General features: G+C 43.3%; 3 protein-coding genes, 2 long non-coding RNA genes and 1 pseudogene across 10 annotated transcripts; 4 read left to right on the top strand and 2 right to left on the bottom strand.

Moving 5' to 3' along the window:
- Window positions 1-11,323: 11,323 nt before the first annotated feature.
- Window positions 11,324-81,831, bottom strand: LOC141141564 (uncharacterized). The gene is made up of 3 exons (XR_012244134.1): window positions 81,612-81,831; window positions 12,174-12,308; window positions 11,324-12,093 (listed from the first exon to the last, which is right to left on the bottom strand). It is a non-coding gene; the product is annotated as an uncharacterized lncRNA (long non-coding RNA).
- Window positions 81,832-103,376: 21,545 nt separating this feature from the next.
- On the top strand, window positions 103,377-104,246 carry LOC141141563 (uncharacterized). The gene is made up of 2 exons (XR_012244133.1): window positions 103,377-103,677; window positions 103,945-104,246. It is a non-coding gene; the product is annotated as an uncharacterized lncRNA (long non-coding RNA).
- A 35,301-nt stretch (window positions 104,247-139,547) lies between these two features.
- FAM89A (family with sequence similarity 89 member A) lies at window positions 139,548-178,705 on the top strand. Of its 2 annotated transcripts, XM_073627765.1 has the most exons (4): window positions 139,548-139,839; window positions 140,625-140,781; window positions 153,697-153,989; window positions 173,825-178,705. In XM_073627765.1, the coding sequence occupies exons 3-4, from the start codon at window positions 153,741-153,743 to the stop codon at window positions 174,086-174,088; spliced, it is 513 nt and encodes a 170-aa protein (XP_073483866.1). In that variant the 5' UTR covers window positions 139,548-139,839; window positions 140,625-140,781; window positions 153,697-153,740; the 3' UTR covers window positions 174,089-178,705. The 2 variants fall into 2 exon arrangements, with proteins under 2 accessions (XP_073483866.1, XP_073483864.1); XM_073627763.1 differs by lacking the exon at window positions 140,625-140,781 and having other exon boundaries at window positions 139,551-139,839.
- Window positions 178,706-197,881: 19,176 nt separating this feature from the next.
- Window positions 197,882-307,756, bottom strand: ARV1 (ARV1 homolog, fatty acid homeostasis modulator). Of its 4 annotated transcripts, none has more exons than XR_012243950.1 (7): window positions 307,514-307,752; window positions 295,842-295,964; window positions 288,153-288,272; window positions 279,005-279,158; window positions 278,065-278,289; window positions 198,104-198,271; window positions 197,882-197,990 (listed from the first exon to the last, which is right to left on the bottom strand). XR_012243950.1 is itself a non-coding variant. In XM_073627762.1 (7 exons), exons 3-7 carry the CDS (start codon window positions 295,953-295,955, stop codon window positions 267,124-267,126), a joined length of 708 nt encoding a protein of 235 aa, XP_073483863.1. In that variant the 5' UTR covers window positions 295,956-295,964; window positions 299,197-299,384; window positions 307,514-307,756; the 3' UTR covers window positions 267,041-267,123. The 4 variants fall into 4 exon arrangements, 3 of the variants coding, with proteins under 3 accessions (XP_073483863.1, XP_073483862.1, XP_073483861.1); XM_073627762.1 differs by lacking the exons at window positions 197,882-197,990; window positions 198,104-198,271 and adding exons at window positions 267,041-267,218; window positions 299,197-299,384 and having other exon boundaries at window positions 307,514-307,756; XM_073627761.1 differs by lacking the exons at window positions 197,882-197,990; window positions 198,104-198,271 and adding exons at window positions 267,041-267,218; window positions 299,197-299,361 and having other exon boundaries at window positions 307,514-307,756.
- On the top strand, window positions 307,679-502,070 carry TTC13 (tetratricopeptide repeat domain 13). Of its 2 annotated transcripts, none has more exons than XM_073627758.1 (23): window positions 307,679-307,952; window positions 374,585-374,679; window positions 384,307-384,382; window positions 396,303-396,373; window positions 408,535-408,600; window positions 411,286-411,378; window positions 419,181-419,297; window positions 420,224-420,334; window positions 431,611-431,693; window positions 440,899-441,040; window positions 442,158-442,332; window positions 446,093-446,249; window positions 446,787-446,917; window positions 450,526-450,658; window positions 451,321-451,413; window positions 451,902-451,985; window positions 460,550-460,634; window positions 461,316-461,425; window positions 478,653-478,788; window positions 481,928-482,007; window positions 488,206-488,284; window positions 489,881-489,960; window positions 500,642-502,070. In XM_073627758.1, exons 1-23 carry the CDS (start codon window positions 307,751-307,753, stop codon window positions 500,754-500,756), a joined length of 2,514 nt encoding a protein of 837 aa, XP_073483859.1. In that variant the 5' UTR covers window positions 307,679-307,750; the 3' UTR covers window positions 500,757-502,070. The 2 variants fall into 2 exon arrangements, with proteins under 2 accessions (XP_073483859.1, XP_073483860.1); XM_073627759.1 differs by having other exon boundaries at window positions 307,681-307,952; window positions 461,319-461,425.
- Window positions 369,685-369,803, top strand: LOC141141663 (5S ribosomal RNA; annotated as a pseudogene).
- Window positions 502,071-514,687: the final 12,617 nt, after the last annotated feature.

Below are 514,687 nucleotides of genomic sequence, written 5' to 3'. Positions count from 1 at the left end.
ATTGTAGGTCCAGTATAGATATATATAGATATAGATATAGATATAGATATATATCTATATCTATATATATATATATAGATATAGATATATATCTATATCTATATATATCTATATATACAAGCAGCATACAGTATCTCACAAAAGTGAATACACACCTCACATTTTTGTAAATATTTTATTATATCTTTTCATGTGACAACACTGAAGAAATTACACTTTGCTACAATGTAAAGCTTGTATCACAGTGTAAATTTGCTGTCCCCTCAAAATAACTCAACATACAGCCATTAATGTCTAAACCGCTGGCAACAAAAGTAATTACACCCCTAAGTAAAAATGTCAAAAATTGGGCCCAATTAGCCATTTTCCCTCCCCAGTGTCATGTGACTCGTTAGTGTTACAAGGTGTCAGGTGTGAATGGGGATCAGGTGTGGTAAATTTGGTGTTATCGCTCTCACTTGTTCATACTGGTCACTGGAAGTTCAACATGGCACCTCATGGCAAAGAACTTTCTGAGATCTGAAAAAAAGAATTGTTGCTCTACATAAAAATGGCCTAGGCTATAAGAAGATTGCCAAGACCCTGAACTTGCTGCAGCGCGGTGGCCAAACCATACAGCGGTGTAACAGGACAGGTTGCACTCAGAACAGGCCTAGCCATGGTCGACCAAAGAAGTTGAGTGCACGTGCTCAGCGTCATATCCAGAGGTTGTCTTTGGGAAATAGACATATGAGTGCTTACAGCATTGCTGCAGAGGTTAAAGGGGTGGGGGGTTAGCCTGTCAGTGCTCCGACCATACACTGCATCAAATTGGTCTGCATGATGCACAAGAAAGCCTGTAGTTTGCTGAAGACAAGCAGACTAAATACAGGGATTACTGGAACCATGTCCTAATGGTTCTAATGAGGCCAAGATAAACTTATTTAGTTCAGATGGTGTCAAGCGTGTATGGCAGCAACCAGGTGAGGAGTACAAAGATAAGTGTGTCTTGTTCAAGCATGGTGGTGGGAGTGTCATGGTCTGGGGCTGCATGAGTGCTGCCAGCACTGTGGAGCTACAGGTCATTGAGGGAACCATGAATGCAAACATGTACTGTGACATACTGAAGCAGAGCCTGATCCCCTCCTTTCGGAGACTGGGCGGCAGGGCAGTATTCCAACATGATAACGACCCCAAACACACCTCCAAGACAACCACTGCCTTGCTAAAGAAGCTAAAGGGTAAAGGTGATGGACTGGCCAAGCATCTCTCCAGACCTAAACCCTATTAAGCATCTGTGGGGCATCCTCAAATGGAAGGTGGAGGAGTGCAAGGTCTCTAACATCCACCAGCTTTGTGATGTCGTCATGGAAGAGTGGAAGAGGACTCCTATGGCAACCTGTGAAGCTCTGGAGAACTCCATGCCCAAGAGGGTTAAGGCAGTGCTGGAAAATAATGGTGGCCAGACAAAATATTGACACTTTGGGCCCAATTTGGACATTTTTATTTAGGGGTGTACTCAGTTTTGTTGCTAGCGGTTTAGACATTAATGGCTGTGTGTTGAGTTATTTTGAGGGGACAGCAAATTTACACTGTTATACACGCTGTACACTAACTACTTTTCATTGTGGCAAAGTGTAATTTCTTTAGTGTTACATAGTTACATAGTAGGTGAGGTCGAAAAAAGACACAAGGCCATCAAGTCCAACCTATGTGTGTGATTATATGTCAGTATTACCTTGTATATCCCTGTATGTTGTGGTCCTTCAGGTGCTTATCTAATAGTTTCTTGAAACTATCGATGCCCCCCCACCCGCTGAGACCACCACCTGTGGAAGGGAATTCCTCATCCTTGCAGCTCTTACAGTAAAGAACCCTCTACGTAGTTTAAGGTTAAACCTCTTTTCTTCTAATTTTAATGAGTGGCCATGTGTCTTGTTAAACTCCCTTCCGAGAAAAAGTTTTATCCCTATTGTGGGGTCACCAGTATGGTATTTGTAAATTGAAATCATATCCCCTCTCAAGCGTCTCTTCTCCAGAGAGAAGAAGTTCAGTGCTCGCAACCTTTCCTCATAACTAATATCCTCCAGACCCTTTATTAGCTTTGTTGCCCTTCTTTGTACTCGCTCCATTTCCAGTACATCCTTCCTGAGGACTAGTGCCCAGAACTGGACAGCATACTCCAGGTGCGGCCGGTCCAGAGTCTTGTAGAGCCGGAGAATTATGGTTTTATCTCTGGAATGAATCCCCTTTTTAATGCATGCCAATATTCTGTTTGCTTTGTTAGCAGCAGCTTGGCATTGCATGCAATTGCTGAGCCTATCATCTACTAGGACCTCCAGGTCCTTTTCCATCCTGGATTCCCCCAGAGCTTCTACCCCCAGTGTATAGATTGCATTCATATTTTTGCCACCCAAATGCATTATTTTACATTTTTCTACATTGAATCTCATTTGCCATGTAGTTGCCCACCCCATTAATTTGTTCAGATCTTTTTGCAAGGTTTCCTGTGGAGAAGTTATTGCCCTGCTCAGCTTGGTATCGTCCACAAACACAGAGATTGAACTGCTTACTCCATCCTCCAGGTCGTTTATGAACAAATTAAACAGGATTGGTCCCAGCACAAAACCATGGGGGACCCCACTACACACCCCTGACCATTCCGAGTACTCCCCATTTACCCATTTCCCCACCACCCTCTGAACTCGCCCTTGTAGCCAGTTTTCAATCCATGTACTCACCCTATGGTCCATGCCAACAGACCTTATTTTGTACATTAAACATTTTTTGCAAAATTTTTTGCAAAATCCAGATACACCACGTCTACGGACCTTCCTTTATCTAGATGGCAACTCACCTCCTCAAAGAAGATTAATAGAATGGTTTGGCAAGAATGAGTCTTCATGAATCCATGCTGATTACTGCTAATGATACCGTTCTCATTACTAAAATCTTGTATATAGTCCCTTATCATCCCCTCCAAGAGTTTACATACTATTGATGTTAGGCTAATTGATCTGTAATTCCCAGGGATGTATTTTGGGCCCTTTTTAAATCTTGGTGCCACATTGGCTTTTCTCTAATCAGCTGGTACCATTCCAGTCAATAGACTGTCAGTAAAAATTAGGAACAATAGTCTGGCAATTACTTGACTGAGTTCCCTAAGAACTCTTGGGTGCAAGCCATCTGGTCCCGGTGATTTATAAATGTTAAGTTTCCCAATTCTAATTTTAATTCTGTCCTCTATTAATCACGGAGGTGCTTCCTGTGATGTGTCATGAGGATAAACACTGTCGTTTTGGTTACTGAAGCCCCCCGATTCCCTCGTGAAGACTGAGAAGAATAAATTCAATACCTTTGCCATCTCCCCATCCTTTGTATCCAGATGTCCTTCCTCATTCTTAATGGGGCCAATATGGTCTGTCCTCCCTTGTTTACTGTTTACATACTTAAAGAATTTTTTGGAATTTTTTTTGCTCTCCTCCGCTATGTGTCTTTCATGTTCTATCTTACCTGTCCTTATTGCACACTTAAATTTCTTGTTGCATTCTTTATAAACACTGAATGCTGGTGATGATCCCTCAACCATGTATTTTTTAAGGCCTTCTCCTTTGATTTTATATGCATTTTTACATTGGAGTTAAAGAGGAGGGCCCATTAAAAAAAAAAAAAAAATTAAAAGTCAGCAGCTACAAATACTGCAGCTGCTGACTTTTAATTGGACACTTACCTGTCCCAGGGTCCAGCCATGTGGGGGATCAAAGCCCCGCTCGCCTCCCACACCGTGATTGGCCGCTCAGTCACCTGGGACCTGTAATGGGTCCCAGGTGATTGACAAGAGGGAGGGAGCAGAGCCGAGTCCTTCCTGTGCCGAGGGGGAAGTGATGTCACCAGCCCAGGCACTGAAAGAGGCAGACTACGAGGGACCCCCTAGCAACAGGCATTTAGAGGTGAGTTAAAAAAAAATTCCAAATTTTTTTTTTTTTTTTTTTTGTTTTTAGGAATTTTCATGTATTTTTTATTTTTTGGGTGGAACACCATTTTAAGCCATCCATGACTTTTGTTTGCTCTTTTAAATTTATTACCCAATGGGATGGCTAATGCCCTTATTTAATATACTCTTAAAGCAAACCCATCTCTTCTCCATGTTCTTTGTTCCCAAGATTTTATCCCAATGTCTGCCTTCTAGCAAGGTTCGTAGTTTAGGGTTATTACATGAAATGATATAATAAAATATTTACAAAAATGTGAGGGGTGTACTCTCTCTTGTAAGATACTGTAGCTGCTTGCTAAGGTAAAAAAGGAAAAGCTGGAAAAGACCCCATATACTATTCTTCTGGAGCCAATAAGGCAGTTTTTTATAAGGAAGCTCAACTGCAGGTATTTAGCAGTGGCAAATGAAATCATGTATGCTATACCATATACCCAGGGCTTTTTTTCTCAAAGAATAGGTGCACAAACTCCCCCATTCTGAGTCACTTGGACCGCCCCATGCACAATCTCTTTTGTTCCACCCCCTATCCACCTCCCAGTGCTGCCCCTTTAGGGAATACAGAACCAAGTTGTGATGATAAGCAGCAATAGACCCTCTCCAGGAACAATAGATTTCCCCAGCAACAATATATTCCCTAAAGCAACAATGGACCCCTGCAGCAACAACAGATTTCCCAGCAGCAAACCCAACTTCAATAGACTCTCCTGCAGCCAGCAACATAACACCCCTCCCTCAATAGTAGATCCCCTCTAGCAACAATTTACCCCAAGCAGCATAAGCCTAACCAGTACTAATAGATCCCCCACCAGCAACAATAGACCTTCCAGAGCAACAATAAACTGCCACACAATAACTGATGCACTCCAGCAACAATAGATCCCACAGCAGCCAGCAACAATAGACCCTCCCTCAATAAGCCACCCCCCAGAAACAATTGATCCCCCACCAGCAACAATAATAGACCACCCCAGCAACAATAGACCGCCATGAAAAAATAGATCTCCTCCAGGAACAATAGATCTTCTCCAGGAACAACAGATCTCCTCCAGGAACAATAGATCCCACAGCATCCAGCATCAATGGACCCTTTAGCACACCCCAGCATACCTTGCCATTACATACATTCAGTGTTGGAGACGCCGGAACTGCGTTCCTGTTGAAGAAAAGCCCTGCCCTGACCCCTGCCCTGCCCTGAAAAGCCCTGACCAGTTATAGCGCTGTTCAAGGTGCTCTGGTAGATATGGTGTCTCACAGCAATATAAGGGTGCAGGCTATCTTATGCTTAACCCAGAAAGCAGTGAATTATGAGGGGATGAGAGACGCCACACACCACTAGCTCAACAGGTAAAAAGAGGTAAAAACTGCCTCAGGTTTGAGCTCCTCCTGAGACCTGTCTCTGATGCATTTCGTTCCACCCATAGAAATAGAAATAGACAATTCTATTTACAGTATCTCACAAAAGTGAGTACACCCCTCACATTTTTGTAAATATTTTATTCTAACTTTTCATGTGACAACACTGAAGAAATTACACTTTGCTACAATGTAAAGTAGTGAGTGTACAGCATTCTATAACAGTGTAAATTTGCTGTTCCCTCAAAATAACTCAACACACAGCCATTAATGTCTAAACCGCTGGCAACAAAAGAGAGTACACCCCTAAGAGAAAATGTCCAAATTGGGCCAAATTAGCCATTGATGAGGTGTGTTAAATTTGGTGTTATTGCTCTCACTCACTCATACTGGTCACTGGAAGTTCAACATGGCACCTCATGGCAATGAACTCTCTGAAGATCTGAAGAAAAGAATTGTCGCTCTACATAAAGATTGCCTAGGCTATAAGAAGATTGCCAAGATCCTAAAACTGAGCTCCAGCACGGTGGCCAAGACCATACAGCGGTTTAACAGGACAGGTTCCACTCAGAAAAGGCCTTGTCACGGTCGACCAAAGAGGTTGAGTGCACATGCTCAGCGTTATATCTAGAGGTTGTCTTTGGGAAATAGACGTATGAGTGCTGCCAGCATCGCTGCAGAGGTTGAAGGGGTGGGGGGTCAGCCTGTCAGGGCTCATACCATACGCCGCACACTGCATCAAATTGGTCTGCATGGCTGTCATCCCAGAAGGAAGCCTCTTCTAAAGATGAAGCACAAGAAAACCTGCAAACAGTTTGCTGAAGACAAGCAGACTAAGGACATGGATTACTGGAACCATGTCCTGTGGTCTGATGAGACCAAGATAAACTTATTTGGTTCAGATTGTGTCAGGCGTATTGGGTGGCAACCAGATGAGGAGTGTGTCTTGCCTACGGTCAAGCATGGTGGTGGGAGTGTCATGGTCTGGGGCTGCATGAGTGCTGCCGGCACTGGGGAGCTACAGGTCATTGAGGGAACCTCCCTTCGTAGGCTGGGCTGCAGGCCAATATTCCAACATGATAACGGCCCCAAACACACCTCCAAGACGACCACTGCCTTGCTAAAGAAGCTGAGGGTAAATGTGATGGACTGGCCAAGCTTGTCTCCAGACCTAAACCCTATTAAGCATCTGTGGGGCATCCTCAAACAGAAGGTGGAGTAGCGCAAGGTCTCTAACATCCACCAGCTCCATGATGTCGTCATGGAGGAGTGCAAGAGGACACCAGTGGCAACCTGTGAAGCTCTGGTGAACTCTATGCCCAAGAGGGTTAAGGCAGTGCTGGAAAATAATGGTGGCCACACATAATATTGACATTTTGGACCAAATTTGGACATTTTCACTTGAGGGTGTACTCACTTTTGTTGCCAGCGGTTTAGACATTAATGGCTGTGTGTTGAGTTATTTTGAGGGGACAGCAAATTTACACTGTTATACAAGCTGTACACTCACTACCTTACATTGTAGCAAAGTGTCACTTCTTCAGTGTTGTCACCTGAAAAGGTATAATATATTATATGTATAATAAATATTTACAAAAATGTGAGGGGTGTACTCACTTTTGTGAGATACCGTATACATCATCAGCCAATTGTAAAGTATAAGATTAATTGTGCAAGCAACACATGGAAACGATGCTGAAAAAAATGTCTTGCTCCACTCCATCTCTATGATTAGGCCCCGATCAGCATCAGAGACATGGCTCAGGAGGGAGCTCAAGGCTGAGGCTGTTCACACTGTTCACACCTCTTTTCACCTGTTGAGCTAGTGGTCTGCACGCCCTCTCATCCCCTCATGTATGTATGCTTGCTATTGTATACTTCCTAAAATCAAATCTTGAGAAAGAGGGACAACCTGGAAAGGAAACAAACAACTTGTGGTGCACACAAAAAGTTGGTGTAAAAAAATTGCACTGGATATTGGTCTTGATCCAATATAGTCTAAGCCTACTCACAGTATACACTGCACAAATATGCCTCAGTCATTGTACAAACCGCATAGGGCGTGACCCTACGGCAACCTGAATTACGTCACAACGCTGTGCGTTCCAAGCGTTCCAAGCCCGAAGCCGCCGAAATAGGAAGGAGGAAGTACTCGATGCTGTGAGCAGTTAGATCTATTTCTCCAGCCTGTATTTCGCTCCCGGGACTTTGGGGGAAGCTACTATTGGCATTGTGTATCTCCAACCAGCTGAGAGTTTCAGAGTTACCACTGGAACGGCACTGTGCCAAGAGATTTGTTGTTTTTATTTTATTTGTTTTATAAATAAATTATCAAAACTATATTGGACTATGTGGAGTCTCTTTCCTACATGTGGATACTGCTGGTGGTTTTAACCACTTACCTTTGAGGACCCCAGGAGCGACCGGATTGAGGAAGCTTTTTAAAGGCCTATTAACCCCCGAGTTCTGGTAAGTTGGAACCCCTTGTGGGGGTGTGTGCTGCACAAGGTGACACAACGTTTGGTGAATGGTGCACTCATCCAATCTGCTACACAAACTCTATATATCCAGCTGAAGACTCCATGTTGATTTCCATTATATCTGACTTTGCTCAAGTTCTTCATTGTGTACTGACAGCAGAGACATTTTTTCACTTATCAGTCATTATTTCTGATTAAGGATAGCGCCGCTTTGATGTGATACTGGTTTCTATTCATAGTTATTATTTACACATCTCTTTGTATATATTTGATTTTTTTTTAGAAAGTGGCTGCTGAGAGACATCTCAATCTCTGATAATTAACATTCATTAGAGTGCAATCTCTGTTTTTTGTTTTATACCTAATACCAAACAGCGCTGAGATAGGAGAATTGTGGTAGGGGAAGTTTTCTCTTGTCGTTTTTTTTAATAAGAATACAGTATTTGTCAGGAGTATATACTGTAATGCACAGCGGTAAGCACTTTTTTTTGTACAACACAATGTAAAGAGGAAAAATACCCAGTGTCAGCAGTTGTCAAGAAGAAAAAAAGGTCAACATCTGTGGTCAGTGGGAGGAAAAAATGGCTGATGGTCAACATGGAAATAAAAGACCCAGTGGTTGAAAATAGAGAACAGTAGTGTTTAGTGGAGGGGGGGGTATTGGTGCTCATTGGGGAGAAAGATATAGACCCAGTACTCTGTGGGGGGAAAGGAGTGGCATTGGTACTCTGTGAAGACAGAGGGGAAACCTAATGCTCTATTGTGGGGGGTAAGAGTTGCTAGTGCTCTGTGGAGCAAAAGGGGTGGCGATAGTGGTCTGTGGAGTGGGAAAAACTGGTGTACTAAGGAGGGACAGGGGAGTAATGGTACTCTGTGGAGAAGAGGGGGCACTGATGCTCTGTGAAGAGAGAGAGGGGGGGCACTGGCACTCAGTGGGAGCAAAGGGGGGCGCCAATGTTCTGTGGATAGTAAAGGGCACTGATACTTGGTGAGGATAGGAAGGAGGACATTGGTGTCAGTGGGGTCATTGGTGTTTAGTTTGGGTCATTGGTGTTCATTGTAATACCTACCTGATCACGCTCTGTGGCCCACACTGCAACTATAGTGCTCATGTTGGGCAGCCGGACACTCTGCCCAGCAGAGCAGCAACAAAGTTGAAGCCAGATGCAAGAATCAGCACTTCAGTACCTGACCAGCAGCTGTAAACAGTCCAGATCTGTGGGACGCCAGGATTTTTTTCCCTATGGAATCCGGGACTGCTAGGAGACACACTTACTTGTTCGTGGAAAAGACATAAAGGCTAAAATTTCAAGTCTTTAGCTATTTCTGCAATTCTCTTATTTAAAAATAACAACCTACTAGACCGTCAGAGTTCCTCTTAATTCACAGATGTTATAGGTATTGTACACATTTTAAATATGAGACAAGCAGTGTGGTCTTTGTTGTTTGACTTGCTAAATGTTTAAAAATTTCTAAGGTTTCAAATTATTCACTACATATACAATGCAGTAGAGGGAAGGGGGGGGCATGTTTAAACTTGGTTATGCCTACCAGCTGTTTGAATGAGTCACACATATTGTTAACTCACTCATGAACATACACAGTCTTATGCCGCGTACACACGATCAGACATTCCGATAACAAAATCCATGGATTTTTTGGATGGATGTTGGCTCAAACTTGTCAGCGTACAACACATGCTGTACAACACGTGCGACGGCACTATAAAAGGGAAGTTCAATACCAAGGGCGCCACCCTTTGGGCTCCTTCTGCTATTCTCGTGTTAGCAGAAGTTTGGTGAAAGACGATTCACGCTTTTCAGCCTCGTGCTTTTCCGATCATTACTGCTCTTCAGTTTGTGCTTGTGGGTTCGTATCTGGTTTTCAGTGCTTGCCCCTCCAAAGCGCACGTGAGGTCCATATAAAATATATGGGGTACTTTGCGGGTAGGGGGGCCATTGATATGCCAGAAAATGTTTAATAAACATTTTTTTTTTTAATTTATATTTAAACTGAAATAATATTTCCTTTGATTTACTGCTTGTGTTTCTTTTAACTGTCTCCTAGGTTCTCCAATGGGCTTTTATTTTTTTACATTCTTTTCAATAGTGCAAACATAATTTATTTGATACATGAGGTGACAATCTCTTCTTCAGCGAACTATTATTATGTTGTGGGTCTGCTACACACACACACCTTGTTTTTTTTGTTAATGTATGTAATGCATTACAGTTAAAAATATACATCATTTTCAGCACCATGAATGAATTTCGCAGAGTCACAGAAATGGCATAATTGTGGCAAATTATAAAGCACTGTGGGAGTTATTTAACCATTTCAATACCAGGCACCTTCCTGCCCAGGCCAATTTTCAGCTTTCAGCGCTGTCGCAATTTGAATGACAATTGTGCAGTCATGCTACACTGTACTCAAACAATTTTTTTATCATTTTGTTCCCACAAATAGAGCTTTCTTTTGGTGGTATTTGATCACCTCTGCGGTTTTTATTTTTTGCGCAACAAATAAAAAGAGACCGAAAATTTTGAAAGAAAACAAGTTTTTCTTTGTTTCTGTTAAACATTTTTGTAAATAAGTACGTTTTCTTCTTCAATGATGAGCACTGATACGGCAGCACTGACAGGCACTGATACGGCAGCACTGATGGGCACTGATGAGGTGGCACCAATGAGGTGGCACTAATGAGGTGGCACTGACGGGCACTGATGATGGGAACTGATAGGCGGCACTGATGGGCACTGAGAGGTGGCACTGATGGGCACTCGTAGGTGGCATTGATGGGTACTTATGGGTGGCACTGATGGGTACTTATGGGTGGCACTGATGGGTGGCACGGAGGGGCACTTATGGGCGCTGATAGGTGGGCACTGATGGGCACGGATGGGCACTGATGACACTGATGCCCCTAAGGGTGGCATTGCTTGGCATCACTGCAATATAATGGTGCCAATCAGTGCCCATTTGTGGGCACTGATTGGCACAGATTGGGCACTGACTGGGCACATGTTGCCCCCTTCCCTGGTGGTCCTAGTGGCGATCCCTGGTGGTCCAGTGTGGTCATCTAAGGGAGGGCTGCGCTGATAAACAATCAGCACAGACCCCCCCCTGTCAGGAGAGCCACCGATCGGCTCTCCTCTACTCACGTCTGTCAAACGCGAGTGAGGAAAAGCCGATCAACGGCTCTTCCTATTGACATCGTGATCAGCCGTGATTGGACACACCGCTCCACCGATCGCCGCGATGTGCGCCCCCGTGGCGGCATGTTATCCTGCTGGACATCATATGACGCCCAGTCAGGATAACTGAACCACCGCCCGGCCGTCATCTGCTATGGGCCTGGCGGGAAGTGGTTAATAAAGGAAAATCCACTTTTTCCACTTGAAAGTGCGCTTGTAGTGCAAAGTGAATTTGCCTTTAGGAAGTAACCCCCATTGTCACTGTAAACAACAACTTACTCCAAAAACTGCTATTGAGCATTGAAAGAAGAAGCCACACATAGTTGAGTCTTAAAATTTTTACTCTGTGCACATTCACATGTGTGTTAGAAAAGGGTTTTTGAACAAACCAACATATTTTATGGTATAGACAGTACATTTTTGGTATAGACATTTTTGGTATAGACAGTACAAATAGCCTTTTTTGTGTTAAATAGGCATGTTTAAAACCATAAAACAATACCCAACTCAGAAACTTACAAAGTTCAACTTTGAAAAAAAGAAGGCAAGATCAGACATTAGTATGTCCAAACTGTGTTGATCTTGCCTTCATCAGATGGGGTGATGTCACCCCTGTGAAAGCCAAATTTTGAAGATGCACACAAATTGACAGTCAAAATGGGGATTTCCCTCCTGATCCCATGCTTAATGTCAACATGTGCTAGTTCCCATCATGGGGGATCAATGGACGTGTTTCAGGGGTGCAACTCTTCCTCTCAGCTACTTTAGTTGCGAGGAAGGGGTTGCACCCACCAAACGCGTACATTGATATCCCGTGATGGCAGATAGCACATGTTGACACACTGTGTGCATCTTCAAAATTTGGCTTTCAAGATACTTAAAAAATTAGTGAAAAATAGCAAAAGAATGAAGATTTTAGGTGTTTTTTATATTCGGCCTAAAACATCAATGATGTTTTTGAGTCTTTTTTCAATATCATTGATGTCTTCCTTGATCTTTTGTAAATCAGGATTGCACACCATGATCTCCCCAATGAGGACGTGTACACTTGCACGTGTGAAATGCGAATCTTCTTCCACAACATCCACATCACCTAAAATTAAAATACACACCATGTATTATAAATATGCAGGCATCCATCTATTACCTGAAGCTGTGGTCTCAGACACTCACCTGTTGTGGTCACTATTTCGCCCACTTCATAAACCTCTCCTTCCTCCACATCTTCTGGTTGTGGTGTGGGGATTTGCTTTTCTTTCGGAGGTGGGGGGTCCCTGGTGTCCTCAGATTTCCTGAGTCTTTTCTCCCCTATGTAAATAAAAAAAGGTATACTTAGCACACAAATATTTGAGGCCAGAAATAGTAATATGAAACATTGCTTGGAAGTGTCGTACAATTGTCTTTTTTGGCAGAGTTCCAAGCTGAAGACGTATTTTTCTTCCCTTTCTAAAGCTAGAATACTTACCTTTTTTTTGTATAATTTTCACACATGGAGACACCCCTAGTATCCACTGGAGCACCTGTGTGGGACACCCTAAAAAGTTTGTTTTGGTGTCCCACACTAGTGCTCCTGCATCCAGATGTGTAAACAGCTGCTGAGTGTCCTCTCCTTACACTGAATCAAGTTTGCATTTCATTCTAGTACAAACCCATCAAGACAACAATGTATTAAACTTCTTTTACTACAAATAGACCTGAACAAATGTAGTTAACCTGTATCTGCCAAAAACATTGTATTAGTGGGCGAACGAACGATGTTTACTACGAACGATTACCGTGCCCACGAACCTGAAAGTTGCCTTTTTAAACTGTACAACAGCAAAGAAAAGCACATGGAGCAGCATGCAAGTAATAATAATAATAGGAACACACGACAACTACTTATTTTTTTGAAGAACTCTCTTGATCTTTCTGTACTGATCCTGCTCCCTCAATTTCAGGTCTGACCAGCGTTTCCTCAATTGATCCTTGGATCGTCAAACCGCAAAATTCCTGTGCAGACTTTTCATAACTTTAGTCATGATCTTAGCCTTTCTCACATTTGGGTTTGGGTAAGGTCCATGCTTCCCATCATAGTCGGCCCTCTTCAAGATGTCCACCATCTCCACCATCTCTATAAAGGACATATTTGAGGCCTTAAATTGAATATTTGGCCTTATTGGTACACCATACGTTTATAAATAGTGCATGGAATCGCCACAATACCCAATCAGAAGTGGACAAAACAGTCACACCACAGCAGGGCGGATGTAAAATGGACTGAAAACACAACAGATGGAAAGGGTTTAAACCAAGCGCCATATGTTGGCCGCGCCTCAGATGACATCCGTGTGATGAAACGCGTAAGGCGGGGCATACACGGTACGCAATATGTCACTTCCGTTCTCTCCGATCTTCCGGTTTCTTGTCAGGTCGGCTGTGGAACGCACGCCATTACCACGCCAATGATACGGAAGTCAGGTATGTTTGTGAGTAGGCAGGTACATTTCAAAAATACAATGTCATATTAACAAGGGACACCAACACCAACCTCCTTGAGGTTAAAAAATACAAGATAATAATGGTGTTGTGGTAACTTGACACAAAACGAAAGCAAAAATTATGGAGATCACTATAAAAAAACAAAATAAAAATAGATCTGGATCAAAAAAAAATATATAAACATAAATTCAAAGCATTATTATGGAGATCTGACGAAAAAAAAAAATATTCATGAGATCAAGAAAAATACTAAAGAAATCAGTATGTCAGAACTCTGTGTGAATATCAGCAGCAAAACAACTTCATTATTCTAGCATTATAAAGAAGAGAATGCGCTGCATTAAAAGATTTTAAAATTTGCAGCGTGACGAATGTGCTATCTCCATTACAAACGCTAGTTTTACCAGAACGAGCGCTTCCGTCTCGTACTTGATTGAGAGCATGCATGGAACTTTGTGCGTCGGAATTATGTACACACGATCGGAATTTACGAGAATGGATTTTGTTGACGTAAAATTTGAGATCCAGATCTCAAATTTTGTGTGACGGAAAGTCCGATGGAAAATGTCCAATGGAGCCTACACACGGTCGGAATTTCCGACAACAAGCTCCCACTGAACATTTTCCGTCGGAAAATCCGACCGTGTGTACAGGGCATAACAATGCAACCTGAACATTTGGCAAATTTAAAAGTAGTAGGTACACAGCACTGTACCCACTGGCCAGCAGGAACACAGCAAAGAGGCTGATTACTTACTTATAAATGCTCTTCTTCCTCTTGCCTCCCTCTGCTGGAACTATAGTGGTCATGACAGGCAGGAGGTCACCCCACCAAGCAGAGCAGCAATGAAGCTGAAGCCAGGTGCTGGAATGAGCATTCCAGCACCCATCTGACAACAGGACACATTTTCTAGAAATTTCAGGACAGTCCCATGAAATCTGGAAATTTGGGAGGTATGGTTATCGCCAAAATATGCACTTCTGTGCATGTGCACTGATATCAGTGAATGCACTCTATAGTATGCTCCACACCACATAGATTATGGCATTTTTGCTTTTAGTAGTTTGTGCAGTCACCTTTAGTAATATGAGTTCTCACTATATGTGGTCTTGTTTTTGCATGAAATGTGCTTGCGAAATAACTAATAGAAGCAACAAAACTGGATATGCCAGTTATAAGCTATCTTAGTTTCTATTTCAGTTTCCGTGGAACAAAAAGTAGTAACCCCTGGTGAAGCATACACTCCTAAACAGACCACACTGGTTAGTGAATTTAATATTTGGGGCCAGATAATAACTGCTGTGAAAATATTTTTTTTTCTTTTCACCTCTCCACAGATGTATTTAAAATGTTTGTAAATGATCACCTTGTAAAACAACCCGTTCAATTTAAAATAGGAATTAAAAGGCAAAACATTTGTGTATAGATATATAAAAAAAAACATTATGAATACCTTTTTTCCCATTTTTTATAAGTGATCACATATCCTCTGTTCTCAGCTGCATAAGAGCCGGGGGAGGAGAAACAGCAGAACACCGAGCTTCCCAGTGAATGGCTGTGCAGCGGGGGGGCATTTCAGGACAAGTCTGATCATTGGAGGAGAGCACACTGAGTTCCCAGTACAGCTAGAGAGCTGACCACAATGTGCTCTCCTGCTTAGTGTGGTCACTTTTTAATAAGAAAGCAGAGAGACTTGGCAGGAACACCAAGCATTTCACAAAGAGGAAGCAACCTAAAGAGATCTGGGTACTTTCTCATACAAGTACATGGTATAGCAGGCACATATCAGGAATATGAAGTGTTGAGTAACAAATGCTTGAAGCAATGGTGTATGCACATATGTTTTAGTAAACAAGGTCCAATGTACCACAGAAGTCAACTAAAATTAGATTGTCATCAGTCTTGCTGTATGAAAAAGGAAAATAATCTCAGCAGATCAACAGCAAAACCCATGATTGATTCAAATAGTCAGCTTAATGTCTCTTTATCTATAAACTACAAATAAGACACTATCATGTATACCATTTTATAGGGACATTGAAAAACAAGCACAGCCAATTGGTGGTGCATCTCAGGGAAAAACAAGTCTTCCAATTCTACTGGTAGACACTGAGCAACAGATACATGTAGAAAGGCCAAGTGAGATACAATTTAGTTTAAGGCTGATAAATACATAGGAAAGTTCCTGGTCTTTTTCAGGGGTAAAAATACATTTTGTGGTCATAACCATCAGACTCTCTAAAACAGGGGTCTTCAAACTGCGGCCCAAAGGCCAGATGTGGCTCTTTGCTTGCATTTTCCTGGCCCTTGGGGCACTATTCCTCCCACTGATATAAGGCGCTGTTCCTCCCAAGGACACCAATGATGAGGCACCATTTCTTGCACTGACACTAACAATAGAGTATAATTCCCCCCTGCTGAGCCCAACAATGGGGCAATATTCCTCCCACTGACGCCAAAAATGGGGCACTATTCCTGCCACTGACACCAACAATGGTGCACTATTCCTCCCACTGACACCAACAATGGGGCACTATTCCTCCCACTGACACCAGTGATGGGGCACTATTCCTCCCACTGACACCAAAACTGGGGCACTATTCCTTCCACAGACACCAACAATAGGGCACTATTTCTCCCACTGTTAGCAATAATTGGCATCAACAACAAAGACGGGGCACTATTCCTTTTGTTGCTGACAACAGCCACTATGTAATTTTCTTACTCCCAATAACAACCAAGCCTGAGGCATTGTTTAATCCTACTAATGGCGATGCATTTTTTACTCCTAGTGGCCACAATTCAGCCCCCTAAAGTCTGAAGGACAGTAATCTGGTCCTTTGTTTGGAAAGTTCAGAGACCCCTGCGCTAAAAAAAACAAACTCTTAACTCAGGGACATTAAAGATTAAACTAACTTGGCAAATGAGAGGCCGGGAGTGTCCAAGGATTGAACTAACTGGCAACAACCAGGAAGGAGAAACTAAAGGAATATACAAAATCAATAAATATTTGAATGGGCTGCTGTGGCAGCACATCTGAAAGGCTAAATGATGTTTAGAACCTGGTACAGTGCACTTGTGTGATGCTACTCACAATAACTATTTTAATTCTTATCCCCTTTAATGGCATGTCAAATGTGCTGGTGCTCCTAGTGACAACATCTTCTCAACAAGGAGTTCAATGTCACTACTGCATTTCTACAATCTCCAGGATAAAGGCATGGGGTTACTGTAACAAAACGCCCCACACTCCGCTTGAGTGCTTTCGTCATATACCGCCTCCTCACAGTTTGAATATAGATATCAGATATTCCAACTGCCAACAACCAGAAAACAAGACAACACTCGTTTGGTTGCTGAACATGGACTGAACTGATTTATTTGAGATGACACACAAATATATACAGCAGGCTGACAATACAAACTGTAACCAGAAACCTAATTAACATGAGCTAGTTATCTAATCATTTACCCAGACTAGGTGACTCAGAGATATGACCTTTCAGGGTAGACTTGCCGTCTCCTCACTCCCAGCTTATAATACACATAAGTAGAAACACATCCCCCCTCCAATAGTTTGCTAGGAGACAAAGGTGTGTTAATGAGCACAATAAACTATTGGGTGAAAGACCCGGGCTTTCCAGATCTCATTAATCAGCATTCCTTTCACATACATCTGTCCCACGAGTTCCAAGCTGGTAGAGACCATCATGGTCTCCTTAATAATGTCCTTTTGCATTACATAACAGAATATCAACCTAAATGCTTGTAGCTCCCTCAAATGCCAGGGCCCATAGTCAGTAGGCTAGGTCTAGCATTCAGTCCCCTCGAAAAGCCTCTGTCCCGGGGGAGTATGTCACAGTTACTTAAACCGAAGGCACATGGCATGATCCAAGATCCTTGTCTACCAGATGTTAACAATGATCACACAGTTGATTTTAGGATGGATTCAGGAGGATCCTCTTTTTCTTTCTTCAATCTCCCACATAAAGATCTTGCAAAAGAACAGGAGTGATGTATACTGTATATATAGATAGATATAGATATACAGATAGGATCTGTTTCTGCTTCAGATCTTTTTTTTAGATTTTTCATGATTTCAGCTATCATGCATATCATACAGCCATATAGACTATATAGTCCCTGTATAGATGAAATGCATTAGAGTGTGCAGGATCAAATGTAAACTATTTGTGTATTGGACTTGTGATAAAAACAGACAGGGAACTTTTAATGGAGAGCAGCTTCTCCTTTTGTTTTTCTTTTAATAGTGAATTTCCCTGTATAGATAAATCGGGTGATTTCACTAGGGATGCTATTCAGTCAATTCAAAAGTCCTTGCAACTAAAAAAAAAAAAAATTACTGCCTATGCTAAGCTTCCCATGCTCCTGGGAGTTAGCATTCACCCCTTTGTCAGGTACATTGTGTTGCATAATGGAAGCAGCCAAATGATCAGATGCACAGCGATGAACAAATGGTATTTACTGTCAGAAAGCAGGGTATCAGAGAATGCAGATAGGTTAATGTAAAAGGTATAAAACAAAAAATAAATAACAGATGGACCAAATCCACAGATAGTAACAGATAAGCCAGAAATGGTTCTCATGGTTGCCACTAGGTGGCAGTATAGAATAACAGGTTTTGTAATACTATCATCTAACTGAACAAAGTTTGTACCTAGTCAATTAACTTGCAGTTCTTTGAACAAGGTGGCCAAAGTCTCCCTCTCTTATCAGAGGACTGGCTTGGCTACATAAGATGATGTAGGTAGCCGAGGACAGGAACCCCGCAACTGGCTGCATACAGTTATGGCTGATGAAGTCTAGGCTGTACTGGGGAGTCTCTCTAGTCTAGACAGTGTCCACCAATGTAACTGGGACTCCAGGAATTCAGCTACTTTCTAAATTGTGTTGGATTACCATGGGTTAAGTGCAAGGAGGTGCATGCTATATAGTTTTTTAATTTAAAATTATACTGAAGACTCGGAGTATAGTTACCACTGTACCTCCAGCGCTCCAATGTTGACCTTCTGGTCTCAGCTCCAGCAGCTGCAGAGTTGCATGCAACCTCTACCCATCCCTATCCTGCTCTCATCTATTCACAGAGCGCCTTGTATTATGTGATTCCTTTCACAAAACACAAAGCATTCTGTGAATAGACAGTGGAGGGGTGGGCAGAGCTGCTGCTGTACAAGTCTCTCCGATCAGAATGTTAGGAGTATGGCAATAACTGTAATCCTGGGGCTCAGGAAAACTGTTAGTTGTAAATAAAAGAGATAAGGCATGCACCACGTTGGATTTAACCCATAGTAAGCACTTTTAAAGAATGTGGTTGAATTCCCGGAGTTCAGCTTTAAAGGGTAGCTCCACTTTTGTGGTGAAAAAAATAGCAAATAAAATTAAAAAAGAATATAGCATATACAATTGCGACACAAGTCATATTGTAATTGAATGTTATTAAAATGACCTTTCCTATTCAGTCTGCAGCACTGTAATTTTCTAAAAATGCAATGCAATATGGCTACCTGGAGGTGTTCTGTACACAGAATGAGTGCAGAACTGCCCCCCAGAAACATCATCTCCTGCTTGAGCGATTGGTTCACTGATTTTCCCAGAAGTCAGTACTAAGATACAAGTCAGATTTCAGACATCCCTGCAACAAAAATGTAATATTTGGTGAGATACTCCCAATAGGAAATCACGTCATTTAGGGCCTTGCAGGTGCAGTAGCTGATTGATAATTATGAAACCACTCCCATTAGACTCACTTTCCACATGGACAGACAAACAAACAGTTCTTTCTTCAGGATCACAAAAGGTAGGAATCTGCAACAAAGTTTGTTAAAATCCTTGCAATGTACATTGATCACCTAGAGAGGAATGTTTTTTTCTCAACAAAAGTGGAGGTACTCTTTAATGCCATGTACTGTTATGCCCTTTAGTGACCCACGCACCGACTCTGATGTAGGGTGGCCTTGTACCCAGCCACAGTTGCCAGTGGAGCGCCATCCCAGGAGTGGAACCCTGAAGACCTTATGTTAAAAAATCCCCATGCCTTTGAGCAACCCCACTACCAGGCTCCAGAAGGTTACAAATGTACATGTGCTGCTCTGCTTTGTAATAATATTTGCACAATTGATATTACAGCAGAGACAAATACAAGTCTCTGATGTTACCAAGCACCAAATAAAAACCCTGCGTGTATCAATAGCATTTGAGCAATATAGTTTCTTCGAGTCCCTTGAAGTCCTTTAGTTTTTCAATCCGCAATTCCTGCCATCATTCTGTTTTGTCTCCTGTTCTGACCTTTATTTGTGTTACAATTTTGACTCAATGCGTCTTGCCCTATATGGAGCTTATTTACTAAATTGTTAGCTCTTGGGGAGCCTGAGATTGTTACACACAGTCCAACTATCCTTGTGGTAGTTCATTATGAAAACCAGTAGAACCTTTTTTGCTCAAATGCTATCACTGTACCCAGTGCCGGGACAAGGACATCTAGAACCTAGGGCGAACATACCAAACTGTGCCCCCCTCCCCAAGATGTATGACCATTGTGTCAGCAAAAATCCCCTCTTCCTCAAAAAAAAAAAAAACTCAGCGCTAACTTGCATGCTTTCCCCCTAAGCATAAATTCCCCCTCCTCCCAGTACAAATCCATCCCCTGCTTAAATTCCCTCTCCCAGCAGAGATCTTCCTCCTCCATCCCCCAAATCCCCCCAGCTCAAATGCACCTTCCCTCCCCAAAAAAATCACCCTTCCTAACATAAATCCTCTACCCCTAAAATTTCCTCTCCTAGTACACAGCTTCTCCCACCCCCACCCCACTACAAATCTCACCCTCCCAGCACAACCCCCCCCCAATCCCTGAGCCCAGCACAGATCTTCTTCCTACCATTCCTCCTCCTGACACAAATCTCCCTAAATCACCACTCTTAGCACACACCACCATATTTCCCCTCCTAGAACAACACTTACCCCCTGCGGCCCCAACACAAATCCCCTCTCCCCTAATCTCCTTGCAGCGCCCCCCCACCTCACATGATACCACGGTGCCCCAGGGCAGCCACACCTTCTGCCCACCCCTTGTCCCGGCCCTGACTGTGCCCAGCAGGATTTACAGTATATCTGGTGCCTAGTGATATAAGCTTGCTTGTCTCTCTTCTGCCCCTTAGGTTGCACATTTCAGAATACTCCACACTTTCTTCTAGTAAGACAAAGTTTAATACAGTGGCAAAGTTTGATCTTAATTTTAGTTTTATTTACTCAGGCATTGGAAGAGGAATAAGGCTGGGCAATCAAGCACTTTATAGGCTTTAGGGTGGGGGTAGGTAAAGTGGCAATTTTGCTCTGGATGGAGTCACAATGTCCTTTCCTATTTTCATGTTCATTGAAAGTCAAGAAGCTGAAGAAAGACAATGTTGAGTGGAGAATGTACAGATGTTATTTCTACAGTTATGATACAGTAGATCCTAAAGGACTAAACTGACAAAAATCTGGTAGTGATCATTATTTTGTTTGTAGATTTTCAGTTCACAAGTGTAGCGGTACCCCAGTGAGGGCTGCTAATAAACTCTGTACCCCACTGATTACCTTGACTCTGCAAATCCTCTCTTACCTCGTTCCGTCATCTCACCAACTGTAGTAGTAAATAGAAACTCACACAGTATTGAAGAAACAGTTCAAATACTTTTACTATATTAATAAAACACAGAATACATATATCTCAACTTTGTCAGTGAAAAAACTCTCCTAAACACACAGCTATTTTATCTGTACTTATCCAAAGAAAACAATATAATGGTGCAAAGTTACCTTGGCTATAAATGAGCACAATATTAACCCAATCACAGAAACCTATGTGAACAGGTTAACAGGAGAGTAGATAACTGACACTAACTGGGGGTTATTTATTAAAGGCAAATCCAAATCCTCAGATTTACAGTGACTGCATTTCCAAGTGCACTTGTAGTGCAAAGTGGATTTACCTTTCGTAAATAACCCCCTATATCTCATGTGTCAGATTTCTCCCTTCTGCTTCCTCAAATCACAGGCCAATAAATCCTGCACGATATGACTAAACAATATGCAAAAATATTACATTCAAATAAGATGGCTCCCTCTAGCAGTCCAATGCGTTTAAAGCTGGGGTCCACCTATCTATCGTTTTTTTTTTTTTGAGTTCATTCACAAACTTTTCTTCTCAGCATTACATACTCACATATTGTGTGTAATATGTCCGCCTGTGTCAGATTTTGTCGGAAAGAATAACTTATATTATTCACTGCAGGCGGTTTCCATCTTCATTGTGGGCATTTGAAGCCCACAAGCATTTATTTCCTGGATGTGGTGAATGCTGTGCTCCCAGCATTCACCGCTCATTCCCGCACATGCTCAGTGGCATTCTGGGAAGCCTGAGACTAGCTCCCAGGAGTCTGGGAGAGGCTAGAAACACGCATACTCCCACGGGAGGAGAACCAGGAAGTGCAAAGAAGAATAGAAAAATAAAAGGTAATTACAGCGATTTAAATTTTTTTAAACGGCATGTCAGCATCTAGGCAAGGAAGAGAATACATACAGATATTGTTCAAAATTTGGGTGGAACCCCGCTTTAAGGCAGATGAGGGGAAAAAAGGATGATAAAAAGGTAAAATTTCTTGAAATCCAGATATTTTCATCTAGCCTCTTTATGCTGTAAGTAAAGTTTTCCTGAATGACAAAGTGTAGCAAATTTAGCAGAATTTTGGTTTATCCTCGTTGTGTTATGACATCCTTCTTTTGTAATCCTAAAAGGTGTTATCCAATATGACTACTGGAATCAATAATGTGAACTGGGCATAGGTGTTTGCTGACATTCTCTAATTTCCACACCCGTGCAAGGATCTTCAACCTCAGCAAGGCAATTTGCTTCAGGTACAGGCAAAGGTTCATCAGAAAAATTTATCAAATCTCGTTTCCTTCTCAGAAGTTAGACTAGTACTCACAATTTTCATCCTATCAGTTGTCCCTCCAGTCAGCACTTTAACAGACACTGCTCTTTTTTCATTCATAATCCCTGCATCAGGTTAGTTTTCGGCAAGCCACATCCAAAAAGACACAGCCACCACCTCTCTTCTTCTTCATCTCTCCCTCTCCCTGATGATACAGTTGGGCTAGGAACTCGCGGCATAATCTTCCTTATCTTCGCTGCCTTCTGATAATACAGGAAGAATAGACATTGGTTGCTGTGAACGAGTCCCGGGTGGAGTTGGCTTTGGAGGAGATGAAAGAGGTACTTGAGGCACCCTAACCACATCAGACAATGGAAGCAGATGGTTTCGATGCCACATCATCAGAGGCCCATCTTCCCTTTGGTAGACTAGTAACCCAGGAAGCTGTTTACAGATAACATAAGTTTGCGGTCGCCATCGGTCAGCCAGTTTGTTTCCCTGGTACCCCCAAGTTCTTCAACAACACACGATCTCCTGGTTGCAAATCATGTATTTTCACTTTTAAGTCAAAGTTCTTTTTGTTTCTTGACTCATATGCTTGCCGCAGGTTCTTCCATAGCCTTTCAACATAACCACTGTGAGAGGTCAGTGAAGTATTGTCAATGGAGGTGCCGAAAAAAGTCAACAGAAAGACAAGCTTTTCTCCCAAACATGAGGCAATATGGAGAATAACCAGCGGCATCACTCACAGTACTGTTGTAATAATGTACCATAGCTGCAATATGATTTCCCCAGTGCTGTTTCTTTTCCGTGGGAAGAGTCCCCAACATATTCAACAAAGTTTGATCAAACCTCTCAGGCTGAGGGTCCCCTTGTGGGTGGTAAGGAGTGGTCCGAGATTGCCCAGCAGGGTGCACAGCTGATGCACTAACCGACTCTCAAAGTTTCTTCCTTGATCGATGTGGATGCGGACCAGCAACCCATAATGCACAAAAACGTTTCAACAAGGACTTTGGCCACAGTACTCGCTTTCTGGTCTTTGGTAAAATAGGCCTATGAATAGCAAGTGAAATGGTCAGTCACCACCAGGATGTTATTTCTTCCACCTGTATTGGGTTCCAGGCACAGGAAGTCAATGCAAACCAACTCTAAAAGGCTCTTGGCTCTGCAAATGTCCCATGGGAACAGCCCTAACTGGTAATGTCTTACGTCGAATACATGCTAAACAGGAGTGACAATAGCTCTCTATCTCTCCTCTCATATTGGACCAGTAGAACCTGAAAGGTTATGCTAAGCATCCATCTTGTATTCTGTCAGCCATCTTAATATTCACAAGTTTCCATTTTACAGTATGTACAGTTTGAGTACCTCTTTAGCTTTTTAGAGGTCTGAGAGGTTAGGGGACCACCCTAGACCCAGGATTAACCCTTTCAGCACTGGGGGCTCGTCCGGGATGGAAGACAACCCTTAACAGACTCGGTAAGTAAATCTTATTCTTTTTGAGTGAAATTGACTTGCCGGGGCCCGTGTGACTTCCACCCCATAGAGATTGCTGTTGGGCTATAGAACCTCTCATAAGTAGAGATAAAAGTTGACCGGTCACATAAATAGTGTTTTGGGAACACTTGAAAAGGTTTTGGTAACCTTAGGATAATTTTACAGAGTACTCTAGAGTTTTAGTTCTGTTTGGGACAGAACAAGAGACTGATGATCGATGTATTGTGTAAACTGTGTATGATTGTATAGCTGCTTTAAAAGTATCACGCTGGATGAAGTGAGCTGAGTGTATTTGTGGACTGCTGTTTTGTTTCAAGAACCAAAGGGCACACTTGGTGAGTAGTGTCCCCAGAGGTTATAGACACAATTTGGGTAAAGGTCCATATTTTAGGAAAGTGTTGAGAATTAATGTACATTGTAAAGTTAATTTCATAGAAGGTTTAAGTTTGTCTGAAACAAGACAGCAGGTCCGTGAACAAGGTTGTGAACAAGGCTTGTTCCAAATTTCTCTCCTTTATTCTGTTAAGGAAAATAGGCACCGCTAGGTGGCAGTCAAGCACTGTGAATTGTTCTGTTTTCCTAGGATAATGGGAAAAACGCAGGGTAAAATACCGTTACCGAAAGTAGGTGAATGTTGTAAGGATTTTGTATCCAGAATATGAGGGACGGATTAATACCTCGTTAACCTTTGGGTGGATCATAACGCAGGATGGACAGAAGGTCTAGGCAGCTGTAGTCCCTTTCCCTGGGATGGGGCAAATAGCCCCTTTCATATGGACATGATAAAAGGTCTTTGTCTAAATGACAGAGACACATGGCCATAGTATGGTCCAGACCCCCAATAAGACAAGGACTATGTGTGAAAGGGAGGAGAAAATTGGTTGACATACGCTCCCTATTGGTATGACAGGACAAATAAGAAAATTAAACGTCCCAAAATACAGGATAAAGATCCAGCTTCGGAGAAGAAACATGAGTTAGAGAAATCTCTAAACCATGGAAGCTTTGCCGTCACCCTGCCCCCGCCCTATAATATTACTACAACTCCCACTGCCCTGAAAGGTTTATACCCAAGTTTGAGTCCTGAGGACAGAGATTTGCTAGCAGGTTACCATGTTACACAAACCAACAACCCTAACCCTAATCCTCCAAATCCTGTTCCCCAAAGACCACAGGCACCACCTCCACAACAACCAGAGCAACAGGCAGACAGAACAGCCGTAGTTTCATCCACAGTAAGAGATACAAAGGAAGAGTCGGACGTTGAGGTAGGTAAGGATAATGAAGCAACGGGAGGATCCCTTATTACTAGTATTACTGACAGATTTGGTATAACTAACATAATAAGCCCATCAGGAAAACAAAACGAGACTAGAGCTTAAAGGATACAGTGGAAAGAGAAAGAAGCGGCCTCTGCAACTAAGCAGCTGCCCTTCATGACCGTAGGTGACAGTCTATTAAAGAAAGTTATAGAGATTGAAGACATAAATCACATAGTTAAAAACTGTCCTAAACCCACTGTCTCTGCACCCGCCACTCTCGCCTACCTAAAAAGAGCTTGTAAAGGCAGAAACTACACACAGGAGGATATGAGGTTAATTATTGAGGGTGTTGTAGGGACAGGTACAGGTTGGGACTGGACCAAGGTTGGAACTATATCTACTGTAGAACCGGCAGGTACAGCTGCAACCGATTACAAGCTTAACACAGAACAAGGGAGAGATGATATGTGGACTGAAGTAACAACTCACATGTTGTTAGAGATTTTTAAACCAAAATCTTCATTGCCCACCGCCATAGCATGCAAACAAAAGACAGGAGAATCAGTTCTTGAATTTTGGAAAAGATTCAATGATGTGTGGACACAGGAAGCTGGTTTGGGTATTCTGCCAGCTATGGATCCATTATTGATCCAGACTTTCCTGAGTAATCTCAAACCCCATTTAGTGGTCCCAGTCAAACAAATGATTACTGAATGGTCAACCCTTCCTAGAACTGACTTTGGCAAAGCACTTTCACAGAAAAATTCAGCAGGTTGTTTTGATATACCAAAACCATCACCTGTCTCCACACAACATTTCCAAGGAAATATGAAGGGAAACTTTAGAGGAAGAGGTAGAGGCAGATTTAGAGACAGAAATGGAAGAGGGATGAGTCGCCCTAGAAACAATGGATGTTCCAACTGTGGTGCCGAGGATCACTGGGTGAGTCAGCGTCCTCACCCCACCTCTCCACAGACTCCCAAGTCCAGCTCTGCCCGTAACTAGACACGACAACCACAGGCATCCACCCAACAAGGTCCAACATTTCCAATCAAATGGGGAAATCAACAACAATGATGGGGCCCGGAGGGTAGTGCCCCAGCTTTTCCTTTTGTCTCAAATGATTTCACTGACAGTCCAATGGTTGTTATTTCAGTAAATGGGAGACTTCTTCCCTATCTCGTTGATAGTGGTGCTACTAGGAGTACTATTTGTGAAGATCATTTCAAAGGCAAATGGGAACCAGCAGAACCCTCTTTGGGAATTAATGGGATACTGACAAAAACATATAGGACCCGACCCCTACCAATAGTAGATGATGAAGGTTACACCATATGCACACACTCTTTTAGGATAATACCAAGGTGCCCTGTAAATTTGATGGGAAGAGACTTGTTTGGGTCACTAGGAATCACAATTAGAACCAACTCAGAAGGAGGTCTAGACATTTCCTCAGATAAAATCACTATAGTAGCATGTAAACCAGGTTTATTGATGCTGTCACAACAAAGTAGTGAAGAAGATTTTGAGGATATAGACCCCCAGGTCTGGTCTACATCTGGATGTAGGACTTATTTAATGCACACCATACAAGGCCATTCTCAAAGAAGGTGCATTTCCTATCTATCACAAACAATATCCACTCTCTAAGAAAAGATGGATGGCATAGTGCCAATAGTGAAAAAGTTTCTGCAGGATGGGATCCTGGAAGAAATTATTTCTCCCTACAACACACCTGTTAACCCTGTAAAGAAGCCGGATGGCTTCTTCAGGTTAGTACAGGCCATAAATGACCTCATAGTCCCAATAGCACCCATTGTACCTGATGTCCCATCACTCCTGTCCTCCATTCCAGCAACAGGTATATATTTTACTGTGATTGATTTAAAGAATGCTTTTTTCTCCGTCCCTGCAGACAAGGAGACACAGCCACTCTTTGCTTTTACTGTGTCGATTGACCAACACACTCGCCAGTTTACCTGGTGTAGAATGCCCCAGGGTTACATAGACTCACCTGTGGTCTATTCTATAGTACTCCAAGCCACCCTCAGGCCTTGGACTGCCCCTCATGGTTCTGTACTGTTGCAATATGTTGATGATCTTTTGATTTGTAGTTCTTCAGAGAGGACTGCCGAGCTGACAGCCTATCCGTATTGAAATGGTTACATATATGTGGTCACAAAGTGTCTAAGAAAAAGTTACAATGGTGTAAACAGGAGGTTGAGTACCTAGGGTTTGTGCTGTCTCCGGGAGTTAGGAAAGTCAGTCACAAAAGAGCTGCGGCTCTAGTGGGTCTGCCCCGCCCACTTACAAAGAAAGACATGCTCACCTTTCTTGGTATGATTGGTTACTGCCGCCAATGGATACCTGACTGTTCTTTCTATCACAATATACTGAGACAAGCAACCCTCTCTGAAATGTCTGATATTGTAAAATGGTCTGATGAAATGTTAAATGCTTTTGCCATGTTGAAATGTGCAATGGTTACCAGCCCGAGCCTTGGCCTCCCTGAATATGGCAAAATGTTTCACTTGTTTGCCAGGGAGAATTGTAGAACCATGGCGAAAGTACTGGCCCAGGAACATGGTGGGAGACTGTGCCCTGTAGCTTTTTTCTCAAAGGTGGTTCCAGTACAAGTGCAAGGCATGCCTGCGTGTCTCAGAGCACTGGCTTCTTGTGCAATGGTTGTGGAGATGGCAACACCTTTTACCTTGGGTCATAATACGACCTTACATACTAAACACAATGTCACCACACTCCTCAAAACTTTACATACTCAGCATATGTCACTACAAAGATTGAGTGGGTATGAAGTCATCCTCCTGTCCAATCCAAACCTGAAAATAAAAAGTTCAAACATAAACTCTGGCCCAGCTCCAATCTTGAATGCCTTATTAGGTCTTAAAGGAGAACAGGATGACTTACCATCATCTCATGACTGTACACAATCAATACATCAGGACACTTCACATAGAGCAAATATGCTTTCAGTACCAATCCCTACTGCACAGACAGTTTTTGTTGATGGCTCTTGCATCAGACCAAGTGATAATGTCTATCACACGGGATATGCTGTGGTCCAACTGCCGGATACTGTCCTCAAGGCCAATCCAATACCCTATCAGTCTGCACAGTCTGCTGAATTGATAGCACTAACCCGTGCATGCCAGCTGTTTGCAGGAAAAGAGGTAAACATTTACACCGATTCCAGATATGCTCATTGTGTGGTCTGGGACCATAGTGTAATTTGGCTTTGCAGAGGATATGTGGCAGCAGATGGAAAGAGCATCTCACACTCTGACCTAGTCACAGCATTACTAGATGCAATTCAGTTGCCTTCAAAACTAGCTATCATGCACTGTAAGGCACATACAGGCCAAATGACTGATATAGCCAAAGGGAATGCACTAGCTGACAGAATCACCTAAGAAGCTGCATCTACACAAAAGGCAGACATTCAAATGCCCATGCTAACACCTCAGCCATGTTCCCTGAAAAAGACACATTGGCTCACGGAACTGCAGGCTTTTGCCACCCCTGATGATGTTGCGCAATGGAACTGTGATGAAATGGTGCAGAAGGATCCTAAAACAGGATTAATCTGCAAAGAGGGGAGACCATGTATTCCTGTTGCTAGCGCCCCCCTGTTCATTGCACTGTACCATAGACTGGGTCACAGAGGGTAGCAAGCCGCATGTGAACCCCTAGATGCAGATTTTTTTAATTGCAGGACTACCTAATCTAGTCAAAGCTTTTGTACGGAGATGTGTCACTTGCATTAGGAACAATCCAACAAACTCAAAGAAATCATGAAACATGAAAATCTTGAGTACCCAACAACGCCGTTTACCCATTTACAGATAGACTTTACACATATGCCAAAAGAAAGAAGGAAACAACAATACCTCTTGATCATAGTGGACATCATGTCACGCTGGCCAGAAATCTTTGTCACCAACAATGAAAACACACAGACTGTGGTGAAGATCCTCACACAGGTAATTATTCCTAGGTGGGGATGTCCAACACAAATAAATTCAGATAATGGCCCAGCCTTCACAGTTAAAATCTGCCAAGATCTTGTAAAAGTACTAAAAATAGACTGGAAATTTCACCTCCCCTACCATCCACAGAGTTCAGGGATTGTAGAAAGAATGAATAGAACAATTAAAGACAGGATAAGGAAAGCTATGGGTGGGAATTTTGGCAAATGGAGAAAAGTTATCCCAGCTGTATTAGCTGAAATCAGAATGACCCCTCACAGTGTGACAGGTTATTCTCCCTTCGAGGTACTCATGGGTAGGCCATTCCCCACACCGTGGGCTAATCATCCTTTGATGGTGGAGGAAGGTGATTTGGAACAGATACAGGAGGAATATGTAAAAAAACTGGTTGAAACTCTTGATATTGTTGAAAGAAGAGTAGCTCACACCTCTCCTTCTTCTTCACAGGTACCAACCCACCTGTTCCAGGTCAGTGATCAACTTGTGGTCCAGAGGCTTCAGAAAGGTTGAAAGCCACAAGAGGTTCCATTCGGACCATTGACCAAAGCGGTAGCCGTCACCAGGACTGCCATCCTTACCAAGAAATGTCCTACCTGGATCCATGCCAGCAGGGTAAAGAAGGTTGATCTAAGCCCAGGAATTGAAGAAAGGCTGAAAAGAGGTGAATCAGGTGTTTTAAGTCCTCAAAAGACAAGCATAGAAATAAAGGACATTGATGTCACTCATTTCACCACAGACTTCTGGGAAGGCCTTGTGCCTTCTGGTGATGTTTCTACTTCTGATCTTTGTCCCAGTGTAGATAATAACTAACTGTATCTATCATCCTGATGATGTAGGAGCCTTGAAACTCATATGTGGTAAAAGCGAAGTACACGCCAACCATACTGACTTTCACCCCAGAAATCACAGTAAAAGAGATGTTTCTAATGAATTGATCAAAGAAACTGGTTTTTCTGGAAAAATGTTACTGTTAAAATTTAAATATGCTTATTCTAGAAAGTCAGGATATGCAAAATGCTGGATTTGTAGTAAGTTACACCCAGAAACTGCTAAGATCCCACTTTTAGCTGTCTCTCTAAACCTCAAGTCATTATTGAAAAATACTCTATTAAGAATGTCTCAGAAGGATACCGCAATCAGAGTATTATGAGTATTACACTTTAGGAAGGACACATGAACCCGAGTGGTGTGTTCAGTTAGGCAATACATCCAAAGGAGTAGGTATGTGCTCCAAGTCAGTATTTAACATTTCAAAATGTATTCCCATCCGCACCATTAATTTTACGAATACAGGCCAGTTGTGTAGTTACAAAAATATTTCCCTTAACAACACCATTAGTAAACTTACTTAATACAGGAATACAACCTCTGGGATACTTGTGGGTAAACTTGTTGGTGCTGCGCTTGAGGCTGGAATTGAGCCCCAACGTAGTTCTCTAAGAAGTTTTTCATTGGGAAACAATACATACATATGCTGTGGTAAAATTTGTTACCCATGGATCCCCGCCGGAGTGAAAGGATGGTGTTATTTAGCACAGTTGGTACCAGTCATGTCAGCCCTAGGCTAGACTTAGGAGCATCACATACAAGTTACTTCAAGTCCAGTACATAGGTTAACTTATAAATACAAGAGAGAAAACCCACCTATGTTTTCTGCCTCGGATAAGACATGGGCATGGTTTCCATCCTGGACAGGATGGGGAATAAACATGATGTACAAATAAAATAACTACACTAGTCTAATAAATGATGTTATGGAAAACACTCCCAAGATATAGAACTACTCAATGTCGAGCTCTAAGCAATTAGAAGACAACTAGAGTTACACAAATTAGCTATTGAAAGCATGAGTGCAGCTCTAACAGGTTTATGTGAAATGACCCAGGATTATGAATGTTGTACATGGATTCACAATACCAGCCTGGAAATCCCAGACTACTATGACGTTATTAATCAACACCGAACATAGGTAAATTAATTAATGAAACAAGCAAGGGACGTAGGTAATTATGGATGGAACCCCTTTTCTAGTTTAGGTTTAGGTGGAATGTTTTCATGGTTAAAGGACTTTGTGATTATGATTATCATAGTAGTATTGTTAGGATTGATAGGCTACCTGATTTTCAAGCTTATTTTGCTTTGTATTAGCAAATGTACTACACCAGACCAACCTTCTCACGCATATACACAATATCTGCAGCTTTATGTAATTGAATACAACAAACGCAGAAAAACCGTAGATTTGAGGAGGCTGCGGATCTGTAGAAATTCATATTTATGACTTTAAGAGGGGACTTTAAAAGGTTATGCTAAGCATCCATCTTGTATTCTGTCAGCCATCTTAATATTCACAAGTTTCCATTTTACAATATGTACAGTTTGAGTATCTCTTTAGCAGTCTGTATCAGCATGAATTCTTGTAAATGAACTGTTTCACACACTCCTTATCTAAATTCCTTAAATTCTGTTGTATTCAGCAACCGGAGAACAAAGAACAAAGGCTACTTGTTTTAAAAAGTTGTAACTGCATATGAAATTAATATCTACTGCGCATGTTTCTTCTGAATATTCTGTGTGATTTGCAACTTGCTATAAAAGATGCCAAGACGCGGACCAATACAGTAAGTTCCCAGAATGTAATATCGAGTTTGTGTCATTTGTTTTTGGGACTTGGCTCCAGATATATCTCAAATTGCATAATACATAGATCCGAGGTCTGAGAGGTTAGGGGACCACCCTAGACACAGGATTAACCCTTTCAGAATCTCTGATTAGGCAGAAAGTCCTTTCTGTCCCTAAATGCCCATGATCATCATGCAAAGAGGTCAGAATGGTTGAACAATGCTTTTCAGGAAGGAATAACTGCCATTTCTCTTCTCTGTCTTCTGAAGGACCTAGCTTATACAACACTCCATCCCTTAACTGCAATCTGTTCCATTCCCTATGTAGAACCTTCGATCCATTCACAGGGCTTTTCAACAGTAATCCAGGGTCCTGCTTGTATAGGGCTTGAATAACGAGATGGCATTGCAGATCCTGATCCTGATCCCTCCTTAAATCTCTTTTGGACAGCTGAGGTAGGCCCTCACCTTGGACTTGCATCAGCCCACAGTAGTGCCTGGGTATCCCAGAGGGGTGAACTCCAATAGACTAAGCGGCAACACCTCCCTTCATCTTCTGAGCCAAGCCTTGGCACAAGGCCCGCACACCTTCTTCAGTCTCATAGGCCCAATCCTCTGATACTTCTTCCTTCCTATGAGGTCTGCGAGACAAAGCATCTGCATCTCGATTTCCTTCCCCAGGTCGGTACTTTAAACTGAACATGAACCCAGCCAAGGCTGCCAGCCATCTGTGCCCTGTCGCATCCAATTTGGCTGATGTCAGGAGGTAGGTTAAGGGATTATTATCCGTCTTTGCTACAAACTCAGCTCCATACAAGTAATCCTTCAGTTTGTCTACCACTGTCCACTTTAAAGTCAGGAACTCCAGCTTGTGAACAGGGTAGTTCCTTTCAGATGGAGTAAGGCTACGGCTCACATAAGCCACGGGTCTGAGACCACCGTCCTGTTCTTGATAAAGAACTCCTCCCATGCCCTCTCTACTGGTGTCCACATGAAGTTCATAAGGCTTGCCAGGATATGCATAAGCGAAGATCAGGGCCTCAGTGAGACTCTTCTTTAACTGCCAAAATGCCCTTTCACACTGCGGAGTCCATTGATCCTGGACTGACTTTCCTTTCCTGTGACCACCAGACTTCTTCGCCTTAACTCCATCCTCTCCTTCTCCCGTGGCCACTTGTAACAGTTCTTTGAGGGGCTGGGCAATCTTGGCGAAATTTGCCACAAACCGCCGATAAGAGCAGAACCCCAAGAAAGATCTTAATACAGTCACAGTCCTGGGCCTAAGCCATGTAGTAACAGCTTCCAACTTCTGCAGGTCTGTGGCAACCCCTCTGGCGGAGACAACATGACCCAAATACGTGACAGAGGTTCTGTAGAACTGACACTTCTCCAAGGACAGCATCAAACCTTCGTCATGAAGTCGTGAAAAAACCTTCTCTAACCAGGCTTCATGTTCTTCTAATGTTTTTCCAAACACAATGATGTCGTACAGATACACTAATACCAATACCTGCCAAAGGCAGGCAAAGCATATAAAAAAGAGTGATAGGAGAGTCCAATGTTCTTTCCAATTCCGTGAGATAAAACTGCTGTCACCAACACCTCCACACGTGCAGAGAAGCAAGGGGGTGTGCAGATTCCGTCTACAGATAAAAGTCCTACCAGAAAACACTGGAAAACAGTGCACTAGAATATTGTTTGGACAGGCTATCTCGGGATACTTCCTCTCTAATTCACCTTGATACCAGAAGACGAATCTCACACTCAAACGATCATTCAGAAAACAAGAGGAGGAAACACCATAGCATAATCTCATTGATAAAATGTATTTTAAATTAAACAAAACACAACTCCCCCTTTAGGACTTGCACTTACAAACTTGAAAAAATAAGCAGGCATAGATAACATTAAGTCAGCAAAGACACCCGAGGATCGTTTACGGCGTCTCCTACCCCACTGAGCTGAAATCACCAGCGGTCGTCACAGCCGTCTCTCCGATCGACGTGCCGACGTCACTACTGTTTGTCGTACGGCCCCACACTGATGCGTTTCATCATCCACGACATCATCTGAGGGTGTGGCCACACAACACGATGTACCATTATATACTCTAGCTGACCAGGAACATTTAACCCTTAACACTGTACATTTTCATCCACTCATTAGCGAATCACTACACGAGCAAGGATAATCAATCCCTGAACACAGCCGCAAAGGGGCAACCAATTCCATCGGCACACATTCCTGCAGCCGAGGCACGGGAAGCTCCACAAATGCACCGATGCACACGGACCAATCATCAGCATACCCCTTCCAAAAGCATCGCTATAACAATATTAACTTATAATATTATCTTAAGGAATTGCTATACTAAAGTTTACAATGCATTCACAATATATAGATCATGAAATTCTGCACCATTATTATTTCATGATAAAAGCATATAACAAACCCATATATAAAAAGGCCATTATATTAAAAAACAGAAAAGAAAAAAACAGTAAAAAAGAGATGGTAGCAATAAAGCATAAAGTTACTAATACAAGCTGACATGCAACTTGACTTGACATAAACTCCACCCCCCTTAATACCTCAAATTAATATTCAGCGACTTACACTTATTTAAAAGATATGGGATAATCTCCCCTGAAAGAGCCCATTCTACAAGATTACAGAGGGAGCAGATTCCCATATATTCCCAACTAAAAGTTGAATATAATTGGGCTAAAATTATTGAAACTAAACAGACCATCAGTCACTTCATTAAACACTATAGCAAATGAGATTAAAATTACTTTAAAAAAATGTGGAATCTAAGAAACTTGCAATATTCTAATAATCACTGATATAGCAGTTCACATCCAATTCTACGTGCAAGCCAATGGGCGTTAATGTATTCATTAAATATGTCCAGTGTGTTTCACTCGCAAGTTTGTAAGTGCAAGTCCTAAAGGGGGGAGTTGTGTTTTGTTTAATTTAAAATAAATTTTATCAACGGGATTATGCTATGGTGTCTCCTCCACTTGTTTTCTGAATGATCGTTTGAGGGTGAGATTCGTCTTCTGGTATCAACGTGACTTGGAGAGGAAGTATCCCGAGATAGCCTGTCCAAACAATATTCCGGTGTTTATGTGCTGTTTTCCAGTGTTTTCTGGTAAGAGTTTTATCTGTAGGGGAATCTGCACAACCCCTGCTTCTCTGCACGTGTGGAGGTGTTGGTGAAAGCAGTTTTATCTCACGGAATTGGAAAGAACATTGGACTCTCCTATCACTCTTTGTGCAATTAACACAGCAGCTCTCTGTAATCGTTTATGGACTATACTAATGTTTATATGTATGCACTTTAAGATAGCACATTGGGAATATCATAGTGTGTTGTGTATAGCGCTACCTTTTCTGTGTTGTGTTTTTTAAATACTTCTACTAGGTTCATGTCTCCTACCGTTCTTTCCATCAATCGCTGGAAGTCCTTGGGGCATTCGGCTGAACTCATAAAATCCCAAAGGGCAGATGATTGCAGTTTTCTCTCGATCATCTGGGTGCATGGGGATCTGATAGTACCCACTCTTCAAGTCGAGTACACTGAACCATTTGGCTCCAGTAAGGCACTGGAAAGCATCCTCGATGCAGGGAGTTATGTACTGATCAGGGATGGTACGCCGATTTAAAGTCCAGTAGTCAATACACATGCGTAGTAATCAGTTCTTCTTCTGCACCACCACAATAGGGGATGCATATGGGCTTCTGAACTCCTGGATGACCTTTTCAATTCAGCCAACTGCTCTCAAAGGTCTTTCAGGCCACTGAGAGGTATTCGCCTAGCTCGTTCTCGAAAAGCACTCTTGGCACATCCTACACCAAAATCATCCTTCAAAAAAATCTTCTCCCATCTCATTAATTGGGACTTCATTCTTTGCTGCCATACAGGGGGTAAAACTTCGGCACAACGCTGGCGCTCCTTCCACATCTGCTGACAAACCTCTTGACCAGTGGTCTCTTCAAGAAACACAGGGGTAGCTGCACTCACTTGCCCCAACAACATGCATGACCTAATTGGATGGTCTGTAACATTCAGAGGGCTAATTGGCACTTTTTTCCCAGTTCGGGACAGGTCCCTGGTGGGGACCAATTCAGGAACCATCACTAATCCAACAGCTCTAGCTTGTTCATCAGTTTCCAACACAACAAATGGGCCCGGTTAGTCCCAGGTCAGCTTGACTGTGGCTTTCACACGAGCAACTTGTCAGGGAAATAGGCTAGCAAACCAGCACAGGCAAGGCCGCGCTAACGCGCATCAACGCACACGGGTGTGCAATGTTTCTACTAGGCGGACGCCTGGCACCAAATTCGGACGAATGCGCGTGCGTAGCAACGTCGCGATGTTACGAACGCACGAACGGAACGGTGTGCGTACGAGGTGATACTACGCCTTGTCTATTTAAACGTCCCACTGATGGTGCCACATTGCTGGATTATCGTCAGCTCTTCCTGTGTTCCTGTGATTGTGTTTCCTGTTATCCTGACTTCCTGTTGTCCTGACTTCCTGTGCACCGACCCGGCTTGTTATCGACTCCTCTGGACCTCCTGGCTTATTCAACCGGCTTGCTTCTGAATCTCCCTGCCTGCTTCCTGCATCTGACCCCGGCTTGGCTAAACGGACTCCGCATTCCTCTGTCTCCTGTACCTGGACTTGTTGCTTTGATTCTCGGACTGCTTACTGTGTTTGACCCCCTGGCCTGGCTTCTGATTTTCCTATTGGACTTCCATTGGTCCCATCCTTGGATCCTAAGCACGTTGCCTCTACGGACTTTCTCTATCAAGCCACCAACACCGGCTCCTACTTCCAGGCAACCCGTGTTTCTGTGAGCACCACATCCCTGTACCATATTCAGGGTTGTGCTGCACTCGGCCGCAAGGGGAGCCCTCTCAGCAACTCGGTCTCCTACCAAGGTCCTGACAGTATAATCCAGCCATGTCAGAGACCGACGGAGGTGACTCCCCGATGAAGGCCATTCTCCAGCAAATCACGGCCTTTACCCCAGTCATTCAGAAGCTTCAGGAGAAATACTTCCGGTTGGAGGAACGTCTGCAGCACCTACCTGAGTCATCCTCCTCCTCGGTTCAAGGTCCACCTCCAGCGGCAGCTGCTGGGATCATGGTCCCTCCAGAACCACGTGTCCCAATGCCAGAATGTTTCCGTGGCGATCGAAGAAAATTTAGGTCTTTTAAAAACTCCTGCTACTTATACTTTGACTTGCAACCACAGACTTTTTTCAGTGAAACAGTCAAGGTGGGGTTCACTATCTCCCTATTACGTGGTGAACCACAGACCTGGGCCCATGGCCTGTTGGAACGAAGCAGTCCCTCCATCAACACTATGGATCAGTTCTTTGAAGTCATGGCTCGGTTATATGATGATCCCCTACGGGTAGCCTCTGCCGAAGCAAATCTACATTCCCTCCGTCAGGGTCAGCGCCCTGCGGAGGACTATACAGTGGAGTTCCGCACATGGTCCATGGATTCTGGTTGGAATGAGGCAGCATTAAAATACCAATATCGAATGGGGTTATCAGAGGCCCTCAAGGATGAGTTAGCCAGGTTGCAGGGTCCGGCCACACTTGAAGATCTCATCCAGTTAACTATTCAGCTTGACAGACGTTTACGGGAACGTCAGGGTGAACGTGACCAGGCCTCTTGCTCCACTCGGAACCTGCCCCAAGTTCAGTCTGCATCAGCTCCCTTACAAGTCGGCATGTTCCATCCAGCATTAACTCCTGGGGTGAGACTTTATCGCCGGCAGGCGAGACTTTGCTTCTACTGCGGGGAATCAGGACATTTCATAGATTACTGCCCTATAAGACCAAGAAAACCGACCCTCCGTACTCACCTTCAAGTATCCAGGTCTTCCTCTGCCCATATCTCACTTCCTGTTACATTGCTAGTGGCAGGTAAGGAGATCCACCTCCAAGCAATACTGGATTCCGGGGCGTGTAGTTGCTTCTTGGACTTGGCCTTGGCTAAAGATCTAGCTATTCCGTTAAACTATAAGGAACAGAGACTAACAGTTCATCTGGCTGACGGCTCCTTGCCAAGCTCGGGTCATGTCACCCAGGAAACCATACCTATTCTTACCACTACCAATTCTGGTCATCAGGAGTTTCTCAGATTTGATGTCTTAAGTTCCCCTATGTTCCCAGTCATCCTGGGAATCCCATGGCTACAAGCACACAATCCTCAGATTGATTGGTCCAAGAAGGAAGTACTCCTTACATCTCCCTATTGCCAACAACATTGTTTGACCCCCGAATTCCAGGACTTTTCCAGTTGCCTGACTGTACAATCCACACCGAGTCCGGATCCTAATGTACCAGCAGCTTACCTGGAATTTCTTGATGTCTTCGATAAAAAGAAAGCAGACACCTTACCGCCACACCGTCCTTACGACTGCCCCATTGAATTACTACCAGGAGCTACTATTCCTTTTGGTCGTATATTCCCCCTCTCCGAGACTGAGCTTGAGACCTTGAGACAATATATTGATGAGAATCTTGAAAAAGGTTTTATCCGTCCTTCTTCTTCCCCTGCAGGTGCCGGAATCTTCTTTGTTGAGAAGAAGGACAAGACACTGAGACCATGTGTGGACTACAGGGAGTTAAACAAAATTACCCTTAAGAACCGCTACCCACTCCCGCTCATCCCTGAGCTTTTTCAAAGGTTCCGCACAGCACACATCTTTACCAAACTCGACCTCCGTGGTGCCTATAATCTCGTCCGCATCCGAGAGGGGGACGAGTGGAAAACGGCTTTCAGAACAAGATTTGGACATTTTGAGTACCTAGTCATGCCGTTTGGGTTGTGCAATGCCCCGGCGACCTTTCAGCATTTCATAAATGACATCTTCCGGGAACATTTAGATCATTTTGTTGTTGTCTACCTTGACGACATTCTTATTTTTTCTGCCACTCTGGAACTCCATAGAATACACGTGAAGAATGTACTGAGCATCCTCAGAACCCATGGGTTATTCGTCAAATCTGAAAAGTGCGATTTCGAAAAAACTTCAATTCAATTCCTGGGTCTTATCATCACCACAGGTGGAATCGCCATGGATCCTCAAAAAGTAAAGTCCATCCTTGATTGGCCGGCCCCTTCTGACAAGAAGGGTGTACAGAGATTCATTGGCTTCGCCAACTTCTACAGAAGGTTTATAAAGAATTTCTCCACCATTGTAGCACCTATTACTCAGACAACCCGCCAGCATACCAAGTTTAAGTGGTCAGCAGCGGCACAGTCCGCCTTCGATCAGCTTAAGACCTTCTTCACTTCTGCCCCAATTCTGCAACACCCTGACCCTGCTCTACCCTACGTCCTGGAAGTCGATGCCTCAGAAGTCGCCACAGGGGCGATTCTATCTCAGCGTCAGGGTCCCAAAGCACTGCTGCATCCCGTGGCCTTTTCCTCACGGAAAATGAGCCCTCCTGAGAGGAATTACGATGTGGGGGATCGGGAACTTTTGGCAATCAAGACAGCTCTCGAGGAATGGAGGTATCTCCTGGAAGGTGCCACTCATCCCATCCTGATTTTTACGGACCACAAGAACTTAGAATATCTCCGTACGGCCAAACGCCTAAGACCCCGACAGGCTTGATGGGCACTATTTTTCTCTCGGTTTAATTTTCACTTAACCTATCGCCCAGGGTCGAAGAATGGAAAGGCGGACGCCTTATCCCGGATGTTTCCGGACACGCCTGAAGAAATTGCCCCCAGTACAATTTTGTCTCCCCAAAACTTCCTACTGATCCAACCCGACCTAAGATCCTCTATTGAGCAGGCCTCTAGTCAGTGTACTGAAGCGGAAGTCTCCTCCCTGAGAAGCCAAGAGGGACTCCTATGGCACCAAGATAAGATTTTCGTTCCCCAGCAAGCCAGATTACAAGTGTTGAAGACCTTTCATGACCATCAGCTAGCTGGTCATTTTGGGGTTCGAAAAACAACTGAGCTAGTTCAGCGGTCCCTATGGTGGCCCACTTTGAAACTTGATTGTAAAACCTACGTCAGCTCCTGCATCATCTGCCAACGGAACAAAGGATCCAACGCCAGGTCTTGGGGCTTGTTAAGACCCTTGCCAGTCCCAGAACAACCATGGAGGAAGATTTCCATGGACTTTATCGTGGAGTTACCCCCCTCAGAAGAATTTACTACCATCTTGGTGGTAGTAGACCGCCTGTCCAAAATGGCGCATTTTTTACCTATGAAAGGTACCCCCTCTGCCTTAGATACAGCAAAAATCTTTATTAAGGAAATTGTTCGACTACACGGATTACCAAATAACATCGTATCAGATAGAGGGGTACAATTTACTTCTAGGTTTTGGAGAAACCTCTGCAAATTACTTTCTATTGAAATGTGTTTGTCCACAGCTTACCACCCACAGAGTAACGGTCAGACCGAAAGGACCAACCAAACGCTGGAACAGTATCTGCGGTGCTTCTGTTCCTTTTCTCAAGACGACTGGATTCAACTATTACCTTGTGCAGAATTTGCTTATAATAACTCAATACACACTTCTACCAACCAATCACCCTTCTGGGCGAATTACGGCTTCCACCCCTCATTCCTACCCAACGTCATTCCAGAATCTTCAGTACCGGCGGTTCAGGACAGAGTGGATTTCATCCATACTAATTATCAGACACTCCAGGATACCATGAAGAAGGCCCAAGAAGAATATAAGAAGCAGTACGATAGGAAGAGAAGAGCGAGCCCTACCTTTAAGATAGGGGACAAGGTCTGGCTCTCATCTATAAATCTCAAGCTACCATGCCCATCTCGGAAATTGGGACCCAAGTTCCTGGGTCCTTTCGAGATCAAACGCGAAATCAACCCTGTAGCCTTTGAACTCACTTTACCCGAATCTTTCAAGATCCATCCTGTTTTTCATGTGTCACTTCTTAAACATGTTGTTTCTAGTCCTTTTCCAGGGAGAGAAGAAGTGCCCCCACCTCCGGTCCAGGTTGGAGATGAAGCAGAATTTGAAGTTGAATCTATCCTTGACTGTCGTCGGAGAGGTAGGACAATTCAATTTCTAGTCAAGTGGAAGGGGTATTCTGCAGAAGAGAACTCTTGGGAGCCCGCAAGTTATGTACACGCTCCTAGGCTAATTCAGAGATTTCGCAGTAGGTACCCCGAAAAATGGGCACGTTTAGGCATCCGGAGGCTGCCCCTTGGGGGGGGCACTGTCAGGGAAATAGGCTAGCAAACCAGCACAGGCAAGGCCACGCTAACGCGCATCAACGCACACGGGTGTGCAATGTTTCTACTAGGCGGACGCCTGGCACCAAATTCGGACGAATGCGCGTGCGTAGCAACGTCGCGATGTTACGAACGCACGAACGGAACGGTGTGCGTACGACGTGATACTACGCCTTGTCTATTTAAACGTCCCACTGATGGTGCCACATTGCTGGATTATCGTCAGCTCTTCCTGTGTTCCTGTGATTGTGTTTCCTGTTATCCTGACTTCCTGTTGTCCTGACTTCCTGTGCACCGACCCGGCTTGTTATCGACTCCTCTGGACCTCCTGGCTTATTCAACCGGCTTGCTTCTGAATCTCCCTGCCTGCTTCCTGCATCTGACCCCGGCTTGGCTAAACGGACTCCGCATTCCTCTGTCTCCTGTACCTGGACTTGTTGCTTTGATTCTCGGACTGCTTACTGTGTTTGACCCCCTGGCCTGGCTTCTGATTTTCCTATTGGACTTCCATTGGTCCCATCCTTGGATCCTAAGCACGTTGCCTCTACGGACTTTCTCTATCAAGCCACCAACACCAGCTCCTACTTCCAGGCAACCCGTGCTTCTGTGAGCACCACATCCCTGTACCATATTCAGGGTTGTGCTGCACTCGGCCGCAAGGGGAGCCCTCTCAGCAACTCGGTCTCCTACCAAGGTCCTGACACAACTTCTCTTGGTTGCAACACTCTGTCCCTCACTTCTAACTTCCACAGGTGTCCCACCCCTTCAACAGGGACACTCTTCTCCCTTGCCACACGACAGGCTTTCAGTAACTGAGGGTAGATCTTATTAGGGATGGAACCATCTTCTCCTAATACCAAGGACAACAGTCTCCTTACCAGGTTGGTATTTGTCCCAATCAGTATTGAATTCCGTTTGGCCCCTGGTGGCCTGGGGTACATGACTGCCAAAGTGTCAAATGCCTCCACCTTCCCAACAGCTGCTGGTCTGAAGGATATCTGAATAGGGATGTACCCATCATACGGGCACTTGGCAATTCCAATTCCCCAAATCTCCAGTTCCTCAAGTTTGCATAAAGGAAAGTGGCTCAGGTACTTGTCATAGAAGTCTTTATACAAGAGCGTGACTTGGGCCCCAGTGTCAACCAAGGACCTTGGGTAAATACTTTCTATTTGTACAGACAGAATTGGGGATGGCCCCACTAATTTCTCGGGGAAACTCTCTGGGTTGTTTCTAGTAGATTTGGGTTTGCAATCTTTCTTTGGTGTATTCTGAGAGGACCTAACAGTGGTCCTAGGTGGTCATAGAGCATTGACCCTCTGTGCCCGGGTCCCTGACCCCGGTGATGGGTTACTTGGCTGTAAGGGTAATGAAGGTGCCAATGCCAGGCCCTTCTTCTGAGGCCTCTTCCTGGCCCTCCTCCTTCTTTTAGTTCTGGAGCTCTGTTTCTTGTCGGGGTTCCCAGCTGGCTCCTTCACTGAGACCTCTGAAAGTTTCCCGCCTTCTGATCTAGGAACAGTTTTTGTAATATTTTCACAAGCCCCGCCAAACAACTCAGCACTGCCTTCCTTCTGCGGACACTGCACCTTGAAGTGCCCTGGCTCCCCACACTTAAAACACTTCCAGATAGCCTGTGCTTTGGATTGAGCCTCCATAAAATGCATCAAAGCTTGTTGCACCTGCTCTTTAACTTGGGCTCCATTATCTGGCGATTTAACTGAGGTAACTTTGGGTGTAGATTGTGCCACAGGAGTCTTAGAACTGAGCTGTGACCTTCTCTGGCTTCTGAGAGGTCTTCGCCACTACCTGAGCCTCTTAATTTTTCTCATCCAACAGGGCTTCTTCTTCCCTTACCAGCTTCATCAACTCTGGGTAAGTAGGGGCCTCTCGAGTTCCTTTCAATAGTAGACGAAGCACATTTGGATGGTTGGGCCTAGCCCCTTGTAGAATTCTTTCCAATCTGGCTCTGTCCGCTTCCTGAGGGTCAATCCCCTTTTTCAGAATAATTTGGTGAAGGATTCGATCCACCCGAACAACATAGTGCGATAACTTCTCCCCTCGCCACTGGTGAGTATGTTCAAATTTGTACATTAAGTCTGGTAGTTTTTCCACTCTTCCATAGACAGCACACAAAGCCTCGATGTAGTCCATAGCCTCACAGTCCGGTTTTCCCCTTTTTAGACTTCTAATGACATCAGCTGCTGGACTCCGAAGACTTTCACTGATCCATTCACTGCTTCAGACACATTTCAATCCTCTATTGCCTGCATGTCTTGATCCATCCAACTGTCAAACTCTTTCTCCCCCTCTGGGATGGGAATACGGCCAGAGAAAAACTGCAACCTCTGATACTCCTGATAAGCAGAGATGGCATGACTCTTTATCAGACTCTCAACCAACCGACTCATATCAGTGTAGAATGAAGCAGGGGGCATTCCAGCCATCAGACTAGCTGCGATTAAACCATCTGCAACCAGACTTCCTCATTGCGACTGGGAGGGGTCTTCATCCAGATCACCTGTTAACTGTAATGGGATCACTTGACCATCAATACCTTCCGCCAGACTTACAACACTCCTCTGAAACTCAGCTGGAATACTCTCCTTCCACTCCAAGAGGACATATGTGCAATAATCATAATATTTGTATTTTAAGTCTAAAAGGTAAGACCCAGTTCAAATACGTTTACTATATTAATAAAACAAAAAATATGTGTATCTCAACTTTGTCAGTTAGTGAAAAAAACACTCCTAAACACACAGCTATATTATCTGTACTTATCCAAAGAAAAAATATAATGGTGCAAAGTTACCTTGGTAAATGAGCACAATATTAACCTAATCACAGAAACCTATGTGAACAGGTTAACAGGAGAGTAGATAACTGACATTATATCTCATGTGTCAGATTTCTCCCTTCTTCTTCCTCAACTCACAGGCCAATAAATCCTGCACGATATGAATAAACAATATGTAAAAATATTACATTCAAATAAGATGGCTCCCTCTAGCAGTCCAATGTGATTAAAGCAAATGAGGGGAAAAAAGGATGATAAAAAGGTAAAAGGGTATTCCTTGAAATCCAGATATTTTCAGCTAGCCTCTTTATGTTGTAAGTAAAGGTTTCCTGAATGACAAAGTGTAGCAAATTTAGCAGAACTTTGGTTTATCCTTGTTGTGTTATGACTTCCTCCTTTTGTAATCCTAAAAGGTGTTATCCAATATGACTACTGGAATCAATGTGAACTGGGCATAGGTGCCTGCTTTCAATGTTCATTATAACATAGGATTTAACTTCTGTGGGACAACAAGTACCACCGGCTGAACTGTGTGAATGATGTCTAAAAGCAGTGTCCTTACTATAACATGGGCTATGCCCGCTCACCACTCCAAAACTTAGATGAAGTTGGCAGAGATGCAGATGATGAGAAGACTCCAGCCAATACTCTCTCTCTCTGTATCTTGACTCTGGATAATGGTGTCCGCCATGCCACGCTGCAGCCCACTGGAATCTGAATTGCAGGTGTCTCTGGATGACCTGGAACACCCTCCGGTCCGCTGCATTGAAGAAGCGATGCTGTCCACAGAGATCCCTCTGGGTGTAGCTGTCTGACTCCCCACTGTGTAGGCCGCAAAACATCAGCAATTCCCTGTCACACAGACCTCATGTTGGCAGAGTCAAAACGGCATCCAGAGAGACTGATATAGGCCATGCCAGCCCATTTTATATCCCAGAAGTCTGTTCTGTTTACTCAGTATTCTGTTCTTTGTAGTTCTGGTCAGTCCTGCTGGCATAGTCACTTGAGCATTCTGAACTACACATCCCATCGTGCTTTGCTCTAAATCCTCACACAGAAAAAGGAAATTAATACATATAGTCCAGAGGGAGCCAACCCCACATTAATCACACAGAAATTGTCTCTAGATTATAAATATAATAGCCGACCCGGGCTACACATGTTAAAATATGGGGAACCTTTTTTTTTTTTCTCAAGTTTTATTTTTAGAAAAGTGGAAATTTAGAACTCATAGCGCAGACAACTAAGTAATGATAATGAATAGAACTAATACCCTTACATACATATGCATAGATAATCTATAGCAGGTATAAAACATGAATGAAATCAGAGAATGTGTTTTACCATCCATATTCCAACTGTTAAACAAGAAGAAAAAAGAATGAGGGAAAAGAAAATAAAGAGCATCTTCTGAGGAAATCATCCCAACATTACTCTGATAGACAGTATCCCTCACTGCAGGAGAAATGCAGACTAAAGCATCAGAAAATGTATAAACTAAGAAAATGAAACAGGCTGAATAACTGCATCACTGGTACCTCCCAACAATTACAACTGCATGAAATCCATGCTACATCTGAAAAAGGGTAAAGGGAGAGGAGTGTAGTTATCATTACCAGAGGTTATATTAGTTGTCAGATTCCAAAACCTTAGAGCTGGATTGCTAATTCATATACAACAAACCACGAAGGGTGCAATTACACATCTTTATTTCACAAGGAATGGTCTACTTTCTCTATCCAGCCAGACCAATTTTTTTACGTTTTGGATGGATTCCCGTGACCCAAGAAGGTATGTTTTTTATATGCAGGTATTTAGTGCATTTCCTTTAACCAGTCTCCATGCACAGGAGGGAACAGTGAAATTCACCTCTAAGCAATCAGTTTTCTGGTAATGAATAGAGCTCTAATAATAGTTTAAATGACATAGTGATTAGTACAGGTGGATGCAAAATAACCCCAAATACAGTGCCTTGAAAAAGTATTCATACCCCTTGAAATTCTCCACATTTTGTCATGTTACAACAAAAAAACATAAATGTATTTTATTGGTATTTTATGTGATAGGCCAACACAAAGTGGCACATAATTGTGAAGTGGGAGGAAAATGATAAATGTTTTTTCAATTTTTTTCCAAATAAATATCTGAAAAGTGTGCTGTGCATTTGTATTCCGCCCCCTTTAGTCTGATATCCCTAACTAAAATCTAGTGGAACCAATTGCCTTCAGAAGCCACCTAATTAGTAAAGTCCACCTGTGTGCAATTTAATCTCAGTATAAATACAACTGTTCTGTGAAGCCCTCAGACGTTTGTTAGAGAACCTTAGTGAACAAATAGCATCATGAAGGCCAAGGGACACACCAGACAGGTCAGGGATAAAGTTGTGGGGAAGTTTAAAGCAGGGTTAGGTTATAAAAAAAATATCCCAAGCTTTGAATATCTCACTGAGCACTTTTCAAATCCATCATCTGAAAATGAAAAGAGTATAGCACAACTGCAAACCTACCAAGACTTGGCCATCCACCTAAACTGACAGGCCGGGCAAGGAGAGCATTAATCAGAGAAGCAGCCAAAAGGCCTATGATAACTCAGGAGTAGCTGCAGAGATCCATAGGTCAGATGGGAGAATCTGCCCACAGGACAACTATTAGTCGTGCACTCCACAAATCTGGCCTCTATGGAAGTGTGACAAGAAGAAAGCCATTGTTGAAAGAAAGCCATAAGAAGTCCTGGTTGCAGTTTGCGAGAAGCAATGTGGGGGACACAGCAAACATGCGGAAGAAGGTGTTCTGCTCAGATAAGACCAAAATTTAACTTTTTGTCCTAAAAGCAAAATGCTATGTGTGGCAGAAAACTAACACTGCACATCACCCTGAGCACACCATCCCCACTGTGAAACATGGTGGTGACAGCATCATGTGGGGATGCTTTTCTTCAGCAGGGACAGGGAAGCTAATCAGAGTTGATGGATTGATGGATGGAGGAAAATACAGGGCATCTTAGAGTCTGCAAAAGACCTGAAACTGGGGCAGAGGTTTACCTTCCAGCAGGACAACGACTCCAAACATACAGCCAGACCTACAATGGAATGGTTTAGATCAAAGCATATTCATGTATTAGAATGGCCTAGTTAAAGTCCAGACCTAACTTCAATTGAGAATCTGTGGCAAGAAAATTGCTGTTCACAGATGCTCTCCATCCAATCTGACAGAGCTTGAGCTATTTTGCAAAGAAGAATGGGCAAAAATGTCACTCTCTAGCAGTGCTGGGGCAAGGCCATTTGGTGCCCAGGGCGAAGTTGGCAAACTGCCCCCCCCCCCCCCCCCCAAAACAAGAATATACTTAAAACAATACAAGTTCAATTAGGTTTAATGCGGCAGTCCTTAAGTGGTTAATGTATTGCCATTGGTCACAGATGCATTAACATTAACACTGGTGCCACCAATGCAGCACAAAGGGATTAATTAACTGCCACTGGTCACTAATGCATCAGTCACCAATGTGGCAACACATTAACCCCCCTCCATGCTATATATTACAGAAATTAAATACCATGACAATGACCCTAAGCACACAGCTAAAATAACGAAGGAGTGGCTTCACAACAACTCAGTGACTGTTCTTGAATGGCCCAGCCAGAGCCCTGACTTAAACCCAATTGAGCATCTCTGGAGAGACCTAAAAATGGCTGTCCACCAACGTTTACCATCCAACCTGACAGAACTGGAGAGGATGTGCAAGGAGGAATGGCAGAGGATCCCCAAATCCAGGTGTGAAAAACTTGTTGCATCTTTCCCAAAAAGACTTATGGCTCTATTAGATCAAAAGGGTGCTTCGACTAAATACTGAGCAAAGGGTCTGAATACTTAGGACCATGTGATATTTCAGTTTTTCTTTTTTAATAAATCTGCAAAAATGTCAACAATTCTGAGTTTTTCTGTAAATATGGGGTGCTGTGTGTACATTAATGAGGAAAAAAAACTAACTTAAATGATTTTAGCAAATGGCTGCAATATAACAAAGAGTGAAAAATTTAAGGGGGTCTGAATACTTTCCCCACTGTAAATACAAGTAGACAAAGTCAACAAGTATCATATGTGAACGGTGGTAAAACAATTCAATATATCTAGACATATACTTCAAGGACCCAGAGGTGCTTAAGAAACTTTTCAAAGGGAACACTAATATGTTGCCTCAAACACAGATATCTCATCTAAAGAGGTGTCCCTAAATGACTCAGATCAGGATAAAAATGGCACTGAAGCTCATGAAGACATATTTTTGGTACCTCCAGCAAGGAGAAAATACATAAAAAAAAAAATAAAAAAAAAAAAAGATAGCAAAGAAAGTTGTCAGAAGAATAAAGAGAAGAGAAAGTTCTCCCTATTATAGTATCCCAAACTCATATTTCTAACCTGAAATGAGCTTATCCCTTGACTTGGGCCGACACATTGTTGAAATACCTTGGGGTGCCACTCACGGATAGCTTAGATCAATTATATTCTAATGCTTCGTACACACGATCGGACTTTCAGACAACAAAACCGTAGATTTTCATCGAAGGGTGTTGGCTTCAATTTGTCTTGCATACACATGGTCACACAAATGTTGACCAACAATTACGAACGTAGTGACGTACAAGATGTACGAAGGCTGATAAAAAGGAACTTCAATAGCCAGTGCGCCACCGTTTGGGCTCCTTCTGCTAATCTCGTGTTTAGCTTGTGTTAGTAGGAGTTTGGTGAGAGACGATTCGTGCTTTTCAGCCTTGTGATTTTCAGTTTGTTTCTGCGTTTCAGGTTGTGCTTCTCGGTTCGTATCTGTTCTTCAGCGCGTGCTTGTCAATTTCATTTCTGTCTTTCAGTGCGTTCTATTTATAGTTCGTTTCTGATTTTCAGTGCGTGCTTGTCTGGACGTTTCTGATTTTCAGCTTGTTCTTGTCAGGTCCTTTCTAATTTTCAGTGCGTTCTGTCGGTTTGTTCTGCGCAGCCGTTAGTTTATTAGCCATGTTGCAGTTAGGTACTTGTCATAGAGTTTGTGCTGTTGTTGGGCTTGGTGTTAGAGTTACTGATTTGACCCAAGTCCAGTCCATGAATGGGGGAGGAAGAGTTCTTGGACCAATAATTTGTTGCTTAATCATGACCAATTCTGTCATATGCCTTTGTTGCGAGAGCTCCAGGAGAATAATCCTGATGATTTCAGGAATTATCTCCGGATGACGGACCCCCTCTTTCACCGTCTCTTGGCTTTGCTGACCCCTTATATTACAAAGCAGGACACCTGCATGCGGCAAAACATCACTCCTGAGCAAAGGCTCGTCGCCACCTTGCGGTACTTGGCGACGGGGAAAAGTCTCCAGGACATGAAGTTCGCGACTGGGATCTCCCCCCAGGCTCTGGGAATCATTATTCCAGAGACCTATTCTGCCATCATTCAGGTCCTGCAGAAGGACTATATTAAGGTAAGTTTTATCTGTTAACATCACATTCTATGTATTTAATGTTTGCTAATGTATTTCATCATTCCATAATTACCATGATTGTAATATGCTGTGAATGTCCTCTTTGTCCTCATGCATGCTGTAAGCTTTTACTGCTCCTTTTTTGTCCTTCATGCATATTTGCCTTCATTAACCTCCCCAGCATGGTATCCTGGGCCCATACACACCTAGCCTAGTCACTTAACAATGTATTTTGTCAGCTCCATTGTAGTGCTTACCCTAAACACCCCCTAAAATGTGTCCAAATGTTATTGTTGTCCTTAAATTCAGGCAGAGTGCAAGAGACTTTTTTGGGGGGGTAAAACTCATTTGGAACCCTCCCTCCCCCCCAACCGCTAAGTCATTTGATACCAATACTCTATCTGCTGACTTTGCCAAACCCATACACACTATACCTACCTCTTTTGTGTTCATATTTATGGATGAATTCACTAAAGCATGTACTGCAAGTGCCTGCCTGAATACTTGCAAATGGTACTGTTTAAAGTTTTGTTCTCCTATTATCTTGATAGGTAATTGCAGAATGTAAAAATGTGCTTCAATTTGGACAGTGTGTATTCATATTTTTGGATAATGGCACTTCTTACTTGTCCAGAGGGCTGCCAATAGTGTAAGTAAGGAGGGGCTGGCCAAAGTATCACACATTATTTATGCATTCAGTTCTCAATGAAGTGGAGAGGGTTATCTGTCCAAAACATCTCCCCCCCACCATAACATTTTTACAATGGGCCATCAGAGGGGGTGAGGAATCTGATAAGTGGACCTTATACTTTTGTCTTTAAATACTCATTTCAATAAATGTTATACTCATGTTGGCCAAGAATGTTTGTGTCTAATCTCCTTTCAATGTTATGTGCAAAAGTACATTTTTTTTCTTGTTTGACTCCACAGTTTCCTTCCAACCCACAGGAATGGCAGACTGTGGCCTCCCAATTCCACCAGCAGTGGGACTTTCCCAATTGCGGTGGTGCAATCGATGGGAAGCACGTCCGGATCATGCCACCACTCAACTCGGGGTCATACTACTTCAATTATAAGGGGCTCAGTAGTATCATGATGTTGGCGGTGGTGACGGCGAATTATGAATTCCTATACCTGAATGTAGGGAAGAACGGCCGTATGACTAATGGAGGAGTGATCGCCCGGATGGAATTTTACCGGCATCTCCAAAATGGCACCTTGGGGTTGCCACCTCCAGAGGATAACATTGCGGGCCTCAAGTTCATTTTTGCGGTGGATGAGGCCTTTGCGCTGGGGGAACATCTGATGAGGCCATTCCCCATGAGGACCCTGACCATGGAGCAGAGGGTTTTTAATTACAGGCTTTTTCTTACGGCCATCAACATGGCCGAATACAAACTCAATCACATTGTCTTGAGCTGCTGCATTCTTCACAATTTCCTACGGAAGAATGCAGCCAACTATCTGGCCTCAGTTGCGACTGAGGCCGACTTTTCACCTGACCAAACAATGACAGTGCTTGAAAGTGGCTGTCCTGGCTTGCCCCTCCAAAGCGCCCATGAAGTACGGCAAAAGTATGTTGAGTACTTTGTGGGAAGGGGGGCAATTGATTTACAAGAAAATCTGGAATCTTTCTTAATAAATTTTTTTGGGAAAACTAAACTCATATTTCATTTGACTTTCTGTTTGTGTTTCTTATCTGTCTCCTAGGTTCTCAAATGGCCTTTTATTTTTGGCCATTTTCTTCAATAGTGCAAACGTAACATATTTGATACATGCGGTGACAATCTCTTCTTCAGCTTACTATTATTATGTTGTGCTGTGGGTCTGCTACACACACAATATTATTGTTGGTAATGTATGTAATGCATTAATGATAAAAATAATCATCCTTTTCAACTCCATGAATTAATTGCTTGGAGTCCCTAAAATGGTCTGATTTTGGCAAATTTTACAGCACAGTGGGGGGTTATTTACTAAAGGCAAATCCACTTTGCACTGCAAAATTGATGTTGCCTTCATCAGATGGGGTAATCTCACCCCTGTAAAAGCCAAATTTTGAAGATGCACACAAATTGGGACTCCAAATTTGGATTTTCCTCATGATCCCATGCCTAAAATGTGTGTATTTCCCTACATCTATTTTGCTAAAGGCACAAAACACAGTGTGTCAACATGTGCTATCTGCCATTATGAGATATCAATGTACACGTTTTGTGGGTGCAACCCCTTCCTCCAAACTAAAGTAGGTGAGAGGAAGGGGTTGCACCCCCGAAACACGTCCATTGATCCCCCATGATGGGAGCTAGCACATGTTGACACACTGGGCCTTATTTCAGAAAGGACAATCCACTTTGCCCTACACGTGTACTTTCAAGTGCCCTTGCATTGCACTTTTAGTGCAAAGTGGTTTTGCACTACAATAAGCCACAGTGTGTCATCATGTGCTAGCTCCCATCATGGGGGATCAATGGATGTGTTTCTGGGGTGCAACCCCTTCCTCACACCTACTTTAGTTTGGAGGAAGGGGTTGCACCCACAAAACGTGTACATTGATATCCCATGATGGCAGATAGCACATGTTTTGTTTTTTTTTTTAATATTCTTTATTTAATCGAAAGGAGGCAGGTAATCCAATATCATGTCACTTTCCATATGTACACATTTGCTTTTAACTGCCATACATTTTGTACCAACTTAATAATCCATAAATATATAAGCATGTATATATACGTCTTCATTTGTCAAAAACTGTCTCTTGTCATTTTTAACATTTTTCACAGTTTTTTTGTGAAATGGTAGGGGTACTTTTGTACCCCCTTACCATTTCACACAGGGGGGAGGGCCGGGATCTGGGGGTCCCCTTGTTAAAGGGGGCTTCCAGATTCCGATAAGCCCCCCCGCCCGCAGACCCCCCACAACCACCGGGCAAGGGTTGTGGGGATGAGACCCTTGTCCCCATCAACATGTGGACAAGGTGTTTTGAGGGGCTACCCCAAAGCACCCTCCCAATGTTGAGGGCATGTGGCCTGGTACAGTTCAGGAGGGGGGGCGTTCTCTCGTCCCCCCCCTCTTTTCCTGAGGCCTGCCAGGTTGCGTGCTCAGATAAGAGTCTGGTATGGATGTTTGGGGGGACCCCACGCCTTTTTTTTTTTTTGACACGGGGTTCCCCTTAAAATCCATACCAGACCTGAAGGGTCTGGTATAGATTTTGAGGGGGACCCCACGCAATTTTTTTAAAAAATTTTGGCGGGGGTTCCCCTTAATATCCATACCAGACCTGAAGGGCCTGGTATGGAATTTACGGGGACCCCCCACGTCATTTTTTTTTTTTTTATTTTGGTTCGGGGTTCCCCTGTGGGGAATTCCCATGCCGTTTTTATCAATGAACTTTTACGTGTATTGTCGGACCGGCAATTCATTATAGTAGAGTAGTTTTAAATGACTTTTTTTCCTTTGAAATGTAATTTTGCTGTCAGACTGTTCTAAACACAGGAAACATGCGCTCCTTTACAGGCATACTATAGACACCCCCCAGGTACGAAATTTAAAGGGATATTACACTTTTATTGTTTCACTTTAAGTATTATTAAAATCACTGCTCCTAAAAAAACGGCCGTTTTTTAATACTTTTTTTTGCATTGATCCTTGTCCCCTGGGGCAGGACCCAGGTCCCCAAACACTTTTTATGACAATACCATGCATATAAGCCTTTAAAATTAGCACTTTTGATTTCTCCCATAGACTTTTAAAGGGTGTTCCGCGGCTTTCGAATTTGCCGTGAACACCCCAAATTGTTCGCTGTTCGGCGAACTGGCGAACAGCTGATGTTCGAGTCGAACATGAGTTCGAGTCGAACTCAAAGCTCATCCCTACTGCTGAGTGTCCTCTCCTTACACTGAATCAAGTTGTCATTTCATTATAGTTTCAAACACATCTAGGCAACAATGTAATAAAGTTATTTTAATCCAAATAGGCATGAACAAATGTGGTTAACCTGCATCTGCCAAAAACATTGTATTAGTGGTCGAACGAACGATGTTTACTACGAACAATTCCTGTGCCCACGAACCTCAAACTTGGCATTTTAAACTGTACAACAGTAAAGAAAAGCACATGGACCAGCACGAAAGTAATAATAATAATAGGAACACCCGACAAATACGTACTTTTTTTGCAGCACTTTCATGATCTTTCTATACTGATCGTGCTCCCTCAATTTCAGGTCTGACCAGCGCTTCCTCAATTGCTCTTCGGATCGTCATACACCAAAAGTTCTGTGCAGTGTTTATATATTTTTTCACATTCCCCAGTGGTAGTTCCTAAAAAGAGCTTTAAAAGCTTGAACTCTCAATTCATTAAATTTATATGGGCCAAAGGCAGATGTCAAGTAAAACTTACAACATTACAGCACCCAAAAACAGAGGCAGGATTGGCTCTGCCAGATATGTATCTGTACTATCTAGCGGGACAATTAAGACATTTGCGTAACTGGCTTATACAAGAACAAAGTCTGGGGGTGGAGAAGCACCTGTTAAAGATAATTCAGGCCGGGAATTTATTGATAGGAGGTACACAACTACCAAGGGTTAAGATCCCAATGCTCTCATTGATTTGATCGGTATGGCTAGAGGCAAAAAAATTAACAAGATTCAAAGATATCCCATCCGAACTACCCATGTGGAATAATCCGTTATTTGAAGAATTAGGTACACTACAAGATAATCAATTCTGGATGCAAAAAGGTATAGTGGAGCTGGAACAAGTTTATCAAATTGGGAGCATATGCTCATTTGATTTTTTAAAAACACAGATAAGAATTTCTATAGATTTTTACAGCATGCGCTAGGTGCTCAATTCGGTAGTAAAAGTATTAATATATAAAATTCCCCCTAATTGGAATATTAAGAACCCAGGGACCAAGGGGATTAGTATCTAAATTATATACATATGTAATGCAGGTTAAGACACGGGATGCCCCGCTCCAGATTAAGAGGAAGTTGCAAAAGATTTGTACATCTATGACAGATGAGACTTGGAAGGAGGCATGTAAATCACACTTGGTAGTGTCGCCTGCAAGTAATAATAGATTTATACAGTTATATATAATACATCAAGCTTATCTGACACCACTAAATTAAGTTTAATGGGACGAACAGAGAATGCGGAATGTGCAAGGTGTTTACCAGAGGCCGACTTTAAGCATTTAATGTGGTCCTGCCCGGACATTAGTAGATATTGGAGACAGGTCTTGGATATATTGTCAAAAGTGCTGGGAGAATGTATCCCATTTACTACAGAGGTCTGCTTGCTGGGACTGATGGAGAGCCAGAGGGTGACTGGAAATGCCAAGACCTGTCTACAAGAAATGTTATTTATGGCACGCAAGCAAATCGTCCTTAGGTGGATGCAACAAATATCCCCCTCAAGGTATCAATGGCTTAAAGCGATAAATCAAATACTCCCATGAGAAATGAATGTACGAGCATAGAGGAACAGCTCAGAAATATCATAGAATCTGGGATGGATGATTAAAGTCATTATTAACTCTTATGCCCTGTACACACGGTCGGATTTTCTGACAGAAAAAGTGCGATTGGATTGTGTTGTTGGAAATTTCGATCGTGTGTGGGCTCCACCGGACTTTTTCCGTCGGAATTTCCGACACACAAAGTTTGAGAGCCGGCTATAAAATTTTCCGACAACAAAATCCGATCGGTTAAATTCCAATCGTGTGCACAAAAATCCGACGCACAAAGTGCCATGCATGCTCAGAATAAATTAAAAGACGAAAGCTATTGGCTACTGCCCCGTTTATAGTCCCAACGTACGTGTTTTACGTCACGGCGTTCAGAACAATCGGATTTTCCGATAACTTTGTGCGACCGTGTGTATGCAAGACAAGTTTGAGCCAACATCCGTCTGAAAAAATCCATGGATTTTGTTGTCGGAATGTCCGATCAATGTCCGATCATGTGTACAGGGCATTAGTGGTAATGAATAATGTTTAAGAGGGGCATAGACAGAAGGTTTCCTTGATTTATGTAACCTAGGAAAAGTGGAGGAAGTGGAGGCTGCAGCCAGGGTAAGTGGGTATCTTAACTCTTGTTCTTTGAGGGGGGAGTGGAGGGAGGGGGAAGGGGGAGAAGAAAGTTTTTGCTTCTTTTCTTTCCTTTTGTTGCCTCTAGTCTCCATCCTCTTTAAAAAAAAAATTGTTGTTAGTTTTTGGTGTTGTTTTTCAGGGTGAAATTAAACGTATAGTGATTTATTGTTGTTTTTTTGGTGTAGATTTATTAACCACTTAAGGACCGCCTCACGCCGATGTACGTCGGCAAGGTGGCACGGGCAGGCAGAATCACGTACATGTACGTGATCTGCCTCCCGCGGGCGGGGGGTCCGATCGGAACCCCCCCGTTGCCCGAGGCGGTCCGCTTTTGTCCAGCGGCGATCAGAGGTGAGGGGGAGACCATCCATTCGTGGCCCCCCCCTCGCTATTGCCGCCGGCCAATCAGATCATTCCTCTGCTGCTGTATGCTAAACAGCAGCAAAGGAAATGATGTCATCTCTCCTCTGCTCGGTATTTTCCGTTCCGGCGCCGAGGAGAGAAGACTGCACTGTGAGTGAAAACACTACACACACACACAGTAGAACATGCCAGGCACACAAAAGACCCCCCGATCCCCCCCCGATCACCCCCCAATCACCCCCCCCCTGTCACACTGACACCAAGCAGTTTTTTTTTTTCTAATTACTGCATGGTGTCAGTTTGTGACAGTTAGTGTGGTAGGACAGTTACTCTTAGCCCCCTTTAGGTCTAGGGTACCCCCCTAACCCCCCCTAATAAAGTTTTAACCCCTTGATCACTCCCCGTCGCCAGTGTCGCTAAGTGATCATTTTTCTGATCGCTGTATTAGTGTCACTGGTGACGCTAGTTAGGGAGGTAAATATTTAGGTTCGCTGTCAGCGTTTTATAGCGTCAGGGACTCCCATATACTACCTAATAAATGTTTTAACCCCTTGATCGCCCCCTAGTTAACCCTTTCACCACTGATCACTGTATAACCGTTACGGGTGATGCTGGTTAGTTCGTTTATTTTTTATAGTGTCAGGGCACCCGCCGTTTATTACCGAATAAAGGTTTAGTCCCCTGATCGCCCGGCGGTGATATGCGTCGCCCCAGGCAGCGTCAGATTAGCGCCAGTACCGCTAACACCCACGCACACACCGTACACCTCCCTTAGTGGTATAGTATCTGAACGGATCAATATCTGATCCGATCAGATCTATACTATTGTCCCCAGCAGTTTAGGGTTCCCAAAAACGCAATGTTAGCGGAATCAGCCCAGATACCTGCTAGCACCTGCGTTTTGCCCCTCCGCCCGGCCCAGCCCAGCCCACCCAAGTGCAGTATCGATCGATCACTGTCACTTACAAAACACTAAACGCATAACTGCAGCGTTCGCAGAGTCAGGCCTGATCCCTGCGATCGCTAACAGTTTTTTTGGTAGCGTTTTGGTGAACTGGCAAGCACCAGCGGCCTAGCACACCCCGGTAGTAATCAAAAAAGCCCTGCAGTAACACTTGGTGACGTGGCGAGTCCCATAAGTGCAGTTCAAGCTGGTGAGGTGGCAAGCACAAGTAGTGTCCCGCTGCCACCAAGAAGAAGACAAACAGGCCTGTCGTGCCCATAATGCCCTTCCTGCTGCATTCACCAATCCTAATAATTGGCAACCCACCACTTCTGCAGCGCCCGTACTTCCCCCATTCACATCCCCAACCAAATGCAGTCGGCTGCATGAGAGGCATTTTCTTTATGTCCTTCCGAGTACCCCTACCCAGCGAACCCCCCCAAAAAAGATGTTGTGTCTGCAGCAAGCGCGGATATAGGCATGACACCCGCTATTATTGTCCCTCCTGTCCTGACAATCCTGGTCTTTGCATTGGTGAATGTTTTGAACGCTACCATTCACTAGTTGAGTATTAGCGTAGGGTACAGCATTGCACAGACTAGGCACACTTTCACAGGGTCTCCCAAGATGCCATCGCATTTTGAGAGACCCGAACCTGGAACCGGTTACAGTTATAAAAGTTAGTTACAAAAAAAAGTGTAAAAAAAAAAAAAAATATATAGAATAAAAAAAAAATAGTTGTCGTTTTATTGTTGTCTCTCTCTCTATTCTCTCTCTATTGTTCTGCTCTTTTTTTACTGTATTCTATTCTGCAATGTTTTATTGTTATTATGTTTTATCATGTTTGCTTTTCAAGTATGCAATTTTTTATACTTTACCGTTTACTGTGCTTTATTGTTAACCATTCTTTTGTCTTCGGGTACGCCTTCACGACTTTGAGTGGTTATACCAGAATGATGCCTGCAGGTTTAGGTATCATCTTGGTATCACTCTTTTCAGCCAGCGGTCGGCTTTCATGTAAAAGCAATCCTAGCGGCTAATTAGCCTCTAGACTGCTTTTACAAGCAGTGGGAGGGATTCCTCCCCCCACCGTCTTCCGTGTTTTTCTCTGGCTCTCCTGTCTCAACAGGGAACCTGAGAATGCAGCCGGTGATTCAGCCAGCTGACCATAGAGCTGATCAGAGACCAGAGTGGCTCCAAACATCTCTATGGCTTAAGAAACCGGAAGCTAGGAGCATTTTATCACACCGATCTTGGTGTGGTCAGATGCTTTGAGGGCAGAGGAGAGATCTAGGGTCTAATAGACCCCAATTTTTTCAAAAAAGAGTACCTGTCACTACCTATTGCTATCATAGGGGATATTTACATTCCCTGAGATAACAATAAAAATGATAAAAAAAAAAAAAAAATGAAAGGAAAAGTTTAAAAATAAGATGAAAAAGCAAAAAAATAATAAAGAAAAAAAAAAAAGCACCCCTGTCCCCCCCTGCTCTCGCGCAAAGGCGAACGCAAGCGTCGGTCTGGCGTCAAATGTAAACAGCAATTGCACCATGCATGTGAGGTGTCACCGCGAACGTCAGATCGAGGGCAGTAATTTTAGCAGTAGGCCTCCTCTGTAAATCTAAAGTGGTAACCTGTAAAGGCTTTTAAAAATGTATTTAGTTTGTCGCCACTGCACGTTTGTGCGCAATTTTAAAGCATGTCATGTTTGGTATCCATGTACTCGGCCTAAGATCATCTTTTTTATTTCATCAAACATTTGGGCAATATAGTGTGTTTTAGTGCATTAAAATTTTCCCCAAAAAATGCGTTTGAAAAATCGCTGCGCAAATACTGTGTGAAAAAAAAAATGAAACACCCACCATTTTAATCTGTAGGGCATTTGCTCTAAAAAAATATATAATGTTTGGGGGTTCAAAGTAATTTTATTGCAAAAAAAAATAATTTTTTCATGTAAACAAAAAGTGTCAGAAAGGGCTTTGTCTTCAAGTGGTTAGAAGAGTGGGTGATGTGTGACATAAGCTTCTAAATGTTGTGCATAAAATGCCAGGACAGTTCAAACCCCCCCAAATGACCCCATTTTGGAAAGTAGACACCCCAAGCTATTTGCTGAGAGTCAAGTCGTGTCCATGGAATATTTTATATTGTGACACAAGTTGCGGTAAAGAGACAAATTTTTTTTTTTTTTTGCACAAAGTTGTCTCTAAATGATATATTGCTCAAACATGCCATGGGAATATGTGAAATTACACCCCAAAATACATTCTGTTGCTTCTCCTGAGTACGGGGATACCACATGTGTGAGACTTTTTGGGAGCCTAGCCGCGTACGGGACCCCGAAAACCAAGCACCAACTTCAGGCTTTCTAAGGGCGTAAATTTTCGATTTCACTCTTCACTGCCTATCACAGTTTCCGAGGCCATGGAATGCCCAGGTGGCACAAACCCCCCCCCAAATGACCCCATTTTGGAAAGTAGACACTCCAAGCTATTTGCTGAGAGGTATAGTGAGTATTTTGCAGACCTCACTTTTTGTCACAAAGTTTTGAAATTTGAAAAAAGAAAAAAAAATGTTTTCTTGTCTTTCTTCATTTTCAAAAACAAATGAGAGCTGCAAAATACTCACCATGCCTCTCAGCAAATAGCTTGGGGTGTCTACTTTCCAAAATGGGGTCATTTGGGGGGGTTTTGTGCCACCTGGGCATTCCATTGCCTCCGAAACTGTGATAGGCAGTGAAGAGTGAAATAAAAAATTTACACCCTTAGAAATCCTGAAGGCGGTGATTGGTTTTCGGGGCCCCGTACGCAGCTAGGCTCCCAAAAAGTCCCACACATGTGGTATCCCCATACTCAGGAGAAGCAGCTAAATGTATTTTGGGGTGCAATTCCACATATGCCCATGGCCTGTGTGAGCAATATATCATTTAGTGACAACTTTGTGCAAAAAAAAAAAAAATTTGACACTTTCCCGCAACTTGTGTCAAAATATAAAATATTCCATGGACTCAATATGCCTCTCAGCAAATAGCTTGGGGTGTCTACTTTCCAAAATGGGGTCATTTGGGGGGGTTGTGCCATCTGGGCATTTTATGGCCTTCAAAACTGTGATAGGTAGTGAGGAGTGAAATCAAAAATTTACGCCCTTAGAAATCCTGAAGGCGGTGATTTGTTTTCGGGGCACCGTACGCGGCTAGGCTCCCAAAAAGTCCCACACATGTGGTATCCCTGTACTCAGGAGAAGCAGCTGATTGTATTTTGGGGTGCAATTCCACATATGCCCATGGCCTGTGTGAGCAATATATCATTTAGTGACAACTTTTTGTAATTTTTTTTTTTTTTGTCATTATTCAATCACTTGGGACAAAAAAAATTAATATTCAATGGGCTCAACATGCCTCTCAGCAACTTCCTTGGGGTGTCTACTTTCCAAAATGGGGTCATTTGGGGAGGTTTTGTACTGCCCTGCTATTTTAGCACCTCAAGAAATGACATAGGCAGTCATAAACTAAAAGCTGTGTAAATTCCAGAAAATGTACCCTAGCTTGTAGACGCTATAACTTTTGCGCAAACCAATAAATATACGCTTATTGACATTTTTTTTACCAAAGACATGTGGCCGAATACATTTTGGCCTAAATGTACGACTAAAATTGAGTTTATTGGATTTTTTTTATAACAAAAAGTAAAAAATATCATTTTTTTTCAAAATTTTTGGTCTTTTTCCGTTTATAGCGCAAAAAATAAAAACCAGAGGTGATTAAATACCATCAAAAGAAAGCTCTATTTGTAGGAAGAAAAGGACACAAATTTCGTTTGGGTACAGCATTGCATGACCATGCAATTAGCAGTTAAAGCGACGCAGTGCCAAATTGGAAAAAGTCCTCTGGTCTTTAGGTAGCCAAATGGTCCGGGGCTGAAGTGGTTAATATGAAAGAAACAAAGCAACTGATAATGATGAAATGTGATATTGTTAATGTTTGTAAATGCAGATATATGAAATAAAAAGTATTAAAAAATAAAAAAGTCCTGTGCAGACTTCTCACAACTTTAGCCATGATCGTGGCCTTTCTCACATTTGGGTTTCTGTATGGTCCATGCTTCCCATCATAGTCTGTCCTCTTCAAGGTGTCCACCATCTCTTGAAAGGACATATTTGAGGCCTTATATCTCCTTCTGGATCGGGAACTGCCTTGCTCCGGGCTTTTGTCGTCGTTGCTGATAGCATCACACATCTACTGTGTCTCTGCCATGTGCTCTCCCACTGCCCCGAAAGAGAAGAGGTGAGGAATACACTAGAATGAAGGACAGGGGTGGAGTTTCACGCATGGGCAGTGTATATAAAGCATAACACGCGGGCGACGTACGTACGATCTGTGAGTGGAGGACGGAGGATCGCTAGCGCCGGTCGTTCAAACAAAGGTACAACTGTAACTTGGGGCATCAGTGGTTAGTGGCCTATACTGCTTATAGATTGAGGCCTATATTGGGACAAGATTAGGAGAGTTTAGCCTGACATTGGGGTTTGTCTTGTGTTGTGTCTTGCAGATAAAATGGTTGACAAATTCACAGCCCCTGACTTCCTGCCCAACTTCATAGACAAGTACAGAGAGCTGCCATGTCTCTGGCAAGTCCAATGCAGGGACTATTCGAACAAGCAAAAGAGGAAGGCAGCGCTGGATAAACTGTTGGAATTGGTGAAGCCTGTGTATCTCACAGCAGACATCACCTATTTGAAGGCCAAAATTGGTAGCAGAACAGCAGAAGATGACGTATATGTCCCCAGGCTGTGGTACTACCACAGCCTTCGTTTTTTGTCCGACCAGACGGAACCCAGGCCATCGCTATCAACACTTCCTTCCACATCAGCTGAGGCTGAGCCTTCCACCCAGGAAGAAGATGTGGAGGAGCCCAGCTTGACCCAGGTGTAGCATTGTTGAAGATATTTCTTGTCAAAAATTAAATTATGTTAACTAGATGTTATTGATCACTAATTTCTGATTTAACAAAGTGGTTTACATATCAATAGACAGTAGTAGCCAAAAATGATTGGGACAAGAATGAAAAATGCTGGGGTCAGAATTATAGTCTTTTCCATTTGTTAACATTCAATTTGTAACAGTCATGAGCTCAAAATTGTGTGTGATTGATGACCAAAAACCTAAAACTATGTACCAATTTAATACACAGGAAAGTCTCAGCAAGGAGGAGGACATGGCAAGCAGCCTGATGGAATCCCAGGTTACTCCCCTCCACCCTCTAACCAAAACAGGCTACTGCGGCAATTACCACGACCCCTGGTGTACACGAGGCAAATTAGAAAAGATGGAGGAGGCCCAACGCACTATATGTGAGGAGATTATTCTGAAAGCCCTAAACAAGGGGACGAGGGGCAAACTCACACCTCAAACACACCTCTGTGAGTTGGACCATGCTCATCCACCACCTCCACCAACACCACAGCCACCCCACCCACCACAGCAGCATGGAAGGAAGCGTGGAAGGAAGTGTTGAGAGTGATGGCCTGGGTTTGGTGTGATCTGGCAAAAAATGCAGGCTGTTGTAAGACCACAGCCTCGGGACATATATGTCATCTACTGCGGCTCCTGGTCTCTCAGAGTCCTGGACCGTATTTTGCTCCCTATTAAATGGACTCCTCAGATTACCAATTTTTGACAGTCAAATAATTAATGTCTGCCCTGGGGTACAAAGGCTTCACCAATTACAACAGTTTCACCAGCGTTGCCTTCCTCTTTATTTTGTTATGACCTCGTGCTCCCTATTAAATTCAAAGTTTTTGTTTTGGCAAATACTTGGCTATGTGTTTTACTTCAAAAAGGACAGTTTCTTTGTGAGTAGGCAGGTACATTTCAAAAATACAATGTCAAATTAACAAGGGACACCAACATAGTTGTATCTTTGAGGTTAAAAAATACAAGATAATAATGGTGTTGTGGTAACTTGACACACAAAACGAAAAAACAGATTATTATGGAGATCACTAGAAAAAAAAAAATATGGAGATCACTAGAAAAAAAAAAGATTATTCTGGAGATCACGAGAAATAATAAAAACTACGTTTGTCAGAACTCTGTGAATATCAGCAGCAAAGCAACTTCATTATTATAGCATTATAAAGAAGAAGAGAATGCGCTGCATTGAGAGATTTCATAATTTGCTGCGTCATATATCTCCATTACGAATGCTAGTTTTACAAGACGCGCTTTCGGCTCGTACTTGCATGCGTGAACTTTTGTGCGACGGACTTGTGTACACACGATTGGAAAGTCCGACAACAAAGTTTTGTTGGCGGAAAATTTGAGAACCTGCTAGCCAACATTTGTTGGCGGAAAGTCCGCCAACAAATGTCCGATGGAGCATACACACAGTCGGACTTTCAAACAACAAGCTCACATCCAACATTTTCCTGTCGGAAAATCCGATCGCGTGTACGCGGCATAATAATTACAAACCCCTGCTCCACACTTCACACACAGACCTCAAAAATTGAACTAGCACCACCTTCATATTGATAGGGCACAAAAACATCATAAAGATAAATATCCTGCCTAGGATGATACCTATAGCATTACCCAAATGCTTTTTTGTCTAACTTAGGAGTCTTTTCACTGCCTTTGTATGGAATAATAAATAACCACAAATTGCCATGGCTGTCCTTAGGAAGTCAAAGAAATCTGGTGTCCTGAGTATGCCAGATGTTTAACAAACTATAGAGCCATTGCCATCCAAAGAATTTTCAATTGGTATTTTCACACCTCCACTAAGTTGGGGATTTCTATAGCAACATTTATGGGAGGTAGGGACTCTCATGCTCCTTGGCTCCCCCGATAATGCCGTGGAATTGCAGCAGACACTTCCCCCGTAACAGTCCATACTTCCACATTTTGTGGTACAAAATAAATTACAACCACTTCCTCTTTGGTACTTGGATTCGGGATGAGGATGTGAGCTGTGGCAAGCTCCTTTTACATACTAAATTGCTACAGTTGGAGACTTTGTAGAACAGGTATGGGAGATTCCCCATGAATGAGTGGTGATACAGGCAGTTCTCACACTTTTGCCTGACTCAGGTTCTCTATGAGTCTGAAAAACTCTGTGCTGCTCGTGCCCTAGTCACAAACATGATTTCTGTTTTATAAAAACTGTTGATGACCAACAACGTTCAACGACAACTAGTGTAAATCAGGGAGCGGGAATGTGATTTGCATCATGGCTTCTCAGACTCTCACTTGAGTGGCTTTTATCGCTTGATTTACTCAAGTGCAATTAGGTCCAAGACACAAGAATATAATTTCAAGATATTAATGAGGTGGTATTGTGTACCCACTAAATTGGCACTAATATACCCCTCAGCTTTGGCCCTTTACTGAAGGAATTGTGGCCAATGGGGCACATTCCTCTATAGATGATGGAAATGCCACAAGATCTATGTTTTTTTGGCTGACATTAGGGACCCAATTAAAATCATATTTGACATAGATGTGCCGTCTCCCCACTCTCTATTTATTCCTTACAAGTTCCCACTATACCAATTAGCCTATATAAACCTTGGGTGCTACCCCACCCCCTCAATGGAGCGAGAAGATTGGTGCCAATTTATTGGAAAGGCTCCGGGTCCTAGTAGGGAGAACTGGGTCAAAAAAGTAACTGATATTATGGACTCAGAAGAAAGTGGGTAGAAAGGGGGGGATATCCAAATGGGAGATAGCCAAGGCCGGCAGCAACATATGGCCAGAATTAGGCGTGATGTTTAATGAAACAGCCAAAGTTTGGACGATGTAGAAAAATCAATCCAGGTGTACCATAATGCTAGAAACTTTGGGTACCGTTCGTAAAGGAATTATTGTTGTTTTCCAATGTCACAGAATGCAACATCAATGTGTAGCATAGCAGGTCATGGGCGTGACAACAGCATCTGTCTTGAGGGGCAGAATGCAGCCTAGCTAGTCCATGTTCAAATGGGGAGGTGTTAAGGAGGGATGGCATGTCCCTATCCATTCTCTACTCGAGTGGAACCTCTCCCTGTCACTAATTACTGTCCCTCGCAGACAGTAGACCTGCCCATACACTACCCACACACAAAAAGGGCACCGAGCCTGGGAGCCAGGGCATTAAATAGGCTCTGCCTGACCCAGGATAGCTGCCACAGTCACATGGGGTGGTAGCATCCAATCGAATAGTCTCCCCAGTGACCTAGGAAACCATAGAGGAACCATGTTCCTCTTGACTTTCCCTTCAACTGTAAGGCCACTGCAGACCAGCACCACCTACATTGGAGAAAGTAGTATGCACCTATCTATAGGTAATTCTTTGCTAAAGGTGAACTAATCCTTTAAAATGGTTGTAAACCCTTGTTTACAACTTTATGTTACAGGCAAGCCTATATTAAGGCTTACCTGTAGCTAACAAGGATATCTCCTAAACCTGCACAGTTTAGGAGATATCGCTGTATTTGCATGTGCTGACGTCATGCGGCACATGCGCACTTAAGACAACTGAAGCAATGGCGCTATATGCCATTGCTTCAGTTGTACTGTGCCGTTCCCGCACGCATGCGCGGAGTGATGTCATCGCAGCTCTGGCTAATCACAGCGCCAGAGCCGCGATACCCGGAAGTCACTCCGGGACAACATGTCGGCGGTCAAGGGGGGGACATGGACCGATGCGGGGGTTTCGGTCTGAGGTAAGTAATACATAATTAGCTTGTATGCTATGCATCAGGGTTTTATGTTTTCTTGTTTTTTCGCTGAGGGTTTACTTCCTCTTTAAGCATCACAAAGAACCAGAATGTTCAAGTATCTGTGTTGTACATTGGTGCATGTGTACACGTGAATGTTTTAGTTTGTGTTTATCTCCTATATTGTAAGCTCTAACAAGCAGGGCTTTCTGATTCCCCCTGTATTGAATTGTATCGTAACTGTACTGTCTGCATGTTGTAAAGCGCTGCGCAAACTATTGGCACTATATAAATCTTGTATAATAATAATCTGTGCATCTGCTGTAAAATGACTATTATATTGCACAATTAAACTGCAATTGTAGACTTGCAGTGAAATGCTGGGCATGCTTCACATCTGAATTTTGCTTTTCAATTTAGTTGAGGCAGACCACTTAGTGTCTAAGGGAAATCAAATAAATATGTAATGTGACTATAGATGGCATCATCCTGTCCTCCTGAGGCAGCTGGAGTGGTGCCAGTGAAACCAGTCGAGTTATGGACATGGTTCCTTTCACATAAAGGATGGATAAATACAGTTGTGCAATACTGCTACATATGATTTTTGTTTGAGTTTTTGAATACTGGCACTGGAAACGTGAATTGTTTGAACTGTCATTTTGGCTCCTGTATTTTACCATATTGAGCAGGGCCCTCCTAACCCTCCTGTATTGAATTGGAATAAAACTACTGTACTGTCTCCTCCTATGTTGTAAAGCGTTGTACAAATTGCTGGCACTATATAAATCTTGTATATTAATAATACTGAGAAGCAATGTGCTGCACAGCCCATTGAAACAAACAAGAAAAAATTGGGAATATGTATGAGATATGCTTATTAATAAATGATGGAGCTCCCATAAATGAATTATATATGCTGTATAGAACTGCTTGTGATGCTTTGAGCAGCCTTTCTCCCACTAACAAATAAGGGTATGTGTATTACAGAGATATTGTACAATCGTTGTTATGTGAGTTGGGATCAAGCTTTTTATGGATTATTATACACGTAATAAAGTGTCTCATGGCATACCACATATTTTATTGTAAGATATTCATGTGATTTATTGGATTGGATTGATGCAACATCCTATGATCTCTTCATATTCCTGTGTCACCTGGCAGACTCCCTTTTCCAGAGGGAGTGGCTGCTACACAGAAGCTGAATGCAAATAACAGTTTTTTTAATTGCATGTTGCTATATGAGGTGTATTATATCAATATTCCCAGCGGAATACTTGAATTGATGTTCTGCCTTACAGAAGCTGGATGCAATGTTTGCTGGATCGATGTTTGCCAACAACTCAATGAGGCAGGCGCAAGGTCCTTTTTTTAACTTTTATTGAAGGGAAGTTAGAGTAAAACTAACATAAAGGAAATAACATACAAGTAGTATACACAATATACAAAATATACAGTCCTAACACACTAGTCTAACTAGGGAAAGGGGTTATAAACACACCGGCGATGTTTCAGTTAGGCTGACATTAGAATTGTAGCTGAATAGGTGTGAAGTCCTTTGGCGAAGATACATGGATGAAGATGGAAGATGGCTACTGGGGGCTGTCTCTCAGACCTCATGGACAAGCCCACAGGAATTATAGGAAGCTATGGTGGCTTTTAAGCAACAATTTGCCTATCTTCAGTAAATTATTCACAGATACTAAGTATGTAAAAGCCACTAGATGGCAATATTACAATTTACTTTACATACCATTAGCATATTCAACAATTAAAGCACATAAGAAACACTTGCTGAAGGCATGACACTTCCTGTCTCGTATCCCATGGATACCAATTATGATGGTCCCTCTGGGGAGAGTAATAAAATTAGTTCGGACGCAGGTCTTAGGAAAAGTTTAGGCTTGTCTTGCCTAATGACCTTAACCTCAACTTTCCTGACTTTCCCATCTTTGCTTGGAAACACTTGGGTTATCAGGCCCAAGGGCCATTCGTTTCTCCTTGACTGAGAGTCTTTCACAAGAACAACGGTGCCAGGTTCCAAGTTAGGTTTGTTGTCTTGCCATTTGTTTCTTATCTGTAGATTGGATAGGTACTGCTTCTAGCACTTGTTCCAGAAGATGTCCACCAAGGCTTGCACTCATCTCCACTGGCATCTGTGTAGGTCTTTAGTGTCAAAGTCGATAGGAGGAGCTGTGGTTACACCAAATTTCTGGGTAAGCAAAGAGGAAGGGGTGAGCAAGAAAGGATCTTCTGGGTCATTGGGTATTGACGTCAGGGGTCTGGTGTTAATTATAGCTGGTACTTCAGCCATGAAGGTTGCCAGTGTTTCGTGTGTGAGCCATGAAGTTCCTAACTGTAGAAATATTAAGTTTAGGATTCTTCGAGCTATGCCAACCATGCGCTCCCAAGTACCTCCCATATGGGAAGCGTGTGGTGGGTTAAATGTCCATATACAACCCTGTGCTGAAAGGTATCACTCTACACATTCTCTGTCAAGGTTTGAAAAGGATGTACAAGTGAATGTGAGAGATGACATCACTAATGACGCGTAAACACGGTCGGATTTTCTGTCGGGAAATGTTCGATGGGAGCTTGTTGTCAGAAATTCCAACCGTGCGTAGGCTCCATCGGACATTTTCCGGAATTTCTGACAAACAAAATTTGAGATCTGGATCTCAAATTTTCCAACAACAAAACCCGTTGTCGGAAATTCCGAGCGTGTGTACACAATTCCGACGCACAAAATTCCACGCATGCTCGGAATCAAGCAGAAGAGCCGCACTGGCTATTGGACTTAATTTTTCTTGGCTCGTCGTACATGTTGTACGTCACCACGTTCTTGACTTTCGGAATTTGTGTGACCGTGTGTATGCAAGACAAGTTTGAACCAACATCCGTCGGAAAAAAAACATGGATTTTGTTGTCGGAATGTGCTGTGTATGCTGCATTTACATGCCGCGTTTAGCTGCATTTAGCGGCGTTTGCGTTTAGAAGCGTTTCTAAAAAAAATGAAAAAAATAAATCTTTTTTTTTTTTTTCTTTCTAAATGGGCAAAAACGAAAAACGCCTTTAAACGAAACACGGCTAAACGCGGGTAACCACGTTTAGCCGCATTTGGCGTCTGAAACGTCAGAAAATTCGGTGTCTGAACTCATTTTTTTGCCTTCAAAAAAAGGCCTATAAAAGCAACTGCCTAAAAATGACAGTAAATGAACTTGTGTACATGTACATATAAGATAACATTGAATGAGTTCAGGGGCAGTTGAAAAAAGTGTCCAACTGCCTCTGAACATCCGTTTAGCAGCAGCAATGTACATGAGGCCTAAACGTCCATTTAGTAGTAGCATTGTACATGAGGCCTAAGGGAGCTAGGGAGGAGGTGGAATCCTTATGGGTAGAGCTCCAAAGGGATGAAGCTAAGGGGAAAATAATACTGGGAGTATGCTATAGGCCCCCTAACCTGAGGGAGGAAGGGGAGACAGATCTCCTATCACAATTTGGATTAGCAGCAAGGATGGGAAGTGTTATCATCATGGGGGAATTTAACTATCCAGACATAGACTGGGTGAAGGGAACCGTGCATTCATCTAAGGCTCGCCAGTTCCTAAATGTCTTGCAGGACAATTTTATGGGCCAGATGGTAGACGCACCAACTAGGAATAAAACGTTACTGGATCTACTGATTACCAACAATACAAACCTGATCATGGATGTGATAAATACGGGGCAATTTAGGTAACAGCGATCACAGGTCAATTGGCTTCAGTATAAATCACACAAATAGGAAACATAAGGGGAATACAAAGACACTGAATTTCAAAAGAGCCAACTTCCCTAAACTACGAGCTTAGCTAGAAGGCATAAATTGGGATAAAATCTTAGGAACAAATAACACAGAGGAGAGATGGGTTTGCTTTAAGAGCTTATTAAATAAGGGCATTAGCCAATGCATCCCATTGGGTAATAAAGTTAAAAGAGCGAACAAAAGTCCTGGATGGCTTAACCCCAATGTAAAAATGCATATAAAAGCAAAAGAGAAGGCCTTCAAAAAATACAAGGTTGAGGGATCATCATCAGCACTCAGACTTTATAAAAAATGCAACAAGAAATGTAAAGGTGCAAAAAGGACGGCTAAGATAGAACATGAAAGACACATAGCGGAGGAGAGCAAAAAAAAATCCCAAGAAATTCTTTAAGTATGTAAACAGTAAAAAAGGGAGGAGAGACCATATTGGCCCCATAAAGAATGAGGAAGGACATCTGGTTACAAAGGATGGGGAAATGGCGAAGGTATTGAATTTATTCTTCTCCTCAGTCTTCACGAGGGAATCGGGGGCTTCAGTAACCAAAACTGCAGGGTTTATCCTCATGACAAATCACAGGAAGCACCTCCATGGTTAACAGAGGACAGAATTAAAATGAGACTTGGGAAACTTAACATTAATAAACCACCAGGACCAGATGGCTTGCAGGCTTGCACCTGAGGGTAATTAGGGAACTCAGTCAAGTAATTGCCAGACCATCGTTCCTAATTTTTACGGTCTACTGACTGGAATGGTACCAGCCGATTGGAGAAAAGCCAATGTAGCACCAATATTTCAAAAGAGCCCAAAATACATCCCTGGGAATTACGGACCAGTTAGCCTAACATCAATAGTATGTAAACTCTTGGAGGGGATGATAAGGGACTATATACAAGATTTTAGTAATGAAAACGGTATCATTAGCAGTAATCAGCATGGATTCATGAAGAATCGGTCTTGCCAAACCAATCTGTTAACCTTCTATGAGGAGGTGAGTTGCCCTCTAGATAAAGAAAGGCCCGTAGACGTGGTGTATCTGGATTTTGCAAAAGCATTTGACATAGTTCCCCATAATTGTTTACTGTACAAAATAAGGTCCGTTGGCATGGACCATAGGGTGAGTACATGGATTGAAAACTGGCTACAAGGGCGAGTTCAGAGGGTGGTAATAAGTGGGGAGGACTCAGAATGGTCAGTGGTGGGTAGTGGGGTCCCCCAGGGTCCTGTGCTGGGACCAATTTAATTTGTTCATAAACGACCTGGAGGATGGGATAAACAGTTCAAACTCTGTATTTGCAGACGATACTAAGCTAAGCAGGGCAATAACTTTTCCGCAGGATGTGGAAACCTTGCAAAAAGATCTGAACAAATTAATGGGGTGGGCAACTACATGGCAAATGAGGTTCAATGTAGAAAAATGTAAAATAATGCATTTGGGTTGCAAAAATATGAATGCAATCTATACACTGGGGAGAGAACCTCTGGGGGAATCTAGGATGGAAAAGGAGCTGGGGGTCCTAGTAGATGATAGGCTCAGCAATGGCATGCAATTCCAAGCTGCTGCTAACAAAGCAAACAGAATATTGGCATGCATTAAAAGGGGATCAACTCCAGAGATAAAACTATAATTCTCCCACTCTACAAGACTCTGGTTCGTCCGCACCTAGAGTATGCTGTCCAGTTCTGGGCACCAGTCCTCAGGAAGGATGTACTGGAAATGGAGCGAGTACAAAGAAGGGCAACAAAGCTAATAAAGGGTCTGGAGGATATTAGTTATGAAGAAAGGTTGCGAGCACTGAACGTATTCTCTCTGGAGAAGAGAAACTTGAGAGGGGATATGATTTCAATTTACAAATACCATACTGGTGACCCCACAATAGGGATAAAACTTTTTCACAGAAGGGAGTTTAACAAGACTCGTGGCCACTCATTAAAATTAGAAGAAAAGAGTTTTAACCTTAAACTACGTAGAGGGTTCTACTGTAAGAGTGGCAAGTATGTGGAATTCCCTTCCAGAGGTGGTGGTCTCAGCGGGGGGCATTGATAGTTTCAGGAAACTATTAGATAAGCACCTGAACGACCGCAACATACAGGGATATACAATGTAATACTGACATATAATCACACACATGGGTTGGACTTGATGGACTTGTGTTTTTTTTTCAACCTCACCTACTATGTAACTATGTAAATGATATTCAGTTCTTTGCAAGCTCCGATAAAGTTGGTACCTCTATCAGAGCAGATATGTTTGACAGGGCCTCTAATAGAAATGAACCACCGGAGGGCATTTATAAAGCTGGATGTGTCTAAGGGCTCAATAACTTCTATGTGCACAGCTCTGATGCACATGCAAGTGAACATGACAGCCCAACGTTTGCTGTTAGCACTGCCTCCTCTAGTTTGCTGTATGATGACAGCCCAGGGCCCAAACACATCGAGACCGACATTTGTAAAGGGAGGTTCTGTGCTGAGTCGGTCTGCAGGGAGGTTAGCCATTTTCTGAGTTTGAAACATGCCATGAAGCTTACGACACTATCCAGAGTCTAGCTGCACGTAAGGCTCCTTCCATGAACAAACGCCCTTGGTGCTTAGTCTGTACGTAGTAATGTTCCACAAGTAAGGAAGCAATATGGTGACTTGGGATTACTACTGGATTGCTTTCACCACTTTCAAATCTTGCATTGGAAATGCGCCCTCCAACTTTCAACAGCCCTTTACTGTCTACAAAGGGATCGAGTTTCCTTCAGGGGCGGATCCAGAGTCTAGTCTCGGGAGGGGCACTGCCAGAAAATAAGGTGTACCTGTACACCATTTTGTGCAATAGCCAGCAAAGGCATGCGTGCTGATTGGCCAGAGGGGGAGCCAATCAGCGAGTCCGGCAGAAGTGATATCTGCCAGCCACCTGCAATCGCTCCCCACAGGAATGGAACAGTGGTCTGCTGTTGTAAACAAGGCAGATCGCCATTCTGTCAGAGATGAACAGAGTGATCTTGTGTTCCTGCTAACCAGGAACACAGGTCACTCTGTTCATCTAGTGAGTCCATCCCCACACAGTTAGCAAGCACCCCCTAGGGACACAGTTAACCTTTTGATCACCCCTGATGTTAACCCTTCCCAGCCAGTGTCATTAGTACAGTGACAGTGCATATTTTTAGCATTGATCACTGTATTAGTGTCACTGGTCCCCTAAAAGTGTCAGATAGATGCCCGATCTGTCCGCTACAATGTTGTAGTCCCGTAAAAAAAAAATCACTGATTGCTGCCATTACTAGAAAAAAATTAATAAAAATGCCGTAAATCTATCCCCTATTTTATAGATGCGATAACTTTTGTGCAAATATACATTTATTGGGATTTTTTTACCAAACATATGTAGCAGAATACATATTGGCCTAAATTGAGGAAGACTTTTTTTTAATAGCAAAAATGTAAAAAATATTGTTTTCTTTTCAAAATTGTCGGTTTGCTTATATCATAAAATATAAAATATCACCAAAAGAAAGTGCTATTAGTGGAAAAGAAAAGGCATCAATTTTACTTGGGAACAGTGTTGCATGACTGCGCAATTGTCAGTCAGTTACAGTAACACAACGCAGTATCGCAAAAAATGGCCTGTTCATGGGGGGGGGGGGGGGTAAAACTTTCCGGAGCTGAAGGGGTTTAAATTGAACAAGACTAAAAGGGCAGAATTTGCTTTCCATAAATAATGGAAGTATTTTGCACATTCATTAATTCTTTGACTCACTTTTAAAAATTATTTTGGTGCTCTGGTGGGGGGGAGGGGCTCACATGCAGGAGCAATGGAGATTAGCAGGATCCGTTAGCAGGTGCAGCCGGCAGCATCAGATGACAGTGACACACAGTCACTGCTTCTTCCTGTGTTCACGCCATGCTGTGGAGAAGATGGAGGGAGGAGGTGGGTGGAGCCAACACTTTCATGCAGGGGCGGAGAACGAAGAAGGCTCCACTATGAATGCTGGATCTCTCCTCCTCCACAGCAGCGGCTCCAGCCTCTGATGTGACTGACGTCACTGGTTGCTACACGCCAGGCGGCCCAGGCGTTAGCAACCAGTGCAGGGAACACTAGCCAGCGGCGCAGCTCCACACAGCTCCTCCCTCTATCTTCTCCACGTTCAGCGCGAGGTAATCACACAACACACAGTCTCTCTCTCAGCGCCGCTGATCGGCTAATTATACTGATGTGAGAGAGGGAGACTCAGTCGGGACTGCAGTCGGTGATATTTTCGGGGGGGGCAATTGACCCGTTGCCCCCCTCCTGGATCTGCCCCTGGTTTCCTTAGAGGACAGTTTTTTGGAACAATCTTGAGATTTTGAAGGCATTCCAGTGTTGGTGCATAAGTCTTCTGTTAGACACAATGGAAGATAACATTTTTTGCCTGTGTGAGCTCACCCACTGTATATGCCTTGCGACAATAGTGCCAACCTTTGCAATGTCTTGATCCTGTAGGTGTGGCTTTAAAAGATCTGGCTATACGAATTAAGCAAGCTATAGCTCTGTGTAAAGACTTCGAAGTGGAGAATCTATGAAAGCACTTGGATCCCAACAATTTGTTAGAAACTGTTGTGTGTAATGCAGAAACCTGATGGCAGATTTCTGCATCAGATTAAGGCTCCATCAGCACATATGTGCCTTTTTCAGGAGCTCTAGGCACTGGTTTGTACAGGAAGAGTGGTCCTGTGAGCCATGTAATATCTCTAAGGCGGGATGCTGGCACAGCCCTTGTAGCATGATCTGCTGGGTTATGATCCGTTGAGACATAATGCCACTGAGTAGGCTGTGTCAACTTCCTGATCCTCAGGACTCTGTTGTGTACATAGACATAAAATCTCCTGTTCTCGTTGTAAATGTAGCCTAGCACTACCTTGCTGTCCATATAAAACTCTGTGTCCTCAAGTTCTACACTATTTCAGATGTAATCAGTTCTGCTAGCTCCACTGCTAGAACAGCAGCACAAAGTTCTAATCTTGATGTGGTGGTCTCAGGACATGGTGCTAGCTTGGCCTTACCCATTACAAATCCAATATAGACTTGACCTTTGATGTCCACTGACTTAAAGTAGACTACCGCAGCTATTGCCTTTACTGAAGAATCACAGAATACACATAGCTTTTGTACTGAACTTCTGCAGGGGAAATGTGAGCATATGGCCTATGTATGTGTAAGTTGAATAATGCCTTTAACAGCTTGCCGACCGTCTCACGCAGATATACGTCGGCAGAAGCGCATGTACAGGCACATTAACGTACCTGTACATTGCCCTTCAAGAAGTGGCTTGCAGGCGTGTGCGCCGCGCCAGTGACCGTGCCGCCGCGAGCTGCGTAAGTGTGATCGCGGGTCCCGCGGCTCGATGTTGCGGGGATACCCGCAATCGTCTCATGGAGAGGAAGAAGGGGGAAATGCTGATGTAAACAAGCATTTTCCCGTTCTGCCTAGTGACAGGACACTGATCACCATTCCACAGGGAGCGGTTATCAGTGTAGTGTCACACATAGCCCATCCCCCCCACAGTTAGATTTACTCCCTAGGACACATTTAACCCCTACAGCGCCCCCTAGTGGTTAACCCCTTCACTGCCAGTCACATTTACACAGTAATCAATGCATTTTTAATTGCAGTGATTGCTGTATAAATGTGAATGGTCCCAAAATAGCGCCAAAAGTGTCCGATCTGTCCGCCATAATGTCGCAATCATGATAAAAATTGCTGTTCGCCACCATTACAAGTAAAAAAAAAAAGTTACTAAATAAAAATACCAAAAAACAATCCCCTATTTTGTAGACGCTATAGCTTTTGCGCAAACCAATTAATAAAAGCTTATTGCGATTTTTTTTACCAAAAATATGTAGAAGAATACGTATTGGCCTAAACTGAGGGCAAAAAATTTTTTTTATATATTTTTTGGGGATATCTATTATAGAAAAAAGTAAAAAATAATGCGTTTTTTTCAAAATTGTTGTTTTTTTTGTTTATAGCACAAAAAATAAAAACCGCAGAGGTGATGAAATACCACCAAAAGAAAGCTCTATTTGTGGGGAAAAAAGGACGTCAATTTTGTTTGGGATCCACGTCGCACGACCGCGCAATTGTCAGTTAAAGCGACGCAGTGCTGAATCGCAAAAAGTGCTCTGGTCTTTTGCCAGCCAAATGGTCCAGGGCTGAAGTGATTAAAGAGTCTCTCCATGTTACCCATAATGTCTCTTTCTCAGGGGGAAATGGAGAATCCCAATCACATGTGTCTGCAGTAAGCCCTCTGAGCAGCATCTTACCTTGGATGGTCACTGGTGCTGCAAACCCAAGTGGGTCATACAGACTGTTTATTGTAGACAAGACACCTCGCTGTGTAAAAGGCTTTGGCTCCTGGTTGACCTGGAAGGTGAGGGTGTCAGACTATAGATCCCAATTGAGTCCTAGGCTGCGCTGCATGGGTAGTGAGTCTGTTGCCAAGTCTAGGTCTTTCAATTCACTGGCGTGATCTTGAGAGGGGAAGGCCTCCATAACAGCCTTGCTGTTTGAAGCTATCTTATGCAACCTAAGGTTTGAACAGGCAAGTGTGGTCTGGGTCCTCTTAAGTAGACTGATTGCAGCCTCAGGCGATGGTAGTGACTTCAGGCCATCATCTACATAAAAGTCTCTCTCAATGAACTGTCTAAAATCTTGCCCATAGTCTTTTTCACCTTCTTGGGCAGATAGCTTAAGTCCATAGACAGCAACAGCAGGGGATGGGCTATTGCCAAAAACATGCACTTTCATGCGCTATTCTACAATGTCTTTAGTGGGGTTGTTATCCCTAAACTAGAAAAATCTCAGAAAGTTCCTGTGTTCTTCCTTGACTTGAAAACTGTGAAACATTTGTTGTATGTCAACAACTATGGCAATGGCTTCTTTGCAGAATTGATGAGAACGCCAACAAGTGTGTTGTTGAGATCTGGTCCATTTACGAGGACGTCGTTGAGAGAGATTCCTTCATACTGGGAGCTGAAGTCAAATACTACTCGGATTTTCCCTGGCTTCTTGGAGTAGGTACTAGCTCTCTTCTTTCTGTTTCAGTCGTGGGGCCACCTCTGCATGGCTGTCTTCAAACATCTTACTCATTTCTGGTTTCCTTTGAAAATTGCACCTGAGAGAAGAAAAGCGTTTTAAAGGCTGTAGTCTGTTGTTAGGGAGACACGGTCTCTGTGTTTTGAAAGGCAGGGGTGCTACCCAGCTGTTTGAATAATTTCTGTAAAATCCCTGTTCCATTATCTTCAAGAAGATATGATCTTCAACAGATAGGGCAATTTTGTGGTCTTTTGTCTTTTGGAAAACTGAGCATCCCAACTTGATCTTTGTCTTCTTGCAGGGAAAATTGCTAGTGTAAAGGTTGGAATGTATGACACTCACAGGTTTCTCTTTTATGGTGAATCTGTTGGGGCAAGGTTGGAAAAGGGATGGACACCCATTCTCTAATGTCCTTGTAAAAGGAGAGTTCACACTGGTTGGTTTTTGAGCATGTCCTAGGCAAACATCGCCTATAATGACCCATCCTGGGTCCAGCTTCTGAGCGTAAGGAGAATTGTGGGGACCATTGATTTGTTTTCTCACCTTGTGAACTCTGATGATATCTCTCCCAAGCAGGAGCGCTATCTGAGCCTGGGGATCAAGCGTAGGGATTGTCAGAAACCATGAATCAGAGCGAGACAGAAGTACAGTTAAATTACACTTGTTTAATAATAAAAGTAAATAGAACAAATATAGTCAAACATAGTCAAAGTTCGGTAACCGGAACGGATAGTCAGACAAGCCAGAAAGTCAGGAAGCCCAGAATCAGCGTAGTGGAACAGCAAGCAGGATCTGGAGCCAGAAGGAATGTCAGCCAAGCAAGTGTTTAACAGGAGTGCAGGAGATTCTGTGATGTTGACCAAGGCAAAGGCAGAGATCATCTGTGCTGGATGGCTTAAGTAAGCAGGACTGACGAGCAGGATATCAACAAGTGAGTCACTGTGTAGAGATAAGAGCTGGCAATTAGACAGCTGAGCAGCCAGCTCAAAGAAGGAAGGGCTGACAGGGATAAGATGTGCTATGCTCTTTAGATGTCTGTGATGGAACGCCACTTCAGGTGTAGGGATCTCCCCTCTTTCAGTTGGCAACTGAGTGCACTCGATTAACGTTGGCAAAGGCAGGGATGTTTGGCCGTCAATGGATTTGATTTGGTAACCAATGGCCCTTCTCCCGGTTTCTTCACTCACACCCGTACAAGTCTTGAATGAGTATGAAGAGCTGGCTCCCTCAATTTTAAAGGTGTCGAAGAAGGCTGAGCTAGCAACTGAACTGTTGCTTTTATCATGCAAGATCGCGTACAGCGATCCATGTAAAAAGTTTACCTCCAAGTTTGCCTCCATGTAAAAGTTTACTTTAAATGTAATTGTAATGCCTTCTATTACCTCCAGTATATCAGCCTTCACCTTCTCTGGGTCCAGATGCTGATCTTCCCTGCACAGTCTTTAAAGTATTTTTTTTTTTAAACAACAAACATGTTATACTTACCTGCTCTGTGTAATGGTTTTGCACAGAGCAGCCCAGATTCTTCTCTTCTGGGGTTCCTCACCGATGCTTCTGGCTCCTCCCTGCCTTCAGAGTGCCCCAATAGCAAGCTACAAATTATAGTATAGTGTGCCCCTATAACAAGGTAAAAAACTTCTGCCTTTACACCCACTCACTTCCTGCCCAGGACTACAGGTTCCATGAGGCATTGCTCCTCACACATTCACATTCACAAGTTCTCAGGCACTTACTGACATGTATGGACAGTGTACTGAGCTGTATGTGTGCTGCGCTGTATTTCCTGATGTGTAAACAAATATTGCATTCTGTATGCAGGTCAACTAATCGGCTGGCCGATTAATCGATTATGAAAATAGTTGACAACTATTTTCATAATCGATTAGTTGTCGATTAATCGATTAGTTGTTTCAGCCCTAGGCGACTCTGCTCTTGGAGCTGAATGCAGGCAGTCATCTGGCTTGGCATGTTGCAGCACATAGGCTGAAGTACACTGCAAATTGTCATGATGATCAGGTTTAATCTTAAGTATGTTGCTGAGTCTCTCACTGGTGGGGTTGGTAAGTTCCTCTAATGCCGCATACACACGGTCGGACTTTCTAGAAAGCTAGGTCCGACGTACTTGCCGCCAGACTTCCGGCGGACTACCGCCGGACTTTCTGAACGGCCGGACTTGCCTACACACGGCCGGACTTTCCGGAATCCGGTCTTTCCGACGGACTTCCGCCGGACTTTCAGAATGAACGGACTTTCCCACATACGGACAAGTCCGTTCATTTTGAACGTGACTTGGGTACGACGGGACTAGAAAAGGAATTCAATCTCGCCGCTTTTTTTGGCGAGATTGAAACCTTGCGAGCCCCGTCGCAGGCCCTTAGGTCTGGTATGGAACTTTAAGGGGAACCCCCTACGCCGACCACGCCCCCTAAAACGTCACAGTCCCAGCATGCCCAGGGACTGTGACATCATATGGGGGCGGGGTCTCCGCCTATATAAGTCACAACGCAGCCCTCAGAGACCAGTCCAGCCGGAGAGAGCGTCGTGTCAACATCTGGGGGAAGAGAAGAGAAGAGAACACAAGAAGCCAAGAAGCCAAGAAGCCCAGAAGTCCGGACCTCCGCTGGCAATAGAGCTACCTGAAGACAGCGGAGGGGCCGGCCTAAGACCTGGGACACCGGGAGAAGAGGCCGGAGAGCGGAGAAGAACCAACCGGACGCCGGGAGAAGATGAACCAGAGGGACCCCCGAAGACGGAAGAAGACCCCCCCCCGGAGCTGTTTAATAAATTATTTTAAAAACCTGTGTTGTGTTTTATTATTGACACTTTTTACCTAGGTGAATGGGTAGGGGTACCATGTACCCCATACTCATTCACATAGGGTGGGGGGGCCGGGATCTGGGGGCCCTCTTATTATAGGGGGCTCCCGGATTCCGATAAGCCCCCCGCCCGCAGACCCCGACAACCAACGGCCAGGGTTGTCGGGAAGAGGCCCTTGTCCTCATCAACATGGGGACAAGGTGCTTTGTGGTGGGGGGGGGCACCGCAAGGCGCCCCCTCCCCCAAAGCACCCCCCCATGTTGAGGGCATGCGGCCTGGTACGGTTCAGGAGGGGGGGGCGCTCGTTCGTCCCCACCCCCTTTCCTGACCGGCCGGGCTGCGTGCTCGGATCGGGGTCTGGTATGGATATTGGGGGGACCCCCACGCCGGTTTTTCGGCGTAGGGGGTTCTCCTTAAAGTTCCAGACCTAAGCGCCTGGGATGCCCCCCGCGCTCGCCGCAATGGGAAAATTAGTTTTTCCTATTGCAGCGAGCGCGAGATGCAGTAACCTGCTCCTCCGTCGTATCTGGTCCTTCGGACTAGCATACAGACGAACGGGCTTTCCGTCAGGAACTGAGTCCGGCGGAGGTACGACGTAAAGATTTGAAGCAGGCTTCAAATCTAAAGTACGTCGGATTTCCGCCCGAAACGGTCCGTCGGAAGTCCGATGGAGACCACACACGGTCGGATTGTCCGCCGGACTTGGTCCGGCGGCGTCCGTCGGACTTTTGCAGGTGAAAAGTCCGACCGTGTGTACGCGGCATAAGATCTCTGCCTCAGATACTGCTGCCGCTGCTTCCTTCTCTGCAGCCAATTTCTCTAACACAGCTTCTATGCGTAGCTTCTCTAATTTCATTTGCATCTCTTTTTCAGCAAAGGCAGCCTTTACTTTTGCAGCTTCTGCTTTTGTGTGGGCGATAGCGACCAAGTCGCTGCTCATTTACCTCTTTGAGCTCCTGGAGCTAACCGAGACTTGAGACCTTGTCTCTAATGGCTCTGACTTTTTCTCTTGCAATGTGGAAACCTGTCAAAGGCTGCTGTTTCACTGGGCTTCTGTGTGCAAGCCTGTTTGGAGCCACCATTTTACTGGCTATGTGCAAGCCTGTTTGGATCCGCCATTTTACTGTTCTGCCCTCACTATACGTGGTATAATTAGACAGCTAACTCTCCTCCCTTAACAACTCACTGAGGCAGACGCAAGGTCCTTTTTTCAACTTTTATTGCAGGGAAGTTAGAGTAAAACTTAAATAAAGGAAATAACATATAATCAGTATACACAATATGCAAAACATACAGTCTTAACAAGTGTATATAAGTGGACTGCGCCAACTATTAAATAAATGTTTTTGTGTCCTAATTTTGTTTGACGCAATCAATGTGTGCGAAACGCGTAGAGGCTGCTGGGAGTTTTTGATGCCATTTCCTGCCTAGTGAGAGCGAGGTTTGGAACGCATGGAATTACACAGGGGAACGCACACCAACATCTCGGTCCCCACACACACGGCTGGAACAGCTTGGTGCCGGCTCACGGGCACAATAATATGTGAGTGCAATAGTCTTTTTTTATAGTTTTAAATAAACAAGTTTTAATATACTACACCATGATGCCTGTTTTTTTTCCATGAGAGCTGGAGACCTTATCTGCTAACACACAGTCTGAAGAGGTTGCTAAGTGATCCATGGTTTGGAGTGGTTATCCAATTAATAAACCAAAGGCGCATATTCACCTTTTTTTGGTGAGTGGCCAATTTATAAGCAGTGGTGGATGCACATATGGGTGGAATTTAGCTGCACAACTAAAAAACTGAACAATAGGAGGCGGTTGATCACTCACAGTGGTTATTCAGATTGTGGCTATTTAAACTGAAATCCATTAATCACTTGGAAACGTTTATTGCACTGAGTGTATTGGACTTTTCACTTGGGACATACATTGATATTTTCATGGTTTCATATATTGTTTATTAGTAGTGTCATATTTTTTAAATGTTTTTTTAAAATGTTTGTTTACAACATGTCCTCACTTTAATATTGGGTATAAGGTTTTTTATCTCACGTCTTTGGGTACGTGATTTTTTTTTCTTCTTATATGTGTTTCATAGTTTTTGGATTTAGGAAAACGTACACAGATATTTATTTATATTTATGGTATATATTTTAGTGCCTGAGCACACATTAAATCACTGAATTCAAGGTTTTTTTTGGAATGAATAATATAAGGCACTGTGGCACTAGTATATAGCATTACTGTTCATGGTTTAAAAAAAAAAGTGGCGAGACACAAAATTAGGCCACAAAAACATTTATTTAATAGTTGGCGCAGTCCACTTACATACACTTGTTTTACAGCCAACTCTTAAGAAGAGTGGCCTTTTTTGACTGCAGCAGACATACACAATTAGCAAAGTCCATATATATTTGTTTGGTTTTTAACTCTTTGCACCGGTACCCCTTATATATACATTTATACAGTCCTAACACACTAGTCTAACTAGGGAAAGGGGTTATAAACATACCGGCGATGTTTCCATTAGGCTGACATTTGAATTGCAGCTGAATAGGTGTGGAGTCCTCTGGAGAAGATACATGGATGAAGATGGGTACTGGGGGGCTGTTTCTCAGACCTCATAGACAAGCCCACAGGAATTATGGGAAGTTACGGTGGCTTTTAAGCAACAATCTGCCTATCTTCAGTAAATTATTCACAGATACTAAGTATGTAAAAGAGCCACTAGATGGGGATATTACAATTTACTTTACCTACCATTAGCATATTCAACAAACAACAAAAGCACATAAGAAACACTTGCTGAAGGCATGACAGGCACTGCATTATAACAATTGCAAGTGATTTGGGATGCAGCAGTCTAGGGATTACAGACATATACCAAGCTGTCTCTTATTGAACACATTCATATGATCTGGTACACTGCATTGATGCAACCATTTATGATCTATTATTCATATTCCTGTGTTACTTGGTAGACCCTCATTTGCAGAGGGAATGGCTGCCATTTAGAAGCTGTATGATAATATTCTCTTTCCACCTGTAGTTGGATATAAAAGGTGCATTACAAAAATATTCACAGTGTCCTATGGTAGCAAATAAGTTTAAGGCTCCATTCACAGCTAGAGTTTCTGTAACGTGTGACAAAATGCACAGAAGATGTATATTCTGCTGCGCGTTTCGGGAATGCACTGCAAATTTGCGTGCCGCTTGCGGTGCCATTAATTGTGAATGGCACCTCAAGCACAGGTAGAAGGCACATGAAAAAAAGTGCAGGAAATGCACTACAAATGGGCCCAAACGTCCACTCCAAAAAAGGTTCTGGAGCTTCTTTGGGGCGTTTGTCACACATAGGGCAGCCCATTCAAGTAAATGGGCTGCCCTATGTGCAACAAGCGTTAACACTCAAAAAACATGCAAAAGAAAGCAAGCAGGAAAGCAAGTTCCCGCTACACTCAGATGTGCATCCAGCCTAACATCTGGATATCATTTTTTTAGATAGATAGATGAAGAGCTATGCTTGAGGTATCAATCTATTTAAGCTATGCTTAGTAGTGCTTTTCACTTCAGTGAAACATGGATAAATGAATTTAAAGCTCTAAGGCCAACCATAGACGTTTGAATCTCAGCCGGTTCAGCAGGAATCATATCAAGCCACATGCCCTTAACATGGGCGGGGTACTTTGCCAGGGGGGCCCTCCTGACATAGTACTACTTGCTACTCATTCACAAAAAACGTACAAAGTACATAAATACACAGACACCATGGAAACAATAGTACTTCTTTAAAGTGATATTAAAAGCAGTTATACTTACCTGCTCTGATCCTCCTCTTCTTGGGTCCCCCGGTGGGGCTCCAGGCCCCTCCCTCCTACCGAGTTCCCCCTTAGCAAGTAGCTTGCTATCGGGGGCACACGTACGTGTTCGTTCTCGAGCCGGCTCTCTGTGTAGATCACACATGGAGCGTCGCTCTGCCTCATTGGCTTACTTGCTGTGATTGACAGTAGCAGCGATTGGCTCCCACTGCTGTCTTAGTCAATGAGGAGGGAGAGAACCGGGAGAACCAAGGCTCCTGTGCACAGTGCTTGAGGAAGATAGGGCTCAGGTAAGTATTGTGGGGAGGCTGCACACAGAAGGTTTTTTACCTTCATACACAGAATGCATGAAGGTAAAAAAACCTTGAGCCTTTACAACCACTTTAACCCCCCCAAAAAAAGTCCAGTGATATAAATCCATTGTTAATCACATCATCCAGCAATGTAGAACCATCATCAATCATGTTATGAATAATGCCCCACTGACCTCCTGACACAAACACGATCACAAATGACAGCTCCCCAACTGCCTGCTGAATGTCAAATCGGCTGACATCATCGACTACATCTAGTCATGATCATATGTGTTTTTTTAAATAATTTGAGAAGCCTAAAGCTTATTTTATTGGAAGTAGTAATACCACTGCTAAATGAACAAGTACGACTAACCTGAGGTTCAGGCAGGCAGGTGAACTGGTCAAAAGCCGGTTGTGTGGATTACTTGTTGGGTGCTTACTCCCAGCAATACAATAGTGAAAAACAACTGTTTTTGTGACCTAGCAACAAGCCAGGGCACAGGGATTGCTTACTAGGGTTCTTCACTAGATGTCCAGGGGGTGCCCAAATGGCCTACAGGTATGACAATAAAATTAATGAGCATTTGCTGGACAGTTTTTTAATATCTGCTGGGGCCTTTGACTGACTGGCTATTTACTGAAAAAGGGGTACCTAGTTGTCTAACTCCACAGCATCCAGAAATTTTAATTTAACCCCTTCCCGCCGACCGTACGCAGATGTGCGTACTCGGCTTTCCACGGGTTATACCGGGATGATGCCCACAGCTGCAGGCATCATCCCGGTACGGTTGCTTACAGTGGGCGATCAGCTATCCGAGTATAACAACCGATGCGGCTAAAAGCCGCTCGGCTGTTATACCGGAGGAGCGGGAGGGGACATCCCCCCCTCCCGCCGCTCTTATGAGGCCTCCCGTGCGATCGGGAGGCCCGGTGTCCAATCGGCTGCCTTCGGCGGCTGGGGGCGGGCTGGAACGAAGCTGTGGGCGGCTTCGTTCCAGTCTTCTCATTGTAAACGCGGAAGCGACGTCATGAGGTCACTTCCCGTTTACTCGGCTGCCAATGGCGCCGGTTTTAAAAAAAATATACAGTGTTCAGAATCACCAGGTTTAGGTGATCTGAATACTTTGAAGTGCAAAGGAGGGATCGGGGGTCTTTTAGACCTCCGATCACTCCATAAAGAGTACTTGTCACCACCTATTACTGTCACAAGGGATGTTTACATTCCTTGTGACAGCAATAAAAATTTTAAAAAAATTATTTTTTTTTTAAACACAATTTATAAGTATAAAAATAAATAAAATAAATTTAAAAAATTTTTTTTTTAAGCACCCCCATCCCCGCGAACTCGCGCAGCGAAGAAAACGCATACGGAAGTCGCGCCCGCATATGTAAACGGTGTTCAAATCACACATGTGAGGTATCGCCGCGATCGTCAGAGTGAGAGCAATAATTCTAGCCCTAGACCTCCTCTGTAACTCAAACCTGGTAACCGTAAAAAAAAATTTAAAGCGTCGCCTATGGAAATTCATAGGTACCGTAGTTTGTCGCCATTCCACGAGTGCGTGCAATTATAAAGGGTGACATGTTTGGTATCTATTTACTCGGCGTAACATCATCTTTCACATTATACAAAAAATTGGGGTAACTTTACTGTTTGGATTTTTTTAAATTCATGAAAGTGTCCCTTTTCCAAAAATTTGCGTTTAAAACACCGCTGCACAAATACCGCGTGATATAAAATATTGCAACAATCTCCATTTTATTCTCTAGATTCTCTGCTAAAAAATATATATATATATATATATATATATATATATATATATATATATATATATATAATGTTTGGGAACTCTAAGTAATTTTCTAGCAAAAAATACGGACTTTAACTTGTAAACACCAAATTTCAAAAATAGGCTTAGTCATGAAAGGGTTAAGGTGCACTGGACCTTTATTCTACGCATGCAGGTCTTTGTAAGTTATGCTTATACTTTAGAGGAACCTAAATTAGTTACATTTTCTGAGATCTGCTATCCGATGGTATTTTTCTGAGGTCTGAAGGTACATAAAAGCATAGGTCCCAACTGTCTTTTCTTTGAAGATACTGTCCCTATTTAAAACGAAGGCCGGTCATACACTGCAGGTTGAACAAAAAACAGATTCTTCCATCCACGCTATACAGTGCAGATGGACAAATCCCCTGCTGGACTACTGGATTATGACAGCCATTGTGGGCAGCTTTCCTCACTAAGTGCTCCTCTTTTGGTCTGATGTATAGACCTCTTTAAAAAAAATTGCAGAATTTAACTAAAAAAGTGTAATGCCCAGTACACACGATAGGATTTTCCAATGGAAAATGTGTGATAGGACCTTGTTGTCGGAAATTTCGACCGTGTGTAGGCTCCATCACACATTTTCCATAGGAATTTCCGACACACAAAGTTTGAGAGCTTGCAATAAAATTTTCCGACAAACAAAATAGTCGGAAGTTCCGATCGTGTGTACACAAATCTGATGCACAAAGTGCCATGCATGCTCGGAATAAATTAAGAGATAAAAGCTATTGGCTACTGCCTGTTTATAGTCCCGACGTACGTGTTTTACGTCATCGTCAGAACGATCAGATTTTCCAACAACTTTGTGTGACCGCGTGTATGCAAGACAAGTTTGATCCAACATCCGTCGGAAAAAATCCATGGATTTTGTTGTTGGAATGTCCGATCAATGTCCGACCGTGTGTACAGGGCATTATAATACACTAAACCTTTTATCCAACCTCTAAATTGTTGCATTTGTTAGCCAGTATAAAGGAAAATGAGCTGTAAAAAAATACACTAGTGAGTTTAACCCTTCTTTTTTGTATGCATCTCTTTATGGTCCATGAAATGGATGGGGGTGGGGGAGGGGAAAAGAAAAAGGTGTGCCTACATACCTTTTTGATCTAAAAGGTGTCCCTCTTTCTCCTTCCAAAAATTAGGAGGTATGTCAAAGACAATCTTTTTGCTAGAAGCATCAACATTACTGGACTAAAATTGCCTACTGCCCATGGTAACCTGTAATTCAGGTGACTGTACTCATAATCCATAGAAGGCATTTGTTTCCCCCTCCAACTGTCCATAGCCATCATTTACACATTCCACCACTATTGATTCAGGGAACACGACCCAGTTAAATAGTGTGCTCCATCACAAGGACAAATAGCTGCCAGCTTCCACAATTCGGCCTTCTGGAATACATATACAATAAAAAAAAAAATGTATAAATATTCCAACTGAGGTAATAGAAATGTTTTGTTTTGGTTTTGTTTTTCTTTTTGTATGGTTGATGCTCATGAATTTTAATGAAAGAAAACACAGTCACAGCACTTCTGCAGAAAGGTTGACTGGAAGTGGCTCTTAGTATTCATTAGCACAGATCAGTTGCCTTTTACAAGTTTGATATTCTAGTCACACCCATGTTCTCTTGCATACACAAAGATGGGAGAGTGAGACAAAACTAAAACCACGTTAAGGTAAACAGCAGGGAGGGTGAGGAAGGCACATTGTCTATTATGAATGCTTGCTATTTGCCTGAGGGTGACAATGTTCAACAAGATATGTTTCACTATTCTTTTCACAAGATCTACTTTAGTTACAATAGATAATATACTGAAGAAGGCTATACATTAATCATTTTTTTGTTTAACTAGTGGGTTAAATGACCACATTCCCCCATCTACACAGTCGATGTGGATAGGAGAATGAGTCCTGCTGAGCTATTGTATTCTGATGGCGGGAAGCCTTCCCCACTATCCGAACACATTGATCAGTGTTGCAGGCTATAGCCAGCGGCACTGATCGTTCGGGAAAAACCCTGCTGAACCAGCCAAATTCAAGTCCATGTATAGCCTCCTTAAAGAGGAAGTAAACGAAGCCCACAATGTCCCTGAGGTCCCCGTTGGTGGCCGGGTCCATCTTCAACCCTCTTCCTTCCATGGCTGTGAACTCCGACTCTGTGACTGGCCGGAGTCGCGTGACGTCACTCCCGCGCGTGGGAGCCAACGGTCACGGCACAGGCCCTATAGAGACGGTACTATCGTGCCCTTTCATTAGTGCGCATGCGCCGATGATGTTGGCACAAGTGTATATGGTAAATATCTCCTAAACCGTGCAGGTTTAGGAGATTTTCCAGTACCTACAGGTAAGCCTTATTATAGGCTTACCTGTAGGTAAAATTGGTGTGTAAGGGTTTACAACCAAATTAAGCAATATGAGTATTTTAGGTATGTTGATATATCTTACCTGCGCAATTGTACGCAAAAAAATAGAGATGGGTTGCTGCTGCTATTAATTTATCCCATAAGTTGTGCACTTTTTTGTGGAGAGTAGCGCAGCTTTGTTTTTCCTGTATTGCACAATACATAGTTACATAAGGTAAGGTTGAAAAAAAACTCCAGTCCATCCAGTTCAACCTGTGGTGTGTGAGTGTGCATGTGTTTATGTCAATAGTAAATCGCATATACCTGTATGTTGTGATCGTTAAGATGCCCATCTTCTAGTTTTTTTGAAACTATCCATGCTCCCTGCTGGTACCACTGCTTATGGAAGAGAATTCCACATGCTTACCGCTTTGACAGTAAAGAACCCTCTACACAGTTTAAGGTTAAACCGCTTCTCTTCCAATTTCAATGAATGGCCGTGTGTCTTTTTAAACTCCCTTTTACTGAAAGTTTTTTTCCCTATGCTAGGGTCACCAGTAAGGTATTTGTATATCCTAGCACTAGCCTATATGCATAGCCTTAGCTCTCCTGCACATTACTGGATCGAGATTGGGCTTAGTCAACTATTAGGGAGGGTGGGCTGAGGGGTGAGCTGCACACCAAAGGTTCTTTTATTTTCATGCATAGAATGCATTAAGGTAAAAAGCCTTCAGCCACCTTTACATCCACTTTAAAGCATCTCATTTGGAACATTTTAGGTACTGATGTAAAATATATGGGGATCCTGAAATTTCTCTTACTGCCCATTCCATGAAACTTGAAAATGCCTCAAAATACCGACAGGAAAAGGAACACCCCATCGGTAAGCATTAATCAAAATAGTACCTTTGGTCAAAATAAAAACCCAAAGAGTTGAAACAGTTTGGGTGACTAGGCAATAGTCTAAAAGATTTCACATCAGTTTTAGCCAATAGCGCATTTGGACCTAATTTTCTTACCAATTTTATTGCATCTTCAAATGATGCATATTCAACCGAACAAATTTCATCAGGAATCTGATCATTAAGGGACTTACCTTCAGGAAAAGATAAATAATGAATGACCCTGAATTTATTAGGTTCTTTTTTAGGTAATATTCCTAAAGGTGATATTCTGAAGTCCGAAAACGGTGGATTTTTAAAAGGACCTGCAATTCTATGTACTTTAATTTAGTTGACAATATTTGTCAAAGAATCTACAGAATTCATGTATTTTACAATTTTACAACCCTTTCCGTTAAATGACGGTAACTTAAAACCTTCTGTAAAACCTTTATAGAGCATGAGTGCCGTCTGCTGATCTGGATGCGTGTGCAAACCATGGCAGCATGTTTTGAATGATCACCAGTGACTGAGCTTTTAAGAAAGGACTCTTTGCTCTGTGTTTGAGTCAAAGCCATTTTCCTAAAACATTTCAACACTGAGTGTGGACCAGAACAAAATGCACACTTGTGTCTATATCAGCAATTAGTAGCCCACTTACAGTGTACGTCATTAAACGCGAAACAAATACCTTTTTTGTAAGATGTAGAAGGACTGTTAACTGGTAAGGACAGTGGATGCACCATTGGAGGTCTCTGTGGTAACAAAAGATTGAACCACAAGCTAATATCTTTACTTCCCCATGAAAAATTTTTGTGTACTGCTAATTTTTGTCTAAATTGCTCATCATAGATGAACCAACCAAATCCTTCAAAATTTTTTTAGGCTTCTAGAATGATGTCAATGTGGTGAAATAAACCCACACTACGTTCCGGATATTTTTGCAAATTGTACTCGCGTAAATGCAGAAAGCCTAAAGCCAGTTATTACAATTCCTGACCACAGGCCTTCTCCTATCATCACTTTCAGATTTTTCTTTATCATTCAGAATAAATTTTTTGCTGGAAGGAAGTATTGATAATAAATTAATAAATTCTTCATTCCATATTTTGTCTTTTACTGAAGTTGTTAAATGAAAACCTAGCGGTGAGGACTGACATGGCATACTTTCTTTTATGGAAACGTAAAAAACACCGCACTCAAAAGAATATAGAAAACTATTAAGCTGCAGTTCAAATGTGCGCTGTCCACATAATTATATAGAGAAAAGAAAAGGGAACTGTGCTATACCCTAAAACCATATGTGTAAATATATGTGACAAACACTATAAAATCTGTACCTGGGTGAAATTGTGAGCAATACACACTGGTATTTAAGTTAACAATACCACAAAATTATAGTGAAACCAAATAAACAACACAAAGTCCATAAATCAATTGAACAGACAGTCCACTAAACAGTGGGAGGAAGTCCCTGATCACCGTTCATAGAGATCAATGTGTAAAGGGAAAGAGTAGGAAAACACCCATTGTAGTGATCCTCCACCACCTAAAGTGCATGCTTACCGAATAGCAAGCTAAATGAGCTTGATCAAATAACCGGAGGTCAGATGGACATGGATCTGCAGCGTCACTCTGTGTGTTGAACCAAACAGCAGGTGGACTGGCTGGAAAGGAGACCTGGAAACCCCACTAGCCCAAATGCGTCCCTCTGGCGGCGTGCTGCTTGCCAGTTGCCACAAGAGGGCTTAGCTCATAATGAGATCTTAACAGGTGATATTCGGTGATTGGCATTCTCCCTTATCCGCCCGCGGCCACGCCGCCAGAGGGACGCCTTTCACTGGTGGCCACTAAATAGGAGGTAATGAGGAGGGGGAGGGGTGCTCCAGCCCAAAAACCTGGTCAGGGCCTATTACAACATACAAGTACATATTTGGGGGGCACACCATACAATGCATTTAAATTCAAGATGGTGCTGCTGTAAGACCTACAAACAGTACAAAATATTTTACAGCGCACACATACAAGAATGACATTTCCTGCAGGGCTAGTTAAAAACACCTGAACATATTCAAAAAATACGGGGGTTTGGTCACACTATATGGTCATATAGTGCTAAGCCCACTTACTGCGACAAAGTACCCCGAATTAGTGGGTCCTACACTAGTAATAGAATGGAAGATCCTCTGTCTCAACCATGGGAGCTGAACTCCTCTATGTGGGAGAACTGAAAGGGATACATCCTAATCACTGGTGGCCACTAAATAGGAGGTAATGAGGAGGGGGAGGGGTGCTCCAGCCCAAAAACCTGGTCAGGGCCTATTACATGTTGTATGTTGTAATTTTTAAAAATTTTTAAAAAGTTTTGCCTATAGTTCTACTTTAAGGCAGGTCGCTAAGGCAAACTCTCAGATTCAGAAATCAGTTTCAGAAACGTTGTTTAAAAAAAAATGTATTAAACAATACACAAGAAGTACTGATGCTACTGTTATAAATGGGATAATTGCATGTAAAAAGTTTTGAGGATGTGTCTATGAAAAAAAGTTGTGTGCCAGTATTCTTTTTTTTAACCATAAACCAAGCAATCAGGAAATGCTATCTTATGATTTGACACACCTGCTTTGGATTTAAAGCTAGTGGGGCAGTGCTATGAGAGGCTCTTTTGGCTAAAGCTTAAGTGCCGGTTCACATAGGGGCGACTTGTCAGGCGACCTAGTCGCCTGACAAGTCGCCTCCCGTTCTGTGCTACGGAACTGTTCTAATAGGAGCGACGCAAGTCGCTCCGACTTAGAAAAAGGTTCCTGTACTACTTTGGGGGCGACTTGGGGCGACTTACATAGACTTCTGTACAGAAGTCGTTTTGCAAGTCGCCTCGGAAGTCGTTTGCAGGTCGCCTCGCTGAGGCGACCTGCAAGTCGTGCCGCCCCTGTGTGAACCGGCACTCAGGGATCCCTGCTTGTATGTCATGCTTTTCTGCAGCTGTTGATCCACACATGCCTCAGCCAAATTTTAAAGTAGATCTTATTCCTATCTGGATGATAGTTTGTTAAAACACCGTGTGTCATAAACTTGCTGCAATGTCGGCTGCAGATCAGTCAGCTATACCTTCATAGCAGAATCTCCAGGTATTTTATTGAAAGCTGCATATTTCAAAAATATTAAAAAAAACTTCTGAAATTACAATAACATGTTAATATGAGATTTAATTGAATTTTACATATTGCAGCTTACCAATCCATGAATGTGGTGACTGTATTAGTTTTACAGGTTTTTTTCCTTTATTTTCTCCTGGTGATCCAACAGTAACACACTTTCTGCCCTAGGGTGTCTGGATGGAGTAGCCTACTTTGGCCAGCAGCATAATCAACCTGGGGGAAAGGGTAGTGTTAGGTTCACTGTAAGTCTTAGGTCGTTGGTTCGAATCCCAATTATCACACTACCTGTCTGGAGTTTGTATGTTCTCCCTGTGCCTGTGTGGGTTTCCTCTGGGTACTCCGGTTTCCTCCCACACTCCAAAGACATGCTGGAAGGTTAATTGGCTCCTGTCTAAATTTGCCCTAGTATGTGTATGTATGAATGTGAGTTAGGGACCTTAGATTGTAAGCTCCTTTAGGGCGGGGACTGATGTTTATGTATATTATTAGTTGATGCAGGGAAAATCTGATTGCCGCTCGGGAGTATCTAGTGCTTTGTAGTCACAAAATTTCTGCTAGCAGCAAAAATTGGATTCACCAATTAGTTTTTTATTCTTGAGTACTGTTTTTTAACAATAAAATTGGCAAACGCTGGTCTGTTTATTTGCTACAGGTACTTATATCTTATATATCGTTGTCAATTTATGCAGGGCTTTAGCAAATTCGATCATGCTTTGGTGGGGTTTTTCGCCTTCCTCTGGATCAACTGTGAGTGAAGGATTGTGTATATGGGATTGTATGATTTATTTTTATTTTTTATTTATAGGTTTAACTAGATGGACTTGTGTCTTTTTTCAACCTAACCATGTAACTATTTTTTATATAAAGCACTGCATAAATTGACGGCGATATATAACATATAAGTATCTGTAACAAATAAATAGATCAACGTTTGCTAATTTTATTGCTAATAAACAGTACTCATTGGTGAGTCCAATTTTTGCTGCTAGCAGAAATTTTGTGACTACAAAGTACTAGATACTCCATGATTTATTGTGATGACCTTTGCGTTAACTTGTGAACAAATGTTTTCAGAGGCATACCAAAGGAAATGGAATTCCTTTTCTGACAGCCATTCCTAAAATTCCATTACTTTGGATATCCCATATCAGATCACAGATGCTATCAGTCCCAAAGCCTTCCCCCCATTGCTCCCTGATCTCCAAGCTGAAGAATGCTAACATAGGTTTGTGTTTGAAAGCTCCTGCAGATATGGCGTTTGATGGTGCTGGACAAATGGCTGATAAGGCTTTATTCTTTATTGAGTAGCACTGAAAGAGACAGGAAATTTCATCATAATCAGAAAACTCCAAAAAGAAAAAACAAACATTCAATAAGCATTAACGGGGGACTCCAGTTTCAAATGTAATACACAGATGACCAAACACAATGTGTTAATTAACTCCTGTTAATTTCCTTCTTTGCAAGAGAGCAAGTCCATTGAGCGATCCCCTAAATTCTTCTCTCAGGCTTTGTCTCCAGTTTGGTTTCTGTTTCTGAGACCTTCTGCTGACTGTCTTGTTAGTGCATACCTGGCGCTCCCCAAATTACTGACCTTAGCGCATTGGGGGCCATTGCTCCCCTCCCATCCAGCAACAACAAGGAGATCAGAGCAGCCACATGACTAGAACTTTACAGTCTAAATAGCGTGCATCAACCAGAACATGGAGGTGAGTAGAAAAATCGTAGGATTGCTGGTTGGAGTTCTGCTTTAACCTAATACCAGCATCTAGTGGCGGAACTACTAAACACAGAATACAACTATAGGGTTTTCTACTAATCTCCCTTTAGTACAGTATGTGTTATTTAAACACCTAACACAGTGACGGACAACTTTCTTGTAATAGGGGTTGTGGAGCAGTTGTGTGACATTTTACCTCTTCACCGCCTGACAAACGCCTCTAAAAAGCATTCTGGCAACATGTGTAAAAATAAAAGTGCACCAGGGGCAGATCCAGAGTCTAGTCTCAGGAGGGGCGCTGCCAGAAAATACATTTTTTTGGGGGGCAATTTATCGAGGAAATGGCGCTTCAATCATCATGGCACCATGGTTGTTATGGTGTCATAATGATTAAAGCGCATTATTTCTATTATTACATTGTTATATAAAATGAAATAGTTCAACTCACCATAATGCAGAATCAGTGGGAGCCCTGAGTGTGTTACTTGCCACGTCGCCTGCCACCAGATGCGGATTGTCACTTGCCACATCTCCTGCCACCAGATGCGGATTGTCACTTGCCACGTCACCTGCCACACATTGCGGATTGTCACTTGCCACGTCGCCTGACACCAGATGCAGATTGTCACTTGCTACATCGCCTGCCACCAGATGCAGATTGTCACCTGCCACGTCGCCTGCCACCAGATGCAGATTGCCACTTGCCACGTCACCTGCCACACGTTACGAATTGTCACTTGCCACGTCGCCTGCCACCAGATGCAGAATGCCATGTCACCTGCCACACGTCGCGAATTGTCACTTGCCACGTCGCCTGTCACCAGATATGGATTGTCATGTGCCACTTCGCCTGCCACCAGATGCGGATTGTCACTTGCCACGTCGCCTGTCACCAGATGCAGATTGTCACTTGCCTGCTACAATTGTCACTTGCTGTGTCACTTTCCTGCTGTGTCCCAGAGAGTCAGGCAGCAGATTACCAGTCACGCAGCAGAGAGATGATGTAATCTCTCCGCTCCTCCCTGATTGGCCAGCAGCCCGCCTGCTCTTTCACCCACCTGCTCACTGACTGAGCCGCCCCTCTCTCAGACTCTCACCCGCCCACTCAAAGACCGAACCGCCCGCTCTCTCAGACGCTAACCCACCCACTCACAGACTGAGCCACCCAGTCCCCCTGCTCTCTCACCCGCAGGGCCAGCCACCCATGCTCTCACCCACATTCTCGGAGGGGTAATTGCCCCGTTGCCCCCCCCCCCTGGATCCGCCCTTGTCATGCACAGAATTCATGTTTTATTCTTATTTTAGGGCACTTTCACACTGCTTCTCAGCAAAAGCACATAAAAAATACATATGCGTCATTTTTGCTGCGTTTTTGTGCGTTGCGTTAAATTTACCGCAAGGCATGGTGCATTTTTCAAAGCGTTTTTGATGCGTTTGCATTGGTTTTAACTCCCCCCCCCCCCCTCCTTTTACATCACAAAAACCTTCCCAGAGGCGCATTGCATTTTTGATGCGGTTTCCATTCATTTCAATGGTAAGGTGCGTTTGGGTGCATTTTATTTACCTGACCGAACATGCACCAAAAATGCAGCAAGCAGGATTTTTGGAAACACAACTGACTGGTGTGAAGAGCTACATTTGATTTAAAGGGATGCATTTTTTTTCCGCTTTTTCTAACTGAAGAACTGAACAAATGCAGATCAGTGTGAAAGCAGCCTTATGCCAAAAGCTTATCATATTGAGCACAATAAAATAACATTCCACAGAAAAGTATTTGTTAAAAATCTTACTCTAGTAATTGCAATTTACAGCTTTAATGGCTGATGACTCCCCTGAACTTCTGGTCTTCACAAGAAAAAGTAAACAGTGGACAGTGACGTCTGTTAGCTTGGGGAATAGAGAGGGAAGGTGGAAGGGGGAACAGGGGAGTGTCTAGCCATCCTAGGTTACCGGCTTTATATTTCTATTGATGCACACAGTGTAGGAGGACACACCTCTGGTAGTCACTGCATGTAAAGGTACACTGCAAGAGAGAGAAGCCACCCTGATACCTGATAAGAAACTTGGGACAGCAGTCATGACACCAGCCTAAACTGGCACATAGGCAAGGATTAGGCTGGGTTCACACCTTAAACGGATGTGGCTCACAGAAGGGGTCCGTTGCGTCCCTGTTCTCTGTTTCAGGGACAAATCAGGCCCAAATTTTTGCCTGAATTCGGACCTGAAACAAAGCCAAAGATGCGCAGGACCCCTGTGCGATCTGCTCCGCAGCCACCCTGTAGATGTGTGAACCGGCTCCATTAAGAGCTGGTCACAGTCTCCTGCCATGCGAATTGGATGCGGAGAAACCCGCATCCAATTCGTATAAGTGTGAACCCAGCCTTAACGATAAAGATGCTGCATACTCAGTTGAGCCGGCCATAGACGGTTCAAATTTCAAACCATGTATGGGCAGGCTGATTGTACCCAAGTTGATCAATTGGTCTGCTTGGGTACAACCAGTCTGTCGGATTTCTCATGCGATTACTGCCAGCGGCTATAGCCCTGCCGGGAGAACACAATAGCTCCACGGGAAGGATACCTGTGGTTGCAGGAAAGAAAATCTTAGCCTGCTTTAGTGAATAAATTTGCGGCTGAAAGTATATAAAACTGAGGGTTTAATATCACTTTTAAAGGTTAGTCTGTAGTATTTTCTGTCTTGGACTGGAACCGTCTTTCTGCAAATCAGATTTGGCAGCAATCACTGACTTGAAATCTAATATTTGTAATAATTGACTTGGTAAACTGTTCTGTCACCCATGTAATTTATGTGCACAGTAAGATTCTCGTTATGGTCCTTGCAATAAACCTATTATTGTTTGACTTCCTTTTTCCATTCTGATTATGATAAAGTAATAACTCAGTCACGCCTTACTGGTTACAGATTTTTCCACAAAAGGACTATGATAAAACACAACTGTCAATACATTGCATACTATTAGTAAGATGTACATGATAACAATTAACCTGAAGTATGTATTAACCATTGGCATTTAATGGCTACATTAACATTACATACAGAAGTTTAAAGGGATACAATATTCTAAATATGTAAATATGTAAGATCTGTAATATGTTGCCTGGATGACAGTCAAAACTCAGAGCCTTGGCTGGGTTCCAGGAATGACTATGCTGAATGAATGCAGGCACAACACTACCCCATCTTACTGTATATTGAAATCACTTCCCCTGAGTCCTTCTTACAGATATATACAGTATGTAATTGTAGCGGGCACCTACTTTTAGGTAGGTGACCCTTCCTGCTAGCTTTCTATGTCAGGTAAATTTAGACAGGCTTGTGCTATTACAGCAGGCCTGTTGTTGTCAATTTCCATTTTTTGAGTGGCAGGTAGTTTATGTGTTAGTCTCGGCCAATCATTTGTTTGCTTGGTAATCCTGGGACTCTTATATAAATGTGGGGTCACATGGTGTCCGGAGAGAGTTTTTGGAGTTCGAGTTCGGAGTCCTGCTCTGAGGAGCGAGAGAGCCAGCCTGGTTCCCAGAGGGGAGGAAGAGGTTTTTCCCCTCCGGGGAGCCAACGGGGCTTCACCTTAGCGAGAAGGGTGGAGAACCGGTCCTCATGGAGGAACAGACGACATCTTACAGCATGTAGTCGCTGATGTCGTCGGCTGCCCCTGCAGGGAGGGGAGCGGGCCACAAAGGAGAAGAGGAACTAAGAATCATTGCGGGAGAAGTAGAGACAAGCTGAATAAAACTGGGTGATTGATCGCTTAGGAGCGACACACGGGCTATTGATCAAGTGAGTGAAAAGCCCTGGGAGGGGTACTGTCCAGAGGCTGAGGGATGTTGGTACGCAAGTCAGCAAGACAGGTGGTTGTGGCCTGTGACTTGGGGTTCAGCATTGCCCCGGGATTCCAATCAGTCAAGCGTGAGAGGTCATTCAGAGTGACTCTTTTTAGCTCAACTTGGAAGTACCATGCGAATGGGAAGTAGTGGTAAAAAGGTAGCGGTGGAGCTGCAAGCACATATATAGAGATACAGACTGTTCTTAAAAGTTCTGCAGATAAAGATGTTATTCGGAGTGACTCTATATTGTTTATTCCCTATCAAAAAAATCTACTTCCATCTTCCCTGACAAATTAATCATCCAGTTTTGAATTGCTGTCACCCGCAATGTTATGAGTCTTTGCCGGTGAAACAAAGGAAAGATCAGAAATCAACCCAAGAGCATCTCAAAGAAAGTCCTTCCCCCATCCCAGTTTATGTTGATGAATAAAGCATTAAGAAAAAGCATTAAGGACTGTGACTTTTAAATCTATGGGCTGCGAGGGTTAGGTAGTAAACGTGAATTACGGATATACCAATTATTCAGCCGCTCCTTCGAGGGTAAGTGCTACATAATTATTAAATATTTAGGGCTTTTGTGGCCCCACAGTTTTCACTGTGCTGAGTTTAGTAGGGTTTAATACTACTTTAAGTCGTCATCGATTCTGAACCAGATAAGACATTGGGATTAACAAAGACCCAAAGGCTGGCCTTAAACTGATGGATTTTTTTGCAGGCTGAATAAAAAAAAAAAATCTAAAAGATTCCTTTATTCACACCATACAGTGCGGATGGATGAATCTCCAGCTGTTGCTATTGTATTCTGACATCCACCGGTGGTAGCTGTCAGAGTATCCATACAGCGTATGCATCTGATTGGAAGCACCAATTTTTCACCTGATTTTTCGATCCAAGAATGTCAGATGGGAGGAGGGCAACGAGCCACCCATGAAGCAAAATTTAGCCAGCTAATCAGAAACTGTCCAAAATTCACACAATTGATACACAGATTTAGCCAATCATTATTTGGTGGAGCCAGGACTACAGTAAATATTTCTCCTTATTCTGACGCATCTAGACAAAGTAAGCAGTTAAAGTGTAATAGAGTAAAGGAGGGTTATAACCCCTGTCAGTTATTTTGCCATCTGCGTCCCATAGGGGATATTTCACTTCCTGTCCAATAGCCAAAACAGGAAGTGAGAGAAAATCTCTTCAAAAGGAGAGAATCCTGGGTGTCACCAGAAATGGTGTCTGCATTGGAAGATTTCCTCTCTATCACTAATCTGGTGTCAATTCAAAATGTGAGAATTTCTTCTATTTTTACTTTGGATGAAATAGGACAAATAGAGAAGGTGAATTTCCCTAAGTCTTGCTTCACACTAGCCCACACTGTACGTTCTGGTTGCGGGTGCGGGAACCGCATCAATTCCCGCACCTACAACCACCTGCAGCCAAATCACACTGCTCTTGCAAGACACGAAAGGCTGCCATTCATTCTGAACGGCATCCCCACGCATCTCAGCCCGCAGCGCGATCTCGGGTGCGGGAACCGCCGAGAAATTGCATGGTCAAAAAGGCCATGCGGTTTCCCTGCAACTGCATTCTTAAAAAGGTGCACGCACCTTTTTTATGCATTTCACGTGGCACAGCAACTCATTCAAATGAATGGACTGCCATGCCCGAGTAAACATCGGACACCTGGCCCGAACTAGTGTGAACTGAGCCTGTTCTAATCCCTCTTTGCTCTATCCAAAACTAAAAAAACAAAAAAGGTTTACCTTTAATAACTCGCCCAATTCCTGGAGTTCAGCTTTAAAGATCTTCCTTACTAAAAAACGATATGCTCACAAAATACACACAATGTGGTGCTATGCAATATGAAAAATATGCTACAAGGTAAAGGAAATGCACATACAATGCAGTCATCTGATAATTAGAAAAGGGCAAAAAAAAGTAAATCCAGATCAATCCTACAACAGAAATCAGACACGTAATTGAAGTACCGCAGATTCATTTTTGGGATAACTTTCTGGTCTACTTCAGAATGATGTTTTGGTAGTCAGACCACATAATGCCTATAGGCATCATTATTTTATGGATCCTGGATTCCTGGTCCTAATGTAAAAAAAAAAGAAAGAAAAAAAAAATCAATGATAAATCTAGCTTAGTTAGAGAATAATTAGGATAGTTTATCCGTTTACCCAGACCAGGAAATAATGTTGCAAAAATCTTTGTATTTCAGTATGCTGTGCCGCCTCTCTGGCCCACATCAAGTGTTTGTTTAGCAGGATGTAGTAAACATGTAGCAGCATGCTGTCCCCTGTAGGGATGATTTAGCCCTCTGGTCACTCATGAAAAAAGGAACACCCTTTTCTCACACAGAGAACAAGCTGATTACACCAGGAGGCCAGCCCTAGCAAACATTTCTTTTATCTAAAGTCCCAATAAAAACTGAGCTTTATCATCTGACTTGACTGCGTCATTGCGGTCAAAAATCAACATCAATTTGACCCCAGTACACTAAAATAAAATCAAACGATCGTTCATAAAATGAAAAGTTTCAACTTCATTTTTATTAGTATATGGCCAGCTTTAGAATTCACAGTTCAGGATTCAAGAGCAGCCACATGACCTTCTGACAACTCATTTGTTTCTGCTAACTCATTACAATATTGTAGACATGTATAAATATTGCCATGCGTTGTAGTTTCGATGCAATTAAAAAAAGATGTCTGCACTTATTTGTGCAATTGTTATCTGTAGGGCAGTCTATTGAAATAAATGGGCTGCCCTAAACGTGGCACACCTAAATCTGAGCGCACTGATACGCCTGCATAGGTCTGAACAGAGCCTTAAGCCCTGGTTCACACCGATGTGGTTTTGAAATCACTTCAGCACAAATTCAAAGCCGCACATAAGTGCGATTCGCACTGCCTATCTCATTGCGGCTTGCGCCTTCACTTAACCACTTCAGCCCCGGAAGATGTGGCTGCTCAATGACCAGGCCATTTTTTGTGATACGGCACTGCTCGCTTTAACTGACAATTGCGCGGTCGTGCATTGTACACAAACAAAATTGATGTCCTATTTTTCCCACAAATAGAGATTTCTTTTGGTGGTATTTGATCATTTCTGTGGTTTTTATTTTATGCGCTATAAACAAAAAAAGAGCGTCAATTTTTGAAAAAAAACACAATACTTTGTACTTTTTGCTATAATAAATATCCCCATTTTTTTTTTTTTTTTTAAAAAGCACATTTTTTTCTCAGTTTAGGCCGATATGTATTCTTCTACACATTTTTGGTAATAAAAATCCCAATAAGCATATATTGATTGGTTTGCGCAAAACTTATAACATCTACAAAATAGGTGAAAGATTTATGGCATTTTTATTATTATTTTTTTTCACTAGTAATGGCGGCGATCAGTGATTTTTATTGGGACTGCGACATTATGGCGGACAGATCGGCCACTTTTGGCACATTTTTGGGACCATTGGCATTTATACAGCGATCAGTGCTATAAAAATGCACTGATTACTGTGTAAATGACACTGGCAGGGAAGGGGTTAACAGTAGGGGGCGATCAAGAGGTTAATTGTGCGTCCTAGGGAGTGATTCTAACTGTGGGGGGATTGGACTGCCTGAATGAGGCATTGTTCATACTTGGTATAAACAACAGATCGCTCTCCTCACCCCTCACAACACAGAGATCTGTCTGTTTATATTGACAGATCTCCGTTCTGTCTCTGTGTGCAGCGACCGCCGGGCACATGCATCGGCTTCAGAGTCGCGTCCCCTAGTGGTCAAAAGGTGAACCAGAGTAAGGTAACATCGTTTCGCCCAGGGGAGCCAACCTGCCGCAGTACAACTGCGGCAGCTGGACGGAAAGGGGTTAATGGAAGTCTATGCAAGTCGTAACGAAATCAGACAAAAAGGTGTGCAGGCACCTTTTTCATAATCTCTTTGACATGAGTGTGCCACTTGTCATGCGTCATATGATGGCCAGGCGGCGCGGCTCTCATTCTGGGCGGGCATCATATGACATCCGCCTATTTAAACAGGGAAGGCGCGTGATCGTGTGCGCGCATCCCTGTTCCTTTGGTGGTGGAATGTCACAGAGACACTGCTCGCCACCGAGGGGGGTGAACAGCCATTGGGCATGGCTGTTTACCACGTGATCGGCCGTGATGAAGTCATGGCCGATCACAGATGGTACCGCCCCACTTTGCACGGCGCATGAGCGCACTGCGTGTGCACGTCAGTGGCAGCGTGTTCCCGGGAGCACTGCTCGTCACCGACGCTGGTAAAAAGCCATTGGCTGGCAGCTGTTTACCATGTGATCGGTTGTGATCCTTTCACAGCCGATCACTAAATGTAAATACAGAGCGGTAACAAGATGTTACCGGGTTCTCCTCCTCACACACCGATCGTTTGTGAGAAGGAGATTGCGGTAACATCTCGTTACTGCTTACAGTGTACTCCAATCACACTGATTCCCCCCAAATAAAGAGGACCTGTCACCACCCATCAAAGTACCTGTCACAGTTCATCTGAGTACCTGTCACAGTTCATCTGAGTACCTGTCACAGTCCATATGAGTACCTGAGTACCTGTCACAGTCCATATGAGTACCCGAGTACCTGAGTACCTGTCACAGTCCATATGAGTACCTGAGTACCTGTCACAGTTCATATGAGTACCTGAGTACCTGTCACCGCACTTCAGAGTCCCCGAATACCATTCACCAGCCCATCAGAGTACCCGAGTACCTATCTGTAGCCCATTAGAGTACCTGAGTACCTGTCACCAGGCCATCAGAGTACCCGAGTAGCTGTCACCAGGCCATCAGAGTACCCGAGTACCTTTTACCAGCCCATTAAGAGTACCCGAGTATCTGTCTGCAGCTCATCAAGTTACCCGAGTACCTGTCTCCAGCCCATCAGAGTACCCAGCCCATCAGAGTACCCGAGTACCTATTTGCAGCCCATGCCTCATAGAATATACGTTGGGGTGTTTGCTTTCCAAAATGGGGTCATTTTGGGGGTAATTCCACTGTCCTGGTGCTTAAGGACCTTCAAAAGTTTGATAGCTAGGAATTAAATGAGATGTGTAATGTATGCTCCTTGAACGCCTGAAGGTACTACTTCAATGTTGGTCCTCTGTATGTGGCCAGGCTGCGTAAAAGTCTCACACATGTGGTATCGCCATACTCGGGAAGAGGAGCAGAAGGTATTTTGGTGTGTAATTTGTTGTATGCATATGCTGTGTGTGAGAAATAACCTAATAATATGACAATTTTGTAAAAAATAAAAATCTTCATTTTGCAAAGAATTGTGAGAAAAAATTACAACTAAAAAAAACACCATGCTACTTACTTAATACCTGAATGTCTACTTTCTAAAAAGAGATCATTTGGGGGGTATTTGTACTTTCCTGACTTGTTAATGTCTCAAGAAATGAGATACACCTGATGTACTGAAGGCCTGATCAGATGTGATCAATTTTCAGTGATTGGCACCATAGTTTGTAGACTCTATAACTTTCAAAGACCAAATAATATACACTAATTTGGGTTATTTTTACCAAAAATATGTAGCAGTATACATTTTGGCCAAAATTTATGAAGAAAAATTACTAATTAGCAAAATTTTATGACAGAAACAAAGAAAAGGGCATTTTTTTCACAAAATTTATGGTCTTTTTATTTATAGCACAAAAAATTAAAAACCCACTAGTGATTAAATACCACCCAAAAAAATCTCGATTTGTGTGAAAAAAAGGACACAAATATCATACGGGTACAGTGTTGCATGACTGAGTAATTGTCATTTAAAGTGTATAGAGCGCTGAAAGCTGAAAGTTGGACTGGGCAGGAAGGGGGTGTAAGTGCACTGTATTGGGGTGGTTAAAGAATAACTCAAATTTTGTTGAGGAAAAAAACATTCCCCTCTGGGTGATCTTTGTACATTGCAAGGATTTTAACATACTTTGTTGCAGATTCCTCCCTAATGTTACTCTGGAAAAATAGCTGTTTGTTGTCCATGGGCAAAGTTAATGTGAATGGGATTGATTTTATAATTATCACTCACTTCCAGGGTTCTAATGAGGAAAGTTGCAGGGTCTGTATCCCTTATAGACGTCATTTCCCTTTGGAAGTATCTCAACAAAAATTACCTATTTGTTGCAGAGGATGCCCAAAAACTGATTTTTATCTTAGTGCAGACTTCTGGGTAAATCAGTAAGCCAATCACACAAGTAGAAAATGACACTATCTGTGTACAGAAGACCTATAGGTTGCTATATTGCATTGAATTTTACAGAAAATTACAGTATTGCAGATTAAAGAGGAAAGGTCATTTAATTTTTAATAACATTTAATTATAATCTGACTTGTGTCGCAGTTGTATATGCTATATTATTCATTTTTAGATTACAGCTAGAGGAACAATGATTTCAATTAAAATAACAGCCACTGCAACAATTCAAAGTATCTTTAAATAGCAAAATGCTTTCAGCCTTGCTCTGGAGATCATCATCATGCAGCGCTGCCCGGGTGCCACACAGCCATGGTAGGAAAAAAGTTTTGGACAGGCCCTGCACCTACTCATGGCAGCCCTGGCCACCCAGAGGCATACAGGCTTTTTGTGCAAAGGAAGCACAGTACCAGGCAGGGACGCCCATTGAAGATCCTCAGAGCAAGGCTCAAGGTAAATATTTGACTACATAGGTTACATTGAGAGGAGGGGGGAAGCTTTTAAGTACTTTGTTAAACATGAAGTGAAGTTTCCCTTTAATCGTGCATGCGTTTTTTGTGAAAATTCTTTGTATCTATGGTAGTAAATCTGTCACAGACATTTACAAAACTATCTCTATTTGCAGTAGCTAATTGAAAAACTGCCTGATTTTAATAGATGAGTGTCTAATCTTGTTGCTAATTTGTTTATGTGCATACGCTGCGCTTTTCTTTTGTTTAGACAGCAACGGAATCAATCGTGCAATGAAGGCAAAAAAAAGGAAGAAAGAAGAGGAAGAGAAACAGAAACAAATTATGGTTAATTTATAGGCCAACAGATCCAATATGTCATGTAGCTCTCCTGACATTCTGCATTGCTAGTGTGAGGCAGTCCAACCTCAGCACCTAACCTACACTGTACCTCCATGAGTGCCACCAGAAGCAGCTGCTTGAGGGGCAGTAAGAGGCAATTGATTATTTTGTTACAAAACATCACATTGTATACTTTTTTTCTCTTGTTTTTTTTTTTTCAACTTTAATAAACGATCACAAAAGGACGATTCATTCAGTTCTCAGTTTGCTGTGATGCAGTGCAACGAATGGAAGAGTGGCGAGTTTGTGCACAGTATGTGTGGTGTGAACAGGACACATAGAAAGCAATTGTTATCTTTGTGCTCTTGCGTTGAGTATGTGTTCATCTATGCAGATCAATGCAACCCAATGGAGGTGGCGTGAAGTCCAATATATTATTATGGTTTGTAGCACTACACTCGTAGGAGTCGCTGAAGTTAGGGATCCCCCACTCCTGTGAAGCCAGGCACACCGAATCTTTACAGGAACACAAAGTCAGAAAACAGTCTGTAGCTTTGTTTTTGTTGTTTTTATAGGGTTAACAACTTGGATGGGGATAGGAGGTTATGGGATGCCCACTTGACTTTAACAAGACCTTCAGGGACAAAATACAGACTTTCAATTTTTCTCCTGCACACGTTTTGCTTCTCTCTTGTACAGCTTCTGTGTGTTCCACTCCTGAAAGAACTGACAGGCTCCTTGTCAGTTCTGTAACAGCCCATTACAGGCAGGAACTCATAGTCGCTTAAAAGCAGACATCTCAAGTCTCCCGGAAGGTGTAGGAGACTCCCGCATTTCTGCGGCAGCTCCCGCACACCCGCAAGCGCCTCCCGATCTCCCGGGAATGATCGGTGCGGCGGGGATCAGCTGTGATCACCGATCTCCTTTGTATATATTTTTAGCTGACAGCCGCTTCTCCTTCTCTCCTTCCCGCAGCTGTCAACTAAAAAGCTATACAGGGAGATCGGTGATCACAGCTGTCCCTCCAGTCGCACCGATCATCCCCAGTTGCTCTGTGTGCTCCTCCCGGGCCCCCTCCATGTCCTTCTCTGCCCCCGTTCTCCTCCGGCCCCCTCCATGTCCTTCCCTGCCCCCGTTCTCCTCCGGCCCCCTCCATGTCCTTCCCTGCCCCCGTTCTCCTCCGGCCCCCTCCATGTCCTTCCCTGCCCCCGTTCTCCTCCGGCCCCCTCCATGTCCTTCTCTGCCCCCGTTCTCCTACGGCCCCCTCCATGTCCTTCTCTGCCCCCTCCATGTCCTTCTCTGCCCCCGTTCTCTTCCGGCCCCCTCCATGTCCTTCTCCGCCCCTGTTCTCCTCCGGCCCCCTCCATGTCCTTCATCGCCAGCTGCTCTGTGTGCTCCTCCCGGGCCCCCTCCATGTCCTTCTCTGCCCCCGTTCTCCTCCGGCCCCCTCCATGTCCTTCTCTGCCCCCGTTCTCCTCCGGCCCCCTCCATGTCCTTCTCTGCCCCCGTTCTCCTCCGGCCCCCTCCATGTCCTTCTCCGCCCCTGTTCTCCTCCGGCCCCCTCCATGTCCTTCTTCGCCCCCGTTCTCCTCCGGCCCCCTCCATGTCCTTCTCCAGCCCCGTTCTCCGGCCCCCTCCATGTCCTTTTCCGCACCCCTCTTGTTCTCCTCCGGCCCCCCTCGTCCCCCGCAGCCGGCTCCCCTCCTATCCTCTCCCGCCGGCTGTGGGGGGAATTAGTTAATGGACACAGCGAGCAAGATCGCTCCTGTGTCCTGTGATAAATGAGCAGAGTAAACTGTGTTTACTCTGCACAGTTTATGAATGGACAGGAGCCTCTGTCTCCTGTTCATTCATCTTTAGTGCTGAGAAAGGGACTGGGAAATTTGTGTCCTCAGTCCCTTTGTCTGTCTCAAAGGGGAGTTGTCAGGGGTCTGTTTAGACCCCTGACATCTCACCAAAGCCCCCCAAAAACTATAAAAAAAAAAATATATGTAAAAAAAATGAAAAAGTGTAAAAAAAAAACAAAACAAAAAAACTACTGACACCACTCTCCCCTGCCCTACCAACACTGTCCACTGCCCCAACCGCCCCCCCCCCCCCCCAAAAAAAAGCAACGTGAAAAAGAAATTAAAAACAAATTAAATTGTAAAAAAAATAAATTATTAAAAATAAAAAAAGACTACTGACACCGTCCACATACCACCCACCCCCACCCCCTTCCCCAGAAGCACTGCGAAAAAATATTAAAAAAGTTATTTAAATAATATTTTGCCGCGGGGGGGGGGGGGGGCGTTGGCGGGCGCCACCTCCCTGAAATGAGTTTGCCACCTCCCTGAAATGAGTTTCTACAGGTTGTGATGTCTGTAAAAATAGCACATGTGGAGTGAAACAGAGTGTAACCTTTGTGGATTTCTGGTCTGTGCAGTCCCCGGCCCAATCAGCATCCACATATCCAACCAGTTTTGGATCCGATTTTGCTGGTAACCATAACTTCATCTGAATTGTTCCTTTGAGGTACTACATTCCAGTCACACTGACAGGGCGCTGAAACCTTCCTGCATAGTATGCCCACTGCTGCGGTTATGTCTGGTCTTGTCACAGTGGCAACATATAGCAGCTAACCGATTACTCTGCGATACATGTCATTGTTGGGTAACAAGTTTTCTGCCTCATTGCTCTTTTGATAGGCTTGTTCCATAGGAGTTTTCACTAGCTTTGCATCTTGCATAGGGAATTATTCCAAGATTTTGGAGATTTTCTGAGATTGGTTGAGAAGATAAGTAAGAAGGCTGGCCTGCATTTGTGGGAGGAGTCTGAGGGGTACTTATCCCTCCTCCTCTACCTGATCCTGCGTTGGCTTGTAGTCAAGGTTACGGCCGACGCACGTCACTTCCGGTTTCCTCACAGTGCGGTGATCCTAAGCAGCAGTGGTGGCGTTTCCTCTCCCGGTGCTCACGCCGGGTACCATCAGGGGACCGTCCACCCACGCATCCGGTGCTCGATCCAGCACCATCGAGGGGGCTGCCCGCTGACTTTTCCCGGTGCTCACGCTGGGGGGGGCGTCCGTTCACCCACTTCTCCCAGGTTATGCCGGTGTTGTGCCGTGATCGGTTTCACTGGGGGGGGGGCCTGTGTCCTCTGGCTCTCAGCTGGGGGCAGAGCTCCTCCCCTCCAGCCGACTGCTCTCCATCTCCTCCTAGTCTCCGCCCCTCCAGGCCTCTGCACTGCAGCTCCTCCTGCTCTCTCACACAAATATACTTTAATTATGTAGAGTATACCTTAGTGACATGATAGAAACTGATGTTTTTTCTCCCGTGCATGCCCCCGCCCCAGTTTCGGAGGGGGGGGTTACTGAGGGCAGTACCAAGATGGGGGGGCTAATTGGTGGGTTAGCTCCACTGCCGTGGTTGGTTCATAGGTTTCCTTGCCCGTGTCCCTGTCGTAGCGTGTTCCTGTCAGAGCGTGTCCCTGTCAGAGTATATCCCTGTCAGAATGTGTCCCTGTCCTAGTATGTTCTGTCACAACGGTTCCGCCTCAGCAGGTTCTGTCACAGCATTTTCAGTTATAGCAGTTCAGTCATAGTATTTTTAGTCGCAGCGTTTTTCAGTCATAGCGTTTTCCGTTTCAGCATTTTTCAGTTATAGCGATTCTGTCATAGCGTGTTCAGTTTCAGCATTTTTCAGTCATAGCAGTTCTGTCTAGCATTTCAGTCACAGCGTTTTCAGTAATAGCGTTTTTAGGTTAGCGGTTCAGGCATAGCATTTTAGTCATAGCGCTTCAGTCATAGCAGTTCTGTCACAGCGTTTCAGTCATAGCGATTCTGTCATAGGGTGTTCAGTCGTAGCGTTTTAGTCAAAGCGTTTCAGTCGTAGCATTTTCAGTCACAGCAGGTGCTGTCATGGGTTCAGTCATAGCTTCCTGTCATAGCGTGTTCTGTTATAGCGTGTCACAGTCATAGCAGGTGCTGTCACAACATGTACAGTCATAGCGTTCCAGTCTAGCGGGTTCAGTCATAGCGGGTGCTGTCCTAGCATGGTCAGTCAGCGTGTCCAGCCTCGGCGTCTTGGTCACAAAGTGTTCAGTCATAGCGTTCCTGCCCAGCGGGTTCTGTCTGAGGGGGGCTGTGTGAGCGTGTCACAGTCACAGCGGGTACTGTTGTAGAGATTCTGTCGGTAGGCGCTGTCATTAGGCGTTCAGTCATAGTGTTCCAGTCACAGCCTGTTCAGTCATAGCCGGTGGTGTTGCAAGCATGTTCCAGTCGCGGCAGGTTCCAGTCACAGTGAGTTCCAGTCGCAGCGGTTCGGTCATGGCATGTTCCTGTGATAGCTGATTGGTCACAGCAGTTCTTGTCAGCGTGGTCTGCGGTCATGTCTCATCGTACCTTCGTTCGGTGTTCCATATGGGCTAAGGTTTCGTTTTTTAAATGATTGTTGACCACAATCTTCTCACCCATATAACATATGTCATATGATTCACGTTCATTTCATTACACCAGTATGACTACTCACCACGGTCTGTATGTACACTAGCCCCGAGTGTTTCAGTTTTACTACCTGTCTCTGCGCTGCAGGTTACTTGGCCTCACTTACCAGGTTCATTCACGTGCTGTGGTCTTGTCATTTCTGGTCATGTCCTCATACTTAGGTAGGCACAGAGGGGTGGTGTTCTCATGTCTGGTTGTCTGTTGTCACTTCCATAGTTTCTGATCCCTTGGGTTGGGCATGCCGCACGTTTCAGAAACAGCTATTCATGTTCATCCCTTCAACCTCACGTGGGGGTTCGGAGCATGGTAGCACTCTTTTATCAAGGAGTTGGTCCATACTTAAGCACACAGCGGAGCGTGGTCACGGGGGTTTTTCCTTTCCCGGCCACAGCCGGGCAAGCGGTTCACTTCAGATTGTTTCCAATTCCATCCCAGCTACTCCCATCCACCGGCATGGTACAGGTTCTGGGCATTATTCTTTAACGCAGATACACGTGGGCTAATATGCTCTCCACAGTCTGTTAGGGTTCCAAGACAGGATGGAGGTGATCAAAGCTCGCTCGGTCAGGGACCGGGTGTCAGCTCTACTCCACCTCCTGTTCTTCCTAAATCCCCTCAGTTCACCGGGCTTGTTAAGCCTTGTGGTTTAAGATGCCTGAGCCCAGCATGTTACTTGTCAGGGGCAGTGTTGGAATCTCCCATTCCCGGTCTTCAGACAGGCCTGCTGGAAGCATTTGTCAGGCCTGCACATGGGCCTCATCGCTATCTTGTCAGATTCTGTTGTCATAGTATCTTGGCGTCAGCGGACAGTCATGCTTTCGTTGCCAGCAAGGTACTGGAGGCAGTGATTTTCTAGGGGTACTTGGTCTGGTGCTTTACCTTCATTCTGTAGGTAGGGGGCCAGACCGCCAGGGTGCCCAGTGGCAAGTTTCCAATATTGTTTGTCACATTTTGACTGCTCTCTATCCTGCGGAAACATTTTTTTTTTTTATCAAGGTACTCGTTTGTGGATTTGTTGATGCAGCACTTGCTACAGTTGGGGGGGGGGGGTGTAGTGGCATCCAAACTGATGTCATCATGCACTTACTTCCATAAGACCTGCCAGTTGGTGGGGCAAGTCGATGGTGCCGATGTCATGTTACCACTGGGCTTACCCTTGGGTCGAAGCAGTCATTGCTTCGAAAACCTGGCGAAGCATTCTTTTGGGTCTTGGGTACCTGCAGGGGGGGCAGGGGTTAATTCATTCAGGTCATGTCCTGTTACATGGAGACCCTGGTTACCGCCCAGGGATCTATAGTCTCTCAGGGTGTGTGCTGGGCCAATGTCCCCTTGACGACCCACAAAGTAGTAGGTTCGGGCCAAATGTCATCGTTATTCTGGGTTTCATTCTCGGTGCATTCTCTTGTTTAGGATAATGCCTGGAGAACTGCTCAGGTACATCAGACCACTCATCTTTTGTCTGACCCCGGCCTGTTTTTAAAAGGGGGGGCTAACACTTTGGGTATGCTGAATCATGCCATGAGACTTATTCCCCAGGATGGAGTCCGGCCCTCCTTCCGCTGTTCAGGACTCAACTTGGTGGTCAGGTCACAAGCAGAGGCTCGACCCGATTATATAGTGTGGGACCAGGTTCTGGATGTGTAGTGTTTTCCAGGTTTAAACGGTGCTTATTACCACAGCATATTGGCCTGATCCAACAATACTATCAAACACATCCATCAGGTATCCAACACTTCAGACCCCTGCAAACTCCTGTCAGGTCCATTTTTCATCCATTTTTGCGGCTTAACCTCTCAAACTTCCCCATACCAGCTTAGACAGGCCAGGGGTTCATGGGAATTTCACGGTGTTACATAAATGGTGTCCATTCGTAGCGTCCGATCTTCTCAGCCATTTCGCAAGGGATCCTCGGGTCAGCCCTCCTTTTCCACTCACGTGTCCTCACGCTACAAGCAGTTCATTCCCAGGTCTGGGTTTCTCGGAAATTGGGCTCAATCCATCAATTACGGGGTATTCATCTGGGTTCTGGGCAGTTGCAGATTCCAAGTAGGGGATCCCTCCTTACCATCTATTCATAGGACGTTGGTGTTTATCCTGTCATAGCTGATATGCCGGATACGTGTACGGAAGCCATCCGGGCGTGTGCTTCCCTGTTAGACAGTTCGTTACCTACCTTTTATCTAGCTTTTCATCTACTTTCGTGTCTTTTTGCCCTCTTTCAGGTGTACTGACCAGCTAGGCCAAGGCACACCTCAGGCCTTGGTAGTTAGGGTATCGCATTTCCAAGTGAAAACTCTGACTACAAGTAAGAAGGCTGGCCATATGCCAGCCTGCATTTGTGGGAGGAGTCTGAGGGGTACTTGTCCCTCCTCCTCTGCCTGATCCTGCGTCAGCTCGTAGTCAAGGTTCCCCCAAATTTTCAAATTTACTCATACACATACTTTCTTCATATTCATACATTCAGGGTATACCTTCTCTGCTTTACTTCTTGAAAATGCCTCTCTGGTAAGTAATGTGAATGAGGGGTTAAAAACCTCAGAAACTGCGCAAAGTGGAAGGATAATTAGTGCAACTAGAATAATTAAACAGGTGAAAGTTGGTAAGGAGCAGTACGTTGTAGAAAAGAAAAATGGATAAGTAAAAATCAATACTAAATTGATTAAACCGTGCTCCTTCAGTGCAAACATGCAAAAGTGGTTTCAACTGAGCACCAATATGATAATATATAATATAATCTGATAAGTACTTTGTTTGCTTTCTCATTCCACATCCTTGCAGATTGCTTAAGGCCACAGATGCTCTTCTGAAGTTTACACACAAGGTTATCTCCTTGCTCAAACCCTGGTAGTTGCTCCATGTAGAGGTCTTCCTTAATGTCTCCACATAGGAGAGCAGTTTTAACGTCTAGGTGTTTCACTTGCATGCCCTTCCCGGCTGCAACGCTAAATAGCACTCTGATGGTGGAGTGTTTTATGACGGGAGCGAATGTTTCATCGTAATCCTCACCAAATTTCTGGAGTAACCCTTGGCAACTAGTCTGGCTTTGTATTTGTGGATATTCCCTTCTGCGTCTGAAGGAGCTCTTTGAGTGTCCAGGTTTTATTTTCTTGAAGTGACTTTAATTCTTCTTCTGCTGCTTTTCTCCATTTATTCGCTTCATGCTTTGGTAGTTTTTCTATGTCTTCCCAGGATGTTGGTTCAAGTATGCTGTGTGTTTTGACAGTGTATGACAGCTTGCGGGGTGGTATCCCCTTTGTAGTCCAAGTGGATCTTCTGACTTCAGGCAGTTCAGCAGGATCTGGTGGGGAACTTGATTTAGGCCATGCAAGTTCCACCTCTTGTTCTGACTCCTGCAAAGGTTTGCTTTGGATGACCTTTTCTTCTGATTTGCTTGACATATTCACTTCACAGCTTTCAGGGATCGGTGATGGGCTCTCATCAAAATAAACACTATGGCTTATTGACACGTTGTCAGTCTTTGGTGTAGGATTCTGTAACCTTTATTTTGCTCACTGTAGCCTACTAGAATGACCTCTATGGCTCTGTTCTCCAGCTTGGATCGCTTTTCACTTGGAATATAGGCATATGTTTTTACATCCAAACACTCTGATGTGCCCTATGCTAGGCTTTGATCCATGCCACATTTCGATTGGAGTATGTGTAATGGCTCCTGAGGGTAGGTAGGTTGCAGTCATGACTGCTTCTCCCCATTACTTGTAAGATAGGTGGCATCCGACAACATGCATCTGGCCATTTCTATAAGAATGCGATTTTTCCTTTCTGCTACACCATTTTGTTCAGGAGTGTATGGTGCGGTTGTCTGGTGCACTATTCCTTGTCTCTTCAGATATGAGGCCACTTCTTTGCTTATGTATTCTCCCCCATTGTCAGTGCGTATTATTACTGGTTTGCGTTGGAATTTGTTGCTTGACATGGCAACGAACTCTTGAAGTTTCTCTAATGTTTCATCCTTGTGTTTCATCGGATAAGTGGTTGTGTACCTGGAATAATCATCAATGAAAGTCAGTAGATATCTGTTCCCACCTGACGTGGGAGTTTTCATTGGACCACATACTTCACTATGTATGAGCTGCAGGGGGTGGGTAGTTTTTCTTTGAGATGCCTGTGCCAGTGGAGCATGTGTGGCTTTTGCTTCAATGCAGCACTTGCATTTCATGAGCACTTTGCAAGGTTCTATTGTCAAATATTCTGATAAGCCTCTCTTTATAATGTCCTGTACAGTTTCTGGACTTCTGTGCCCCAGCCGCCTGTGCCATAAGTGAATAAGTTTGCTGTGTAGGTCATTAGAGACTATATTGGCTTGCTGGTCTGTGGTGATGAGTTTGTATAGGTGATCATCCAGTTTTCCTTTTGGGAGGAATCGCTTATTATTGTGAATTGTGCATTCATCACCCTGAAATTTAACTGTGAGTCCGTTGTTTGCAAGACTTTTCACTGATAGAAGGCTGCCTTCTAGTTCTGGAACATACAGTACTTTCTTTACAGTGATACTCTGCTTGCATTGTGGTGTAATGCAGTTCAGGAAGCCTTGGCCTCTACCTTCTGATGTGATGCTTTTCCCGTTTGCTAGGAAAACATTGCCATTTGCACTGTGATTAAGCTTGTGAAGAAGGTCTCATCGCTAGTCATGCAGCTTGTTGCACACGAGTCTATGCACCAGCACGTGGCTTTGTGTTACTTTAAAGGTGCCACTCCATGAAATGTCTTCAGTTTCCTTTGTGATTGCTTTGACTCTTTTGTGGATAACTCTAGCTTTTCGCTGCTCGGCTTTCCAGATAGAACAGTCCTTTTTTAAGTGACCGGTCTTCTTACAGCGAAAACAGGCTCTGCTCTTTTTGTTGTACTTTATACCTTTGTCCATCTTAAGAGCTTTGTCATCATGATGCATATTTTCTTTCCTTCTGTCATATTCATTGATTTAGTTTCCCTGACATATTCTAGTGACAGGTCCTGCTGGGGTCTGGTTTCTTTTGTCTTTTTATTGTTTTCAAAAACACATAGTTATACAAACCAACAGTAAGGACCACCCACCACAATATCAATACCACGCTTTAACGCTGACACCCCCAATGCCCCAGTGTGAAAGTGCCCTAAGTCATAAGTATGAACATTGCCTGTGAAGCTTGTCAACCAAACCTACACCACTCCCTTAACCCCTCATTACATATTCAACCAAAACATAGGGATCCATGCAAAAAAAAAACACCCACACTGTCCAGGAGATATGAGATACGAAACCTACCATATATTTAGCACAGAAGGACTATTTACCCGCTCCTTCAAAGGCAATGAGGTGCATATCGTAACAGCTTATATGACAGAAAAGATAACTTTAAACAAGGGTGAAAATGTATCTGTTACAGTGAGAGGTGAAGCCACCCCCCCCCGACCTTATCAAATTTAAGAAGCGCCCCCCTGTTCATCTATGTGGCTTTGTAAAAGGGTAGAGTCTTATTCACTGAAGCTTTCCAGGACTCTACAAATGGGGGTGTGGTGCTCTTCAAAACAAAACTAGGCATTTCCTAGCTTGATGGGCCAAATCATCTACCAACCCAAGCATACAATGTCTTATAGAGGGATTTAAAGAGATAGTGGTCACCTCCTGCACACACATCAAAATATCCCTCCAATATTTCTGTATAACTGGACAAACCCAGAAGATATGCATGAAGTCAGAACAACGCCAGCAAGAAGAGGTGACTGAGCCAAAAATTCTAGCTATCTTTGCTGAGGTCATGTATATACAATGCAGAAATTTGTAGTGGATCAACTGCTCACGGGCTAAAATTAGCCTGGTAAAGGGTGCATCCCTGATATCCTCCCAGTCTTCTGTGTCCAAATCAGGGACCACCAACTCCCACTTAGATTTACACACAGTTAAAAGCCGATTAGTCTCGGAGAAGAGAAATTTATAGATGGTGGATAAGGGTTTTTTAAGGTCATCGTCCCTCAACATGGATTTGATAGCAGACTCAGAGAAAGAAGCTCTGACATGTTTAAATTGCACTTGTTGGGTCTGGTTTCTAAAGCTTTAATAAGAGCAGTATATGTCTCTGAAAGGCTGCAGAGGAGCAGGGCAACAATATGGTTATATGAGATGTCCTCTCTGATGGCACGTAGCTGCTCTATGATCTCTAGCATAGCTTTCATGTAGTCACTCATTTGATGGCCTTCTTCTAGTCTCATCTTGTATAACTTTTGTAGCAAAAACAGTTTGCTGTTTAGACTTGAACGCTTATGCAGCTTTTGTAATGAAGTCCACATACCTTTGTCCATTTTCTCTGTTCTTATGTGGATAAGCTAGTCCATCTTCCACTAGCAAACTTATAATTGCTTTAGCCTGCCTATATCTTCTGTCCCATTCCTCCGTGTCTCTGTTTGTGGATCTACCTGTATTTAGCACTTGCCACAAGTCATCCTTGCTTAGAAACATTTCTAGTTTAAACTTCCAAAGCTGGTAATTGGCATTGTTCAGCTTTGCAATTGCAAACTTCACATCTGAACCACATGTTCAGATGTGGTTGCATACAGTACTCACAGACTTCTCTGTACTCACCGAGTATTCTTTCCAGTGCCTCTGGGTGCTGCTGGGTTTGCTGGGTGACTGGGATATCCTCTCCAATGCCAGGGTGCCTGGGACCCATAAGCTATTAGCAGATTATTAAATCACGCATTGGAAGATTGTTGTATGCAGAGAATACTTTACTTTTATGGAGGATTAGCAATGCATGTCTTACAGGAAACCGGACAATACAAGTACATACACTTAACAACTCTAAAAATTAACTGTACATGCAATGAGGTGTTCAGCAAGGTAACAAAATAAAACATTTTACTAACAACTTAACTTGGATACAAACCAAGTATTTCATGTTTTACTTTTTGTGTACTTATCTTTTTCAGAAGTCTTCGGGCCAGTCAAATGACAGGCAGGGTCTTCTTTTGGATGTTTATTGCTTTGTGCCCATTAGGGAGATTTCCCTCTACTCCTTTTCTAGTGACATTCTTTTCCAGGGTGTCACCAGGACAAAAAGTAAGCCTAAATCTGCCCAGGAAGAACACAGATAACAAAAAACACCTGACAAAGGTTCTAACCCTTTCTATGGCCGGATTAACATAGGGGCTATTGGAGCTGCAACTCCAGGCCCATTTGCCCAATAAAATAAATAAAAAAATAAAATCACAACCCCCCCCCCCCGCCAAAAAAAACCAATCGAGTTTCAAGGGTCATAGAGACCCCAGCCGAAGACCTGGTCAAAATTTGGGGCTCCTAGGACCTATGGTTCCGGAGATAAGGGGCTCCTTGCGCAGCCTGTCAGAAGCTACATACAGAGCGGCCAGTTTAAATACAAGCTGGCACATTCTATTTGCAGCAGACTGAGAGGATGAGCTCACAGTGCCTCTCACTTCTTGTCAGAGGCACTGAGCTCAATGGACAGCTTGGAACCTTGGACCAGTGGTAAAGTACCATTGGCCCCAGCTGTCCAATAAAAATGCTGCAGTGGAGGCTGTCCTCTCACTGCAGTGTCATAGAAGGGGGCATGTGTCTAAAAGAAACATGCTCCCTTCCAGCCCAGCCCTCTTAATTAGAAGGAAAAAACATGGGTTTATGGGTATAAGATTTACCCATAATCCCATGTTTTTCTCACACAGGTAAGAGGGAGAATGAGAATCTTCTGCTGCTGAAAAGGTACAAGCTAAATAATTTATTATTATGCTATATGTTATAAGATAATAGTTTATTATTTATCTATTTACTGTGAAATTACTCGTTTGAAATTATAACTTCAAACTTCAGTAATTTCTCCATTAAGCCACCTGCTTGAGTACAGTTTTTGAAAATATAGTAAATTAACATAAAAACGATATATAATAATTATTTGTATATTACTTATGGTAATTAATCCCTTGCCGCCCAGGCCAATTCTGACACTTCTCTCCTACGTGTAAAAATCATAATTTTTTTTTTGCAAGAAAATTATGGGTACTCAGAACCCCCAAACATTATATATATTGTTTTAGCAGACACCCTAGGGAATAAAATGGCGGTTGTTGTAACTTTTTATGTTACATGGTATGTGCGCAGCAATTTTTCAAACTTTTCTTGGGAAAGAAACTGCTTCATGAATAAAAAAAAAAAACACTAAAGTTAGCCCAATTTTTTTGTTTAAGGTGAATGATGATGTTACGCCAAGTAAATAGATACCTAACATGTCACACTTTACAATTGCGCACATTTGTGGAATAGCGCCAAACTTCAGTACTTAAAAATCCCCATAGGTGACGCTTTAAACATTTTTAGAGGTTACATGTTTAGCGTTACAGAGGAGATCTAGTGCTAGAATTATTGCTCTCGCTCTAACGTTCGCGGCGTATGTAACCTGTGTGTATCTGGCTCTGATACTAGCCAGTGCCTCACCAGCCACTGACCTCACCGCACGTCCCTGACCCAAATCTTAAAAATACATTTGGACAGGGCTATACAAATGCCATAGCTGTGATGCTTTACTTCACAGCTGCAACTTTTTTTTTTTTGTAATTTCTTTAGTTGCAGCATCTTTAACTCAACCTGCAGAGTTTGAGGGGCAGCACCTCCTGTCAAACTTGCCTATTAATTTCAATGAAGCCACTCTGCAACTGCAAGCCAAACTCGCTCGCAGTAGCAGCATAGTCCAACAATGTAACGCCTGCTGCTATACCACTTTTTGAAAAGCAATCCACCACAGATCACTTTTCACAGGTCAGTAAGCATTACCACAAATGTGAAAGAAACTTGAAACACAACACATGACCATTTCCCAACCTGCAGATGACAGACCCTACTCCAAAAGATATCACTCCCAGTTACTCCCCCCACCCGCTGATTGCTATCCCTCCATGACCACCTCACACCCCCCTGCTGACAGACCTCTCTTCCCAGCCTGTCCCCACACACCTTCTCACATGCAGACCTGTGGATGGGAGAATCACTCCCGCAGTGTTATTGTGTTCTGCCAGTGGGGAGCCTTCCCTACCCACAGAATACAATGATTAGTGTTGCTAACGATAGCTGGCAGCACTGATTGTTTTGGGAAAAACCTGACAGGCTGGTTGTACTTAAGTCGATTAATAGATTGACTTGTGTACAACCAGCTAGCCCATACATAGATCGACTATGGCTGGTCTCTGCTTAATTGGCTTAATTTCAATCCATGTGTGGCCCGCTTAACCACTACAGAATCCCTAAACATCCTTCCACAAACCTTTACTGTTTTCCTTCCCAGATTACTTCATCCTCCTCACCTGTACATAGTGCCCGCTGTCATACCCTCCACACTCCTCTCCTGTACATACTGCCCTCTGTCATACCCCCACACTCCTCTCCTGTACATCCTGCCCACTGCCATACCCTCCACACTTATCTCCTGTACATACTGCCCTCTGTCATACCCTCCACATTCCTCTCCTGTACATACTGCCCTCTGCCATACCCTCCACACTTATCTCCTGTACATACTACTCACTGTCATACCCTCCACACTCCTCTCCTTTACATACTGCCCTCTGACATACCCTCCACACTTATCTCCTGTACATACTACTCACTGTCATACCCTCCACACTCCTCTCCTGTACATACTGCCCTCTGACATACCCTCCACACTTATCTCCTGCACGTACTGCTCAATGTAATACCCTCCACACTCCTCTCCTGTACATACTGCCCACTGCCATACCCTCCACACTTATCTCCTGCACATACTGCTCGCTGACATACCCTCCACACTCCTTTCCTGTACATACTGCCCTCTGTCATACCCTCCACACTTCTCTCCTGTACATAGTGCCCACTGTCATACCCTCCACACTTCTCTCCTGTACATAGTGCCCACTGTCATACCCTCCCACATTCTTCTCCTGTGTATACTACCCACTGTCATACACTTCTCTCCTGTACATATTGCTCACTGTCATACCCCCACACTCCTCTCCTGTACATACTGCCCTCTGTCATACCCTCCACACTTCAAGTAAAGGAAATCTTCTCAGTCCTCATATTTGTTCTGCCAAATATTAGTACTCATTTAATTTTGTGATCACTATTGTGATGTATAGCGGAACCACTGGTAAAAAAAATATGTCCCTGAAAATATTTTTGAAATGTTGGCAACTATGCACTTGGGCATTGCCCATGGGCCACTGGGTCAGTAGGGGGCCCCATGAGAGGCTCCCAGGATCCTGTGATATTAAAGCGGTAGTAAACTTCACTAACATTACTACTTTTTAGAGGCCCTGAGGTAGGTTATGCCATAATGTACAAGTATGCACAGCATATTAGCGCTTAAGGGTACACTTATCTGTCAGACTGAGCTCTCCAGTGCTTCGCTGTGATCATTCCGGCCGGTGATCAATCTGGCGGGTCCTGGGTGCTTCAATCTTCACCCGGTCTTCCTTCTGGGTTCTGTGCCTTCGGTCACTTGCCTTGGCCGAGCTGCATTGATGTCACTCCCACGCATGCTCATGCGCATCCTCTCTCTCTAATCCTCCCTCTCTCTCATCCTCCCTCCTTTACCCCTCAGCCCTCTCTCATCCCCTTTCTCTCTCTCTCATCCTCCCTCTCTCTATTTAATTTAATTTGTTATAACAAAAAATTGTTTGCATTTTTATTTATTTATTTATTTATTTCATAAAAAGCCCCACCAAAATCCTCAGCACCAGGCCCACAATGTTCTTAATATGGCCCTGACCCTTCCCCTATTCTATTAGTGGAAGTGAAATCACAAAAAATTATTTAACCGCACGCTCTCCTTCATAAGTACACAATTTCTAAAAATGCAGATCTCAGATTAGATTTAGTCTCAGACGAGCAGCAGCTTGTAGCAGCCCATCATACTGTTATTACTTAAATCAGTTCTCTGAGTACAGGACTTTTCCAGTACTGGTAAGCTGCAACACAACCACAACATTACACTCATCTGGATACAAGATGTTGTTTAAGAGGGCAAAGGGAATACTAGAAATATTTTAGATTTTACTTCAGTGAACAAATTTGTCTGCAAAGCACAGGTTCTTAAACCCTACCAGATGTTCCTTTAAGCATTTTGGGTGTCGTGGAAATTTCATTTACTTTCATGGGCCCGCCAGGATAATCAAACAGGACATACCACACTAGAATACATGCCCTGCAGAGAAGATTATCATGCAACAGGTGCAAAAGGGAAAAAAAAAGAAGTATTATTAGAGTGTATGTCAGAGCACAAAAAATGTCCCCATATTTTATCCTTTGACACAATCTGTGCACTGTGGTGCTTAAACCCGTAAGTGTCTTGTGCTACGCTACCATGGGTGTCATTTAAGATGAGTGGAATGATGTGCACTATAAATAAAGTTGACAAAAAAAACAGATAAATGGAACTAGCAGCTGCCCGCACTCTAAACCATTCCGGTTTGGTGTGTGGGCAGTATGAATGGGCTAGTTCTTAGGGCTAGTTTACACCACAATCCCAGTGATCAGTGTGAGTTTCCATGTGTGCATTTAAAGGCATTTGTAATGTAGTGTGTTTTTTTATTCCTTTTATTTATTTTTTTTACTTTTTCCTCTCCTTCGTGTTTATGTGCATTCGAACTCCACGCCGTGGCCCCCTGTGACGTCACCGTCTCATCATGCCCAGGGTGGTGAGGTCACAAGGGGTCGTGGCCTCCGGATGTCGTAATCCAATTGCCACGCTCCATTGTTATTTAAGCAGTGCAGGACATCGGCACCGACAGATGAGCGGGGGAAGAAGCAGAGAAGAAGAAGATTTTTCATTAAAGACTTGTCAAAAACTGTCTACTGTATTTTTTAACACTATACTACTTTTTTTTTTAGTGAATGGGTAGTGTACAATGTACCCCATACTCATTCACATGGGGGGGGGCGGGATCTGGGGTCCCCCTTGTTAAAGGGAGCTTCTAGATCCCGATAAACCCCCCGTCCGCAAATGCCGACAACCACCGGGAAAGGGTTGTTGGGAAGAGGCCCTTGTCCCCATCAACATGGGGACATGGTGCTTTGGGAGGGGGGCGCAGAGCCCCCCCTGCCCCAAAGCACCCATCCCCCCCATGCTGGCCTGGTATGGTTCAGGAGGGGTGGGGCGCTCGCTCGTCCCCTCCCTTTCCTGACCTGCCGGGTTGCATGCTCAGATAAGGGTCTGGTATGGATTTTGGGGGGACCCCCACGCCATTTAAAAAAAAAAATTTGGCATGGGGGTCCCCCCGAATCCATACTAGACCCATGGGCCCGGTATGGACCTGGGGGGGGGACCCCACGCTGTTTTTTTTCACGATTTTTTTTTTTAGTCTGCATTTTTTTTTTTACATTAAGCGGGAAGCCAGCTGACAGCTGATAACTCGTCGGTTGTTAAAGACGTGGCGGCCGGCTTCCTGGGCCCCTCCTTAGCAACCAGCAATATACAGTGTAAAAAAAAAGAAATGAAAAAAAAAAACGAAAATCACGGCAAAATCCCGTTAAAACGCGGTACTTGCATTTTGGATGCAGGTCCATTGAATTCTACTACATGCAAAACGCTGCATTTTGCGGGAAAAAGTCCCCGACCCTTTCCAAAAACGCAGAGGCACAAAAATGCATTGATGTGAACATGTTCCATAGGAACCCATGTTAAAAAATTTCCCTGCATTTCTGCAAAAAACGCATTAGTGTGAATCAAGCTTTAAGCCGCCTACACATGATCGGATTTTCCGAGAGGAAATGTATGATGACAGGCTGTTGGTGGAAAATCTGACAGTTTGTACGCTCCATCGGACAATTGTTGTCGGATTTTCCACGGGCAAATGTTGGATGGCAGGCTTTAAAATTTTCCACAGACAAATGTCTGTTATCGGATTTTCCGAGCGTGTGTACACAAGTCTGTCAGACAAAAGTCCAAGGTACAAACACGCATGCTCGGAAGCAAGGACGAGCCAGAAATGGTCGGTCTTATAGACTAGTGTTCGTAATGGAGAATTAACATTGGTGACGTGGAAAATTATGAAATCTTGAAATGCAGCGCACATTCTTTTCTTCTTTAATTGGATAATAATGAAGCTGCTTTGCTGGTGATACTGATGGAGTTATTGCAAACAAATTTTCAAAGGCTTTTTTTTCTAGTGATATCAAGAATAATATTATTATGCTTTTTTTTTTTTTTTTTTTTTTGGGCAAGTTACCACAGCACCATTATACCGTAGTTGTTAAGATCAAAGATGCTATGTTGGTGTCCCTTGTTAATTTTACATTGTATTTTTTTAAATTGTAACTGTCTACTCAAATCATTATTATTCAACCAAAAAATAAAATAAAAGCCTCATGCATGTGTCCTGCTTCTTAATGTAGGGGGTCAGCAATGCCAAGAGTTGGTGAAAGCAGGGGTCCGTCATCCGGAGATAATTCTGAAAAACATCCGGATTATTCTCCTGGAGCTCCGGCAGCAAAGGCATATGACATAATTGGTCACGATTAATAAAGCAATCAATTTTTGGTCCAAGAACTCCTCCTCCTCCTGTTCCTGGACTGGACTCGGGTCAAAGCAATAACTCCAAGGCCAATAATAAATAACACTTTATCTCCTCCGAGTCCGCAACATGTCTGGTTGACGAACGGCCGTTCAGAAACGAAATGAAAAGCGCAAATCAACACTCATTAAACTTCTACTAACACAAAATTAGCAGAAGGAGCCCAAAAGGTGGCGCTAAAGAGCTGAAAAACCACGTAGTACGTCACTACATTTGTGTTTGTTGGTTGACAATTCCTTGCTGTTTGTATGCAAGACAAAATCCAGGCACATGCCTTCGGACAAAAGTCTCAGGTTTTGTCTTTGCAAAATCCAATAGTGTGTATGAGGCTTTCGTGCGTTATCTGCATTACATTAGCCTCAGAACCTGGGTAATTCATATGTGTTTGGGTTTAAAGGATGAGGTGGCAACCCCCGGACACATATGGAAACAATTGTTTCCTGTGTGTCCCTGTGGTGACAGGTGTTTTACCATGCGATAAAAGATCTATCACCGCACATAGCGTGAATTGACCCTTACTGTTGACTGACTCACTACCTCTGTTTTTAGTCTGTTTCAAGTATCAACAACCCTTTCGGTAAAATAATACTTTCTTAGGCCTTGTTCATACTGGTATTAGAAACGTGAGTTTGAAGCATGCTTTTGCTGCTCCTCAAATGCCTAGAAAAGCAGCCTGCAATGAATAATATGGACAGACGGAGCTGTTACCATTTGAAAAACCCATGTAGCGTTTGCGTCGCTGTGCGACAAAAATTAAAGCTACATGTCGAGTCTGGGAGGAGTTGAAGCTTGTCAGCTCCTTCCATTCATGTCTACAATAAGGCATCATAAACACACCTGTAGTGCATTTGACAAGTGTTAATCAAATATCAGTGAGGTGGAAATAAAATCACTTGGCGGGTGTTTGAGGTTTCTTTTTTTTTTTTTTTTTTTATCTCCCCTTAAATGCATGAGAAATGTGTCAAAATCTTGTATTAACGCTATTGGTGTGTTGGTTCGTGTTACTGTCAGCGTTATTATTTTTAGTAAGTGTGAACTTGCTGGTGTAAACAGTATGTTTTCTTCATGACCTGCTTCTATCCAGTGAGGAAAAGTGCAGGTCACCACACAGAGCGTGAATGAGCCCTGGTTCACACTGAGGTGTCCGTTTATGAAGCAGTAAACAGAGGTGATCCAGAGGATCGCCACTGATCACAGTCCATAAACCGTTTATGAAACAGAGATAATCGGGGGAGAACAAGTTTGAACATGTTCTCCCGCCAATGATCTCTGCACACTGGGAATCTTCATTGACTGACACAGAAACTGACAGTTTATGAAGATGCGATCTCAGCGCTTCACTGGCGATCTGTGTCAGAATTCACCCTCCCCGATTCACCAGCATTTTATATATAAAATGTGTGTATGTATATATAATGTGTGTGTGTGTGTGTATATATATAACGTGTGTGTGTATATATATATATATATATATATAACGTGTGTGTGTGTGTGTATATATATAACGTGTGTGTGTGTGTGTGTGTATATATATATAACGTGTGTGTGTGTGTGTGTGTATATATATATAACGTGTGTGTGTGTGTATATATATATATAACGTGTGTGTGTGTGTGTATGTATGTGTATATATATATATATATATATATATATATATATATATATATATATATATATATATAAAATGTAGGGGGGCTCTTTATTTTATTAGCATTAACCATGCTGTCTGTCCGTGTACTAAGCAGTGATAATTTATCACTGCTTAATAAACGGACATCTCTGTGTTTCTGTGAATTTATGGTACTGTAATCTGCCTAGGTCCAATCAGATGCCGGTGACATCACTTCCTGTTCCACGGTCTATGCTGGTCCGTAATGGACGAGCTCCGGCGTATTCGCACACTCCACGTGCAGAGCCCACCAGGAAGTCGGCACGGCTCTGCGCTAATCACAGGCAGTGAGACATTTACCCGATGTGCGGCTGCAGAGATCGGGAAATGTCTCACTGCCTGTGATTAGCGCAGCGCCGTACAGACTTCCTGGCGGGCTCTGCATGTGGAGTGTGCGAATACGCCGGAGCTCATCCTTACTGGTCTGTGTGGAGCTGCTTGGTTCCTTTGCTCCTGGAGAAACACTGTGATCCATTCCAGCCAGCTGCTCAATCCTTTCCAGCTATCCGGAACAGCGGTGGGACACACAGAGCCATGTGGAATGTCAGGACTGCACTTTACTTTAACAAGCATGCATCTTCTATCATCTTGAAGTGTTTTTAATCTTATCCTATTAAAGTGATCATTTTAATATTACAATCGGGTCGGCGCCTCCCCCTCTCTGTTTTTTCTTTACAAAGTTTCATAAACTGGCACACAGAGGAGAACGATCTCGTCTGTGAATGCCGGAGAATGAAGCAGTGAATTTTTTTCACTGCTTCATAAACGGACACCTTAATGTGACTTCGAAATCGTGCTACTTCAATTGAATGTAATGTGAGGTGTGACTTGCCTGACATCTGTGGCTTTGTGAAATTGCCAAAAATAGTACAGGGATATCTTTTTTTTCAAATCGGTGCAGCACCGCAAGGTTGGAGTCGCGCCAATTTGAAACGTTTTGTTGCCAACAAAAGGGTGCGACTTGTCATTTGGAACTGTCAAATCGCATGACAAGGCACACTGGTGTGAACAGGGTCTGAGCCTGAAAGCATGTGTGAGGAGCCCTTACAGCTTACAGTGAACTGCTACTGCTACGTATTGTAATATTTTCAAAGAAAATATTTATAAATAAATCATGAATGAATCCTGTGTGTCTGTTGTGTTAGGTAAACCCTTGTAGTGCCAGCACTGTATATGTGACAGAAGAGTAAGCACTGTATATGTGAGAAGTGTCCCCTCCATGTCCAGCACTGTATATATGAGAAGTGTCCCCTCCATGTCCAGCACTGTATATATGAGAAGTGTCCCCTCCATGTCCAGCACTGTATATGTGAGAAGTGTCCCCTCCATGTTCAGCAATGTATATGTGTGAAGTCTCCCCTCCATGTCCAGCACTGTATATGTGAGAAGTGTCCCCTCCATGTCCAGCACTGTATATATGAGAAGTGTCCCCTCCATGTCCAGCACTGTATATGTGAGAAGTGTCCCCTCCATGTTCAGCAATGTATATGTGTGAAGTCTCCCCTCCATGTCCAGCACTGTATATGTGAGAAGTGTCCCCTCCATGTCCAGCACTGTATATGTGAGAAGTGTCCCCTCCATGTCCAGCACTGTATATGTGAGAAGTGTCCCCTCCATGTCCAGCTCTGTATATGTGAGAAGTGTCCCCTCCATGTCCAGCACTGTATATGTGAGAAGTGTCCCCTCCATGTCCAGCTCTGTATATGTGAGAAGTGTCCCCTCCATGTCCAGCTCTGTATATGTGAGAAGTGTCCCCTCCGTGTCCAGCACTGTATATGTGAGAAGTGTCCCCTCCATGTCCAGCACTGTATATGTGAGAAGTGTCCCCTCCGTGTCCAGCACTGTATATGTGAGAAGTGTCCCCTCCATGTCCAGCTCTGTATATGTGAGAAGTGTCCCCTCCATGTCCAGCACTGTATATATGAGAAGTGTCCCCTCCATGTCCAGCACTGTATATGTGAGAAATGTCCCCTCCATGTCCAGCGCTGTATATGAGAAGTTTCCCCTCCATGTCCAGCTCTGTATATATGAGAAGTGTCCCCTCCATGTCCAGCACTGTATATGTGAGAAGTTTCCCCTCCATGTCCAGCGCTGTATATATGAGAAGTGTCCCCTCCATGTCCAGCTCTGTATATGTGAGAAGTGCCCCCTCCATGTCCAGCACTGTATATGTGAGAAGTGTCCCCTCCATGTCCAGCACTGTATATATGAGAAGTGTCCCCTCCATGTCCAGCACTGTATATGTGAGAAATGTCCCCTCCATGTCCAGCACTGTATATGAGAAGTTTCCCCTCCATGTCCAGCTCTGTATATATGAGAAGTGTCCCCTCCATGTCCAGCACTGTATATGTGAGAAGTTTCCCCTCCATGTCCAGCGCTGTATATATGAGAAGTGTCCCCTCCATGTCCAGCTCTGTATATGTGAGAAGTGCCCCCTCCATGTCCAGCACTGTATATGTGAGAAGTGTCCCCTCCATGTCCAGCGCTGTATATGTGAGAAGTGTCCCCTCCATGTCCAGCACTGTATATGAGAAGTTTCCCCTCCATGTCCAGCTCTGTATATATGAGAAGTGTCCCCTCCATGTCCAGCACTGTATATATGAGAAGTGTCCCCTCCATGGCCAGCACTGTATATGTGAGAAGTGTCCCCTCCATGTCCAGCACTGTATATGTGAGAAGTTTCCACTCCATGTCAAGCTCTGTATATGTGAGAAGTTTCCCCTCCATGTCCAGCTCTGTATATGTGAGAAGTGTCCCCTCCGTGTCCAGCACTGTATATGTGAGAAGTGTCCCCTCCATGTCCAGCACTGTATATGTGAGAAGTGTCCCCTCCATGTCCAGCTCTGTATATGTGAGAAGTGTCCCCTCCATGTCCAGCACTGTATACGTGAGAAGTGTCCCCTCCATGTCCAGCACTGTATATGTGAGAAGTGTCCCCTCCATGTCCAGCACTGTATATGTGAGAAGTGTCCCCTCCATGTCCAGCACTGTATACGTGAGAAGTGTCCCCTCCATGTCCAACACTGTATATGTGAGAAGTGTCCCCTCCATGTCCAGCTCTGTATATGTGAGAAGTGTCCCCTCCATGTCCAGCTCTGTATATGTGAGAAGTGTCCCCTCCATGTCCAGCACTGTCTACGTGAGAAGTGTCCCCTCCATGTCCAGCACTTTATACGTGAGAAGTGTCCCCTCCATGTCCAACACTGTATATGTGAGAAGTGTCCCCTCCATGTCCAGCACTGTATATGTGAGAAGTGTCCCCTCCATGTCCAGCACTGTATATGTGAGAAGTGTCCCCTCCATGTCCAGCTCTGTATATGTGAGAAGTGTCCTCTCCATGTCCAGCACTGTATATGTGAGAAGTGTCCCCTCCATGTCCAGCATTGTATATATGAGAAGTGTCCCCTCCATGTCCAGCACTGTATATGTGAGAAGTGTCCCCTCCATGTCCAGCACTGTATATATGAGAAGTGTCCCCTCCATGTCCAGCACTGTATATGTGAGAAGTGTCCCCTCCATGTCCAGCTCTGTATATGTGAGAAGTGTCCCCTCCATGTCCAGCACTGTATATATGAGAAGTGTCCCCTCCATGTCCAGCACTGTATATGTGAGAAATGTCCCCTCCATGTCCAGCACTGTATATGAGAAGTTTCCCCTCCATGTCCAGCTCTGTATATATGAGAAGTGTCCCCTCCATGTCCAGCACTGTATATGTGAGATGTTTCCCCTCCATGTCCAGCGCTGTATATATGAGAAGTGTCCCCTCCATGTCCAGCTCTGTATATGTGAGAAGTGTCCCCTCCATGTCCAGCACTGTATATGTGAGAAGTTTCCCCTCCATGTCCAGCGCTGTATATATGAGAAGTGTCCCCTCCATGTCCAGCACTGTATATGTGAGAAGTGTCCCCTCCATGTCCAGCACTGTATATGTGAGAAGTGTCCCCTCCATGTCCAGCACTGTATATGTGAGAAGTGTCCCCTCCATGTCCAGCTCTGTATATGTGAGAAGTGTCCCCTCCATGTCCGGCACTGTATATGTGAGAAGTGTCCCCTCCATGTCCAGCACTGTATATGTGAGAAGTGTCCCCTCCATGTCCAGCACTGTATATATGAGAAGTGTCCCCTCCATGTCCAGCACTGTATATGTGAGAAGTTTCCACTCCATATCAAGCTCTGTATATGTGAGAAGTTTCCCCTCCATGTCCAGCTCTGTATAAGTGAGAAGTGTCCCCTCCGTGTCCAGCACTGTATATGTGAGAAGTGTCCCCTCCATGTCCAGCACTGTATATGTGAGAAGTGTCCCCTCCATGTCCAGCTCTGTATATGTGAGAAGTGTCCCCTCCATGTCCAGCACTGTATATGTGAGAAGTGTCCCCTCCATGTCCAACACTGTATATGTGAGAAATGTCCCCTCCATGTCCAGCACTGTATATGAGAAGTTTCCCCTCCATGTCCAGCTCTGTATATATGAGAAGTGTCCCCTCCATGTCCAGCACTGTATATGTGAGAAGTGTCCCCTTCATGTCCAGCACTGTATACATGAGAAGTGTCCCCTTCATGTCCAGCACTGTATATATGAGAAGTGTCCCCTCCATGTCCAGCACTGTATATATGAGAAGTGTCCCATCCATGTCCAGCACTGTATATATGAGAAGTGTCCCCTCCATGTCCAGCACTGTATATATGAGAAGTGTCCCCTTCATGTCCAGCACTGTATATATGAGAAGTGTCCCCTCCATGTCCAGCACTGTATATGTGAGAAGTGTCCCCTCCATGTCCAGCACTGTATATATGAGAAGTGTCCCCTTCATGTCCAGCACTGTATATATGAGAAGTGTCCCCTCCATGTCCAGCACTGTATATATGAGAAGTGTCCCATCCATGTCCAGCACTGTATATGTGAGAAGTGTCCCCTCCATGTCCAGCTCTGTATATGTGAGAAGTGTCCCCTCCATGTCCAGCACTGTATATGTGAGAAGTTTCCCCTCCATGTCCAGCGCTGTATATATGAGAAGTGTCCCCTCCATGTCCAGCACTGTATATGTGAGAAGTGTCCCCTCCATGTCCAGCACTGTATATGTGAGAAGTGTCCCCTCCATGTCCAGCACTGTATATGTGAGAAGTGTCCCCTCCATGTCCAGCTCTGTATATGTGAGAAGTGTCCCCTCCATGTCCGGCACTGTATATGTGAGAAGTGTCCCCTCCATGTCCAGCACTGTATATGTGAGAAGTGTCCCCTCCATGTCCAGCACTGTATATATGAGAAGTGTCCCCTCCATGTCCAGCACTGTATATGTGAGAAGTTTCCACTCCATATCAAGCTCTGTATATGTGAGAAGTTTACCCTCCATGTCCAGCTCTGTATAAGTGAGAAGTGTCCCCTCCGTGTCCAGCACTGTATATGTGAGAAGTGTCCCCTCCATGTCCAGCACTGTATATGTGAGAAGTGTCCCCTCCATGTCCAGCTCTGTATATGTGAGAAGTGTCCCCTCCATGTCCAGCACTGTATATGTGAGAAGTGTCCCCTCCATGTCCAGCACTGTATATGTGAGAAATGTCCCCTCCATGTCCAGCACTGTATATGAGAAGTTTCCCCTCCATGTCCAGCTCTGTATATATGAGAAGTGTCCCCTCCATGTCCAGCACTGTATATGTGAGAAGTGTCCCCTTCATGTCCAGCACTGTATACATGAGAAGTGTCCCCTTCATGTCCAGCACTGTATATATGAGAAGTGTCCCCTCCATGTCCAGCACTGTATATATGAGAAGTGTCCCATCCATGTCCAGCACTGTATATATGAGAAGTGTCCCCTCCATGTCCAGCACTGTATATATGAGAAGTGTCCCCTTCATGTCCAGCACTGTATATATGAGAAGTGTCCCCTCCATGTCCAGCACTGTATATGTGAGAAGTGTCCCCTCCATGTCCAGCACTGTATATATGAGAAGTGTCCCCTTCATGTCCAGCACTGTATATATGAGAAGTGTCCCCTCCATGTCCAGCACTGTATATATGAGAAGTGTCCCATCCATGTCCAGCACTGTATATGTGAGAGTTGTCCCCTCCATGTCCAGCACTGTATACGTGAGAAGTGTCCCCTCCATGTCCAGCACTGTATACGTGAGAAGTGTCCCCTCCATGTCCAGCACTGTATATGTGAGAAGTGTCCCCTCCATGTCCAGCACTGTATATATGAGAAGTGTCCCCTCCATGTCCAGCTCTGTATATGTGAGAAGTGTCCTCTCCATGTCCAGCACTGTATATGTGAGAAGTGTCCCCTCCATGTCCAGCATTGTATATATGAGAAGTGTCCCCTCCATGTCCAGCACTGTATATGTGAGATGTTTCCCCTCCATGTCCAGCACTGTATATATGAAAAGTGTCCCCTCCATGTCCAGCTCTGTATATATGAGAAGTGTCCCCTCCATGTCCAGCTCTGTATATATGAGAAGTGTCCCCTCCATGTCCAGCTCTGTATATATGAGAAGTGTCCCCTCCATGTCCAGCACTGTATATGTGAGAAGTGTCCCCTCCATGTCCAGCACTGTATATGTGAGAAGTGTCCCCTCCATGTCCAGCACTGTATATGTGAGAAGTGTCCCCTCCATGTCCAGCATTGTATATGTGAGAGTTGTCCCCTCCATGTCCAGCACTGTATATGTGAGAAGTGTCCCCTCCATGTCCAGCACTGTATATGTGAGAAGTGTCCCCTCCATGTCCAGCACTGTATATATGAGAAGTGTCCCCTCCATGTCCAGCACTGTATATGTGAGAAGTGTCCCCTCCATGTCCAGCTCTGTATATGTGAGAAATGTCCCCTCCATGTCCAGCACTGTATATGTGAGAAGTGTCCCCTCCATGTCCAGCACTGTATATGTGAGAAGTGTCCCCTCCATGTCCAGCACTGTATATGTGAGAAGTGTCCCCTCCATGTCCAGCTCTGTATATGTGAGAAGTGTCCCCTCCATGTCCAGCACTGTATATGTGAGAAGTTTCTCCTCCATGTCCAGCACTGTATATGTGAGAAGTGTCCCCTCCATGTCCAGCTCTGTATATGTGAGAAGTGTCCCCTCCATGTCCAGCACTGTATATGTGAGAAGTGTCCCCTTCATGTCCAGCACTGTATATGTGAGAAGTGTCCCCTCCATGTCCAGCACTGTATATGTGAGAAGTGTCCCCTTCATGTCCAGCACTGTATATGTGAGAAGTGTCCCCTCCATGTCCAGCTCTGTATATGTGAGAAGTGTCCCCTCCATGTCCAGCTCTGTATATGTGAGAAGTGTCCCCTCCATGTCCAGCACTTTATACGTGAGAAGTGTCCCCTCCATGTCCAGCACTGTATATGTGAGAAGTGTCCCCTCCATGTCCAGCTCTGTATATGTGAGAAGTGTCCCCTCCATGTCCAGCACTGTATATGTGAGAAGTGTCCCCTCCATGTCCAGCTCTGTATATGTGAGAAGTGTCCTCTCCATGTCCAGCACTGTATATGTGAGAAGTTTCTCCTCCATGTCCAGCACTGTATATGTGAGAAGTTTCTCCTCCATGTCCAGCACTGTATATGTGAGAAGTGTCCCCTCCATGTCCAGCTCTGTATATGTGAGAAGTTTCTCCTCCATGTCCAGCACTGTATATGTGAGAAGTGTCCTCTCCATGTCCAGCTCTGTATATATGAGAAGTGTCCCCTCCATGTCCAGCACTGTATATGTGAGAAGTGTCCTCTCCATGTCCAGCACTGTATATATGAGAAGTGTCCCCTCCATGTCCAGCACTGTATATGTGAGAAGTGTCCTCTCCATGTCCAGCTCTGTATATGTGAGAAGTTTCTCCTCCATGTCCAGCTCTGTATATGTGAGAAGTGTCCCCTCCATGTCCAGCACTGTATATGTGAGAAGTTTCTCCTCCATGTCCAGCACTGTATATGTGAGAAGTGTCCCCTCCATGTCCAGCACTGTATATGAGAGAAGTGTCCCCTCCATGTCCAGCACTGTATATGTGAGAAGTGTCCCCTCCATGTCCAGCACTGTATATGTGAGAAGTGTCCCCTCCATGTCCAGCACTGTATATGAGAGAAGTGTCCCCTCCATGTCCAGCACTGTATATGTGAGAAGTGTCCCCTCCATGTCCAGCACTGTATACGTGAGAAGTGTCCCCTCCATGTCCAGCACTGTATATGTGAGAAGTGTCCCCTCCATGTCCAGCACTGTATATGTGAGAAGTGTCCCCTCCATGTCCAGCACTGTATATGAGAGAAGTGTCCCCTCCATGTCCAGCACTGTATATGTGAGAAGTGTCCCCTCCATGTCCAGCACTGTATATGAGAGAAGTGTCCCCTCCATGTCCAGCACTGTATATGTGAGAAGTGTCCCCTCCATGTCCAGCACTGTATATGTGAGAAGTGTCCCCTCCATGTCCAGCACTGTATACGTGAGAAGTGTCCCCTCCATGTCCAGCACTGTATATGTGAGAAGTGTCCCCTCCATGTCCAGCACTGTATATGTGAGAAGTTTCCCCTCCATGTCCAGCACTGTATATGTGAGAAGTTTCTCCTCCATGTCCAGCACTGTATATATGAGAAGTGTCCCCTCCATGTCCAGCACTGTATATGTGAGAAGTTTCCCCTCCATGTCCAGCACTGTATATGTGAGAAGTTTCTCCTCCATGTCCAGCACTGTATATATGAGAAGTGTCCCCTCCATGTCCAGCACTGTATATGTGAGAAGTGTCCCCTCCATGTCCAGCTCTGTATATATGAGAAGTGTCCCCTCCATGTCCAGCACTGTATATATGAGAAGTGTCCCCTCCATGTCCAGCTCTGTATATATGAGAAGTGTCCCCTTCATGTCCAGCACTGTATATGTGAGAAGTGTCCCCTCCATGTCCAGCTCTGTATATGTGAGAAGTGTCCCCTCCATGTCCAGCTCTGTATATGTGAGAAGTGTCCCCTCCATGTCCAGCACTTTATACGTGAGAAGTGTCCCCTCCATGTCCAGCACTGTATATGTGAGAAGTGTCCCCTCCATGTCCAGCTCTGTATATGTGAGAAGTGTCCCCTCCATGTCCAGCACTGTATATGTGAGAAGTGTCCCCTCCATGTCCAGCTCTGTATATGTGAGAAGTGTCCTCTCCATGTCCAGCACTGTATATGTGAGAAGTTTCTCCTCCATGTCCAGCACTGTATATGTGAGAAGTTTCTCCTCCATGTCCAGCACTGTATATGTGAGAAGTGTCCCCTCCATGTCCAGCTCTGTATATGTGAGAAGTTTCTCCTCCATGTCCAGCACTGTATATGTGAGAAGTGTCCTCTCCATGTCCAGCTCTGTATATATGAGAAGTGTCCCCTCCATGTCCAGCACTGTATATGTGAGAAGTGTCCTCTCCATGTCCAGCACTGTATATATGAGAAGTGTCCCCTCCATGTCCAGCACTGTATATGTGAGAAGTGTCCTCTCCATGTCCAGCTCTGTATATGTGAGAAGTTTCTCCTCCATGTCCAGCTCTGTATATGTGAGAAGTGTCCCCTCCATGTCCAGCACTGTATATGTGAGAAGTTTCTCCTCCATGTCCAGCACTGTATATGTGAGAAGTGTCCCCTCCATGTCCAGCACTGTATATGAGAGAAGTGTCCCCTCCATGTCCAGCACTGTATATGTGAGAAGTGTCCCCTCCATGTCCAGCACTGTATATGTGAGAAGTGTCCCCTCCATGTCCAGCACTGTATATGAGAGAAGTGTCCCCTCCATGTCCAGCACTGTATATGTGAGAAGTGTCCCCTCCATGTCCAGCACTGTATACGTGAGAAGTGTCCCCTCCATGTCCAGCACTGTATATGTGAGAAGTGTCCCCTCCATGTCCAGCACTGTATATGTGAGAAGTGTCCCCTCCATGTCCAGCACTGTATATGAGAGAAGTGTCCCCTCCATGTCCAGCACTGTATATGTGAGAAGTGTCCCCTCCATGTCCAGCACTGTATATGAGAGAAGTGTCCCCTCCATGTCCAGCACTGTATATGTGAGAAGTGTCCCCTCCATGTCCAGCACTGTATATGTGAGAAGTGTCCCCTCCATGTCCAGCACTGTATACGTGAGAAGTGTCCCCTCCATGTCCAGCACTGTATATGTGAGAAGTGTCCCCTCCATGTCCAGCACTGTATATGTGAGAAGTTTCCCCTCCATGTCCAGCACTGTATATGTGAGAAGTTTCTCCTCCATGTCCAGCACTGTATATATGAGAAGTGTCCCCTCCATGTCCAGCACTGTATATGTGAGAAGTTTCCCCTCCATGTCCAGCACTGTATATGTGAGAAGTTTCTCCTCCATGTCCAGCACTGTATATATGAGAAGTGTCCCCTCCATGTCCAGCACTGTATATGTGAGAAGTGTCCCCTCCATGTCCAGCTCTGTATATATGAGAAGTGTCCCCTCCATGTCCAGCACTGTATATATGAGAAGTGTCCCCTCCATGTCCAGCTCTGTATATATGAGAAGTGTCCCCTCCATGTCCAGCTCTGTATATATGAGAAGTGTCCCCTCCATGTCCAGCTCTGTATATATGAGAAGTGTCCCCTCCATGTCCAGCACTGTATATGTGAGAAGTGTCCCCTCCATGTCCAGCACTGTATATGTGAGAAGTGTCCCCTCCATGTCCAGCACTGTATATGTGAGAAGTGTCCCCTCCATGTCCAGCATTGTATATGTGAGAGTTGTCCCCTCCATGTCCAGCACTGTATATGTGAGAAGTGTCCCCTCCATGTCCAGCACTGTATATGTGAGAAGTGTCCCCTCCATGTCCAGCACTGTATATGAGAGAAGTGTCCCCTCCATGTCCAGCACTGTATATGTGAGAAGTGTCCCCTCCATGTCCAGCACTGTATATGAGAGAAGTGTCCCCTCCATGTCCAGCACTGTATATGTGAGAAGTGTCCCCTCCATGTCCAGCACTGTATATGTGAGAAGTGTCCCCTCCATGTCCAGCACTGTATACGTGAGAAGTGTCCCCTCCATGTCCAGCACTGTATATGTGAGAAGTGTCCCCTCCATGTCCAGCACTGTATATGTGAGAAGTTTCCCCTCCATGTCCAGCACTGTATATGTGAGAAGTTTCTCCTCCATGTCCAGCACTGTATATATGAGAAGTGTCCCCTCCATGTCCAGCACTGTATATGTGAGAAGTTTCCCCTCCATGTCCAGCACTGTATATGTGAGAAGTTTCTCCTCCATGTCCAGCACTGTATATATGAGAAGTGTCCCCTCCATGTCCAGCACTGTATATGTGAGAAGTGTCCCCTCCATGTCCAGCTCTGTATATATGAGAAGTGTCCCCTCCATGTCCAGCACTGTATATATGAGAAGTGTCCCCTCCATGTCCAGCTCTGTATATATGAGAAGTGTCCCCTTCATGTCCAGCACTGTATATGTGAGAAGTGTCCCCTCCATGTCCAGCTCTGTATATGTGAGAAGTGTCCCCTCCATGTCCAGCTCTGTATATGTGAGAAGTGTCCCCTCCATGTCCAGCACTTTATACGTGAGAAGTGTCCCCTCCATGTCCAGCACTGTATATGTGAGAAGTGTCCCCTCCATGTCCAGCTCTGTATATGTGAGAAGTGTCCCCTCCATGTCCAGCACTGTATATGTGAGAAGTGTCCCCTCCATGTCCAGCTCTGTATATGTGAGAAGTGTCCTCTCCATGTCCAGCACTGTATATGTGAGAAGTTTCTCCTCCATGTCCAGCACTGTATATGTGAGAAGTTTCTCCTCCATGTCCAGCACTGTATATGTGAGAAGTGTCCCCTCCATGTCCAGCTCTGTATATGTGAGAAGTTTCTCCTCCATGTCCAGCACTGTATATGTGAGAAGTGTCCTCTCCATGTCCAGCTCTGTATATATGAGAAGTGTCCCCTCCATGTCCAGCACTGTATATGTGAGAAGTGTCCTCTCCATGTCCAGCACTGTATATATGAGAAGTGTCCCCTCCATGTCCAGCACTGTATATGTGAGAAGTGTCCTCTCCATGTCCAGCTCTGTATATGTGAGAAGTTTCTCCTCCATGTCCAGCTCTGTATATGTGAGAAGTGTCCCCTCCATGTCCAGCACTGTATATGTGAGAAGTTTCTCCTCCATGTCCAGCACTGTATATGTGAGAAGTGTCCCCTCCATGTCCAGCACTGTATATGAGAGAAGTGTCCCCTCCATGTCCAGCACTGTATATGTGAGAAGTGTCCCCTCCATGTCCAGCACTGTATATGTGAGAAGTGTCCCCTCCATGTCCAGCACTGTATATGAGAGAAGTGTCCCCTCCATGTCCAGCACTGTATATGTGAGAAGTGTCCCCTCCATGTCCAGCACTGTATACGTGAGAAGTGTCCCCTCCATGTCCAGCACTGTATATGTGAGAAGTGTCCCCTCCATGTCCAGCACTGTATATGTGAGAAGTGTCCCCTCCATGTCCAGCACTGTATATGAGAGAAGTGTCCCCTCCATGTCCAGCACTGTATATGTGAGAAGTGTCCCCTCCATGTCCAGCACTGTATATGAGAGAAGTGTCCCCTCCATGTCCAGCACTGTATATGTGAGAAGTGTCCCCTCCATGTCCAGCACTGTATATGTGAGAAGTGTCCCCTCCATGTCCAGCACTGTATACGTGAGAAGTGTCCCCTCCATGTCCAGCACTGTATATGTGAGAAGTGTCCCCTCCATGTCCAGCACTGTATATGTGAGAAGTTTCCCCTCCATGTCCAGCACTGTATATGTGAGAAGTTTCTCCTCCATGTCCAGCACTGTATATATGAGAAGTGTCCCCTCCATGTCCAGCACTGTATATGTGAGAAGTTTCCCCTCCATGTCCAGCACTGTATATGTGAGAAGTTTCTCCTCCATGTCCAGCACTGTATATATGAGAAGTGTCCCCTCCATGTCCAGCACTGTATATGTGAGAAGTGTCCCCTCCATGTCCAGCTCTGTATATATGAGAAGTGTCCCCTCCATGTCCAGCACTGTATATATGAGAAGTGTCCCCTCCATGTCCAGCTCTGTATATATGAGAAGTGTCCCCTCCATGTCCAGCTCTGTATATATGAGAAGTGTCCCCTCCATGTCCAGCTCTGTATATATGAGAAGTGTCCCCTCCATGTCCAGCACTGTATATGTGAGAAGTGTCCCCTCCATGTCCAGCACTGTATATGAGAGAAGTGTCCCCTCCATGTCCAGCACTGTATATGTGAGAAGTGTCCCCTCCATGTCCAGCACTGTATACGTGAGAAGTGTCCCCTCCATGTCCAGCACTGTATATGTGAGAAGTGTCCCCTCCATGTCCAGCACTGTATATGTGAGAAGTGTCCCCTCCATGTCCAGCACTGTATATGAGAGAAGTGTCCCCTCCATGTCCAGCACTGTATATGAGAGAAGTGTCCCCTCCATGTCCAGCACTGTATATGTGAGAAGTGTCCCCTCCATGTCCAGCACTGTATATGTGAGAAGTGTCCCCTCCATGTCCAGCTCTGTATATGTGAGAAATGTCCCCTCCATGTCCAGCACTGTATATGTGAGAAGTGTCCCCTCCATGTCCAGCACTGTATATGTGAGAAGTGTCCCCTCCATGTCCAGCACTGTATATGTGAGAAGTGTCCCCTCCATGTCCAGCTCTGTATATGTGAGAAGTGTCCCCTCCATGTCCAGCACTGTATATGTGAGAAGTTTCTCCTCCATGTCCAGCACTGTATATGTGAGAAGTGTCCCCTCCATGTCCAGCTCTGTATATGTGAGAAGTGTCCCCTCCATGTCCAGCACTGTATATGTGAGAAGTGTCCCCTTCATGTCCAGCACTGTATATGTGAGAAGTGTCCCCTCCATGTCCAGCACTGTATATGTGAGAAGTGTCCCCTTCATGTCCAGCACTGTATATGTGAGAAGTGTCCCCTCCATGTCCAGCTCTGTATATGTGAGAAGTGTCCCCTCCATGTCCAGCTCTGTATATGTGAGAAGTGTCCCCTCCATGTCCAGCACTTTATACGTGAGAAGTGTCCCCTCCATGTCTAGCACTGTATATGTGAGAAGTGTCCCCTCCATGTCCAGCTCTGTATATGTGAGAAGTGTCCCCTCCATGTCCAGCACTGTATATGTGAGAAGTGTCCCCTCCATGTCCAGCTCTGTATATGTGAGAAGTGTCCTCTCCATGTCCAGCACTGTATATGTGAGAAGTTTCTCCTCCATGTCCAGCACTGTATATGTGAGAAGTTTCTCCTCCATGTCCAGCACTGTATATGTGAGAAGTGTCCCCTCCATGTCCAGCTCTGTATATGTGAGAAGTTTCTCCTCCATGTCCAGCACTGTATATGTGAGAAGTGTCCTCTCCATGTCCAGCTCTGTATATATGAGAAGTGTCCCCTCCATGTCCAGCACTGTATATGTGAGAAGTGTCCTCTCCATGTCCAGCACTGTATATATGAGAAGTGTCCCCTCCATGTCCAGCACTGTATATGTGAGAAGTGTCCTCTCCATGTCCAGCACTGTATATGTGAGAAGTTTCTCCTCCATGTCCAGCTCTGTATATGTGAGAAGTGTCCCCTCCATGTCCAGCACTGTATATGTGAGAAGTTTCTCCTCCATGTCCAGCACTGTATATGTGAGAAGTGTCCTCTCCATGTCCAGCTCTGTATATGTGAGAAGTTTCTCCTCCATGTCCAGCTCTGTATATGTGAGAAGTGTCCCCTCCATGTCCAGCACTGTATATGTGAGAAGTTTCTCCTCCATGTCCAGCACTGTATATGTGAGAAGTGTCCCCTCCATGTCCAGCACTGTATATGAGAGAAGTGTCCCCTCCATGTCCAGCACTGTATATGTGAGAAGTGTCCCCTCCATGTCCAGCACTGTATATGTGAGAAGTGTCCCCTCCATGTCCAGCACTGTATATGAGAGAAGTGTCCCCTCCATGTCCAGCACTGTATATGTGAGAAGTGTCCCCTCCATGTCCAGCACTGTATACGTGAGAAGTGTCCCCTCCATGTCCAGCACTGTATATGTGAGAAGTGTCCCCTCCATGTCCAGCACTGTATATGTGAGAAGTGTCCCCTCCATGTCCAGCACTGTATATGAGAGAAGTGTCCCCTCCATGTCCAGCACTGTATATGTGAGAAGTGTCCCCTCCATGTCCAGCACTGTATATGAGAGAAGTGTCCCCTCCATGTCCAGCACTGTATATGTGAGAAGTGTCCCCTCCATGTCCAGCACTGTATATGTGAGAAGTGTCCCCTCCATGTCCAGCACTGTATATGAGAGAAGTGTCCCCTCCATGTCCAGCACTGTATATGTGAGAAGTGTCCCCTCCATGTCCAGCACTGTATACGTGAGAAGTGTCCCCTCCATGTCCAGCACTGTATATGTGAGAAGTGTCCCCTCCATGTCCAGCACTGTATATGTGAGAAGTTTCCCCTCCATGTCCAGCACTGTATATGTGAGAAGTTTCTCCTCCATGTCCAGCACTGTATATATGAGAAGTGTCCCCTCCATGTCCAGCACTTTATATGTGAGAAGTGTCCCCTCCATGTCCAGCACTGTATATGTGAGAAGTGTCCCCTCCATGTCCAGCACTGTATATGTGAGAAGTGTCCCCTCCATGTCCAGCACTGTATATATGAGAAGTGTCCCCTCCATGTCCAGCACTGTATATGTGAGAAGTTTCTCCTCCATGTCCAGCACTGTATATGTGAGAAGTTTCTACTCCAAGCACAGCACTGTAGAGAGTATTGCTGGCTGGGTTTTGGAGTTGAGACAGTCCACCCCTCCTCCTCCTCTCCTCCTCCTCCTCCTCCCTGCACCAACAGCTCAGTCCCCCCACCCTCTGGAGCTCAGCACACTCCCTCCCTCCCCCATTCCACACACATCAGCAGCTCTCCTCCTTCCACACACATCCCAGACTGGAGGAGTGAGCAGAGACAACACAGCAAGCTGTGCCCTACAAGTACAGGGGGACACCAGGGGATGAGGTGAGGACAGAGGAGGAGAGAGGGAGAGCTGGATGGAAGAAGGAGGACAAAGAGGACTAAAGAAGGAGCAGACACAAGACAGCCATCTCCCTAACCTCAGAGGATCCCAGACAAAGCCTTGCCCAGCTGTGTCCAGGAGGAGCTGTAAGTGTCCATCACAGAAGGGCAGCACGCCTGGCTTTGTGTAGGGGATTGGGTTATAGAATGCTGATTTAGGGCTTTTGTGTCCTGGTGACAGCGCCCCATCCTCTCATTACTATGAAGGTGGGCTCCAGGTCATTAGAACCCACCGGTGTAGGATCATTGGGCTCAGCTGGCTCCTGACGTGTCATAAGGTGTTGGGTTAGATCCTGGTGACAGTAAACATAAGGAAACACATGTTTCATTTTCTGGCGGATCCTTCATCTGTGGGCCAGGAGAAATCCAAACAACCTTCTGCCAGGAATTTACAAAGCAATAAAAAGGTCCCATAAATACAGCACAACATTGACATAAACTGATGTTTACTGCGCTACGACGGGAAAAGTCGAGGTACGCTATGTACTATTGGATTGTGCCGCTTTTAAAGTTCATCAAAAGCCAAAACTTTTATTTTTTTATTATATATATATTTTTTTTTTTAAGTAGGGAAGTGTTAAATCTCTGTTTGTTTTGTTTTCTTGCCATCTGTGTCCGGTTCGGGAGATTTCTCTTTGCTTCCTGTTCTGTGGACACAACAGGAAATGAGAGTTATTCTCTGCAAAGTGAAGGAAATCGCATCGTAAAGTTTTTCACCTTTTTTTTTTTTTTTTTTTTCATTTTTTCTGAAATATACTGTACACCCTCTCCAGCCCCAATCCCTATTGTACTTCCCTCCATGGGTACTGAGCTGTCAGTGCCCACGCAGCCAGTGCCGGGATTTAAAATCCCTCGCTCTTTTCTCTCTGCAGGGCTTCCAGGACAGATCAGAGCAACTCTGATTGGTCACCACTGACACCAAGCATCTCTCTTATCCGGCCTGATAGCCCTACAGGGAGAAGAGAAGATTTCAAATCCCAAGAGTGCTGCACCAGCTGCGTGGGCACTGACATCTCTTCACCCACAGAGGTAAGTACAGCAGGGTCGGGTGGGTGTACAGTGTTAGTTCACCTATTCATTTTTTTATAAAAAGGCCATAAACTACCTATCTGAATTTTATTCAGTTCCCGATGAACCAGCTGAAATCCGCTCAGTGAGTGGTCCTATGGGCCGCCACCCGCCCGACATCCTTCAGTTGAAAAATCCAAGGGACCAGGTGGAAAACTGTCGGCGGTACAATGCCTGCTTCCAATCAGATGCCGCCGTTACTCTGGTTATTTGACAGTCAGCATAGGAAAAAATCAATAGCTGCAGCGGCAGAATCATCGACCTACGCTTTAAGACCACATTCACATTTTATGTAGCAGGAACTCGAGTTGCCGCTTGCAATGTTTGCGCATCACACATAGGGCAGCCCATTCACTTAAATTGGCTGCCCCATGTGCGTTTGTTGCCCAAAAGAAGCTCCTGCTCCTTTTTAGGCGACAAACTTCCCGCTATTTTTAAAGGCACGTTTTGCCGCAATTGCAGTGCAATTATGTCACGTGACAATTGCAGGAAAATTGCACCATGTTTGGGGTGCTTTTTAGAATGAATTGCACCCAAACGCATGTCATTTTAAAGCAATTGCCATACAATTTGGAATAGTGGGCAGAATTGCAGCAATTTTTGCCTATGATTCTATATTGCCAAATGTGAATAGGGCCTAAAGCATGGATGAAAGAATCTGATTTTTGTGAGAATCTGATCCCCATCCCCCCCCCCCTTTCTGTTCAAATCTGTATGTGTATTACCAGCTTTAGACAGTTGTCACCAGAAAAAGTGCCCTATTGGAAGATTTCCCCTCTCTTCCTGGTCTATTGACAACTCAAAGTTTCGGATTTTTCAATCACTTGCTAGTGCCGGTTCATACTGATAGAGTGCGGGATTCGCGACGATTCCTGTGAGTTTCCCACACCGCATCACAATCGCACTCCGTTCATACAAACCGCTGCAGGTGTCTATGTTAAGTGATCAACACCCCAAAAATGATTTGCAAAACGCAGTGCGATTGACTGAATCGGATCACATGGGTGTTGAACACCCATGTGTTCCAATTCCAGTGTGAAAAATAAAAGGTGTCTGCACTTTTTTTCATGCGTGTGCCGTGCGATTTGAGCCATACAAAGTTAATGGCTCGAATCTCACTGCAATGAATCACCTACTATTTGAACAGGAATGCGGTGCGACTCTTGTCCGAATCACTTGCAGTTTCCCGCACCACAATAGTGTGAACCGTGGCTCAGCCCTGGTGGCAATGGTCAGCAGGACAGATTGTGTAAATCTACCCCAATAGAGAAATAGATGGCAATAAAAACCTGACAGAGGTTCTAAGGGGCCCATTCACATCAGGTGGTGCTTATTATGATATTAATCGTGTGATGGCGTGTATGCTTACAGCAATGCTTTGTTGCAACAACTTTTTTCTTTTTTTTAACTTTATTTAAAGACAAAGTAATTTAACTCTATATGCAACAGAAGTCTCAGTTTCTCAACAGACTTCAAAAGAGTGTATCAGTGCGGGCAGTGGGATAGATGAGTATTTAAGATCTATTCACACTAGTGCGTTTTTTTTTTTTTTTTTTTTTTTTTTTTTTTATGCATTTTGCAGAAATGCATGGGAATTTTTTAACATGGGTTCCTATGGAACATGTTCACATCAATTCATTTTTGTGGCTCTGCGTTTTTGGAAAGGGTCGGGGACTTTTTTTCATACAAAATGCAGTGTTTTGCATGCAGTAGAATTCAATGATCCCGCATCCAAAAACGCAAGTACCGCTTTTTTACTGCGTTTTGCGTTTTTTTTTTTTTTTTTTTTTTTAACACTGTATACAGTATTAAAAAAAAAAACTGTAAAAAAAACAAAAGCAAAACGCGGCAAAACCGCATGTTCAAAAACGCAGCAAGCACCGCAAAAAGCACTGCAGAAACGCTCTAAAGCAACTTGCATAGATGTGAATCGAGCCTTACTCTAGTTTGCAGTTAGACCTTTGTGGACAATTTTTCCCTGACAGGTTCAGTGTAAATATCTGGGTTGAATATGGAGTGTAAGTTCCAGGTCACATTGGAGCGATTTGGCATGCGATTTGACATGTCAAATCGCATGCCAAATCAGCGGCAATTGCTGGCAATAGCACCATCCGAATCGGTGGCACGCCGCATTTGCGGCGCCGCACAGATTCCCAAAAGTAGTTTCTGTACTACTTTTGGAGACCTCGGGGTGCGATTTGAATCAGTCAGTATACTTTAAAGCTCGCCATACACTTATCAATCGTTTGCATTGAGGGCTAAGCCAAGGAAACCTAAAAAATTCCTCCATTTACAGTATACAGTGTAGATAGATGAATCCCTCACTGTGGCTATTGTTTTCTGACAGCCATCACCAGAGGCTGACAGAATACCCGAATAGCTGCTGCATCTGATTGGAAGCCCAAACTACACATTGTTGCACCAAAGAAGTACCCGTCATTTTTTTCCAAAACGCATAGAAAGTAAAACATAGAAAGTAATGATAATCCTCTTGTCCTGCATTGCCGTACACAGGGACTTATCAGGTTTGTAAAGACAGAAAATAGAAATCGTTCGGCAGGTAAAACCACTCTTATGTATGTATTTCAAGTATCAAATTGGATGTTTGCCTGGAGTTCATCTTTATTCCGGAAATGTTTCCGTGTCTCCTCTCTTATGGTTGCTGCACTTGAGTTAATCTAACATGACTCAAATTCCTCACAATGAGCAGTGAGTGGTCTTAAAAGGAGCAGTCACCGGTGGTGGCGTGTCTAGACTATGAATGGCCTCCTTCCAGTGATCACCGTCCACAGCTACGGCAGAGTATATAGGCTGCAACCAAGGCCAGCCCGCTCCAACCTCATTTAGGTCAAGAGGTATTTCCAGGGTGTTCAGAGTTTCAGTAATGATGACATGTAGCATTATTAATTCTATTCTTTTGTTCTAATGATGAAACTGTTTTCTTCTAATGTCCTTGTAAGGGCTGAGATGATTATGACTCAGAAAATATAGTATTGCTTGTTCAGATTCATTTAACCACTTCAGCCCTGGAAGATTTGGTTGCTCAATGACCAGAGCATTTTTTGCGATACAGCACTGCGTCGCTTTAACTGACAATTGTGCGGTGGTGCGACGCTGTATACAAACAAAATGTATGTTCCCCCCCCCACACACACACACACAAATAGAGCTTTCTTTTGGTGGTATTTGATCACCTCTGTGGTTTTTATTTTTTGCGCTATAAGCAAAAAAAGAGCGACAAGTTTGAAGAAAAATCACACTATTTTGTACTTTTTTGCTATAATAAATATCCCCAATTTTTTCAAAAAAAGCTATTTTTTTTTTCTCAGTTTAGGCCGATATGTATTCTTCTACATATTTTTGGTAATAAAAATCGCAATAAGCGTATATTGATTGGTTTGCGCAAAAGTTACAGGAAAAGGAAATATCTGTAGGTGTTACTATTTTGCGAAATCATAGATGTCCAGGGACATAGTCATACTCCCTTTTTAGATTGTAAGCTCTAACAAGCAGGGCTCTCTGATTTCTCCTGTATTAAATTGTATTGTAACTGTACTGTCTGCCCTCATGTTGTAAAGTGCTGCACAAAGTGTTGGCGCTACATAAATCCTGTATAATAATACTCAGATTTAAGGCATACTAAAAAAAGGGAGCAAATAAGAGATATTGGTTTGTTAGGGCTTACATACACTTAGGCCTCTTTCACACGGACGATCCGTATGTCCGTTTTTCATCCTTCCGTTTTCGGATGAAAAACGGACATACATTCATCCCTATGGAGCGTCGGATGTCAGCGGTGACATGTCCGCTGACATCCGACCCGCTCCAAACCGAAAAGTGTGAGGAGGAAAAACCTACTTTTCCATCCGTTTTCGGATCAGATCGGGTGACGACGGACACTACGGACCGTCATCATCCGATCCCCCCCATAGGGGAGAGCGGCGCTCTGACAGGTCCGCCGCTGCACAGCGTACAGCGATGGACCTGTCATCTTCCTGCTCAGCGGGGATCGGCGGAGCAATCCCCGCTGAGCAAGTGGGTGTTCACGGGGCGGATCATGACTGATCTGCCCCGTGTGAAAGAGCCCTTAAGATTTTATGCCAAACCAATTTTATTTTTCTACTTAGAGTGAGCAAGATTTAAAACCTAATGGATTTTTACTGCTGTCCGGGCTCTGTAAACTTGGGTATACGGGTATCAAAATGTGGCCATGGCATCAGGAAGCAGGCTAATTTCGATCCATGTGTCAGGCCGAGTTCACACCGGTACGACGCAACTTTTTTTTTTTTTTTCTCCGATTTTGAGATAGTCAGCTTGGCCTTTGACCAATCAAAACAATCCCAGTGTGACATAAATTCCTTTTCCTGCTGCTGTAATCATGTCGGATGTCACAAGTCATATTGTTAGGACAAGAATCCGACTTTTATCTTCAATTATATTGAATGGGCTGAAAACGGACTAAAATAGTGCAGGAACCTTTTTCAAAGTCAGACCGACTTGTGTTGGACCAGTTAGACCCCTTTCACACTGAAGCTGTTTTCAGGCATTCTAGCGCTAGAAATAGCGCCTGAAAACCGCCTCCCATTAATTTCGTATGACTTTTCGCACTGGGGCGGTGCGCTTGTGGGATGTTAGGAAAAGTCCTGCAAGCAGCAGCTGTGGGTAGGTTTGGAAGTGCTGTTTGGGCAGCGCCATCCTAAGCGCCTGAAAAGCGTTTCGGAAGCGCCGCAGCAAGTGTTCAACACGTCGTAACCCCTTCTTCGGCCGCTAGCGGGTGTTAAAAGCGCTCCCACTAGCTGCCAAAAAAAGCGCCACTTAACAGCGGTAAAGTGCCGCCAAAACGAGAGGCGCTTTACCACCAACGCTCGGCGGCCCCAGTGCAAAAAGGGGTCTTAAGACAGCTCTTGTAGGGAACCATTAATTTGTACGTATCATGAGACATGTGCTCCCAATGTCAGAGCATATGCCACACCAGTGTGAACCAGGCCTAATTCTCTATGTTCAACAGAAGCTGATCGTTAAAGAGGAAGTAAACCCTGGTGGGTTTTTACTTCCTCTTTATTTCCCTGCAAAGGTAAAGCATAATGGGCTACTATGCATCGCATAGTAGCCCATTATGTGTCACTTACCTGAAACCGAAGCCCACGATGTCTTCGTTGTCCCCACGAGCAGGGAGCGTACATCTTCACCCCTTTTCCTTCCGGGGCTGTGAACTCCGGCTCTCTGACTGGCCGGAGTCACGTGACGTCACTCCTGTGCATGCGCGCGGGAGCCGCCAGTCACGGCATGACCCCTATTAGAAACGGCACGATGTGCCCTTTCTAAAGGGCGCATGCGCGGATGACATCAGCGCTCGTTTTTTTTTTTTTTAGTAAATATCTCCTAAACTGTATAGGTTTAGGAGATATTTCAAGCACCTGCAGGTAAGCCTTTTAATATAGGCTTACCTGTAGGTGAAAGTGGTTGTACAGGGTATCTTTCAAACGGTCAAGATTGAAACGAGCATTTGATCAGCTCTGATTGTTGTAGTCTAACGGGGGGAGTCCTCGCTGTCAATATACAATAGTGCAGCAGGGGAGATCGCTGCAATCACCTTGCTTGTGTGGATACAGGTAACCGTGTTTTTTTTTTTTTTTCATTATTATACAGGGTTTATATAGCACCAACAGTTTGCACAGCGCATTCAACCTGTTGGTTGAACAGAGAAAAAACCTCCCAGTGTAAACCCAGCTATAGAGAGATTTACCCTCATTTCCTATCCTGCTGACAATGTTTTTACCAAACAGAAAGGGAGTCTGTATCTCACAACAAAGACCACAGATAGGAGTAAAAAAAAACCTGACTGGGGTTCTAGCCCTCCCGTAATTTAGAAGAACGTTTTTATTTTTATCTGTGTTGCCCCTCCCACTTCCTGTCTTTTAAATCGTTGTCAGAAAAGCTGAGCTCGAGTGTGTTCGGCTCTTCCAAACTCACATGGCTGGGCTCTCCAAAAGCTGTCGCTTGTAATGGGCCAATCATCTATGGCTGAAGCAATCCCTGCCCCGAAATTGCACATATACACGGCCCTTGTATAAGCACATCTCAGGGGTGGGGAATGCCCCCATTGCAGATGATTGGCCCAATTACAATTGACAGTGTTAGTGCCTTCCAAAAGTCACAAGGAATATATCCTGCTGCGGCATGTCTATACCCCTGGCCACTGACTCTGCTGTTAAAGGGGGAGCGGTTGGGCGGCTCAATTGCAGGGTTTTGCTGCCCCCAACCACTAGTGTGAATGAGCCCTCACTGATTTTTGAATGGGAGTATTCAGTTGATCGGTTTAAGTGGTATATTTATAAAGCATAAAATCTGACATTTACCAGACATTCACTGCAGGTGAATCTTCCTGGTGTTTGACAGTGATTGATTCACCATCAGAGAAAATGACATTCACTGCTGTTTAAATATGCCCCCATGTGTAATAAAAAATGTTGTCGTTGGCCCTAGGAAGTATCTCAGCAAAATGAACTTCCTATTGCAAAAGGTGTCGGAAATTTCCCTTGTAGCTCAGTAAAGACTCACAAGCAGGAACAGAATGTTAGGGAGATTCTGTGTATATACAGTATAAAGAAATCCTCCAGAGCTCCAGATTGCGATGGCCTGTGCACAATATATAGCAAAAGCCAGTTCATGTGTGTGTCAGAATTTTGTTTATGAATTGGATATTTTCCTGACAAAGTAACATATGGTTGTAAAGGTTGTCATTTTTTAAAATGACAAACACGTTATACTTACCTGCTCTGTGTAATGGTTTTGCACAGAGAAGCCCCAATTCTCCTCTTCTTTTTAGTTCCCTGCCGAGTGCCCTCAATGGTAAGCTTCTTGCTATTGGTCAATCGAGCAGATTTGCTCCCAAGCCATGCTCCTGTGAATGGACCAATGAAAGCCGCAGCTCTCATGCACATCGCTGGATTGAGATAGGGCTCAGGTTGGTACAATGTGGGGGGTGGGGGGTGGGGGGGGTGCTGCAGCCAGGAGTTTTTTTACCTTAATGTATAGAATGCATTAAGATAAAAAAAAATTCTGCCTTAAGAACCACTTCATAATCAAACACAATCTTTATTTTACAAATAAACAATATATGACAAAGGATTCACATAGCACTGTGAGTTATCTAAAGTGACAACACAGCTGATTACTACCACCTGATGAGGGATATAAATGTACCCCTTTGACAATTCAGAACAAGAAGATGGGTTCTTTTGATAGCCATGTTAGTGGTGACTACTTCTTACTTTCTTCTTACTTACTTTGTCTGCACTCCCCCCATTGCCCCTTCCATGTTCCTTGACCCCCAAGAATAAAGACCTGAGGTTAGAGTTAAACAGACCTTTTTTCAATGTTACATCTATTAAAATCTTCTGCCCTTGTTTTAAATTTTGGATAGTAAAACACTTTTTTCTTCCAGTAAATATCTTATACAGCCCACTTCCTGTTTCTTGCTTAGTAAAAAGCCTAGACTTATGATTTCATGCACAGCTCTCTCTCTTTAACTCTCCTGAGAGTTTGCCAGGAAGGGGGGGGGGGGGGGTGAGTCATAAGAGGGCCAACGAAAGCTCCAGAGCTGGAGGTGTGCCTCTGTGTGTCTAAGTCCAGGAAGTGAACAGGCAGCAGCTTCAGCTGCCCATAGTTAAAATGGCTGCAGCCAGACTCAGTGGAGGGAGATTTCTGCAGCATATTTGGCAAGTACAAAATCACAGTATATATAAAATAATATGCAACGTGGTTGGAGGGAAGCTTCAGAATGGCAAAGATGTTTTTATTACAAATTATGTGAGCAGAATGCAGTTCCTCTTTAAGGACCTTCCCCTACACTATGTGAGAGTGCTCAGACCCTGCATAGTGGATGTAGGAAAAGGACACATGTTCCTCCCCACCCTGAAGTATGGACTATTTCCAAACACACCAGTGTTCTGTCAAAATAGCCAATTCATCAAGATCTCCAATTGTGTCACTTCCTGTTACTGTAAACATCAGTAATTGGAGATTTCAACGACTTGCTGTTTTGACACAACACCGGCAACCGTATGCACTCCGGTACACGGTATTATGAGTGGACATGGTTGGTCCGCTCCGATACTAACCAACAAAATGGCCACCTCCAAGGCTGCGGCAACTTTTTTCTTGTTGCCCGCTGTTGTGTCAAAACAGCAAAGTGTTTGTGTACCGGAGTGTATACGTTTGCCCCGTGTTGTGACAAAACAGCAAGTCGTCAAAATCTCTGATTATTGATGGTTTACAGTAACAGGAAGTGACGTAATTGGAGATCTTGATGAATTGGCTATTTAGGCAGAACACCGGTGTTTCATCAGATTAGGCGATCCGTCAGAATGTGTAATGGAGGTGACATTCCGTCGCCGCCATCTTGCTGCACCCCGCACTCCTCCATAGTAAGGATACACAGAAGGGGGAAAGCGGACATCTTGTTACACCAACCGGAGTTTTGCATTTTACACTTATTTTTAACAGTAAAGTGAATTTATATAGTGAAATACAGTACTTAGAACTCTGTCTGACTGGTTAGATGTTGAATTTTAAAAGCAGTGAACTTCTGTCAGATTAGCAAACCTATGAGATGAGCAGGCTTGCCGCTTCTTTTAAAATTCAACATCTAACCAGTGAGACGGAGTTCTAAGTACTGTATTTCACTATATAAACTCACTTTACTGTTAAAAATAAGTGTAAAATGCAACACTCTGGTTGGTGTAACAAGATGTCCGCTTTCCCCCTTCTCAGTGTATCCTTACTATGGAGGAGTGCGGGGTGTAGCAAGATGGCGACGACGGAACGTCACCTTCGTTTCACATTCTGATGGGTCACCTAATCTGATGAAACACCGGTGTTCTGCCTAAATAGCCAATTCATCAAGATCTCCAATTACGTCACTTCCTGTTACTGTAAACCATCAATAATCAGAGATTTTGACGACTTTTGCTGTTTTGTCACAACACGGGGCAAACGTATACACTCCGGTACACAAACACTTTGCTGTTTTGACACAACAGCGGGCAACAAGGAAAAAGTTGCCGCAGCCTTGGAGGCGGCCATTTTGTTGGTTAGTATCGGAGCGGACTAACCATGTCCACTCATAATACCGTGTACCGGAGTGCATACGGTTGCCGGTGTTGTGTTAAAACAGCAAGTCGTTGAAATCTCCAATTACTGATGTTTACAGTAACAGGAAGTGACACAATTGGAGATCTTGATGAATTGGCTATTTTGACAGAACACTGGTGTCTTTGGAAATAGTCCATACTTCAGGGTGGGGAGGAACATGTGTCCTGACGAACAGGGTAGTGAGGAATGAGAGGAAAGTATCTGCACAGAAGAGGAGTGCTGAATGGGCAAAGTTACAGGTTTACTTGAGACTATGATCCATCTGCTGGCTGGTTAATAGACTTTGTAATATTAATTGTCAATACTTCATATTTATCAGATATATGTACAAAACATTAATTCTCTTCAAGGTACCTGAAGACTTGAGTCGGCGGTTGGATAGTTCTGCAGAAGGATCAGGACATAAACATGCTTGCTTATTTCAGCCAAGTATTGCCTTGTTGTGCACTGAGAAGACCTCCCTAGCACCAGCCTGATCTCATTACTGATCAGCCAGGAATATCTAATCCGGATGAGAAGTCTTTTTCTAAGATTTGTTAGTCAGATGTCTGCAGAGCGTACATAGTGTCCACAGAATTGCACTGGTTTCCTGAATCAACTGCAAGAGGCCTGCTGGGTGTTAGTCATCCGTAGAGGTCTTAATCTGATTTGTAGTGTATGTCTATATTGTTGTAATCAGACATAACATGTATAGATATCATACGTTGTTTCTGATGGACACTCTGCAGAAGTAATGTAACACACGATCCTAACCACAAGTATTCGGATTAATTCCTGGATTAATAATTGGGATTGTATTAAAGTAGTATTAAACCCTCCGCATTTCGTACCTTAACACATTGGGCACAAAAAAAAAAAACAACATTCCCCAGTAAACTATTTGTTAAAATTCTTATGCCATCCCTTTGCATTTAGAACATTCAATGCTTCTGACATCTGCTCTTGCAGTGCTGCTTCCCTGAATTTATGACCTTCACAGTGCAGTGAGGGGAGGAGGGAGGAGCAGAGAGTGCCTTGCCACCCTAGGCTACAGGGCTGTGTGTTTCTACTTTAATAGGTTTTCCATGGAAGTTCAAATATGCAGTATGCAGAATTTATTACATATAAAGACACAAAACACAAGTTAAAAACAAAGATATACCAGCACCTCCGCTATATGATTACTACATCCTTTTTATTTATCCCTTTCGTGACTAAGCCTATTTTTGACATTTGGTGTTTACAAGTTAAAATCCGTATTTTTTGCTAGAAAATTACTTGGAGCCCCCAAACATTATAATGGCGATTGTTGCAATATTTTATATCACATGGTATTTGTGCAGTGTTTTAAACGCAACTTTTTGGGAAAAGGGACACTTTCATGAATTTAAAAAAAAACAAACCGTAAAGTTAGCCCAATTTTTTTGTATAAGATGATGTTATGCTGAGTAAGTAGATACCAAACATGTCACACTTTATAATTGCACGCACTCATGGAATGGCGACAAACTACGGTACCTAAAAATCTCCATAGGCGACGCTTTAAATTTTTTTTACGGTTACCAGGTTAGAGTTACAGAGGAGGTCTAGTGCTAGAATTATTGCTCTCGCTCTGATGATCGCGGCAATACCTCATATGTGAGATTTGAACACCGTTTACATATGCAGGCGTGACTTCCGTATGCTTTTTCTTTGCTGCGTGAGCTCGCGGGGACAGGGGCACTTTAAAAGAATTTCTTTTTTTTTCCTTATTTATTTTATTTATTTTTATATTAATGTGTTTTAAAAAAAAATTTTGATCACTTTTATTGCTGTCACAAGGAATGTAAACATCCCTTGTGACAGTAATAGGTGGTGACAGGTACTCTTTATGGAGGGATCGGGGGTCTAAAAGACCCCCGATCCCTCCTTTGCACTTCAAAGTATTCAGATCGCCGTTTTCGTCGATTCTGAATACTGTATATTTTTTTTAAACCGGCGCCATTGGCAGCCGAGTAAATGGGAAGTGACATCATGACGTCGCTTCCGTGTTTACAATTAGTAGGCTGGAACGAAGCCACTTACGGCTTAATTCCAGACTGTCACTAGCTGCCGGAGGCAGCAGATTGGTGATCGGGCCTCCCGATGGAACGCGAGGCCCGGTAAGAGCGACAGGAGGGGGGACGTCTCCTCCCGCTCCTCCGGTATAACAGCCGAGTCGGTTGTTATACCTGGAAAGCTGATCGCCGGCTCTAAAAAAATAATACCGGGAAGATGCCTGCAGCTGCAGGCATCATCTCAGTATAACCCCCGAAAGCCGAGTACGCACATCTGCGTACGCTTGGCGGGAAGGGGATTTATATATAATATGTTTGGTATAAGCCTTTTGATATATTGATCTATATTTTAGAATGTATTTATTTTTGTGACAATCATTTTTAGAGTTATTAGGGTCTCAGTAGGTATACCTTTTTTGTAACTCCTTTATATGTACTAAAATATGTTTGTTCGGCTACATTCACACTGGTCTGTGCGGATTATAGTGGCAGTTCCACTATAATGACAGGCTACCTGTGGCCACAGTTATTCACGATTACCTGTGCATCCAGCAACGTTCATCGCAGATTACAGAACAGCTGCAACCACTGGCAACCTGTCATTCTAGTGAACAGGGCCGGCGGCCGCAGCAGGAATCTCTGATTCCTGCCACTACTATTCGCAAATGGCCCTATTCGCTGCTGTGAATGTAGCAGTTAGCTGCATAAGAGTCCAATATATATATTTTTATGCTTTTCTTCCTTTTCTATAAATATATATTTGAACCTCCGTGGAAGCCCTTTTCTGCTATGTGCTCCAGATTTATCACTTTTTAGTTAATTTTGTAAGGTGCGGGGCTTTGAGGTTTGTTCACAAATTTGGTTGCTGTTCCACTGTTGTGTGTTTTTTATTGATGCACACAGTGTAGGGAGACATAACTCTAGTCCCTGCATGCAAGGGTGACTTCAAAGAATGCTGCAAGAGAAAGAAACCACTCTAACACAGGAAACCTGGGGCAGAGGTCTTGTCATCAACTTAAAGCGAAAGTTCACCCTTATTTGCACACCCCCCCACACACTACCACTTTTTGCCAGGGAGGGTGGAGCAGGTACCTGGTTTTCACAGGTACCCGCTACCACTTCCAGTCAGATGCGTCAGAGTGATCTGAGCTTGAACTTCACCTCCACCTTCCCCCTCAGCCTTCTGGGACACCTCACAGGTCTCAGAAGACTGCAGGACCATTCACAAAGTGCAGCACGACTCGCGCATGAGCAGTAGGAAACCATTGTGAAGCCGCAAGGGTACACTTTCTGTTTCCCTTACTTACAATGCCAGCACCCAAACCCAATTGAAGAATAGGCTCAGCTGAGGACTTTGGCTGATCCCCGGATAGGTAAGTGTCTGTATATTAAAAGTCAGCAACGACAGTGTTTTTTAGGGGATCCTGGGGCTCCTCTTTAAACTGTTGGAAGGATTAAAAAACAAAGAAGCTGCATACTCAGTAAATCAGCAGCTGAAAGTGCTCAATAAACTGAGGGTTTAATGCCACCTTAACATTCAGTGGTCTACAGAAAAATGACATCATGGCACTATGATTTTTTTTATAAATGCCTTCCTAATCATAGATATCAGTAATGTAAGGAGTAGATTCTGTAACCATCTGTGTTGGGTTTTGTTGCCATTTTTTGAAAAGCCTAATGCATTCTGTCTTCTGTTATTATTTAGGGAGTGCTTTTGGTTGAGACCTTGAAGTTTTCATAGAGCAAGTGATGAGTGCTTCCCATGCAGCCATTGCTCCTTTGACACCTTGTATGGAAGGCCTGCCTCCACTGCCAAAGAGCCTTAGTGGTCTTCTCAATTCAAGTGGTGGTTCAGGGTGGAGAGATCTGGAGAGAGTGTATGCACAGAAGTCCCGTATTCAGGATGACTTAAGTCGTGGAGGCTCAGGTGGCAGCACTCATTCAATACCAAAGCCGCCCAACCTTGATGCTGCGTTGGCTTTGCTTAGGAAAGAGATGGTAAGTTAACTTTTATTTTCTGTTTTATTTATTTTTATGTTCTTTAATGGAAAGCCTTCCAATTCTAATAAAAACATGTGCAATAGTGGACAATTTTATTAGATTTTATTAGGATTTTTTTTTTTTTTTGTGTGTGTTTACTTGGCTTTGTCCTTTCATACCCTGGCCACAGGCAGACGTCTCCCCAAGAATGATGGGCAAGCTGACCTCTAACGATTCAATGTAATGTCAGCACACCCCTCATATTTGTGTAAATATTATATCTTTAATATTATATCTTTTCATGTGACAACACTGAAGAAATTACACTGCTAGAATGTAAAGTAGTGAGTGTACAGCTTGTATAAAAGTGTAAATTAGCTGTCCCCGCAAAATAGCTCAACACAGCCATTAATGTCTAAACCGCTGGCAACAAAAGTGAGTACACCCCCAAAGGAAAATGTCCAAATTGTGCCCAAAGTGTCACTATTTTGTGTGGCCACCATTATTTTCCAGCACTGCCTTAACCCTCTTGGGCATGGAGTTCACCAGAGCTTCATGGGTTGCCACGGAGTCCTCTTCCATGACGACATCATGGAGCTGGTGGATGTTAGAGACCTTGCGCTCCTCCACCTTCTATTTGAGAATGCCCCACAGATGCCTAATGGGGTTTAGGTCTGGAGACATGCTTGGTCAATCCATCACTTTTACCCTCAGCTTCTTTAGCAAGGCAGTGGTCCTCTTGGAGGTGTGTTTGGGGTCGTTATGTTGGAATACTGCCCTGAGGCCCAGTCTCTGGAAGGAGGGGAATCATGTTGGCATTCATGGTTCCCTCAATGAACTGTAGCTCCCCAGTGCCAGCAGCACTCATGCAGCCCCAGACCATGACACTCCCACCACTATGCTTGACTCTAGGCAAGACACACTTGTCTTTGTACTCCTCACCTGGTTGCCACCACACACGCTTGACCCCATTTGAACCAAATAAGTTTATCAGTTTTTATAAGTTACTATAAGTTTTTATCAGACCACAGGATATGGTTCCAGTAATCCATGTCCAAACTGTGGGCTTTCTTGTGCATTATCTTTAGTGGAGACTTCCTTCTGGGACAACAGCCATGCAGACCAATTTGATTCAGTGTGCGGCGTACAGTCTGATCACTGACAGGCTGACCTCCCCCCCACCCTACCCCTTCAACCTAAGCAAGGCTGGCAGCACTCATAAATCTATTTCTCAAAGACGACCTCTGGATATGAGCACGTGCACTCCACTCCTTTGGTCGACTATGGCGAGGCCTGTTCTGAGTGGAACCTGTCCTGTTAAACCGCTGTATGGTCTTGGCCACTGTTCTGCAGCTCAGTTTTAGGGTAAATCAGGGCAATCTTCTTATAGCCTAGGCCATCTTTATGTAGAGCAACAATTCTTTTTTTTCAGATCCCCAGAGAGTTCTTTGCCATGAGGTGCCATGTTGAACTTCCAGTGACCAGTGTGAGAGCGTGAGAGCGATAACACCAAATTTAACACACCTGCTCCCCATTCACACCTGAGACCTTGTAACGCTAAGGAGTCAGATGACACCGGGGAGGGAAAATGGCTAATTGGGCCCAATTTGGACATTTTCACTTAGGGGTGTACTCACTTTTGTTGCCAGTGGTTTAGACATTAATGGCTGTATGTTGAGTTATTTTGAGGGGACAGCAAATTTACACTGTTTTACAAGCTGTACACTCACTACTTTACATTGTAGCAAAATGTCATTTCTTCAGTGTTGTCACATGAAAAGATTTAATAATATATTTACAAAAAATGTGAGGGGTGCACTAACTTTTGTGAGATACTGTGTGTGTGTGTGTGTGTGTGTATGTCTATGTATGTGTGTAATTTTATATATATATAATATAAATATTATAAAGTTTTCAAACAAGATTTACACAACTTTAACCCAAGATTCACACTTTTTTTTTTTAAATGGCTTCAACATAATTTTTTTTTTTTTTTTTTTTTTAATAAATGCACCCTAAGTGATGTTTTCATAGATGGTGTGTTAGGATTTCTCTTAATCTGACCATATATGCAGTGGCAGGCATATATGTGCCTGCATTATGCTACCATAATTACACAAATTCAGCTGACATAACATTTTTCAATGGTAGTGATTCCTGACTCTGAAGCACGCATTTCTGTAAGGGGGGGGGGGGTTTATTAGCAAAGTGTTAACTGACGGGTCAGCTAGTGCAGCTTGCTACTGCAGAGAAGCCCTGCTAACCTCCACAGTTGCAAATAGTATGGAAAGGAATAGTGTACATCTGTGTCTGCAAAGTGATGTAGTTATGTTGTGCAATAAATAAGGCTGACCATGCCTGCTACTTTCACGTCATCAAAATGGTTTGACAGAACAACTCCTGATCAGTTTAGATACCTACCTTGACATTCTGAAAAGCAAAGTTGAAAATAAAATGTCTCCATATGTACAGTACCCAGTAGAGACACAAAGTGATACCAAACACACGGTTTAATTTACAATGTCCCTTCTCTTTCTGTATTAGGATGATGACACTAATTATTTTACTTTAAAAAAAATCGATCTACAGCTGTCAATTGACCCAGCTCTTTCTGAGCCTGTCTGCGGGGAACCATAAGCAGGAGGAGCTTCTAGTTCTCTGCTGCTGGTCACATGTTCAAAAAAAACCCCAAAAAACTGCCTTTTAGATACAGAATAAACCTAAATAATATCAATAAACTGTTTTAAATTGGCATACAAATCTATATTTGTAATCAAATCTTTATTATTTATGGCAATAACATGGTGTGGTCAGATTTCTACCAGTCACAGGCTGTGTCACGCCGCTCCAGCCAGTGTCTTAGAATAGGAGGGAGGTGAAGCCATCATTAATCTACATGTAATATCCCACCCCCATTGTTTTTAGTTGGTTAGTGGGCATGGAGGAGGAGGGAGTTTATATACCCACATGTGTGGCTCTATAGTCATATGGGCTGCTCAGATGTGTTAGGGAGGTAATACTCACTGAAAACTGAGCATGTGCAGAGTTACTTTAATCGGAAGGATCAGGGTGGATTTGATTTAAATCAACTCTATTTAAATCATAATTTTTAAAGAGCAACTGTCATCTCCGTCCCGCAGCAGCTCCTCCTCTGACCCGCTATTGACTCACTGACCATCCCATTCACTTTAATGGGATGGCTGGTGATGCGGCAGTGAGACAACAAGGTGAGGGACGTGGCGACAGCAGGTGAGTGGATTCCCGTTAACAGGCGCTGCCATGATGGATCGAAAATGACAGGTGCTCTTTAAAAGTAAGGACTTATTCTTGCTGGTAGTTAGAATCGTTAATCTTTGCAAACAAAATGAAGGTTTCCTATTTAGAATAATAAGCTGTCAGGTTAGTAAAACAGCAATATCAAAACCGATTCAATCATACAGTAGTGTACATAGATTTGCAAAACAATGGGATAATGGAATTTTCCTGAACTATCTCATGGTTACTGTGAAATTGTGTGAATGCATCAATGCAGTGCATGTTTTCTCAGCTTGCAGAGCTTGGATTCATTGAATGAGTTTATCAAAAATGTAAATATTGCAGACTATACAGCCTCATGCTACATAACTAAGCTCCATTTCGTGCTGAATAAACTAAATTATTAATGTATCTTAAATGGAAAACTATCTTTGGATATATTTTACTCCAAAAGCATTTTATTACAATAAATTTAATAAAAAATCAATTTAAATCAAAATCTGATAAATTTTTTTTTTTTTTTTTTTTTTTAATCATTGATTTTTATCCACCCTGGGAAGGATTTACCCCCTTAATGACCAGGCCATATAACTGCGGCGGGTGGTTGGCAAGTGATTAACCGCTTCCCGACAGCCTCACGCAGATATACTGCGGCAGAAGGGCACGTACAAGCAGATTAACGTACCTGTATGTTGCCCTTTAAGAGGTGGCTTGCGGTCGCGTGTGCTCATACGATACATGCGCGTTGGTATGCATTGCATAAAAAGGCAGTATGTCTGCCTTTTTATGTAGCATACTGCAGTGCTTATGTATGTGATGTAATTTTAAATAAAGTTTATTAAAGAAAAGAAATGCAAACAGTGCAGTGTGTTGTAACAACACATCCCATCACCCCTACGCAATGCATACCAGCTTTTGGTCGTTAAGTTGAGCATAAAGCGCAGGCTAATGGACTTTGAAATCTCCAAACTACAGGGCCCAATCTGTGAATACCAAAAATATGGAGAAGGCTGAAAAAACAGTTTTCTCTGTTTTCATAATCGACACTCCAGAGTCCCGCACACTGCATATGTGTGAACTCTGTGTGCTTTCTAACATTCTCACAGTGGCAGGGCCTCGCACTGTCACAGCCCTTCTAGAATTTTGCAAAGTTAGTTATAAAAGGGTTATATTGTGTAAGAACGTTTCCCTTTAATTTAATAGCGTATATTAAATAGCATTGGCTAGCGTAAAGGAGGATTACAACCCCTGTCAGTTTCTTTTTTTTTTTTTTTTGCAAATCCCTGTCCCAGTGGGGATCGGTTAGAAAGTAAGAGGAAATCTCTCTAAAATGAGGGAATTTATGTTTGTCCATGGGATCACCAGAACTAGTGTCGCCATTGGAAGATTTTCCCTCTATTCCTGTTCTAGGGACAACCTAAAATGTGGAATTTTCTTTTTCTTTTATTCTTGGTAATCCATTGTAAACAGGACAAATGTGGTGAACCAGCCTACAGGGACACAGACAGCAATAGAAACCTCCCGGGGGTTCTAATCTCACTCTACTCTTTCTTAAACTAAAAAAAAAAAAAAGTTTGCCCTTTTGCCTTAAAGTAGAACTAAAAACTTTTTTTTTTTTTTTTTTGAATAGGAGGGTTATATCCTCTGTCAGATTTTTTTTTATTTTTTTCCATCTGTGTACCATAGTGGAAATTTTACCTTCACTCTCTGTCCCATAGCCAAACAGGAAGTGAGAGTAAATCCCTGCAGCATAAGGGAATCCATTGGGGGCCCCCAAGTCACCAGAACTAGTGTCTCTATTGGAAGATTTCCCCTCTGTTACTTTTCTGGGGACAACTGGGATTTTCTTTTACTTTAACAATTTAATGGTAAACAGGACAAATAAAGAGGGTGAATCTACCTAAAGGGGGCACAGACAGCAATAAAAACCCAATATGTGCTCTAATCCAGGGGCCCCCAACCGCTGGGTCGTGGAGCAGTGCCAATCTGTGGCCTGCTGGTAGCTGGGCCACACAGCGGGGGTTGGCAGGGATCCGAGCGAACCAGCACAACCTGCACTGCCAACCTCCGGCCACCAGAGGGTTCCCGCTCCATTTCTCCTACCACCACTACCCCCTTCCATCTCTGTGATCACAAAGAAGGAGAACTGGGATGGGGGATCTCATGGAGCACTGGTGAGACCTAGGCTGCACATCCAACACCCCCCCCCGAGGTGACAGGCTGCAACCACCACCAAACCCCTACCCCCTCAACCCCCCCCCCCCCCGGGCTGTGGATGGGTTAACTTCCACGTGACAGGGAGGTTGGGGGCCCCTGCTCTAATCCATCTCCACTCTGTCCAAAACGGAAAAAAAAGGTTTTGCCTTTATTTATAGTTCTATTATTCTAGTTGCAGAATAATTTATTAAGGTAAAGGTCTACTCTTAACACAGAGTGAAGTTCTTAGTACTTAGGATAATACAGGCCTCTGAATAATATCATTTGAGTACAGCTCCATTTATGGCACGATAAACCTTTTGAAAAGACTAGAACAAGAATATTGGGAAACCAGATCTGCAGATTTTTTTTTTTTTTAAATGCAACTGCCTATTATAACATTTAAAAACAATGTGCAATGTCTGTTAAATCTATTTAGTAAAAGACCTCCACTGTAAATGAGAAATGGTAATATATTCCAACTGTTTAATGGTTATTAAAACCCCAGTGTTTGATTACAGCATGTGTCATTGAGCATGTGATTACATTACCATCTCACACTTTGAACCCTCCCCCATGTAAATCATATTATTTCAGTAGTCTGACATTATTATGAAGAGAACAGTATTGTAATACAGTGCCATCAGTGTAAGGAATTGGTTGATTTACATTGACCTCTGACACTATATAACATAAAAAAAAATTCCAATAAAAACCTTTTAACACATAGAACAGTGTTTGTTTTATGCATTTTTTTTGTGTTTGTTTTACTAGGAAATCTGTGCTTTCCGGTGTATTTATTGTACTTTTTTTAGACATGAAATAATGTGCATTGTTCCTGGTAGGTGTTACTTCCTCTTTGTTTCCCTGCAAAGGTAAAGCATAATGGGCTACTATGCATCGCATAGTAGCCCATTATGTGACGCTTGTCTGCAGGAGAAGCCCGCGATGTCCCCGTCTTCTTCGCTAGTAGCGAGCGTCCATTCTTCACCCCTCTTCCTTCTGGGGCTGCGAACTCTGACTCTGTGACTGGCCGGACTCGCGTGACATCACTTCAGCGCATGCGCGCGGGAGCCGCCTTTAACGGCATGACTGAAGCTAGAAACGGCACAACGTGCCCTTTCTAACTCCAGCGCATGCGCAGAAGAAATCGCCTTAAGGCGATTTGCAAATATCCCCTAGACCTTGCAGGTCTGGGAGATATTTCAAGCACCTACAGGTAAGCCTTAATCTAGGCTTACCTGTAGGTTAAAGTTGTTGTAAAGGGTTTACAACCATTTTAATGCCTAAATGCCATTGTCCAAGAATGCTAGTTGATTCATACGGAATCTATAGTGTAGTTTTACATATGATTATATGTGAATGCATTAATTTTTATGTTATTTTTTAAAGCATGGTAATATTTTAACATTCTCTTTCTTTGCACAGTCTATGAGTATCGAGTTGGGTCTATAAATATTTGGACAGAGACACAGTTTTAACCAATTTGACTCATTATGCCTTTACAATGGGCTTAAAATGAAGCAATATAGATGGGATTGAAGGCTAGATTTTCATTTTTAATTCATGGGGTTTAACAAAAAATGTTGTATTCGTTGTTTGAGTCATTTTTATACTTTGCCCCCCATTTTTTATGGGCTTAGAAGTAATTGGACAAACTAAATTAAACATAAAAATAATGCACATTTTTTTTTTTTTTTCAAATCTTTATTTATCAAAACGTTTTAACAATACTTTATAATACATATACACATCCGTAACATGAAACAAATCTATAATTCTTTATCATGACCATTATTACATTCTCTATTTCCTTAAAACTACATGATTTATTCAAGGATGTACATTCCATAATTTAAACCCATCCCCCATCCTCTCTAACAAATCAATCAAACCCATTCATACCAACAAACCATACGACAACAATAACAAAGGAGGGGAAAAAAAAAAAAAAAAAAAAACATCCTTTCCCTTAGAATCTTCCTCTCTCTTTTCCTGGGGACCTCACTTCCCCCCATATAAATTAGAAGTTCTATGCCTTCCTTAGAAGCTTTGAAGAGACTCTGTACTCTTCCCATTTAATCCATATATTTAATAATTGTTCTCTACGCCCTTCTTCTATCGTCATTCTTTCCTCCAGGACACGCATCTCTGCCATTTCACACTCCCACTCCACTACTGAAGGCATATATGAGTCATTTTTATACTTTGCCCCCCATTTTTTATGGGCTTAGAAGTAATTGGACAAACTAAATTAAACATAAAAATAATGCACATTTTTAATACTTGTTTAAAACTCCTTTGCAGTCAATAACTGTCTGAAGTTTTGAACCCATGGACATCACCAAATACTGGTTTTCCTACCTAGTGATGCTTTGCTAGGCCTTCACTGCAGTTGTTTTCAGCTGTTTCCTCGCTGGTCTATCTACCCAAAGTTTTGTCTTCAGCAAGTAAAATGCATGTTCAGTTTGGTTAAGGTCAGGGTTGACTTGGTTGTTAAAGAATACTCCAGTTCTTTCCCCTCAAAAGCTCTGGGATTACTTTAATGGTATGTTTTTTATTTATCCATTGTCCATCTGTATTGAAAGTCATGGCCCCGTTAGTTTTGCAGCATTTGTCTGCATCTGAACACAGAGTATAGCCCTATATACTTCAGAATTTATTCTGGTGTTTCTGTCAGCACTCATGTCATCAATAAACACTAGTGACCTGGTTCTATATATGCCCATGCTATAGTGACGCATACCGCCATGTTTCACAGATGATGTGGTATGCGTCACTTCTGGAGCCGTGTCTTTCTTTCCGCATACTCTTCTATTCACGTCATTCTGTTTATCCTCGTTGCATCTGTCTAAAAAAATTTGCCCCACAGCAGACCTTCCAAGTATAAAGGCAGCCTCCATTATTCAAGTGACTGTATCACCTTGTCACATACCACATACAGCTGTATACATGGAATCCTAGGACCTCGAACCACAAGATACACCAATTAGCCATAACTTTATGACCACTGAAAGGTTAAGTGAATAACCTTGATTATCTTAAAATGATGGCATCTAAAATTTGATGGTACATATTAGGCAGCAAGTAAACATGTTGTCCCTGAAGTTGCTGTGTTGAAAGCAGGAAAAATTAGGCATCGCAGTTTGTTGTGTAAGGGCTCTTTCACACGGACGATCCGTATGTCCGTTTTTCATCCTTCCGTTTTCGGATGAAAAATGGACATACATGTATCCCTATGGAGCGTCGGATGTCAGCGGTGACATGTCTGCTGACATCCGACCCGCTCCGATCCGAAAGGTGTAACGGAGGAAAACCCTACTTTTCCATCCGTTATCGTATCGGGTGACGACAGACACTACTGTCTGTCATCATCCGATCCCCCATAGGGGAGAGCGGCGCACTGACAGGTCAGTCACTGCACAGTGTGCAGCGATGGACCTGTCATCTTCCTGCTCAGCGGGGATCGGCGGAGCGATCCCCGCTGAGCAAGCGGGTGTTCACGGGACGGATTATCACTGGTCCGCCCCGTGTGAAAGAGCCCTAAAATAAAAGGGTTGACCCTCTTGTCCTGAAAATGCAACTGTAATGCAAATAAAGTAGTACAGACCGTACATAACTGTGTTGCTTCTAGACAGATCAGATAAAAAATGAAATGCCATGACTAAATATTTATGTGTCTAACATCTCTGCTTTTTTGCCTGGAGTCATTTTGACTTTGATGTCCACTGTGTGTGTGTGTGTGTGTGTGTGTGTGTGTGTGTGTGTGTATGTGAATAAAGTATCTCACTTTTCAGTTATTCCTATGAAACCACAATGGAAAAAGAAACAAACTGTTTTAATTTTCCAAAACTATCAATGGTTAATGACGCGTACACACGAGGGGACTTTACGGCAGACTTGCTCCGGAGGACCGGAGTCCGTCGGATAATTTGATCGTGTGTGGGCTCCAGCGGACTTTTTTTTCCCCAAAAGTTCGACGGACCTAGAAATGAAACATGTTTCAAATCTTTCCGACAGACTCGAGTCCGGTCGAAAAGTCCGCTCGTCTGTATGCTAGTCCGACAGACAAAAACCGACGCTATTGGCTACTGGCTATCAAATTCCTTGTTTTAGTCTGGTCGTACGTCATCACGTACGAATCCGTCGGACTTTGGTTGATCGTGTGTGTCCAAGTCTGTTCATTCGGAAAGTCCGTCAAAGTCCACCGGACCTTGTCCATCGAAAAGTCCGCCGTGTGTACGCGGCATAACACTTTGCTACTCCAGAACTGGACAGGATTTTTAGATGTTTTTTTTTTAACTCTACACTTAGGTGCATAATTTTGCCTATCCCGCAGTGCAAGTGTATCATTTACTCAGGCTGGCAGCTAGTGGTTGTTTAGAAGCAATGGTGACCATGCTCCATTATATACTGACCACGTCTAGAGGGAGAAATCTACAAACTTGTATGTGACCATTAAATCATAGAACAATGCAGATGCAAAAATTTAAAATGAGATTAATGTTGCCAAAATAACCTGAAATGTGTATTGACAAAAATACAACACAGTTTTACAATACCTTCTTACTAAAGCCAAAACTTTATCCAAAAACTAAAAAGCATGGACTTTAGTATCTCTGACAGGTTTAAATTTATTATCTGGGACCTCCTCAGAACGTGATGGAAAATAAAAAAAAAAAAAGTATAGTTGCCACAAGACCAGCAATGAGGGAGCAGTGTTCCATACCCAATGCCTGTGGTACAATGGCAGGCATTACAAAGTTTACCCAGCAGCAAGCCCGCAGCAATTGGAAGTTAAAATAAATGGGGACAGAAACTGCATTTTTCACACATTTTAATGCTCAAAGTAAAACAATGCTTTGCCAGGTGTTCACCTGAACTGAGCCTTCTATTTTGAGCACACCAGGAATGCACCTACAGCTTTCCCTTTGGCATTCATATACAAAGGCTTTACAAGCTATTATACAAGTGAAACTTTACTATAATTATAAAAGCATGCTGAATATACCTCTGAATGGGGAAAAGGACTGATCCCATGCATATACAGTGTAAAAATTCTTTAAAATTATGAATTTTTAAATTTAGTATATAATAAAGGTTTGATCTGCACCTATCATAAGAGAAATATGAGAGTTGACCTAACCTAGAACAAGCATACAGCAAATAAGTCAGAGAAGATTCACAAGACCTTATCACAATACTTAGTTCTGATCAGAGTTTAAACCAGGGGTGCTCAACCTGTGGCCCTCCCAGCTGTGAAGGAACTACAAGTCTCATCATGCCTCTGCCTTTGGGAGTCGTGCTTTTAACTGTCAGTGGCTTGCAATGCTTTGTAGTTCTGCAACAGTTGGAGAGCCACAGGTTGAGCACCCATGGTTTAAACCAAGGTGTCTTTAAAAGGGAGGTCAAAATTAGAAGTTAATTATTTCCACTGAAAGATTTCCAGTATAAAGTGTGCTTTTAAAATTGCATAAGATTTACCACTTGTTTATAATCGCCACTTTTCTTACTAATTAGCATAATCCTGGCATTCAGTTTCAGCAGGGTTCATCTGGGACTCTGCATTATGTACAGTGTTCTTGATAAAATACCCAAATCATGGTAGTGAGAGGAAATTATGGGGCACCTCATTAGGTTCTCAGCGTTAGTGGGAATGTAAAGGCAGCCTTAATGTGCGCCAAATGGAGGTCAGAATTTAAAAGGAATTTAAAATTTATCTCATAAGTGTTTCAAACTAATCTCTACTTACAGTAGTTTGTCTATTTTTAAATATCTTGTTCATTGATCAGTTTGATGCAAGTTACCAAATTTTCTTAAAAGCTTTATTTGGGAAAAAAGGCAGAATGAGACTGAGACTTGGATACGATTTGGACCTATGAGTAAAAAAAACCTTATTAATCATCTCTTCCATTCTTCCCCTGCTTTCTTGAATGAATTTAAGGGAGATTTTCTACTGCTAATGCTGTAGAACAGACTCGTAGCCCACAGTAAAGCTGACGGTCTTTCTGCAAAGAGATAGCACTTCATAAAATTGGCATAATGCTTATCAATCTAATTCAATAAGTAAAGTCTTTCAAAAAGAAAAGGGAAACCGTTTCAGATATACTTAAACCCAGTGGTGTATTTAGGTTTTGTGCTGCCCTAGGCCTGACTAAACTTGTGCACCCCCCTAATTTAAATATGACCCACCCCTTCCTGTCAAGGCCATATCCCAATTTAAAAGAGAACACTGATGTAAAAGGGACTGCTGCAGACTCTGGTGGAATAGGAAATTCTGATGTAAGGGGGTCTCTGGTAACCACAGAGCTCCCCCTTACATCACGGTCCACAGAGACTGCGGGGGTGGCACAAGGGAAAGTCAGAGACTGCATACATGGCACGGCACGAAGTGTACCTCCCAGGTGAATGGGGCCAACCAACCTGTAACAATGTGCATTGCATGCAGTTGCAACACTGTGATATTGCATTTAAGGGGTTAAAACCGGCATTGCGGAAGCAACATATTGCCTCATCACTGCATGTCAGATTCCTCTGAAAAGAGATCTGAGCATGGATTGCTTTTCAGAGGAGTGTCAGCCCTTACTGACATTGTGAATGAGCATAAAAAAAGCAGTTGTGATTGTACAGGATTAGGGGCAAGAGTAACGTACATACACACACATCTACATGTATTGCTGAGGGGGAATTAGAAGAGTGACACAAGACAGTTGTCTTAGGAAGTGGGGCAAAAGTATAAATCTGGCCTTGTCAGTAGGCAAACACAAAGCTTCCCTGTGACTTTCACCACTTTCATGCAAGCCTGGGAACTGCAACGTCGCCAGCAACACCGGGCACTGCCATGGTGCCAGCAACACCTGAGCACCAGTATCTCACCTGTTAGACCCAGAGACATCTATTCATGATCAAGCAATGGTGGTAACCTGCATGTAACATGATACAGAGTAAGCTGTCCCTGCCTGTCACCTCTCTGTGCTGTGCAGTCTTGTCAGCCTCACCTGGTGCCATCTGTGTTGGTGCTTACATCTTCCTGATCACTCCTCTCAGCATCTTCCTCTCCTCCAGTAGATCTCTCCCAGCCCCCCCCCCCGCACAGACAGCCAGAAACTCTGCCGACTCGTACAGCATCCTCATCTGCCCGGACTTCCCACTCATGCAGACCCCTCCTCCCCTGCTGCAAGTGACCTTATGCCACCTTTGGTGCAGGAGCCGGCTCACTGGCAGAGTGGCTCCTTCTGCCTGCCCTGATGACGCTCACGCTGCACTGATCTATAGTTAGGCAGCGCAGTAGGGGCTCGAGGGGCTTTTTTGTGAGGGGGGCAACTTTTTTGCCGCCCCCCCACAAAGTGCCGCCCTAGGCCTGGGCCTTGTCAGCCTAGGCCAAAATACAGCGCTGCTTAAACCACAGAAATCCTGGACTGGTTTTCTTCTGCCAGGCCTGGTGCTCTAAATAATTTTGGTTTTTATGACATCTGGTGACCTAGCTTGTTGAGGAGGTGGCAGAAGCAGCTGGCTGTTTCTCCATCATTTTTCTTAGATCACAATCTCTGTTATAGCAACTTGTCTGTTTATACATGATAGAACTCTTAAGACCCAACTCTCCCATTTTATTTGAACAGGTGTACTTGAAATCTTGAGACTACGAAAACTGGACTAGGAAAATACAGTAAATTGTGCCGTCAGCCTGTGACAATGGTACTGACGAATTTTAAACGGGGATCATTTTGTAAATTATCTGTAAAGCTGGATACACACTATATAACATTTTCTGCAGATTTTTTTTTCTTTAGATTTACTAAAACCATATAATATGAGGTCAAACCTAAACACTTTCAATTTGTATGCAATCAGGCAGGTCCTTGCACTACATAGTTGAAGGTAAATCTAAAGGAAGTCTAACAACAAAAGTTTGTATAGGTTTGTATAGTGTGTAGCCAGCTTTAGACTATATAACCCTCAAAAGTAGCTGTTCTGTGTTGTATCTTGCAACCAGTTTCCAGCCACCCTGGTTCCAGTGCAGGGTACAACATTAAAGAGGAGCTCCAGGCTCCCCCTAAAAAATGAAAAGTCAGCAGCTACAAATACTGTAGCTGCTGACTTTTTTAATAGAACATTCTTCAATTCGGGTGCAAGCGCCAGCATCTCGAGTAAGGGAAACAGGAAGTGAAGCCTTGTGGCTTCACAACCGGTTTCCTACTGCGCATGCGCGAGCTGTGCTGCACCTTGTGAATCATCCTGTAGTCTTCTGGGACCTGTGCTGTGTCCCAGAAGACTGCAGGGGAAGGAGGGAGGGCTGAACTTCCAGCTCAGATTGCTGCGACGATCTGAGCCAGAAGTGGGAGAAGGTACCTATCAAAACCAGGTACCCACTCCTCCCTCCCCCAAAAAAGTGGCAAATGTGCAGGTGGAGGGTGCAAACAAGCAGAACATGCCCTTTTGGGTGGAGCTCCGCTTTAAAAAAAAAAAAAAAAAATGTATTGTTGGGCAATACTAGGACTGAGCTCTGCATCATAGGAGGAGGTCACATGCTACCCCATACCTGGAAGTAAAGGAGCTTTTTCAGTGCCCCTGATTGGGTAACAGAGTGGCAAAAGAGGACAGGGAAGGCGAGTATAGGCAGGGTGGGCTTTAAAGAAGCTCTGTCACACTGTACAAAATAGGTCTGTTTGTAGGACTTCAAAATGCATGGCAAGGAGTTAGTGCCGTGCATTGCATTAAAAAAAATGGTTGGTGTCTGATTTTGGACAGACTGGGGTGCATTGGCAGCCAATTCAAAATTAGTGCACCTTTTTGTGCGACATAATGCCCATGCGTTAACATGCCACAAGAATGTAAATTATCCCTTTATACATTTTTATTTTTTTATTTATTTTTTAATAAAGCTGCCTACTTTCACTTATAAAGTCCAAATGGCTGTGTTTGTTCGTGGTAATAGATGGTATGCTATTCACATTTCTAACAATAACAATGTTTCATTACACAGCAGACATAATTACAATCAGTAAGGCTTTCCATATAGGTAATGTGCTGAAAAAGCAAACCCACAATGACATCCTTTGTATGTGTCAGTAGTGAGATAAGTGGCACATTTTCTCAGCATAGTTCCTGTATATATTTAGGACACAGGCATTGTAAATGTTAAGTGAGGCGCTTTCTGCAAAACTCGAGGATATCCGTAGAATGCATGACCTAATTGTTTTCCTATTCAGAAGGATAAATACTAGGATATTCCCTCCTATTGTCCATTTTTTTCCAACCCTCACTATACTGTTTACAGAGGAGTAGTAAAGATACCTAATAAACCATGTAAAATTTCCTTCTATTGAATTCAATGATAACATTTGTTAATATAAAAAGGTTTTTTTAATTTTTTAAAACACTAAATCTGAAAGTGGTCTTCATACCAGCCAGGTAACTAGTGGTTGGGCCAGTGAATATGAGGGTGGACATGAGAAAGATCTAAACCTTGAGGTGTGTAGCTGGGTTACAGTTAGCAGAAAGGATAGGGGCAAATGCGTCATGAAAGGTAATCCCCAAATTAGCACACCCAAATAAATGTTAATTTGGGATGTAAGTGCAGGGTAGTAGTGCTGCATATCTACCAACCAGGAGAAAAACAGCTGCATTGTAAATGGGAATAAAAGTACAGAAAAGGCCTAATGTGGTGATGAGGGATTCTGTTGTTGGATGGGCAGAATAATCTGTCCCCATGAATTGAGTTTACATTTTGTGGATTGAATAATAAAGCTATTATTGAGTAAAGCTGCGGATGATCTATTGGTCATGGCACGGACTGACACCAATGACAGAGCTAGGGGAACATGGAATGTGGTAAAAATTATTTTAGAGGTGATAACTAAGACAGAGGTGTTCAACCTGCACCCATGGGCTTCATGCGGCCCAAGACAGCTATGAATGTGGCTCAATACAAAATCACATTTTGTAAAAATGTGTTTGCACTTAGCGAACATATGCAGTCGAAGAATAATTTGACAGTGTCTATTTCCTGGACTTTTTATAAGTTTTACCTTCCCAAAGAAAACTATCTCACTCTTCACAATCATGGCTTATTCATGTGATGTTTTCGCCTGCACCTATATTTGTGAGCAATTATTTTCAAGGATTAAATGCAAGAGGTGAAAATTTAGAACCAAAATATCTGATGAGCACCCTGAGAATTTATTGAGAATTGCTATTACATCCATCGAACCAGATATATTGATGTGTTTGTTTATCAAAAACAGTGTCAAATATCGCACTAGTTTTTATTTTGCCCTTTTTTACTTTTTATAATAAAAAATATTACAAAAAAAATAAAGTTTTATTACTCAAGTACATCATCTATATCAGTGATCGTTAATCTTTTCTGCTCATCAGCTATCCTTATTCTTAGTGTATTTTATGACAATTCCTCTTCTTCCAATGTGGCTCAGGAAGGTCAAAAGGACACCCCTGTTCTAAGAGAAATTTTTAATTTAGGCTCTTTATTTTCTGAAATGTTACTAGTGCTCTATTATGTAAAAGAGAGACATCTAGACCTTAGAGCAGGGTTAGGTGACCTTAAAGCGGAGCTCCACCCAAAAGGGGAAATTTCATTTATCTGCCTCCTCCCTGCTGCCACATTTGGCACCTTTTTTTTGGGGGGGGGGGGTTAGCGGGTACCTGGTTTTGACAGGTACCCGCTCCCACTTCCAGCTAAGTTTGCATCAATGACTATTTGAAGCGTCAGTTTAACCACTCGGCAACCGCCCGCCTGCATAATGCTGCGGACGAGCGGCCACTGTAGGCAAAGCGACGTACCCATATGTCGCTGCCTACTTACGGGTGTAGGATGGAGCCTCCTGACCGCTCTAGCACAAGGAGTTGACTCACAGCCGGGACGTGCTGATCGGCTGTGTACATTCACAGCCGAGAGCTCTGTGTTGACATTAAACTAGGGCTGAAACAACTAATCGATTAATCGACAATTGATTATGAAATTAATCAATTGCTATTTTCATAATCGATTAATCGGCCAGGTGATTAGTTGGCCTGCATACAGAATGCATTTATTTGTTTACATATCGGGAAATACAGTGCAGCACACATACAGCTCTGTACATCATAGATACATGTCAGTAAGTGCCTGAGAACATGAATGTGTAAGGAGCAATGCCTCATGGGACATGTAGTCCTGGGCAGGAGTGGTTCTAAAAGACAAAAAAAAAGTTTTCTTTACCTTGCTATTGGGGCACTCTATACTGTACTTAACGCACAGCAAAAAGCAGTGTAGAAACAGATCAAAAGCAAACTGCATAGGTGTGTACCGAGCCTTATGCTGGCCACATGGATCAATTTTGAGACGAGAATATTCAGACGAAAAATCTTTGTACATTCGCTGAATGAAAGAATGTTGTTTGAAATTTTCACTTGCTTTTAACATTCTGTTTTAAAATCAATGTACTTTCTGAACGAAAAACACATACACTGTCTGAAAATTCCTTTGACCAAGCAGTGTTCTATTATTTGCATATTTTTCTGTCGAACGAACGTCGATTTGACCCCACTAACGATTCGAAAATCGAACGAACGTTCTTAAAATTACATTTTTTTGTTTGTTTTTGAAGATAGGCGTTGTTTTTGTATGGCCAGCATATAATATATTACAGTTCTTTTTGAAAATCTACAAAACAGTCAAACTTTTATTTTTTATCTAAAAATTATCCGATTATTTACCAGATTCAACCTCTAATAGTATATACAGTATATCTCTTCTGTCTGTTATTCTCAGAGTGGATTAGAGATTTTGCTCTCTAACCATATAGATGGTTATTTATATTTACCACTGCATATAGATATTTAGGAATAAATTGCTTTTTTTAAACTCTACATATTAACTAAATTATATGCTACACTATTTTTAAGGTTATTAACCGGTTAATCGAAACAATGATCAGCCAACTAATCGATTATGAAAATAATCGTTAGTTGCAGCCCTACATTCAACACAGAGCTCTGTACACAGGGAACAATCCTCTGTTTCTCCCATCCCTGCAAAGCAGGGATGAGAAACTTAAAGTGGTGTTCCACCCAAAAATAAATAAATGCATGAATGTGCCTAAAAAAAAAAACTTGGAAATTTTTTTCTTTTTTACTGACCTCTAAATGGCTGTTGCTAGGGGGTCCCTCGTAGTCTGCCTCCTTCAGTGCCTGGGCTGGTGACATCACTTCCCCTTGGCGCAGGAAGGGCTCAGCTCTGCCCCCTCTTTCTTGTCAATCATGACTGAGCGGACAATCACGGCGCGCTGCGCCGCTCGCGCATGCGCAGTGGGTGCCCGGCTGTGAAGCCACAGCCGGGCGCCCACAATTGCAATGCCGGCGCCGCTGAACGGAGGGGGAGACAAGCGGGTCTTCTATCCCCCGCATCGCTGGACCGTGGGACAGGTAAGTGTCCGATTATTAAAAGTTAGCAGCTGCAGTATTTGTAGCTGCTGACTTTTAATTTTTTTTAAAAAAATGGGAACTCTTCTTTAAGAGATCAACTTGTAAAAGCAGCACACCTTATACACATTACACATAGTTAGGCACATTTTTAACCCCTTGATCACCCTAGATGTTATGCCCTTCCCAGCCAGTGTCATTGGTACAGTGACCGTACATGTTTATTACCATTAAATGACAGTAGTGTCACTGGTGATGTCAATGACAGTCAGTTCCCCCAGCGTCAATTAGTGTCAGATTGCCTACCACACCAACGCAGTTTCATTATACGTTGTTGTTTGCCGCCATTAGTAGTATAAAAAATGTAAAATTGCAGTATACATCCCATAGTTTGTAGGCGCTATAACTTTCACGCAAACCAATCGATATACACTTATTGGGATTTTTTTTTTAGTTATCAGAAACATGTAGCAGAATATTGCATGTAGCAATTTCCCCAAAATTTAGTAATAAATAATGTTCAGTCTTCTTCTTTTTTGCGATATAAAAAAATAAAAAACCCAGTGGTGATCAAATATCACCAAAAGAGAGCTCTATTTGTGTAAAAAAAATTATATACATTTTGGGTACAGTGCTGCACGACCACGCAATCGCCAGGTAACCGCTTCAGCCCCAGAAGAATTTACCCCCTTCCTGACCAGAGCGTTTTGTGCGATTTGGCACTGCGTCACTTTAACTGACAATTGCGTAGTAGTGCAACGTTGTACCCAAACAAAATTGATGTAATTTTTTTCCCACAAATAGAGCTTTCTTTTGGTGGTATTTGATTGCCTCTGCGGTTTTTATTTTTTGCGCTATAAACAAAAAAAGAATGAAAATTTTGAAAAAAAGCAATATTTTTAACTTTTTGCTATAATAATAAATATCCCCAAAAAATATATAAAAAAACATTTTTTTTCCTCAGTTTAGGCCGATACGTATTCTTCTACATATATTTGGTAAAAAAAATCGCAATAAGCGTTTATTAATTGGTTTGCACAAAAGTTATAGTGTTTACAAAATAGGGGATAGTTTTATGGCATTTTTATTAACTTTTTTTTTTTACTAGTAATGGCGGCGATCAGAGATTTTTATCATGACTGCTACATTACGGAGGACACATCGGACACTTTTGGTGCTATTTTGGGACCATTCACATTTATACAGCGATCAGTGCGATTAAAAATGCATTGATTACTGTGTAAATGTGACTGGCAGTGAAGGGGTTAACCAGGAGGGGGTGCTGCAGGGTTTAAGTGTTTCCTAGGGAGTGATTCTAACTGTGGGGGGGATGGGCTATGTGTGACACGACACTGATCACCGCTCCCAATCACAGGGAGCGATGATCAGTGTCCTGTCACTAGGCAGAACAGGGAAATGCTTGTTTACATCAGCATTTCCCCGTTCTTCCTCTCCGTGAGACGGTCGCGGGTAATCGAATCCGCGGTCGGACTCACGGTGCTCGCGCGCCTGCTATCCAGACCTCGCGAGAACACGTACATTAACGTGATTTCGCACAGCAGAGCCAACCTGCAGAAGTAAAACTGCGGCGGCTGGTCCGCAAGCAATTAAAGTAGCACAGTGCTGACTAGCAAAAAATGGCCTGGTCATGAAGGGGAGAAAACCTTCCAGAGCTCAAGAGGTTAAAAGGGTTAATGTTGTTTTTGCTGTATTGTAGGATACAGACTTGCTGTCAAAGTAGAAATCAGAATTCCTCAGCTTTTGTCTACCAGTGTTAGCCCTGCAGGACAAAGTTTTTAATCTTTTAAACTCCTAGTCCGGGCACAAAGAACATTAATATTTAAGTGTTTATGTGATGGAAAAGCGTAACATTTATTTTTTGCCTGCCCATTCCTTTCATTATTCATGTGATCATAAGATTATGTCATAATCCTCTATGCTTGCAACTTTTATAAGCGCTTTTTTGTGCTTTCTGCTTTTAGGTTGGGCTCAGACAACTCGACATGTCTCTCCTGTGCCAGCTATATTCCCTTTATGAATCCATTCAAGAATATAAAGGCGCTTGTCAGGCTGCTTCCAGTGCAGAATGTTCATATGCGATGGAAAATGGATTTTTTGATGAGGAAGAAGAGTACTACCAAGAAGCCAGTGCCCTTCATAAGGGTGGTAGAGAAGACTCGGAAGGAAACCTTGTTTTGACTGTACCTACCCTTTCCAATGAGGATTGGATACTTGAGAACATTTAATGAAGGAGCTGGACATTTCCCACCTTGATTTTTTTTTCAGCCATTTTTTGTAATAGGAAAGTGGTTTATTAACCATAACATAAACATTTTCAGGCATGCTTTTAAAAGAGTGCTCTGTTCCTGCTCACCATTGTGGGCAATAATGTTGCTATAAGCAACTTGAAAGAAACTTTCAAGTGCCTTTGACATCCGAAAGCACTTAACTGTGAGGAAAGACCAGACGAATAACTTTTTATGATGCGTTGTATTGGAGACTTAAAGTAATATATTTAATCATACAGGCTTCCATCATCTGCCTTAAATCGCCTATTAAGCAATGGTGTAAACCTTTAGTTCTTACATATACCAAGTTTAATAATTTCATACAATCCATTGGTAAGGTCATCAGTGAATGTTCAGACATATCACTTGCAGTGAAATCTAGACTAGTTATTACTTAACAGTGCAGGTTCTTTATGTACTGAAGTTCAAAACTAGGTGTAATTACCTAGGAGGTGGTTATTTTTAATACTTAGTCTCCGCCTAACACGTGTTTTTAAGCCATTTGATAATACAGCATTATATTATAGCTAATTATATAACCATAGATTTAAATAATTTTGGATGAGTTGCCTATAGCAAATAGAGGAGAACTCTAAGCAAAACACAAAATTCATTAATGCATATTTTAAATGAATAGCTTTTTTAAGGCATAAAGCACATAGGTACTGGATAGACCATTTGTAAAGGATAACAGTGTACTCTTATGCTCCTGTAGCAGGGACTGCCATTACATCCAGTTCAGCACCATTTATGAACCACACCATAGCTGGTTAGTAAATTGTAACCTTCAGGAAACTGCAGATAAATACCAGCTAGAATGGGCAACCCAATGGATCTGGTAGACTTTTTAGGATAAAAAAAAAAAAGTTTCTTTTCAAAAAACCCACATATTATCATAGCACCCACATGGGGTTTAATAAGTGGTAAAACCAGAATAAAACTGCAGGGATTAGAATCCATACTAGTAGACTAGTAGTGTTAGGCTAGACCAGGGGTCTCCAAACTTTCTAAAAAAGAAAAAAAAAAAAGGGCCAGTTTCTTGTCCTTCAGACTTTAGGGAGGACCAAACTGTTGCCAGCGGGAATGGAAATTTTCCTGGCATCAGTGGGAGTAAACCTCACATTTGGTATTAGGTGGAGGAACAGTGCCCCATTGTTGGTGTCAATGGGAGAAATGGTGTCTCATTGCCACGGTCAGTTGGCAGAATAGTGTCTCTTATTAGTGGGAGGAATAGTGCCCCAAGGGCCTTATAAAGGCAAACAAAGGGTAGCAGTTTGGAGACCACTGGGCTAGACAATACAGTTTTGGATTCTTTTGTTCATCACACAGGCTGAACGAGAGAAAATAAATAGCTTTCTTCATCCATGCTAAACATGAAATTCCCCATACCAGCTATTAAATTTAGGCTGGTGCAGCACCTGCAGCTGCTTAAATACCTAAACAGTGACTGCATCTGATTAGATACAGTCACTGTTTGGACAATTTTCCACCCAGCTAAGTCAATTTTTAAGTTGACTTTTTGTCAGCCAGGTGGTGCCAACAGAGCCACCGGCTCAAATTTCAGGAATCGGCCAAACTTCAAACCACCTATGGCCAGCTTTACATACATGGTCAACTCTTTTACTTATTTTCTAGTTTGGTGATCATGCATCTTCACTCAGAAAATGCTCCTAATAGTAAAATAAAGAAGCCTTCCTTAGAAGAACATCTTTTTAACATAAAATGCAGTGTGTCAAACGAGCAAGATTTTTACCTGTTTTCCTTTAGATAGGAGTGCCGTTTTATGTAAAAATAGATATCGGCAATATTTGATAACATCCAAAATACGTCCCTCTCTTTGTTGCATCAGTGTAATAAAACCTCACACTGTGGCTAAAGAGATGTCCCACTGTATCATGGAAGCTGAGCTTCATTTAGGTCTCTGCTATGAATAAGACTGGGAGGAAGGCTTATGCACAGAAAATATATTCACGTTTTTCTACACATAGAAAATGGTGGCAACGAATTATTAAACATGTGCCCCTTTCTCCTGAAAAATAGCCATATTAGATCTAAATATGCTATAGGGGCTCTTCTGTTAGTTCCCCAATATTTGGCAACCACCTTCCTATAAGGGCAATTCTTTCAGAGAAATTGATGATATTTTTATAGGTATCAGCCTCCGTCTCTTCTATTTTAAATTAAACTGGTAATAAGAGAAATCCTGGAGCTGCTTTTGCTAGCTTCCTTCAGCAAATTCTAGTGGCCTGGCTGTTAATCTGACCCACTGACTTCAATACTTTTAAGTCACTGACCTGGAAAACATGTGCAGAAAGTGCATGGTAAAGTAAGGTTCCAAGTCATTGATTAAAATTATTGAAACAAAAAAGTCCAGTATGACAGCCAGACAGCTATAATTTTCAGAAGGAAATGTCAAAAGTTGAAGCTTTCTCATTTAAGACTCGGTTCACATATGTACGGGCTGGTTTGCAGTGCGATTTCAAACCCCGGTCCGGTGCCATTTCAGTGGTTCAGGTGTGAATCCAATTGTAGTTTATGAGATTAGAAAACTCACCTGAACCAGACTGAAATTTCACAGGACTCTTTTTCAAATCGCACTGCAGCCAGCCCACACATATGTGAACAGGCTGTAAAGTATATCTAAACCCAAGAACAAAATGATGGTTTGATTAGTTTTCTATTTCTAGGCTAGGTACATTTGTGTGATAGAAAATCACTCTCCTTGTACCTTTTCTGTATACTGAACTGAAATGTCAAACAATGTTTTCTTCTTTCCAAGCTGTCTTTTGTGAGCTACACAACCCTTCCTCCCTATGTACTGGTGAAAAGGAGAAGGGAAGTGTTTGTAGTCCACATCATGAGAGCAGGCTAGGGTGACAATGTTCATCTGTAAATGCAGCGCAGTGAATAATCATGGTCACCCTAGGACAGGATCACCAGGAGAAAATAAAGGAAAAAAGTGTTGGAAACTGATGCAGCCATTACATCTAAGGACTGTTAAGCTGCAATATATTTATTTTTTTATTTTTGGTTTAGATATGCTTTAAGCAAAGATGAAAACCAAATTGTGATATTTATGTGTGTGCACAAGCCTTTCCGTGCACAAGTCACTTGCCACTTTTTATTTTTCCTGCCTTCTTACCTCACATAAGCACCATTAGGCTCAAGCACTGTTAGCCATGCATATCTCATTAGACTGTCACTCAGTAAGTGTGCAGCTCTTTGTTGCTTTTTCTTTGTTTTGCGGACTATTTTTATTTTGATCAGTATTTAATGAATCTTACAATGGTTTGACACTTTAATGCACATGCTGCTTGCTTTTTTTTTTCTTTTTGTTTTATGCACTTTTTTTTTGTGTTTGTGTGCTGGTTCTGACTTGTTATACACATAGCCTCGCAGATCCACACGTATAAGTTTGTTATAAAAAAAGCGATTTGTTAAAATCCATAGAGATGCAAAAAAAAAAAAAACAACACATTGAGCCTGACTTTTTTACAAGTCAAACATTTGTATTTATGTTTTGGGACCTTAAACATTTCTTTGCTATCATCTAAGAAAAAACACTTATTGTTTTATTATGTTAACTACATGTATATTTATTTAGAAATAAACTGTCATACATTTTCTCTAATAAAAAATAATGTGTATACAAGTTTGGAAGCTTTCGTTTTGTTTCATTGTTTACTACTGTTGAGAATATGTGTAGATCTTTGCCCAAAGCTGGCCCTAGACGATGATAAAAGATTTTTTATTTTGTTCAGCCAGCAAAAGCCATAACTTCCTCTCTCCTCTCCTGCACATACTGGCCTCATCATACCTTCCGCGGTCCTTTCCTGCACATACTGGCCTCATCATACCTTCCACGGTCCTTTCCTGCACATACTGGCCTCATCATACCTTCCACGGTCCTCTCCAGCACATACTGGCCTCATCAAACCTTCCACGGTCCTCTCCTGCACATACTGGCCTCAATATACCTTCCTCTCTCTTCTCCTGCACATACTGGCCTCATTATACATTCCACTCTCCTCTCCTGCACATACTGGCCTCGATATATCTTTGACACCCCTCTCCTGCACATACTGGCCTCCACATACCTTCCACATTCCTCTCCTGCACATACTGGCCTCATTATACCTTCCACACTCCTCTCCTGCACATACTGGCCTCCTTATACCTTCCACGCTCCTCTTGTGCACATACTGGCCTCAATATACCTTCCACACTCCTCTCCCACACATACTGGCCCCATTTTACATTCCACACTCCTCTCCTGCACTTATTGGCTTCATCATACCTTCCGCACTTCTTTCCTACATGTCCTGGCTTCATCATACCTCCTTAACTCCTTTCCTGTATTAATTGCACTTCATACCCTCTGCACTTCACTCCTCTCCTGGACATACTGACCCATCATACTCCCTGCACTCGTCTCCTGTACACACTTTGTCACCTTATTTTTTTGGAAATTTTGGTAGTTTATTTAAAATGTTATCTTTGCCAACACACTGAAGTGATTATGATGTTATTTAAGGAATTGCCAACAAATGATTAAAGGTAAAGTGTAAATATTCACTGTTTTATTGTAGTATTTACTTGAAAGTAATATTTTTTTATGACTCATGTTTTTACATACTCATCCCTTCCTATTTTGTTATTGCATTATGTATAGAGATTTGTTTATTAGCATGAGAGTGTTTGCAGTCATTCCTCCTCCCTGCTTAAAATGAACCTATATACACACTTAACTTACTGCAACAGAGACCACCATATATTATCCACCTTGGCAGTTGCAGATCGCTGGTCCTGGACCTTGAACGATCCCAGGGCTTGTCGTCGTGCTTCAGGGCCCACAATGCGTGCTGTGTAGCTATAAAGTGCACTTTTTTTTCAGGTGCATACAGCTACAGGAGGGACATAGAGCAGATGGGTCACAATGTGAGTGCTGGTTGACACTGGCATACCCAGGACACATTTACTTTGCATCAGGCTGAGCTTAAGTTGCTGGACTATTGCTCAGCAGTAGGCGCATTTTCTTGGCTGCACCTCTGTGTTTGTGCTCAGCACCATAACCAGAAGGAATGGTAAAAATACTGCAAAAGATAAGGGCACAAAAGGGTCACCCTCAAGCCCTAAGGACCCCACCTCTGCAACACCATCCCCCCCTCAAAGATCTAGGGAGGCTGGTCGGAGTAAGCCATCGGGGTCATCAGGGGCTGCAATTGCTTCCAACACTTCAGCCCTATGTAACTGAGGAGGTTTTTTCCTCAACTATCGGTGGATTAGAGGAAAAGTTAGCAACTTTATTTGCATCTTCACAGAGTTGAAGAAAGCGCATTAGGTCCCCTTCTACCACCCAGGATCCTCAAACAGAGGAACAGTGGGAGGGGGAAAATGAATCCCCCTCAGGGGACCATGGAGAGACTGACTCCTCTTCTGAGGGATCAAGTGGGGAAGAACCTTCTTCAGCTTCACATGCTGAGAAGTTGCTGGTGCATTCTCTTACTGAAATGGTCCGCTCCACATTTAAGCTACCCTTAACTGAGTCGGTTGAAGAGCCCACTTCTTGTTTGGGTTCACTAAAGCCTCCTCAAGCCTTGCGTGCCTTTCCTGTACATTAATTGCTGGAAAAGCTTATATATTCTGAGTGGGATCACCCAGATAAGCATTTTTCCCCCTCCTAAAAAGTTTTCAACACTTTATCCTATGGAGGAAAAATTCACTAAGATGTGGAGTATACCGGCAATTGATGCTGCTATATCCTTTGTGAAAAAAAGTTTTACTTGTCTGGTTGACAATTTGCAAATGTTTACGGATCCAACTGATAAGAGATTGGAATTCCTGTTAAAAGATATTTTTTCCTTGGCAGGTTCAGTGGCTCAACCTGCAGTCGCGGCAATTGGGGTATGTCAATCCTTGAGAGACCATTTGAAACAGGTGCTCAAGGTTTTCCCCAAACAACAGGCCCAGGAGTTAGCTGAGCTGCCAGCAGCTTTGTAAAATGCAATTGACGCAATCAGAGATTCTATTCTTCAAACCTCTCGCCTTACGCTTGGGTTGATGCATATGCGTAGAATCTTATGGTTAAAAAGTTGGTCAGCCGAAGCGCCATGCAAAAAAGCTCTTGGCTGGTTTTCCTTTCCATGATGAAAAGCTCTTTGGGGATGATTTGGACAAATATATCCAAAAAATATCAAGTGGGAAAAGTATTCTTTTGCCAGTTAAGAAAAAGTGTAAACGTCCCTCATTTAAATGGGCTCTTTCTCCAGTGCCAGGGGCATCAGCTCCAGACAGTCGCGACGGCCTCCACCGTCAGGTTCAAGAGGTAAACCTCGGGGTCAACCCCAGGGGCAAAAGAAATCCTGGGGGAGGAAACCCACAAGACAAAACGCTAAAGCCTTTTTATGAAGGGGCGCCTCCGCTCGTTCGAGTGGGGGGAAGACTTCTGCAGTTCTCAAGGGTCTGGCAGGAAGAATTTCGAGACAGATGGGTGGTCTCCAAAATAGCTCTAGGTTACAAACTAGAGTTCCGAGAATTCCCGTCTACTCGTTTCCTCAAGTCAAATGTCCCCAAAGATCCAGAGAAAAAGAAGTCTCTCTAGCATTAGACCGACTTTTGTCACAAAGTGTGACAAGTGATCATGATGGTCCCCATGGAAGAGCAGGGGTTGGGGTTTTGTTCAAACCTTTTCATGGTGCCAAAACCAAATGTAGATGTCAGGCCCATTCTAGATCTGAAAGATCTAAACCGGTTCCTGAAAATTCACTCTTTTCGCATGGAATCAATCCGATCAGTAGTCTCCGTCCTACGGAGGAGAACTTCTGGCATCAATCGACATCAAGGATTATGCATGTAGCCATTTTCCCTGCTCACCAGAAATATCTGCGTTTCGAAGTAGAAAAACTTCATTTTCAGTTTGTAGCTTTGCCTTTCGGTCTAACTACTGTACCTCGGGTGTTTACAAAACTTCTGGCCAGATTAAGGACTCAAGGTATAACGATAATAGCATACCTAGACGACCTGCTCTTGATAGACCGGTCGTAGCCCGCCTGGACCAAAGCATGGTCAACACAGTCAACTACCTGGAATACCTAGATTGGGTCGGCAACCTAGAGAAATCTTCCTTAAAACCAGTAAGAAGATTAGAGTGCTTGGGTCTGATTATAGATACAGCCCAGAAGAGGGTGTTCTTACACCAGGCAAAAATCAACGCCATAAAGGAGCTGGTTCAGGTGGTCATGGCAGAGAAGGGTCCTTTGTATGAGGTTGTTGGGGAAGATGGTGGCTTCATTCATGAGCATAGGGAAGCAGTTCCTTATGCTCAGTTTAATTCGAGACTGCTGCAAAACAGTATCCTGTCGGCTTGGGACAAGAAGATCCAAGCACTAGATTTTCCAATGCGTTTTTCACCAAAAATACGTCAGAGCCTCAGTTGGTAGAGGATACCCAAGAATCTGCAGAAGGGGAAATCCTTCTTACCAGTTACCTGGAAGGTGGTAACAACAGATGCCAGCCTTTCAGGTTGGGGAGCAGTCCTGGAAGAGATGTAGGTCCAAGGGAAATGGTCCAGAACCGAAGGACTTTGCCCATCAACGTCTTAGAGATTCGGGCAGCATACCTAGCCCTAAGGGCCTGGACATTCAGGTTGCGGAATTCTCCTATAGGGATTCAATATGACAATGCCACAGCAGTGGCTTATATCAATCACCAGGGGGGCACCAGAAGTCAGGCAGCCCAGGGAGAGGTAAACCAGATCCTAACCTGGGCAGAAAAGCATGTGCCGTGCATATCGGCAATCTTCATTTCAGGAGTAGAGAACTGGCAGGCGGACTACTTAGTCGCTAGCAGTTGTTCCCGGGGGAATGATCCCTTCACCCCAACATCTTCCTGGCTATATGCCAAAGATGGGGGATCCCGGACGTAGATCTGTTTGCGTCCAGGTTCAACAACAAAGTCGACGACTTTGTGTCAAGAACAAGGGATCCACTCGAATGCAGAACAGATGTGTTGGTGACCCCATGGGATCAGTTCTCACTGATTTATGCATTCCCTCTTATTCTGCTGCTACCTCGACTTCTTCACAGGATCAAGCAGGCAAAGAAGTCGATAGTTCTTGTGGCCCAGAAGATCTTGGTATGCAGAAATGGTAAAGATGGTGGTGGGGCCCCATGGCGTCCAGACCTGCTATCGCAGGGACCAGTGTTCCATCCTACTTTACAAATGCTAAATTTAAAATTTTGGCTGTTGAAACCCACATTCTGAAGAATCATGGGCTTTCAGGCTCAGTGATATCTACTTTGATTAATTCAAGGTAGCCAGCTTCCAGAGTCATTTATTCTAGAGTCCAGAAGGCATATGTTTCCTGGTGTGAATCCAGGCGTTGGCATCCTAGAAAGTATGTCATAGTTAGAATTCTTGCCTTTCTGCAGATGGGGTTAGAGATGAAACTGGCCTTGAGTACTATCAAGTCTCGGCCTTATGGGTATTGTTTCAACATCCACTTGCTTCGCATTCTTTGGTCCGAAGCTTTATACATGGGGTAACGCGGCTTAATCCACCGGTTAGAGCACCCCTGAACTCTTGGGACTTGAATTTAGTTCTATCTGCGTTACAGAAACAGCCTTTTGAGCCGATACAACATATTCCCCTGGTCCTTTTGACAAGGAAGCTAGTTTTTCTGGTAGCCATTTCCTCTGCAAGAAGGGTATCAGAGTTGGCTGCTCTTTCTTGTAAAGAGCCATATTTAATTATTCACAAGGATAGACTAGTATTGCGTCCTCATCCTAGCTTTCTGCCAAAGGTGGTTTCAGGTTTTCACCTCAACCAGGATATTGTTTTGCCTTATTTTTTTCCAGAACCCTGTTCTAAGGAAGAAAAGTCACTACATTCTTTGGATGTAGTGGGAGCGGTCAAAATCTATTGAAGGCGACTGCTCAGGTTCGCAAAACAGATGTTTTGTTTATGTTGCCTGAAGGTCCTAGGAAAAGACAAGCAGCGCCGAAATCCACTATTGCGAAATGGATTCTGCAAGTAATTATTTAGGTTATGGTTTGAAGAGGAAAGTTCCACCTTTCCAAATCAAAGCACACTCCACCAGGGCTGTTAGTGCTTCGTGGGCTGTGCATCACCAAGCCTCCATGGCTCAAAATCTGCAAGGCCGCAACTTGGTCTTCAGTCCATACATTCACCAGATTCTATCAGGTGGATGTAAGAAGGCATGAGGATATCGCCTTTGGGCGCAGTGTACTGCAGGCAGCAGTATAGGTCCACAAGTCTGATTGCACCCTACTTTTGTTTTTTTCCCCTCCCCTCAGGTGGCATTGCTCTGGGACATCCCATACAGTAATTACTGTGGCTCTGTGTCCCATGATGTATGATAAATAAAATAGGATTTTTTAACAGCTTACCTGTAAAGTCATTTTCTTGGAGTACATCACAGGACACAGAGGTCCCTCCCCTCTTTGGTTACACGTGTATTGCTTTGCTACAAAACTGAGGTACTCCCAGTAAGGGGAGGGGTTATCTGGGGAATTGAACTTCCTGTCTAGGGTGTGCAGTGTCCATCACCTGAAGGTGCCATATAACCCATACAGTAATTACTGTGGCTGTGTCCCATGATGTACTCCAAAAAAAGGATTTTACAGGTAAGCTGTTATAAAAATCCTATTATTGCCCTGCTTAGCTTAGTATCATCCGCAAATACAGAGTTTGAGCTGTTTATCCCATCCTCCAGGTCGTAAATTAAATAGGATTGGTCCCAGGAGAGAACCCTGGGGACCCCACTTTCCACCCCGGACCATTCCGAGTACTCCCCATTTATCACCACCTTCTGAACTTGCCCCTGGAGCCAGTTTTCAATCCATGTACTCACCCTATGATCCAGGCCAACGGACCATACTTTATACAGTAAACACTTATGGGGAACTGTATCAAATGCTTTTGCAAAATCCAGATTCACCACGTCTACGGGCCTTCCTTTTGTCTAGATGGCAGCTCACCTCCTCACAGAAGGTTAATAGATTGGTTTGGCAAGAACGATTCTTCATGAATCCATGCTGATTACTGCTAATGATACCGTTGTCATTACTAAAATCTTGTATATAGTCCCTTATCATCCCCTCCAAGAGCTTGCATACAATTGATGTTAGGCTAACTGGTCTGTAATTCCCAGGGATGTATCTTTGCCCTTTTTTAAATATTGGTGCTACGTTGGTTTTTCTCCAATCGGCTGGTACCATTCCAGTCAGTAGACTGTTCGTAAAAATTAGGAACAATTGTTTGTCAATTACTTGACTGAGTTCATTAAGGACCCTCGGGTGCAAGCCATCTGGTCCCAGTGACTTATTAATGTTAAGTTTTTCAAGTCTATTTCTAATTCTGTCCTCTGTTAGCCATGAGGGTGCTTCCTGTGACGTGTCATGGGGATAAACATTGCAGTTTTGGTTACTGAAGCCCCCCGATTCCCTCATGAAGACTGAGGAGAAGAATAAATTCAATACCTTCGCCATCTCTCCATGTTTAGTAACCAGCTTCCCTTCATCGTTCTTTATGGGACCAATATGATCTGACCTCCCTTTCTTACTATTTATGTACTTACTTTCTTACTATTTATGTACTTAAAGAATTTCTTGGGATTTTTTTTTTTTACTCTCCTCCGCTGTGTTGGATATCTCATTGAGTTTCTGGGGTGGCTCACAGGCATTTTTGACCCTGCTTAGTTGGGGTTCGCACTCCCAGAGGTGAGCCTATACCCATTGGGGGGGAGCACATGTGAGGTGATTTGTTGGTGGTCTGGAAGCTTTATATACAAGATTTCATAATTCTAAACGCATGTTTAGTGTTTTAAACAATTCAAGCACTATTGGAGCCTTTTTCTCTGCATATACTCTGCTGCTGATATACTGAGGAGGAGATCTTGGGAGAAGTTTATGAGCCAGCTGTGTTGGATATCTCACTGAGTCCTGGGGTGGCTCACAGGCATTTTCTGACCCTGCTTAGTTGGGTGGGTCGCACTCCCAGAGGTGAGCCTATACCCTTTGGGGGGGGGAGCACGAGTGAGGTGATTCGTTGGTGGTCTGGAAGTTTTAAATAGGATTTCAATATTTTTAGTTTTTCATCAATCAACATCCATTTGTGGAATTTTCACTGTTTTAATATGGACTTTTTTGCACTTTATTGCATGGACATTTAATTATGCACTTTATATGTTGTTTGATTCAATGATTTTTGATATTTGTTTATATTTCATGATTCAACGCTGCACTCTTATGTATTGATTTTTGTGCACATGCATTTAGGGATGTGATCAGTGTTAGCAGCTGGTCTTTTGAATACCTTTCACACACACTGTGTTTCTAGTACATATATAATTAGTTTTGTTTTTTGGCTAGCTTGCAAGACTTTATCACATATCATTTTAAAATTGTGTTTTGTTTTTTTTCAATTCATTGAAATTTATTTTTCCCCAAAAAACTGATTTAAAAACCGCTGTGCAAATACTGTGCGACATAAATTGCAACAATCGCCATTTTATGGGTTTATTTAGGGTCTCTGCTAATAAAATATATATATATATATATATATATATATATATATATATATATATATATATATATATATATATATATAATGTTTGAGAGTTATAAGTAGTATTCTAGCAAAAAATACATATTTAAACTTGTAAACAAAGTGCCAGAAAGGCTTGGTCTTCAAGTGGTTAAGCCATGCTCAATATTCAAAGCAATATTCAAAGCAATTTGCTTGTACTGCTTTATCTGTGGTCTGGCCCTACTTTCATTTTTACCCACATCCAGATTTTGGTAAAACAAGTTAGACACTGCAAGTCATAAACCCACTTTTTGCCACACTCTCTATACCTACCCAAGCTCTTTCAAGTGTCCTTCCTAATTATTTTAAACTGTTGCTTTCTATTCTATTTTTGCATTTCATTTTATTTAAAAAAGGAAGAAGAGCAGTTCTAACACAAACCCCATGTACAAAGATGACAATATTTAATGTGTCACTTTTCACTTGCAACATTCTTCTCACTAGATAATTACACATTTTATTTTTGTTTTTGATGACTACAGTGACACTTTAACTGTTACTTTATTTCATGTATAATTATTTTCCAAGGAGTGGTAATGAAATGTTTGTCATAAGGATGATTATCAGGGTGACTTGTTTGCAGCTATTTTGCACATTCTTTAATTGCAATTCCTATTTTCCGGTCAACTGATTTTCATGTCTTTCAACAGACATTGTTTTACATACTGCATGCACCGGGTAACTTTACGCTAAGAATTAGAGGTCAGACTAATGTGGTCTTGTCACTGGTATATAGTGTACAATTTATCATTGCTTATTATTTCATTTACTTTGTGTTCATGTACTTTAAAATATGCTGTTACATCCCCATAGGGGTTTGTTGATGTGAAATAAAAACAATATGAGGTCATGTAATCTTATATAGAGCATAATACTATAAAATCTTGGCACTAGCATATGTACATAAACACTAACAATAAACATCTTATTATCTCCCTTTTGGTCAGTTAACTATAGCACGTGGTTTGTTAAACGTGTTCATTAATTGCAAAAAAAAATAAAAAATTAGAGCTGTCCAAAGTACAATCCTTGTGTTATCTCAAGGCCTTTAATTAGCCCTCCTAGATCTTATTTTGGACTTTGGATTAACTAGTGTCGACAGTATGTTGTAAGGATGAGGAAAGTGGAAAAGTTTGAGTAGTTTAGCAACAAATAACTGGGTGGAACTGAAACCATAATCCACAAAATGCTGTGTGTTGTCAGTTCACAACAGGATTTAGGAGCTGGGCATATTTATGGCAGATCAATAGTTATTTTTCACAGGGTCTTTAAAATGGTAAACATGGGGAACGTGCATGGATTGCAGAATGTATTATAAATGCATTTGTTCCCCCTGGACGTGAGAGGTTTATTATTTAACACATCTATCAGTTATTGATATAGTTGATTTTAAATTAATGATATACTGTATGTATCTAAACTACATAACAACACCATACTGATAACATGTTTGGATAGAAGTATACCACAAAAGGGCATTTCTTGCACCTATTTATAGAGTGATTATTGAAGCTGAAACAAAGTAGTCTCCCATTACAGACTCGCCCGAGGACTAGAACATGCGGATAAAACAGAATGGGATTAGGAATGAACTAATCCTGCAGCTGGAAGTCTACAGCTAATGCAAGATATCCAGCAATAACTAGAGGATGGTAGTCAGGAGCAGATATGGATTAACCACTTGATTACCAGCCTGTATTACCCTTTCATTACCAGACCATTTTTCACTTTCTAGTACTGTGATAGTTTGACTAACAATTACTTGGTTTTCCAACACTGTACCCAAATTAATTTTGTACCATTTTTTGAGACAAATGGGGCTTTCTTTTGGTGGTATTTTATAACTACTGTTTTATTTATTTATTTCTTACTAATATAGTGCGTTTTTTTTTTTTTGTTTGATTCTTACTTTAAAAGGAAAAAAGACCAAAGTTTTGGGGAAAAAAATATTTTTCCCTTATTTTCTGTTATAAAACATGCCAAAAAATGCCGGGTCAGTAAGAAACCCCATAAAATGGCCCCTTTTTCGACAGTAGCACACCCCAAGGTGATCTCACTTTTGTTACACAAATGCATATGAAGAAAGATGCTGGCATTCAGGGGGTAAAACATGGAGCTTGGTAATGGTGCACTGGATACATAATTGTAATGATCATTCACAGAGGGATACGTGAGTGAAGGGGTTAATCTACAGGGGACATACAGTAGAAGGATGGAGATAAAGGGGTTAGTGTACAGAATAAGGGAGATGAAGGGTTAATATACAAAAACAAACTGAAAATTAATGGTGTAGGGGAGGAGGGGTGGTTATCACAGCGATTATAAGGTAGAAAATATATGGAACAGCCATGCTAAAACATGTACAATACAAATGAGCAGCCGTTTGAGCTATCTGTGATCCAAATTTCAAAAATATATTTAATGTACAAAGCAGTGCTAATAAATGGAAATCAGTGTTGTGAAAACAGATGAAAGTAAACATATCTCAATAAACATAATGATATCAAACTTATGAAAATGAAAAAATATATAAGAGAAAAAATTCCTAAATAAATTAAAAGTCCATCAAGGCCCATAGAGAAGGGCTAGATAAAAAAAAATAATGTGCATCACAAAAAGCTCAAAAGCAGGGGGGAGGCCAGATTATCCACAAAACACTTCATCCACTAAATGTCCCCACATTCATGAAGTCGCAATGCTTCCACCACCAGGTGACACCAAGTGCTCAAGCCTCTTACCGGATCCTATGGACCATCATATAGTATGGTCAAATGCGCATGTTAAGTCTCCTTATGCGGGGGAACTCCAGAACACCAGTGATATATCCGGTCAGAGTTTGTTGATCAGCATGATGAAAAATAAAAAGCATATGCGCTCATAGTGTAATCCGTAACAATTTATTAAAGAGGATCAAACAACAAATAGGACTTGTAAGCAATATCAAAAATTGTACAGAGCAAGTCCCAGGGCAAAAAAAAATTAAAAATTGCCTATAGCAGTAAAATATAGCAAACGAATTGCTCTCCCATTTGCAGAAGGCCGTGTGGCAGCACCGGACTTATCCACCGGTCAGCAAGCGTGCATGATGACATAGCGTCGTAGCCATGACCAACGCGTTTCAGCAGAGATGATGTTGTCTGGGGACTGGCTTGGATCAGAAGGTACAGGATCGGCTCAGTACACGTTGTCTGTGCACAGAGCCCAGCAGGTAAAATGGGCACCCAAGGGTGTTTTTCTCATCTGTGTTTATAAATGGCACTGGGAAAATAACAGTCCACCAATCCACTGTTTATAAATGTATGTTGATAGAAAACAGATTGAGGAAGAATGGGGTCTTAGGCCAGTCATAGACGATTCAAATGTTGGCCGGTTCAGCAGGAAGCTAAATGTACCAAGTTGATCAATTTGGGTACAACCAGCCTGCCGGATTCACTTGCGATTATCGCTAGCGGCTGCTACAGCAGCTAACAACAATCACTGTCTTCTCCCGGGAGCAGAATTGCTCAGCTGGAGGTATTCCTGTCATGGTACTACTTACAGTGAGCCCACAGGCGAGCAGGTGACACGGGATCCCCCAGGGCATGGAGTCTAAGGGCCAGCCGGTATTCTGCCAGGGACCCCCTCACGAGGGTTTGGGCTTAGCTGTGTGCTGACCCCAGGTCACAACCCCCGAGTTCACCCTACTCGCTAGGGAAGTGCCAGGAGACACTGTCAGGCAAGAATGGATGGATGAAGCAAAAGGAAAGCCGGATAGCGAGCCAAAGTCAGGGATGGCTGCAGACAACGTAATCAGAACAAGCCAAGTCAGTGCACAAGAGATCAGTTCACGAGAGGTCAGGTTTTACGTCAGGTCACACGAAGGAAGCTCCGAAACAAATGTTGCTCAAGCAACCAGTAGCTGGTTTGAAAGGGATTTAAATAGGGAAGCACATGAGGGGCTGGACAGGAAGTAGCAGGAAGGAATCATATATTAAGCAACAGATGTGGCCGGTGACACCCAAAGTTGCAGAGTGCATAGAGCAGAACACAAGCTAGTGGAACAACAGGTGCCAGCCAGCCTACAGCAGTAAAGGTGAGACACACATCAGCTCCGCAGCTGATCAGTGACAATTCCCCTGTCAGCGCTGTCTGTGTTGATGGTGGAATCGTGCAAAATTCTTTTCTGCAACCCATGGCCTTTGGATAAGTAGAAGCATTGGCTCTCCCCAACCCTTTGATTGACATTAATAAGGATTGTAATAGCATGGCCCAACCCATCGGACATGAAAGACTTTCAAATGTATCCTCCTTTGTGGAGCGGGAGACAGATGCACATCTTTGACCAGTTGTGCTATGCCCCTGGTTTACTGCAAGATAAAGAATATTTTTGCTGAACCTTCTGAACATTTACAGTAAATTAAGATGTAATATAATGCCACTTAAACAGCAACATAGTGTACATAAATTCTAAAATGTTGGATTTCTAGTTGATAGCTAGAAAATACTGCATACTGTATATTGGGGCACCTACATGACTTGAAACTAAGTTCTGCAACAAACTTAAAGCAAACCTTTCTTTTACAACCTTCCTGAACACTGTTGGCAGAAGACGTTGACAGAGTTGGAGAAATATACCAGAATTTTTTAATTTGGCACCTTCAATTCCACTTCTCACCCTCCTGGAATGTCATTCATAGTGTTGGAGGCCTTTGGGTTTCAATCACAGCCTACATGTCCAATCGCCTGCATGGTTTATCTGTTTCAATGAGAGTAGTGACAGGGTTACCCTCTATCACTTCTATTAAACTCCTTAAACCTCTTGAAGCCACATGGCTGATCTCTCTCCACTGAGATACTCAGCGTTGGGTCGGGTAGGGGGTGGATTTGGTAGCAAAGGGAGGCTGCCAAGATGACAGAGGAAATTACAGTTTTGACTTGTGCCCAAAAGTCAATATTTGCATATAATAAACAGATTTGGTTTGAATGCATGCACTGCTTGCTTCCATAGAAGGAGGAGTAGACTAGATTGAATTTACTTGTATCTGTCTATAGCAGGGGAATGGAATGTTTACTTTGCCAACCATAACTGGACCATGTAGGGGTTAAAGTGTATGTAAACCCTATTTGTCATATACTAATTTCAACATTGTATTTCAATTATTTCTAGTCTTCTCCTATTACCACTTGAGCTCCGGAAGGTTTTACCCCCTTCATGACCAGGCCATTTTTGCTATTTAGCACTGTGCGGCACAGAACGTTCACTCTGTACAGAGCCCTGTGTGTTTGTCAACATAGGGCACTGGGCTGTGATTGGACCCAGCCAATCAGCAAGCCTCAGCCATGAATCATTGGCTGAAACCCGCTGACAAAATTTTGTAATGTCCAATCACTGTGGGAGCCATCGGGGGGTGGGAGGGGGCACAGGCACATGCCCTGAACCCCGGAGAAGGAAGTGACATATAGGATAGTCACTGTGCCTGAATGAGCCGCTCACCTGTGGTTAATCTGAACAATCGTGATGTTTTTAAACCTACTTTGTAAAGATTCCCACACATTTTGTTCCTGGAAATCTGTGACATGTATTAACTATGCCCTGTGAGTAGACAGAGTCTGCCTTCTGAACTACAGAGGTGCAGAGAGGGGAAGTTTCTGGAGGCGGAGTCAGTACAGGAATCACTGCCTGCAGACAGCAAGGTACCATGGGATATGTAGTCCTTAGAAATTGAAGTAAACAGCAGAGGAAAAGTTGCAAAGCATGCAAGGAATCCAGGAAGTTGTGGAAAGAGATGACCAGCAGACAGGCAGAACTTACCACATGAATTGAGATTTTTCAAATAAGCTTATATTAGATTGTCGATATATCTATATTATTTCTTTTACACTGCTGATGTTATATATGAAAGTGTGTGCTGTGACCATAGGTTTTCTATAAATACACCACTGAAAGCATTTTGCTATATCTGTTTGATAAGTGCAAAAAAAAAAAAACAATTAACAAAGATCCTAATTCTTATTTTAGACATCATAATAGTTAAGAGTCTATTTTCCTAAAAAAAAAAAAAAAATCACTGTTCAAATGTCTCAAGCATTCACACAGCCATCGGAACTAATTCCCATATATGTTTATTTTGTTGATTCTCAGCTATATCTAGTGGCCATAATGCAGTACTTTTCTGAAACACAATTAGCAAAATACTACATTGTGGCCGCTAGATGGAGCTAACAATCATAGGAAACAAGCATATTAGAACAATGATGGGCATTACTTGCGACAGCAGTGTGAGTGCTTGAGACATTTGCATAGCAATTTTATTTTTTTATAAAAAGGCATTTTAGTTTCTTTTTGTGGCGAATAGGGTTGAGGGAGGTTTTGAGCATTTTAGCAAAAGACATTTGGGCAGGCATGCCTTACACTGCTCAGTCCACAAAAAATGCTGTGTTGTTATCCCACAAAATGACTTTGGAACTATTTAGAGTTCTGGCACAAGTATTTTTCTGTACTTGCAGGGTGTTTAAAGAGATATAATATGGGGAGATGTCCATGTATTGCAGAGATTTTCTGCGTGTTTTATTTTTCCCAGACATACAAGCAATATCAAGTACTTATCATATAGAGGACTTGCCATCCCATGCAGAAATTTTCTAATCTTCTAATCTGATTTACCCCAAGAGCAATGCCTGTTCTGTACAAATAAGGGAACACGTATTTCAATCCATGTGACCAACATCCGTATATTCTTATTTATGGAATTTATTTAGTGACGAAGATGCTGACAATTAACAGAAATCATTAAAGTTGTTACTCATAGATTATGTATGCAGTCCAAACCCTCCAACAAGTGATAATTACACCTGAAACAGGGTGATCCCTGACGTGAATGAATAATAGATCATAATCATTGTTAAATATGATTTTGGCAGCAAGATAAATTATTCAGCAATAAAAAATCTTCAGAGAGCACAGTTGTCCTACAACTTCCTCCAGGAAAGCAGCCACTTCCTCCCATACAGCAATTTCCTTAATAATTTAGATAGAAGATAACACCATTCCTCATAGGGATGTTTTATGCATAGGAAAAATGGGACATGAAGGGACCTCCAACCACCAGTGGATCCAAAGGTTGATAACAGATTTATCCTTACCAGACGCATTGGACCTCCTTTATAGCAAGGTCTTAGAAGCATACAGATTTAGCCCTCTGCAGGGACAGGAGATGACAGCTCACCACATGACCGGAGATGATTCCTACACTTCCGCGTTGATGCAAATACTCCCTCATTTTAAACTCGTGAATAAAGAAGGGGAGAAAAAGAAACTCCTATAGTGTAGTAGATAAAAAAAGGGAATTTTATTGCCTCAGACAACTAGGCATCATACAAAAACATCCAAAATATAAAAGCCGGCAAAATATAAAAACAGCAGAGACGCCCGTGCTAAATTACATGGGGCTCTATGGCGATCTGGCATACACTGCGTAGCCACGCCCTACATGTTTCGTGATAGGTCACGTCTTCAAAGGGGCACTTCATTCATTTATTCATCTATTTATGACAATCACACAGGAATATAAATTTAAGTATCTAATGCAAGCGCACAATTTTTTTTCTTTTTTTATTTAAATTTTTTCCTCGAAATATAAAAGTAGGCAAATATGTATGCACCCATGCAGACAACTCAAGAGGATCACTGTGACAATACCTCTAATTATCAAATTTCCTGTGAATGCCTGTTAAGCTGGGTAATTACAACCAGCAATTTGATGTATTGGTCCTTGTCTCTTGATCTGTGAATTGTCAATCAAATACCTGTATCCGTTTCGCATTGTCAAAACCGTCAAGATTATATGCCAATATCAGTATAAAAATATCCCACATGTCCACTGATTTGAACCAAATGATTAACAAATATGTGTGCTGTTAAGCTCAATGTATAATGCTATACACCCTATTAACGAAAATGTCACAATGTATTTGTATACAGTCTGTGTCATGTATGCTATTGCATAGTCCTTAAAAAAGATACATACAATTAACCAGTCCTTCTGTTTGCCCACAAATAACTATTCACATAGAGCTGATGTGAACATACAACAATTCTTAATTATCCGTTGTGTTAAATATGTTTGCTGCTTTCTGCTTACTTCTCTCTATACATAATTGATAACCTCTATAGTGTATTTATTCCTCTACAATGTTATAAGATTTTTTATTATCTTTACAAATGCCAATGTACTCTCTCCTATTTGAGTTTCTCGGGCCCTCCCCGGGTGCGTCTACTTGCAGCGGTTGCCCGGCACGGAAAGTCGCCCAGAGCATCTATCTGGGTGGCACCTTAGGAGGTTACCAGGGTGACATCACATCCACGCCCACTACCTCCATATTGCCACTCCGGTGGACATGCGCAGTCCGCCGGTGAGGCATTCTGTGCCGGTGGGAAGGGTGTGCGTGACGCCGCACATCCCCGCCTCAGGGAGCAACATTGAGGCTTTCCAGCTGACGAGCGTCACCAACCAGCTGAGCGCAATGATTGCGCCGGCTGATTGGGACTCGTCTTACATATAGACCGACCCCACTCACTCCCAGCTCAGGCGTTGTACCTGCCTGGTGCTGGGATGCGTGGCTGGCCGATCTCTAACACTATCTAAGCTAAGGTATTGAACTACTCTTTTTAATCATTGAAATGCTGAGCTTATCCCTTTACTTTTTAAAAAAAAATTTTATTAGCACAAACACTTTCTGTTTGCCATCAACGCTCTGTTGCCCCCTAAAACTTAAATGTTACCTAGAGATATGTCACAATTATGGGCTGTCACTGCAATATTACAAATAACCTTATGGGAACCTGGAATTTTCCATCTATATACATATTTTTTAACTTTATGTATACCTCTTGATATGCAGTGTCACTGCAATATTACAAATAAACGTATAAGATCCTGCAACTTCCCATTTATATGTATATATATACATATTCCTTAATTTCTTATATACCTCTTGGTTTAAGCTTTAAACATGGTGATGGCACTATATTGCTATAGCCATTATGCTGCAATAAATTATATGATAAAATATGATGGGAAGCCACAGAACTAGGTGGACATGACCTCTATGAATGTCATATGTACTTCCATTTATAATGACATATCAGAACTGCACAAGATATTACAATAAATGGTTTCCAAGGTAAACTATGTTTAGGAGGCACCAATATAACCAAAAACATACACTAACAACTCCTTATTATTGTTTTTTATTTTAACCAATTATTATTCCCATTACTAATACTTTTATTAAGCATCAAATAGGAATTCATGATTCATTCAAATTATTTAAACCTTCACTTACAGGATTGTTCCTCTTCGCTCCAGTATACCGATGTGGCCTGCACGCATCCGGGAGGGGCAGGGGTAGGTGAAGTCTTATATACACATCTCCCCTCTTGGGGAATCACTATGTAGTTGAGAAAGTACCCAGGGAACAGCATCCCGCACCTACAAATAACAACCAACCGTCACCTCCTTTCGTTCAAGCATTCTTTGCCTTGTTTTGTAGTTTTTACTTTCTAATGCATAGAAACTAATGATAACACAACAGGTAGGTGACCGTTGGATCATTTAACCTGTAAATGGTTATTAACATTTGGATATATATGGCAACCTACCAACTATATCTCTTTAACCAATTTAGATGAACTCCTCTTTTTCAATTATGCCCCTGAAGAAGGATTGAAATAGAATGTATTCCAAAACGCGTCGGGCTTGAAAAGAGTTCCATCATATAATATGTTATCTTTTTAACAGAAACAGATAAGAAATTGTACAAAATTATGTCTATCACATAATGTGTTTTCGTTGTTTGTAATGTCTACAATGTTTTTTAATATATGAGAATTTTTGAATAAATAAAAATACTGTTTTATTCTTTACATTAGTTTGTACTCCTCCATTTTATAAAAAATTGTATGCAAGTGCCGGAAAATCCACTTAGGGGAACCCCATTTTCTTTGAATGAAATTTTTGGATGTGGCACGGCCTCTTCCCTCATTAACCTAGGAGAGCTAGTCACTCTCTCTCTTCACGTCCCCTTATTCCTTTATACACACTAAGGAATGCAACTTATGAACTTTGGATATGCATTTTTTTTGCAACTCATGACGCAATTTTGAACTCTTTCACTTATGACTTTGCACTTGGGTGGAATAACCTTGTTTTTTGCACACAAGTTTTCTATATTTATCTGTATGGAATGGTTAATATTAGTATTTGATTTACATGTCGCTATTTGCTGTGTCGCATAGCGACTTTTTATTCACTTACACTTAAATTTAACTCTGATGGTGTTTATTCATTTATTCATCTATTTATCACAATCACACAGGAATATAGATTTAAGTATCTAATGCAAGCGCACAATTTTTTTTCTTTTTATTTAAATTTTTCACCTCATTGATATTTGTGGTTTTTGTTGCAGCTGCAGTCACACTAATTTTTGCTTGGTAGCACAGGTTTTCTTTCTTTTTTCCTTTTTATATAGGAAAAATGGAGCATATGCTGTGGGCCCACCACTAAAGGTGGGGCTGACTTGTGTCAGATGAAAATTGCATTTTTAATCTCATGTTTTACGCATTATTTACCAACTTTCTCAAGTGCCCATTGTGTCTCCCACAAAGTGTCTCTAGTTGCTAGTTAAGTGGCATTGTGGCACTCAAACTATTAACAGCCAGAGAGAAAAAAAAAACTCAATATCAGGCACGGTGCCTTTGCTGGACCACAGCACAAGGCACGTGTCCAGCCAGGCCAGGGTCTCTTACTGTGTGCTCTGGGTCCCCTTTGCAGAAACTATTTCTAGCAGCTCAAGTATGACAAACATACTTGCACATCCATTCTTACACCTCTATAGTCGTTTCTAGGCAATTGAGTTTAGAAACATTTTTTGGAATGCAAAAAAATGCATTCAGGACGGGTGTTCAGAGGCATTTGAAACACCAAATGCCTGTAACAGCTTGTTAGCGCGCGCCCCGTCCTGAATTGAGCAACAGTGTCTGCTCACCAGTATGCACCAGCACGTGTGCGCTGCGGTTTGCGCGTGCGACAGACACGTGCGTTAACGCTGTTTGGTGCCACAGAACTTTTAAAAGCCTTACAGCTGCAATTGTGAGGCGATGTTTTGTCTTCAGCTCTGTGCCTTGTTACCTGTATCTGATTGCTGATTTACCTATACTGACCCGGCTCTGTCTGACCCTTCTGCTCTCTCTAATCCGACCTTGGCCTGCCTGACTCTGCCTGAACCTCTGCTTGTGATCCGTTGCCGACCTCTGCCTGTTTTACCGACTCTGCTTCAGCCTGCTGTGTTCACCTGCCTGATTACTTGCTGACTCGGACTGTCTGACCCTGCTGTTGCCTGCAGCTCAGCTAAGTGTGTTGCTGTACTCCCGGCTCTTCTCATCAGCTCCAGTTGCCACTGCTGCTGCACCCAGTAGCTCTTCAGATCGCTGACCTGCTTCTGTCCGCTGTCATCTGCAGTCCAGCCACCCCTGGAGGATCTCCACTCTGCTGTAATTTCCGGCTGCTTCCCCTTCCACAGACACTCCTACCCACTGTGCTCACGAGGCCACTGTTCCCATTCCAGTGACTCCTGAACCAGAGCTGTAAGAGAGGTCTCCTGCTACAAGTCAGGCTCTACTACCAGGTACCTAACAGAGAGGTTGTGAAAACGTCCCGTGTACATGAAGCCTCAGGCCCCTTTCACACATGCGGACCGTTTAGGTCCGCCTGTCAGTTTTTTAGGTGGACCTGAACCAACGCTCCATGCAGTTCTATGGAGCGACGGATGTCAGCAGTTACATGTCCGCTGGCAACTGATCTGCTCCACTAAATTCAGATGGATGGAAACCCTATTTTGCATCCGTCTGGTGGATTGGATCAAATGGAAACGGAACGCCTGTCCATTTTCATGCGATCTGATCTCCCATAGAGGAGAGCGGGTACAAAAAAGATTCCTCTATGGGACTCTGAAAGGCAGACACTCCTTAGTAATTACTCGGTGTTGAAAATATATTCATATTTTAATTGTAAAGTTAAAATCAAGAAATATAGCATGATAAAATCAAAATTGGATGCATATACAGCTGCTGTGCAATATCAAAACATTATACAAACAACCACTGCACTCTGTCGATATGTAGATAAGACAGATAATTTCTGCCGCGTTTCAAGTTTGTAATAATGAACCTCTTCTTCAGGGTCTAGTGGTTTCAGTAATGAACACAGGTTATCTATAATTGATAGAAAACAAAGAACAGTAAGCATCCATTATTGTACATGAATAAAAAAACATACAACAGTATTGTATGTGGACACTGACCACATGTTTTAGATGATGAATCACCTGTATTGCATCCTAATTAAAAGCACAGGGAAAACTTTGCGGCCAAATGTCACCCACATCCAGCCACATGGAGGAAAGAAAACGTCAGATCCAGGGACCAGCCACAGAGGTCACTCTGCATCCACCCCAATTCTGGACGCACCACAGGGAAAGGTGAGGCCTAGGTTTCTAAAACATAAAGGGTAGGCAAAACGAATTACCACGCTTAAGACTATGATTATATATATATTTGTCTTTATGTTAAAAATTAGTACTAGTCACTTAAAAAAGTGCACAAACCTTGTGGATAGCTGATATAGCAGTGGCCGGGAGAAAGGGATGGAGGATGATATGCAAAAGAACAGACAAGTCACACCAGAGCTAAAAAAAGGGGATACTCCAAGAATAAAGGTATGAGAAAAAATACTAAAACCCTGATGTGGATGTGTGTAGATGGTGAGAAATCACTAAATGATGCAAGCTGCAACCAATTGGATAGTGCTGTGACACCATGACTGAAAACCAAATAATGATAATATATTGGTGCGCTAAGATCAACTTCCCACCCAGCTAAGTGGATGATTGGTAAATATACCTCTAGTGGACCAGAATATATATCCAAATAAGTGCTATACAATAAATATAATCTGTGTCAATGTGAAAATAATAATAACAAAGATATGGGGGTCAAATACCCCTACATATAAATAAAAATGACCATAAAAGTGCACAAGTGAATAGTGGATAGGCAGCAAATCTCTGCTAATTTATAAGCAGGATCAGTCCTATGAAGAAAAAATGTCCAATCTCACGCCTTTAAATTTTCTTGCTGCTTTACTCATATTCACCGTTTGGATGATGATTCACAATAAAAACATGAAAGAACACATGATTGCACAATGATACAAGTACCATGGATCTGTGTAATACATTTAAAGCACTCACATTTGAGTAGTAGGCACCATGGCAACAGGGAAAACCTCCCTAGTTGATGGTGCCCAATCAGATAGGCCAAAAAAAAACAAGGAAAGGGGCGCCTCTGAGAATATATCAAAACACTTTATTAAATTGAACAATATCCACTCACATGTTGTTTTTTTCAAGCTCAACTGGAACTTGCTCCTGGTCTCCTCTGGTGGCAGCCCTGACAGACTCACATATTCTTGCTACCCTGATACTTGCCCCTCTTTGGACTATTATGGACCATATACAAGCAATACTGAGGTATCTGAACATTTCGGCTTTTACTTGTTAAACCAATCAGATAGGCTGGCCGCGTCATAAATGATGACACGGATGGCCCACGTCGCCGAGTGGATGACCCTAACCGAATCCACCAAAACCTGCCCCTGGTGGCCGACTGAGGTGACAGCAAACAGCAAAGACCTACCCAGATGTTAACAACAAAAGGTCAAAAGGGACAAAAAAGAGCTATTTTACATAACAGACGAAAGGGAAGGATTATTGAGTCATAAATAAATGCGTATGATATCCATAAATCATGCATATATGTTACAAGCATGGAGTATGACAATACACCTAGTAATTATATTCTTGCAATATACAAAAGATGGTATGACAATGCAGACAGTGTGTAATGCAAAAGAGCGTAGAGACTAGGGATGAGCCGAACACCCCCCCGGTTCGGTTCGCACCAGAACCTGCGAACGGACCAAAAGTTCGCACGAACGTTAGAACCCCATTGACGTCTATGGGACTGGAACGTTCAAAATCAAAAGTGCTCATTTTAAAAACTAATTTGCATGGTATTGTCCTAAAAAGGGTTTGGGGACCCGGGTCCTACCCCAGGGGACATGTATCAATGCAAAAAAAACTTTTAAAAACGGCCGTTTTTTCGGGAGCAGTGATTTTAATGATGCTTAAAGTAAAAAAAAAAAAAAAAGTGAAATATTCCTTTAAATATCGTACCTGAGGGGTGTCTATAGTATGCCTGTAAAGTGACGCGTGTTTCCCGTGTTTAGAACAGTCCCTGCACCAAATGTCATTTTTAAAGGAAAAAATCTCATTTAAAACTGCTTGCGGGTTTAATGTAATGTCGGGTCCTGGCAAAATGGATGAAAATCAGTGAGACAAACGGCATGGGTACCCCCCAGTCCATTACCAGGCCCTTTGGGTCTTGTATGGATATTAAGGGGAACCCCACACCCAAATTAAAATAAGGAAAGGTGTGGGGCCACCAGGCCCTATATACTCTGAACAGCAGTATACAGGCGGTGCAAACAAGACAGGGACTGTAGGTTTGTTGTTAAGTAGAATCTCTTTGTAATTTTGAACGGGTACATTTTTAACGTGTTTAGCTCCAGCCAAAAAATCTTTTTTAAGCTTTTTGGAAAACATAGGGAAGGGTTATCACCCCTGTGACATTTGTTTTGCTGTCTTTCCTCCTCTTCAGAAGATTTCACCTCACTTTTTGTCCCAATGGATTGGAAAGCATCAGTGGAAAGGAGAAATGTTTTTCCCATATTAACTCTTACAGGAGAGAATTTCCCTTCCTAGGGGTAGATTTCATCTCACTTCCTGTTGTCTCCTTCCGTTTGCAAGTAGGAGTCGTTTGTAAGTTAGTTGTTTGAAAGTAGGGTCCTGCCCTATATACTCAGCAGAAATTTGGGCCTTAGGTGTTGCTGTGGCCACAACACTGTAAGCCCTCACAGGGCCCTGCTGTGAAATATTAGATCAAGAATTGTAATTACATGCCCCTGTTGAACAGGAGCTGAAAAATTAGGCCTTAGGCACTGGTGCTGGTGCCACAACACTGCAACCCCTCACAGACACTCTAGTTGGAACGCAGGAACGAGCCCTGCTGCAAAGTATTGCATCAAAAATTGTAATTACACGCCCCTGTTAAACAAGGGCTGAAAAATTGGGCCTTAGGCACTGGTGCTGGTGCCACAACACTGCAACCCCTCACAGACACTCTAGTTGGAATGCAGGAACGAGCCCTGCTGCAAAGTATTTCATCAAAAATTGTAATTACACGCCCCTGTTAAACAGGGGCAGAAAAAATGGGCCTTAGGCACTGGTGCTGGTGCCACAACACTGCAACCCCTCACAGACACTCTAGTTGGAACGCAGGAACGAGCCCTGCTGCAAAGTATTGCATCAAAAATTGTAATTACACGCCCCTGTTAAACAGGGGCAGAAAAAATGGGCCTTAGGCACTGGTGCTGGTGCCACAACACTGCAACCCCTCACAGACACTCTAGTTGGAACGCAGGAACGAGCCCTGCTGCAAAGTATTGCATCAAAAATTGTAATTACACGCCCCTGTTAAACAGGGGCAGAAAAAATGGGTCTTAGGCACTGGTGCTGGTGCCACAACACTGCAACCCCTCACAGACACTCTAGTTGGAATGCAGGAACGAGCCCTGCTGCAAAGTATTACATCAAAAATTGTAATTACACGCCCCTGTTAAACAGGGGCTGAAAAATTGTGCCTTAGGCACTGGTGGTGGCGCCCAGAACCAAAAATGTTCTTACAAGCTATCAGCGTGATGATTGAGGAGGAAGAGGATAATTACTCAGGGATAGTCACTCAGCATCAGCATAGGCAGTCTTTGAAGGGATCTGAGATTTCAAAAAAAATTATTCGGTTACATCAGCATCAGGTGCTTGGTAGCTGGTGGTGATCCAAGACTGATTCATTTTTATGAAGGTCAGTCGATCGACCGAGTCAGTGGACAGACGCACCCTGTGATCGGTTACCACGCCTCCAGCAGCACTGAATGTGCGTTCCGAAAGAACGCTGGATGCAGGACAGGCCAGTAGCTCAATTGCATACTGTGCAAGCTCTGGCCAGTGATCCATCCTCAAGACCCAGTAACCCAGAGGATTTTCGGTGGGAAAGGTGTCCAAGTCTGATCTTGCCCCTAGGTATTCCTGCACCATGTAAAACAGACGCTGGCGATGGTTGCTGGAACCGATCATACCTTGGGGCTGCGGACCAAAAAATTGTCTGAACGCATCGGTCAGACGGCCACCTTCTCCACCGCTCCTTCTTTGACTGACCGAAGCCTCAGCAACACGTTGTCCAGAAACAGGAGTTTGTAACCTCCCAGTCTCTGGGAACGCGTTGCACAGACCTTTCTGCAAGGCCTCCCAAAGATGTTTCATCCTCTGCTCCCTCTGCGATGGCAAGATAAGGTCCGCAACCTTATCCTTGTAACGTGGATCAAGGAGGGTTGCCAGCCAGTATTGGTCCTTCTCCTTGATACCACGAATACGAGGATCCTTACGCAGGCTTTGCAGGATCAGGGAGGCCATGCAGCGTAGGTTTGCTGAGGCATTCGGTCCGGAGTCCTCTGGGTCACTAAGGACGACATGGTCCGCAGCCACCTCCTCCCAGCCACGTACAAGTCCATGTGTTTCTTGGGACTGATCCCTTAAAGACTGCTGCTGATGCTGAGTGCCAGGCTCCACCTCCATACTGACACAATCTTCCTCCTCCTCCTCCTCCTCCTCCTCGTCCTCTTCCTGTGTGATCGGCGGGCACGCAGGAACACTGTCTGGATAAAGGGGGCCTTGAGAGCTAAGGAAGTCCTCCTCTTCCTGCCTCTGTTCTGCCTCAAGTGCCCTGTCCATTATTCCACGCAGCGTGTGCTCCAACAGGTGGACAAGGGGGACAGTGTCACTGATGCATGCACTGTCACTGCTCACCATCCTCGTGGCCTCCTCAAATGGTGACAGGACAGTGCATGCATCCCTGATCATGGCCCACTGGCGTGGGGAAAAAAACCAAGCTCCCCTGACCCTGTCCTGGTGCCATAGTCGCACAGGTACTCATTGATGGCCCTCTGCTGCGTGTGCAGCCGCTGCAGCATAGCCAACGTTGAGTTCCACCTGGTGGGCATGTCACAGATTAGGCGGTTCTTGGGCAGGTTAAACTCCTTTTGGAGGTCTGTCAGCTGAGCACTGGCATTATATGACCGGCGGAAATGCACACAGACTTTCCTGGCCTGCCTCAGGACATCCTGTAAGCCCGGGTACCTGCTCAAGAACCGCTGCACCACCAAGTTAAGGACGTGAGCCAAACAGGGCACATGGGTCATTTGTCCCTGTCGGAGGGCAGAGAGGAGGTTGGTGCCATTGTCGCAAACCACCATTCCTGCCTTAAGTTGGCGTGGCGTCAACCACCTCTGAACCTGCCCCTGCAGAGCTGACAGAACCTCTGCCCCAGTGTGGCTCCTGTCCCCCAAGCACACCAGCTCAAGCACCGCATGGCATCTTTTGGCCTGCGTACTTGCGTAGCCCCTTGAACGACTACGGAGCACCGCTGGTTCCGAGGAAGAGGCCATGGAGGAAGAAGAAGAGGAGGGGGTGGAGGAGAGAGGTGTGTCACAATCATTAGCATTTTGGAGGCGTGGTGGCGGAACAACCTCCAACACTACTGCACCTTGTCCTGCATCCTTCCCAGCTGCCAGCAGAGTCACCCAATGCGCCGTGAAACTTAGGTAACGTCCCTGTCCATGCCTGCTGGACCATGAGTCAGCGGTAATATGCACCTTACCGCTGACCGCCCTGTCCAGCGAGGCATGGACATTGCCTTCCACATGCTGGTAGAGAGCCGGAATCGCCTTCCGTGAGAAAAAGTGGCGTTTGGGTACCTGCCACTGAGGAACCGCACATTCCACAAACTCACGGAAGGGGGCAGAGTCTACCAACTGAAAAGGCAGCAGTTGAAGTGCTAGCAATTTTGCCAAGCTAGCATTCAACCGCTGGGCATGTGGATGGCTGGGAGCAAACTTCTTTCGGCGGTGCAGCAGCTGGGGCAGGGAAATTTGCCTGGTACAATCTGACGTCGGTGTACCAAAATCAGATTGCCCACAAGTACTTGGCTGTGACACACCTAATTCTACACCTTCATTCCTCTCAGTGCAGGTCTCAGAGAGGACTGAAGGTCTAGTGGGGTTGGAAATCTCAGCTGATGAGGAGCAAGGAGAGGTCCTCTTTGTTCTTTGGTGTGGGTCTTTTAGATACGCTTGACAACGAACTGCATGGCAGGTCAACATATGTCTGGTCAAGCATGTGGTACCCAAGCGGGAGATGTTTTGGCCACGCGAGATACGCTTGAGACATATGTTGCAAATAGCAGCGGTGCGATCTGATGCACTCGTCTCAAAAAAGGCCCACACCAAAGAACTTTTTGAATAACGCGCAGAGACTGCAGCGCCCTGCACATGTGGAGCTTTGGGGTGTGATGCAGTCAATGTGCTGCCCTTAGGCTGGCCCCTGGAGGGCATCCTGCCTCGTTGGTGATGTGCCACCTCCTCCTCCTCCTCCTCTCTCCTATCAGGCACCCATGTTGAGTCAGTGACCTCATCATCCCCTCCCTCCTCATCACTGGAGCAAACCTGGCAGTATGCTGCAGCAGGGGGAGCATGACTGCCAGATTGCTGTCCTTCTTGGGCACCCCCTCTGTCCGTGCTCATGTTACTGCCTTCATCGAGCTTAGTATTATCATCAGAGCCTTCCAAACGCTGGGCATCCTCCTGGAGCATGTACCCAACACTGTGGTCAAACAGTTCGAGGGACTCCTCAGGAGGACATGGTGGGGCTAGGGAAGGAGTCACTGATGACATTGAGCCGAGGGAAGAGGCCGCTGCTTTGCCAGACAAAGTACCCTGGGCATGGGTGAGAGAGGATGAGGAGGATGAGGACGGCTTGGTCATCCACTCGACCAAGTCTTCCGCATGTTGCGGCTCAACACGGCCAGCTGCCGAAAAAAATGCCAAGCGTGTCCCATGGCCACGTGCTGATGAGGATGCACCGTCTCCACGACCAGCACTAGACACAGAGCCTGCTTGCCCTCTCTTATTGGCTTGTGACTGTCTGCCTCTCCTTCTTGGCCTTCCAGACATACTAATGGCCTGTAGCTGCACTAAGCTGGGATATATATATATATATGTACTGATACTGCAGCTAGCAAAATCAACTGCCTGCCTGTAGTATGAGAACACCACCAACCTTCTACAGGTAGCTTTAGCTGAACACTGTGAGGTGGACGCACCCCACTAACTTGTAGGTTTAGCTGAACACTGTGAGCAGGACGCACTGCACTAACTGTAAATAGTCTAGCTGCCTGACTGTGGTACTAATAGGATCAAAAGAACACCAGCAATTTTCTTCAGGTAGCTGTATTTACTGTAACAAGACAAGCCTGCCTGTCAGTAAGAAGATAACAGAAACGGATCTAGCTGAACACTGTGAGCAGGACGCACCCTACTAGCTTGTAGGTTTAGCTGAACACTGTGAGGTGGACGCACCCCACTAACTTGTAGGTTTAGCTGAACACTGTGAGCAGGACGCACCCCACTAACTTGTAGGTTTAGCAGAACACTGTGAGCAGGACGCACTGCACTAACTGTAAATAGTCTAGCTGCCTGACTGTGGTACTAATAGGATCAAAAGAACACCAGCAATTTTCTTCAGGTAGCTGTATTTACTGTAACAAGACAAGCCTGCCTGTCAGTAAGAAGATAACAGAAACGGATCTAGCTGAACACTGTGAGCAGGACGCACCCCACTAGCTTGTAGGTTTAGCTGAACACTGTGAGGTGGACGCACCCCACTAACTTGTAGGTTTAGCTGAACACTGTGAGCAGGACGCACCCCACTAACTTGTAGGTTTAGCAGAACACTGTGAGCAGGACGCACTGCACTAACTGTAAATAGTCTAGCTGCCTGACTGTGGTACTAATAGGATCAAAAGAACACAAGCAATTTTCTTCAGGTAGCTGTATTTACTGTAACAAGACAAGCCTGCCTGTCAGTAAGAAGATAACAGAAACGGATCTAGCTGAACACTGTGAGCAGGACACACCCCACTAGCTTGTAGGTTTAGCTGAACACTGTGAGGTGGACGCACCCCACTAACTTGTAGGTTTAGCTGAACACTGTGAGCAGGACGCACCCCACTAACTTGTAGGTTTAGCAGAACACTGTGAGCAGGACGCACTGCACTAACTGTAAATAGTCTAGCTGCCTGACTGTGGTACTAATAGGATCAAAAGAACACAAGCAATTTTCTTCAGGTAGCTGTATTTACTGTAACAAGACAAGCCTGCCTGTCAGTAAGAAGATAACAGAAACGGATCTAGCTGAACACTGTGAGCAGGACGCACCCCACTAGCTTGTAGGTTTAGCTGAACACTGTGAGGTGGACGCACCCCACTAACTTGTAGGTTTAGCTGAACACTGTGAGCAGGACGCACCCCACTAACTTGTAGGTTTAGCAGAACAATGTGAGCAGGACGCACTGCACTAACTGTAAATAGTCTAGCTGCCTGACTGTGGTACTAATAGGATCAAAAGAACACAAGCAATTTTCTTCAGGTAGCTGTATTTACTGTAACAAGACAAGCTTGCCTGTCAGTAAGAAGATAACAGAAACGGATCTAGCTGAACACTGTGAGCAGGACGCACCCCACTAACTTGTAGGTTTAGCAGAACACTGTGAGCAGGACGCTCTGCACTAAATGTAAATAGTCTAGCTGCCTGACTGTGGTACTAATAGGATCAAAAGAACACCAGTAATTTTCTTCAGGTAGCTTTATATACTGTAACAAGACAAGCCTGCCTGTCAGTAAGAAGAGAACAGGAACGGATCTAGCTGAACACTGTGAGCAGGAAGCACTGCACTAAATGTAAATAGTCTAGCTGCCTGACTGTGGTACTAATAGGATCAAAAGAACACCAGTAATTTTCTTCAAAACACTGTAACAAGACAAGCCTGCCTGTCAGTAAGAAGATAAAAGGAACGGATCTAGCTGAACACTGTGAGCAGGACGCACTGCACTAAATGTAAATAGTCTAGCTGCCTGACTGTGGTACTAATAGGATCAAAAGAACACCAGTAATTTTCTTCAAAATACTGTAACAAGACAAGCCTGCCTGTCAGTAAGAAGATAACAGGAACGGATCTAGCTGAACACTGTGAGCAGGACGCACTGCACTAAATGTAAATAGTCTAGAAGATAACAGGAACGGATCTAGCTAAACTGAATACAGTGTATATATATATATATGCAACACCTGGGATGCATATATATAGACAATACACTTTAAGTGCAGCTAACTGACTGACTGTCCTGCCTAATCTAGCTAACTCAAATGAAATGACACTGTCTCTCTCTCTCTCTATTTCTCAGCACACCGGAACACACTGCACAGGGCCGCCGTGCAGGCGGCCTTATATAGTGTGGGGCGTGTACTAAATCCCCTGAGCCATAATTGCTGATGAGGATGCACCGTCTCCACGACCAGCACTAGACACAGAGCCTGCTTGCCCTCTCTTATTGGCTTGTGACTGTCTGCCTCTCCTTCTTGGCCTTCCAGACATACTAATGGCCTGTAGCTGCACTAAGCTGGGATATATATATATATATGTACTGATACTGCAGCTAGCAAAATCAACTGCCTGCCTGTAGTATGAGAACACCACCAACCTTCTACAGGTAGCTTTAGCTGAACACTGTGAGGTGGACGCACCCCACTAACTTGTAGGTTTAGCTGAACACTGTGAGCAGGACGCACTGCACTAACTGTAAATAGTCTAGCTGCCTGACTGTGGTACTAATAGGATCAAAAGAACACCAGCAATTTTCTTCAGGTAGCTGTATTTACTGTAACAAGACAAGCCTGCCTGTCAGTAAGAAGATAACAGAAACGGATCTAGCTGAACACTGTGAGCAGGACGCACCCTACTAGCTTGTAGGTTTAGCTGAACACTGTGAGGTGGACGCACCCCACTAACTTGTAGGTTTAGCTGAACACTGTGAGCAGGACGCACCCCACTAACTTGTAGGTTTAGCAGAACACTGTGAGCAGGACGCACTGCACTAACTGTAAATAGTCTAGCTGCCTGACTGTGGTACTAATAGGATCAAAAGAACACCAGCAATTTTCTTCAGGTAGCTGTATTTACTGTAACAAGACAAGCCTGCCTGTCAGTAAGAAGATAACAGAAACGGATCTAGCTGAACACTGTGAGCAGGACGCACCCCACTAGCTTGTAGGTTTAGCTGAACACTGTGAGGTGGACGCACCCCACTAACTTGTAGGTTTAGCTGAACACTGTGAGCAGGACGCACCCCACTAACTTGTAGGTTTAGCAGAACACTGTGAGCAGGACGCACTGCACTAACTGTAAATAGTCTAGCTGCCTGACTGTGGTACTAATAGGATCAAAAGAACACAAGCAATTTTCTTCAGGTAGCTGTATTTACTGTAACAAGACAAGCCTGCCTGTCAGTAAGAAGATAACAGAAACGGATCTAGCTGAACACTGTGAGCAGGACACACCCCACTAGCTTGTAGGTTTAGCTGAACACTGTGAGGTGGACGCACCCCACTAACTTGTAGGTTTAGCTGAACACTGTGAGCAGGACGCACCCCACTAACTTGTAGGTTTAGCAGAACACTGTGAGCAGGACGCACTGCACTAACTGTAAATAGTCTAGCTGCCTGACTGTGGTACTAATAGGATCAAAAGAACACAAGCAATTTTCTTCAGGTAGCTGTATTTACTGTAACAAGACAAGCCTGCCTGTCAGTAAGAAGATAACAGAAACGGATCTAGCTGAACACTGTGAGCAGGACGCACCCCACTAGCTTGTAGGTTTAGCTGAACACTGTGAGGTGGACGCACCCCACTAACTTGTAGGTTTAGCTGAACACTGTGAGCAGGACGCACCCCACTAACTTGTAGGTTTAGCAGAACAATGTGAGCAGGACGCACTGCACTAACTGTAAATAGTCTAGCTGCCTGACTGTGGTACTAATAGGATCAAAAGAACACAAGCAATTTTCTTCAGGTAGCTGTATTTACTGTAACAAGACAAGCTTGCCTGTCAGTAAGAAGATAACAGAAACGGATCTAGCTGAACACTGTGAGCAGGACGCACCCCACTAACTTGTAGGTTTAGCAGAACACTGTGAGCAGGACGCTCTGCACTAAATGTAAATAGTCTAGCTGCCTGACTGTGGTACTAATAGGATCAAAAGAACACCAGTAATTTTCTTCAGGTAGCTTTATATACTGTAACAAGACAAGCCTGCCTGTCAGTAAGAAGAGAACAGGAACGGATCTAGCTGAACACTGTGAGCAGGAAGCACTGCACTAAATGTAAATAGTCTAGCTGCCTGACTGTGGTACTAATAGGATCAAAAGAACACCAGTAATTTTCTTCAAAACACTGTAACAAGACAAGCCTGCCTGTCAGTAAGAAGATAAAAGGAACGGATCTAGCTGAACACTGTGAGCAGGACGCACTGCACTAAATGTAAATAGTCTAGCTGCCTGACTGTGGTACTAATAGGATCAAAAGAACACCAGTAATTTTCTTCAAAATACTGTAACAAGACAAGCCTGCCTGTCAGTAAGAAGATAACAGGAACGGATCTAGCTGAACACTGTGAGCAGGACGCACTGCACTAAATGTAAATAGTCTAGAAGATAACAGGAACGGATCTAGCTAAACTGAATACAGTGTATATATATATATATGCAACACCTGGGATGCATATATATAGACAATACACTTTAAGTGCAGCTAACTGACTGACTGTCCTGCCTAATCTAGCTAACTCAAATGAAATGACACTGTCTCTCTCTCTCTCTATTTCTCAGCACACCGGAACACACTGCACAGGGCCGCCGTGCAGGCGGCCTTATATAGTGTGGGGCGTGTACTAAATCCCCTGAGCCATAATTGGCCAAAGCCTCCTTGGCTTTGGCCAATTACGGCTCTCTGTTAAGGCGGTGCTGTGATTGGCCAAGCATGCGGGTCATAGTGCATGCTTGGCCAATCATCAGCAAGCAATGCACTGCGATGCCGCAGTGAATTATGGGCCGTGACGCGCCACACGAATTTGGCGCGAACGGCCCATATCGTTCGCAATTCGACGAACGATCGAACAGCCGATGTTCGAGTCGAACATGGGTTCGACTCGAACACGAAGCTCATCCCTAGTAGAGACATAAAAAGGACAATTAGGGGTTCATATCATTTGGCTCCCATTCACATCCCCCTGAAAACGAAACCTTCCAAAAAAGGCCTAAAGAATTTAGCCTTGTTTAGGTCGGCATTTAAGCGAAAAATCTCTGTTCATGTTGCAGGAGGACTTTATTCCAATCACCTCCACGCATGCCGGGGTGTATGCAATCTAATATTGAAAATTATATTTTTGGAAAATTCCTGTCATAGATAGCAATTACATGTCTGCCAAGACACAATATGTCTGTACGCTCGCTGCCAGAGTTCCTGCATTGTCTTGCCTACATAGTAGCACGCACAGCCACATAGTAACATATAACCACACCAGAAGTTCAACAGTTTGCATAGTGTTTAGGCTGATATTTTTCTCCATTAGGTAACCTGATGTTTTTTGATATGTTCATAAACTGACAGTAGCCACAACCCCCAGATCTATATGTCATTTACAGGGATCCCTCTTCCCACCTCCTCCCGTGAATTCACTTGCGACTAATTGATCTTTTAAAGATCTGGCCCATTTAAACATAAAGGAAGGAGTCTCAGATACAAAAGGACCGATAGTTGGATCGAGTTTCAACACATGCCAATATTTTTCAACAATGTTTTTTATAGTTTTATGTTGATTTGAAAATTTGGTGATGATACGTATTGTGTTCGTTTTATTTTTAGAAGACGTAGGATTGTATAGGAGATCATGTCATGTTCTCACAACAGCCCTTTTAAAGGCTTTTTTCAAACATGTAGTTGAATATCCTCGTGCCAATAATCTTTCTTTCACAAAATCTGCTTCCTTTTTGAAGATGTTATCGTTTGAACAATTCCTTCTAATCCATAGGTATTGACTATATGGGATCGAGAAGATTAGGGGTTTTGGGTGGAAGCTACTTACGTGCAATATTGAACAACCGTCTGTTGGTTTGCGTTAAAGAGAACTGGTTAATAAACCATTTTTGTCCTTATGGATTGTTATATGCAAAAAGGTAATGGAGTTGTAGTCAAACATCATGGTAAAAGTTGAATTTTAGTTCAAAACTATTTTAAATATTTGTGGGGGCAGAGTAGGGGGTTCTGACTGATCGAATTGTCCCAATAGGTGTTCAATATTGATAAGCTCGATTACATCTGGAGGATCGTTTTGCTCCACAAGTGCAGAGTATCCAGGGCTGTAAGATCTTGTGATTTAAATCTTGGTTGGTGGGGCACATCTTTTAAGTACATCTGTTTCAGAATAAGTTTTCGAGCAAAAAGTTGAATATCCTAGAGGATCCTAGAGAATATCCTAGAGGAGAGCGGGGCTCTGACAGGTCTATCTCTGCACAGTGAGCAGAGACGGACCTGTAATCCACCGGCTCAGGGGGGATCAATGGATCAATCGCTGCTGAGCAAACGGAGTTTGTGAAAGCTGACACTATTGTGTGAAAGGGGCCTTAAAGTACAGCAGTTTTGCCTTACAGATCTTTAGAACTCTGATGGGTAGATTATTAACCCCTAAAAGGCTGGCGCCTCCTAGCCCTTTAAGAGGTTCCTGATGCTGGGAACCGGGGCGGGGTTTCTGATCATGTGACCGCTGTGATGGCTGTCACAGTGGTCACATGATTGGAAAGCTCCAGATTGCAATTAGAGATAGAAAGCTTTCCGTTAGCCACTGATAACTGTGCCTGGAGCGCACAGGGTGCGCACTCTCGGCACAGCTGTCACGTACCTTACAGCGGAGCCCGAAATGATGAGGGTGGCCTCTTGCACGGTTCCGGTCTAAGCACCCCTGGTGGTGGGTACAGGGAGTGCGAGGGCAACAAAAGTGTGCAGGTGCCTGCAGGCAGGAGGCTGGAACTTGGAGATATAGGAACCTCTGCTGAGGAGATGTGGAAACTGATCACCAAACTTGTTCAGCAGGAGCCAGATCAGGATCAACTGCAGAATCAGGAACAGGCAGGAGTCGGCAATAGGCTGGCAGCGGGGTACCAAGTCAGAAGGCAAAACCGTAGTCAGGAACAGGCAGGGGTTGGCAACAGATGGGCAGCAGGGTACAGAATCAGGAGGCAGAGCCGTAATCATAAGTTCAAGCCAAGGTCAGTATTGCAGGTAGAGGCAGGTTCAGCAGGCAGGGGAGATCCAAGAGAATGGTCAGAAGATAGCCGGGTTTTCAGGAACAAGGTCAATCAGGCAGAGTAACAACAGGAACACAGGAACGAGCTGAAGACAATCCAGCACTGATGCTAGGCAGACTCTCTGTTTATATAGGGTGCTGTGTGCCAGGATTCGCGCCAGCGTACGTGTGTACGCACATGCGCATTAGCAACTTAGCTCATTGGCACATGCGCGTTAGCACATTAGCACCTTGCCACATTGGCGCATGCGCGTTAGCACATTAGCGCTTTGGCACTCGCGGGCGCACGTTAGCACGCGTGCGCGTTCGCATAGTGGTGCCATTGTGCATGCCCACCCTGGATCTCATTTGTCTCTGGCTATGGTTCCTTGCATGCACCTTGGCATTAGCAGAACGAGGATTGGCAGCTGCTGCACGGAGACGGGTGCTTGCTGTGTGAGTTCTCTGACAACAGCTCTTTACATGCAGGTACAAATATATGCGGCTGCCTTGGTGTTAAGGCCTATGCACCAAGAGGCCTCATATACTGTATGCACTGGCCCCCACTCCCCCGTTTTGACAGCTAGCGTGGGATCTCCACCCCCTCCCCCGTTAGCTGTCACAATCTGAAAAAAACATGCCCCTGTGGGGGGTCCGCCCACCTGGCCGCATCATCCATTCACAGCATTCTGTGAATGGGAAAACTACAAGGTCTGACATCTTTTGTGGAATGCAATATTACAGAGTATGCTTTATTGTAACAACGTTTTTTCTTGTTAATGCATTGTTTTTATGCTGAGGTAATAATAAAGTTGATATATAGTATGCTAACTATGCTCTAAGTAAGGACAAAATGATGATTCAATGATACCGCTGTCCCTATGGTAACGCTGACGCTGGCACGATTATAAAACTGAGACTTGAGCGTCACATGACTATCCTTGAAAAAGTCACGTGTCGCGTGACGCAACCCGTTGGAGGAGTCAGTGACGTCAGCCACAGAGGCTAAGTCAGCAGCTGGTACGAGCGGTGTGAGAATCCACCGCTCTCTGAAGCGGCTGATTGTTCTTCCAGGCTATCATCTCATTTGGGCTTATGTGAGTGCACTCTGAACAGTGCTGCACTATTCTTTCTATTTAGAGATCATTGCGCAATGATGTTTTATCTCTTCTTTTATTACATGTACTGGGGACATTGAGGAAAATCTGGTGAATCAATACATCACACAACAGTATTTGGATTTTGTATGTTTAGACCAAACATCTGGTGGAAATATTTTATTACACAGCGGAATTTGAATTAATCACATGTTTTGAGTATTTTTAACATCTATGGGATTGTCCGGATGGATGATGGGATACTCAATTTAGATTGTTCATGTATGTGCACATTAGGACTTTATTTGCACATTTCACTGCAACTTTGCAATTTTTCACTTTATTGGATTAATGAACCCATGCACATTTGAATATTCACTTTGGTAATTTTTGTTTTTTGGGTATTTATATATATTATATATGGTTTTATCACTTGAGCACACATATTTATTTATTGCTCCGTGTTTGGAAGGTTAATATCAGCGCAACTTCCATTAATTATTTATTCAAGGTAGTTTTAGGTGTCTATACACTCATGTAGTTTGCGGCTTTTATTATTTGGCTATCTTCCAAAAGTTTTTTGCACTTTATATTTATTGTATCAATATTGATTCATTTATTTTCACCACAGCGCTTTAGTACTATTTTTTCAATCTTTACAAGGTGCCGTCTAGGTTCATAAAACCTTCTCGGAGGTTACGGGCCTCTGCGTGAACACATTTTTTCGATAGACCCTGGGGCGTGAACCCTTTCCTCCTCTGACATTCCGCTGCAGTGGGTGCATAGGTTCAAATATCTGGGTGTTATAATTTCTCACTCTGCTATTGATTTTGTCGAGTTGAGCTTAATGCCAATTATTTCTGATGTCAGGGGAAACTTACGGCATGGGAGAAATTTTTATTAGAATGAAAGTTTTACCCAAATTGACATACCTGTTTAAGAACTTCCCCCAGTGGATACCTAAAAAGTTTTTTGTCCAGCTTAATAAGAGGTTTTCCTTTTTGTGGGGCCCCTGTCCAGCCCATTAGAAGCAGGCCACGCTAATGAGACCCTCTTTGCGCGGGGGGGGGGGGGGGGTGGGTTGGCCATGCTGGACTGTTTTAAATATTATCTAGCTTCACAAATAGTTACTGCCTACTGGTGGCTTTGCTCTGACACATCTAACACTGCCACTGTCCTCTTTGAAAGCCTTCTAGTCTCTTCTTCTCTGGGGAGCCAAGGCCTCTTACCCCCTGATGCCTTCTACGCTCACCACCCTTAAGGCCTGGAGCGTAGGATTAAATCTTGAAACCCGCACTCCGTAACAGTTCCCCCCGAACACCACACTATGGTGAAATCCCACCTTGCCTTATTTAGATTCTCTCGACAAAATACTAAATTAAATCACTGTCTTACCTGCCTGACCAAGGGAAGTTACTTTCCTTCTCTGATATTCACATGAAATGCAATGTCCCATTTTAGTAGCCAATTTTCTCATTCACCTGTGGTCCTCTCCATGTCAAACCTTGAAGGAATTCTACATTCGGAATGCTCAGCAAAACCAATTTCTGCTTTATATATTCACTTGTGTATGGTTAATCTTACGGACTTGGCCTTCCTTTGGCAAAAAATGGCTGGCTGACATACTCAACCTTGACTGAGATGATTGGTCAGATATTTGCAACTCTCCCTTTAAACAACTGGTCTCTCTTAGGGACAGACTCATCCAAATCAAGATAGTGCACAGAGCCTACTTCACCCCATGCTGGCAATTAAATGGATCCAAACACCCCTCAAAGTTGTTGGAGATGCTCTCACCAGTTGGAGGATTTTACTCACATCTTTTGGACTTGTCCCGCCATCGCTCATTACTGGGAGGCAGTAGTCTGTATCATCCATCTGGTCTCAAGTATTGCATTCTCCCCCTCCCCAAGTGTCTGCTATTGGGCTTAATTGAGGATTTGCCCCCCACAGTAGCTGAACTGACATTACTGGTGCTGCTCTTATTTTATGCTAGAATAGCTATCACCCTTACCAGAAATTGACCTTTGGAGGATTGGGCTGGTTAAAGCAGCTATGCTTTCGAAAAGGACCTGAATCCATGTCTCTGTAACTGCAAGTAAGTTAAAGGAGTTTGTGATAAATAGGTCATGGATGGTGGTAAGTTTGTTGCAAGCAGAGAAGGCATTCCAAAGGGCATAGGAGAAGGGGAGGCTGGTTCTACGCAGAAGAGGAATAGAAATTAGATTGTGTGGATTGCGGCTGCTGTCAGAGGATAGGGGTGCTGGGTATGTTGGCCAAAGGTAAATGATGGAGGTCCAGGATTTGGGGAAATATCTCCAGAGGTTAGGAGAAGCAGAAGGGTGAGAGAGGTGATATGGGAGCGCGACTTATGTGGGGGGACACTTCCCAGTATCCTGGATGTTTTAATGGTATGTGGGTTCAGAATTAGCAGGAGCTGATGAGTGCAGTAATACAGTGAAAACAGGAGAGAGTGTGGTATATGTAAGTTGTGGAGTGGAGAAGAGGGGTGAAGAAGAGAGAGTTTAAGGAGAGAGGATGCAACTGTGAGAAGAAAAAGTAGGAAATGCATGAAAAGCAGACTGGATGAGAGCTGAAAAAAGTTCTATGAGCAATCAGGTCACCTGTAGTCTGTTTAGTGTGTTGCAGTAGTCTGTTGTGGATGTTCGCTTTGTGCATTAGCTGAAGTGCTGAGCTGAAGTTTAATACTAGGTGTAATCCTGGACTCTTGCCATCTCAACCTCTGCAACATCTCCAAAATACGCCCCTTCCAAACCAATGACACCACAAAACTCCTAGTTCACTCCCTGGTCATCTCTCACCTTGATTACTGCAACTCTCTCCTCACAGGATTACATAGGCTATTCCCCCTTCAGTCCATCATGAATGCTGCTGCCAGGCTCATCCACCTTACCAACTGTTCAGTGTCTGTTACTCCTCTCTGTTAATCCCTCCACTGGCTTCCATTCGCCTAATTAAATTCAAAATACTAACAACTTACAAAGCCACCCACAACTCGGCCCCCAGCTACATCAGTAACCTAGTCTCAAAATACCAACCTACTCATTCTCTTTGTTCCTCCCAAGACTTCCTGCTCTCTAGTTTCCTCATCACTTCCTCCCATGCTCACCTCCAGGACTTTTCCCGACCCTATCCTATCCTAGAGAACTCTCTACCACAGTGTATGACTATCACCTACTCTGTTTTCTTTTAGATGATCCCTAAAAACCATCTTCTTCAGAAAAGCCTATTCTGCCCCTACCTAACAACTGTACTTTTATTTTCTTGATCAGATCATCCGCCCACAGCCATTACATTTTGTATCACTTGACCCTCCCCCTTAGATTGTAAGCTCTAACGAGCAGGGCCCCCTGATTCCTCCTGTATTGAATTGTATTGTAACTGTACTATCTGCCCTCATGTTGTAAAGCACAGCCAAACTGTTGGAGCTATATAAATGCTGTATAATAATAATACTTTTCACTTAAAAATTGGAAAACCTGCACCCCCAAAAAGTTGTGCTGAGTAGCTATGGGGCTTCAACTGCATATCTCTCTACTTTGTCAAACCGATGAAAAGTAAGAAAAAAAATAACAGGCAGGTGTAATTACTGAAGTAGCTTCATAGTTACATAGTTGGCGAGTTTGAAAAAAAGACACAAGTCCAACCTATGTGTGTGATTTTATGTCAGTATTACATTGTATATCCCTGTATGTTGTGGTCGTTCAGGTGCTTACCTAATAGTTTTTTTTTAATTATCGATGCTCCCCACTGAAACCACCCCCTGTGGAAGAGAATTCCACATCCTAACCGCTCTTACAGTAAAGAACCCGCTACGCAGTTTAAGCTTAAACCGCTTTTCCTCTAATTTTAGTGAATGGCCGCATGTCTTATTAAACTCCCTTTATATGGAAAAGTTTTATCCCTATTGTGGGGTCACCAGTACGGTATTTGTACATTGAAATAATATCCCCTCTCAAGCGTCTCCTCTCCAGAGAGAATAAGTTCAGTGCTCGCAAACTTTCTTCATAACTAAGGTCCTCCAGTCCCTTTATTAGCTTTGTTGCCCTTCTCTGGACTCACTTCAGTTCCAGCACATCCTTCCTGAGGACTGGTGCCCAGAAATGGACAGCATACTCCAGGTGCGGCCGGACCAGAGTCTTGTAGAGTGGAAGAATTATCATTTATCTCTGGAGTTAATCCCCTTTTTAATGCATGCCAATATTCTGTTTGTTTTCCTTGCAGCAGCTTGGCATTAAATACCATTGCTAAGCCTGTCATCTACTAGGACACTCAGGTCCTTTTCCATCCTAGATTCCCCCAGAGGTTCTCCCCCTAGTGAGTAGATTGCATTCATATTTTTGAAACCCAAATGCATTATTTTACATTTTTCTACCTTAAACCATTTGCCATGTGATTGCTCACCCCATTAATTTGTTCAAATCTTCTTAGAGGGTTTCCACATCCTGCGGAGAAGTTATTGCCCTTCTTAGCTTAGTATCATCTGCAAATACAGAGATTGAGCTGTTTATCCCATCCTCCAGGTTGTTTATGAATAAATTAAATAGGATTGGTCCCAGTACAGAACCCTGGGGGACCACACTTTCCACCCCGGACCATTCAGAGAACTCCCCATTTAGCACTACCCTCTGAACTTGCCCCTGTAGCCAGTTTTCAATCCATGTACTCACTCTATGGTCCATGCCAACGGACCTTACTTTGTACAGTAAACTTTTATGGGAAACTGTATCAAATGCTTTTGCAAAATCCAGATACACCACGTCTACGGGCCTTCTGTTATCTAGATGGCAGCCCACCTCCTCATAGAAGGTTAATAGATTGGTTTGGAGTGATGTGCTTCAGGCATTAGATTAATGGTAACTGTCAAATAGATGTTCATTCAGTTGTATATTTAGTTAGCCAACAAATGTTATTTTTCTGCTGCTGTCTATGGCTAACATGGTACAGCACTTTTAATGGCAGAGCAGTGAGAGTAGCAATCGCACATCCTTGGCTGGTAATCAGTAGGAAGGGGGGGAGTACCAAAAGAAAGCTAATATTTAAGTGAAGTGGAAAATTTCTTTAAAGCTTTAGAAATAAATAAGTTTAGATATTCAAAATATTCATGGGCAGAATTTGTATTGGTTCCCCATGGTGCTCATTGCAGGTATGGAATGTAAGGTATGAAGGCAGACCAGCACACGTCTGCAGAATGCTGGTAATTTATAGAAGTGTCTAGGTTGACTCCCAGCTCATTACATGATCTTCATCACAACTGAAAATAAATTCTTTGCATAACTTCAATTAATCTTTTGTATGTGTACCATTTTCAATCTGAAATTATTTCAGATGTATTTATAGACATGTAAGTTATATTCTTTTGAAATAAACAGGTTATAGAATTTCCATTAAAAAAATACAATGTAAATAAAACCAGGATATCATCAGCTAAGACAGTATGAATCAGAAGCCTAAATCAAATAATGCAAAAGAAGTCGAAGAAAACAGAATGAATATGGAGCAGATTTACATCACCTTTAAAATGTATCATTAGGGGAAATGTTCTGCTTTTTTGCCTCTCTCCCCCCCCACCCCCATAACTTATTTTTTAGGGGGGAGTGGGTACCTGGTTTTGACAGGTACCCACTCCCACTTCTGCTCGGATGCCCCCCTTCTTCACCGCAGCCTTCTGGGACACATCACAGGTCCCAGAAGACTGCGGGTGGGACCATTCACAAAGTGTAGCGCGTCTCACTCAAGCCCTTTGGGAAGCTGGTTGTGAAGCCGCAAGGCTTCACTGCCAGTTTCCCTTAGTTAAGATGCCAGCGCCTAGACCCAAAGCATATTGAAGAATCGGCCCAGGTGAGGAAAGCTCTGGATCCCTGGACAGGTGAGCTTCCTTATATTAAAAGTCAGCAGCTACAGTATTTATAGCTGCTGACTTTTATTTTTTTAGGGGTAGACTGAAGCTCCTCTTTAATTCCATAAACCCAGTGTTAGGGAAAAATGTATATCTTTTGTACTATACTCATAGACAGCATCAGTGATACCGTTTTTTTTTGTACGTTGATATTATGCCTTGGCTTAAAGACAGTATCGGCACCCTAATCTGATTCATTAGAACATAAAAAAACATTTTTAGGTAGTTTCTCCTGCCGCGTCTGATTTTGTATCTAGTAGTAGTAGTAGTAGTAATAGGCCAGAAATGAGTGGTGACAGCAGCAGACATAACAGATCTAAAAGTTATTGGAAGGTTAGCTAAAGTCCTCATCTTAATACCAATTGCCAAACAGTAGCAAACCAGTTTCATAGCATGCCCCTTCTTTACCTGCAGATGATCTTTTTTATGCAGTACTGTAGTTGTGTGTGCTTTGTCTACAAAGTTTAATAAAATGCCAACTCGGAGTGCACAAAAACACTTCAAAACAACAACTAGAGACGAGGTAGTTATGCTGCAATAAAAAAATGACAGTGCCATTTTTTGGAGACAAAACAGACATATGGCTATGCGACTCCATGTAAACATAGGTAGATATTTTCAGCAGTGAGCATCTAACTATCCCTGGAAACACTCAGAAATCTCTCATTGATCATTTATAGCACTGTACAACACACTGTAATGTGTCTGTAATTCCAGGGAGGTACAGAAAATTTTAGCAATGACCATTAACATCTATCTGTCCTCCTTGGAAAAACATAAGAATCTCTTCATAATTTTACTGCTACACAAATGCACAACATATAGTTAGTGTGTCTGTGACTTCATATAAATTTAGACAGACGCTTTCAGCAGTCAGCAACAGGATTTGCCTTTAGTGATGCAGTTTGTTATCTTACACCATATCTGCTCCAAGACGCACACAATAAACAAAAGTTGCTGTAACCCTGACTTTTATAGGGTGGCATATAAGAAAGTTTCCATGGTTCAGTGGCCAGGAAGTGCACTGTTGGTGACGGCTTGCTATGGTCATGAATGGCTACAATAGTTCATCATTTTCTCGAACTGTGTACAACTTGGGTTTGTGGTGAACTGAACCTGAAACTTATCCCTACTGCTGAGGAAGCCAAGTTCAAAGTACAACAAAGAAGCTACTAGGTTTGAGGGAGGAAAAAAACCCCTCAGCATAGACTTTATTCTTTTGTTATAAAAAGCTCCATGTTAACACAATGTTTGTCACACTGCTACTGATAGGCGCAGTAGATGAATCCTATTTTAATTCTTACCATGGGTTGCAGTGCATTTTCAACGCTCTTAGCGAGTTAATCTAGCGATTCTAGATGTTTTTTATTGCTCTACCACCCTGATATAATGTTATGCCTACTCCATTTGGGGGACTGTGATGTATAATATTTACTTTCTGTGTCATGTTGGTGACTATCCTCAATATGTATGTTGATACTTTGCATTTTATATGCCAATGTGCTATTATGCATTTATATGGGATGATCCATGCCCTATCTTTGGTCTAATAAAGAATACAATTTTTTACATATGTATATGGTTTTGTCTGGCTCTACCCCACGCACCTCATCTAAAGTCCCCCCCTCCCCCCCCTCTTTTTTGCAAAGGCAACCAGAGATGGAGGCGCAATATTCCCCGTTGCGTCTCATTTAAAGTCCTAAATATTCCCTTTTTTTCTTTTATTAGCGAGTTAATTGTGGTAAAAAAAAAGATGTAAAGATTATATGTACTTTTTAAAAACTGCAACAATGAAAAAATGAAAAACGTGAACAAAAAATGAAAAACAAACAATCAGGCATCGCAGGGAAGGACGCTCTTTGCATTTTTTTGTCATTACATCGTATGCACAACATAGTATATGCCCAATATACTTTATGGTGTGTATCTTTTTTTATACTTCTTCAATGCTTCTTTTACAGGTATGTATTTGGACAGATGCTGGCCCACACAGCCCTTGATTTCCATTAGCAATTCAAATTGAATATGGCTAAAAATAGCAATGTCGTCTGGAGGGTGTCAGAATTACAAAGTGACAAATGTTAAGCTTTGCATCAATTTTCTGTTAGAAAACATATGTGGCTGAGCATTCCCTCATAAGCTTATAAAGATGAGTGTTTTACCTTTGTGGATCCCCCCCAAATAAAATAAACACAATCAGCATTTTAGCCTAACATTTTTACACTTGTAAAGAAAATAGTGCTATGGAAATTATATATAAGCGCTGCAGTCTTGACATATACAGTAGAGCACAGTAATATACCACACATTACCAGGACCATGAATCTCCCAGTAGAAAACTGCTGTTGAAAATTACATTATTTTTAAAATTGCAACAATAATTAGCCCTAGACTTAGGCCTCATACACACTACTCGTTTTTTTTTTATTCACGAATGAAAAAAAAAATGACAGCTCAGGTTAAAGCCACTGTACTAACAAGTCGATTAGTACAGTGATCTCCCCTGCTGTGCTATTGTATTCTGAGAGGTGGACAGCCCCCCGGCCAGAACACCCCGGTCAGTGCTCTCAGCCATTGGCGCCGGTCAGGAGCTGGTCGGCAGACCTTTTTCTGTCATGACCCTTTGACAGAAGCCTGCTGGACTGGTTGCCATACGTATGGGCTGAATGTGAGCTGGTTTCTATTGAACTGGCCGATGCCGCCCACCATTCCGTACTAGGCTTAACATCATATGACAGATTTTCATGCTTCAATGTGGGATCCAATGTGGGATCCCTCTAGAAACCTTAACCACTTGCCGACCGCCGCACGACTATATACGTCGGCAGAATGGCACGGGCAGGCAAAAGGACTTACAGGTACGTCCTTGCCTGCCCGCGGGTGGGGGGTCCGATCGGACCCCCCCCCGGTGCCAGCGGCGGTCGGCAAATCTCCCCCGGCGATCGGAGGTGAGGGGGAGGCCATCCATTCGTGGCCCCTCCCTCGCGATCGCTCCTGGCCAATGGAATCATTTCCCTGCCTCTGTATTGTACACAGAGGCAGAGGAAATGATGTCATCTCTCCTCGGCTCGGTATTTTCCGTTCCGGGCCGAGGAGAGAAGACTGTAATGTGAGTGCACAACACACACACACAGTAGAACATGCCAGGCACACAAAACACCCCGATCCCCCCCCCCGATCGCCCCCCGATCCCCCCCCAATCACCCCCCCCCCTGTCACAAACTGACACCAGCAGGTTTTTTTTTTTTTTTTTTTTTTTTTTCTGATTACTGTATTGGTGTCAGTTTGTGACATTTACAGTGTTAGGACAGTTAGTATTACCCCCCTGTAGGTCTAGGATACCCCCCTAACCCCCCCTAATAAAGTTTTAACCCCTTGATCACCCCCTGTCACCAGTGTCGCTAAGCGATCATTTTTCTGATCGCTGTATTAGTGTCGCTGGTGACGCTAGTTAGTGAGGTAAATATTTAGGTTCGCCGTCAGCGTTTTATAGCGACAGGGACCCCCATATACTACCTAATAAATGTTTTAACCCCTTGATTGCCCCCTAGTTAACCCTTTCACCACTGATCACTGTATAACCGTTACGGGTGACGCTGGTTAGTTTGTTTATTTTTTATAGTGTCAGGGCACCCGCCGAATAAAGATTTAGCCCCCTGATCGCCCGGCGGTGATATGCGTCGCCCCAGGCAGCGTCAGATTAGCGCCAGTAACGCTAACACCCACGCACGCAGCATACGCCTCCCTTAGTGGTATAGTATCTGTACGGATCAATATCTGATCTGATCAGATCTATACTAGCGTCCCCAGCAGTTTAGGGTTCCCAAAAACACAGTGTTAGCGGGATCAGCCCAGATACCTGCTAGCACCTGCGTTTTGCCCCTCCGCCCGGCTCGGCCCAGCCCACCCAAGTGCAGTATCGATCGATCACAGTCACTTACAAAACACTAAACGCATAACTGCAGCGTTCGCAGAGTCAGGCCTGATCCCTGCGATCGCTAACAGTTTTTTTGGTAGCATTTTGGTGAAATGGCAAGCACCAGCCCCAGGCAGCGTCAGGTTAGTGCCAGTAGCGCTAACACCCACGCACGCACCGTACACCTCCCTTAGTGGTATAGTATCTGAACGCATCAATATCTGATCCGATCAGATCTATACTAGCGTCCCCAACAGTTTAGGATTCCCAAAAACGCAGTGTTAGCGGGATCAGCCCAGATACCTGCTAGCACCTGCGTTTTGCCCCTCCGCCCGGCCCAGCCCAGCCCACCCAAGTGCAGTATCGATCGATCACTGACACTTACAAAACACTAAACGCATAACTGCAGCGTTCGCAGAGTCAGGCCTGATCCCTGCGATCGCTAACAGTTTTTTTGGTAGCGTTTTGGTGAACTGGCAAGCACCAGCCCCAGGCAGCGTCAGGTTAGTGCCAGTAGCGCTAACACCCACGCACGCACCGTACACCTCCCTTAGTGGTATAGTATCTGAACTGATCAATATCTGATCTGATCCGATCAGATCTATACTGGCATCCCCAGCAGTTTAGGGTTCCCAAAAACGCAGTGTTAGTGGGATCAGCCCAGATACCTGCTAGCACCTGCGTTTTGCCCCTCCGCCCGGCCCAGCCCAGCCCACCCAAGTGCAGTATCGATCGATCACTGTCACTTACAAAACACTAAACGCATAACTGCAGCGTTCGCAGAGTCAGGCCTGATCCCTGCGATCGTTAACAGTTTTTTTGGTAGCGTTTTGGTGAACTGGCAAGCGCCAGCGGCCTAGTACACCCCGGTCATAGTCAAACCAGCACTGCAGTAACACTTGGTGACGTGGCGAGTCCCATAAGTGCAGTTCAAGCTGGTGAGGTGGCAAGCACAAGTAGTGTCCCACTGCCACCAAGAAGACAAACACAGGCCCGTCGTGCCCATAATGCCCTTCCTGCTGCATTCGCCAATCCTAATTGGGAACCCACCGCTTCTGCAGCGCCCGTACTTCCCCCATTCACATCCCCAACCAAATGCAGTCGGCTGCATGAGAGGCATTTTCTTTATGTCCTCCCCCTAGTACCCCTACCCAACGAACTCCCCCAAAAAAGATGTCGTGTCTGCAGCAAGCGCGGATATAGGCGTGACACCCGCTATTATTGTCCCTCCTGTCCTGACAATCCTGGTCTTTGCATTGGTGAATGTTTTGAATGCTACCATTCACTAGCTGAGTATTAGCGTAGGGTACAGCATTGCACAGACTAGGACACACTTTCACAGGGTCTCCCAAGATGCCATCGCATTTTGAGAGACCCGAACCTGGAACCGGTTACAGTTATAAAAGTTACAGTTACAAAAAAAGTGTAAAAAAAAAAAAAAAAAACACAAACAAAAATATAAAATAAAAAATAATAGTTGTCGTTTTATTGTTCTCTCTCTATTCTCTCTCTCTCTATTCTCTCTATTGTTCTGCTCTTTTTTACTGTATTCTATTCTGCAATGTTTTATTGTTATTATGTTTTATCATGTTTGCTTTTCAGGTATGCAATTTTTTATACTTTACCATTTACTGTGCTTTATTGTTAGCCATATTTTTGTCTTCAGGTACAGCATTCACGACTTTGAGTGGTTATACCAAAATGATGCTTGCAGGTTTAGGTATCATCTTGGTATCATTCTTTTCAGCCAGCGGTCGGCTTTCATGTAAAAGCAATCCTAGCGGCTAATTAGCCTCTAGACTGCTTTTACAAGCAGTGGGAGAGAATGCCCCCCCCCCAATCGTCTTCCGTGTTTTTCTCTGGCTCTCCTGTCTCAACAGGGAACCTGAGAATGCAGCCGGTGATTCAGCCAGCTGACCATAGAGCTGATCAGAGACCAGAGTGGCTCCAAACATCTCTATGGCCTAAGAAACCGGAAGCTACAAGCATTTTATGACTTAGATTTCGCCGGATGTAAATAGCGCCATTGGGAAATTGGGGAAGCATTTTATCACACCGATCTTGGTGTGGTCAGATGCTTTGAGGGCAGAGGAGAAATCTAGGGTCTAATAGACCCCAATTTTTTCAAAAAAGAGTACCTGTCACTACCTATTGCTATCATAGGGGATATTTACATTCCCTGAGATAACAGTAAAAATGATTAAAAAAAAAAAAAAAATGAAAGGAACAGTTTTAAAATAAGATAAAAAAGCAAAAAAATAATAAAGAAAAAAAAAAAAAAAAAAAAAAAAAAAAGCACCCCTGTCCCCCCTGCTCTCGCGCTAAGGCGAACGCAAGCGTCGGTCTGGCGTCAAATGTAAACAGCAATTGCACCATGCATGTGAGGTATCACCGCGACGGTTAGATCGAGGGCAGTAATTTTAGCAGTAGACCTCCTCTGTAAATCTAAAGTGGTAACCTGTAAAGGCTTTTAAAGGCTTTTAAAAATGTATTTATTTTGTTGCCACTGCACGTTTGTGCACAATTGTAAAGCATGTCATGTTTGGTATCCATGTACTCGGCCTAAGATCATCTTTTTTATTTCATCAAACATTTGGGCAATATAGTGTGTTTTAGTGCATTAAAATGTAAAAAAGTGTGTTTTTTCCCCAAAAAATGCGTTTGAAAAATCGCTGCGCAAATACTGTGTGAAAAAAAAAAATTAAACACCCACCATTTTAATCTGTAGGGCATTTGCTTTAAAAAAATATATAATGTGTGGGGGTTCAAAGTAATTTTCTTGCAAAAAAAAATAATTTTTTCATGTAATCAAAAAGTGTCAGAAAGGGCATTGTCTTCAAGTGGTTAGAAGAGTGGGTGATGTGTGACATAAGCTTCTAAATGTTGTGCATAAAATGCCAGGACAGTTCAAACCCCCCCCAAATGACCCCATTTTGGAAAGTAGACACCCCAAGCTATTTGCTGAGAGGCATGTCGAGTCCATGGAATATTTTATATTGTGACACAAGTTGCGGGAAAGAGACAAATTTTTTTTTTTTTTTTTGCACAAAGTTGTCACTAAATTATATATTGCTCAAACATGCCATGGGAATATGTGAAATTACACCCCAAAATACATTCTGTTGCTTCTCCTGAGTACGGGGATACCACATGTGTGAGACTTTTTGGGAGCCTAGCCGCGTATGGGACCCCGAAAACCAAGCACCGCCTTCAGGCTTTCTAAGGGCGTAAATTTTTGATTTCACTCTTCACTGCCTATCACAGTCTCGGAGGCCATGGAATGCCCAGGTGGCACAAACCCCCCCCAAATGACCCCATTTTGGAAAGTAGACACCCAAAGCTATTTGCTGAGCGGTATAGTGAGTATTTTGCAGACCTCACTTTTTGTCACAAAGTTTTGAAAATTAAAAAAAGAAAAAAAAAATTTTTTTTTTTGTCTTTCTTCATTTTCAAAAACAAATGAGAGCTGCAAAATACTCACCATGCCTCTCAGCAAATAGCTTGGGGTGTCTACTTTCCAAAATGGGGTCATTTGGGGGGGGTTTGTGCCACCTGGGCATTCCATGACCTCCGAAACTGTGATAGGCAGTGAAGAGTGAAATCAAAAATGTACACCCTTAGAAATCCTGAAGGCGGTGATTGGTTTTCGGGGTCCCGTACGCGGCTAGGCTCCTAAAAAGTCCCACACATGTGGTATCCCCATACTCAGGAGAAGCAGCAGAATGTATTTTGGGGTGCAATTCCACATATGCCCATGACCTGTGTGAGCAATATATCATTTAGTGACAACTTTGTGCAAAAAAAAATAAATAAATAAATAAATTGTCACTTTCCCGCAACTTGTGTCAAAATATAAAATATTCCATGGACTCAACATGCCTCTCAGCAAATAGCTTGGGGTGTCTACTTTCCAAAATGGGGTCATTTGGGGGGGGTTTGTGCCATCTGGGCATTTTATGGCCTTCAAAACTGTGATAGGTAGTGAGGAGTAAAATCAAAAATGTACGCCCTTAGAAATCCTGAAGGCGGCGATTGGTTTTCGGGGCCCCGTATGCGGCTAGGCTCCCAAAAAGTCCCACACATGTGGTATCCCCATACTCAGGAGAAGCAGCTAAATGTATTTTGGGGTGCAATTCCACATATGCCCATGGCCTGTGTGAGCAATATATCATTTAGTGACAACTTTTTGTAATTTTTTTTTTTTTTTTTTTTTTTTGTCATTATTCAATCACTTGGGACAAAAAAAATGAATATTCAATGGGCTCAACATGCCTATCAGCAATTTCCTTGGGGTGTCTACTTTCCAAAATGGGGTCATTTGTGGGGGTTTTGTACTGCCCTGCCATTTTAGCACCTCAAGAAACGACATAGGCAGTCATAAATTAAAGGCTGTGTAAATTCCAGAAAATGTACCCTAGATTGTAGGCGCTATAACTTTTGCGCAAACCAATAAATATACACTTATTGACATTTTTTTTACCAAAGACATGTGGCCAAATACATTTTGGCCTAAATGTATGACTAAAATTGAGTTTATTGGATTTTTTTTAGAACAAAAAGTAGAAAATATCATTTTTTTTCAAAATTTTCGGTCTTTTTCCGTGTATAGCGCAAAAAATAAAAACGGCAGAGGTGATCAAATACCATCAAAAGAAAGCTCTATTTGTGGGAAGAAAAGGACGCAAATTTCGTTTGGTTACAGCATTGTATGACCGCGCAATTAGCAGTTAAAGCGACGCAGTGCCAATTTGTAAAAAGTGCTCTGGTCAGGAAGGGGGTAAATCCTTCCGGGGCTGAAGTGGTTAAATCGCAGTAGTAAACACCAATAGTGCAGTAATCTCTGCAATCTTCCCAGGTGCCCTGCTGCACTGTGAACACAGGAGGTTGTCCGTTCCGTACAGCTGCCATTCAGAGAATGATTTTTATTCAGGTATGGTACAGTATATGCATAGTTACATTGGCCTAAGCACCCACTGTTTGGTTATACAATAGCCACAGCGGGAGATCCATCCATACATGCTGTACAGGAAGAATGGAGGAATTGGTTAGACTTTGTCTCTGTGTGAAAGTAGTCATCTTGATAGAGAAAGCTTTTGCTTATTTATGTCAGAACTTTCCTCTGATGACTAGATATCAGCGTGCACCTGGTAGATAGGCACTGGGGAGGAAGAAACACTTATTCAGCATGGCTGGTAATTCTAGACACACACTAAACTGCTGTGATTATACACTGACCTGCAAGGTCAGGTGGGTATCTCCATGATGATTTCGCTCTGTCCTCACTTTGTAGCCTCCAGCTTTCTCACAGTCTCTGTCCCCTGTTCTGTCCACCAGATGTCTTGCTGATGTTTTATACTGGTTATTTGTGCCTGTGTTGTTAAATTTTCATGCAAAATGTGTAATTTACTTAAAGTGGATGTAAACCCGAAATTTTTTTTTTAATCATACTGTAAAGTATAATATTTCCAATCATTTGAGCCCAGTCTTACCACACAGAGTTAATCCATCTCTGAGCAATCCTCTTTTATTGTTCAGTGAGAAAAATCTTGGCAAACTGAGAAAAACTTTGTCAAATACTCCCCCTTGCTGTGAGTGACAGGTGATTTACATCTCGTGCACCAGCCTTAGACACAGGCATTATTTTTTAATTCCCTCCCACTCCTTTCTTCAGCAGCTCTGCAAGGATTGGCTGTTCCACACCTCAGCATGATTTGGCATGCTGAAGTCATGTGGTTACTTTCCTCTCTTTTCACTGGATGTTAGAGATCATAGCAGAAGTTCAGCAGAAGTTCAGTGTTAGAAATATACACAGGAGAAATGCATATTGACAAGGGGAGTGTAGAGGTGGGCAGGGAGTCTACTGACATCACAGCTCCACCCAACGAGCTCCAGACAACAGACCCACCCACAGAATATGCAGTTTTTCGGGTCTAATAACAGACAGAGGGGAGACATTTGACAGGTAAAGATACATGCAGGAGGCATGTATATCCTTATAGATAACCCCTATGGCAGTAGTTTAGAAAGGATGACATTGGGTTTACATCCACTTTAAGACAATCATATGTGGTGTGCAGGCTCCATCTAGTGTTCCTTTTTGTTATTGCTGCAGTTCTGTTTCTTTGTTTATTTGTATGTGTAACTAAGGAAGTTGTCAGCAAGCAGGGAATTCTGAGTAGAATCTTAGCAGGAAGTGAAACAGCCACCATTTTGTGAGAAGGAATTCAGGAAACAACACATGTATTTCTCTATCTATCGCCATCACCCCTTAGAGAACTTAAAAAGTGAGTTTTTACTATCCTATCTTGTACTGTATATCGTTTATGCAATGTATGCTGTATTGTATGTGATATTGTACTTATTGAAGTCTATTTCTGTTATTTTGTAGTTTCACCTGGCTTGTTCTAATAAAACTGAGATCAAAGAAATATGATATCTACAGTTATTGGGATAAGCAGGTTTAGCTATCTGCTCCTTGAGACAGAACAGTGAAATTTTTAAGCTGACCTCTGAAGGGAAGATAAGCCGACTTCAGAAGTCTGTACAGCCCGGGGCTACACAGTATCCATACAGTCGGAAGCCTTAAAGAAACAGGCCTGTGGCAGGTGAAGCAAGCAGCCACGCTACACAGGGACGCGCTCTGTCAAGCAGCATCAACACTAGAGCAGTCTCTATACAGCAAAATAGCTTCTTCCCCGCAGCCATGTCTCACAGTGGGATATCTTCTTACAAAACACGTTAACGAGCAAGCTCATCTAAGTCATCTGTCGCAAATGCAGCAGCTATCGCACGTTCAAAAGCTGAAGCAGCAAAAGCCAGGGCTGCATTTGCAGACCAACTGTTGCAGATGAAAAAAGAAAAGGCCCGCCTTGATGCAGAAAAGATCAGACAGGAACAAGAGAGAGAGAAGGAAAGAGTACGCTTGGAGCAAGAGAGAGAGAAGGAAAGAGTATGCTTGGAGCAAGAAAGAGTTCGCATGGAACAAGAGAGAGAGCAAGAAAGAGTACGCATGGAACAAAAGAGAGAGCAAGAAAGAGTACGCATGGAACAAAAGAGGGAGCAAGAAAGAGTACACATGGAACAAGAGAGAGAGAAGGAAAGAATACGCCTGGAAGAAGAGCTAGCCCAGCAGGAAGTATCTCTGAAATTGCAGCAAGCTTTCTTAGAAGCTAACATGGAGAAGCTGGCAGTAGAAAGAGACGCTGCGGCCGCCATTGCAGAGGCAGAAGCTTAGAAGCAGCCGTTTACGATGAGCCAAGAGTAGGCAGCAGCATACTGGGTCTGGAAGAGGACCAACAAGATTCTTCGCAACGCACGTCAGATTATGTCTACCAGCACTCGGACCCAAGCAGCATCCCACAACATGAAATTAAATATGACGTCAGTGAGTCACATCAGATAAAGCAGCAACAAGACGACCTGGGAGCCCAGCGCTACAAGCAAGAAAAATCTGACAGAGTTCCAGACTTTCCAGTTCCAACCAAACCTTCTACTCCACAAGGTACCCAGCCTTCATACAAGCATCAAACACCAGTTTTCACTCCAAAGGTGTATGCAACGAGCCTGTACAAACTGCCAACTTATGTAAGTTTGAACCCAGTGCTCCTAAAGAAGAGACTTTTACCAGGTATGCCTTTACACTGCACCACAATACACCAGCAGACTACCCCAATGCCAATCAGGCTACTGTAGACTTTGCCAAGTTCCTGGCCAAAAGAGAGTTAGTTACCCAAGGACTTGTCAAATTTAGTGATTGCCCTCAATACTACAGGGCGTGGCGATCCGCTTTCCAGAGTGTCATTCAAGGTCTAGATCTATCCTGCAGAGAACAGATAAAACTCCTCGTAAAGTGGCTTGGCAATGATTCTGCTGAACATGCCAAAAGGATCAGAGACATTAATATAAACCACCCTGAGATAGGCCTTACAAACATCTGGAACAGACTGGATAGATGTTATGGCTCACCAGAGGCTATAGAGAGTAAACTGTTTAAAAGGTTAGAAGACTTCCCAAAAATACCTAGCAGAGGTTACCAAAGACTCAGAGAATTCAGTGACCTGTGTATGGAGTTACAAGTTGCTAAAGCAGAAGGAGACTTACCTGGCCTTTCTTATCTTGACTCTGCTAGAGGTATTAACTCCGTAGCACAAAAACTTCCTTATGAGTTACATGAAAGATGGATTACTCATGGCTGTAACTACAAACGAAAACACAATGTGCCTTTTCCACTCTTTAGTGAGTTTGTGGACTTTGTAGACAGACAAGCAGGAATGAAAGATGACCCCAGCTTCATTTTTCCAGTGTCTTATACCACTTCTTCTGGCCCTAAACAATTCAGAGCTCCAGTAGCAGTGCACAAAACTAACATTTCTTCCCACAGTCTCAGCCAGAGGATCAAGACAGCGACCCTAAGTTCTGCCCTCTACATAAGATGCCACATCCTCTTCTGAAATGCAGAGCCTTCAGGACAAAGACCATCCAGGATCGCAAAGCTTTCCTCAAAGAGAACAACATCTGTTACAAGTGCTGCTCTTCATCCACACATTTCGCCAAGGATTGTAAGGTCAGTGTCAAATGTACAGAATGTGACAGCACAGAGCACAACACAGCTCTACACCCAAGGCCTACTCCAAGAACTTTTCCACCTGTTCATAGGGACAAGGAGCAAGGCGGGGAGACCAAAGACACTAGTACAGACACCATAGCAATCACTTCACAGTGTACTGAAGTTTGCAAAGGAAGTACAGGTGGCAGATCTTGCTCTAAAATCTGTCTCGTGAGAGTTTACCCAAAAGGACGCAGGGACAAAGCAGTCAAGCTCTACGTCATCTTGGATGATCAGAGTAATAAGTCACTAGCCAGATCTATGTTTTTTGACATTCTAAACCTTAAAGGCCCCAGCAGTCCTTACTCCTTTAGGACTTGTGCAGGTACAGTGGAGATGGTGGGGAGAAGAGCTGACGGCCTACAAATTGAATCTATGGATGGTAAGACATGCCTACCCTTACCGACTATAACACCAGTTGCAGCAGCTCACCAGACTCACTTGAATCACATAGCACATCTCATACCAGAACTAGATGATCAGGCTCAGATAATCTTACTCCTAGGAAGGGATATCTTGCAAGTCCACAAAGTAAGAAAACTGATCAATGGTCCTAAAAACGCCCCATATGCCCAAAAACTGGATCTTGGGTGGGTCATTATAGGTGATGTTTGCCTGGGAGGTGCACACAAACCAGCATCTGTTAATAACCTGCTCATTAGTACCAATGGTCGTCCTTCTCTTTTCCAACCGTCAGAATCACGTCCTCATAAAGGATCTACCACACAACAACCCTGTACTTTTTCCCTTCCTAAGTCCCCTCTGTGACAGCAATACCTATGACGAAGACCAAAGCGACTTAGGAAGCACAGTGTTCAGGAGAACAAAGGAAGACAACCAGGTAGCAATGTCCATTGAGGATAGGCTCTTCTTAGAAGTTATGGAAAGGAGTATGGATGCACACCTGAATCCGTGCAGTTTGTACGTAGCGCACACCTGAATCCTTGCACTGCAGATCCACGGGTATAACCCCTGCACTCTGTACGTAGTGCACCCCTGGATTCCTGCACTCTGTACATAGCGCACCCCTGGATTCCTGCACATAGCACACCCCTGCACTCTGTACATAGCGTACCGCTGTATTCCTTGCTCTGTATGTAGCGTACCCCTGCACTCTGTATGTAGCACACCCCTAAACCCCTGCAGTCTGTACGTAGCACACACCTGAATGCTTGCACTGCAGATCCACAGGTACAACCCCTGAACTCTGGATGTAGCGCACCCCTGAACTCTGGATGTAGCGCACCCCTGCACTCTGTACGTAGCAAACCCTTGGATTTCTGCACTCTGTACGTAGCACACCCCTAAACCCCTGCACTCTGTACATAGCACACCCCTAAACCCCTGCACTCTGTACATAGCACACCCTTAAACCCCTGCATTCTGTACGTAGCACACACCTGAATCCTTGCACTGCAGATTCACGGGTACAACCCCTGCACTCTGTACGTAGCATACCCCTGCACTCTGTAGGTAGCACACCCCTGGATTCCTGCAATATGTACGTAGCACACCCCTGGAATCCTGCACTCTGTATGTAGCATACCGCTGTATTCCTGCACTCTGTATGTAGTGTACCCCTGAACCCCTGCACTCTGTATGTAACATACCCCTAAACCCATACACTCTGTATGTAGCATACCCCTGGATCCCTGCACTCTGTATGTAGCGCACACCTGAATCCGTGCAGTTTGTACGTAGCGCACACCTGAATCCTTGCACTGCAGATCCACGGGTATAACCCCTGCACTCTGTACGTAGTGCACCCCTGGATTCCTGCACTCTGTACATAGCGCACCCCTGGATTCCTGCACATAGCACACCCCTGCACTCTGTACATAGCACAACCCTAAAACCCTGCACCCTGTACGCAGCACACCCCCTAAACCCCTGCACTCTGTACGTAGCACACCCCTGAACCCCTGCACTCTGTACATAGTGCACACCTGAATCCTTGCTCTTCTTAGAAGTTATGGAAAGGAGTATGGATGCACACCTGAATCCGTGCAGTTTGTACGTAGCGCACACCTGAATCCTTGCACTGCAGATCCACGGGTATAACCCCTGCACTCTGTACGTAGTGCACCCCTGGATTCCTGCACTCTGTACATAGCGCACCCCTGGATTCCTGCACATAGCACACCCCTGCACTCTGTACATAGCGTACCGCTGTATTCCTTGCTCTGTATGTAGCGTACCCCTGCACTCTGTATGTAGCACACCCCTAAACCCCTGCAGTCTGTACGTAGCACACACCTGAATGCTTGCACTGCAGATCCACAGGTACAACCCCTGAACTCTGGATGTAGCGCACCCCTGAACTCTGGATGTAGCGCACCCCTGCACTCTGTACGTAGCAAACCCTTGGATTTCTGCACTCTGTACGTAGCACACCCCTAAACCCCTGCACTCTGTACATAGCACACCCCTAAACCCCTGCACTCTGTACATAGCACACCCTTAAACCCCTGCATTCTGTACGTAGCACACACCTGAATCCTTGCACTGCAGATTCACGGGTACAACCCCTGCACTCTGTACGTAGCATACCCCTGCACTCTGTAGGTAGCACACCCCTGGATTCCTGCAATATGTACGTAGCACACCCCTGGAATCCTGCACTCTGTATGTAGCATACCGCTGTATTCCTGCACTCTGTATGTAGTGTACCCCTGAACCCCTGCACTCTGTATGTAACATACCCCTAAACCCATACACTCTGTATGTAGCATACCCCTGGATCCCTGCACTCTGTATGTAGCGCACACCTGAATCCGTGCAGTTTGTACGTAGCGCACACCTGAATCCTTGCACTGCAGATCCACGGGTATAACCCCTGCACTCTGTACGTAGTGCACCCCTGGATTCCTGCACTCTGTACATAGCGCACCCCTGGATTCCTGCACATAGCACACCCCTGCACTCTGTACATAGCACAACCCTAAAACCCTGCACCCTGTACGCAGCACACCCCCTAAACCCCTGCACTCTGTACGTAGCACACCCCTGAACCCCTGCACTCTGTACATAGTGCACACCTGAATCCTTGCACTGAAGATCCACGGGTACAACCCCATAACCCCTGCACTCTGTACGTAGCGCACCCCTGGATTCCTGCACTCTGTACGTAGCACACTCCTGGATTCCTGCACATAGCACACCCCTGCACTTTGTATATAGCACAACCCTAAACCCCTGCACTCTGTACGTAGCGTACCCCTGGATCCCTGCACTCTGTATGTAGCGCACACCTGAATCCTTGCACTGCAGATTCACAGGTACAACCCCTGCACTCTGTACGTAGCGCACCCCTGCACTCTGTACATAGTGCACCCCTGAACTCCTGTACTCTGTACGTAGCACACCCCTGGATCTCTGCACTCTGTATGTGGCACACACCTGAATCCGTGCAGTTTGTATGTAGCGCACACCTGAATCCTTGCACTGCAGATCCACAGGTACAATGGAAATGGCGGGGAGAAGAGCTGACGGCCTACAAATTGAATCTATGGATGGTAAGACATGCCTACCCTTACCGACCATAACACCAGACGCAGCAGCTCACCAGACTCACTTGAATCACATAGCACATCTCATACCAGAACTAGATGATCAGGCTCAGATAATCTTACTCCTAGGAAGGGATATCTTGCAAGTCCACAAAGTAAGAAAACTGATCAATGGTCCTAAAAACGCCCCATATGCCCAAAAACTGGATCTTGGGTGGGTCATTATAGGTGATGTTTGCCTGGGAGGTGCACACAAACCAGCATCTGTTAATAACCTGCTCATTAGTACCCTCAAGAATGGTCGTCCTTCTCTTTTCCAACCGTAAGAATCACGTCCTCATAAAGGAGCTACCACACAACAACCCTGTACTTTTTCCCTTCCTAAGTCCCCTCTGTGACAGCAATACCTATGACGAAGACCAAAGCGACTTAGGAAGCACAGTGTTGAGGAGAACAAAGGAAGACAACCAGGTAGCAATGTCCATTGAGGATAGGCTCTTCTTAGAAGTTATGGAAAGGAGTATGGAGAAAGACGGTTCTAATAGCTGGGTTGCACCTCTTCCCTTTAGACCACAAAGACGACGTTTGCCTAACAAAAGAGAACTAGCATATAAACGTCTCACTTCCCTAAGACACAATCTTCAAAGGAAACCAGTAATGAAAGAACATTTCCTTTCCTTCATGGAGAAAATATTCCAGAATGGCCATGCTGAGATAGCCCCAAACCTCAAAGACTCAGAGGAATGCTGGTACTTACCCATATTTGGGGTCTATCACCCTAAGAAGCCAGGGCAGATTAGAGTGGTGTTCGATTCTAGCGCCAAGCATGAGGGTGTCTCTCTAAACAATGTCCTTCTCTCTGGTCCTGACCTTAACAACAGACTATTAGGAGTACTTCTTCACTTTCGCAAGGGTTCAGTCGCATTTATGCAGACATACAGCAAATGTTCTATTGCTTTCTTGTTAAAGAAGAACTTTCTGAGGTTTCTCTGGTTCAGGGACAACAACCTCTCTGGAGACATCACAGAATACCGCATGAGGGTACACATATTTGGCAACAGTCCTTCCCCTGCAGTTGCTATATATGGCCTCAGACACTCTGCTAGAGAGGGAGAGTCAGAGTATGGGTCAGATGTCAGACAGTTTGTGGACAAGGATTTCTATGTAGACGATTGCTTGAAATCACTACCCACAAATGAAGCCGCAATAGGTCTCCTCAAAAGAATGCTTGCGTGTTCCAACTTAAGACTCCACAAGATTGTTTCCAACAGTAGAGGAGTTTTAGAAGCCTTTCCTGTCCAAGATCATTCTAACGAGTTAAAGGACTTAGATCTAGGCACAGACTCACTTCCCATGCAACGCAGTCTTGGTTTGCTTTGGGATTTAAGATCTTACTTTCCAAGTAAACGCAGAAGAAAAACCCTTTACCCGTAGAGGTGTCCTGTCTACCATGAATAGCCTGTATGACCCTCTAGGCTTTGCAGCACTTGTCACCATCCAGGGTAAAGCACCAATGGCGTCTCCAGCTTTCAAATTTAGGGGGGGCACATGGGGGGACAGGGACAAAAGTAGGGGGGCAACTATAAAATGCATATATATATATATATATATATATATATATCCTGGGGCCCTTTACTAAGACCCCCCAACGGGCCCTTTCACATGTTCTGCAGTGAGCTCCCTTCCTACTGTATTGGGGTCCCCCGGGGTGGCAGAAAACAAGAGATATATGTCACCAGCATATCAAGAAAATATAAGGATCCAAAGCAGTGGGAGAACTATCAGGGTTGCAAAGGTTGTCTTGCCTCCGGGCCCTGGTGTTCTGCCACTGTGGGGTTCCCCAGCCTCCTCTTGCTGTCCTGCCCCTGCTATTGACAGCTCTGGTCTGGCATCTCTTGGAATTTACAGGCTGGTCCTCCTGTCCTAAGGACGGGAGAAATCAGTCTGTTTTTTCAGTAACTGAAAGTCCTGGTGGAGTCCTTCCTGCAACTCGCTCTTCTCCCTGCCAATGAGGATGCAGGTGAAGGAGCAGATCAGGCGGCCGTGGTTGTGTGAACGCTCGCATTATGCAGTGTCAGTGAGCAGGGGAGGGGGGAGGAATCACCTGCAGGAGCTGACTGGGGACTCTCTCCCTCTTAGACATTGATTTTTTGTAAAAAAAAAAAAAAAAAAAAAAAATTTTTTTTTTTTTGAGGGGGGCACATGGTGGGGCACAGCATAATGTTGGGGGGTCAGGGCCCCCTCTGCCCCCCCCCTAGGGTCGCCATTGTAAAGCACTACTGAGAGACTTAATCTGTGAGTCGCTAGATTGGGACCACCCTCTCCCCACCAACAAGAAGAACCTATGGCTAGAGTGGAAGGACTCACTAACAGCTCTATCCAACCTTAAAATTCCACAACCTTATGCTCCTTTGTCATCTGCTATTGTTCAGATGCAAAGACTTTGTGTGTTTTCAGATGCTTCTGTTAAAGCAATTGCTGCTGTAGCTTACCTGAAAACCATAGACACTAAAGGACAATGCCACATAGGGTTTGTAATGGGGAAAGCAAAGCTTGCACCACTTCCCAAACATACCATACCCAGGTTGGAACTTTGTGCTGCAGTATTAGCCATAGAGCTACCTGAACTCATTGCAATCAGAGGCCCAGTGAAACTCATTTGCTCTGACAGAGGGTCTAACTTTGTAGGAGCAGTAAAAGAACTTCAAATTCATTCTAACTTGGATGTTCTCAGAGTAGAAAGATACTTGAGTGAACAAGACTGCACGTGGATCTTCAACCCACCTCACTCTTCTCACATAGGAGGTGTTTGGGAGAGGATGATAGGCATAGCCCGCAGAATTTTTGACTCTATCTTCCTACAAGTAGGAACTGCAAGGCTTACTCACGAATGTTTAGTGATATTTATGGCAGAGGTTACGGCTATCATTAACGCCAGACCTTTGACATCCATTTCAAGTGACTCTGAAGATCCAGTGGTTCTCACACCTGCCATGTTACTCACGCAAAAGACTAGTCTTGCCGTTGCTCCAGCTGGAGAGTTTTGTGAGAAGGACCTTTACAAACGTCAATGGAGACAAGTACAAACCCTTGCCAATACCTTCTGGAACTGGTGGAGGGAACAATATATATCCACTCTACAAGTAAGGAGAAAGTGGCACACTGAAAAGCCTAATCTTAAACCTGGTGATGTTGTACTCATGAAAGATTGCCAGGCACTAAGGAATATGTGGCCTTTAGGTTTGATCACCAAAGTACTGCCAAGCAAGGATAATTGTGTCCGTAGGGTTGAGGTCAAGATCTTTCAACAGAATGAGGTTAAAGTATTCGTGAGACCAGTGACTGAACTTATTCTGTTGTTTTCTATGGAGGACTCTGTTAGTGACATCACTTGATGTCAGACGGGGAGTGTTCTGTCCACCAGATGTCTTGCTGATGTTTTATACTGGTTATTTGTATCTATGTTGTTAAATTTACATGCAAAATGTGTAATTTACTTAAGACAATCATATGTGGTGTGCAGGCTCCATCTAGCATTCCTTTTTGGTATTGCTGCAGTTGTTTCTTTGTTTATGTATATGTGTAACTAAGGAAGTTGTCAGCAAGTAGGGAATTCTGGGTAGAATCTTAGCAGGAAGTGAAACAGCCACCATTTTGTGAGAAGACATTCAGGAAACAACACATGTATTTCTCTATCTATCGCCATCACCCCTTAGAGAACTTAAAACGTAAGTTTTTACTATTCCATCTTGTACTGTATATCGTTGTTTATGCAATGTATGCTGTATTGTATGTGATATTGTACCTATTGAAGTCTATTTCTGTTATTTTGTAGTTTCACCTGGCTTGTTCTAATAAAACTGAGATCAAAAAAATATGGTACCTACAGTTATTGGCATAAAAAGGTTTAGCTATCTGCTCCTTGAGACAGAACAGTCCCCCGCGGCAAGGATGTATACTTCGGCCCTGCCCCTCCACTGAATTCCCCAGGAGAAGAGGTGGCCAGAGCGCCTGTCGCTGCCATCATCCAAATGGCTCCATGATCACTCTCTGATCCCGGCCAGCACTGGAGTCCTCTCATATAGCCGCATCAACTGCCGGCAGGAAGTACATAGCTCACTGCCTCCGTGGGGCATAAAATGCCTCTAATCTGCATAATAAGCTATGGGCACCTCCAGGGCCGGACTACGTCTCTCATGGGGCCCCCCCTGACCCGGGGCAGTCCCTGAGTGTACGAATGGATGATGAATATCTGAATATGCATAATCTGTTAAGCACGTTAGCGAGTGTGTGAAGGATGTTGATACAATTACAAATATTACTATCTACCCCAACCATAATCCCTAGATCAGAAGTAGCGCTCCCCTGAATCCCTGCACTCTGTACGTAGCGTACCCCTGGATTTCTGCTCTCTGTATGCAGCATACCCCTGGATTCCTGCACTCTGTACATAGCGTACCCCTGAACCCCTACTCTCTGTATGTAGCACACCCCTAAACCCCTGCACTCTGTACATAGCATACCCCTGGAACCCTGCACTCTGTATATAGCACACCCCTAAACCCCTGCACTCTGTACGTAGCACACCCCTAAACCCCTGCACTCTTTATGTAGCGTACCCCTGGATCCCTGCACTCTGTACATAGCGCACACCTGAATCCGTGCAGTTTGTATGTAGCTCACCCCTGAACCCCTGCACTCTGTACATAGCACACCCCTTGCACTGCAAATCCACGGGTACAACCCCTGCACTCTGTACGTAGCGCACCCCTGAACCCCTGCACTCTGTATGTAGCGCACCCCTGCACTCTGTACATAGCGCACCGCTGTATTCCTTGCTCTGTATGTAGCGTACCCCTGCACTCTGTATGTAGCACACCCCTAAACCCCTGCTCTCTGTACGTAGCGCACACCTGAATGCTTGCACTGCAGATCCACAGGTAAAACCCCTGAACTCTGGATGTAGCGCACCCCTGCACTCTGTACGTAGCACACCCTTGGATTCCTGCACTCTGTACGTAGCACACTCCTAAACCCCTGCACTCTGTACATAGCACACCCCTAAACCCCTGCACTCTGTACATAGCACACTCTTAAACCCCTACATTCTGTACGTAGCGCACACCTGAATCCTTGCACTGCAGATTCACGGGTACAACCCCTGCACTCTGTACATAGCATACCCCTGCACTCTGTAGGTAGCACACCCCTGGATTCCTGCAATATGTACGTAGCACACCCCTGGATTCCTGCACTCTGTATGTAGCATACCGCTGTATTCCTGCACTCTGTATGTAGCGTACCCCTGAACCCCTGCACTCTATACGTAGCGTACCCCTGGATCCCTGCACTCTGTATTTAGCGCACACCTGAATCCGTGCAGTTTGTACGTAGCGCACACCTGAATCCTTGCACTGCAGATCCACGGGTATAACCCCTGCACTCTGTACGTAGTGCACCCCTGGATTCCTGCACTCTGTACATAGCGCACCCCTGGATTCCTGCACATAGCCAAAGTACTGCCAAGCAAGGATAATTGTGTCCGTAGGGTTGAGGTCAAGATCTTTCAACAGAATGAGGTTAAAGTATTCTTGAGACCAGTGACTGAACTTATTCTGTTGTTTTCTATGGAGGACTCTGTTAGTGACATCACTTGATGTCAGACGGGGAGTGTTCTGTCCACCAGATGTCTTGCTGATGTTTTATACTGGTTATTTGTATCTATGTTGTTAAATTTACATGCAAAATGTGTAATTTACTTAAGACAATCCCCTGCACACTGTACATAGTGTACCGCTGTATTCCTTGCTCTGTATGTAGCGTACCCCTGCACTCTGTATGTAGCACACCCCTAAACCCCTGCACTCTATACGTAGCGCACACCTGAATGCTTGCACTGCAGATCCACAGGTACAACCCCTGAACTCTGGATGTAGCGCACCCCTGAACTCTGGATGTAGCGCACCCCTGCACTCTGTACGTAGCACACCCCTAAACCCCTGCACTCTGTACATAGCACACCCCTAAACCCCTGCACTCTGTACATAGCACATCCTTAAACCCCTGCATTCTGTACGTAGCGCACACCTGAATCCTTGCACTGCAGATTCATGGGTTCAACCCCTGCACTCTGTACGTAGCATACCCCTGCACTCTGTAGGTAGCACACCCCTGGATTCCTGCAATATGTACGTAGCACACCCCTGGAATCCTGCACTCTGTATGTAGCATACCGCTGTATTCCTGCACTCTGTATGTAGCGTACCCCTGAACCCCTGCACTCTGTATGTAGCATACCCCTAAACCCATGCACTCTGTACGTAGCATACCCCTGGATCCCTGCACTCTGTATGTAGCGCACACCTGAATCCGTGCAGTTTGTACGTAGTGCACACCTGAATCCTTGCACTGCAGATCCACGGGTATAACCCCTGCACTCTGTACGTAGTGCACCCCTGGATTTCTGCACTCTGTACATAGCGCACCCCTGGATTCTTGCACATAGCACACCCCTGCACTCTGTACATAGCACAACCCTAAAACCCTGCACTCTGTACGTAGCACACCGCTAAACCCCTGCACTCTGTATGTAGCGCACCCCTGAACCCCTGCACTCTGTACGTAGTGCACCCCTGGATTTCTGCACTCTGTACATAGCGCACCCCTGGATTCTTGCACATAGCACACCCCTGCACTCTGTACATAGCACAACCCTAAAACCCTGCACTCTGTACGTAGCACACCGCTAAACCCCTGCACTCTGTATGTAGCGCACCCCTGAACCCCTGCACTCTGTACGTAGTGCACACCTGAATCCTTGCACTGCAGATCCACGGGTACAACCCCTGAACCCCTGCACTCTGTATGTAGCGCACCCCTGGATTCCTGCACTCTGTACGTAGCACACTCCTGGATTCCTGCACATAGCACACCCCTGCACTCTGTACATAGCTGTTAGAAAAGTTTTAAATGTTTATTGTGTGACTATTAGAAAAACTATTAGAAAAACAATAACCCTGAGACTTTTCTTAAGATGACTTTTGAGCACATTGTTGTATTAACTTGCTGTATCGTTTGCTTTAACTAACCCCATAGTAAGTTGTAGGATGATTAGGCTTAACCATATATGGTAGAACAAGAATGTACAGGAAACACTAATTGGCAAATAAAGTACCATTTTGTACCAGGCACGCTATGTGTGTTTCCTCAGCCAATAGAAGCGTTATCCCTATATTATTGTAGGTATTAGGAGGGGGGATGTTCATCTCTTTGTATGATTCTTACTGCATCTTTTGACTTGTAAGCATCATCCATTTGTGTGACACATCTGAAATAAATTGTCTGCTTTTCAATACATCTGGAGTTCAACTGATCACAAGAGGAGAGTATTCCTAACATTTTGGTCCTCCGAGCCCAAACCAACAAGTGCATTTCGGGTCAGATGGTCCCGACAAAAACTTTGGTGAGTATTGGACCTCAAAGCTCACTGAGAATTAAAAGTCCTCCCACTCAACATTAGTGGTGAAATAGGGGCGGGGGCCTGAGACCCAGATCCACTGTCTGGTTTCGAACTTCGTGATCCAGTCCTCCTGGTGTTTGAGAGGTAAGATAATTTAACTTATTCCTAATACTCTCTAAGAGTCTTTTCTTCTCTTTCTGTTTGATTAATGTGTTGTAATTGCCGACACTGGTATTGATTGTATAATATCTTAATAATCCAGTGTGCGAAGACAGAGACACTTGGGAGCGTTGTCTAAGGTAAAAAATAGCGTTACACGCTGTCCAGGACAGATAAAAAAAAGATTTGAGGTATACCGAACATCAGAGGGTGAATGCCTGACGTCATCGTCGGAGGTGGATTGCCCGACAATGTAAGCGCCTAAGTGATCTAGGAAGATCACAAGTCTAACTTTCTTTTGTGTGTTTAGTTTCTCCTTTCTCATGGTTAACCTTTCTGTTGATGCTGTAACCTTATTGAAAAGAAAAAACAAAAAAAACAACAGTACTGCAGAGGCAAGTTAATTATTTTTTGATTCTCCCTATAGTGTGGGGAGTGATGATATTTTTACACTTCTTGTATTCCTATTGTTACCGTGGGCGGAGGGTCACTATACCAGTGTTTTATAGGTAAATGAGAGACCCGTCTGGCGCTGACAATGGGGAATAGTCTCTGTAAAAGAATATTTTGTGCCTGCTTATGAGGCTGCTGTGTTCCCGATGTGCCAAGTGGGAGACTGGAACTGCTCTTTAGGGACATAGGGCTTTATAGGGAAGTTTGGATTCAATAGTAAACTAACTGTAAAAGTGTTAGGATTTGATGGATAAATTTAAATTGTTAGGACCCAAAGATCAAAAAAGGTATGGGTTGATAATAGGAGTTTAAATAACCAGCAAAAAATCTCTCTTCACACCTCATGGTCTGTGTTTGTAAAATTTGTGTTGTAGCCTGCTTGCCTATCAGTGACAGATTGGGAGCTGGCAGAGAAGCAGGAAACTTTAGAAAAGCTTAAAGAGATACTTGGTTTAATTGTCTTATGGCTTCGCTCTGTAAGGCAGCCAACACCTTGCTAGCCAATGTATTAAGCAGATAAATATGTAAAATACCAGGTGACATTGCACTATATGGCCCATGGGGATTGGACCGGAGCCGGCGTCTTGGATTACTGCACCGTCTCAGGTACCACTGGACAACATTGTCTGGGAGACTGTGCTACATCTGGGCCGCCTGCTCGGGGACAACCCTCGGTGGAACTCATAGAAACCAAACAGTTGGCGCTGCAACTTCAGGTAAAGGTGATCCAATAGCCATATCACTGATGGGTCTAGCAAAAGAGAATTAGACCAGACGCAAATGTTATCTAAATGTTTAACAAATATTTGAGAAGCAGAAAAATAGCCAAGTATGACTGAGTAAAAAAAAAAAATAAATAAGTGTGAGAAATCATCACAGGGAGATTAAAGCCTGTAGTTTTTCCTCACCCCTCCCCTCGTGTGTGAATCTCCTGTATTACAGGAGGGAATGAATTGCTCCTCCGTTTCAAATTCCTGTGTGAGAGATTGTGTCTGTAAAAAAAGTTAACTCTTGACCAGCTATGACAAAACAGAAGGGTTATATTGTAAATATTGAAACTGAGCATAAAAAAAAAAAAAAAAAAAGGTACACTGATAACACCAGGCTGCTTTATTATTTTAGCATGCCATGGTGTTAAAGGAAGCACATGGCAGAAATTGTTGATGGTTTTGAGGAGGTAGATGGGAGACATGGAGGTGGATTACACTGTGGAGTGAACAGAATGTTGTGGAGTTGTCAAGTGGTTTGATGAATGTGAGAAAAGGAAAGGCTGAGAATGTTGTGATTACTTTAAATGTGTCCAGTCCAGAGACAGTATGTGACTGAGTGCTAATTTTACTGCCATAAGGAAATAGGGATTTGAATGGGCTTTGCTAAGAGAAGCGTGCCGTAGTTTTAAAGTCCAGAGAGAGGAGAGAAGGGAATATACATAGTTGATGCTTTTTCTCAGAAACAAGAAAATGCAGATTGCCTGACAGACATAGCAGAAGAGAGAGGGAGATGATGATGGATGACTAGTAGGGCAGCATTAACCCTTTGAGCACACAGAGGTTAATTTGTGCATCTGTAAAAATATTAGGATTTTTGGTGGGAAAGAAAGTCCAAATAATAGTCTTAAAGTAAATATTTCTTGGATATGTTACTTTTAGAACTCCCAGATTTTCAACTGTAAAGTGTTAATGATGCAATGCTGTTTATATTTAGGTACATTTATAACATTAAAAGCTAAGTTCTGAATTAGAATATGTGTTTGGGTTAAATAAAAAAAATGTGTTTTGGGACCAGAGAATAAGGAGAACAATATAAAAGGGGATTCATGTTTTATTCAATTCTGCTAAAATATCGGGGTCTGAGAAAAATATTTTGATATATATTGAATATATATGTCAAATAATGTAAATGCCACTAGGAAACATTTTATGTCTGCATACTTGGTGGACTTATGGACTTATATTTGAATAAATGAAAGAATATTGTTTTTAACAACTCCAAAGTAAGGAAGGCTTTCTTTGGTAGTTTGATCTGTGATCCTGCACTCATTCATGTTAAATAAAGAGTATCTATTTTCCCCAGCCCCAATTCAAGTGCAGATATGACACCCCCCCCTCCTCCTTCTACACAACTGAAGAATGAGGCGAGTTCCTTTTTATGGGGTGGGTGTCTAGTGATTATATGAATGGGTACAAAATTGAACCTTTAGAGGTATTTTAGAGTTTAGAACATTAAATTAAGGTATGAAATAATATAGACTACACAGTCCTTAGAGACAAAGAAGCAATATTGGAAAACAAAAGGTTGCACAAGTATAGATAACATTTACATGCCACCTGATTGAAAACCGGTATTGCCAAAATCCTTATTTAGATATGAAGCAGTATTGACACATGGAGTAACACATGTGTCAAACAGGGGGGTGACTGAGATGTTAAATAAGGTATGTAAAGCCTATGGCTTCACTAACTACTAAAAAACTTTTTCCTCTCAATGGATTATATGTACAAGATACAATGCTTAGGGAGGCATAAGACCACGGAAAGCGAAGTTCCCCACACTGCAATATCCATTCCAACACATTTGCACGGATTTTATTGAATTGGCCGAATGTGAAAGGAAGAAATATTGTTTGCTAATCATAGACACCCTGACCAAATGGGTGGAGAATTCCAGACAGGAAGTGCAGATGCACAGACAGTGATAATGGACCCTATTTTGTAAATAAAACTAAACAACATTTGAGAGAAGTGATGGGAATTTAAGTGAAATACCATTGTGCCTATCATTCCCAATCAGCTGGATTGGTGGAAAGACATAATGGCATTCTAAAAAGCAAACTGAGGAAAGCTTTGGAAGAAACAGGTAAAAATTGGATGTACTGCCTACTAGTAGCTGTGACCAGTATGCATATCACACCCACAAAAGAAGGTTTAAGCCCATTTGAAATGATACATGGAAGGCCATATAAGATACCCTTACAACCAAATGAAACACCTACTGAGGAGTCTGAGCACACACTAGCAGAATACATGTCTAGGCTGTTAAGACAAAGACGTACTAATGATTTTTGTTCTGTCCTAGAAGGTCCAATTCGAGAAGATGAAAAGGTGCATGTGGGAGATTGGGTCTTAACAAAAAGTAATAAGAAAAAGCAGTGGTACTCCCCAAGGTAGGATGGCCCTTTCAAAGTCCTCCTAACTACCCCTACTGCGATAAGGATTGCAAAGAGGTCTACCTGGATTCACCAGTTCCATTGCAAAAGGTTTTACAGGTAGAGTAGGGCCAGTTGGCTACAAGAGGTTCAGAAAGTCCGGCTACAAAGGGAGGTCCTGCACAAGGTGGGACTTGTCTCAAACCGGTGAAGTCTCCCCTACCCTATCCGCTGGAACTCTGTAGCTGGTTAGGATGAAAGGGACAGTAATTATCCTTGGGTTACTGGTGACTCTAGGAGAGGCGTCCATAAGAGGGGGGAGACGTTATGGAAGAGCAGAGGAACCTTTGGATTGGGAAAGAACAGGAAAAGCATTGAATCTAACCTTTATAGAGGGAATAACTAGCACTATACTGGTAGACTTCTGTCAGAGTGCAGATTGTGGGGATACAACTGGGGCTAGAGGACTTCTATGGGCAGATAAATACATTTGCTGGCTCTGGGATGGGGCAGGATGTCAAGCATGGGATCAAGCCCTGTGGCGACAGCACATCAAGATTGGGGGTATAATCGACCAGGGCCTAAAAAGAGTGGAATAAAGGAAAGACTCATAATTACAGAAGCGGCCACCTCCCCCTACACACATAGTAAGAACTGTAACCAATTATTGATAACATTAAAGGAGTCGAGGAAGGAAGATCAGTGGTTGTACTCTATGGGAGAATGGGTGTCAGGAACTGACCCCTCAGGCAAATTTTTCCTCAAGGTATTACCACCTAATAAAATCTGACAACAGGAAAAGGTAGATTATGGAAGTGTAGACGTGGCGCTATTTCCCTTCAAATTAAAAAATATATATATATGTAAAATATTAGGGGAGGTATGCCTCAAATAAAATAAAGTGTGATACATCCTCTGTCTGTTGGTCTCAAAATGTGTTTGAAAAAAAAAAAACCAAATAAAATAAAAATATATATAAGTGCCAAACATCTAAACAAATGCAACTACTTTATATATTAAACCTCTGATGCAGTAAACCACTTTTGTGTTGCACCCCCTGGGGGCAAGAATTAAAAATAACCTATACAAGTGATAGTGTTACACCCCCTGTTGATGAATATCAGAGTGTGTGTGTTGCAGGTGCTGAACTTCAGATAGGGTGTCCAACTGGTGTGCTACACCCTCTGGAGTCCGCAAACTAAAATCCATGATCTACAATATCTGGAACTGTAGAAATGCAGTGATCTAATCCCTAGTTGGCAAAGTGATAAATATGGATGTCTGCTGTATCAAAAATCTGGTATGTGAATAAAAATCCAATTATGCCAATAGATAAACTTTAAGCAGAAGTGAAAAATAAATTAAAAAAAGAAAAACAAAAATGTGAATGCACAATTCAATATACGTCTCTGTGTTACACCACAGTAAGACCACATTCAAAACCAAAACAAATGATGAAATTGTTGCAAACACTAAATTATGAGTAGATAAGTCCATACAATAAATAAAGTGACGTGCTTAAAAAAAAAAAAAGTGTCCAGTGCTTCATCAAAATTTGGTGCTGATTATCCTTTCAAGTGACAGTGGTGCCAGGTGATATTATCCGTGTTGATAATGTGATTGCACTCACCAGATGACATTACCCCCCAGGGGTGTTATGCCTTCACAGTGTGAGCTACTGGGTTTTGCTGGGCAATCTGAGAAACCTTTTGCTGGCTTTTCCACCGAGATGTCACATAGGGGAAAGAGTAATGCCCATAGTGTGATATTGTTTAAAAAGGCTTTATTTATTAAAAAGTTTAGGAGATATACTCACATGATAAAACAAGAGCCGGCGATGTGTAAACAACAATCGCCGCTCAGACCGGAAGTGGCGCCATACTAACATAGAAGTTCTGAGTAAAACTATAAGATTTACTAATCTAACAGTAGAAGATGCCATAGCTTTGGAGACAGGATACCAGGGGAAAAAATGAGGGGTTAGAATGGTTGAGGTACACGGTTAAAACTTAAAAAAAAAAAGAAAACTGTTTAGTTTGTGCCAGAGCAAGACTACATTTAGCACTTATTCCTTTTCCTCTAGATCACAATACAGATCCAGAAGGTTTAAAATGTATGTTGTGATTGTATAATAAGAGCTATAAACCTGAAACAAATTCTACCTGTCACACGTTGAGTTTGTTGTTTCCCCTAGTACAGAGACCTCAGATACCTCCAGCGGTTACTGCTTATCCGGGCAACTTTACTTGTTTTGCACTCCCAGGGAACTGTAGCGGGGTGGATCTTGGGTCGCTACCCGATGACTATTGTAGGGAGAGGATTAACATGGGCAATGGTGACTGGGTTGAACATGACATTCAGAGAGCTGATGTCTGGTGGATGTGTGGGGATAAGAAACTGTGAGCTAGGATACTGGCCAATGCCCGAGGGGATTGCGCTATGGTCCAGCTGGCTATGCCCCTGAGGATCCTGTCAGAACAACCGTGGACTAAGAGTCACCAACGGTATCGGAGGGACACCTCTCCCATAGGGTCATTTGACTCTCGGATCTACATAGATGAGATTGGGGTTCCTCGCGGAGTGCTGCATGAGTTTAGGGCCAGGAATCAGGTGACAGCTGGGTTTGAGTCTCTTCTCTGGTGGGTGACTATAGATAAAAATGTTGACTGGATTATATATATATATATATATATATACACACACACACACACACACACACACACACACACGTACACTATAACCAACAACGATTTGTAAACTATACTAGGGACGCTGTGAAGGGCCTAACAGAACAGTTGGCCACCACATCTCTAATGGCATGGCAGAACCGAATGGCCTTAGATATAGTCCTAGTTGAAAGAGGAGGGGTATGCAAAATGTTTGGTAGCATGTGTTGCACCTTTATCCCTAATACAGCTCCTGGAGGGACCGTGACCAGAGCCTTGGAAGGACTGACTGCTCTATCTAATGAATTAGCGGAAAATTCAGGTATTAATGATCCATTAACAAACTGACTTGAAGGATGGTTTGGTAAGTGAACTGGACGTATCACATCATGTTTGATCTCAATTGCTGTGGCTTTGGCTGTTTTGGTCACTTGCGGATGCTGCTGCATTCCCTGTATTCGAGGACTTTCACAAAAACTGACTGAAACCGCAGTCTAAAGAACGATGTATCAAGCCCTTCCTACCTCTGAGGAGACCTTTGTGGACATTGAAGCTCAACTTAATGACATACAGACCGAAAGTGTATAACACTGGGACTATCATCGAAATGTGTTCAGATAAAATAGTCACACAAGAGGAGGGAATGTTAGAAAAGTTTTAAATGTTTATTGTGTGACTATTAGAAAAACTATTAGAAAAACAATAACCCTGAGACTTTTCTTAAGATGACTTTTGAGCACATTGTTGTATTAACTTGCTGTATCGTTTGCTTTAACTAACCCCATAGTAAGTTGTAGGATGATTAGGCTTAACCATATATGGTAGAACAAGAATGTACAGGAAACACTAATTGGCAAATAAAGTACCAATTTGTACCAGGCACGCTATGTGTGTTTCCTCAGCCAATAGAAGCGTTATCCCTATATTATTGTAGGTATTAGGAGGGGGGATGTTCATCTCTTTGTATGATTCTTACTGCATCTTTTGACTTGTAAGCATCATCCATTTGTGTGACACATCTGAAATAAATTGTCTGCTTTTCAATACATCTGGAGTTCGACTGATCACAAGAGGAGAGTATTCCTAACAATAGCACAACCCTAAACCCCTGCACTCTGTACGTAGCGTACCCCTGGATCCCTGCACTCTGTATGTAGTGCACACCTGAATCCTTGCACTGCAGATTCACAGGTACAACCCCTGCACTCTGTACGTAGCGCACCCCTGCACTCTGTACATAGTGCACTCCTGAACCCCTGTACTCTGTACGTAGCACACCCCTAGATCTCTGCACTCTGTATGTGGCACACACCTGAATCCATGCAGTTTGCATGTAGCGCACACCTGAATCCTTGCACTGCAGATCCACAGGTACAACTTCCTCACTGGAGAACAGTGTGCAGCATAGTAGAGGCATAATGGCAAATCTCTTGGAATTACTAGTCAGAGGCTGTGGTGACTTTGATAATCTCATACTGCGGATATACACCTATAGTGCCAAAGTGTCAAAAATATTGAAAGAAAAACCTTGCGCCAACAAACTAAGTGTATAAATAAATGACTATAACAGCTGCTCCCCTTAAAGTGTAGACGTGCTAACTTAAGTGATTGTAAACAATGGTGAGGGGGCGCTAGTGATATAGTGATGTGACCACAATTATAACAATATTTTATATTAACCATTTCAATACAGGGCACTTATACCCCCTTCCTGCCCAGACCAATTTTCAGCTTTCAGTGTTCTCATTCCCTCTCAATCACAAAACATCCCCCTTAGGAAAAACAAGCAGTAGGTGACTACAATCAATAATATTTTGAATACGGAAGGACATACACGAATTCATAAGACCATTATACAGCAAAAGTTAATAATGAATTAATATGATATAAGAAATAAGAAAAAGATAATACCAATACAATATATAATGGATATTATAAATGAAAATAAATAAAAATAAATAAATTGAAATAAAATAAAAATAATCATAATAATGTGACAGACCTAGCCGGAAGAGAGACTTTTGGAGGGGACTGTATGCTAGCCTCTTGCCGATCGATCGGGGGCCCTTGCATTTGGGGGAACGGTGCTCTTTGTGAGCTGTATGCCTGGGGACCCTTGAGGTGGTATTACTGTGGATTCGGGTCCTGGTCCCCCAGGACACACAGACTCTGGGGACACTGGATTTGCCATATTGGAATAGTGGCTGAGACAGATACTGTTAGGAGATGCTGATGTAAATTCCAGCACCTGTCTGTCTGTTGTCTGCTAAAATGTGTATTGTAAATAAGTCTATAGTATGGGATCTAAGAGTCATTAGATCCCCATTGTTGTTTGTGTTAATTAACTCTGCTATTGTGTGAAGAAGAGTCTATGTTGATTGTGATAATGTTGATTGGATTTTCTGAACTACAAGACGGCCAGTCTGGCCTAAAAGTCATGTCTGAGTCATCTAGGCTGTCTAAAGGGATTAGTTAATTAGCTCATGTTAATTAAGTTAATTAGGTTACAGCTGAGTAATATGAGCAGGAGGTCTGCACCTCCACTTTTAGTGTATAAAAGCCTATATTTTGCAATAAAGTGAGATTCCTGTTTTTTTTTGTTTTTTTTTTTAAATTCTTTATTTATATTTTATATGAATAACAATGCATTCCCCTACGGGGATAGTTCTTTAAACATAACCACTTTAAAATCTATAACAAATAATATAATATCCCCTACTACCCCCCAACCCACCCTCCCCTTCCCCCACCCCTCAGGACCGTGCTCATCGAGGAGAAAGAGTGCTTACACAGTTATGCACTTATGTTGGGCCAACAATCTCCTTCAGATAATCCCAGGTCCCTTTATACTTAATCCATGCAGTCCATTTCCCTGGGTGCTCCTCCTCTTCAGGTTCGACTCCTCCCTTGTCTAAACGCTCAACGTTATATACTTCGTTGAGGCTGAACAAACATTCTCGAGTACAGGGCCTCGAGATGTTCATCCAGTTCAACGATATCTGTCTCTTAGCTACATCCAGCATAATAGGGATTAAGGAGGTTTTGTAATTCTTTACCGAGTCTGAGGTCCCATGGAAAAGACAAACCCATGGGTCCTCTACTATTACTTTCCCTGTGATGGCTTTTATCAAACTTAATATTTTTTTCCAGAAGATTCTTATGATAGGACACTCCCACCAAATGTGGGCCATTGTTCCTAAGGTAGGACAGCCCCTCCAGCAAGTGTTTGATTTAGTCCTATCCGTTTTGCTAACCCTGTCTGGGGTGGCATACCATCTCGCGAGGCATTTAAAGTGGCTTTCTGATCTTCTGGTGTCCACTACTACGTAGTGGACCAACCTCAAGATCTTTTCTATCACAGTTTCACTACAATGAGACCCCAATTCCTGTTCCCACTTTTTAATGTAAGGAGGTACCTCCCGTTCCTCCTCGGATCCCAGGATCTTATATATTTGCGTTATTACCCTTCCTGCCTGTTCCTTCACACAGAGTTGCTCTAACGGTCTGAGCTCCTCCATACTCCTGAGAGATTTCGGAAGTCTCTCGATAAAGTGGGAGAGCTGAAGGTACCTCCATCTATTCATTACCCATAGATTGGTTTCTATACTTAATTCTGAGAAAGTGCGAATTTGCCCCTTGTTTAAAAAGTGTTTCAATTGTACCATGTCCCCCTTCAAACAGTTCCCTCCCACCTCCCTCCTCCCTGGCTCAAAAAAAGCATTATCTTTCATGTGTATGAGTGGTGAATTGTATGACTATTTGTACTTATTGTGTATCCTATCCCAATGTTTAAATGTGTTAAACGTTAATAAAGATGTGTGAGTGCTCAGTTCTCTAAATTTTGGGGGATTCCAGAGTGCCTGTCCTAGATTTGTGTCACTCAGAAAGTGCTCAATGTGAACCCAACGTTTATCCGTGTCTTTTTTGTTCCATTCCGTGATCCTAGACAGCACTACTGCGCTGTAATATCTATTGAAGTCGGGTAAAGCGATTCCTCCTTTTTTCTTCCCCCTACTTAATACTGTAAAGGCAATGCGTGGTTTTTTGCCCCCCCCAAACAGCCTCACTTATTAGCCTCCTAAGGGCTTTTAAATAGTATCCAGGTATAGGGATGGGCAGCATCTGAAATTTAAACAGGATCTTGGGCGTTAGACTCATTTTTATTGCATTGACTCGCCCAAACCACGAAAGGGGTCTGGCCTGAAGTCTTCTCACTTCTCGCCTGATGTCATCTAACATAGGAATAAAATTTTTTACATATAATCTATTAAAGGTATTGGCTAATTTAATCCCCAGATATTTCATCTCCTCTTTCCAAGGGAAAGGGAAAACAGCAGCCAGGTGCTTTTTTTTTCTTGGTTACTTATGTTGATATTCAAACATTCAGATTTGCTGGAATTTATTTTAAAATTCGAAACTTCTCCATATTTTCTAATAATCTGAAGTAAATTGGGGAGGGTTATTCTAGGGTTAGTAATAAAGAACACAATATCGTCGGCAAAAGCCGCTAATTTATGCTCTTCTGCTCCGACCCTCACGCCGCTGCAGTCCGCATTGTTACGAATGGCAGATAGCAGCGGCTCAAGGGTCAGGACAAACAGAAGAGGGGAGAGGGGACAGCCCTGCCTTGTTCCATTGAACATCCTGAAGGGCTTTGATATCGTCCCGTTTACTCTCACCATCCCTGCCGGGCTACTATATAGGGCCTTGACCCAGGAGACAAACCTCTGACCGAACCCCAGGGCCTCCAAAGTGTTCATCATGAACCCCCAGTCTACCCTGTCAAAGGCTTTTTCAGCATCAATTGACAGGAATAGAGCTGGGGGCCCACCTTGTTTACATACTTCTGATAATAACACTGCCCGAACCCCGTTGTCCCTACACTGTCTCCCATTAACAAAACCAGCCTGATCCGGGTGCACCAAATTAGTCATTTTCTCTTTAAGCCTGTTCGCTAAAACTTTTGCGTATAGCTTAACATCTGCATTCAGAAGGGAGATTGGTCTATAACTGGAGCACAGCCTAGCGTCTTTCCCTTCCTTCTGAATTAGAGTAATTGTGGCAGTTAGAGCTTCCATTGACATTTCACATCCTGTACTCAGACCATTCCAAAATCGGCATAGCCTCGGGACCAGGATATGTTTTTTATTTTTTCTAAGTAAAGAGAGGTGAAGCCATCTGGGCCTGGACTTTTCCCCTTCGGAGAATCCCTTAATGCTGCCAAAATTTCCTCTTCTTCCAAGGGTTTGTCCAGTAGGTCACTATCCTCAGCTGACAGGCCCCCTAGTCCGGCCTCCTTCAGGAATTCCTTGCTCCTATCTGATCGAGAAGTGGCTCCTGACCCCGTTGCCCTATCGAGTATAGATCCCCGTAATACTTTTTAAATTCCTCTTCTATGGCGTTGCTGGTCACTCTCGCTGCCCCTCCTTTACTAAGAATTTTCTCTACAAAGTTTCTACTTCTCTTTTTCCTGATAATCCTGGCCAGATGTTTACTGGGCTTATTAGCCCAGAAGTAGTTGTTCCTAGTTATAGCCTTTATAGCTCTCTTGGCCTCTAGATCCATCATATTTCTTAGCTCCTCCCTCTTGGCAACCAATGAATGGTAACCATCTAGGTCCTGGCCCTTTGTTTTTTTGTGTGCTTGTTCCAAGGAATAAATTTCCTCTAACAACTTTTCTCTTTCTTCTCTTTTCTTTTTTTTCAAACCTGCACCTATTGATATCAGTATGCCCCTGATATAGGCTTTATGTGTGTCCCATACTATGGCTGGTGATACATCCCCCGTGTCATTTGTATTAAAGAAAAATTCTACCTCGTCCTGTAATCTCTCCACAATTTCGGGGTCCCTCAATAGATCCTCGTTTAATTTCCATGAGTAGAGTCGCCCTTGCGCCTCTGGTATTTTAATCCGCATCACGATCGGGGAATGATCGGACAGGGTCATTACTTCTATTTTTGTTTCTTTAATCAAATCCAACAAATTATGATCAACAAAAAAATAATCCAGTCTGGAGTAGGTCCCGTGTACAGGGGAGAAGAAGGTGTAATCTCTCTCATTAGGATGCTGGAGCCTCCAGACATCCGTTAACTGACTATGATGTAACTTACGCCTGATAGCCCTGAGTGACGCCTTCCCTATCCCCTGGGCACGGGACGTACCATCCATCTCCGGGTCCAGGAAAAAGTTTAAGTCCCCTCCCAAAATCACTTCCCCCTCTCCGAACTCAGACAGTTTTTTCAATATCTGACCCAAAAAGACCGAGGGCTTCTTATTGGGACAGTATACGTTTACTAAAGTGACCAATTTAGGTCCCAGTTTACCTTTTAAGAAAATGAAACGACCGTCTGGGTCTATCATTCTTTCTCTTAGGGAGAAGTTCGTGACCTTTGAAAGTCCAATGGCGACTCCCCTCGACCCCCTGTCGGGAGAGTCTCCATAGATCCACTGGGGGAACCTAGCGGAGAAGAGCCTTATTCTAGTGTCGAGAGTCAAATGTGTCTCTTGTAGGAAAATTAAGTCTCCCCTCAGCTGTTCCAGCTCTTTTAATATTTTATGTCTTTTACAAGGTGAGTTTAGCCCTTTCACATTATATGAAATGAGTCTAAGTTCCAGCATAACTGAAGGTCTGATCTTCTATCATATCCCTACCTCCTCCGAGCACGTCCTGCAGTGCCTCCCCCACCCCCCTTCCCACCCTCCCCCCCCGGTTCTCTCCCACCCCCCTTTCCCACCCCCTCCCCCTCTCCCCCCACCAGTGGTGATATTGCCACCCTGAGTCCCCCAGCTTGGAACTTCTCCCATTCCAATCTACGGAACCCCCTCGCCAGAGTGGAGCTCCAGCGAAAACTCTGACGTCTACTCTCCCTCCCAAGGGGAGAGAGTGTATGAGGTGTAACTTGTCTCCAAAGTCCGGTGGATCCGCCCCTGGTTTTCCACCCCTACCCCCATCCCCCCCACCCCCCCAGCAGAAACAACTAACCGCGACCCCCCCGGAGCCACCACCAGCCCACACCTTTGACTCAAGACTCAAGGCCACCCCCTTCCACAAAACCAACACCCCAACCCCAAACCCCCCCCCCTGGAAGGGGAGGGGGAGGGGGGGGAGGGGGTGGCGGGCCGATAAGGAGAAGACAAGGGGAAGGGACAAAAAAAAAGGAAGGAAGTTCCTCTCCACTAACCGCCCCGCCCCCACCCCCCCCAACAGGTCAAAAAATTTTAACATTTTAGCCCTCAAGGTCTCTCAATCATTTTAGCCTGTGACAGATCCGGGATGGGGATACCCAGACTGTCGCAGAAGTCCTGTGCCTCTTCCAAATATCTCATCCTGTTTAATCTACCGTCCTTTAAGACTATCAGAGATGTTGGAAACCCCCAGCTATATTTGAGATTAGATTTCCTTAGCTGCTCCAGAATTGGTCTCATCTGTCTTCTACGAGCGAGGGTTCCTGCAGATAAGTCGGAGAATATCTGTAGCTTTTTGTCTTCAAACGTTATGGGGGGGGCCCCCTTTAATTTCTTCCATATTCTCTCCTTAACTTCGTATTGGTGAAATTTAACTATCACGTCTCTTGGGGTGTCTTGCTTTACATGAGGAGGCCTTCTTACTCTATGCACCCTGTCTATCAAAATGGGCTCTTCTTCTCGCTTTCCCATAATAGGGTTAAAGATTTTCTTCATCTTTTCCCCTAGGTCCTCATTTTGTTGCTCCGGGATGGACCTAATGCGCAGATTTTGTCGCCGACTTTGGTTTTCCTGTTCTTCCATCCAAAATACCATGATGCGATTTTCATTCCGTAGTTTGCTAACTTGGTCCTTTAATTCAGAGATTTCTTTAGTTTGAAGCACTGACACTTCCTCTACCTCCTCCACCCGACGAAGGAGATGCCCCATATCTGCTCGGACATTAGATATTTCAGTTTTTATCACGTTTTCTAGCTTAGTAAACATTTCAATAAGTTCTGTTTTACTTGGAACTAGTGCCATTATCCTTTGTTCTTCCGCAGAACTACAGGCAGACGCCCCCTCAAAGTCCAGTTCTTCACGGGTTTTGTCCCCCTGACCCCCTTTTTGCTTCAGTTGATCTTTCTTTCTGTCCTTTGTCCCTGGTTGTTTCGTCTCCATACCCGGACTTTTGGCGCTTACTTCTTTTAAATATTTTTGGATGGTACTGGTGTTAAGACTCTCTCTGGCACTCTGGGGTTCAGTTGTTCGCGTTGAGCGGCCTCTCATGCTTTCGCCTTTGCCTGCCGTTTTCAGCTACCACTTATTTGAAGCTATTTGCTTCGGCCCAGGTCTCCACCCATGGGACTAAGTTTGTCCTACCGTTGTGCCTTCCCTGTGGGGCCGGGTGGCAGGGCAGTCTAGAGATGGGGGGAGGGAATGCTGAGAAAGGATTAGTCACCTTCTTCTCCGGCTTCGATATATTTGCGGGAGAGTTTTGCTAGGGAAGGTTCATACGGTCCTCCGGACCCAATACTACCCTTACCCGGAGCTCCCGGGGTAAACGGTTCTTGGACCAGCAAAAATAAAACAAAAAAAAAAAAAATTTTTGCTACTGAAAACCGTGCATTTATTTTTCCTTTTCCTCTTCACTTCCTTTCTTCCTCCCTCCTCCTCCTCCTTCCCTACCCCCTCTTCCCCTTTCCCCCTCCCAAAAGTATAGCACAATGGAACTTTTTTCACAGCAAAATGTCGAGGGGGGAAGATATTAATGGAAAGCTTGGTTTTGGCCAACTTTTTACTGCCCTGGGGGAGAGAATGTCCGTACACAGCTATATTGAAAAAGCGTATATCTTCCTGCTTTCCTCTCTTCTCCTCAAATAGCCCCACTCTTTTGATCACAGCAAAATACAGTTCAGAGCTCAATCATCTTTCAAAATTCGTGCTGATAGTATAATATATGGGTAGCCGGGGTTATATTATATAACATTTCGTCTTCTCATACCTTTCCTCTTTTATCGGTAAGTTGTCGGTCTGCAGCGGGAGCAGCGTAGGATTAAGCAGAAAGATTATTCCATACCATACCGGTGAGAAAGCACGCTGCAGCCGCCGGGTTGGATCCCCCTGCCTCTGATCCCTTCACAGTGGCTAGCTTCCAGGTGAATCACCCGCCGGCAGCGTGGCTTTGTAACTCCGAGTCCGGCCGCTGCTCCTCCGCTCAGGTGGTCCCACCGGGTGAAGCCTCCCTCTACCACGTCCGTGGTGTGGGGGGGGGTGGGGGGTGACGGGATGCGAGGGTGTCTAGTCCAGCGGACGGCTGTACCACCGGGCCAAATCCGCGTCTCTGTGGTCTCTCACCCCACGAGACATCCGGACGCTCTGTCACTGCACCTCCGCCAGAGCTGACGCTGGGCTCCTCCCCCGTGCAGACGTCACACGCCCATCCCTGTGAGATTCCTGTTTGAACTTACATACAGCCTGCCTGGTGTTTGTTCTGAGCTATCACAACTGGGTTAGAACGGCACATAGCTGTAGTTCTAATCCCGGAACATTGGATGACCGAACAATAAGATGATACGATCTGCAATCTGATTCTATAGCTGCAGAGGAGAGTCGGAAGAGTGGAACCGAGCGAGCAAGGGGCTCGTTACAAATAATATTAATATTAACTAATCACTAAGTGAGAACAATTAATTTAAATGTGCAATAACCTAGTGAATTAATGTATATTAATATTAGGAATACGACTAAATAGCAATTCTTTAAAATAATTGATACAGATGTTGGACCCATGTAACATGCCACTCTTTTAACCCAATTAATATAAACAACTAATGGGATGATGGGCAGGAAAACCCCCTAGGATGGATGCTAATCATTAGTAAAAAACAATTTAGTTCTAGATCTATGTTCATACCAGCAGGCTGCATGGTATCCAACCTATATAGCCATTTGGTTTCATTCTGTGATACTGCTCTTTTGAGATGAGTCCCTCTCCAATGTTTGGAGATTTTGTTTATTACATAAAAAATGAGCAGTGTGGGGTCTCTATGGTGGTATGGTCTAAAGTGTTTTGACACACTATGCTTAGCAAACCCATTTTTAATATTAGTTATGTGTTTGTTGATTATTGTACGTAACTTACACAAGGTCCTGCCCACATATTGCTTTGGGCATGGGCATTCGAATATGTAAGTGGCATATTTAGGTTCACATGTAATTAATGGTCTTATCTTAAATTGCTACTGTGAAAGCTGTCAAAAAAAAATTCCCTTTCCAGTCCATTGATAGAGTGATTATAGACTTCCTCTGGGGTGGGGGGACTCCACACATTAGATTGCAAGTGCTACAGCAGCCCTGGAAAGAAGGGGGGTTGGCGGTACCCAACTTTGTTAGGTATTTTTTAATGGTGCAGTTGGTTATTGCACATAGATGGCTGACTCAACCAGAGGATGATGCTGCGGTGACTCTGGAGGCCACAGTGGTTGGCTCATATGAGGCACTATTTGACCTACTATACAGGGGAAAAGGGGCTCCCTATCCCATGACAGGGTCAATGCGCTCAGGTATCAGAGCATGGGACCTGATTAGAAGGGCGGCACTTCAGGACAGGGTAGTGTCACCTTATACTTCTCTGTGGCGCAATCCAAGCTTATCCCATTTTTTTGCCTATCCAGATCCAATAGTCTGGACCAGATATGGGATTAAAACAGTGGGTACGGTGGTTGGAACTCGGATGTTATTGACATTTGATGTGCTCAGAAGTAAGCACCAGCTCCCTAGCTCGCACCTGTTCTGTTTTTCTGCTATTCAGGCTTGCTTTTTTGGCTCAGTTTGGGTCCTCCACCCTAAATGTGCGGGCTTGTGACCTGGAATCACTTACTCAGGGACAAGGAACTACCCAAAGCCTTATCTACTATATATTAGAAACTGTTCACTGACACTACAAAGCTTCTCACATCCTGTTGTGCTGCCTGGATGCTGGATTTCCCGCAGCTTGACAATGACTGGGATGATGTCTGGAGCACCACATTTGCCAGACTTGTGACGGCCCGTGATCACCCGATACAGTTCAAGTTTCTTCATTGGATATACTACACCCCCGCTAAATTAGCAAGGATTTTTCCTGCGCACCCCTCGAACTGCTGGAGGTGTGATGCACCTGGAACAGATTTTTTGCATATTTTTTGGCTCTGCCCGCACATCCGGCGGTTCTGGATGGGTGTGATGTACTGTGTTAGGTCGGTAACTACAATTGCTATTGCACCTTCTATTGAAATTTGTTTGTTGGGCTTGGTGGACACATTAGCACCCAAAAATGTGATCCGTACTCTACTCACATTGCTCCTGTACTATGCTCGCAAAGTGATTATCTTATCGTGGAAGAAACCGCTGGCTCCTACCCTCATGGCCTGGAAGGCATTGATTAACAAGGCTCTACCGTTATATGAAGCTACATATCTCAGTAGAGGGGTACCAGATAAGTTTATAAAGGTGTGGGGTGGCTGGATAGATGACAATTCAACTGCATCAGATTAATTGCCTCCTGGTGAATAGATGAACTATGTGGCGGGTAGTGAGGCTTGTGTAAGCCTAGATGGGAACCTATAACCTCTTTTACTACTGCTATTAGGGGGTATCATACTGCATATAATGATTGTACATTGTATATGTCCTCCCCCTTCCCCTTTTTTCCCCTTTACTAGGGTTTAATATAGAAGGATTTCTGATGTCTGTTATTATTTGGTATGGGAGTTGCATTGTACACTGGTGCTGGGAATTGTAGTGCTGAATGTTATGTTCAATGTTTGTATGTATCTTTTTCTACATTTAAAAAACCTTTAATAAAAAGAATTTACGAAAAAAAAAATTCCCAACGTAAAAATCCACAAATTAACCATTTAATCGAAGGGTTAAAAATGGCAATGGGAACTATTTCTGGTTTCGGGACCAGTACTACAACCAAATCAAGGGAGTAGCTATGGGGGCATGCTATGTGCCTAGCGTAGCCAACATAATGCTCAACAAATGGAAACAAGAAACCATATACCAAAAAGAGTGGAGGGGGCTCAAATTTTATAAAAGATATATTGACAACATTGTTTTGTTTTGGGAAGGTTCTCAAGCCAGCTTAGACACATTTCTAAGTGCAATAAACACCAACACTTATGGGCTAAAATTTTCTGCTAATTGGGATCTGGTTAGCATCAGCTACCTGGATCTAGTACTAACAAAAAACATAATAAGATCACCACCACTACATTTTTTAAAGACACAAATAGGAATGGTTATGTGCCTATTCAAAGTTGTCACCATCCAAAATGGCTTAAAGCCATTCCAAAGAGTCAATATATGCGGATCAGGAGCAATTGTGATAAAGTAGTAAAAAAGCGACATTTAAAAGGAGATACAGCTTTCATTACAGGCTTCCACTGACAATATAATCAATTGTTTTGAATACTTTAAGAGGGATGAGTACAGGTGAGTTCCAGAACACATACAAAAACTTCGGCATTATGATCATTTTGATAAGGTTGATCCTACCCATTATCGCCAATGGAAGACGTGCCCATATTTGTATATGTGATTTGAGATATAGAAAAAGCGGTTCTATGTTATTATCTAAAAATTCCGTGGGGTCCCTGGTTATTTGTATTCCCAAATATTGGATATGTGCCACTCTCTTCAAGGAGAGGGTCGCTGATAAGCTAGTGGGAGGTGATACATCTAGAGGCAAGATCTGTGACTTTGACCAGTTCATACGCAACCCCGAGTGTTTACCAAAGACCTTCAATAGTCTGGAGGACAGCTTGTAGAGATGGGCCTGTGTCTTCCAGATACAGGAGCATATCGTCAGCATAGAGACTCACCGTCTCCACCAAGCTCCCTACCCTAAGGCCCCGTATTTTGGGATTGTTCCTAAGAGAAATGGCAAGTGGCTCTACCGCCAATGCATAGAGGAGTGGGGAGAGCGGGCATCCCTGTCTGGTCCCCCGTTCAAGGGGGAATGGATCCGATGTCCTCCCATTCACTGTTACGCGGGCTTCAGGTAGAAAGTAAAGTAATTTGACCCATTTTATAAAATTAGATCCAAACCCGAAACCTCTCAAACACTCCCATAGGTATCCCCACTACACGGAGTCGAACGCCTTAGCGGCGTCGAGTGCTACCACTGCCCTATTCCCTATCTCCTCATGTGCTGCTAAAATATTCATGTACAGGCGACGTAGATTCATAGCTGTGTTTTTCCCAGGCATGAATCCCGTCTGATCCGGGTGTATAAGAGATAGAATGATTTGGTTCAAGCGAATAGCCAAAATCTTCGCCAAGATTTTGATATCAGCCTGTAGCAGCGAGATTGGGCGGTAAGACTCGGGGTGCAGGGGATCCTTGCTCGGCTTGGGAAGCATGATTACCGATATGATTACCGCTTGTCGAAGTGAGTGGGGAAGGGATTCGGATTCAAAAATATGGTTATACAACCTCAGTAGCTCAGGTATTAGTTCCTCTGAATAAGCTGCATAGAAGTCTAGTGGCAGGCCATCCAGCCCGGGAGCCTTTGCAGGCGCCAGGGATGCCATGGCCGCCGCGATCTCATCCGCAGTAAGAGGAGCTTCAAGGTCCACCAACTGGGATTCCGAGATTTGTGGGAAAGGAATATCCTGAAGAAAGGTCTGGGTCTCCTGTGCAGTAACCTGTACTTTAGATGAGTAAAGGTCGGCATAGTATGCCCGAAATGTATCCGCCACTGTCGAAGGGTCCGTCAGCAGCACATCATTTGGAGCCATTGGAGGTCTGGCATCTTGTCTAGCCAGGTACGCCAACGATTTGCCCGCCCGCTCACCCTGTTCAAATACTCTCTGCTTTGAGAAGAATAATTTTTGTTTGGCCTTTTCGAAATGTAATTGATCCACTATCCGTGTGTGAAATTTCAGTGCTGAAGCTTTATCGGGCGTAGGATCTATGCTGAATTCATTTGTAATCTCGTCTAATTTTTCAGTGGCTTGCTGAATTAGTGCTCTTGAGGAGGTTTTCAATCTATTAATGCGTGATGTCAATATGGCCCGGACGTGTAGTTTAAAGGATTCCCAGACCATATCCGCAGGAGCAGTGTCTCGGTTGGTATTAAAGAAAAACTGCCACTCCCTGTGCATATCCTCCTGATCCCCCAAAGCAGATATCCAGAAGGGATGAAGACACCACACTCTAGGCCCTGCCCGCGGGGCGAGCGTCCTGTATCAATTATTTTAAAGAATTGTTATTTAGTCATATTCAAAATATAAATATTATAATTATAATATAAATATACATTAATTCACAAGGTTATTGCACATTTAATTGTTCTCACTTATTGATTAGGTAATCATGTTCCCAATTACAAGAATGTAATTTTAAGGTTATTGAATATCCCACGTTTATTGTTAATTTTTCATTTTTTCTTTATTTAATTATTTTTTATTTTAATTTATTTATTTTTATTTTATTTATTTTCATTTATATTATCCAATTATATCCATTATATATGGTATGGTTATCTTTTTCCTATTTCTTATTATATCATATTAATTCATTATTGACTTTGCTGTATAATGGTCTTATGAATTCTTGTATGTCCTTCCGGATTCAAAATATTGATTGTAGTCACCTACTGCTGGTCTTTCCTATGGGGGATGTTTTGTGAATTAGAGGGAATGAGGTAGGCGGAGATTAACCACCCTGCCAATCACATTTCACTTTCACGATATTTAATATCTTCTGCTTAGTGAACGAAACACTTCCTGATGACGTAAAATGAAACGTACATCGAGCCGCATTCTGGTCACGTCACCTCTGGGTGGCGTACTTCTGGTTTTCCTCTGGTGGTGGATTGCACGCCAACCCACGAGCGCGAGCCGGGCGGTGTATGGTTCCTGCCTAGTGATACATGCGGGCTAGCCTCAGTGCCGGAGAAGGCACATGCTAATGTAAGCAGGCATTCTGTTACTTGTTTTTACTTATTTTATTAAAACAATTTTACGCTATGGTTCCTTCCTTCTCTTATTTGCAATGGGTCACCATGGTGGAGAGGAGGATATAAATTCAAAGTCTTCTGTTATATCTCCATTGACATTCAAGCAAGTTTAAAGATCCTACCTACTAAGCATTGTTTGACCTTCTTTTTAATTAAAGAGGTCATATTCGTATGGTGAGTAGGAAATCCTAACTAAGCACATCTGGTGTATTTCTGCAGAATCATTGCCAAATGGTGATGGTGCTTTTTTATGTAACTTTGGCAACTTATCACTGAAGAATCTATGGACTTTACAAAAGACTTTTTCATTACTAAATTATATTCACAATAATATTGAGCATGGTGCACTTTAAAATTGTTTATGAAGTTGATTCTTTTTGTAATATAAGATATTGTCATAAGTGTGGTCATATCACTAGTGCCCCCCTCACTATTGTATATATTATACACACACACGCACACACAAACACACAGTGGGGATGGAAAGTATTCAGACCCCCTTAAATTTTTCACGCTTTGCTAATTGCAGTCATTTGCTAAGATCATTTAAAATTCATTTTTTTTCCTCATTAATGTACACACAGCACCCCATATTGACAGAAAAACACAGAATTGTTGACATTTTTGCAGATTTATTAAAAAGAAAAACTGAAATATCACATGGTCCTAAGTATTCAGACCCTTTGCTCAGTATTTAGTAGAAGCACCCTTTTGATCTAATACAGCCATGAGTCTTTTTGGGAAAGATGCAACAATCACACCTGGATTTGGGGATCTTCTGCCATTCCTCCTTGCAGATCCTCTCCAGTTCTGTCAGGTTGGATGGTAAACATTGGTGGACAGCCATTTTTAGGTCTCTCCAGAGATGCTCAATTGGGTTTAAGTCAGGGCTCTGGCTGGGCCATTCAAGAACAGCCACTCCTTCGTTATTTTAGCTGTGTGCTTAGGGTGATTGTCTTGTTGAAAGGTAAACCTTCGGCCCAGTCTGAGGTCTGAGCACTCTGGAGAAGGTTTTCATCTAGGATATCCCTGTACTTGGCCGCATTCATCTTTCCCTCGATTGCAACCAGTCGTCCTGTCCCTGCAGCTGAAAAACACCACCACAGCATGATGCTACCACCACCATGCTTCACTGTTGGGACTGTATTGGACAGGTGATGAGCAGTGCCTGGTTTTCTCCACACATACCTCTTATGCCGCGTACACACGGTCGGACTTTTCGGCAACAAAAGTCCGACAGCCCGTCCGAAAGACTTTCGGTGGACTTTTGGCGGACTTGCGGCAGACTTTCTAACGAACGGACTTGCCTACATACGATCACACAAAAGTCCGACGGATTTGTACATGATGACGTACACCGGACTAAAATAAGGAAGTTGATAGCCAGTAGCTGCCCTAGCGTGGGTTTTTGTCTGTCGGACTAGCATACAGACGAGCGGATTTCTGGGTCCGGCGGAGTTACGACGTAAAGATTTGAAGCATGTTCCAAATCTAAAGTCCGTCAGATTTGTGGCTGGAAAAGTCAGTCGAAAGTCCGGGGAAGCCCACACACGATCGGATTGTCAGCCAGCTTTGGTCCGTCTGACTTTTGTAGACGAAAAGTCCGACCGTGTGTACGCGGCATTAGAATTAAGGCCAAAAAGTTCTATCTTGGTCTCATCAGACCAAAGAATCTTATTTCTCACCATCTTGGAGTCCTTCAGGTGTTTTTTAGCAAACTCCATGCAGGCATGTGTCTTGCACTGAGGAGAGGCTTCCGTCGGGTCACTCTGCTGTAAAGCCCCGACTGGTGGAGGGTTGCAGTGATGGTTGACTTTCTACAACTTTCTCCCATCTCCCGACTGCATCTCTGGAGCTTAACCACAGTGATCTTTGGGTTCTTCTTTACCTCTCTCACCAAGGCTCTTCTCCCCCGACAGCTCAGTATGGCCGGATGGCCAGCTCTAGGAAGGGTTCTGGTCATCCTAAACGTCTTCCATTTAAAGGATTATGGAGGCCACTGTGCTCTTAGGAACCTTAAGTGCAGCAGAAATTTGTTTGTAACCTTGGCCAGATCTGTGCCTTGCCACAATTCTGTCTCTGAACTCTTCAGGCAGTTCCTTTTGACCTCATGATTCTCATTTGCTCTGACATGCACTATGAGCTGTAAGGTCTTATATAGACAGGTGTGTGGCTTTCCTAATCAAGTCCAATCAGTATAATCAAACACAGCTGGACTCAAATGAAGGTGTAGAATCATCTCAAGGATGATCAGAAGAAATGGACAGCACCTGAGTTAAATATATGAGTGTCACAGCAAAGGGTCTGAATACTTAGGACCATGTGATATTTCAGTTTTTCTTTTTTAATAAATCTGCAAAAAATGTCAACAATTCTGTGTTTTTCTGTCAATATGGGGTTGCTGTGTGTACATTAATGAGGAAAAAAATGAACTTAAATGATTTTAGCAAATGGCTGCAATATAACAAAGAGTGAAAAATTTAAGGGGGTCTGAATACTTTTCGTCCCCACTATATATATATATATATATATATATATATATATATATACACATACATATACACATACATATATATACATATACACACATACATACTTTCAGTGACTATCTCCTATGTCAATCTCAATAAAACACGGTAGATGTGTACTGTACGAATTGTTGTATGCAGATACAACCAAAGATCTGGAAAATGACATTATAAAACTGTTGCAGTAATAATACCAGTGAATATAATGTATGTCTTTCTACATTACTACTTGTGCAGTTTAATTTTTATAGATATACCTGCATCTTATAGCTGTATTTATTGAACAAATGTACATCAAATGTGATTATAGGTCTGCTTCATCTTACAATCAATAACTTCAAAGATTATAAAAATCTTAGAAATATATTGAAAGATATGAAAAACATATAATAAAAGTTGCAAAATGGTCCTATTCCCAAAAGTACCATTAAATAAATAATATTGTCCGAGACCAGGAGGCCAATTTGTTTAGTATGGTGAGCCAAGCTCAAACAAATGATCATACTGTAATTTTGCAGGATATCCACAAAGGTGTTAAAGAGTCCATTGAATGAGCAAAGCGCATTTTTCCAAAAGCAGTCCACAGGCAATAGCAACCAAGGAGAGGGTTCGACTCACATTCAGGGTCACTAATGAGAAAAATAAGTATATATAAACATATATAAAAAACAAAAAAATATACACTAACATCTTGCAAGTGACTACATCACTGAAATGATTTATGTTACTACATAAATAGAGCAAAATAATGACTGTCTAATTTTCATGTATAACTCTGAGTAGTTATTAAAAGTATAAAAACCATGCCCCCCCCACACGTGATATGATATATAATGCTTGTTTTTGTCAAAAGGATGATCTAACTGAGTAAAGCTTACCTTATGCCAAGGAATTGACAATGCTGCAGTCCCAACATCAGTGTGGGCAGGCACCCTGATGTTATTGCATACAATGCTGAACCAGCAGCAACAGAGGTTCTACCTTCATTACTGCCGGACCCTGAATTTAGGAAGGTTTTTCACTGTCTAATACAAAACCACCCACGCTATGGTATGTATACCCTCCCCAAGCAGCTGAACACAAATATCTCCCTGGATAGACAAAATTTCATACAAAAAATGTACAACACTCAAAAAATCTTCTAACATGTGAAAACAAAATAATGTTCAATTTTGTAATCAATCATATTACTAATTGGTGCTTTTCTCATATACAGTGTTCAAAAGTTGAACACAGTGTTGCTTCTGAACACTGTATATAAGAAAAGCACCAATTAGTAAAATGATTGATCACTATATTGCACACTATTTGATTTTCAAGTTAGGTTTTTTAAGCGCTGCAGATTTTATTTTTGTATTTTTTTACACTGTTAGATCATCTCAGCCTGCCTGCATAACCACTAATAAGACCCCTTGAGGCAGTTTTCAGGCGTTTTATCGCTAGAAATAGCGCCTGAAAACTGCCTCCCATTCATTGCAATGGGCGCTTTCACAAGTCCTGCAAGCAGCATGTTTGGGGCGGTTTGGGAGCACTGTATACAGCGTTCCCAAAACGCCCCTGCCCATTGCAATGAATGGGCAGCGCTTCCCGAAGCGCTGCAACAAAGCGTTGCTTAAACAGCAGTAAAGCGCAGCTAAAAGGATTGGAGAGGTATATATATATATATATATATATATATATATATATATATATATATATATTTAACGGCCGGCGCTTTCAGTGTGAAAGCAGCTTAACCACTTTCGGACCGGCTGACACTGATATACGTCGGCACTTTGAAGAGGGATATCGTTGTTATGGCAGCAGCTAGCTATCATAACCCTGGTATCCTCTTCTTCAGTGAGCGATCGGACTTCAGATAAAAGTGGTCTCTGCGGCGGATTCGCTGCAATATCACTTTTAATCGGCGGCGGGAGAGGGGCCTCCCCTCCTGCCACTCTCCGGTGCCCTCCACCACTTACCGTCGGCAGTGGCAGAAGAGATTGGGTCCTCTCCCTGGCTTGGTATGGAGACGAGTGAGGGGAAGATGGCCCCCATCCGTCTCCATACCATTGCAGGGCGGAAGCAACGTCAAAACACCACTACCGCCCATAGCTCGTAAAGCAACATTTTTTTTTTAAATGACATTACATTATTTTATTTTATTTTTGCATTTTAGTGTAAATATGAGATCTGAGGTCTTTTTGACCCCAGATCTCATATTTAAGAGGTCCTGGGATGTTTACACATTTTTTTTTTTTTTTTAAAGAACAGTGTAAAAGGGATGTTTACACATTTTTTTTTTTTTAAAGAACAGTGTAAAAATAAAAATAGTAATAAAAAAAAAAAATTTTATATATATATATATATATATATATATATATATATATATATATATATATATATATATATATATATATATATATATATATATATATATAAATATGTTTGGGGGTCCTAAGTAATTTTTTAGCAAAAAGAAAATGTCTTTACCTTGTAAACACCAAATCTCAGAAAGAGGCTCGGTCCTTAACCACTTCAGCCCCGGAAGGATTTACCCCCTTCCTGACCAGAGCACTTTTTACAATTTGGCACTGCGTCGCTTTAACTGCTAATTGCGCGGTCATGCAATGCTGTAACCAAACGAAATTTGCGTCCTTTTCTTCCCACAAATAGAGCTTTCTTTTGATGGTATTTGATCACCTCTGCCGTTTTTATTTTTTGCGCTATACACGGAAAAAGACCGAAAATTTTGAAAAAAAATGATATTTTCTACTTTTTGTTCTAAAAAAAATCCAATAAACTCAATTTTAGTCATACATTTAGGCCAAAATGTATTTGGCCACATGTCTTTGGTAAAAAAAATGTCAATAAGTGTATATTTATTGGTTTGCGCAAAAGTTATAGCGCCTACAAACTAGGGTACATTTTCTGGAATTTACACAGTCTTTAATTTATGACTGCCTATGTCATTTCTTGAGGTGCTAAAATGACAGGGCAGTACAAAACCCCCACAAATGACCCCATTTTGGAAAGTAGACACCCCAAGGAAATTGCTGAGAGGCATGTTGAGCCCATTGAATATTCATTTTTTTTGTCCCAAGTGATTAAATAATGAAAAAAAAAAAAAAAAAAAATTACAAAAAGTTGTCACTAAATGATATATTGCTCACACAGGCCATGGGCCTATGTGAAATTGCACCCCAAAATACATTTAGCTGCTTCTCCTGAGTATGGGGATACCACATGTGTGGGACTTTTTGGGAGCCTAGCCGCATACGGGGCCCCGAAAACCAATCACTGCCTTCAGGATTTCTAAGGGCGTACATTTTTGATTTTACTCCTCACTACCTATCACAGTTTTGAAGGCCATAAAATGCCCAGATGGCACAAACCCCCCCCAAATGACCCCATTTTGGAAAGTAGACACCCCAAGCTATTTGCTGAGAGGCATGTTGAGTCCATGGAATATTTTATATTTTGACACAAGTTGCGGGAAAGTGACAATTTATTTATTTATTTTTTTTTTTTTTGCACAAAGTTGTCACTAAATGATATATTGCTCACACAGGTCATGGGCATATGTGGAATTGCACCCCAAAATACATTCTGCTGCTTCTCTTGAGTACGGGGATACCACATGTGTGGGACTTTTTAGGAGCCTAGCCGCGTACGGGACCCCGAAAACCAATCACCGCCTTCAGGATTTCTAAGGGTGTACATTTTTGATTTCACTCTTCACTGCCTATCACAGTTTCGGAGGCCATGGAATGCCCAGGTGGCACAAAACCCCCCCAAATGACCCCATTTTGGAAAGTAGACACCCCAAGCTATTTGCTGAGAGGCATGGTGAGTATTTTGCAGCTCTCATTTGTTTTTGAAAATGAAGAAAGACAAAAAAAAAAATTTTTTTTTTCTTTTTTTAATTTTCAAAACTTTGTGACAAAAAGTGAGGTCTGCAAAATACTCACTATACCTCTCAGCAAATAGCTTGGGGTGTCTACTTTCCAAAATGGGGTCATTTGGGGGGGGTTTGTGCCACCTGGGCATTCCATGGCCTCCGAGACTGTGATAGGCAGTGAAGAGTGAAATCAAAAATTTACGCCCTTAGAAAGCCTGAAGGCGGTGCTTGGTTTTCGGGGTCCCATACGTGGCTAGGCTCCCAAAAAGTCTCACACATGTGGTATCCCCGTACTCAGGAGAAGCAACAGAATGTATTTTGGGGTGTAATTTCACATATTCCCATGGCATGTTTGAGCAATATATCATTTAGTGACAACTTTGTGCAAAAAAAAAAAAAAATAATAATAATTTGTCTCTTTCCCGCAACTTGTGTCACAATATAAAATATTCCATGGACTCGACATGCCTCTCAGCAAATAGCTTGGGGTGTCTACTTTCCAAAATGGGGTCATTTGGGGGGGTTTGAACTGTCCTGGCATTTTATGCACAACATTTAGAAGCTTATGTCACACATCACCCACTCTTCTAACCACTTGAAGACAAAGCCCTTTCTGACACTTTTTGATTACATGAAAAAATTATTTTTTTTTGCAAGAAAATTACTTTGAACCCCCACACATTATATATTTTTTTAAAGCAAATGCCCTACAGATTAAAATGGTGGGTGTTTAATTTTTTTTTTTCACACAGTATTTGCGCAGCGATTTTTCAAACGCATTTTTTGGGGAAAAAACACACTTTTTTACATTTTAATGCACTAAAACACACTATATTGCCCAAATGTTTGATGAAATAAAAAAGATGATCTTAGGCCGAGTACATGGATACCAAACATGACATGCTTTACAATTGCGCACAAACGTGCAGTGACAACAAAATAAATACATTTTTAAAAGCCTTTAAAAGCCTTTACAGGTTACCACTTTAGATTTACAGAGGAGGTCTACTGCTAAAATTACTGCCCTCGATCTGACCGTCGCGGTGATACCTCACATGCATGGTGCAATTGCTGTTTACATTTGACGCCAGACTGACGCTTGCGTTCGCCTTAGCGCGAGAGCAGGGGGGACAGGGGTGCTTTTTTTTTTTTTTTTTTTTTTTCTTTATTATTTTTTTGCTTTTTTATCTTATTTTAAAACTGTTCCTTTCATTTTTTTTTTTTTTTAATCATTTTTATTGTTATCTCAGGGAATGTAAATATCCCCTATGATAGCAATAGGTAGTGACAGGTACTCTTTTTTGAAAAAATTGGGGTCTATTAGACCCTAGATTTCTCCTCTGCCCTCAAAGCATCTGACCACACCAAGATCGGTGTGATAAAATGCTTCCCCAATTTCCCAATGGCGCTATTTACATCCGGCGAAATCTAAGTCATAAAATGCTCGTAGCTTCCAGTTTCTTAGGCCATAGAGATGTTTGGAGCCACTCTGGTCTCTGATCAGGTCTATGGTCAGCTGGCTGAATCACCGGCTGCATTCTCAGGTTCCCTGTTGAGACAGGAGAGCCAGAGAAAAACACGGAAGACGGTGGGGGGGGGGGGGCATTCTCTCCCACTGCTTGTAAAAGCAGTCTAGAGGCTAATTAGCCGCTAGGATTGCTTCTACATGAAAGCCGACTGCTGGCTGAAAAGAATGATACCAAGATGATACCTAAACCTGCAAGCATCATTCTGGTATAACCACTCAAAGTCGTGAATGCTGTACCTGAAGACAAAAATATGGTTAACAATAAAGCACAGTAAACGGTAAAGTATAAAAAATTGCAGACCTGAAAAGCAAACATGATAAAACATAATAACAATAAAACATTGCAGAATAGAATACAGTAAAAAAGAGCAGAACAATAGAGAGAGAGAATAGAGAGAGAACAATAAAACGACAACTATTATTTTTTATTTTATATTTTTGTTTGTTTTTTTTTTTTTTTTTTTACACTTTTTTTGTAACTGTAACTTTTATAACTGTAACCGGTTCCAGGTTCGGGTCTCTCAAAATGCGATGGCATCTTGGGAGACCCTGTGAAAGTGTGTCCTAGTCTGTGCAATGCTGTACCCTACGCTAATACTCAACTAGTGTATGGTAGCGTTCAAAACATTCACCAATGCAAAGACCAGGATTGTCAGGACAGGAGGGACAATAATAGCGGGTGTCACGCCTATATCCGCGCTTGCTGCAGACACAACATCTTTTTTGGGGGGGTTCGTCGGGTAGGGGTACTCGGGAGGACATAAAAATGCCTCTCATGCAGCCGACTGCATTTGGTTGGGGATGTGAATGGGGGAAGTACGGGCGCTGCAGAAGCGGTGGGTTCCCAATTAGGATTGGCGAATGCAGCAGGAAGGGCACTATGGGCATGACGGGCCTGTGTTTGTCTTCTTGGTGGCAGCGGGACACTACTTGTGCTTGCCACCTCACCAGCTTGAACTGCACTTATGGGACTCGCCACGTCACCAAGTGTTACTGCAGTGCTGGTTTGACTACGACCGGGGTGTACTAGGCCGCTGGCGCTTGCCAGTTCACCAAAACGCTACCAAAAAAACTGTTAACGATCGCAGGGATCAGGCCTGACTCTGCGAACGCTGCAGTTATGCATTTAGTGTTTTGTAAGTGACAGTGATCGATCGATACTGCACTTGGGTGGGCTGGGCTGGGCCGGGCGGAGGGGCAAAACGCAGGTGCTAGCAGGTATCTGGGCTGATCCCGCTAACACTGCGTTTTTGGGAACCCTAAACTGCTGGGGACGCCAGTATAGATCTGATCGGATCAGATATTGATCAGTTCAGATACTATACCACTAAGGGAGGTGTACAGTGCGTGCGTGGGTGTTAGCGCTACTGGCACTAACCTGACGCTGCCTGGGGCTGGTGCTTGCCAGTTCACCAAAACGCTACAAAAAAAACTGTTAGCGATCGCAGGGATCAGGCCTGACTCTGCGAACGCTGCAGTTATGCGTTTAGTGTTTTGTAAGTGACAGTGATCGATCGATACTGCACTTGGGTGGGCTGGGCTGGGCCGGGCGGAGGGGTAAAACGCAGGTGCTAGCAGGTATCTGGGTTGATCCCGCTAACACTGCGTTTTTGGGAACCCTAAACTGCTGGGGACGCTAGTATAGATCTGATCGGATCAGATATTGATGCGTTCAGATACTATACCACTAAGGGAGGTGTACGGTGCGTGGGTGTTAGCGGTACTGGCACTAACCTGACGCTGCCTGGGGCTGGTGCTTGCCATTTCACCAAAATGCTACCAAAAAAACTGTTAGCGATCGCAGGGATCAGGCCTGACTCTGCGAACGCTGCAGTTATGCGTTTAGTGTTTTGTAAGTGACAGTGATCGATCGATACTGCACTTGGGTGGGCTGGGCCGAGCTGGGCGGAGGGGCAAAACGCAGGTGCTAGCAGGTATCTGGGCTGATCCCGCTAACACTGTGTTTTTGGGAACCCTAAACTGCTGGGGACGCTAGTATAGATCTGATCGGATCAGATATTGATGCGATCAGATACTATACCACTAAGGGAGGCGTATGCTGCGTGCGTGGGTGTTAGCGGTACTGACGCTGCCTGGGGCGACGCATATCACCGCCGGACGATCAGGGGGCTAAATCTTTATTCGGTAATAAACGGCGGGTTCCCTGACACTATAAAAAATAAACAAACTAACCAGCGTCACCCGTAACGGTTATACAGTGATCAGTGGTGAAAGGGTTAACTAGGGGGCAATCAAGGGGTTAAAACATTTATTAGGTAGTATATGGGGGTCCCTGTCGCTATAAAACTCTGACGGCGAACCTAAATATTTACGTCCCTAACTAGCATCACCAGCGACACTAATACAGCGATCAGAAAAATGATCGCTTAGCGACACTGGTGACAGGGGGTGATCAAGGGGTTAAAACTTTATTAGGGGGGGTTAGGGGGGTACCCTAGACCTACAGGGGGCCTAACACTCACTGCCCTGACACTGTAACTGTCACAAACTGACACCAATACAGTAATCAGAAAAAAAAAAAAAAAAAAAAACTGCTGGTGTCAGTTTGTGACAGGGGGGGGGGGGGTGATTGGGGGGGGATCGGGGGGCGATCGGGGGGGGGATCGGGGTGTTTAGTGTGCCTGGCATGTTCTACTGTGTGTAGTGTGTTGGTGCACTTACATTGCAGTCTTCTCTCCTCGGCCCGGAACGGAAAATACCGAGCCGAGGAGAGATGACATCATTTCCTCTGCCTCTGTGTACAATACAGAGGCAGGGAAATGATCCCATTGGCTGAGAGCGATCGCGAGGGGGGGGCCACGAATGGATGGCCTCCCCCTCACCTCCGATCGCCGGGGGAGATTTGCCGACCGCCGCAGGCACCGGGGGGGGGTCCGATCGGACCCCCCACCCGCGGGCAGGCAAGGACGTACATATACGTCCTTTTGCCTGCCCGTGCCGCTCTGTCGACGTATATAGTCGTGCGGCGGTCGGCAAGTGGTTAAGACCCCTTTCACACTGGGGCGGTTTGCAGGCGGTATTGCGCTAAAAATACCGCCTGCAAACCGCCCCTAAACAGCCTCCGCTGTTTGTTCAGAAGCGGTGCGCAGGCAGGACGGTGAAAAAAGTCCTGCAAACCACTTTTTTGGAGCGGTGAAGGAGCGGTGTATTCACCGCTCCTAAACCACTCCTGCCCATTGAAATCAATGGGACATCGCGGCTATACCGCGGCAATACCTCGGCTATAGCCGCGCTGTACGAGGGATTTTAACCCTTTTTCGGCCGCCAGCGGGGGTTAAAACCGCACCGCTAGCGGCCGAATACCGCTGCAAGAACGTTGGTACAGTAGCGCTAAAAATAGCGCTGTTGTACCGCCGACGCCCCCACCGCCCCAATGTGAAAGGGGCCTAAGTGGTTAAACGTGGGGTTTCACATGTTACTGGTCATAATACCCAGACAACTACCTTTTTCAAAAGATTAGCAGAAATGGCAGCATAAATTATTTTCCCCTCCACATGCTTCCTTTAAAGCGGTATTAAACCCAAAATCAAACATTTATTACCGTATATTGCAGCTTACCAATTTTTATAAGTGATGGCTGCATTAAATTTTCTTTTTTAGTTTTTTCCATTTTCATCTGGTGATCCAGCAGTAAGTCTGTTGTTTTTCAAAAAAACAAGCTCTCTTGCAGATGCATCAGTTACAGGGATGAGACAAACCATTTAACACTAGCAGGGGTGCTTACAATGGTCAGATTTTATGTAAAACCTTCCTTTCCCCCAGAATGACAATGCTGCTGTCCAAATGTGCCCCTTTTGCTCCTTTATCCAGAGTGGGGGCACTGTAATACAGGAGATATGTTACTGGCCAGATCACCAAATGAAAACAGAGGGAAAAGGCCTAAAAAAAGAAAACTGATGCAGCCATCACATCTAATGATTGATACGCTGGAATATATAACATTTTTGGAAAAGGGTTTTAAAGCTTCACCTATGGATAGTAAAATTTAAGTCATTTGTCGCCGTTGCGCGGGAATGCACAATTTTAAAGCATGACATGTTTGGTATCTATTTACTCTGTGTAACATGGTCTTTTATATTTTACAAAAAAAGTTGGGTTATGTATTGTGTTTTTTGCATTAAAAATCTAAAAAGTGAATTTTTTCCCCAAACAAATGAATATGAAAAACTTCTGCGCAAATACTGTGTGACATAAAAAAATTGCACCATTGTATTCACTAGGCCTATATATACACACACACATACAGGCATACCCCACTTTTAAGTACACAATGGGGTTTATTTACTAAAGCTGGAAAGTGCAAAATCAGACTTACTTCTGCATAGAAACCAATGAGCTTCCAGGTTTTATTACCAAAGCTTAATTGAACAAGCTGGGGTTAGAAGCTCATTGGTTTCTATGCAGAAGTGGGCCTGATTTTGCACTTTCCAGCTTTAGTAAATAAAACCCATTGTGTACTTAAAAGTGGGGTATGCCTGTGTGTGTGTGTATATATATATATATATATATATATATGTGTATATATATATATTTATATATAATGTTTGGAGTTCTAACTAATTTTCTAGCAAAAAATACTGATTGTTACTGGTAAACAAAAAGTGCCAGAAAAGGCCTGGTCTGGAAGTGGATAATTTATATGTTGTCAGTTTAATCGCTTCAGCTCTGGAAGGTTTAGTCCCCTTTATGACCAGGCCATTTTTTGCGATACGGCACTGCGTTACTTTAACTGACAATTGTGGTCATGCGTACCCAAAAAAAAAATGTATGTCCTTTTTTTCCCCACAAATAGAGCTTTCTTTTGATGCTATTTGATCACCTCTGCGGTTTTAATTTTTTGAACTAGAAACAAAAAAAGACTGACAATTTTGAAAAAAAGACAACGTTTCCTACTTTCTGCTATAGAACATATCCAATAAAAAAAAATGTAAAAAAAATCGAATTTCTTCATCAATTTAAGCCAATATGTATTCTGCTACATCTTTTTGGTAAAAAAAATCCCAATAAGCGTATATATTGATTGGTTTGCACAAAAGTTATAGTGTCTACAAACTATGGGATATATTTATGGAATTTTTATTTATTTATTTTTACTAGTAATGGCGGCGATTAGCAACTTATAGCGGGACTGCGATTTTGCGGCAGATAAATCGAACGCTAACACTTGACACTTTGTTGGAACCAGTGACAGTAATACAGCGATCAGTGCTAAAAACATGCACTGTCACTGTACTGACACTGGCTGGGAAGGGGTTAACATCAAGGGTGATCAAAGGGTTAAATGTGTTCCTAGGGAGTGCTTTCTAACTCTGTGGGGGTGCTTGTACTGTGGGAAGACAGATCTGTGTTCCTGCTTAGCAGAAACACAAGATCACTGCTTTCCCTTGTCACAGAACGGCGATCTGCCTTGTTTACATAGGCAGATCACCGTTCTGCCTGTGCCTCGAGCGATCAGAGGGTCCTGGTGAACATCGTGTCCACCAGACCTGCTGATTGGCTTCCGCTGATTGGACACAGCGGGAGCCAATCAGCCGGCCCGGCGGACACACATCTGTGCCACAGACCCGGAAGTGCAGAATCACGTACCTGTACATGATTCTGTGCACAGGAGCCACTGCCCCGCAGTATGTGGAGTGGTCAGCAAGAGGTTAAAGTGGAACTAAACCCTCTTATCCTTTACAGCATGGGTGCTCAATCTGTGGCCCTCCAGCTGTTGCGAAACAATGATGCATTGCAAGGCTGACAGTTACAAGCATGACTCCCAAAGGCAGAGGCATGATGGGACTTGTAGTTCTGCAACAACTGGAAGGCTACAGGTTAAGCAAGCATGCTTTACAGCCAAGGAAGCTGCAATCTCAGTGTGATCAGTTATGATACCAGCCATTTGATGGCTGAACAGTTTAGTTAAGCCCACAAGCACTTGTGACAGTTATCATTCCCAGCATGCCTTCATTGTAATTGTTTTGAGATTTTTTTCTTGAGTTAAAATGTTTTCATGACCTAAAATTCAATACAATGAGTTAAAAACAATAATGAAATGTATTACCTCGGATGGCCTGGGTGTTTGAAGTCAGCACAAACAGAGTGATCAGCCTTAGACACAGGGGAGTGTAGTCATGTTCCCAAATGACCGCTGGAATCAGCAGGAGCTTCCCATAACTGGATAACAACAATGCTTTAAGAAGAAGAGCAAACTCAGAACCTGACTTCAAAGGCTTCAGCCTGGCCACAAACAGAACAATGAAGATTCCCAAGAGGTAGGCTGTCTGTTCTGTGGAGAAAATAAACAGACATACACATTTTGCCTCATCTATGAATGCAGTGAACAAAACACAATTTTCCTTTTATGGATACATAAAATACTGTATTCTGTAAATGGATTTCATTTTAGAAGCCTTACAAGCCAACTTCACAAATGAGCCAAAAAAAGCTAATGTACAGTAAGTGCTGGTTCACACTACAAAAACACACTCCAGAGCCGTTCTGCATGTTTTTTGAATGCACGTTTTTAACATGTTCCGGTGCATTTTTGATGCGTTGTCAGATGCATTCCAGATGCTTTTTTTCCCATTTTTTATTTTATTTTTTACTGTACTGGGGTCTGGTGCGTTTTTGATGCGTCCCATTGCATCCCGGTGCTTTTTTATGTGTTTTGCTGTTTTCCAGTACAGGAAAAATGCAGCATGTTCTATTTTTTTCTGGAACTGGAAAGCCCTAGAACTGCAAGCACAGATGTGAACTATGCCATTGGAGACCATATAACCTACTTTCCATGCAGAAAAAACAAAAAAAAACACGCACTGGACTGCATGTGGTATGAATTGTCCCTTAAGATTACGTATTTTTTTTCTTAGCTCGTTTATCAAGCCTTAAATAAAATTATTATAAACTATATCTTTATTCTCTCAGATGTTTGTACATTCAGAATATATACAAGACCTCTAACATGATAGTATGTTGATAGACATTGCAATGTTTAGTTTTACCCAAAGCAGCTATTCCAAACAGTCTGTAGAAATCCCATTCCTTTGCATATCTAATGAAATCCTCAGGATCTGTGTGATTGCTGGATCCAGGCAGCTGTCGCCATCTAGTGTAAGCTTCACACAGCAGACAAAATATACAGAGCTTGCCATGAATCTGGTAAAAAGAAAACACTGCCTAAAGCACGATTGGATACATAATTATTTTCACACACACACACACACAAAAAAAAAAAAAAAATATGTCTACTGCTGTAGCAATATTTTTTAAAAAGACATTATTTTAGTTTTCTCACATAAGCTAATCAAATAAGTACAATACAGAATATACAACAATAGGTATCAGAATTCAGTATAAAACAATAACTATGAGCAAGAGGCATCGGAGTCCAAAATATCAGTCTATATTGCATCAAATCCAAGAAAAGCCATAAATATTTTCCCCTGAAGCTCTCCATAAAATTGGAAGAATGTAATCTTCATTTTTTTATATCTATCAAAATGATTTTTCTGTTGAACTCCATGGAATCAACCAGAGCAACCTAAAGGAAATGCGCTAAAAATATATTAATTTGCATACATTTGTTTCTTTGGAAGAACATAACGCTGACAAAAAGGGGGTATTTACTAAAACTAGAGAGTGCAAAATCTGGTGCAGCTCTGCATAGCAACCAATCAGCTTCCAGGTTTTATTTGTCAAAGCTTCATTGAACAAGCTGAGGTTAGAAGCTGATTGGCTACCATGCAGAGCTGCACCAGATTTTGCACTCTCCGGTTTTAGTAAATTGACCCCTTTTTGTCATTTTCTTCCCATGAGTTAGCGTGATATAACAATGCTTAAAGTGTTACTAACTCCACAACAGTAAAATGAGTCTGTATATGCAGTAAAGCATGCTTGTTATACTCACTGTGCAACCTAACGGGAAATTCTTGCATTGTGTAAAAAGGCTGTTTGATCCTATCTTCTCTGATCCTCCCCTTCTTCCACAGTCTCCAATCCATCAGCTGATAATACAGAGCCTTGGGGGCATGCTGCACATGCTCAGTTTGGTGTGTATTGCTAGATAGTTTTTGGGCGGGTGCATGTGATCAACACAGGGCCAATCAGAACTGTTCAGACAGAGGGTCAGGGGCCATGCAGCCTCATAGGACAACCAGAGGTGAATGAAAACTCGTCCTACAAGCTTTAACCAGTGCTCGGCCGGACACTGATAGAAGTCAGAAGACTGCTAGATATTGCTGATGAGAAAAGGTCAGTTTATATTTACTAAACTGATTGAATTTCCACGTTCTGTGCACTATGGGAGACCAGATATAGTAAATGCAGTGTCCTGGGTTTAGTAACAGTTTAAGGGCCTATTCACACTTGTTGGTTATCATGCAGCAAAACACATAAATGTTTCTGTATGAAGATACATTACAAGTATAAATCCTATCGTTTTCAATGTAGCTGGTTTACATACAGTAAATGTACTGTGGCTTAGAGTGAAAGGAAAAAGAAAATTATGTGGGCTAATTTGCACCTACAAGTTGTGTTACTATGCTCACTGCATGCATACAGAACAGTGTGATTCCAGCTTTAAAGGAGAATTCCACCTTTTGCAAAAATAAATAAATATTATATATGCTCCCATTTTGCAAAAAGCAAAATTGTGCATTTATTATATTATTTAATTTGAACCACTGAACATTGCATCCACAATCAGTGGATTGCAGTTGCAAACTCTGGCTCCTGCAGACTCCTCCATCTCAGATCCATGCCAAGGTTGGGACCTTTAGCTACAAACCTAGAAAAAATATAGACTATAAGTGCTGCAACGTCATCAAAATTATACCCCATTGTAAACTACATTCTCTATGCAAATGGAACGTGTAGTATTTTATTACAGTATGAAGATGCAGTAAATTTCAATTTGACAGGATCTGTGCAGATCTGCACCAGTTTTGGATTAAAGCTCTCTATGATCTGCAAGATGTCCTTTGGTTCGAGTCGTTGTCTGCTAATTCTGCTGAGACTGAAAGGTATAGCTATCTTGCCACAACGGGGTTAGTTATAGCGATCACACTTGCAGTGCTTAGACTGGAGAGGCAGAACAAAAGCAGTGTTCTTTTTTTAAAGCTAAACTCTGGGCATATATAAAATACACAAATTAATGCAGCCCTGTATTCAGATTTGTTTTTGCCATCTGTGTCCTATTGCGGAGATTTCCCTTCACTTCCTGTCCCATAGCCAAACAGGAAGTAAGAGGAAATCCCTGTGAATCAAGGGAATTCCTTGGGGACCCCAAGTTCACCGGAACTAGTGTCCCCATTGTAAGATTTCCCCTCTATTACTTTTTTGGGGACAACCCAAAATTTGTGTAATTTCTTATACTTTCTCTTTCAATGTTAATGGTAAAAAGGGCAAATAGAGAGGGTGAATCTCCCTAACGGGGACAAAGACAGCAATAAAAACTGACAGGTGTTCTACTTTCTTAAGCCAAAAAGTTTTGCCTTAAGTTATACTTTAATCTGTACCAGAATGAAAGGAGGAAAAAAGTGTGGAGGAGGCTTTGAATAGCTCATGATCCAAAGCAAACAACGTCATCTGTAAAACATGGTGGAGGCAGTGTGATGGCATTGGCATACATGGCTTCCAGTGGCACTGGGTCACTTGGTGTTTATTGATGATGTGACAGAAGACAGAAGCAGCCAGATGAATTCTGCAGTATTTAGAGATATACTGTCAGCCCAGATTCAGCCAAATTCAGCAAAGTTAATTGGACAGCACTTCACAGTACAGACTGACAAAGATCCAAAACACACTGTAAAAAGCAACCCAGGAGCTTTTGAAGGAAAAGAAGTGGGATATTCAGCAATGGCCAAGTCAGTCACCCGATCTCAACCCAATTGAGCATGCATTTTTACTTGCTGAAGCCAAAGCTAAAAGCAGAAAGATCCACAAACACATAACAACTGAAGACAGCTGCAGTTAGAGCCTGGCAAAGCATCAGAAAGGAGGTAACCCAGTCTTTGGTAATGTCCATGGGTTCCAGACTTCAGGCAGTCATAGCCAGAAAAGGTCTCTCAACAAAATATTAAAATTGAGTATATTAATTTGTCCCCCTGAAAATTTTATTCTGGTGGCATACAGAGCCAAAACTATGAAAATTGTGCCTGTGTCCAAATATAAATGGACCCAACTGTGTGTGTGTGTGTGAGATATATATATTATATACACACATACACACACATACATACACATTATTATTATAGCACAATTACAATACAGTTCAATACAGAAGGGACAGGAGGACCCTGCTAGTGGAGCTTACATTCTAAAGGGGGGGGGGAGGTGGTACAAAAGGAAATAGCTGTGGGGGATGATTTGATGGGGTTGGCTCGGGTACAGTTCTTAGGTGGGTGTGGGATAGGGTTCCCTGAATAAATGAGTTTTCAGGGATCTCCAAAAAGTGGACAGGGTAGGGGCTGATTGGACATACCCGGGCAGTGAGATCCAGAGGATGGGAGAAGCTCTAGTGAAGTCCTGTAGGCGAGCGTGGGAGGTAACAAGGAAGCTAAAGAGCAGGAGGTCCTGGGAGGAGCGGAGGGGACGATTTGGGCAATAGCTGCAGATGAGGTTGATGATGTAGCTGGGGGCGATGTTGTGGATGGCCTTGTATGTTGTGGTTAGTATTTTGAATTTTATACGGTGGGGTAATGGAAGCCAGTGAAGAGACTGGCAGAGGGGGGCAGCAGTCATGGATACGAATCTAGCAGCAGCATTCATAAAAGACTGAAGAGGGGATAGCCAGTGTAAGCGTAGGCCATTAAATGAGAGAGTTGCAGTAATTGAGGCGGGAAATAACCAAGGAGTGAATAAGTTGCTTTGTGGTGTCGTTAGTCAGGAAGGGGCAAATTCTGGAGATGTTACAGAGGTTAAGGTTGAAAGAGAGGTCAGAGTCAAGGATTACACCCAGCACCCTGGCATGTGTAGAGTGACCAATGAATGTGCTGTTGATCTTAATGGTAAAGTCATAGGGAGGAGATCGGGAAGGAGGAAATATAACAAGCTCAGTTTTAGAAAGATTAAGTTTGAGAAAGTGGTGTGACATCCATACCGATATGTCATTCACTAAGTTTGTGATCCGTGAGGAGGTCGAGGGAGTGAGTTGAGGAGTGGAGAGATAAATCTGGGTGTCATCGGCATAGAGGTGGTATTAGAAGCCATGGGAGGTTATCAACTGGCCTAGGGAAGAGGTATAAAGAGAGAATAGGAGGGGCCCAAGCTTGGAGCCTTGAGGTACCCCAACAGATAGCGGAAGAGGAGTGGAGGAGATGAAGTTGTAAGTGATACTGAAAGTGCACTGAGATAGGTAGGAGGATCAGGATAAAGCAGAATCACGGAGGGCAAGGGAGTGGAGTTTGCCGAGGAGGAGCAGGTCAACTGTGTCGAAGGCAGCAGAGAGGTCAAAGAGTATGAGTATGGAGTACTGGCCATTGGTTTTAGCAGTTAGTAGGTCGTTAGTGAGTTTTAGTAGGGCAGTTGCAGTGGAATGTTGTGGGCGGAAGCCGGACTGTAGGGGATCGAGTAGGTTGTGGTCAGTGTGGTAGCAATGTTCGATGAGCTTGGAGGCAAACTGGAGCAGGGAGATGGGTCTTAAGTTATTCAAACAGGTGGGGTCTAGTGAGGGTTTTTTTTAAGTATGGGGGTGACCAGTGCGTGTTTGAGCAAGGAGGGAAAGGTGCCAGAGGAGAGGGAAAGGTTGAAGATGTGGATTACAGAGTTTAGGATAGAGCAGAAAGGTGGTCACAGTAATTGTGAGGGAACAGGGTCCAGGGGACAGGTGGGGAGGTGGGCCATACACACACACACAGCGGGTAAAATAAATATCTATCAAGATAAAAATATTTTTAAAGGTGCTATTGACATCAAATTTTTACCACATGTTGGTAACAACCTATGCAATCCATACATACAAAAAAACAAATGCGTTCAGAAATCAAGTTATGTGTAATAAAATGGAATGACACAGGGAAAAAGTATTGAACACGCTAACTGAAATTTATTAAATACTTCATACAAAATCTTTTGTTGGTAATGGCAGCTTCAAGATGCCTCCTGTATGGAGAAACTAGTCGCATCACATGCATTGCTCAGATGTGATTTTGGCCCATTCTACCACACAAACAGTATTAAAATCTTGAAGGTTCCGTGGGCCTCTTCTATGAACTCTGATCATTAGTTCTTTCCATAGATTTTCTATTGGATTCAAGTCAGGTGATTATCTGGGCCATCCTTGCAGCTTTATTTTTTTTCTTTGAAACCAATTGAGAGTTTCCTTGGCTTTGTGTATGAGATCATTGTCTTGCTGAAATGTCCACCCTTGTTTCATCTTCATCATCCTGGCAGATGGCAGCGGATTTTTATCAAAAATGTCTTGGTACATTTTTCCATTCCCCCTTCCTTCAATGATATGAAGTTTGCCAGTACTGTATGCTGAAAAACAGCCCCACAGGTTCCCACCTCCAAACTTCACAGTTAGTATTTGACCTCCAAACATGGTGTGTATTATGGCACACCATGTGTTCAGTTCAGTTTTGGACTCATCTTGGTCTCATCTGATCAGACTATATTCTCCCAGTATTTCACAGGCTTGTCTAAATGTTGTTCAGAAAAACTTTAAACTTTTTTCTTCAGCAATGCAGTCTTGCGTGGTAAGCGTACATACTTATGCCGCCGCGTACACACAAGCCGAATGTCCGACAAAAAAAGTCCGACAGAAGCTTTTCATCATCTATTCTGATCGTGTGTATGCTTCATCGGACTTTTTTTTCCCGAAAATTCTGATGGACCTAGAAATGGAACATATTCTAAATATTTCCGACGGAACTCTGTGGTGTTCCGACGGACCAAAAACGGAGCATGCTCTGAAGAAAGTACGAGACGAAAGCTATTGGCTACTGGCTATTGCACTTCCTTTTTCTAGTCCCGTCGTACGTGTTGTACATCAACGTGTTCTGGACAGTTGGACTTTGGTTTGACCATGTGTAGGCAAGACCGCTTGAATGGAATTCCGTCGGCGTTCTGTCGGAGAAACCTTCGGAGTTTAATCCGACGGCAAAACCGGTTGCGTGTACAGGGCATCGTGGTTTTCTTTGAAACAATTTTACCTGCTAATTCCAGGTCTTTCTGAAGCTCTCCACAAGTGGCCCTTAGCCCTTGGACAACTCGTCTGACAAAGGGCAGGATTGCTTTCTAATTACTGATATATTTCAGCTGGTGTCTTGGCTTTCTATGCCCTTTTGCACCTCCCTTTCTTTGTGTGTTCAATACCTTTTCACTGTGTCATTCCATTTTATTACACATAACTTAGATTCTGAACTTATTTGTTTTAGTTTCTTTGTATGTATGGATTGAATTGGTTGTTACTGACATGTGGTGAAAATTTCATGTCAATTGCACCTTAAGAAATATATTTATCTGGACCAGGGGTCCTCAAACTTTTTAAACAGGGGGCCAGTTCACAGTCTCTCAGACTGTTGGGGGGCCAGACTATAGTTTGAAAAAAATATGAACAAATTCCTATGCACACATCTTATTTGTAGTGCAAAAAAAAACCTGGAAAAAATAATACAATATTTAAAATAAAGAACAATTTTAATCAACATAAACTTATTAGTATTTCACAGAATCCCTTCATCACAGACTCCCCCCCCCCCCCCATCACAGACTCCTCTCCATCACAGACTTCTCTTCATCACAGAGCCCCCATCATAGACTCCTCTCCATCACAGATCCCCCCCCCCCCCCAACACACAGTCCTCCATAACAGATCCCCCCCATCACAGAGCCCCCCATAACAGACTCCCCCATCATAAAGCCCCTTCTTTAACATCGCAGCACTCCCCCTCCCCTCTGCTACCTTCATCACACAAGATACGAAGTGTGACAGGTGAGGTCTGGACAATGGATGGGACTTTTCAAGGGAAAAGCAGGTGATTGAATGCTGGGACTACCCCATTCCCTAGTAACCAATCACCCGCTTCTTAACTCTAAAAGGTCCCGCCCTTTGTCCGGACCTGTCATGTTTCTCGTCTTGTATGATTAAGGTAGCAGGGGGGAGGGGGAGTGCTGTGATGTTAAAGGGGGAGTCCAAGTCCCAGGTAAATCACCCTGGCGGGACGTATCCGGCCCACGGCCTTAGTTTGAGGACACCTGATCTAGACAAATGGCGACGTGTTCAATACTTTTTTTACCCACTGAATATATAGTGTATTTACCTGTTAGCCTGGAGTTCAGCTTTAATGTGCTGAAAGGAAACAATCCATTCAACGCACACACACAATTTTAAATCATATATAAGTTAGGAGTGGTGGTCCTGGTGGCATATTGGCACTTGTTTTGTAGCATTAGCTGGCAATTGGTGATTTGTTTTGTGAACAAATCTTTTTTTTTTTTTGCAATTTGACTATTCAACTTTGTAACAATAAAGTGGATAAAACTGGTAGATGCCTTCAAGTTCTACAAGTTTAGGGTTAGCACACCTAGCATCTTGTGCACGCTTGTTTTCACTCGGGTATATGCTTGCTGCCTTTAGGGCGACATTAACAATGAATGGCACCTTAAGTTCGACATGTGTTTTTTTTGTGTGCGTTCCATAAACACATGCGAAAATGCATGCTTTTGCTCGCATTCGTGGTATGCTTAGGTGTGAATGGAGCCTAAGGCCAGCCTATTATATGCTTGAATCTTTATTAGATATTTTTTATGTGGTTTACATTTATTGTAATATTTTAATTCACTATAACTAAATAAAAGAGAATAGTTCACCCAAATAAAAAGGAGTGAACAAATGTTTAGGAAAATCTTTTGAACACTTTGTTAAACCAAGAGGTATATTTTTAAACCAGTGGAGATGACTAAGGTTCGGTTCAAACTACTGCGACCAAAAAGTCATGCTACTTTGCCAGGTGACTTCCTGGCGACTTGAGTACTACTTTGATGCGACTTTTGGGAATGCCTGGGTAATCTTTCTGTAATGTCAAATTGAAAGCACATCAATATAGATGAGGATCCGACTTGGAGGCACGTCCATTAAAGTCTATGGGCAGAAATCGGATAGAAGTCGCCTTGAAGGAACCTTTTCTAAAGTCGGAGTGGCTTCAGTAGTGCCAATTAAGACTTCCATTGACTAACATGGGATTTCACATGTCAAGAGACCTTGGGTCTCACAAGTGGGATCCCAAGTCGCAGCAACTAAGCCTTACTGATAGTGAATCGATCACTGTCATTTACAGCACATGTACAAGGAAGTTCACTTGCAACCATGGGCGTAGTGTGAAGGGGTGCAGGAGACACCATAGCGACCCCGCGTTCAGCTCCAGGGGGCCCGCAGCTCCCTGCTACAAGCAGTCATCTTACATGCTGCATTTTACAATGACAAAATCCTGAAAACAGAATCCAGGTCCGATCCGCCTTGTGTCTCCCAGGCTATTGACAGTAACCTCTGCCCTACTGACTGACACTCTCCACTATAAAGGTAGGCTAAGTTTATATTTTTATAGTGACATTTGTTTTATTATATTGTTCTAAGTTTTCCTTACTACTTAGTTAGGCCCCGCTAGTTAATTTCTTTAAAAAAAAAAAAAAAAAAAAAAGGGGGGGTACCGAATCCCAGTGATCTTTGATCTTTTTCATGTTGTTCAGGTATATCTCTATCTCTCAAAGGTTACCTACCCCTGCTTTACACTGTGTTGCTGGGGAAAAGTGTTTGTTGGGTCACCCTGCGTAGGTAATTCAGTAAACTCCAAGGGTCCAGGAAAAGCATGCAGCGCAAATGGCGGGTGGTAGTGGGGAGGCCCCCAAGTCAACTTTTGCATCGGGGCCCACAAGCTTCAAGCAACGTCTCTGCCTGCAACAAATGTTTGGTGAATGTCAGAATAACTGATTTATAAATATGTGCCTAGAAGTTGTTCTTACCTCATATCACACAGTGTATGCCCAGGTTTAGGTCAAGCTATTTGTGTACTAAGTGCACATTTATAATCCTCATGATAGCACTTGTTTGTAAAGCAAGGTGAGCTTCTGCACTGTTTTACAGGTAGTCAAACAATGTTGTTCCTTATCTTAACTGAATGCAATTTGTATGTTACATGTCAAGAGGCTTACATTGATTTTCGTGTTAAACAGGATGTGTCTGTATGCTTGTGCTTTGCATAGCATAGCATTAATCAGGATAATGACTGGATCATATTCTATGTACTTGTCCACCGGTTTTTGGCAGGATTTCTGAAAAAGACAATAAAATGTAACAGCATTGAAATACTGAAATATATCAATACTCAGCATGTCATTTTACAAATTAAAAACGGACTAGTCTACAAATTTAAAAATGACCAGCGTGGACATTGTTTCAATACCTGACCACCAAACATTCCTTTTTTTGTTTTTAATTGCCGATTATTAGGGATGCACGGATATAATTGCCCACCGAAAATGATTGGCTAAAAATAGGGTTATTAGTGTTTTGCCGATAGAAAAAAGGTGCTTCTATTGTCTGAAAATAAACTCATAGTCATTAAAGGTTCATGATATGAATTAAAAAGTCGAATATAATACAATTATGTATAAAAAAAAATATATAGATTTTTTTTAACTGCTTGCCAACCAGCCGCCGCAGTTTTACTGCGGCAGAATGGCGCAGCTGGGTGAAATAACGTTACCTTAAGTCGCTTCGCCTTTTGGGCACTAGGGGGGCACGCACGCCCGCAGCCGATGCGTGTGGCAGGCGGGCGCGTTGACCGCCGGGCCCCTGCGATCGCTCGTGACAGAGCGGGAAACGGGATCCGTGTAAACACACAAATCCCGGTTCTTTCAGGGGAGTAGAGAGAAATCGTGTGTTCATACTAAGTATGAACACCGATCTCACTCCTCCTAGACAGTCCATACAGTTAGAACACACCTAGGGAACACAGTTAACCCCTTGATCGCCCCCTAGTGTTAACACCTTCCCTGCCAGTGACATTTATACAGTAATCATTGCATTTTTATAGCACTGATCGCTGTATAATTGTCAATGGTCCCAAAAGTGTGTCAAAAGTGTCCAATTGGTCACAGTTTCGATAAAAAACAGAAAAAAAAACGCAGATCGCCGCCATTACTAGTAAAAAATTATAATAATAATAAAAATGCCATAAATCTATCCCATATTTTGTAGACATTATAACTTTTGCGCAAACCAATCAATATACGCTTATTGCGATTTTTATTACCAAAAATATAGTTCTGGAAACTTCTTTGGAAACTTCTAATAGTTCTGGAAATTCATTACAGCTGGTAACAATTCCCAGTACTTCCTCCCATGTGACAGTGCTTGGGTTAAGCAACCAATCATTGGGCCTGAGCACTGCCACATGACTGGGGGAGTGATCTCCCCACTTCTCATAGGGTCCAACATCAGCTGACACTAGGGATTTTAGTGCCAGTTGCAACAAGGGCTGGAGCAACAGGTGAGCGTTGGCAGAGTATCAGGGGTTTGGCCCTTTACAGATACACTATTACTTTGCCCTGAATTAGCAAGTGATAATCTTATAGAAAACCTGCAGTGAGGAAAGAACGTAGGCTACAATTGCATTCACCTCCTTCGGAAAACTCTGGTTTTCTAGCAGTCATGTTGATCCAGAAGCTTAACTGCCAGGCAACCTGCATGTTTATTAGGATGACGGCCTCATTTTGCTTTAAATATAGGTTTCATTTAACAGTTAACGCCCTAATTCTATCATTTAAAGTGATATTAAACTATTAAACCCTGTTTTTTAGGCACTTTCACCAGCCAATTTATTATTCACCCACTATACAGCTTCTTTATCTTTACATCTTTACCTATGTTCCACTTTAAGTGCCATAATTGCTGCCCCAGGTTTCCTGTTTCATGGGAGCTCCTTACTCTTAAAGCATTCTATGGGGCCACCCTTGCATACAGGCACTGGAGTCTCCCTACACTATGGGGAGATTTACTAAAACTGGACCATGCAGAATTTGGTGCAGCTCTACAAATAAAAAAAAAAAAAAAAAAAAAAAAAACAATCAGCTTCCAGTTTTATTGTCAAAGCTTAATTGAACAAGCTGAAGTTAAAAGCTGACTGGCTACCGTGCACAGCTGCACCAGATTCTGAGGGCTCCAGTTTTAGTAAATCCCCCCGTGTTCCACTTTAAGCTGGTGCCATGACTGCTGCCCCCAGGTTTCCTGTTTCAGGGTGGCTCCTTTCTCTTGCAGCATTCTATGGGGCCACGTTTGCAATTGCAGTTGGAATTGTGCCTCTCTGCACTGTATTCTTCAAAAGAAACGCACAGTTCCAGCCCCATATACAAGGATGGCAAGTAACTCCGCTGATCCTTTTTTCCTCCCCTCTCCCTTCTCCAAGCTGACAGATTGGCTCAAGGGTAAACTGTCCACTGTTAACTCTTTTCTGTGAAGACCAGAAGCTCAGGGGGAACAGTGCTGATAAAACAAAAGCCAACAGCATTGAAAGTTGTAAATTGCAAGTGCTTCACAAATAGTGAAGTTTTAATACTAATTTAACGTTTAAGAGGATCTGAACTGTGGTAGCTCTGCCCAAAAAAAATGAAGCAGAGAAAAGTCACCACTATTGGCTGTAGGCTCTCAGATGATTTTTTCCCATTACTAAGTTACTATTCCTTGTTCTGTACTGCCTGCGTGGAGGCGGACACCTTGGTAGAGAAGCAGGGCTTTGCTTCCTCATGTCAGTGCTGCCCTCCGCATGACAGGGACTAGCAGTCAGAGACAGTAGTGCCTTAAATGAATGCACACAGCATATATACACCTATGAGGCTGCAGGCAAAGGAAGTCCACTGCTATTTTTTTTTTAGGAGAAATTCCAGGCAAAAGGTACATTATTTCAGGGCACTGCTAAGAGCATCCCTCTAAACTCCAAGTTCAATACTAACCCATTATCTAATACATAACCACAAATAACCCCTAGAATACCATACTTATGTTCGTGAGGACTAAAGTAGATGTAAACCCTCATATATACCCAGTGAAGTAAACAGTCTCAGATGATACACAGAGATGAGACGAATCATATCCCTACATAAGTTTTACATGTATATCTGCTGTCTTCAGCTTTCTAGACTCTTTAGACAATGAACATCGTGTTAGAAATTTTTCTTCCTCTTCCAGCAGTGGGTGTGGAGTCTTGGCATACAATAAATGTGAGCTGATTGGAGGAAAGGGGAAGAGGAAGAAACATGCAGAGCTGTGAATAGACAGCCTTCTTTCTAATCTATCTCTATGCACCCACCCCCACACAAATTTCCAGCTGCTTTTGGGGCTTTGGTGACATATACAGTGGATATAACAAGTTTACACACCCCCTGTTAAAATGTCAGGTTTCTGTGATGTAAAAAAATGAGACAAAGTTAAATCATTTCAGAACTTTTTCCACCTTTAATGTGACCGATAAATTGTACAACTCAGTTAAACAACAAACTGAAATCTTTTAGGTGGAGGGAAGTAAAAATAAAAAAATAAAATAATATGGATGCATAAGTGTGCACACCCTTAAACTAATACTTTGTTGAACCACCTTTTGATTTTATTACAGCACTCAGTCTTTTTGGATATGAGTCTATCAGCATGGCACATCTTGACTTGGCAATATTTGCCCACTCTTCTTTGCAAAAACACTCCAAATCTGTCAGATTGCGAGGACAACTCCTGTGCACAGCCCTCTTCAGATCACCCCACAGATTTTCCTTGTCAAAAGATTTTATTAGAGTATACAATTAGAGACTTAACAAACATATTAACATATATGTCATTTGTTACAGGGTGAGATTCTAAATAGATTGCAAGCAAAACATACATTGTATTATGTGAATTAGAGACAATGTTATGAGAAATAAAAGTATTATATATTGAATTAATATATTACATCAAATATAAAATAAATTATGGATAAACAGTGACAGAAAAAAATGTAGATAAACTTGAGCAAAGTATTAAATTACAACACTTGTAACGTTGGCATGAGAAATAGGAATGAGAGAAAGAGTAAGAAGGAATAATAAAGATTAAAAGAAGAAGGTAGAAAAAAAGGGGGGATAGGAAGATGTTCACCAGGTTAGGTCAAGAAATCACTTGGAAATGGACAAGTACCAAAATCTATCCAATTAACAATAATATCCTCTATCATGGCATTAGAACTGGTTCGTCAGTAGATAATTGTATAGCGTATTTAATCCATGGATTCCAGATATTTTCAAATTTAGGAATTAGATTATCAATGGCATCCATTTTAGCATAAATCATTAAGTTATTCATTCTTCATGTAGTCTCAGCTATTACTAAAGATGAGGTTCTACAAGCTTTTGCTAACGTTTGTTTAGCAGCTGTAATGAGTTGGATAAAAAGCTTAAATTGTATGCAAGTTCAATTTTCCGGTTTTAAAGTATTGCTGTGGCCGGATTCGGAAGTATTGGTTTTTTGAATAAGATGGCAGCAATTTCAAATATTTTTTGCCAGAAAATTTGGGCTACAGGGCAATCCCACCAGACATGCATTTGAAGCCGGACATCCACAAAAACAATTGGCTGAACTTTCAGGGGTGTATTTAGCAACTCTAGAAGGTACAAGATACCATCGGGCCAGGACCTTATAATTTATTTCCACTGCTAAGGTATTAGGAGAAGAAGATTTAGTTGAGAGCCAAATATTTGACCATTCTACATCATTAAATGTTTGTCCCAAATCCTCCTCCCATCTCTGAGTGTATGTTGGTCTGAGTGAGTTATGTTTAATATTCAATCGGGAATAAATAGAGGAGATTTGACCTTTAGCTAAAGGATCTTTTTAAGCAAAAAGCTTCTAAATTAGTGAGTTGCTTGAGAGAAGTGTCTGTGTTTAAAAATGGTGTAAAAAACTTTATTTGGAGGTATCGAAATATTTCTGATTGAGGAATTCCAAACTTCTCTCTGAGATCTGGAAATCAAATTATTTTAGAGGATGTGATGAATGTATCCTCGCTACGGCTAAGGAATTCCATGTTTTAAAGGACTTAGGACTGGGTAAAAAGTGGGATTTTTAATGAAAGATAGGAGTGGGTTATGAGGGGATTGGAGGTGGTGTGTGAATTTACATCTATCCCAAAGGTTAAGAGAATGTTTAGTTATGGGGTTTCGTAAACCCGGTCTATCCTTGGAGTGAAGCCATAACAGGTTTGAAATCAATAGAGGATCACAATCAATTGCTTCTAACAATACCCATAGGGGAGTTTCCTGTGTTGTGTGATATTTTATTAAGCTTGCGATTTGAGCTGATTTGTAGTATGCTGCGAAATTTGGAAGGCCAAGGCCGCCTGAGGATTTGGGGAGAAATAAAGTATGAGAAGGGATGCGTGGTTTAGATGAGCCCCATATAAATTTTGAAACTCTGTTTTGAATTATTCTTAAGAAGTATGTAGGAAATCGGAATCGGGAGCACTCTAAAATAAATATAATAATTTGGGGAGAAGTGACATTTTGACAGTAGTAATCTTACCTAGCCAGGATATTGGAAGTTTTGACCATTGATTCATTGAATTTGTCACATGATTTAGAATAGATGGATAATTGGATGCAATAAGGTCCGAAATGGATGCTGATAATTTTATACCTAGGTGAGGTAATGTTCTGCCCATGCAAATGGGAGAGCTGTTTTAATAATATCTATCTCGTTTGAAGATAAAGATATATTCAAGATTTGGGACTTTTTAGGGTTTATAATTAATCCTGAGATGTTTGCGAATCTATTAAGGACTGGCAATAGATTGGGACCCGAAACCTGAGGGGATGATAAAAATAATAAAATATCGTCTGCGAAAAAGCAAAGTTTGTGCTGAAATCCACCTAGGTCTATTCCAGTTATTTTGGAATCTAATCTGATGTACTGGGCCAGGGGTTCAATTAAAAGCGCAAATAGAAGGGGGGAGAGAGGATAACCTTGACGTGTGCCTCTTTCTATTAAAAAGGAATCAGATTTATAACCTGTGTATTTTATTACTGCTTGAGGTTTGTTATAAAGTGCAGCAACCCATGTAATAAAATGAGGACCAAAGCCCCATTTCTGGAGTGTATAATACAAATAAGGCCATGAAACTGAATCAAACGCTTTCCACCCCACAGATTTTCAATCCGTTTAAGTTCTGGGCTCTGGCTGGGCCATTTCAAAACGTTAATCTTCTTCTGGTGAAGCCATTCCCTTGTTGGATGTATGCTTTGGGTCGTTGTCATGCCGAAAGATGAAGTTCCTCTTCATGTTCAGCTTTCTAGCAGAAGCCTGAAGGTTTTGTGCCAATATTGACTGGTATTTGGAACTGTTCATAATTCCCCCTACCTTGACCAAGGAACTTGTTCCAGCTGAAGAAAAACAGCCCCAAAAGCATGATGCTGCCACCATCATGCTTCATTGTGGGTATGGTGTTCTTTTTGGTGATGTGCAGTGTTGTTGTTGTGCCAAACATATCTTTTGGAATTATGGCCAAAAAGTTCAACCTTGGTTTCATCAGACCAGAACAAATTTTCCCCACATGCTTTTGGTAGACTTCAGATGTGTTTTTGCTAAATTTAGCCAGGCTTGGGTGTTTTTCTTTGTAAGAAAAGGCTTCCGTCTTGCTACTCTACCCCACAGCGCAAACATATGAAGAATATGGGAGATTGTTGTCACATGTACCACACAGCCAGAACTTGCCGGATATTCCTGCAGCTCCTTTAATGTTGCTGTAGGCCTCTGGGCAACCTCCATGACCAGTTTTCTTCTTGTCTTTTCATCAATTTTGGAGGGACGTCCAGTTCTTGGTAACATCACTGTTGTGCCATATTTTCTCCACTTGATGATGACTGTCTTCACTGTGTTCCATGGTATATCTAATGCCTTGGAAATTCTTTTGTACCCTTCTCCTGACTGATACATTTTAACAATGAGATCCCTCTGATGCTTTGGAAGCTCTCTGTGGACCATGGCTTTTGCTGTAGGATGCGACTAAGAAAATGTCAGGAAAGACCTACTAGAGCAGCTCAACTTTATTTGGGGTTAATCAGAGGCACTTCAAATGATGGCAGGTGTGTACTGACTCCTGTTTAACATGAGTTTGAATGTGATTACTTCTGAACACAGCTACATCCCCAGTTATAAGAGGGTGTGCACACTTATGCAACCCCCCCCCCAAAGATTTCAGTTTGTTTTTTAATTGAGTTATACAGTTTATAGATCACATTAAAGGTGGAAAAAGTTCTGAACTTATTTATCTTTGTCTAATTTTTTTACTTTACTGAAACCTGACATTTTAACAGGGGTGTGTAGAATTTTTATATCCACTATAAGTAATCACTACAGATATATGTGCCTAGGTCAGATTTCATGAATGGGGTTTACATCCACTTTAGAGTGGATGTAAGCCCTCGCATACACCCAGTGAAGTGAACAGCCTCAGATGTTGCATGGAGATGAAACAAATCTCCCTACATAAGTTTTACACGTATATCTGCTGTCTTCAGCTTGCTATATTCTTTAGAATGTGCACAACATGTTAGAGATTTTTTCTACCTGTTCAGCACTGGGAGTGAAGTCTTGGCATACACTGTGTGACAGCTGATTGGAGATAAGGCACACACCCCCACTCCACATAGGGAGAGGAAGGAAGGAATGTGCCGAGCTGTGCTGTGAATAGACCAGCTCTCAGCTAATCTATTTATAGCACCCACCCCAAGTTATCATGTTGATAACAGAAGAACAAAGCAGCAGAAAGACACAGGACTTCATACATTGATACATTTAGTCAATGCCTCAACCAAACTTACACAGATAGTGATCTTCAGTACTCCATGTTTGTAATCTCTGTACAGTTCATTGGACTCCTCATTGCATTCAATGCAGCGATATACTGGCTCCTTATCTTCATGCTTTCCATACATAATGCTGCACTGTAATCACAGGATACGTGTCAACAAATTACCAATAGTATATTATGTAATATCTTCCAATACTAAAAGAAACAAAATTGCCCACATTTACATACTACAGCTGTGTAGTCCATAGTAGAAATATGCAGGAAATATATTAATTTGGAGACTAAGTCATCAATGAGCAATTTTCTAAAGTTGGTATGGACAGTAAATAAAATGGTTGGTTAATTACATAGAACTAGACCTTACCCTAATGCTCACATCCCCACTTGAGTCTTTGCCCTGGATACATTTGCATCCTTCTCAGGGCTTATAGTTACCGTAATTAAGCCAAGTCTGTGGCTATGGACATATCTCTCAGGCCTGCTACTTTACCTATTCTGCAATGTTCCTTCTCTTTTTCATGGGCCACATGCCTTCCATAACTAGGGATTTCCCTGACACCCACTAATGACAAATTATACCAGGCTAACTACCACCCTCTTATCAGATCCTTGAACCCTCGTCTTTGAGCATGGTCCCAGTATCAGATATCTTGGTTAGGGAGGCGTAAGGCCATCAAAATGGCCTTCCTCCCAAAGTTGTTGTATTATTTCAGAAACCTTCCCATCCCAGTCCCGCTATCAGTCTTACGAGTCTTGCAAAATCAGGTTCTCGCATTTATCTCGAACACAGCTGATCCAGGATTAATATACAAAACCTTTATTGGCATAGATTCAGTGGATGCTTGGGGGTTCCCTGCCTACTTCATTACTACAGGGCAGCACAGCTGGCTCCACTAACCCACCTCCATGCTGTTACTGAGACTCCCATCTGGGTGCTTTAGACAGGATGGATTGCACTAACTTCCTTACTTTGGTTCCCACCTCCCCATCAGCCATCCCCTTTCGCGCCCTCACTATTCTATTCTTTTAAGGTATGGGACTCCTTGATGTTTCTTCAGGGTTTCGAGACCTGGAAGAAACATCAAGAAAGGGTTTTTACAGATGTTTACTCCTTTCTTGCTTCAAATGGGACCAAAACCCTTTGAATATTTTGGGAAAAAGTATGATGCACCATTGCAGAAAATATTCCATTACATAAAACTTAGAGATTTTGTGGTGTTGCTCGTATCGCGCAGGACTACCCCTTTAAAGCTTACCTGGTTTGAAAGTAAGTGTCGCTCGGACCCACACTCTCCAGGCCATTATATGCCTCCCTAAGCTCTTCTCCTCTCTCTCTCAAAAAAACACCTACATGACTCGCTGGGAGGAAGACTTGGGCGTAGATATCTTGGAGAAGGATTGGAAAGAAATCCGGTGCTACCTTTGGCCTCTTTCACACTAGTGGACCGATTAGGTCCGCCTGTCAGTTTATCAGTTGGACTCGATCCAGTCTCCTCTATAGAGCGACGGGTGTCAGCGGACATGTATCCGCTGACACCCGCCGACATCCGATCTTAATCGCTAAAAACAGACAGATGGGGATCGCTTCCCATTCATCTGGCGGATCGGATGGCAGTCGGGTGTAAATGAACAGGTGGTCCGTTTACATCCGACCGCCCATAGAGGGGAGTGGGCTGTCTCTGTGTCCGCTCTGCATAAGCAGACCAGCCATCCACCTGCTCACGGGGGATCAGTGGACAGATTCCCCGCAGAGCAGGCAGACGCCAACGGAGCCCGTCCTGTGTGGAAGGGGCCTTTATCTTTACTGCCACTAAACAAACTTTTTGCCCACTCCTGGAAATCTCCTGTGTTATATTTTCAGGAAGTTAAAGCCTGCCTGAATGGCACAATGGTTAATGAGAAATTGACAGCTATTGTGGAGGATAAACATGACAGATTCCTGAAAATCTGGACCCCGTGGATAGACTATTTGCAACCTGACCACTGGACATTACATCTTTGATTCTCACCCCTATAGAGGGACGCAAGATGGCTTTGTATAGGTTTAAGGTGGCACTCTGAGGCTCCCCTTCCCCGCCTCCCTTCCTCTTCTACCCTTTTGGCTCTTCGTTCCCTCTAGACCAGTGGTTCTCAGTCTGGGGGTCGGGACCCCCTGGGAGGTCAAAATACAATTTGCCAGGGGTCACCAAATCCTGGGCTGTTCCTGAAGCCCGCGCTGCTCTCCCAGCCTTTTCGCGGCTGCCCAGCAGGGCTGTCCATGCAGCCTGTGGCCGCCCAGCTGGACTGTTCCTGGAGCCCACGGCCACCCATTCAGCCTCTTCGCAGCAACCCATTCAGTTCACAGCATGGCTGGGGGGCAGAGGCTAGAGATCAGCTGACTGGTGAGAAATGAAGTGGGAGGGGCTGGAGGAGACCCTATCTCTTGATTTCGGCATAGGTGTCACTGCTGGAGACACAGTGAAGCCGGAGACACAGCGAGTAACACTACCTGTGATTATAGTTGCCATTAAAAGTCCCCACTACAGTTTTCAGATCAGCAGATGACCTTGATCAAGAGCACCTAAGTTGGCTGATCAGAACTCCCCCCAGCATTGCCACTCATCCCAACTCCCCGCAATCGCTGACACTCATGTTTGAGATCCCAATACAATCTCTTTTATTAATTCATTGGGTCCTACAAATATGATTCTTTTCTATTCGAGAACAAACCCTGATCCCTTTCTAAGCATGGGGTCCCATTTCTTCTGATTATATATGGGAATTGCGATTAGATCCCCAATGCTCTACCGTGTATCTAGTAATTGTTCTATGAACATCTAACCTTTGCTATAATGTGTTTTATTTCATGAGCATGTGAAACATGATGTACTTTTCTGGAAAAACCCCAATAAACATTAATTGAACCAGACACCTTTCCCTAATATGTATGACTTTGGTATGTATAATAAAGGGGGTTTTATCAATTTCTGCTTATACACTGTAAGCTACACTGTTGCATAGGGAGTTGAAATGTGACAGACAGATTACATGGCCAAAAAAACTGCCTTTGACATTTCCGGCCAAATCTATGGTCAAGTCACCTGTGCCCAGACTATAGACAATAAAATATGTAAATGCTCCAAACAAGCAGTAAAAGAGTTTGAAAATGTGCCAACACTGGGTTTTGAGTATTTTTTTTCAACAATGACAACAAAGATTCTGAAGTAAGGTTGCAGGTTGTTCTAGCAGCATACAGCATCTGGTGTTTTGCTGGGTTCCTTGCTGCCAGATAAAATAGGGGGAGAATTAGTCTTAAACCCCCCCCCCCCCCTGCCCTTTCCTAACACCTAGGCTTACTAACCTGTACAGAAAAGATAAATACTTACCTATTTTCAGCCCGCTCTGGTCTGGTCTGTTTCAGCCAGCGGAGGCTGCAGGAGAAAAGTGGGTTCGCCAAAAACGGCTGGGACATGGGAGCCTATGGCTGACATACCCACTCCCGGGCTTCCCAGTCGTTGTTGAGTTCTCTCTCATCTTCCCTGCAGGTGCCACTGGATGTAAAAATAGAGGTGCACTGAAATGAAAATTCAGAATGCACTTGGCTGAAAACCGAAACGCACAGTTTAAAAAAAAAAAAAAACAATTTACTTACCGGTAACATCCTTTTCCAGGAGTCTTTCAGGACAGCCACCATAGAGAGACGCTTCATTTTACCTGACGATCTCATGCGATGAGTTCTCATAGATAGCCAACAATTTGGGTGGGTGCAGGTGCTGTCCTGAAAGACTCCTGGGAAAAAAACTCCATAGAGAGGATAAGCGAGCACCTTACCTTACCTTAGGGTGGGACTACTGCCTGCAGCACTTTAAGCCCAAAGGCCTGGTCTTTGGCTGACAGCAGGTCCAACCTGTAGTGCTTCACGAACGTGGCAAAACTGGACCACGTTGCAGCCCTGCAGATCTGCTCTGGAGAAGCATCAGCCCACTCTGCTTGAGAAGTCACCGTTGCCCTGGTGGAATGTGCCTCAATACCCTTTGGGGGCTCCAACCCCCCCGACCACATAAGCCTGACCAATGGCCAATCTCAACCATCTGGCTATTGTATGTCTAGAGGCTCTGGACCCTTTCCTAGCCCCTGAAAATAACACAAAAAAGGAATCAGATTTCCTAAACTGTTTTGTACTAAGTAATGAAGGACGCACCTTCTAACGTCCAATTTATGAAAAATATGTTCCCGTTTCCTCACAGGATTCGAATAGAAGGTAGGTAAAATAATTTCTTGGCCTCTTTGAAAACTAGAGGCCACCTTTGACAAAAAGGCTGGATCCATTTTAAAAATCAAACGGTCCGGGAAAACCTGAAAAAAGGTGCCCTAATAGAAAGGGCTTCAAGTTCACTCACTCTCCTTGCCGTGGTGATCGCCACCAAAAACACCATTTTGAGGGTGACCAATTTTAACGTACAGGAACCCAACGGCTCAAAAGGTTCCCCTGTAAGGGCCTGTAAAACTAAAAACTAAAGAAAGATCCCACACGAGGAAGGGGGGAATTCTGACTGGTCTCTGTCTGCCTAAGGCTCTGAAAAACCTAGCTATCCAAGGATCTATTGCTATCGACTTTTCCAGGAAAATGCGCAGTGCCGATACCTGTCCTTTCAAGGTGCTAAGGGCTAACCCCTTTGTCCACTCCTGACTGCAGAAATTCCAACACTGCTGCAGAACTGCGTACATCGAAGGAGCTTTCTGTGCACCAGCTACTGAAGCGCCTCCACACCTTTAGGTAGATAGCTTGCGTCTCCCTTTTTCTGCAACTTAGGAGAGTCGCCACTAAACGATCCGAGAAGCCCTTACCCTTCAGCAATTCCTTCTCAGTAGCCAAGCTGCGAGATTCCACCGCTCCACCTGGGGACAACAGATCGGCCCCTGAGAAAAAAGATTCTCCTGGATAGGCAGAATCCAGGGAGGTTCCACAGCCAGACCCATCAAAATGGAGAACCACGGCCTCCTGGGCCAGTGTGGCGCGATCAGAATGAGGGTTGTGTCTTCCAACTGAAACTTTCTCAGAACTGCTGGAATCAGTACAGGAGGCGGGAAGGCATAACACCAGGAGAAACGCCAGCTCTGAGCCAGTGCATCCACCCCAGCCGCTCCGTCCCATCTGATCAGGGAAAAGAACAGGCGTGCTTTTGTGTTCTCCCTCGAAGCGAAGAGGTCCACACAAGGCACCCCCCACTTTCGAGTGACCCTTGACTGTGGTCCCAAACCCACAGGATAAACAGTTGTAGAGGGCGAAAATGCAGCCCTGCCCACTGTACTGCCGGGAGCGTGGATGTCAGTAAGCCCAAAGCTGACATAGTTTTTCTTACTGAGACCTGATGGCTGTCCTGAAGCACCAACATTGCTTTGTCCACCTTCTGGATCTTCTTTAAGGGAAGGAAAACCTTTTGCTTTGTTGAATCTAACATGTAACCCAGGAATGTGACCTTTTGGGACAGAACCAAATTGGATTTTTCAAGGTTCAAGAGCCACTCAAAGTTTTCTAGGATGTCTCTTGCTACCTGTAGATCCTAAGACAACTTCTCCGGGGAAGAGGCAAACAGGAGTAGATCGTCCACGTATGCAACTACCGAGATGCCTCTGAGCCACAGGAAGGCCAGGACCTCCACCATAACTTTGGTGAAGATGCGGGGGGAAGAGGATAGCCCAAAGGGGAGTGCCCTGAACTGTAAATGGAACGTTCCTACCCTGGTTTTTACCACCAGCCTGAGAAACCTCTGGTAGCCCTCTGCAACTGGGATGGGCAGATAGGCGCCCTTCAAATCTATCGACGCCATGAAGCAGTTCGGGGGAAGAAGTGACTTCACCGAGTAGACAGAGTCCATCCGGGACCTCCTGTAGGTAATTGAGGCATTCAGAGGCTTCAGGTTCATGATAAGCCTGAACTTTCCCAAAGGTTTGCGGACCACAAAGATGTCTCTGCTGGTCTCTTCTGCTGGGACTTGTACCACCACCTCCTGTTCCTCCAACTCTTGTAGGGAGGATAGAAGAGCTGACGATTTTTCTGTACATTTTGGCAGCTCGATGACAAGAAGTCTGTGCGGAGAAGGTTCTGAGAACTCCAGCCAGTATCCTCTTCTTATGATCCCTAACACAAACTGTTTGGAGGTGATCATCTCCCACTGTGGGAGGAAGGCCCCCCAATATTCCTCCCACAGTGGTTAACCCATAATTGGGTTTTCTTGGGCTGTTCAGGAGGGCGAAAAATCGCCCCTCCAAGCCCCTTGCCCTTCTACCCCCAAGCCTACTTCTGCCATTCAGCTTTTGGGGCTTCAAAATTTTTTTGAGGACAAGACTTTTTTAGTCTGTTCTCCAAATTTCCTTTTAATGGGAAAGGCCTTTTTCTTGTCGGCCGTCCGATCCGAAATGGCCTCCAACTCTGGTCCAAACAAAAGATCCCCTATGAGTGGAATCCCACAGAGTTTAACCTTAGACGCGCTGTCTCCCTGCCACGTCTTAAGCCATAAGGCCCTTCGTGCTGAGTTGGTCAAAACTGAGGACCTTGCAGACATGATTGTCTGAATTTGTCTGATTCGGTAGAAGCGTCCGCAATATACGCAACCCCCTTGAGTAGCATGGGGAAGGAAGACAAAATAGTTTCTTTTGGCGCCCCCACTTCCATATGAGCCTTAATCTGAGTAAGCCAGTATTCCATGTTGCGAGCCACCACTGTGACCGCCATGGCAGGCTTAAGGTTTCCCTGCGAAGAGTCCCAGGACTTCTTCAAGAGCGAGTTCATCCTTCTGTCCATGGGGTCTGAGAGTGCCCCCATGTCCTTGAAGGCTAGGTCCGTATGCCTGGAAACCTATGAAAAATCTGCGTCTATTCTAGGGGATTTATTCCAGACTAGAGCCTCCTCTTCCCCAAAGGGAAACCTTTGTTTCAAAGCCCTTGAAAAAAGTCCTCTGGATCTTGCCATTCCTTCTTGATGGCTTAGACCAAAACATCATGGACCGGGAACACCCTCCTTTTCTGTTCCCCCAGACCCTTATACATCTGAACATGGAGCGATAAAACACCTTCTTTTCCTCTTATATTCCCAAAGCGGTGTGGATAACGCCTATAAGATCCTCCACTTCATCAAGGGAAAGTTTATAACAAAAGGTTCTTGTGGATTCCCCATCCACCCCCTTCTCCATCTGACTCCCCCGGGAGTCTGAAGCGGCGCTGTCTAGCTCCTCCTCAATTTCCTTTCTGGAGTCCCCAGGTCTCTCTCAACTAACAGAGGGAGTATGCACTGGACTAGGTGTAACACTCTGCTGCGCTGGTGGAGGATTGCTCGGGGGCTGAGGCAACTGGAATCTAGAAAAGAGTGCCTTGAACGACTGAAAGGTGCTTGACGGACGCCACCAGGTCCGTACCCTGTTCTGCCTCCTGCTCCCTCACTAACCCCTCAATGCACTCCTTACAGAGCGCCTTGGTCCAGGAATCCCCCATGGTGACTCTACATGAGGGACATTTCTTCTTAGAACTGTGGGGCAACTTGTTTTGGTCTGTGGCTTTCTAAAACACAGAAAGAGAGAGCAGCCATAAATGTTTAAGCCCACCAGCTCTACCACCGGGAGTGCCCCCCCGCCCCACAGGACCAACCACCATCAGGGTCCCAGACGCACTCTCCTTCCCCACTGACCACCAGGAAGGGGAAACACCTGTGGAGCTAACGGAATAGGTAAGGGAACACCACCCCAGGGTTACTCTTACCTTAGAGTGGCTGGTGCTGTTCTCTCCAGGAGCTGTCCATGAAGCCTCTGTCTCCGACGTGTCCCGCTGAGGATGGATGGTCAAACGTGCCTCTGATAAGCTGTCTGCACAGCGAACGAACAGGCTGCACTAGCCGAGCGCATGGTCCATTCTCGTAAGCCGCGTCTGGTACTGGAAGACGTGGATCCGGCAGAAGTGCCCGGACCCACCGGAACTGACGCCACCCATCGTCTGGCCCGGCCTCTAGCTCCAACGCTGGCTGCATTGCAGGGGGGACCTGGTGCACCTCCCGCAGCTCCCCCCTGGGTGGAAGAAAAACGGACCTCCCCAGTGTTCCTCCTTCCCCAGGAGAAGCTGGGGTGTGCCGAATGCCACCAACCCAGGCACCCTAGCCACCAGGCAGCACATTAGAGCGAGACCACCATCTCCCCCTTCTCAGGTAACGTCTGACCTCAGCCTCCCCGGCTGTTCAGCCCCGGCTCCTTAGCGATGTCTCCCCTCCGGGACAGCGGGACAGTGAGGTTTAAATCTTGAATTGAAAGGCGGTGTTTCCTAAGAGGGGAGGAGCCAGTGTCTCTCTATGGTGGCTATCCTGAAAGACGAACGGTGGAAAATGTAATTATTGTGGCTAGCGTTTTTGCATTGCAGTTAAATGGGACGCAATTATGCATTGCAGTCAACAGGGGGCGTTTTTGCATTGAAGTCAATGGGACGCAATTTTACATTGAGGTCACTAGGGGGCATTTTTGCATTAAAGTCAACGGGACGCGATTTTGCATTGAAGTCAACGGGACGCGATTTTGCATTGAAGTCAACGGGACGCGATTTTGCATTGAAGTCAACGGGACGCGATTTTGCATTGAAGTCAACGGGACGCGATTTTGCATTGAAGTCAACGGGACGCGATTTTGCATTGAAGTCAATGGGACGCGATTTTGCATTGAAGTCAATGGGATACAGTATGCCATTATCAGCACTTTTTTTTTTCTATTGGCAAAATGCCAATAACCTTATTTTCGGCCGATAGATTGGTGCATCCCTAGAAAAATAGTGGGAGGGATTTTAAGGCTCAGATTCGACATGCGATTTGACCTGTCAAATCATGTCAATGTGAACAGGGGCTAAAAAAAAAAAAACACTTTGAAAACACATTAGATCTCAATGGGGAAAAATATCGTGCTGGATATACTGATATGGACTGGGTAATGTGTTAGGAACGAAAGGATGCCACATTGTTTGATGGAAATGAAAATTATCAACCTACAGAGGGCTGAATTCAAAGACACCCCGAAAATCAAAGTGGAAAAATGATGCAGCAGGCTAGTCTATTTTTTTGAAATTTCATTGCAGCAACACAAAATGGTACTCAGTAGTTTGTATGGCCCCTACATGCTTGTATGCATGCCTGACAACATCGGAGCATGCTCCTAATGAGACGACGGATGGTGTCCTGGGGCATCACTGAGCTCCTGAACAGACTGAGGTGCAACCTGGCGGCATCGGATGGACCAAAACCTTAATGTCCCAGAGGTGTTCTATTGGATTTAGGTCAGGCAAGTGGGGGGGGGGGCATTCAATGGAATCAATTCCTTCATCCTCCAGGAACTGGCTGCATACTCTCGCCACATGAGGCCAGGCATTGTCGCACACCATACTACAGCTTCTAAGAATGAAACGTGGTCTATGAACGGAGGGCGGGCAGATGATTGTTGAGTCTGCCCCCTCCATTCATAGATCACGTGGTCCATGCATAGAAACTGTACGACTTCTGTAAAAGGAAAAGCAGTTGGAAAGGATGGTATAGTTGGGCTCTTTTGATGGAGCCTGTCACAGCGCCCTCCATGGCAGCTGATGGAATGGGGGGGGGGGTATGGGATGGATGGAGGAGAATTTCAGCTAACAGAAGAGACATGGCCACAGCCTACTGATGACTGTACGGTATGTCCCTTATGCTGATTTTTTTTTTTTACTGCACTTAGGCTTTATGTTTCGGCTCCATATACCCTTTCAGGGCCAGGCATCCAGAGGGGCCTGGACCACAACCAGGGCCATCATAAACATGGGGCAGAACGAACCTGCCAGGATGCAGAGGAGTGTGGAGTGGTAGGCAGATCCCAGGTGTGTTCAGGGAGCAGTCGGGGGCCCGCTGTCTGGCAGGCTCTGGTCAGGAACGGCGGTGTGTGCACGGCTGGGTGGGGTGGGTCAGGCAAGGGGGTGCTGGTGGAGGGCCCCATGGAGGAGGAGGAGGAGGAGGAGGAAGAGGAGGAGGAGGAAGAAGAGGTCAGGGTGGAGGAGCCCCCCGCTCTTTGTTACAGCTGTCGCCAAAGATCCTGGTGGAGATGGGACACAGGCTCAGCTACCCCTCCTGGCACCAGAACCTCTCGATTGACACCATCTGGAGGAGCCGTTTCTGGACAGGTGAGAACTTGGAGGACTTGTTCTTCCCAAGGTGTGTGTAATCAGAGTGACACTGCCCTCTTCCTGTCCCCCTGCCCCCCTGCTGTGACAATGCCCCCTCTCCTGTGAAGCTGCCCTTCTCTTGGAACTGGAGGGGGACAAGGGATGGAGAAGATAGGATGAAGGAGATGAAACTGGGAGGAGAAGGCCATGGGAAGGAGAAGATGAAACTGGGAGGAGAAGGCCATGGGAAGGAGAAGATGAAACTGGGAGGAGAAGGCCACGGGAAGGAGAAGATGGAACTGGGAGGAGAAGGCCACGGGAAGAAGGAGATGAAACTGGGAGGAGAAGGCCACGGGAAGGAGGAGGCCACGGGAAGGAGGAGATGAAACTGGGAGGAGGAGGCCACGGGAAGGAGGAGATGAAACTGGGAGGAGGAGGCCACGGGAAGGAGGAGATGAAACTGGGAGGAGGAGGCCACGGGAAGGAGGAGATGAAACTGGGAGGAGGAGGCCACGGGAAGGAGGAGATGAAACTGGGAGGAGGAGGCCACGGGAAGGAGGAGATGAAACTGGGAGGAGGAGGCCACGGGAAGGAGGAGATGAAACTGGGAGGAGGAGGCCACGGGAAGGAGGAGATGAAACTGGGAGGAGGAGGCCACGGGAAGGAGGAGATGGAACTGGGAGGAGGAGGCCACGGGAAGGAGGAGATGGAACTGGGAGGAGAAGGCCATGGGAAGGAGGAGATGGAACTGCAGGAGGAGGACATGGGATGAAGGAGGAAGAGGACATGGGATGTGGGACGGCCAGTGGGCAGGCCCTGGGGAAGGTTGGTGGGCAGGCCTAAAGCTGTGTAAGGGGCCACAACATTTCTGATGGCTGCTCTGTACCCTTTAAAGTGGTTCTAAAGGCTGAAGGTTTGTAACCTTCATGTATTCTCTGCATTATGGTGAAAAACCATCAGTATCCCCAGGCCCTCTTCTTATACTTAGATGAGCCCAATCAAGATCCAGCGCTGTGCAGGAGAGCAGTGTCTCTCTTTCCTCATTGGCTCAGAGGCGGCAGCAGATTGATTGATTCCTGCTGCTGTCAATCACAACTTGTGAGGAGAGAGTGGGGGGGGGGGGGCAGGGCTAAGCCAGCTCTTTGTGTCAATGGACACACAAATGGCTTGTTATTGGGGTACCCAGCAGGGGGGAGGAACCATGAGGGGGGCCAGAAAAGAAGAGGATCAGGGCTGCTCTGTGCAAAACCACCACACAGAGCGGGTGTGTATAACATGTTTATTATTTAAAAAATATATATAAGGGTTTACAATCACAGTCTGATGAGTTTAGATGTGACCTTCAAAACATGTGGGGGGACATACAAAAAATATTTATCTTATCCTTTGACCACAAAGCACTTGGTTGTTGTGGAAATGCCTAATAGAATCCATGATATCATTATATGAAAATAATAGGCACTGAGCTCTTAATGAATAACGTCTAATTAAAGATCTAATATAAGAAACTTTGATGGTAGCCGAGCGGCTGAGCCCCGACACACCCACCTTTACTGGCCCACAAGCTGCAGCCTCTCCTGATCTGACAGCAAGCACCTTCTCCTCCACTTCCTGCTTTGTGAATGAACTCCGGAGGCTCACGGGAATCGTAGTATGACAGGCGCAGTCCTGACTAGGCACATGCCTCGGTGTAGACTACATGTCCCAGAAGCGCTTTGCGGTAGCATAGCGGTGGGCGTGACTTAGGGCAGTGTGTGTACACACAAGTGTACGGTGAGGGGTAAGATGATGGCACCTGGCTTGGGTGTTCTGTGCGCCCTGCTACTGCTAGTGGCCGAGGGACCCGGGGTGTCTGGGAGCGGGGGAGGGGGAGAGAGCAGCCTGCACCAATCATCTCCACTCTTCAACCCGGACCTGGGCAGACATGTGGGGGGCTGCAGTCATCGGGACCCCGAGTCTGACTCCGCCTGGGACCTGGAGGATTGTGGTGAGTCACTGCGGGGAGCACTGGGACATACACACTGATCTCATCTCCACACACTGATCTCATCTCCACACACTGATCTCATCTCCACACACTGCTCTCCTCTCCACACACTGCTCTCCTCTCCACACACTGATCTCATCTCCACACACACACTGCTCTCATCTCCACACACTGCTCTCATCTCCACACACTGCTCTCATCTCCACACACTGCTCTCATCTCCACACACTGCTCTCATCTCCACACACTGCTCTCATCTCCACACACTGATCTCATCTCCACACACTGCTCTCATCTCCACACACTGCTCTCATCTCCACACACTGCTCTCCTCTCCACACACTGCTCTCCTCTCCACACACTGCTCTCCTCTCCACACACTGCTCTCATCTCCACACACACACTGCTCTCATCTCCACACACACACTGCTCTCATCTCCACACACACACTGCTCTCATCTCCACACACACACTGCTCTCATCTCCACACACACACTGCTCTCATCTCCACACACACACTGCTCTCATCTCCACACACACACTGCTCTCATCTCCACACACTGCTCTCATCTCCACACACTGCTCTCATCTCCACACACACACTGCTCTCATCTCCACACACTGCTCTCATCTCCACACACTGCTCTCATCTCCACACACTGCTCTCATCTCCACACACTGCTCTCATCTCCACACACTGCTCTCATCTCCACACACTGATCTCATCTCCACACACTGATCTCATCTCCACACACTGATCTCATCTCCACACATACACACTGATCTCATCTCCACACACTGATCTCATCTCCACACACTGATCTCATCTCCACACACTGATCTCATCTCCACACACTGATCTCATCTCCACACACTGATCTCATCTCCACACACTGATCTCATCTCCACACACTGATCTCATCTCCACACACTGATCTCATCTCCACACACTGCTCTCATCTCCACACACTGCTCTCATCTCCACACATACACACTGCTCTCATCTCCACACATACACACTGCTCTCATCTCCACACATACACACTGCTCTCATCTCCACACATACACACTGCTCTCATCTCCACACATACACACTGCTCTCATCTCCACACATACACACTGCTCTCATCTCCACACATACACACTGCTCTCATCGCCACACACACATACACACTGCTCTCATCTCCACACACACACACACACTGATCTCATCTCCACACACACACACACACTGATCTCATCTCCACACACACACACACACACTGCTCTCATCTCCACGCACACTGCTCTCATCTCCACGCACACTGCTCTCATCTCCACGCACACTGCTCTCATCTCCACGCACACTGCTCTCATCTCCACGCACACTGCTCTCATCTCCACGCACACTGCTCTCATCTCCACGCACACTGCTCTCATCTCCACGCACACTGCTCTCATCTCCACGCACACTGCTCTCATCTCCACGCACACTGCTCTCATCTCCACGCACACTGCTCTCATCTCCACGCACACTGCTCTCATCTCCACGCACACTGCTCTCATCTCCACGCACACTGCTCTCATCTCCACGCACACTGCTCTCATCTCCACGCACACTGCTCTCATCTCCACGCACACTGCTCTCATCTCCACGCACACTGCTCTCATCTCCACACACACTGCTCTCATCTCCACACACTGATCTCATCTCCACACACTGATCTCATCTCCACACACTGATCTCATCTCCACACACTGATCTCATCTCCACACATACACACTGATCTCATCTCCACACATACACACTGATCTCATCTCCACACACTGATCTCATCTCCACACACTGATCTCATCTCCACACACACACTGCTCTCATCTCCACACACACACTGCTCTCATCTCCACACACACACTGCTCTCATCTCCACACACACACTGCTCTCATCTCCACACACACACTGCTCTCATCTCCACACACACACTGCTCTCATCTCCACACACACACTGCTCTCATCTCCACACACACACTGCTCTCATCTCCACACATACACACTGCTCTCATCTCCACACATACACACTGCTCTCATCTCCACACATACACACTGCTCTCATCTCCACACATACACACTGCTCTCATCTCCACACATACACACTGCTCTCATCTCCACACATACACACTGCTCTCATCTCCACACATACACACTGCTCTCATCTCCACACATACACACTGCTCTCATCTCCACACATACACACTGCTCTCATCTCCACACACACACACTGCTCTCATCTCCACACACACACACACTGCTCTCATCCTCTCCTCCATCCCCACGCACTCTCCTCTCCACACCTGCTTTACCAACCAATGAGATGCCTATGTGCACTGCCCTGCCTGGAGCGTCACTTATGTTCTTCTATTAATAATAATAATAATAATAATAGTTATTATATACACATTTATATTAATGTTATTACAGGTATTAATAAATAGCAATGACCATTTGTATACCGTACATTTACATCACTTCCTGTTCTCAATGCACTTACAATTCAAGGGCCCGTTCACACTGGTGTGCTGTTAAGTGTAACATGTATTTAAAAAAGTCCATATCATGTTTTTAGCACATTTTGAATGCGTTGCATTAAAATTTAATGCAAGACGTAATGCATTTTGCATGCATTTTCATCCCTGGTCATCTGAGGAAAAAAGGACTCGTGACTCAAAAAATGCAATTTAAAAAAGTACTTTTCCACTGACTACAAACACTGTTTGCATTTTACAGCACGTAAAACATGTACGTGTCAGGAATATTCATGGATTGCAGTGAGGCTGTTCAAATCTGCGTGTTGCATTGCCTTGTAAAAATGTAATTCATGTCCAATAATCTATGCATTTTATACCTGCTCTTGTGGCCAATTGAAGTCTACCACAGTGCATGAAAATGCATGTCCAAACGCACATTAAAAAACATAACACATGTGCAGAGAGATGTGAATGGGGCACCATTCACACCTGAGTGTAGTGGTTTTGAGCGTTTTTCCACGTTTCTCTGCGTTTTTGAGCTTTGGGGGTTTTTTTTATTAGCCAATAGGAAAAATGATCATCTGTTTCATCATTTGTTGCTATGTTTTTAGATTTTTGTCATCTGCTTCCTGCTCCAAAAATGCCCAAATCTGCCCGATTCGAGCATCAAAAAAGGTCCAGAACATGTTTGAGCCTCAGGCGACTTGGAGTGGAGATGTGAACCATCTCCATAGAGAATAATGGATTTTTTCCCTTCAAGCTACAAAACGCTCAGGTGTAAATGGGCCCTTAGAGTTTGTGGAGCTGGGGGGTGCCACCTATGGCTTGAATTTTAGCCAATTTAGCTGGAATCGGCTGAAAATCAAGCCACGTATGGCTGGTCTAAGGTCCCTATCCCACATACAGTGCCTTTGAAAATTTATACCCCTTTAAAGTTTTCCACATTTTGTCATGTTACAACCAAAAACATGTATTTTATTGGGATTTTACGTGATAGACCAACACAAAGTGGCACCTAATTGTGAAGTGGAAGGAAAATGATAAATGGGTTTACTTTTTTTTTTTTTTTTTTTTTTTTTTTTTTACAAATCATTATCTGAAAAGTGTGGGGTGCATTTGTATTCAGCCCCCTTTAAGCCCCTTTCACACAGGCGGACCGTATGTCCGTTTTTTTTCTTTCATCCGTTTTCGGATGATAAACGGACATGCATGTATCGCTATGGATACATGTATCCCCTTGGAGGAAAGCGGAGATCTGACAGGTCCGTTTCTGCACAGTGTGCAAAGACAGACTAGTCATCCGCCGTATCAACGGAGCGATCCCCGCTGAGCAAGTGGATGTCCAAAAACGGATCTTCCCAGGATCCGCATGTGTGAAAGGGGCCTTGCTCTGATACCCCTAACTAAAATCTAGTAGAACCAATTGCCTTCAGAAGTCACCTAATTAGTAAATAGAGTCCACCTGTCTGTAATTTAATCTCAGTATAAATACAGCTGTTCTGTGAAGCCCTCAGAGGTTTGTTAAAGAACCTTGGTGAACAAACAGCATGATGGAGGCCAAGGAACACACCAGACAAGTCAGGGATAAAGTTGTGGAAAAGTTTAAAGCAGGGTTATGTTATAAAAAAACATCCCAAGCTTTGAACATCTCATAGAGCACTGTTCAATCCATCATCTGAAAATGGAAAGAGTATGGCACAACTGCAAACCTACCAAGACATGGCCGTCCACCTAAACTGACAGGTCGGGCAAGGAGAGCATTAATCAGAGAAGCAGCCAAGAGACCCAAGGTAACTCTGGAGGAGCTGCAGAGATCCACAGCTCAGGTGGGAGAATCTGTCCACAGGACAACTATTAGTCGTGTACTCCACAAATCTGGCCTTTCTGGAAAAGTGGCAAGAAGAAAGCCATAAGAAGTCTGTGTGCAGTTTGCGAGAAGCCATGTGGGGAACACAGCAAACGTGAAAGAAAGTGCTCTGGTCAGATGAGACCAAAATTGAACTTTTTTGCCTAAAACCAAACGCTATGTGTGGCGGAAAACTAACACTGCACATCACCCTGAACACACCATCCCCACTGTGAAACATGGTGGTGGCAGCATCATGTTGTGGGGATGCTTTTCTTCAGGAGGGACTGGGAAGCTGATCAGTGTTGATGGGAAGATGGATGGAGCCAAATACATGGCAATCTTAGAAGAAACCTGTTAGAGTCTGCAAAAGACTTGAGACTGGGGTGGAAGTTCACCTTCCAGCAGGACAACAACTCTAAACATAGAGCCAGAGCTACAATGGAATGGTTTAGATCAAAGCATTATTCATGTGTTAGAATGGTCCAGTCAAAGTCCAGACCTAAATCCAATTGAGAATCTGTGGCAAGACTTGAAAATTGCTGTTCAGACGCTCTCCATCCAATCTGACAGAGCTTGAGCTATTTTGCAAAGAAGAATGGGCAAATATGTCACTCTCTGGATGTGCAAAGCTGGTAGAGACATCCCCAAAAAGACTTACAGCTGTAATTACAGTGAAAGATGGTTCTACAAAGTATTGACTGGGGGGGGGGCTGAATACAAATGTACCCCACACGTTTCACATATTTATTTGTAATAAAAATTTGAAAACCATTTATTATTTTCCTTCCACTTCACAATTATGTGCCACTTTGTGTTGGTCTCACATACAATCCCAATAAAATACATTTACGTTTTTTGGTTGTAACATGACAAAATGTGGAAAATTTCAAGGGGTATGAATACTTTTTCAAGGCACTGTATGTACACGCACATATTGGGGTCAGTTTACACAGGAGGCAAATTAGTCACTTGACCTCTGGCAGGTTTTTTTTTTTTGTTTTTTTTTTTGTTTTTTTTTTTGTTTTTTGTTTTTGAGCTATGGGTACATAACTTTTTGCTTTTTTTTTTTTTTTTTTTTTTTTTTTTTTATATAATTGACAATTTTTATTAAGTTTCCAATTATACAATACAATTGTTGAAAGTAACATCGTATGTACGAAAAAAAGAGAAAAGAGAGGCAATATAAGCATAGCATTCATAACAAATTTCTCTAGAAAAAAGGATAAGCGGACCTTGGAGATCTAGACGAACACATAAATAGTGTTTTGTCCATGCTGCTCAAAGAGGGAGTAAGGGAAAAGGGAAGTGAAAGAGGTGAATAAAAAGAACCCATATATTAAGGCTCATCTCTCCAGGGCTCCAGGTGTGTACAGTATACAAGGCGGGGGAGGTCTCATGGACTCACGGGGGGATCCATTCGCTTGTGCCATGGCTCCCATGTTGACCTCTGGCAGGTTTTACCTCCTTCATGACCAGGCATTCTTTGCTATTCAGCACTGCACTACATTAACTCTTTTACATACTGCCACCAGTGCAGTACAGGGTCATCATATAACTGGTGTGGCGTTGATCAGGGGCGCTGACTGGTGACGGTATGTTTAAAAAAAAAAAAAATTGTACTTTTTACATACTGTCATCAGAGTAGTTCAGTGTCACCATAGCAACACTACACTGTACTACTCTCTGGGGGGGCGCGATCCGGACTATTATTTTATTTTTTAAAGGATAAGTTCACCTATTGTAACATGTTAGACCCATATTAAGGGTGTAACATGTTACAGATGTACTGGGCCCTGCCCGACCGCATCATCCATTCAAGGGCTGGTAGGCTTTGACGACTTTTGGCTTGTAGTTCTCATTGAATCACCAGCGCACTGGTAAGAGCTCTAAGTAGTTCATTGTTTCTTCCTGTCAATGTAATTGTCTGCCTGTATCAGAGGTACGGGCAGACAGCTACACAGACAGCTACACAGACAGTCTGCAGGACCATGGCATTACACCGACAATCTGCTGATGGGTGGGTGCAATGCTTAAAGGCTTCATGTACACGGGACGTGGTTTAACCTTTCCTGAACAACTTAACTTGACAGCTAGAAACTGATGTCTAAAAACATCCGTTTAGCCACATTTACATGCCGCGTTTGTATTTAGAATCCTTTTTTTTTTTTTTTTTTTTTTTTTTGTTAAAATTGAAAATGTCTGTAAACGAAACGCTGCTAAACGCGAGTTACCGCGTTTAGCATCGTTTACAGGCATTTGGTGTTTCAAAAAATTCTTCTAATATCAACTGCATAGAAACGACTATAAAGGACCCTGTGTACATGTACTGATGAGATAACCTAGAGGAGAGTTCAGGGGCAACTGAAAAAAATGTCCAACCGCTCCTAAACGTCCGTTTACCGGCAGCAGTGTACATGAAACCTTAAGGGTCCTAACGAAAAAATAGATAATTAAATGCATGTTTCTTTCTCGAACATCACGGGACACAGAGCCACAGTAATTACTGATGGGTTATATAGGGTATCACTGGTGATTGGACACTGGCACACCCTATCAGGAAGTTCAACCCCCTATATAATCCCTCCCCCTTGCAGGGATACCTCAGTTTTTATGCCAGTGTCTTAGGTGATGGACGTGTAAAGATGTCCTGTGCTGAGCTCCAAAGGGAATATCCTAAGATCCTATACTGGGGCAAGCCAGGCGAACCGGATCCATTCAAAGTGTCTTTTCATGGCCGAATTGAATGGTACCCGGGCCTCGTGTCCGAAGAAACGAGGTTTTACCCGTAATGCTTCTCTTTTTAGAGAGCTGGACCCCGCAGATCAGAAAATGGCTTTAAACTTCCTAATTTCTGGCGAGGTGCTTTACGGTCCCAGAACTGTTGGATCCCCCTACTGATGGGGGCCCCAGTCTCTGACGGTTTTTTCAAACGGAGCCCACCGTGAGAGGTTAGGATTGGGTCTGTGTAAACAGCACCCTGCGGCTGGATAAGGTAAGAGGAGATTCCACAGAATTTTTGAGTTCTAGTGGCTTTTCTCCTTTAAGGTAAATGCATGCTATGCCTATTGTGACCACCGGGGGCTGCCAAGAGCACAAACCTACACATGCTGACTGACTGTCTCAGGTGTTCAGTGCTGATTATGTCCCAGCATCTCAAAGCAGGCTGCAAGCAGGCAAGGTGGAAAGGGGGATTTCTCATGTTTGAATGTTCCCCCCAGGCTAGAGAGGGGCCACAGGGGTCTAGAAAGTGGTTATACCACCCGGGCTCTGCGGCCTAATGGCCACCATCTCTGAAGATAGCCGTTCAGGCAGATCTTGTTACCAGCCCCCCCCCCCATCCCCAGCCTTTTCTCCAGAAGCATGACAGGAGAGTCGGCAGTGCGGGAAGCGCTAGTTTTTTTCAAAACTCGAGGAGGGGGCGGGACGTCAGCACAGGTGTTTAGACTCCCACTCAGGCCAACTGCAGGCTATTAAAGGCACTCTGTACAGGTGCACTCAGCCTTCTGAGAGACACAGAGCTGACGGTCGCATGTAAGGTTGGACACAGGCATTCTCCTAGGCAGCATTTACTGAAGTAACACCAGACTGAGCATTGGGTAGCAAGGCTTTTAGCCAGACTACATCGCTCAGCGGGCAGTGTTCATTTGTATACCTCACACCTTGTTGCTTTGCACTATGGGTAGAAGAGGTTCAAGCACCCCAGGAACCAGAGACACTAGGGGATCTTGTTCAGGTTCTGAGGGCCCCCTGTCGGCAGCATCCTCCCCCCCTAAAGATGGGCCAGGGACGGCTAGCCAGGGAGAGCCATCGGGGTCAGGGGCTACACCTGCTTCTGGCACTTCAGCCCCTGTATATATTACACAAGAGGTTTTTTCCTCAACCATTAATGGTCTAGAGGAAAGATTAATGGCCGTGATTACGTCTTCACTCAGTGGAAGAAAACGCACTAGGCTTTCCTCTGTTCCCCAAGACCCTCAGACAGAGGAGCTCTGGGATAAAGGAGATGAATCCCTTTCAGAGGATCGGGATGGGATGGATGATTCCTCTTCGGAGGATTTAGGTGGAGAGGGACCCTCTGCGACTTCCCAAGAGGAGAAAGTCTTAGTGCAGATCCTCACTGGATTGGTCCGCTCCACATTTAAGTTGCCCATACCTGAAACTGCTAAAGAATCCTCTTCTGCTTTGGGGTCACTGAAACCTTTCCAAGCAGCACATGCTTTTCCTGTTCATACTTTACTTGAAAAGCTTATTTATTCTGAGTGGGATCACCCAGACAAACGTTTTTTTCCGCCGAGAAAGTTTTCAACACTTTATCCGATGGAAGAAAAGTTTATTAAAATGTGGGGAATACCGGCTATTGATGCCGCCATTTCCTCCGTAAATAATAGCCTGACTTGTCCTGTAGACAATGCTCAGATGCTCAGGGATCCTGTAGATTAAAGGATGGAATCCCTATTGAAGGATGTTTTCTCCTTAGCAGGATCAGTGGCCCAACCTGCAGTAGCAGCGATTGGAGTCTGTCAATACTTAAGAGACCATGTTAAGCAGGTCATCAAAGTATTACCTGAACAGCAGGCCCAGGGGTTTGCTAACCTTCCAGCGGCCTTATGCTTTGTGGTTGACGCCATTAGAGATTCTATCGTGCAAACCTCCCGTCTTTCACTGGGGTTGGTGCATATACGTAGAATCCTATGGTTGAAAAATTGGTCAGCCGAAGCACCATGTAAGAAGCTACTGGCTGGGTTTCCATTTCGTGGTGCAAGGTTGTTTGGAGAGGACTTGGATAACTATATCAAGAGAATCTCTTGTGGGAAAAGCACTCTCTTACCTGTCAAGAAGAAGAGTAAGCGTCCCTCTTTCAAACGGACTCTTTCCCCAGCGCCGGGGGCTTCAGCCTCCAGGCAGTCTCGACGGCCGCCTCCATCGGGGTCCAGAGACAAGAGTCAACCCCAGGGACAAAAGAAGTCCTGGGGAAAGAAGCCTACTAGGCAAAACACTAAGACGTCTGCATGAGGGGGCGCCCCCGCTCACTCGAGTGGGGGGAAGACTGCAACAGTTCTCAGAGCTCTGGCACGAGGACTTCCAGGACAGATGGGTAGTCTCCACGGTAACCTTAGGGTACAAGTTGGAGTTTCAGGAATTCCCTTCTCCTCAGTTCCTCAGATCAAATGTTCCCAGAGACCCAGAGAAGAAGCAGTCGCTCCTTCTAGCGTTAGAGCGACTTTTGTCGCAGGAGGTCATTATGATAGTTCCCGCAAAGGACCAGGGATTGGGCTTCTATTCCAACCTTTTTACGGTCCAAAAGCCAAATGGGGTTGTCAGGCCCATTTTGGACTTAAGGGATCTGAACCGATTCCTAAGGATTCAATCCTTCCGCATGGAATCAATTCGAACAGTAGTTCCCACCCTGCAGGGAGGAGAATTTCTGGCATCAATAGACATCAGAGATGCATATCTGCATGTGCCCATTTTTCCTGCTCATCAGAAGTTTCTGCGCTTCGAGGTAGGAGGGCGCCATTTCCAGTTTGTGGCTCTGCCTTTTGGGATAGCCACTGCACCTCGAGTGTTCACAAAGATCTTGGCTCCTCCTCTGGCCAGATTAAGGGCTCAGGGTATAGCTGTCATAGCATACCTAGATGACCTGCTCTTGATAGACCGGTCGGTAGCCTCTTTGAATGGAAACTTGAAGACCACGGTCAGGTATCTAGAACACCTGGGTTGGATCCTCAACTTAGAAAAGTCTTTCCTAAAACCAGTAAGAAGACTGGAGTATTTAGGTCTGATTTATAGATACAAGCCAGGAGAAAATATTTCTACCCCAGGCAAAGATCACTGCTTTGAGAGAGCTGATTCTGACAGTAAGGACCAAGAAGGGTCCCTCAGTCCGCCTTTGTATGAGGCTACTAGGGAAGATGGTGTCTTCATTCGAAGCAGTTCCCTATGCTCAGTTTCACTCAAGAATGCTGCAACACAGTATTCTGTCGACCTGGAACAAGAAGGTTCAGGCATTAGACTTTCCGATGCACCTGTCGCATGCGGTGCGTCAGAGCCTCAATTGGTGGCTCATACCCGAAAACCTGCAGAAGGGGAAATCCTTTCTACCGGTTACCTGGACGGTGGTAACAACAGATGCCAGTCTGTCAGGTTGGGGAGCAGTTCTGGAACAGGCTGCGGTCCAAGGGGTATGGTCCAAGACAGAGAGGACCTTACCCATCAACATTCTGGAGATCCGGGCGATACATCTAGCTCTAAAAGCCTGGACTATCAGGCTACAGGGTTGTCCGGTCAGGATCCAGTCCGACAATGCCACAGCAGTGGCTTATGTCAATCATCAGGGAGGCACCCGGAGCCGAGCTGCTCAAAAAGAGGTGAACCAGATCTTAGTCTGGGCAGAGATGCATGTGCCATGCATATCGGCAGTTTTCATCCCGGGAATAGAGAATTGGCAGGCGGACTATTTAAGTCGCCAGCAGTTACTTCCAGGGGAATGGTCTCTGCATCCCGACGTCTTTTGGGCCATATGCCAAAGATGGGGGGTTCCAGATGTAGATCTCTTTGCATCCCGATTCAACAAAAAGATAGACAGATTTGTGGCAAGGACAAAAGATCCTCTTGCATGCGGGACGGATGCGTTGGTGATTCCGTGGCATCGGTTCTCACTGATTTACGCATTCCCGCCTATTCTGCTACTACCACGACTCCTTCGCAGGATCAGGCAGGAAAGGAAGTCGGTACTTCTGGTGGCCCCCGCTTGGCCCAGAAGGACTTGGTATGCAGAAATAGTAAGGATGACGGTGGGTTCCCCGTGGACCCTACCGGTACGCCCAGACCTGTTATCTCAGGGTCCAGTGTTCCATCCTGCCTTACAAACGCTAAATTTGACGGTTTGGCTATTGAGACCCACGTTCTGAAGAGTCGTGGGCTCTCAGGTCCTGTCATATCTACCTTGATTAATGCAAGGAAGCCAGCTTCCAGGATGATTTATCATAGAGTCTGGAAGGCTTATATAACCTGGTGTGAATCCAGAGGTTGGCATCCCAGGAAATATGTCATAGGTAGAATCCTTGATTTTCTACAGATGGGATTAGAGATGAAGCTGGCCTTGAGTACCATCAAGGGCCAGGTTTCTGCTTTATCAGTATTATTTCAGCGGCCACTTGCTTCGCATTCTTTGGTCTGAAACTTTATGCAGGGGGTGATGCGTCTTAATCCTCCAGTTAAAGCGCCCCTAAACCCCTGGGACTTGAATTTGGTCCTGGCTGTGTTACAGAAACAGCCTTTTGAACCAATTAGTCAGATTCCTTTGGTCTTGTTGACAAGGAAATTAATTTTTCTGGTGGCCATCTCTTCTGCTAGAAGAGTATCAGAATTAGCAGCTCTTTCCTGTAAGGAGCCTTATTTGATTATACACAAGGATAGAGTGGTACTACGCCCTCATCCTAGTTTTTTACCGAAGGTGGTTTCTGATTTTCATTTAAACCAAGACATTGTTCTACCTTCCTTTTTTCCAGATCCCTGTTCTCCAGAAGAGAGATCTCTACATTCGTTGGATGTAGTAAGAGCAGTTAAGGCCTATCTAGGGGCAACTACTCAGATCCGCAAGATGGATGTTTTGTTTGTGCTGCCAGAGGGTCCCAATAGAGGACAGGCAGCGTCAAAAGCTACCATTTCTAAATGGATTCGACAGTTGATCATTCAAGCTTACGGTTTGAAACAGAAGATTCCTCCGTTTCAGATCAGGGCACATTCCACAAGGGCTATTGGTGCTTCTTGGGCAGTGCATCACCGGGCCTCTATGGCTCAAATCTGCAAGGCCGCAACCTGGTCTTCAGTTCATACATTCACCAGATTCTATCAGGTGGATGTGAGAAGGCATGAGGATATCGCCTTTGGGTGTAGTGTGCTGCAGGCAGCGGTACAGGGTCCTCAGGTCTGATTGCACCCTACTTGGTCGTGGTTCCCCCCCCTCAGGTAGCATTGCTCTGGGACATCCCATCAGTAATTACTGTGGCTCTGTGTCCCGTGATGTTCGAGAAAGAAAATAGGATTTTTTAAAACCGCTTACCTGTAAAATCCTTTTCTTTCGAAGGACATCACGGGACACAGAGGTCCCGCCCCTCTTCTAATACACTATATTGCTTGGCTACAAAACTGAGGTATCCCTGCAAGGGGGAGGGATTATATAGGGGGTTGAACTTCCTGATGGGGTGTGCCAGTGTCCAATCACCAGTGATACCTATATAACCCATCAGTAATTACTGTGGCTCTGTGTCCCGTGATGTCCTTCGAAAGAAAAGGATTTTACAGGTAAGCTGTTTTAAAAAATCCTATTTTTTTTTTTTTTTTGTTTTTGTTTTTTTTTTTTACCTGCAAAAAAAAAAAACGTGCATGTATTATTATTTTGTAAGAGGTAAACCTATCCTTTAACACTTACTGCGTATGCAATATAATAGTCTCTTTACATATACAAAACACCCCCAAAAAAAAGTGCAATAGTCCTGTGCAACAAGTTCTTCAAAAGTGCCAGGAATCTTGAAAGTGATCCGGTGATTTACCGCCTTTGCGACACCAGAGAACTCACCAAATGTACATGAGCACCCGCTACAGGTCATGTATAGCATTTTGTTATCAAAAGATTCACAGCGGCTCTGATGTTCCTCCACAATTGCCCTACTCTGTGTACTTATCCACCACCCCTCTCACAGGACATGTAAGAGACTATTATATTGCAGGGACACTTTATTGAGTTACCACCGATAATTACATTTTTTTTTTTTTTTATATCTTAAATTTTTTTTGTGACTCTCTGAAATTTATAGGTGCACTTGTTTTCCCTTAGAGAAATATTGGTGTTGATTTAGCAGGTCAGCACTGTACAGTTTGGAGTAAGGGTTGGCCGATATCGTTTTTTCAGGGCTGATATCGATTTTTTTTTTTTTTTTTCCCCGGCCACCTTTTAATGCTGATATGTACATTTTAAGTTTTTAAAAACCAACACCATTTCCACACATCTGGTATACACTGAACATGTTTTATTATAATTTTAACCACTTGCCAACCAGCCGCCGTCATTATACGGCGGCAGGTTGGCGCGTTCCTGTGAATCGCCGTACCTGTACGCTGGCTCCTTTAAGAGTCATAGCAGGCGTGCCCGCTGCACGGCCGAGGACCCGATGCGCGCGACCGCGATGTCCGTGGGCCACCCGCGATCGCGGGCACGAGAGACAGCACGGGGATCTGTGTAGTTAAACACACAAATCCCTGTTCTGACAGGAGAGAAAAGACAGATCTGCTGTTCCTGGTAATTAGGAGCAGCGATCGGTCTCCTCCTCGAGTCAGTCCCATCCTACCAGAAACACAAATGAGGGAACACAGTTTAACCCCTTGAACGCCCCCTAGTGTGTACCCCTTCCTGCCAGTGACATTTACACAGTAATCAGTGCATTTTTATAGCACTGATCGCGGTATAAATGTCAATGGTCTCAAAAATGTGTCAAAAGTGTACGATCTGTCCGCCGCAGAATCGCAGTCCCGCTAAAAATCGTAGATCGCCGTCATTACTAATGTCAGCGCTGTTGACATTAATACATAACTGTCACGGACATGGCCAGAGCGGAGGCTGTTGGAGAGGACTGTGTGCAAGCCTGTTGCCCACCGATTATGGGCCCTAGCATTTGAGGTGAATGAGAAATCCAGTCTGAACTGTATTAATCGGACTCAGTCATGTATATATTGTATGGGGACTCCTTACTGTATATTTGTGTCCCTGAAGAGGGAGGGGGGATTCCTCCAGCAGCCCCCTGCTGATAAGACTGATTCATTCTGTTGGGACACATCCTGTGAGGAGATGCTGGTGTTATCAACATGTGTTTATGTTAATTGAGAGAGCTGATCACATTAGCCACCAGCCCTGGCTAATAGATGAATGGTCTAGGCTGAGGAGGGGGGAGATTGTTGTTTGTATTGTTAATTGTATTAATGTGTGAAGCTCGGTGCCCACAAGACTGTCATCTGGTCTGGGTACATTTTGTAGTAAATTAGGTCATGTTAATTAGGTTAGCTTTGAGTCATCCCTGCTGTATAAAGGTCTGTGAGATCTCAAATAAAGAGTAGTTCTGATGTACTCCAAGACTGGTGTTGTCTAGTTCTTGGGGTTCCTATAGCCAGATCCATTGGACTCGTGTTCCAGAACTTAGGAAGCGGTATATGACGGAAGCACTCAAGCGGAGTGTGGGGCGTTCCGTGACAATAACTATGCTGTCACAAAACTAATCGATCACGTGATCCACCCTTGATTCCCAAAGAGGTTCTCACCCTAGCGATTAACTTGCATTCAGATTCTTCTCCCCAAATGCATTACTTCACATTTTTCAATATTAAACCTTATTTGCCATATAGTTGCTCACCCTTTTACTTTATTGAGGTCTTATTGTAAAGTTTCTATATCCTGCTGTAAAGTTATTACGCTGCTTAGCTTAGTATTGTCAGGGAACACTGGAATTGTTCAAAACGATATAAGAGGTTGGTATAAATAGTTTAAACTAAACCGTAGAGATCTCAGCCTCCCCTTGGCTGTCAACTGCCGCTGTCAGACAGGCAGAAGCGGCCCTGCAATGCTAGCACTAAATCTCTTTTAGATTAGATTAGATTAAATTCTTAGATGTGCTGGCTGTATTGGTTTGCCTTTTTAAGCTTTCTTCTATTTTTCGTGATCCAGCCAGTAAGTCTGTTGTTTTTCAACAGAAAAGCTCTCTTGCAGTTACAGGGATGAGACATACCATTTAACACTGGCAGGGTTGCTTTAAACAATTAGCTTTTATTTATGTAAAATCTTTATCCAAAAATGGAAAACTGTTTTTTTGCTGTAACTGTGTTAGCTGGAGTTTGGCTTCAATTTGTTAGTGTATTTAAATCTGCTAGTACTTCTAAGACTGACCTCTGCTGTCCAAATATGCCCCATGTGCCTTACTGACCAGGTCACCAGGGCAGAACAGAGGGAAAAAGTAAACAAAAAAAAACGAATGCAACCATCACATCGAATGATTGATTGGTAAGCTGTGATATTACATTTTTGATTTTGGGTTTAATACCGACCAAAAGACAGCTCTGTCTCAAAAAAAAAAAAAATCAAATTAATTTGGGTGCACTATTGCCTAACTAAGTAATTGTCAGTCAAACTATCCCTGCACTGATTACTGAAGGGCATAACAGGAACATTACACAGTATGTTTCTAAAGCATTTTGGATGTGTTTTAGGAAATGTTCTAAATTTCATAACACAATGGTAAGCGGTTTCTTTTTTGGAAGGAATTCCAAGCATCAACAGTCTTTTATTTAAACAAAGGTGTTTGACAAACTTTAAAAGTTGCCATTGCGACCTCCCCCCCCCCCCTCTCCAAATGTTTCTGGCAAGATCAAAAACGCTGAGCAGAGCTATTGTATTGTGTGTGTGTGTGTGTGTGTGTGTGTGTGTATTGGACTGTTTGCTTTTATGTTTCAGAACCGTCATTTAGCTCTGCAAAGCATTTTGAAAGATTTTAAAAAGTGAAGCATTTCTGCCCTTTACACCCTGGGGAACAATTCCTGAGGCTCGGTTCACATTATTGTATTGCAGGAAAGTGTGACCGTGCATGCAACTTGCTTTTTGTATGATGTTGTGTCATTATTTTTGAATGGGGCCCCAACATTCCTCCCCAATGGGTGTCCATTGCTGCGCCCCCAGAAAAGGTGCAGGTCTTTATGTTAGGGATGTTGAGGAGCATTGCCAGCCCACTAATTTTAAATGAGCTTCCTAACACAGTACATATTAACATGTATTAACGCATTGTATTCCAGCGGTGGAGTGAACCTAGCCTAAGGAAATTTGATATTATGGTACTTACCTGACTCAAAAGCATTTATTGGACTTTTAAAAATGTCGTTTTCAATTTAGTTATGGGTCACTGGATTTGTACAAATTTTCTGCATCAGATATGGTACCCTAAAAATACACTGTACTATATAACTCAGGGGCTGGCTTGGACTGGTTCCTGTGTATGGCCTCATATGTATTATAATGATTGTCTATAATGCCCTCCTTCCCTTTTTTTTTTTTGTGATTGCAGATCAGTTTTGCTAATGAACATTGCTCACAGGTCTCCTGGCAGAGAACTGGACAGGAAGTTCTAGCTCGGACACTGAACTTCCTAACCAACATACAGCCATGGCCAAAAGTTTTGAGATTGCGAAAATTTTATATTTGTGTGAAAGTCTGCTGCTTCAGTGTATTTAGATCTTTTTGTCAGATGTTACTACGATATACTCAAGTATAATTACAAACATTTGATAAGTGTCAAAGTCTAAAATTGACAATTGCATTAAGTTTTTATGCAAAGAATCAATATTTGCAGTGTTGACCATTCTTGTTGAAGACCTCTGCAATTCACCCAGGCATGCTGTCAATCAACTTCTGGGCCACATCCTGACTGACGGCACCCTATTCTTGCATAATCCATACTTGGAGTTTGTCGGAATTTGTGGGGTTTTTGTTTTTTGTTCACCCACATCTTGAGGATTGATCAGTTTCCTGGCCATGCACCCAAAGTATTGATATTTGTTCCCCAAGCTACTTGGTTACCACTTTATATTATGGCAAGGTGTTCCATCATGGTGGAAAAGGCATTGTTCGTCACCAAACTGTTGGATGGTTGGGAGAAGTTTCTCTCGGCGGATGTTTTTTTACCCTTCTTTATTCATGGCTGTGTTCTTAGGCAAAATTGTGAGTGAGCCCACTACCTTGGTCTCAGGATGCTTTACTGTTGGCATGACACAGTACTGATTGGTAGCGCTCACCTTTTTTCTTTTTTCTCTGGACAAGGTTTTTTTTCCAGATGCCTCAAATCGGAAACTGGATTCATCAGAGAAGATGACCCAGTCCTCAGCAGTCCAATCTCTGTACCTTATGCAGAATATCAGTCTGTCCCTGATGTTTTTCCTGGAGAGAAGTGGCTTCTTTGCTGCCTTTCTTGACACCAGGCTATTCTCCAAAAGTCTTCGCCTCACTGTACGTTCAGATGCACTCACACCAGCCTGCTGCCATTCCTGAGCAAGCTCTGCACTGGTGGTGCCCTGATCCCGCAGTTGAATCAACTGCAGGAGATGGTCCTGTCGCTTGCTGGACTTTCTTGGGCACCCTGAAGCCTTCTTCACAAATGCAGTGGAAATGTTTTTTAAGGGCTTAAGTTCATTTTCATGAAACTGATCACTCTTCATAACATTCTGGAGTATAAAGCAGATTGCCATCATAAAAACGGAGGCAACAGACTTTGTGAAAGTTTAATATTTGTGGTATCAAAACTTTTGGCCACGGCTGTACACTTCTGGCAGCGACCAATGTTCTGTGACCTATTACGCTGTAGAATTAAGTTAGGGCTTATTAAAATGGCAATTTAGTGTCCTCCTGTCCTCCTCTACTGTCATTAGACTGCAGTTGGAATCTCAATAGATTGTTTTTTTTGTACTGCAGCCATGTGCCCAAGTACACAATGGGAGCACAGCTTTCATGGTTTAAAGAATCATGTAACCTGCAAGATTGGGTTCTGTTCCATAACTCTGGATTGGGCAGCCCCCTACTTGACACATAAGAGGCTACCTATTTAAGTCATGCAAAGTGCATTGTTGATCTCGAATGTGCAGTCGCCCAAAGCTGCTGGTCAGTAGTTGACCTCATGCACACAGCAGCTGTCAAACGCCATAGTAGGGAGTGTGGTGTAAGGCCCCTTTCACACAAGGCGGGCTCCGTTTTCTACGGAGCCCGCCTCGGTCCGCCGGCTCAGCGGGAGATCTGTCCATTGATCTCCGCTGAGCCGGCTGATGACAGGTCCCTCTCTGCTCACTGAGCGGGGAGGGGCTTGTCAGGCGCCGCTGCCGCCTATGGAGGGATCGGACGAAAACGGACAGCGTGTCCGTTTTCGTCGGATCTCATCCGATCCGATCCGCCAGCGACGGATCTGGACGTAGAGCCATACGTCTGCTTTTAGCGGATCGGACGGGGTCGGATGTCAGCGGACATGTCTCCTCTGACATCCGACGCTCCATAGGCTAACATGGATCGCCCGTTCAGGTCCGCCGTCAAAACTGACAGGCGGACCTGAACGGTCCGATCGTGTGAAAGGGGCCTAAAGCACACGAGTCCCAAAATGCAAGTATATCCAAATAAAGTGCTATTTTCAGACACCCCAAAAGCACCTCCCATTCAAGTAACCCAGGGACAGCATTTCAGGGACCTCTTGATGGTGGCCTCTAATCCGCACATGGTGTCCCTGGGTTACTTGAATAGGAAGTGCTTTTGGGGTGTCTGAAAATGGCACTTTATTGGGATATACTTCTAGTGTGTGGCTCGTGTGCTTGACCCCACACTTCCTACTCTTGGGATTCGATATTTCTTTTTTTGGACTTTAAACCCTGAAATTGTGAGCATGACTTCAGCACCCCATCGTTGGCCTTGTGCGTCTCCCCACAGGCCAGAGGAGAAGACGGGGCCATTTATGGATTTTTATTTTTCATCAATCTGTACAAGCAAGCTTATGTTTTTAGTCCTGAAGAAGTGGAAACGCTGCAAAATGTGTAGACTAAATTAGACTTTGTGTATCTTTCTATAGGCTTGTATTGTGCTTTAAAGCGGGGTTCCACCCAAATTATGAACCATATCTGTATGTATTCTCTTCCTTGCCTAGATGCTGACATGCCGTTTAAAAAAATTTAAATCGACGTAATTACCTTTTATTTTTCTATTCTTCTTTGCACTTCCTGGTTCTCCTCCCGTGGGAGTAGGCGTGTTTCTAGCCTCTCCCAGACTCCTGGGAGCTAGTCTCCGGCTTCCCAGGATGCCACTGAGCATGTGCGGGAACGAGCGGTGAATGCTGGGAGCACAGCATTCACCACATCCAGGAAATAAATGCTTGTGGGCTTCAAATGCCCACAATGAAGATGGAAACCGCCTGCAGTGAATAATATAAGTTATTCTTTCTGACGAAATCTGACACAGGAGGACATATTACACACAATATGTGAGTATGTAATGCTGAGAAGAAAAGTTTGTGAATGAACTCAAAAGAAAAAAAAACGATAGATAGGTGGACCCCCGCTTTAAGAAAAAAAAAAAAATTTTCTCCTGAAAAGTAATGTGCTAGTATGCACCCCATACTAGCACATTATGAAAGGCTTGCATTAAAATTAAGCCCTCCAGCAGCGGCATGCTGTCACCGCTGCAGGGGCTTCCATTCCGGTTTTCCGCACTGCGGCTGCTTGACTGACTGAGCTGCAGCACACCGCTCTAAAGGAGCAGCACAGGTATGCTGAAAGACAAAGAGCTATTTTTCAGAATAACATAAGGTAGGAATCTGCAACAAAGTTTTCTTTCTAATATCCTTGCAATGTACACAAATTATCCAGAGGGGAATGTATTTTTTTTTTTTCCCCTCAACAAGATTGGAGTTACTCTTTAACAGGTTAATGCAATGGACAGCATTGAGTAATATGTGAGTGGCAGAATAAAATGAGATTTCCCAGAACCAGATTTACTCATTTTTTGAATTGTGATTTTTTTTTTAATAAGGGTAACTGCTTTTTTATTTTCTTTCAGCATATATTTAATTTGTATTCCCCGGGCTTGTGACACGTTTACTTGCTGTCTTTGTATATTCAGACCTCAGTAGAGATGCCATATCTGAGTGTGGTTTTCTGGAGCCTGTAGACACAAAGACAAAGTTTTATTTTTTTATTTTTTTTTTTTAGGTGTTTTGAAGTAGAAAGTTATAACATTTCAAACTTTGCAAATTTCATTTTCTGTTGGGAATGCAAAGTACCCTTTGCAGGCTCAGGCTTTGAATAAAATGTGACACAGAACCTGATTAAAAAATTAAAAATTAATGGTGATCTGAGTTTTTTTTATTTATTTTATTTTTGCTAATCTTTTGGAATCCTTTTCCTAACGTTTTAGCTGGACACAGGCTTAGGCGTAATGCACTTGCGTAAGAACAGTAATTACAGGCGTCAAGTGGCCTTTTGCCTTTTTTGGGAACCTGTTTAACTAGTTCAAGGGGTGATAAACCAAGCTACCAATGTAGTCGTTTGCATTCTTCTTTCTTCTTTTTTTTTTTTTTTTTTTTTTTTTAAGTAAATGCATAGTGGCAGAAACACGAAGGCTGCAATTCCTGAACTTTTTGGCACAACTCCAAGCAATTTACTTCCCTTGCAGTGTGGCTACTCCCAAATTGCAAGAGTTAAGAAGAGAAGTATTGCCAAGGCTTTTTTTTTTTGCCGTAATTCTTTTGTGGGTTACAGGAGTGCTAAAGCCCACTGTCGGATGATGTCCTAGAGCGGCTCTAGGCTCTTGGCAGGATCCTGACCATTCTCAGAATCCACCCATCTGCCTAATGTACAGCTGGCTCCAGCTCTCAGCATGCAGCTGAGAGCTGAAACCAACTGCTGCCCCCGCCCCTTCTCCTGCCCGGAGCACAAGTAAGCGCTGGAGGAGCAGAGAGCAGTGACTGTCGGTGCTGACCAGGAACTGAGCGATCAGAGATCATATGATCACTCAGTTCTCAGGCTTAAAGCCGTCAGGGGAGGGCTGCAGCATCACACCACACCAATCCTGCAGAATAGAGGAGAGTGTTAAGGTTTATTTTTAACAACCCCATACTTCTTGTTTTAAATGCTTGTTTAGTCTAAGGCTTTGTTTCCACTAGTGCGACTTTGGACACACAAAGTGGCATGAAAAGTCACAGCCCATTGATTTAAATTGCACCTGTTCCAATCTATGCGACTTTGAAAATCAACGACATTGAAAAGTTTCATGCACTACTTTGATGCCACTTTGATCCAGAGAGTGTAAAGATGGATCAAAGCCGCACTCTAAATCACCGGACCGTGGGGTCGCAATAGTGGAAACATAGACTAAGGGCCAGTAATCAGAAGTTTTTGAGGATTTTGAACCGCAATCCGTGGACTTTAGTCCGAAATTCAAAAAAGCTGATTTCTAAATAGGATATGGCATTTGGTATAAGTTTTTAGTATCAATGGCAATCTGTAGCATCACCCAGGGGTTCCTCATTGCCTACTCAATATTGTAATAAAGGCACAGTAATGGCACTTTTACTTGATCCTCCGCACTCCCATGCTCTAGCAGCAGACTCCCCATGTCAGTTGCTGGGCTATGGTTCCTGCATCAGTCTTGGTGATGTCAGAGGACCTTGGACTGCCGGAATGCAGAGGAGAGGAGGTACCTATCTTTGAAAGAGGGTCCCCCTCACTTGTCTTATGCCCCTTTCCTCTTTCTATTAATTGCATGCTGGTAATTGTATGTATATGGAATCCCTTGGGACTTTTAATGTCTTTTCTTGTGCTTATTTATGGAATACTACATGTGTTTTTGATTGTTTTGGATTATGTCTTTTCTAAATTTAATAAAAATAACTGAAAACAGAGGAGTGGAGGTTGTAGGGAACAGTCTAGCAGCATGAAGAAAAATGTGGGAGTGAAGGATTGGGTAAGTAAAACTGCTTTACCCAGGTCTACTATACGTAAACGTGCTGTTAACCTGTGCAGTGCAGGTGCAGCCCCAGTTCAAAGTGGGGCTTTTCACATACTTCAGCTTTAACCACTTAAGGGCCGAGCCTCTTTCTGAGATTTGGTGTTTACAAGTTAAAAACAGTTTTTTCCCTATTTCGTCTTTCAGGACAGTGCCTTTTGAGAGACCTGGGCTCCTCCCTTCTCATGAAACACCGCCTCCACCAGATCTTTAAGCCACTCCTTCCCTGCAGCCCGACAGTTTCGGTGTTTCCTCCAACGAGGAGACATCGCTAGGAACCTGGGCCTTTTCAGCTGGGGAGACTGAGGCCGGTGTTGTCCTGGGAGGGAGAGACAGAGGTCTCTCATGCATGGCAGCAGGGCTGTGGAGTCCATTACCTGCAGTGACATTGCACACCCTGTCCTCCCTTGGGGAATGTGGAGGTCTGGGCGCTCATTTTCTGCTGCCTGGGGAAGGTGATGGCGGATGTGTCAGAGTTCCCCTCGCTCTAGGGCGGCCAGCATGGAGCTCAAGGCTGGGTCGGATGGCGGGTGACGTTATTTCCGGCAGGGGAGGACACTTCCGGTTGACCCCCGCGGCTTCCGGTTCTGGCCGCGGGACGTAAAACGAGCGGCGCGACGGCTGGTGTGGGCTCCATTGAAACTGTAGTGACAGCTAGAGGAGCAGGTTGAGGTGGAGTACACTATTTTTCTGGCCTTAGGGATGTTGGAGATTGACGGTTCCCGTTCTGTGCCGGGTGACACCAGCACCAGCCACACTAAGTTAAGTGGAACTCTGGGGTGTTGTTCCCTTACCATCTTCCCATCTAGCTCCACGGGTGAACCCCCCTCTTGGTGGTCAGAGGGGAGGAGGTATACGTCTGGGACCCTGGTGGTGGTCGGTCCTGGGGGGGGGGGGGGGGTTGCACTCCTGGTGTTGGTCTGGTGTTTTAGTTTTAAGCTAGCAGATGCTGATGCGGTGCTGCGTTTTGTCGTTTCAGGACAAGTCAACTGAAAAATCCAAGCCCTCACATAATTCCAAGAAAAAGTGACCATGTAGGAAGGAGTATTTTAGGGGAGTCCTGGGTAAAGGTTTTGTGCAGGATTTGCATTGAGGATTTAGTCAGGGAACATTCTACGGAACAAAGTTCTGACCTGTTAAAGAGCTTTCCAATCTTTTAAAGCGTTGTTTGAAAATTTTCAACCTATGCAACCCCCAGCTAGTCCTCTGCCAGTGCAGCAAGATGTCGCACCTGGTCCATTGGCAGGTTCCTCCGCCAGTGAAGGGTTACCTGGGGACACCAGAGAGGCATTAGAGTATGATCCTGACAGTGCATCCTCAGACTCCTCAAGGGAGACAGATGGAGAGATGGTGAAGATGGTTCCCCCGGAACCTCCCGACACAAACTCTCCTTGGAGGAAGTGGAAGAACTCTTGGGAACCATCCACACTACTCTAGGTATCCAACGAGGGTCTTGGAGAGCAGAAGGAAAGGGTCTTTCCGGTCCATAAGGTCCTAATAGACACCATTAAAAAGGAATGGTGAGACCCAGAAAGGAAGCATTTCTTTTCTAGAGCATTAAAGTGCAGATTCCCTTTTGCAGAGCATGAAGCAGCTGTGTGGAACAAGTTGCCTAGACTCAATGCAGCTTTTTCTCAGGTATCCAGAAAGACAGACTTGGCTTTTGAAGATATGGGGGTGCTAGCAGACACCATTGACAAGAGGATGGATTCCCTCCTCAAGAAGTCTTGGGATTCCCCTCTAGGCAATCTTAAGCCTGCCATGGCTGTCACAGTGGTGGCGCGTAACATGGAGCACTGGCTAACACATATAAAAGCCCATATTGAGGCTGGGACCACAAAAGAGACGATTCTCTCCTCCTTCCCAATGCTTTTAAAAGGGGTCGCATACATTGCAGATGCCTCAGCAGAGTCGGTCCGCTGCGCATCCTCTGCGTTGGGCAGTTCAGCCAGGAGAGCTCTTTGGCTAAAAACCTGGCAAGGGGACAGTTGGGGAACAGTCTAAAAAGAAGGCTTGCCCACAAAAGAAGTTCAATTTTCCGAAGGCGGAGTCTCAGAAAAAAGTTTGGACCAACAAGGGCAGAGGGCACAGGGGAGCGATTTATTTATTTATTTTTCGCCATCCTGAACAGCCCCGAAAGTCCCAATGACAGGTTAACCCCGGTGAGAGGAAGAGTGGGGGTCGGTTACCTCCAATCTGTTCATACTAGGGTTTGTAAGGAGGGGGTACAGACTAGAATTCTCAAGCCCCCCCCCCCACACACACACACACATGCTGCTAGTTAAAGACTTGCCAAAATGTGCGGAAAAGGATGTAGTATCACGGGTCCCACCTGGGGAGATAGGCAGAGGGTTCTATTCCCACATCTTTGTGGTTCGGAAGCCCTCAGGGAAGTTCAGGCTCATCCTGAACCTGAAGCCCCTGAATCGATCAATCTCCTACAAAAAATTTCGGATGGATTCCATTTTTTCTGTGAAAACACTGCTTCCTCCGAATTGCTACATGGCGTCCATAGATCTAAAGGACGCCTATCTGCACATTCCGATCTCAGAGGACAGTCAAAGGTTCCTCAGACTGGCAGTAAGGTCCGGGGAGGAAATAGTACATCTTCAGTTTCAAGCCCTCCCCTTTGGGCTATCCTCTTCTCCCCATATATTCACCAAAGTTACGGTGGAGACTCTGGCCTTTCTGCGGCTTCGGTGAATCTCCGTGATAGCATAACTGGATGACCTGCTCCTTTTTGCTCTTTCGCCGGAGCAGCTGGTCCAGGATTTGCAGGTAGCAAGGAGTGTGTTGGACCATCTGGGATGGCTCTTAAATTTGGAGAAATCCAACCTGGTTCCATCCCAGAGGGTTACCTTCCTAAGTTACATTCTGGACTCAACCCAGCGGAGAGTTTTCCTTCCAGAAGAAACAATTCTGAAAGTAGACAAAGCCTTAGCAGTTCTGCAAAGCAATCAACAAATCTCCATAAGAAAGGCCATTTCAGCTTTGGGATTACTGACAGCTGTAAGGTGGGAGGGACTGCACTTCCGCCCCTTGCAGCTGTTCATTCTGGAAGTCTGGGACCACACTCAACGGTCCTTGGACTCAACGGTTCTCATTCCAATACAGTTAGATGTCAGGAGATGTGTACTAAAATACCTGGAGATTATGGAACAGTTTAAGAAATCCGATTCCTTTTTTTTGTTTCTTTTTCAGGGGCTAGGAAGGGGTCCAAAGCCTCTAGACATAGCCAACCTCAGCCATCTGGTTATGGTATCAGTCAGGCCTATATAGCAAAGGGGGTGGAGGTCCCAGAAGGTATTAGGGCCCATTCCACTAGGGCCATGGCAACGTCACAGGCAGAGTGGGCTGGTGCTACACCCTAATAGAGCTGCAGAGCAGCAACGTGGTCAAGTTTTAAAACTTTCATTAAGCACTACTGACTGGATTTATTGCCTGCCCAGGACCAGGCCTTTGGGCGTAAAGTCCTGCAAGCAGTAGTTCCACCCTTGGGTAAGTGCTCGCTTATCCTCTCAAAGGTGCTGTCCTGGAAGACGAAATAGGGAAAATTGACGTTACTTACCGGTAACGTTTTTTCCAAGAGTCTTTCAGGACAGCATCGGTACCCACACAAATAATATCTTGCCACTAGGATGTGAGAGCATCAGGAGTATGAAGGTTGGTATGATGTATTCTTGTGTCTCCCTAGACTGGACGGAGGTTCTTGTGGAAAAACTGACGGGCTGGAGGAAAGGAGTGGCTTAAAGATCTGGTGGAGGTGGTGTTTCCTGAGAAGGGAGGAGCCAAGGTCTCTCAAAGGTGCTGTCCTGAAAGACTCTTGGAAAAAACGTAACCGGTAACTTCGATTTTTTTTTTTTTGCTAGAAAATTACTTAGAACCCCCAGATATTTTTTTTTTTTTTCTTCTACCACCCTAGAGAATAAAATGGCGGTCGTTGCAATACTTTCTGTCACACCGTATTTGTGTAGCGTTCTTACAAGTGCACTTTTTTTTGGAAAAAATACACCTTTTTGAATTAAAGAATAAGATAACAGTAAAGTTAGCCCAATTTTTTTTTATATTGTGAAAGATAATTTTACATCGGGTAAATTGATAACCAACATGTCACGCTTCAAAATTGTGCCTACTCGTGGAATGGCGAAAAATTTTTACCCTTAAAAATCTCCATAGGCAAAGTTTAAAAAAATTCTAAAGGATGCATGTTTTGAGTTACAGAGGAGGTCTAGGACTAGAATTATTGCTCTCGCTCTAATGATCGCGGCGATACCTCACATGTGTGACGGAAAACGGAACACCGTTTTCATATGCGTTCGCTTCTGCAAGCGAGCTCAGCGGGACAGGGCGCATTTAAAAAAACAATTTTTTTTACTTATTTTACACTGTTCTTTTAAAAAAAAAAAAGTGTCACTTTTATTCCTATTACAAGGAATGTAAACATCCCTTGTAATTGAAAAAAAGCATGAAGTGACCTCTTAAATATGAGATCTGGGGTCAAAAGGACCTCAAACCTCATATTTACACTAACATGCAAATAAGAAAAAAAAAAAACTCTTAAAGAGACATAGGCGGAAGTGACATTTTGACGCTGCTTCCGCCCTGCAGTGGTATGGAGATGGGTGGGGGCCATCTTCACCTAACTCATCTCCATACAACAGACGTGACAGGACCCAATTGCTACCGATGGCTCCGGTAAGCAGGAGAGGGCACTGGAGCACTGTGAGTGAGGGGCCCCATTTCCCGCCGCTGATAAAAGTGATCGCGCGGTGAATCCGCCACAGACTATTTCTTTCCCGTACATCACGGGACACAGAGCCTCAGTAATTACTGATGGGTTATGGGTATCACAAGGTGATTGGACACTGGTCACACCCTAGACAGGAAGTTCAACCCCCTATATAACCCCTCCCCTTCCTGGGGATACCTCAGTTTTTTCGCCAGTGTCTTAGGTGTTGGTCACGTGTAAAGATGTGCTGTGCTGAGCTCCAAAGGGAATATCCTATACTGGGGCAAGCCATGCGAACCGGATCCATTTCAAGGTGTCCTTTCTAGGCCGAATTGGATGGTGCCCAGGCCTCGTGTCCGAAGAAACGAGGTCTTACCTGTAACGCTTCTCTTTTTAGAGAGCTGGACCCCGGGATCCAGTATTTGGTTTTTCTAGCCATATCCCTGGCAGGGTGCTTTACGGGCCCAGAACTGCGGATCCTCCTTTTCTAGGGGGCCCCTGTCTCTGAAGGTTTTTCCAAACCGAGCCCACCGTGAGAGGTGAAGATTGGGTCTGTATAACAGAACCCTGCAGCTGGATAAGGTAAGGGAGATTCCTCAGAATTTTTTAATTTTAGTTTCTATTGTCTATTGTCGCCACCGGGGGCTGCCAAGAGCACGCTTGATCTCATGCTTGATCTGTCAGTCTCAGTGTCCACACTGTACAGCTCCTCCAGCCGAGCTCAAGGTAGGATGGGATGGGGGGCTCTTTCCTCAGGGATATTTTCCTCCGGAGGTTTAGGGGGGCCGGGATGTCCTGAAAAGCGGTAGTATACTGCGCTACCGCCACTACTATTGGCAGGTTCCTCATCTGCCGACCTCTCTCTTTTCCTCCTCCACCCCAGCCTCCCCTCCATGCTTGTCCCGGAGGATCGGCTAGCGTGGGAAAGCGCACGTTTTTGTAAAAAACTGAGGAGGAGGGGTGGTCGGAGGAGGGAGAGCGGAGCGTTAGCGCGACGTCCGGCGTGCTTAGGCGCCCACATCGCTGGCTGCACAGGCTATAAAGAGCACATTTTTCCAGGTGCACACAGCCTATGGAGGGACACAGAGCTGACGGTCGCATGTAAGGTGGGACACAGGCATTCTCCCAGGCAGCATTTACTTAGAAACACTGGACTAGGCATTGGTAGCAGCGGCAGTTGCTGTACTACATCGCTCAGAAGTCAGTGTTTCATTTGTGTGATACCTCCACCTTGTTGCTTTGAACTATGGGTAGAAGAGGTACAAATACCCCAAAAACCAGAGGCTCTAGGGGATCTCCCTCAGGCTCTGAGGATCCCCCTTCTGCAGCACCTTCCCCCCCTGAAGGACCTGGGATGGCTGGCCAAGGAGAGCCGTCAGGGTCAGGGGCTGCATCTGCTTCTGACACTTCAGCCACTGTATACATTACGCAGGAGGTTTTTTCTTCAACCATTAATGGACTAGAGGAAAGACTAATGGCCTTAATCGCATCTTCACTCAGTGGAAGAAAACGCACTAGGTCTTCCTCTGTTACCCAGGACCCTCAAGCAGAGGAACTCTGGGGAAAAAGGACAGGAATCCCTTTCAGAGGATCGGGATGATGATTTACTAGAAAAGCTCATTACTTCCGGTTCCGGCGCCGCATGGAGTAGCTGCTCTTCTCATCAGCTCCCGCAGCTCGACTCCAAAAACAGCCTACAAAACCGGCAAACCCGCTAAAAACCACCGGCATCCACCCCACGCCATCCCCGGTCACAGGATGGACCGTTTTGTGGAAAAAAACGGCCCGCGATCGTACGCGGCCGCGGCGGCGCGGACCTCACAGCCGCAAATCGAGGTCCCGGCTTCGGCCTACACGGAGCCTCCCACAGAGCCAGAGCCTGACATGGAGGTAAGCGGCGCTACGGCCCCCTCCCCATCTACTGAGACATCCACACAGCATATAAGCCCTTCCAGCACGTCAAACACTGAAAGAATAGCACAGGCTGTAGCAGCCCTCCTCTCCCCATTGATTGCAGCCTCGGTGGAGAAGGCAGTTAACGCAGGCATGCAACAACTCCAGGCCCAGCTAGGGGAACATGCCTCCAGGCTGAATGAAGCTGAACACCGCATAGCAAATATTGAGGAAGATATGTACCACTCTCAATCCTCAATGCAGGCCCATGACAAAACCAACAAATATATCCTTGAAAAGCTGGACGATTTGGAAAATAGATCCAGAAGGAGCAACTTGCGATTTGTAGGCATCCCAGAGTCGCTACAACCCTCAGCTCTCTCTGACCTATGCGCCAGGCGCATTCCCGAAGCACTAGGCCTGCCAGGCCCCTGCACAGTAGAACGGGCCCATCGCATGGGAACCTTCAACGCAGAACGCAAATCGCCTCGTCCCATAATAGCAAAATATCTCAACTACTCAGATAAAGCTTACATCTTGCAAAAATTCAGGCAATCCAGAGCTCTCCAAATTGACGGCATGAAAATCCTGATTTTCGCAGATTACTCTATTGAAGTGTCCCAAAAGAGAAAAGCCTTTCAACAGATTTGCTCGGAACTGCACCATCAACAACTCAAATTCACTTTGGCTTTCCCAGCTACCCTCCGACTCAAAGCCCCAAATGGCGACCAACTCTCCTTCCAAGACCCAAAAGAAGCAGAAGCTTTCCTGCGTTCGCTACACTCAGGCCCCAACCTCAGCCCCCCTCCTAGAGCGGCTCCTGTCAACCGTGCTCTAGACCAAAGGAGCCCACGCAAAGACTCTCCAAAACGGTTCAGACCTTCAGCACCGGACCATCACCGTCCTACTCCTCATTGAGGAACACGAGCATGTTCACACATTGCTACCACTCAACGCCCCGCCTCTACGGCTATGGTGGCCTAACTCTTAACGGGATATCCCACTCAAGAGACGAAGTTAAAATTTTTTCTCTTTCAAGCTTGTCCACTCTTCCTCACCAGGCAATTCTGATACTGGTAGGCCAAGCAGTTTCTTTCATGTTTAATACGTACTGTTTATACTTAACTAACTGGTAAATTTGGTTTTTGTTACAACTAAGGTATTGTCTCTCTCCCCTGGCTCTCCTGTGTATCCAACTCCTTCGTCTAATGCTGCGCAAACCAAGCTGCCAATGCATTTCACCCCCTTAAATGCGGGTTCTCAAATACAGCAGTCGCTGAGTCCTGCGTTGGGAGTTGGACTACACAGTCGACTCCATGCGGAAAAAAGCGAAGTTTACTGAATATGTTTTATTGTTTCTCTTTTCTACCCTCCCCCTCCTGTACCCCTCCCTATACTTTGCACCCCCACCTCATTGCACACATGCCCTTAGCGGTTACAAAATCCCTAGTTTAAACAAAATAACCCCCCCCCCAGAACTCAGCCTAATTCCACGCCACACCTCCACATATCAACATGTGAAAACCATACAAAATCTCCACATACCCCCCCAGTGACCCCCCCTATATGAAACTAGTCTCCTGGAATGTTAAAGGGCTTCGTTCACCCAATAAGAGAATGAAAATCCTCCGTCACCTCAAAAGACTCAAAACCGACATTGCCCTACTCCAAGAAACCCACCTCTCCACCCCTGACTTCCACCGAATGAAAAAATTATGGGTAGGTACAGTAATAGGCTCAGATTCCAATGGACGCAAAGCAGGAGTTCTGATACTCATCCACAAAAACCTGCCATGTGAAGTCCTATCCACCAAAGCAGATGCTCAGGGGCGCCTCATCTCAACCCACATCAAATTAGGAACCAAGGAAATGATAATTTCAAACATCTATGCGCCCAATAACCCCACAAAACAATTTTTTAGTGAACTCTCAACATGGCTCCTCAGCGACCCGACTCTCCCACACATAGTGGGTGGAGACTTTAATTCCACAATACACCCGATAGACGACAGATCCACTTCTAAGCGCACATTCCTCCCCTCAGATCTAGATTCACAAACTCTACTAGCCTCCACGATGGAATCCCTCCATCTACACGACATCTGGCGACTACGACACCCAACTGACAGAGACTTTACATTTTATTCCAATCCCCACAATGTCTTCACCAGAATTGACTACCTCTTCTGTTCAGACGACCTTTTACCAATGGTATCCGATGCGGACATTCACGACATTGCCATATCCGACCATGCACCAATCTCGACCACGTTTGATAACCCTGACTTACACCCAAATCCTAAAATATGGCGTTTCCCCTCTTATCTCCACAACAATGCTGACTTTCGAAAATACATCGAAAACGTCTGGTCTGAATACACATCGACCAATGCTGAACACTCCGACAACCCCAATTTATTCTGGGAAGCAGGCAAAGCATTCCTCAGAGGCCGTATAATCTCCTATGCAGCATCCTTTAAAAGAAACGCTCTCAAAAAATACAAACAAGCCAGCTCCCAACTACACCTAGCCCAAAGAATACTATACACAAACAACTCCAATGATAGCAGAAAGGCATGGCAATCAGCTAAACAGTCTTTTGACACTTGGGCCGAAACCCTAGAACAAACGAAAAAAGCCCACATGGATGCCACCCTCCACAAATTCGGCAATAAGGCAGGCAAACTCCTCGCCAATTTATGTAAGGGACCCTACCATCCGACACACATCTCATCTCTCCGGGACTCTCGGGGTAACATAAAAAACACCCAAACGGACATAAACGATACCATGTTACAATATTACTCATCCTTATATGGACCAGATCCCATAAACCTTGAGACAGCACAATCATTTCTTGAAAAGGTAACCCTATCGCACGTATCACCCACACAGTTAGAAGCTCTAAACGCCCCAATATCCCTCCACGAAATATCCACTACAATTAAAAACCTAGCTCCCTCGAAAGCCCCAGGTCCTGATGGTTTCACGGGAGAATTCTACAAGTCACTACAACCACTCGTAGAACCCACACTACATGAAGTATATCAGCACATTTGGACAGGGGGAACATACCTACCCACGGGCAATCAAGCCATTATCAAATTACTAGCCAAAAAAGGTAAAGACCCCCAAGAACCAGGCTCATATAGGCCAATCTCACTTTTAAACCTAGATGTCAAAATCCTTTCCAAAATTATTGCCACAAGATTAGCAGACATCATACCCTCCCTGATACACCCTGCCCAATCAGGGTTCGTGAAAGGCAGAACTGCCACCATGAACATCAGGAAGGTAATGATGGCCCTAGAACATGCCAAATGCAACTCAGAGGGAAAGTATGCTATCATCACTCTGGACGCGGAGAAAGCCTTCGATAATGTAAGCTTCGAATGGCTTTCTCTGGTCATGAACAAAATGGGATTCTCCGGCTCCTTCGCTCATCTCATAAACACCATGTACACCGCCCCAGCCGCTAGACTGGTAGCAGCAGGCCTCCTATCAGAGGAATTCCGCCTACACAAAGGGACCCGGCAGGGCTGCCCCTTATCACCACTCCTCTTTAACATAGCATTAGAACCATTATCTAGATACTTATCACACGTAGCCCCACTAAACGGCATCCCCATCGGCAAACAGGAGCTTCGCACCTCACTATTTGCCGACGACGTCCTTATATTCACAGCAAACCCCTCCTCTGACATGTTCACGATTAAGCTTATCTTTGACCAATTTAGATTATGCTCGGGCCTTCGCATAAATTACAACAAAAGCGAAATCCTCCCCCTAGGCACCGCGTCTAACCCTCCTTGGACACAGAATTCCATATTCTCGGTAGCACATTCCCACATCACCTACTTAGGCATAAGAATAGGAAAACTACCCTCCTCTCTCTATCACCTCAACTACCCACCCTTACTCAAAAAAATCTCTCAGGAACTAACAAACTGGATGGATCTCCCCCTCTCGCTACTGGGAAGATGTCATCTAGTGAAAATGGTCAGCTTCGCCCGCCTACTTTACCCATTACAAACCATTCCCTTACTCCTACAGCATAAAGACACAAAAATTCTTAACGAAGCAATATCCAAATTTTTATGGCGGAATAAGCGGCCGCGAATTGCACTCACTAAACTTTACCTTCCCAGGCGCGAAGGGGGTATTAGTCTCCCTAATGTCAGAATTTATAATTTAGCCTGCCTCCTGAGGATAAGTCTAGATTGGGTAGCGCAAACATCTCGATACTCCAACTTTTGTCTGGAAACCGAAATGGTCAATCCATACTCCCTGGTAGCTCTCCTACACTGCAAATGGAAATCCACCCCCCCACCCCTTCAACATAACCTACTACTTCGGGACACAGCCATTGCCTGGAGGGAGACCCGGAAATGCCTCAAGCTCTCACCGTTTATATCTAAACACCTTCCAATACAAGGAAACCCGAGCTTCCCCCCAGGTCTGGAACGTCAGCCATACATCACCTGGCAACAGAAAGGCATCTCCAACTTTTCTTCGCTTTGTGACTCAAAAACTGGCCGCCCCGTCCCTTTCAAGTCATTAGCGGAGACATTCCAACTTCCACAGTCACACATGTTCCACTATGGTCAATGTATCAGCTTCCTCAAAAATGCCTGCAGAGACGATCACAAACGATTTCAAACGTCCCTATCGGACTCTCTTCTCGCAAAGGGCTCCTACAAAATCTCAGACATATACCAGCCTCTCCTACTAAAAGCCATTCCCTCACTGAAGACATCTTCAGCAGCTAACTGGGCAAAAGACTTCCCTGATGCCGAATTGGTCGACAAAATACTTCAAGGCCTCAACACTATTCACAATCTGGTGCCCAACGAATCCTGGAGGGAAACCCAACTTAAGATCGTCCATCGAGCCCACATACCCTTCCTCTCGAACAAACAACCTCAAACCTCCTCCACGTGCCCCTTATGCCGACACCCCAGGCCTTCTCTGACCCACCGTTTTTGGTCATGCAGCTACATCTCCAGCTTCTGGGACAAGGTCCTCCATTACATATTTGATGTAACCCTGCTGAAAATACCCAAAGACCCCCTTCTCCTCATTTTCGGTCACTGGGACCCCCAATTGTTACCCTGGTCTCCGAACCCTACCCCTTCCTACAAGGACTGGATCCTGATATGCCTCCTTTTCGCCAGAAGAGCCATTTTAAAAAATTGGATCTCCGATGCATGTCCCAATACCTCTCAAATCAAAAGGGACCTCCTACAGTTGCTTTACAAAGATAGGATCAACATGGACTTTACGAACGACACAACCAGGACGCGCTTCCACCACAAATGGGGGACTTTCATGACCTCGACACTCTCTCCCACGGATATAGCGCATCTTGAGACTTTCTCTTTCCTCTATCAGGAACCTCCCCCCCCCACCGCAGATGGAATGATCCCCCCAAACCAAGATTCCTCAACATAAGGAACCCAACTCCTACCAAGCATCACAACACGATCCAGGACTTCCTCGCGCTCCTCAGGACCTCTTATTTCTCCCCTTGTAGGAAAGTGGAGACCGCAACTGCAACAAAGGACATCAATACCTTACCACTAAAACCGCAATTATCACTATCTTTATCATGTCAACCTTATTGTTACCATTTAACCTGTACTTTATACCCACAGGCTGCTTTACTCCACCCAAAGCACGCTCTTGGTGCTCTCCCCTCCCCCCCCCCCCCCCCCCCCCCCGATGTCTGATGTTGACATTCTACATCTACCTGGTCTTCCCCCACTCAACCCTTCCCCCACCCTATGCGGGGTACTTCCAGTAACATTGTGCTAGAAATCTCAGGGAATCCCTCCCCCCCACCTAGATCCATCCAGTTTCTTCTCCTTTATTTCCTCCCTTCTGCTATCTGTCTTTATCAGCTGTTTTATGTTCCTATTTTGTATACAGCTAATGTTTACTTTGGATTTTCTTTTTTTTTGGAAAATCCTATGGAAGGAAAGTTTAGAAAAATGTGGGGTATACCGGCAGTTGACGCCGCCATTTCCTCTGTAAATAAAAGTCTGACTTGTCCTGTCGACAATGCTCAGATGCTCAGGGATCCAATTAATAAAAAGATGGAATCCCTGTTAAAAAATATTTTTTCCTTAGCGGGTGCAGTAGCTCAACCTGCAGTAGCAGCGATCGGGGTCTGTCAATACTTGAGAGACCATGTTAAACAGGTCCTCAAAGTTCTACCTGAACAACAGGCCCGGGGGTTGGCCAACCTTCCAGCGGCCTTATGTTTTGCTGTTGACGCTATCAGAGATTCTATCATCCAAACCTCTCGACTTTTGCTTGGGTTGGTGCATATGCGTAGAATCTTATGGTTGAAAGATTGGTTAGCCGAAGCACCATGTAAGAAGCTTCTGGCTGTATTTCCATTTCGTGGTGCTAGGCTGTTTGGAGAGGATTTGGACAACTATATCCAAAAGATCTCTAGTGGGAAAAGCACTCTCTTACCTGTTAAGAAAAGGAGTAAGCGTCCCTCTTTTAAACGGGCTCTTTCCCCAGTGCCAGGAGCATCAGCCTCCAGGCAGTCGCGACGGCCTCCGTCAGGCTCAAGAAATAAATTTTAGAGTCGACCCCAGGGACAAAAGAAGTCCTGGGGGAAGAAGCCTACTAGACAAGACACTAAAGCCTCTTTATGAAGGAGCGCCCCCGCTCGCTTGGGTGGGGGGAAGACTGCTACAGTTCTCAAAGCTCTGGCAGGAGGATTTCCAGGACAGATGGGTAATCTCCACGGTAACTCTAGGTTACAAACTGGAGTTCCAAGAATTCCCCTCTCCTCGTTTCCTCAGATCAAATGTCCCCAGAGATCCAGAGAAAAAGCAGTCGCTCCTTCTAGCATTGGAGCGACTATTGTCGCAAAAGGTCATCGTGGTGGTTCCCACGGAAGAACAGGGATTGGGATTTTATTCCAACCTTTTCACGGTTTGAAAACTAAATGGAGATGTCAGACCCATCCTGGATCTAAAGGATCTAAACCGATTCCTAAAGATTCGATCTTTTCGCATGGAATCAATTCGGTCAGTAATCTCCATCCTACAAGGAGGAGAATGTCTGGCATCAATAGACATCAAGGATGCGTACCTGCATGTACCCATTTTCCCTGCTCATCAAAAGTACTTGCGCTTCGAAATAGAAAAACGCCATTTTCAGTTTGTAGCCCTGCCTTTTGGGCTAGCCACTGCACCTCGGGTGTTTACAAAGATCTTGGCTCCTCCTCTGGCCAGATTAAGGGCCCAGGGTATAACTGTCATAGCATACCTAGACAACCTGCTCTTGATAGACCGGTCGGTAGCCTGCTTGAGCCGGAACTTGGTGACCACAGTCAACTACTTGGAGTACCTAGGTTGGATTCTCAACCTAGAAATATCTTTCTTAAAACCAATAAGAAGACTAGAGTATTTGGGCCTGGTCATAAATACAAGCCAAGAGAAGGTATTTTTACCTAAGGCAAAGATCAGTGCCTTAAGAGAGCTGATTCATGTAGTCAGGACCAAAAAGGGTCCTTCTGACCGTCTTTGTATGAGGCTACTGGGAAAGATGGTGGCTTCATTCGAAGCAGTTCCCTGTGCTCAGTTTCATTCAAGACTGCTGCAACACAGTATCCTGTCTGCTTATAATAAGAAGGTACAGGCATTAGATTTTCCGATGCATCTGCCTCCTACAGTGTGTCAGAGCCTCAGTTGGTGGTTAATACCCGAAAGCCTGCAGAAAGGGAAATCCTTTTTACCGGTTACCTGGACAGTGGTAACAATGGATGCCAGTCTTTCACGTTGGGGAGCAGTTCTGGAACAGTCTGCGGTCCAGGGGGAATGGTCCAAATTCGAGAAGACCTTACCCATCAACATTCTGGAGATCCGTGCGGCGTATCTAGCCCTAAGGGCCTGGACTCTCAGGCTACAGGGTTGCCCTGTCAGGATCCAGTCCGACAATGCCACAGAAGTGGCTTATATAAATCATCAAGGAGGCACCAGGAGTCGTGCAGCTCAGAGAGAAGTGAACCAGATTTTAGTCTGGGCAGAAAAGCATGTGCCATGCATATCGGCAGTTTTCATTCCAGGGATAGAGAACTGGCAGGCGGACTATTTGAGTCGCCAGCGGTTATTCCCAGGGGAATGGTCTCTTCACCCCGATGTCTTTTGGGCCATATGCCAAAGATGGGGGGTACCAGATGTAGATCTCTTTGCATCCAGGGTCAACAAAAAGGTTGTCAAGTTTGTGGCAAGAACAAGGGATCCTCTTGCATGCGGGGCAGATGCGTTGTTGATTCCGTGGCATCAGTTCTCACTGATTTATGCGTTTCCTCCTATTATTCTACTACCACGGCTCCTTTGCAGGATCCGGCAGGAGAAGAAGTCCGTACTTCTGGTGGCCCAGAAGAGCTTGGTATGCAGAGATAGTAAGAATGACAGTGGGTTCCCTGTGGACCCTACCGTCACGTCCAGACCTGTTATCTCAAGGTCCAGTGTTCCATCCTGCCTTACAAACGCTAAATTTGATGGTTTGGCTGTTGAAACCCACGTTCTGAAGAGTCGTGGGCTTTCAGGTCCTGTGATCTCTACCTTAATCAATGCAAGGAAGCCAGCTTCCAGAGTGATTTATCATAGAGTTTGGAAGACTTATGTTTCCTGGTGTGTAGCCAGGGGTTGGCATCCCAGAAAATATGTCATAGGTAGAATTCTTGACTTTCTACAAATAGGATTAGAGATGAAACTGGCCTTGAGTACCATCAAGGGCCAGGTCTCGGCCTTATTAGTATTATTTTAACGGCCACTTGCTTCACATTCTTTGGTCCGAAGCTTTATGCAGGGGGTGGCGCGTCTTAATCCTCCGGTTAAGGTGCCCCTAAACCCCTGGGGCTTGAATTTGGTTCTGTCAGTTTTGAACCCATACGCCAGATTCCCTTGGTCTTGTTGACAAGAAAGTTAATTTTCCTGGTAGCCATTTCTTCTGCTAGAAGAGTATCAGAATTAGCAGCCCTTTCCTGTAAAGAGCCTTATTTGATCATGCATATTGCACCCTCATCCTAGCTTTCTACCAAAGGTGGTTTCAGATTTCCATCTAAACCAAGATATTGTTCTGCCTTCCTTTTTTTCCAGATCTCTGTTCCACGGAAGTAAGGTCACTACATTCTTTGGATGTAGTAAGGGCAGTCAAGGCCTATCTGGAAGCAACTGCTCAAGTTCGCAAAACGGATGTTTTGTTCATACTACCAGAAGGTCCCAATAGAGGGCAGGCAGCGTCAAAGTCTACCCTTTCGAAATGGATTCGACAAATGATTATTCAGGCTTACGGTTTGAAACAAAAAATTCCACCTTTTCAAATCAGGGCACACTCCACAAGGGCGATTAGTGCCTCTTCTGGGCGGTGCATCACTGGGCCCCTATGGCTCAAATCTGCAAGGCCGCAACCTGGTCTTCAGTCCATACATTCACCAGATTTTATCAGGTGGATGTGGGAAGGCATGAGGATATCGCCTTTGGGCGTAGTGTGCTGCAGGCAGCAGTACAAGGTCCTCAGGTCTGATTACACCCTACTTGTGTGGTGCCCTCCCGTCAAATAGCATTGCTGTGGGATGTCCCATCAGTAATTACTGAGGCTCTGTGTCCGGTGATGTACGAGAAAGAAAATAGGATTTTTTTTATAACAGCTGACCTGTAAAATCCTTTTCTTTTGATGTACATCACGGGACACAGAGGTCCCGCCGCTCTTCTAATACACTTATATTGCTTTGCTACAAAACTGAGGTATCCCCAGTAAGGGGAGGGGTTATATAGGGGGTTGAACTTCCTGTCTAGGGTGTGACCAGTGTCCAATCACCTTGTGGTACCCATAACCCATCAGTAATTACTGAGGCTCTGTGTCCCGTGATGTACATCAAAAGAAAAGGATTTTACAGGTAAGCTGTTTTAAAAAATCCTATTTTTATCTGAAAGCGGACCACCCGCTGAAGAAGAGGATACTGGGGTTATGGTAGCTAGCTGCTGCCATAACAACGATATCCCACTTCAAAGTACTGACGTATAATAATGGTGGGCGGTCCGTAAGTGGTTAACATGCATTTCATTCAAGTAGTTTGAAAGTCCTAAATGTGTGGTGTGTGTTTTTTTTTTTTTTTTTTTTTTTTTTTTTTCTTTTTAACGCCCATCCCTAAACACTCACCTGATTCCTCTTACCGATCCACCACTGCCTCAGCTGCAGCACTGTTCCTGTCTCTTCCTGGAGTCACAGAAGACACTGAGAGCAGTGGTAGCCATAGGCTCCTGTTACTGTCAAACTCCAGGGAGGAGGGAGAGCACGGTTTGCCGATGCTGTGTGTGTCTATGGGTTGGGGGTGCGTGTGCACAGGTGCCCCGTTGGCTTGCTAAGGGGGCACTTAGAGAAAGAAGGAATGGACAGCACCAGCAGGGGACCACCAAAGAGCAGGGTAAGTTACTGCTCTGTGCAATATCGTTGCACAGAAGTATAATCTTCTATTAAAAAGAAAACCAATTAAAAATAAGAAAATATCACTTCTACCACTTCAGCCCCAGAAGGTTCACCCCCCTTCCTAACAAAGGCCATTTCTTTATCGTACATCATGGGACACAGAGCCTTAAGTAATTACTTAATGGATTATGGGCCACCTTCAGGTGTTGACACTGGTGTACCCAATACAGGAAGTTGACTCCCCTATATAACTCCTCCTCCTTCCAGGAGTACCTCAGTTTTTTCGCCAGTGTCTAAGGTGTTGGGGGTGTCCTACAGGTTGTGTCTCCCTCCCCTCAAGTAGCATTGTTATGGGATGTACCATTAAGTAATTACTTAAGGCTCTGTGTGCCATGATGTACAATAAAGAAAATAGGATTTTTATAACAGCTTACCTGTTAATTCATTTTCTTGGAGTACATTATGGGACACATAGGTCCCACCCCTCTTTTTATGGGGTTTAAGTATATTGCTTGGCTACAAAAACTGAGGTACTCCTGGAAGGAGGAGGGGTTATATAGCGGAGTCAACTTCCTGTTTTGGGTATACCAGTGTCAACACCTGAAGGTGGCCCATAACCCATTAAGTAATTACTTAAGGCTCTGTGTCCCATAATGTACTCAAAGAAAATGATTTTACAGGTAAGCTGTCATAAAAATCCTATTTTTTTTGTAATACGGCACTGCGTTATTTTAACTGACAATTGCGTAGTCGCGCGACGCTATACCCAAATAGAATTGATATCCTTTTTTCCCCCACAAATAGAGCTTTCTTTTGCTGCTATTTGATCACCTGCGGTTTTTATTTTATGTGCTACAAAACAAAAAAAAACTAATCATCATTTTGAAAAAAAAAAAAAACGTTTTTTACTTTCTGCTATAAAACGCACCCCCAAAAAAATGAAAAAAAAAAAAAACAAACAAATTTCTTCATCAATTTAGACCAATATGTATTCTGCTACATGTTTTTGGTAAAAAAAAATCCCAATAAGCGTACATTGATTGGTTTGTGCAAAAGTTTTATTTATTTATTTATTTTGGTTTAGTGGCACTCCAATGTTGCGGCGGACAAATCAGACACCTAGCTGACACCTTACTTTTTGGGGGCCAGACACTAATACAGTGATCAGTGGATTTTTTTTTTTTTTAAGCACTGTACTAATGACACTGGCAGGGAAAGGGTTAACATCCAGGGCGATCAAAGGGTTAAATGTGTCCCGCGGGAGTGCTTTCTAACTGTGTGGGGGATGCTTTGACTGGGGGAAAATCGGAGATCCGTGTTTCTGCTCAGAGATCTAAAGATCTAAGATCTAAATTATTCCCTCTGGCAGAACAGCGATTTGGCCTTGTTTACATAGGCAGACCGCTGTTCTGCCTCTCCTCAGTCTGATCGGCAGGTCCTGTTGGACATCATGTCTGCCGGAACTGCTGATTGGCTCCCGCTGTGTCCAATCACAGCGGGAGTGGGTTGCCAACAGTGCACGCCCTAGACCCTGTGCAAGAAATCGCGTATGGGTATGATTTCGCGCAGGAGAGCCATCCTGCCACAGTATATCTGCGTAGGGCTGTCCTAAAGTGGTTAAAGCGAAGCGCCACCAAAAAGGGGAAATTCCACTTTAAGACATCCTCCTATGCCCAACTTGGCATGTAATGTTGAAGGAGGAGGGCAGGGACCTAGATTTGACAGGTATCTGCTCCCACTTCCTTTCAGGAGCAGGTACCTATCAAAGCCTGATTTTCCCACCTTTCCCACCGTCTTCTGGGACACATCACAGGTCCCAGAAGACTGCAGGACCATTCCAAATGTGCAGTGTGACTCGCACATGTGCAGTTGGAAGCCGAAAGTCTTAAAGCCGGGTGCCCAGTTAGGTTGTCGGTGCCGGAAACCCCTAGGCAAATGAAGAAGTAGCCTGGGTGAGGACAGCACTGAATTGTTGGACGGGTAAGTGTCCTTTTACTAAAAGTCAGCAGCTACAGGATTTGTAGCTGCTGCCGTTTATTTTTATTAATTTTTTTACAGACTGGACAACCGCTTTTAAGGCAACCCATTCTAAGGAACTAACCTTATAGTGCAGTTTCTTCAGTGCTTTACAGTTTTCAGGAAGCCTAAGTGTTAACATTTGATGTACATCATTGCTGCTGAGGGTTATCCTGAATTAATACAGTGTTAGGTTAGAGATCGCATTTGCAGATTCATAAATATTTCTTTTTATTCAACACATTTGTAGACCGTTTACATTTTTTCTTTTTATTGAAGATTTCCTGCTGCTGTGAAGTTTGACTGCTCTGCGGATAGCTATGACTACACTTCCATATATAGAAGTAACCTGCTAAAGAGCAGACCAGGTCACTTCACTTTGTGTATTTCTCCTGTATTCTGAACACTGTCATAAATTGCTCTGCTGATGATATACGCTGGCTCTGGATTTTGTTACAAACAATACAGTTTGCGTTTTTGCTATACTACATGGGAATAGGAAGAAGTTATTACCCTTCTTGACACCAGCGGACACATCTTAATAAAGGAAAGAATGGCTGCTTAACATAATATGTGAAATATACATTGGCAAACCCAGTGACATTCTAAACTGGATACACCTTTTCTGGAAGTGTCTGAAAGTAAATTTTACTTATAGACAAACAGGAGTATTGTATATCCCAGTTTTTCTCAACCTTTTTTCAGTCAAGGCACCCTTTAAAAATGGACAGTCTTGAGGCACCCCATTCTAAAATGCAAAAACTATTCTAATAGTTTTACATAATGCAACAACATCCACGCATGTAGGACACCCAACGTTTAGAGGTGTTTTATTCTTCCAAAGCAAATTCACTTTTGCAAACTGGTACTGACTAGTATTTCAATGTTTCTCTAAATGTTACTCAGCTAATGTCACCCCAACGCTGACAGAGAGGGGCAGGGGGCGGTCAAACAAGGATGCTATGCAGGCCTCCTTTAATGATTATGCCAATGGTTGTTAGGGCTTTGGCAGCTAGAAGCTTGTAATGGTGCACAATGAAAACCTGTGGCTTCCTGTAACTATAAGGCCCCTTTCACACTTGTGCGATTCCAAAGTTGCGCGATTTTATGGCTGCAATTTTGCTGCGATTTTACTGCGATTTGGGAGCGGTACTACTTTGTACGACTTTGCCACAACTTTGGCATTAACCATTCTCAGCTTGTGCTTACAAAGTCGTACTGAAATTGTGTCTATATTATTCAGGTACGATTTGCATGCTACTTGAGGGTTTAACATTGAGGTCTATGGAGTACAACTTGCATGGAAGTTGGACCAAAGTAGTGCAGGGACTACTTTGAAGTCAGCACGACTGTATCTTAACATTTCTTGTCTGTATCCCATCACTCCATGAGTCTCCTCATTGGTCGATGGGACTGCCTATCACATTAAGGCCCCTTTCACACAGTCATGTTCTTTGTTTAAGAAAAAAACTGATGAAAACGGATTCAGATTACATCAGTTAACACCGGTTTGCACATCCACCTTCAGTTCCGTTTATATTAGTTTTCACTTCAGTTTATATCAGTTTAGTTTACATCAATCAGTCTACATCCATTTTTTATGGCCCCTTTCACATGAAGAGTCAGATTTTCAGGTGGACCTGATTAGACGGTCCATTCACCCCTATGGACTGGCGGGTGTAAATGGTCCCCTGCTGATCCAGAGTCCGCCCTGTGTGAAAAGTGCCTTAATTGGCGCAGAAGCCAATCAGAGGTGACAGCTGTATAAACCAAAAATGTTTCTTGCCTAAACACGAACATAAACATGGCGGTTGTAAACAGACGACATCTGTTTACATCTGTTCTGTTTCAGCAAATCTGGAAGTTGGCAGTTCGGTTTAAAAAATAAATTAAACTGAACAGACGTGGATGTAAATGGATCATTATCTGCTTGTCCATAAAAACGGAATTGCTGTTTCGCATCTGTCAATAGATAGATGAAAAATGGACAGACGGAATGCCTGTGTGAAAGGGGCCCAAAGGATCAATAGGTGAGCTCAGAAAGCTGTATAGAATGAAGCTAAGCTCAACAGTTAAAGTAGAGATTTGATTTGCCATTATGAGAGGAGTCTCAATATAAATATGATAAATTATATGACAACCGTTGCACCAATACTGTCTTTTCCCTTGATATCATAACGATTACAAAGAGACACCGAATTGTGAAGTTGTAACTTTGTTTAGCAACATTTGCACCTAACTGAGCATGTCAGTCTTGGTGTACATGGGGATGACCTGTTGCCTCAGGCTGGAGTGCAGGTTCTCCTCAAGTACCCCCAACTGGGCATGTTTGCAGGTTTTCCTTTATCTTGCACAGGTGCTTTAAATCAGTCAGTGGCTTGGTATTTTGGACAGCTATTTTATCTAAGAGAAATTCCCAAAACTTGGCCTGTTGGGGGTGACTCGGTTAAATTGATGATAGGCAACTCCTATCCTCATATTGATTAGTGGTTCCAAATTAAAAATAACTACTGCAGTAGGGAACAGACACAAAAGATACGCTCAGCATCTTTCCAAATAACTGTTCTGATTTATTATGACGCAATTGAAGGTTTTTATGCACATGATTACGTAGGTATCACATTAATATTACAATTGTAGGTTTATCGTAACAAGGGGCGTTACATAGGCAGGCTAATTCTAATCAGGACTCGAAAGAATGTAAACATGTACTGAAAACATTATTAGTGCCGTGTGCACAGTAAGGGCAGTGTGCAATACATACAAAATAGAATACAATTATATACAGAACTTACAAATTTCCATTACAGGGGTACTTGAGGACAGGGTTGAGAACCAGTGATTTACACCCCCCGACATCGAATCTGCTAAAAACAGACAGATGGGGATCTTTTTCCCCATCCATTTAGCAGATTAGATTGGATGGCGGTGTACACGGACAGGTGGTTAGTTTATATCCGACCGCTCATAGGGGAGAGCAGGGCTGTGTCTGTGGACCAGATCCGCCACGTGTGAAAGGGGCCTAACGGAAGATACAGTTTTTGGAGGTGTGTTTTCACAGTGGTGGATTATAATGAAGAAAACTTACAATTACTGTTTTTCCTGTTAATTTTTAAGTTTACTGAATATTCTTAATACCTCTTTTTCTAATCTTTTAGACTTTATTCACTAATCTCTTGTATGTTATAGATTTGCACTATTTGCGCTCTTTGTAGATTAAGGCCCCTTTCACACTGGGGCGGTTTGCAGGCTTTATTGCGCTAAAAATAGCGCCTGCAAACCGCCCCTAAACAGCCTCCGCTGTTTGTTCAGTGTGAAAGCCCGAGGGCTTTCACACTGAAGCGTTGCGCTGGCAGGAGAAGAAAAAATCTCCTGCAAGCCGCATCTTTGGAGCGGTGTATTCACTGCTCCTAAACCGCTCCTGCCCATTGAAATCAATGGGACAGCGCGGCTATAGCCGCGCTATACGAGGGGTTTTAACTCTTTTTTGGCCGCCAGCGGGGGGTTAAAACTGCACCGCTAGTGGCCGAATACCGCGGTAAAACAGCGCTAAAAATAGCGCTGTTTTACCGCCGACGCCCCCTACCGCCCCAGTGTGAAAGGGGCCTTATAGTGTTGTTTTAAAAGGTATTTTGTACACATTTTCACAAAGCTGCATTTAGATCTTTATAAGGTTGATGGCGCAAAATTATATATTTATAAGAAAAGTTTAAAATATAGAAATTAGATTACCAAAAAACATTATAATTTTCCCTTTTCAAAGTAGTTCTAAAGGCATAAGGGTGTTTTGTGTTGTTGTGGTTTTTTTTTTTTTGTTTTGTTTTTTTTTACCTTAGTGCATTATGGGAAAAAACCTTCCAGTATTGGCTCCCCCTTAAATATTTACCTTGCTCCTTTTTCGATCCAGCTCTGTGCCCGAGAGCAGCATCACAGCTCCTTCTCACAGACAGCAGCAGGAGCCATTTGCTCCTGCTGCTGTTAAGTTTTAAGAAGAAGGAGCGGGGCTGATCTGCACTGTGTTTATCTATGGACACACACAGCCCTTCTCAGGATTGAAACTGCACGTCTGTTCCCATAGCAAGCGCTTGCTATGGGGGGCAGAAGCCAAGAGCACCAGCAGGAGACTCCAGATGTGGAGGTTTGGGATAACCTGAGCCGATAAGTAACTTTATTATTTTAAGAAAAAAAATAGATGCGCCTTTGCAACCGTTTTAACCTCTCTCCGACTGTCAGAAGTAAATTTATTGCTGGCGGGTGGCACCCCCAAGTACTGCAACATACCCGTACATCACATTGTACTTCCCGGTTTAGAGGTGGGTGTGTCCCCTGCTGAACTGTGCTGTGATTGAACCCAGCATGAGTCTGTCAGCAGTTTACAGCCAATCATTTTGCCAATCCCCGCACCAATCACAGCACAAAGATCTCTGTGTTTGTAAACGCAGGTTCTGGCTGGATTTCCCCCTGCTATCGGTTACCTTTCATAACTGAAAGCTAGGAGAGACCCAGCCAGATCTGTAAGTAAAAGCAACACTCATACACTTGTTATGCATACAGTTAACCAACCCCTTGATTTGCCTCTTGTCAACCAGCCAGTGTCATTAGTACAGTATTAATAATCACTGTATTTGTGTCACTAGTGATGTCAGTGTCCTCCCCAGCCAGTGTCTGTTGGCTGCAGATTGCTTGCCACACTATCAGTCGCAATATAAATTGCTGATCACCACCATTACTCGTATAGTGTCTGTACAGATCAGGTTCTTCATCACGATCAAACTTTACTAGTGTCGCCAAAAATGCTGTGTTAGGATCAGCCTTAAACACTGTCAGCACTTGCAACATGTAAAAGAATAAATTTCAGCCTAAATGTATGAAGAAATTTGATTTTATTGGATATGTTTTATGACAGAGTAGAATATATTGTTTTTTGTTTTAGCAAAATTTCCTGTCCTTTTTTTTTTTTTTTTTTTTTTTTTTTTTTTCGTTTTTATATAATAAGCAATAAAAAAAAAAAAAAAGTGATGATCAAACGCCACTAAAAGACATTTCTATTTGTGTGAAAACAGGATAGATATTTCATTTTGTACAGTGCTGCATGACCGAGCAATTGCCAGTTAAAGTAGCACAGTGCTGAATAGCAGAAACGGTCTGGTCGTGAAGGGGGTAAAACCTTCTGGAAGGCAACTGGTTAATCTAAGAAAACGAAACCTGGCAGGGTGCATTAACTCTCCTCAAAACTTATAAATAAAGGAAGATCTGTTTTCTAAAGAAAGGCACTGATGAATGTGATCTAGAAGTGAACTGTTAAGTGACAAATGTGGACTTTCCATTCACCATTCTGTTTTTTGTTTATCCCATAAAAACAATATAGCCTCGGCTTTGTCCCAACACTAGATGTTATGCAGGTGAACAAATACTGTACATACATTAATGCAAAAAAGGTCTCTGAGTGCTGCAGATTTCTTTCTGGCTCTTAAGAGACTGTTTTACACCCCTAATGTCCAAATGTTTCCTGTCAGTGTCTAGATGTTGTTGAAATAGCTGCATCCTGTCTCTTGCGGTAAAATGGGTGATTTCCCACTATCTCTTGTGTAATAATATGGTAGAGTATATTGGTTTACAGTATTTGCTTTTGCCATACACCCAGTTAGCTAGGCAGCTTAACAATCTCTAGAAATGTTTAAGTTGGCCACATGAATCTTTAAAGATCATCAGTTAGGCCCCTTTCATAGGAGCGGACCGATCGGGTCCTCCTGTCAGTTTTCCAGGTGGACCCAATCAAACTCTATTATATCCTATTGAGTAGCAGATGTAAACAGACATGGGTCCGTTTACACCTGCCGACATCCAGACCGATCCGCTAAAAAAAATGGATGGGGATCTGTTCCCCATCCACCTAGTGGATCGGATGGCAGTCGGGTGTAACGTCGGACAGGTCCATTTATATCCGACCGCGCATAGAGGAGAGCGGGCTGTGTCTGCTCTGCATGAGCAGACATGGACCAGCCATCCACCTGCTTAGCCAAAATCACTGGACTGATTCCCCGCTAAGCAGGCAGACTCCTGGCGGAGTCTACCCCGTGTGAAAGAGGCCTTATTCAGTAAAGCAGAGTTTTAGATTAGGTAATGAGAATAATTTTGACTATGCTCTTTGAAGTCTGTTTTATTTGATTTTGGCTTCTAATTTTTTTAAGTTCTTGGGCCCCTTTCAAATGGGCATTCCATTTGCTTTGTCCAGTTGGTCACTTTTTTGTTTGTTTGTTAGAAAATTTTCTAACGAATTTAGAATTTTTGGAACGATTAGATTTCATATTGATCAACCGATCCAAATTCATTTTGAAGAATAGCTGGTTGCTAAGGAGCAGGCTGGTATACTGGCCATCACGTCCTTTTACAACCAATGACTCCAACTGATAAGCTGATTGTAAACAAAACAATTGCCAGCAATTAAAAAGTCTGTAAGCTGCGTGGTCGTCCTGGTATGGTTCAAGATTGGGGGTTCAGGCTTGTTTAAGGGTCTAGTATGAGATTTGGAGGTAACCCCTCTAACAGCTGATGTGACATTGGTTTTTAGGACGCCGTAGTCATCCATTTAGGTCCTCTTCCGTTTTTGTAACACAAGAAATGTAGGGCTTTCCATATAAAAATGTTTCCCTTTATTTTGTAAATTGCTGTTGGCGCTATACAAATCCTTTAGAATATTAATAATCATAATAACCATAATTATTGTAATACAGAGCATTTGGGGTTTTCTAAAGAGAAAGAAACAATGGCTCCCATAGACATTACAGGGCAGGGATTCACTACAATGGCTCATTTGGCTATTTGTGTAATTTGAGCTTAAAATATTCAACTGTGAACCAGTGTTCTGTTAGATTAGCGAACCCGTCCGATCAGCGAACGGAAGTGACATTCCGTGTCAGCTGACTGACCAAAAATACTTGCTGCACATGCGATGCACCGCTAGCAGGTTTGCTAATCTGACAGAAGTCTTGAATACTACCCAGCCAAGTCTTGAATTTCACACTCGTAGGAATAAAGTGAGCATGCGGGTTTGCTACTCCTGAGTGAATGCTGTGACCGAGTGAGGGTGTCCAAAAAGTCAGTTGGCGCTGAACAGTACGGGGTGTACCAAGATGGCTGTTGCCACCTTCTGACTGCAGGCTTTCAAAATTTAACATCAAAACAGTCTCACGGTTTCGAAATCCTGTATGTTAGCATATATGCTCACGTTATTGCTATGAGTGTGAAATTCGAGACTTGGTGTAAAAAGATGTCCCCTGCTGCCTTCTGACTGCAGGTGTTCTGTCAGATTAGCAAACCTGCTAACGGTGGAACACATGCGCAGTGAACGTTTTTGGTCAGTAAGCTGATGGAACGTCACTTCCATGCGCTGACCTGACGGGTTCGCTAATCTGACAGAACACCGGTTATTTATTTTTTTTGACAAAGCGGTTAAAGTGACTTTATCACCTCTACTGTCATAAATTCCTCTCACGGCTTGTCAGCAATAATGTAATTTGAGCCATGCATGTGCATGCTCAGACCACATTTGCAGCATCCACTCTTTGTCGTGATGAAGCGACTCCTGTATGCACACACCGGAGTGTTGTCATTGTGGCCTAGCCATTTGAGCAGCCGGAGAGAGCAAACTCTGAAGGAACACTGCGTAGATGGAACCACTTGGGACCAGCTGGAGCAGTGCCCGCGCAGCACTGAAGGGCTGGTTTTATGGCTAGGTCTGCCATACTATAATCTGCTAACATGCGGTGCATACTAGCACATTATTGCATAAACCTACTGGGTTTTATTAAAAAAAAAAAAAAAAAGGCCACTTCCTTCCAAGTCACCAGTGTAAAGCCTAGTACACACCAGTAGTTTTTTTATTTATTTTCGCTCAACCCAGCATGGCTGAACGAAAAAAAAACTGACTAACCATGCATAGTTAGTACAGTGTTTTCCACTGCTGTGATATTGTGTTCTGACAGGGGGATGCCCCCCCTGCCAGAACACTCCAGTCAGCGCTCTCAGCCATTGGCTGAGCGTGCTGATCGGAAACTGATCGGCAGACCTTTTTCGCTCATGTTCTATCGACATGTCGGACTGGCTGCAGTACACACAGGCAGAATGTCGTCCAGTTGCAATTGAACTGGCCTATGCTGCCCAACATTTTCCCGTGTGTACTAGGCTTTAGAATTTGCTAGGCTCTAGATTGTTCTGCACCCATAGTGCCGAGGAAGGGCAACCAGCATTAGGGTGTTCTTGTGCAACTTGCATGCTCCTCCATAAGGAGCAAGTAAGTGTTTGTTTTTTACTTTTTTTAATTTCCTTTTATAATGAACTAGTTAAAAAATGTTACCCCAACGTTTCATATTCCTGATTAGTACGAAAAAGTATCCTGTTCTCTTTGTGCGAAATACCTGGTATTCCTGCCAGGCGCTCTGCTTTCCTATCAAAAACTGACCACACTAGACACCAGTGTGGTCAGTTTTCTAGCTGTGCCTCGGAACTGAAAACTCTGCCTGCCCTCCTCCAATGATTTTTTTTTTTTACTTTAAATAATCTTTATTCATATCCATATAAAATACATCTTATTACAAGATGTATAAAAATCCAACCAAAAAGAGAAATACATGAAAATAAAGAATAGACATCATAAAACATTGCGAGACATATATATATATATATATATATATATATATATATATATATATATATACGCCCCGCAGAGGGTTCGTTTCAAATTTTATCCCCCCCCCCCTCCTCACCCTCCCACTTTACCCTAATACCTAAGCCGGGGACCAAGCCCTTTCTTTAACATATTGATTGCACGCTCATTTTAACTCTTATCTTGGGGTCTTCACAGTTCTATTTCCCCTTCTTATATCTTTTACTAGATGGGGTGATCCAGTTTCATTAACCATGGCTTCCAGATTTTTTTAAACTCCTTTATATTACCCCCCCTCACGTATACTACTTTTTCATTCCCTATAGTTTCTACCACTGTCCTAAACCAATCATCTACTGACGGGGGTTTCTCAGCCTGCCATCTTTTTGCTATTACCTTCCTTGCCTGAAAGATTTAGGTTAAAGATCTTATTTATAGTCTCTATAACTTCCGACCAATAGCGAAATAGTTTGGGCCATTTCCATAGCGTATGCAACAAGTCCCCTGTGTTCTGACACCAGGGGCAGTTAGCATTTGCCCTTCTCACAAATTTAAACAGTCTTTTAGGGGTGTAATACGCCCTATGTAGAAGCATTAAATGTGAGAGTTTCTGAGCAGGTGAGACCGAGACCTGGTAACCCCCCTCCAGTATCGCTTTCCATTGGTTATCTGATATTCTACCCAGGTCCCTTTCCCAGCCCCTTCTACATTTAAGTTTTTCCGGCACCTCCCTACTGTTTTTACAGATATATTGATAAAATTCTGCTATAAGGCCTCTTGATCCCTCCGTGCTCTCTATTCTTTGAGGAATGGAAGAAGAACACCAGTTCGGGCCTTGTTCCCCAAATTGGGCCTGCAGTGCATGTCTGATTTGTAGGTAATTAAAATATGACTGACTCGGGACACCATATTCCTCCTTTTAAAGAGGCAAATGTTTTTAAGGTATTTCCATTATATAATTGAGCCAATTTAACAATCTCCTCCAATGATTGGACTTGTCCTTACATGCCTCCTCTACACAGCCATTTACTGTGAAGTTCAGTGTGCTGCTGTTTCTTCTCCCCCAGGTCCCTGAGTTCCTTATGCGAACAGAAAGTATGTGATTACTTAATTACTTAAAAATAAAAAGGGGGGGGGGGTTATTTTATAATGTTTTGTTTTTTGTTTTTATATCTATATAAAAATGTTTTGCCTTTTTAATTTTCTATTTTAAACTGAATGGCTTGTTTTGTAAGGTTAGAAATGTGAAGGCTGAAAAAAAAAAATGTACTTTTACAATGATAAATAATATATGTATGACATGGTATTCATTTTAAACTACATAATGTGAAGACCTTAATAAAAGATTTCTTTATATAAAGTCTTAAATTATCGTGAGTTCTCGAAGCTGAAGACTAGCAAACCCTTGCTGTCAACACAGCTATCTCAGAGCAATTCTGATTCTGGCATTACAGACATATCCATGTAGGATTTTTCCTGTTCACCATCTACAAACAGTAGCAGCCCTGAGGAAGGGGGGAATCCCCCCCCAACTTGACCATCTTTTGCTTCTTTCAATAAAAATTTTATAAATTACACCCTTTTTCGCATTCCATTGGATATTGGGCGCTCTCTCCTCTCCTACCAATTTAATACATGTGGAAACGACCTCAAGGTCGTACACATAGGCTGCAGCCCAGGCCCTTAAAAAAAGAGCTCACCATCTCCTTTCAGGTGTAATGGAGCAGAAAGCATCGGTAGAGAACTCTTCCATCCTACTCCCACCATCACCTAACCAGCGACTTACAACCAACTGAGTCAGTCCAGTGCGATCTCCAACCCTACAGATGCGAAAATTCTGGAATGCAAATCAAGTAAAATTGTACTTCTGCAGTTTTCAAACAAGAGAAATATGCATTTATGCATTTCTGCCACTAGGGGCGCTGCACAAGGAAAGGCTCTAGTTTAGTTTGCTTGTAGCCTCCATCTTGTACCTGTTACAGTTGGGTGATTGTTGGGATACAGTAGATTATATGAAAATTTGAAAAAGGGAGGGATTGGTATGTGTATAGCAAACACAAAACATTTAGTCTGTCCGATCCGGAATATCAGACAAAGACAAGAACCTAGTGCACAAGGCACGGTAAACCCCTAGTGTATCTATTATAGGCAGATCAAGTATGTAGGTAAAAAATAGTATATTTTATTTAGTTACATATAAACTTAGATAAATATAAGAACAATAGTGACATCATGTAAAAACAAGATACATAGTACCCAAATGTCGCAACTGTATGTGAACCAAACTGCCCTTTCAAAGATAAGTGGGCTAGTGGTCATTCATACTGGCATAGACACCTTACATGATAGGAACAAAATACAATCCTTCTTGAGAGGTTTTTTATGTCCAATGGGTATGAGAATTCTATAATGTAAATGAAAAAATATACATTATTAGTATTATATTAACAGTTTACTAAACATTAAAAAAATAAGGGATATGCACATACAGATCTTGTCGTATATAGTGAAGATAATACAGCTGTACTTATAGAATCGCAAATTCAAATGCAGCATATGTTTAAAAAATGGAAGATGGGAATGGTAGTGGATCCTACAGGCCGGAAGCAAGCAAAATTTGACCCCTGGAGTGGAAACTGCTTCACTAAAAGGACCCCTAGCATTGGGGCATAAAGCTCCTGCTACTTATGGGCCAGCAGTAGGGCTGGGGAAAAAAATCAATTTAAATCTTGAATCAAGTTGAGAGGTCAAATCGATTCAAAATTTAAGCAAATCGATTTTTTTTTAGATTTTTTTTTTTTTTTTTTTCCACCGCGCCGGTCCTGAGGCGCTGCGGGCATGAGTTTTTAGGCGAGGCCGCGGCTTCGGCCTAGTCCGCGAGGCCGGAAGCCGCGGCCTCTCCTAAAAGCTCATGCCCGCAGCGCCTCAGGACCGGCGCGGTTTCCAAAGAAAAAAAAAAACTCGATTCGAATCGTGAATCAAGTTTTTTTTTTAAGAGAATCGAAGATTTTTTTTTTTTTTAAAGAAAATCTCCCAGCCCTAGCCAGCAGTCAAAGGTGTAATCTTATTCCTGAAGGTGCAGAGATTGTTGTATACTCAACTGTGTAAATAAACAAAAAGGTATGAATTAGAATTTCTAGAGATGAATTCAGATATTAAAGGTAGCTGTTTGGACTTGGCCACCTATAGTCCGTGGCAGTCCGCACAAATGTGTTCTGCAAGAAAGGTGCTAAAATCAACATGCCTTTGAAATACTTATATGGCCGCCTAAAGACATCCACCACGCAACTCCTCGGCATTTCAAGTGATTGCCTGGGGTGCAGGTAGATAAGGCTGTGTCCAGGAGTGATTGACCAGTTGCAATAATGATTGCGATAGAAGACAGCTGGGCACACGAAGATTCACGTCATATGTGAATACAGTCACGCACGTTCGCACGCATGCGCGGAACGTTCCGGTGCACAGCCAGCTTATTTAAGCTGTGTATTCCACGCATGCAGTGCTTCCAGAAGGCAGCTGTGGGACACAGAGCAGGCTCTGAACCAGGCATTTGGAGCGGTTCATTTCTCCTTACCCAGGTCACGTGAGTTACCAGGTGTTGCTTGGCAGGCTAAGGTGCTTAGCGGTATTGTTGCATAGGGGCTTTGTGAGCCCTATTAAAGGCTCTCTCTTCTGAGGTGTGTTAATACTACACCCAGGTACTCCCTTTTTTGTGGCTTGTAAATGTCTTCAAAAAAAGAGGAGCGGGATTAACACTACAGGGAAGGGCACACCTATGTCGTCAGCTCCTGATGAACCTAGTCGCAACTCTAGTGTTGTATCCCCTGAAAGACCAAAGGCTTCCGGGCAATCTGACCTGCTGCACCTATCTGGTATGGTGCCTACAGTCAACGCTACTGCTTCACCATTTATCATCAAGGAAGAACTGTCCTCAGCCCTAGCCGGGTTAGAGCACAGGATTGCTGGCATGATTGCCTCCATCCCGCAGGATGGCAAGAAGCATGACAGATCCCCCTCCCCTGAGCCTCCTAGTTTGGAGCAGGAATGGGTTGAGGATGGGGAAGAGCTAAAAGCTCAGGATTCTGTGGGGGGCCTGGCGGATGAGTCTGCTTCTGAGCAATCTGGACAAGAAGATATCCAGTTGGTGTCTGCTTCTCAGTTGCAGAGGGTTTTGATCCAGACTTTTACCGAGATGGTTCGTTCTGCCTTTAAATTGCCTCTTGCAGAGGTTACTGAGCCCCCCTGGTCCTCTTTGGGGTCCCTGAGGCCTCTTCAGGCCGCACAGGCTTTCCCCTTACATCCACTGTTGAAACAGGTGGTGTATGCTGATTGGGAGCATCCTGACAGGATTTCTGTTCCTCTGAAGATGTTTTCCCTTTTTATATCCCATGGATGAAAAGTTCATTAAGAAGTGGAGCATGCCAGCAGTAGATGCAGCAATCTCTTCCTTAAACAAGAACTTAAAGTGGTTGTACACCCTGTGTAAACCTCCAGGGTTTAGGAGATATTTACAGTAAAGCTAAGCGCAGATGTCTACGGCGCATGCGCACTTTAGAAAGGGCAGATCGTGCCGTGCCTGACGCGGGAGTGACGTCACGCGACTCTGGCCAGTCACAGAGCCGGAGTTCGCGGCCCAGGAAGGAAGAGGGGTGAAGATGGACGCTCGCTGCTAATGGGGACAGCGGTGACATTGCAGGCTTCGGTTTCAGGTAAGTGACACATAATGGGCTACTATGCGATGCATAGTGCAAAATAATGGAAGAGTTTCCCCAGGGGGTTTTTTAGCAACAAAGTATTTCTGAAGCCGTATTTGTAAAAAATATTAAATTCTAACACGAAATAAATTACATTTGTACAATCAATATTGAATAAAATTTCTGGTTGGCGACACAGACAACAACAAAAAACCATCAGTCATGGCATGACTGATGGTTTTTTGTTGTCTGTGTCGCCAACCAGAAATTTTATTCAATATTGATTGTACAAATGTAATTTCTTACAAATACCGTTTGGAAATACTTTGCTGCTAAAAATCCCCCTGGGGAAACTCTTTCATTATTTTGCAAATTTTTTTTTTTTTTTGGGGTGCGCAGCTGTGTCAACTCATGCATGTGTTTTTCCACTTTGCTATGCGATGCATAGTAGCCCATTATGCTTTACCTTTGCAGGGAAATAAAGAGGAAGTAAAAAGCATCAGGGTTTACTTCCTCTTTAACTTGTCTGGTGGATAATGCACAGGGCTTGAAAGACCCTATTGACAAGAAACTGGAGTCATTATTAAAGGCTTCCTTTTCTTTGGCCTATTCAGCCAGCTGTTGCAGCAATTGGTATCTGCCAGTCTGTAAAGGATCAGGTCAGACGGCCTGACAGGCCTAACCAGGAGGATGATCTTGCTGAAAATAAGATAGATATTCCTCGAGAGCTGTGTTTTGCTGTTGATGCTTTAAAGGATTCAGTACAGCAGGTTTCTCGTTTGGCTCTCTTGTCTGTACATATGCGCAGACTTTTGTGGCTTAAGAACTGGTCAGCCAAGCTTTCTTGTAAGAAGATATTGGCAGGTTTCCCCTTTCATTGGGGAACGTTTGATTTGGACAAATATCCAAAAGATTTCTGGAGGGAAGAGCTCTCTACTTCCTGTATAGAAGCACCAGGCATCCCCCGATTTAAAACCTCAGGGACTGCTTCCTCAGGTGTGTCAGTGCCACGGTAGTACCGCTGCTAACAGGGCGCTAGAGCCAGGGGCAAGCCGCAAGGCCTGGGCCAGAAAAATCCCTGGGTCCAAAGCTCTTCTAAACCCGGCACCAAGCCCTTCCATTTGGAAAACAGTGGTTCAGGACGAGTGGGTCACCTCGACTATATATCCCGCGGTTACAAGCTGAGTTACGGGGGGTTCCCCCTCTAAAAGTTTTTAAGATCCAGTGTTCCCTCGGATCCTCCAAAAAGAAACTTGCTGTTTCAGGCACTACATCATTTAGTGCATCAAGGAGTTATTGCACAGGTTCCTGTATCCAAAAGGGGCGCAGGGTTCTATTTGAACCTGTTTACGGTTCAAAAACCAAACAGGGACACAAGGCCCATTTTGGATCTAAGATCCCTGAACCAGTATCTACTAATCCAGTCCTTTCGGATGGAGTCAGTCTGCTCAGTTGTAGCCTCACTCCAGATGGGAGACTTTCTAGTCTCCATCGATTTTATAAAGGATTCGTATTTACACATACCTATCTTTCAGCCTCATCAGAGGTTCCTGCCTTTGCAGTAGAGGAACATGATTTTCAGTTTGTGGCTCTACCCTTCGGGCTTGCCACAGCTCCCTGGGTGTTCACAAAGGTCCTAGCACCAGTACTGGGTCTTTTAAGGGCCCAAGGGATCTTGATGCTCGGGTATATGGACGACCTCCTGCTCAGAGATCACTCACTACAGGCTCTAGAACAGAGTATAACCTGCACAGTGCGGTATTTGGAATTTTTGCCAACCGTAAAGATCTGTGCCCTGAAGTATCAAGTGTGTCCGATAAGGGGCACCAGACAACCCTCCATTCGGCTCTGTATGAGTCTTCTGGGAAGGATGATGCCCTATGCCCAGTTCCATTCCAGACCGATAATACAAGACATCTTGTTGGCTTGGAAGGAGAGGACAATCCCTGGATTATCCAATGTTCTTCTCTCCTCGGGCACATTTAAGCCTAAACTGGTGGTTGCAGGATCAGAACTTGTGAAAGGGAAGATCCTTCCTCATGGTAACTTGGAGAGTACTGACCACAGATGCCAGCCCTTCAGGCTGGGGAGCGACTCTAGAGGGGCTCACAGCTTAGGGGAAATGGTCAAGGACAAAACAGATCCTGCCCTTCAATGTCCTGGAGTTACGGGCAGTAGTGTGTCCCTACGGTCCTGGACTGTGGGGCTTCAGGACTGCCCTATCGGGGTTCAGTCCAACAATGCCACTGCAGTGGCCTATATAAACCACCAAGGCAGTACCAGGAGTCGTTCAGCTCTGAAGGAGGTGAACCACATACTAGCCTGGGCAAAGGGACATGTCCCGATTCTATCAGCAGTCCATATCCCGGGAGTATAGAAATGGAAGGCAGATTATCTCAGCCGCCAGCAGATCTACCTGGGGGGAATGCTCCCTACACCCAGGGGTGTTCCAGGAAAATTGCCAGCGTTGGGGATGGCCAGAGGTTGACCTATTTGGCATCCAGGTTCAACAACAAGCTACAGCAGTTTGTGTCCCGAACAAGGGATCCTCTGGCAATTGGAGCAGGTGCTCTGGTAGTTTCATGGAGCCAGTACTCCCTGGTTTATGCTTTTTCCCCCGATCCCTCTCCTTCCACATTTGTTGAGCAGGATTCAGAGAGGGGGTTCCAGTCATTGTGGTGGCACCAGCCTGGCCCAGAAGGCACTGGTTCCCGGAGATTGTTAGATTGACAATAGACGGGCCATGGACACTTACACGTCGACCCGATCTACTGTCTCAAGATCCTATATTCCACCCCAATTTACAGTCTCTAAATTTGACAGCATGGCTATTGAAGCCAGGGTGTTGAAGGATCATGGCATCTCGGGACCAGTGGTGTTTACCCTAGTGAATGCTATAAAAGCTGTCACTAGGAAGATCTATCATAAGGTCTGGAAGACTTATATTGCTTGATGTGAAGCCAGAAAATGGCATCCTCGGAAAAATACATGATTGGGAGAATTCTCTTTTTTTTCTACAGTCAGCTGTGGAAATCCGATTGTACTCAAAGCCAGTCAGGTCAGATTTCGGCCCTCTCGGTATTCTTCCAAAGACCTTTGGCCTCCCATTCGCTGGTCCAAAGCTTTATGCAGGGGGCAACTCGTTTGCTTCCCCCCCATTAGGGTCACCTATGTGTCCTTGGGACTTGAACTTGGTGCTGTCTGTGTTACAGAAACAACCATTTCAGCATATCAAGGAAATTCCATTAGACTTGCTGTCACGCAAGCTGGCCTTCCTGATGGCCATCACCTCGGCTAGAAGGGTGTCAGAGTTGGCAGCCCTTTCATGCAGGGGACCATACTTGATCCTTCACCACAACAGGGTCGTGTTACGACCTGTTATCATCCTTTTTCCCAAAAGTGGTGTCAGCCTTTCATTTAAATCAGGACATTATTTTGCCTTCTTTTCTTTATTTGTACATCACGGGACACAGAGCCATAGTAATTACTATGTAGGTTATAGTCCACCTTCAGGTGCTGGGCACTGGCGCACCCTAAATAGGAAGTTGCCTCCCTATATAACTCCTCCCATACTGGGAGTGTCATTTTTTTTCGCCAGTGTCTAAGGTGTTGGTCACGAGTAAAGATGTGCTGTGCTGAGCTCCACTGGAGCAATCCTTGCTGGGGCTAGCTATGAAGCCGGATCCATTCAAAGTGTCTCTTTTGGGCCAAATTGAATGGTACCCGGGCCTTGTGTCCGAAGAAACGAGGTCTTTGCTTGTAAACGCTTCTCTTTTTAGAGAGCTGGACCCCGGGATCCAGTACTTTGGTATTTTAAGCCATAAAGTTTTACTGGCAGGGTGCTATTACAGGTCCAGGATTGTGGGTTCCCTGAGGATCCCCAGTTCCTGAAGGTTTGTTAACGGAACCCACCGTGAAGGGTGAAGATTGGGTCTGTTGGTTTTACCACAGAAAACCTTGCAGCGGGAAAGGTAAGTAAAGTTTTTCTAAGGAATTTTTAAATTTTCTTATGAAATATCTCCTTTAAAAGTAAATGTTGTCATGCCTAAGTGTCACCACTGGGGGCTGTATGGAGCACGCACCGTCTCATGCTTTCCTCAGAGATCACGCTGTGTCACAGAAGCAGCAGGCTTTTTTCCTCTGGCTAGCAGGCAGACCTCCGGTAAGTTTGGGGGGGTTTACTTCCACCAGACACCCCCCACCTGGGCTGAACTCTCCCCCTCTTCACGAGACTGAGCATTGAGGGAGTGCTAAAAAAAAGATTGGCAATGCCGTTTTCTTTCACCGCCTCTACACGGCGGCGGCTTTCAGGTCAGGTCTACTCCATGCCATCCCTCCCTCACACACAAGCCGACCCCTTCGGATCGGAGGCCCACGCTGGAAAACACTTTTTTTGAAAGAGAAAGGAGGGGGGGCGCGATGCGACGGAGGGAGCAAAGCTATACGCGGCGTTGGCGTCCTCCAATGCGGGAGTGTGTTTTACAAAAAAAAAACTCCATTTGTGCTAGCTGCAAAAATTGTCGGAGGGACACAAGAGCAAAGAAGGGCATGAAAGAGGATGGTGACACAGGCATTTACTATTTTCTCAGGCTGAGCATTAATAGCAGCTACAGTGGCTGACTATTACTCAAACAGTGGATGCGATTTCTTTTGGTACTACCTCTGCTTTGTGCATCGGGCTAAGGTTAGAAGGGGGGGTTGAAACACCCCTAAAAAAGAGCTAAAAGGGTCTCCCTCAAGCTCTGGAAAGCTTACTCATCTCTACAAATGGCATCCTCCCCTGAGAGGGGGTGGCCGGTCAGAGTGAGCATCGAGGCCATGAAATGTTTGCATTTGTTTTCAACACTGCAGCCCCTGTTTGTTATTAAAAAGATCTTTTTTCCTCAGCCAGGATAGGATTGAAAAAAAAAAGGTTAGTGGCTTTAATCGCATCCCAGTGTGGGTCAAAATGGGACAGGTTCTCTTCCATTACCCAGGACCCTCAAACTGAGGAACTAGGGGCAGGAGAAGATGAATTCCTTCAGGGGACCGTGGTGAGGCTGATGACTCCTCTTCTGAGGTATCAAATGCGGGAGGATCAGTGTTCACAATCTGTAGGATTGATGGTGCAATTTCTTGCTAAATAGTCCGCTCCACATTTATGTACCCTTAACTGATTGTTTGGGTTCGCTAAAGCCTCCTCAAGCTGTGCATGCCTTTCCTGTCCATTCATTGCTGGAAAAGTTTTTTTGTATCTGAGTGGATCACCCAGATAAGCATTTTATTCCCTCCTAAAAAGTTTTCACACTTTATCCTATGGTGGAAAAAATTCACTAAGTAGGGTATACCAGCAAATAACGCTGCTATATCCTCTGTGAATAAGAGTTTGACTTGTCCAGCAGACAATGCTCAAATGCTTAAGGATCCAACGGATAAAAAGTTGGAATTCCTATTAAAAAAAAAACAACAAAAAAAACTTTTTCCTCTGGCAGATTGATTGTCTCAGCCTGCGCTGACATTAATTGAGTAATCATTGAGAGACCAGTTTAAACAGGTGTTCAAGGTTATCCTGCTCAGCAGGCCCAGGATCTGGCAGCTTTACGTTTGCAATAGTTGCTATGATTCTATCCTTCGGGCCTTGCACTCTTCGCTAAGCGCCATGCAAGAAGCTCCTGGCTCGTCTTCCTTTTTGCAGTGAAACAGCTAGTGGAAAAAGTACCCCCTTTGCCATTTAAGAAAAGGAGTAAATGTATTTTTCATTTTAAAGCTCCTTCTCCTATGCCAGGGGCATCAGACTCCAGGCAGTCACGACAGCTTCCGCTGTCAGGTTCAAAAGGTAATCCTTAGAGTTAACACCAGGGACAAATAAGGTCTTGGGGGAGGAAACCAATAAGATACTGAAGCCTCCTTATGAGGAGGCGCCCCGCTCGCTCGCATAGGGGGAATTCTTCTGCAGTTCTCAAGGATCTGACAGGAAGAGTGTCGAGACGAATGGGAGACTTCCTCAAAGCTCCAAGGTACAAACTGGAGTTCTAAGAGTTCCCGTCTCCTTGTTTTCTCAGATCAAACGTTCCTAAGGATCCAGAGAAAAAAGTCTTTCTTTCAAGCATTGGACCATCTTTTGGCAAAAAGTGATCATGGTGGTCCCCATGTAAGAGCAGAGGTTGGGGTTTGGTTCAAACCTCTTTTTCGCGGTGCCAAATCCGAATAGACATTCTGGATCTCAAAAATCTAAATTCAATTCCTGAATATAACCACTCTTTTTTCGCATGGAGTCAATCCAATCCGCTATCTCCTTCCTACAAGGAGGGGAACTTCTGGCGTCAATCGACATCAAAGATGCATACCTCCATAGGCCTATTTCCTCGCTCACTAGTAATATCTCCCTTTCAAGGTGGAAAATCTTAATTTTCAGTGTGTAGCTCTGCTTTTTGGTCTAGCTAAAGCACCTTGAGTGTTTTCAAAGGTTCTGGCCCCTCTTCTAGCCAGATTAAGGGCCCAAGGTATAACAATTATGGTTTACCTAGACAATCTGTTCTTCATAGACCAGTCGGTAGCCCGCTTAGACCAAAGTATGTATATCAGGGTGGGGCGAGCGTGAAAATACCATCCCTTCTATAGAGGCACCATCCCGTAAATATATGCAAATGTGTTCCTAAAAAGGTAATAGAACTGAATGGGACTTTAATTGTGCCTCTAAGAAGTATAAATAGATGAAAAACAATTCATGAGAAAATTATTTTATTTTATTCAGTATAAAAACAGTTAATAATACATTACAGTTAATACGGTTGAAATGGATTCAGCGTGTGCAAGTCCCCGCCATAATTCTGTTAAAATCGGGGATCTGCACACCCTGAATCCATTTCAACCGTATTAACTGTAATGTATTAACTGTTTTTATACTAAATAAAATAATTTTTTTTCTCATTTATTGTTTTTCATCTATTTATACTTCTTAGAGGCACAATTAAAGTCCCATTCAGTTCTATTAACTTTTTAGGAACACATTTGCATAGACCAAAGTATGGTCACCACATTCAACTACCTGGAATATCTAGGTCAGATTCTCAACCTAGAAGAAATCTTCTTTAAAACCATGAAGAAGGCTAAAATACTTGGGTCTGATCATAGATACACCCAGAAAAGGGTATTCTTGCCCCAGGCAAAAATCAGCGCCATAAAGGAACTGATTCAGGTGGTCGAAGCAAGATGAATTCTTCTATTCAGCTTTGCATGAGGTTATTGGGAAAGATGGTGGCTTCATTCGAGGCCGTTCCTTATGCTCAGTTTCATTCCAGACTGCTGCAAAACAGTATACTATCGGCTTGGAAATAAGGGTTCAAGCTCTTGATTCCCAATGTGTCTGATTCCAAAGCCTACGGCCACATCACCCTGAAAGCGCCCGATCTCGTCGGATCTTGGAGGCTAAGCAGGGTCAGGCCTGGTTAGTGCCTGAATGGGAGACCGCCTGGAAATACCAGGTTCTGTAGGCTGGGTGTGCCTGGAGCCTCAGTTTATGGTTGATAACCAAAAATCTGCAAAGGGGAAAATCCTTCCTTCAGTTACCTGGAAAATGGTAACAACATATGCCAACCTTTTTTTTGAGTTGTGGAGCAGTCCTGGAAGAGGCAACTGTCCAAGAGAAGTGGCCCAGATCAGAAAGGGCCTTGCCCATTAACATTCTAAAAATTCAGGCAGAGCACTTGGTCCTGAGGGCCTGGACGTTCAGTTTATGGAATTGTCCTGCCAGGATTCAATCCGACAATGCCACAGCAATGGCCTATATTAATCACCAAGGGGGCGCAAGAAGTTGTGCGGCCCAGAGAAAGGTGAATCATATCCTATCTTGGGCAGAAAATAATGTACTTTGCCTAATAAATTGGAAGGCGGACTATTTGTGTCGCCAGCAGTTCTTCCCGGGAGAATGGTTCCTTCACCCCGATATCTTCCTGTCAATATTTCAAAGATGGGGGATCCCAGATGTAGATCTATTTGCGTCCAGGTTCAACAAAGAATTTGACAACTTTGTATCAAGAACAAATGATCCGCTAGCATGCGGAACAGATGCCTTGCTATTCCCGTGGAATCGGTTCTCACTGATTTATGCATTCCCTCCTATTCTGCCTGCGTCCACGACTTCTTCGCAGGAAGGGAAGTCGGTGGTTCTTATGGCCCCCAGCGGGGCCCAGGAATTCTTGGTATTCAGAGATCATAAAGCTGGCAGTAAGGGACCCATGGACCCTACCGCCACGGCCAGACCTTCTCTTGCAAGGTCCGGTATTCCATCCTTCTTTACAAACGCTAAATTTAACTGTTTGGCTATTGTGACCCACACTGAAGAAGCGTGGGCTGTCAGGTTCAGTGCTTTATACCTTGGTTAATGCAAGGGAGCCGGCCTCCATAATTATGTATTATAGAGTCTGGGAAGCATATGTCTCCTGGTGTGAAACCAGGGGTTGCACCCCAGGAAATAAGTCAAAGGTAGAATCCTTGACTTTCTGCAGATGGGGTGAGAAATAAAGCGGGCCTTGAGGGCTTTCTAAGGACAGGTCTCGGCCTTATTTCAACGACCACTTGCTTTGCATTCTCTGGTTTGTAATTTTATTCATGGGGTAACTCAGCTTCATTTCCAATTAGGTTACCCCTGAACCCTTGGGACTTGAATTTAGTTTTGTCGGCGTTACAAAACAGCCTTTTTTGGGCCGATACGATATATTCCCTTGGTCCTTTTTGACAAGGAAACTATTTTTTCTGGTAACCATATTTCCTGCAAGAAGGGTATCAGAATTGGCTGCTCTTTCTTGTAAAGAGCCATATTATTATTTTTTTCAAGGATAAGGTAGTATTGCGTCCTCATCTTAACTTTTTACCGAAGGTAGTATCAGGTTTTTATCTAAACCAGGATATACTTCTACCTTCATTTTTTTTCCCAGAACCCTGTTCTATGGAAGAAAAATCGCTACATTCTCTTGATGTGGTGAGAGCAGTCAAAGTATACTTAAACACGAATGCTCAGATTCGGAAAACGGATGTTTTGTTCGTGTTGCCTGAAGGTCCTAAAAGAGGACAGGCAGCATCGAAATCTACTATTTCTAAATGGATTAGACAAGTAATCGTTCAAGCTTATGGTTTAAAGTGGTAGTTTCTACCCTCTCAAATCAAAGCGCACTCCTCTAAGGCTGTTAGTGCTTCGTGGGCAGTGCATCACCAAGCCTCCATGGCTCAAATCTGCAAGGCCGCAACTTGGTCTTCAATCCATACATTTACCAGATTCTATCAGGTGGATGTAAAAAGACATGAGGATGTTGCCTTTGGGTGCAGCGTACTGCATGCAGCAGTATAAGTCCTCTGATCTCATGGTGCCCTACTTTTGTTGTCTCCCTGCCCTCAGTTGGCATTGTTCTGGGACATCCCACATAGTAATTACTATTGTTCTGTGTCCCATTATGTACGATTAAAGAAAATAGGATTTTTATAACCGATTACGTGTAAATTCATTTTTTTTTTAAGTACATCACGGGATGCAGAGGTTCCGCCCCTCTTTCTAGTATACACGTGTATTGCTTTGCTACAAAACTGAGACCCTCCCGGTATGGGAGGGGTTATATAGGGAGGCAACTTCCTGTTTAGAGTGTGCCAGTGTCCAGCACATGAAGGTGGACTATAACCCACATAGTATTTACTATGGCTCTCTGTCCCGTGATGTACTTCAAAAGAAAAGGATTTTACAGATAAGCTGTTATAAAAATCCTATTTTTTTTTCTCTTAGCCTCGTTCCGCTTAAGAGAGACGACTGCACTCCTTGGACGTTGTCCGGGCAGTCGAGGTTTATTTGTTAGATCTGCAGAGATCTGAGGATCAGTCTTCTTTCTTTTTCTTCTTTCTTTAGGGTGAGAGCTCATTCTACCAGGGGTGTAGGAACCTCCTGGGCTTTTCGCCATCAAGTATCAGTGGCTCAGATTTGTAAGGCTGCTAACCTGGTCTTCAGTGCATATGTTCACAAAATTTTATCAAGTAGATGTTCAAGCAGCTGAGGATTCGGCTTTTGGCCGCAGTGTACTTCCGTATGCCGTATAAAGTCTGATGGCTATTGTTTGGCAGGGTGTCTCCTTCCCCTCAAGGCTATTGCTCTGGGACGTCCCAGTAGGTAATGAATATTGGTCTAACTCTATGTCCCATGATGTATGAAAAAGAAAATGGGATATTTTCGTCATACTTGCCTGTAAAATCATTTACTTTGAGTACATCATGGAACACAGAGATCCCTCCCCTCTTTTTCGAGGATTCAGTGCTTGCTACAAAACTGATGTACTTCCTGTATGGGAGGGGTTACATATGGGATCACTTCCTGTCTAAGACTTTGTCTACCAGTGTCCATTCACCTAGAGATGGTGTATAACCCAGTAGGTAATGAATATTAGCCTAACTCTGTGTCCCATGATGTACTCAAAGAAAAGGATTTTACAGGTAAATATGACGAAAAAATCCTATTATATCTTTTATAATCTCAAATTTGTTTTGTGCCACAGGCAAAATGTGAGCCCCTTCTCATGGACCCGCATCTCGTCCTGTGTTAGGGCATGAGTGGACAAATTATATATAGTGAGTTTTTGGTGGATGGGTCTTGTTTGTTTTGTGAGTGTGTTTCTTGGTACTTTCCTGGTGTTTGTGTTTGTGCCCTTAATTGGTCTAAAAAAATCACCCTGTTGTAAAGGTGCCTGATTGAGGGGTAGATAAAGGGGTACTGAATTGTTGTGGTATTCTAGTAGTGTTTTGAGATATCTAGGTTTTTGATTGTGTATTATTGTGTAGTGTTGTGATGCCCCGTGTTGTGTGAGGAAGAAGAATCTTCCATATCCAAAACATTGTCTTTGTCCATCAGAATGAGTGGGTGCAAGTTGTGATGAGATAGAGGACATAGATGGATGTTTTGACATGTTGGGTCCACTGCCAGTGATGGATGTGATTTTGTAAGTTCAACAGTATTATCTTCACTATATATATGATGAGATCTGTATGTGCATATCCCTTATTTTTTGAATGTTTGGTAAACTGTTAATATAATACTAATAATGTATATTTTTGCATTTACATTATAGAATTCTCATACCAATTTGACATAAAAAAACTCTCAAGAAGGACTGTATTTTGTCCGTAACATGTCTACGCCAGTATGCATCACCACTAGCCCGCTTGTCTTTGAAAGGGCAGTTTGGTTAACATACAGTTGCAACATTTGGGTACTATGTATCTTGTTTTTACATGCTGTCACTATTGTTCTTATCTTTATCTATGTTTGTTTATTTGTAACTAAATAAAATATACTATTTTTTTTTTACCTACATACTTGGTCTGCCTATAGTAGATCCACTAGGGGTTTACCATACCTTGTGCACTAGGTTCTTGTCTTTATAGAATCTATCCATTTCACATAATCTACAAACAGAATCCCAAGGTGTTTTGTGAATAGACTAGGGCAGAGAAAGATGATACTAGAATCAGGACTATCAGTCATAGCAGTGGAGGAAAAAGGCTGTAATATCTGGCATGAATGAAATAGTGATTTGTATGTACTCTTTTCCGTGTAACCTCTTTGTTAAAGGTAACCTATTTCACTTTTTTTTTCCCTGGAATTCCACTGCTCCTCCATAAATACAGTACAGTCCGTACGCATTGTTATCCCAGGATAGGAAGTATGTAACTGGCAAGATTACCAGGTATAAATTCTGGGAAATAAGGCTAGCAATAGATGAATCAATTTTCGTTTCATTCACTCAGTGGCTTGAATGAAAAAGTGACCCAATTCCACCATCCACATTCAAGGAGGGTAGGGTAATTCTCTCTGTCGTGTCTTTGTAACCTGACAGTGAGGAGACTCCACCCACCATCAGAATACACTGATCAGGCTGCAGTCTATAGCCTGCAGCGCTGATTGAGCCAAAAGTTTCCAACAGTAGTGGAGCAGAAGATTGACTTCTGTTAAACCACATTGTCCATACATGGATTGAAATTTGGTCAGTCCCTGCTAAACCAGCTGAATTTCAATCCCTGTATGGCCTGCTTTAGCCTAAAAAAGAAAACTAAGCAACCACATATTATAATTGATAAGCATTAGTGGATATTGTTCTTAGGTTTTGATAAACTTTAAAAAAACTGACCATAATATTATTCCTTTGAAATACGCCTACTTTCTTTGTTACTCCTTGCATTTACTTCTCCATTTAATGGTTTTATTGTATATTGTGCCAATATACTTTTTCTATTATTTTTACAGATTCAGCATTTCTTACCTTCCGTGCTATGGATTGTGAACCAAGAGGATCACCAGCTTGTGAATCTATAGTTTCACGAAATACAGAAAAAATCCTGGTAATATACTTTTTTTAGAGTATATTTAGAGTATAGTAGAGTAATTTTAGAGCCACCTTAAAGCATATTGTATATTGTATAGGTTCACATTTTTTTTATTTTTCAATAATTTTCAATAATTGCAGTACAGTGAACAGTTTTTATAGTCCGTCTAACATATAATATAGGTATGAACAATTACCTCTTACTATCTTGAGGCCATTTACCAATGGTTCTATTATCAACCTTGCCTCATCTGTGTTGTTTACATTGACTTATAGCAGACTATACGGTGGATCCTCCACCTTACTCATTAGACCATACTCTGTATTCCTACATCAATTTCTCATGATAGGGCTCAGAGTGCGTCTGCCCCTTCAGGAGACACCCGCCTCCCAACTAACTTTGGGGAGGCCGTCCCCTATATCATGGGGGAGCGCAACTCCGACCCCTCTATACCAGGGTCTTCAGAGAAGAGAAAGGGACAGAGTGACTTGGCAAGACTTGGGAGGAGGACAGGGGGAGAGAGGGCGGGGGGGGGGGGGGGAGGGCTCCATGCTCGTTATTATAGCACTGAGAAAAGGTCTTGGTTAGTGATTGTCCTGGGATCATTGGTTAAGTATCTCATCCAAGGATCCCATACTTTATTAAACAGTTTCATTTTATCTTGCACAATTGCTGTTAATCTTTCGTTTAGCATAAGCCAAGACAGTTTGTGTTTAAGTTGGTCAAATGGTAGGGTTGCTGACTTCCAGTTCCTGGCTATCGTAATTTTGGCTGCTGTGAATATGAACCTTAGAAGCAGTCTCTGGGCTTTGGAAGCTTCTGCTACCCTGTCACCCAGGAGTGCTTGCTTTGCGGATTTGGTCTGGTTTATCTGGGTAAGAGTGTACACAAAGTTGTAGACCCTAATCCAAAACCTCCGCACCTTGGGACATGGCCACCAGATATGGTACGCCGATCCCATCTGGCAGCAGCCCCAAAAGCACTCCTTAGTAGCGCCGGGCTCAAATGTGGCCAGTCTAGCCGGTACCATATACCACCTTAATTAAACTTTATAATTCGCTTCAATAATTGAGGTATTGATAATTGATCTGGAGGCTGCCATTGCTATTGAGTGCCATTCCTCGAGGTCCAGAGTTTCCTGTAGATCATGTTCCCATTGTGTCATGTAGGACAGTTTTACTGTTAAAATAGTATAGATTGCTGATATGTGACCACTACGTTTATCGTATTGTCGACACGTGTTCCATGGGGATCATTGTCACAAGCTCACCCTTACGTGATAAAGTTTGCATATAATAATGTATTTCGGTGAATCTATAAAGTTCAGAATTCGGTAGTTGGTATTTTTCTATCAGCAATCTTTTGGATAGCATGCCTTTTAGGTCACAAAGATCTGCAATCCATAGAGAGCCCTTGTTGGACCACCCTTCAAAAGCGGGAGGGGTGAGGCCCAGGGTGAACTTTCTGTTTCTCAAGAGGGGTGCTAGCGGGTTGTGGGGCAATTTTAAATTTTTGAGTCCTTGCGAGTCTGTCCCAAATGTCTAGCGAGAAGGAAAGAGAGGGGCATAAAATAGTTGGCCTCTCTTTTGTTGGTAGCCACATGATATGCGAGATTGGATTGGGATGACAGGAATACAATTCCATGGTGATCCATAGTGCCTGAGGTTGTTGGGAGGGGAATTTAGTAAGTTTGGCTAATTGGCCCGCAAAAACATATTTCTATAGATCAGGTAGCCCTTCCTTCTGTTTTGGTGTGAATAGAGTGCGTTTGTTCACCCTGGGCCTCTTGTCTCCCCATATAAACTTGAGAATCTTTTTCTGAAATGATATCAGGTCAGATCTGACTAATGCCACTGGCAAGGTGCGAAACAAGTACAATATTCTTGGAAGAACATTCATTTTTATCGAGTGAAGCCTGCCGAACTTAGCTAGGTCCCCTGACAGGTGTCTGTACAGGGCAGGATAATTTTGTGCGTATACGGTGTGTAGGGACAGGGTCAATCGTATTACTAGGTAAGGCAGGGCTTCTGACTCCCATTTAAATTGGTGCGATTGTTCGAGAGTTTCCTGTGTAGAGCTCCGCAATGAGATATTTAGTGCCTTCGATTTGTAGTGGTTAATTTTAAGGCCTGAGATTTCTGAAAATGGTTTTAGGATTGCATATAGGTTGCGGAGGGAGGTTATAGGCGAGGACAATGCCAGCAATAGGTCATCCGCAAATAGTAAGCACTTGTGTTCTCTATCTCCACACTCTATACCCCTAACATCCGGACAGATACAGATCCTTATCGCCTGTGGTTCCATTGCTAGAACCAATAGCAGTGGGGATAAGGGGCATCCCTGCCTAGTTCCCCTCCTAATGTTCAGGGAGCGGGAGGAGTACCCCCTAAGCATCAAAGATGTCGTTGGTGTATTATATAGTGTTCGAAGGAGTGCCAAAAAGCGTCTACCAAACCGAAAGCGGGAGAAAACATCCAGTAAGTAGTCCCATGATAGGGTATCAAACGCCTTCTGGATGTCTAACGAAAGCAACATGCCCTGACTAGGTCCCTTGTGCTCCCAGTCTGACTGGATGGCTGAGATAAGATTTATAATTTTGTGGGTCTCATCTGACGCCTGGCGGCTAGGGACAAAGCCCGCCTGGTCCGGATGAATGTATTGAGAAAAAAAAGAGTTTAATCTATATGTGAGTATTTTTGTCATTACTTTTAGATCCACGTTAATCAGGGATATTGGGCGGTAATTGGCACAATCTCCATGATCTTTCCCCGGTTTTGGTATGACTTGTATGTACACTGAGTTTTCGTGTCTAGGGATGTTGCTCCCCCATCTCAGGTCATTAAAGTAGGAGCACAGGTGGGGTACTAGGATATCCTGAAATTTTCTATAATAGTTACCCGAGAAGCCATCTGGGCCCGGGGGCCTTAGAGTGATGTATAGTTTTTATGGTAATTCTTTTCTCTGATTCTGTGAATTCTTTATCCATAAGTTCTGCATGGGCGTGTGAGAGCTGGGGTAGTTGGATATCTTGAAAGAAAGATTCGGCTTTTGTATGAGAGAATTTGTCTGGCGTATTGTTCAGTTTCATAATTACCAACTGTCCCGGATTTCCCGGGACATTCCCGGGATTTAGACTCCATTCCAGATTTTATTGTTTCCTGGGAAATGTCCTGAGAAATCCAGCTCCTCACAGATTTTCGCCGCCGCTAGAGGTCCGCGGCTGTCTCCGCCGGCTGCCATTTTAAAGAAGACCAGGAAGACGGCTAGGGGGGGTTGACGGAGCTCCTGCGTAGCCGCCCACCCTCCACCCCGCTCTCTTTGGCCGCGCCTACCCCCCGCCCCGCCTCACCCCGCCTACCCCCCGCCCCGCTGCCGGTCTGTTATGGAAAGGGGCAGGGGTTCTAACCATGCGGCCGGCGCATAGGAGACTAGGACACCTGAGGTAAGGGGGGGGGCACCGCTGGGGGCATCTGATGTAAGGAGGGCTTCACTGGGGACACCTGATGTGAGGGGGGGCTCCACTGGGGACCCTGATGTGAGGGGGGGCTCCACTGGGGACCCTGATGTGAGGGGGGGCTCCACTGGGGACACCTGATGTAAGGGGGGGCTCCGCTGGGGACTCCGTGATGTGAGCGGGGCTCCGCTGGGGACTCCGTGATGTGAGGGGGGGGCTCCGCTGGGGACTCCGTGATGTGAGGGGGGGCTCCGCTGGGGACTCCTGATGTGAGGGGGGCTCCGCTGGGGACTCCTGATGTGAGGAGGGCTCCGCTGAGGACTCCTGATGTGAGGGGGGCTCCGCTGAGGACTCCGTGATGTGAGGGGGGGCTTCGCTGGGGACTCCTGATGTGAGGGGGTCTTCGCTGGGGACTCCAGATGTGAGGGGGGCTCCGCTGGGGACTCCTGATGTGAGGGGGGCTCCGCTGGGGACTCCTGATGTGAGGGGGGCTCCGCTGGGGACTCCAGATGTGAGGGGGGCTCCGCTGGGGACTCCTGATGTGAGGGGGGCTCCGCTGGGGACTCCTGATGTGAGGGGGGGCTCAGCTGAGGACTCCTGATGTGAGGGGGGGCTCAGCTGAGGACTCCTGATGTGAGGGAGGGCTCAGCTGAGGACTCCTGATGTGAGGGGGGGGCTCAGCTGAGGACTCCTGATGTGAGGGGGGGGCTCAGCTGAGGACTCCTGATGTGAGGGGGGGGCTCAGCTGAGGACTCCTGATGTGAGGGGGGGCTCAGCTGAGGACTCCTGATGTGAGGGGGGGCTCAGCTGAGGACTCCTGATGTGAGGGGGGGCTCAGCTGAGGACTCCTGATGTGAGGGGGGGCTCAGCTGAGGACTCCTGAGGCTGAGCCCCCCCTCACATCAGGAGTCCTCAGCTGAGCCCCCCCTCACATCAGGAGCCCCGCTCACCCCAGCTGAGGACTCCTGATGTGAGGGGGGGCTCAGCTGAGGACTCCTGATGTGAGGGGGGGCTCAGCTGAGGACTCCTGATGTGAGGGGGGGCTCAGCTGAGGACTCCTGATGTGAGGGGGGGCTCAGCTGAGGACTCCTGATGTGAGGGGGGGCTCAGCTGAGGACTCCTGATGTGAGGGGGGCTCAGCTGAGGACTCCTGATGCGAGGGGGGGCTCTGCTGGGGGCACCTGATGTAAGGACGGATGGCTGGTGGCAGGCGACGTGGCAGGTGACACTCTCAGGGATCCGACTGATTCAGCATTATGGTGAGTTGAATGATTTCATTTTATATTACAATGTGATAATAGAAATAATGCACTTCAATCATTCTGACACCATAACAATCATGGTTCCGGGATGATTGAAGTGCTAACACCAGGTGTTGGGAGTATCTTTATCTGCTGATTGTTAAACTTTCTAGAATACACATATTTCCATTGTTGTTTAGGATCTGAGGCTGCTGTCCCTTCATTCCTCTCTCCCCCTATTCATCTCAGACTCTAACCACACCCCCTTTGAGCCATGCCCATTTAAGGCACGCCCACTATTTCACGCAAACCACACCCATTTTTCGCCACATTGTTTCTTTTCCCCTATGCCAAGCCCACAAATGCATGCCCCGCCCCCTAATTATAACAGGACTCTGCCTACAGCCAAAAAAGTGTCCCTAAAATTTTAACAATGTTGGCAACTATGCAGTTTGGTGTAAAATTTGTGGAATTCCTGAATTATCAGTTCGGGGTTCTGTGTGGGGTGTCCCGATGATAATCGCAATTTGGGCAAAGTGGGCGTGTGTGTTCGGGGTACCAGTTTTCTAGCCAACATTGTGGTTGGTTTGTCTCCCATTGTGTAATACCTATGTTTCGACCATTGAATACTTTTTTCCGCTAGGGTGGTCAGGCTTACATTAAGTGCCAATCTAGCCTCGTCTATCTTGTGTCTAATATCGACCTGGGGCGACATGCGCTGTTCTATCATAAGTTTATCTAGGTTCACTTCTAATTCTTTGATCGTTTCTTCCCCGACTCTCTTGGCCCTGGCTGCTATTTGTATAAGTGTACCCCGTATAGTGGCCTTGTGAGCTGCCCAGTTTATCGCAGGGGACGTGGCCGATGAGGAGTTGACCCGAAAGTAGTTCTGTAACTTTTTCTATTTCGGCGCATATTATAGGGTCATTCAGTAGGCCTGCATTAAATTGCCATGGGAAGGGGTGTGGTTTAGTCCAGAGACCCGATAAGGAAAGTTTAATTGGGGAATGGTCTGATCAGGGGGTGGACAGATTGTTTACTGACGTTATGTATGAGAGTAAAGAAGTATGGACCAGAAAATGATCTATACGCGAGTAAGTGTGATGTACCTATGAAAAATGTGTATAGTCACTTGTGGAAGGATTTGTCTCGCGCCAGGCGTCAATCATGTAGTACAAGTGTAGTAAGCATGCTATTTTACTGCTGCCACTGGGTGGTCGTTTGAGTAGCGTTTTAGTAGGGTCAGATTTGTCCATTATCCAATCTAACGAAATATTGCTATCACCACCCATGATTACCTGTCCCTGTACTATATTATATAATATTTCTAGCATCTTACCAAAGAGCTCTACCTGTTCAGTGTTAGGGGCATTATACGATATAAATGAGACCAGCTGGTAATGGAGGCGTCCAACCGACATGATATATCGGCCATTTTTGTCCTTGACTATGGTGATGGGTGTAAAGGGCATTCGCTTAAAAAAGCAGAATGCCACTCCCCCTTTTTTTTCCGGGCCCGAGAATAGGTAAAATTGCGGGTATTTGGTGTTCAGTTATCTAGTTGCCGAGGTTTTAGAAAAATGCATTTCCTGTGATAGGAGTACATCGGCTCTCTGTGCGTGGTAAAATTGGAAAGCTTTGATTCTTTTGGTTGGGGAATTAAAGCCGTGTACACTGTGGGTTACTATGAATAATTGGTGGGATATACCTTAGCCATCGTGGTAGGGCAGAGCACTCTTGCCTCGCATCATGTAGTCTGATGGTGGAGCTTCTGAGTCAAGTGTTATCATCCCCCACATCAGCCAAGACCAAGTTGTGAGATCAGAGAGTGGAGTCAGGAACAGGGGTGGGGGGAGGTAGGGGGGAAGAAAAAAGAGAAAGTAAATGTAAGTAAGACTTTTGGCCTTAGGCCCGTGGTAACTCGCATAATATACATTATGTAGGTATCGTTAATTTGGGTGAAAACCCCGACCAGGAAACAATGTCTGGGCATGTATGTGTGAGGGTACCTTCATCTTCATCTGAGGGAGGTAGACTCACTAGTGGGGGCATGTATGTCCCCCCCGACCCAAAAGTCATAAAAAAGAAAAAATAAACAGATGTATGAACAGGAACTAATGCTTTAACTAGTTAAACCTTGTGGAACAACAATTTTTAAACATATCCCCTGTTCCCAAGGCCCAGAGGTCCCGAGCAGGCCAGTGCCATTGCCTGGTGTGCTCCGGGGCCGTGGGCCCGGGGGGGTCCTATGACAGTCCCCCCAGGAGACAGGCACCATAGATTACTGCAGTACAGCAGTGCTGACACTTTTTTTAAATGGCGTAATCAATCAGTAAATCAAACATAATGTTAAACGGTGCTTGCTAACGTGCAGCAGGGACAACTGCGATTAATCAACTGTCAGAGACAGGTATCCTCCAGTCCAACTGGGGGAAAATTTTGTCAACCCCTTGTGAGGGGAGAGTAGAGTTCAGCTTGATTCAGGTGATTGGGGAGGACAGCCTGGCCAATGTTGTTTTCGGTCTTGCCACAACGGGGAGAGAGGGCGGCTTGCTTGGCGGGAGGGGGAGGCAGTGTGGGAGTCACGTGTAATGATCCCCAACTCTACCAATAAATCTTTGCCATCCTGGAACGAAGAAAAGGAGTGGGATCTGCCCTTGTATGAAAATGATAATTTGAATAGGAATGCCCACCTGTACTTTGTCTATTCATGAGCTGTTGCAGTAAGGGCTTCATATTCCTCCGTTTTTTGCACTGTGGAAGGGGCTAAGTCTGTGAAAAGCTGGATAGATGCTGCAAGTAGGGATAAATCTGGTCTACTGCGGGCGGCTGACATCAGCTTCTCTTTTATGCGGTAATAGTGCAGTTTTACTATTATAACGCGTGGTAGGCCATCCGACCTAGGGGCTGTGAGTGCGTGATGGATTCTTTTGATCTCCATTTGGTGTAAGTTTATGTCAGGAATCAGATCCGTCATCAGCTCCCCCATGGCTCCTTCTAAATCAGTGTGAATGTCAGGAAGCCCCCTTATGCGCATATTGTATCTGCTGGACCGATTTTCTAAATCCTCGACTTTGGTATATGCCTCATCCAATCTGTCCTGGAGATCGGTAATCATATTAGAATTCTGGTTAACCTTAGTAACAGTGTTGTCCATCTTGGACTCAATCATCTCAAACAGCTCTCCTATGCCTTGGATGTCACGTTTAAGCACTGTGGTGATTATAGAACAGGCTTTGGATAATTCTTGCTGTAGCATTGCAGAGAAACGTGCCAGCAGCACAGCATCCCCAGCATAGTGTGTTGGTTGAGGTGTGGGCAGCTTCCTATCAGGGCTGGGTTGGCTGAGGATTAGGTCTGTCATTTCTGCCATGTTTCTGTCCATGGATGACATAGGGGAGTTAACAGGCTCTTGCATGTCCCTGTATATGGCAGGTGATGGGGCTGTGATAATGATTAACCCTGCTGCTCTGCATCCAGGTCCCCAGAGGATTGGGAGGAGAAGGGGTCTCTGCTGTGTTCAGGCTGGGGCTGTTTGGCCTTCCTCTGCGACCTGGTTGTGTCCGGATTGAGGCCGCCTTGTGTGTCTTCTCTGCCCGGCGCCATCTTAGGTAGAAGTTTCTGGCCGGGGGAGGGCCTCGCCGCTTCATTCTGGGGCTGTTGTTTATACGGCCTTCTTTTGAGCTATCCCATTGCTCACTGCTGCATCACTGGCTCGGGGTGTGAGTCGGTGAGTCTCCGGTGCTCGTTCCTGCGGATGGAGCTGATTGTAGCTGCTTTTTGGGCTGGTGGTGTGCGGAGCTCACTCGGACACGTCCGCTCCCGCACATGCGCACTGTTCGCATTTTTTAAAATAAAAATAACATTTGTTACACTGACCTGCTCTGTGCAAGGGTTTGGCCCCGATCCTCCTCTTCTTGGGTGCCCTGTTGGCGCTCCTCCTCTTCATCGGGTGCCCTCACGGAGAGCCGCTTTCCATGGGGGCCCCCGTGCGGGCCCGCTCCCGAGTCCCGCTGCTGCGTCCATTAACACAGACAGCAGGCCCCCCCTGCTATCGTGTCACTGGATTTGATTGACAGCAGCAGGAGCCAATGGCGCCTGCTACTATTAATCTAGTCAATGACAGAGGCAGCGGCTGGAGCCACTAGGCTCGTGCACATGGTTGAAATGGATGGGTTCAGGTAAGAAAAAGGGGGGCTCTGGGGGCAGCTGTAGCAAAGAAGGTTTTTCACCTTCATGCATAGAATGCATGAAGGTGAAAGACCATGAGACTTTACAACTCCTTTAACCACTTCCCACCCGGCCACTGCACATAATTGGCCGGGTGGTCCTTTCCTCGTTCTGAGTGGACGTTCAGGAACGTCCTCAGAACGAGTGCTCATTATGATCACAGGATCCTGCCAAACAGAGATCGGGCTATGGGCGCTGTGATTTTTTTTTCAATTTTTTTTAGGTTTTCAGAGCAATGGTTTCCTCTGTAACATCTTGTATATGGTAGATTCAAAAACAAGAGAAGGAAGTGGAGCCAATTGTGGAGATCCTGGTATGCTGGTGACACTTCCTTCTCATGATTGCAGTTGGTTGCAGCTATTGGTCATTTCAGCACCCAATCTAAGATACAGCCGTTTGTGCAGGAACGTGTGCATTATGAGTATTGCATTGGAGGTTCAGATTCATAAACGAGGATGTTAAAGCCCAACTCCAGGCTCCATAGTTTTCATAAATAGACCAAAAACTTGTAATAACTGTTTATTTTTTGAGCGCAGCTGAAATACTGACGCTGGTTATACTTTTTCCTTATAGAATAAATCATGTTGAGGGATCTCAACAAATTTAAAAGACTAATTTGTTGCCAAGGGATTACATAGAACTCAGTTTGTTGGCATCTATTTAAGTTAATACATCTACTCATGCTCCTAAATCTCTACATTTTTTTTTCTTATTTAGAGCCAAGCCAAATCTCTGGCTGAACAGAGGAGACTACCTTTTGTCACTGAAGATGATGACATAAACGAAGAGTTGGGTAAGTCAGCTAAACATGCAAACATTTTGGACTTGTGTATAAAAACTTGACTATAGACTTGCTAGTACCTGTAGATTGAACACCTTGAGTTTCATACATTTTACTTGGTCACATTATCACATATACAACAAGCAGCTGTAGACAAGCCTCTCTGTCTTGATATCTGATATCAAGTGAATTCACATACTAACATGCCTAACAACATTTTTGCTTGCAAGGCTATTTTTTTCCCCTTTTGTTTCATTTTTATTAAAGGGGTTGTAAACCTTCGTGTTTTTTCACCTTAATGCATTCTATGCATTAAGGTGAAAAAACACCTGGCAGTGACCACCCCCCCAGCCCCCCCGTTTCACTTACCTGAGCCCTGGAACTTGACCCGGCGGGGACGCTCTGTCTATCTGCCCGGGGTTCTTGGCTCTTGATTGGATAGATTGATAGCAACGCAGCCATTGGCTCCCACTGCTGTCAATCAAATCCAATGACGCGGACGCCGGGGGGCGGGGCCCAGTCATACATTCGGCGGCTATGGACGCCGAATGCTGGACTCAGGAGCGTGCCCGCAAGGTAACCCCCTCGGGAGAATGCTTCTCCTAGGGGGTTATCTGATGTGAGGAGGAGCCGTGAGAGCCACCGGGGGACCCCAAAAGATGAGGTTCGGGGCCATTCTGTGCAAAACGAGCTGCACAGTTAAGGTAAGTATGATATGTTTGTTGTTTAAAAAAAAAACAACAAACCCTTACAATCATTTTAAGTCTTTATGGTGACACCGTTAACAGATGTTACACAAGGCAGTCAACCATAGCAAACTAATTAGGTACACAGTCAATGAGAAATAATACAATTACAAGTTGAAGTATTGAAATGAATGGCATCCCTAAGGAGGCCATAAGCCCTAGCGTTAAGTCTAGTGCATTTACATTGAACAGGACCACATTTATAAGTTACCAGGAGATGGTGGTAAATATGCTGGATGGAGAGAGCATGAGTCGCCACAGGACTATGTTTTGACACAATACGAACAACTATTTAACACTCCAGTACCAGGGTGAAATGTCGGTGTATATCCCCTTTTGGAGATGAAGCTTTTACATTTAAAAAAAAAAAAATCTTTTGAATTTACAGTATATGTTCAAAAATCAAAAAATAATGATCAAAAAGTAAGTCCATACAAAACTTAGTCTGCTTTACTTATGAAACAATGCTAAATATGCCTAGCTGATGGTAAGAGCCCATTCACACAGGGGCAACACGACTTCCAGCACGACTTTGGGAGGCAACTTGGACACGACTTGAGTATGAATCACAGCACGACTTGGGGCAACTTACAACACAACTTGAAGTCGCCTCCAGGACAGGGAACTTTACAAGTGGCCAATCAGAGCTTATCAGCTGTGTGTGAGAAGGAGGGGGCTGGCTGTTTAGTGGAGGAAATTACTTTCTGTTTCTTTTCTGCTTCCTGTAAAGTTGCCTCAGTATGAACAGTGATCAGACTTGGAGGCAACTTCCATTGAAATCAATGGGTACAAGTTGCCTTCAAGTCGGATTGAAGTAGTACAGGAACCTTTTCTGAAGTCGGAGCGACTGCAGTAGTGTGCATTAAGACAGATCCATTCACTTACATTGATTTTTTCGTGTAGTGCGACTTGAGGCGACTAGGGGCAACTTGGGGCGACTTGAAGTCGGATCCAAAGTTGCCCCTGTGTGAATGGGCTCTAAGTGTGTGTTTTTTGTTTATTTTTTTCAACTTGGAAAAAATGAGGAAAGGTTTTAAGTCCATTTATTTTACCTTGCCCCAACAGCTACAGTACACAATTATCTGTTTTTCGGAGTAACATAACTTAATGCTTGCTTAAAGCAGATGGTTCTTTTACCAATATGTTTTCTCTTTCCCCCTCCCCTAAAACATAAATCTATTAAACATTGAATGTTCAGTATAATAAAAAGAAGTAGAACTAAACGATGGGCAAATATAAAATACAAACATGAATGCTGCTTTGAAAATACTAAATTGTACCTGTGGGGAGAGGGGCTCTTTGCAGTCCTGCCCCTGCTTCCCAGAACTCTGAGCCCTCAGTTTGCCATCCCTCCCCCCACCAGACCCTTTCCAGAGCGGGGACTCAAGTTTTGCTATCCCTGTTTACTGCTGGCAGATCAAGGCTCCTGACTTGCATATCTCCATTGCATGAATAAATAAAGAGAGGGGAATTGGGCAATTGGGACTTAAAATGAGGCTAATGTGGCTGGGTAAAGCCACGTGCCTCCATCCCTGTCAACTATGGCGAAACATACACTAAAGTGGCCAGGGCAGCAAAGTGTAGCAACGGAGGTGGGACTTTATATGAAGCTCGTGGTGACAAAAACAACAAAATGGTGGGAGGTAAAAATTGTTTAATATCGCATAGAAACATATTTAACCAACATAAAATTGCACATACATGAAGATGCACCCGTAACTGGGCGCCAAGATCTATAGTAGCAAAAACTGGTAATAACATGTTTACAATCATGTACAATAATAGTAGAATTTAAGAGGTCCACCAGTGTTCATACAATATAAAAGCATTAAAAGGGTAACAACTGCACAGTCAATAGTCCGTGAATCCTTAATAGGTAATTTGTAAAAACGTTTTCATATCATAATCAGTGTATAAATGGTTCACAACATCAGTTAGCTCGACGCGTTTCGCGGCTTAAAACCGCTCTTCAGGAGCAGATATGTGATTCGTCTGTAATGAAAACCTATTTCCCTCTCCAGTTCACCACCCAATCTTTTTTCTTCATCTTTGCATCCACATTTGTTGTTTCTTCACATTGCCCCACACTTTCAGGTCTTTCACCACTTTTTCTTCACCAGGTGAGCCTGGGAGTGCTGGTCTGTCGTGCTCGCTGTCTGTGTTGGCTGCCGCTATTGGACGCGCCCTCTCGGCTCCCGTTACTGACCTTGGGCTGGCCTGCTGACCTGGATGTCAGTTGTCTTGGTGTACACACCTAGTAAGTTTACATACCCTATCCGGGTTTTTGGGTGGAATTTTACCCATACTCCCCCAACTTTGATACTGAGTATCTACACACATTTTTCCTTACAGACAAATCACATGTCTGCCCCTGAAGAAGGTTTTAAGCCGTGAAACGCGTCGAGCTAATTGATGTTGTGAACCATTTATACACTGATTATGATATGAAAAAGTTTTTACAAATTACCTAGTAAGGATTCACGGACTATTGACCGTGCAGTTGTTACCCTTTTAATGCTTTTATAGTGTATGAACACTGGTGGACCTCTTAAATTCTACTACTATTGTACATGATTGTAAACATGTTATTACCAGTTTTTGCTATTATAGATCTTGGCGCCCAGTTACGGGTGCATCTTAATGTATGTGCAATTTTATGTTGGTTAAATATGTTTCTATACCATATTAAACAATTTTTACCTCCCACCATTTTGTTCTTTTTGTCACCACGAGCTTCATATAAAGTCCCACCTCCGTTGCTACACTTTGCTGCCCTGGCCGCTTTAGCGTATGTTTCGTCCATTGCATGATTGTCAAACAGGAGCTTGTTCTGGAGCAGTGCTCTGTCTGTGAATTGAAAGAAAAGGTTATGCAGGGGACAATGTGAACATTTTAAAGCTGACCCCTCTTCTTTAGTAATGCATAAGGGCTCAATATTCTCTTTGTAAACCTAGGTGCCGATATGCCCACTTCTTACCTGGCCACCAGTTGTCACATCCCCACTGTAGTTCTTTTTTTTTTTTTTTTACCAGCTGCAAAGTATTTAAGTCAACGCTGGCTGTAGAGGGAGAGGGAGAGAGGTTCTGGGCATCTCAGACCTCAGGTCTGTCTTGTCAGCTAATGCTGTTGAATTTGATTGACAAGTTAGGAGACTCTTAGCCTGTCCTGACCATCATGATCTAACACTTGACTCTAACACACTAACACACTTGACTAACGGGCCTTGAGACTCCCAACCGCACCTTCTAGAAGAGATAGATAGGCTATGTAAATGTGCACCAAGGCACACTTTAACCATTCCTCCTCACAATTACATGCAGTATCTGTGAGGCGCAGGTAAGATGCTGTGGAAAATAAATGCAGACATTTTATTACAAACAGAAAAAAATAGGATTTTTTAAAACAGCTTACCTGTAAAATCCTTTTCTTTCGATGGACATCACGGGACACAGAGCCACAGTAATTACTGATGGGTTATATAGGTATCACTGGTGATTGGACACTGGCACACCCTATCAGAAAGTTCAACCCCCTATATAATCCCTCCCCTTGCAGGGATACCTCAGTTTTGTAGCCAAGCAATATAGTGTATTAGAAGAGGGGCGGGACCTCTGTGTCCCGTGATGTCCATCGAAAGAAAAGAATTTTACAGGCAAGCTGTTTTAAAAAATCCTATTTTCTTTCTCGAACATCATGGGACACAGAGCCACAGTAATTACTGATGGGATGTCCCAGAGCAATGCTATCTGAGGGGGGGGGAACCACGACCAAGTAGGGTGTAATCAGACCTGAGGACCCTGTACCGCTGCCTGCAGCACACTACGCCCAAAGGCGATATCCTCATGTCTTCTCACATCCACCAGATAGAATCTGGTGAATGTATGGACTGAAGACCAGGTTGCGGCCTTGCAGATCTGAGCCATAGAGGCCCGGTGATGCACTGCCCAAGAAGCACCAATAGCCCTTGTGGAATGTGCCCTGATCTGAAACGGAGGATTCCTCTGTTTCAAACCGTAAGCTTGAATAATCAACTGTCGAATCCATTTAGAAATGGTTGCTTTTGACGCTGCCTGTCCTCTATTGGGACCCTCTGGCAGCACGAACAAAACATCCGTTTTGTGAATCTGAGAAGTTGCCTCAAGATAGGCCTTGACTGCTCTTACTACATCCAAGGAATGTAGTGATCTCTCTTCCGGAGAACAGGGATCTGGAAAAAAGGAAGGCAGAACAATGTCTTGGTTTAAATGAAAATCAGAAACCACCTTTGGTAAAAAAAAACTAGGATGAGGGCGTAGTACCACTCTATCCTTGTGCACAATCAAATAAGGCTCCCTACAGGAAAGGGCTGCTAATTCTGATACCCTTCTAGCAGAAGAAATGGCTACCAGAAAAATTAACTTCCTTGTCAACAAGACCAAAGGAATCTGACTTATTGGTTCAAAAGGCTGTTTCTGTAACACGGACAGAACCAAGTTCAAGTCCCAGGGGTTTAGGGGCGCCTTAACCGGAGGATTAAGACGCGTCACCCCCTGTATAAAGTTTCGGACCAAAGAATGCGAAGCAAGTGGCCGTTGATATAATATTGATAAGGCCGAGACCTGGCCCTTGATGGTACTCAAGGTCAGCTTCATCTCTAAACCCAATTGTAGAAAATCAAGAATTCTACCTATCACATATCTTCTGGGATGCCAGCCCCTGGATTCACACCAGGATACATAAGCTTTCCAGACTCTGTTATAAATCATTCTGAAAGCTGGCTTCCTTGCATTGATCAAGGTAGATATCACAGAACCTGAAAGCCCACGACTCCTCAGAACGTGGGTCTCAATAGCCAAACCGTCAAATTTAGCGTTTGTAAGGCAGGATGGAACACTGGACCTTGAGATAACAGGTCTGGGCGTACCGGTAGTGTCCACCGTCATCCTTACGATTTCCGTATACCACGTCCTCCTGGGCCAAGCGGGGGCCACCAGATGTACTGACTTCCTTTCCTGCCTGATCCTGCGAAGGAGTCGTGGCAGTAGCAGAATAGGCGGGAATGCATAAATCAGTGAGAACCGATGCCACGGAATCGCCAACGCATCCGTCCCGCATGCAAGAGGATCTCTTGTTCTTGCCACAAATCTGTCTTTTTGTTGAATCGGGATGCAAAGAGATCTACATCTGGGACCCGCCATCTTTGGCATATGTTCCAAAAGACGTCGGGATGTAGAGACCATTCCCCTGGAAGTAACTTCTGGCGACTTAAATAGTCCGCCTGCCAGTTCTCTATCCCTGGAATGAAAACTGCCGATATGCATGGCACATGCCTCTCTGCCCAAGCTAAGATCTGGTTCACCTCTTTTTGAGCAGCTCGGTTCCTGGTGCCTCCCTGATGATTGACATAGGCCACTGCTGTGGCATTGTCGGACTGAATCCTGACCGGGCAACCCTGTAGCCTGATAGTCCAGGCCTTTAGGGCTAGACCTACCGCACGGATTTCCAGAATGTTGATGGGTAAGGTCCTCTCTGTCTTGGACCATACCCCCTGAACCGCAGACTGTTCCAGAACTGCTCCCCAACCTGCCAAACTGGCATCTGTTGTTACCACTGTCCAGGTAACCAGCAGAAATGATTTCCCCTTCTGCAGGTTTTCGGGAATGAGCCACCAATTGAGGCTCTGACACACCGCATGAGACAGATGCATCGGAAAGTTTAATGCCTGAACCTTCTTGTTCCAGGCCCACAGAATACTGTGTTGCAGCAGTCTTGAATGAAACTGAGCATAAGGAACTGCTTCGAATGAAGACACCATCTTACCTAGCAGCCTCATACAAAGGTGGACAGAAGGACCCCTCTTGGTCCTGACTGCCAGAATCAGCTCCCTTAAAGCAGTGATCTTTTGAGGTAGAAATACTTTCTCCTGGCTTGTAACTATAATCAGACCTAAATACTCCAGTCTCCTTACTGGTCTTAGGAAAGATTTTTCTAGGTTGAGGATCCAACCTAGGTGTTCCAGATACCTGACTGTGGTTCTCAAGTTCCCGTTCAAGGAGGCTACCGACCGGTCTATCAGTAGCAGGTCGTCTAGGTATGCTATGACCGCTATACCCTGAGCCCTTAATCTGGCCAGAGGAGGGGCCAAGACCTTTGTGAACACTCGAGGTGCAGTGGCTATCCCAAAAGGCAGAGCCACAAACTGGAAATGGCGCCCTCCTATCTCGAAGCGCAGAAATTTCTGATGAGCAGGAAAAATGGGCACATGCAGATATGCATCTCTGATGTCTATCGATGCCAGAAATTCTCCTCCCTGCAGGGTGGAGACTACTGTCCAAATTGATTCCATGCGGAAGGACTGAATCCTTAGGAATCGGTTCAGATCCCTTAAATCCAGAATGGGTCTGACACCCCCATTTGGTTTTTGGACCATAAAAAGGTTGGAATAAAAGCCCAATCCCTGGTCCTTTGCGGGAACCATCATAATGACCTTCTGTGACAAAAGTCGCTCTAACTCTAGAAGGAGCGACTGCTTCTTCTCTGGGTCTCTGGGGACACTTGATCTGAGGAACCTAGGAGAGGGAAATTCCTGAAACTCCAGCTTGTACCCTAAGGTTACTGTGGAGATTACCCATCTGTCCTGGAAGTCCTCCTGCCAGAGCTCTGAGAACTGTCGCAGTCTTCCCCTCACTCGAGAGAGCGGGGCACCCCTTCATGAAGAGGTCTTAGTGTTTTTCCTAGTAGGCTTCTTCCCCCAGGACTTCTTTTGTTCCTGGGGTTGACTCTTGTTTCTGAACCCAGACGGAGGAGGCCGTCGAGACTGCCTGGAGGCTGAAGCCCCTGGTGCTGGGGAAAGAGTACGTTTTGAAAGAGGGACGCTTACTCTTCTTCTTGACAGGTAAGAGAGTACTTTTCTCACCAGAGATTCTCTTGATATAGTCATCCAAGTCCTCTCCAAACAACCTTGCACCACGAAATGGAAACCCAGCCAGTAGCTTCTTACATGGTGCTTCGGCTGACCAATTCTTCAACCATAGGATTCTACGTATATGCACCAACCCCAGTGAAAGACTAGAGGTTTGCACGATAGAATCTCTGATGGCGTCAACAATGTAACATAAGGCCGCAGGAAGGTTAGCCAACCCCTGGGCCTGCTGTTCAGGTAAAACTTTGATAACCTGCTTGACATGGTCTCTTAAGTATTGACAGACTCCAATCGCTGCAACTGCAGGTTGAGCCACTGAACCTACCAAGGAGAAAACATCCTTCAATAGGGATTCCATCTTTTTATTTACAGGATCCCTGAGCATCTGAGCATTGTCTACAGGACAAGTCAGACTACTATTTACGGAGGAAATGGCGGCATCAATGGCCGGTATTCCCCACATTTTAATAAACTTTTCTTCCATCGGATAAAGTGTTGAAAACTTTTTCGGCGGAAAAAAACGTTTATCTGGGTGATCTCACTCAGAATAAATGAGCTTTTCAAGTAAATTATGAACCGGAAAAGCATGTGCTGTTTGAGGAGGCTTCAGTGACCCCAAAGAAGAAGAGGGTTCTTCAACTGATTCAGATACGGGCAACTTAAATGTGGAGCGGACCAATCCAGTAAGGATCTGCACTAAGACTTTCTCCTCCTGGGAAGTCGCAGAGGATCCCTCTCCACCTGATTCCTCAGAAGAGGAATCATCTGTCCCATCCTGATCCTCTGAAAGGGATTCGTCTCCTTTATCCCAGAGCTCCTCTTCCTGAGGGTCTTGGGGAACAGAGGAAGGCCTAGTGCGTTTTCTTCCACTAAGTGAAGATGTAATCATGGCCATTAATCTCTCCTCTAAACCACTAATGGTTGAGGAAAAAACCTCCTGTGTAATGTATACAGGGGCTGAAGTGCCGGAAGCAGGTATAGCCCCTGACCCCAATGGCTCCCTCTGGCTAGCCATCCCTGGCCCCTCAGGGGGAGAGGATGCTGCAGACAGGGGGTCCTCAGAACCCAAATGAGATCCCCTAGAGTCTCTGGTTCTTGGGGTGTTTGAACCTCTTCTACCCATAGTGCAAAGCAACAAGGTGGAGGTATCACAAATTGAACAATGACTGCTGAGCGATGTAATCCGGCAAAAAGCCTTGCTACCAAATGCCCAGTCTGGTGTTACCTTAGTAAATGCTGCCTAGGAGAATGCCTGTGTCCCACCTTACAGTGACCGTCAACTCTGTGTCCCTCCAAAAGTCTGTGTGCACCTGTACAGAGTGCTTTAAATAGCCTGCAGCTGGCCTGAGTGGGCGTCTGAGCACGCTGTGCTGACGCCCCACCCCCCCTCTACCACCCCCCTCCCCTCGAATTTCGAAAGAACGAGAGCTTCCCACGCTGGCCAACCCTCCAGACACAATATGGAGGAAAGGCTGGGGGAGGGGGAGGAAGGAGAGCGCCGGTAGTGATGGGCCTGTACCTGTAACGGCAATGGCGGCAGCGGCGGTGCTCGAGTGGTGTACAACCGCCTTACAGACACATGTGGCCTCCCCCTAGCCTGGGGGGAACATTCGTGAAGGAGAAATCCCCCCATCCCATCCTACCTAGAGCCGGCCGGAGACGCTGTGCAGCGTGAGAACAGTGAGACCGACATCAGCCTGGGAAGGTATGTGCTCTTGGCAGCCCCCGGTGGTCACAATAGGCATAGCATGCATTTACCTTAAAGGAGAAAACCTACTAGAATTAAAAAATTCTGTGGAATCTCCTCTTACCTTATCCAGCCGCAGGGTTCTGTTTTACAGACCCAATCTTCACCTTGCACGGTGGGCTCCGTTTGAACAAACCGTCAGAGACTGGGGCCCCCTACGAATAGGGAGATCCACAGTTCTGGCCCTGTAAAGCACCCGGCTAGAAATTAGGCTAGAAAAAACACTTTCTAATATGCGGGGTCCAGCTCTCTAAAAAGAGAAGCGTTACAGGTAAAACCTCGTTTCTTCGGACACGAGGCCTGGGTACCATCCAATTCGGCCACGAAAGGACACTTTGAATGGATCCGGTCTGCCTGGCTTGCTCCAGTATAGGATATTCCCTTTGGAGCTCAGCACAGGACATCTTTACATGTCCATCACCTAAGACACTGGCATAAAAACTGAGGTATCCCTGCAAGGGGAGGGATTATATAGGGGGTTGAACTTTCTGATAGGGTGTGCCATTGTCCAATCACCAGTGATACCTATATAACCCATCAGTAATTACTGTGGCTCTGTGTCCCGTGATGTTCGAGAAAGAAAAAAGATTTATACTAGTGCCCATTGTTGGCTACAGTTCCCATTGTATGATGAATTGTGGATTCTTCCAGCAGGCCTGCACAGTAACACAGAGGTGACATCAGCACTTCTTATCCCTCCTTCCTAGAGCCCGGCCATAGCTTTGGTTAATAATGTGAAGTGATGACACCACTGACTTACAAGTTCATTTACTAAGAAACTAGGTCGGTTAGAAGAATAAAATATTCACATGTGCAATGTGTTTATGGACAGGAAGTAGGGGGAAAATGAGTAACCTTAAAGTTCAGCTTTAACACCAAGAAGACTGGGCTGCCCTAATGGTCCCTGTAAGTACTTACTGGAAGCAACAGTTTTATCACTATTGTGTACTATTAAGGACTGCTAAGATGCGTGGTTCTGTATGGACTCTATGCTGCTGTCTGAGCCCTAGGACCACCTAGACATTAAGACCGGTGCTGCTTAAGGCTATGTGTGAAACTGCCTGATTTACACAGAGAGTTATCCCTGGCACCCCAAGTGCTCTCTCTCTGCGCTCCTAGTTCATAAAAATACGTTTAGTAGTGCATAGGGAAAGGTTAGAACCCATGTCAGGTTTTGCTGATTTCCAATGCTAAGTTAGAGAAAATTTCCCTCACTTTAAAGTGGTAGTTAAAGGCATTTGGTTATGTTTAACCTACAGGTAAGCCTATAATAAGGCTTACCTGTAGGTACTGTAAATATCTCCTAAATGTGCACTGTTTTTTAGTTATGAAACTGCCGGTGACGTCACCGGCGCATGCGCTCCTAAGGAACTGCATGCCCGTGTCGTTCTTTCAGAACCCTGTGACTCCCGCGTGCAGGCGCGGGCGTGACATCATCCCGGCTTGTCCATTCAAAGAACTGGAGCCCGTGAAGCGGAAGGAAGACTGGAAAAGGATGGAAGCCCTGTCAGCGGTGACAGCACGCCACTGGTGGGCTTCGTTTTAAGGTAAGTTTCACATAATGAGCTAGTGATGCACATTATGACATACTACCGCTTTAAGTTCTGGGGAGAACTTTCTACCAGACAGGAAGAGAGGGCAAATCTGCAACAGAGAAATGGACAACAATAAAATGCTGACAGGGTTTTTAGCATGCCCCTTCTGTCTGCTGCTTTTAGAGAGATTTTCATCACTTCCTGTCCTAGGGACATCGTTTTTAACAGACTGGAAGTAAATAAACAATTCGGAACCTCTAACTGCAATAAAACCTGACAGAAGTTCTAATCCTTCTTCTCTAGAAAGGTTTTTTAGGTATATATCCAATTTAATTATTTACATTTCAAGTAGTATAAGCACCTGAATTTAACCAGTATTGCAGGCCTGGAGAGAGAGTAGGCAGCTGCAGCATAATGAGCCAATTAATTAATCTGCTCATAAGAAGCAAGCTAATAGCCGGGGAAAGAAGAGCGACAGAGATGAGCTGCTGTTTCTCATTTCACTGTCCAGTCAGGCTGGGGTGGGTCCAGGATGACTTGGGTTTAGAGGAAATGGGTTGAATAATGCTGGCCAAAAAAGTATAGTTGGGAAAACTCTGGATTGAAGCAGAAAAAGCTAGTCTTATTTTATCCTTTTACAGACTATTTTTTTTATTTGTAGCTTTTGGCTGGAGCTCTGTGTTAAACAGTCAGATCGTGAATGGCCGTCACTAGGAATATCAGCATAAGGGCAGATTTTAAAACTGTGATCAGTGTTTGTTTTAAGATATCCATGATCAACATTTAGTGGATGAATTTACAAAAAAAATAGTATTAACTGGTTTTTATGCATGTTAATCCAGCCAAGAACGTGTATTTTAAGGTACTTATCAAAGTTACATTACTAAAAAAAAGTATGTAAAGTGTCCATGGCTACTTTTTTTTTTCTGTGCTTGCATTTTGGAATTGAAGTTCGTTTTCATGTAAGTGACTAATTGCATGTATTCACTCCTTTATATTCAAGCTATAGGATACGTGTTAATAGGGAGTGGCCTGCATGATGAAGCAATTAAACATTTCTCATCAATGCTTCAGGTAACACGAGTTATTTATTTACCAGTCTCTGCACATTAGTCTATTTTATACCGTTTTAATGACTTTTAATATATTTCTGCCTCTGTTCACCATAGCAGCATGAGCAATGCAGCAGCTGCCTGTTTTCTAGGTACTACTGAATGTCACTCCTTGGGAAAATGTAGCATGGGGTTTTGTTTTGTTTTTTTACTTCTTTTTACTTTCCTCTTGAGTCTAGCCCAATGATACTTGACCTTTTAAAGTAGAATTTAAGCCAAAACATTTTTTCTTGAATTGGACAGCGTTCGTATATCTGTCATGCTTACTGCTGTCTTGGAGCCAAAGTGGAGACCTCTCACTTTGGCCCTAATCCAGCTGTGACAGCATTTTGCCTGGCTGCGTACCTACATTTGCCTTCTATTTCTCTTGAATAGAAGTGATACAGAAGTGATAAGCCCCTTTCACAAATAAGTAAGAATATGTGTACAGTATATTCTAGAGAAGTGATCTAGACACTGCAGTCTTAATACCCAGCAAGAAATTGAACCCTACCTTCTTTGCCTGAAACAAAAAAAGAAAAAAAATAGTTTATGTAGAGTTCTAAAATGGAGTTTCCAGGTTTAAGCCTCATGTACACTGCTGCTGGTAAACGGACGCTTAGGAGCAGTTGGACATTTTTTCCGCTGCCCCTGAACTTTCCTCTGTTATCTAATCAGTACATGTACACAGGATCGTTCATAGTCGTTTCTCGGCAGTTGAGTTTAGAAGCATTTTTGGAACGCAAAAAAAATGGGTTCCGACGGATGTTCAGAGGCATACCAAACGCCAAATGCCTGTAAACGCTGCTAAACGGGGTAACTCCCATTTAGCAGCATTTGATTTACAGATGTTTTTCATTTTAACAAAAAAAAAAAACTTTTTTTATTTTCACAAACGCTTCTAAACGAAACGCATGTAAACGCGGCTAAACAGACCTTTTTAGATGCTGATTTCTAGCTGTCAAGTTAAATCATTCAGGAGAGGTTAAACAACGTCCCGTGTACATGAAGCCTTAATGTGACATTTTCTAAGTCATTGTTTGGGGTCCCTTTTCTGATCCAGTCTCAGAGTTAGTTTTGACCATTATATTAAAAGAATGCTTACCTACATTGATAGTTTAATTAGAGTTTAAGGGTAGCACTATGGGGCCTGCCCTTAACAACTTGTAAGACTCTAGTAAGTTACTGATCATTAACCACTTGCCGACCGTGTCACGCAGATATACTGCGGCACATTGGCACTCTGGGCGAAATCCCGTACGGGTACGTCCTACCCGTACGGGACCCGATGCACTTAGCCGGCAGGCACGATCGCGTGCACGAGCGCCAACACGGAGATTTGTGTGTGTAAACACACAAATACCTGTGCTGTCAGAGGAGAGGAGCCATATGTTTTATTCCTTCTAAGTAGGAAAAACGATATGGCTCCTCTCCTAGTCACTCCCATCCCCATACAGTTAGAACATGCTGAGGGAACACACATTAAACCCCTTGATCGCCCCTAGTGTTAACCCCTTCCCTGCCAGTGACATTTACACAGTAACAGTGCATTTTTATAGAACCGATCGCTGTATAAATGCCAATGGTCCCAAAAAAGTGTCAGAAGTCTCCGATCTGTCCGTCTCAATGTTGTAGTACTCCTAAAAATCACAGATAACCACTATTAATAATAATAAAAAAAAAAAAAAAAAAAAAATGCCATAAATCTTTCCCATAGTTTACTATAACTTTTGCGCAACCAATCTATATACGCTTATTGCGATAATTTTTTTTTGGAGATATTTATTATAGCAAAAAGAAAAAAATATTATTTTTCAAAATTGTCGTTTTTTTTTTTTTTTGTTTATAGCGCAAAAAATAAAAACTGCAGAGATGATCAAATGCCACCAAAAGAAAGCTCTATCTGTGGGAAAAAAAGGACGCAAATTTTTATTTGGGTACAGCGTCTAACGACCACGGAATTGTCAGATAAAGCAACACAGTGCCAAATTGTAAAAAGTGCTCTGGTCAGGAAGGGGGCAAAATCTTCCGGGGCTGAAGCGGTTAAAGAACATTTTAAAATTTTAAGCAGCATTTTAAACATTTAAACATTAAAATAGACTTTAGTACCATTTTCCTTTTATCCCCTTCGTTGTAAAATACTTACCTTCCTTTCTGCTTACCCACCTGTTGCTGCATAGCCATTGGTCAAAAAAAAACTTTTTCTCTTTGTGCATGCGCACCGTCATCCCTGTGGGTGAACCATACTCTGCTGTACAGCTTGGGGCTCCTGTGGGTGCAGCTTGCCCATAAGAATGATTGTGGTTTGCCTTTAAAAACAAGTCTGCTGTCAGGTGAAAAATTAAGTATGCCCCATGAAAATTGTTGACTTTCTCACATATTTATACGGACAAACATTAGATCTTCATTCAAACAGTGTCTATGGATAAAGGTGATTTACTTTAATAAGAACACAAGAAAAAATATCCCTTTCAGTCATTTATTTACAAATATATCAATAGATGTAATAGTGTACTGTGGAAAAGGGAAATCAAACCTGGTATTACCCATTTAGCAGAAATTGCTTCCTATATACATTTTGTATAACTGACCACCTGTCTGACATTGACAATGAAATGTTTGACTGCTTCTCGAAGTGCAATTTTCATTTGCAAGACCTTTGTGGATTTCTTTGCATTAAATGCCCATTTCAAAATCTCCCTACAAATTTTCTTTTTTTTTTAAATCCGAGAAAGTTTATTTAGAAATGAAGAAACAATACAAAAATAGTATACATTCTGGAGAATTCAGTCACCCTGTACATTTAAAAAGATCAAAGGACAGTAATGCTCGTACATGCAACCCAGAAAAATACAGAAGTCAAACCAAGCAACGTACGCCATTATACATTGTTACTCTCAACATATGAACTCTCATATACAGCTAGTTGTGATGCTCCTTATACAGCCCTTGTCCACTGTATCCATCCATACCCACTGTAGTGAATGTATAATTATACAGTGCCTTGAAAAAGTATGCATACCCCCTGACATTTTCCACATGTTGCAACCAAAAACCTAAATGTATTTTATTGGGATTTTATGTGATAGACCAACACAAAGTGGCACATAATTGTGAAGTGGAAGGAAAATGGTTTTCAAATTTTTTTACAAATATGTGAAAAGTGTGGTGTGCATTTGTATTCAGCCCCCTTTTACTCTGGTACCCCTAACTAAAACCTAGTGGAACTAATTACCTTCTTGGGGTCAAGGACTAAATCTAATTGAAAGGTACTGTTAATGGTGGGCACTATACTGGTCCAATACCTAATGTAATTTTGGGCACCTCCACGTAAGATGTATGAGATCACTGTTATCCCTGCTACACCTTGCACACAAGGGATCTAAACAGCCCAAGATTGAAAAATTTAAGGGGGGTGCGATGAACCCTTAAAAGAGGGTACAATTGAGACAACCTTTGGGTGACATTCAATGAACAACTATGAACGGATTCCATGGCCTCAGACCAATGATCCCCGGTTATGGTACCTACATCTGTCTCCCACTTTTCCATAGCCATATTAGGGTATTTATCCAGGTATTTCACTAACTGCATTGCATAACTTCTGGAGATGAACCCTTTGGTAGAAGTAGACTGCTGCATCATGTCAAAGAGGGGTCGGGGATAATTTAGGTAGATTCAAAGAGGGTTTTGCCTAAATGGCATGTTGCAATTGGAAATATAGAAAAAACATAGTATTCAGTAGACCATAACGGAATTGCAGCTGGACGAAGGAAAGCAACTTGCCATTACTAAAGATTAAGGATGAGCTCCGGCGTGTTCGCACACTCCACGTGCTGAGCCCGCCAGGAAGTCTGCATGACGCTGCGCTGATCACAGGCAGTGAGACATTGTCCCGATGTGTGGCTGCAGAGATCGGGAAATGTCTCACTGCCTGTGATTAGCACAGCACAATGCCGACTTCCTTGCGGGCTCTGCACGTGGAGTGTGTGAACACGCTGGAGCTCATCCTTACTAAAGATATGTGTGATACCAAAAGCTCACCATCTGGCTGTGCCCTGCTACTTTACTAGCTCTAGATAGGTATTATTGTTCCAGATTTGGCTATAAAATGTAAATCCAGAAACCTGTTGTAATTGTTTCGCCTTGGACCAAATCGTATGGATTAATCTACATGTGGGGTATAACTTGTTGGATTTTAAGAAGAGCTGAGCCTCCAGGGCCTCAGAGACAGACTGGGCCTCCACAAACTGCAGTGCCACCGCCAATCTGGAATCCAGCATTATACCCTCCCCATGGTTTATGGTACTGGCACTACTCAGTAACTTCTGCAGTTTGGCTGCCAGGTAATACAGCCAAGGTTTCGGTAATGCTAAACCCCCATTGATTTTGGACCTCTGCAATTGTTCCAACCTTAGTCTGGCAGGTCCTGATTTAACACATTTTCAATGAGAAGCAAATCAGCTTTGAGTATTGCAGTCCATAATGCTCTGCTTCTTCTTTTTGAGCCATTCCTTGATGGACTTGCTAGTGTGCTTCTAGTCCTTTTCAACTCAACGTCAACTATTATACTTTTGGCCTCACATTCTCATAAAGCACACTTGATATGATGCAGAATGTATAGTTAAATCGATTACTGTGAACTGCCTAGGCCCAAAAGTAGCAAAAAAAACCCCAAACCAAAATCATCACCATCACCACATTTGTTATACGGCTGCTCTTCTTAAATTATATATCTTCTGTTTGGGTCAAACATATCTAGTTAAAGTAGCCAAACAACTCCTATCCTTGGTTGGTCAGTGTTCAGCACATTTTTTCAGAGGGCCTAGTTTTTGCCTAATATGTTCAATGGCAAAATGTACTTTTGCTTGAATGTTCTTTTTGGACAGAAAAGGCTTTGTCTTAACACTCCTCTCATGCATGTTGAATTGGTCCAATCGTTCTGATTGTAGATGACCCCAACTGTTGCAAGAGTTACCTGAGCACTCCTTATAATGCAAGAAGCCTCAAAGAACTAGAAAATATCATTATCAAACAGGTTGAATTTGCTGAGCTAGCCAGTTCTGGACAAATTAGTTTTTCTATAAAATATACACCACTTGATCATTACGTAGTTGCATAGTCTGGTTGAAAAAAGACACAAGTCCATTCAGTTCAAGCAATTATAAGTTTTTCTAACTGTGATATTATTAATTTCAAATTATTTGTTAATCTTTTTAAATCCCTTGCCAGACTCCTAGGCATCCAAAAGTTTCTTTCCGTAGCCCCTTCGCGAGCTCTATTGATCTTGGCATGATGGCACCACCCATGTTAGGAGAAAAAACACCAGACCCCTACTTTTATCTCTATAAGGAGGTTCTGATCATTAGCAGTTTATCTGGGATACCAAATTATAATTTCATGTGTTTGAAGTGGTGATGCATATAGGGGTGTTCTTGCTTTTTCTTATGGCGGACTTGCATTTTTGTTCATTTAGATCATGAAAATAAATATACCAGGTAAATTGTATGTGTCATTTGTTGAAGTACTGTATATCCCTTTTGTCTGTGGATACTATTTCAATAAAAATGTAATGTTTGCTTTTTCAAATATGTTGAAAAAGTCAACAGTTTTCATGGGATGTCCTTTTCAGTTTTGCTTTAAAATAAATGCCTTCAAAATTATAGCGGTATGCTTTTGAGAAGTTTTAACCCTAAGAAGGTTCTGTACATATACTTTTTGCTAGTATTAAATATAAATCTTTAGCTCAGCATTTAACACAGTAGTTCCTGACAAGTTTTTGAAAAAGTTAAATGCTTTGGGCCTATATCCTTTTCTGTGCTCATGGATTATGGATTTCCTAACAGGCCACAAATCATGAGAAAAGGAGATCAGGTCTACTAATACTATTATTTTGAATACAGGGGTACCACAGGGATGTGTGTTGAGTCTGGCCCTGTTTTTATATTGTTTACGCATGACTGTACTCCCATACATGCGTCTAACACTGTAGTGAAGTTTTCTGATGACACCACTTTAGAGGGACTCATACGAGATGATAGCTTATAGGCAGGAATTTCAACATTTGGTTGAGTGGTGTACAGAAAATGATTTAATACTCAATACTGCAAAAATTAAAGAAAAAGTGGATTATAGGAGATCATGAAAGATCAAACATTATATAAATAATCTGCGCAGTTCAATAAGATGTCAATGAAATAAATTAGAAAAGTTGCTAGCTAACACCCATAAGTGATTCAGACCTTATTAAACTAATATATACAACAGAATGATGTAGTGCAACTTAAGAAAAGTAACCACTATATAATAAAAATGCAAAAAATGTGTACAAAAAAATATAATCCAATGTATATTCAAAAATATCAACAGATAAAACAAAAGTTCAAACAATTGTGCAAACATATACAGTGGGGACGGAAAGTATTCAGACCCCCTTAAATTTTTCACTCATTGTTATACTGCAGCCATTTGCTAAAATCATTCAAATCAATCAAAGTTCATTTTTTTCCTCGTTAATATACACACAGCACCCCATGTTGACGGAAAAACACAGAATTGTTGACATTTTTGCATGTTTTTAAAAAAAGAAAAACTGAAATATCACATGGTCCTAAGTATTCAGACCCTTTGCTGTGACACTCATATATTTAACTCAGGTGCTGTCCATTTCTTCTGATCATCCTTGAGATGTTATACACCTTCATTTGAGTCCAGCTGTGTTTGATTATACTTATTGGACTTGATTAGGAAAGCCACAAACCTGTCTATATCAGACAGTACAGCTCACAGTGCATGTCAGAGCAAATGAAAATCATGAGGTCATAGGAAATATAGGAAACACGCAGGATACATGAACAAAGATGCAGTTGGGGAGATATCATATTCTGTGTCATCTCCAGTGATGGATTCATATGGCAGGGAATATGAAGAAAGAAGATCTGAATGCATTTATTAGATGATACTGTTGGCTGAAAGACATGACAATAGGCTGAGAACAATCTGGTGCCAGGGTTCTCCCTGCTGATTGCCCATTGATCCACTGGACGGAGCTATCCTGTTCTGCCTTTCCCCATACTGTGAAGTCGTATTAGGACGGTATCCCCGACCGGACATCTGGTCTATGTACAAGCTGATTTACAGCTTGCCTTTGGTAAGCGTTCAATTTACCTGGTGGTGGATTTTTTTACATGGTGTAATCTGAAGAATTTGTTAGTTTTATTGCACTCCTCTTGGACATTATTGGGATTTTACACTTGGACTTCATTTAATTGCTGGGACTTTTTTGTTTTATTCCTTTTCTTTATCACCTAAGTTGCCTTAGTGTTTATTTCTGACACTTATGTGGGTCCTTTAGGGATCTATCTATATACTATTACATTTATTTGTAGCGCGGTTCTTGTTTACTGAGGTCAAAGGAACTGCCTGAAGTGCTCAGAGACAGAATTGTGGCAAGGCACAGGTTTGCACAGGCACATCTGGCCAAGGTTACAAAGAAAATTCTGCTGCACTTAAGGTTCATAAGAGCACAGTGGCCTCCATAATCCTTAAATGGAAGACGTTTGGGACGACCAGAACCCTTCCTAGAGCTGGCCGTCCGGCCAAACTGAGCTATTGGGGGAGAAGAGCCTTGGTGAGAGAGGTAAAGAAGAACCCAAAGATCATTGTGGCTGAGCTCCAGAGATGCAGCCGGGAGATGGGAGAAAGTTGTAGAAATTACCATTACTGCAGCCCTCCACCAGTCAGGGCTTTATGGCAGAGTGGCCCGACGGATGCCTCTCCTCAGTGCAAGACGCATGAAAGCCTGCATGGAGTTTGCTAAAAAAACACCCGAAGGATTCCAAGATGGTGAGAAATAAGATTCTTTGGTCTAATGAGACCAAGATAGAACTTTTTGGCCTTAATTCTAAGCGGTATGTGTGGAGAAAACCAGGCACTGCTCATCACCTGTCCAATACAGTCACAACAGTGAAGCATGGTGGTGGCAGCATCATGCTGTGGGGGTGTTTTTCAGCTGCAGGGATAGGACGACTGGTTGCAATCGAGGGAAAGATGAATGTGGCCAAGTACAGGGATATTCTGGATGAAAACCTTCTCTAGAGTGCTCAGGACCTCAGATTAGGCCAAAGATTTACCTTCCAACAAGACAATGACCCTAAGCATACAGCTAAAATAACGAAGGAGTGGCTTCACAACAACTCCGTGACTGTTCTTGAATGGCCCAGCCAGAGCCCTGACTTAAACCCAATTGAGCATCTCTGGAGAGACCTAAAAATGGCTGTCCACCAACATTTACCATCCAACCTGACAGAACTGGAGAGGATCTGCAAGGAGGAATGGCATAGGATCCCCAAATCCAGTGTAAAAAACTTGTTGCATGTTTCCCAAAAAGACTCGTGGCTGTATTAGATCAAAAGGGTGCTTTTACTAAATACTGAGCAAAGGGTCTGAATACTTAGGACCATGTGATATTTCAGTTTTTCTTTTTTAATAAATCTGCAAAAATGTCAACAATTCTATGTTTTTGTGTCAATATGGGGTGCTGTGTGTACATTAATGAGGAAAAAAATGAACTTAAATGATTTTAGCAAATGGCTGCAATATAACAAAGAGTGAAAAATTTAAGGGGGTCTGAATACTTTCCGTCCCCACTGTATATGTGTGGTCAAAAAAATAGTCCAATGTATATCCAAAAATATCAAAGGAAATGATATCCAATTTGAATCCACTTCAATCGCCAATGTGACATGTAATGCAAAGTGTGAATCCTCCACCCTTGTAGATTAGCCTCTCACCTCACTGTTGTGACCCCTGCATTACCAGTAGGTCTCACCACATGTTTTTCCCTCTCTGGGGATGAAGACAGACTGCTGCCGCTTACTCGGATGTATGGGTAGATGGATTAATAGATTTCCAATCCCCACAGCATACATGCAGGAAGAAAAAAATAGCACACAGTTCTAGTGCTCTCCGTTTAAAACTTCACGTTTATTTAAAAAAGGTAAAGTATTGCACTTATAAAAATGTCACTATAGGTAGTACTAACCATGAATCTCGTGTCTGTCATATACAGTCACAGGATCTTTAGATCCAGAGATGATCGCGGGATTATGCCATATACGTAAAACCTCGTCTTATACGTACGTTACGTCAAAACTTCGAGACTTCCTCAGTAGATCCTGAGGAAGTCTTGAGGTTTGGACATAACATACTTATATGGCATCATCCTGCAATGTGCAATACTTTACCTTAACTTTTTAAATAAATGTGAAGTTTTAAACGGAGAGCACTAGATCTATGTGCTTTTTTTCTTCCTACATGTATGCTGTGGGGGTTGGAAATCTATAAGGCCCCTTTCACACTGGGGCGGTTTGCAGGCGTTATTGCGCTAAAAATACCGCCTGCAAACCGCCCCTAAACAGCCTCCGCTGTTTGTTCAGTGTGAAAGCCCGAGGGCTTCCACACTGAAGCGGTGTGCTGGCAGGACAGTAAAAAAAAGTCCTGCGAGCCGCATCTTTGGAGCGGTGAAGGAGCGGTGTGTTCACCGCTCCTAAACCGCTCCTGCCCGTTGAAATCAATGGGACAGCGTGGCTATACCGCGGTGATACCGCGGCTATAGCCGCGCTGTACGAGCTGGTTTAACCCTTTTTCGGCCGCCAGCGGGGGTTAAAACCGCACCACTAGCAGCCGAATACAGCCGCAAAAACGACGGTAAAACAGCGCTAAAAATATCGCTGTTTTACCGCCGACGCCCCCACCGCCCCAGTGTGAAAGGGGCCTTCATCCATCCTTCCGAGTAAGAGGCATTTGAAGCAGCAGCAGTTTGTCTTCATCCCCAGAGAGGGAAAAACATGTAGCGAGACCTACTGGTAATGCAGGGATCACAGCAGTGAGAGGCTAATCTACAAGGGTGAAGGATTCACACTTTACATTACATGTCACATTGGTGATTTGAAGCGGATTCAAATTGGATATCGTTTCCTCTAAAATTTTTGGATATACATTGGACTATTTTTTTTGAACACCCATATCTTTTTTGCACAATTGTTTGCACTTATTATATTTTCCTTTTGATATTTTTGGATATACATTGGATTCTATATTTTTTGTACACATTTTTTGCACAATTGTTTGCATTTTTATTCTATTGTGGTTACTTTTTATAAGGTGCGCTACATCATTCTGTTGTGTATAAAAGATCAAACGTTGCCATTGCGGTGTATATATAGGTGGTGAGGAGGCGGAAGCGGTGGACACCATTACATTTTTGGGAGTTCATATTACAAGGGAGAGTTGTCCATGTTTTCAAAATTATTTTTTTTTCTGGTGAAAAAAGCGCAGCAGACTCTTTTTCCTTCAGAGACTAAAGCAGACTGGATTGCCCTCAAGGCTTCTGGTTAATTTCTATCATACCATTGAGAGTTTTCTTCTCCAGTGTGCTGTAGTGTGGTATGCCAGCTGCAGGGCAGAGGATAAGAAGTGCCTGTCTCGTGTATGAAAACAGCACAGTAGACCATAGGTACGGAGCTACCGTAATTGGACACAGCATATGCCAGCCGATTAAAAAAGCGAGCAAAAGCTATTAGTAGTGATCCAACCCATCCAGGTTACAGTGTGTTTGTCCCATTGCCATTAGCGAAAATATATAGGACACGCAAAATGCACACTAATCGCTTAAAGTATTTTTCTTTTCCCTGGTGCTGTATTTTCCATAACCCCACCAGGTACAGTGTTTTAGAAATTTATTTTTTTTAAATAACATTTTATATTTTGCTATATTTAAACCAATATATGTGGGCATGTGGTAGGGGTATGTATGTTGAGAAGTGTTATGTTGAGAAGTGTTTTACTGCTGTTGTAAAGAGTATCCTGATAAATTTTGTCAATGACAATAAATTCAATTATCTTATCTAATCTGCAAACAATGCTGATAATGAAGTTTCCATTAAGTTTTATGTCTGGTCTAAGGGCAGGGTATACACAGACAGTATTTGTTTTTTTTCATTCAACCACAAGGCTGAGTAAAAAAAAAAAATGACCGACACCCCCCCCCCAATAATCCACACAAGCAATGTAGATGCAGAGTTCTCACTCTCCACACTATTTTACTATGACAGCGGGGACTAAACCACTGTCTTCTGTTTAAACAGACAGGGCTACGTACATATCAAAATTTGTCCGGTGTTCTGTCGAGAAGTGCCCATGCATGCGCAGGACGGAGCCGCACTTCAGCTGATTTGCCGATCAGCTGGAGTGACGTGACCAGGGCGCAAGCGCACATCATAGGAGGCATCTCTCGAAGGGAGATACCATTTCTTGGCCACAATTGAAACCTATACAAACAGCAGGGGGAGACCGTAAGTCTCAGATTGTGCCTCGCTGTTGCGGGGCAGCTTTACAGTGTGCTGATGGTCCAGTTTTGTCTATGTTGCAAGGCAGGTTTGCTGTGTTGAATGGCCGGTTTTGCCTGCGTGAAAGGGCGGGTTGAAACGCACACAAAACCAGCTCTTCAACACAGCCACTAGCCACCCTCCAGCAGCAGCGATGCACAATCTGACAACTACAGTCTCCCCTGCTGTTTGTATACAGTAGCTTTACATTGTGCCTGTGAAATGGTATTTCCCAGTGAGAGATACCTCCTACGATGTGCGCATGCGACAGCCCAGGTTACGTTACGCCCAGGTTACGTCAGCCCAGCTGATTGGCAAATCAGTTGTTGTGCTGTTCCGTACGGCGCATGCGCAGTACATACTGGGCACTCTTCGATATCGGGCACTTCTCGACAGAACGCCAGCTCCTGCTGAACTGGCCAAATTGCGATATATGTTTACCCTGCTTAAGCATGGCAATGCACAACCTAATTCCAAACTACGATATGAAGCTCTTATAGGATAAGGAAATTTGGGGCTAAACTAGTGATTGGGAGTATTTCCTACATTAGCAGCATTGTTTATTGCTCACAGAAATGTTCCATACAATGTGACCGGTCAGGAAGACATCAAATGGGGTATCCCTCTGCCAGTCAATGTCTGTGCTAACTTCTCACTAGAGTGTAGACTTGATTCACGAAATGTTCCTGCACAGACTGCTTCATATGTCAGAGGAAATGGTGTTCTATAATAAGTACCCCATGTTTTATTTTAATAGGATGATGCTGATCTTGTAAGTGCTATATATGGCAGAGGAATAGCATATGGCAAAAAAGGACTGCAAGTAAGTGTTACATCCATTAATTTTTTTTCTTTACTAAAACTATTGCTTTTTTAATCCCCAGTTTTAGAATGTTTTTTCAGTCAAAGTATCTGACCCTCCTACACCTCAAAACCGTTCACAATCTAAAGCGCTGCGCAAACTGTTGGCGCCATATAAATCCTGTATAATAATAATAATATAATAATCATGCCATCTAATTATCATGTAATGTTTCACTGTTGACAGAAAAAAGTAATGGGCATTTGACATATGTTCTATCTAGTACCTACATAAATTACCTGGCTAATTTTACGATAGGTATCAACCTTTTTACGTTTTTTTTTTTTTTTTGTTTGTTTAAACCTTTTTTGTTTTACTTGCAAAACTGTAAAGTTTTTCAATAGATAACAAAATGGGGCTAATTGATATCCAACATTAAACAAAAAACAATCCATGCATTCTGTGACCGGAGTCACTTTGAGTGGGTGGTTTGTGGAACTCAGCTTACCTTGGAGAGCTCTGGAGACTCCGTGTCCAGCTCCCCTGGCCCCTCTTATGTGTAAATCACCCTGTGTCCATTATGGGCACAGGGTGACTGAGAACCCCACTATGATCTGTGCTATTTAGACATGCTGTACAGCCATACTGGAATGTTGTATATATGTATATATTGTGTGTTGTCTCAAGCTGTTGTGGACTCTTTGCTGTGATCGTTTGGGGTAGGGTTGTATTCCAATGTTCTATTGTGTCTGTCTGCCTTGGATATTATGGGATGTGTATGTAGATTAGCTGTGAGATTGGTGGGGGAAAATTTCTCCAACAGCTCTCCCTGCTGATAAGACTGTTTACTGAGGAGAAATTTGAATACACCTGACCTGTGTCTATTGTGATTGGACAGTTTACTCCACCCTGAATCCAAGGGTGGTGGGAGTGTCTCTGAGTTGTATATCTGTGGTAACATGTGATTGAATAAAGGAGTTTGATGCTGTTGTTCACCCTACACTGAGTTACGGCTGGTGACTGGGTGGGCTAAAGGGTCTTGGATAGTGCTGGTTCTGGACAAAGGAAGCATTTACGGCGGATATAATCCTGTTGAAGACAAGAGTTCGTCACAACTGGTTGGCAGCGGTGGGATCGTGCTTCCTGGCTGTGAAAACGTCCACACCTCCACATGGATCCAAGATCAGGATAGCAGACTTTGGTCACCCCAGCAGAGATATGGATCTGGCATCAGAGTTTCCGGGGCTGCTGCGGATTGTCCTTTCGGCATACACCAGGTCTGTGTCTGCGGATGATTACCTGGAGGTCAGGCAGTAGATTCAGGTAGGACTTTGGATTAGAGCCCTCCAGGTTGCTGGTATGCAAACGGACAAGTGCTTTCCAACCCCAGAGCAACAGGACAGTGAACAACGGGAGTTATGGATGCAATTCCTGGGAGAGCGGCCCCAGGATCAATGGGTGTACAAAATCCTGTTGCTGTAAGGGTTTGTCACACAGTCAGTCACCTATCTAATGTGAGTTGCAAGCAACACAGAAAAAGTGATTTCACACCACCTAGGTAATAACATAATGAATCAAATAGAGTAGCGCTACGCAAACAACTAAATGACTGATAAAACCTATACATGTGACTTTTAGAAATCTTTAATTAGTCCAAACTCATCATATAATTAGTCCAACAAAAATCTTCAGTTTATAAACTGTGCTAAAATCTTCTGTGAACGTGCTCCCCTGTTCCACAAAACATATGTCATGCACTCCACCCAGTGGTATGTTAGTCGGCTCACCTCTGTACTGAACCTCAGAGCTTCCTCTGAGGCCATAATGGGTACGTCATTCCAATGTTCCCTTCGGCCATAGCTCCTCTGAAAGCCACAGCAACAAGAATGGCAAAAAAATGATAAACAGCAACTAATAGTGCTCACTGTAGAAATCATTTTTACGTCTGTATGTTATGTTGTGTGTTTTTTTTAATTTTATTGTAAATAAATTTCATAAATTTTCATAAATAAACATCTTTCTAGCAAAAAAATGATATACTTGTTTGTGTAATGTGTGTTATTGTGTGATTATCTTAAAGTATCTATAAAGCCAGAAGGTTTTTTATCTTCATGCATCCTATGCATGAAAATAAAAAGCCTTGTGTGCAGCAGCCTCCCTCAGCCCCCCTAATACTTACCTGAACCTCGTCTAGATCCAGTGATGTTGTAGGATTGTCTCGGCTGCCCGGGATTCACCTCATTGGCTGAGACAACAGCGTGGCGCCATTGGCTCCCACTGCTGTCAATCAAAGTCAGCCAGCCAATGAGGAGAGAGAGAGGGGGCCGGGCCTTGCTCTGTGTCTGAATGGACACACAGAGCTGTGGCGTAGCTCCCCCCATAGCAAGCTGCTTGCTGTGGGGGTACTCGGCAGGAGGGAGGGGCCAGGAGGTCCGAAGAGGGACCTGAGAGGAGGCTTGGGGCTGCTCTGTGCCACAGGGCAGGTAAGTATAACATGTTTGTTATTTTTAACTAAAAAAAAAAAGACTTTACAATCGCTTTAAGCTGGAAAATAGGCATGCATAAAGAATAATTGTGTAAAAAAAAATAAATAAAAAAACATATTTTAATGACTGCATTTGTATTGCCAATTGCATTACCAAAACTATTGCTGTTGTGTTTGGAAGTAATGACAAACCTATTTATATTTTCTCTTGTGTTCCTAAGGACATAAAAAATGCAGAATTAGCATTATTCGAACTCAGTCGGGTTATCAGCTTGGAACCTGATCATCCAGAAGTATTTGAGCAGAGAGCAGAGGTGAGCAATGTACTGCTGAAAATGTTTTGTTTTAGATATGATTTATAAGCACTTTTAAATTCATTACCTTGTTTATTTGGGTTGTATTTTACTGACTTTTTGGACTATGAACACTGAATCTTTTGAAAGGACATAGTACTAGATAGTCCTGAAAATCCCAAGAGGAACAGGTTGATGAATAATGGAAATTGGCTGTTGGTGCACATACTGTGTGTATATACTGGTCTAATTACCACAGCAAGTTTTATGATCACTACAAAAATAAACATCCTTTTTCTATCTTAATTACATTCAGGGCTTATTAGTGCATTTTTTGCTGATCCACATGTTCTATGCCTTACCTGTGTTTTGGAGCTGCTGTTTATTTCCTGAATCCTTTTTCTCTCCAAGCATCTCAACTGGGCCATTTGTAGCTGCTCTCATGAGAAACCATGTACTTGGCAGCCGAGAAACTTTGAACTAATGCAAGTGAAGCTTGTCAGGAGAGCTCACCAATTATGTTGCAAAGGGGGATACATACAGTATGTCATGTGAAGCAATTTGGTGTACTTTATCATACCCTACATGGAGTTATGTACTATTGTGCGATTGAGGTCCATGTTTGCTTTTTCACTCGGATTATATTGAACTTGTTAAATTAGATTTATTGAAACAAGAACCAGTCATGTGAGCTGATTGCTGATTACCTTCTAAAAATATTAATTGCCTGATATGCTGACATTTTGGCTTTGGTGCTATCTGAGTCACTGGTTCGTTACAAGTATGGAATTAAGGAGTTCTGACCTAATTGGCTGCTTTCTTGTTCCAGCCAGAAAAATATAAAGCCAGTAACTAGCAACAAACCTTTTCCTTGTCAAAAGAAGTTTATTGAGTATACAATGTTATAAAGATACATAAAGTAAGTTTACAAGGATCTAAGCTAAGTAAGCTCATTGTTTTACAGTAGGGTTTATATAGGTAAATATCATGAAATTTCAAATATTAAACATTGGGTTCACGTAAACCTAAATTAAAGATATATATCATTTCCTTAGTTACTTTTGTAGGTATTTATACCTACTATACATATTGTTTACAAGTAGAGTGTATATAGGTCAAATATATTCTGATAATGAGCTTTAATCGTAAGGTGGAGAAAAGGAAAGAGAGAGAAGAAAAAGGGTTGAAAGGTAGAGGTATGGTCCACAAGGTTGTCCCGCTCGTCAGTTTATTATTCTTTTTAGTTCCCTTTGAAGCCTTAGAATGGGTGTCTCTGTAAGTCATTTAATCTGTTACCATGGCAACAGGACAGAGTCATTGAAGTTTGACAGGAACTGTTGTTTTATCCAAGGATGCCAAAGTTTTTCAAATTTTGGAATTTGATTTTGATCGATGGCTACCATCTTAGCATGGGACATTGTATTATTCATTCTGTGAATTGTTTCTGCTAGTACCAATGTAGGAGATTTCCATGCTTTGGCCACTGTTTGTTTTGCAGCCGTTATTAGTTGGATCATAAGTTTGAATTGAGAGAGTGTTAACCATTCCGGTTTTAGATTAAGTAAAGTTAAATATGGATCTGGTTGTATTATTTTTTTAAATATTTTAGATGCAATCACGAAGACTTCCTTCCAGAAGGTTTGGATTACTGGGCACGTCCACCATATGTGTAAATATGTGCCTATTTCTGGGCATCCTCGAAAACAAAGAGCTGAGGTATTAGGTGAATATTTTGCCACTCTAGCGGGTACAAGGTACCAGCGAGTTAGGACTTTATAATTTGTCTCCAGTGCTAAGATGTTGGGTGAAGATGACTTAGATGTGAGCCATATGTTAGACCAGTCCGTGTCTTCTAAAGTTCGTCCCAGGTCCTCTTCCCACCTCTGAACGTAAGAGGGTCTATTAAGATTTGCTACTCCATATAATTGATTATAAAGTGATGAAATTGTACCTTTAGCAAATGGATCTTTTGTACAGATTGATTCAAAAATGGATAATTGGGATAATGATGTATCCCCCTTTAGGAATGGTGTATAGAAAATTTTGATTTGGAGATATCTAAATATCTCAGAGTTTGGTAGATCATATTTTTCTCTAAGCGATGGGAATGAAAGGAATGATTTAGATGCTATGAAGTCATTTAGTGTCTGAATGCCTGATGTTGTCCAAGCTTTAAAAGAATTTGGGTAGATCCATGCCGGATAAAAGGCCGGATTTCTGATAAAAGAAAGAAGAGGATTGTGTGGAGATTGTAACTGATATTTGGTTTTTAGTTTATCCCAGAGAGATAAGAAGTGTTTAGTTATGGGATTATGAATTTTAAAGCGGTCTTTAGGATCAAGCCATAATAAATTTGATATTAATAGAGGGTCATTTTCTGAAGCCTCTATAAATACCCATAATGGGATTTCCTGTTTTGCATGGTATTTGGACAGACTGGCCAAATGTGCTGCTCTGTAGTAGTTAGTAAAATTAGGGTATCCCAGGCCTCCTTTATTTTTGGGAAGATGTAGTGTGTGTATAGGTATACGTGGTTTAGAAGAGCCCCATATAAACGAAGTTGCTCTTTTTTGTACTATTCTCAAAAAATAGGAAGGAATTGGAATAGGGAGGACTCTGAATAGATAAAGCAATTTGGGTAGAATAGTCATTTTGATTGCATTAATCTTCCCTATCCAGGATAAAGGAAGTTGCGACCATTGTTTTATTAGATTTGTGATCTGTCTTAATACAGGAGGATAATTGGTTGAGAATAAGTCAGAATGAGATGCTGTTAAATGAATTCCAAGATATGGGATTGATTTTTCTGCCCATGTGAATGGGAGTGCAGCCCTAGCCGGGATCAATTCCATGTTTGTGAGTGAAATATTAAGCACTAGGCATTTCTTAGGATTAATCATAAGGCCGGATAGGGCTGCAAACCCATCAAGAGCTGGTATTAAGTTAGGACCAGAGACCTGTGGTGATGATAGAAAAAGTAATATATCGTCTGCAAATATACATAATTTGTGTGTAATACCTCCTACTTCAATGCCAGTTATAGTTTGGTTTGTTCTGATGTATTGGGCCATGGGTTCGAGTATAAGGGCAAATAATAAGGGAGATAATGGGCAACCCTGTCGGGTACCTCTTTCGATATTAAAGGCTTCAGATTTGTATCCAGCATATTTTATATAGGCTTTGGGTTTATTATATAATGCTTTGATCCATGTTAAAAAGTGGGGTCCAAAACCCCATTTTTGTAATGAATATTGCATATATTGCCAGGATACTGTGTCAAATGCCCTCTTAATATCGAGAGATAGAAAACATAAAGGGATTTTCCGTTTTTTAGCAATATGTGCCAATAACACTGCCCTGCGTATATTATCGCCTGCCTGTCTATTTGGCAAGAAGCCTACTTGATCTCTATGTATTAATTTTCCTATAATGCTATTGAGGCGTTTTGCTATTATTTTTGCTAATAATTTAATATCGAGGTTTAACAGAGAGATAGGCCGATAATTCACACAGGAAGTATCATCAGAAAGGGGTTTTGGGATCATACAAACAATTGCCATTAGTGTTCCTTGCCGAAAAGAATGTCCATCTAGAAGTTTGTTAAAAGTTTCAGTGAGAATGGGAGAGAGTATTTCTGAGAATGTTTTATAGTATAAAGCCGAGTAGCCGTCTGGGCCTGGTCTTTTATTAAGTTTTAGGTCTTTTATGGCGTTAGCAACTTCATCTATAGTTATAGGCTCATCCAAACTGCTTTTTTGATTTTGAGATAACTCAGGTAAGGTTATTTTTGAGAAGAAGGATTCAGCCTCTGTAGGATTAAATTCATTGTTTGTCTTGTATAAAGTTGCGAGATGTGAGTGAAATTTATGGACTATTTTAACTGGATTACAAGTGTAAACATTTTTTGATAATTTCAAACGTATTGGTATACGTACCTGGTTTGTTTGTATTCATGTAGAAATTGTGTTTGGAGCGTTTGAGGGATTTATCAACTGACTCCGTGAGAAATAGATCGTATTCCAATCTAGATTTTTCCAGATGAGATTTTGTACTCTGAGATGGATTATCTTGGAATGATATGTAGGCTGCATTAAAATTGAGTTCTAGTTTTTTTGCTAGATTTTTGCGTTCCCGTTTAAATAGTGCCATTTGTCTTTGTATTGTACCACGCAAGACAGGCTTATGAGCTTCCCACAGTGTTATTGGGGAGATGTCTGTTGTATTATTAATTGATATGTATTCCTTTAAAGCTTGATCAATGGCCATCTGAAGTAGTGGGTGTTTGAGCATTATGTCCGGTAAGTACCACGTTGGGTCATGCGCTTTTGGTATGGCTGAGGCTATAGTAGTGTATACTGCATTATGGTCAGACCACGGAATCGGAATTATATCTGATGCAATAATTTCTGGTATCATTCCTATTGTTAGAAAAATATGATCTATTCTGGTGAAAGTTTGATGAGGGTGCGAGAAATAAGTGAATTTCTTTTTCATTGGGTTACTTTCTCTCCATGAATCTACCAGATTGTGTTTGGAAAGAAGTTGAGAAAAAGGTAATCTAGAGGTTATTTTGGATGGTGTAAAAGGTGATTTATCTAGAAATGGGAGGAGGACCTGGTTCGAATCCCCACACATTATCACTGTTCCTATTTTGTGTGTATTAATCACTTGTAATATATGTGAGAGGAATGGTGTAGGTTGTTTGTTAGGAGCGTAGTAGGAAATCACCGTGATTGCTGTATCCATTATATAACCCATGAGTATCAGGTATCTACCTTCTGGGTCTTTAATTTCTGATGATAAGGTGAATGGTGTGGATCGGTGAAATGCAATTAGAGTTCCCCTTTGCTTGGTACAGGCAGAAGCCGTGTAAATTTGTTGATAAAAAGGAGAAATATATTGTGGAGTAGAATCTTTGGTGAAGTGTGTTTCTTGGAGGCATACTATGTGAGCCTTCTTGTTATGGAAAGTACGGAAGGCTTTGGTCCTTTTTTGAGGGACATTTATTCCCTGAACATTCAGGGAAAGTATATTCAGTGGTGCCATGGCAATAGATCAAATAGTTTTGACTTACTTTTTGTTATGCAGAGCTGACTGCGCAGATCAACCTGTGTGGACTGAAGAGATGAATAGATAGAAAAGAAACCAGTGAATTCTGGAGTAAAGAGTAAACAAAAAACATACGAGATTAGATGATACATTGTATAAATTATTTTTTGCAAGTAATCACAATTTACCCGTGAAAGAGAATAAATATCTCTCTCAGGGGAATAAGTGCCTTCGTCGCACTCCCACATAATATGGTTGGGAGAATGAGGAGGGCTAATGGGGGTACACGGATCTTCCGCTTACAGGAGAGAAGTGCTATGTCAAAAGACAATAAAATGATGTTTCATTAATTGGAGTGCAGAATATAGTTTTTGTTGAAATTATTTATTCCAGGGTGGTTGTATATGGTTAGTCTTGCCCTAGGCTAAATAATTCAGTTAGAAAGGTACTGTTAATAACTTTGGTATTGATGAAGATAGTTTGAATTATTTTGGGATTTTAACCCTTTTAGAGTAAACAATTACATATTTTATTCATACGTAACTGTTTAGATATGTTAACTCATAAAATTGAGGTTGTATTGCTTCAGATTAGAATAAACAAAAACATAATTCTAGGAACTAGTTAGGTAATAATATATTTGTTTTAAGAAAAGAAAGAAAAAGCTTCCATTACTTCTGGATTATTGAACATATTTGTCCTAAAAAGTAATAAATCTATTGTTATTACCTGATAATATATAACTGAACAAGAATTTCCTTATTTCACTTATATATTCTAAGGCTATATGAATCAGAAGTAATAAGAAATATAACTGGAATGTAACATGATCCCACACAGTGTGTGACTATCAGAATGCAGTTACATTCAGTTATAAATATAGGTTTTTTAAAGAGAACCATCTCTTAGTATAATAAATGAAGAGATATCAGGAATTAGGATGTCAGTCCATTGAATCTTCTTGCTCCATGGATGATGTGGCATAACGGCCTCTTTTGTGAGAATGATGATTCCCATTTTGTTCTGAAATTTTCTGAGTGCTGCCTGAAGGTGAAGATGACGCCATTCTTCTGCGTGTGGGAGAGTTGCTGCTTGTGGGTTCTGTCAGATTTAATTTTAAAAGGGTTTGTTGTAGTTCATCTGCTGATCTGCTTCTGTAAATTGTACCTTGGTAGTTAAATCTGACTGAAAAGGGGAAGCCCCATTGATACATAATGTTGTGGCGTTGCAGTTCCATTAGTTGGGGTTTCATGGATCGTCTTTTAGTAATAGTAAGTTGGGATAGGTCAGCAAAAATTTGATAATTGTGTCCTTGAAAATTAAGTTCCTTTTTTTCTCTTGCAGCAATTAGTATTTGTTCTTTCGTTCTGTAATAATGAAATTTTGTGATTATATCACGTGGGGGTCCATCTTTCTTTTTGGCTGTGAGGGCTCTGTGTACTCTGTCCAGTTCTAAACGTTCAATAGGGATATCTGGCTTTAGTTCTTGTAATAGAGCAGTAATAGTAGATTGCAGGTCTGTCACAGTTTCAGGTATTCCCCTTATGCGTAAGTTTGAACGTCTGGCTCTATTTTCGTAATCTTCGAGCTTAGTTTGAAGTATTAAATTCTCTTTTTTTAATTGTTCCAATTCTGTTATATTTTCTTGGGTTGTAATTTCAATTTCATCCATTTTTATTTCTAAGGCTGCGGTGCGGTTTCCCAGCTCTCTTATTTCTTTGGTTAGACTTTTTGTTATTTGGTCTGAGGTTTGTTTTAAAGCCTTATGAAGCATCTTTTCAAATTGTAATAATATTACTGGGGATACTGAGGAGGCTTGTGGAGAAGTTTGTGAGAGGATTTGTTCTGTATCTGACTCAAATGAAGAGTCTTGCTGTGACATTTTCTGTCTGTGAGAGCTCCCTGATGCTGTATCTTGTGAGGTGACTGGAGCTGCTTCAGCTGCAATGAGTGCCTGTGAGCTCTTTGTGAGGTGATTTTTATTTCTGCCACGGTTTCCTCCCAGTACCATATTTCCTGCCCAAACTTTCACAGTTTGTTCCCTGGGGCAAAAAGGTTCAAATGGATACCTTTTGAGCCTGCAGGCTCCGCTTTGTCCTTCTCTTCTCTCCTTAGCGGTGTGGAGCTCTAACAATGCATGTCTGCTCTGCAACAAACCTTTTCACGCCAAGGTCAGTAGTGACAATCTCTATAGTTATTTCATGACAGGTTTCCTTGAAATTTTAGCAGAGAGATTTGCTAAGCTGCACTGGGCAGGCCAAGTACTTTACACAGCACAGGTAACATTTTTGCCCTTTTCACAGGGAGCAGTGCAAATTATTCAGGTTAGAATGTACATTTCTCTCACAAGGTCTGCTGCAACTTTTCTTTGTGCACCTGCATTGTCCTACTACTGGTAACCTCTATATTTTCCAACTCTGAATGGGCAGCCGTGCCAGCGTTTCCCGCAGAAACCACGGCCCACAGGGAAATCGCATGGTCAAAATTTGACCATGCGATTTCCCTGCAGTTCCTGCAAATGCGCTGCATTTTTACATGCATGTGGGTGCCATTCATTATGAATAGCAGCCCCACGCATTTTCTCACTACAGCGTGTTTTCACAGAGTGGTTGTGGGTGTGGGAATCACTGCGATTCCTGCACTTGCAGCCCCGCACATAGGAGTGAACCTAGTCTTACAGTGTATTTATTTTTGTTTAACTGCTAATACACCACTTGCGTAAACTTTCTTTTTTTTTTTTTTTTTTTTTCTTTCTCCCTTTTTCCCCCCAATAGATATTGTCTCCCCTGGGACGGATTAGTGAGGCACTGAGTGACCTGACTAGAGCTATCCAGCTACAGCCATCAGCACGATTATATAGGCATAGAGGAACACTTCATTTTATATCTGAGGTGAGCTCAAAAATGTAGGTTATACGTATATATCAAGTCCACCCTTAATATCTTAACGTCATTGAGATAATGTGCTTTCCAGTTTTTTGTGTGTCTCAACAATCCCACAGATGAAATTGCTTCCTTCCCTCACTTTCATGACCGTAGTGTTCCACGTTCAGAGGTAACTTTAAATTATGGAGAACCCAGCAGAGATTTGTTATAGACCTGCCACCTGTCGGAAGAGATATGCAGTGGCATGAAAGAAGTGTTGAACACCCTCTTAAAGCGGTTGTATCGTGTGTTTTTTTTTTTTTTTTTTTAACCTTTAAGGCAAAAGGTATAATGAGCACCGCATACTAGCTCATTATGAAATATTATCTTGGAATGAGGTGTCGGCAGCTGATCCCGGTCACCACCGAGGGAGCTGACATTTCCCCTCGGCGTGTCTTCCGGGTTCGCGGCTCCGGCGCTGTGAGTGGCCGGAGCCACGATGTCATCACTTCCGCGCATGCACATGGGAGACTTCTTTCCAGCAAGGTCCGGCAGCGTCTGCCAGACCTTCACAGCGCATTCGCCGCTGACATCAGCGGCTGCATGCAAAGTGAATATCTCCTAAACCGTACAGGTTTAGGAGATATTCATTTTACCTACAGGTAAGCCTTATTATAGGCTTACCTGTAGGTAAAGATATAAAAAAAGGGTATACAACCACTTTAACAATTTGCTGTATTAAAAATTTACATATCATGTTCCACTGCTTTAATTTACTGTACGCATGTGCTGCCCTATTGAGTACATTTTGCTGGTGCATATTAATAAGAGAGAGAAAACTTGGCATCAGACTGAAAGTTCTGTCACCAGCACTTTTAAGATCACAGCAAATCACTAACATTTTTTCTCTGAATTGAATTACTTTTTTTTTTTTTTTTTTTTTTTTGGGACAGGATTACATTGCAGCTCATGAGGATTTTCAGCGCTCTCTAGAACTGAACCAGAACCAACCAATTGCTGTTTTATACAAGGGCTTGACGTTCTTCCACAGAGGACTGCTGAAGGTAATCTTTGTGCACCCTTTGTGTTTTCTCTATTGATTTACCGCATACTGTATTTGGAACACGAGTTTACTCCCAAATGTTGTTTAAAAATTTACATGATTATTATACTGTTTTTAATTTCACTAATTTGCATACAGATCTATTTCTCTGCCCTTTCATAGAATTGCATTGTGAGAAGGAGCAGTAAAATGCAACCATTGAATTGTTCTTGGGTGAAAGATATCTAGATGAGCTATCCACCAAGAACTAACTATTTGTTTAGTCCACAAATATTTAAAAAGAAGTATGGGATTTGGTATTTTTTTAGAATCCTACTTCCCTAGCTGGATGCAGCATCAGTCCAATGCTGCATCTGCCCCCCAGCCGGCTCTAACACTGAGAACTGAGCAATCAAACACTGACAATCGCTCGGTTCTCACAGCTCCATGAGCAGAGAGCTGGTGACTGTCAGTCATCGGCTCTCTGCTCTGAACCCCCCCCCCCACCGCGCTCACTGCAGCGCTTGGCTGTGGAGGGGGCGGGAGCAGCCCAGCTCAGGCTCATTGAGAGACTGAGCCAGCTGCCAGTCCAGGCATGTGGGTGGATCTTGACCATAAGGTCGATTTATCTTTCCCGAGCCTGGACCAGCTCTGTGACATCAGCCGTCAGCGGGCTTCGGCTCGCTGTGTGCTCAAAACGGATCACAAGAGTGCAAAACGAACTGCACTCCTGTGATCCACAGGAGAAGTACAGCCAAACGAGCTTTTGCTGTACTTCTTTGATTTACCTCTACTGTGGCCACTTGTAACACACACAAAAAGCTGCATTGAAAACTCTGTATCCTAAATTCAGTCTTTTTTTCAGAAGAAATGTAAAACAACCATAAAGAGTGGCCTAGTTTTCTCTAATAAGTAAAAAAAAGGGATACTACCTGGATCAATAATTTACAGCCCACAGCCTTGATACTGACATTGTTGGTTTTATTCTCATTGCCTATGTCCCAGTACACCTTGTTCTCTCAGTATTGTGCACATTGCAACACCCCAACAACTACACCCCAGAGTTGCACTTCTGCCTTAGGTTCTGCACTAGTTTTTGTTGCAGATCTTGTCATACTGTCTACATTGCATTGTCTGATAGCTTTCCCTACACTGTTTGCATTGCACTCTCTCTCTCTCTCTCTCTTTACCTCCATATTATGTTCCCTGAAACACTATGTTCTTTGACACCCCCCATGTCCTACACTTGATCATCTTTGCACTTGCTCACACTGCATCCTGCCCAGATTTCTCTCCTCAGTACCATCTGCCGTATTTAACACTAAACACTTTTTCTGATTTCCTGTGCTTTGTACCTCAACTCTGAGCTCTCTGATTGCAGCCTTGTAGCCCTTTTTGTATACCGCTCTCTGGCATTCTGTGCTCTTCATTCTCCATAATGTTTGTCTGTGGTATGTTGTCTCTCAGTGCCTTCCCTACTGTCATACTGGATAGTGCATTGGCAGGTAAATGTCACCTGACATTTCCACTTTGTCTAAATCCCCAGACTTTTAGGCAACTATTTTGTGGACTGAAAAAAAATATTAAAATTTTACTTTCTTTATCGTACATCACGGAACACAGAGCACCATAATAATTATGTGGGTTATAAACCACCTTCAGGTGATGGACACTGGCACACCCTAAACAGAAAGTTGCCTCCCTATATAACCCCTCCCATACCGGGAACACCTCAGTTTTTTCACCAGTGTCTAAGGTGTTGGTCACAATTAAAGATGTGCTCTGAGGAGCTCCAGGAGGGATCCATGCTGAATTTAAATAGCCTCCACAGACCGGATCCATTCAAAGTGCCACTGAGTCCAAGGTGGATGGTACCCAGGCCTCGTACGAAGCACAAGGTTTTGCCTGTAACACCTCTCTTTGCAGGACTGGACCCCAGGACCCAGGGTTTTTGGTCATGCTCACATTACCTAAAGTTTTTCCTGAGGGGTGCTATACAGGTCCAAGGGAATGGAACCCTGATAAAAAGGAACCCGGTCCTGGAAGGTTTGCTAAACGCAGCCCGCCGTGATGGGTGAAGTTTGGATCTGTCTGACTTCAGCAGTATCCTGCGGCAAGGATAAGGGAAGGGTAGAAGCATAGGAACTGAAAAAGTCCACCTATGATTTTTCTTCCTTAGGGAAAAAATGTTGTCATACCTCAAATCCTCCACTAGAGGGAGTATGTGCACATTCCTTATCTGTTGTCTTCACTTCAGCTCAGTGTCAGTCGTGTGTGGCAGCAGCAGCTTGCACAGTGGGGATTCCTCTTGCAGGTAAGAGATCTGCCATCCTGCATTTCTCCCCCCTGGTGGGACCCTGAGGGGTTAGGGATCAACAATTGTTGTGGCGCCCCTTGTAATACCCCCGTCGGGGGGGTGCAGAGGTCCCGGGTTTGGCTCCAGAAGTTTTAATCCCCTGCCAGCTGTGTTTGGGCTCTGCCTCTTCCCCCCCCCCCCCCCATATGTTGGGTCTGCGGGACCCAAAGGCCCCCTGCGCGTGGGAACATTTGAAAATTCAAACGAAAGGTAGGGGGGAGGTTGTATGGAGGGGGTGGGGCCTAGGCGCTGCGCCGTGTGTGGGAAATAAACGTCCACGAGGACGCACGGGGCAAGTGCAGGGAGGAGATATTACTTGGAGCTGTCTCTCTCGGCTGTGCAGCAAGGAGAAAGCAAGCTGGCTAGACTCAGGACACAGGAGCGGTGGGGCATGTAAGGGTGCAAAAACGGGCATTCCTAATATGGAAGGACATTTTTTTCCAGCACTAGACTGAACTTATAGTGGCATTATACTGTCAGACTGTTGTTCGGCGATATGTGCATTTAAAGAGTTCCTCTGTTTTTTGTGCTTAGGAAAATGTCTGCCAAAAAAGACACCACAAAAACCTCATAAAAGGTACCATTTCACCCCCAGGCGCTGGGCACTCCAGCCGTGCCTCCACACTGCATCCTCGCCTGAAATACCAGTTGGGGCAAGCCAGGGTGAGTCATTGGAACAAATTGGTGGGGCAGCTGCTTGTCACATCTCAGCCCCTGTATACGTGACTGAAGATGCCTTTTCCTCCGCCCTGCAGGGCCTAGAGGGAAGATTAGCGGCTTTAATCTCATCCTCCATCCAAATGGATAGGAAGCGTGTTAGATCTCCCTCCCCCACCTTAGACCCTTTCCAAGGGGATCGGTGGGTAGGGGATAAGGTGTTACCCTCAGGCAATCAGGAGGAAAGACAAACCAATTACTCCTCTGCGGAGGAAACAGCGGAAGATGAACCCTTTTCAGCCTCGCAATCTGAGAAATTGCTGTTACAGTCCCTTACAGAGATGGTTCATTCCACTTTCATGCTACCCCTAATGGAGTCAGCTGAAAGTTCGGTTTCTTCCTTGGGTTCCTTAAAACCTTCACAGCCTTTGCATGCGTTTTCTGTCCATGCATTACTAAAAAAGCTTATTTATGCTGAATTGAATCACCCGGATAAGCATTTTCTCCCTCCAAAGAGATTCTTAGTTCTCTATCCCATGGGGGAGAAATTCACCAAAAAAATGGAATATACCAGCAGTTGACGCTGCGATTTCCAGTGTGACTAAAAGTCTAACTTGTCCAGTAGACAATGCACAAATGCTTAAGGATCCAACAGATAAAAGGTTGGAAATTCCTGTTAAAATCTTCTTTGTCTTTAGCAGGTGTGGTTACTCAGTCCGCAGTCGCTGCAATAGGCATCTGTCAATCCCTAAAGGACCAGTTTAGACAGGCCCTTAAAGAGGTTCCTGTACAGCAAGCCGGGGATTTGGCCGAACTACCAAGAGCATTATGTTTGCCATAGACGCCATTAAAGATTCTATTCTTCAGGCATCCCGCCTTTCACTTGTGCTAGTACACATGCGTAGAATCCTGTGGTTAAAAAAGTGGTCAGCCGGAGCACCATGCAGAAAACTCCTGACTGGTTTTCCTTTTATGAGGATCGGCTATTTGGGGATGATTTGGACAAATACATCCAAACGATTTTCAGTGGGAAAGTACTCTTTTGCCAGAATACACGCCCTTCATTTAAGCTGACTCTTTCTCCTGTGCCAGGGGCATCCGCCTCTAGGCAGTGGCCACGGCCACTGCCATCAGACTCTAGAGGAAAACCTCAGGGTCAGGCCCAGGCACAAAAGAAGTCCTGGGGGCGGAAACCTGCAAAACAGAATTCTAAAGCCTCATTATGAAGGGACACCCCCCCTCGCCAGAGTGAGGAGAAGACTTCTTCAATACTCAGAAGTCTGGCAAGAGGAAATTCAGGACAGATGGGTCATCTCCACGGTGTCTCTAGGGTACAAACTAGAATTTCGGGAGTTTTCACAGTCTTGTTTTTCTGAGGTCAAGCGTTCCCAAAGATCCAGGGAAAAGGCAATCTCTGTTTTGGGCACTAAACCGATTACTGGCTCAGGGGGTGATCATACAAATCCCCACAGAACAAGGTTTGGGTTTTTATTCAAACCTCTTTACGGTACCAAAACCGAATGGAGATGTCAGACCCATTCTAGATCTAAAGAATCTAACTCGGTTCCGGAAGATCCCCTCCTTTTGCATGGAGTCAATCAGGTCAGTGGTTTCTATCCTACAAGGAGGAGAACTTCTGGTGTCTATCGACATCAGGGATGCATATCTGCATGTCCCTATATTTCCCTCTTACCAAGGGTTTCTTTGGTTCAAGGTAGAACAGCATTTTCAGTCTGTAGCCTTGCCCTTTGGGCTAGCTACAGCACCCTGGGTGTTTACAAGAGTTCCGGCCCCACCTCTAGCCAGGTTAAGGGCACAGGGCATAACAGTCTTGGCGTACCTAGACGATCCATTGCTAATAGACCAGTCAGTGGCTCCTTTGGAGCAAAGTGTGCGCATTACAATCAAATACCTGAAAAATCTGGGTTGAATTCACAAAGTCTTCCTTAAAACCGCTGAATAGACTGGAGTACTTGGGTCTGATCATAGACACAGCCCAGAAAAAGGTGTTCTTGCCTCAGGCAAAGATCAACACCATAAGAGAGCTGGTGCAGATGGTCAGGTCGAAAAGAGATCCCTCCATTCGCCTTTGCATGAGGTTGTTAGGGAAGATTGTGGCTTCATTCGAAGCGGTTCCCTATGCCCAATTCCATTCGAGACTGTTACAAAACAGTATCCTGTCTGCTTAGAACAAAACGGTTCAAGCTCTAGATTTGCCAATGCGGCTGTCCGCAAAGGTGTTCCAGATCCTCAGTTGGTGCTCGGTATCCGGGAATCTGCAAAAGGTAAAAACCTTCATACCAGTTACCTGGAAAGTGGTAACGACAGATGCCAACCTTTCAGGTTGGGGAGCAGTACTGGAAAACACAGCTGTCTAGGGACAGTGGTCCAGAACCGAAAAAGCCTTGCCCATCAACATCCTAGAGATTCGGACAGAGTGCCTGTCTCTGAAGCCCTGAACATTCAGGTTACGGGATTGTCCTGTCAGGATCCAATCCGACAATGCCAGAGCTGTGGCCTATATCAGTCGCCAAGGGGGCACGAAGGGTCACGCAGCTCAGAGAGTGGTGGACCATATTCTAGCTTGGGCGGAAAAGGATGTTCCTTGCTGTCACAGAATGTCCCACACTCCGCTTGAGTGCTTCCGTCAGTATACCACTTCATTGTAGTCTGGATACAGATATCAGATATTCCAACCTCTCTGAGCACAAAACAAGGCGACACTTGCTTGTTGCTAACATGGACTGACTTTATTTGAGATCTCACACAAATATATACACAGCAGAATGACTAAAACCTAACCTAATTAACATGAGCTAATTATCTAATCCTTTTACCCAGACCAGATGACTCAGAGACATGACCTGTAGGACACAGACTTGTGGGCACCGAGCTTCACACAGTAGTGTAAACACAATAGCAGTAGCTAATTACCATTAACAATACAAACAACAATCTCCCCCCCCTCCTCAGCCTAGTCATCAACAGTTTGTCTCCTAGCCAGTCCTGGAGGCTAATGTGATCAGCTCACTCAATTAACAGGTTGAGTTCAGAATCAAACAAACCAATAATAGTCTCTACATACATCCTGGGAGATATTGTGGACAAATATTACTGTCCCATTTTAAGTAGTCCAAGATATATTTTCTCACTCACCCTGTGCCAGGATAGCACAGGGTGACTTAGACATAAGAGGTATATGGGGAGCTGAAACAAGGACATCCCCTACTTTCCAAGGGATTCTGAGTTCCACGGGCCCTCCCGTCACACTTGCCTATTGGCAGTTTTCATTCCGGGAATAAAGAATTGGCAGGCGGACTAGGTGAGTCACCAGCAGTTGTTCCCGAGGGAGTGGTCCCTTCACCCCAAAATCTTTCTGGCTATATGCCAAAGATGGGGGATCCCGGACGTAGATCTTTTGACGTCCAGGTTCAACATGTAGTTGATCAACTTTATGTCAAGGACAAGTGATCCACTCGCATGCGAGATAGATGCGTGGTGACCCCATGGGGTCACTTTTTACTGAGTTAGGTTTTTTTCCCTATTCAGTTGCTGCCACGGCTTCTTTGCAGGATCAAGCTGGAAAGAAAGCCGGTAATCCTTGTAGCCCCAGCATGGCCTAAAAGGTCCTGGTATGCAGAAATTGTAAAGATGGCGGTGGAGGATCCATGGTCCCTTCCACTACAGCCAGACCTACTCTCACAGGGGCCAATATTCCATCCTACCTTGCAAACTCTAAGTTTGACGGTTTGGCTATTGAAGCCCTCATTCTGAAGAGATGTAGTCTCTCCGGGTCAGTGATTTCTACCTTCATTAATGAATCCAGCTTCCAGAGTCATATATTATAGACTCTGGAGCGCTTATGTTTCCTGGTGTGAATCCAAGGGTTGGAACCCTCGGAAATATAACATAGGTAGAATTCTTGTTTTTTCCTACAACTACAAATGAAGCTGGCCTTTAATACTATTAAGGGGCAAGTCTTGGCTTTGTCTGTCTTTTTTTCAAAGACCGCTTGCTTCGCATTTTTTTGGTCCAGGGTTTTTATACAAGAGGTAACACGGCTTATTCTGCCATTTAGACCACCCTTGAACCTTTGGGACTTGAACTTAGTTTTTTGTCGGTATTGCAAAAACAGCCCTTTGAACCATTACAGCATACTCCCTTGGTCCTTCTGACAAGGAAAATAGTGTTTTGGGTTGCTATACTCTCTGCAAGAGGGTATCGGCGTTGGCTGCTCTTTCCTGTAAAGAAGTCATGTTTAATTATTAAGGTGTTTTTAGATTTTCACCTAAACCAAGATATTGTACTACCATAGTTTTTTTCTAAAACCAGGTTTTAGGGTAAAGAACTCACTACATTGCCTTGATTTAGTGAAGAGCGGTCAAAGTCTATTTAACCGGTTCAATACAGGGCATTTTCACCCCCTTCCTTCCCAGACCAATTTTTAGTTTTCAGCGCTGTCACACTTTAAAACGACAATTGCGCGGTCGTGCGATTTTGTACCCAAACAAAATTGACGTCCTTTTTTCCCCCACAAATAGAGCTTTCTTTTGGTGGTATTTGATCACCTCTGCGGTTTTTATTTTTTGCGCTATAAACAAAAGAGGAGCGACAATTTTGAAAAAAACACAATATTTTTTACTTTTTGCTATAATAAATATCCCAATTTTTAAAAAAAAACAAAAACAAATTTTTTCATCAGTTTCGGCCGATACGTATTCTTCTACATATTTTTGGTCAAAAAAATCGCAATAAGCGTATATTGATTGGTTTGCGCAAAAAAGTTATAACGTCTATAAAATACGGGATAGATTTATGGCTGGGCACACGCACCGGGTCCCGAGCAACGCGGCGGGCGCGCGCCACCTAGGCAGCCAGGAACCCGAGGCCGTCATATGACGTCCACCCAGGATGGGCGATCCCATCTGTGGACGTCATATTACTATGGCTGGGTAGGGAAGTGGTTAAAGACTGCTCAGGTCTGAAAGACTGATGTTTTATTATGCTGCCAGAGGGTCCTAGGAAGGGACAGACAGCTTCAAAATCCACTATTGCTAAGTGGATTCAGCAAGTTATAATTCAGGCCTAATGGTTAAAAGGTAAAATTTCACCTTTTCATGTCAAAGTGCACTCTACTAGAGCGGTTAGTGCTTCTGGGGCAGTGCATCACAAGCCTCCATGGCTCAGATCTGCAAGGCCGCAACTTGGTCTGCAGTCCATACATTCACCAGATTTTATCAAGTGGATGTAAAAAAGGGCATGAGGATATCGCCTTTTGGGTGCAGTGTGCTGCAGGCAGCAGTATAGGTCCTCAAGTCTGTTGGCACTCTACGGGTTGTGTCTCCCTCCCCTCAAATAGCATTGCTATGGGACGTCCCACATAGTAATTACTACGGTGCTCTGTGTCCCGTTATGTATGATAAAGAAAATAGGATTTTTATAACAGCTTACCTGTAAAATCCTTTTCTTGGAGTACATCACAGGACACAGAGGTCCCGCCCCTCTTCTTCTGGGGTATATTTATATTGCTTTGCTACAAAACTGAGGTGTTCCCAGTATGGGAGGAATTATATAGGGAGGCAACTTCCTGTTTAGAGTGTGCCAGAGTCCATCACCTGAAGGTGGTCTATAACCCACATAGTAATTACTGTGGTCCTCTGTGTTCCGTGATGTACTCTAAGAAAAGGATTTTACAGGTAAGCTGTTATAAAAATCCTACACAGGCCGTTCATGCTAGAAACCCTCCAATGTGGCTGAATTAAAACAATTCTGCAAAAAACAGTGGTCCAAAATTGCTCCATAGAAATGTGAAAGACTCATTGCCAGTTATCGCAAATGCTTTATTGCAGTTGTTGCTGCCAAGGGTGGCACAACCAGTTATTAGGTTTAGGGGGCAATTACTTTTTCACATAGAGCCAGGCAGGTTTGGACAGCTTTTTTGCCTTAATAAATGAAACCATCATTTAAAAACTGCATTTTGTAGTCACTCGGGTTATCTTTGTGTAATAATAACATTTGTTTGATCTGAGTCATTTAAGTGTGACAAATGTGCAAAAAAAAAAAAAAGGGCAAATACTTTTTCACACAACTGTAATTCCCATGTTCTGCCATTCTGCCTCCTCTTTCTTTGCTCATGGTCCATGATTGGCTTCTGATGTCTCCTATATTTCCCTTCACTTAATATTTAGATGCCATTGTGTCTTAAGCCCTGTACACGCATACTGAAAGTTGTCCAGTTTATTAGGAATCGGACGACTTTGGGTACATATAGTATCGTTTCTGTTGAATGGTCATGCTGGAAAACCAGCATTTGATCAGCACTTGCAGCCAATGGCAGAATACAATAGCTGAGAAGGCGAGATCCCTGCATTACACATTGTTGTGGGGATCTGTCGGGTTTTTTTTTTCCTTCAGCCCACTGGTTGAACGAAAAAAAACTGCACGTGTAAACCCAGCTTTACTCCTGTGATCAGTAGAGTGAGTTTAACACATTTTACTAAATGTATAATTAAAATATTGATGATTGAACAGTAATGTATACCAAGGCGTTCAGTTTCCAAGGGCCAAACATTTCCAGACAAAATGTACCTGCTCCTATTGATAGCCATCTATATTTTAGGCATTTAAAACGTATCCATGCCCTTTTAAGCTATCTGGTAAGTAGACCAGAACAGTCTCCTCTGTGAGACTATTCCACATTTGTACAGTCCTTACTGTAAGGAACACTTTCTCCTTTAAAGACTAAACTGCTTGTTCTCCAGGCGCAAGGAGTTCCCTTGTGTATTTTGCAGTGGCCTTAAATTAATGACTCTTTACTATGTGGGTTATTTATGTATTTATACAAGCTCGTCATATCCCCTTTTAACGTGCATCTAAACCCAAAACCAGAAATGTAATCTATTGCAGCTTACTAGTCCTTGGGGTGGTGGCTGCATTTGGTTTCTTTTTTCCAGCTTCTTTTTACGATTTTTACCTGGTAATCCTGCAAATACACTTCCTGTCCCTGGGTGGCTGTGTCACTCCTCTACTGTATCTATGAACGGAGTCAATGTTGTTGCCCATTTCTATGTCTCCATTACATGAGGGAGCAGGGCAATTTACAGAAGATAGCTTGGAAGGAAGGTATTCTTCGGTGCACCTCACAGAAAGTGACAGGGAAAATGCATTTTGCAAAATCAACAAGTACTACCTTTATTTAAAATAATTATTACTTGGGAAATAATAAGAAAACGAATGCCACCACCACATCTAAGGACTGTATGCTGCGGTACATGAATTTTTGGTTTAGTTGTCCTTTTCTGAAGGATAAATACATTCAGTTCAGCTAATCTTTCCTCATAGTTGAAGTCCTCGATTATCCATTATTAAAGAGAAGCTCCAGTCTGTCCAGGAATCCAGCAATCTCCTCACCTGAGGCAATTCTGCAATTGGCTTGGGGTGCAGGTGCCAGCATCTTGGGTAAGGGAAACTGGCAGTGGCGCTTTCCTGCTTCACAGCCGTTTTCGACTGCACATGTGCGAGTCGTGCTGCGCTTTGTGAATGGTCCCACAGTCTTCTGAGAACTATGATGTGTCTCAGAAGGCAGCGGCAGGAAGGAGGAGGAACCGAACATCGCTGCTGCGATCTGACAAGAAGTGGGAGCGAGTACCCACCAAAACTAGGTACCCGCTCCCCCTCCAAAAAGTGCCAAATGTGGCAGTGGCCTTTTTATTTTCTGTAAAAGCCGGCCACTCGAACTATGGTAGCCCAACTCCTTACCTTGTCTTGATTAACCTCTCAAAAACCCCTCTATTCTATCATATGTCCTAAAAAAGTTTGTCAGTAATGCCCAGTATTGCATTTTGCTCCTCAAAATCTCAAATGCAAGCTTCTAGAAGGACCATATACTCACATTGGCCAAGAAATTTACATCCTGGAACTGTTGCTCCATTTGTGCATACATGTGGCACAACATAGATGCACTTATGAAACATTCGCAGAAATTTGCAGAAGTAATGTTTCCTTAAACATTACATTTCGTGCTCACTGATGCATCCATTGGGCACAGCCCACCTTTATTTTGTCTTTAGGAAAGGTGGGCTGCGGCCTACAGAAATTTTAGTAAATGTTAGGTTATGTTTGCATAAACACTACTCCTCCAGATTCCTGTGAGTGCCTAATCTCTGCATGTTTCTCTTATGTTAGGTTTCTATTAACATTGGCATAAATTATGCATTGTGTGTGATTTTCTTTTATTGGGTGTTTTTTTTATTACAATTTTTTTCTCTCAATCATTCTATATTCAGGAAGCTATTGAGACTTTTAAAGAAGCATTGAAACAGAAATCAAACTTTATTGAAGCATATAAAAGTCTTGGTCAAGCTTACAGGTAGGCAAGTCCCATGCAAATAATGTGCAACAGCAGTTGACCTGACCTGAAGCAGGTTATAAGGGGTGTACTGCCAACATCTTAGATCATTTTTAGTAAAAGGAATTTTTTATTATGCATCCTAACATATTTGTTTAAAATATTAAATGTAACTTTTGCACAAGTCGTCATTTTGTAATTGTAATATTTTTAAAAATGACATGCCTATTACAAATTTAAAACTGCTATGATTATGTAAAACTGTCAATGCAATTCAGAATTAGTCAACCTGGAAGCCATAATGCCTGCTTCGTGGATTGGCTGCTGGTCAGCAGAAAGATTTAAAGCATAAGTTCACCTTTTTAAAAAAAAATAAAATAAATGCACATTTTTTTGCTTGCAGTTTCACACTGACAGGAAGTATAAATTAACTACCATAGTGCTCAACATTGCCTTGGTAGTTCATTGAGAACTACAAGCCGACAGCTGCAAAGGATGTTGGTACTTGTTGATCCATTCTCAAAACTCTGTGACTGAATGAGGTGGCCGCGCTCTTTTCAAAAAGTGACAGCTGGTATGGGGAACCTCTCTACGTACTGCTGTCACAGGGAGAGAGGGGATCGGTGAGCGGCTGCAGCAGTGGGGACATGATGCAAGTCAGATTTCAGGCATTCCCTGCAGTTGGAGTTTAGTTTACTTTGATTGTAAAGGTGGTAATAAGGAAGGCATACCTCATTATTCCAAGTCCACATGAAAAATGTAATGGGCAGGCAAAAGAAAAAAAAAAATATATATATATAATATATATATATTTATATATTATGTACAGTATCACAGAAAAGTGAGTACACCCCTCACATTTTTGTAAATCTTTTATTACCGTATTTTTCGCACCATAAGAAGCACCTAGGTTGTAAAGGAGGAAAACAAGAAAAAAAATATTCTGAACCAAATAGTGTACTAAAATATTTAATAAAATATAACAGAATAATATTTCAACTATGTAAAGTGAACAGCAGTCAACAATGGCATTAAGGACCATCATCACTGTCATTAACAATGAGGAGAGACTTTAAGGTTCGAGTACTCTTCTTGTTTTCTGGGAACCCCAAGAACTCATCGCTAGTGTCAGAATTTATGAAGCTCAATTGCTCACAATCGCTGATATCACTTTCTTCGCTATCTTCATATACGATACAATCTTCAGTTCCATCTACATCTTCCGTACAACGATTTCCTCCTTCACTGAGTGCCATGATGTTTTCACCCGTTCACTAACTTGAGTGATAGTGGTCCTCTTCATTCGTCCAGTAAGTGTCAGATCATAATTACCAACAGCCATCCATTTGTTCCACTCTTCTCGTATAAAGACTTTAAACGGTTTGTTGATGGAAACGTCGAGATGTTGCAACTGACTGGTAAGACCCTCAGGAATTAAAGCTAGATGGGTCTTCACTTCTTTTAAAGCACTTTTTTGTAGTTTCGCTAATACTTGCTCTAAACTGGTCAAGCGCAAATAAGGCAGGTTTTTTCAGAAGCCCTCCAGGACGTTTGGACCACATTTTTTTAACCCATACTCTCATTCCAGTTTCGTCCATCCATCCTTTATTGTGAACAGGTACAACAACTCCGCGTGGAATCACTTCTTTTGGAAATGTTTTCCTGTTTGAAAATTAGCATGGGTGGCAATTTGGTGTCCTGATGTTTTCATAGTTATGGTTTTGGCACCTGTCAGATCAACAGTCCTATTAGATGGCACATCAAAGGTTAGCGGGACTTCATGTTCCCAATCTGGCCAATTTCAAAATCGTTTTTCTTCCTATCATCAATTTAAAAATTTATGAAAAGACAGAATCTTAGATTCATATTTTGGCGTTTTTTGCGCAATTCTAGTTTTTGCTGCGCATAACAAGGTCACGACACCTCATAAATCTGTAGCACCACGATGGTGATCCAGTAAAATCCTGAATGCTTTTCTCTACAGTAATGCATTTGGCTTCATATATTATAATTTTTGTAGAGACTGAGAAGCCATTATTCCGGTGATGTGTGATCCATTCTTTCATGGCCACTTCTAACTGTGGCCACTTTGCAGCATGGCCACGAAAAGTGTGCTTATTTTATTTGCTTTTTGCAGCTGATCCTCCTGTTTCCTCCACTCTCTTATCATTTTTTTAGTTGGAGGTGGCCCAAAATGTCTCTCCGCTGCTCTGTTTCCATGTTCCTTAGCATATTTTACTACCTCATGTATGAAAGCAATTTTATATGCTAGTCTTTTCTGATTTATCATCCTTTCTGCTTTAGCACCTGGTCCCTTGCCCTGCTGTGGGTGGCTGGGCTGGCACCTGGTCCCGGCAGTGGGTGGCTGAGCTGGCACCTGGTCCCGGCAGTGGGTGGCTGAGCTGGCACCTGGTCCCGGCAGTGGGTGGCTGAGCTGGCTCCTGGTCCCGGCAGTGGGTGGCTGAGCTGGCACCTGGTCCCGGCAGTGGGTGGCTGGGCTGGCACCTGGTCCCGGCAGTGGGTGGCTGAGCTGGCACCTGGTCCCGGCAGTGGGTGGCCTGAGCTGGCACCTGGTCCCGGCAGTGGGTAGCTGAGCTGGCACCTGGTCCCGGCAGTGGGTAGCTGAGCTGGCACCTGGTTCCCGGCAGTGGTTGGGCTGAGCTGGCACCTGGTTCCCGGCAGTGGGTGGGCTGAGCTGGCACCTGGTTCCCGGCAGTGGGTGGGCTGAGCTGGCACCTGGTTCCTGGCAGTGGGTGGGCTGAGCTGGCACCTGGTCCCGGAATGCAGAATGCAGGGCGTCCACTGCTTGCAGATGCGATGGACTGGAAGCTACTTGGAGTGAGGCAGCGACCAATGAGGGCTCACTTTATTATTCAGCACCAGGAGTGCAGGCCCTGCTGCTAAGCTTCCTGGGCTTCTTCTACATGGGCTGGCCCCCTTCCCTTGATGTATGATTCAGGAGTGCTGCTGGGACCTGGCCGGGCCCGAAAAAGATGCCGCCGCGGACCAGTCTTGACCCCCTGTAAGCTCAATTTGATGGCGCCGGCTGATTCCCATCTGTGGACGTGCCCTCTGACCACCGCTGGCCGGTATGTAAAACGACGGGGGGGAGTGGCCGGCCAGTATTCGCACCATAAGACGCAGAGACATTCCCCCCCTATATATATATTTGGCGGGAAAAGGTGCGTCTTATGGTCTGAAAAATACGGTATATCTTTTTCATGTGACAATACTTAAGAAATTACACTTTGCTACAATGTAAAGTAGTGAGTGTACAGCTTGTATAACAGTGTAAATTTGCTGTCTCCTCAAAATAACTCAACATACAGCTATTAATGTCTAAACCGCTGGCAACAAAAGTGAGTACACCCCTAAGTAAAAATGTCCAAATTGGGCCTAGTTAGACATTTTCCCTCCCTCTGTGTCATGTGACTCGTTAGTGTTACAAGGTCTCAGGTGTGAATGGGGAGCAGGTGTGTTAAATTTGCTGTTATCGCTCTCTCATACTGGTCACTGGAAGTTCAACATGGCACCTCATGGCAAATAACTCTGAGGATCTGAAAAAAAGAATTGTTGCTCTACATAAAGATGGCCTAGGCTATAAGAAGATTGCCAAGACCCTGACCCTGAAACTGAGCTGCAGCACGGTGGAACATTTTAAATGTAAAAAGGGGCAGAATTTTTTCTCGGAGGGGGTGGGTGCCACGGGGACGCACGGCAGGCATAAACAGATAAACTACAGCTGTGACAGTCTTTCCTCGATTGAGGAGAAAACAAGCAGCCTGCAACACAAGGACACAAGAACCGTGGGACATGTGAGGGTTGCAAACTGGCATTCCTGATACAGGAACGACACCTTTTTCCCAACATTAGGCTGAATTTTATAGCGGCTTTAAATGTCATGACTATTTTCAGCGATTAAGTGCAATTTATATAGTGCCTCTGTTTTTGTACTTTGCCTGCCAAAAAAGACACCACAGTAAAGGTTTCACCCCCAGGCGTTAGGATCTCGAGTCGCATTTCCACGCTGTCATCCTTGCCTGAATTACCAGTTATGGCAAGCCAGGGTGAGCCATTGCAATAAATTGATGGTGAAACTGCTTCTCACATCTCAGCCCCTGTATACGTGACTGAAGATGTCCTTTCCTCCTCCCTGCAGGGTCTGGAAGAAAGGTTAGCGGCTTTAATCACATCCTCCATTTAAATGGATAGGAAGCTTGCTAGATCCCCCTCCCTCACTTCAGAACCTTTGCAAAGGCAACAGTGGGCACAGGATGAGGTGTTACCCTCAGTTGATCAGGAGGAAAAACAAACCCATAATTCCTCTGCGGAGGAAACAACGGTAGATGAACCTTTTTCAGCCTCTCAATCTGAGAAATTGCTGATACAATCTCTTACACAGATGGTTCGTTCCACTTTCATGCTACCCCTAACGGAGTCTCCTGAAAGCTGGGTTCCTTGGGTACCTTAAAATCTTCTCAACCTTTGCATGCGTTTCCTGCACATGCATTACTAGAACAGCTTATTTTTGCTGAGTGGGATCACCCGGATAAGCATTTTCTCTCCCCTAAGAGATTTGCAATTCTCTATCCCCTGGAGGAGAAATTCTCCAAAAGATGGAAAATACCAGCAGTTGACACTGCAATTTCCAATGTGAATAAAGGCCCAACTTGTCCATTAGACAATGCACAAATGCTTAAGGATCCAACAGATAAAAAGTTGTAATCCCTGATAAAATCTACTTTTTCCATGGCAGGTGCTGTTACTCAGCTTGCAGTAGCTGCAATAGGCGTCTGTCAATCCCTAAAGGACCAATTTAAACAGGCCCTTAGAGAGTTTCCTACACAACAAGCTCTGGATTTGGCTGAACTACCAAAAGCATTATGCTTTGCCATAGATGCTACTAAAGATTCTATTCACCAGGTGTCCCGCCTTACGCTTATGCTTGTCCATATGCATAGAATCCTGTGGTTAAAAAATTGGTCAGCTGAAGCCCCATGTAAAAACCTCCTAACTGGGTTCCCTTTTCATGGGGAGCAACTATTTGGAGAAGACTTGGACAAATACAGGGGGTCCCCGGGTTACAAACAAGTTAGGGACTATAGGTTTGTTCTTAAGTCGAATCTGTTTGTAAGTCGAAACAGGTACATTTTTTAAGTGTAGCTCCAGCCAAAAAAACTATTTTTAAGCTTTTTGGATAGCATAGGGAAGGGTTAACACCGCTGTAACATTTGTTTTGCTGTGTGTGCCCCTGTTCAGAAGATTTCACCTCACTTTCTGTCCCAATGACAATTGGATTTTGAAAATTTTGGGTTGTTGTGGAAACAAGCCTTGGTGATAAAGCATCAGTGGAGGTACCTTTTCCCCATAATAGCTCTTACAGGAGAGAATTTCCCTTCCTAGGGGTAGATTTCCTCTCACTTCCTGTTGTCTGCCTCCGTTTGTAAGTAGGAGTCGTTTGTAAGTCGGATGTTTGTAACTAGGGGACCCCCTGTATATCGAAACAATTTCTAATGGGAAAAGTACTCTTTTGCCAGTCAAAAGAAAGTATAAACGCCCTTCATTTAAACGGGGTCTTTCCCCTACGCCAGGGGCTTCCGCCTCTAGGCAGTGGCGACGGCTTCCGCCATCAGACTCTACAGGAAAATCTCAGTCAGATCCAGGCTCAAAAAAAGTCCTGGGGTCAGAAACCTGCAAAGCAGAATCCTAAAGCCTCATCATGAAGAGGCAACCCCCCTCACCAAGGTGGGGGGAAGACTTCTGCAGTTTTCAGAAGTCTGGAAAGAAGAAATTCTGGACAGATGGGTCATCTCCACGGTAACGCTGGGGTACAAGCTGGAATTTCGTGACTTACCACCGTCTCGCTTCCTGAGGTCAAGCATTCCCAAAGATCCAGAGAAAAGACAATCTCTGTTTTAGGCACTAGACTGATTTAATATCTCAAGGGGTGATCATACAGATCCCCACAAAAGAGCAAGGTTTGGGGTTTTATTCAAACCATTTTATGGTACCAATGGAGATGTCAGACCCATTCTAGATCTAAAAGATCGAAATCCGTTCCTGAAGATCTGCTCCTTTCGCATGGAGATGATCAGGTCAGTAGTTTCTATCCTTCTAGGAGGAGAACTTCTGGCATCAATCGATATCAGGGATGCATATCTGCATGTCCCTATATTTCCCACTCACCAAAAGTTTCTGCGGTTCGAATTAGAACAGCAGCATTTTCAGTTTGAAGCCCTGCCCTTCGGGCTAGCCTTAGCACCCCGGGTATTCACAAAAGTGCTGGCCCTACCTCTAGCCAGGTTAAGGGCACAGGGCATAAAAGTCGTAGCGTACCTAGATGATCTATTGCTAATAGATCAGTCGGTGGCTCGTTTTGAGCAAAGCGTACGCACTACAACGAACTATATGAAAAGTTGGGTTGGATTCTTAACCTAGAGAAATCTTCCTTAAATACCGCTAAAAAGGCTGGAGTACTTGGGTCTGATCATAGACTCAGCCCAGGAAAAGGAGTTCTTGCCTCAGGCAAAGATTAACTCCATAAGAGAGCTGGTGCGGATGGTCAGGTCAAATGGCGATCCCTTCATTCGCCTTTGCATGAGGTTGCTAGGAACCATGGTGGCTTCATTCGAAGCAGTTCCCTATGCCCAGTTTCATTCAAGACTGTTGCAAAACAGTATCCTGTCTGCTTGGAACAAAACAATTCAAGCTTTAGACTAACCAATGCAGCTGTCCCCAAGAGTGTCCCAAAGCCTCACTTGGTGGTTACTAACCCAGAATCTGCTGAAAGGAAAATCCTTCAGACCAGTCATCTGGAAAGTGGTAATGACGGATGCCAACTTTTCAGGCTGGGGAGCAGTACTAGAAAAGACAACTGTCCAGGGACAGTGGTCAAGACCCAAAAGAACCTTGCCCATCAATATCCTAGAGGTTCGGGTGGTATGTCTGGCACTAAAGGCCTGGACTTTCAGGTTACGGGATTGTCCTGTTAGGATTCAATCCGACAATGCCACAGCTGTGTGGCCTATATCAATCACCAAGGGGGCACTAAAAGTCTCTCAGCGCAGAGAGAGAGGAACCATATTCTAACTTGGGTAGAAAGGAATGTTCCGTGCCTTTCGGCAGTCTTCATTCAGGGAGTAGAGAATTGGCAGGTGGACTATTTAAGTCACCATCAGTTATTCCCAGGGGAATGGTCTCTTCACTCCGACATATTTCGGGCTGTTTGCCAAAGATGGGGGACTCCAGGCGTAGATCTTCTAGCGTCCAGGTTCAACATGAAGTTAGTCAACTTTGTGGCCAGAACAAGGGATCCATTCGCATGCGGAACAGATGCGTTGGTGACCCCATGGGATCAGTTCTCACTGTTCTATGCATTCCCACCTATTCAGTTGCTGTCTCGACTTCTTTGCAGGATCAAGCTGGAAAGAAAGCCAGTAATTTTGGTGGCCCCAGCATGGCCCAGAAGGTCATGGTATGCAGAAATCGTTAAGAGCCATATTTGATTTGTCATGAGGACAGAGTGGTATTCATCTGAACCAAGATCATTGTCCTGCCATCGTTTTTTCCAAAACCAAGTTTCAGGGAAGAAAAGTCACTACATTGTCTTGATATGGTGAGAGCAGTAAAAGTCTATTTAAAGACAACTGCTCAGATTCGTAAGACTGATGTCTTATTTATTCTGCCAGAGGATTCTAAGAAAGGACAGGCAGCGTCAAAATCCACTGTCGCTAAGTGGATTTGGCAAGTTATAATTCAAACTTATGATTAAGGGGTAAGATTCACCCTTTTCAAGTTAAGGCGCACTCTACAAGGGCGGTTAGTGCTTCTTGGGCAGTGCGTCATCAGGCCTCCATGGCTCAGATCTGTAAGGCCGCAACTTTGTCTTCAGTGCGTACATTCACAAGATTTTATCAGGTGGATGTAAGGAGGTATGAGGATATCGCCTTCGGGCACAGTGTGCTGCAGGCAGCAGTCCTCAAGTCTGTGGGTACCCTGCGGGTTGTCTCTCCCTCCCCTCAAGTAACATTGCTATGGGACGTCCCATTAAGTAATTACTTAAGGCTCTGTGTCCCATGATGTACGATAAAGAAAACAGGATTTTTATTACAGCTTACATCATGGAACACAGAGGTCCCGCCCCTCTTTTGGGATTTAAGTATATTGCTTTGCTACAAAAACTCCTGGAAGGACCTCTTGGTTTGGGTATACCAGTGTCCATTACCTGAAGATGGCCTATAACCCATTAAGTACTTAAGGCTCTGTGTCCCATGATGTTCTCCAAGAAAAGGATTTTACAGGTAAGCTGTAATAAAAATCCTATTTTTTACAAATCATCTCCTGTATAATCTGTTGCAAAACCCTACTCTACCAAATGCTTGACATTTGCATTTAAAAAGAAAAGCTGAGAACAAAAAGGAAAGCATTCAGGCCAATATTACAGAGCAGTATTTTGTTGAGCTCACAAGTTATACCCCATCATATGCACCTTAGACTTGAGAACAACAAGCTCTTTGGGTTTTCCTCTTTAACTATGTTGCCAACTGAAGAGTCCTTCATATGTTTGTGATGCTGCTTTTAACGTTTTTATATTTGAAGGCAGGAGACCCTGTCAGCTGCAGGGAGACATGTTGCATTTTCAGCAGAAAAAAGATGTTAGCCAGAGCATTTGGTTATAAAACAATTATTTGGAGTATCCCTTGTTATGCATTCTGTGCAGCATATTGTACAACACGCTTATTTGTTTAATTTCTCACTATGCCACTAGATGGGGAGTTTGTTCTATGTGTGGAGTAGACTTGTCTTTCAACAAAACCTTTGTGTCAGTGTACATAACACGGTGTCGCATTATTTGACTCTAAAGTAGAACTCATTTTCTTTAACAAAAGCTTTTCTATAGCTTTATATATGTTATTTTTTCTGTTGGCTGCTATATTTGCAGTTGATGAAAATATACAAACTAGGCACCAAGAATCATTTGTGGTCTGTGCCCACTCTACTTTAAAAACCTAAAATGAGAAATGCAGGGGCTGTTATAGATTGATCTTTTTTGTGAAAATGCAGGTTTCTTGGCTGTTACACACTGACTTAAGTGTTATCATTTTTTTAAAACCTACAGTATATTCAGCCCCTATAGCTAATTTCAAAGAGTGCTGAGTGTAGTTCTCTCCTGAATGCATTAAGTTCTTCCTTTTTTATTTTTTTATTTTTATTTATTTTTTTTTAGGGAACTTGGTAATTTTGAAGCCGCCATGGAGAACTTCCAAAAAGCCTTGATGCTGAATCAGAATCATGTACAGACACTTCAGCTAAGAGGCATAATGCTTTACCATCATGGCAGTCTACAAGAAGCTTTAAAAAACTTTAAGGTGTGTCTTTTAACACTGATATATAGTCTATTTGTTCCTATAGATAAACAAGTCTTTGGCCTATTTTGCAGGATGCATATTCCAAGAATACTGGCCATTTATTACCTTTTGACCTCAATAACCAGGATGTTAAATAGGCTTTACATAATTAGTCAGGTTGAAAAAAGACAAAAGTTCAACCAATAATATTCATGCAATCCTATACCCACAGTTGATCCAGAGGAAGGCAAAAAAAAGCAAAGCATGATCCAATTTGCTCCAGCAGTGGAAAAAAATTCCATTCTGATCCCCCAAGAGGCAATTAGATATTCCCTGGATCAACTTTACATATAAATGTTAGTAAGGTTAACGTAGAAATTAACGGCAAAGTTTCTGAATGGCCAATACTGTATAAGCATATGTGTACAGCAATATAGAAGAAATTGCCTGGTGTTTTCTGTAGATAAGTTTTAATTGTTAAAACACTACTAGTATACTTGCATGTGTTGTGAAAGTTGCAAAGACATGCAAGCACATGTGCCCAACACTCCTAACACTGGAATAGTTATGGAAAGAAGGCAGACCAGAACATGGGTTGCTTGTGTCAACCAATAAGAATAGTAATAGAAATGTAGACAATATTTCTAACCTGCTTGATTGATGGATTGAGTGCCCTGAAAACAGCAGGGCAGCAGACAAGTTTTTAAATGGACATATACAAAAGGCACTGAGATTTTAACACTTATTTGTTTGGAGGAGTGAAGAGAACACAACCATTCAGTGAACTTACTGGCTCTGATGAGGCAGGTCACAAATAAGGCAACCCTCCAGTGGGTACCCAGAACATGCAAGCAGACAAGGGCTATCAAACTTTAGTATGTTACCCAATCAAGCTAGTAATGTTGCCTATGGTTACTTAGATTGAGGCATTCATAAAGCACACAGCAATTGTTGCTTGATGTGGCCAAATTCAATCAGACCTAAGTTTGTAATATGTATAAGTAATTTTCTCTTGAGGATCTTCTGAGAGTACAAAAGCTTTGGACATTGGCTTGTAAAAGTATGTTTGATGTTACAGGGATTGTGTGGATATATTGCTTAGTGTTTCTTAGTCCACTGTCATTGTCCCTTTCTGTAGCGATGTTTGCAGCTGGAACCCTATAATGAAGTCTGCCAATACATGAAAGGACTCAGCCATGTCTCTATGGGGCATTTCTATGAAGGAATTAAAGCTCAGACCAAAGTAATGTTAAATGATCCACTACCCGGTCAGAAGACAAGCCAGGAGTATTTAAAAGTAAAGTACTTAAGAGGTAAATGTGTTTTATGCATTGAGTGTCCTGATTCATTACTAGATAACTAACACAACTTTTCCTATTCAACCTCTAAACTGTGAATATGTAAGGCTTAAAGCCCAACTCCAGGAAAGTTGAAAGTTAGTTGCTCGTTTAGGTGTAATGGATTTGGTAAAGTAGGTTTACTTATCCAATCCTCTGCGCTGATAGACTGTTCCTCGCAGCGTCTTCTCTCCTATTACCTGACTTCATTAAGACCGGTACAGGGTCCGTAGCCCTGCATTGGACATAATGAAGCCGGGCCACAGTCCACCACTGGAGCATGGGTCGGTGCCATCTGCCGGGGGAGAAGGATCAAGTAAGTAAAAGTTTTTACTCTCCCCTAGACTAAACGAGCAATAAACTCCTGTAGTGAAGGTGCAGCCCCACTACAAGAGATCATTTTCAAGGTTCCTGATGTCAGGCTTTAAAGTAGACCTGTGCCTTGCTGATGCAGCACACGTTCACCTTTCACTTCATACAACTCCACTGCTGAGTTAAGAAAACATATTGTCCTTCTGGGTATGGAGGAGCATATAACGTGATAAGTGTAATAGCGATCAATCACCAAACACCAGTGCCTTCACATTGGGAGAGTCCATAGCTATAAGCTTCAACATAAGTGGCTCTACCTAACCGCTAAATGGTTTGGATTGAGTTTTTACATATGTAATGAAACCTGACTTAAATATATAACAGAATATACTACTACTGACCCTGAGGTATGAAATCAAAGCTCTGCCTAAACCCCCCCCCCCCCCAGCGTCCACTTCCTTAAAAGCCCAGAATTACTGTACATCTACGCATATTACATTCTTAGTATGGGGCAGTGAGAGGAGAATTGGAAGTAAGATATATATAAATAAAATTATCAACAAGGGAGGATGAGAGTAATCCATAAACAGGACCCACCACCTTCTCTCACAATTGTAATCTTATGTAGAATTGTATCAATCCAAAGAAAAGCGGCCAGGAACAGACCTTAGCAGATATGGCACAAATTGCCTTAATACAGTGCATTCGGAAAGTATTCACAGCCCTTCACTTTTTCCACATTTTGTTACAGCCTTATTCCAAAATGGATTAAATTCATTATTTCCCTCAAAATTCTACAAACAATACCCCATAATGACAACATGAAAGAAGTTTGTTTGAAATCTTTGCAAATTTATTAAAAATAAAAAAATCACATGTACATAAGTATTCACAGCCTTTGCTCAATACTTTGAAGCACCTTTGGCACCAAATGCAGCCTCAAGTCTTTTTTGAGTATGATTCTACAAGCTTGGCACACCGATTTTTGGGCAGTTTCTCCCATTCTTCTTTGCAGAACCTCTCAAGCTCCATCAGGTTGAATGGGGAGTGTTGGTGCACAGCCATTTTAAGATCTCTACAAAGATGTTCAAACAGGTTTAAGTCTGGGCTCTGTAGAAAAAATGTATACTGCGCAGTGAAAAGAAAATACAAAAGTAGCAGCCAGCACAGCTGTAGACAAAAAAGCAATGTGTATGTGTGGAAAAGTGCAGCGCTAATTTTGTGTAATAAACTCTTAAAGAAAAGCTATATTTAGTGACTTTATAGCAGAGAAAGAATAATTCAAAACAATATATATCATTACACCTTATGTGAAATACAAAGGAAATCGCTGTATGGATTTTAAAGTCCACATCCCTCACAAGTGTGAAAAGCAATTGTGAGAAAAACCAAATTAGTAATAAAGTCCAAAAGGTAAAATGATAAGTATAATCCGCAAAACTCCAAACAGAAAAGTGTGACCACCGATGTGACCCTCTGAGTATTAGGGGGGAGCCAAAAAACACCACCACCATTTATTAGGAGGAGGCTTACCAGAAATTGTTGACTTGAGAAGGCTTACACTGCCCAAGTCACACAGGCTTGTTAATCGGTAAACCCAATAAGTACAGCTGGTCCTGAGTCCGGAACAATAAATCTACATCAACGGGCCGAAACATCATTAAAATGTAGAAGGTGTAAACCAAACTTTCACAAAGAGGCCAGAGGCTCGGTACCACATAGCATGTATAAAATGAAAAAAACTAGCATAGTGTAATACCGTTTAACACTCACATTTAGTTGGTAGAAATTAGGCATATCGTACATGGATAGAAATGGATAGAGCGATGCATGTAGGTAGGTCAACTCGACGCATTTCAACTGAACAGTCGTCATCTAGGGTGAAGGGTCTGGGCTCTGGCTGGGCCACACAAGGACATTCACAGAGTTGTCCCGTAGCCACTTCTTTGTTTTCTTGGCTGTGTGCTTAGGGTTGTTGTCCTGTCGGCTTGGAGCAGGTTTTCATCAAGGATATCTCTGTACATTGCTGCATTCATCTTTCCCTCAATCCTGACTAGTTTCCCAGTTCCTGCCGCTGCAGCGGTGGTTTGCTGGCGCTGCCCCATTGTTTTCAGGGGCGCTTTAGGAATGGTGTATACATCGCTCCTACAGCGCTACAAAGATGCGGCTTGCAGGACTTTTTTTTACAGTCCTCCTTCTAGTGGTCTTCTAGGGGCTAAGCAGAGCAGGGAGTGTTCCTTCCCTCCTCAGCTTTCAACCAAGTGACCCTACCTTCTTCCTTTTTCATCTTCATTCACTGCATCTAACCTTCAACCTCTTGTTTGGAACATTTTAAATTTCTTGGTTTAGGCCACCTCTGTCTTGAAGTGAGATTATTTAAATAGCATGCAATTAGAAACCCTGTTTCTATGGGTGGTGGTAAGGGTCTTACCGAAACAGTTAAACCCTTAGCTCATAATATTGGAATACAGATATTTTTTGTATTTTGTTTCAAAATCACTTGGGTTAGTTCACCTTTACCAAAAAACTGCTTGTGCAGGCAAGGGGTATGTGTAGATAGAAAAACAAACTGTGCAGCTCTGACTAAAGTTGAATAGTGCCCTTACTATAGGTGTAGGCCATTTACATACCTCCTGAAGCCTGATTGAAAAACTCCCCAGGATGTTGCTAAGTTAGGCCTAGTTGTTATCGGTCACCTCACCATTACAGGAGTGAGCTTTTTCTCTGATTCAAACCCCCTCACATGCTTTCTCTTCCCTGATGGAGTAGATCTGAGCTCAGCATTTGAGAACTCACTCCTGTAATAGAGTTGGTGAGCAGTAACGACAAGGCCTGTAGGTTAAATCTATAAAAGACTAGTATTTCTCCGGGACTCCAGCCAATAGACATAACTATTTTAAAAAAAGAGGATCCATCTTCTGTTGAATTTCTCATTTATCTTGCATTATGGGGAATAGAGCAGATTCCAGAAGTGAAATTCCATGTGAAGGAGCAGAGCTAGGAGTCTTTCTCTTAAAGTTGGGTGGAGTTATTTGGATAAGCAAATAATGTCTAAAGATTTATATAGCACAGACAGCAGGGCAGCACAGGGCACAAGAAAGGAGAGCACCCATACTAGCTCCTTCTCAGGTATTTATAAATGAGCCAAGGTGGTATTTGGTAGCCAGAGAGCCCAGTGCAGGAGTACAGAGACCAGGGAAAGAAGTTTTCAGCCTGAATGTGATAATCTTACCATGAGGCCACAGCATCAAGTCACTAGCATGGTGATTCACTGGGCACTTTTGGAAGTAAAAGGGCAATTTTAGCACTGGGTAGGGGGAACCAGGCAATGGAATTTGTGACAAATGGGTTTATTGTTACTTTTATAAAGAAATCCCTAACCTGTGAATTAACTGTGTTGACTTTGTGTTCCTTTCTTTTGCAGAGTACTCTCGCTATTTGCATTCACATCTTGACACTCCAGTGACTGAATATAATATTGATTCTGACCTGCCTGGAAACTTTAAAGATCACTGGGCAAAAAATCTCCCCTTTTTAATAGAAGAATATGAGGAACAGCCAGGACTACAGCCTCACATAAAGTAAATACTTAGTTATAAAGAGAACATACTTAGATTTGTTTATGAAAACCAGTGTTTTTTCCAAGGGAAAAACAAAAGAATAATGTTAGGTGACCATAGCAGCAGCACTTTCAGGGTCCATTGAACGCAAATGAACCTAGCCCATTATACCCGTCAAACTCTGTGTATACCTGTACATCGTTTGGCCAAGCATTGTAGAAGGCATTTTTGTTTTAAAAATGTACTAAAAACTCCTTTGCCGAAAGAACCAAAACACCATAAAACTTTGTTAGCAGCACAACTGCAAATAAATGACTTGAAAGCAAGCCCTCGCTGAATAACCTCAGAGGTCCATGATAGATCCCTTGTGTAGCTAACATTGGGCTGATGGTTTCTTAAAAGGCAAATGTTTTATATGGGATCCAAATTTATGATAATGTTTAGGTCAGGATTTCCTTGGATTGTCTAGTCATGACAACAGTTTTAGAGAAAACGAGTAGAAAACATAGTCAATTATTTTGTGGTAGCGTTTAATGTGTTTACTTTTATCTTCTATAGAGATGTTTTGCCTCACAATTTTGAAAGCTACAAACCAGAAATACAGGAACTGGTATGTGTAGCAGATCGCCTGGGAGCTTTAATGCAGTATGAAACATTGGGATTTCTTCCAAATAAGAGAATTCACAGAGGTACAGTATGATGACAGTTATTACATGTATTACAAGATGCCTTGTATTTTGACTGGAGTTTTTATTTTTACCATTATACAATAATGCTAAACGCTTGCATGTCCAAGAATGGTTAGTCAGCCTGCTGACTCAAGTAGACAACTGCAGAGCTGACGTAGGTCATTGACTGATCTGAGCTCTGTAGTGGGAAGTATGGGTTGTTGAGGGGCAGAGGTTGAAAAATACTGTAGCTTTTAAAAAATAATCTTTAAAGTGTGTGCTATCTGAACACAGAGTCATTCCTTTTGGAATCCATATATGCACAAAATATCCACAACTCTCAAATCCCTGATGAAGGTACCAGAATACCGGAAACGCATCGGGTATCGGGGTACATTTACCCCCGTGAGAGTACATCTACTTTTTGTCACCCTATACATATTCTCTGTTTTGATTCTGTATTTATTATGAAATGATTTTTTATTTTGTATGTTATAGACGCTTTCACGTCTTTTTTTTTTTAAGCATATCAATAAAATTTATCTTTTTATCCTAAGTGTTGGTGTTCTGTTAAAGTCCCAAATAAAGGGGGATTTCTTTTTCTATGGTTCATTTTGAATTATTATATGCGTCAGAGAAAGATTGTTTGTTATAGTAGTAAAGGTAACAGGATATTGATGACAGGCTTGGTAAAAAAGTTATACAATTTTTTTTTTTTTGAAAGAGGAGAGATGAAAGAATTTATTAAGGCCATTCAAGCTGCTAAAGATAAGTGGTGTGGTTATCTTTTCAGTAAAGTACCATATGTACAGAGGTGTAAATCAAAACATTAAAGTGACCCATGCCATTTCTTCTGCCATCCTATCTAACAGTACCTGTGCATAGAAGTTGCTGTTAGCCCATTTGCCTCCATCTATCATGTCACAGCTTTCTAGCAATCCATAAAACATTGCAGTAGTATGTCTGTAAAGTTGACTTTGCCTTCAGAAGTCTGATCTACAAGGCCTATGTATAAAAGTCTGTACGAATACACTCGCAACATCCTCCTTTCCCTGTATGGCTGCACGTATGAGGGAAAAAGATTCTAGTTGTCTGTTTTCTATGTTCTGTTTCTGGCTACAGTATCCAAGACATGTCTGGTATGGGATGTTTTAAAAATTAAATTGGACTATTCAGTGGCATTTATACAATATTTTTTTTTCTCTTTCCTGAGTTTGGTACCATTTTTAAATCAGACCTAGAGGTGTTTTTTTTTTTTGGTTTTGGTTTTATGTTTTTTTTATGTGTTTTTTTATTTTTTTAACGGTGCAGTTAAAGACACCCCCAGTCAGAAAGAGAGGGAGACTTTTAATAAATCTTCTGTCCTAATACCTATGTTGGGGTTTATGACAGGGTCAGCTAGCCACAGGCCTATAGCAGATCTCATTAGCATCTAATATTTAAGCCTCTGGGACTTGTGCAGAATCTCTTGATGTCTATCAAGAGCATCAAGATCCTCCAATTACTGGAAGTAAATGGCTACTTGGGAACCCCTCCAAATGTCTTAAGATCATGTATTCAAGAAACGCGAGAAGATCATCTTGGACAACACCACTTCATCAGCTTACATAAACAAGGGAGAGGAAACACAAAGTTAATTGTTGCAAGAGTTGACAGCAGATTTGTTCCTGGGAAGAGGAGCATACTCCTTGAAATTGGAACACTTAAAGAGGAAGAATAGAAATGTCTAGGCAGACTTCATGTGCTAGAACTTGGATCTGTATAAGGTGGAATAGTGACTCAATCTAGATGTTTCCAACATTTTGTGTCTTGATGGATCCTTTTCTAAAATCACAACTGGACGGACCCCTCAGAGGTGATAAACATCAAGCAAATAAAGGAATTAAATTACATGTTCTACTGTAATGTTAAGTTTTTATACAGGATTTTCCAAAATGTTTAGCTAGTGTATATATTGCCCATCAATGTTTAATATGTCATTGTTTCTTATCTGGTAATACAACAAAACAATAAATTGTATTGAACAAGAAAGGTAGGAGTTTGCACAGGCCTTTGCATTAACCACTCTTGCCATCCTACCCAGATTATTAAAGAAGATTTCAGAGAACTAGGAGAAGGTTACCAATATTGCTTCATGGTGAGGCAGGAGAGCATGGTTCACACAGCTGAATCGTATGTCAGTGATGACGCTGATTTGCCTTGCTGAGTTCAATTTGTCTTCTAGCGTAAAGCATCTCGGACTCTCTTGGATAAAGTTTTTCCTACTATGAAAACAGTGGGAAGTTTGAGAATTTAGATTTTTTTTTTTTGCATGGGAAATCGTTTTTGAGAGATTAATAGCAGGTAGCCCCCCAAATTATGCGTTTTTAATTTTTGGATTTTCTTCCAGCAGATTTTTTTATTTTGTTTTTTTTTTTTTTGTTTTTGTTTTTGTTTTTTTTTAAATTGGTGGATCAGGCAGTTTTTAATAACAGCTTCAACCTAGTCTCTATTCCAGATGTCCTCAATACAACTTTATCTGGGTTCTAAAGTCAATAAATATTGTACCTTTTGACACTCAGGAATATACCATATCAAGTTTCTTACCATCAAGAAAGCTTTCCTCTTTTACCAACTAGGGATGTTGATACATCCAGGCCTTTTGCAATCCTTACTGTTTTCAGATAAACTTGTATTATCCTTGCGTTTGTTAAAGCGGAGTTGCACTAATTTTTGAGTTTAATAAGTCAGCAGCTACAAAAAGTGTAGCTGCTGACTTTTAATAAACACACACTCACCTGTCCCACGGTCCAGCAATGCAGCCGCCCGAAGCCCTCGCTTCTCTCCCTCACCTCTCTGTGGCGCCCACATTGTAAGTGTGGGCATCCGGCTGTGACAGCGTGGCGCTTCACAGCCAGGTGTGCACTGCGCATGTGCGAGATGTGTAACGCCTCCCCATTGATAAGGCTATCTTCTGGGATCTGTGAAGTGTCCCAGAAGATGGCAAGAAAGGAGAGGGGAACCTCTGCTCGAGCAGAAGTGTGAGCAGGTACCTGTCAAAACTTGGTGCCTGTCGTCGCGCATACCCCCACCCCCCCTGAAAAAATAACATGCCAAATGTGGCATTTTGGGGGGGAGGAGTGCTAAAAGCAGAGTTTTCCCTTTTTGGTGGAGCTCGGCTTTAAACTTAACTACAGTTGCCTTAGATTTTCATCGCTCACAGATCACCCTGCCTTCTTTCCATGCTAACCCTTCAAAAAGGGGAGGAGAAATCTTTGCAAATTTGGTGGCGGGAGGTGTCCATTTCAGTATTTATATTGTAAGTCACAAGGCCTTGGAGAATGGACAAGAATAACCTAGTGCAGTGCTAAGAAAAAAACTAAGACCACAAAGCATTAAAGATTACTATAGTGAGATGATTATTTGAGCCGTCACCCTCATTTATTTGGCCATCAGTAAGACTTCCCCCTGAGTGCCTGAAGGTTCATTCGACCAGATCAATAGCTGTTAGGACCGAAGAGTAATTTTTTTCCCCTTGAATTTACAATCTTAATCTTAAACTACGTGTTTGTGCTCTATGCAAACTTTATAGCATGTGTCGTCACGAGTAAATCCTGAAATTTGCTTTCTTTTATTATATCCCCTTGCAGCAATGGGTTTGGCTGCTCTTGAAGTCATGCAGGCAGTGCTGAGGACGTGGACAAATTCAAAAGTGAGAATTAATGGGAAAACCAGACTAATGCAGTGGAGAGATATGTTTGACATTGCAGTTAAATGGAGAAGGTAACTTTTTTACTTGTGAAGTACCATTTGTTCTTTCCTTTTGAAATAAGCTAGTGCTAGAAAAATTTAGATTTATCAGATTACATCCTTTTACTATTAAATTCGTTTTATCACTTTAAAATTACATGAATAAGAGCACAGATCAGTAATACAAAATCACAATATTTTGGGTAAAAGATCACCTCTTTCTGTCAGTGAATACAATGTGCTGATCCCCATCTCTTAGCCTTGGCAGTCTAAATGACATGGTCTCCATGGTCAACAAGTTATTACTGTAAATTGTCTATTGATTGTATTCAGTATTAAGATAAGACAACGTCTGACGCAATGTACATGGATTGCAAACTATAGACTTTTTTTTCAGTTATTTATTTTGGGGCAGGAAGTCACTATGCATATTGTTAATAATTGACACTGGAATCTACCATAATAGAACTGCCAGTAGAACCCAGTTTTCTCCAGAGTCTGTTTTTACTACTCTGCCAATGTATTTGAGGTGCCACATTATTTTTCATCCAGGAGTTGCAAAAATTGGGGGAGCATTACAGGAAAGAGCTTCACAGCAGAGATTTCAAATGCGGTATAATACATGTTCAATAATTTTCCGCTTAAAAATAAATTTATTATATACTAGTGTTACAATATGTTTGTTTTTTTGATAGGATTGCAGATCCTGATCAGCCTGTTTTATGGTTAGATGAAATGCCAGCTCAGAGTCTCATCAGGGGCTTCAACAATCACATCAACCTCATCAGGTAACTGCTACAAGGGAAGGTACAGTGGGTCAAAAGGAGCATCATATTGCATGAAGAGCTTCTGTGCATGCATTTGTTTTTGTAGTGGTGTATACATTTACATCATAATATATAAATGTCAAAGCAGCGCTATAGATCTAACAAATATTGTGCAAAAAATTGTAATATGAGACAGCAACAAAAGTGCAATATGAAACTGCAAACTATAAAGTGCAATATGTGACAGCGAGTATTAAATATGCATGTTCCAATATGAAATTGCAAAATAAAGTGCCAAAAAAGTGCAATATGAAACAGTGTTCAATGAATTGCGGATATACATCCAACACTTAGCCGTGCATAAAAGTAACAGCTCAGGTCATTTTAATGCAAGCCGTCATCATTTGCTTTTGCATGCTTCCATTCTTCGGGTTTAATGTTTTAATATAATTGTGCCAGTAACTATTATAAACAGAAGTCTTAAATATTTTTATGTACGTATTTTGCAGGGGTCAGGTAATCAACATGCGATACGTGGAATATTTTGACAAGATTTTAAGCTTTATAAAGGAACGAATCCTTATATTTCACAGGTAAGTGTGTATTCTTGTTGAACTTCATTTAGATTCATTTTATCACACTCATACCTGTTAGCCAACCAGCCGCCGCCGTTTTACTGTGGCAGAATGGCACGGCTGGGCGAAACGACGTTACCTTATGTCGCTTTGCCTTTTGGCCACTAGGGTCGAGTGCGCGCCCACAACGTGTGCCCGGAGCCGATGTGAGTGCCCGGTGGGTGCGATGACCACCGGGCACCCGCGATCGCTCGCGGCAGAGCGAGAACCGGGATCTGTGTGTGTAAAAACACAAATCCGGTTCTTTCAGGGGAGTAGAGACAGATCGTGTGTTCATACTAAGTATGAACATTGATCTCTCTCTCCTCCTAGACTATTCCTTCCCCCCTACAGTTAGAACACACCTAGGCAACACAGTTAACCCCTTGATCGCCCCCTAAAGTTAACCCCTTCCCTGCCAGTGACATTTATACAGTAATCAGTGCATTTTTATAGCACTGATCGCTGTATAATTGTCGCAAAAATATGTCAAGTGTCCGATTTCTCAGCCGTAATATTGCAGTCCCGATGAAAATCGCAGATCGCCACCATTACTAGTAAAAAAAAATTTTTTAAATGCCATAAATCTATCCCTTATTTTGTAGACGCTATAACTTTTGTGCAAACCAATCAATATATGCTTATTGCAATTTTTTTTATGCTAAAAATATGTAGAAGAATACATATTGGCCTAAACTGAGGAAAACATTTGTTTTTTTTTTTTTTTTTTTTTTTAAAAACGTGGGATATTTATTATAGCAAAAAGTAAAAGATATTGTGTTTTTTTGTTTTTTTGTTTTTTCAAAACTGTCGCTCTTCTTTTGTTTATAGCGCAAAAAATAAAAACCACAGAGGTGATCAAATACCACCAAAAGAAAGCTCTATTTGTGGGGAAAAAGGGACATCAATTTTGTTTGGGTACAGTGACGCATGACTGCGCAATTGTCAGTTAAAGCAACGCAGTGCCGTATCACAAAAAATTACCTGGTCATTGAGGGAGATGCATCCTGTCTTTGTCCTGTTTTGCCATCATCATCATTGAAAGTAAAGTAAAATCCAAAATTTTGAGTTGTTCCCAGAAAAGTAATAGTGGGGAAATCTTTCAATGGGGACTTTCTTGTAAACCCCCCCCCCCCCCTTACTCTATCCTTAATGAAAGAAAAAAGTTTTGTCTTTAAAGGCTGCTGTAGGATAGTCTTAAAAAAGTCCCCAGTCAGTTTCTATACAATTTAGAAGAAAAAAGGGGAAGTATTTTGAAAGAATGGGCGTTAAATGGTGATTCCCTGATGATACAGCATACACAAATTTTAATTAGAACAAACGTTTATTAAAGGTATATAAAAAACAGTACATATATAAAGAGAAATGGCTAATACATAAGCTTGTATATAAATAAAATCACAAGTATATCTATATCATAATATAAAAAGGTGTTGTACGGAGCTTGTCACAAAATAACACTAAGGCTGCTTTCACACTGCAGCTGCGTTGGCGGTAAAGCACTGCTCGTTTTAGCAGTGCTTTACCGTCATTTTAGCAGCGCTTTTTGGACACTAGCAGGGTGCTTTTAACCCCCGCTAGCAGCCAAAGAAAGGGTTAAATCCGCTGTATACAGCGCTCCCAAACCTCCCCAAAGATGCTGCTTGCAGGACTTTTTTTTTTTCCCATCCCGCAAGCGCACTGCCCCAGTGTGAAAGCACTCAGGTTTTCATACTGGGGAGGCAGTTTACATGCGCAATTTTTAGCGCTAAAACACCTGAAAATTGCCCCAGTGTGAAAGTAAGCCTCTGAGGTGTAACATGGAGCAGAGAATCTGGCTCCAGACCTATATGCTTCAATAGCCTGGCATGCTCGCGCTAGGGAGAGACCAGTGATAGGCCGTCTTGCAAGTCCCCAAGCAATAGGAAAACCCCCCCAGTTGAGCCCAATGACGCTCCTAAAATCCCTCACATCTGGATATGGTGGATCACTCAATATCCAAAAGATGGTCATACAATCACTGTCAAGGTCCTATGACATCTAAAGGGTCAAGCAGCCGGGATATATTTGCCAAACCGAAGACCAAACTGTAGATATAAAACATCTCCTGTCTAGGTGAAAGTTGGGGATATACCCTATACACAGGGCAAATATCCGGGTCTCCTGAGGAACCCGCACTTCTGTCTTTGTCCTGTTTTGCCATTTTCATTGAAAGTTAAAAAGAATCCGAAATTTTGGGTTGTCCCCAGAAAAGTAATAGAGGGGAAATCCTCCAATGGGGACTTTCTTGTAACCCTCCCTTACTCTATCCTAAATGAAAGAAAGATGTTTTGCCTTTAGTTGTACTTTAAAGGCTGCTGTAGGACAGTCTAAAAAAAGTGCCCAGTCAGTTACTATACAATTTACAATCCACAAAAAGTACAAGAAAACTTCTTTACCTTCCCTAATTGAGCCCAGTCCTCCTTCATTTGTTTCTCTTATGCTCCACTTCTCAGGCAGTGCATCCTAAAGTGGGAGGGCTTTAGCAGCAGAAGCAGTGGGCAGGACTGGGTGTGGCCAAGTGCTCATGGACAAGCTACAGGCTTGTGAATTAGCATTGGCAATACGGATAGTCACACATTTTCATATTTTTTTAATATAAGGTCATAAATCTACTTTAAAATGTATGTCCAATAAATTTAAAGAACCAGCATGATTAGGTCATAAGCAAAAATCTGTGTATTCAATGTTTGTTAGAGCCCTTTCACACTGGGGCGGGGGCGGCGGTAAAACGCCGCTATTATTAGCGGCGTTTTACCGTCGGTATGCGGCCGCTAGCGGGTCGGTTTTACCCCCGCTAGCGGCCGAGAAAGGGTTAAATACCACCGCAAAGCGCCTCTGCAGAGGCGCTTTGCCGGTGGTATAGCCGCGCCGTCCCATTGATTTCAATGGGCAGGAGCGGTAAAGGAGCGGTATACACTCCGCTCCTTCACCGCTCCGAAGATGCTGCTGGCAGGACTTTTTTTTACCGTCCTGCCAGCGCATCGCTCCAGTGTGAAAGCCCTCGGGGCTTTCACACTGGAATGAAAGTAGCGGCACTTTCGGGTCGGTTTGCAGGCGCTGTTATTAGCGCAATAGCGCCTGCAAACCGCCCCAGTGTGAAAGGGCTCTTAGTATAATCAGCGAATGTTTTTGAACTGGGTGCAGGTAGTTGACTGTCATCGTTTTTGTGAATATGGAAATTTATACATAAAAAATGTAAGTATCTGTTTTGTTTAAGTGTGTGTTGCTCATGAAATTGTACTTTTTAAAAAAAAAAAAGATTATTCTTATGCCCAAAGTGGACAGATGATGGAATGGGGCTTGGGGAATTACTGACATGTGAAAAGAAATTTAGTCATAAAGTCCACTGTAAAGGCAGCATCTGGAGAATAGTGGAGCACTGGTTGGGAATAGCAGTTAAGGCAGGCCATAGATGATGTGATTTACTTTCCTGTAACCATGGGTTGCAGACAAAGTCTATCAATTTCCCCATTAACACAGTCAGTGTTTGGTGGCGGGGGGGACAACAGACTTACTAGCTGGATCGCCAAATGAAAATAGAAGAAAGTAAGCCTAAAAAAGAGAACTATTGTAGTCATCTGATTTAAATGGGTGACCTTCCTCCTCACTCATTACAATAGTTAATTATTAGGGTATATTGTCACAGCACCATTGACTGGACATCAAGGGGTGACGACTGGCCTCCAAGGTGTTCATTCACATACTTTTTGGTACTAATCATTAAAGGAAAAGGTCCTTGTACTGTGGCCTTGGTTAATCATTAATGCTCACAAGATGGAGACTGGTTACCAAGGGTTTCATTCACATACATTTAGATCAGAAAAATCTAAATACATATATGTGGAGACTGGACTCTAAAGGGTTCATTTCATAATAGAGAGAGAATAATCACTGACAGTGTAATGTTAGTGAACAGAGGACTGGGCACTGAAAGTTGGGGTGTGTTTGTGTGCTGGGGCAAGATACAAGTAAAAGACAAATTTTGTTTTCCGGGGCAAAGTGACAATCCAGCTGTAATATTAAACACACATATATATAGAAAGATTTACGTTTGCCTTTTGGGTCACAGGACAAAGTCTGTCAGCTGTCTGTCTGACATGGCAGCAATTGTTTGGATTTAGATAACTTCTTGATGCAAGCGTCCGTCTCAGAGTAGGTAATGATAAACAGGGAGGTAAATATAAGTGTTTTGTAAGAATGACTGCTGAATTGTAATGTTTAGATTCTTACATGATCCAATCATAACTTAAACTCGCCTTTGATATTAGAAAGCAGTTGGACATGCCTGCATGATCAAGCAACAGGAGGAGAAATTTTTTCATCCTTCTGGAAGAGATTTCCATAAACACAAATGACCAGATTACCTTTTTGTGTGCATGTTTATTGTTATAAAAGAGAGGGAGCAGGACGAGATATCTGGCAGATGGCCTCATCTCAGGCAAAACAGTAGTGTTTTAGTGCTGAATATAGCTAAATGTTGTTTTCCCCAGTCAGCCTAGGATATCTGTGGCAATCTGCTTGACTTGAGAATTTTTAATACTAAATTCTAGTGTGTCACCACTTGGGGTTGCAACCCATTGGTTGAGCACCCTGGGTGTAGATCACTTAGATTCTGGCTACCAATCATAACTGCTGAGTCTGTTTTCAGTCACCTGTGAGATAAGAGGATCAAAAAGGCTGCCCCCATTAAAAATGATAAACTAGGAGGGGCATCACTTAATGGCGGGCCAAATATGGACCACCTCACTCTCCTATGCGGCCCGACGCGGTACCACCATTTAGCAGCCTTTTCTTCCCCCTGCCGTCTCTGTAATCCTCACACAGAGCCGACAGCGGGAGGTGGAACAGTTCTGGATGGAGGGCGGAGCTGCTGGAGGTTAACAAGCAGGTGATTGGCTGCTAGGATGAAGGGCAGTCTTAGAAACCAATCACCATCTTGCAACCCCAGCCCTCCATCTGAGACATGCCGTGCCTCCCTCCGATCTTCGGTCTGTGCAAGGTAAGTGTGAGAGGGGGCGAAGTTACAGGGAGTGAGGGCACTAGGTTGAAAAGGAGGAAAGTGCTGACTCGCTGAGGACATAAGTGGAGTTGTTGAGGACTGTGATGTGGTGGGCTGAGGACATCAGGGTGGGGGGGCTCAGCGGACTATGGTGTATGGGGGAGATGTGGATATTACAGTGGGGAGATGTGGACATTACAGTGGGGGAGGCTGAGGACTGTGATGCGGGGGCAATGAGGATAGTAATGTGAACGGAGTTGTGGATAGTAATGTGGGGGGATAATGTAAATAGGGGCAAAGGACAGTACTTGTGGGGGGTTTGGTGTCAAGGAAGTGTGAGAACATTACTGTTGAGGGGGGTGATATAAAGGAGGACCTGAGGACTCTGATGTGCACTGGGGACTGAGGATGCTGATGTAAGAATGGGTTCAGATCTGTACATGTGCATTAGGTGCACTTGTCGTGGGTAGGTCAGCCCATTTTAATGGGCTGCACTACCCGCAAGAAACACGGAGAAAGAAGTCTTTGACGTCTTTTCCAAAATAGTGCGGCAGCAACATGCGGTTTGGCACATGCGAGAAGGCGCCACGGGTAACGACATGATGTTCGGACCTCTGCTGGAAGAAAATTTTGCTCACCGGACCTCTGTGAATTTTAATTCATTACCCCTGAACTAGTAAGACAAACAAGGTTTTCATTAAATGAACAGAAACAATGAGGCTTTTCTTATGTAAAGTTAATTTATTTAAAGATTAACTCCAGGCACAAAAACTTTAATGCAAATAGATTTCTCAATAGCCACAAAGCATTTCAGTCCTCTTTGTGTGCTCCAAATGCCTTTACAAACCCATATATTATCAAGTAAACCTAACAGTAAAATCATCACTGTGTTGTAAATAGCCTGAGCAGAGCTGTGGGAGGGACCCAGCAGCTCCATCCACTACATGCTGCCTGCAGAAAACTACAAGATGGGGAGGAGACAAGACCAGTCACTCTGCATACAGGTGAAAGAAAGCCGGCAGCTCGATCTTCCGCAGTGAATGAGTTCATTAATCCAGGTGTGGTACAAAATAATACAGGGCTTACACAATTTGGCGTGCAGCCTTTATCATGGCCATAAAATTCTCAGAATAACAGCATATTAATATACATATACAACCCCTACCCCTACCAACACAGCTGTGGTAATTAAATGAGACAATTCGGTTCAGCCCAGGAAAGCAGCCTGGCTGCTGGGGGGAGAAAAGAGGAGAAAAAACAACAAAAAATGCAAAAAAAGAGTGCATGGACTAACATGCAGGAAAAAGCTGCAGGTGAGAAGATACAAGTTAAGCGTCATAAAAAAGTGTAATTTCACAAAGGGAGCACCACAACAAAAAACCCCATACATACAATCAATACACTACAGGGGTTAAGTGGGTTCTTTGTCAACAGGAGGTAACTCTTATGCATGGCAGACTTCAATATGCGATAACACAGGTTCATACGTAATAAACTGGTGTATTTAATGTGTGTGTTCTCCTGCACAAGGAGAAAGGGCAGCAGTGACTGGTCTTAATACAGGAGGCTTATACACAGGGGAAAAGTTACACACTGGATCTGGAAAAAATACACAAAGCACATCAAAATTCAAGTAAGAATACTCATGCCTCCTGTAATTACTCAATTTTTGCTTATCTCGAAATCCAGCTTTAACACCAGATGTACCAAAAAATAAAAAAAATTTAAAACACTATAATAATTATCTTTGACAGTTTGGGTTATAGCTCACGATATGTGCTGATTAGAAATACACTGTGTAGTTTCCTTTTTAAATATACAAGAATAATATTTTGTAATGTAATAAGCTGCATTGTACCTTTTTATAGCTGAATGTCTGTCTAATGCTCTTTCAGCCTTTATAACTGAGCCTGTCTGCATTGTCCTAGCTCTTCTGTCTTTTTTTGATTTACAGACCCTTAGCTGTCTAGTGTACATTAATTCTGGTGGTTGTAAACATATGTTCTTGGAAATTGTTATCCTTGAAAGTCCCTGAATTTCAAAAATGCCATAAATTCCCTTTATAAGTCATGTGAGATCAAACTATTTCCATCTGTTTTTTGTTGCAGTGTTATTCAACCTTTAAAGATTATACATATTGAAACCTAACAATATACTTTTAAATAAGGCATACTTATCCAGTGCAATGTGTAAGTCCAGCTAAAACTTTTTTCTTTTTCCTTAGTAGTGTGGGAGAAGGCTTTTCTATCAGAGCCACAGGTAGTAGTGAAACCTGACAGGGGTTTTAATCCTTCCCAAATCCTAGTCAAAAAAAAAAGTTTTGGCTAGACGCTTTAAGGGCAAAGGTCAATCATACCAAATATTATTTTAATTTTTTGTTTGATTTTCTTCCTACTCCATATTCTATGAAGATGTTTTATACACGCACCATTTTTGTACATTCTTTATGCAAAGTAAGATTATTCAGAGATTTTCCATAGTGCACAAAACTGCATAATAGATGTGTTGTTGTGTTGGCATTAATTTTATTGGCCCTACTATAAAGTCAAATCATTTTTACCTTTAAGCATTCTCTCCAGCCACTTGTTGATCCTTGTAGACCTGGATCACTGAAAACATTAAAACAAGTTTTTAGAAGAATCATTAACAGCCTGTTGTTGCAGCAGGGTGCCAAGTTGGCAAGTTAACAGGTTTACGCCATAGACTGGGAGGTCGAATAACTAAGGTTTGTGTTAAAAGTGTTTTGTTTGCTTCAAGTTGGTTTTGCATCGCTATTATATGAGAATTTATGTGATTGAAGCAGGTCAAATGCATTAAAATGCATGAATGAATTCTGAATGCTCTCAGAAGTGTTTCAAATTTGATGTCAATATGATTCCATTGACACAAGTCTCTCAACATAGGACCCAATTTTTTTTCACCAGCTGTCAGTTTGACATTAAATTCTATGCTTTAAAGCAGCGGTCTCTAAACTGCGGCCCGGGGGCCTAATACGGCCCTTTGCTTGCCTTTATCAGGCCCTTGGGGCACTATTCTATCCACTGACACCAACAATGGGGCATCATTCCTGTTGCCAATAACCAACAAAGGGGCACTACGCCTCCCATTGACATCAGTGATGAGGCACTATCCCACTGACACCAATGATGGGACACGATTCCTTCCATTGACACAAACGATGGGGCACTATGCCTCCAACTGACACCAACAATGGGATACTATTCCTACCGCTGGCACCAAAGATAGGGCTTTGTTTACTCCAGCTGGATGCCATGACATTTTCTACTCCCACGTGCCCTAGTCTGGTCCCCCTAAAGTCTAAAGGATAAGTAAACTGAGAGTTTGGAGACTCTTGCTTTAAAGCAAGATCAGGCTGGTGTATGACTGGCATCAGGAAAATGGTAGCATCAAGCATGATGCATTGTGGATAGTAATGACCAGGTCTGTCCAGTTCTAGTGTCAGGGCAGGAACATGTGGGTTGTATGCAATGGGAGTGATCTGTTTATTGTGTTTCTTGAACAGTGCCAACAATCCAAGAGGTATATTGGATGTCAAAGAGGCATTAGAGAAGGTTCAAAAGGTAGAAGATCTTTTACCAATAATGAAGGTAAGATTCTTTTAGTATATACCGCTCACATTCAACATTTTTACAGTGAGTTTTGTGAAACCAGAAAGATTCAACCATAGGTTTACAAACACAATAATAATGAAGGAAATCCAACCATGGGTTTTACAAGTGCAGTAATATTGAGGGAAACCAATCTTCAATAATGTTTAGCTGAAAACAGTCTATAATGCCATATGCACATTTCTTGGCTAACCTTGTAACAACAATCTTCATAAAGTATGCTAGCAAACCCCAAAAGTTAATTTATGTTGCCAATCTTTATCTGCTTGGTGTTTTAATCAAAGAGGTCAAAGTGATTTTTTAACTGCATGGCACACTAATATTCTGCTGCAGTAGTGTTGCAACCTAATGTATACATTTTTATTAGATGATTTGGCAACATTTTAAGCTGCATCGTGGGATAAAAATAAATATTTTTATGTCATTTGAGTGTCATCTTTGGTTTTCTGCCTATTTAGTGTTTTCATTTTGAGTTGAATACTTTGGCCTAGCACCAATGAGCAGATTGTCTTGCAACAAATTGTGTTGCTGCCTAATTTCAGCTTTGCCCAGCACTGCCTACGAGGATATACAAGGCCATAATGATTTTCTTAAACACATATACATAATTTTCATGTTCATCCCATAAATTGATAATACTTATATCTTACTTTTTGAAAGCAGTTAAACAGCAAAACAAGAGATGGGTTCACAGTGAACACAAAAGTTCCCAGCCTCAAAGATCAAGGGAAAGAATATGATGGATTCACAATAACTATAACAGGAGATAAGTAAGAGAAACATTTCTGTATCTGAACCTCCTTTTTATTATCTTATTAGAGGCATTCATTTTTTTCTTTCCAGTAAGCCATTTAGTATTTTACTTTTCTACAATAAAGACTGAACAAGTAACGGAGGCCTGTATTTAAAGAGGTAAAGTGCAATTAGCCATAGAAACTGATCTAAAAGATTCCCTTTTCTGACTATGTTAACTCCTGATTAGTCTCTGTGAGCTAATGTACATCAATATTGTTAAGTTTATTATGTCCTAACCTTGTGCTGTAAGATGTGATTGCACTGCTAGTTTTAAGTAAGAGTATTTTTGTCTTGTAGAAAATAATGCCATGAACTTTATATATTAAAAGTATTTTGATATTTACATGCTATTTCCTTGAATTGTTTTGCAAACAATTTGTAGGTAGGTGTAGCTGGCTACAGAGGTACTCTACATACATCTACAGTAATGGTGAGATAATTAATTGTGTCAATAAATCTTACCATTGTAGCGCTACCCCTAGAGGAGTCACTTAAGTATACTTGATTCTGTACTCTGCCTCTCAACCCCAAGAACAGTCTCAGCCCCTCTGGCACACTTGGCAATAATGTTCGCGCAAACACCACCAATGAGAGTAAAACACAGAAATAGTCTTTACTGTGAAATTTCTTTAAAGGATATATAATGGTTTGTTTTAAAAAAACAAACATGTCATACTTCCCTCCTCTGTGCAGTTGGTTTTGCACAGCGTGGCCCCATTCCTCTTTTGGGTCCCTCAGCCGCGCTCCTGGCTCCTTCTCTTCTCGAGTGCCCCATTGGAGAGCCACTCTCCCTCGGGGCACTTGTGCGGGCACGCTCCTGTATCCTGCTGCTGCAACCATTGACACAGACAGCAGGACTCGGCCCCTCCCCCGGCTCCAGCATCATTGGATTTGATTGACAGCAGCCAAAGCCAATGGCTGTGCTGCTATCATTCTATCCAATCAGGACCCGAGACACTGGCTGGAGCTGGTGTGCTCATCCCCGTCGCTGGAAGGATTGTGTTCAGGTAAGTAAAAGGGGGGCTGCTGCATCACAGGAGGTTTTTCGCCTTAATGCATTAAAGTGAAAAACCTTAAAGGGTTTACAACCCCTTTACGATCGTAACAGTAGCAATATAGCTGAACAGTAGACAAATATACCTCAAATAGGTCAACAGTATACTACTGACTGAGAACCAAAAGCAACAGAACTCTATAGTAATATCCGGCTGCTTTCAGGGGACTCCTCAAGATGAGTAACCCCGAGAGCAGAGGCAAAGACAGATCACAAAATAGCACACCCTGTAACGGATTGGCCACCACTGCTTAAATTGGGCTCTATGAGTCCAGGCAGGAGGAGAGCAGAGGAATGACTTTCTTATGTCAGACCTCTCCCTTCTGTCCCTTGACACCACAGGCCTAGATACCTGTAAATACTATACCTAATGAAGCATTCAATAACGTAACTCCCAAGTTCAGATTACCCCGCTCATACACTACATATACCAAGCTCTGGGTATGTATGTGTGCATGTATGGCACCAATAACTTCAGTCCCTTGGAAGAAGAAGGCCTTGAATCTTCAGCTAGCCACTTTAGTTGGTTCACTTAGAAATCCTGTTTGTTGGAGTGAAAATGCAGTATGCTGGCAGCATCTGGGTAGCAAGGCGAGTGTGACTCAGACCCTACAGGTGTAGGCAAAAATAGGCAACGTTGTCTGCATGCAGTGTCTGTGTCTATATCCCTTCTAAAATGGGCAAGTGCCCGCTCACCAATCCTGTGGACAAGGCCCAAACGAAGTGTCCTGGAACAGGCAGGCTCTTCAGGTAGCCGGATTAGCTACCTCACAACTGGAATGCTTCACGCCGTTTGTATAGCTGTGCCTCTAGAATGCACCTGGGATCCCCCTCTCAGGCAGGATGTCACCCTTACTGGCCATGGATGCTTGGAAAGAACGGTACACCGACCCGGGAGGCAGCACCTGTCCCCGGGTCAAATCTTCCTTGCCAGCGTGGCGTCTGTCCAGCTCCCAGGCAGCCGCTTGGTGTCCTTTACTTCTCTGCCCACCAGAGCATGCTGGGGTGTGTAGTTCTGCCCCCTATGGACTGCTATGGGGCTGTTTGTGTTGGGGACAACATGTTCCAAAGTCCTTTGCTACTACTGGAGTTCTGCAGCTCTGCTCGCCATTGGCTCTCTCCCCCTGCCAATGCCTTCTAAAATGGGCAAGTGACATCTCACCAATCCTGCGGATGCACCTGGGATCCGCAGGATTGGTGGGAACAGAACAGGCAGCTGTCTCTTCTGTGAGTGCTGTTTGCTCGCAGTGTAATGCGAGGAGGAGAGGAAGGATTCCCCCGCAGGAGCTGACAGCTTCTCTCCCTTTCGAAAGCCTGTGTCATCCAGGCGGCAGCTGGCGGGTAGTGTGGGGCCGCGGGGCACCCGCTACACCCTTTTAAAAAAAAAAAAAAAAGATTCCAAATGTTAGTTTCCTAATTTTTTTTTTTTTGGTTTTGTTTTGTTTTAGGTTTGGGTATGAGCAAAAATTTTCTTGTTTTAAACTCTGTGGATTCACCATAGATATCATGATCTCTTATCCTGTTGTGTTGCTTCACTGGAAAAGTACACCGAACATACTGACATGTGCAGTATTACTCCTGTTTGATTTTTGTGCATCGTAGGGCCAACTAGGTGCTTATAATAGTGATGCAATGCTATTTTACAGTGTTTTGCAAAAGTATTCACTCCCCTTGGCATTTTTCATGTATTGTTGCCTCACAACCTGGAATTAACATGGGTTGTTTGAGGATTTACATCATTTAATTTACAGAACATGCCCACAACTTTGAAGATTTTTTTTTTTTTATTGTGAAGCAAACAACAAATAGGACAAAATAACAGAAAAAGTCAATGTGCATAACTATTCAGTCAATACTTTGTAGAGCCACCTTTTTCCGGCTATCATAGCTCCAAGTCGCTTTGGATAAGTCTCTATGAGCTTGCCACATCTTACCACTGGGGTTTTTTCCCATTCCTCCTTGCAAAACTGCTCCAGCTCCTTCAAGTTGGATGGTTTGCGCTTGTGAACAGCAATCTTTAAGTCTGACCACAGATTTTCTAGTGAATTGAGGTCTGGGCTTTTACTAGGCCATTCCAACACATTTACATGTTTCCCCTTAAACCACTCAAGTGTTGCTTTAGCAGTGTGTTTGGGGTCATTGTCTTGCTGGAAGGTGAACCTCCGTTCTAGCCTCAAATCACCCACAGAGTGGTACAGGTTTTGCTCAAGAATATCCCTGTATTTAGCACCATCCATCTTTCCCTCAACTCTGACCAGTTTCCAAATTCCGACTGCTGAAAAGCATCCCCACAGCATGATGCTGCCACCACCATGTTTCACTGTGGGGATGGTGTTCTTTGGGTGATGTGATGTGTTGGGTTTGCGCCAGGCACATTGTTTTCTTTGATGGCCAAAAAGTTCAATTTTAGTCTCATCAGACCAGAGCACCTTCCTCCATACATTTTGGAAGTCTCCCACATGCCTTTTCGGAAAACTCAAAACGTGCCATTTTGTTTTTTGCTGAAAGTAATGGCTTTCTTCTGGCCACTCTGCCATAAAGCCTGACTCTATAGAGCGTACAGCTTATTGTCGTCCTATGTACAGATACTCCAGTCTCTACTGTGGAACTCTGCAGCTCCTCCAGGGTTACCTTAGGTCTCTGTGCTGCCTCTCTGATTAATGCCCTTCTTGCCCGCTCTGTGAGTTTTGGTGTGCGGCCGTCTCTTGGCAGGTTTGCTGTTGTGCCATGTTCTTTCCATTTAGTTATGATAGATTTGATGGTGCTCCTAGGGATCATCAAAGATTTGGATATTTTTTTATAACCTAACCCTGACTTGTACTTCTCAACAACATTGTCCTTTGTTTGGAAAGTTCCTTGTCTTCATGGCAGTGTTTGGTTAGTGGTGCCTCTTGCTTAGGTGTTGCAGCCTGTGTACATGTAATGACAGATCATGTGACACTTAGATTGCACACAGGTGGACATCATTTCACTAATAATGTGACTTCCGATGGTAATTGGTTACACCAGAGCTTTTTATGGGCTTCATAACAAAGGGGGTGAATACATACGCACATGCCAATTATCAGTTTTTTATTTCTGAAAAATAGTTTTATGTATATATTTTTCTAATTTTACTTCACCAACTTAGACTATTGTGTTCTGATCCATCACATATAATTCAGATTAAAAAAACATTGAACTAAACGCTGTAATGTAACAAAATAGGTAAAAAGCCAAGGGGGGTGAATACTTTTGCAAGGCACTGTATGTGCTAGATGCCAAAAGCCCAATACTCTCTACATGCTATTCTGAATTGTCTTTCAGACAACGATATAAGGGGTGGGCAGTATGAACTGTGCCTTGCTGTAACATGTAATTATGCAATGAATACATTATACTAGATTGACCTTCATTTTCAGGTGGCCATAAAAATAAGATTACGTTTGAAAGATCTGATCAAACGGTCTTTCTTTAACCACTTCAAGCCTGGACACTTTCACCCCCTTCCCAATTACTCAGGCATGCAACACTGTGCCCAAATGAAATTTTTATTTTAGAGACAAAGCTTTCTTTTGGTGGTATTTAATCACCTCCTGGGTTTTTTATTTTTCATTTTTTGCTATAAAAACCAAAAAATACAGAAAATTTTGACAGAAAAAACACTTTTTTTCTTAGCTTTTGCAAACAATCTTTCTTCATAAAATTAGGCCAAAATATTTTCTGCTACATTTTTTTTTTAATATGGTATGGCGGTGATCAGGATGCTGGTATGGCATATGGCGGTGATCAGAGTGCTGATATGGCATATGGCGGTGGTCAGGACACTGATATGGCGGTGGTCAGGACGCTGATATGGCATATGGCGGTGGTCAGGACGCTGATATGGCATATGGCAGTGATCAGGATGTTGGTATGGCATATGGCGGTGTTACCGTGAGCATTGGTAACATTGGGACAGGTGATGGGGGCTGGTTGCACTATTTGTAGTATGCTGGGGGCAGTGATCAGGGACACTGGGGCAGGCTGACACTGCAGTCTGTGAGTGTACATGTCTGATAAGCTGCTGTACACTCACAGGCTGCATCAGTTGTTCTCTCTGCTCTCACAGCTGATCTCTGTCAGAGCAGAGAGAACCGAAGTTTACATTCAGTTTCCATTGAGTGCTATGTGATTGCTGTGATTGGACACAGCAAACCACATTACCATTGTGTCCGGGTGATCACATGGTCTATTACCATGTGATTTCTGTGTCCTGGAGACACACCTATATCCAGGCTCCTGGGTTTGCACTCCTGTGAGCCACACAGGAGCTGCCAATGCAGACTGGCATACAGGTACGTTAACACGAATCAGGGCTGCTTCCTGTCCATTGTTTATAGGCTGTGGGCAGCCTATAAACAATAATTATTTAGGGTAAACGCCTGCCTTAAGTGGATAAAAAGTATATGGATTATTTAGGTTGGCCCCCCATCATAAAATTATTAACATATTTCTGATTTTTCTAGATTTATCGGCATGTACAGTATATGTACAAGAATAGAACCATTGTGAAAGGCTGGGAAAAATCATTTTTAGATTCTTCTACTAAGATTGGTCTGCACTTACCGGTAGAAAAAGTCTCCCAGTCAGGCCTAAATTGGCAAGGTCAACAATAATGTTCTCTAGAATATTGTGTATGACCATTTTAACACCAACCACTCTCATGAAGCAACATTAAATGGTGTCAGTACATATGGGCCTAAAGGGCCATATGCTATTTGTGAGAAAAGAAAAAAACTTTAAAGGAGAAGTACAGCCTAAGCTCATTTGTCTGTACTTCTGTGGATCACAGGAGTTCAATTCGTTTTGCACCCCTGTGACCCATTTTCAGCAGAGAGCGGGCTGAAGTTCGCTCTCTGCTGACTTTAGAGTCGGTCCAGGCTAGGGTATAATCACGACCATAGAGTCAGGATCCGCCCAGATCCCTGGACCGACACCCAGCTCAGCCTCTCAGCTCTGCCCCCCCCCCCCCCCCCCCCTCCACAGCCCAGCGCCAACGATGCTGCATCCACCTAGGTAAGTATGAATCCTAATGAATGTGTTATATACAAAGTTGCATTAAGACAGCCAAAAAGGCATCACCAAAGCAAAGCACGTATGTAATATTTAAAAATAAAAGTACTTGAAATGTGCATTTTAAGGGCAAAAAAACTTGTAAAGTTAATTTTGCTTTTTGCCAAAATGTCTTGTATCTGGCAATGTTTTTATTTGAAGTACAAGGAAACTGGATATTTTTTTTTTTAAATTGTGTGAATTTATGGTTAAAAGATCCTTGTATTTGTCTAAATGCAATCCAAATGCAGTACTTTGGGGCGTATTTATGAAGCAGTAAATTTTGTCTTGCTTTGAATCACCGCAGCAGCTATTGCTGGGCAAAATTAATCCTCAGAACATTTTTCAGAAGCTTTTTTGAAAAATAGATGCAACAACGTTAGTATAACCTATTTACACTGGTTCGTTCTTATGCAGATCAATGAGTTAAGCTCTTATCTACATACAAGTTAAAAAAAATGTAAAAAATAAAAAAATTCTAGTTCACCCCTTAACCGCTTCAGCCCCAGAAGAATTTACCCTCTTCCTGACAAGAGCACTTTTGGTGATTCGGTACTGCGTAGCTTTAACTGACAATTGCACGGGCCATGTTGCAACTGCGGCGGCTGGTCGGCAAACGGCTAATAACCCTTCTAGACATGGACACATTTGATACCCTTCCATGAAAAAAACTAACTCAAACTGACCAAAGTAATTGACATCCATCATTGTTCCATACTAGAAGAAGTTAAGGGCTAAGTTCACCTTTTCTTAAAAATAAAAGATAATATTAAATTCACATAATTTTTTACACCGCAGCCTGTAAAGCATTTCTACCACGATCAGGCTTCATTCACACCTGGGCAATTTGAATCGTGGGCGGAATCACCACGATTCTGCCCGCGATTTTAGAGTCACAGCAAAACGCGATTCCGGAACCTCTTTTGGGTATGCGTCCCACGATTTTGTTCAAGAAATTATGGCATTGCAAAGTTGTCCCGCGTTTTGCCACAATTCTGAATCGCGGGGATTCCACCCACGATTCAAATTGCCCAGGTGTGAATGGAGCTTCAGTGGGGTGCGGGCAAATGCTTTTATAGTAATATGTTACACCCTAAATATGAGTGTAATATGTTACAAAAGGTGAATTTTATCCTTTTAAACTAACCGGTCTGTAGGTACTCCTTTTTTTTTTTTAATATGGGCACCACACTGGCAATGAGCCAATCTAGTGGGGCCACAACAGTCATAAAAGAGGAGATCCAGTCTCCTTGGTAAAAATAAGACAACAGATACAAAAACTGTAGCTGCTGACTTTTAATAAACAGCCACCTCACTTGTCCTACGATCCAGAGCTGTGCTCACCCCAGCCATTTTCACCTCTCGTCCTCTGTCCCCGGCGCCAGCACCTTCACTGTGGGCACCAGGCTGTGACAGCTTGGGACTTCATAGCTGGAGCCCACTGCGAATGCGCGAGGCGCACTGTGCATTATGAATAGTCCCGCAGTCTTCTGAGACCTGCCAAAATCGAGTACCTGCTCCCCCCCCCCCCAAAAGTACCATTTTGAAAACAGGAGTAGGGGAGGCACATACAGCGCCTGTAATTCCCCGCCACATCCTGCTCACAGAAGTTTGACTGACAGCAGCAGGAGCCTATGGCTTCCACTGCTGTCTGTCTCCTGTGAGACCAGGAAGTGAAGAAGTTCTGCAGGCAGCCCGAACTGAGGCCAGGTAAGTGTTTAGGGACAGAGGAGAGGAGAATAGGTAGTGGAGCCTTTTTTATTTTTTTACCTTTTAATGTATACAGTGAATCAATGTGAAAAAAATTTTGACTTTACAACCATTTGAAAGGAGCCTGTGTCCAGTACTGTACTCCAAGAAAAGGACTTTTATTTGGAACTGTTCATAATTCCCTTTACCTTGACTAAGGCCCATGTTCCAGCTGAAGAAAAACAGCCCCAAAGCATGATGCTGCCACCACCATGTTTTTGCGCCAAACCTCTTTTGGAATTATGGCCAAAAAGTTCATCCTTGGTTTCATCAGACCATAAGTCCCCTATTACACATGTCTTCTGTTTGTTTCATCAGTTCAGTCACATTTTTTTCAAAGAAAAAAATGGATCAGTTTTACATCCGTTCTCTACATCCACTTAACCACTTGAGTAAAATGTTTAGTTTACATTAGAGCTGCACGATTCTGGATAAAATGTGAATCACAATTTTGCTTAGAATAAAGATCACGATTCTCGCAGCGTAACATCATCTTTCACATTATACAAAAAAATGCTAACTTTACAGTTTTGTTTTTTTTTTTTTTTTTTAATACATGGAAGTGTATTTTTTCCCCCAAAAAATGTGTTTTAACTACTTCCCAACCGGCGCACGACGATGCACGTCGGCAGAATAGCACGGCTGGGCGTACAGGTACGTGCCTTTAAATTTCCCGGCGTGCCATTGCGTGCGCGCCAGCCGGGAGCTCAGTGAGTCGGGTTGCAGGTCCCGTGGACTCGATCGCAGCGCGGATACCCACGATCGCCTCACGGAGAGGACGAACGGGGAGATGCTGATGTAAACAGCATCTCCCCGTTCTGCCTAGTGACAGTGTCACTGATCTCTGCTCCCTGTCATCGGGAGCAGAGATCAGTGACGTGTCACAGCTAGCTCATCCCCCCCACAGTTAGAACACATCTCTAGTACTGACTTAACCCCTCCCCGCCCCCTAGTGATTAACCCCTTCACTGCCAGTGTCATTTACACAAGAATCAATGCATTTTTATAGCACTGATTGCTGTATAAATGACAATGGTCCCAAAAATGTGTCAAAAATGTCCGACATGTCCGATATAATGTCGCAGTCACAATAAAAATCGCTGATCGCCGCCATTACTAGTAAAAAATAAAATTATTAATAAAAATGCCATAAACTATCCCTTATTTTGTAAACGCTATAACTTTTGCGCAAACCAATCAATAAATGCTTATTGCAATTTTTTTTTTTTTTTTTTAAGTAAAATATGTAGAAGAATACAGATCGGCCTAAACTGAGGGAAAAAAATGTTTTTCTTATATTTTTGGGGGATATTTATTATCGCAAAATGTAAAAAAAATAATCGCTCTTATTTTGTTTATAGCGCAAAAAATAAAAATCGCAGAGGTGATCAAATACCACCAAAAGAAAGCTCTATTTGTAGGGAAAAAAGGACGTAAATTTTGTTTGGGAGCCACGTCACATGATCACGCAATTGTCAGTTAAAGTGACGCAGTGCCGAATCGCAAAAAGTGCTCTGGTCAGGAAGGGAGTAAAATCTTCCGGGGCTGAAGCGGTTAAAGACTGCTGCTCAAATACAGTGTGACATAAATTATTGCAACAACTGCCATTTTATGCTCTAGGGTTTCTGACAAAAAAAAATATATGTATATATATATATATGTATATATATATATATATATATATATATATATATATATATATATATATATATATATAGATAAAATGTTTGGGGGTTCTAAGTAATTTTCTAGCAAAAAATACTGATTTTAACTTGTAACCAACAAGTGTCAGAAAAAGTTTTAGTCTTCAAGTGGTTAAACTGCCCTCATCTACAGACCGAAGTTCATTCCTTTGATCTAAGAACTGCACTGAGGAATGTCTTTTTTTTTTTTTTTTTTTCTTTTTGACAGCTCTGGCTCTGCACTGTTTATAGAAAAAAAAAGAGCCGATAATTAGATTTAAAAGCTGACAATGACAGTCAGCGTCAGCAAGTGAGGGAGACTGCCCCCTGACTATATGTTTCTACACTATGTATCTCTTCTCCCCTTCTCCTTGCACACACCACCCGCCCCCCCCCCCCCCCCCCCCCAAAATGACAGCTCCAAAACCTAAGGGAAAAAAAAATCCGGCAATTGTATACAAACCTGACAATGAAAGTCAGTGCCGGCAAGTGAGGGAGCCTGTCTTTGCAGACTGCCCTCTCGCTGTGTATACTGCTCTCCTGTCTTTCTCTGCCACAACCTCCCCCCACAGTGACTGGTTCCCCCTAACAACCAATGCAAAAACGGATGAAAACCCATTTGTCAGTTTTATTTCACTCACTCCTTGTCTTTCTGCTCCTTGCCTTCCAACTACCAAACTGTTACTCATAGAAACCTTTGCCATCTTAACCCTTCTCTTCTTTTTTCTGCTACAGATTGTCTCTACGACAAAATCTCATCCTTGTCCTGCCCCAACTTGGCCACTTCAGTTTACAACAGCCACCCTGGATACCTTCGCCCTCCTTACTACGCACAGAATCAGGCACTGACCGCTACAACCCTGGCAGACAAACAATACCAGAAGCCTCAAAAAACATAGCCGCGCTCTTGAGCGCCTGTGGCGTAGGTCACAGCAAGATTTCAGCCAATATAAATCTGCCCTGCTAATCACTTCAAAAATAAGATTGAGACAATTCGTTTTGAGGTCTCCGCTCTACAGATATCTCCCTCACTTTACACTCCTTGTCCTCCTACACAATCAATCCCTCTCAATACTTACCTCTTTTAACCCAGCTACTATAGAGGAAGTCACTAAACTTTTTTCTAACACCCACCTAACCTCCTGCCCCTGGACCCTGTTCCTTCCTAAATACTACGGTCACCATCTGACTCTATCCTACACTTTTTTTAACTCATATCTTCAACCTCTCACTCTCTACTGGCATCTTCCCCAACCCTCTAAAACGTGCTAGTCACTCCCATTCCAAAAAAGGCCTCACTAGACCCCACCAATCTTAACAACCTAAAGCCGCGTACAAACGAGCGAAATGTCCAACAGAAAAAAATCTGACGGAAGCTTTTCATCGTCTATTCCGATCGTGTGTAGGATTGATCGGACTTTTTTTTCGAAATTTCTGACGGACCTAGAAATGAAACATGTTCTGAATATTTCTGACGGAACCAATTCCTATCTGGAAAACCGATCGTCTGTATGCTGTTCCGACGGTCCAAAAACTGCGCATGCTCTGATGCAAGTACAAGACGGAAGCTATTGGCTACTGGCTATTGAACTTCCTTTTTCTAGTCCCGTCGTAAGTGTTGTACGTCACCGCGTTCTTGACGGTCGGACTTTGGTTTGATTGTGTGTAGGCAAGACCGCTGGCATGGAATTCCGTCGGAGAAACCTTTGTAGTTTATTCCGACGGCAAAACCGGTCGTGTGTACGTGGCATAAGACCCATCTCTTTACTCCCTTTTGCCGCCAAACTCCTTGAACGTTTAGTCTATAACTGACTGAGTGACCACCTCATTGAGAATAACCTTCTTGATCCCCTTCAGTCTGGATTTCGTCCACAGCACTCCACAGAAACTGCCCTCCTAAAACTCCCTAACAGCCAAAACCAAGGGTCATTATTCCGTACTCTTACACTTGGACCTTTCCGCTGCCTTTGATACAGTTGACCACCCTCTCCCCTTTTTAAAAAACTCAATTTGCTTGGTCTCCATGACTGCACTCTCCGTTGGTTCGAATCTTACCTATCTCATTGCACCTTCAGTGTCACTTACAACTCCACTTCCTCCTCTCAAACTCATCTTACTGTTGGGGTCCCCCAAGGTTCTGTCCTTGGACCTCTACCACTCTACTGACCCTGGGTCAGCTGATAGCCTCCTTTGGCTTCCACTACCATTTATATGCTGATGACACCCAAATCCATCTCTCTGCCCCTCAGCTCATCCCATCAATCTCCTCACGCATCACTGATTTACTAACAGACATATCAGCCTGGACGTCAAACCACTTCCTCAAACTGAATCTATCTAAAACTGAGCTCTTGATATTTCCTCCCCCACGTGCCCCTTCCCCTGACTTCTCTGTCAGTCTGTCAACACATGCCAGGGTGCTAGGGGTAACCTTAAACTCTGAACTGTCCTTTTAGGCCCACATACAATCATTGTTCAAATCAGGCCACCTTAGCCTCTGCAACATTTCCAGAATACGCCCCTTTTTAACTAATGACACCACCAAACTTCTAATTCACTCCCTGGTTATCTCTCGCCTCGACTACTGCAACTCCCTCCTCATTGGATTACCTTTTACATAGACTATCCCCCCTTCAGTCAATAATGAATGCCACTGCAATACTCATCCACCTTACCAACCATTGTGTCCTCCACCCCTCTCTGCCAATCCTGCCACTGGCTTCCACTCACTCAAAGAATAAAATTCAAAGTACTAACAATAATTTACAAAGTCATCCATAACTCTGCCCCCAGCTACATCACTAACCTAGTCCCAAAATACCAACCAAGCTGCTCTTTTCGGTCCTCCCAAGACCTCCTGCTCTCTAGCTCCCTTGTCACCTCCTCCCATGCTCGCCTCCAGGATTTCTCCAGAGCTTCTCCCATCCTTTGGAACTCCCTACCCCAATCTGTCCGACTGTCCCCTTATCTATCCATCTTTTTTTTACAAAATTGTTTTTTTTATATCTATCCATCTTTAGACGATCCCTGAAAACCCTTCTCTTTAAAGAAGCCTATCCTACTTCTAACTAACACTGTTTTACTTACTCTATCAGCTCATGCTCCACAGCTATTACCTTTTGTATCAATTGACCCTTCCTTTTTAGATTGTAAGCTCTAATTAGCAGGGCCCTCTGATTCCTCTTGTACCAAATTGTAATGTAACTGTAATGTCTGCCTTTATTTTGTTAAGCGCTGCACAAACTGTTGGCGCTATATAAAACCTGAATAATAATAATACATCCGTTTTTCATCCGATCGATTTTTTTGACAGATGAAAAATAGGGCTTTCATCCGTTCACAAAAATGCAGATGGAAATAGACGATCATCTGTTGTCATCCATTTTTCCATTGGAATGTATTGATGTCTGTTTTTCATCCGTCAACAGATGGATGAAAAACAAACGGTCCGTATGTGTAAAAGGGGCCTAACATATTTTCCCACAAGCTTTTGGGAGACTTCAGATGTGTTTTTGCAAAATATAGCCAGGCTTGGATGTTTTTTTTTTTCGTTAGAAAAGGCTTCTGTCTTGCCACTCTACTCCATAGCCCAGACATATGAAGAATACGGGAGATTGTTGTCAGATGTGCCACACAGCCAGTACTTGCCAGATATTCCTGCAGCTCCTTTAATGTTGCTGTAGGCCTCTTGGCAGCCTCCCTGACCAGTTTTCTTCTCGTCTTTTCATCAATTTAGGAGGGACGTCCAGTTCTTGGTAATGTCACCATCATGTTGTGCCATATTTTTGCCACTTGATGATGACTACTTCATTGTGTTCGATGGTATATCTAATGCTTTGGAAATTCTTTTGTGCCCTTCTCCTAACTGATGCCTTTTAACAGTGAGATCCCTCTGATGCTTTGGAAGCTCTCTGCGGATCATGGCTTTTGCTGCTCCTATTTAACATGAGTTTGAATGTGATTGCCTAATTCTGAACACAGCTACACCCCCAGTTATAAGAGGGTGTGCACACTTTTATGCAACCACATTATTTTATTTTATTTTCTACTCCCCCCCCCAAATTCAGTTGTACAGTTTATAGTTCACATTAAAGGTGAAAAAGTTCTGAAATTATTTACACTTTATCTTATTATTTATCGTATTATTTATCTTATCCTCCTTTATCACACTCATTAACACCTTCTCATCCAGTTCATACCAACTCTTCTCTACCTTCAACACTCTACTCTGTCCTCCACTGCCTCCACCCACCAACTCACTCACTGCCCAGGAGATCGCTAATCACTTCAAAACTAAGATTGATACAATTCATGAGGAGATCTCCAATGCGCAAAAAACCTCCCCCATGCAACACCCCATGTCCACAGATACAATCATTACTTCCCTCATTCAACCCTGATACTCTTAATGAGGTTGCTAAACTTTTATCTAACACTCCTGCTCCCTTGAAAATGCTACGCTCACCCTCTGACTTGATTCTACACTCTCTAACTCACATTTTCAACCTCTCCCTCTCTTTTGGCATCTTCCCAAACTCTCTAAAATATGCGCTAGTCACCCCCGTTCTTAAAAAGCCCTCACTGGACCCCACCAATCTTAACAACCTACGTCCCATACTCGCCTTCTCCTCCAAACTTCTTGAAAGACTGGTCTACAACTGACTAAGCGACCATCTGACCATGAATAAACTTCTTGATCCCCTTCAGTCCGGATTTCGCCCTCAACACTCCACGGAAACTGCTTTCCTTTAAAATCTCAAATGACCTACTAACGGCTAAAACCAGTGGACACTATTCTGTACTACTTCTCCTGGATCTCTCTGCTGCCTTTGACACAGTGGACCACCCCCTCCTCCTCAATAAACTCCACTCCTTTGGTCTCTATGACTGTACTCTTCGCTGGTTCTCATCCTACCTATCCCACCGCTCCTTCAGTGTGACTTACAACTCTACTTCCTCCTCTCCTCTTCCTTTCTCCGTTGGGGTCCCCCAAGGTTCTGTTCTTGGACCTCTCCTTTTCTCAATTTACACCACCTCCCTGGGTCAGTTGATTGCCTCCCACGGCTTTAAATATCATCTCTACGCTGATGACACCCAAATCTATCTATCCACCCCCCAGCTCTCTCCATCTGTCTCCTCACGCATTACTAACTTACTAGCAGACATATCAGCCTGGATATCATATCACTTCCTCAAACTCAACCTATCCAAAACCGAGCTCATGATATTTCCTCCCTCAGGTGCCACTTACCCTGATTTATCTGTCAATATCAATGGCTCAACTATCAACCCATCTCCCCACGCCAAAGTCCTAGGTGTAATCCTGGACTCTGAACTAACCTTTCGGCCCCACATTCTATCACTATCCAAAATTTGCCGCCCCAACCTCCGCAACATCTCCAAGATACGCTCCTTCCTAACCAATGTCACCACAAAGCTTCTAATCCACTCATTGGTCATCTCCCGCCTCAACTACTGCAACTCCCTCCTCATTGGCTTACCTCTAAATAGGCTATCCCCACTTCAGTCCATCATGAACGCTGCTGCCAGGCTCATCCACCTCACAAACCGCTCAGCGTCTGTTATACCCTTCTGCCAATCCCTCCATTGGCTGCCACTCAGTCATCGAATTAAATTCAAAATACTAACTATAACTTACAAAGCCATCCACAACCTGGCCCCCAGCTACATCTCTAACCTAGTTTCAAAATACCAACCTAATCGTTCTCTTCGCTCCTCCAAAGACCTCCTGCTCTCAAACTCCCTTGTCACCTCATCCCATGCTCGCCTTCAGGACTTCTCCAGAGCCTCTTTCATCCTCTGGAATGCTCTACCCCAATCCATCCGATTTTCTCCTACTTTATCCACTTTCAGACGATCCCTGAAAACTCATCTTATCAGAGAAGCCTATCTGGCCCCCACCTAACAGCTGTACATTTATCTTCTCAATCAGCACATCACCCGCAGTTATTACCTCTTGTATCTCTTGACCTTCCCTCTTAGATTGTAAGCTCTAAGGAGCAGGGCCCTCTGATTCCTACTGTATTAAATGGTATTGTATTTGTACTGTATACCCTCAAGTTGTAAAGAGCTACGTAAACTGTTGGCGCTATATAAATCCTGTATAATAATAATAATAATCTTTGTCTCATTTTTTTTTTACATCACAGAAACCTGGCATTTTAACAGGGGTGTGTAGACTTTTTATATCCACTGTATGTGTATTACCTAAGGGCAGTCACTTCACTGGGTATATGTAAAGCCTGGTACACACAATGGTGAATAATCGCCCTTTTTTTTTGTTTTGTTTTTTTGCATGCTAGTTTCATATTGAAAATGAGTTTACTCAACTTACAAAAATTCTCATATGACAGAATAGAACTTTGGAAGTGATGTAATGCGTTGAATTGTTTTGTAATGTATTCTTTTGTCTCGAGCATGTATGGTCTTGCGCTTACGTTTTGTTGGGGGGGTTTTTTGGAAGAAAGCCGTACGAATGAAACAAAAATTGGACGTTGTGTTCACCTTCAACAAAAAATTTCTAGCGTGCACCTTCAGGTTTTGTCACCCGAAAAGTCGAAAGCTCTATACTAATTATTAGCTAGTTGGCCAATCGTTCGTTGTATGGCCATTTTCTTCCAATTTTCTTATCGTGTGTATGGGCCTTAAGAGTTTACAATCACTTTAGGTAAATCAATAAGTGCAATGACCCCTTCCTTATCATGCACTGTACCTTCACTTGGCGTGGCCCAAGGCAGGCATCCTGTAAAAAAAAAAAAAAAAAGGACTATTATAAAATAAAACGTTAAGAATATGTCTAAAGCATCAGTTTAAAAATATATTAATACTGTAATAACAAGTGTGTATGTGTGAAGCTGTTTACAGCTAAAGACATTTAGGTTGCTTGTAGCCCAACGGTAGCTATAGTATGGCTCTTCAGTATAAAGCAGTAATAAAATCATAGTTTACCTATTAGAAAAAAAGTAGGCAAAATCTGCTGACACTGTGGGGATTGGTTTACTAAAACCGGAGTGTGCAAAATCTGGTGCAGCTGTGCAAGGTAGCCAATCAGCTCCTAACTTCAGTTTGTTCAATTAAGCTTTGACCATAAAACCTGGAAGCGGATTGGTTTTTATGCAGAGGTGCGCCAGATTTTGCACTCTCCAATTTTAGTAAATCATCCCCTGTGACCCTTTGATACCAGGGTTGTAGATTGGATTCCCACCAGGTATACTATCTGCATTCAGTGTAGTACAGTATATCTGTGGTAGGTTTCTCCTAGGGCTATTTGTTTAATTTATGAATCCTAAAACATCCAAAACTGGATCTTGAGTGTATGTGTGCCAGTATGACTTTGGGTTGGACATTAATCTATAAGCTTCTTGGGGAGCAGGGACTAATGTGAGTATTTTTTTGTGCTTTGTACAGAACTGCGGAATATTTTGGCACTATATAAATTAAAATTTAAGCCATTAAAATGTTATAAAAACTAATTTTAGTTTATTCTGACATCTTCCCAAAGTCATTTTTTGATAATGTATGTTGATAGTCCATTTGATTTTAAATTGCAAAATTATTGTACATTTTGCTTTAAGCAGATTCAAATATCTCTTTACAACATTTTGATTGTTCTGTCTGTTTCAGAATTGGTAACATATTGTTCTCAGTGGAGACTCAAACAACAGAGGAAAGGACACAATTGTACCATGCAGAGATAGAATCTCTTTATAAGGATCTCACTGCTAAGGGAAAAGTGTTGGTGCTTTCTACAGAGCTGGGAGTAAGTGTTTAATTTTGTATGCTCCTCAGGCCTATGTAGAAAAAGTTTAGCGCATATTGTATAGGCTGGTATTTCCCAAACTTTGAGTAGGGTACTACTCAGGAAGTTTGCAGAGTCAGAATAAAATATGTACTGTTTAGCGTAAAGATTGGTTTTGTTTGGGGGTTTTTTTTGATCTGCTTTAAAAAAAAAAAAATTACATTTTTAGTTTAAAAACTAAAAAAAATGTAAAATAAAAGAAAAAAAAAAAAGTTTGGTTGGAGGTGCAATGTAAACTTATCGGCTTAATTTTCAGGAATCCCTATAACAATCCAGAGTGGTTTGAAAGAGATAAAAGCTGTTTGGCATTATAGGTGCCAAACATGAGCACGCTGACCTTTTTTTTTAGGTTAGTTGAATTGGTGTTTTTAATACAATTGCAACATAATTGGATAGCTCACAGGATAAATGATCATACAGCATGTTAGAGTGGATACCGTAATAACCTGATTTTCAATTTTATAACAATACTTTTTTTTTTTGTGAATGTTACAGGTTGCATTCCTCTGGTGTTTTAGCTTTTTCATTTGTTATAGTTTTCCATATAAAGCAAACCTGGCAATGCCACTTAAGCATTAAACAAATGTTGGAACAAACAGCATATTGCTTATTTACACCCATAATGTGTCTCTATATCCCAGCCTTTTATGTGTGTCTTAATTCATAATTTGAATACAAAACCTTAGCAGCACACATGCCATCTGATCAGCATAAAAAAACTAAAGTGTTTCAACAACTCTGGTAAAAAAAAAAAAAAAAAAAACAAAGTTTTGTTTGCATGCTTTTGGAAATGCATGTAAAGTCACACAGCTGGATCAAGGCACTTTAGTGAAGTGTAGTTCCTATTTAAATGGCTTTACATTGTTTGCAAATGTAAATGTTTTTAACCTGAGCTGTTGAAATTGTTCAATTTAGATTTTGTGCTGACTAACTGGAAGGTGCTGGGGATTTTTTATAACTTACATATTGTCCTGCCCTTGTGCACCTTTTCTCATTTTTACTAATTTTATGTTGATCAGAGTGGCTGGCATTTATTTTTATTTTTTTGCATATTGTTGGTCTTGCAATCCTATAGTAATTGTTTGCATGTATGCTACAAGAAATCGTAATAATTAAATTTGTGTGGGTTGATCCCCCCTCCCAACGGTACCTACATAGTTTTAGCACCGATGTCACTCAGCAAAGCCAACAATGCAAAATAAAAGGATTATCTCTTCTCGTCGATCGCCGGCTCTCTGGTCTTCCTCTCCAACACCCTTTTTCCCACTGATTACCAATTTGGGCAGCACATTGAATAAGTGGTTAGCACTTCCACCTAACAACACCTAGGGTCCTCAGTTCAAATCCCAACCTTGGCGCTACCTGCACAGTTTGCATGTTCCCCCCGTTACCTTTGTGGGCTTCCTCCATGTCCTCCTATTTCCTCCTATACTCCAAAGAAATCCTGGTAGGTCAATTGGTTCCTGTCAAAATTGGCCCTAGTATGTGTATGTATGAATGTGTGTTAAGGACCTTAGATTATAAGCTCCTTGAGGGCAGGGACTGATGTGAATGTGCAATGTATATGTAAAATCCTGTGTAAAGTGATGGTGCTATATGAACACCTGTAATAAAATTAAATACATTTACATTTTTGTCATCACCGAATCTGACTCCAAAGATCTTGAGACCAGCAGTTGCATGTAGTGCATTGGCATTTTTCAGGAGGTATTTGAGGTAAAAGGTAATTTTTTCAATGCACTGCTTAGGCACGAGTCCCAGTTCTAGATGTTTCTTATAAGATAGCAACTATAAAATTTTGGGGTCCTCACCATGCCCCCCCTTCTTCCAATGATGCTCTTTCTTCAGTTGCCTAAACATTCCCATTTTTAACAGTGTTCTCTCAGTGCAGGGCACTTCTGATTTCTCTTCTATCCAGACAGGTAATTTCTCCTCTCCTCTACCAATTGACTGGACTACATAGGGAAACTCACACCTATTCCTCCTCAAGTGAGCACATAACAAAACCTATTACCCTTAAAATACTGGACCTTGCAAAACGCACCTTCCAATCTTGGCATGCTAGCTGCTAGTTTTTAGCACCCTGTACATTTTATAGTAATATGGCTTGCAGACACACTGCTTTAAAGATCCCCAACATGTTCCAAACAGTATACCATTCTTCAGGGGAAAAAATGTTCCATATCCTCCCTTCCTTAAAGTGTTTGTTACCCCAGCATTTCATATTCCTGATATGTGCCTGCTGTCCCATGTACATGTATGACAACATTTCCTGTTCTCTTTATGTTGCTTCCTTTATGCAAAATCCCTGGTGTTCCTGTCAGTCCCTCTGCTTTCCTATTAAAAACTGGCCACAGTACCCAGGAGAGCACAGCGTGGTCAGTTCCCAAGCTATTCGGGGAACCCAGCCTGCTCACCTCCAATGATCAGGCTTGTCCTGATGCATCTCCCCTGCACAGCCTATTACTGGAAAGCTCAGTGTAATGTTTCTCCTCCCGCAGCTCTCATGCAGTTGAGAACAGAGGAAGCAGTGTTTGTGATCACTTAAAAAAATAAGTATTTAGAATGTTTTTATATATCTATACACAAATGGTTTACCTTTCATTTTTTTATTTTAAACTGAATGGGTTGTTTTACAAGGTGATCGTTTTAGATCACTTTTAAGGTATTCTTTCAGTTGTCATTCTCGTCTTTTAGGATATCTGTCTGCAGCTGATTGCTTTTGCAGTCATTACAGCTCTCTGCATTTTCAAGGTGACTGAAAAGTACTCTCATATTTATAGTACACCCTTGACTCTAGCCTCATAGTTATCTGGTTTCACTGTGTATTTTAATGGATGAAACATTCTATATTTCCTAATTGCGCAAAAAAAAAAAAAAACACAGCAGCCCTTCTGTGTTAATGCAAGCTCGGATACAGCTACAATCTAAGCAAATTTGCTGATAGGTTTGTTTTTTAACAATAAAATATATATGCGCATCTGAACTATTTTACTGTGACACACAGTACAGGAATGAGTCATTGTCTTTGAAGCTTTTAACCTTGTCTCTTGTATAGTCATCACTGATGCCTAGTATGTTTCTCATCTTTGGTTTCTAGGAGGCAGATGTTGTGTGTGAACTCATTCTGTCATTGGTGTATTATTTCTACAATTTAGTGCCACTCTCCAGGGGATCCAGGTCAGTGTCATTGATCTTCTTAAAATATTTGGAAAGCATACCCTTTTTGTTCTTGATTTTCATAATCGGTGAAATGATTCAGCAATTTAATAAAGATGAATGAAATTACTTTGTATATAAGAATTAAAATAAAAAGGGGGTAATTTTATTGCCCACAGCTGCCAATCAAGTGTTCTCCTTAGATAACATGCTCACAGCAAAAATCCACTTGAATGTGTAAAAAAACAAACAAACAAAAAAAAATTGTGCTTTAGGCTGGATTCACACTGCTGCGCTTGTACAACATCGCATGTGATTTGAACCGCACTACTGTACGATGTCTATGCAATGCGAATTCAGCCATACAGATTGTATGGCTGAATGTATGGCTAAATTTGCATCGCATTCTGACCGAAGTCGTGCAGGACCCTTTTTTTGGTCGGCACCAGTATCCGAATTGACAGTTCGCACTGCGATATGCAAACCGATCTGGGGGTATCATTAACTTTGTATTGACACTCCCAGTGGTTCGCATAGGCAGTGTGAACTGCCTGTGAGTCAGGTACAATGCAGGAACCCTGCAAATCCATTGAACAAGCATGTCAGAATTTTGTGGCTGTAATGAACTATTCTCTAAATGTAAGTGGTGGAATCAATCCAAAATAGGGCAAAAAGAAATGTGCAGCACATTAATGCATGCTAACATTAACCCCAACAGCACAACAGATTTTTCCCCTGCCAAACTTCGTGCAAACATGGAGACTTCATTAATAGGAATGCATTAACCAGTTGTGAACTAATTGCAAATATGCTTTATTTAAAGATGATAGAGCCTAGACCAGAAAAGGCAGATATGTTGTGCAGTGGAACGATGTGTAGCCCCACGCACGTGCTCCTTGTTTGCAGAGAAAAAATAATACAGTTGGCGAATGGGAATGTTCACAAAGGTCAAAAGTTTTTTACATTATTTGCGGTGATTGTGAAATCAATCGACAAAAAATGTATCATTTATGTTGTAAACAAATGACTATTTGTCGACAAGTGGGGAAAATGTTCGTATCAATGATGGCGTTATCACACGGATGTTCAACAGATCTTTATCAAATACAAATGATTTTTCTAACCATTTTCTACCCATCTATTGCCAGCCTAAGGGTGGTATGGGATCTGTCGAGACATGTTCTTATTGAGAGATTACCAGAAGACATATAGTAGTACATTGCAAAATTTCTATGTGCAATAATGACTTGGGCCTCTTCCACATGGGGCGGGCTCCGCTAGGAGTCCTCTTGCTAAGCGAGGGATTTTTCCGCTGACCCCCGTTGAGCAGGCAGATGGCTGGTCCATGTCCACTCTGCTTATGCACTTTGGACAGTCAGATGTTAACTGGTACAACGTGTGCCACCTGAAAAACTGACAGGCGGACCAGATTGGTCTGCTCGTGTAAAAGAGGCCTTAATTGTTAATCCATGCAAATTCAAGTTTCACGAGGAATATTTCAAAGATAGGCAACACTAACAGATTTTAGTATTTTATGGTACCTCTAAACCAACTCGGTTTAAATAACATTAGCTTTTTATGTATATAGTCATGAGTTATCACCCTGTTAGCTCTGTGGTTAATGTTACGCTTATAAATAGCAAGCAGAAATGGGCAAACATAGACGCCTGGGAGTGTACATTATGAATTGTGTTCTTTGTGGTTGGTCAGAAAGAGGTTAACGGCCTCCAAATCCAAGACCTAAAGAAATTTCCTCTTGTTGAAAAGTCATGAGTTTTGGCTGTTTCCCGCATACCAGATTTGAGTACTTCTCTGCAGTCCTGCCTGGAAAATACAATAAGTAGCTGAACACATCTGGGTGAAAGATATTGAATTGTTTTGTCTAAAGTTCTTTACTACACATTCTTAGAATGTGCTGGCTCCAGGGCATTGGCGTCAGCAAGTGACTTCTGTTAAACATTAGAATGATCAGTGTTCTGGAGGAAATGTATTCAAAACTAAATACACTGTTCATATAAGTAACCATTTTATGTGCCAGAAGATTTTGAACTCTATTCAGCCACATAGTACATGCCTTCATACACAGCCTGTTCTGGAAGCTAGCTGTGCTGCTGCTGGGAAGGATTGAATAGATCACAATTAGAATTCAAACCTGCCCGGTTAAATATGCCGGCCAGTGTGTACAGGGAGAGTCCCACCCCTCAGATCCCACCCTCCCAGAGCCCTGCTCCCTGTGAAGTGACTTATGAAGAAAACGCCTTCATAATAACCTGCCATAGCCCTACCGCTGTAGTCTTGCAGTAAGCCATTATTCATTGGCATGCTGCAAGATGGGAATGGCACATTTACACCCGCTTTGCAGACTGAAGAGTGATCTGCATTCAGATTCTTGTCCAAGAGATGGTTTGTAGGGTTACACTTCCTGTTTGTTTCTTACCTACTGTATAGCACTGCACTCTGTTCGCTACAGAATTCCAATACTCCCCTTTCACCACCCACATGAAGGCCCAGAAACACCCCCAAACTTAGGACCCACCCACATCAACTCCCAGAACTGCTACACGTTACTCCCATAGCCTGCCTTGAAACTACAGAGGCTAAAAGCATGATGGGACATGTAGTATTATTACTGGTGAAGGTAACGGGAAGTCAGAACTTTGAAATTCAGCCAGGAGAAGGTGTGACATCACAGACACAGAAACTTGCCTTTTACATCTAAATAGGGTAAGCTACAGATAGACACACACTGGGATTGTGATTCAGTTACATTCACAATGCATCTGTTGTTTTGGGGAGAAAAGGCTGGAGTTCTGCTTTAAGAAAAGCAGTTTGTTTATCATTCTGCTTCTAAATATTAAGAGCCAGATGGGCAATTGGCATTTTCAAGGGGCAGCAATGGCATACCCTAGACTTTTCCAGTTACAGGTTTCCTTAAACAGACAGCTGGATAGAAAGAGAAAATTCTGTTGCAGCAATATGCTGATAAAGAATAATAACCACTTGCCGACCACAATTCGTGTGTGTATATATACGTTGCGGTTTACCCATATATATATATATATATATATATATATATATATATATATATATATATATATATATATATATATATATATATATATATATATATATATATATATATATATATAATTTTTTTTTTTTTTTTTTCAGCTGGTGATTATCTTTCTCATGAAATCGGTCTAGGCAGCTAATTAGCCACTGGATCGCTTTTTGAAGCAGCCAGAGGGGTAGTCCTGCTGCTCGCTGATGTTTCTTGGGCTTACCGCTTTTACTGGCAAGCCCGGGAAACAATCTGACAATTTGCGTGGCTGGCCATAGAGGTAAACAGAGATAGTCTCTAATCACCTCGGTCTAGGGTGAACGTAAACAGGCTTTTTTTTTTGCTTTCGCTTTTAAAGGTAGAGGAGAGATTTGGGGTCTTATAGATGCCAGATGTCCCCATAAAGTTTACCTGTCATCCCTTAATTCTATTACCAGGAATGTTTACATTCCTGGTAATTGGAATAAAGGTGATTTTAATTTTATATATATTTATTTTGGAATATAATATATTGGGGTAGTGGAACAATAAATAATAAAAACATTGAGCTTGTGCGAAGAAGCAAATACGTGCATAAGTCGTACATACATATGTAAACGGTGTTGCACCACATGTGTGAGGTATTGAACGTTAGAAGGAGAGCAATATATCTAGCGCTAGAATTCCTTTGGAACTCAAAACAGGTAACCCATCCTTTATATTTTACCAAAAATTGGGTTCTATATTGTGTTTTTTTTTGCATTAACCACTTGCCTACTGGGCACTTTTACTCCCTTCCTGCCCAGGCCAATTTTCAACTTTCAGCGCTGTGTCACTGTAAATGACAATTGCACGGTCATGCAACACTGTATCCATATGAATATTTTTCACACAAATAGAGCTTTCTTTAGGTGGTATTTAATCTTCACTGGGTTTATTTTTTTTTCTTTTGCTAAATAAAAAAAAGACCGAAGTTTAAAAAAAAATGTTTTTCATAGCTTGTTATCAAATTTTGCAAACGCTTAATTTTTTCACCTTCACTGATGTGCGCTGATGAGGCTGCAATGATATTGCGGCACTGATGGCCCGAATGATGAGGCGGCACTGGTAGGCGGCACTGATAGGTGACACTGAGGAGGCACTGATTGGCGGACTGAAAGGAATGACGATTACCGGCTTCTGTTTACAATGTGATCAGCTGTGATTGGGCACAGCTGATCACGTAGTAAAGAGCCGCTGATTGGCTCTTTACCCTGACCTGTGATCCGCTGTGTCCCGAGGACACCGTAATCCTAGAGCATGCCGCAGTAGGTGCAATCTTGGGAGGACATCATATGACGCCCTCTCAGACCTGGCTGGGCGCGCTGTAGCCGTCATTCGGCTGTAGCGCGGTTGGCATTTGGTTAAAATTCATTAAAGTAATTTTTTTTTAAAAATTGCATTTGAAAAACCACTACGCAAATACTGTGTGACATAAAAAACTGCAGCATTCACCATTTTATTCTTTAGTGTCTCTGCTAAAATATATATATATATATATATATATATATATATATATATATATATATATATATATATATATATATATATATATATATATATATATTTGGAGGTTCTAAGTAATTTTCAAGCCAAAAATAATTTTTTTTACTTGTAAACAAAGTGCCAGACAAGGCTTGGTCTTCCCAAAAGCAAACACTTATTTTGCAACTTTCCCTTATTTTCTCCTGCTGATCTGGCAAGCAAGTCTGTTGTTTTTCAAAAGTAAACAGTTTCTTGCAGATGTAGCAGTTAGAAGGATGAACAATGATCCGTTTTTAAAATTTTTATGTAAAACCTTTTTCCTAAAAGGAAAAAAACTGTTGTAAATACATACTGTAACTTCATCCAGAGTGAAGGCACTCTAATACAGGTGGTGTGTTACTGGTTGGATCACCAGGGGAAAACAGGAGGAAAAAATATATATAATTCATAACCATATCTAATGATTGGTAAGTTGCAATATATAACATTTTTGGTTTTAGGTTTATTACCAAGTATAACTAAAGGCAATTTTTTTTTTTTTAGTTTTAGAGTAGAGAGGTATTAAAATGCCTGTCGGGTATTTATTGCTGTCTGTGCCCATTTGGGATATTCACTCTCACGTTTTTTACTGTTTACCTTTATCACTGAGTGAAAGTGAAATAAAATCCCAAATTTTGGGTTGTCACCCAGAAAAGGAAAATTTTCAGATGGGAACACTAGTTCTGGTTACCCTGGTGTCAACGAGTGATTCCCTCTATTTGGATGGGTTTTCTTTCACTTCTAGTTTTGGCTGTGGGACAGGAAGTGAAGGGAAATTTCCCCAATGGGACACATATGGCCAAAAAAAAAAAAAAATTGATGGGGTTCTAACCATATCCTTACACCATTCAAAATGGAAAAAAAAAAGATTTCTACTCACTGTAAGGGGTAACTGCTCATTTTATTTAGGGAACGCTCCAGAATGTGGGTGGCCCCTCCGTATCTTCCCCTACAAAGCAGGACAGGAATGCAACATTTCACAAAAGAAATACTGAAATTTTAGCTCTTTTCCTATTACTTCTTATTGCTACATCACTATGGCAGCGTGCCAGCCTTCTAATATAAACGCACAGCAGTTGTTCCTAAGCTGCTAGAACTGAAACCCTAATTTAAAATCTTTGGCAATCTGCAAGAATGAATCACTTCATCACACAATCAGCTAGAGATGTCGGGGATGGGTAGTTTTAAAGCTCTGTTACGGTTTGTTTGGAATCTGAAAATATTTTACCTTCTGTAGTCTGGTAACAGGTGCACTTTAAGATAAATATCTCTATAAATCTTACTGTTCCCCAGTTTAACCTACAGAGCCAAGATCTGGTGCATGCAATAATGCAAAAATTGTTTTGGCTACCAAGTCAAAGAAATTGCAAATAAAAAAATGAATAATATGAAATTACTGCAAAAACGAACATACATAGCATACGTGTTGGGTAGCACCATAATCAAAGTTACACATGCTTGATTAATATTGTTATTTTTTATGTCTTAATCTGACTCTCTCTAATCACTTAAATCTGATTATGAGAATTGTATGGTATTTTTTATTTTTATTTTTCTTTGGGAAGAGATGCTTCTCTTTCATTTAATATGTTTGTCTTTTTGTGGTTTGTCCTTAGCGTGGTCGCGTATTCTGTAATTATGGGCGCTCTGATGGCCAGTGGCAAAGAAGTCACTGGAAAAATTCCAAAAGGAAAGGTATGGCTTTATTTTTACTCTCTACAGAGATGCACATTTTAATTTTTTTTTTATTTCAATATTGAGTTCTGAAAAATGCATAAACCATTATTTGGGTTTTTAAATATCCTCTTCCTTGTACATACCAGTTTATCCTTTTAAAGGGTAGTATATGTATATAGAATATGTTTGTGTGTGTGTGTGTGTGTATATATATATACACAGCAGGGCGAGGTCTATGATCTTTTTTCACCAATATATTATAATAAACTTTGCTTCTTCGCTGAAAAAAAATAACAAGCATGTATGTACAGCTGAAATGCTAAACCTCAGATTAAATACACAGCTAAATGAGTCATAATTTCAGTTCATAAGAATTTGTCTAATAGCAAAAATGTTAGGTTTTTTTATGTTTTTAAAACTCACAAGGTACTGCGAGACCAGTGTCAGGGGTGTACCCCGCATTAGAAATATATTTGTGCAATTACATATTTATGTAACTGGTAAAACCACCACCTCTATAGGGAAACATGCTTACTCCTACAAAGGCCCCAGTCCATGCAACAGGCACACACAATATTTTTAAAGGATGATTGTATTGCAAACAATAACTTTATAATATAGCTAAAAACACAAACCGGTTTAAAAATAGTGTATTACCTTTTTGCCTCTGCTTTGAGAGCTATTATCATAGGCCCAAGCCAGTGTAAACATTGTATTGTTAATATTCATCCAGACAGTATATGCACTGTACCCGCAGACATGAATTGAGAACAAGACTTCTGCACTGTGACCTGTTATATTGCTTTTGGCAGAGCTTAAAGTAGAGGTGAAAGTATATCCTTGTGTCCCTGAACATGGGGTGCAGGCTTATCCTGATACCAATCCAGGGGGCTCATAAGTGTACATAGGAAAGGATCGCCACTACAGCCCAGGTGAATAAACGATAAGTAGCTGCCTCAGCCTACACATGTCCACCGCACAATCTGATGCATTTTGCCCCGCCCTCCAGGGCTTAGTCATAGGGTCCCCAAGTGCTAATAAATGCACTCCTGTGACCCAGAAGAGAAGTATAGCCCACGGAGCTTTGGCCATACTTATCTGGAATTTTTTTTATATTTGTAGATCGTAATTTAAGCAGCTCTGTATTTTAAATATCCCACATTTCAAATTCCTGTTTATTTTACCTGCTTTTATAGCACTGACACCATTCCCATAGCACTGTACAAAGAGCACCTCACCTTTCACATAAGCCCCTGCCCCTAGAAGCATTTATGGTTTACTATCTCTATTCATCATACACACGTACAGTTAACCTGCCAGTATGTGTTGTTTTTTTGTTTTTTGTTTTTGTTTTTTGTTTTGTTTTTTGTTTTTTAGACCAAAGCACGCATGCAAAGATTAGAACAGACTGACATTGACAAATGTTAGTATGTTTTTAGTCTTTTTTTGTTTTTAATTGTTAGAGCGCTCTTTCAAAGATGTTGATAGAGTAATTGCTTAGTTCCACAAGCAATTGGGGAAGTATCTTAATGATATTTTATTTATCCCTTCAGACTCCTCTATGGTAAAACAAATGCCTTTCTTCTCACTTATATAATTTTGTTTCCTCCTAAGCTGGTTGATTTTGAAGCAATGACAACACTGGGACCTGAAGCATTCAGCAAAACTGCAAAAAGCTGGGTGAACCTTACAAGGTAATTAAAAAGACTTGTCTTACGCCACCTTTTTTCCATTGCTCCGATCCAGTTTTGATGCTCATGTGCCATTGTAGGCACTTTGACTGTGAACATGGGTTAGCATGGTCACCCTGACTGGCCTATGGCTACACAGACCCATACACAACAAACTGTGATGCACTGTGTGCTCTGATATCTTTCTATTGGAACCAGCATTAACATTTGAAGCAGTTTGAGCTACAGTAGGATTTTTCTTTTGGATCAGACCACACAGAACAGCCTTCGCTCTGCACATGCACCAGTGAGCCTTGGCCACCCATGACCCTTTCACAGGTTTGCAGGTTTTCTTGCCTGTGTGTAAAATCTCAAACATGGTTTCCTTGTATTGGGGGTGTTCTGTGCATGGTTGGAGAGCACAGAAATCCCCCTGAAAGGTTCTTACTAACATGATTGTTTTCTTCCTTATCTCAGCATTTTTTCTCTTGTTACAACATGATCACGTAACTATAGCATGAAAACCCAGCCCAATAATTTTTCAAGAAGTAGGTAACACTGCAGGAAATGGAAGTAAAGCAAGCAAAATCACACACCCTTCCATGGCGCACAAAAATGCACTACAATGCCAAGAATACTTAATGGCACTCTTGCTAGAGCATGAGAAATCACGCGCCAAAACACATGGCAACAAGAGTACCACATGTTTTGGGGGGTTTAAATAAAAAGTTGCGGGACTGTCACACATAGGACATGAATGAACTGACCTAAAAATGCTGCAAGTAAACGCAGACTCGCTGTTGTACCAGCACAGGTTTGAAAGGAGCCTTAGCTTAGGGTTAGGATGCAGGGGGCTAGAAGATGTCTAAACCAAAAATAAAAACGTAACATACTGTAGCTTCAAAATTATTTATTTTGTAAAGCACTACGCAAACTGTGGCTGTAGTTCGTAATTCAGTAAGAGCTCATTCACACGTGCAGTCGAGGGCAGTAAATCCAGACGTTTGAGCCCTAGTTTAACGCCCCACGACCACTGTCCTGAACACTTGCATGCAGCTGCTTGTATTCTGCTGGATAGAAGGGTGTAGCCTGCTTTATGAAATATATGAAAATAAAGTGCTGCAATCCCAATACAAAAAACTGTATTCGGATTAATGCCACGTACACACGGTCGGACTTTCCGGCATACTTGGTCCGGCGGACCAGAGTGTGCCGGACAATCCGCCCGTGTGTGGGCGCCGGCGGACTTTTCCGGCGGACTTTTTCCCAAAAGCCCGCCGGACCTAGATTTGAAGAAAGTTTAAAATCTTTCCGCCGGACTCAGTTTCGGGCGGAAGGTCCGCTCGTGTGTGTGCTGGTCCGACGGAAAGCCCGCTCGTGTGTATGCTGGTCCGACGGACCAGATGCGACACGAGGGCAGGGTATTGCATCTCGCGCTCGCTGCAATAGGAAAAACAAATTTTCCTATTGCGGCGAGCGCGGGGCATACCAGGCCCTTAGGTCTGGTATGGATTATAAAGGGAACCCCCTACGCCGAAAAAACGGCGTGGGGTCCCCCCTAAAATCCATACCAGACCCCGATCCGAGCACGCAGCCTGGCCGGTCAGGAAAGGGGGTGGGGACGAGCGAGCGCCCCCCCCCTCCTGAACCGTACCAGGCCACATGCCCTCAACATGGGGGGTGGGTGCTTTGGGGGAGGGGGGCCGCCCTGCGGGCTCCCCCCCACCCCAAAGCACCTTGTCCCCATGTTGATGAGGACAAGGGCCTCTTCCCGACAACCCTGGCCGTTGGTTGTCGGGGTCTGCGGGCGGGGGCTTGTCGGAATCTGGGAGCCCCCTTTAATAAGGGGGCCCCCAGATCCCGGCCCCCCACCCTATGTGAATGAGTATGGGGTACATGGTACCCCTACCCATTCACCTAGGGAAAAAGTGTAAGTAATAAAACACACTACACAGGTTTTTAAAATATTTTATTAAACAGCTCCGGGGGGATCTTCCTCCGGCTTCGGGGGTCTTCTTCCGGCTTCGGGGGTCCCTCCGCTTCATCTTCTCCCGGCGTCCGGTTGGTTCTTCTCCGCTCTCTTCTCTCCAGTTCTTCGGCCGGCTCCTCTGCTGTCTTCAGGTAGCTCTCTTGCCAGCAGAGGTCCGGACTTCTTGTCTTCTTCTCTTCTCCAGATGTTGACACGACGCTCTCTCCGGCTGGACTGCTCTCCGAGGGCTGCGTTGTGACTTATATAGGCGGAGACCCCGCCCCCTTTTGATGTCACAGTCCCTTGGCATGCTGGGACTGTGACGTTTTAGGGGGCGTGGTCAACATCACCCAGTGACCACGCCCCCTAAAACGTCACAGTCCCAGCATGCCCAGGGACTGTGACATCAAAAGGGGGCGGGGTCTCCGCCTATATAAGTCACAACGCAGCCCTCGGAGAGCAGTCCAGCCGGAGAGAGCGTCGTGTCAACATCTGGAGAAGAGAAGAAGACAAGAAGTCCGGACCTCTGCTGGCAAGAGAGCTACCTGAAGACAGCAGAGGAGCCGGCCGAAGAACTGGAGAGAAGAGAGCGGAGAAGAACCAACCGGACGCCGGGAGAAGATGAAGCGGAGGGACCCCCGAAGCCGGAAGAAGACCCCCGAAGCCGGAGGAAGATCCCCCCGGAGCTGTTTAATAAAATATTTTAAAAACCTGTGTAGTGTGTTTTATTACTTACACTTTTTCCCTAGGTGAATGGGTAGGGGTACCATGTACCCCATACTCATTCACATAGGGTGGGGGGCCGGGATCTGGGGGCCCCCTTATTAAAGGGGGCTCCCAGATTCCGATAAGCCCCTGCCCGCAGACCCCGACAACCAACGGCCAGGGTTGTCGGGAAGAGGCCCTTGTCCTCATCAACATGGGGACAAGGTGCTTTGGGGTGCGGGGGGGGCCCGCAGGGCAGCCCCCCTCCCCCAAAGCACCCACCCCCCATGTTGAGGGCATGTGGCCTGGTACGGTTCAGGAGGGGGGGGGGGCGCTCGCTTGTCCCCACCCCCTTTCCTGACCGGCCAGGCTGCGTGCTCGGATCGGGGTCTGGTATGGATTTTAGGGGGGACCCCACGCCGTTTTTTCGGCGTAGGGGGTTCCCTTTATAATCCATACCAGACCTAAGGGCCTGGTATGCCCCGCGACGGGGCTCGCAAGGTGTCAATCTCGCCGATAAAAGCGGCAAGATTGACATCCTTTTCTAGTCCCGTCGCACCTGAGTCACGTTCAAAATGAACGGACTTGTCCGTGTGTGGGCAAGTCCGTTCATTCTGAAAGTCCGCCGGAACTCCGGCGAAAGTCCGTCGGAAAGACGGGCGGACTTAGCCCGCCGGAAAGTCCGGGCGTGTGTGGGCAAGTCCGTCCGTTTTAAAGTCCGGCGCACCTGGCGGACAAAGTCCGTCGGAAAGTGTGCCGGACCAAGTAGGATAGAAAGTCCGACCGTGTGTACGCAGAATTAGACTCAATGAATTCATCATTAGTCATTAAACTCCTTAACACCTAGGAGAATAGATTGTGCCCAATATATTCATGTATTGAAGGAGGATCTGGGTATGATCTTTGCAAACAAATACTATAATTTGCACAGCCCATACATTTCTTATTTCTTTCTGAAACTATAGTAAAGAGATGCTGGTTAATTCCGTACCTACAGCAGGTCCATAAATATTGGGACATCGACACAATTCTAATCTTTTTGGCTCTATAAACCACCACAATGAATTTGAAATGAAACGAACAAGATGTGCTTTAACTGCAGACTTTCAGCTTTAATTTGAGGGTATTAAAATCCAAATCTCTGCCTTCTGTTCAGAGGAAGCCATGTACTCATTGATAAAACTTTGCGTGAATGGCCGAGCAGTGCACTATACTGTATATACTGTAACTAATGCCCTATACAGTTTATACAGCTATTAGTAAGAGAAATTGTTTGGGCCAGATTGGCCCAATTAACATTTTAAAATGAAAATAAAGTTAGGCTTTAAATTCTTAGCTATCACAAAAACTAAAAAAAAATAGCTTTTTGAGAAACCTGGTGGGAAAGTAGGGTTACCTGTAACGGATGAGGGGGGAGAGAGAAGAGACACATGAGCATTTGAAAAGTTTTTGCAGATAAACTTGGGTGATGATTTATAACGTCCAGATAGAATGCATTGGGACTTAGCTTGCTTCACAGCTACATAAGGTGCATTTGAGAAGCCCACAACTGTGCTATATGATTGTATCAGAATATCTTTTGTTTTTGAAAAAGGAGCAGTATGGCCATGTGTTTTGCTTTGTCTTTAAAGTTTTTTTGCGGTAAAAGCCATGGAAGCTTGGCTTTCTGTAGTTTATCAATGCTTTTAATAAACAGAAAGCTACAGTTCATTCATAGTTACAAAATATGCACAAGAAAATTCTCTTTCTAGCAAAAAGTAAGCATGTACAATATTATGCAATAAGTAAACTAAGCAGTTACTCAACTTCTTATGATGGATCAATCTTCAAACGTCTCCAAAGTTCTCCAGCTTCTGGCAGCCATGTCTTGCCTCTTTGTTTTCCAAAACCAACTCTACTTTTGACCACATGCTTCTTTTAAAAATGTTAAGCTCAATGGGGAGAGCCTTAGATTCTGAAAACAGCACAAAGAGCTTAAAAATCTAACTATGCAATATAACAAGTAAATCTGCTATAAAATCACCTAAATATCCATAGCAACACATTCCACCTCTTGATTTTATAGCATAATATTTGAAAAATGTAAAACCTGACAATTACCTTTAAAGCCTTTGTCCAGGAAAGGGAGAAATAAACCCCCCATATTGTAAATGGGAGGCAGTCTGTGGAAAGACTGATGATGAAGGTCTCTTGTCCTCATGATCATAAGGAAATGCACAGATTAAAGTCCACTCCAATTCAGCCACCATCAGGAAATCATAAGCATCTTCCTCAGGCTCTGTTCTGGTCTATCTCCGCCGATCTGGCCTGGTCATCTGCTCTGCCTGCTTCACCTCCCGATGCTCAGTACCTGAAAAGAATAAAGCCTCATACACACGATAGGACTTTGTACAAACTTTCCCTTGGATTTTTGTACAAAGGGCATTGGCCATAAGTTTGTATTGCATACACACGGCAGAACTTTTTCAGCCAACTTTCACCAAATCACGTGGTTTTTCAGCTCTTTACCACCACCCTTTGGTCAACTTCTGTATTGTTGTCTGATATTGTGTCCATCTCACCACTTTTATCAGCGAGATTGACACCTTGCGAGCTGGATTCACACTGGTACGGGGATCCGACTTGGATCCCCGCCAATGCCAGGCACTGTGTTTGGTATGAATCTTGGGGGGGAACTCCACGCCAAATTTTAAATAAAAAAACGGCATTGGTTCCCCTCCAGGGGCATACCAGGCCCTTAGGTCAGGTATGGATTTTAAGGGGAACCCCTACGCTGAAAAAAATGGCGTGGGGGGCCCCCAAAATCCATACCAGACCCTTATCCTAGCACGCAGCCCTGCTGGTCAGGAAAGGGGGTGGGGACAAGCGCCCGCCCCCCTCCTGAGCCATATCAGGCCGCATGCCCTCAACATGGGGTGGGTGCTTTGAGGTAGGGGGCGCCCTGCGGCTCCCCCACCCCAAAGCACCTTGTCCCCATGTTTATGAGGACAAGGGCCTCTTCCCGACAACCCTGGCCATTGGTTGTCTGGGTCTGCGGGTGGGGGCTTATCGGAATCCGGGACCCCCCTTTAATAAGGGGGCCCCCAGATCCCGGCCCCCCACCCATCGTACCCCTACCCATTCACCTAGGGAAAAAAGTGTCAATAAAAAAAACACACTACACAGGTTTTTATAGTAATTTATTAGACAACTCCTGGAGTCTTCTTCCGACTTCGCCGCTCTCTCCGGCCTCTTCTCCTGACGTCCGGCCTCTTCTGCTGGCGTCCGGCCTCTTCTCCTGGCGTTCGACCTCTTCTCCTGATGTCTGGGTTCTTCTGCCGGCTCCTCCGCTATCTTCTGCCGCTCTTATGCTGCTTCCCTCTTCTCTTCTTCCAATGTTGACACAACGCTCTCTCCCGCTGTAATGCTGTCTGAGCGCTCCGCAATGACTTATATAGGCGGAGACCCCGCCCCCTTATAGCGTCACAGTCCCGGGGCATGCTGGGACTGTGACGTCATAAGGGGGCGTGCTCATCGGATGACATGACCACGCCCCTTATGACGTCTCCTCGCCCGCAGACCCCGACAACCAACGGCCAGGGTTGTCGGGAAGAGGATTTTGTCCTCATCAACATGGGGACAAGGTGCTTTGGGGTGGGGGGCCACAGGGCGCCCCCTCTCCCAAAGCACCCACCCCCCATGTTGAGGGCATGCGACCTGGTACGGTTCAGGAGGGGGGGCGCTCGCTCGTCCGCACCCCCTTTCCTGAACGGCCGGGCTGCATGCTTGGATAAGGGTCTGGTATGGATTTGGGGGGGGGGCCCACGCCGTTTTTTCGGCGTAAGGGTTCCCCTTAATATCCATACCAGACCGAAGGGCCTGGTATTCAATTCCCTCTCACGCCCACCGCAGTAGGAAAATGTGTTTTTCTTATTGCAGCCAGCGCAAAATATACAGTACCCTGTCGCCGAGAACCAGCGTGATGAGATCGCGCTGGAAACATTCTCGCGTCTGCGTATTGTAGTTTGTACAAAAGTCTGATGGTTTTATGTGCACACGATCGGACTTTGCTCCATCGGACTTTTGTTGCCGGAAAGTTTGTGCGTTCGCACAGCCAACAAAAGTCCGATGGAAACAGAAAAAGTTTGTCCAATGGAGTGTACACACGGTCGGATGTTGCTCCAAAACAGCTCATTTGCATGTTTGTTGTCAAAAAGTCAGTTCGTGTGTACGGGCCTTTAGAGACAAAGCAGATTGTATGTTCCTTCCAACTGTGCCAAAAAACAGCTCACTGCTCACATTTCTCTATCTCCTCAGTTCTAACTGAAAAACTATTGTAGAGTGCCCTCTGTTGCCTTGTAACACTTTCACAGAAAGGCATTGATTTTCAACGGAAACAATAAACCTGCATCTCTCTCCGTGCTGTCCTGGGAACACTGGCCTGCTGTCGTTCAGTCTTCACAGCATGGCACTCTGTAGCAATATGACCCATTCTAGGACAACAAAAACACTTAATATGTCTGAATCTACTATTCCCAACCACTTGGTTATACTTCTTAAGCAATGCTGGTGTAGGAATCCCATATATTTCCTCTCTGGGGATCCCCACCTTAAGTAAATCAGTCCACCTGTGTCTCCTGGAGACCATAGGCCTTGCCTTCTTGTTATCTGACTCAACTCGGCCATCTCTATTCAAGCTGATCAGATTCTCAGCTTCCGGCTTATGGGACGTAACAGTGGCACATGTCCTGCTTACAGGCTTGGGGCCTTAGTCCTTTGTTAGGGCATCATTAGATTTGTTTATGTGGGCTACACACCGCTCATTCAAATCTTCTGTGCTGTGATTTGAACACACTTTGAAGCCACTGCGGGTCTAACTTTGAGTGCCCTACATTCTTAATCCTTTGCTTCGCTTGCAGTGTCTTCCAAACACTTGGTTTTACCTTCCGTTAGTCTATTTCCAACTCTCCCTTTTTCCTCTTTTTAGATTTAATATGTAGAGCATGCTGGAAGTGCAAACCAAACACAGCAACAGCTCGCATCTCTCCCCTATTGAACCCAAAATATTTAAGACTAAAATCTGAGGAAAAATCAGAGACTCCATCCCCCCAAGCTCTGTTCAAAGGAGAAGCATACCTAGCCAGCTCCTTTGCAATAGACATCCACTGACTAGCTCTGGCCCAGGTAGGAAAGGTACATGCCTTCTCTTCCTGGACACCAGAAATCTCTGCAGCCTTATGCCCCGTACACACGGTCGGATTTTCCGATGGAAAATGTCCGATTGGAGCGCGTTGTCGGAAATTCCGACCATGTGTGGGCTCCATCGGACATTTTCCATCGGATTTTCCGACACACAAAGTTGGAGAGCAGGAGATAAAATTTTCCGACAACAAAATCCGTTGTAGGAAATTCCGATCGTGTGTACACAAATCCGACGGACAAAGTGCCACGCATGCTCAGAATAAATAAAGAGATGAAAGCTATTGGCCACTGCCCCGTTTATAGTCCCGACGTACATGTTTTACGTCACCGCGTTTAAAACGATCGGATTTTCCGACAACTTTGTGTGACCGTGTGTATGCAAGACAAGTTTGAGCCAACATCCGTCGGAAAAAATCCTAGGATTTTGTTGTTGGAATGTCGGAACAAAGTCCGACCGTGTGTACGGGGCATAAGGCTCCATACGCACTGGGTTTAAAAAAAGTCTGTCCTCTTGGGAGTAAAAAATGCTCATATATAGAGTATTTTTTGTACAAAGTTTAGACGAGTTTTTTACATTTTTTTTTTCTGCCTCCAAGCTCCAATTAGAAACGTGAACCATAAGGGTTTTTTTTTTTCTGCTTCTAAACCTTAAACTCAAAATATACCCCTTAACGTTCTAATGTGCATGGACACATAGGATAACATTGAGCTGCTTCTACAGGCAGAACACAAAACTCCTGTAGAAGCAACGTTTTTTATGCCTGTGTGCATGGAGCCTTACTCCTCCTAAACTGTGTATGCAGCATTTTAAGGCTTTAGAAGTCAGCCCCTTTAGTGTTTGTGCGGATCGGAGCAGAGGATATCTGTGCCTATAGTTTATGGCTGCCATGGCAGCACCAGTCTACCACCCGTACTAGAGGTAACACTTATGATAATGGATGGAATCTTTAAAATCAAGTACCAGTATCATTGATTAAAAATATCAACTCTGAATAAACTATAAACATTACAAGGATTCAGCACAATTGATTGTAGATTACCATCTTTCTGTATTCTGAAAAATGATAGTCTTACTATGTAATTTCCTGAAGTGATATCTTATTAAGAGCCTGCCTTCATTTTCGTCACCTAAGCAACCCTAATGTTGAAATAAGAAAAGGGGCAAACTGCTTATTTTAGAAAGCATTTTGGCAAAAATAAACTCCTGGTGCAGGAGGTGCCTAGGGTTGGACTTGTAACTCAGTTCAGACTTCTGTTGAACGTATAACAGAGTACTCTCTGCAAGGAGTTGACCATTTAGATTTTTTTTTTTTTTTTACAGTTAACAGAAAATTATGTAAGTTGTAGATTGAAATCAGAAGACCGTTAGCAAATGTATACGTGTTCATGATCAGACTAACTTTAGGAATAGGTGCTTTTGTATCTTAACAAAGGGAAGGAAAATAAGCATGGATGGAAGATTATGAGAATGACTGGAGAGGAAAATGGGCATGAATTAAGGAAGAGTAGAACAAAGGGAAAGTGAGGGAGCATCTATGCAAATGAAGTGGACTGACAGGAGAATAAAGTGGGCATGGATAGATGAGAAGAATGATCATAAAGGTAGAGGAAATTGAATGGAAGGAAGAGTGATAAAAAAAAAAAATAACCAGAGAAAATATCTTGAATATCTTGCGGTCTGTGTCCCTACTGGAGAGATGTACTCCCACTTCCATTGTTACATTGTCCATTGTCTGACACAACAGTTAAAGAAGGTAATCTTTCCTAGGGTTAAGGGAAATCCCAATTTTAGACAAAATTCCTCTCTGCATCTGTCAAAGTAAATGTAACATTTCCTGAATATTCTGTCCTGGTAACTATGGAGCAACTAAAAGTTGATATCCCTAATGGGGATACAGACAGCAAATTTTAAAACCCTGATACATGCTGGTGATACAATCAGGATCAGTAGCACAGTGGTTTGCTAAAATAAACAAGATAATGTGCATGGAAGACATATCCACCAGCAGGGGTACATATGAAAAACTTTGGCCGACTTGGTTCTACTGGAATGGGTTTTCCAGTACTCTGGACTATTCAACACTTTGAGGCAATTCAGGATAACCCTTCATAAACAGGCTATGTATTGTGGAGTGATGGCCTAGGCTGGAAGAGAGGTCCTGCCTTAACTTATCTGTGCATTCTCTTAATTCCCTTTTGTTACCCCCATCTGGACCCGCTAATTTTAGTCTCCCCCCGCCCCCTTTTTTTATCCGTTCCCTACTTCTTGAATCTCTCTTGCACCAATTCTTTTATAATTTATACAATTAAAATTGAATTATCTACAAAAATATACGAGGGTTCTTCAAAATGTTTCCGCACTTTTTTATCTATATATATTTTGCAGCCATCTTCAACACGGTCTGACAACTCTTATACTCAACTGCAAGGTCAGCTGGCTTGCCAGACAGACTAGTCACATGACACTCTCATGCTGATGTCTTGCCTTCATATCTGTTGTATCATCTCACCAGTGTATATTGTCTTGTTAGAAATAAAGAATGTATTTAAAAAAAAAAAACTGAAAATGATTCTAAACCTTTCCTTCTCTACCCAAAACTAAATTTTTTTTTTGGTTAGAGTCCTAATATTCCCTGCAGATGGTATACAACTAGAGTTACAAAAGAGCTGCCTTCAATCTCCTCACACAAGATGTAAAACATTATATGCATGACTGTATTTCTCAATTAAATTTGCACTTTTTTGTACTGTTTTTTTTTTTTTTTTTTTTTTTTTTTTTCATTAGTTAAATTCCAAAACATCTATTGCCTGAAAAGAGAGTGTTTCTTACACTTATGTATGTTTCCTTAGCCTGGATCCATCATTCAAAACCCTCCCATCTGTGTCTGAATCGTTTCCTACACTGAGAGCCATGATTGAAGTTCTGAATACCGACTCATCCCTCAGTTGCATCAAGAAGTCATGACACGTTAATTTATTTTTACATTTAACAGGCAGGGACATTATGCTGATTTAATTTATTCTATTTTTTTATCAATGTGCCATTATGAACAATTTGGGTACTTTGCCACTTTTGATACCTTTCTTTTTATAAAGCTACAAAGTTAAACTTGAACTGGTATTTCTGCCACTGAATATAAAATGTAGCAGCCTGAACAAACCAAAATGTCTGACCATAATGTGAAGTCAAAAAACTACTGACACTTGGGAAAATTGGATGTTTTTTTTTTTTTTTTTAATTTTATTTCTTTAAGTCATGTTCTTATTTCAGCTAATTTTAAAGCTGAACTCCAGGAAAACATTTAAAAACACAGTTTAAATATATACTGTATGTCCTGTTTTACGTGCCTAGAGGCTGTGTAATTCTGTTCCAGTCTTCTCTTCCAGAAAACCAAAACCACAGAAAGCAGGTTGGGGATCTCATGTTCTCTTCTTCAATTAAAAAAGAAGTATGGGTTTGGACTTTTTTTTTTTTTTTTAGATTCAGACTTACCTAGATGGATGCAGCATGGGTCTGATGCTGCTCTACACTGAGAACCGAGCGATCGAACATATCCGATTGCTCGGTTCTGACAGCTCCCAGAGCAGAGAGCTGTGGACTGTCAGTCAAAGCTCTCTGCTCCCTCCTTATTGGAGTGCTGGGCTGTGGCAGGGATGGCTGGCTCAGGCTCTCAGCGGCTCACTGAGAGGCTGAGCTGGGTGTCATTCCAGGCACCTGGCAGATCCAGACTCCATTGTCGCACTGACACGGTGCCTGGACAGATTTCTGTGACGTCAGCAGAGAGCGGACTTCAGCCTGCTCTCTGCTCAAAACTGGTCACAGGAGTGCAAAATTAATTGCTCTCCTGTGATGCATAGTACAGCCAAACAAGCTTTGGCTATACTTCTCCTTTAAGCATTACAGCTTGGTCCCACACCTGCCCCATCCTGCTAAAATAGGCGTCATACTTGCAAGGTTTTAACACTTTTTGTCAGCAATATCTATGGTTGGATTAACAGCAGTGCCAGGTTAAACACAATTTATTAATGAATACATAACTGGCAAAAAAGTATTTTATTTCCACCAGGAGCTCAGCTTTAAAGCAATTGTTTATTTTTTTTTTAAATTTATAATAGATTTGCTTTGGGTAACAATTTTCTTTATGCAATCAAAAAATGGGTGCAAATTTTCTTTATTTTTTTTTCCTGATAATTGTTAATGTTTGGTTGTGAAGGCATTCTTTTTTGTCCTGTTTAAATTAAAACCTAAATAAAAATTGCTAATGTGAAAAAAAGTTAACTGAAATGTAATGTGACAGATTTATTAACTTTATCACACAACAAAAGTGGTGCAAAACAGAAGCAGCGATACAATTTCATTTTGTAAGATTTCTGCTTGATTTATAATCCTTCTGGTGCTTCAAAAGTAACACTTAACCCTTTAAAATATACCCCTGACCACTTTGTAAGCATATATTTTTTAAGTAATATATGTCATCCATACAATAAAGTTTGGTGTAAATGCTTACAAAACAGTTGCAGTCAGATGCCCAGGGTTGCAATTATAGGAGTCACAAAAACACAACCTTCAAAAAATAACGTTTGAACGAAAGAAGAGACATTCTGATTTACATGAGATGAGAACCTAAGAATTCTGCACAGCAAGATATCGAAAACCATAGCTGTAGGTAACATTTTCAGATTAATTTATAAGATTGCAGTTTGATTATTTCTACTGTGTTTTAACCCTCTTGTGTTTTAGGTCATAAAGCTCAGATGCCCAGGCCACATTTAGCATTGTCACGACCACTTCAACTAATTCACCCATCATCATTTGTAGACCTTTTCATAGTTCATTTGGTACATCTGTGTTAATAAAAATTTTTTTTTAATTATAAGCTGACAAGTGGACACACAGATACATAAATATATGTATACAGAATAGCACCACCTGTGCTCAATCAAAACTGCCTTGGTGCTTCACATTAATATAGCAATATAAATATAGAATTGTCTAACTTTTTATATTTATTCAATACTATAATTGTATCAAGCAATTACAGTATCAAACAAAGAAACCATGCCATCTACTACCTGCAGTTGCATCTACGCGCTGACACATTTTCTAAATAAAGCATTCAACTTGCATGTAATTACTTGCAGCTTGCTGGAACTCTGTCCAAGTGGAACTGGACTAAGTGGTGAGTTAAAAACCAGAGTTTAAAACAGGAGGTTATAACAGGGGTCATAGTACCTGTGTAGTGTTGTCTGAGTAGTGTGTGTGTGGATCGTTAGTACTTGTGTATTGTGAGTGCACGTAGGTCTGCGAATACCTGTGTATTGTCTTGTTGAGTATTGGTGTCAGGAAGCTAGTTGTTAGGTAATTTGGACAGGGTATAATCCCCAATCCTCATTAAATTAATAGGTACGATGCCCGGCGGGTGTGGAGAGGCGACTTGTACATCTTGCGGCATGTATGCGTTCCTTGATCATCCGATCAAGGGTGAATACTACTGTGCAAAATGTAAGCACATGGTTTCCCTGGATGCCCAGGTTCTGAATCTAGAGAAGCAACTGTCAGCACTGAGAAGTCCCTCCATAATAAAGGAGAGCCAGGAACGTACATGGAAGGGGCCAGCACAGAGGCGGGTGGAGACAGAGGTGCAGGCACTAGGAAAGAGTAGATGGGTGACAGGAAGGGTAGAGGTGGAAGATCCAGGGAGACCGATCTAGGGCTGGAGCATCCCAATAAGTACGCTCCATTGAGTGACATTGGTGAAACCAGTCAGGGACCAGCACTGCTGGAGCTGAGGGACTCTCCTAGCTGCCGAGGGAAGAACTCCTTCAGTGAGAGTGGGGGGAGCGAAGAGAAAGGAAAGACAGATTCTGGTGGTAGGGGACTCAATTCTTAGGACAGAGGGCAATCTGTAACAAAGACCTGAAGCGCCAAACTGTATGTTGTCTACCGGGCACTCGGGTTCGGCACATCTCAGGTCTGGTGGACAGATTACTGGGAGGGGCTGGCAAGAACCAGCTGTCATGGTTCACGTTGGCACCAATGACAAAGTCAGAGACAGATGGAGTGTCCTAAAGAACAATTTTAGGGACTTGGGAGCTAAATTGAAGGACCTCCAAGGTAGTATTCTCAGGAATAATACCAGTACATCGAGCCACACCAGAAAGGCAGAGGGAGATTAGTCAAGTAAACAAGTGGCTGAGGAGCTGGTATAGTAAGGGAGGAGGGTTTGGGTTCCTTTAGGACTGGGCCGACTTCTCAGTCGATAACCATTACTATAGAAGGGATGGACTGCACCTTAGAGGGGTTTTTAAACTAGGCGATGGGGGGAGGGTCCAGAGGTAGAGATAGTCAGCGCGGAACATATTTCAGAGGGTAGTATTGGAGGCATTAGTGATAGGTTGACCAAAACACATAAACTCAAGGTAAGTATAGTAGCAAGTCCTAGTTGCAGTCTCTGAACACCCGATAAGAGGATAATATGCGACCAGTCTAAACTACGTGGCATGTTCACCAATGCCAGGAGCCTGGCGGACAAGATGGGTGAACTAGAGATACTGTTGTACAAGGAGGATTTGGATTTTGTGGGAATTTCAGAGACCTGGTTCATTAGCTCTCATGATTGGCTGGCAACCATTTAAGGGTATACCCTTTATCTCAAGGATAGAGAGGGTAAAAAAGGGGGAGGGGTATGCCTATATATCAAGAATAATGTACAATTGAATGTGAGAGATGACATTACTAAGGGAGCTAGGGAAGAGGTGGAATCCTTATGGGTAGAGCTCCAAAGGGATGAAGCTAAGGGGAAAATAATACTGGAAGTATGCTATAGGCCCCCTAACCTGAGGGAGGATGGGGAGACAGAACTCCTATCACAAATTGGATTAGCAGCAAGCATGGGAAGTGTTATCATAATGGGGGATTTTAATCATCCAGACATAGACTGGGTGGAGGGAACCACACATTCTTTTAAGGCTCGCCAGTTCCTAAATGTCTTGCAGGACAATTTTATGTGTCAGATGGTAGACGCACCAAATAGAAATAAAGCGTTACTGGATCTACTGATTACCAACAACACAGACCTGATCACGGATGTGGAAATACAGGGCAATTCAGGTAACAGCGATCACAGGTCAATTGGCTTCAGTATAAATCACACAAATAAGAAACATAAGGGGAATACAAAGACACTGAATTTCAAAAGAGCCAACTGCCCTCAACTACGAACCTTGCTAGAAGGCATAAATTGAGATAAAATCTTAGGAACAAAGAACACAGAGGAGAGATGAGTTTGCTTTAAGAGCATATTAAATAAGGGCATTAGCCAATGCATCCCATTGAGTAATAAATTTAAAAGAGTGAACAAAAGTCCTGAACGGCTTAACTCCAATGTAAAAATGCATATAAAAGCAAAGAAGGCCTTAAAAAAAATACAAGGTTTAGGGATCATCATCAGCATTCAGACTTTATAAAGAATGCAACAAGAAATGTAAGGGTGCAATAAGGATGGCTAAGATAGAATATAAAAGACAGATAGTGGAGGAGAGCAAAAAAAAATCCCAAGAAATTCTTTAAGTATGTAAACAGTAAAAAAGGGAGGACAGACCATATTGGCCCCATACAGAATGAGGAAGGACATCTGGTTACAAAGGATGAGGAGATGGCGAAGGTATTTAATTCATCCTTCTCAGTCTTCATGAGGGAATCGGGGGGGGGGGGGCTTCAGTAACCAAACCTGCAGTGTTTATCCTCATGACACATCACAGGAAGCACCTCCATGGTTAACAGAGGGCAGAATTAAAATTAGACTTGAGAAACTTAACATTAATAAATCACCGGGACCAGATGGCTTGCACCTGAGAGTACTTGTGGAACTCTGTCAAGTGATTGCCAGACCATTGTTCCTAATTTTTACTGACAGTCTACTGACTGGAATGGTACCAGCTGATTGGAGAAAAGCCAATGTAGCACCAATATTTAAGAAGGGCCCAAAATACATCCCTGGGAATTAGACCAGTTAGCCTAACATCAATAGTATGTGGACTCTTGGAAGGGATGATAAGGGACTGTATACAAGATTTTAGTAATGAGAACGGTATCATTCGCAGTAATCAGCGTGGATTCATGAAGATTCGTTCTTGCCGAACCAATCTATTAACCTTCTATGAGGAGGTGAGTTGCCATCTAGATAAAGTAAGGCCCGTAAACGTGGTGTATCTGGATTTTGGAAAAGCATGTGACACAGTTCCCCATAAACATTTTCTGTACAAAATAAGGCATGGACCATAGGGTGAGTACATGGATTGAAAACTGGCTACAAGGGCGAGTTCAGAGGGTGGTGATAAATGGGGAGTACTCGGAATGGTCAGGGGTGGGTAGTGGGGACCCCCAGGGTTCTGTGCTGGGACCAGTCCTGTTCAATTTGCTTATAAACGACCTAGAGGATGGGGTAAACGGTTCAATCTCAGTATTTGCGGACGATACTAAGCTAAGCAGAGCAATAACTTCTCTGCAGGATGTGGAAACCTTGCAAAAAAGATCTGAACAAATGAATGGGGTGGGCAACTATATGGCAAATGAGGTTCAATGTAGAAAAATGTAAAATAATGCATTTGGGTGCCAAAAATATGAATGCAATCTATAAACTGAGGGGGGGAATCTAGGATGGAAAAGGACCTGGGGATCCTAGTAGATGATAGGCTCAGCAATGGCATGCAATGCCGAGCTGCTGCTAACAAAGCAAACATTATATTGGCATGCATTTAAAAATAGGATTAATTCCAGAGATAAAACGATAATTCTCCCACTCTACAAGACTCTGGTCCGGCCGCACCTAGAGTATGCTGTCCAGTTCTGGGCACCAGTCCTCAGGAAGGATGTACTGGAAATGGAGCGAGTACAAAGAAGGGCAACAAAGCTAATAAAGGCTCTGGAGGATATTGATTATGAGGAAAGGTTGCGAACACTGAACTTATTCTCTCTGAACGCTTGAGAGGGGATATGATTTCAATTTATAAATATCGTACTGGTGACCCCACAATAAGGATTAAACTTTTTTGCGGAAGGGAGTTTGACAAGACTCGTGGCCACTCATTAAAATTAGAAGAAAAGAGGTTTAACCTTAACCTGCGTAGAGGTTCTTTACTGTAAGTGCGGCAAGGATATGGAATTCCCTTCCACTGGCAGTGGTCTCAGCGGGGGGCATCGATAGTTTCAAGAAACTATTAGATAAGCACCTGAACGACCACAACATACAGGGATAATACTGACATATAATCACACAGATAGGTTGGACTTGATGGACTTGTCTTTTTTCGACCTCACCTACTATAACTATGTATGTAACTATGGCCGAGTGGAGCTCCTTCAAAGAGCGAGGGCCATATCACAGTGCGGTCTGAAGCTGTTAGTGACAGCTGTGTTTAAAAGCTAGCAGCTGACATTTATTAACATCAGCACAGGGCATCATACTGGGGAATGGTAATATACAGATTACAGTAGAGAAAGAGAGTTAAAATTTTAACCTTCTCAATCTAAAACTAGTCTCTGACCACTTCTTAATTGCATATATTTTCAGTTTAATTCCTGTCAGTTTTGTTTTTCAAGGATTACAGGCAATAGGTTAGAAAATACAAACAAAACCTAATGCAAAATGATTGCTAAGTTGCAGACAGCCTGGTTTACACTAAATATGCACCTTAATACCCTCCTTAGCTCTAGTTAACAAAGGCTTCAGCTTGTGTAAGATCAGTTTGAACAGCTAAATTTTTATGCCCCGTACACACGGTCGGACTTTTTTCAGACATTCCGACAACAAAATCCTAGGATTTTTTCCGACGGATGTTGGCTCAAACTTGTCTTGCATACACACGGTCACACAAAGTTGTCGGAAAATCCGATCGTTCTAAACGCGGTGACGTAAAACACGTACGTCGGGACTATAAACAGGGCAGTGGCCAATAGCTTTCATCTCTTTATTTATTCTGAGCATGCGTGGCACTTTTTCCGTCAGATTTCTGAACACACGATCGGAATTTCCGACAACGGACTTTGTTGTCGGAAAATTTTATATCCTGCTCTCAAACTTTGTGTGTCGGAAAATCCGATGGAAAATGTGTGATGGAGCCTACACACGGTCGGAATTTCCGACAACAAGGTCCTATCACACATTTTCCGTCGGAAAATCCGACCGTGTGTACGGGGCATTACAATCTTTCAGTAAGCTTTGTTGAAAACTTTAGGCCTTTTTTACGCTTGTGGTTGGGGTGGGGGGATTGATAAAAAAAAACCATTTTGTTGAGCTGTTTTTTTTACAGCTCTCAAACTACTCCCCTTTAACCTGCAGATGGGGGGGTACACATGCCGTGGCTGTGATGCAAAAATGATTCCCCTATCACGTGTACAACTGAACAGGGCCATGCTGCAACCATGTACAACGCACACACATACACATACATACAACTGAACAGGGCCATGCTGCAACCATGTACAACGCACACTGTTATGGTGCAGGTTTTAAGAGGTTCAAACAGGCGAGGAAGAGGTGATATAATGCCTCCTCATCACCTGTCAAACACCATCTGAAAATCAATCCACCATGGTTTGCTCATCAGAGGGCTAACGTAGTGTAAACGATCCCTAGCGTGCCATTCAGCTCAAGTTTGGGAATGCTTAGCACAGATCTTAATAGGAGTGCTGACTGTCACTTTAAAAACACTGCTAGAAGCCTTCAGCAATACTTGAGGAGGGGTCCAGATTAAAACACGCAGCGGCTCACAGCAGTTGTCCGGTGCATCACCATTCACTGTTTCAGGTCCGATTTCAGCCGGAATTTTTGGCTGATTTCGGACCTGAAACTGAGCCACTGCGGAGATGTGTGAATCGCCTCCATAGAGAGCCGGTCACAATCTCCTGCTATGCGAATTGGACACCAATTCGCATAGGTGTTAACCCAGCCTGAAACATGGTGAAAGCCTGCTGAAGCCAGAACTCTAAGATCTGTGTTAACATATCCAAACAGGAGTTGAAGAATGCTTTGAAGGTCTCAAAGAAAGCTGCTCGAAGCTTACCTCATGCTTTGCAAGTTTGCTGAAAGCTTCATAAAAACTAACTGTTCACACTGCTCTTGTACAAGCTGAAGCCCATATGAACTCAGGCCTAGTGACTTGAGAATTCCTTCTCAAAAGCACAAATGCTTTGTGAAATAGGAAACCCAATTTGCATTAGACAGATGACCTATTTTATTCTTAACCTGCTTGATAAATTCTACTCAATGTTTTTATACGTTATGTTTTGCCTTTTTTTTTTTTTTTTTTTTAAGTTGAAACCGCTTATTATCTTAGCAGTCCCAGATATGACTAGAGACTTGAATCCAAATATTAGTATCTGCTGTAGGAGGCCATTTAGAGCAAGGCGCTAAATATGAGCTAATTTGGATATATTTTTATTTGTGCAGATATATTTTAATGTGAGTTTGATTCACTTTGCATAAAAGAAAAAAAAAGCCAGTCATATTTTATATGACCGGCACAAAGAGGAAGAAAATAAAAACATGCACTGCAAGTTGTGCCATTTAGCCTATTGGTTAGTATCCCATCTTAAATATTTTTTTTTTAAACTGATGACTCAAGGCCTTTACCAATTCTATAGATTCTTCTTGAGTGTCCAGCTACAGCCTGTACAAGCCTGTATTCCCTGTCAGTACCATGTGCTCCTCTACCAAATTGTATTCCTCTCCTTTGTACAATTAAACCCCCATATGTCTTTCCGATAAAGCTATACTACTCTGTTCACTGGTTTATTCTTAACACAATCTCCTGTATCTTGCTTCCCAAAACCCGTGTAAGCACCTTCACTATCATTCCTCTCCCCAGAATGTCTTTCAGCTTCTCAGGTCGTTGCCTTCCACTCTCTTGTTGGTCACTACACTGATTCCCATCTCTTTTAACCACTTTTGTACCAGGGTACATTTTTCAGTGGCGGATTGGTGGCCCTTTATTTAGCCAGTGCCATTTCTGAATGGCACTAGATAAATGGCAATCAGGCGGCCGGTCCGCCAGGTAATCCTATCCGATGGACTGGGTACCATGTGATCGCTGTGATTGGTCGTTACAGCAACCACATGGTACTATTTGCAGTGCTGATCCTTCCCCTTACACACACACACACACACACACACACACACACACACACACGCGCGATCTCCAATACTGTCCCTTTTGTCCTGTAAATTAACCTCTCACCTCCCTTATCATGCCCATCTGAACTTTATGCCCTTCACCTATATCCTGACACTGTATGTGACCTGTACATTAGCCTCTGTGTATGACCTGTATATTAATTTGTCTAGTGCACCATTCTCAATCTCTGTGTTTAACCCCCTCAGTATCAACATCTTCCTTCATTTCCAAAAATTGTGGCAAAAATTTAGATCACCTTAGGGTGTCTGGTTTCCAAAGAGTAATTTTAAGGGTTTTTGTACTAGTCCGGCTATTTTATTTTAACGAAATTTAAAGGGAAATAGGCATTTTTCTTCTTTTTTAGGTGTTTTTTTTTTATCCTTTTTATAGCGAAAAAAAAGTTATTACATACCACCAAATGAAAGCTCTGTATGTCTTAAATTATATAAAATACATTTAGGTAGTGTTGCAGTAATTGTCCAATTATCACCACAAACAAATGAAAAGTGGCCTGGTAATGAAGGGAGATAGTCAAGTGGTTGAGCTCTGTTTCTTGCTCTTCAACGTTTTATCCCTTTAACAAACAAAACCTTTAGAATCCCTTTCGGTTTGATCTTCTTGATGTTCCCCACACACCTGTGTCTGCATCTTGCCAATGCATCATCCCTTTTCCTGACACATCTCAAATTTTTCTCCGCTCTCTAGCATCCTGCGTCCTGGTTACTTCACTATACTCTTCATGCAACCTATGTCTGCTTCTCTGACATATCATCCCTCTCCCCAGACTATTGCACAGTTATTTTTTATGTCCAGTCTCCTGACCGCTCCACAATAGGCCTCATGCATACTGAGCAGTTGCCCAGTTCTCCTGAATGCTTTTCTCCTGGCAGGAGAAAACCTACCACTTGTTTCAACTTCTTATCCTTAGCTACTTGCTGTCTTGTTTCCTTATCACTCAAATATACTCCTTACCTTCTGCAACTTGTGACCGCTCCTCATCAATGTCAGCATTTTACCAACAATGGGCTCCATTCACAGAACCGGATTGCATGCAGTATGTGGGTGTCTGGATACATTTTCCCTAAATATGTGATCCTGCAACTGTCCATTCACTATACTAGTTTGCGGCGTTTACCACAAAATGCTCAAAACTGTCAGCTCAATATCGCATGAAATTAGTTTTGGATAGAGTGGAAGCGGATTAGAACACCTGTTCAGGTTTTTATTGTTGCCTGTGCCCCTATTAGGAATATTTACCCTCTCTATTTGTCCTGTTTACCATTATCATTGAAGTTCTACTTTGAGGCAAATAGACTGCAAGTTGCTCCAGAGCTTGGTAAAGCTTCACTTTACAAAAATTACCCAATCACATGCAAGGATAAATTTTAAAAAAATGCATTTTTGCTTGCACATGATCCCCCTCATTTACTAAGCTCGGGAGTAACTTGCACTTGCAAAGTCTTCAGTCTATGTGCCTTAGTAAATTCACCCCATTACATGTACTGAAATATATCTATTTTCTCTAGTCCTTTCGGCAGATTTTTGGAGACTTTTTGTGTATATACAAGCATATCCATCATTTGCTGCAAACCTCCCAATCACTGCAAACATAATACAATATACATGCATATCACAATGGTCTAATCCCTTGTTAGAACATATGTAGTGGGGATACTTTACTTTTTCACAATAATTTTTAGAGGTATCTTTGGCTCAAATATTCACAAGACTGAATGGGATTTTCAAATAGACAAGTATTTTTACAAAATATGGAACTTTAGTTGTTAGGAAAGGGGTGTCATTAATTTGAAGGTTTGACAGATGGATACCAGAGTGACACTTTCCAGAACATCAGAAAATGACAATGGCTATTCTCTAACGAGAAAAACAGACCAAAGATATAGCAATGACTGCCAAATCTCACAGCAAAAATGCAGGGTTTCTCAACCAGGGTTTCAAGGAAGCCTAGGGTTCCTCCAGAGGTTACCAAGGGAAAATAGTATATAAAATTACACACCTATATAAATATCCTCCTTCCACCGATTAAAAAAAAAAGCAATGTTGTGTTTTTTATTGGTTAAAGAATGGTATTTTATATAGGTCTGTAATTGTTTATACTATTTTCATAAAATCGTTGACATTTTTAAAGATATTTTGTATTAACTTAATTGAACTTAGTTGTTTTTGATACACTACATGTGTCCTGTGAAAGCAGCTTCAAATCCTCTTCGAATACTGTCTTCTGTCATGGCACCTACACAGCACTGCTCATTCACAATTTTCCCTAGTCTGGCACGTCCTTCTATGCCTTCAAAATAGGTGCTTTTCTGGCTTTTCCTCTTTCATAAGCCCTGTCTACTTCTCTGCATCCTTGCATCTCTCTCCTCTACGTACTGCATCTCCAAAATCCTCCTTAAATTATTAATTGTTCCCTGTAGAACGTGCCATCCTTTTACCTGACCTCTCTTTCAGCTCTCCCTCAGTTCCATAATCACCATTCTGCTGGCCACCTCACTACGCGCCTCACCTATCACAATTTATCCCTCTCCCTGGCACATCTCTGAAATTCTCCTTATTTCTTTCATTTTCAGTCTCCTGGCCTCAGAGGCGGCTCTCTAATTAGGCGAAATAGGCGGTGGCCTCAGGCCTCGCAGTCATAGGGGCCTCGCACAGCTGGCTCGTTTACCTAATTAGAGAGCCGCCTCATTCAGCAGCAGAGATCTCCATCCCGAGTCCCCTCGCCCTGCTACAGGGAGAGATAACAGGCTGCGAGTGAGACGTGTGATCGGAGCTCACAGACATCTCCGGATCACAGGGAGGGAGGGAGAGCCGCTCAGTGTACAGCCTGCTCTGACAGATCTCCCCCTCCCCCTGCTGCCCGCACAGCCAGACAGAAGAGGAGAGAGAGCTTATGCTCCTCCTCCTCCCGCCCTCTCCTCCTGTGTCTGCCCCACTCTTCTCTGCAGTGTTCTCTGCTCTGCCTCACAGAAGAGATGTGTGGGCGGGAAGATTCAAACTGAAGCCCAGCAAAGAGAAAAGGACAAGGGGAGTCTGATCCATCCATCCATCCATCCATCCAGTCCCTCCTGCCTCCCAGTGAGTACACTGATGTAGGGGATGCTCTTCCTTCCCTTCTTCCTCCACCCCCTCTCTTACTTTCCATTCTTTTTGTCTCTTTCTTTCTCTTTCCTTCATTCTTTCCCCATCCCCCTTTCTTTCTTTCTTCCTTTATTTCCATTCTTTTTGTCATTCTTTCTTTTCTCTTTCCTTCCTTCTTCCTCCATCCCCTCTCTTTCTTTCTTTCTTTCTTTCTTTCTTTCTTTCTTTCTTTCTTTCTTTCTTTCTTTCTTTCTTTCTTTCTTTCTTTCTTTCCATCTGTCTTTCTTTCTCTTTCTTTCCTTCTTTCTTTTCTTTCTTTCTTTCTTTCTTTCTTTCTTTCTTTCTTTCTTTCTTTCTTTCTTTCTTTCTTTCTTTCTTTCTTTCTTTCTTTCTTTCTTTCTTTCTTTCTTTCTTTCTTTCTTTCCTTCCATCTGTCTTTCTTTCTCTTTCTTTGTCTTTCTTTCCTGTCCATCTTTCTTTTTTTTTCTTTCTCTTTCTTTCCTGTCCATCTTTCTTTCTTTCTTTCTTCTTTCTTTCTTTCTTTCTTTCTTCTTTCTTTCTTTCTATCTTTCTTTCTTTCCTTCATCTTTCTTTCTTTCCTTCCATCTTTCTTTCTTTCCTTCCATCTTTCTTTCTTTCCTTCCATCTTTCTTTCTTTCCTTCCATCTTTCTTTCTTTCCTTCCATCTTTCTTTCTTTCCTTCCATCTTTCTTTCTTTCCTTCCATCTTTCTTTCTTCTCCTTCATCTTTCTTTCCTTCATCTTTCTTTCTTTTTCTTTCTTTCTTTCTTTCTTTCTTTCTTTCTTTCTTTCTTTCTTTCTTTCTTTTTTCTCTTTCTTTCCTTCCATCTTTCCTTCCATCTTTCTTTCTTTCTTTCTTTCTTTCTTTCTTTCTTTCTTTCTTTCTTTCTTTCTTTCTTTCTTTCTTCTTTCTTTCTTTCTTTCTTTCTTTCTTTCTTTCTTTCTTTCTTTCTTTCTTTCCTTCCATCTGTCTTTCTTTCTTTCTTTCCTTCCATCTGTCTTTCTTTCTTTCTTTCCTTCCATCTGTCTTTCTTTCTTTCTTTCCTTCCATCTGTCTTTCTTTCTTTCTTTCCTTCTTTCCTGTCCATCTCTTTCCTTCCTTCTTCCTCCATCCCCTCTTTCTTTCTTTCTTTCTTTCTTTCTTTCTTTCTTTCTTTCTTTCTTTCTTTCTTTCTTTCTTTCCTTCCATCTTTCTTTCTTTCCTTCCATCTGTCTTTCTTTCCTTCCATCTGTCTTTCTTTCTTTCTTTCCTTCCATCTGTCTTTCTTTCTTTCTTTCCTTCTTTCCTGTCCATCTCTTTCCTTCCTTCTTCTCCATCCCCCTCTTCTTTCTTTCTTTCTTTCTTTCTTTCTTTCTTTCTTTCTTTCTTTCTTTCCTTCCATCTTTCTTTCTTTCCTTCCATCTTTCTTTCTTTCTTTCTTTCTTTCTTTCTTTCTTTCTTTCTTTCTTTCTTTCTTTCTTTCTTTCTTTCTTTCTTTCTTTCTTCTTTCTTTCTTTCTTTCTTTCTTTCTTTCTTTCCTTCCATCTGTCTTTCTTTCTCTTCTTTCCTGTCCATCTCTTTCCTTCCTTCTTCTCCATCCCCCTCTCTTTCTTTCTTTCTTTC

Source organism: Aquarana catesbeiana, linkage group LG04, assembly GCF_042186555.1.
Source record: "Aquarana catesbeiana isolate 2022-GZ linkage group LG04, ASM4218655v1, whole genome shotgun sequence".
NCBI lineage: Eukaryota > Metazoa > Chordata > Amphibia > Anura > Ranidae > Aquarana > Aquarana catesbeiana.
This window is presented reverse-complemented; position numbering and strand designations above follow the sequence as displayed.

Bases quoted from the DNA above. Each gene is read 5' to 3' on its own strand.
- FAM89A (XM_073627765.1), top strand. From the start codon at position 153,741: ATGAGTGCTTCCCATGCAGCCATTGCTCCTTTGACACCTTGTATGGAA. The intron at 153,990-173,824 runs GTAAGTTAACTT...TTCTGCTTTTAG, and splicing joins CTTTGCTTAGGAAAGAGATG to GTTGGGCTCAGACAACTCGA.
- ARV1 (XM_073627762.1), bottom strand. From the start codon at position 295,955: ATGTATGGAAAGCATGAAGATAAGGAGCCAGTATATCGCTGCATTGAA. The intron at 288,273-295,841 runs GTAAGTTTGGTT...TGTCTTTTTCAG, and splicing joins TACTGAAGATCACTATCTGT to AAATCCTGCCAAAAACCGGT. The intron at 278,290-279,004 runs GTAAAACTAAAC...TTTTCTCCACAG, and splicing joins GTTTGGAATAGCTGCTTTGG to AACAGACAGCCTACCTCTTG.
- TTC13 (XM_073627758.1), top strand. From the start codon at position 307,751: ATGATGGCACCTGGCTTGGGTGTTCTGTGCGCCCTGCTACTGCTAGTG. The intron at 441,041-442,157 runs GTGTGTCTTTTA...CCCTTTCTGTAG, and splicing joins AAGCTTTAAAAAACTTTAAG to CGATGTTTGCAGCTGGAACC. The intron at 461,426-478,652 runs GTAAGAGAAACA...TGTCTGTTTCAG, and splicing joins ATAACTATAACAGGAGATAA to AATTGGTAACATATTGTTCT.